This window comes from Acinonyx jubatus, chromosome D3 (assembly GCF_027475565.1).
Source record: "Acinonyx jubatus isolate Ajub_Pintada_27869175 chromosome D3, VMU_Ajub_asm_v1.0, whole genome shotgun sequence".
NCBI classification, from domain to species: Eukaryota; Metazoa; Chordata; class Mammalia; order Carnivora; family Felidae; genus Acinonyx; species Acinonyx jubatus.
This window is the reverse complement of record NC_069392.1, coordinates 63,854,682-64,431,397: the sequence shown is the minus strand read 5'-3', so window position 1 is coordinate 64,431,397 and position 576,716 is coordinate 63,854,682. Positions and strand designations below refer to the sequence as shown.

General features: G+C 42.9%; 2 protein-coding genes and 1 long non-coding RNA gene across 19 annotated transcripts; 1 reads left to right on the top strand and 2 right to left on the bottom strand.

Moving 5' to 3' along the window:
- Positions 1-40,699: 40,699 nt before the first annotated feature.
- On the bottom strand, positions 40,700-94,211 carry LOC106972961 (urea transporter 1). Of its 9 annotated transcripts, none has more exons than XM_053205530.1 (11): positions 93,591-94,211; positions 72,727-72,790; positions 70,383-70,547; positions 59,763-59,919; positions 58,885-59,074; positions 56,325-56,453; positions 54,670-54,862; positions 50,567-50,714; positions 50,236-50,370; positions 44,265-44,314; positions 40,700-42,760 (listed from the first exon to the last, which is right to left on the bottom strand). In XM_053205530.1, the coding sequence occupies exons 3-11, from the start codon at positions 70,527-70,529 to the stop codon at positions 42,584-42,586; spliced, it is 1,326 nt and encodes a 441-aa protein (XP_053061505.1). In that variant the 5' UTR covers positions 70,530-70,547; positions 72,727-72,790; positions 93,591-94,211; the 3' UTR covers positions 40,700-42,583. The 9 variants fall into 9 exon arrangements, with proteins under 9 accessions (XP_053061505.1, XP_026924688.1, XP_026924686.1 ...); XM_027068887.2 differs by lacking the exon at positions 93,591-94,211 and adding an exon at positions 81,313-81,516; XM_027068885.2 differs by lacking the exon at positions 93,591-94,211 and adding an exon at positions 73,465-73,597.
- Positions 94,212-102,973: 8,762 nt separating this feature from the next.
- On the bottom strand, positions 102,974-545,772 carry SLC14A2 (solute carrier family 14 member 2). Of its 7 annotated transcripts, XM_053205526.1 has the most exons (22): positions 545,541-545,768; positions 536,050-536,105; positions 285,142-285,229; positions 156,758-156,939; positions 150,913-151,093; positions 149,743-149,932; positions 145,220-145,348; positions 141,400-141,592; positions 137,311-137,458; positions 136,117-136,251; positions 134,362-134,411; positions 133,695-133,869; positions 118,149-118,271; positions 116,409-116,491; positions 115,532-115,691; positions 114,614-114,803; positions 113,889-114,017; positions 112,612-112,804; positions 109,464-109,611; positions 108,463-108,597; positions 107,300-107,349; positions 102,974-104,064 (listed from the first exon to the last, which is right to left on the bottom strand). In XM_053205526.1, exons 4-22 carry the CDS (start codon positions 156,908-156,910, stop codon positions 103,864-103,866), a joined length of 2,766 nt encoding a protein of 921 aa, XP_053061501.1. In that variant the 5' UTR covers positions 156,911-156,939; positions 285,142-285,229; positions 536,050-536,105; positions 545,541-545,768; the 3' UTR covers positions 102,974-103,863. The 7 variants fall into 7 exon arrangements, with proteins under 7 accessions (XP_053061501.1, XP_053061500.1, XP_053061502.1 ...); XM_053205525.1 differs by lacking the exon at positions 285,142-285,229; XM_053205527.1 differs by lacking the exons at positions 536,050-536,105; positions 545,541-545,768 and adding an exon at positions 464,432-464,449.
- Positions 167,866-393,182, top strand: LOC106972965 (uncharacterized). 3 transcript variants are annotated; one of them, XR_008291425.1, is made up of 12 exons: positions 167,866-168,672; positions 169,537-169,692; positions 186,815-186,967; positions 278,298-278,478; positions 278,648-278,759; positions 284,056-284,144; positions 285,797-286,051; positions 300,884-300,961; positions 301,730-301,824; positions 355,419-355,519; positions 357,355-357,522; positions 391,207-393,182. It is a non-coding gene; the product is annotated as an uncharacterized LOC106972965 (long non-coding RNA). The 3 variants fall into 3 exon arrangements; XR_001429919.3 differs by lacking the exons at positions 355,419-355,519; positions 357,355-357,522; positions 391,207-393,182 and adding an exon at positions 307,906-313,569 and having other exon boundaries at positions 167,868-168,672; XR_008291426.1 differs by lacking the exons at positions 300,884-300,961; positions 301,730-301,824; positions 355,419-355,519; positions 357,355-357,522; positions 391,207-393,182 and having other exon boundaries at positions 167,873-168,672; positions 285,797-287,088.
- Positions 545,773-576,716: the final 30,944 nt, after the last annotated feature.

Here is a 576,716-nt window from a genome sequence, read left to right as displayed (position 1 = left end):
AGTGTCAACAAGGGAGAAACCTCTGATTTACACAATAGCACAGATGAGTTCAATGCATTTTGCTTAGTGAAAGAAGATAGGCTCAAACGGGTACACCTTACATTCTGTTCAGGGACTAGGCAAAAACTACCATGGAAGGGACTCGCAGGGTGGTTGACTGCAATGGAGCAGCATGGAGGATTTGGGGGTGATGGGACTGTCTCGTGTCATGACTGAGGCAGTGAACACATGATTCTATGCTTTGGTCAAATTGCAAACGCATATACGTAGAATTAGCACCGCAAAGAATGACTTTGACATATGTAATTTAAAAAACTTAACCAGGTTGTGAGGAAAACCCAAAATGGAATACAAAAGGTTGCAAAACATCTACATGTATTACAGAAGAATAACTTAGCCCACGAGAAAGAATATAGCACCAGCTGAAGTTACTTTGGAAAACAGTGTTTTGACTGAATGCTCTGGCTAAAGACAAAACACTGGGTGTAGACACCGATCTGTAGTTAGCAAACTGGTTTCTCATAAGGATAGAGCCAGAGACTCTGAAACTATGTATGTGTACATGAGGGTTGAACAGATAAGTAGGTATGATGTAGATCATGAGAGGCAGATTTCTTTCTGCTGTAGAAAAAAGCTACAGTTGAGAAAAGGGGAAGAGCTAGGATGACCCTTGTAATGATTGGATTGGAACTGGAGGTGTCAGAATAGTCTTGGTTTTACAATGTATACACAGATAGATGCAGAGCCGTTAAAGCTCTTAGTGCAGAGGCTGGAAGGTTGAGGAGTGTCTAACACTTAATAAATGGTAGCTACATATGTATATGAATGGTACATACACATATGTAGCTACCATTGTTACATATATTATATATGTTATATATATGTTATGTATGGATTCATATAAAAACATACATATGTGCATGCACATAACACAGACATACATACATATACGTATATATATTTGTGACTCAGTTAAATGATCCTTAGTGTTTGTTTGTGTTGTTGGTCAATAAGCTGGTGCTGCCTTTTCCCAGTCTCCCGGGGCTGGCCCACTTGTGGCTTTTCAGTAGCGTGACTATAATGAACTATCCAACCAGGACACTTTTGTCTGGAACAAGGGCTAAACTGTTGGGACCACCATTACAATAGTCATAACTTGTGACTGTCCTGGGAAAATCAGACATGTGGTCACTCTTCTGGAAACATCCTGCACTATGAATTTCTTGGCAGAGTGTCTCAAAGGCTTTATGGATCCACATATGAATATTGGGGTGGGGGAAGGGGGGGGCGGGAGAAGGCGCTGGTATTCCCAGCTATCAAAGGCAGAATATTGCCCTTGCCTTTTGAGGTCCTTTGCTTCAGTTTTCCTGGGAGTCACCAACTGAGAGGATTGGGATGTGTATGTGTACAGACCTCTGAGGGTGAGCTGTAAGTTGACACCAGGGTCCTCATAGTTGAGGAAACACTGAGAGTATGTGAATCAGGGGTCATTGCAAGTTATATCTTCAGTAATGTTGTATAGTATACAACCTGCACAACTGTATGTGGTCACCCCATGTGAATACTTGGGAGAAGTAAGGGTTGGAACATGAAACCAATATTGTTTCTGGGGTGCTTTAGGGCCCCTCTCTGCTACCTGACACTCTTAATCAGATTTCATCTAGTGAAAGTGAACCCCCAGCTGGCCTAGGTCATTGGAACCAGAGTGTAAACCCCAGGAGTGGCAGTGGGTGGAAATGTAGCAGCAAGGAGGAATGGCAGACGGAACCTACAGGGATTTCCAGTTGGAGGCCACAGGGTTACAGGCTGATATGATTTTCTCATTCCTTTGCACCTGCTGATTCCAGGTATCCAGGTAAGATAACACCCCGATTCAGGGACAGGGCCATTTGCTAGGCTCAGGTGGCCAGGAAGCCACGGAGGTCAAATCAGGTCTCTGCTGAGAGGCTTCCAGAGAGAAGGGTATCCCCTGTGACATGACAGGAGTCTGAGCATGGATGCAGGCCAGTGGGACAGCAGCTCAAACCACTTAGGCTGGGAAAGGAGAGGAGGCTTATGGTTTCCTAAGTCATTCTTGATTGGGGTAAATGAGGCCACGTCCTCTTGCTAGTTCTGGATGAAGATGGGGCGGGTTGTTCCTTTCCTAGTCTTATTTCCATTTCCTCTTCTCTGGGAAACTCAGCTTTAAAAATCTTTGTCATTTCCCCTGATCTACACTATAGATGACACGGGAAAGGCCGTGTTGCATCCTGGCGAGGCCATCGCTCCCGCAACAGACGGTGCTGTGCTCAGTTCCAGCTTTGTTGATGACTCCACTGTCGCTTTGGGCGAGCACTTATTTTCTCTGTAAAGCACAGATAACGATGGCCTTTCGTGCTGCTACAAGGACCACAGGGCGAGGTTTACGAGGGACCACTCGGGGTGCCTGGCGCAGAGTAAGAACACCCCTAATCTTCAATCAGGGACAGGATCATCTTTTTATTTCGGAATCCCACTTGTTTGGAATACACACAGATTCAGATTCTGATAAAAACCAGCATGATTTCAAGAGTTGGAAGGAAGATGATAGAAGAAACTAGACGCCTATCAGAGGTCAAAATGATTTCAAGAACTTTAGAAATGTTTGGTTAGCTAATTAGCAAATTCATCTTTTGCTCACAAAAGCGGGTCCTCTGAGACCCAGGACAAGTGTTCATTATTAGTTTTAGTTGTTTTGGGAAACAGCACAGTTGCTTTTAAAAAATACCATTATGGGACACCTGGATGGCTCAGTCAGCTAAGCATCTGACTCTTGATATCGGCTTAGGTCATGATCTCATGGTTCGTGAGTTTGAACCCTGCATCGGGCTCTACACTGACAGCATAGAGCCAGCTTGGGATTCTCTCTGTCTCTCTGTCTCCCTTTCTCTCTCTCTCTCTCTGCCATTCCCATGCTCTCTCTCTCTCTCTCTCAAAATAAATAAACTAAAAAAATTTTAAAAATTAGCCATCAGTCTCTTTTCTGTATGCCTCGTGCTCCCCCAATCCTCACTCTCCTCCCGCTGTCCCTCCCGAGCTGCTCAGACAGAAACCCCTGGTCCCCACAGCTGTGTTTCTTCCCTGGCCTTGAACTCCAAAGATCCAGACCTTTCTCCTTTTTGTGACTTCAAATCTGCCCTTCTTCAGCGAGGAGTTGTCATTCGATGAGACAAAGCAGAGTTCATAAACAGTCTGCAAAACAGAGGGAACATACCACATCTCATAAAATGGCGTTTCGAATCACTGGAGAGAAGTGGATTCTTTAATGATTGATGCTGGGAAAGCCAGTTTGTCATTCGGATAAAAAAAATAAAGATAGATAACATCCTTACTTTTTAATCTATATTCCAGATGCCACAGTTACTTGAAGGTAAACGCTAAAACCGTAAAAATGCTAGTAGAAGGCATGAATGAACCATGAAGTGGAGATCTTTCTAACTTTGGGGAGAAAAACCAGAAATCATAAAATGAAAAACTTTTTTCTTTTAATATTTTATTTATTTTTAAGACAGAGAGAGACAGAGCATGAGTGGGGATAGGACAGAGAGAGAGGGAGACACAGAATCTGAAGCAGGCTCCAGGCTCTGAGCTGTCAGCACAGAGCCCGACGCGGGGCTCGAACCCACGGACCGTGAGATCATGACCTGAGCCGAAGTCAGACACTTAACCGAGCCCCTAAAATGAAAAACTTTTAATGTTTTATTATTTATTTTTGAGAGAGAGAGAGAGAGAGAGAGAGAGAGAGAGAACATCAGGGAGGGGCAGAGAGAGAGGGAGAGAGAAGCCCAAGCAGGCTCCACGCGGTCAGCACAGAGCCCAATGTGGGGCTTGAACTCATGAACTGTGAGGTCATGACCTGAGCTGAAATCGAGAGTCGACCGAGCCACCCAGGCGCCCCATAAAATGAAATTTTGATACATTTGACATCCTCGTAAGAAATTCACTTTAAACTTGACTAGTTCAAAACTTAAACATTTTGTGTGGGGGTAAAGAAAGGCACAAGGCAAGTGACAAAGCGAGGGAAAACGTTTGCAGCATATGTGATAGATAAAGACACATTTCCTTTGTTTCACGCAATTAATAAGATATAGGATAGCTCATAGAAAAGAGATAAAAGAGGCTAATAACCTTAATGCTAATTTTAAAACAGCAAATCAACTCAGCAATGAAATACTATATGGGCCTCTCAGGTGGGCAGCATTTAAAGGCTACATTACAACCTTGCATTACCAAGGATAGGGAAATGGGCTGTCAGTAACACAGATGGATGTATCACCCAGTCATCTTTTTGGAAGACAAATTGACATAATCAGGATTGCAAATGTGTACAAACTCTCACCCAGCAATTCTACTCCAAGAACTTTATTTCCTAGATATTCTTACATAAACTGGCAACAATATACACACTAGAATCTTCCTGGAAGCATTATTTTGTTGTAGCAAACAACCTAGATGACCATCAACAGGGGCTGATTAAGTACTGTAGACATCCTGTGATCGGATGCTTTGAATCTATTTCACAGAGCAAGATAGATCTCTGTCCTGACTTAGGAAGATTCTCAAGATATATTATCAAATGGAAAGAGCAAGGTGTAGAATAATATATAGTGAGGTCTTAGCTATGTTGAGGAGAAAGGACTATCAGCTTTTGAATGTGTAGATAATTTCTGGAAAGACTCAGAAGAAAGTTAAAGGCAATTGCATCTGGGGAATTGAGATGATTTGAATATATGTCCACAAATATACTCCTCCCCTCAAAGGGCAAAGCCTTAATTCCTCTGGGGCCGGACTTACTGACTTGTATCTAATGAGTAGGATGTGACAACTGTATCTTAAAAGTCATTGTGGATTCTTTCCTGCTCTCTATTTTGGGCCACACACTCCGGGGGAAACAGACTCCCTCTTAAAAATTATACTTTGAACATTTTTTAGAATTCCATTTTCATTACCATGCTGGTAGTTTTGCCATATCCCAGTGCATTCCCCCTCCCCCCAGGGGCTCTGTAACACTCATGACATACAGTCTTAATTTTCACCGTAGAGTTAGAGTACATATTGTCCTACTTCACATAAATCTAGCAACCTTGCAACTATATAGGTCCACTTGTCACCCCCAGTGGAATATCGATCTGACATGTAACATTTCCTTTATGGCACCTGACATGTACATATATTATAAATACAAGACAGTGTTACAATTTTTGTTTTGAATAGTCATATATGTTTGAAACAAATTAAGAAGGAAAAGTCAGTCTTATATTTACCAGATATTTATCATTTTGGATGCCCTTAATTCCTTCCTAAAGATTCATATTTTCATTTGGTCTCATTTCTCTTTAGCCTGAAGAATTTCCTTTAGCATTTCTTTAGTGCAGATCTGCAAGCGACAAATTCTTTTAGTTTTCTTTTATCTGAAAAATCTTTATGTTGCCTTCATACTTGGTAAGTGTTTTTTTGCTGGAGATAGAATTCTGGGCTAGGTTTTTTTCTTTCTTTCTTTCAGCCCTCCAAGACGTTAATCCACTGTCTTCTGGGCTCCATTTTTTCTGACATGAGAGACCAGTCATTTGAATCACTGTTGCCTGCTTTGTAACATTTTCAAGATATTCTCTCTGTCATTGATTTTCAGAGGTTTGACTCTAATGTGCCTGGGCATTTTTCTTTTATTTAACCTGTTTGAGGATTGCTGAACTTCTTAGGTATGTAAATTTGTGTCTTTTTCTGTGGCACCTGGGTGGTTCAGTTAAGCATCCGACTCTTGATTTTGGCTCAGGTTGTGATCTCATGGCTCATGAGTTCAAGCCCTGCATCAGGCTCCTGCTGTCAGCACAGAGCCTGCTTCAGATCCTCTGTCCCCCTCTCTCTGCCCCTCCCCACCCCGTCCCTCCCTCTGCTTGCTCTCTCTCAAACTAAGTAAATCAACTTAAAAAAATTTATGTCTTTCCCCAAGTTTGGAGATTTTTTTTGGTCATTATTTTTTCAAATAGTATTTCTATCCCATTCATCTTTCTTTTCCTTCCAGGGCTCCAATTGAATGTATGTTAGACCTTTTGATATTATCCTATGGTCTCTATTATTATTCTCTCTATTCTTCAGTTGGACGTTTTGTGTTGATCTCTCTTTGGAGTCACTGACTCTTTCCTCTGTTTTCTGCTTTCCGCTGTTAAGCCCATCCAATTGATCTTTACAACTTTAGATATTGTGTTTTTCAGATATTGATATTTCCATTTGATTCTTTTTTATGGTTGTTTTTATTTATCTGCAGACACTTTATTTTCATCATTATTTTAACACGTTCCCTTACATCATTTAGCATAGTCAAAATTGGGGCTTTAAAATCATTTTCTGCTCATATCAACATCTGCATTGTCTTGAGCTTGGCTTTTCGTTGATTGTCTTTCATTCTCAGCAGGGGTCACATTTTCTTTGTATGTGAAGAGATTTTAGATTGTATTCCAGACAGTGTGATTGTGACGTTGTGGAGACTGGATCTGTTGTGTTCCTTCAGAAAGGTTTGAAATTTTGCTTTAACAAATAATTAACTTGGTTGAACTCAAGCTGCAAACTTTGTTTTTAGGGTGACATCTCAAATCTCAGCTCAGCTGTCTTATCCTTATCAGGACTGCCTAAAGTCTGTCCTGCATAAGGGGGTTTGGGGGTCAGGCAGAAATTTGAGCAGCATTTACACAGGAACATTGAGGCTTTTTCTTTCTGTCCCTCTCCTTTTCCAGATTCCACTCATTTCCCAGAAGTTGTGGTTGCTCCAAATTCTATCCCTTGGTTTTTCAGGCCAGAAAGGCTGTGAGTTCTCTCTCAGTGTTAGTTACCTCTGAGGACACTGACTGATGCCGCCCTCAGGCGAAAAGTCCTAAAACCAGGGCACTCACCTCATGCTGTTCCCTTCTTCCAAGAATCAACTTTCCTCTGGAATCTGTAGCTTTTGTACACTCTTCAGGGCCTCCAGCCTTCAGGTAGGTTTTTATTTTGATCTTTTGTTTTGTTTGTTTTGTTTTTGAGTCTGGAGCTAATAGGTGTTATCTGCAGGAAGGTTGGTACAGTACAGACTTACTCATCCATATCAGAAGTGGAACTCAGTCCAGAAACTGGATTTCTTTTAAGTTTTTTAAATAAAATGTTTAATTATTTTCGAGAGAGATAGAGATAGGAGGCATGCGCGAGTGCTCTCCAGCATGAGTGGGGGGAGGGGCCGCAAAGGGGGGGAGGACAGAGGATCTGCAGAAGGTTCTGGGATGGCAGCAGTGAGCCTGATGTGGGGCTTGAACTCATGAACTGTTCACGGTCCATGTGATCATATCCTGAGCGGAAGTCAGAAGTTTAACCGACTGAGCCACCCAGGCTCCCCTAGAAACTGGATTCTTAACCACTGAGATATACTGACTATCACTTAGTAAAATGCGGATCTGGCCTCATCAAATATTCTCGAAAGAAGTCATTTCTCTGAGAAGTGTCTGAAACAGTGGGTTTTTAACACTATGTGAACCTGATGGTGGTTTTTGAATTTTTTCATTTTTGTTAATTTTTGTTAATTTAATTTTTGTTAATGCTTGTCCATCTACAGACAAGGACCCCCCCCTTTTTTTTTCCTTTTTTTTCTGTAAAGAAAGTAATGACCATATGCAAACAGGAGATACTGACTCATCTAGGGTGAAGCCAGCCCTTCAGGGTGACTCACTAGAACTTAAGAGACTGGGGGAAATGGCCAAGTGGGTGGGCCTTCTGCTAATGCTTGCTTCTGACTTGGCTAGACTTAGAACAAATTGATTCTGATTTGGGAAAGGTATGAACTTGATTTTCCAGGTCATTAGGAGGCATCTTCTGTTCCTTTTTATTTACCATCAAGAGGGCATGAGATCCTAGGATGTGATTAGAAACAAGCAAATAAATGCAGTTTGTATTAAGTCATTCAGTCACGCAGAGCACTGTTGGGAAGGGGGGAGGGGAAGGTGAGGGAGGTGCTAGGCCCCTGGGGAGACGCCAAGGTCAGAGACCTTTGACACAACTGGGCCCCGCTTAGTCTTCTTTTCTGTGAGCACCCAAGTGGGGGTTGGATGTTTGGGGGTAGTTAGGACGGACCTGGGTCTCACAGATTGGTGCCAGCCTTTGTCACCGCTTTAGTCCTCTGTAGCTTAGGAGCTTTGGGGCTGTTGGAAGGGCTCTGTAATTTCCCTTTCCTCCTCTGTAAAACTGGCCATGGATTAGATGTGCTTGTGTCTCCAGGGAGGGGCCTCTCCACCTTATCAGCACTCACCAGAGGGGGGATTATGGGAATAGGAGCCAAGACTGGCGTGGTTAGGGGCAGGAGAGTGTGGACACTGGTGGGCGATATGCCAGAGGCAGAAGGCATCATCACTCTCCCTGTTAACCTTTCCTCCAAGTTCACTGTAGACCCAGAGAACCCCATGGTGTGGGTCAGAAAGTGCAGCTTTCTCTGCAGAGGGCACTGCCTTCACCTCCCAGGAGAGCTTAGAGGTCAGTGAGCGCCAAGTCCTCCCAAGGGGTCAGACCTGAAAAACAACCCACTGGGCTTCCTCTCCCTGGGCTGAGCTGCTTCCACAGAGCGACTACTATTTCGGGAAGGCAACATGCATTCTTCTCCCTGTCTCATCCTTCCAGGGGTGTGGGACCTCAGGTGGTTTAAGACAGTGGGAGAAGGGGAGGAGGAGGGGCTGAAGGAAGAAGGGAGAAAACAGAAGGGGATGGTGGAGGGCGTGGAGGCAAATGTCATTTGCTCAGTGTTGCAGATTCTACTCTGCTCACAGTCCTTTTCCCTGTCCCCTTTGCCCCCCACATTTGGGACACCAGTTTATTAGCTATCAAGTTTGTGCTCACCAGCACCCTCTATCAACTTAAAAAAGTAGGAGGATGATGCTTTAGAATCTATTCACTTCCTCTTTACAAATTTTTCACCAATCCGATTTCCCCATAAGCAATTTCCCCTCCTTCCAAATAGCTATCAGCCCTGCCCCTCGTGGAGGCTTTCCCTAATCTGAGCAGGGGCTCCAGCGGCTCTGAAGGTGTTTGGTCTCAGCTTGCATGCCTGTCTGTCCACACCCAGGGGGTCTCCCTGCTCTGGGGTGTCAGAGGTCCTGGTTCCTGGGCAGCCCGGCCTGAAGAGCACATCTTTCTTCCAGGCCAAAAATGCAGTGGAAGAGGGTGAAGCTCCAAGATCAGAGGGTGACGATTGTCAAGAGACAGGACCTCCAATGGCAAATGTGTCATTTGTCACATCTGTCATTGAACTACTGCTCAGTGACACATCTTACCAGTTTTTGTTTTTATTTGTATTTTTTAAGCTATTCCTCCCCAGGCATCATGGGACTGTGTGCCCACTGTAGAAATTTTGAATAATAGAGAAAATGATAAAGAGATTAGAAGAAACTGTCCATAGATTTACTACCCACTGGTAACATTGGCACATTCCTTTCTGGTCCTTTCCTTTTACATCTATTCTTTCTGTATATATGAGATCAAATAGTATATACTCTTTTCCATACTGTTTTTATTTTTTATTTTAAGTATTTTTTTTAATGTTTATTTAGGTTTTTTTTTGAGAGACAGAGATAGAGTGTGAGTGGGGAGGGGCAAAGAGAGAGGGAGACAGAATCGGAAACAGGCTCCAGTCTCTGAGCGGTTAGTACAGAGCCGGACATGGGGCTTGAACTCATGAACCGCAAGACCATGACCTGAACTGAAGTCGGACACCCAACCGACTGAGCCACCCAGGCGCCCCTGAAGTATTTCTTTTTTTTAAGTTTATATTTTTAATTTTGAGAGGGAGAGACAGTGTGAGCAGGGAAGGGGCAGAGAGACGGGGAGAGAGAGAATCCCAAGCAGGCTCCGCATTGCCAGCTTCGGAGCCCTGTGTGGGGCTCGCGCTCCTGAACCACGAGATCATGACCTGAGCTGAAACCAAGAATCAGTGGCTTAACCGACTGAGCCACCCAGGCGCCCCTTCCATGCTACTTTTAAAACTTAGGCCCTTTATTAATAAGATTTTCCTATGACATTAAAATTCTGTAAGCATCATTTTTTTTCTTTCTTTCTTTTTTTATTATGAAATTTATTGTCAAATTGGTTTCCTGTAAGCATCACTTTCAATGGCTGCATAATGTCCTGTCAAAAGTATATGCCTATTTTACTTAACAAGGGGCCAGTTTTTTTTGATATGCAAGGTGTTTCCACTTTTAAGTTATTATAAATGAATCTGAAATGAACATGCTGGAGCACAAGGCTTTAGGACAGATTCCGGGAGTGGGACGACCAGAAGGACCGGTTTCCCTTAATCCTTCCCAGGCCCCAGTCCTCTGCCCCATTACGAGCTTCAGCCCTATTCTTGAGTCAGTTACTCTATTCCACCTCATGACTTTCTCAAAGTCTGTTCACATTCCCACCAGCACTGGATGGACATCCGGGTTATTTGGAAAGGTCATTTGCAAGCTAGAAAAAAACCTTTCTGTTGCTTTGATCACAGGGAAAGTTATGCACCCGGATCTCCATCATGGTGCACAAGTGAGAGGCAGAGACAGGTGTAGACCCGGGTTGCCTGCTCCCTGATACCAGGCTCCTGCCACATACTACAGAGTGTCAAGGGAAGTGGGGAGAGCACCGTGGCTAAGTGTAAGCTGGGCTTTCTGAGGGCTTGGGAGTCGTGGGTGGGTATGGTACAGGGTTGCTCCGATTTTGGTTTTGGTTGTGGTTTTGGCCTCACCACCTGACTCATTTGTCACTGAGATCAAGGCCAATCAGTGTCTCGGGAGTGTCTGCTCAAGGCCGTGTCCCTGGAAGGACAGACCTTATCATTCTTTTTTATTCTCCAGCTTTGAGATATAATTGACACATTGACATAGTGTGTAAGTTTAAGGTATACAAGGAAGTGATTTGATATATGTATATATTGCAAAATGATGATCCCAATGAGCTTAGTGAACACATCCAACATCTTACTTCATTACAATTGTTTTATTTTGTTTGGTGCTGAGAATTTTTCAGATCTACTCTCTTAGCAACTTTTAGTTGTACAGTACAGTATGTTGTTAACTAAAGTCACCATGCCGTACATTACATCCTTGGAACTGACTCATCTTGGAACCTCAGCTTTGTTACCCTTTGACCACTTTCACCCATCAGCACCCCCAGCCCCAGCGGCCACCCATCTTCTCTCTGTTTCTGAGTTTGTTTGTTTTTTAGCTTCCCCGTATAAATGAGATTGCATGGTATTTGTCTTCCTGTGTCTGACTCATTTCACTTAGCATAATGCCCTCAATATTCATCCAAGTTGTGGCAAAAGGCAGGATTTTCCCTTCTTTTTTATGGCTGTATAAATATATCATAGATATGTTCTATTATATCTATATCTATACCACATTTTCCATTATTTATAAATCACATTTTCTTCATCCCTTCATCTGTTGATGGACAGTTGGGTTGTTCCCATGTGTTGGGTCATTGGGAATAATGCCATGGTGAATATGGGGGAAGGTATCTCTTTGAGATAGAGATTTTATTTCCTTTGGACATATACCCAGAAGTGGAAATGCTGGATCGTATGCTAGTTTTATTTGTAATTTTTTGAGAAAACTCCATATTGTTTTCTATAGTGGCCTCACCAGTCTACATTCCCACCAACAGTGCACAGGGATTCCCCTTCCTCCGCACCCTCACCAACACTGGATAGCTCTTGCGTTTTGGACAGTAGCCACTCTAACAGGTGTGAAATGATATCTCATGGTGGTTTTGATTTGCCAGATCTTGTCATAGTTTTAATGCAGGTGGATGGAGACTTTCCAAAACTGCTGGATTCTGTGCCAATCCAGGCTGCAGGGGACCAGGGACTGGATTTGCCTAAATGGAGGCAGTGCCTCTGCTCTCCTGCCTTGGGAAAAAAACAAAACAAAACAACAAAACAAAACAAAAAAAACCACTCTTAATTTAATATTCTTGGACATGCAACCTCCTGCAAACACAAATTTATAGCTGCAAAAATACAATTATTTATATGCCCATCTGTGCGAAGTTCCCCGTGCCCACCCCCCTTTTTCTTTTTTGGTTTACTCTTCATTCTCCCTTTCCTCTTTTTCTCTTCCACATCAGTGTCCTGCCCCTGCAGCCAGGTAACCCGAGTTCACAACTACTGTTCCCCCTGCCATAGTTCTTAATATTATTGAATGCCAGACATAGGTGTGCATGTATGCAATATATGTGCATGTACACATATCCATGTATATATACATGTGAACACAAATATTTACATGGTGATTAATTTATTACAATGAATCAAGTTATGACCACCTGACTGTACCTGCTTTTTTATCCAACCATGCTTCCTTGAGGCCCCTTTAAGCCACCTATTATATGTCTAATTTATTCTTTTAAATAGTGGCATAATATTTATGGTGTGGTTGTACCCAGATTGATTTAGCTATTCCCCTATTGATGATAATTCCACCTGTTTCCATTTTTCTCTCACGATAAGCTCTGCTACAACGAATGCTCTCACGCATATGTACTAGTGATTTTCTTTCTATAGGATGGATCCCCAGCAGGGGAATTTCTAGGTCAAACGTCATGTGCATTTGTAATTTTAGTGATAGCATCAGATGGCTGCTGAAATGATTGTGATACTTTACATTTCCACCAACAATGTAGGACAGTTTCTCTACATCCACACCGGGAACAGGAGTTACAGCTTTTCATTTTTTTTTGCAATGTCAGAAGGGCATAAAGTGATATTTTGTTGCTATGTAACACTTCCATGCCTGCTAGTGAATTTAAGCATCTTATGTTTGCGGGGTAAATGAACTTGCAACTCCGGATTTTTTTCTAGTTTGATTTGTGTGTGTTTCTTTGCAATGCTCGTCTTACTACAATTGTAAATGCTGTTTGCATGTTTTAAATGTTAACTTTATATGATCTGCATTATAAATATTTTTCCTGAGCTATTGCTTTACCATTATTTGTTTAGGGGATATTTTACTGTTCAAAGGACTTTTGTTTTCTTTGTAACTTTTCACGGCCAAATATGCCTATCTTTTCTTTTATAGCTTTCAGGTTCTCAATCTTGATTAAGAAGGTGTTTTCTGCCCTTATCTCATATATATTGCCTTTTAGTTTGCTGGAGCTGCCATAACAGAGTGGGGGCCTTAAACAACAGAAAGTTATTTCTCACAGTTATAGAGGCCAGGAAGTCCAAGATCAAGAAGCCAGAAAATTTAGTTTCTGGGTAGGGCTCTCTTCCTGGTTTGTAAACTTTATTATCCAATTAATTTTTTATTACCCGATTGAAAAATAACTATTCAAAATGGAATTGCAGGAATTATATATATTGACTTTTGGAGAATCGGTATTTTTATGAAATCAACAATTTATTTTATAGTTTCCTTCATATGTCTTGTGCCTTTCTTGTTAAATTTACTTTTCAAGTCCTGGTGATCACGAGATCCTCTGGTAGACTCCTGTGACCTCTTGTCTTCAAAGATGGCTTCCAGCACCGTCCCCCATCCCTGCACCATATGCCCACTCCTCCACTCCTAGTGGAGTGGAGGAGTGGTATTGATTCCTCCTTCCCTTGACTCTGGGCTGGTCTTATGACTTGCTTTTACCCACAGAAAGTGGTGGAAGTGACACATTGTGGCTTCTAGCTCTAGACCTTAAGACACCTTTCAACTTCTGCTTTTGCTCTCTTGGAAGCCAGCTGCCATTTAAAGGATCCTGGGCTAGACCACAGAATGGACAGAAGCCATGTAGACAGAGGGAGGCCTCATCAGCCCCCAGCCTTTGCAGCTATTTCCAGTTGAGGTACCAGACATGTGAGTGAAACCATTTTAGGTGTTCCAGCCCCCTACGTTTCTTGCTGAGCGCAGCTCCCTGAACAACTCCAGCCAACACCACAAAGAGTTGGAGAAACTCCCAACTGAGCCCAGCTGGAAACACAATCCTAAAAAACAGTAAGTCTTTGTTTTAAGCCACTAATTTTGGGGTGGCTTGTTATGAAGCAATAAATAACCAAAACACATACAAAAGACTATAAAAATATATGACAGTTAAACACACACACACCAGCATAAACACTGGGATACCACCACCTAGTTTAGGAATAAACATTACTAGTTACTTAGAAGCTCCTTGCTCACATCTTCCTTCTCCCTGACAGAGATAACTACTATCCAGAATTTCCTGTTAATTATCTTTGCCCTTTTAATTTTACCGTCTATGTACATATTCTAAAACAATACTTTGACAATTGCATAAATGGAATCATACAGTATATAAAGCTTTGTCACTGTTTTTGCTTAATATTTTCTTTTTAAGATTTATCTACATTGAATTAGTGGTAGTTCATTCATTGTCCATGCTGTACTGCACTCCATTATTGATAATATTTGGGTCGTTCCAGTATTTTGTTCCTATGTTATGAATATGTATTTTAAATTATTTTTCAAAAATGTTTTTTATTTGGCTGAAATTTTTATCATGGTAAAAAAATTGACAAATTCTATCAATTTTTATTTTTATTTTTTTATTTGAGAGAGAGCATGAATGCAAGTGGGAACGGGGCAGAGGGGGAGAGAGAGAATCTTAAGTGGGCTCCATGCAGAGGCCGACATGGGGCTCAATCCAGGGACACTGGGATCATTACCTGAGCTGAAATCAAGAGTTAGATCCTTAACTGACAGAGCCACCTAGGTGCCCCAAATTTTATTTATCAATTTTTAAATGTGTACATCTAGTTTTCAGGGGTATCTAGATATACAAGGCTTAAAAAAAAAAATACAGCAGTCCTTTGGAGCACCTGGGTGGCTCAGTCAATTAAGCATCTAGCTCATGATTTCAGCTCATGGTCGTGAGATCAAGCCCTACATTGGGGGTGGAGCCTGCTTGATATTCTCTCTCTCTCTCTCTCTCTCTCTCTCTCTCTCTCCCTCTCCCTCTCTGCCCCTCCCCTGCTCTTTCTCACTCCAAATAAATAATTAAACATTAAAAAAATACAGTCCCCTCCTGTCTAGTCCATCGCATCTATTTTTCTACTCTGCAGAGCCAACCACTTCTGACTTTTAACTGATCATTTTGTCTTTCTGTCCATATCTCTATATAACATGCTTATAATGCTACTTGATTTTTTGAGGACTTAGTTCTTTTTCTTTGAACCTTCTCGCCTCAATACATATGCCATCTTCCCATTCTCTCATCCTGACATTATGAGTATGTTGTCATCATTTCTGGATGAATATTATGATGACAGAAGTGCTTTCACAGTTGTTTACTTTGTCTTTCTTGTATTTTTTTTGTGCTATGTGTACTTAAGACTTTTTAAGAATATGCTTCATTTTTTTATGGACTTGTCCCTGATTGGAACCAATCCCCTCCCTGACTCCTTTGTGGGTGTCTGATCTTATGCGTTCAACCACATCGTCATGTCTTTCCGGTGTCCTCTGTCCCACCCCACTTGGGACTGGCTGCCTGCTCCACTTTCTGTGGCCACCATGCTGTCAGCGCCCCTCACAGTTACCAGTGGATTCCCTTTGGCTGTTTGCGGGATCTCATGTCTCTGTCTTGCGTCCGTGCTTTGTACAGTTGTGGTGGAGGTGCCGGTGAAGACGGCACCAAGACTTCGGTGGTATCAGCAGTGCCAAGAGTGTGTCCCAACACGACTGTCCTTGGGGCTATCTCGGCCGCATTATGCTGCCTCGTCTCGTTGTCTCAGTGTGTTTCCCACGCCTGATTCTCCAGCCTTCCTGTCCTTGCCGTTGTCTACTGACAGGTTCCACTCCTGTGTAGCTCGGCCAGAGAGGATTTCTATCATTGACAAGAACCATGGTGGGTACAAAAGCTGTCTTACTCTCCACATCCTCCTTACCACCCGCAAGTCTTCTCTCTTCTAAACCCAGCAGTCAATTTCTAGATCTTTCACTGTTTAGGTGGTGTCCCTGCAAGCATGGTGTTTAGACTGAGCACCGGGGGCTCTCAGTGACCTTGATATGGGTACCACAGTGACATGGTCGACTCTACATCCTGAAATGTCACTGATAGGATAGCTATTCCTTGTTCTGGGGGGAAGCCTGAGGAGGCAGCTGGGCAGAGGGGCACACAGGTGCCCTTCCTTCTACGTAATCGTATGATTTGAAGTTTTGCAACTGGAATGCAAGACTTTACATTCAATTGTCTCTTGTTCGTTTTGGTCCATCATTCCATCTGTGAAATAACTTTGAATACTGGGCTGTCCCTCATCTTGGACTCCCTAAGCCAAGTACAGTGCCTGCCATGCTGTGGTACGAATGAATGGCTTGTTGGATGCTAGGTATCGAGCAGCATCCAGATTGCCTAATGCCCACTCTGCCAATCTGTCCTCCTTCCACAAGGTTCCCGAGAGACGTGTGCTCACAAGGGATGCTTGCAAACGCGAATCGATACATCTCATCATTACCTCGACCTGTGTCCTATACCAACTACGCCTTCTCCCCAAATGTGGCGTTCTGGTAAAGATGTGTTAGATCATGTATCTCTGGCCACACACCATTCTATAGTTTCATAGGCAATCACATGAAACTAGAAGGTATTTCGTTTCTAGAATTTTTCTGTCAGCCAGAATCAGGGCTGCCCTCCCAGGCAAGTCCTTTTTTAATTCTTTTGTTGCAGTGAATGGGAATTTTGAGAACCCAAGAGTCTGAGGCTGGTCAAGGAGTTTCACTTAGCTTCTCCCTGTAAGTTATAATGCCTCATATTGCCTCCCTGTCCCTTCTCACCTCTGGGGAGGTTGCCAGCAATCGGAACGTTCTCAGGTATAAAGAAAGCTTACGCTCCACAGTGAGGTGGTGGGCAGTGGCTTGTCCAGGGTCTGACCTGAGGCCAGCATTGTCCCTTGACTAACCATAACTGAGAATGTTTTGGATTCTTTTATTATGTCCCTCAGGGCAGAAATTAAGGGTCCAAGATGACATCCAAACACAACCTTCTTTTACTTTTATTTGGAACACTGATAGACAAGTTTTCCATCAACTTACTTGCAGATATAAAGCCAGCAGGACTTCTAAACAAAAGGGACATTGAGTGTGGATCTGCAGGTGCTTCATGCTCTCCTCCTTCACTGCGCATGTGCAGCTGATTTCTTGGAAGGGGCACCATGGCCTTGGTGGACTTCACTTGCGAACAATAGACAATGGCAACCATTAATCCAAATTTGCTTCCCTGGAGAAGGAGAAGAGCTTTGCACGGAAGTGTCATGGGGACTCAGGCTCTTTGTTGGGAATTTTCCAGTGGGTCTTTCAAAACACTACTTGTCCCCTTTAAGAAAACATATAGCCCCGTTTTGGGATGTGTTCTATTTTCTATAATTTATCACTATGATTGTTGGTGAATCTAATGATACCTTGGACATTGATTTTAAAATAATAGAGTGCAACACATGTGAGCCTAGAAAGAAACTCAGGTAGGGTAGGTCTGACCTTTCTGGTTCTCTTCTCCTAGGAGCATGGATGTAGGCTGTGTGTGCCCTGGGGCTGGCAGTCCCCATACCTGGCCACAGGCGTGGTGCAGTCTCTGCAGAGGGAAGCTAAAGAGACAAAAAGAGATCAAAAAGATGAAGACAGGAAAAAGTGAGGGAAAGGACGGAGTGGTGAGAGTTGAGGTAGTAAGACTGGCAAATCCTGGCTGCACCAAGGCCTCCTTTGGGCTCTGGGAGTGGCACCAGCCGCCCTTCTCTCCGAAATTCCCTCCCTCTTTCATCAGCTGATACGAATTCGGTTTAGGTCACTTGCCTTCTCGAACCCTCATTAACAGACCATGTTAGGTCTTGAATAGTTTTTATATGTCTATGTTTATATGTCTATGAATAGTTTTTATATGTCCTTTCCAACTTGAGGAGAATCTTCTCTGGGAGAAGAGGTGTTGCAGGAAGGGGCGTTGATGAGTTCTGCTTTCTTTCTGTTAGTCCTTAACATTACAGCCCCCTCTCTGGGCACAGGCTTTGTGCCTTCTCTGAGCATAACTTTACTCAACCGTTTGGAATCCTTCGATGTTTTCCTAAATCCTGTTCATTCTGGACTTTGGATATGTTTATGCTACTCATAGAATTTCAGTCTAAACTCTTAAAGCTCCTCCTTCCATTTTTGGATATTATCATTAACTTCGAAACATACATATGTGCATGTCTTATATATTTTCATATGTGGAATTATAAAAGTAATACATGTTTATTACAGAGAACATGAAAATCCAGAAATGGCCCAAAAGAGAAAAGTGATAAAATAGTTTTAAAATAATAAAACGATGGGGAAGCTGGGTGGCTCAATTGGTTAAGTGCCCGACTTTGGCTCAAGTCATCATCACACAGTTCACGAGTTCAGGACCTGTGTCAGGCTCTATGCTGACAGCTCAGAGCCTGGGAGCCTGCTTCAGATTCCGTGTCTCCCTCTCTGTCTCTGTTCCTCCCCTGCTTGCACTCTGTCTCTCTCTCAAAAATAAAGATTAAATAATAATAATAATAATAATAATAATATAAAAAGAGAAAATGATGTAATCCCTGCATCCAAAGAAAAATGTTGTTAATATTTTTTGTATGTGGTCTTGTTTTTTCTATGCATATCTATGGATCCATGCTATTATATTCGTTTTACTTCACAAAAAAATTTTTTTTAATGTTTATTTATTTATTTTGAGAGAGAGAGAGCATGTGCGAGCAGAGGAGGGGCAGAGAGAGAATCCCAAGCAGGCCCCACACTGTCAGTGCACAGCCCGATCCTAGGAGCCATGAGATCATGACCTGAGCCGAAATCAAGAGTCAGACGCTTAACGGACTGAGCCACCCAGGCGCCCCTATCCATGCCATTTTAAACTCCAGCTTCAACAGGAGGAGAGGAATCACTGTCTCCCAAGGTTTTTGTTATTTGCATGGCTCAGACCAGTTCTCTCTTTTTGCTCAGATGTAAGTCCTGAGAAGCTGGCCCACTTCCTCGTGTTACTGCTTTTCTTTTCTAGCTTGAAACTGCCAGAGAGGCAAGGCAACGTCTTATCAGCTATTCTGACTTCGGCAGAATGTGGTTTCTTGCGCAGGCTCGGGCCTCCGCCCCATTGCTCAGGGTGCTGCACTGGGGTTTATGATACCTGTTAGGGGAGAACATTCCAGGCCTGCAGCTGGCTGTGTGTGTTTCTAGCGCGAGTGTGTTTCTGTCCACTTCCCTTTGCTGAGAAGCCCGGCTTCTGCCGGGGCGCAGATCTCCACTTGCGTGTACACTTCTGTACCCGTTGATGCCACTTCCCATCCCTCCTGCTTAGGGGTGTTATGGCCACTGCCTTTGGGGCGGAACACATCTGGATTTAAATACTGCCTTGGCACTGACTCAGTTATGTGACCCCAGACAAGCTACTTAGCCTTTTGGCTCTGCTATAGCTCATCTGAGGAATGGGGATAAGCTGATCTGAAAGGGGCAGAGCTGGTCTTCTCGGAAGGAGGTGATAGTGCTCAGTTATCTCAGGAATCCCAGGGAGGAGCCCCCCCACACCCCAGCATAAACACCGTGCAAGAGTCCGCCCTCCCCTGTGCCCCAGAGCCTGAAATGAATTTTATAGAGGTTAAGCCTTTTCTCTTTTTCTTCTAGAGCCAGAGATAAGAAGAGACTATATATATGGCCCCTTGGAGCTATAGTAGATGGAAGGGTCAGTGACTGATAGCAAATATGCTGAAAGTGTTTTGATATAGACTGAAGGGGAGAGAGAGAGATCTTCAGGCCAGTGGGGACTGAAAAAAGGAGGAGACTGAGGCTGGGGCGGGGGCAGGAGAGAGGGCTGCAGGGTGGAGGCAGGCCACAGACAGTGTCCTGGCTTCGGATGTTCTGACGGTTGTTTAATCCTTTGCTGTCTCTTAGACACATTGTTTGTCGAGCCAGATGCCTTGCGGCATGGGCTCGCCCTTGCCTACATTTGTTGTCCTGAGCAGTCTCACCAGCTGCTCTTTGCATAAATAAAATGGATGGCATTGAGGTCTGGGAAGCAATTAAATTTCAAGGAGATGTCTCCCGTTAGGATATGCACAAAAAGATGTGTAATGGACCTGGGCTCACAGGTGCCTATCAGTTATTTGAGAGAGTCTTCCAGAAGAGGGTGGGACTCTCCAGGGCCAGAGGTTCCATCCTGGGGACATGCCGGTCCCTGGAGAACTTACAGGTGGGACAGCTGGGAGGTCGGGCTGGGCTGCGGGGAGTCACAAAGGACTGACGGTTGTTGAATACAAACGGACACACCGGACACACCGTTTCCCAGCTCCTGCAGCTGCCTGCTCGGTGAGGGTGAGAACTGGCACCTTCTCCAGCTCCCGAGACCCTGCAGGATGACACCAGGCAGCTGGTTTGGTGAGTGCTGAGAGCAGGCTTGGTGTAAGAATGTTAGAAAGTTGAGCAGGATGAGTAAGCAAGTAAGAGAGGCAACCGATTCTGAACATGTAGGATGAGGGAAAAGGTGGGGCAGGAGGAAAAAAAGGATCAACCAAGCTGACTTCTTTCTTTACCCTGAGCAGAGCACTTGCCTGCCAAAGATCCAGGGTAGAATTCAAGGGTGGCCAGTGTTCATTCATTTATCCAACAACTAATTACTCATGGGGCAGCTACTGATGTGTGCTGGGGATACAGAAAAGAGGGCAGTCTCTGCTTTCAAGCAATTTATTGCTCATTCTGCCTCTGTGTATCAGCTCACACTACCCCCTGCCTGCCCTCCTCTCCCCTTCTCTCCATCTAGGCCAGGTTTCTCATCCTCAGCACTGTTGGTATTTGGGGACGGATATTTCTTTGTTGTGGCAACTGTCCTGTGCATCGTAGAACATTTGGCAGAATCCCTGGCCTATACCCACTAGATGCCACCGCCCCTCCTGAGCTGTGACATCCACAATGTCTCTAGACCTTGCCAAATACCCACTGGGGGGGGGGGCAATGGAACCACTGATCTGTTTTGTCTTTATCCATATTTCACAACCTTATTCAAGTGTCACCTCCTCCACGAAGCCTGCTTGAGCTACTTCTGCTCACTTGGGTTCCCCCTTTCTTGGGTCTCGCAGACCAGGTATTGCTGCTGCAAAGCCAGTTAGCGGGTAACCTTCTCCTCTCCTCTTTTGATCTCTGTGAGAAGACAGGCCTCCAAATGCTCCTGAAGTTGTAGATTTCACTCAAGCACCCAGCAAGCCTGTTGCCTCTCCGAGAACGAGCTGCTTCCTCTTGGCCAGGGAGACCCCAGTCTCCTCAACTGTCAAATCAAATGCAATGCTAGGTCAGAAATTTTCAAACATCCATCATAAAAGATATGGAGGGGCCAATTGGTTAGGTTTCTAGGTACCAATTCTCCTTTTTTTTTTTTTTAAGTTTATTAATTTATTTCGAGAGAGAGAGTGTGAACCTGAGCAGGGAAAGGGCAGAGAGGGAGGGAGAGAGAGAGAATCATAATCTGCACTGTCAATGCAGAGCCTGATATGGGGCTCAAACTCACAAACTGCGGTATCACAACCTGAGCTGAAATCAAGAGTCAGATGCTCAACCAACTGAGCCACCCAGGCACCCCGTACCAATTCTCCTGAAAAGAAGCAGATTTGGGGGCTCCTGGGCAGTTCAGTCAGGTAAGCATCTGACTCTTGATTTCACTTCAGGTCATGATCTCACAGTTGTGGGATCGAGCCCTGCATCGAGCTCTGTGATGACAGTGTGGAGCCTGCTTGGGATTCTCTGTCTCTCTGTCTCTCTCTCTCAATCTCCCTGTCTCAGTGAAGAGTGTTTCATTTGCAAACCATAGAACACCCAACCGCACCAGCTTGGACAAACAGTGGTTTCTCTTTCTCATATAAGAAAACAGCATCAGGGCCGGCATCTCGGAGGATTTCGGGGCCTCTCCGTCCGCGAGGTCTCCAGCACTTCCCGCTATGGACGGCTAGCAGCCCAGCTCACGCACCTGGGGGGGGGGGGGGCACGGGCACTCGAGTTGGAGCAGGGACAATGGTTCAGTGCTCCCAGGCAGGGGGGAGGATTAATCTCTCTGTGGCTTAGGTCTCCCTTTCCTCTCGGGACAGTTGGCAGTTGGAATCGAAGGCTCCCCAACAAGGAAGTAATTAAGTAAGTTGGACAATGCTGCCTGTTTTTGAAATCCCACGGGTTTAAGTAGGATTAGAAGTACCAATATGAGAATTAACCCAATAAATTCTTTCATTCTTTAAGTTGGTTGGAGCAAGGGAAGGAAATCAAGAAAAAGAATTCTTTTTCTTCTGTTCCCACCCCTCTAGTGACCCCTGCAGCTACTCCCTCAAACAACCCCATACTTGATTAATATCTCTACTCATGTCCCTCTTTTGTTGGAGACTTCCAATCTTAATCTCTATCCACACCTCATATCAGACTTCTGCTCCTAGTAGAGGCAGACCAGCTAATCTGGACCAACCCTCCCTCAGAAAATAACTAAAACGATCTGAAGAAAATATTTTAAAAAATGTTCCCTAAAACATCAAAATAAGATAGTGAGTGATTAGCAAGCCAAAATCTAGAAGACAGAAATCCAAAGAGGTGAGCTTGGCACTCAGGGCTAGGTCTGCCCAGGGGGCCTCCGCTAACCAGTCTTTGTGCAATTTCTGCATCTGCCACAGTGATGTCACCCCTAGTGACTCTGTCACCCATGACTCCTTTGTCTCCCAAGTCTCCTACTGCCTTAATAGACTGACACACTCCAGATTGGATTTATTGTACACTCTTTTTTAAAAATTTTTTTCTAAGAATTATTTTGAGAGAGAGGGCACACACGTGTGCTCACGCTCTCATGAGTGGGGAAGGGACAGAGAGAGACAGTAACCCAAGGTAACCATGAAAGCCATTTACTATCTATGACTCATGATCTCAGTTGTTAAAAGGATGAAAACAATATCTCATCTAACCTAATTTACAAGATTGCTGAGAGGCTCAAATGGGCTAATAGACATGGAAAAACCTGGATTACACAATATGCTATAGAGAATTGTTAACAGTAAGAAGCATTGATGGCCAAGCAATCACTGGGTATTTATGACACGAGGACTCAGCTATCACTGATGAGAGGTTAAGAAGAATCCAAAGTCCTTATCTGAGCCCTCAGGTGGTTGACACCAGGATCCAAATCATCCATTCTCTCACTTCAGCAGCGATGTTTACTGAGGACATGTTTTATGACTGGCGCTGTGTCAGGCACTGAATGTACAAAAATAAAAGTTTCTGCCCACATCTAGCTCAGTCTGATGGGAGACCAGATAAAGGTGGCCCATGATATAACAGAGATATTTATAAAATGCTAAAACAGTGTGGAGGGGAGTCACCTGACTTGAGAAGAGAGGTATTAATTAGGAGGCCTTCCTGGAAGAGGTGACCACTAAAACCAGTTCTGAAGGACAAATAGGAGACAGGTAGTGGAAGAAAAAAGCTGTTTCAAGAGAAAGGAATAGCAGTTGTAAAGGCACAGAGTCCTTAAAGAAAGTTTTAGCAGTTTTATGCAGATGAGGAGGCCTGTTGCCTTAGGAGCCTGGACCTCTTGAGGACCTCTCTTAGTGAGGCCCTGGGGCCGCCTCATGCACGACTCTAAGTACGCGCTCTCTTCTCTCCAGGAGACTTTCTAGATCATGTCGTCCAGCAGCCCTCAAACTCCAGCATGAATCAGAATCTCTGGAAGATCTTATTCAAAGACATACTGCTGGGCTCTGCCCTGAGCTTCCTCTTTGGTAAGTCAGGGGAGGGGGCAGAAATGCAAGTTCCCAGGGGAACTTGCTGTTATTGCTGGTCTGAGGACCACTTTGAGAACCACTACTCTGGCCCTAACTTTTTTTTCTTGCAGACCAACCAGCTGAGACTTGGAGGGGAAGGAAGTGCGTTAGCCTGTTAGCCGAGGTCACACAGCTAAGTCGGGCCAACTAGTGTAACAACTGGAGTTGTTTCCCCTCCCAGCGGAGCCCCTCCCTTCTAGGATCTTCCACAGCCTTTCCTCCCTTTCTCCCTCCCTCCCCTCAGGAACCTCCGCTCGCAGCGCCCCCCTTTCAGCCACCTGTGAGGCAGAGAAATTTGCATGTTCCAATTTACTCCGCGACCCACTTTTCAGGAGGGCACCGTTTTAACCTAACGGAGGGCGAGTTTAATCGCGGATTTTCAGGCGGGCCCCGCAGCGCCTCCCGACACCGCCGCGGGAGCGGCGCATCTCTGTCCAGGGAGCCTCGCTCTGCGCACGGTGGCCCGGGGCGCGGGGAAGAAGCCTGGCCGCGCCGGCGACAGTCGGGTCCCCCAGGCCGCCGGTGCGCGCAGCGAGGTGCCGTCGGAGCACTGTGTCCTCCCGTCCCGCCGCGGAAACGACTCTCCCCGAGGGGCCTGGGGTGGAGATGGGGGCAGCCGCTGCCGGCAGCCCCTCCCCCTCGAGGGTTCTCAAGCTGGGGGGTCTTCCTCCCCCCCCCCCCCCCCCAAGTACAGTCTCCTTCCCAACAGGGGTCCCTCCGGCTTGTTGAGTTCTTGGGAGTCCTGGAGCCTGGAACGTGTCTCCGTGTCTGTCTGCAGGGCCCCACGGGCTTACTAAAGGCAACTATTAGTGTCCGTTACATCATTAACTAGTGACAGAGCCATGTGGGGCCCCTTCCCTTCCATGTATTTAGAAGGTATTTATCGTGGGTCTGCCATTCCCATTGCCCTTTGCTAGACATTGTGGGGCATTCAAACGTGGCACGCACACACCTTCTGCCCTCCAGAACTTCAAGGTAATGCTGGGGACACAAGGACGGCAGGCAGGGTCCACAAACGATTTCACTCCCCCAGGGTGGAGGCGCCTCCAGGACTGATACAAGTTGAACACATGTTGCCATCTGCAGTGTGAGTATGGAGAAAGGTCACTGGGAAGCCTGGGTGGCTAGGTCAGTTAAGCGTTGGATTCTTGATTTTGGCTCTGGTCACGATCCCCTGGTCAGTGAGATTGAGCCTCAGGGCAGAACGTGGAGCCTGCTTGGGATTCTCTCTCTCTCCCTCTCTCTCTGCCCCTCCTTGTGCTCTCTCTCAAAATAAATAAATACACTTAAAAAAAAGTCACTTATGTGGTCAGAAGAGGCTTCAGAGAGGAGGTGGGCTTGAAGTGGACTTGGGAGGGTTGGACAGAAGGAGAGAGGCCTTTCTCAGTTGGGGGAAGGGAGTGACCTGAGGAATGGCATGGTGGAGGGGGCGGAGGGAGGGCTCCCATAGGTGGAGGTGTGAGTTGGCATGTGAAACTTCCTCTCCTCCAGTAGATACGGTCTTTACATAGACCTTTATACTTCGGTGACCAGCCGCCTTGGTAAGGACACAGGATGTGCTGCCTCACACTTGGACAAAGACTGAGTCATGCAATTCTGTGAACTCTGGCTTTTCGGCTTTCCTCAGAGCCTTTGGGAAAATGGTGCAAAGCCTTGAGCAGGTACAGGAGATCCAAAGGTGGAAACAAAGCTGTCTGGAGTTTTATGGGCAGCCTCATAATAGGACAGTGACATTGATCTTCCAGGGTGATCTTTTTTTTTTTTTTTTTTTTCATTAAGAAGGCCTGGTTAGATGTGGTTAATGGCTTATTTAACCCCAGCTGGGGGTGCCTGGGTGGCTCAGTTGGTAAAGCATCCGACTTCAGCTCAGGTCATGATCTCATAGCTCGTGAGTATGAGCCCTGCGTCGGGCTCTCTGCTGACAGCTCAGAGCCTGGAGCCTGTTTTGGATTCTGTGTCTCCCTCTCTCTCTGCCCCTCCCCTGCTCATGCTGTGTCTCTCTCTGTCTCAAAAATAAATAAAAACATTAAAACGATTAAAAAAAAACCCCAGTTGGGCAGGGCTGAGAGAAATCCCAGTTTCAATGGGTTCTTGGTTAATAATCAGAACAGCGCTGGAAGGGAAGGATGGGTTGTGGTGAGCAGAAGGGAAGAAAGGATTCACAGTAGAGGTCTGATGTTTATGACAGGCTCTGAAAGAAACGTATCTATACTAATATTTTTTCTTAAAAATTTTTTAATGTTTATTTTTGAGAGAGACAGAGTGTGAGCGGGGGAGGTGTAGAGAGGGAGGGAGACACAAAATCTGAAGCAGGCTCCAGGCTCTGAGCTGTCAGCACAGAGCCAGACTCGGGGCTTGAACTCATGAGCTGTGAGATCATGACCTGAGCAGAGGTCGGATGCTTAACCGACTGAGCCACCCAGGAGCCCTTGTTTTATTGATCCTAATGATGAAGTAAATGATGAAGAAAACAAAGACAAGACAAATATGGCTTAAATTAAATCTCTGCTGATATGACCTGAGACATGCAGAGTGTGACTTTCCTCAGAGAATTCATAGCTGCCTTAATGTTGATGTGTTTTTTGCTAGAGACTGAAAGTGACCTTACCTTAGCAGCAGCTAGCCCCTCAAGGTCCTGAAAGGATTACTTCAAAATTCCTTAGAAACTTCCTTTATCCCCACTGCCTCCACCAACATAAAAGTATATAATCCATCAGTCCTCACAACCCCAGTGCAGCTCTCTCTGTCTATGGGTCCTGTCCTTGTGCTATAATAAAATCACCTTTTTGCATCAAAAATGTCTCAAGAATTCTTTTTTAGCTGCTCACTCTCAAACCCAACCTTCAAATTACATCACTGACAGAAGTTTTCTCCCTGAAAAGATAATGAGGTCTGTAATGCCATAGCTCCAAAGGAAATGAAATGTCAAGTCATTTTTAGATTTAAAAGGTAGCAACTATTCATGAGAAGCTGGTGGAGGGGGGTGGGCATCTTCCCACACCTGCTGTAAAGTGGGTGGTCTTCGTCTGGTTCATGTAGGAGGCTCTGGGTGTAAGATGGAGAAAAATATCAGGAGGGTGGCTAAACCCTCAGGCTCTCTCCTCGCAAGCCTCCCCCAGAGATACTGTTTTAGTTGATCTCTTTCTAGTCGTCACCTTGGAGTTTCTTTGGGGTTTCCAGATCTTCCTTTAAAACACTAACACATCTGAACACATGTTAGAGGGAAGGATGGAGGGAGGGCTGGGAAGGGAGTGAAGGATTGGGAGCAGGTTTGGGGCATCTTGGGGGCGGGAGGACTTCGGGGGAATCTTCAGGAATGCCTGGGTGTGGCAGAGGACCTTAAAGAGCCCTGGATGTTAGGACAGGACACTGCGGGTAGCTGGGAGGGGCATTCAATACAAACTTGCCCAATGTGCCTTGATAATAAGGGTGAAATGCCATCTCTGAGCAGGAGGCTGTTGGAGACCCATGAGGGTGTCCCAGCTTCCCGTTGCGGCCTAGCAAACTTCTCCAAAACTTGGTGGCTTAAGTCAACATCCATTTTATTTCACCTAACGATTTTGTGGATCAGAAATGAGAGAAGGGCTTTGCCAGGTGATTCTTTTGTTGTGGATAGAGTCTATGAAGATCACTCCATGGTCCTCTGCTAACATTTTAAGAGGAAGAAGAGGAAAAAGAAAACACCAATAAATATTTTTGCGCACCTAGGTCTCATGGTGGTTGAGAGCCCAGACTCTGGCCTGACAATGGTGCCATCACTTCCTCCTTACATGACCTTACAATTAGCCTGTCAGTGTCAGTCTTCACATCTGTCAAATGGGAAAACTTCCTCGTGGGGCTATTATGGGGTTCAGATGGGACCACATATGTGAGTCTTCATTAAATCTACGTTGGTGTGGCAGTTATTGTTTTCTCTGGGAATGATATCTTGCTCCGTGTGTGGGCCACAGAGGTGTGGAACTTGCAGTCCGTACTCTCAAGATGCTTAGTGAGGCAAACACTCCATACGCCGCAGCTGGATAATACAACCATGCACGTAGCTGTGAACCCACTGGCTTAATCCAGGGGCTTAGCCGAGGGAGATACCGCCGTCCTGGAGGGCTTCGTGAGCCATCCCAGACCGCAGGGGAAACCAAGCAGATGGGGGAAAACCAAAGGGATATAGAGGGGGAATCCAGCGAGGCTCTTGTGCGGCAGTGGGGTTAGCTGAGCCTGGAAGGTGAGTGGGACAGACCAGAAATCTGACATTCCGTACTAAGCCCTTCATCCTGTTTGCCAGTTGTTTTTCATAGTTTTCTTTGGAAATATTCTAAACAGGAGCTGGTTGGAGTCCAAACTGGCAACTGCCAGCAAGACATTTCATAGAAGTCTCATGTTTCATCTTGGAAATTCATGTGATTCTTGTGTCCTGCTTAACAATGTCTCTGTGTTTATTTTTAATATAAAAATCATCTTTTATATTAAAATTATTAAAGGCATTTTTATATGACTTCTATATTACTTCATATTATTATTTTTATAATAAAATAATTACAAGTATTTTAAGTTACTTATCACTGAGTGAAAGGGAAGGACCTGGTATGTTCTTCCCCAGGCTCCCTTCCCCCAGGCACATTGCCTTGCACTCCCGTGGGACTACGGGCTCTGGTGTGTGACGGGGCCACGCAGGGCTCGAGAGGGCACAGGAGAGGCCCTGGGAACCTGTGATGAGGGCTCCCTGGAAGTGGTGAGCACAGACACCTCAGCAGACACAAGTTCAAATCCAGGCTTTGTCACTTATTGGCTGTGTGCCCTGGCCAAGGCGTAACCTTTCTCAGCCTCAGGGGCCTTAGTATGATGGGGTGACAGTGAGTGTAAAGGGAGGGAAGGAATGGCTGTGTCTTCTCTTCCAAACTTCCCACCATTCCCCGGGACATTCATGTGGTCTAAGTTCCAGTTGCCATGTCTGTAGAATGGGAAAACTTCCTCACAGGGTTATTATATGGTGCAAATGAGATCACACAGGAGTATGCAACAAAATTGAAGTCACTTAAACGACCCCAAGTGGCTTCCATATTTAAAATAATATCCCTCCCATCTCCCTCCCGGGTAGCTCTTCTCTTTTTTCTTCACTCTTTAAAGATTAGCAAAGTTTTCCTAACTTGCTGTCTGCACGTCTCCTGTTCTCTCCTGAATCCAAGACTCCCCAGCTTTTGCTCCCACCACCCCAAGGTCTGCCTCCCAAGGTCATCAGAGACCTCCTGACTGTGGGATCTCACCATCAGTCTCTTGGGAGAGCAGCCATCACTAGCACTCTCTTCTTTTTGAAATGTGTCCTTATGGGGCACCTGGGTGGCTCAGTTGGTTGAGCGTCTGACTCTTGATTTTGGCTCAGGTCATGATCCCAGGGTCATGGGGTCAATCCCTGCACTGGGTTCCATGCTGAGTATGGAACCTGCTTGAGATTCTCTCTCTCTCTCTCTCTCTCTCTCTCTCTCTCTGTGTGTGTCCTTCTGCCCCTCACCCACCCCTCAGCTCCCCCACCCTCGCTCTCTCTAAAGGAGAAAAAAAAAAAAAGAAAAAAGAAATAAATCTGTCCTTCCTCTGGGTTCTGTGGTACCCACCCTCCTGGTTTTCTTCCTGCCCCCCTGGCTACTCCTTCTCAGCCTTTCTCCTGACCTTCTTCTTCTGTTGCAGCTTGACGGTGGATTTTTTTCTGGGTCCTGTGTTCATCTTCTCACTCCCTATGCTCTCCTGGTCATTTCATTAACTCATGGGGTGAATTATCATCTGCAGCCTGAGGCACTTTCCAAGCCCCAGACCACTGTGGTCACCTGCCTCTCTGGAGCCTCTACTTGGATTCCCCTGCTCCAAACTCTTCAACTTGCTTCTCATCTGTGTTTCACTTCACAGAAGTGACTGTCGCCACCATTCGGCTGCCCAAGACGGCCATCCTTGACTTGGTCTTATTCCCCACGTGAAGTAAACCACTAAGTCCTAATTCCATCTCCCAAAGTGCTTTAGAGTCTCTTACTTCTCTCCCATCCAATGCCATTCTGTCCATCGTGTCTTATGTGGATTAGTCCAGAAAGTATTGTAAAAGGCCATGGTTTGAGAGAGTTCAACTCAAATGTTCAGAAATGGTTGGTTTGTTGGGACTTTTAGGTGAATTACACTTTCCTTTTTAAAAAAATGCTTATCTATTTTTGAGGGAGAGCAAGAGAGAGCACATGGGAGCAGGGGAGGGGCAGAGGGAGAGGGGGCAGAGGATCTGAAGCGGGTTCTGCGCTGACAGCAGAGAGCCCAATGCAGGGCTTGAGCTTAACAACTGTGAGATCATGACCCGAGCTGAAGTCAGATGCTTAACCAACTGAGCCATCCAAGTGCCCCGATAACTACACTTTCTATACTAGCTTAACCAGAAAAGGTCAGTTCAGAGAATCAATAGATAAAGAAGACACACAGGAATCAGGGAATTTATGGGCACCTCAGGGACCAGACCTGGACACTTGGGCCTTCCAGAGCACACACACACACTCTCTCTCTTCTCTTTGCCTCATTCTCTCCTACTTCATCTGGTCTTTCTCTACACAGAGGGGAACATGGACACTGACAGCCTTGTACTCACATTCTAGCCCTTGGACTCACATTTTCTTGTGTCACCACGAAAGGACTTCTACAGGCTCCAGCCACAAGAATTGAAATTGGCAGCTATTGTCATTGTCATATGACCTTCCTGAATCAATCACTGCGGTAAAGTGCAGTGATTGTTCTAACCTGGCTCATGGGCCTCCCTCGGCAGTCAGAGGTTCAAGGTCTGTGACCGGAAGTGTCAGGGGTGGGAGGTGGGTGCAGACTGAACAAAGACAACAGTTACTTTGTTGCCCAGCGCACACACCCTCTTCTCCCCATATACACAACTTCAAAAATGTTCCTACTTAAGATAATACCACATTGCTCACATCTCCCCCTGGGAGACAACCAGAAGTCTATTGAATACCCTTCGCCCTCAGGGCTGGATGTGCACTGTGTGACCTCGTGAAAAGAGAAATGTGCCCCTCAACACACCCTATATATAATCTTTTTGGGGGAGGGACAGAATAACAATAGAAGCTTCCATTTAAAAAAGGGGAAAGGGAACAGGAGATGACAGCCACTGGCCCAGAGGATGCATGTCCTGCTGGTCAGGAACAGTGAGTAAGCAGGCAGACATGTTTGCCAACTCACTACCCCAGGTGAGCCAACGGGTGAGTCCTCTGTTGGCCACTGTGGCTTCCCTGTGCTCTGCTTGCTGGAGCCTCCATCTGGGGTTCGCCTTTGCCACACCTGAGGCGTGCTGGTCAAGATTTTGCTTCTGGGGCTGGGCCTTGAGGCCCACTCCCTCCTGGAATGGGCTTGGGGCCTGGGTTTGCCTTGGGGTTGATATAATTGTGAGCTCCTGAGTGTCCAGTCTAGAGTATCTCTGCAAATAAAGTTTAATGAAACTCTCCCTGATTACATGTAGGGGAGATTTATTGACTGTTAAGTCATGATGTTTGAATCTGGACCCAGTCTTGCCTCTTAGCCAACCCCCCCCCCCCCCCCAGACACACATAATGGCTGAGATCCAGGGAGCAGAATTGATTTGCTTCCTGTCAGGCCCTCCCCCAACATTTATGGGGCTGGGGCAAGAGCACGAAAAGAGGGCTTTGGTAGACCCCATCTCAGTTCTGTCCTGCACAACAGGGCCTCCTGCCTGCACACGGGCAACTCAGGGGACATATCCAAGCTCTGGTCACCCCCACCTCTATCAGCTGTCTCTTAGTAGCACCGTGGGCCCAAAGGTCTGTGACCTGTAAGCACAGGGTCCTCTCAGAAGAATGACTCAGGGAAGGGGTCCTTATGGGAGCCCAGGAATCAGGCTCTGGCCATTTGGGCAGGACATTCTGTGATCGTGGGTGTTCAAAGCAAGGTCTAGAAGGGGGTCCCAGGCTCCCGGTGGACACATCCTCTGGGTCCCCTGGGCTTTTCATCCTGTAGGGAAGGGCATGGCCAGAGGGAAGTCAGATTAGGACATTTTAAAGCACAGAGGGTCAGGACAGGGCCCTCACTGCCCAGCTCGAAAACGTGTTCTTCTTGTGTCTCCAGGCTGCTCCCCAGAAAGTGACATTTAATCGTGGCCAGGAATTGCCAGTCTCTTTTGGTAAGGAGTGAATTTATACTAGAATGTGTTTGGAAAGGGCCTGGGGATAAGACTTCCCCCATTTCTCATCATCCTCCCAGGTTGTTGCTTCCTAGTCAGGACATTAATTTTAGTGCAGGGACAGAACTCAGCTGAGAAAGGGACCTCCGGGCTGGTCTTACACCTGGGACTTCTGAGGGGGGTGTGGTAAGTCAGTGACTCACATGGGACAGTGACAAGAAATTGGCAGAATCCCTCTCCCTGCATCCTGCCTCCTGCCTCTGAATCTCCCTCTGGTCCAACCTATTAGCAGAAGCTAACAGGCTGAGGAGAAACTGCTGAAGGCAGAAAGAGATTCTCAACATGCCCATGCATCCCATGTTAACATGAGCCAGGAGCACAGCCGGAGCCCTCCCACAGCCTGGCATTTTCTGCCATGTGTGTCCCAAAGCATTATCCATGGGGACGCAGAGTTTGGGTCATAACATCAGTTAGTAGTTTAACCCCATGTAGCAAGTAATATCAGATTCCCAGCCTGGGATGGGGCGGCAGGGGGCAGGGGTGTCTTCCCTTGGTTCCCCACCCCCTCTTGACTCAGCCTGTTCCATCCGCTCAGTGTGTCACTTGAATATTCCATTATCAGTTTTTTTTAAATGTTTTTATTTTTGAGAGAGAGAAAGAGACAGAGTGCAAGCAGGGGAGGGGAAGAGAGAGAGGGAGACACAGAATCTGAAACAGGCTCCAGGCTCTGAGCTGTCAGCACAAGAACCCGACGCGGGGCTCAAACTCACCAACCACGAGATTATGACCTGAGCTGAAGTTGGAGGCTCAACCCACTGAGCCACCCAGACACCCCTTCTATGTCAGTTTTGGTTGTTGGTCACAACAACAGAAACTGATTGTAACTCATTTAAGTACCTGTTTATTGGAAAGTCATGGGGCTAGTTCACTGCATGAAAGTTAATAGTAATCTGGCCTTGGGAGGGGGTGGGGGGGTAGGCCCTGGGGGAAGAAGCCAAGATCGCATGAAGGTTGCATGGCCTTTCTCCACACCACTGCGGTCAGACCCAGCTCCAACTCCCCTCTACCCTGGATGTCTGCTCAAATTTCAAATTCCTGCAGGGCGGAATCTGATTGGCCCAGTTTGGGTCAGGTGGCTCTCCTTTGGGCCAATCCCTCTGACCAGGGGATTAGAGTCCAATGATTGGCCAGGTCGGAGCCCCTTGACTCTCAGGTGCCTGTGTGTAGGGTATTGAGGTTGGCGGCCCCAAGAGAACCCAGTGAATGGGAAGGAGCAGATCTCTTAAGGGAAGGGAGGTGCTGTTACCAGAAGAAGGTAGGAAGTATGTTGGGAAGATAAAAACAAAAATAGCCATTAGGGCAAGCAAGCTGGGATTTCAAGATTCTGGGAAGAGGAAGTAACTGTATTCTAAATAGCATGGTGGAGGGAAGCCTACAGCCTGCCCGGCGGCACAGGCACGCACCTGACTTGGCTCCTTGGTCCTCGCTGGCTGGCTTCTCGCTTCACTTCCATGTGCTCAGCATGGAATGTGTTTTAATCATGCGTTGTCCTTGGCTTCTTCTTGTACATCCCTCCTCCTCCAGCCCCCTCCTCTTTCCTTTCCTTTGCGTGACAGCTCCCCTAGTCCCGGATGACTGCCTTTCTTGGATTCGTCCACCAAAACTGGTCTTTCTAGAACCCCTTTCCTATACGATTTGTTCTCGCTGACTATTAGGTGGGAAGAATCCAGATAAACGAATTCCACCAGGTTTTTATTGTCTGAGATCTTAATGAGTTGCAGCTGTCACAACATAATGCTCTTTCACTGAGAATTCGAGGGAGAAATTTTTGATTGCGTGGGCGGCTGCTGGCGAAGCCATCATAGGGCCTTGGTACCTCTCAGATCATGCAGGTGGTGGCCTGATCTGGCCCAGGTGTGGCTGTGCTGATTCTGACACCAAGGGCATGCACTTCCTTCATGGACCTGACACTGAGTCCTGGGACGTAGATCCCACCTTGCAGCCTGGAAAGAAATACTGCTTTACGTTAAATTACAAGCGGTATTAAGCATACAAAGTCTGTCTGCACGGATCAGTTGGCCAAATATACACGGGGGTGACATTCAGAAACTTTAACTGCTCTGGCAAGGATACTGACCAATCAGATCCAGGATGCTGAGGAAAGGGGCTCCCCATGCCTGGGGCTGTGACAGGCTGTGAGGGGCAGGGCTGCAGGTGACAGGATACTTTCCACAAGGAATGTGAAGGTCAGAGGCAAGACAAGCGGTGCACGTGTGGACATTGGAGAAGGCCCCCAGAAGACAGAAAGAGAAGCAAAGCTGTCCTCACACAGTGAGTGGAGGGGTGCAGGGCAGGGCCTGGGGGCTAACAATGTTATCCTTCTTCTTTTGGGTTTTTTGTGTCTATGAAAAATCTAATTAGACATTTCTAAGTCTTTCCTACAGGTGAAAAGAAATAATCACATGGCAGCCCATGAGGATGGCTAAGATGAACTCTGTACCATGGCCTTGGCAGTGAGACAGGTGGGAGTGAGGTGGGAGATGGTGGCTGTGAAGGACTGACTCAACATAGCAAAGCTTCGGGCATTTAAAGACTAGATTCTCTGCCACAGGCCCTTCCTTCTGCCCCTGACCACCTTCTTTGTACTCTGGTATCACTGTGGATTTCAGGGCCCGCCAAGACATGGCTCATTTCTTTGGACCTTAGCAGTGGTTCTAGAAAGGGTGGTAGTCAGGGGACCCAGGAGGAACCCAAATGAGCCTCCAAAGCCGAGTCCCGATGACCCAGGGAGAAAATGTGTCAGAACAACGGCAGAGTCTCACCTCCAGGAAGCCATCCAGCTTCTGTTAGTCTCTGGGATTTCTGAACTTGCAGTTGCTTTTATGTAGGAGAGCACATTAGAATCGTCTGGAGAGCCTTTAAACATTCAGGATGGGATAGGACAATTGTATTTTTTCAAAGATCCTTGTGTATAATTCTGATAAATGCACTTGGTTGACAAACATTATGGAACACTTATAAGAGTGCCTGGGAGTTGAACTTGCAATATGGAGCCCTTGCAAGAAATCTAACTCTCAAACTGGCTTCGTTTGGCTAGTACAGTGTTTAAAAATATCTGAGGGGCTCCTGGGTGGGTCAAACATCTGACTCTTGATTTCCGCTCAGGTCTTGATCTCAGGGTCCTGAGTTCAAGCCCCGGGTTGGGCTCTGCCCTGGGTGTGAATCCTACTTAAAAAAAAAAAAATCTGAAACGTGAATGCTTTGGTAGGCTTGGGGTGGGGTGTGCAATTTTCAATTATCCACAGTTCCACTGTTCCCTTTTACTTCATAACCAGGTGCTTTGCTTTTTTTCATCGCTTGTGACTCATGAGCACTTGTACATCTGGGACACTGTTCTTCACATGGACACATTGGGCGGCAGCCCGCTTATCCCAGTGGGGTTGCCCCAGCTCCGAGTGTTTCTGAGGCTGCTTTTTAGGTACTGCCTTCACCATAACTTTATTCCACACACAAGAAAATCAGTCTTCTCCCTCTGTAGCCATGTTATGATTATTCTTTAAAAATGACATCCTCCGAGTGCCTGGTGGCTTAGTAAGTTGAGCATCTGGCTCTTGGTTCCGGCTCAGGTCACGATCTCATGGTTTATGAATTCGAGCCTCATGTCAGGCTCTGCACTGGCAGCACAGAGCCTGCTTAGAATTCTCTCTCCCTTTCTCTCAGCCCCTCCCCTGCTCTCTCAGAAGGTCTTCCTGGAAAGGTGTAAAATTTTACCTGAAATTGACACTCCAGAGTTAGCTAACTCTGTCTCCACAATGTGATACAGGAAAGGCTTCTTATCCATTCATTCAGGACATAATGATTCTCTAGAAGTTTGAGTTCCAACAGCTCGGTGCCATCTGAGTTGCCATGGAGACCTTGTAGCCCGTTAAGACCCCAGGGTTGGGACTCATCTAACCAAGCCCCGTCCCATAGACATATGATATGAGCCGCAAATGCAAGTCATATATGTGATTAAAATTTTCTCGTGACCAAATTACAAACTTTTTAAACGGTGAAATTAATAATATCTTTTATTTAACCCAATGTATACAAGGCATTGTCATCTTGATATTTAATAAATATACAAAATTATTGAGATATTTTGCTTTTTTTTTTGGTCGTGTATGTTTGAAATCCAATGTGTACTTTTGAACACACCTCAGTTTGGGCTGGCTTTATTTCAGGTGTTGTGTGTGGCTACTCGCTCCCACAAATCTGGCTGAGAGGCCAACATGGGGTCTCAGAATGTGGAATTGCCGCTCCTACGACCTGCCCGTATGTGCTCTTGTTCCCCCAAGATGTGCTTGCTCTTGGGTCACTGACTCATGCTCGAGCTGCAGTTTGTTTCCTGCGGTCCGAGGGACCTAACCCTAGCTAGATTTCCTGATACTGTGCCAACTTTCCCCTCTGCTTCATTTCTTCCCCTGCGAGTCCTTGCATGTCACTGTGATATAATTCAAAGCTTCTAAGGGCTAGGATCCAATGGACCCAACCCAAACAGGAAACTGGCTTTCCCATTGTTTATTTGGAGCCATAAAGCAGAAAATGTCAGACACTTGTTTTCAATGCTTCATTGAGCTGGAACTGAATTGAAACTAACTATTTCCAGTGGGGCCTTCTGACATGGAATGATTTAGAAGCTTCAACAGTTAGATCGAGAGGGCTAATTAAAACATGAATTGACCCTAAACTTTCCTTGCTCTGGTCAGTATCACTGGCTGCCTCACCTTTTGCTTAGCATCTTGTTAGAGGCTACAAGATTCTTGTTAGTCAGAAGCTGGGGTATCCTAAAGTACTCTGGTAATATTCCAGCAACTATTCCACAAAGCATCTCTGTGTAAAAGGTCTTGGTTTAGGTCTCTGTCCCAAACCCCTTTGTAAATCCCACAATAGATAATCTTGTCTGTCACCACATAGCTCTCTTCAGTGTGGTCTGGGCACGACGGTACTGTATACTGTGTGGTATTGTATACTCTGTACCACTGTGGCAGACATGTTTATCTGCTTGTCCAATAGCCATTCTTCCTGCGTTCCCTGCAATATGGCGGAGCTCACCTGCTATAGTAGGGGCTGACAATGCCACATGCATGCTTTTACAGACTCCTTTGCAGCCAGGAATGGCCTTATGGCCCTTTTATGCCAAAAAGACACAAGTAAAAGCATTTTGAGAAAGATTTTCCTCCCTGATAAAGAGAGAGAGACATGAAAGAATGACTGTCTTGCAACTCTGGTTGCCTCCTTCTTCCTGATGTGGTTGTGAGGTTTGTAACAAGGCAGCTGTTTTGGGACCGTGAAGTAACAAGCCCGGGGATGAAAATGAAGTCTTCTGAGGATGCTGCGAAAGAGGAGGAGGATAGAAAGAGACTGCATCCTTGATGACATCACTGAGCAGCTGCACCAAACTTGGAGCAGAACGTTCTACTTTTAGGAATGAAACTACTGTTGTTTAAAGTACTTTTGGGCAGGTATTCTCTTACTTGCTGCCAAAAGCATGCCTACTGGTATGGATGCCTGGCATTTAGTGATATATTCTTGTCTTCTGTTTCTTAGAAGGAGGAAGTCACTGAAACACTGTTCCTTCAACCTCGTTGGCCAGCTACCTCTTACATCCTCATCATCATGCTACTCCCTTTCCTCATTTACTGGTCAGTTCACCTCATAAAGTTCTGTGAGAGCAGAGGCCGTGACTGACTGGTTCACTATGGAAGCCCAGTTCCATCATGTGATAGTCATTCAACAAATATTTGCCAATTCGTGAGCCAATGGGGGCTTTCAAGGAGGTAAGATCCTTAGAATTTGGCTACTGCCTAGAGGTGAGGGAATGAAGCTAAGGATGATGAACTGTTTCTGGATTGTACGGTTGGTGAGAGGGTGCTACCTTGTAAGTTAGCACAGGGTGGAGAGCAGAGTCATTGAAGAAGATGAGTTTTGCCCTGCATGTGTTGAGATGGATACTTTTGGAACAGTCCCCATAGACGGTTGAACACCAGGTCTGGATTGAAGCTCTGGAGAGATGGGATTGGACGGGAAGATGTATAGCATGAGAGAAGTGATTCTTGGGTGCTGCCATCTCATTGTGTGGCACTGCCATCTACCTTGTTACCCAAGTGAGAATTCGGGAAGTCATCCTTGACACCTCCCTCTCCCTCCCTTCCCACGTGAATCCATTACCATGATTCCACTTCTTGTCTCTCACCCCCATAAACTTCTCTCCATCCCCCTGCTACCACTAGAGTTCAAGCCAAACCACATCTCTCCTGCACTACTGCAGTGGTCTGCTTGGTTTCCTGAATCCACTCCAAGCCCTTTCACTCACTGTAGTCCCGCCACATCAGTCTTCTCTCACTCCTATTTTTCTTTCTTTTTTTTTTTTTTTTTGAGAGAGACAGAGAAAGCATGAGCAAGGGAGGGGCAGAGAGAGAGAGAGAGAGAGAAACAGGGAGAGAATCCCAAGCAGGCTCCATGCTGCCGACGCAGAGCCAGATGTGGGGATCGAACTCACGAAACCGTGAGATCGTGACCGGAGCTGAAACCACGAGTCAGACGCTTAACCGACTGAGCCCCCCAGGTGCCCCTTCTCTCACTCCTTGAAAGCACCAATCCTTGTCTCAAGACCTTTCTGCATGAGCTTCCATCTGCCAAGAACACTGCTCTCTCCATCCTCCAGCTTCCTCCACCTGCCCGTCTCTGGTCGACTCTAGGTCTTGGCCTAAACCTCACAACCTCACATACCCCCGACCCCATGCACCTTTGTAGCCTCAGAAATTTAAGTTTGTTGGAACACCATGGGGTGATTTGGCTTTTGGTGACATGTATGGGCAAAAAAGCCAACCAACTAACCAACCAACCAACCAAATAAACAAAGAAACAAACAACTTAAAAAACCCCTATTATCAAACTTGAATTATTAATTAAAATGAGAACTGTAACTATCCAGGGTCAGGAATTCACGAGTATGGACAAGTGCATTGTTTCCCCTAGAAGGCAAATCTACATAGGAAACCAAATAGCTTGTGAGTACGGGCTCAGACAAGGAACATTAGCTGCTTGATCTAAATGATTATATTTGCTAAGCCATGATTCCTCCAGTGTGCCCATTTCTACCACAAGGGTCTCCCTAGACACCTGTTCCTAGACCACTCCTCCCCATGCTGGAGACCCCCCTCCCCCCCCCACTGTGTCTGCCTTCAACTCCTAAGCTTCAGTGGCTGACCTGGTCTCCCTCAGATGTAAGGTTGCTTTAGCTATGTTAACACCTATCTGGTTAATATTTAGTAAGGTTAAGGTCAGACCTTGGAGCAGTCGTTTAGACGATTTCACATGTCAGCTTTGATCTACTACGTGTGTTTTATAGTTCGATTTTAAGAGCTGTGAAAGCAGACTATAGAGGATTTAAATCCACTTCTTTAAAAGTCTGTTATTTACTATATTTGTTTAAATTCCTTCAGGATCTATATTGCTAATTGTTTTAGCAAATGGCACTCTGTAGCCTTGAAATTATAAGCCTTCTAATGTTCTGGGGGGATTGTCAAAGCAGGTTCAAGAAGGAGATTTTAGGGGCACCTGGGTGGCTCAGTTGGTTAAGCATCTGACTCTTGATTTTGGCTCAGGTCATGATCTCACAGTTCCTGGGTTCGAGCCCAGCCTCAGGCTCTGTGCTTACAGCATGGAGCCTACTTGGGATTCCCTCTCTGCCCCATGTGCATTCTCTGTCTCTCAAAATAAATAAATTAAAAAAAAAAAAAGGAGATTTTACTCTAAAGATGAAAGCCTTTTGGAAGGAGGTTGTTAGATAAAAGGAAGGCTGAAAACATTCATATGCATAAAACATTTTGCTATACTTAACAACCTCAAAGATATTTCTGCAAGACTGGCTGTAAGAGGCCCCCCTTGGAAAATCCTGATCTTGAACTTAACCTCCTATCTCAACATATTTCATGCTAATCAGATGTCATAGGTAACTATTTAGCATTTGGAGTCTTTAGCTGAAGAGCCTTAAAACCTTTTCTCTGTTTTCTACCGAAGACCAAAGGGGGCATTTAATGACCAGATCACTCTTGTATATTTATCATCTTGAAACAATAGGTAGAAGAGGTTTTGTTTTGACAGAAGGCATTCCAATGTGGCTAATCTACTGTGGCCTTCTTCTATTTCTTGTTTGGACTGCCTTTGAAGGTTGGAGTGAATTTCCATTCTTACCATGTTTTCTTTCAAACACGCTAACCGTGGATGAAGGGAGGTGGGAGAGCAGTCTCTGAAGGCAGGTTTCAGAGACAAGCACTGCTTCACCTTCAGGGGCAACGTTCTGAGAAGTAGTTCCTCCCAGAATGCTGCCCCCTGAGGCCCAGTCCTGGTGGGGTACCGAGGGCCCGGATGGGATGCCTGGAGCTGCCTGGTGGGATATTCATCTTAAAGTCTTAGGAGCATGTCCTGAACGTCCATGGCTATCCTCAGTAATCCAGTCTCAACCCTGAGTGGGGAGAACGATGTGTAGTTGAGAGGAGACCCACAGGGATGGGCCCATATATCTGACTTGAACAGGGTTTGCTCAGAGGCACGTCTGGTGCTGTTACCAAGTAGAAGAAAGGAATCAGGATACCAGCACATCAAAACATAAGCACATATAAGCAAGACACAATTATGCATGTGATTGTTAATATACACACACGATAGCTATAAAAGGCATAGGTGACTTTTAAACAAAATCTGTACAAAACTGAGCTGTGAGTATAATTTTATTCATATTCTTACCTAGAAATTTGTTATACAAACAATAGGAAAAGAATCCAAGTGATCCCTGAGGAAACTAACAAAATACTCACTTCATTTCAGGGTAACACTTAGTAACAAAAACTGCTTGAAAAAATTAATACCATTTAAATTCGGCCATGTACAAGGCTTTTAGAATGTTCCTATTTACACGCCTGTGTGAGCCCACCAGCAGAAGGTATACGGAGAACACTCCAGCTCCTGTGAAGATGGGCCTGGAGGCATGTCAGAGGCTCTGGTTCACTCAACCACAGCCTGGACTCTTCTCTCCTGGTTTATCTTTGGTTCTGCTTTCGTTTTTGAGTCCTCCTCCCCTGCCCTCCCACAAAGTCTTATTTCACAAATTCCCTAACAAGGGAGATTTCCGTTCGCACGGTGAAGATTTAGTTTTTCCACATGACTCTATGACAGTTGCAAATTCAGGGTTTCAAAAGGCTTTGGTCACAGGGTTGTTAAATCAGAACAATGTTTGTTTTCCTGAGAAAAGGAAGAAGTGGACTTCTCCCTGAAATATTTTAGGTTGGCTTCCCTTCTTCTGTTTATTCCTGCAGCAACCTAAATATTTTGCACTGAGCACTGCAAACCCAAAGGGGGGAAAAACCCTTTAGGATTCCACGGTTTCTCTTTCCGAATCCTCCAAAACACTGAATCCATACAGATTCAGCGGAAGGTAGCGAGTGGCACTTTCTATGGCATCCTCAGTGTGTTTGGTTATAGGATGTTTATAGGACTGATGACTTTAAAATTAAAACAAAGAAAAACAGGAGAACCCTTTACCTTTGGGTTCTGAGTGAGAATATTTTGAGTGTGCAGATAATAATGACTTTTTTTTTCATGAAATTTTTTTTTTTAAAGAAATTCAACAACTTCCAAGCATCCAGAAACAATCTGAACTTAACTTTCAGGCTTTATAACATGTAAAACATCCCAAATGGATTGCAAATTGTGGCGTTAAAGGACCCTTGGATGCTGATAACTTGGTTCTACACATTCCTGGCATTTACAAAATCAACATGTGGATTAAAGTGAAAACAGCTATGCCGAATATTTCATAAAAATGTAACTTTTCTTTAATATCTAGGAACTGGTTAAGCCAGGAACTTCTCTTATTTTACCTCATTGAAAACACAAATGCATTCTCATAAGAAAAAGATAATAAACCTTATCTAAAAAAATCCTTTGCCACGTCCAAGAAAAATAACGTTCCAGAATAATTTTGACTGATAAAATCCCTTTCTCTCTCCTACAGCTGTGTCCGCCTGGAAAGAATCAGCCCATCTCCCGTAAGAGAATCCCACCCACACAGGGCAGGATCCAGGCCATTCTGCTGAGGGGCTGGGGCATGAGCTGTGGGCACTACCACTGTCATGTGTAACTTGTATCGATTTCAAACAAGTCACACTGCTTATCTGAGAATTCTGGGTTGACTTTGACTTTGTGACCATGAATTCCATTCACTTGAGGCTTAGTTGTAGAGCTTAATTTTTAATACTGTTAACATCACGTAGCCTAACCAAACACAAGAATATCAATAAATGTCAATCATTAGCTCTGGTCTCACATCTTCGTTCTGTTGGAGCACTTGACCTTATAAATATATTAGTCTTAGCACCAACGCCCCACCAGGGCACACCATCTGGTCTCTCACATGTTTGGGGATGCTCCTGGAGTCTAAGAGAAAGCTACAAAATGAGCCTAAGAGCAGATCGCCAATGGGTTAGTAGTATGAAAGTCGTTAAAGGCAAAAAACAGCAGTTTGCCAAGACCCTGGGGGTCACCTGGGGCAGTCGGTCAGCCACCCCTTGTGACCATGGCTGTGGGTGGGGTTGCTCTCACAAAGGGCTTTCAACCATCCTTTTTTTCTTGGCTTGTATGTAGAAGATGCGGTTTTCTTCAGGATAAGTGACTTTACTGAGGGGCATCCTGTACATGTTGGCATTTTTCGTGGTCAGCAAGAGGAACAGTAGTGTGGCCAAACAGAAGGGCCAGGTACAAGCTGGCAATCCCGCCTGAAGAGGAAGAGACAAGGCACATGCTCCTCTGAGATCCTGTCACAAAGTACCACCCTTCATCCTATTCTCATTCAGCCCAGGGGGATGCATCCCTGGAGCACTGACCCAGGCTCCACTAATGCCCAAGATGGAGTCCAAGATCCCAGGGCATTTAGCAGGTGAAATGCCCTCATCTGCTTCTTAGGGTGGTCATTTGCCTGTCCACCTTGTACATCTTTCCCTTCCTTTCATACAGTGGGCTTCCTATGCCATAGGGCACCTAGAGATGTCACTTAGCAAGCCGCCAATGTCTCCTGACCCTCATCACAGCCACAGGGCCCTCTTTGCTGAGTTCAGCCTGTGGTGCCGTCTCTCCTCCCAATTTCCACCCAGACTAGTCTTGGACTCTACTGGCTTTCCTTCCTCTTGTTCCAGTTCCCAAATAGATTCTAAGCTCCTTGAGGGGAGGTCCTTCCTCTGGGCTGTTCTTGGCAACTCATGCAGTTCTGAAAGAGAAGGTCAAGGGCAGGACAGTGCTGAAAAGGAAGGAGAAAGAGGGGCAGGAGCCACTAAATGGGAGATGGTTTTGCCTATTAAATAGTTCAGCAGGGGTGGCACCTGGGTGGCTCAGTTGGTTAAGTGTCCGACTTCTGCTCAGGTCACGATCTCACGGTTCACGAGTTTGGGCCCTGCGTCAGGCTCTTTGCTGACAGCTCAGAGCCTGGAGCCTGCTTTGGATTCTGTGACTCCCTCTCTCTCTGCCCCTCACTTGCTCATGGGCTTGGTCTCTCTCTCTCCTTCTCAAAAATAAATAAAACATTAAAAAAATTTTTTAAATACTTAAGCCAGGATGTGAGTCTGAATAAGTCTTACGACTGATGGAGATTTAAAAAAGGACAAGGTGTGGGGCACCTGGGTGGCTCAGTCGGTTAAGCATCCAAGTCTTGATTTCAGCTCAGGTCATGGGATTGAGCCCTAAGTTGGGATTCTCTCTCCCTCTCTCTATGCCCTTCTCCTGCTCTCCTCTCTCTCTCTCTCTCATTCTAACATAAAATTAAAAAAAAAAAATAAAGACAAGGGGTATGAAAAACTAATGGCTTGACCCAAAATAAAAAACAGCACCATCTGGGTCATTAGCCAATTATATTTTTCTCTCTTTCCTGATTTCTCAACCACCACATGGTCTTGGCTTTCTGTTCAAGTAGAAGATATTCTAAGGTCAATTCCCTGACACTCAGAGTTAGAATATGAACTTGATAAATATGTTATACAGCCTAAGTTTCACTTCTTTAAATTATCAATCTGATATTTTTAGCAAGCCTGGTGATTGTAGTTTGGATTATAATTCACGAAGAAGCTACAAGGTGAGTGGGGACAGGCAGGTCCAGGAGATGAGAAAGTAGTGGCTATCACAGCCATGGATCCTGCATGGGACACCACCCAGGGGGACCTTGGGAGGGTTTCCATATCATCAAAAACTGATCAATCATGTTACGACAATGCAAGATTAAAGCAAACTCACCACAGCCATCATGTGTGACAGGCTGACTCCAAGGTAGGCAGTGAACAGGGCTACAAACAAAGGGGAACAACAGCACTTAGTAGGTGCACTTCTCATTACAGGGAAGACTGCCTTCTGGTATAAATCCCCTGGAAAGGAAACTTCCATGTTTTTCTAGCCAGCCCAGCACCCTGGTTATAATTATGAGCTTAGAGCTGGCAGCTCTGGGTTCAAATCCAGACTCCACCACTTAGGAGCTTGGTGGCCTCCATTCTAAGCCTTCACTTTCTCACCTGCACAATAGAGGGAATAGGAATTCCTTTCTCACGGGGTTGGTGTGACACGAAAGCAGGTAATACTTGGGTTTAGCATGCAGTACAAAGCACTCAGTAGGGGTGCCTGCGTGGCTCTGTCGGTTAAGCGCCCGACTTTGGCTCAGGTCATGATCTCGAGGTCCATGGATTTGAGCCCCACATCAGGCTCTTGTGACAGCTCAGATTCGGGAGGCTGCTTCACATTCTGTCTCCCTCTCTCTCTGCCCCTCCCCCGCTCATGCTCTGTCTCTCAAAAATAAATAAACATTAAAAAAAATTTAAAAAGAAGTACTCAGTAAAGGTAGCTTTTCTGTGATTACTATTTGGTTCATGTTACTGCTGATCCTTAAGGAAAAGGCTTTCCATGGCCAATAAACTTCCCTGTTATTTTATCTGAGCATGGTTGGACTAAAATGAAAAGTATGAATGTTTCTTCGGATAGCACGGTTTCTGTACGATCACAAGGATTCTCGTATTGGTTAGAATTCACAGTTAGAAACACTTGTGGTATAAAAAAACAGATGCTAACTCAGAGATCAGTAGAAACGGAACACAAACTTGGGTTTTCTCCCCATAACATTTTTCCAAATACCATTAAGATCGGCATACGGGGTAATGAACTAACATGCTACGTTTTTATTTACTCTGAGCAAGCGCAAATCTTAAAGTAGCAGTTTATCTGTGACCTTCAAAGTGAAACAACAAAAACAAAGCTCTCAAGTAGCTAATCATCAGTTGAAGGGGGGGGGGGGGGCTCAAGAAGGCTCAGGGAAGCCCTTGGGTTTCACCAAGGCAGGCTGCAGAATGACCTTCATAAGCTGGCCACACAGCCACCTGGCCCAGCAGCACTCACCAGTAGGCACACCCACCATCTACTGCCCCAAAGCAGGAGAAATCACACAGCCACCATGGGGCGGGGCAGGAAGTGGGGGCAGAGAGACTCCCTCCCTCATTTACTTTACCACAGACTTCCAACCTTTTATCAATCTTTGGTCTTTTTGTCCTGGTATTTTTGTTCAACAGTATGTCTTTCAACATCTGAATTGTCTCTAGCTAGCGGGAAAGGCGTGTCTTGGAAAGACAAGCTTCAAACCCCAGCTCTGCCATTTAATTGTACAACAAATCCCTGAACTTCGGAATCTGGTTTTATCATTTGTCAAAGGGCAACTTGAAGATGCTCTTTACAGGGAGGAGACGGATCTCACATGCAATCCTGTATTTCCACAAAGAGCAGCTCTCAAACCCATCCCTGTCCCTGGGGGGTGAGATACTGATCTGAGCAGAAGCCAGCAACAGCTTGGGTTGGAAGAGCTTTTTTGTTGGGTTTTGAGAATTTCATTCTTTTTTTTTCTATTTCATTCGTTCATTCACTCACTCACTCATTCAACAAATATTCACCGGCACTTGAGCAAGTACCGGAACATTCTGTCCTTGCTCCCTTGGGCGCCGGCTCTTCTAGGAGATGTTCCCTGAGCACTTGAGACTCATTGCCACTTCTCTCCATTTGATACTTATTACATTTGGAAGGCATTGCTCTGGTTTCTTACTGTTACGCAGTTTCCAGGTGCTCTCCAATTACAAGTCACTTTTCTCCCCATAGTAAGAGAGTCAGACTGCATAACAGTAACTGCCCATCAATTAAGATTTGCTGAATCAGACTGGGAAAGCCTTACGGTAGAGGTGACATTCTGCACACCACAGTTTGTAGGTGATGACTCTGACAGAGCTCTGGGCAGCAGAGGGAGAGGAGAGGCCCCGAGAGCTGAAGGGCCGGCAATGTCCGTCCCCACAGGCCACCGTGTACAAGTCCTACTGTGACAAGCCAAGCATTAAAAGGAGACGAAATGTGTTTACAGTTTGCACTGATAAAATAACAAGACCGAGGAATTCCTTGGTGGGCAGCTTCCAGTGTCGAGGCAGGGAAGGCAGCAGTGCTGGGCCCTGTCAGAGCTTCCCGGGTCCTCTTGCTGATAAGGCCATGTGATCTAATGAAAGAGCAACTCTGTAATGAATGTCCGTTCTTTATTTACTTTGGCTGGCCGAGTCAGTCTTTGGTTTGGCAGGGTCAGGGTGACGTGGGCAAGCTGGAACTTGCTGTTACGTTTTCCATGTGAGATTTACCTTACAGGAGGGGGCTGGAGGTCTGCCTCAAAACTTTATGTCCAAAGAGGGAAAGGATGGCCAGTACCTAGTGTGGATGAAACGTGCCCTCTCACACACCACTGGTGGCAGGGGAAAGCGGGATGGCCCCTGGGGGAAGGCATCTATTGAACGTGGCATCTACTGAAGTTAAACTTGGCAGAGCTAGGACGTGGCAGAGGGTCTGGGTTCTCAACTAATTCAGTACGTTGCCTCATCCATTACGCTACGCCATTAAAGAAAATCTGACCTGTCCGAAGGAAGGTAGGCGTGATAGGCACAGTCACGGCCCCCAAAGACGTTCATGCTCTAATCCCCAGAACCCGTGAATATGTTACCTTATCTGTCAAAAGGAGCTTTGCAGCTGTGATTATGTTAATGATCTTGAGACCGGGAGATGAGTGTGGGTTATCCAAGTGGACCCAAAGTAACCCGAGGTCCTTATAAGAGGGAGGCAAAAAAGTTACACTGAGGGAGCAGGAGGGAGTCTTTTTACACTCTGCTTTATACTCTTCTGTATTTATCAATTTTTTTTTTGGTACCATAAGCCCATACTACTTTACTTCTATAGTGAAGAAAATAATGAAGATATTCCTGCTTTGAGGAAACCCATCTGCTAACATCTTGGCCTCATCCCTTTCCACAGTCTGTCAAGATCTCAGCAACAACTCGTGTGACCAAAAACAGTTTCTGCTTGAGCTTGAAGGATGTACTCAGGCTGTCCCCATGCTGGCCCCGACCATCCAGTCAGATTGCCTCCACCAACAGGACTTCCTTCTCTCAATTTTAGGACATACAGAAAAGCCACTGTGTCTAGGAGATGCTTCTTTTTTTTTTTTTTTTTTTTTAATTTATTTTTAATGTTTATTTATTTTTGAGAGAGAGAGACAGAGTGAGAACAGAGAAAGGGCAGAGAGAGAGGGAGAGACAGAATCCAAAGCAGGTTCCAGGCTCTGAGCTGTCAGCACAGAGCCCGACGCAGGGCTCAAACCCATGAACCGTGAGATCGTGACCTGAGACGAAGTGGGGCACTTAACCAATTGAGCCACTCAGGCGCCCCTAGGAGGTGCTTCTTGATGATTCTGCACTGTCATGTGCCCCCAGGGAATCTGGTACTGCAGATGTGTCCTTGTTCTGTCATAGATATCATATGGTCTCCAGTGGGCTTGCTCTCACCCACCTGGCTTCTGCCCTTGACCATAACACTCTCTGTGCACAGGAATTTCTGGATCTAAAGTTGCTAACCCCCTAGGTCTTTCCAGTACTGTCTGGGAGGAAGTTTAGATACATCATATCCGGCCATGGCCATGTGGGTTTCATGAGTGTTTAATATGTATTTTCTACCACCGCCCACACAGAAACATAAATGTAAGCCCCTTGAACAAAGACTTGAAATCTCAGGGCGTCTGGCTCAGTTGGTGAAGTGTCGGACCCTTGGTTTTGGCTCAGGTCACGATCTCATCGTTTGTGGGATCGAGGCCCGTGTTGGGCTCAGTGCTGACAGCATAGAACCTGCTTGGGATTCTCTCTCTCTCTCTCTCTCTCTCTCTCAAAAATAAACTTAAAAAAAAAAAAAGATTTGAAATCTCAAAGAATCTCACAGTAAAGCTTCTAACCTGGCCTACCTCAGGTGACACGTAATCAGTTTTCTCCTTTGCCCTAACCTTATGAACAAATATGGGAAAATGAGCAAAAAGTTTGACAGGACTAGTTGGTGAAACAGCTGTGTACTATAAGGAAATTGGCAAAATGACATGTAAAGTGGCAACACGACAACAATCTGAGATTTTTTAACTTCACTACAGCATCAGAAAATAAAAATTGAGTGAGGCCTTAGAAATCCTTGGTCCTGCTTCCTGCCCAGTGCAGGAATCCATTCCACATTCTCTGCCTGACATGTGGTCTACCCTTTTATTTTATTATCTTATTTTTTTTAATTGGGGTATCATTGACATACAATATTATATTAGTTTCAAGTGTACAACATAGTGTTTCCATCTTTGCATACATCGTGAGATGCTCACCTCAGTAAAGTCACCGTCCATCACTGCACAAAGTTAATACAATATCATTGACTAGATTCCTCATGTTGTATATTACACCCCCCATGACTTATTTATTTTATAACTGGAAGTTTGTACTTCCCTTTATCCATTTATGCTCCTAATCCACCTCCTCTCTGGCAACCACCAATCTGTTCTCTATACTTATGGGCCTGGGTTTTGCTTTGTTTTGTGTTTTTAGATTCCACCTGTAAGTGACATCATATGATATTTGTCTTTCTCTGACTTGTTTCATTTAGCATAATTCCCTCAAGGTCTACCCATGTTGTTACAAGTGGCAAGATTTCATCCTTTTTATGGCTGAGTAGTATTCCATTACTGTGTGTGTATGTGGTCCACCAATTTAATAGCGGTGTAGGTAACTTGGATTGATTAATCTGGTGATAAACTGACTCTACACAAGTATTTCCATTATATTACAGATAATTTCTGCACATTCCATCCTTCCCCAGTATCACCCAGGGATACCCCAGTATCCCTACACTCTAATACATTATCTTACTTTTTACTTCATATTGAATTAGGGATGCCAGAGGCTCTGGGCGAATATGTCTCCACTTTACAAGGGCCTGAGAAATCCGTTAGCTTTTCAAATCTATATCACTTGAGGTGTGTTCTCTTAAAGGCCTGAATGCTGCCACTGGGAACAGAGTAGGGTAGGGGAATTACAGAAGTTGTTACCAAATGTAGATTCCGGGCTTGAATTTACCCTAATTGACTGGATGCCCTTCAGCACATCACTTCACCTCTCTGGCCTCAGAACCCCAGTAGTAAAATGAGAAGGAAGGTGTGGGGATCTCCAGAACCATCTGGCTCTGACAGGAGGAGTCTGGCTGGAATATGGGGGTCCGAACGGATGAATACAGCGGGTCTGAAAATGCGGTCCCCGGAGGAATAGCATCAGTGCCACCTGGCCCTCGTTAGAGACGCCAACTCCTCCCCCGCCTCTAACGACGAATCAGGGACTGGGGAAGGGGGGCAGCCATCTTTGTTTTAACAAGACTTCCAGGTGATCCTGACACTCCCCGAAGTGTGAGAACAGCTGGTTCCTGTGATTCTCAAAGGGCCACATGTAGTCCTGCCTGACTCACCAGGAGAGATGGCTCTGTGTTTAGCTTGACTCATTTTATTACTGTTTCTTGGGTCAACGACTAGTATGAAGAACATAGCTGTTTCTTGGGTCAACGACTAGTATGAAGAACATAGGACGAGTCAAGTTTCTATCCCCCAACACATACATAAGGCAAATGTTTAATATGGCTCAACAGGCTCTCCTGTCTTCACGATAACCCATGAGGAGGGCCCAGCAGGGCTTAATCCTCCCAGAGAGAGGAAGCCACCTGCCCTGCTCACATACGCAGAAAGCCGGGGCCCAAACTGGAACCCTTGCCCCAGTTCCTGACATAGTCATATCTTACTGTTTGGGCTGATCCCATGGTTATGAGCGAGCCTCCCTCCGAGGTACAGTATACTCACCGCAGGCAAGAGCCAGCAGGTGGGTTTGCCAGGTCAGTGCCATGAACATCCCTCCCATTGCAATGCAGGCCAGAGAGCTGTTGAAACCCCAGAGTCCAAAGTATATGTTCTCAAATGGCGCTGAAAGACTGAGTCCTGTTAGGTAAGACAGAAGGAGTCACAGCTGTGGACAAAAGGCAGCATGCTCTGGAAGGAGGTTAGGGGTGGGGGAGGCACCAAGGGAGTTCTTGGAAGCAGAGCTCTCAAGAAAGGTCTGGAGCATGGAAGACGCCGGAGGGGGTGCATGCAGTGGAGGAGGTGCTCGATATCCCATTGCCCGTCTCAGGCTTACCTGCCGCTATCCCCAGCAGCGACCCGATGGCAGCGTGCAGGCACATGAGCGGGGAGGAGAGCAGAATGGCGCCCAGGAAAATGCCCCCCGACCACGGGTTATCGCAGCCGTAGATCTGACCGACACCCACGGGCAGGGATTTCAATAGCTGCAAAGCCATTTAGAGAAGGAGGTCATTAAAACAGCTGAACAGACACCTACAAACACATACAAGGCAATGGTAGAGTGGGCTTGTCTTTTGAGATCAGTGTGACTAATTTTTTTATTTTTTTAATTAAAAATTTTTTTTAATTTTAGAGAGAGAGAGTGTGTGCAAGTGGGGGAGAGGGGCAGAGGGAGGAAGAGAGAATCTTAAGCAGGCTCCACGCTCAGCACGGAGCCTCACGGGGGCTCCAGCCAAATCCATGACCCCGGGATCAGGACCTGACCCGAAATCAAGAGCCGGGTGCTCAACCAACTGGCTCACCCAGGTACCATCACCCTACCCCCACCCCCCGCCTTTTTAAAAATTCTCTCTCTTTACAGAAAAACCTCACACTTTTGCTTTATCCCAAAAGATGCACCAGCCCATACCTGCTGCACACTGAGCACACCTTCCTAGAACCCCCTTCACTCTGGGGCTCTGTTGCTGCACTGACATGGTGGCTTTGGCTGCTAAGCTCCCAGGTGGAGTCACTGCCCCACAGCTTACACTTGTGTTGCTTTTAACTGTCCATTGGTTCTCAGGCCTAATACATCAGTGCACACTGTGGTCAATAGGAGTACTATTGCTCCCTTGCAATTGGGTTAAGGCCAGAGACCCAGAGTCGGGTTCTCTTATCCATAATTCAGAAGCAATTATCAGCAAGTTCATGAATCAGGACCCTATTGACACTTCTGCTGTTAATGAGAACATGTATTTATTTAAACCAGAATATCCTTAGCTTATTCCAGTTATCAACAACTGCCAGTCAGTGCAAAAAAACCCCACAAAAATACATGTAAATGTCATGTAAATTTACACGTAATACATGTAAATTTCTACTTTCTGGCCGAGGCCTGAATTCAGCTCATGTGTTCACAGAATGGCAGTTTTCGGGAAGGGACAGGGTTTGATTTAAGCTAACAAATGTGAATAGCATTTTATAGCAACACATTCGGTAGGTCCAGGATAGGCATAATTAGCCACACTAGGTTCCTTTGTGACCAAGACCATTTACTGAAAGATGCCTTCCCATCTTGCTCCCCCCGTCTTCTCTAGGTCACATGTATACCTTCTGGGGGCCTTGGGGAAGCAGTGACTCTGACACAGGGGGCTCTGCCTCGGCACGGGGAACTGCCCTCCCCCTTCATGCGTTAGGCTGGAACTAATGCTGGCTTCCAAATGCTGCATCAGTCCTTGCTCAGAGCACGGGACCATACTGTCAGTTTGAGTCTATCCTAAGATGGACCTTAACATTTCCAGCCCACACTGGATCTTCATGTCTACGCGAAATCATTTCCTGTTTCTCTAGAGCAGGGAACTTGATGCGGGCAAAGACTACTTGGGCTTTCATCTCAGAACCGGACAGCAGAACTATCCCCTGGGTAGCCCGGGAGGCGGAATCTGGGTGAGATGGGAAATAAGGGTGCTGATGTTGGGGCGGTAGTTCATAGTGAGAAGAGCAAGACCCTTACCTCTGCGGATCAGCACTATCCAGCAGGACTTCCACGGAGGTGGAATATTCCATATGTGTGCTGCCCAATACGTGTGCCTACTGAGCACCTGAAATGTGGCTAGTGAGGCTAAGAAACCGAATTTTTAGTTTCATTTAATTGTAATGAATTTCAAATTTAAATTAAAATAGCCACATGGGGATAATGGCTACTATGTTGGACAGGGACATTTTAGATAGATTACTTAACATTATTTATAATATTTTTCACAGGGGATTCGAATAAACATTTGATTTTCTTTTTGGGTTATTTCCAAACGCTCCTATTTATTTTCTGGGCAAGAATGTACAGAAAAGCCTGCCTGAGATCTTCACATGTTTTGATCGCTCAGCAAGGAGGACAGCAAATGGGGTTTCATAACCTGATAGTGGGAAAGCCAGTCTTTTTCACATCATAAAAGGTGGTAGTTTTCTTCTGATTTAAAAAAAAAGTGTTTTTTAATGTTTATTTATTTCTGAGAGAGAGAAAGACACACACAGAGTGTGAGCAGGGGAGGAGCAGAGAGAGAGAGAGACACAGAATCCAAAGCAGGCTCCAGGCTCTGAGCTGTCAGCACAGAGCCCAACCCGGGGCTCGAACTCACAAGCTGTGAGATCATGACCTGAGCTGAAGTCGGATGCCCAACTGACTGAGCCACCCAGGCGCCCCTCTTCTGATTTTAAGTGTTCTCTTGTTTTTAATAGTCAAGAAACCTTAAACAGAGTTATTAAATAAACACCAACAGGAAGAGCTGGAATGTGATTTGGGTTAACCAGGTTTTTAATTTATTTTTATTATTATTTTTTAATGTTTATTTTTGAGAGAGAGAGAGAGAAAGAGAGAGAGAGAGAGAGCATAAGCACAAATGGGGGAGGAGCAGAGCAAGAGGGAGACAGAGAATCCCAAGCAGGCTCCACGCTGTCAACACAGAGCTTGATGTGGGGGTTGAACTCACAAACTGTGAGCCAAAATCAAGTAACAGATACTTAACCAACTGAGCCACCCAGGCACCCCTGGGTCAACCAGATTTTTTAAAAAGGTGCTCTCTTTGTGCACATCTGTAAAGAGATACATAGAATACATCTTATGATAGCAGTTCTCAAACTCTGGCCTACATCACCGTTATTTGGGAAGCTTGTTAATACAGGCTCCCAGACTCTATTCCCAGAGATTAGGATTTAGAGAGTCTGAGATGGGGCTTGTACTGGTATTTAAAAAGGAAACAAACAATGATTCTGATGCCTACCAAAGCTTGAGAACCATGAATTATTGTACATATTCTATCAGATCTGCCAAATGAAAAAGCAGAATAGAGAGGTTCTGTAATGAGATCTAATGGAAGGAACAAATTCTTTTGATCAGGGGAGCCAGATCATGGAAGCCTTAACTCCAGGCTGGAGGCCTTGCCTCAAAGGATGGCCCCCAACACACCCACCCAAAGTTTGAAACAGTCTTTGACTCCGACTTTGAAACAGAGCTATACTCTGGAGTGGATTTTGGGAAAAGAGGAGGAAAAGTTAGCTTTGAGCAGTCATTTAAAAGACCCCTTAGAGGGGTGCCTGGGTGGCTTAGTTGGTTAAGTGTCTGACTCTTGACTTTGGCTCAGGTCATGGTCTCACAGTTTGTGGGTTTGAGCCCTATGTAGGGCTCTGCACTGACAGACAGTGGGGAGCCTGCTTAGGGTTCTCTCTCTCTCTCCCTCTCTGTGCCCCTCCCCCACTCTCTTTCTTTCAAAATAAATAAATAAACATTAAAAAAAAAAACCCTTAGAACAGGGGTGCCTGGGTGGCTCAGTTGGTTGAGTGTCCAACTTCAGCTCAGGTCATGATCTCGTGGTCTCTGAGTTTGAGGCCCACATCAGGCTCTGTGCTGACAGCTCAGAGCCTTGAGCTTACTTCAGATTCTGTGTCTCCCTCTTTCTCTCTGCCCCTTCCCTGCTCATGCTCTGTCTCGCTCTCAAATATAAACATTAAAAAAAAAATTAAAAAAAATCCCCAAACCCCAGAACAAAGAAAAAAGAGACAAAAACCAAAAAACCCAAAAAACAAAAAACCCGATGCAAATACAGAGAGCAAAATGGTGGTTACCAGAGGGAGGTGAGTGGGGAGACGGGTGAAGTAGGTGGAAGGAATTAAGAGTACTCTTATCCTGATCAGCACTGAGTAATGTATAGAATTGCTGAATCATTATATTGTACACTTGAAACTAATATAACACTGTATGTTAACTATACTTCAATAACAATAATACACAAACCCTTAGAGCCCAAAGCTTTGGAGCAGGACAAATGGTTCAGAGGGCAAGATGAAGACAGCAAGGCCACCCTAGAGCTGAGTCTCCATAAGGCTCTGATGCCCAAGAACAATTAGCCTGGAGGACACAGAGTCTTTCAGAGCCAGGCAGGAATGTGAGAAGACGGTATACCTTACCTGCAGGGCACTGAGGTCAGTCCAGGTGACATTGGGAACCTCGGTTATAGGTTTGAACAGTTTGCCTGGGAAGAACGGATTGTAATGTCCCGTGGCCGAAAGGTACATTGACAACGCCATGTTGAAGGGCAGGGTGAAGACGGGGAGGTCCCATTTGCAGAACAAGGAGTTCAGTGCGCTTGAGAAAACTGGACTAATGACAACAGCAACAACCACAGAACAGAATGGAAGAACGTGCATGTGACAAGTCAGTTGACACTGAATCTCTACACCATGGAGGGGTTTTGTCTCCTGGGCAAATATGTCCCTAAAGTACTATTTCAACAAACTTTTCATGGTGGGGGGGTGGGGGGAAGATAACCGAAAAATCAAAATGAAACAAAAAAATAAACACACGTGGAATAAACCCTGTCAGAGAATAATTCTTACACAAGGTCAAAAATGAATGCTTTGCTTACTTGGTTTTGAAAAATTATATTCTGGGGTTTCTCACAGTGACTTATGAAATCCAGGTTTTAGAAATATTTTTGAAGTATTTTAGCATGAAGTAAAATACTGTCTACACGGTTAAAGCCCCCCTGTGTCACCCACTTGATCATATGCCCCTCCCTCCCCACCAGAGGCGACCACCATCTTGAATTTCCAGATCATCTTTGTGTTTACTATATCTGTTTTTGAAGAAGAGAAACAATTGTCCAAGGGAGGATATAAGGTGGTGTGGGCTTGGAGGAAGAAGATTGGGATGGAGGATGGGGGCAGCAGCTTTAGCAGTTCGTGACCTTTGGCAAGGAACTACTCCTCCATTTCCTTGTCTGTAGCCTGGGGGACTGGATTAGATTAGATGGTCTCTGGGCCTCTTTTGTGCTCTCCCGTATTGGCCCATCACTAAGGTCAAGAGCTCCCGGTTATGGGAAAGGGTGTGGGGAGCACTACAGGGGACAACTTCCGTCCTCCAGCCAGTTCTTCAGAACTGGTCAGAAATTACTTCCTGGACAGGTTGGCTCTACCAGCAAGTTCTCTCCCACACACCTGTGGTTGAAGCCAGGGTGGGTGGCCCGGCAGACACTGTCCTTAGTGGGCCACACTTCTCATTTGTGTGGATATCAGTGTTTTATATCCTAAATCTGTCGTAATAAGAAGGAAATGTTTGCTTCCAACAAAGGGGGGAGGAGGTTTAAGGAACTAGTGTGAAGGATTGAAGGATTTAGGTTTAAACAAAAAAAAGGAACTGAATTCAGTAAATAAATTTTTTGAAGGTAGCAGGGACAGGTGGGTAGGGAGAGTTCATATAGACACACACATAGAGTGGTTCTCAAAGTGTAGTTCCTGGATCAGTCACATCACCAGGCAACTAGTTAGAGATGCAAATCTTTAGACTCCATCACACACATACATATTTATATATATATATATATATAATATTTATATATAATATAATATATAATAACATTTACCATTTTAACCATTTTAAAGGGTGCGGTTCACTTGCATTAAGCACATTCACATTGTTGTGTAACCATCCCTATTGTCCATTCATACAACATTTTCCATCTTGCAAAACTGAAACTCTGTACCCATTGAACACTAACTCCCCATTCTCTCTTGGCCCTATACATGTTTTTTTTAAGGCATTTTGAAAACCAGGTATAACTTACCAAGTCATGGACATAGCAGACACAGGGAATAACAGCCACCAGAAATAGTTGCCCTTGTCTGAAAAGACAGCCATGAGTATTCCCACCAGGGTGCCGTTGTAGCCCTGCAGCCCGGCTGCAATTGCTGACCTGCGGGCAAGAGGCACAGCATGGACATTGGAAAGTTGTTATTTCTTCTGTATCATTAAGGGCCTCTGACCTGCATCATTAAGGGCCTCAGAGCTCTTATGTGAGACTTTCCTAATTCTGACATTCTTGGTTAGAGGTGTAAGATTGTCGAATTGTAAATTCACTTCTGTAGCATCTGTGACCTTATAAACATTAATCTTCCAGCTCAGCATACATTTTCATCTTCCTGCACCTCTACTTGGTCGTCTCCAAATATCCATTTTCAAGTTATTGCAATGAAAAACAATTACCTTTCCTGGGCAGGGTACTCCATTTACGTGCACATTTAGCACCGAATTCTTTATGCTTCTCAGCATTTCACCTCACTTCTGAAGGTTGTCCTATTGGCAATTTTCTACTCCTGACCCAAATGGTTCCCGTTTCATAATTGAGGGCACTAGAAGCCCTAAGTGAGAAATAGAACAGCTTCTACAGAATAAGCCCCAAGGCTGACAAGCCAGGCCCCCTAGGGCTCTAAGAGCTGACATCTCACACCACGAAGGGCTGAGTTAAAGGATGAAGTCATTGGGTCACCGGGTGCAAAGATGGTGGAGTGAGTATGTGAGGTTAGGTGCAGGGTCCGAAGGAAGGTGACATAGCCAGAGGCCACACTACAGGGGTTGTTTGGGTGGTGTGAGAGCTTTAGCGGGGGCAGTAGGTACCAGTACAACAGCAAGGTGGTATCGCTTACACTCACCTGGGTAGAGCATGAGAGGAGGGACTCTCTGTCCAATGTCCTTGGTCTCCCCTAACTAATCTATCAGGACAGGTAGAAAGTGATGGGCTTTGTACTGGTTTAACCCCAGAAGTGATACTGTCTTCTAGAATTTGGGACTATACATGAGGACGGTGGACAGCTATGCAAAAACTCATCTTCTAATAAGGGACTTGGAGACTTGATGCTTGACTGCCATTGCTTTAATGGCAACGTCTGCAAGTTGCAGAATGCCATACTTAAGGCAGCAGGAAGATGTGGATTCGCTTAACACAGGATTGCCATTTTAATGCGGTCCTTTGGGACTGAAGAGAGTAAAAGAGATTTGAAAATCAACACGTGTAAATATGGCTTGATTTTTAAATAACACCTGATAAGGAAAATGTGTCATTTTCCACTTGAACAAAACAATGAAGGAATAGTTGATATGGCGCAGTCTTGGACCACACCTCCATACTGAATAGACTGTTTCCTGATGTGCGTTGGAATAGGACTGAACGTAAGCTATGGAGAACAAATCAGGCTCTTTGGACCTGATGGGAGAGTGGAACTTTTTCTGATTCTTTTTCTGGTTAGCTCCTTAGGTAATTTATGGTAAGTGTTATAAGAGTTGAGTCATTACAATGACCATCCACTGGTGCTTATGCATTGATCCTGGACATCTAGAAGACCAGTGGCCTCCCTGATAAAACTAGGAAGTCAGGAGCTGTCTTCTCCCATTGTAGAAGTCAGCTTATCACTTCTTCAATGACAGATCAATTTATAAAGTACATGCTATTTTTGAGTCGAGTATGAGATCGAGCCCTGAGCTGGGCTCTGTGCTGCCAGCGTGCAGCCTGCTTGGGATTCTCTCTCTCTCCTTCTCTCTCTGCTCCTCCCCCACTTGCCTGCTCTTTCTTTCTCTCTCTCTCTCTCTCAAAATAAATAAGTAAACTTAAAAATGTATGTGCTATTTTTAACCTAACACGTAGTTGAGAAAACACACAAACACTTCGTAAGTCAGAACTTACTAACTTGGAATTTGTGATTATTCATCTTTCTAGAAACTGAGCTAACCTTTACACTGTCTATAAAGAATGAATTTGCTAAACTAAGCATGGAAACAAGATATAATGGAATTAGTGGAATTTTTTAAGCCATCAAGACTTTTTTTTTTAATTTTTTTTTTTTTTTTTTTTTAGTTTATTTTTGGCAGAAACAGCATGCGAGCATGAGCTGGGGAGGGGCAGAGAGAGAGAGGGAGACACAGAATCTGAAGCAGGCTCCAAGCTCTGAGCCGTCAGCACAGAGCCCGACACAGAGCTTGAACTCACGAACTGTGAGATCATGACCTGGGCTGAAGTTGGACACTTAACCGACTGAGCCACTCAGGCGCCCCCCAACTTTTTTTTTTTAATTTTAAGCCATCAAGACTTTTTAAGAACTCATGCCCAAACAAAATGCTCATGATAAATAACTGATTAATCACTAAAGAAGAATGATTTAGTGAATGATGAAAGAGAAATAATAAGGGATATAGATGATCCCTTGATGTCTGACTCAAGACAAATGTAGAGTTCTGTGGAATAAAGGTAGGTTTTCTGGGAAGAGTGGGACTTTATCACTGGTTCCCAAAGTCACTGGTTGGCTCCTGTGTTCTCAGAAGCAAGACGAGCAGCCTTGAATGGATGCGCCTACCTGTCCTGAGCAAGTAACAGGGCTGTCAGGGTAGAGACCACTGTTCCCACACAGCCATTGAGAGCCCACCAGGGATTCTGGACGAGGAGCCCCACCAGAATCAGGATTCCGCTGATGGGGTTGCTGACGAACACCACTTGGGATATGCCCCGAAGAACCCAATCTACGAACTGGAGCACTTGTGGTTTGTCTGGAAGAGATGAGATACGCAGAGCTAAGGAATCGACAAGGCAAGATTCTCTTTTCCATGCCTAGTGCCCACCCTGAGTAAAATCAACACCCCTTCTGAGAAAGGTGAACTAAGTTTTGATATTCCTAAGCTATTTCCCTCTGAGTCATTTCCCTTTTAGTGGTCCTCAGATCCCTGAAACCCTTCTGTTTCTTTATGCTCCACCCACACTGCCCCTATTAGAATCTCCACTGCAGAAAGCACAGAATGCACTTATTTACCATGCTCAGTGGTAAAGACTCTTAAGTCAAAGAAATGAATTACCAATAATAAAACTTCAGTCTTTAAGTGCTGAAATTATGGGATGGAACCAGGTGCCTTCCTCTATTATGAACAGGGCCCTGATCCTGACCACTATCTCCATAAAAAAGCAAAACATTGCAAGGGGCTTGCAGGTTAGAAGATAAAAAGTTAGGGGTGTCTGGCTTGCTCAGTCGGTAGAGCATGTGACTCTTGATCTTGGGGTTGTAAGTTTGAACCCCATGTTGGGTATAGAGATTAGTTAAAAATAAAATCTTAAAAAAAAACGAAAAGTTAAAAACTGGAGAGGAGAGGAATAGTTAAAAGTCAAGGGAATATAACTAAAGATATGAGTACAAGAACCCCACGCTACCTACCCCATCAACCCAAGGGATGGAAGCATAAATACCTTTAAGCCAGCTGGCAAATTCTTTCATATCACCGGTGACGTAGCCAAGTGCCTTGGGGAGGCGTCTTCTTCTTGGACTTGGTAAAACCTGATTTTCACCCTGGTCCATTTTAGCCATAGTGGGGCTATTCTCCATGGATAGCTCTTCCTCTGGCTCCTTCAGGAAAGGACAGAACTCATAAACATCCTAAGCCAGAGCACTCAAGACTGGCCAGCATCGGGCCTGCTTACAGTAGCTACAGAGGATGAGTTTAAAAGCACTTCATTTAGACCATGACATCCCAGGGGACTAAGAAAGCATCGATTTCCTCCTGAAACACTGTCGTGGCGAGTATTGTCCACATCCAAATCCCATAGTACTTTTTTCATCACTGCCTTTAATGCTACCATGAGAAGGTTCTGGCCTTGAATTTCTTAAGTCCATTTCTAGTTCAACAAATATTCATTGAGCACCTACCTCCTGCTCTCAAGGAGCTCAGTCTAATGGGAAAGACTGAAAAATAGTTAATTTCAACATACTGAGTCAACTAATAATATAGAAAGAGCTAAGACCAAGTACTGAAGCTTCATGCTGTCAGTTAAAGAGCCAAACGTCAGGTTACAAAATGGTGCTCACTAATGCAGACCAAACAGCTATTTCCCGAGAGAAGAAGCCTTTTTTAAAAAATTAAGTTTAGGAGCGCCTGGGTGGCGCAGTCGGTTAAGCGTCCGACTTCAGCTCAGGTCACGATCTCGCAGTCCGTGAGTTCAAGCCCCGCGTCAGGCTCTGGGCTGATGGCTCAGAGCCTGGAGCCTGTTTCCGATTCTGTGTCTCCCTCTCTCTCTGCCCCTCCCCCGTTCATGCTCTGTCTCTCTCTGTCCCCCAAAAAATAAATAAACGTTGAAAAAAAAATTAAAAAAAAAATAAAAATAAAATTAAAAATTAAGTTTAAAATTTTAATTCCAGTATGGTTAACATACAGTGTTATATTAGTTCCAGGCATACAATATTGATTCAGCAATTTTATACATTACTCAGTACTCATCATGGTAAGTGTACTCTTAATCTCCTTCACCTATTTCCTCCATCCCCCCACCAACCTCCCCTCTGGTAACCATCACTTGGTTCTCTATCGTTATGATTCTACTTTTGGTTTGTCTCTTTTTCTTTCTGTTGTTCGTTTATTCTGTTTCTTATAATCCACATTTGAGGGAAATCATATGGTATTTGTCTTTCTCTGACTGTCTCATTTCACTTAGCATTAACTCCATCCATGTTGTTACAAATGGCAAGATTTCATTCTTTTTTATGGCTGAATAATATTCCATTGTATATCACATCACATCTTTTTTATGGTCAAATAATATTTCATTTTATATTATATAAAATATATACAATAATGGAATATTATTCAGCCACAAAAAAGATCATTCATATATAAAAAATATAGATGAATATTACTATCATTGATGGACCATATATTCCATTATATTGACACCGGGCTGTTTCCATAATTTGGCTATTGTAAGTAATACTACAATAAATATAGGGGTACATGTATCCTTTCAAGTTCGTGTTTTTTTATTCTTTGGGTAAATCCCAAGTAGTGCAATTACTGGATCATAGAGTAGTTCTGTTTTTAATTTTTTGAGGAACATCCATACTATCTTCCACAGTCACTGCACCAGTTTGCATTTTCAGCAACAGTGCGTGAGGGTTCCTCTTCGTCCACGTCTTCACCAATACTTGCTGCTTCTTCTGTTTTTGATCGTAGTTATTCCAATGGGTGTGAGGTGGTATCTTATGTGGTTTTGATTTGCATTTCCCTGATGATTAGTGGTGTTGAACATCTTTTCACGTGTCTGCTGGCCATCAGTATGTGTTCTTTGGAGAAATGTCTGTTCATGTCTTCTGCCCATTTTTAATTGGATTATTTGTTTTTTGGGGTTTGAGTTCTATTAGTTCTTTATATATTTTAGATACTACCCTTTTATCAGCTATGTCATGTGCAAGTATCGTCTCCCATTCATCAGGCTGCCTTTTAGTTTTGTTGGTTGTTCCCTTTGCTGTGCAGAAGCTTTTTATTTTGATGTAGTCCCAATAGTTTATTTAGGCTTTTATTTCCCTTGCTTCAGGAGAAATATTAGAAATGTCCATGTCAGAGAAATTACTGCCTGTGCTCTATTCTAGGATTTTTATGGTTTCAGGTCTCATGTTTAGTTCTTTAATCCATTTTGACTTTATTTTTCTGTATTGTGTAAGCAAGAGGTCCAGTTTCATTCTTTGGCATGTAGTTGTCCAGGTTTCCCAGCAACATTTATTGAAGAGACTTTTTCCCATGGCATATTCTTGGCTCTTTTGTTGATGATTAATTGACCATATAACTGCGGGTTTGTTTCTAGGCTTTCTATTGTGTTCTATTGGTTTATGTGTCTGTTTTTGTGCCAGTACCATACTGTTTTGATTACTACAGCTTTGTAGTCATCTGGAACTGTGATACCTCCAGCTTTGTTTTTCTTTTTCAAGATTCTTTTGGCTTTTTGGGGTCTCGTGTGGTTCCATACAAATTTTAGTATTATTTGTCATAGTTCTGTGAAGAATGCTGTTGGTATTTTGATACTGATTGCATTAAATCTATAGACTGCTTTGGGTAGTATGGACATTTTAACAATATTTGTTCTTCCAAACTGTGAATTTGGAATATCTTGCCATTTGTTTGTGTCATCTTCAATTTCTTTCATCAGTGTTTTATAGTTTTCAGGGTACAAGTCTTTCACCTCCTTGGTTAGGCTTATTTCTAGGTATTTTATTATTTTTGGTGCAGTTGTAAATGGGATTGCTTTCTTAATTTTTCTTTCTCTTGTTTCATTATTGGTGTATAGAAATGCAGCAGATTTCTATACATTGATTTTGTATTCTGGGATCTTACTGAATTCAATTATCAGTTCTAGTAGTTTGCTAGAGTCTTTAAGGTTTTCTATTTATAGCATCATGTCATCTGCAAATAGTGACAGTTTTACTTCTTCCTTCCCAGTTTGGATGCCTTTTATTTCTTTTTGTAGTCTGATTCCTGTGGCTAGGACTTCCAGTACTATGTTGAATGAAAGTGGTGAGAGTGGGGGTGCCTAGGTGGCCCAGTCGGTTAAGCATCTGACTCGACTTTAGCTCAGGTCATGATCTCATGCTTGTTTGAGACCCTCATTGGGCTCCATACTGACAGTGCAGAGCCTGCTTGGCATTCTCTCTCTCTCTCTGTCCTTTCTTTACTCTTCCCCTGCTTACACTCTCTCTTTAAATAAATAAACTTTAAAAAAAAAAGTGGTGAGGGGCTCCTGGGTGGCTCAGTCGGTTGGGTGTCCAACTTCGGCTCAGGTCATGATCTTACGGTTTGTGAGTTCGAGTCCCACATTGGGCTCTGAGCTATCAAGAGCCTGGAGCCTGCTTCGGATTCTGTGTCTCCCTCTCTCTCTCTGTTCGTCCCCCGCTCTCACTCTGTCTCTCTATCTCTTAAAAATAAATAAACATTAAAAAAAAGCTGTGAGAATGGACATCCTTGTCTTATTTCTGATCTAAGGGGAAATTCTCAAGTTTTCACCATTAAGTATGATGCTAACTGTGTGGTTTTTATATGTGGCCTTTATTCTGTTGAGGTATGTTCTCTCTAAATCTACTTTATTAAGACTTTTCTTTATCATAATTGGATGCTGTCCTTTGTTAAATGCGTTTCCTGCACTTATTGAAAGGATTATATGGTTTTTATCCTTTCTCTTATTGATGTGATATATCATGTTGATTGATTTGCAAATATTGCACTTGCATCCCAGGAATAAATCCCATTTGATCATGGTGAATTATTTTTTTGATGTATTGGTGGATTTGGCTTGCTAATATTTTGTTGAGGAATTTTGCATCCATGTTCATCAGAGATATTGGCCTGTAGTCTGTTTTTTGTAGTTTCTTTATCTGGTTTTGGTATCAGGGTAATACTGGCTTCGTAGAATGAATATGAAAGTTTTCCTTCTTCTATTTTTTTGGAATAGCTTGAGAATAATAGGTATTAAACTCTTCTTTAAATGTTTGGTAGAATTAGCCTGTGAAGCCATCTGGTATTGGACTTTTGTTCGTTGGGAGTTTTTGATTACTGATTCAGTTTTATTGTTGATAATCAGTTTATTCAAATTTTCTATCTCTTCCTGAATCAGTTTTTGGAGGTTATATGTTTCTAGGAGTTTATCTATTTCTTCTAGGTTGTCCAGTTTGTTGGCATATAATTTTTCATAATATTCTCTTACCATCCTTTGTATTTCCACAATGTCACTTGTTATTTCTCCTCTTTCGTGATATTGTTTATTTTAATTATCTCTTTCCCTCTCTCTCTCTTTCTCTCTCTCTCTTTCTTGATGAGTCTGACTAAAGGTTTATCAATTTTGTTGATCCTTTCAACGAACCAGCTCCTGGTTTCATCAATCTGTTCTATTGTTTTTAAAATTTCTATATAATTTATTCTTGCACTAATCTTTATTATTTCCTTCCTTCTTCTGATTTGGGTTTCTTGTTATTTTTCTAGCTTCTTTAGGTGTAATGTTAGGTTCCTTATTTGAGATATTTCTTGCTTCTTGATTTAGGCCTGTGTTGCTATATGACGTCCCTCTTGGAACCACGTTTGCATCCCAAAGATTTTGGATCATTGTGTTTTCATTTTCTTCCTTTATTTTGTGTGTGTGTTTTCATTTTCATTTGTCTCCATGAATTTTTTGATTTATTCTTTGACTTCTTGGTTGACCCATTCGTTGTTGGATAACATGTTATCCAACCTCCATGTATTTTGTTCCTTCCAGATTTTTTTCTTGTGATTGATCTGTAGTTTCACAGTGTTGTGGTCAGAAAAAAGGCATGGTATGACTTCAGTCTTCTTGAATTTATTGAGACTTGTGGCCTAACATGTGATCTATTCTGGAGAATGTTCCATGTGCGCTTGAAGAGAATGTGTATTCTGCTGTTTTAGGATGGAATGTTCTCACTGTATCTCTTAAATCCATACGGTCTAATGTGTCATTCAAAGACACTGTTTCCTTATTGATTTATTATTTGGATGATCTGTCCATTGATGTTAAGTGGGATGTTAAAGTCCCTTACTATTATTGTATTACTACTGATTATTTTCCTTATGTTTGCTATTAACTTTTTCAAGTATTTGGGTGCTTTCATGTTGGATGCATAAATATTTACACTTGTTTTATCTTGCTGGATTGTTCCCCTTATTATTATGTAGTTTCTTTCTTTGTCTCTTGTTACCATCTTTGTTTTAAAGTCTACTTTGTCTGATCTGAGTATTGCTATCCTGGCTTTCTTTTTGCATTCATTTGCATGATAAATCCTTCTCCATCCCTTTATTTTCAGCCTGTATGTGTCTTTAGGTCTGAAATGAATCTCTTGCAGGCAGCATCTAGATGGGTCTTTTTTTTTTTTTTAAATCCATTCTGCCACCCTATGTCTTTTGATTGGAGCAGTCAGTCCATTTACATTCAAGATAATTATTAATCGGTATGTATTTATTGCCATTTTGTTACTTTTTTATGGTTGTTTTTGTGGTTTTTCTCTTTCCCTTTTTTCTCTTGCTCTCTTCTCTCACGATTAGTTGGTTTTCTTTAGTTTTATACTTGAATTCCTTTCTCTTTAATTTTTGCATATCTATTACTGGTTTTTGATTTGTGATTATCATTTGGTTTGTATATAACATTTTCTGCATTTGGCAGTCTATATTAAGTTGATGGTCGCTTAAGTTTGAACCTCTTCTTTATTCCACTTGCCCTTATATTTAGGTATATGGTGTCATACTTTACATCCTTTTATTTTGTGAGTACTTTGACTGATTTTTGCAGATACACTTTTTTTTTTCACTGCTTTTGTGTTTCCTACTTTCCTTACTCTTACTTGTGGTCTTTGCTTTTTACTCAAAAAGTCTCCTATCTTAACATTTCTTCTAGGGCTGGTTTAGTGCTCATGAATTTCTTTAGCTTCTGTTTGTCTGGGAAGCTCTTTATCTCTCCTATTCTGAATGATAGCCTTGCTGGATAGAGTATTCTTGGCTGCAGATTTTTTTCCTTTCAGCATTTTGAATATATCATGCCATTCCTTTCAGGCCAGCAAAGTTTCTGCTGAAAAAATCAGCTGATAGCCTTATGGGACTTCCCTTGTATGCGTTTTCTTTTCTCTTGGTGCTTTTAAAATTCTATCACTACTTTTTGCCATTTTAATTACTATGTGTCTTGGTGGGAACCTCCTCGGGTTGATTTTGTTGGAGGCTCTCTGTGCCTCCTGAATCTGGATTTCTGTTTCCTTCTCCAGATTTGGGAATTTTGCAGCTATTATTTCTTCAAATAAATTTTCTGCCCCCCCTTACTTTCTCTTCTTCTGAATCCCTATAATGCAAATGTTATTACCCTTGATGGTGTCGCTGAGTTCCTTAAGTCTATTCTCATTTTGTATAATTTTTTCCCCTCTTATTTGCTTAGCTTGATTGCTTTCCTTTCCTCTGTCCTCTAGGTCACTGATTTGTTCCGCTTCCTCTAGTCTGCTATTTATTCCATCTGGTGTACTTTTAATTTCATTTATTGTGTTCTTCATCTCTGTTTGGTTCTTTTTTTATCATCACTAAGTGTCTCACTGTTGTCCCTCACTCTTTCCTCCAGTCCAGTGAGTATCTTTATGATCATTTCTTTAAATTCTTTATCGGACATATTACTTATCTCCATTTAGCTTAGATCTCTTGCTGTGATTTTGTCCTGTTCTTTCATTTGGGACATATTCTTCTGTCTCCTCATTTTGTCTGTCTTGGCATCTGTTTCTCTGTGTTAGGAAAGTCAGATATGTCTCCTGCACTGGAGAATAATGGCCTTATGAAGAGGTCCTGTAGTGCCCTGCAGTGCAGCGTCCCCTGTTCACCAGGACCTGGTGCTCCAGGGGTGTCTTCTAAGTGTGCTGTGTGCATCCAGCTTTTGTGACTGAGCTGATTTCTCCTTCAGTCCGGTCATCTGCAGCGACTTTCTTTGCCTGTTGTGGGCAGGGTTTGGTCCGTGTGGTGTTAGTGGGCCAGTCTGAGGACGCCTGGGGCTTGAGTTGAGTCAGACCAGGCATTTGCCAGAGATGCGGTAGCACCCATCTGCAGGGTGCTCTCCCCGTGCTGTCCACTGAGAGGCTTTTGTTGGTGGGCAGGGCCTGCAGTCAGACAGATGTCTTCCCCCAGCCCACTGCTGGGGCTGTAGTCTCACGGGTGTGTGTGGTTATCTTTCCCTTTCCCCGGGGCAGGAGTCACTTTGGAGTGGTGGTCAGGAGGGAGTCCACCACCTGTCCTGTTGGGCCTGCTTGTACTCTGACAGGCCTGTGGCACTGCCCTGAATGGGCTCCAGCCAAAAGGGGCCCTGCATTGTTGGGGCTGAGGCAGGTGTGTCTGCAGGGGGTGGATCAGCGGGGGAGTTGCTTTAGCAAGTTAGGTAGCTACTGCAAGTGCCTCTCTGGTTCCTGCAGGTGGTGGTGTCTTTATGCTGGGGGGCATGGGAGGGAAGTGGCACCTGCCAGCTCCTTCGTGCCTGGAGGGTCTCCCAGTGATCTCTGTCCCTCCAGGACGTGCTCTGAGACGAGTAGATAACTCTTTCTCCTGCATGTTCCAGGCGTTTTCCAAACTGCTGCATCTCTGCTGCGCCTCTACAGGGCTGTTGTGCAGTCTCTTTAAGCACAGGGCCTCAGTTTCCTCTTTCCTGCTCTGTTCTCCTAGTGCCAAGTCTGCTGATTTTAAAGTTTCAGATTTTAAGTCCTGCTCATTGTGAGAACTCATGAAATTCAGTCCCTCTGGTTTTCAAAGCCAAATGTTATGGGGATTTGTCTTCCCTGTGTGGGCTCCCTGGTCCAGGGGTCTGTTTCTGTCCTCTCTCTGTGCCCTGGACTCCCTCATGGCCATGGACCAACCTGTGGGTTCGTTTAGCTCCTGACCGTGTCTTTGCCCTTTCTACCCTCTTCCATGTGGCTTCTTCTTTACATTTAGCTGTGGTGTTTGTTTCTGCCAGTCTTCGGGTGGTTTCTGGGTTATTTACATTGAAGTGAGTGTTAGCTAGATGTATCCATGGGACAGGGTGGGCTTAGAGTCTTCCTACTCCACCACCTTTCCTAGAAGTCCCAAGCAGCCTTGTAAAATTAAGTTTTTATTTTACACACACAAAAAAATGGAAAATTGCTGGAGATTTTAAGGTTTGAAAGGGCAGAATTGTTTACAAAACAGTCTGTATGCGTTGACACAGCCTAAGTAAAGCCCCTCATAGACACTCTCCAACTCAAAGATTGCTTGAATATGTCCCCACATCGGGCAACTGCCTCAGACATTCTTTGTTTTGGGGATTTGTTATTTAAATGTTGAAAAACAGACAAGGATAATATTCCACAAAGTATAGACACTGGAAAAGGTAAAAGTGAACCAAGCTATTGAAAACCAAAGAGTTGTGATCTAGGAATTGTAAAACATAAGAACGTACGAGGCATGATTATAGTCAGCGTGCCTTGGGAAAATGCTAATATGACCGTGGCTTGTGTTCACTACGAGGCTCTTCCCTTCTCATGATAACTATATGATAGGAAAGCACCAGCATCACCAGAATGGTACCCACCAGACAACAATGAAGTTTTCATCGTGCCAATGGTAGAAACAAATGAAGAATACCAATGAGGTAATCCCAGAGATAGGCAAAGAGAGAAAGACAATAGCAAGACCACCGTGAGCATGCAAGAAATGCCAAGAGCACAGCCAGGCGAGCAGGGAGTAGGAAAACATCAAAACTCTCAGATCCCAGGAGGCACAAGTGGAATGTTGAAGCCACAGGCATATAAGACATGTAATACCCCAAATCTATGCAGATAAACCAGCTCATCTTCTCTCTGTGGCCAGGCTGTGCATAAGGGGTTCTCATGACTATTTTTGACCCCATCACTGTTGCATTTACCATAGCCAACAAACACCTATTAAAAGATAATAAAGTTACGCCTTTTCAAAATTTTTATTTTTTGCAGTCCTGTCTAGTTTTGGCTTCTGGTAATTCAAGTACAGAAATCAATGTGGGTCACTGATTTTTTTATTGAGTAACCATTACACTTCAATTCCATTCTTTCACTGCCCAACTAACTGCTCCACTTTTAAACAATGGCCAGCCATTAATCATTACGCAAAACAGAAGCTATTTATGCAACGAATTCTAGAGCAAGCTCATTTCGTCTTGGCAAAATAGTGTTAGACACCAGCATTTGTGAGATTTCCAATGAACCTTGGCATTAAGAAATTCTTAAATTGAAAATTGCTGTAGGAGGTCAGGAATCAAAACTTTGCCTATATGGAGCTCAGCTGGCCCCAGAGTTAAACATGGAAAACTATTCAAATTCTAAGCAATTAGGAAAATTATCTTTTATTTTATAATCTAAGTGATAGCTATCATTTATTTTCATATATCTTCCTCTTTAAATCTTATAACTGACTGTATTGCTCAGTAACTTCCTCAGCTCTAGTGACCCACGTGCAAAGCTAGACTGATCTGTGAGAGGCATCAGGATTCGTCCCAGGCAACGTCAAGGACCTCAGACACAATTGCTTCGAGTTTCTGTAATTGAGGAAGTCAGTTTCTACAGAGGGAGCACTGAATGAAAACATTACAAGTTTTCCATCAACTACAGAAACAATTAAATGTATAGGTTATTCCAGAGTGAACAAATTCATGTTCTTGAAATTTCTGGCATCTATTTATTTATTTAAAAAACACCACCACCTCAGAGATTTTGGAGATAACAGATGCCAGACTTGATATTCTAACTGGCCAGACGTGATTGAGAACCTGCATGGCCTGAGCTCCCTGCGGAGCCACCCAACGTTAAAGCCTGGGTTTTTTTTTGTCTAAATCCACAGCCATAGAAGTCTTATTGTGATTTGTGTCTCCAGTACCCACATGTTGGGATGAGTTGTTGGGGTACCATGCCCTAGAGAGAGGGCTCCTCTCCCAAGTTAAGCAGACAGGTGCTGCTGTGGCACCCCCACCCCACCCCAGGAACCATGCGTTCTAAACTACTAAACACTTCCAGAACCCCTTGAATCCTGACAACTTGCTCCAGAACTCAGGCACGAGCGCTGGTCATGAGAAACCAGTAACTTCAAGGTTGTAGTTCACCTTAGAATTCTATCACGCTTGACTATTTGCAGGTCTTGGGGGGAACTTTAATAATTCCAATCGGGAAGAGAATGCAGCAGGGAACCTCTACTGATACTCAGATTTCTTAAATCTAAGTAGGTCATGAAATTTAACTAAAAAGACAAGAAAATGAAAGGAAGAAGCTCTAATTAAGTAGAAGCAGGGTAAGATTAAACCCCAGACTATTTTGTTTCTTCACTTTTCCACTGTTACCAAAACTCATTAGTCAGCGTCTAACCCAAGATGAGCACCCTGTGACTTCTCAGCCATGACTCTTGTGTATGCCACTGAGCTCAAGCCACACCACTCAGCAGAGCATGAGGACCCCACTTCCCAGGCTGTGTTCAGAAAAGACACACCAGAGCGTGGAGGGCAGGCCCCCACGTTCCTGGAGACGGAGGCTGCAAAGAGGGATCATACCTGTTCCGGCGGCCCACGCGCCTGGGCCAAGCTGTGCCAGGAGGAGCCTCCGTGTGCAGCCTCACCAACCTTAACTCCAAAAGAGTCTTTCCAAAGAGGACCACAAGGGGCATCACCAGAGCCGCCAAACAAAGACTGTCCATTCATCCTTCCTTTCTCTCCATACTTGACAGAAGGCAAAAAGACGTGAATCAGAAGGATGAGCATGTGAAATGCAGGGTGGTGGGAGGCAGGAGGTGCCCGGTGGGTTTCTGGGGAGCAGAGCTGTGGCCCCAGATGGAGACTGCCAGCAGAGAAGGCACATTTCTCCATCAACAAGAAGAGACAATGAGCTGACTACAAGACATGGAATGTTCATTTTACTTTGTTTAAAATAAAAGGAAAAAATGATGTCAAACCACCCTGCACAGAGACCACTGCAGAGACTTTGTTCTGCTGTGTTTCTCTGCTAGCGGGAGGTTGGTAGATCTGAAGCCTGTCTAGAGGGATGGGTGGGCTTCAGGCTGGGACATGCTTCAGGCAAACTGTTAGGGCTCCATCCTGGGGACCAATGCCAATGTAACAATTTCCCTCAGCCTTGTTCTTTACAAACAGAAGAAGGCATGGGGGTGGGCTCTATTTTCTGTAGTAAGATATGAGCCACACTTTTAATGCACAGCAAGAGCCCCGTCTCAGAGACTGCTAAGTGGCATTTTTTTTTCTTGTATCAAAATAAGAATTGTTAAATACTGGATATCATCTTGTTAATAACAAACAATCCTTAGTTGAATTCAACAAGCGTGGCAACTCTTCCTAAGTTTTATTTATTTATTTATTTTTAAAAGTTTATTTTATTTATTTTGAGAGAGAGAGCAGGGGAGGGTCAGAGAAAGGGACAGAGAGAGAATCCTAAGCAGGCTCTGCACTGTTAGTGCAGAGCCTGATGCGGGGCTCAAACTCACGAACTATGAGATCATGACCTGGTCTGAAGTTGGACACTTAACCGACTGAGCCACCCAGGTGCCCCTCTAAGTTTTATTTTAAAAAAGAAAAACTTCCATTCCATTCAGGGATATCATTCTTCCTTCAGAAGTTCCAGAAAAGTTGCCTGTGTGTGGTAGTTTTTTTCACCTTTATTTTAATTTTTACTTTCCTCTACCAGCTTGCTTTGAAAAAGCCACAATTGTGAAAAATGTTACTGACATGTCTTAGAAAAAATTGTGTGTGTAGGGGTTTATCCGTGGTTAAACTATCCGGTTAGTTAAGTACCAAACAGAAGTGTCTGTGGGTTGCATTATGCATTTTTTTGTTTGATAAAGAACGACATTATGAAAAACCAATGGCAGGGCTCTCATCTTACCTGTGGTTTAAAAAAAAGGAGAGAAGAAAATAGAAGAGACAAGCAGGGACTGTCACATTCCCTCAGTGTCGGTGTTTACCCCTCTGGCCCCTGTATGGCTCCTGCCTGTCCCCTGCCACCCAAATCACACACATCTAAGAGGACAATATCCTTGAGCTCAACATCAGTATTTTCTTAGAGCCACGAGAGAAAAATGTGAGAGCTGGGTGAGGTCGTAAGGAGCACGTAGTTCGAGCCTTCATTTTATAGAAGAGAAAACTGAGGTTCAGCGTGGGGACCATCAGAGTTTACTCGGCAGAGTCAGCCTCGCGCAATACGGAAGCTGCGGTGGTTTTTCGTCTTCCTGGAGCCAGGCACAGTAATGCCACCCGAGAGTCTATTCAAGTCAACAAATAGTGAAGGAGCCCCTCTACAAAGAGGAGGTCCGCAGAGTGCTCAGGGATGCAGCACACACAGGCTGCGTTCATGACCACCTTGAAATAACCCTGGGGTGGGGGTGGGGGCCGACAACAACCAAGGGCGCAGGCACCCCCATTCTCACCCCACGCCCTTGCTGGAAACAGTGACTCTCCTGACAAACAGGCATGACCCTGTACCTCAAAGAGAGCCTCGTTCTTTTCTATCACTGACACATCCTCACAACATCTGAGGAATATTCTGGAAGCCGCACCTGTTGAGCTTTCCAGCGGGAGTCAGAAAGCGCTTGTCATAACCCAAATCACCAGTGAAATGAAGCAGTACTTATTCCAATACAAGACAATATCAGGATTTCAATTCAACCAACACTCCTTATTTTAGTCTATGAAATAAAACGCATTCTGTTGCCAGGGTATATTAGAAATCTGTGCAACTGGAGAGACCCGAAAGTCTTCAATTTTCTGTGGCTCAAGTATCACTTTAAAAAAAACAACGCAAAGTTTTGGGCACAGACATAGAAGAAAACATTTAAACATCCGTGCTCTATCACAAAGAGAACGAAAGCATGGACATTTATTTGGTACTTACAATAATCCTGATTTTAGGTAGCTTTTGGTCTGAAGTGGCAGGAGGTGCTCGGTGTTCTTTAAAGCTGTTATCAGAAACAAAGAAAATGCTGTCAGGTGTTCTTGTCTCCTGAGGAAAACACTTCTGTCCTCAGAAGGCACCACTCCTAGAAGCCTTGAGGTCTGAATTCCACACCAGAAAATGCAGCAGCAAAGAAGCTGTGAGATCTATGGTTGCAGTGTGGCCGCTGGGCTCTCCGATGGGCCAGCACACTCCCGTCAGCATGACGGCACAGGCAGAGAGGTGCACAGAGCCAGAGTTGGGAAGGGCCGTTCCTAGCACCCCGCTTTTTTTTGAGTCAAAATGATAGGGTTCCAACTTTACTCAGTTATTTCAAGAACACGCTCGAAACTCCTGTACAGCATTGATGAACCCAGAGTCATTCGGCAGGTGCAGTGGACTGCTTGCCCAAACCCCGCTTGCGCATGGAACTCAGGTGCTCCTTCTACCCTGCTTTGGAAACCACGAGCAAAGACATTGCTTCCAGGCTTCCAGGAAGAAGCCCGCGGCCTTGGTGAATTGCTTTCTAGACTGCCAGGACTCGGACTTGGCTGCTTCTACTCAGTTGCAACCATCTGAGATGTATTTCTTCATTAAAGAGAAGAAAAGGGCGAAAAGCAACAATTAGGAGTAAGAAGACGAACCGGCAGCAAGGAGCAGTTGGAAATGAATAGAAACGAGGAGGAGGAGGGTACTCACACTCCACGGGCTTCCTGGTGGCAGAAGGCACTGGCTGATAGAGCCCTGCTGGGCTCGACTGAGAGGGAGGTGCTCAGGAGGAGATAGCACTGGGAGGAGGCACCTAACAGTTTTATACTCAAACTGGCTCTGCACCCCCCCCCCCCCCCCCGCCCGCCCCCGCCCCTGCACTTGGCTTTCTCCTCCCACTTCGAGCCCCAGGGCCAAAGCATTGCAGAGGACCAGTCCCCTGTCCTGTACCTGATGTCTCTCTCTCTCTCTCCCTCCCTCCCCCCCACCTCTCTGCTGTTTCTCTCCCTCCTCCTCCCTCCCTCCCTCTCTTCCTCTCTCTCACTGTCTCTCTGCTGATGTTTCTCTCTCTTCCCTTCCCTCCCTCGCTCCCTCCCTCCCTTCCTCCCTGTCCCTCTCTGTCTCTCTCTGCTGATGTTTCTCTCTGTGTGTGTCTTTCCTCTGTCTCTTGTTTCTCTGTCTCTGTGTCTCTCTCTCTTCCTCTCTCTGCTGATGTTTCTCTCTCTCTCTCTCTGTCTCCCCCTCTGGCCTTGATTTGGTGCCATCTCTGTGTGGTGCTCCAAGATCCATGCCCAGGGATAATCCTGCAACTTTGTCTTTTCCCTCTTGCTTTAGCTCCTGCCCTCACCCTGAAATATTTCGGGGAATGTTTGTAACTAAAAAAGATCAACATAGTGTCCCTGAAAACTAGAAACTGAGGGTCAGGTTGCTATACTGTAGGCTCCTGTGCTACGTGACTGCTCCCGGTGGAATTTTCTCTTAGACACCACGCAGCTTCTGCACGGGTGTAGGAATCCAGCAAAGTCCCGAGGGGTGTGGTGTGAGGGTGGGGAGGGCAAGGGGCATGCAATTCATTTTCTGGAAACCGACCTGCTCTTTTCCCCAGTTAGAAGGAACCAAAAATAAAAGTTCCCTGGAATGTTCTTTTTTCCAGGTGTGGATGCCAGGACAAACTCTGCTGCCTTTTAATAGTCAGGATGCAAACATTCCATAGCAGAGGAATCTAAAATTCAAGTGAAAAATCCATTTCTTCCCCCATCCTTCTTAAACTTCAGTTTTTGGGGCTTTCTCTGCTATGGCAGGAATCTAACTAACTCAGGTGCACTTCATGGAGCACAGAATTAAAAAACAAAAACAAAAACAAAAACAAAAAACCAGACAACCCCCAGAAAGCCCTGCAGATGTCATGATGTTTCTGTCTTCTGGGCCTCTGGCCTCCTGTTGGAGCTGAAGGGCTTGTCAGAGGTCCTCGAGGCAGCTGCGACTCTCTGGCTCCTCCCACTGGACACCCACGAAACCACAGGTCTCCCTTTGTGGGCAGCCCCCACTCCTACCTGCTGCAGCTCAGGGTGTGTGTGTGTGTGTGCCTGTGTGTGTGTGTGTGTGTGTGTGTGTGTGTGTGTGTGTGTCTGAGGTCTAGGAGGAGACCAGAGGTCCAGGTTCATGATTCCAGTTCTGAGCTTCAGGGAAATCTGCCTCCAACATTTTGTCGTAGGAAAATAAGGAGAAAATAAGCTCCTGGGTTACCCTGAAAGGGAAAAATGAATGTCAAGAGGACAGTCAGAGGGCCTGGAAGGGGAATGAAAGGAATCACACTAGTTTCTAGAAGTTCCTCGTGCAAATGGAACATAAATCCTTCCCTCACAGTAATAACGATCGCGGTAAGAAGTAAGAGCGGTGGGGGTGGTTGGGAATCACTCTGTGTGCTGGGCACTGTGCTAAGCACTTCATTCTAATTCCCATCAGCCATTTAAACATTGTAAGAGTCTGGGCGCCTGGGTGGCTCAGCTGGTTGAGCATCAGACTTCGGCTCAGGTCTTACATCTCATGGTTCATGAGTTTGAGCCCCACATCAGGCTTGTTGGGCTTGCTGCTGTCAGCACAGACCCTGCTTCGAAGATCCTTGTTAACCCTCTCTTTTTGCCCTTCTCCCGCACGTGCTCTCTCTCTCTCTCTCTCTCTCAAAAATAAACATTAGGGGCACCTGGGTGGCTCAGTTGGTTGGTTAAGCATCTGACGCGTCCAACTTCAGCTCGGGCCATGATCTCACAGTATGTGAGTTTGAGCCCCACATTGGGCTCTGCGGACAGCTCAGAGCCTGGAGCCTGCTTAGGATTCTGTTTCCCTCTTTCTCTGCCCCTTCCCTACTTGTACGCTCTCTCTCTCTCAAAAATAAACATTTTAAAAAATTGCAAAAAACCCCATGAGTTAAATGCTATTATCCCCATTTTGCAGATGAGAAAACAGAGGCTCACAGGGTTTAAATAACTCATCCAAAGTCTAACACCAAAGTTTGTACTTTGATGTACTTCAGCACCATCCAATATTTCCAACTGCTGCCCATGCTTTGCTTTTCACTAATTCACTGATTAACTTCGTGAACGTGGCCTTCGACACATCGATCCTAATCCTGAAGCCGCCTCCACACGGCACCCATGCAGCCTTCTGCCTCAGTGGCCTTGGTCAGAATTGAGTCCCAAACCTTCTTGGCAGGACCACCTTCCTCATCCCTCCCCATCCTCTACCCCACTTCCTGTAAAGTCACACCTAAAGTACCGCTTGCAAAATGCAGCCTTGCTATGTGGTATGTACAAGAGGCAGCGTGCCCATGTGGGCTTCTGGGTCAGGCGGACCTGAGTTCGAATCCTCGCTTTGTCAGTTCCTAGATGTTTTACCTTAGATACGTGCACATCCCTTTATGAAAGTGAGATTCCTCACTAAAAAGGTCGTGACGAGTTTGGCAAGGATAATTGGTAAAGCTCTGCGCCTGACCCGTGGAGGTGCTGCCATTCCGACGCCTCCCTGTCTCCATAGAGGTTGGGTTGTCCTTGAGCTTTCCCGAAAGGTCCCTCCTCCCAGCTTGGACACGGGGAAAATCTTCCCGGCTGTGACACCAGAAGGGGCAGAGTTATGAGCATGGAGACCACTGTTCAGCAACAACTCGGGGATAGGTGGCTGGCTGATGAGGCTCCCCGAGTTTTTGTCCTGCAAGATCCCCAGGCGCAAGTGTCTACTGTCACCCAGGAGCTTTGCAGAGAACCCCCTGAGCAGGAGAGCAGAGGGACGATTGGGCACCCAATGGGTGCAAACCTGGGTTCTTAGGTGCTTTTCAACGCTCGTTGCAGAATTTGATGCCTTTTTCTCAGTTCTTTCTCCAGCATCTCCTGCTATCACTTACGGCATATCTTTGGCTGAGTGTTTAAGCCCAGACATTGCTTTTCTTTTCTCACCTGCCCTGAGTCCCCCCGCCAGTTCCCCTTGTGTGCGCCCCTCTCCTCCACCGGCTCTCTGAACTCATCTGCCAGCCCTCGGTCTGGCTCTATCACAACCAAATGTATGCAGAGTTTTCCCTCCTCTGAATGTCTCCATAGAATTTCTGCCCCTAGAAAGTTCTCTCTCTCCTCTCCCCACCTGCTCTGCCCAAACCCTCACACCCCACTTTCTTTCTTCCTCTATTTGGATTTTGTAGCAGACTCCTGTCCATGCCACACTCCTGGGAACCAAAAGCAATTTATGTCCCTATTCCTCACTAGACAGGCGACCATACCCCCTGGCCCCGCAACAGCTCTGGCATTGTCCTTTATTTTGTAAAAAATGTATCTTATGCTGCACCATCCCACCTGGACTGGAAGATACTGGGCAACAAGGTTGGGATCTAAGAGTCATCTTTGTTCCCAACAGATCTCTCTCCAGAAAGGTTTTGAGAAAGTTCATAAAATATATGTGAGAAGAGGAAGGAACTAGATGAACAAAGTGGTGAAGAAGGAGAACTAAGTTACGGATAATGACATGGTTTCAGTGTTTCCTACGTCTTGCATTTGTAGGTGTTTCTAAATACGTGTTGTTTGACCCAGAAATTATCCCAACACCACCTGGTCTGGACTGCTGTTTGCTCTGGGTTTACCTATAGACACTTAAACTTTACAAATGACTTCAGCACAGCACAGCTGGAGTGCCCGCGCTCGGGAAGTGTGGCCGGCCGTGAGTGTCTTTTGCATCCTGAGCAGCAGGTTCTAAATGGCAGAGGGAGCATGGGAGAAACTTATTCTCAAGTCATTTCTTATCCCCCCTGCCCCCCCCCCCCCCAGAGAAGCAGGACCAGCAAATCCAGGACACAATGTTCCTCTGCAGTGTGTTCCGAGCCCACAATGTTGTCGTCTGGTAAACAGTCAGACAAAAAGCACCAGATGAGAGCCCAAACTCACACTGACCCTGAGCGTCATTTGGGGGGCACCCTTTGTGACAGGCGTTCCCTAGATGTAGAGCCAAGAGGCAAGCTGGCGCATAGTGTCGCGTCTCTCTCACTGCCTGTCCTTGCCAGGGGAGCGTGGGGTTGGATAGAAGCAGGAGGCAGTGAGGCGCCTACATTTTTAGCTCTCAGATGCGGTCATGCAATTATTCTGCTCCATTTAAAAGCTCATTGTTTCTCCTGCACACATTAGAATGGTGAGAGAATCTCCATCCCTGCCATAACTTTTATCAGGTGCCTTCTTTCCATGCAGCACCTTCTTTCCAGATTTTAGCTTAAACTCAGGTCACATTAAGGTCCGTCATGTAGATCTCTTATCTCCACAGACAGTGTCTAAGGATGAGCAGGTTGTGCACTGCACCAATGCACCACGTCTAAAGTGGTACCACTAACATCCTAGACATTTATGTATTCATTGCAACAAAACTGTTGCAGAGGGTACTAAAGTGTCTTGAGGAAAGGGTGTCAGGATGCCTTTGCACGAAGGGGCCATGTCACCTAGCAATGGTCCTGCTGGTGTTTTGTTTCTCCAGGATTGAAAAAAAATCCCAATGAAAGACAATAGGAAAGGGGGTAGGATTAGAATCTTTTCAATCTCTTGAGTAGACTGAGGAAGGGGTTGAAGTGTTGGGGAAAATGAGGGCTGGGGAGTGGCACGGCCCTGTTTCCCCGACTCTCTCTTGAGACTAATTTAAAGCTCATTCAATTGTTTCCTCACCATTAAAGATATTGTGATATTGGCTCCAAGCTTGGGGAGTCGAGCTTTATTTTATAATTGGGCCCGGAAGAGAAAGTGAGATGACTTGGCACCACCATTGCCCATGGGGCTCTCTGGGTCAAGGGCTACAGGCTCTTGCCAAAGACATCAGCCACCAGAGTCTGAGTGGGACGGGCTGAGGTCACTTCCAGAATCGGGATTACTCACTGGAGAGCATCACAGAGAGACCTGGCAGGAATGTCGCCAAGAATGGTGGATGGTGTGGACGTGTTAGGTGAGGCTGCCCTCTGGAGCTCAGGAGGTGGCAGCTGGCTCGGGCTCCTCACGCTTGTCCCAACTGGAGGCTTGCTGAGTGCTGGCTGCACAGTTCTGTGGTTTTCAGAAATGCACACTATTACCATCCCTTGCCTCCTACCAACTGGCAGCCGAGAGCTAGAGAGGGATGCAGAATCTTCTGGCCCTCACCCGTCTTTCTGTTCTCCTCGCCTCTTCTTTCCCCACTGTTGGCATCTGCCAAGCTGGGGTGGGGGCCAAAGGCAGAGAGTCTGGACCTTGAGAGCAAACTAACCAGCTCCGCTACCTGTCTGCCAACCAGCTCAAAGGCGGCCCATACTGCATTTTCAGTTGAGCTGATTAGTTGAGCTATTATGCTTTAACTGGCCACAGATTCACATCAGAGCCTTGGCAATCCTCAACTTGAAGCCTTAACTCAAACCTTAGCAATTCTTGGCTTAAGAGACGCAGTTGTGCAGGCATACCACGACAGACACGGGGGAGAATTCCCGTGCAAGTCTGACACTGCACCTTGTTCTTAGAGAATGAAGTTAATTCCATGTTTCATTCAAAACCAAAATTAAACCCAGTGGAGAAGGCATTATATGTTTTTGGTGCAATATCTCTTCTTAAAACTTAAAAAAAAAAAAAAAACCTAAGCATTATAATGCCATTGTTCTCTGTACATAGCTATTTGAAAATAAAAAATTTCAATTTCTTATTTAAAACAAGATGTAAAAATGGCAATAGACTAGAAGAAGAGTTCACAATTAATCACAAACTCTTGTTTTTAAAGAAAGCATGGCAATTCTCAACACTATTGTAATCCTTAGTTGGAAAAACACCCCAATGATGTTGTTTCCAAATGGAAGAAGCCATTAGCTTCTTGGAAGCTAATTGGCCAATGTGACAAAGTGGGCCAGGGGAGCCTGGATGGTTGTGGAAAAGTTCATCCTCTTTGCAGAAAAACACCTGAGATAGAGCTCAGGCAATGTCATCTTTGAAGATGAAGGTCTGTGGGTTCATAATTAAAGCCACACAAGATATTAATGATGGATGAATTAAACACTGTTGAAGTAGGGGAAAAATCCAGTAAGAAATTTAAACAAACATACTGATAAGTGATGAGCAAAACAACATCCCCAGGTGGACTCTTAATATTCTACGTCACTCGGAGTTTTGACTCCTCTTGACTCATACTTTTGCGGAATCTGGGGTTTACAGACTCTCAGAGAGGGAGCCAATTGCCATGTAATGCTGACCACCAATTTCTCAATAGCTTCTCATCCCCAAAATTTTAAAGGGCAAAACTAGTTTTAAATTAATATCTATTACAGACTTGTAATAAGTCTGTAAAGGTATAAATCTGGAAGTTGTAAAAAGTTACCCAAAGGCAGCTTTGGGGGCAGGTGGAGGACCCAGAGTTTTGCTTGGTTTAGAATCTGAGATTTCCATTTGAAGGGTTGGTGGGCAGCCTCAGTCCTTCATCTTGATTATGGCAAGAGATGATGTGCCAAGTGTCTTAGAAAAGCTTTAAACTTTTTTTTTTTTTTTTGCTTCAGATTGCTCCATTTTTTCCTCCACTTGGTGCATTTCATCCTATTATTAAAAAAACAATTCCAATCCTAAAAATAAAATCCCAACACAAGGTTTCCTAATGGACTAGTCCCTTCTGTGATGGTAGCTTTATACTAGGTGAAAGCTTTTCTCCCATCATTATCCCTTCCCTTAATCCCAGTATGAGTCCCCACTTGTCTGCTCAACTTGGGTTTCAGATTTCCTTGTCCATGGGACCCACCCCATCTTCCTTATTCCATCCATTCACTCATCTATCCATTGTCTAGCATATGCTAGGATGACTTAGAGATAAGTCAAGGACTTCGGTTTGGTGAGTTTTTCTTTCTGAATTTTCGCCTCAGGTACTAAAATTATAGTACTTTAGCATCAGCTGACATTTTCTGCTCTTTTCTACGTAGTTTTCCCTGGCAAGCGCCTCCATCCTACATCCTCTCTGGTCTTGCTTCACCCTGATATATCATTTTGTGTCTAGCTGGATTCTTGGAAGGAGTCCTGGAGTAGGAATTGAGAGGTACTAGTTCTGATGAGAATGGACTTCAACCATAAGCTTCTCAAAATGTCTCACTTATTAGAAGGGGAGCGGGACTAGCTCAGTGACTCTCCCCCTTATCTGCACATTGGAATTGCTGGGGAGCTTGACAAAACACTGATACTAGAGTCTGATGTCATTGGTTTGGGATGTGGGAGCTTCAAAAGTCTTCTTGATGATTTTAACATGCCAGCAAGTTTGAGAACCACTGGACTGAATTCAATCCTACTTCCTTACCCTCTAAAACAAGGACATGTGTCATAGTGAGATGGCTTGGAGTTTGGAGTTCGACAGATCAGATTCGAATTCCAGCAGCTATCCCACCCTGAGGAAGATTATTTCACCTTTCCAAGCCTTAATTCCATTATGAAATTTATGGAGATCAACAATACCTACGTTGCCAAATCCGAAGATTAAGCAGGATCATGGAACACGAAAGACATTTAGGGAAAGGTAATCTTTATCTTTACTTGCATCTAAAACAGTTCTTACCTCTGACTTCCTTATTTCCGCCAGTGGTGCCATCACGGCCTCAGTTCTTGGGCTCAACAAATGCTTGCTGAGTGAGTAATGGATGGTGGATCTGACCCTCCTCACTTACGAGTAAGTGGGGAAGGTTTAATTTCATTCACTCTTACCGATGTTCTCAAGTCTTTAAAGTGTCCACAGACCAGCAGCCTCGACATCCCTGGGAACTTTTTTAGAAATGAAGAATCTCAGCCCCACTCAGCCTGCTGGAATCAGAATCTGCATTTTAACCAGGTCCCCAGGGGACTTGCATGCACATTAAAGTTTTGGAAGCACCCTCTCAAACATCCCTGTCCTTGAGACTCGGTGAAAAGGGATGGATTCAACCCCCCACCCCCACCTCCACCCCCGAGCGGCGACCATTTACGAATTCCAACGTCTTGGTTGGAGACGCCATGGAGAGCCCAAGTGAGTCATTGTGCCGGTCCAGCTGGCAGCATGGAGCATGCTGTCACAGGCTGGGCCACGCCGCTGGAAGGCAGCATTCCAGGAGAAGCCTCATCATCCCATTAGACTCCATCAGGCCACTCCATCAGGCCTCACCCTCTGCCTGGTGTCGATTGCTTCACATGGGCTTGGTGAGTGCCTTGAGGCCCGCAGTCACCGCAGAGAGATTATCACAGGTCACGAGAGGGGGAAGCTTGCACGCACAGGGGCAGGTTCCTCCTGCCTGGGGAGCCCAGTAGCGGCACCTGTGGTCTGGCCAGAGGCCACTGCATCCTGCCCACCCCCAGGACAAACACCCCCACACTGCCAGAACAGCGCCCACCCCCCAGGGCTCAGGATCTTCCCCGAGCAGTTTCCTTGGGGGCCCCCACCACTTGGTTCTCCATCTGGGATTCCTTGGCTTTTTTACCCTGGGGGTCCTGCAATAATTCCCCCACCCCACCCTGGTATACAACTGCTTTGGCTGAAAGGCAAAAACACCCATGTGGAACTGTACTTTTTATAGCCTACCCTACCCAGTAGACATGTTGAATACATTTTACAAACCATACCTGCCTTCCCGTTTGCTATCCCTCCTATGTGGGGGCAGGGGCGGCTAAATTGTCCTTCACTGGGACTCATTGTCTGAGAGAAGGTGACTCTCAGGCCAGGACTACAGTCACAGCACACATCTCCCAGAGTGTTTCTCTTTCTCTCACAGCATTGACCATTGTCTGTAATTACATAATCATGTGAGCTTTTGCTCCATTGAGTTTGCCCACTAGACTGCAAGCTTCCTGAGGGCAGAGTCTGGGCTATGTTGTTCGCTGCTGTAGCCCCAGTTTTGAGCTCAGTGTCTGGGTCATAGAGATCCTCAATAGCTCTTCATTGAGTATATGGATGAATAAATGGGTGAATGAGCCCGTGACTGTGGGGACTTGACGGGCTGGGGTGAGTTCTTGTATGGTACTGAGATAGTTTTGTGTCAAATACAGCCCTCAGAGTGGCATCCTGCATTATGATTGGGACATGTAGTCCAGGGGGCAGGGCCCCTGCCCTCTGGAACATACATGGATGGCCCTTATTCATTTGCTTCTGCCACAGGTCAACCAGCCATAGGCACCAAGCACCCAGCACTCTAGCTTACAGGTCAGCCTTTCTGGTTAGAGGCTCTGGCTTGACTCTAGGACTGTCTTAAAATCGGGGAGGATTGAGCCCCATCTCCAGGCATGCAGGCTGCCCAGTTCTTGGGTCACTGAGTCATCCTGAGGAGGGGTGAGCCGAAAGGAAGCCTGCACCTTCGGGGTCTCCATGGTGGAGATTGTGATATAAGACAGCCCCAATCCCAGCTATCAACCTGGGCTCACCTTAAACCCAGGAGGCCTGGGCTCTCCAAAGATTGGGGGGTGGGGCATGGCTGACTCCTCCTTTCTCTACATCCCAGGTCTGAGGCTGTATACTCATGACGCCTTGCCCATTCGCTGCTCTCCTGCTGACCTCAGACTTAGCATTCTCTCAGGCTGTAGGCCATGCTCTGAGGCACCCCCCTCCCTCTAGTTATCTGCCATTTATTCATCCCCAATTTCCCATCCTGCCATACGAAGGTAAGTCCTCATGACTGTAGTGGATGGCACAAAGTATAAGATAGTTCTCACATCTGGTGCAGCAGTAAGACACAGGAGAGCATTAGTGTCAGGTTCAAGGCTGTATGTGATCACTGGTCATGCTATGAGCAGAAAAGAACTTTTCCTTCAGTACAGAAGGGATGTGTAATATCATTAACCCATAAGAAAGCCCATCATGCAGTCTTCCAGGGAGGGACAAGATGCCTGTCAAGTTTAATCAAGAACTGGCAGCTTTTAGGGGTCTCTTAAATGATACAAGATGATGTGCAATGAAGTATTAAATCGTGAGCAGACGCAGCTTAGAGCTAGAAGACTTTGGATACTATCAGTGGTGTCTGGAGTAGGCAGACGGGGCTTTACTGAAGGTACGGGCCTCATAGGGCCCTTGACATCTGAGCAGCGTTTGGTGAAGGCAGGAAAAGACGGAACAGCCTTTCAGGAAGAAACCTGAGAGTCAGCCGAGAGAAACATGGCGTGTTGGTGGGCTGCGAACAGCCTCACGATTGCACGGGAGGGTGCGTGCTGTGGGTCACAGGTCCAGCCCCCACTCGGGTCCCCAAGGAAGGCAGTGCTCCATCTGTGCAAGGCATCCAGACTGACGGTGTCCTCTGACATGGGCTTCCCCCGATAGGATACACTAGCCAGGCATTGAATCCCTTCCGAAGGACTCTGCATCAGAAGAAGTACAGATGAGAAAAATGCTACATTATAGAAGAAAAGATGGGCCTGTGAACCTCTCTGGCCATTTCAAATAGCAAAATGATGCTCCAAGCTCTAAAGATGGGCAATACGAACTAGAGTATATTGGGGTCCCTTGTGTAAAGAATTTAAGTGATAACTATAAGTAACTGTAAGCAAACAAAACACATAGTTTTATTTGCCTTTTTAAAATTTGGGAGAAGTAAGAAAAATCTGATTTCTGTTTCCTCTGTGTTTATTTCTGTGATTCTCTGTAATGACAGGAGGTTTCAAAAACTTTCTACAGATCAGAAAGCTCCTTAAATGTGGTGGCTGCTTGAGAGCTTCCACTGGTGAGGATGTTTCTCTCACCAAGAAGCAGTTTTAAAAGCAGAGCTGACTTGGAATTTCTATCTGTTGCCCCTCTTCTCCCCATCCGGCTAATATCCCCAATTCTGCCTGCTTTCAGATCAAAACTACCAGCAAATAAGAAATGATAGCTGTCACCTTAAGAAAGTCACAAAAATACCTGCCAAGTCATTAGGATTAAAAAAAAATTCTTTCTAACTTGGGGCTTCTTTGGAAACAGGGGTGTTGGACCAGGCTCTCTAAGCCTCTGCCAGCCCTAACCCTCTCCAGCTGGGGGGTTTCTTACAGAACTGCCAACAAGGAGGACATTTTTCCTGCCAGAGAAGCTGACATCCCAGACTTACAGGGAGAGGGACTGAGGCATTGGAATTCACCACTTGAGAGTTGTAGAGGTGGCGTTGAGGCCTGAGGGAAAGATGGGGACTACTTGTTCATTGACTAGGTTTGCAGACAGTGTCCAAAGCCAGACAAATGAAGAGATGTAGCTCTAATGTAATAGGAGATGAGGAGCCATTGAAGGTGTGTGGAAAGAACAGCATGATGATTAAAGCCACATTTAGGGAGGATTGGCCGGGAGTGCTTCACGGAGCCTGAAGGCCCAAGCTAGGGAGGCTGGCGGGAGTTCACAGGGCTTGAACCTGAAGCAGGGCAGGGTCAACGGGAAAGGGCTGCACATATGAGATAGTCTGGAAGGCAGAAGGGACACAGGCACGGGGTGAAGGTTGAATCAATCAAAAATGGCGTCCAGTGTCGGCAAGGATGTGGAACAGCCAGAACTCACATCCGCTGCTGGAAGAAATGTACCTATAACTGCTTCAGGGAACTGCCTGGCGGTCTCTGCTAGAGCGGGCATCTGCACAGCCACTGCCCAGCAATTCCTTCCCAGCAACATGCACAGACGAAAGACGTGCATCCATCACACCAAAAGACACGCACCACAAAGTTCGGTACAGTACGGCTCGTAACAGCCCCAGATAGGAACTAGCCCGATGGTTCATCAGTGGTAGAGAGGATAAATAATGATCTATTTGTGCCTCAAGAGAATGAGTGCCTGACAACTCCGGGCCATGGTAGGGATTCATCTCCCAGCATTGAGCAAAAGAAGCAAAACACAAAAGAATAATAATAGATTGTGTAATTCCATTTACGCAAGGTTTGAAACAGGCTAACCTGAGAGAAATCTGTATGTCTGCCACCACTGGAAGGGGAACAGGAAGGTCTTCTGGGGGCAGATGACATTCTGTGTCTCGATCAGCATGCTGGTTACCGGGGTGTGTTAGTTTGTGAAAATCCACCAACCTGTGTACTAACGATATGTGCACTTCAAGGGAAGTCTATTACTCTTGTTTTTTTAATGTTTATTATTTATTTTGAGAGATTGAGAGAGAGAGAATTCCAAGCAGGTCTTATGTTGTCAGCACAGAGCCTGATGCAGGGCTCAATCCCACAAACTGTGAGATCATTACCTGAGCCAAAGTCGAGAGTCAGATGCTTAACTCACTGAGCCACCCAGATGCCCCAATAAGTCTATTGCTCTTTAATAACAATTTTGAAATGACAATCTGAGGTAGAGTAAAGGCAGGTAAGGTCCATTTTGTGGCAGGGAGCTTGAGATGTCTAGACAGGTCAGTGGAAATGCCCAGGATGCAGTTGGAGATGGAAGACTGGTCTGGGCAAGAGTGCAGGTCTGGAGACACTGAACTTGGGGCTTGTTTACCCAGAGGTGATGGGGAAGATGAGAGCCTAGTGGCTATTGGGGGCTGTTGGAACCAGCATCAGGCCCCGTGAGAAGGTGCAGGGAGGGTGAGGAGTGAGCAGAGCCGTTCATCAGAAGTCACTCATACAGGGGCGCCTGGGTGGCTCAGTCAGTTAAGCGTCCAACTTCAGCTCAGGTCACGATCTCGCGGTCCGTGAGTTTGAGCCCCGTGTCAGGCTCTGGGCTGATGGCTCAAAGCCTGGAGCCTGCTTCCGATTCTGTGTCTCCCTCTCTCTCTGCCCCTCCCCCATTCATGCTCTCTCTCTCTCTCTGTCTCAAAAATAAATAAACGTTAAAAAAAATAAAAAAAAAAAAAGAAGCCACTCAGCACTTCACTGAGCTGGGATCCGCTGCTTGGCTCTGTCCTTTGGGACTTCTACTTTTCTTGGGTGGAGGGAAGATGCTTCTTCATCCCTGCAGGTGGCATCACCTTTTAAAAGGTGAAGAAACAGAGGGGTGGTGAGGCGAACTGTTTGGGGTTGGTGGGCGGTAGAGCCAGGAGCCAGCCACGCCATCCACCTCCAAGGCACGTGGTACCTTTGACACTGTGGCTGCCGTTAGCACAGGGCATCAAGCCACCTGGGCAGGTGGACAAGCCCCACAGAAGGCCTTGAAGGTCAGCCTGAGGGGGTACTAAGCAACGTGCTGCCCGGCACTCCTCCCTGGAACACAGGGGCCTCCAGAGAGAAGAGGAATGTGCTGGAATACGGGCACACACAGAACAGCCACCCAGGCTCGTTGTCCCACTTGTGGGCTGCTGCGCCTATGCTTTCCCTGTAAGCACGTTAGGTCAGAAGGTCAGGGTACCATTCTAACTCCTGTGTGATGCTGGGGGCCAAGGCAGTATGTTGATAACAGAGCCAGTACACTTCCTCTAATGGAAAATAGCAGGGCAGTGGGGACTACCAAACACGCCAACGGGAAACATCAAGACAGCTGCAGAAATGCAGAAGAAAAATGTATATTAAGACATTACACACACACACACACACACACACACCAAGGTCCCCACCACAGACTCTTAACCATACACGGAAGGGCAGGAGGGGCAAAGTAGCGGGTTGGGGCAAGTGAAGTCCCTTCACTAAGGCTCCTCTACCTATTTTCAGGACGCCCCTCTGAAATGGGGTACTCTTCCACCCCTCTGCCCACCAACTCTGTGATGTGGGGTGCTCCTCCGCCCCCCCTCCGTCCTTAACTCTCATTGCTCCTCAGTGGGATGTCACATGGGTGTGTCCGTTCCCCCAGAGTGGAAGTGCCCAGGACAAGTGGTCCTCATTCCCACCTCAGTGCCTTTCCCTATGCTGTTACTTCTAGAAAGATGTTCTCAGGAGTCAGATGGATCGAAATCCTGGTTCTGGGGCTTCTGAGCATGATGGATAGAAGATTTGGGACAAGTCCTGTTAGCTCTCCTCAGCTCCCTCTTCTTTCAGATAGGACGACACTCTCAATGGTCTCCCTGGGGGGTGGTATATGGGAAGTCCCTGGCAGAGATGGGCACAGAGTTGGTAGGCGACCGACAGCAGCTGCTCACGACCTCACTTCCATTAACCTATCCTGGAATGTCCTTATAGTCAATGTGAGCTTGTTCTTCAAACGTCATTAGTGATTTCACTCAATTAGATGATGTACCTGCTGCCCCTGATCCTGGGTCAGCTCTAAAGCTCAGGAGTGCCCACTGTGGGGTGCAGGTTAGCTGAGGGCCTGGGTGTTGCTCTGGAAAGGGACACAGTGTCTCCAGATCCTCAGAGTGGCTTCCTCGGGGGCGTCTGGCTTCTGTACCTTCTAAAATATCTTGGAAAAGCAAGTATCTGCTTGCATATTTGAAATTTGATGGGTCATTTTTGAAATTATGAGTTTAAATAGAAATGCACTTTTAAATACAATTGTTGAGGGGCTTCTGGAGGCTGCTAACATTCTGTTTCTTGATCACATGAGTATGTTCTCTTATCAGAAATTCATTTACAAAGTATTCACTTATGATTGTGTCACTTTTCTGGATATATGTTAAAAATAGATTTGTTGTAGGGGCACCTGGGCGGCTCAGTCGGTTGAGCATCTGACTTTGACTCAGGTCATGATCTCACAGTTCATGGGTTTGAGCCCCACATTGGGCTCTGTGCTGACACCACTTAGCCTGCTTGGGATTCTCTGTCTCCCTCTCTCTCTGCCCCTCCCCCTCTCATGCTCTCTCTCAAAAATAAATAAAACATAAAAAAAAAATTTGTTGTAGGCTTTCTGAGCTCTGCCACTTGACCTCATAGCAGGCATCCCAGACTGAAATGGAGTGACTGCTGGCTTGGCATGAGGGCATTGAGTCAGAGCCTAAGATCCGTGGAGGGGTCAATTTTAAGGCCACCTCTGGTGGGCAAAGAGATCCCATTAGCCTGTTTGTTACAAAGCAGATAAAAAATGTCAGAGTTGAGGTACCATGGAAATGTTGAGGAAGGAAACTTAACTTTGCCTTAAGAATCAAAGAACTCCACTCAAAAGATGCCAGCGACATTTGGACTGGGTATTGAAGACTGAATAGGAATATTTCTGGTTGGAAAAGGGAAGAAAATGATGATGAGAGTAGTATGAACAAAGACAGAGTAAAATAAGGTGCATTGTGTCTGAGGCTCAGGAAGTATCCTAATGCGGAAGAGCTTAGTGAGTATGTGTGTAAGTGTGTATGCGTGTGTATGTGTATATGTGTGTGTGTGTGTATGTGTGTGTATGTGTGTGTGGCTGGTGAGAAATGAGGCTAAAGATGTAAGGACACCCTCTAAGGCCTGTGAAGCACTTTCTCAGAACTGTCTGGAGAGCTGGGGGGCAGAGGCTGACAGGTACCCGGGACCAAGATGGCTCTTCTCTTTTCCTCCTTTCTTTTCCCCAGCGTCACTGCCCACCGGTTTAGTCAAAACGAAACTTAGATTTGTTCATTATGAAATTAATTATAAATAATAATAAAATAAATACTTTTATAAGCATTTTGTAAAATTCATTTTTCTGTCACTTACACACCTACAAAAACGTAACGGGTTTTAGCAAATACCAATTTCTCTAAAACACAATCACAGTGTACCTAAGTCTAAGGTCAAGTTCCTGAACCCATCCTTTCGAGAAGTCCTAGCTCATGAGGGTTTCTGAAGTGGGGTGTATCCACTGAACATCAAGTTCTAGCATTCACGCGGGCTGGGGAGAGGGCAGGCCACGCACACCTACCTCATTGCAGAGATGATCCAAAATTTCAGAACTGAATATTCCTTATTTGGCTCTATTAAGTTAATGCTCCTAAAGCATAATAAAGTTAAAAAATACACGTTTTGGCCACTCAAGCTTCTGGTTTCCTAGCAGTGCAAATCACTGCCTGTGGTAGAACAGTAGTAGCCAGGAATTGATGGAGGAGCGTTACCGCAGTTACCTCCTTTCACTGTTGAAAGCACAGCAATAGCCAAGTTCGTATTTTTCCTTGTTAGGAGGAGAAACTTGGGCTCAGAGGCATTAGACAAACTCTCCAGGGCTCTCAAGTAATAAGTGCTTTTTGCTTTTTAGCAGTCGTGCACCCTCCTGTGGCCTGACATCCTTTGGAGAACCGGTAAGGTGAGGGACGGCCTGAGATTGGGAGACCCTCCTGAGTGGAGAGCCTGCCTTGGAAGGGGAGGGCGGCTTGGCTTTGGAGATGCTCTGGTGCCCTCTGGTGAGAATCTGGAGGTATCACAGGGCAAGGAGTACTTGTTGAAGTTCAGTGATCATACCCACACATGGGATGAGTCAGCATGAGAAAGGGCACAGAGGTGGGCAGTGAAGCTGGGGAAGAGAAAGGAAGACGAGACAGGAAGAGCCATCTTAATCCTAGGTGCCTGTCAACCTCTGCCCCCCATCTCTCCCCAGACAACTTGTCTCTCTCCTTTAATCCAAGGATGAGCAGTGGTTCTCAAGCCTTGGTGTGAACAAGAATCACAAGAGCTGGGAAGGCAGCATCTGGGCTCCAGCTGCAGAGTTCTGATTACTAGGTCTGAAGGGGCCACAGTGATCTGCATTTTTAAACTCCATTCAGGTGATTCTATGCAGGTGGTTCTTGGACCACCTCGATTTTCAAAAAACCTTACTGTTTAGTATTAATATTAATCTTAAAAGTAGATTAAAGTTTATCTAGGGCTGGAGGGCTTGGGGAGAAATGGAGAGTGATTGCTAATTGGTACAGGGTTTCTTTGGGGGCAATGACAATGTTCTAAAGTTGATGGTGGTGATGTTTGCACAATTCCATGGAACTGTATACTTAAGTGGATGAATTGTCTGATAAAATGTGAATTTCATCTCAACAAAAGTGTTATAGAAAAATTCTAATAAATTCCTGCCACCATAGAAGCCATGGGAAAATCACAAGAATTGGGTATAAAAAGAAATCTTTATTTTTAAATTGCACCTTCCCACTAAAAGAAGAACTATTAGCTGCCCGAGCTGAAACGGTGGTAAGGACTTACAGTTTTTGAAAATATATTCTTGGAGAAAAGACAGGGGAAAAGTTCTCCTTGGACTAAGTCTATTAACATGCCCAGTACCATTTAAGGCAGCTTAGCTGACACTATTAACAGTATTTCACCTTACGCTTTCCAAAACGTGTAAGCATGTGTTTACAGTAACCTCTGAGGCAGGCAAGCCAGGGATTATAATTTCCATTTTACTGGTGAGAAAACAGGTTCAAGACAGGAAATATCTTGCTCAGGGCCACGATTAGGAAGAAAAGGGACATGGGCTTGAGGTTTTTGGATTCCATGTCTGTTTACACTACTGTGGCTTCTTTCCATTGTCAATAACTGTCCTCTACCCCGAGAGGTCTCCGTGCACTTTACGATGGTCAAAAGCTCTGAGTCTCCTTTGTTTACTTTCCTTGGCCAGAAGACCATAGCCAGGCTGATTGCTGTCATTGGTCCCTTGTCTGTCTTGCCCACCCTTAACAAACTAACATCTCCAAATGATCTCTGTCTTCAAGTCCCGCTCCTGCTCTAGAGCCTTCAAAGGCAGTCATGGGGGCTTGGGTGTGAATTGCAGCTGTGAGATTTACCAACTGGGTATCTGTGAAGATGCCACTTAATGTATTAGATCTCTGGGCATTTGACCTGTAAAATGGGAATGAGATGTTCAACCGGATAGGACTTATAAGATGTAGCTGAGTTGTTACATAAAGTGCGGGGCTTAAGGCTGCATCCGTCCCACCCAGTTCTACTGGCTGACATTGCATCCCATCCAAGGGATTCTGCTTGGCTCGTCAGGTTGTAGCAACCTCTTCCCCTTCCAAAAGATGTTTCAAGAACACAAGGGTCTGCATCACACAGCTTGGCAGCTGGTTAACTTCCAATGAGTTTTCTGGTGTCACCTTCTAAATCACTGTTTGTCAGTGGATTACAGAATAAGGGTCAGAAAACGCTGGGGTTCTATTTTAAAAATCTAGACTTACTGAATCAAAATCTCTTGGGGGTGAAAAAAAATCTCTTATGGTAGACAAACCTTAAATCTGCATTTCCCATAAGCATACCCCCCGACCTACCTCCTCCCCCCATTCTTATATACACAACAGCTGGTGCCCAGCGAGCTAAATTCTAAGCAGGTAGAGACCAGGAGGGTTCCAGGGTCTTTGCTCCTACCACATCACTGAGCACACTTTTTACGTACCTAACAGGTACTTATGTCGGTACTCGTGTGATTGAAAAGTAGGTACCGTGCTGAGCTGAAGAGTTCTCAAACCCACCTGCAGCAGAAGCATCTGGAAGGCTTGTTCATATGGTTCGGCCATGCCCACCCTCAGAGTCTCTGAGTCAGTAGGTCCGGTGGCACCTGGGAATCTGCATTTCTACCAAGTTTCCCCAGTGATGCAGTGCTGCTTAACTGGGGACCACACAATGTCACCATAAAATTTGGCTGGGAGATCAGAAGCATCAGCATCACTCGGGCACTTGCAAATTTCAGCAGCTCAGACCCACCTGCGACTTACTGACACACAGCTGGCATTTACATAAGACCCTCAGGAGATCTGGGTGCACATTCAAGTGCAGGAGGGGTCACGGTGTAGTTCCTTTGGACCTCGTGACAAACCTAGAAGGCGGTTTCCACTATTACTCCCATTTCGTAGGTGAGGAGATGGAGGCTGGCAGAGAGATGGCTCGATGCAGAGTCACGCAGCGGACATGGCCAGCAGCAGGGCTGGTACTGGAATCGGCTCTGCAGACACCCAGCCCTCACCCTTAACACTCAGACACTGTTTCCCTTTCCCACGGAAGCCCTCCCAGTGCCTTCCTTCCTTCAGATAACAGTTCTATGAGCCCAAACAAGCGAATCAAGCTGCAAGGAAACCCTGCGCCCAGCCATGTACTTGAACCCAAGACTATGTTGTGTCCACATAATTATGAGATGAGGTCCCTGGCCTCAGAATTTGCCGCCTCATTGAGGAAGTATGAGTATGAACTCATCCCGATGAAACTAGCAATAGCAGACTCCATAAAATTAGGTGTTAAGTCCCGTGGTCAATCTCACATTTGATATTAAAATTATAGCTTGCTTAAAGAGTATGGAGGCTACTAAGAAATTTATGCCAGATCACGTCACTGGGTGTCTTCCTGGCTTGTTCCAGACCCTGCACCGTGGAGCCCTGGTATGCTGGGGTTTCAGAATGGCAGATGCCACCTCTCTCTGGGTTTCCCTCTTCCCTTGGGTACGTGCCTTCTCTTTGTGAGGTCCCTTTGTGTATATGGAGCTCATGTTGCTGTCTTCTGCTGTCACAGGGGAGGGAGGAATTAGAAAAGCAGAGGAGGAGCTTTGATGCTGTTGCCATGGGAGAGAGAGCGCCAGTCTCCAGCAAGAGCCCAGTGCAGAGCCAGCTACATAATCCACAGGGTCCAGTGCAAAAAGTATTAAGATTTTTGAAATAGCGATAAAAGAGCATTAAACCAGACGTGAGGCCCATGTAACTGCATGGCTCGCAGAAGGCTAGCCCTGGCCCAGGGGGCTGGAAACAGGACAGACAGTACATCACTTTAATTTGCAAATAACCTGCCTGTCAGGGGACCCAGTGGTCTGTGGAGGTGAGGGAAGAAGGCAGGGCCAGAGGATAGGAGATAGTGCGGGGGGCGGGGTGGGGGGGAGTGCTGTGTATAGTTAGGTTTGCTCCAGGGCAACTGTATCTGCCACTCTTTGCCTGCACCCAGGGGAGAGGCTGAGGCCCAAGGATGGAAGCGTCCCCACCCCTCTCCACAAGGGGCTCAGTCTGTTCCTGTTGAGGTCCTGGAGCCAAGGCCAAGGAGCCAAGGTGGGGACCCAGGAGAATGGGAAGCCGGCAGCCCAGGAATCGCACTGGGTCCTCCCGCCCCGGCCCCGGGCTCCCCTTCCTCCCCCCCCAAGGTCCTCACCTCAATCTTGGGTCCTGTGTTCTCTGTGGAGCTCTGCACCTGGGCTGCCGGAAACTAGCTGCGGGTCAGTGTCTCTCCCCGTTCAGCAATCAGACGGGCCGAATGTAATCCTTTGTGGGGCCAGGAGCACAGCTGAAATGTGTCCAGCTCCAGAGGTTAAGAATTGCCAACTCTGACCCTGGGGATGGGGACACCTTCGTTTGACAAAACAATGCTGCCTGGGGTTCCTCCCATCTAATAAGTCTTCAGAGAGTCTTCCCGCTGCAGCTTCCCTGTACTTACTATCCTCAAGGGCGCTGGCTTGCCGCCCAGCACTGGTGGCCCCGAGCGTCCCTCTCTACCTCCACTGCAGGGGCGTCTGTCCTTGGCTGCACCCTTTGGGGAGCTTTGAAAACTACTCCTGCCTGTCCCCCCACCCCAACATCCTGTTGGAGCCGGTCTGGCCACCAGGATTTTTAAATTTTCTGCTGCCCGGTTTGTTCAGCTCCACCCGCATGACCCTCGTCGCCGCAGCTGCTCAGGCCACACTACAGGTGACACTTGCTCTCCAGCGGTGGATCCTCCTGACTCAGACTGACTCCTTGAGAAGCAAGTGCTGGGGAAAGGGGTGGGAACTACCTCTGCCTCTGTCCCATCCTGGCCCCACCTGCCGAGGGGAGGAGCCTCAGACCTCCACCCAAACCTGCCTGTTGTTTGCCGGCTTCCTGTTGTGGGACCACCTGGCCGCCCAGCACCTGCTCTCCCATATTTCTTTGTGTTCTGCTTTTTCTCCATCTTCTTTATCTCTTGCTTCAACTGTCTCCCTGGCTTCGGCTTTCTGCATGCAGGTCTCCAGGGAGCACCTTTTCTATCCTGCCACCTCCTCACCTGTTTGTCCACCTGCAGCAGCAGCTGCTGGGCCCTACCTTCCAACCCCTCCCACTTTCTATCCCCGCCCTGGTTGGGGGGGGGGAAGCCCTGGACCCCATGCCCATACCTGCTCACACAGCACACCTGCACGCTCACACAGCACACTTAGCACGCCTCTCCGCCCCGACCAGCCGCTGCCCGTGTGGCAGCACCAGGGAGACCCCCCTGCCTAGAGCGGCATTGTGAGCAGAGGTGCTGCTGACCCCGCTGCTTCCTTTCTAGGGCCTAGGCTGCGTGCTTTGCAGGTTTCCGGGGCCAATGCAAAACCTTGCTTGTCTGCTCAGCCTCCTGGGCCAGATGTTTCCTGTTTAGTGGTTTCATTTTTTTTTTTTAAATCTAGTCTCTTTTGGGGTGCAGGGCTGGGCCCCAACAACACTGAGGAAGAGGCACACATCACTTCTGAGGATTCTCTGTGCCTCTCGCACATACCCCTCCTACCTCCAGGCACCCAGGGCTTCTCGCTGCACCCTTGCTGGACCTACTGCTTCTTACCAAAACCCTCTGGGAACTGAGGATGGTGAGGGCTTAACAGCCTCTAGAAATGATTCTGATTGGAGACAGGTTGGACACAGACACTGTAGTTGTTTTCAACCCTGGATGCACAGTGGAATTGCACCAGGAGTTTTAAAAAATACCTGTTCCCAGGCCCCTGCTGACTTAAGTGGTCTGGGACCTGGGCCTCAGAATCAGGTGATGCTCATCCAGTCGGGGCTAAGCACCATTACACAAGGATCTCAAAATCTAGACCTTGACCCAGCAGCATCTGTATGATCTGAGAGTTGCTAGAAGTTCAGATTTTTGCTACCACCCAAATCCACTAAATCAAAATCTTCAGGGTTGTGAGCCAGGGATCTGTGTTTTAATGACTACTGTAGATGATTCTTCTATGCACAAGAGTTTGCAAACCAGGGCATTATAACCTGCAAAGCAAGGGAAAGGGATGACCAGAGGCAGCATCCTATTTCTGAGTCTACACCAGTGGTTTTCAAAGTGTGGTCCTTGGATCAACAACAGCATCACATGGGAGCTTGTTAGAAATGTACATTCTCAGGTCTGGCCCCAGACCTGTTGTATCAGACACTCTGGGGGTTGGACCCAGCACTGTTTAACAAGTACTGTAGGTGAACCTGATGTGTGTTCAAGCTTGAGAGCTACTGGTCTACCATCTACCTGCCTCACCCAAGACCATTACATGATTTGGGTCTAAACCCTGGAGACTCTATAAGGAAAGGATGGTAGAAAAAACATTTGTAGAGGCTTGAAGTTATTACCCATCAAATGATGATATACTTCTGGTCAGATGGTGTGTACCATTCTGCAGAGTTCCTTCTCTGAGGACTATGCAGGGAGTAGATGTTGGGAAGGAGTTTCGGAGGCAAGATTCAGGTAGCTGGCCTGCCTGAGATTCTGTGTGTCCATTATGTGTATGTGGTTCTATGTGTGAAACAGATCACAAGATCCAGCCGGAATGAGCGAGTGGGCTCTGTAGAGGGAGAGAGAGTGGGGAGAGGAGGTGTTTCTATTAATCAATCATTTCCCAGGGCCAATATGTGCCTATCAGTGGCTAGTTCTCTGAAGAAAAGACACGAAACCCAAAACCAATTGCATGTGTGTATATATAGATGTACTTACATTTGTGAGTATATTAGTATGTGGGATATATGTCTGAATGCATAAATGCATGTGTATACGTAGGCAGTTGTGTCTCTTTGCTCATGCACATGTGTATGTACGTACTCCTGTGGTAGTGTGTGGTATTATGTATCTATGTGTGAACACGTGTGCATGTATGTGTGCATATGAATAAGTGTGTGTGTGTGTGTGTGTGTGTGTGTGTGTTATATGTGTGGGTGTTTATATTAGAACCACTATCCTCATAGGACTTACAGTCTATTTGGAGAAAAGACCCACATAATTGAAACAAAGAACAACTGTGCAGTACCCTCCACGGTAGTGACCTTGAGGGATTAAGGAAATAGGGCGTCTCGGGGAGTTCATTTTGAGAAAGTTTTCCTAAAACAAGTAAGGTAGGAGAGGAAGGAAGGAGGACAGTCCAAATGGTGAAATGAGGGAACAATCTTAAAGTACCCCACTTGGGTCACACCTGAGCTATGTCCAGTGTCCAGCCAGTCCTTTCCTTAGCACCTTGAAGCTAAGAAAAGGTTCTGATCTGACCCCTCTGGCCTGAACACCACATTTAAAAAAAAATTTTTTTTTAACGTTTTATTTATTTTTGAGACAGAGAGAGACAGAGCATGAACGGGGGAGGGGCAGAGAGAGGGGGAGACACAGAATGGAAGCAGGCTCCAGGCTCTGAGCCATCAGCCCAGAGCCCGACGCGGGGCTCAAACTCACGGACCGCGAGATCGTGACCTGAGCTGAAGTCGGACGCTCAACCGACTGAGCCACCCAGGCGCCCCCTGAACACCGCATTTTAAAGAAAACCAACAAGAAGATGTCCAGACTTTCCTGGGCATTTCTGGTCACTGGGACTCAAGGAATCGGGATAAGAATGGAAGGTAAGAGTGTGAGCTCCTCTATCTGCATCCCGCACTGATGGATTCTGGCATGGACTAGTTACATTCCAGGAGTTCTTATTTAGCCTCTACACCAACACTGCTCTTAGACAGGAACCATTCTCATTGTGTAGGTTAGTCCCAGCCAGTAAGGAACAGAGAAGGGCTGGATTCAAAACCAGGTCCATTTGACTTCAGAGCTGGGAACTTTCCACACCTAACCTCCTGGTTGACTCACCAATTAGGTTTGATGACTGTGGGAGGTTTTGTGAGTTTATCATCTCGGGGATCCCCACTCTTTGTGAGCCCAGCTGATAGCATCCACGCCACCGCTTTCATTCTCAGGAATGTCTTTTCTGTCCCACCTTTTTGCAATCTCTGTAACAACAAAATTTCCCTTTCTTTCCACATTTTATCTGAGATTCTAAAACATTCCAAAGCAGAAATGCATAACGTGTTCATTACTGTTGTTACGCTCGGGATTACAATGTTCCTGTAATTTGGAGACAAAGCACAGAATTATTTTAATATATAAAAATTATATTTAATATATTAAAAATACATATTTTAAGTTATAAAATATGTATAAACGCTTTCAAGTGTTGGTGCAGACAGAATGGAGCACCTTGGGGCTTTGCAGACCGACCCTGCCCCAATTCTCGGGTCACTGGGAAACTGTCAGAGGTTCTGACAGGCTGAGCAGAGCACATGCTAAGCCCCAGTTCAGATTTTTTCTAGCAGAGCTGAGTTACCCATGTGGCTTAGTTCCTGCATGTTATCTTCACTGGCCCAGGAGAGGTGCCTATCTTCATTCTTCTTGAGTGTATGAAAGTGTATATGTTTTTTTTCATTTGTATACTCCACTATCATTTCTCTTTTTTGCTTGTGTGAGTGCTTACAAACGGTCTATTGTTGTTTGGTGCACATGCATTTTTATTTATGCAAATGATATTGATAATAAATGCCATATTTGGTTTTTTTTATTTATTTTATTTTAGAGAGAGAGAGTATGTGAGTGATGGGGGAGAGAGGGGGAGAGGCAGAGCGGGGGAGAGAGAGAATCTCAAGGGAGCTCCATGCCCAGTGTGGAGCCGGATGTAGGGCTCATTCCCACAACACCCAGCTCATGATCTGAGCCAAAATCAAGAGTCGGCACTCAACCGACTGAGCCACCCAGGTGCCCTGAAATGTGACATATTTAGTTTTAGCCCAGCACCGGGTTTTTAAGATCTGTTGACATTGCTCTGTCTGTGGTCCTGGGCATCTACCTGCTGTGGGGACTGAACACACGCCTCGCTCTGCTTAGCCTCTGCCTTCTCCAGCTCTCCCACCCCAGTCAATGCCGTGATGAAGAGCCTGCCTTGTGGCCCATGTGGGAGCGGGGGTACTTTCCCTGAGAACTTTTCCCTGAGAACACACTCTGGAGGGGAGTTTCTAGGTCACAGAGTGTGGGTAGACTTTTTTAAATTGAGTATAATGTATTGTCAAGTTAGCTAACACACAGTGCAAACAGTGTGCTTTTGGCTTAGGGAGTAGATTCCAGTGATTCATCGCTTAAACACAACATCCAGTGCTCATCCCAACAAGTGCCCTCCTCAGTGCCCATCACCCATTTTCCCTCCTCCCCCCCAACAACTCTCAGTTTGTTCTCCGTATTTAAGTGTCTCTTATGGTTTGTCTCCCTCTCTGTAATGCTTTTTGCCCCTTCCCTTCCCCCATGGTCTTCTGTGAAGTTTCTCAAATTCCACATACAAGTGAAATCATATGATATCTGTCTTTCTTTACTGACTTATTTTACTTAGTGTAATACCCTCCAGTTGCATCTATGTTGTTGCAAATGGCAAGATTTCATTCTTTTTCATTGCCGACTAGTATTCCATTGTGTGTGTGTGTGTGTGTGTGTGTGTGTGTGTGTGTGTATCACTTCTTCTTTATCCATTCATTTAATGCCACTAAATACTGAGGACCTGCTCTCCAAGTGCTGCACCAGCCACTTCCTACCAGTGTTTTATGAGGATCCCATGCTTGTTTTATGGTGTAATAAATACATGGTCTGTGTTGCAGATGTTCTATGGGTGCTTAAGGAAAATGTGTGTTCTCTGTTTGGATTTTTGGAGGGGGGATATTGACTGGGAGGGTTGATAATCCTACATGTAAATAATAGCTCACACTTATCAATCCTCTTGTTATATGTCTGTAAACTGTGTTCACCTTTTGTTCTTTTGATATATCAGTTTCTGAGGTTTTGGTAAAAGCTACAATTATTGATTTATTTATTTCTCCCTGAAGTGCAGTCAATTGCTGCTTGATGTATTTAAGGTTGATTGTTTATGCACATATGTGTCTATGATAATTTGTTTATGATAATTATGTACTCTTCACTCTTCTTCTATTCCTTTTTACATCATTCTTTGTTTTTTTTTTAATTTATTTAAGTTAAACAAAAACAAAAACAATTTACTCATTTCTCCCACTTCCCACCTTTCACCTCTGGCCATCACCAATTGTTCTGTCTCTATGAGTTTGCTTTTTTTTAAATGTTTATTTTTGAGAAAGAGAGACAGAGCATGAGCAGGAGAGGGGCAGAGAGAGAGGAAGACACAGAATCTGAAACAGGCTCCAGGATCTGAGCTGTCAGCACAGACAGTGGGGCTTGAACTCATGGACCATGAGATCATGACCTGAGCCAAAGTTGGACGCTTAACTGACTGAGCCACCCAGGTGCCCCTGAACTTACTTTAAAAAAAATTATTTAGTTTTGGATTCCACATATGAGATCATATGGTATTTGTCTTTCTCTATCTGACTTATTTCACTTAGCATAACACCCTCAGCATCCATCCATGTTGTCACAAATGACAAGACATCATTCTTTTTTTTTTAATGTTTATTTATTTCGAGAGAGAGAGAGAAAGCAAGCTCACATATGTGCACAAGCAGGGGAGGGGCAGAGTGGGAGAGGGAGAGAGAGAGAATCCCAAGCAGGCTCTGCACTGTCAGAGCAGAGCTCAGCATGGGGCTTGATCTTACCAACCGTGAGATCATAACGTGAGCCAACATCAAGAATCAGATGCTTAACTGACTGAGCCACCCAGGCACCCCGATCTCATTGTTTTTTATAGCTGAATAATATTTCACTGTATATCCATTCCACATTTTCTTTATTCATTCATTTATCGATGGACACTTAGGTTGTTGCTATGTCTCAGCTTTGTAAATAATGGTGAAATGAACATAGGGGTGCAGATATCTTTTCGAGTTAGTTTTTTTTGTATTCTTTGGGTAGATACCCAGAAGTGGGATTGCTGGATCATAGGATAGTTTTATTTTTCATTTTTTTGAGGAGCCTCCATACTGTCTCCCACAGAGGCTGCACCAGTTTGCATTCCCACCAACAGGGCATGAGGGTTCCCTTTTCCCCACCTCCTTACCAGCACTTATTGTTTCCTGTCTTTTTGATACTAGACATTCTGGCGGGTGAACTGATATCTCATTGTGGTTTTGATTTGCATTTTCCTGATGATTCATGATGAAGATCATTCTCTGTTTTTTAACTTTTTTGCCTTCAATTTCACTTTTTCAAGGTATTATGGTTGATGCCCTAAACTTTTCTTTTGGTCCACGTTTATTTATTTATTTATTTGAATTTTTTTGTATTTAAACATTCATGTCTTTTGTTTTAATTTTTTAAGTTTATTTATTTTGAGAGAGAGAGAGTGCTCACGCACATGAGCAGGGGATGGGCAGAGAGAGAGAAGGAGAGAGAGAATACCGACTGAGACACCCAGGCGCCCTTATGTCTTTCTGTTTTAAATGTTTTTCTTGAGAAAAGCAAATGGTGAAGTCTTTTCTCAAAAGTGCAACTGAAGGGTCTCTGTCTTTCAGTGGTAAATTTAATAGTTAACATTTTTTTATTTTGCTCAATTGCTGTCATATTATGACTGATTTCTACTTTCTGGGTTTTGTTGTTGTTGTTGTTTTTATTGTCTTTTTGGGAGGGAAGAATTTTTTCTTTCTTTGCTGCTTTCCATTGGAAAGAGAATTTTATTTTAGTTCAAAAATTCTAATTCTAATTTTGTTCTCATGGTGGTTGCTCTTATCACTCATTTTATTCTTTGTGGAATTTTTAAACATACCAATTTCTGTACAAGCCAAGTACTCTAACAGGCTCTCCTATCTCTTTTGTCTACCTCTCCCCTTGCCAATCATTTAATATTCCACTTTTGGTTGTTACAGTTACATTTGTTCTATTTTCCCCCCTTCAGTCCCAATGAACAACAGACACTACCAAGGTATTTGATCACCTTGCACTTCCTGTGTCCCTTGCAACATTTCCTGGATTTGTTCCTAGTTGGATACTTCCACCTGGTGTGTTTTCAGTGTCGGACTCTGTGGGTAAATCTTCTGAGCTTTTGTTAATGTCTGGGAACATGATTGTTATCCTTGCAGATGCCTCCTGTATGTGGAATGGCATCTATGTGGCATCACAGAATCGAATACATTGGCTTAGTCTCTGAGCCTCGGGTCTGGAGCCCTACCACTGTCCTCTTTCTTCCCACCAAACTGGCCTGGTGGTGGTGTGCTGGTAAGCTGTCTGTCTGGGGAAAAAAGGTCCAGATTTATAGTTTGTTGTGGGAAATACTCCCCTCCCCTTGAAGCTGACTTCAAGCCGTTGGTGTGATGGGATTGATGCACTCATTTGCACAACTGGCTGGTTGTGTTGGAACTGGTGGGACCTGACTCCCTCTCTTTGTTGATGCCTAATTGAGATGCTGAAATCCTGTGGCCATCATATATTTTCATACATTGAATTCTTTTATCCCATCCATTTCCACCTTGCTTGGTATCCTGGGCCAACTCAATTTACTTTATAGATGAGGATATTGAAATACTTAGAACAGCTGAGGGGATTTGTTAGTGGTCACTAAGCAGAATGGTATGCACATGGAGGGTTTCCTGTTCTAATAAACCCAGATTATAACACTTTGGTGGAAAATGCACGAAAAGTGCTATTTTAATGGTTCGATGTCATCACGTAGAGGTTTTGGGGTAGCTGAGTGAGCTGTGAACAGAAACAACCGTCTGGGGAAATTCCTGGATGCCTGATCTTCAGAGAGCCACAACTCCATGGTCATTAAAATATAGCTTGAGACCTTCTTGGCCGCAAGGTGTGATCCCAAACTCAGAGGTAGCCTCTGGACTCATTCCCCTTTCCCATGTGCGGGATTTGCTTCCAGTGGGAAGTGTTCCATTTTCCTGGAGAAGTCATAATGGCTAGATATGATCTGGTAGAGAAATAGGCAGACCAGTGCTCTTGGGGTGGCAGAAAATGGCTGGGATCTCAGGGCAGACAGAGAAAAGAAAAGATAAATGCAGACACCGGCTTTTCCCAAATAATGGATTTTGGCCAAATGTAAGTCTTTCTTAAAGCTGCGTTTATAGAGGATCTGTCCCCTCCCCCTTGCCTTCTTCCCCCCATCTTGTATCCTCACCCCATCATGCTAGACTAGAATGTGTAAGATGGGGGAAGGGTGTCCTACCAAGTGCTCTGATGATTTATCCCTGTCCTGCAGGGGAGGGGTGGGGGGTGCTGAGCCACGTGCCTTCTCACAAAGGGCTCCTGGGGGTTAGGGGCTCAATGCCGTAAAAAGATTAAATAACAAGAGTTACTGACCATGCAAGAGGGGCTGGGTTTGTAATTTAGGGGTGCAAGACTAAAACACCATTCACTTGAAAGTGAGATGTGTTGCTAACAGCCTGTATTTCTACTCAAACAGAAATAGAAGACGACAGTCATTTCTGTATAGTTCCCTTTGTATGCAAATCAAACCCTCTTTTGATGATTTGTTACCCATCCCATCCCTTGTCAGACACATGCTTGACCATGGAAAACCCCTCAGATGGGCAATGTGTGAACAGCGTAAGTGCGCCCCATTTTAAGAAAATCCCGATACCATCTTGTGAACTTAACCGTTTAATGACAGCATGTTTATGAATACTACTAAAGAAAAAACATTTGTTTAAAACATGATTTGGATGTTGAAAAAGATCAGTTTTCATCTTATGACATTTCCAGAAATATTTGTGTTATGTAAAGGAAAGCACATTGGCATTTCCAGTGAATTTAAGTTCCTAACCCCAAATCTGGAGAACATCTTCTCGTGACTCAAGAACAAATCTCAGAACATTAAAAATTTCCTGCCTCTTCTCCAGGTAAGCCCTCCATCTATTACTTGACTCAAAGTAATTACTTGATGGTCACACTGATTTCATCAGTTTACGGGAGAGAGAGAAGAATCAACACTTCCGAGGTGGGAGGGACTGAATCCCTCCCTGTCATGAAACCAGTAAGAATTCAAGGCTGAGAGCAGGGATGCATTCACTCCAGATGGCAGGGGCTCCCTAGGGGCAGAGCTAGGGCCAAACCATCCTATCCCCTTCCAGGCTGATGCATGTTTCCTGGAACTGTGCATGGCTCCATAAAATGACTGAGTTGGAGGCTCATGCCACCAATCCCTGTCCCCTTCTTAATGAGTTCTCTTTAGGGATGTGGCTTATTTTGCAGAAGAGGGCAAATTCCCTTCAAAGGGAGTTCTTACGGTATGATTTGTGAGTATGAAGTCTAAACTAACGGTATCTTTGATAAATGTTGTACATCTTAGAACAGAGAGGTTCCTAAATGGTGACTAGACACGTATTTCCCTATGTGGGGAAAAACTAGGGTGTAGGCTTGCTTGGGGAAAGAATCACAGAACAGACAGAAAGGGAGTTTGCGTGGCCTTCAGCCTGGGGACCTGGATGACCTGATGAAGGCTGAGTACACAGTGACATGTTTTGGAAAAGGCAGCCTAGGAGACATCATAGGCCTGGTACTTTGTTATGGTTGATGCTCTTCTGTTTTTCTCCTGGGATAGGTAGTAGATGCGATTGGCCTCTGGGTAGGTAACTTTGCTGAGTGGAAGCTTGTAGATGGCAGGGTTGTTGGTCGTCAGGAGCAGGAAGGTGAGTGCTGAGAGGCAAAAGGGCCAGGTGCATGGTGGCAGTCCAAACTGGGCAGGGGTAGAAAAGAGACACACAAGAGAAGCCTTGATTATATCAGATGCTTTGGCCTGTTTCATCAGCCCTTAACACTCCCCTACAGCCCTGGGTAGAGGATGGGATGCTTTGTGGGTATTGAGAGGAATAATACTTCTTGACCAATATAAATAAAAGCATGTCAGTGCTGTCTGCCTGAACTGTAACAGGTGGATGCACATTCTCCAAAATGCAGCCATTGGAACCCTATTACAATATGGCTTTATGTAGAAGTCATGTTTTGCCTTGGGCTGTCTGGCTAGGTTATACCTTCAACTCTAGGAACTGACCATTGCCTGCCTCTCCCATAGCCCCTGTTGAAGGAGTGGCATTGGCAGCCATTTTGTAGCTCACGATCTTTATCTCTTTGGTCACAGCTGATTGGACTCCAGCAATGCGACTTCCACAGGCAGATGGCCTGGGAGTTGAATCCCTCTTTTGAGAATTTGAACTAAGAGAGACTGGGCTCTTGGTCTGAAAGGACTGGAGAGCCACCCAGTGCTGGGTGGCCGCTAGGGGGCTGTGTGCAGCAGAAGAAACCCACCACAGACACAGGGAGATAGAACAGACATCTGGAGAGAGGCAGAGATGTAATGTCCTAGTCCTAGGGGTTGGAGGTGGAGGGTAGCTGCCTCTATTTTCAAGGGCTCCTCCATTCCCAGCTCTCCTTCTCATGGTGTTGACCTATTTTTTTCTTCCTTAAGATGCCCTGAGGCTTTTCAAAACAAAATGTTTATTTATTTTTGAGAGAGAGAGAGAGAGCAGTGAGGGGCAGAGAGAGAGTGGCAAGGGGCAGAGACAGACCAGTGAGGGGCAGAGAGAGAGAGAGTGGGAGACGGAGGATGATCCAAGGTGGGATCTGTGCTACAGCAGAGAGCCCAATGTGGGGCTCGAACTCGTGAACCAAACTGTGAGATCATGACCTGAGCCAAAGTTGGACACTTACCCGACGGAGCCACCCAGGCGGCCCATGCCCTGCGGCTTTTTAATACACCTCTCGCTCTTCCTTGAGATCACTTGAGTGGAGAGCTTGGTGATAAGGAGTCTGTAGACTCAACTATAAGGCTGACCAAATCATGTTCCCCCACACCCAACCTCATTTCCTTATAAGCAGTAAAGACCTCAGAAAACACCACGGGGATAACAATGCCAGTAATGTGCTGCTCAAAGATGGCACTGCTGGGTGAAACTTGGAGAAGGACTACAGCAGCCAGACCATGGCCGTAAAAATACCCACGAGTAATGAATTCCACCCAACAAGTCTCTCCAAAGTCCTGCTCACACTACACAGTGTGTTTTGGGAAGAACCCTCTGGAACCCCACAGTGGGAAAGGAAGTAGGTCTGGAGTTCACATCTCAGACCCACATCTCAGCTCCAACCACCTTGTTAAAGTTATTTCATCCGTCTGAAACCTATTTCCTCAAGAGTAAAGTAGGGATAACAGTGTCCACTCAGACAGTTAATGCCTAGTGCATATTAAGGACTCAGTAAACAGCCCTCAGCACTCAGTAAACAGCGGTCATGATTGTCAAGTGGGGGGGGGGGCACGTGGAAGACAGGGCTGCATGTATGAGTGCCAGTGAGGAAGCAGAGGAGTGCAGCTCCCAAGTGCTCTGTCTGTGGAGGGTGTGAAGGGGCTCATAAATGTCACTTGACATTTTTATATTGTTCTTCAAGCAGATTGGACATTCCTTCCACGGGAGTAAATAGCCTGCCCTTTTTTGTCTCCCTGAGAGTGTTCAGCATAGTGTCCTAAACATAGTAGGCACACAGAAAGTAAACTCGAGTTCAAAAAAAGTTTAAATGGCATGGTATTGCCTCTAACTTCTCTGCCCGCAGAGGAAAAGGGCCAGTCATCCTCTAAATGCCTGTGATCAGAAACAAAAGCCTCCTGTTTGCATCCCTTCCAGTACCTTGCCCAGGGAAGGCACGTGACACATATTCACTGGCTGGACAGTCAGGTGGAAGGATGGGTACAAGAATGATGGGAAAGCCTGGAGTGCGAAGGAGCCACAGAGACCATACTCCATGCTCTAGTTACCCGCCCATTCTTCTGATGGCTGACCAATCAGCCCCAGCTCTTAGATTCCCCATGGTGCAGGCTTGCTATCTTAGGGTTTTATCCGTTCATCATTTCTTGAGCACCTATTATGGGCTGGGTATTGTAATAGGTACTATGGATAAAGACTAGAATACAGCCGGGCCCCTGTTCTGAAGGAGCACGTGGGCTGAAGTTGGAAAAGGAAGAATATGTATAAGGCTCGTCACCATACTGTACGTCAAGTGTCATAGCAGAGGCGTGTACAAGATTCACCAGAGCCCAGAGGAGGATTTGGCCCACTGGGAGACATAGGATGGTATCAGGGAAGGCGGGTTCTATTGCCTAGAAAATTCCTTCCTATGCTAAGTTCAACCTGCCCAATTTCCCTAAGGGTGAGGAAGGGATTTGTGCAGGTGTGAGTAAAATGCCCACCGTCATCCCTACCTTCAGGACCACTGGGACTTTTCCTGGTTGCTTTTATCAAATGTGCCCTTGAACCCTTATATAAAAGGGGGAGGCATCAACTGCGGGCTGAGCCCTGAACACTCTGTGCCGGACCGGGGGCCCTACCCAGTGTACGTGGGGGCTGGGGCTGGCCATGCGGCTTCTCCTGTCTCAGACACCACCTCACACTAGGGCTCAGACAAGGAAGGGATTCTTGGACTGGTGCATGTGCACATAGCCACCAGCGCTGGCTTCTCTCAGGTATTGCTGGGGCTTGGTTCCCTGTCTTCCCTGGAGACTTCCCTCATGACCCCCTCAACTCCTAGTTGCCAACGGATGAACGGAGATGTACCCTGGCCCATAAGTTAGTTGGGCAGTTGATCTATAAACATACAAAAAAATTAAATAATAAAGATTTAAAACTAGTTCTAGGAGATGATGCAGCTGAAAGAATTCGAGTTACAAGATAGTGTTCTTCAAATTGTCCTTCTATAACAAGCTCCACTGACCCCCTGACAATGGTGTCTGTTTGACCGGTGGTTGACATTGAACCTTTAGAGACCCAGCTCCTTCTGTCTAGCAGGTGCTGAGGCAAGCAGTGTGATTTGAGATGAGAAGGATGAGTTGGGGAAGGGTCTCCAGAGGACAGGCTTGCATTGGCTGTGGGGAGCTGAAAGAACGGGGGAAGGGCGTTGTGGCACGTTCTTAGCCGACGCTGACTCACCACGGACAGCACGTTAGCCAGCGCAGCACCCAGGTAGGCCGCAAACAGTGCTGGGAAAAGAACCAAGAAACAGTCCAGTGACTGACGGTGCCTCAAGCTTAGTCTACATATTATCTCCCCAGACATTTTATGCCACAAATGCTATCTCTCAGATTAAAATAAAACTTGAATTATGTTTCTATTAGTTGACAGCCCTGAAATGTGTTAAATTCCAGGCAAATGCCGGTACAGCTAAGACAGCAGATGAACTTTGTTAAAAAAGGGCCAGAATGGAGTGATTATGGTTCTCTTGGGTCCCACCACCTTGCATTCTAGCAAAGGAACATTTAGCAGCATAAACCGTACATGAAAATTTTACTATACAGCCAAGGCAAGTGGATCCCAGAGCTCCCCGCTGGAATATTTCACCACGAGTTATTAATGTAATATGGCTTTCCAGGGAGGAACAGCATTCTCTAAGCTTGAGGAAGACCAAATATGCCCACTGCCTTGTCTTCCCGGCTCTGCCTGCAGAGGGTGCGGCCAGGCTGGCCACTGGGAAGAGCCACGTGCCGGTAAGAGGTGACGCTCTGTGAAAACGAGCAAGTGTAATTGGGCTTTGCTTCCGAACTCTCAATTTCTCAACCGAAAGCATCTCAATTGTCCTCAGGATATTAACAACAGCAAATCTTTATTAGAGAGTCACTGAGCACCTGGCTGGTAGCCATGTGACCACATCCTTCAGCATTCCTCTGGCGTAAGCATTATTGGAAGGTCCTAATGATGAGTATTTGGGTGCTTAAAGTTAATCTTCGTATCTGAGGTAAATCACCCAATTCTATACATAAAGATTAATTTGAGTAAGGGTTGCTCTGTCGGTTGGCTCCAATCACCAGCCAGGAGAGTAGCCATCACAGAGACAACCCATGAACCACAACCCAACAGCCACTGTCTAAAAGTTCTGTCTTCGTGGGGCTGAACACTCTGTGTGCCGTGAAAACAGTTTTTACTGTGTGAATCGTTGAACAACCACTCAAAACCGTTTTAGATACAAACGCTTTTGTGAAGCAAACAATCCTCCCGTTTATCTTTGGGGGATCCACAGAATCTTCAGGGTGGTTGTCCCCGCAGGGACAGTCACAGGTGGTGCCGAAGGTGCAAAGGGAGCTAGTGGTGGTCCCTACCACAGGCGATGGCCAGGAAGTGGGTCTGCCAGGTGATGACGTAGAACATGCCTCCGATGGCAATGCAGGCCAGCGTGCTGTTGAAACCACACAGGCCGAAGTAGATGGAGTCCAAGGGCGTTGCAATAGTGAGGGCTGCGAGAGAAGGCAGGCATCAGTGTTGAGTTCGGGGGGGGGGGGTGGGTCTCGTGGGGCTTGCCTGCCCCTCCTGAAAACCACCATAGTTCCTAAAGCCCAGACCAATCATCCTCTTAGGCATTTATAAAAAAGAACTTCTGATTTTATTCAGTGAAAAAATATCTAAAGGAAACAAATGGCCATAGAGTCACATGAGTATTAGTGGTGATGCTGTTATAGGTAGAAGAGAGCCTTTTGAGTATAGACTCTGCAGCCTTTTAAAGCAGAGAAGTTCCTTTCCCTGCCAAGAAAGAGGACTTTTCCTTCTTCACTGATATTTTTTTAAGAGAGAGAGAGAGAGAAAGCACACGAGTGGTGCGGGAGGTGGAGAGAGAGAGAGAGAGAGAGAGAGAGAGAGAGAGAGAATCTTAATCCATGCTGAGCATGGAGCCAAACATGGGGCTCCATCCCACGACCCTGGGATCATGACCTTAGCCAAATCAAGAGTTGGACGCTAACCGATTGAGCCACCCAGGCGCTCGTTCACTGATATCTCCGTGTTCTCTAGTGGAATATCATCCCTTGAGACAAGACTTAAAATACAAACATGACTGGAATTAACCTCTCCAAACTTTAAATTTATACTAAGGTGTAACTGACTAACACCAAATCCTTTCGGGAAGGCAGCTTTTGCTCAGAAACGCATGAGGGCACTGGCACCCAAAGTAGGGAACCAGGGTACAATGGAAGGGGGGAAAGTTTGTAGGAATAAGCGGGGGTGGGGAGGTGGGTATCGAAAACACCTGTCACCATTTTCTTCAGAGCTGACTCGAGACACTAACATCCGTATGGCCCATTAACACGTCAGAAGTGATGACACTAACCTGCCAACATCCCCATGGTGGAGCCGATCGCAGCGTGTAGGCAAATGAGAGGTGAAGATATGAACAGAGCTATGAGGAAAATGCCTCCAGTCCAGGGGTTGTCACAGCCATACACCTGGCCGACTCCAACAGGGATGGCTCTCAAGAGCTGCAGGTGCAAAGGGTCACATGCAGTTAAGGAGGCAGAAGAGACAACTTGAACCTTGGCTGGAAAAGATTCGTGCCAAGCCTTGTACACCAACAGTTCGCAACAGGTTTCTGAGACATTTTTATCCAAATAGGTTAACTCTAAAAGGAACACAAGCCTTATTGTTTTAATCTTGCGTTCTTAGAACAATAGGATTTTAGGGTGTTAAGTTGCCTTTCTTTAGCAACATGAGTGTAAGGCACTCAACCCCCAGTGAAGAGACACTAAACACTTTTCAAATGAGGGTATTATTCATCAGTAAAGCAGGAGATGTCTGATCAAAGTTGGGGTTTAAAAGCTCTCCTGTAACACTAAAAAAAACCCCTAAAATTATGACCAAAAGGCTGAATATTATGTGAAAGAGTAGTCCTTTGTGTTTCCAAGAATAAGGTGTCTGGGCTGTGGTCACGTTAGCTCAGTCTGGGTGAACACCTGGACTCGTATCCAGAGAAGAATCCCTGAGAAGGCAGTATCATGGTATGTGCGTTTTTGATTGAGAAGCCAAGTAAATGGTGACTGATAGACGTCCCTGCTTGCATCAGGCCTCCGTGTATCTCAGGGGGTGCGGGGCCTGTCTGCAAACGTGAAGGGTTTGATGAGGCCAGGGTCCACTGCCTTGTGGGCACTTGCACATGTGTTATGCAGTTCCAGAAAAGGATCCTGGGCATGCAGCCTTCCCCAGCAACTGGGATTGGGGTCCTATGGTTTGGAAGGTTGGCCAAAGGCCCTTGAGCTAGGAAAGTGCATAAGGGAGGGGGCTCTGGGCCACGCAGGGGACACTGGGGTATGTCTTACCCCTCAGACAGTGAGCTGAGGAGAAACAGAGTCCTGGGGCGAGGGTGTACGTATATTAGGAGGGGGCAGCTCTTCTCTCAGCCCATGCCCTCTGGGGGTGTGCGGAGATAGGAGGACACTAAGGGGCTGTGGGTTGGCCTAGTGGGCTAACCCTCCAGACTCCGTCTTCTGTTACCCCAGGAACAGAGAACAGGGTGGGGGCTCTGGCATTACCACGTGGGTCAGGGTGGGCAGGTGGGAGAGCTTCATACAGAGGCAGTGGTGCTGGGCAGTTTAGTCCTGAGCTGGTGACACCCTCCAGGGGGCCCTGCAGTGGCCAAGGAGCTGAGGAACTCATGGGGTTTCAACATTGTTGGGAGTTTTAGACCCTCTCTCTGACATTTACTTGTTTACCCAACACTCAAGGCTCTCATGAATGGTTAAAAAGACGAAACATATTAGTCCTTATTATAATCCACTTAATTGGCTAGAAAGTTACTTCTACAAAAAGTTAAAAAAATTTTTAATGTTTATTTTTTAGAGAGACAGAGACAGAGCTTGAGTGGGGGAGGGGCAGAGAGAGAGGGAGACACGGAATCCAAAGCAGGCTCCAGGCTCTGAGCTGTCAGCACATTGCCTGACACGAGGCTCGAACTCACAAACTGTGAGATCATGAGCTGAGCTGAAGTCAGATGCTTAACTGACTGAGCCACCCAGGCGCCCCTAGAAAGTTACTTCTTAAAATGGCAACCACCAAAAATTGAATTTTTCTTTCTTGGAACTTGGGGGTTCTAAAATAGTTGTACGGGATTCCCTAGCTGTTTTTCAATTCTACAAAATGCCTAGATATCTTTCCATTGAACATGTGGCACAGAGAATGCAAAATGTCTTAACCTTACCTTTCCTAACATCAGCTCCTCAGAGCCAACGGTTTAGAGCGATTATGCCTTCAAGAGATGTTGCTGGGGTAAATACCATGAAAAGGAAGCCTACGGAGTGAATTGCCAACCTTTTCTCACCTCTGGCTCATGAGGGTCCTCTTACACACACACACACGAATCAACAAGGATGAAGCTAACACTAACACAAATATTTCTTTTACTAAATAATGTGCCTTAGTGTAAATGCACAGTCCTTTCTACCATGCTGTGCTGTTGTGTACTATGAAATGCTAAATAAAACTAGGCATCATTATTTCTGAAAGGTCCTCAACAAGCCCAAGTGGCTTTGTGGTTAGATGATGAATTGCCAATAACAAAGTTGTAGAGTGGGCCCAGACCATGGGGTAGTTTAGTGTAATGCAATGCAGGAGAACCTCAGACAAAATGTCTTCTTAATTATCTTGGAAGACTTCCAGAGGCCAGCATTATATACAAAATACTTGTAAAAAACATTAAAAGTTCTGATATATAGATGTTTCTTAATGAAGGAACACCTGCACTTTATGGTGTGACCTTGGAAAGCCAATGGAATCAACTCTGGAGGTTGGAACAGAGACTTTAGCCCACAGGTGGCTGTGTGACATGTATGCCTTTAATGGTTCAGTGAGATTGATGGAAGGAAATAGACAATGTAAGTTGAATGAAAACTGGAAGAAAGCATCAAAAAGACTTTTTCCAAAAGGAAAAAGGAAAGAAACCAGTTCTAATAGTCAGGAGGCCAGAGTGCTAATCTTTAAAAAAAATTTCTTAATGTTTATTTATTTTTGAGAGAGAGAGAGAGAGAGAGAGAGAGAACAAGCGGGGGAGGAGCAGAGAGAGAGGGAGACACAGAATCCGAAGCAGGCTCCAGGCTCTGAGCTGTCAGCATAGAGCCTGACTCGGGACTCGAACTCACAAACCGTGAGATCATGACCTGAGCCGAAGCTGGACACACAACCGACTGAACCACCCAGGTGCCCCTAGAGTGCTAATCTTGACTTTGCTCTTCACTAGTTAGCTGTGTGACCTCAGGCCTCAGTTGTTTCCTCTGTGCTATGACAGTGTGGCACCAGAAACAGTCTTGTTAGCTTCTGGAAAGAGAACGGAAAAGGATGGTGGCTAATGAGATACTGCACGTCCACTGCCTTGTATGGTATGATTGTTAATAGTCATCACTTGTGGATGCTTCTGATGTGCAGAGTCAGTAAATGCCACTGTAACATGGCATTTGGACAGACGCTGCCTTCTTGGCTTCCGTGTTACCTACCAAGGGCACTTGGACCTCTGACCAGGTGATGTTGGGCACGGAGGATGGAGGCTGCAGCAGCATTGTGGGGAAGAAGAGGTTGTAGTGGCCGGTGGCTGCCAGGTACAGGGTCACAGCGATGTTGAAGGGCAGTGTGAAGACGGGGAGGTCCCACTTGCTGAAGATGGTGCCCAGGGCACTGGAGAGGATGGGGCTGCAACAGAAACACAAGAGACTGTTCAAGAAGCTCCGGCCCTGACACTAGACTGAGCAGGAGTAGAGGGGTCCCTGGACTTTCCTGAGGAAAAGCAGCCCGCTGGGTATGTTCTCTGAGCCCGACTGGCCCTGAGCAGATCTCCCTCTGGCCCCCTCCGTGGGCCTGGCACGGTGATGGGGCAGATGCCCAGGATCCATTTCAGAAAGCGGGAAGACCTAAGGCAAGGGGTCACAGAACTTCCTTGATAAGTCATATAGCTCCACGCTCAGGCATGAGGAGAGAGGACAAGCTGGGGGAGTGACCAGGGAGGGGGATCTCATTCATTCGTCCATTCATCCATTCATTCAACAAATGTTTGTTGAGCAGCTAAGAGTACCAAGCCTCCATCCAGAGTGTCCTATGATTTCTGGAGGAGAAGGGGAGCTAAGCCCTGATCCTCTGAGGGCTCTGTCTGGTGGCTGGTCCTTTAGCCCACCCTAGGAGGTTGTCTCAGTCTGGTCCAGGGGGTTCTAAGGACAGGAAAAAGCTGGGTGTGGCAGGGAGGGGGCAGGAGGAATGAGAAGGTTTCCAGAAACTGACAGGAAGCTGTAGGGTGGCTCTTCACATTTCTCTGTCCTCTGGTTGAGTAGGACCAGAAACCCTGTTAAGTCTTAAAAAAAAGAGTAAAGAAGGGCTCCTGGGCGGCTAAGTCAGTTAAGCATCTGACTCTTAGTTTTGGCTCAGGTCATGATCTCACAGTTTGTGAGTTCGAGCCCCACATCAGGCTCTGTGCTGACATCACGGGGCCTGCTTGGGATTCTCTTTCTCTCCCTCTCTCTCTGCTCCTCCCCAGCTCATTCTCTCTCTCTCAAAAATAAATTAAAAGAAAAAAAAGAGTCAAGAATTGTAGGTAATGAGAGTGCCCGCAGATCACCTGGCACAGTGCTGTTGCTGTATGACATTAGCAGTTATTTCCAGTGGATGTTTCTGTGAAAGCTAAGTCAATGCCACCTTAAAATTGAGTTTAGACAGACAGCTGGGGAGCTGGGATGAAAAGGTTGGCAGCCCTTGACTGCACCCACAGCCTTAGGAGCAAACTTACCAAGACATGGACATAACGATGACAGGGAACAGAAGCCACCAGTAGTAGTTGCCCTTGTCTGAGAACACAGCCATCAGCAGCCCCACCAGCACCCCGTTGTAGCCATGAAGTCCTGCTGCGATGGCGGACCTGGGGGGATGGAGGAGGGCTGGTGAAGGGGGGACTCCCCAGGGCTAAGGAGGGCCACTGCCTTCTTGGTTTTCCTTCTGACTCACATTTTCCTCAGCTGGGGCCTGACTGCATATACACCTTCAAGCAGATGGCTCCTCTGGGAATGGGAAGGGAAGACATCAACCCTTTGCATTTCCCTGGACAGTGTGTAGATGTTACCAAATAATCAGGGAATGGTTGTGTTTAGTTATTAGTGTCCTTTTTTTTTTTTAATTTTTTTTTCAACGTTTTTTATTTATTTTTGGGACAGAGAGAGACAGAGCATGAACGGGGGAGGGGCAGAGAGAGAGGGAGACACAGAATCGGAAACAGGCTCCAGGCTCTGAGCCATCAGCCCAGAGCCTGACGCGGGGCTCGAACTCACGGACCGCGAGATCGTGACCTGGCTGAAGTCGGACGCTTAACCGACTGCGCCACCCAGGCGCCCCAGTTATTAGTGTCCTTAATCTGAGGAGTTTCTGAGCTTGGAGGCCAGCAGTGAAGAGATGGGAAATGGTCCCCACGGGAAGCGACCTCTGGCTTCATGCTTGGACCCTGGGTCTCCTGGAACTTACCTGTCCTGGCTCAGGATGAGAGCTGTCAAAGTGGACACAACAGTTCCCAAGCAGCCGGAGATGGCCCACCAGGGGTTCTGGATGAAGAGGCCAAGGACGATGAGGATGCCACTGAGGGGGTTGTTCACAAACATCACCTGTGACGTACCCCGGAGGACCCAGTCAAGGAACTGGAACACTGGGGATTTGTCTAAAATGAACCAGGGCAGGGAGTCAGTCAATGCTCAGGTGTACTGGCCCTCGGGGAGACTTCAGTGGGCGGATGGAGGGTCGGGGAAGCTCCATGTCCAATGTGGGTTCACAGGGCACCAGCCTCTGCTGTCACCTGCCCCAGAAGAGGGTAAACCAAGAACCCAAGAGGGTGTTTGACTGCCCAGAAAACTCTTCAGACCCATCACCAGCTGGCTGTGGTCTTTAGGTTGTTTTTCAAGCAGTGGGGGTAAGGTACCCTGAGCTATCTATGTCTCCGTGATAGGGGCATGAATTTTCAAGAAGACATATCCAAAAAGATAATTCTTTTGCTGCCTAGAGGGTGTCAAACCCATGGCCTGAGCCCTGGGAAGATTCCTAGAAAGAACTTATCTGAATAGTAGATATAATTCTTCCAAGAGTCATCTGTAGGGTGGGCACTTTTTTAGAACGCTGACTCTAGAATCCCATGCCTAAATGCCCATCCCCTGATGGGATATTTGTTGAGCACAACTGCTAACATTCAGAAATGAGAGCTCACACACTGACATGTATTGTATTTCTACCCCACGAGACTGCATTTGTGTCCTACCAGCAAAATCCCTGTCCCTTCTAAAAGACCGAAATGGCACTCAGTCTAGTCTATCAAGAAGGCACTGTGCCTTCTGGGGACGGCTGGAAGTGACACTTTAGGGGTAGGGTCAAGGGATTTGCTCTCAGGACCTTTACCTTTAAGACCCTCACCACACTCCTTCATCTCCCCTGTGATGTAGCTGAGGGCTCTGCTGACCCTCTTCCCACTGGCAGCCATGTGACTCTGAATCCAGGAAGTCTTGGAAACGTTCGCTTCCACCTTTATCTCAGTGTTCTCCTCCATGGTGTCTAGATCCTGCCCCGGGGACAAGAGACAGAAAGACATTCCCACATCCTGTGTTTCTCACCCTGAGAAGCGACACTTGTGCTGGCTCTGGGGCCAAGCTAATATTTTCATTTGCTATTTAGAGAAATTGCTATTTAATCATCTCCGTGTTTCTGTAGACTAGAACACCTTTTGTCTTGTTTGACATGTTACCTCACTTAATATGGCCAACAACCTTGCAGTACAACAGGATACTGTATTTATCCTCATTCTATGGGTGAGGGCTAGGGCATGGATGGAAGGTTCTCATTGGCAAAGGTCAAGGTCAAACAGCAGAATTGATATTTAATCACAGATCTTTAGACTCTTTATTTAAACCATTACTTCTACGATACCACACTCTTTCCAGGTGAACTTATTCCTTATTCCACACCCCCCAACATGTCTAGTCTTTAAAATTTAACTGTCCATAAAATTAAACATATAAAGATTCTGTTTTTGAAAATTGGTACCAGCTTGTTTCCCAAATGCTTGAATGCCAGATTTAGAGAAGACAGATAACTAATTCAAATAAAAGGGATATGAAATTTTATAAAGTAGACTATGAAAAATAGACATTTTTATCCCAGGTAATTATGTTTCTGGAAATATGAATTCAAGAGACATCTTTTCTGGCCCTTTCTCCCTAATCTGCTGCAGGTTCTGTGTCTGTAGGACCCTGCCCGATTCAGGCCACTCTTTACTCACCAGCAATTCAACCGTGGGCTTCCGGTACTGATAGGGAAAAGGGTCTTTGGTTTGCCTCTCCTGGTGTTCGCCTTTTCCAAACACTGGAGTTGAAAGAAAGCACATCATCAATTAGGACACCTCTACCCTGGCGTATTAGCAGCAAATTCTTACAGTTTTCCTATTCCACTTGAGGAAGCCCAGAACTGTTGTATCTTGCAGCTGGAAGACCCCCTTTCATTTTACTGGTCAAGAACCCATTTGGGTTCTCACTTTGGGTAAAAAATATACATCCCCATGTAAGCAGGACACTTTATACAGGAATTCAGGGAGTTCCGAGACTTGAGTGTTTCGGCCTTGGTGCTTTGGTTCCCTCTTGTGGTCAAGTGTGAGGATGGCAGGCTGGGCTCTGAACACCCTGTATTTTCAGACTGAAGGGACCATTCCCACTGAATTCATGAGCTTTCAGGGAACCTAAGCACTAGAAGGATGCATCAATGGCACCATGTGCCCACTTTTGAAAGGGCAGGGGCTGCAAATAACAGTGTTTTTGGGAAGTTACACTATGCAGAAGAAATAAACTAATTTTGGAATCTTTGAAAGAAAGGGTGGGAGCAAAGAAAACTCCTCTAGACGTTGAGGCCAGGTGCACGGCACCCTGATGGACCTGCTGCTTGTGTGTGAAGCCCCCCCTCTGTCTTCCATTGAGCAACTCCCACGAAACCTGTATCTCAGTTTCCTTTGCACGCTCTGCTAGTGCTCCCCACCCCCTCGGCCCCCAACCACAGTGATAGAGGATGTTTGGAGGGGGATTGTTAGAAGAAAGCCACACAGTCTTCCTTGACATGCTAGTGGCACCTGTCAAATACAACCCCCCGGGCTACAGGGTCCTTGAGCTAGCTCAATGCCCTCTCCATCTTGTGTGATGTTTTCCCACACCACCCCAGGCCTGTGTCTCTGGGATGGCCACTTTTGGTGAGAAACAACGAGGCCTAGATGCGCAAGTGCAAATGCAAGAATATCACTAATGCATCTTCTGGGAAGCACGCGGTTTGTAAAAAGGACACTAACAGGTCCTCCCCCACTTTGTTCCTTGCCAGCTGTGTGACTCTGGGCAAGTTGGTTCCCCTCCCTGAGATTTAAGGGGCAAAATTAGATTGGCCCTCTGCCTTGGCTCTTCACGTGGCTGCCTTTGAGTCTGATTGGGGAGGACTCCTTGTACCCCCGCTTCCCCTGACTCCTCCCTGGCTTCCCCACCTGCTCATTTTTGGCTGACCTCTGGACCTTCCCCTCTTGGCCTTTGGGAGCCCCCTTCCCTCTGTGGCTCTCCATCTGTTTCCTTGGCCTTGATATCTTGACCGCTGCTGTAGATAAAAACTTTTCACCTCTAGTCTTGTAGGTCATCAGTAGTTTGTGGCTTGGCAGAAATTAGAATCTCATGGGGAGATTTGAGAGATCCTTATGCCCACCCTGGCTAATCCCCAGACAAATTAGATTGGTGTCTCCAGGGATGGGATGCAGGTGATTCCAATACGTAGTCAAGGCCTATAGAGTCGGCTGCCTGTCCCAGTTCCAGCATCCCCCTGTTCCTGGGAGGGTATAGACACTGGGGTCATGGCTGTGGTCAGAGGTTGGGTGTGATAAGAATGAGCCTGGTCCTCATGTCTCTCCCTACTACCCTATGAACTAGGTACTGCCATGGTCCCCATTCTAGAGATGAGTAAATTGAGGACCCGAAAGCAAGGAGGAGGCAGTGCACACCTTTGCTCCTTCTCCGAATGGATGACCACTCGATGTGGAACACGCTCCTGGGCTTGGGGGGCACGGCTTCTGAGCCCTCATCGGCCCTTGGGCTGGTTGTGGCTGGCTGCTCCCCACCAACACCTGGCCAGGGGCAAAATAAGACAGGTCGGTGTCTGCCCTGGCCTGTACCCTGTAAGAGCCAGGCAGGCAGCGCAGGGAAAATCACGTGCAGAAGCTGGAAAGGCAGGCACGGTGTGCTCTGAAGCTTCAGTAGTAATCACATTGGTGCATTGGATGCAAGCAGCATCTTCCCCCCTTCCTCCTGCTAAAACATCCACTTCCTTTCCCCGCAGAAACCATATCACAGACCATAGACATGTCAAGAGCCAGTCTGCCTTATTACTCCAGCAAGAAACTACCCTAAGACCTACTTAACTGGGCCTTGGCCAGCGTGGATGGTGGACCTGAGCTGGCTGCCGTTTCTGCCCTTCAGCCAGTGCCTTGTCAGACATCTGTGGCAGGGGGTGTGTGTGGGAGCTCCTCAATCTTGGCAGCCCTTTGGAACCACCAGCTGCTTTAAAAGATGCAGGAACCCTATCCCGGACCAATTTTAAAAATTAAAGTTTTTAAATGCCCATTTTATTTAAAAGATAGCTCCAGTGAGTAGCTTGGGTTGAGAATCCCTAATGTGGGTTCTTCTTACTCAAAATGTGGTCCTGGGATCAGCATCATCAAACTCATCTGGGAGCATGTTATAAATGCAGAATCTCAGGTTCCACTGGACTGTCAGAATCAGAGTCTACTTCAACAAGATTCCCCAGCTGTTTCTGTGTACATTAAAGTTTGACAAGCATGAGTCTATGGGGAGGTAATGGTCTGGGGCTATGACCAGCTACAATAAACCCTCTGCTGAACTTTATTATTTCAGATTTCCACACATGGGGGAACACAGCACGCTCCTCACTTGGGACAGGATTTCTCAAAGCTGGGTCTGAGAATCGACACCATCAAGTCACCCTGGTGGCTTGCTGGGATGCTCGTTCCTGTGCCCACCCCACATTGATCAGCTGGAGTATTTGGTGGTCCCCAAGTATGCAGCTTTAACACATTCTTTAACATTTTTTTTAATGTTTACTTATTTTTGAGAGAGAGAGAGAGAGAGAGAGAGAGAGAGAGAGAGACAGAGTGCTAACAGGGAAGGGGCAGAGATAGAGGGAGACACAGAATCTGAAATGGCTCTAGGCTCTGAGCTGTCAGCACAGAGCCCAACATGGGGCTCAAACCCACGAACCACAAGATCTGGACCCAGGCCAAAGTCGCGCTTAGCCAACTAAGCCACCTAGGCACCCCTTAACACTTTCTGCTTGGAGCTCCAGTAGACTCTAGAGTTAGATGATTTAGTGGTTTGGAATAACACCTGGGCATTGTTATCTGCACAAACTGGAAAACTGAGGCTCAGCATGGTTTCTGAAGCTTACCTACAAACAGTGAGCCATGTGACTCTCAGCCCCCAACCCTTTCCTCTGCATTTTGTTGCTCAGAGTCTGGTTTGTGGGCCAGTTTCACGGACATCAAATGCAGACTCTTGGGTCCCATCTCAGACTGACCGACTTGGAATCTTTTTTAAACCAGATCCCCAGCTAACTTGCGTGCACACTGAAGTTGAAAAACTGGTCTAGATCACACTTCTCAGATAAAAATGGCTTTAGCAAAGCTTAGAATATAGCAAGACCAACAATCAGAGAGTATGTGGGACACATATGAGCAAGGAGAGGGGTTTTGTCTATCTTCTCAGATTCAGAGGTAAAACATGCAACCATGTCCATTTCCTCTAGGCTCAGGGTGGGGAAGAAACTATTTCAGCATCCTGTCTGTGGGTCAGCATTGGGCCATAACTCCCCATGCTGGAGAAGCCCCCCCACCCCCAACCCCGATCCCATGCTTGAGATACACCTGGAACATAAGCCTGCTATAGGACACCTGTGCAGACAGGTTTTGCACCAAGGGACAAGGGGGTATCATACATCACCTGATGAAGTGGGGCATTCTCCCAGAGCACCCATCCCAAGTGTGCATCTGCCAGGCTAGAAGGGCCCTTCTGCTGGCCCATTGCTTCTCGTTCCTTATATGTGGAGTGTCAGCTGCCCCAGCCACTCCTGGGCGGAGGAATATTTTACCTTAGCCTCCTAGACTGAGAATTGCATGGAGTTTCAAGATCACACTCTACCTCCTGTGTCCAGAAATATCAACTTACCAAAGTCACACCGTTCATTAATCATAGTACAGCCAGGAGTTGCTCCCAGCTCTCCTGACACCCGATTTGAGGCTTTATAAATGGCTGCAGAAGGTCTGGCTCACCTTTCATGCCCTGGCCCTTCATTTTGAGCCTCCCAGATTCTGCTACCTGCTTAGGTCCCAGGAAAGTGGGGCAGGGCCCATATTACTATGTGTTCCTAGCGTTGATGTCCCAGCCACAAAAAGCAAAAACAAGAAGTATCTTTCCTTCCCTTGGCAACTTATTTTGGTCTTTATTTAGGGTGAACTGGGGAGGAGGCATCACATATGGCCCGACACAGGGTTGGCTCTGGGTCTCACATGGGTATTACTGGGGTGCTGGGCTCCACCTCCAGGTGGAGGGCAGTGGCCCCTCTGGCTGTGCTGGATAACAGTTGAGAAAGAAAAGCGGGAACATTGCCACCAAGAAGACTGGAGATAAAGTAACACATTTCCCGCGGCTGTGAAAATACTTAAAGATAAGGGGATAGCAGTTTACTGCTGCTTTTGGGTCAGATTCCCAGGACTTTCATAATGGATAAAGGCGATTTCAAGACTATCATGAACACATCTATCAAATGTTCCAAAAATAAATGTTCCATTGATGTGGTGGGGGATACAAAGAAAACAACAGTAACACTGGCCAGGAACCAGACTCACTCATCTCTGCATGGAGTTTTTCATTGACAGTTTCTCCAGTGCAGGCATGGCTCTCAGAAAGAAATGTGTAGATGCCATAGGCAGCCCTTGCAAACTCAATCTATAGAACTATGGCAGATATTTTGGAGGGGTACCCTCCATTTCGATCTCATATTGTTATGAAGATAATACAAAAGGCTCTGGGAAATATTTTGCAGGGCTCACATATCAGATACCTTTTCAGTGAGGCCATGTCCCTCGGATGGCACATGACCCTTTGCCTCCTTCAGTCAGAAGGGCTCCTGGTCCCAGTGCACACCTGGCATTTTATACCTGCCTGCACTGACTCTTACCTTGTCAAGTGTCAATTATGTGCTCTTGTCTGTCACCTTCACAGGATGGTGAGGTCCTTGGAAGCCTGGGTTATACCTGATTGTCTCGGCTCCCCCAGCACCTACCGTAAGCCTGGTATTCTGTAGGCACTCAGAAGCATTTGCTGAATAAATTGATGAGGGGTAATTATACTACACATTTTAGTCTCTGAATGGTATAACAAACAATCATTGGATATTTCAGGGTGTGAACTATTTTTAAGAATAATACATCTCGTCATAATTGTTAAATGCTTGATAAATATTGAAATAAAGGTGAGAGTCTTTCATTGGTTGACAGAGGTAATAGCTGAGGTGTGTAGGGCTTTGCAGGTTACAGGGTAAGAGCTGATTATTTTCTGTGGTACTTGGACACAAGAAGGGAAGCTTATAAATGGTGATACAATGCTTGGCCATCTATGACCAACCAACCAGAAACCCAGGAATACTGTGAGAGTGGCTGGAAGAACCCGGTTAATTACAGAGAAAGAAACAGGTCACTGAAGACAGAGATCATGCTTGATAGGATTTGTTTTCAATAACCGGCATGTTCCACAGGTTCCTTCTGGGTGGCCACAAAGCCCTAAGTGGTTCAGAGGTGGGGCTGGGTGTTCTATAGCCCAAGAGCAATTTTGTTCATAACTCACTTTTTCTGCCCCTAACATCATGGCACACATAGAAAATAGTGTGTGGCATGGTGCAGTAAATAGATAATGTTGTTTATGGCCAGAGGGTGTAGGCCCTCGGACTCCGGCCCCACCAGGCCCACCTGGCCCCTCGGAGGGCCAGTGGTTGCTCTGCCAGCTCAGCTCTGTGTGCTCTGCTGTACATGGTTGGAAAGCTCTGTCCCTCATAGCCCGTGGGTAAACCTTAGCGGCTCACTAACTCCTCGGCCTGCCTGCCTTATGTAGGAGCCGCGGCTCTCCTGCTCTGACAAGCTTTATTAAGCATCCCAATGCATGTAGCTTCACACTGCCATTTCAGGGGCACTGTGTCCGCCCTCGAGGATTGCCACCATCCTGTGTTTTTATGGGCAAGAGTCCAGCAACGCTTTCCTCCCGTTGACTCACACAAGGAAAGAACAGTTATGAGCCACAGTATTTGTTCAGAAACACTTTCTGGAAAGCAGTGTCCCATAGTACTTATGCCTCTACTGACGTCGAACGTACAGAAAATGTCAACCATTCAAATACCAGGGTTAAAAAAGAATTTGTAGAGGAGGCTGTCAAATACAATTTTGAAGCCTATTGGAATTTCTTTGAGAGGAACCGAGCAAACCCAAACCATGTATGACATCGTTCAGAGGATGAAAACTGATCTAGTCCCTCTTACTGAAAGTCAATCTTTAATCAAGCAGGCCCACGCCGAAATTATTTCTACAAGTTGTCTTCCTCAGATTTTGAACAGGTGTTACTGTCTCCTGCAGGTGGATCGATGCCATCCACACATCACTTATAATGTCTAACATATGGAACATCTGGAACCTACCATCAAGATCCATTTGTTACTCCTCCCAAAACAAGAGTTACCCCCCAACCCCTCCCCCCCACTACAAACCCACCTGTGTATCATTCCATCTGTGACACCTAATAAAAGGCCAGGGAAAGTTCTGGGCCATTGTACACCAGCTTCTTCTCTGGTAGCGGTGTTTCCATACCCCTTGCCCCACATCCTCTTTCCTCTGCCTCCCTTCTCTCCATTATCTATGGCAGACATAGCTAATTAGTCATAGCAGTCTCTCTCAATATGTTCCCCAAACAGCCTCAGACTCCTTTTTAACACAATTCTCAGACAACCAATACTAATTATTTAGAGTTGGCACTTGAGAGTAAACTAATTTTCTCCCTCTAGCCTTAAAGGGAGGTGTCGATGCTGTACAAGTTTGAGAGAAGGGGTATATCAAGGCTATGGTGTTGACAGCTAGCAGAGAGGCCTGGCCACAGGCATCTTCAAGCCTCACAGGATAGCCTTCCCTCAGCAAGGTCACAAAAGCTCACATCCTTTGGTGCCAGTTTTGGAGGAGATTGCATGCCTTACAAGGTTGTCCATTCTCTGATAAGATAACTTCAATATCCTGGAATCTTCCTTATAGGGTGGCTATCTGTCTTCCAGAAACACTCACTCTCTGTACTACACATAATATGTCTACAGTAATCTAAGATGGCTGTGTAAGAGAGGAGCACCAGAGGTACAGGTTGTTCAGTTGGGATGTTACGATGTTTATATATACTGAGATTGTCTAGTTCTATTGGCATGTCTGAGGAAGGGTTACTGAGGAGAGGGGCCAAGATGCCTGGACCAGGTACCTCCACCCTGGAAACAGCAGGTAGTGATGCCTGGGAAGGAAGTTTTCAAATTTACTGCATTAGCTTCCCACAGTTCAAGTCCACATGGTGCTGCCCCAGGAACCACACTGATGTCAGAGCCATGGGTCACAAAATTGTGGGAAGGATAACAAATAGTGTGAAGTCTCACCCAGTGGGCAGCTAGTTCAGTAAGGGGATTGAAGGTGGATGGATTAACCAAGTTCCATCACCGCATGAGGTGTGAGTTGGGACCCCTGGACTTTTTTCCAGGCTCTTTTATCATCTGGACAGGTCCTTGGACAAACCATGGTTTCCTTATCTATAAAGTAAGGGCTTTGAACTATACCTATTTAATAGCTCTTTCAGCTAGAAGCTTCCAGAATCTAAACTCTCTTTAGAATACTTAGTAACATTCCCCATCTCAGGACTAGCTTCCCCAGACACCACAGCTCAACAGAAGAAAGGGATAAAAAGATCAGCCTTTCTTTTTTTGTCTCTTCCTTTGAAAAGTCAGATGGTCTTGTTGGCTGGGGTGGGGGTGGGGGGAACTACGGTTCAGTTCTCTCCCACAAGACCTCTTACCTGGGCTCCTTTTGATGTTCTGCACAAGGTTGGAGGAATCTAGACCATTGGGATGTGGCAAGAAGCTTCTTTCAGACTGAGTGGCGTTTCTGGTCCTCAACTCCGGATGCTGGACTTTCCCCTAAACCCAAAGCCCTTCGCTTCCTGGATCCCTTCTGCCCATCCTCTTGCTGGTCCTCTGTAAGTTCACTTTACATTCCCTGATCCTATGCCTGGCACACGTCTTCCAGTTGAGAAAGGGTATCATGGAGGAGGAGGGAGAGGAAAGACAAATCTTCTTTTTGCAGCTTGCTCTCACACTGGCCTTCCTGACAAAAGATTACCTTCTACACACCCTGAGGAGGACTGGCTCTGGCTACCATGGTTCTCCCACCTGCTTTGATCAGGCAGGTTTCCTTTAAAGGGGCAGAGCAAGGGATTGTGTAGTAGGAGCTTCCCTGTCCTTCCTAAATTACTCCTTTCATTAGAAATTTGCTCTAGCACTTGCCTTTAAAGTAATCATCTAAGTGTTGTTTCCTCAGGGGGCCAATTTGCCTTCCAACCTCAATAAACTCCCTTAATTCCCCATATAGGCAGGGCACAGGCTGGGGAACAGTATTGCCATCAGCATCTTGATGGAAATTTCTGCATAGTCCAATAATAGATGCTGTCCTTCTGGTTCTGTGGAAAATTTCAGACCTGTCCTCCTTCTGACTTTTCCTGATGGGGGTCCCAGGGACTCACCATGAGACCTTCTCAGAGCAAGAAGGGCATGACCTAACTCCTGCCTCCAGAAAGGACTTGAGGTCTATATATTAGGGAAGATGGCCCTCCCACATCCCATAGGGCTGTGGGGTCTGGTGGGCTGGAGTTTGAGGAGGGGGGCCCAATCTAAACATGTTTTGTTTGGCTTTGTGGTATGATGGGTCAAGCATCACTCCCCCCACCCTCTCCCCAGCCAGCCCCAGGTTTGTGTATCTCCCCCTGCTGCACCCCTACCATGCACACACACACATACTCTGTCAGTGATGGGGTGTGAGGCGGCCTACCCAGGTTTAGAAATAAAACCTCACACTGAGGAAATTAGCTACACCTGAGTAGACAATCTCCCCACTGACGTCAAAGGCCCCCTTCCCACCATGCCAGGTGTTTTAGAACTGCCAAAGAGGGGTCCTGATCACGGAGATCCTTCTGAAGAAGGAAAGCAAACAAAGGGGGGAGGAGCTGGAGGGCCCAACATTCCAGGGACAGGTGTGGAGCTGACTAGAGATCAGTCCCCTGCGTAGGGTCCCTACTTTGGTGTTGCTAGCTCAGGGCCCATGGATGTCTGCCAATGACACTTTTCCTTGTTCCCCAGCTGGCAGTCCTTGGCTCAGCCCTGCATGCCATATCTGTTATCCTCTTGCTCTGGTCTTTCCTGAGGGTTCCTGAACTTCTTGTGGTGTAGTCCCTCCAGACCCCTAAGCATCCATCCGCCCTAGAAGTGACAGGATATATGCCATCTGAGCACAACATGTAACTGGTGTGAAAAGACAGGAAGTAATTCTGAGGAGCCATTCACAAGCTCACATGCAGCCCACGGGCAACTTAGACATGTAGAGTATATGTCATACACACTAAGGGTGGGGCAATCAAATGCTGTCCTGTGAGACAGAAGATCAAGATGGAATCTTGTCCCAGATAGATCTTACTGAAGGCTGCAGCTCAGATACCACGTCTCCCCAAGACATCTGTCTATCTCTACAGATTATTTCCTTAAAGCCTCAATCAGAATTCACATCAGAACGAAGTTTTCTTCACAGATCTCATGGGTCCCTTCAACTCCACATTTCCAATCTTGTAGAGGGAGGAGGGATGCACTGACTACTAGGGCCTAAACTTGGGGAGGTCAGATTTTTCCGGAATAGGCCAGAGTTTAGGTGGAATAAATGCATGCTGAGTTAGATGGTCTCCAAAGAGCGACTTCCTTTACTTAATTCTGTTCCAGCAGCCCATTCAGCTGTAGGAGGGGGCTGGGGGCTCCTACTTATCTATTTACAGAGAGTAAGAAAGACTTTTTTTTTTTTTTTTTTTTTAGCAATTCCTCATCTCTCTCCTTGGAGTCTTGCAATTCTGGTTTCACTAGGGACAGAAGTGTTCCCTATGGATTCTTCTATCTTCTTTGAATGGCAAGAGGTGGGGAAAGCCAGGCAAGTAAAACAGTTTCACATAAAAAGTGAATGCCTTTCAAGTTGCCAAATGAAACTGTGGTTTATTGAGTAGAAAGCATACCCACACTGAAACTGCCAACTCCTAACTAGTTTGGATTATAGCTATCCCCAGACTCTCACAACCTTTATGACCCAAGGAAACAAAGCTCAGACTCATATAGGAAGCATAAACAAACTGGGGCACATGGGTTTGATGTAACTACAAATGCAGGCCATGAAGATTTGAGTTTCCAAATGGGCAGATCTTAGAAGACTGACCCAAAGAAGAACTCCCCAAGAGGGGAGAGTGAGGGGACAGTAATTCAAGGACGAGGCATAGTTGGCTGATGTTGGCCCCTCAACTTGCATCTGCACAAGCAACCATGTTGAGCATTTTGGTAAACTAACCAAGTGGCTAAAGGTCAAGCTATAGGAAAATCTGTAAAGGCAACAATGGTATGCTTTTGGTACATTTGATCTCCATATTCTTAACTTTTTGTCATCTCAGTGATGCTTCTTTCTCATTCCTCTATAGGAATCCAGGGCCAGAATATCACAGAAACTATTGTTGGAAGAGAGAGGCTACATTGTCATCTGGTCTACCCCCACCCAAAGCAAGCATTCCCAACAGGCGTCTAGTACTGCCTTTGTTCTTGTATTGCCAAAGCAGGGAACTCAGGGTCTCACAGGACTATTTCTCAGACAACTTGCATTGAGAAAAAGCACCCTTATCCATTGATTCAAAGTCTGTCTGCTTGTCATTCCCACTTAGTTGTCCTTGTTCTACCCTCTCAAGTAATGCTGAGTAAGCTGACTTCTTCCATGTGCATTACCTCATACTGCAGATAGCCATGGCCCTAACCATTTCTTTTCTTCTCCAAGCCAAATATAACAGTGTCATCATCATTTCTGATGAAATAAGGGGGCTTCAGACCTCATTCACCCAGCTTGGCCTCACCTAGCATGTCCTCCATTGCCAAAGACTCTCTCAAAGTATGCTACCCACTTTTTTCCTACTTTCCCCTCCTTTTTCATCCAACCTATTCTCAGAAGTGACTCCTTCAACTTAAGATGCAAATGATTGATCATGCTTATTATGTTACCTTCCCGGGATTGTTTATATTTTAACAGGTTCAAAGTCCTGACCTGAGGGGATGGCTAGGAATGTTTGGGCATCAGCTAATGGCAAGATAGAGGACAAGAGACAAGGCACAGAAATCTTCTTGGGACCCTTACCTTCTTTCTTGATACTTTTCCTGGACAGAAGACCAATCTAACCAGATAATTCACTCAAAATAATGAAACTGGTGCTGTGAACTTACATGACTTAGGCAATCTGTGGTGTTATCCTCATCATCACCTCAGGTGAGACTATTCACCTGGCCAGGCAAATTCCCATAAAATGAATTCCTTGAAGGCAGGAGCTGGGTTGATTCTTTCCTGGTTTGTTGTCAAGTAGAGACCTGAGTAACATATTAATAGTTCCTCATACATGTCTTCTGGATGAATGAGTGAATGAGGTCAGACCATAAGGCAGAATTTCTAGGGCCTTGGCTCATGAAAATTGGCAAGCAGCCTTGGGCACAACAACAAAACAATATAAACATACATGGATATTGAAGTTTGGTCCCCATCCCTAAGATTTTCTGAAATGAAACATACAATTTTTCAGCTAAAAAATTCAACTTATCTCTTGAATTGAAGGAAAGAAAGGCTACTGTTGGGATTTGAATCAGTGACCTGCAAGATCAAATGGAAGAAATATCTCAAAGCAAAGCAAAAATACAAATGGTAAAAACTGCGAAGGAGGTAAAGCAACTTGGAACAGAGGTCAAGGAGACTGAACACGTGGATAATAGGCATTCTGGATATAGAAGAAGGAAAGGATGGAGAAAGAGCAATAATCAGACAAATGTTGGAAGAAAAGCTGCTGAGCTGAAGAAAGATTTAAGTGTTGCAGATTTAAAGGCAGGACTGATGAGACAAGACACACACTTATGCTTTACTTAATAAAATTCCTGAAATCCACTGATACGGAGAAGATCTTACAATCTTCTAGAAAGAAAGAACAGGTTATTTACAAAGGAAAAAAATAATGAAATTGACATCAGAGTTTTTATTTGTAACACTTGAAAGCCAGAAAATAAAGAGCAATGGTTACAGGCAGCTGAAGGAAAGGCTGGGGCCCAGGGACCCCCAGCCAAAATGCCATTCACACGCAGGGCAAAGAAACTTTGTGGATGTGCAGAGTCTGAGAACACGTCACCCATATTCTCTCATATTATTTGAACAAAATACTCAATATTCAAGCAAGGGTTCTAAACAAGTAACAAATGAATCACAACAAAAGGGGAAGGTGCAGAATAGAGGAAACAGTGATAGAAAGTAACATGTCCACTATACGTAGTAAACTCCAAATGGACAATGATAGAATTACTGGGAATGTGGGGCATAGAGGCCAAGGAAGGATTCTTGCAAAAATGAGAGGTAAGGGACAAAAACTGACAATGATAATCTCAGCATAGATCCAGGGGTGGGTGATGCTGGAGAAGTAAAAGTATTGTAAGAATGGGGGCTTAGGGGAGGAGAATAGTGAAAGTGGCATATGGGCTTTAGTTCCTCAGAGTGGGGAAGGAGCATTGGAGAAATGGGAAATCTTGTCAGGGTAAACTATTTGGCATCTTGTTTTTATATAATAATAGAGAAATATACTTTTGATCATGAGTGTTGGAAAAGAAGCAGGAATGACTAGTGAAATGGAAAAGAATGGTAGATCTTCCAAATGAACAAAGGAAAGAAAGAAAAAGATGATAATGTGATCAAACTTGCCAAATGAGGAAACTGAAAAAGCAAAAGCAGTAATCACAAATAAATGGTACAAAATAAAGTAAGGTGGAAGAGGTAAAACCAGCATATTGATGGTTACACTAAATAGGAAGAGATTAAATTATCCTATTAAATTATAGAAACACTAAGATTAGGTTAAATACAAAAACTTTGTTAAATGCTATTTTTAAGAAATACAGTTAAAAGAAAACGATGAAGGTTGAAACAAAGGGATAAGAAAACACTAGGAAGAAAAATAGGTATGGCAACATTAATGTCAGGTTGGAATAAAGTTAAAAGCATGAATGAGGATAGAAATAGGTAGCGTGTAATAGTAAAAGATAACATTTATGAAAAATCAATGACAGTTATAGTCAATGGGCACCAAACAAGGTAGTTGCTAAATATTTGAGACAAATGTCATAAAAATGCAGAGAGTTTCATGAAACTATACAATTATAGTTGAATTTTAATAAACTCTTTTCAGAATTAAGATCCTATAGACAAAAAATAAACAAGCACATAGAAGAACTGAATGATGCAATTAATAAATAAATTTAATATGTATTTCCTTCAAATCAAAAATTTGCATTTTTTATCTCCAAAATCAATCAAATACTTGGCTACAAAGAGAGATTCATATAATTTTAAAATAGAGATTTTACAGGCCATCCTCTCTGCTCATAATCTAATAAAACTTGATATACAAAATTAAAATATATCAAAAGATCCCAAGTGCTAGAAATTAAGCAATACATTAAATAATTTTTGGACCAAAGAGAAATCAAAACTAAAATTACAAACTATTTAAAAACTGATTAAAGTAGAATACTTTATTCCAAAACCTATACCACACAGCTATAGTTGTACTCAGGGGGAAATTAATAGCCTTAAAATGCCTTTGTTGTTAAGGAGAAAGATGTAAAATGAAGAAACTTCACATCAATTTTAAAACATTAGGAGAAAATGAACATTTAAATAAATCATGGGAAAACAGGAAAAAGAAATCAATAAAATAGAAAACAAACCAAACTGTAGAAAGGACAAATGAATCTCAAACTGCTTCTTTGAAAAAGACAATAAAATGGATGAACCCCTCACATACTTGATTAGGGAAGAGAGAACAAAATTCCATAAGACTGGAAAGAGAAAGGAGAGCCATAGATACAGGACGGATTGAAATTACTGTATGAGAACATTATGAGTAACACTATGGCAACATTGGTTTAAATCTAAAGAAGATGCATTATTTCTTAGCAAACAAACTGAAGTTTTGACCAAGAAGACGTAGAGAACTTGACTATGGAACTTGGCTATGTCAGTTATCATAGACAAGACTGAAAGATGAGCTGAGATTGATCATTTAAAAATACAGCAGAACGACACTGTTTCATGGCAGACAGTGGAGCTCTTCCGTGAGGAGTAGAGGAGACTGGAAAGGGGGTGGGGATGATGAGGTCAGAGGGAGGAAATGAGAAGGTCTGAGGAGGGAATAGTGGAGACAGGGAGGGGGGTGTGATTGGGACAGGTTAGGACAGCACCTTCTCTACTGTCCCCTGATGCCCAACATACATTCCTTCTCTTTTTAATGCCTATTTATGTTCAGCCATATTTACGTCCAACTACCATTTGTGCACCCAAGAGCTGCTGCCTAGAGTTTAGGATGATAGCAGCAAAGCAGCTGGCATGTGTACCCCAAATCTCTTCTCCTTCTCTCCTGGTGGCTCGCTCCTGTGCAACCTCATGTTGGTGGTAGTGTCTCTGCTGTTAAAGCTCCTGCCCCTACTCATCCAGGGGGGCAGTGGGATGGGAAGGAGAGGGTGAAGTCAGGACAAGGTCACCGCAGGGAGTTCTCCAACCCCCCTATCACTATTTGGGCTATTTCAGAGGACATCTGGGCATCTGTTTATGGCCCACGCGCAGGACCTGCATAGGGCTGACTTTTCTTAGAGGGATGGGGAATTCTCATTTCTGCCCCACCCTTCTCCATGCTCATGAGAGACACAAAGCATCTGCCCACCAGGCTGGCTTAATAAGATTTGTTCTGCTCCAGAAGGAGCCTGTTTGACCACATTGGGGAAATACCATCGATTTTCTGCCTCTTACTCCCAAAAGATGTCTTTTGAAAACATTTCATCACTCCTGGACAACATCTCTTGGCAAGAATTCAGTGATTCACAATACTTCATCCAGACAGTTCTTTCTTATTCTAAATTAGTAGGTGTTTTCCTATTTCTACCTACATATCTGGCCATCTTTATTATAGTGTATTATAGAATTTCTGAGGCCCTATGGTTTTTGCTGAACATACTTTTTCCTTTTTCTGAACCACTTAGCTTTTATCCATGTTTCTTCATTGAGTTTGACAGCTGGCAATGCAGTTAACATTTAATTTCTACAGGGGTGAAAGTGGGAACTTGGGAGGAAAAAAAACCCCAATACCTGTAACTGAAGTGGACCTTGTTAATGACAGAGACGTGGGGTGAGAAAGAAACGGACAAGAGACACTCTTGTCCAAGTACACACACACATACATACATACACCCCCAAATAGTTTTCCTGTCCTGGAAATCCAATACAAAGCACAGTTTAAACACAGCTCCCATCAGATCCAGTTCTTGGGGTGGAGAGTCTCCTGGGCTTAAGTAGGTTTCCAGGTGCAATTGTCCATAATGAATGAACACGTCAACTGGTTCTGTTATCTCTTGTTAGAATGTTTTGGGGGTGGCTCTCCCCTCCCTTTTGGGTAATTCAGTCCTGCCTGGAAGCCTGGCAGGGAACTGAAGCCCCCATCCTTTGTATAGAGGGGTTCATGCATCTCAGAATGGCAGGACCCTCTGGCCCTCACCACTACTCCCTTCCAAGCTTGGGATTCTAGGAGCCTCCCTGCTCTTCCTGCTGGAAACTCCTGTACTAAAGGTCAGGTTTCTCCCCCGCCCTCATGGTGGTATGCCTGTTGGCAGAGGTGGAAACAGAGTGAGGGAATGGAGGAGGGGGAAGCTTAGGGAATGGCTCCCAGACATTTCCGTGGAAGGAGAGCCTGTTTAAAACTGTAGCCCCTAGTGCCTGGGGTCTATCAAAGAGCCTCAGATCTTCCAGATTCTGGTCATAGTAATCTCACTTTCCTAAAAAGCTTCCAGTATCACCCAGCATATAAGTGGTTATGTGGCTGTCTGTTGTAAAGAATTTGGTGATGTCCTATGGGCCTGCTGCCCACAAGCTCCTAACCATTATTATGGTGAACATCCATGTCAGGCACTGGCTAAGTTCAGCTTTTGGGTCCAAACTAGTTTGTTTGTTTAATAGAATCTTCTTGGAATACAACCATGTTCATTCATTTATATGTTGTCCAAGACTGTTTCATGCTATAATGACACAAGTGAGTCTTTCTATAGACAAAATAAAAAATATGTACTATTTGACCCTTTCCAGAAAAAGTTTGCTGAGCCCTGATCTACATATAAAGACTGAATGTAAGCTAATGGCTGTAATTGGGAAGTTAAAGTATGAAATTCATGGATAATTGTTAGTCCTACTCAGGCTAACCATTTGTTTTAAGTATCACAGACTTGATAAAGCTTCCAACACCCATAAGCAAATAGGAAAATGAAATAAATTTCCCCAGATTTTCACACATTGAAATCAGATACTTTTCTCAATTGAGATCTCTACTCAAAGTTGCTGGTTTGACTTATACTGAGAAATGCTTATCCTTCATAATTTTATCCTCCATAATAAAACTCATATATGGGATTCTAATCTTTATTAATTGCTTCCTGCTATTAGATATCATCTTGCCCTTTCCTCTGACCAATGAATGTTTGAAATATCCTACTTAGACACTCCCAATTCCCTAATTATCTCTTTTGACTTTAACAGTCTATCAGTGTGAAATTCCTCTTTTTTGTAAAGCTGGGTGTGCCCATCAACCACTAGCTAAGCGCACTAAGACACCTTCAACTCTTTGTGCATATCCCCTGAATTTCCACACACTCTGTTTCTGTATCTGCCTAGGAACCACTCAGCAAGTTCAATTTTACAGCATCTATTATTTAGTTAAACATGCCAAGAAGATCATCTTGTAATCATCTTCCCAAAAGACTAAATAGAAACGTTTTTGCTTTAAGACAATGACATTTAAAGCACATGTCTTACTTCTAACTCCAGCAAGCTCATACCAACATTCTCTAATGTCACACATGGATAGTTATGGTGATCTGTGCAGAGAGAGAAAAATCAGCCATCAGGATAAGGGAGGTACAGGTGTGTTTGGTTACACAGGTGCAAGGAGAGGCACAGAAGGTGAGTGCTGTTGCTGATTGACCCAGAGTTGAGACCACAGGGAGCAGACACCAGGTCCACGCAAAGAGCATTTCAGCCTAGAAATGGGCTAGTCACCGCTGGGGGACTTCTCTTCTTCAAAGTTCTTCACTGTCAGGTAGTAGATGCGGTTGGCCTCTGGGTAGGTGACTTTGCTGAGTGGGAGCTTATAGATGGCAGGGTTGTTGGTTGTCAGGAGCAGGAAGATGAGGGTGGAGAGGCAGAAGGCCCAGGTGCCTGACGGCACACCAATCTGGAAGCAAAAGCATTGGGGTCTGAAAATGGTCCTAGGCTCCAGGGACCCTGGGGGAGAAGGCTGTGGTAGCAGCTGAGGACCCTATTGATGACATCGGTTTTTAGGTTCATAAGATAAGGTTAGTTTGGTCTAGGAATCTGAGATATTGGTACCTTTGGGCACAATCAGAATCTTTTAATGATGGAATTGAAAATCAGCCTAGGTATGACTTCCCACATCCAGCCACACACAAGTACCTCCATCTGTCCATCTAGGTTCTCCACTGCTGGTTATACCACTCTTTTGTGCACACACACAGCCACCTCCAACACACCTCACAGGCACATATATGCAATTTCCAGTCCTTCTCTGGACATTTGTCCTGGATAAACCTTGACAAAGGCATTGTGTGGATACAAGCTACCAGAATGCATTCAGGATTCTTTCACAAACTGTAAATGTCCTAAAGCCCTGGCTGGGACAGGCATGTTCAGGAGAATCCAAACTTACCACCGACATTATGTTGGACAGGGCTGCTCCCATGTATGCACAGAACAGGGCTGTGGAAAAACAAGGACCATGGAGTCAGCTTCCCAGGGTTTGCCCCCACCTCTTCCCCAGGGCAGGGGTCCTATACTGTCTCCAGCAGCCTTGGTGTCTCACCACATCCTGACATCTGGCATATTTGCCTGACATTATTATGGTAGCTTTTTTTTTTTTTTTTTGCAGGGAGGTGTGGCCAATCTCCCATCAGACTGTGTTCTGAGGGCAGAGATTAAAGCCTTCTATCTCCTCCGCACTTCTATGGTGGTCTTGCATACAGTCAGGGGTCAGTAAGTATTTTTTGCTTGTCCACGCTGACCTTGGGGATGTGTGGCTGGATTATTATCTGTCTTAGGAATGAGTGGTCAGACTATATGAACCCCCAACAAGGCTCCTCCCATCCAAGATTCTGAGCGGCCCTGATAGAACTTGTTGGACCCGCACCAAGCCTTACCAGAACTGGACCTTACTGGTCTGTGAACTTGTCCCTAGGATCCAGGCTTCGGGGTTCACTGTAGGGTGTGGCCCCCAGGACAGGTAGGGGAGCTCAACCATGCCCTTGTGCTTCTGGACAAGCTTCTTATGCCCCTGCATTTTTGCTCTTTCTGTTCCTCTGTCCAGAACACCTTCTTCCCCTGTCTCTACCTACCCAATTCCCATCCTGGAAGCGTTGAGATAAACCCCGTCCTCCCTGCAAAGCTTTCCCAGATGGTTCTAGCCACAGGAATGTGACACTTCTCCAAAGACCAAAGGCAGTTACAGTCTTAGCTTCAAAATATCTGGCACTTCTGACTTGACAGATATTTACCGAGCCTACTGTCTCCTTGCTGGCTGCTGAGGGGAATACAAGAGACATACATGGAAGTCATTTACAGTCTCCACATATGAACGGGGAAAAAGTTCTTCTGAATGTTATTCTGCCCTTTACTTGTCTCCAGTTTTGCTTATGAAAGTCCTGCTGTTTCCAGAAAACGTAAGTAACTCCAGGGCAGGAAAACTGGGGGAAAGATGAGGCTGGGGTTTGAATCTTGCTTCTGCCCTCAAGAGCTGTGTTTTAGATTAAGTTCATTAAACCTTCTGGGTACCAGGGTGTACAATGGGCTGACAATCTATGCCTGGTAGTGATCTGGGAGGACTGAGTTTGTATGTGGCGCTGGGGTGCAGCTTTGAGAGCGCCTGCACCCATTTCCCTTGGGACAGTGCACTACTTACTCCATGGAAATCAAGCTCCCATGTTGTGATCTTCTGACACCTCAGTGCTCCCAGGTATGTCATCTCACTGGGTCTTTGTAATAATCGTTTCAGACATCACAGCCTTAATGATTGTGTAATAACTGCTCTTCCTCTAGATGTGGCTTCATGACAATGTGGTCACCACTGTATCTTCCATGCATAGCCTAGGGCGTGGCACTACATGGTGTTCTCTAAAAGGTTGTGGGATGAAGTTATTATACTGGAACACTGCCACTAGCACCTGAGGAAATGCATGTGTGATCTCCTTGGAAACTTACAACACTGTGTCAATAAAAAACAGTAAGCATGGTTGTGACTCCATTTCACAGAAGAGGAACCTCAAGTCCCCCATTGGGACCCAAGCCACAGGTCCTTCTAGAACTGCTACCAAGTTCCGATTAATGTTCCTCATGGGTTTTGCATAATCAAGTAGGGAGGGAAGGAAGGAATTGCATAGTGACCTGGTGGTCAGCTTCCCCAAATACCCACCACAGACGAGGGCCAGCAGGTGCGTCTGCCAGGTGAGGGCGTAGAACATGCCCCCTATGGCGATGCAGGAGAGGACACAGTTGTAGCTCCAGAGGCCCATGTAGATGGTCTTGAAGGGCGTGGCCACCGTGAGGGCTGTGGAACAAGGTGTGACATTTCTGGTCAGTTCTGGGTCCCCACGCAAAGGCCACCTCGTGGCTGGTGCCAGCTCTCAGGATGGCCTCACTCCTGCTATCCCCTCCCCACACTCCTCCCCCATCCCATCAAAAGAGCCTCTAGAAATGGCATCTGGTCTTCAGGAACCAGCAACAAGAGGACAGCAGTGGTTCCCAAACTGTGGCTTGAAGATTTCACACAGAGGTGTGACTACTTTCAGGGTGAGAGGAGGTCAAGGCGTTGGGATTCTAGGTATTCTCCACACCTTTGGCCTGAGTAGCTGCATTTTTAGCAAGAAACTTTTCAAGTGAAAAAGGTCTGCTTCAAATGGTTGAGGAAAAGTATGTATATACACATACAGATGTATAGAGATAGACAAATAGAAGTACAGGATGTGAACAACAGGTGAATCAGGCAAAGAATTTATGGGTGCTTCATGTACCATTTTTACTTTTATAATTTTTTGATAAATTCAAAATTATTTTCAAATGATTTTTTTAAAGTTCTGCTTCCAAGATGTTTCTGAAAAACATTGGAATGAGTCAACAGGATCTTAGTCCTATGTGCCCGACTCCAATTTCTGGCTCTACTGTGCATATTTACATATATAAGTGCATGTACATACATATGCCTACACGCAGAAATATTAAATCACATTTGTCAAATAGGAATACAGTTTTTGAGAAATTGTTTTCTTTTAGTTTACTCCAAATTTCAAAGCACTGGGTCATTTATACTCCTCCGTCTGTTACTGCTCTCCAGGCCTCTGAGTGACCCTCCCTTTCCTTCCACCCCTCAGCTCCCAGGGGCTCAGGTAGCCAATGAGGTCTTCAGCCCCTTGCGTCTCCCCACATATCCTGCTGCGGCAGTCTGCTCACTTTGGAAAATCAAGAAAGGGAAAAATAAGTCTCTCCCCTGACAATGTTCAAAAACACCAGTGAAGATAACAAGTCTAGATTATTTGCCCTGTGCAGGGATGGAATGACCTCAGGAAAATTATCCCAAGGTCCTCCCTGCAGAGAGGGGACCCTGTCCTACCTGCTAGCATCCCCACAATTGAGCCAATGGCTGCATGCAAGCAGATGAGTGGTGAGGAGATGAACAGAGCCACCAGGAACACGCCGCCTGTCCAGGGATTGTCACAGCCATACACCTGGCCAACCCCGATGGGGATGGCTTGTAGCAGCTGCAAAGTCAACAGAATCTGGGGTCACTGGAGTGTGGGCACATAATGAAAAGAGCAGGCCTTAGGGTCAGGACAAAGCCATTCCTGGTGGGGGTAACGGGTTGGAACGGGATGATGGCGGTGCCCTCTAGCGTGGAAGAGAACTTGGGAGGAAGGACATGAGCTGGAACAAATAGCTCCTCACTCCACCACCTAGCAGGCATCTGGCATCCCCCATGCAAAACCCTCCCAACACAGGTGCTTCTGAAAGACACATGGTTTCTGCTTTGAGAGGAGGAGCTTTGAGAGAACCAGAGGGCACCCTCTCCTGACAATGCCATTGGAAGTTTCAGGGCACTAGGGGATTTCCACCAGACCTTCTGACATCCTACAGGTATTCCAGGAATATTGGAAATATTCTAGGCCATTTTGATGATTGATTTCGTCAAAGGTCACCCAGATCATTGGTGCTTAAGGCCAGGCTAGAGCCTCTGAGCTTGACCCCTAGTCTAGAGGTGGTTGCTGCACATTCAGAGCTACCTAGGGTATTATGGGGCTCTGGGAAGGAGGTAGCATTTCTTCTGCTCGAGGATCACTTAGCATTTGTAGAAAGATAATATGTATACTATTGGAAAACAGAATAAAGCCAAACATCCCCGAGTTTGAGAGTCATTTGAGGGTGTTGTAATTGTAGATGGCTAATTTGGGAGTCAGATGGCCCTTTTTCTGCCCAAGCTGAACCATCTACATCTGACAGAGGAGGGCCTGAAGGAGAGGAGGTAGATTGGCAGGCTAGGGAAGAGTATTGGCCTGGGAGCTGAGGGCTCCAGCTTTCAGGGGAGTTTTGCACAAGCTCATGGAATGATGGTGGGTATGTCACTTCCTCATGCTGGGCTCTGGTGCCCTTCTCTGTAACATGAGAAGACTGCCATAGCAGATAATCTCCCACCTTTAAAATTCTGCTGTCTTTGCTCTATTACTATGTCATGTGACCTCTTTGAGGGCCAGGCTCCTTGATGGCTGGGTACATAATAGGTGCTTAATAAATATGTATTGATTAGCTCAGCAGTTTCCAAACTTTGCTGTACATTGGAAATCCTAGAAAAAAAATTTGATGACTGGCTCCTCCTTAGACATTGTGATTTAACTGGTATGGGGCATGACCAGGTCCTCAGGAGATTCCCAAGTGCAACTGAGTTTGGGGACCACTGAGTTAGTTATACATGACCTGCTGTAGATGTTGGAAATTAATTGCACATCTCCCTTTGGGTGAAATTTTGTACTTTTTAACAACCTGATTTAATTCTGGAGTCACTCTGATTTCTTTAGAGAACAGTGTTTGAGGAGTCCCACAGAGCTTTTTAAGCTTTGCCCATCCTGGTCTCTGGGTGGGTGGCCTTTCAATTACCAAGCACTGTCTGGGCCAGAGCCTAGAGCCTCATGCCAGGAATGATGGGGGTGTGCATCTTATTTAAAGGAACCCTGAGAATGCTTTCTGCCAGTTCAGGGAACTCAGCTTAAGTGTGGGGTACTGGCTGAAAATGTACTCAATAAATATTCCATGACTTCCCAAAGTCTGAGGCATGCAGGATGCAAAGAGGGTTCCAACTTCCCCCTTGCTGTCTGGGAACACAGATTTGAAGCCCAAGCAGTCAAGAATGAGAAGAATGAGGGACAAGTAGCCTCAGAACAGAGTCTGGGCTCAGAAAGCACCTTCCTCTGCCGGGATCCATATTTTAGCTTGGTGAACTGTGGCCCTGGGGTGGCACCCCTCCCTTCCACCTGCTCTCCAACACCCTGGGGTGAAGGTGTGAAGGGCAGTCGGGTGTGCATGGAAATTTACTGAGCCCCTGCATCCTTCCTACTGCCTACTCTCGACAATCCTCTAGTAACAAGAAAGGCCAGTTAAACAAAAAGGAAGTCATTCTCATCATTGTTTAAAAGACAAGGAGGGAAGGGGAGTTGGGACCTGGATGGTGTGGAAGAGAAGGAGCCCACTGTGAAAGTAGTGGTGTGGTGGGTGAGCTGGTGCCTCAGGGTATATGGATTTGCATGCTGCCACTTTCTGTTCACTTTGAAGATGAATGAGAGGCATCTCTCTCGCAGGTGGCTGTCTCCATCCTGTGCCCCTCAGTGGGGAGGGTGGGAGGCTCCATGGGCAACGCCCATGCCCCCGAGGCTGTTACTGGGACTCTGCCTCATGGGTAGGGCTCAGGGACAGCAGGTCTGTGCCCTTATGACAATGTGCCTAACTGCCAGCTGATGATCACTGACAGTCCCCTCAGAGTTAGAGCTTTGTCCCTGCTCCTGCCCCTGCCATTTTCTACTTGAGACAGTGGGCTTTCCCTCCAACGCAGGGTTCTGTCTTTTCCATTCTCTTGGATTTAGATCCTAACCCTGACTCTGATGCCCCTCCAGCCCCTGCCCCAGACAAAACTTTGAAAAGACAAAATATTCAAAAAGGTTTTGCATAGTTAGCATTTGCACTAGGGGCAGGGAAGACTTTCCTTTTCTGATAGCTTCAGGTCCGAGTGTGGCTGACCCTGAAACCCCTGAACTGTCCTCCCCACCCACGAGTGGTGGCCCTGGAGCTGAGCCCCCAGCAGCCCATCTTGATGATGGGCTCAGCTGGGTGGTGAGGGCTGGGAAAGCAGACTACATAAACAATACTGAGGATGTAGTTCTATGTGCAAGTATTCAAAAGGCAATCATAGAAATAATATTCTGAATTACTCTAAACAGCCGAGTTAGAACCAATGGGTGAAAGATGGAGGGGGACAGATTTCTGAGGAAGGTAAAGAGCTCTCTAATACTTCACAGTACCTAATGAGGGGTGGACTGCATTGAGAAGCAGGTTTCACCTCACTGTGGTTGTTCCAGATGAGGGTGTCTGTCTCACCTGGGACTAAGTGGGTGATGGGTCAAAGCCTGGGCTCTACATCAGGCTGCCTGGGTTTTATATTCAGGCACTAGCAGCAGTTTGAGCTTGGGCAGCTAACCTTCTCTGTGCCTTAGTTTTCTCATCTGTGAATGGGAATGATGATAGTACTAACAGCATTGGGCTATTAGGAGGGTTAAATTAAGTCCAGAAGTCAAGGGCTTGGAACAGTGTCTGATACGTAATAAGCTTGCCGTAGCCTTAGCTGTTAGCTCTCTCTATTGTTCATGAACAAGGCCAAATTTTACAATTCTGTCTATTTAATCTTGTGTTAGGTTTTTATTATATTCCTTTATCCCAAGTGTCTAGAGATTGGTAGAATAAATGAATATGTACATTTGTGATAGTTGGATGTGAAGCAGGGTTTCTCAACTTCGATATTTATTGACATTTGGGGCTAGATAATTCTTGGTTATGGGGAGGGCTGTCTTGTGAATAGTAGCATGTTTGGTGGCATCCCTGACTTTTTGATACCAGTAGCACCCCTCCCCCCAGTCTAAATTTTGCCTCCTCCCTCCAGGAGGGCAAAGTCACCCCTGCTTGAAAGTCACTGATATGGAAAGCACATGAAAATTCATCCCTATCTTCTCTTGATAAGACCTTTAAAACCCTAATTTTAAACATTTGTTTTAGTATCTGGCCCCTTCACCCAACCATCCACCTTCTTGAGTATTTTTCCCTGAACCCTACCATTCTGTATAATTAACTTGGTACTGACCTATGCACTTATTTACTGTCTGTTTCCCTGTACAGAGAGTACACTTCACAAGGGCAGAGAAGTTGTTGTCCTTTTATTCCCCGTGTATTCCTAGTGTCTGATAAAGTGCCTGGTACATATCAGACCTTCAATGAGGGTTTGTTGAAAGCACAGCAGCCTTTTTCTCTGTCCTGTTCTCTACTATGACCATCATCTGGTGGAGATGCATCTGGAGAAGCTGAGAGCCTGGATAATCCACAAACCAGTTATCAAGAAGGTGTGTGGTATAAGCAGGGGTCCCCACTCATCTGCCATTGGGTAACTTACCAAGGGCATCTCCATCTCTGTCCAGGTGATATTGGGCACTGAAGACACAGGCTCCACCAGTGTTGTGGGGAAGAAGAGGTTGTAGTGGCCGGTGGCTGCCAGGTACAGGGTCATAGCAATGTTGAAGGGCAGCGTGAAGACAGGAAGGTCCCACTTGCTGAAGATGGAATTCAAGGCACTGGAAAGAACTGGGCTGAAGATGAGCAAGACAAAGGGTTAATCTGTGCTTATCCTTAGGTCTACACCATCTTGTCTCATCAGCTCTGTCCATGGTGCCCCCCTGTCCTTGGCCCAGCCATTCCTGGCTCCTTTGAGACTCTAGTGGTCCATTTATCTGGGACTGGGGATAAGGTGTTCCATTTAAGGTGAATCTTTGAGAGATGCATTTTTAAAGTATAAATATACTTGAATATATTATAAATTATACTTGAATGGCAAATATAATACTTGAATATAAATGTTTATAATTTAAATATTTGCTTGTTTCTTAAACTAAGAAAATTAAACAAAATGTAATCCTTAGAAAATAATGTGTATTGCCCTTGAATCATCAGGATGTACAACAGCTACTCTCCTGCACTGTGATAACATTTTAGAAGCCTGGTCTTGGAGGAGGCAGCTGCTATGGCACAAAGGTAATGTGTGGGCTTGATTCAGCTGAAGTGCTTTGAGCTACTGGAAGCCACCACATGAAGATGAAACCTTCAGTTGTTTGTGTCCTCTCTTTTCTCGGCCTCTTCCTTGGGAGAAGCAGGCATGTTGGAAGCAGATGTAGCTGGGTGCAAATCCTAACTCCTACATTTATAGGCTGAGTGAGCAGCATTAGGTAATGATCTCCCTGAACTTTAGTTTCCTCGAAAGGACAAGCCACCGTAGACACTTAACACCCTACGTCTTCACACTCAAAGAGCTGTTGGGACAAAACATGAAATCACATGATCTGGCTGACTGGTCTACCTTTAATTCATGACCTTGAGTCTCCAATGGGCATTTATGACTGCCTGAAAACCCTACTACACAGTCCATACAAATTAACTCTCCAACTTGTTGAGAATAAAAGAATAGAAATGACAAGATGAGAAATGCTTCATTTTCCCAACCGTAAGCTCTACACTCCAATTGCCCAGCTCCTACATAGTTTTCCTCTCTGCCTTTGTCACATAATGAAAGTATTCCTCTTTCTTTATTGGGCCAATTCTTACTCTTGTGCTTCAAGATCCAATCTGTCTCAAAGACTTCACTCTTGCAATTCTCTCCTCTCTCTCCTGCAGGTGCAGTCTCTCCTTTATCTCTGGAACACTCTCATAAGTTTACAAAATGCTTTAGTATCTTCTTCCTATTAACACCCTCCTCCTCTAATCCGATGTCCCCTCTGGCTATTTTGCCCCACTTCTCTGCCCTTGTTCATAACAAATATTCCTCAACAGATTGCTATGGTCAATCTTTACACTCCCTTTCTTTCCTAAATCCACTCCAATCAGGTGTGTGTTCTTGCCATGCCATGCAAGTGGCTCTTGTCCAGTTCACTAATGACATCTATCCTACCAAATCTATGGCCATTCCCTGCTCCCTTCATTTGATAATAGGATGCTCCAACTGGATTGAAATATTTTCTGTCAGGGCTACCATGATACTGCCCTTTCTTAGCTTTCTTCCTACTTCTCCAGCTGCTCCCTGTCACTTCTTTGTGGTTCTTTCTCTCTTCTCCCAGTCATCTAGATACTGGAATATCCTATGGCTCGGCCTTGGGTCTTCTCTTCATCTTCTTTTTCTGGGTGATATCTTTTAGTCCCATGGACAAAATGTCTTCTGTATACTTCTGCCCTCCAAATCTTGACCATATCAAAGTTCTGGATTTGTACATCCAGTTACCTTGTCAACATGTCTACTTGGAAGTCTATAGCCTAATATGTCTGTCAGAACTCTTGATTTACACCTTGTCTCCTACCACCAACCTGTTTTTCTCTTAGTCTTGTCCATCAATCCAGGTGCTCAGGCAAACTATAGGAGTGTACTGAATCCTCTTTTCTTCCCCACCCCCCAAACTCCACAGCCTCCCAGAGAGTCTTGTTGCCTTTACCTTCCTTAAAATACATCCTAAACCCAACCACCTTCCTGTGTATCACCCTTGTCCAGACCACTCTCATCTCTCTGTGAGTTCCTGACTCTGCTTCCAGCATCCGCTCTTGCTCCAGTTAAAATCCATTCTCCACAAGGCAAGCAGAGCGATTTGTTTAAATTTAAACCATATCCTATCACATCTCTGCTTAAAACCCTTTAACTGCTTCCCATCACAGTTGTAATAAAAATACAAAAGCCTACTGGATCCTCAAAGCAAACGGGGTCTAGCCCTCATTTACTTCTGCCTTCACCTCCTCCATTCCTCCTTCATTCACTGGGCATAAGCCCCCGCTGGTCTTGTTTCCTGAACATGGGGCCCTCCTCCAGCTGGGGTCTGCACATGCCACCACCGCTGTCTGCAACGTCCTTCACTAGATCTTCAGATGGCAAGTGCCTTTTATCATTTAGGGGAAAGCATGAATGCTCCTTCCTGAAAGTGGTCTTCCCTGACCACTCACGTCTGGAATCCCTCTCTGTCCCACTTGCTCTGTTTTGCTTTCTTCAAAGCAGTTATCAAATCTTGACATGAGAGGCTTACTCTTTTGTTATAAACCAAATGTATGCAAATGAAGACAGGGTCTCCTATGCCTTACATGGGGGCAGGTGCGGGGCATTGAGGAAATCCCCATAGAAATGACTGCTATAGTTTTTGTCCCAATGGATTCAGAAACACAGAAACCCTGAGAAGAAACATAAATTTCCCAAAATGCTTAATGTAGTAATTTATTTACAAGCACTGCTAAAAAGTAATAAACTGAAACTTAATAAATTAGTACTTAAACTAACTGTTTTAGTGACTCCAGAAATCTAAGAAAGATATGTACTTCTTAGAGGTGTTGAAAATGAGTTAGCATGTCTCACAGCTGTGGGGCACAGACTGGAGGACATGGGTCACCTTGGGCTCCTGCTCTTTGGTGACGGCATGCATAAGAATGATAGCATCAGGTAGCAAAGACCTGCCCAAGATCCAGGTGAGCTGAGCCACAGCACACCCCTCATCTCAACAAATATTTGTTCCCAAGACCCTTTCTCTTGACTTTTTTATTCCTTTGCAGAATGAAGTGATTGTACAGCAAGATCTCAACTGATGTTTCTTGTTCAAAGATCCTATGCTTTCACTATAGACATTCTTCTCCAAGAGAGTTCTGATTCTATCACAAGTGAGTTTTTAGCTTTTCCATCTTGGTCAGGCCACAGTTTAGATAATTCCCATGTAGTCTGGAGTTTAACAGTTGCAGACTCTGGGTTCATCATCAAAAATTTTGTAAAAGTATGGCCTGGGGCAAGTTACTTAACCTCTTCATGACTTGTTCTTTTCTTCTGTAAACTGGGGACAAAAATAACCCTACCTGGCTGAGCACAGGGCTTGTCTTGCAGGAAATATTCAATAAAGGTTACCTTTTGTTATTAAACCTAACATTCAAGGAAGATTATTAGCACAGTAAAACACCTGTGGTCACTGCTGCTCTAAAGGGTCCCTGTTATTCCAAAATAAAAAAATGATCTGCTGTGTTGCAATCAAACTGATGGATTTTCACCATGTCTTGTGGCCACGCCACCATGTCTTGTGGCCACGTGTCAGAGCCAGCCTGACTCTGAAGACACTAGGCTCCAGGAGGGCACATGTCCCCATCCAGTATAAGATGCAAGCACCACGGGGCCCTGCGGGTCTGTGAGCAGAAAGAAGGAGGCATCTCACCAGGTCATGGCTGTGAAGGTCACAGGAAACAGAAGCCACCAGTAATAGTCTAACTTCTCAGAGAACACAGCGATCAGTAGTCCGACCAGCATTCCGTTGTACCCGTGGAGGCCTGAGGCGATGGCAGACCTGGGTGGGGGCAGTTACATTGCACTTGAATTGGGTGGGGCTTGTAGGGCCCTCCCTGGTACTCCCAGAAGAAAGTCAGCTTACTCGTGAGTGTTGGGCAGTCACACAGCTGCTAGTGCCTTCCTAGATCTGACACACACACACATGCACACACACGGCCCTGATTACCTTGCCATTCTAGAATTAAAGTACGCACTTTGTCTTCTCACTGTGTCTAAGCTCCCTCTTGGCTTCTCAGGGGGTCTCAGGCTGCTAAGTTTAGTGAGAGAGATCTAATAGAAACCTGAGGTATGACACCAGGGAAAGTGTGTGTGTGTGTGTGTGTGTGTGTGTGTGTGTGTGTGTGTAGGAGACAGGGAGGAGGGGTGGGAGAGAAGGGGGAGGAGAGAGTGCATCTGACTGCATCGTGTGAAGCTGTAATTGTTACAGTTGGCCTGTGTCCCAGAGTGGACAAGCTGAACCCGCTGGGGATGCACAAAAGCCTCTCCCCACAGCAGGATAGGGAGGGGCCCAGAGGTGGGGAGAATCCAAGCTTGAGTCTATCCTTTCTTTTTGTTTCATCAGGGAAGGCTATGTGCTCCTAAACTTCTCTCCCTGATGCTAATAAACCCTGCCCTTGACCTTTCCCATGGCTCAGCTGGCTGGGGGATGGGGAACAGGGTGAAGGAGGGACTGGGCAAATCACTGCAAGACCCCTGCCAGAGCATGAGGTTTGTGTACTGTGCTCTGTCCTGCCCTTGACTGTAAGTTGTCCAGGCTGGAACTTGTCTGTCTGACATCAGTGTAACAGAAAATAGCGTCTGGTGCACAGAGGGCTCTAGGCCTTGCTTGGTTGTTGAATGGGTGTGTGTACATGCTAAAGCTTTTCACAGACTGATTGTCTTTGCCCAGCAAGGGCATCCAGAAGCATAAGGAGGGAAGAAGGGCGTTCTGGCTAGAGGATGGCTCCTGCCTGGCAGAGGCCATGGCTTGGGTCTGGAATGAGGGGAGCTTTCAGCTCTGGAGTGGCCAGGAGATTAGCTCAGCTAGACTGAGGAGAGTGGGAGCAGCTGGAGGGTGGGAGGAGGTATCTCTAGACAGTTTCCAACAAGAAAAGCTGAACACATGGCACTGTGTGGGGACACTTGTATGGGACACTGGTTAGAGGGCTGGCTGCTCCCGAGGCCATAAACATATGGGGCAGTTGGAGACGGGGGTTGGGGTAGGGGGTGGGGAGGATGAGGTGGGTGGAAGAGTGGCTGGGAGGGAAGACCGCTGGGGTTTGGAATCTATCTCCTTGGGACTAGAAAATCTACCTAAAAAGCAGAAACCCATGTTTTGGGAAAATAATTAGTTTTAAGTCTGTGTGTGTGTGTGTGCATTTTATCTGTATTTTCCCATTTCTGTTCAGTGTTAGGATTTAGTACTTTTTTGGTTTTAATACTAGTTGCTTCAGGCAAGCTGAGAAAAAAAATGGCTGACCCATACTGGGGGCTGTCCTGTAGTCCCAGTGGCAGGGTGCAGTGGGCATAGCAGGAATCAAACAAGGGAGCCCAGGGGAGACAAAATTAGAACCCCTCTCTGTGGAAGTCCCCTCCCAGAACACTTCTCTACCAAAACTTTGGTGGCTTCTGGGTTTGGTTGTCAGAATGAAACCCATTACCTTATATCTGCTCTGACTATCAAATATGTAAAACTTGGTTTAACCCCAAAAAGATCTTCATTAGGACCACATTCCTTCAGGACTGCAGCATTAGTGCTGTTGACCTTGAGTTACTCTCAGTGAGCTACAGTCTCTGGGGTAGTGGGGTTAGGGTAACAGGGATAAGGGGGGACATGGGCTGATGGAGGAGGAGGAGGGGAGTAGGACTGGTGGACAGGAAGTAGCGGTGGTCAGGGGAACAGGGGTGGGGGAGTAGGGGTGGTAGAGAGGGATGGTGGGGGTTATATTTAGATCATGTAGCTGTGTCAGTGATTTGCTGGGGACAGTGGTGAAGTCAGGGCTCCTTAGAAGGATTTATGTGTGGATATTGTGTAGGGTATCTAGAGTTTTGAACCTATGGTATAGAACATGGTACTGACCTACCAGCAATGAATCTTTTCTTGACATAGTAGTAGAATATGAAACATTCAAAATGGACTTCCTGTCCTGAACATGCTTAGAACACAGCCAGGGAGAGAAGACTCAGAAAATAATTAGAGAGCCAACCCATATAGTACCAGGGTATGTTCTGTGGTTGTCCAGTGAGAAGGGAGGGTTCAGAGAGCACTGGGATAATTAGGGGTGGCTCCCTGTAGGAGGAAGATTTGAAGGAATGGTAGGATTAGACAGGCAGAAGCAAAAATGCTTAGGTGGGAACAGTGTGATGCTGAGTGGTAGATGTGGTGGGCCCCAGCAGAGAAATCTCTGGAAGCCAAACTGGCACGCACTAGTCTTACTAAAATGTTTAGGAGGATTAGGTGTGTGTCTCCTCCATAGTACTGAAGTCCATGAAGCAACTCTCTGAATGGCTTGGCAAATTTACCAGTAGATTATGGTCAAGAGGGAAGTCAGAGCATGAAGGGGCTTTGGCTCCTTGAAGGTGAGCCAGTAAGCAGCAGATCTCACAGATGAGGACAATGGAGCCAGGAGGGGAAGTACTTGCCCAAGGTCACATAGCTAAGGAGCTGGTGGGCTGGACAGAGTTCACCCCTGGTGTTTTACCCAACAGTGATGAAGCAGTGAGACAAGAGTTAATCTTGTCAGGGGCCAGTTCTGTGCCAGCCGCCCATGAGATGACAAGTAACTGGAAACAAGGAATAGGGAACCTACTGGGTTAAAGAGAGACACAAAATCCTGGCTGGAGCCTATTTTTTATGTCACTCACCAGACCTGCACACAAAATAATTCAGCCTCTCCTTCATCCAATTTGTCATGGCCTCCTGGCTTGCTAGAATCAGAGTGCTCCCCTAATGCCACCTCAGAGGTGCATGAATGGCTTCTCAGGGGAGACAAACTGACTCACAAATTTGCCTTGGTGGCATCTGGAATGTGAGGTAGGCCTGGGTGAAGTGTGATGTTGGTCACAACACAACCAACTCTGATGACTCCCCATCCCCTGGGTTCACCAGGGGCCCTTTGGCCTTGCTGTCCACACTCTGTCTGTATGACAAGGACAGTACTGACCTTCAGCCTAGAAGATGCAGGCTTTGTGTTGCAGCCCGAGCCCTGCTACCCACTGACTGTGGCACCTTAGGTGAATACCTGCTCCTCCCAGTCTTTCTCCTACTTTCACTGTCTGCCTGGTGATGTGATGGCAAGACTCACATGTAACAAGGCATGACAGTGCTTTTCAATCTTTTTGACAGTAACCCGCGGTAAGGAGGGAATACCGCGGTAAGGAGCATGACTCAGTTCTCTCTCTCAGTCTCCCTAACCTCACCCACCCCCCACATATACAACACATCCCAACATTAATGAAACAAAAATGTCACAAAATATTTCCTACACATGAATTACTCTAATCTATTTTATTTTATTATTTTAATTTTTAAAAATGCTGTTGCCAATTGATTCATGATCCACAAATGGATTGGTGACCCCAAACTGAAAAACACTAAAAACATGAGCATTCCCAAACTTCTCTGATGATCAGAAGCATCCAGGAGGATCTTGTTAAAAACATCCCCTCCCAGACCCACTTAATGGGACTATCTGAGGGAACAGAAGTGGTTGGGGTGGAGAAGTCACATTTCTTAATAGCCAGCCCTGGTGACTCTAGCCATCAGGAAAATTTGGGAACTGTTGGAACAGCATGGGGCAAAGTCTGAGAAAATGGTCCAGTTCCAGAAAATGCTACTCGTTATTGTTCCTGGACTTTGCAGCTACCAGTGCAGGGTTGGGGGGGGGGCCTCCTCTAGCTGTCTCCCAGCTCTGCACTGGGTTGGAGGGGCCCTCCTCTAGCTGTCTCCCACCTCCACACTGCCCTCCCCACTCTACCTTCCTCCTCTCTCTCAGATCCCATGTTTCCAGCTCAAAGGCCACCCTCTCTCATACCCCCACCCCCAAAACACTCTGAAACATCTGTCTTCTCTGAGCTCTCCGGTATATACCGTCTCATATTATTCTGGGACATTTCTTGCCTGTTAGTCAACCAGACTGTAGGTTCCATAAGGGAAGAACAGTTTAAGAGTTCCTCTGCATCTGCCTCATAGGGAATGTTTCCAGAAGGATCTACTGTCAAAAGGAGCCTAGTCCTGTCACTTGCTTCGAGCACAGGAGTGGTTTAATTCTGTAGAGACCTCCAGTGACCTGTTCAAGGTTAATCTTTAGGAGACTTGGGCTGGTTGGTAGGATAACGTTGGCTGATCACTCAGGGACACACTTCTCTATCTGTCTAACCAAGACCCCACGACCACTGCAGACAGGCACCCACCTGTCCTGGTTCAAGGCGAGGGCAGTTAAGGTTGAGACCACTGCCCCCAACACCCCAGCAATCGTCCACCAGGGATTCTGGATCAGAAGCCCTATGAAGATGATGAGTCCGCTGAGAGGGTTGTTGACAAACATTACCTGAGCAGTGCCCCTCAGGACCCAGTCTGTAACCTGGAGGGCCAGTGGCTTATCTGAAAGAGACAGGCAGAGCCATCAGCAGAGTCCCGGTTGTTCTTCCCTGCTGGACCACTGGTTGGCGTGGCAACCAAGGCAAACAAGGATGCACGAGCCAGGACATTTCCTCTCGTTTGGTCTGGCACCTAGCCCAAGTCTCTGAGTGGCTAGGCAATCAGTCCACAGTGGGTGTTAGTTTTTGCCGTACAGACTGAGGCATCGTGCTGAGACCAATTTAACGCCGTTCCAGCCCTCGACTTGGTTGGCAAGGAAGCCTCAGGAGCATTCCAAGGGAAATTTATTGGTCCAAGGGAAGGGGTGAGGAGGCAGGGAAACCCTCTTTTTGTGTTGTGCCGTATGACTCAGTTGAGAACTGGTATCTGAGCAGCAAAGAAAGTCATCTGGAGAAAAGGAGCTGGAAAGGAAATGGCTTTAGCTCAGCTATGGAATCAGTATTGAGTCAGGACCTGGGGGAAGCCAGGTCAAGAAGAGGGAACATACATTCTGGTTTGGTTTCCAGGACAGCCTATGAGGGTGTGATTGGGGAGGGAAGGGCTGTTTGTTGCAGTATTTAGTTGAGGTAAACTAGGAGAAGAAGGACGTTGAAAGGAAAGAAAGAGCCTTGGAACATGGTGGAGGGTGATGTCAATATTTTCTTGGCACATAATAAATGGCCATGGAACAAGGGAAGGAATGACAGCTTGTTTGGGAAATGACTTATATACCACTAAGTGGTTGTCCTGTATCTATTCCACATAGGGGCAAAGAATTTGCAAAGCACTAAAATTAGTGAAGTGTTTTTAATTCTGAAACTCCATGGGAATTCCAAGTTAGCAGGGTACATTGGACCCATCCAGAGTCAACTCAGGGTGGGAGTACTCCAACTGTGGGAGTCCTCTCAATGGGTGAGTGAGGGAGCAGCTTCCTCCACTCACACCTGAGGGAGGGCTGTCTCCCTGGCCCAGCCCGGCTGCTTCTTTCCTGGGACTTTGCCTACCTTTCAGCCAGCTCCTGCACTCCTTCATGTCCCCTGTGAGGTATCCCACTGCTTGGAAGAGGCTGATGCCCCCCAAGCCTGTAGAGCCCCGATGAGCTGCCCCGCTTTCTCTCCTTTTACTCCTTTCATTGAGTTTTTCCATTTTCACAATATGGCTGTCTTCATTGGATGACCCGAGATCCTTTTAAGAGAAGTCATGACAAACTATCAAATAATACAGCTTTTTGAGAGCAAGGGCATTTGGGGATAGGGAAGGTTGGCAGGTGTCCTCATAAAGACAAATGATCATAAGACATGTGTCCATTCTCTATTGTGGTCCAGAGTGCTGCACACAGGCCAGCTCTTCCTAGGACCACTACACATTCTTCACAGTTGGGTTTCATAGACTTTTGTGCCATGGATCCCTGATGGCAGCTGGGCAAGGCTGTGGACTTCTTTCCAGAATAATGTTTGGAAATGGATAAAATAAATAGTATAGCAAAGAAAACCAGTTATACTGAAGCAGTTATTACAATATTTTAAAAAATCCTATGATCTACATATAGGTACAGCCAGTCCAATATCTATTATAATTTCAAAGTAGCAGTGAATGAATAAGTGGGGCCTCTTCACCCCAACTCAGGACAACTTTAAAGGGCTGCTTGAGATCTAGAGCTGACCATAGGGTCACCTGGGGCCCTTATTGCCCAACTTCTTCGCCTAATCCTGTTGCCCTTCCTCTTCTACAACTATTGACTGCAAAGGCACATCCCAGTTAACTTCTTACATGAAAATCACCATCTCAAAGTCAGCTTTCTAGGGGAGCCCAATCTGTGACAATGACAACAATCTCAGGTGCTACTGATATGGTTATAGCTCATTATTTATATTTATAATTGAAATAAGTACTAAAGTTCATTGGAGGTTAGTGAAATAAAGGTAAATTATCTTCCCCATCCAAGTTTATCTGCCCTTGGTTCTATCTGTGGCCTCCTAGTTCAGGACTGCTTGCTCTTAAACTGCACTGTCCAATATCACAGCCAATAGCTGTGGCTATTGAACACTTAAAATGTGGCTAATCTGAATTGAGATGTGCTCTAAGTATATTCTGAAGACTTACTATGAAAAAATAATGTGTAAAATATCTCAACGATACTTTATGCTGACTATATAATCAAATAACTGTTTTTTACTTCTAAAAAATGTGGCTAATAGACATTTGAACAAACATGTGTGGCTCATATTATACTTCTATTGTATGCTGATGGTCTATAGATTTCCCCAACTTCCTTCCTACATTAAAACTTAAATGTCTTGAGGATATCAATGAAAACAGTGGAGTAAGAATCTCCAAAAATTCTCTCTTCTATAAAGGCAATACACATTCTTTTACAGCACACATGGAACCTTCTCCAGTATAGACCATATGTTAGGCCATAAGATAAGTAAAACCTTTTTCCCTTGCCTCCAGAGACATGTTGAGTAAGAAGCTGCTGCGGCCAAGGTCAAAGAGGTTTTTGCCTGCTTTCTCCTCGAGGATTTTGATGGCTTCCTGTCTTGCATTGAGGTCTTTCATCCAATTTGAGTTTATTTTTGTGTATGGTGTAAGAAAGTGGTCCAGGTTCATTCTTCTGCATGTCGCTGTCCAGTTTTCCCAGCACCACTTGCTGAAGAGACTGTCTTTATTCCATTGGATATTCTTTCCTGCTTTGTCAAAGATTAGTTGGCCATACATTTGTGGGTCCATTTCTGGGTTCTCTATTCTGTTCCATTGATCTGAGTGTCTGTTCTTGTACCGGTACCATACTGTCTTGATGATTACAGCTTTGTAATACAGCTCGAAGTTGGATAAGTAAAACATTTTTACCGATGAAAAGGTATCACTAAATTTAAAGGGATTGAAATCATGTTCTCTGACCATAATGCAGTGAATTTAGAAATCAAAAGCAGAAGGAAATTTGGGAAATGATGTGGCAATTAAACAACACGCTCCTAAATAATCAGTGGATCAAAGAGGAAATCAGAAGAGAAATTAGGAGCTACTCTGAGATGAATGAAAACAAAACTTATGGGATGCAGCTAAATCAGTGTTAGAGGGAAATTGTAGGTATAAAGACCTGTGCTAAAAAGAGAAATATTCTGTATCAACAACTTAACCTTCCACTTTAAGAAACTAGAATAACAGTGAACTAAACCAAAAGCAAGTAGAGTGAAGGATATAACAAAGATTATCAAGCAAATAAATGAAATAGAGAATGAAAAATACAGAAAACTCATTGAAACTAAAAGATGGTTCTTTGTAAAGGTCAAAATTGACAAACTTTTAGCTAGATTGACCAAGACGAGAAAAGAAGATTGAAATTACCAGAATCAGAAATGAAAGACGAGACATGACTACCAACCTTCAAGAAATAAAATGGGTTGGGGTGCATGGGTGGCTCAGGCAGTTGTTTGACTCTTGATTTCAGCTCAGGTCATGACCTCATGATTCATGGGATTGAGCCTCACATCAGGCTCTGCGCTGACAGTGAGGAGCCTGCTTGAGATTCTCTGTGTCTCCCACTCTCTCTGCCCCTCCCCCTCTCACACACTCTCTCCCTCTTTCAAAATAAATAAACATTAAAAAAATTAAAAATGTTATAAAGAAATGGATTCTAAAGAAATGAATAATTGTGTGCTAACAAATCAGATAACCTAGGTGAACTGGATACATTCCTAGAAAGGCAAAAACTACCAAACTGACTCAAGAAGAAACAGAAAAATCTGAGCTGACTTATAACAAAGTAAATTATATTAGTAAAGCAAAACCAAAAACAACAAACAAAACACTTCCCACAAAGAAAAGCCCAAGTGCAGATGGCTGTACATTCTACCAAATCTTTAAAGAATTAATAACAGTATTTTTCAAAAAACAGAAGAGAAGGCAATACTTCTTATCACATTGTGTGAAGCTAGTATTAGTATTACCCTAACACCAAAGCCAGACAAAGACATCACAAAAAAGAAAATTACAGATCAATCTGCTTTATAAATATAGATGCAAAAATCCTTAACAAAACACTACCAAGCCAGATTCAGTAACATATAAAAAGAATGATGGCCAAGTGGGATTTATTCTCAGAATTCAAGACTGTTTCAATGTATAAAAAAATTAAGCAATTATTACTATTGAAAGAATAAAAGAAAAAAACCCACATGATTGTTTCAATAGGCACAGAAAAACCACTTGAAAAATTCAACAACCTTTCCTGATAAAAACATTCAAAAAACCAGGAATAGAAAGGAAATTTCTCAACTTAATAAAGGATATCTACTAAAAATCCACAGTTAATATTATATATAACGGTGAAAGATGGGATGCTTTCCCTTTAAGATCAGGAATGAGACAATGATGTTGGTTCTCTTGTCACTTCGATTTAATAATGCACTGCAAGTTTTGGCCAGATCAATTAGATAAGAAAAAAACAGACCAAAAGGGACCCAGATTAGAAAGAAAGGATTTAAAATCTCTCCATTTGCAGATGGGACATTCTGCTGTATAGAAACTCCTTAAAAAATCTTCAACCACCTCCCCGCCCCCCACCAAACCTATTAAAGTTAATGGACAAGTTCAGCAAATTTGCTGGATAGAAGATCAATATACAAAAATCAACTTTATTGTTATATATGAGCAAGGAACAATCCAAGAATATTGTGAAGAAAATTCTATTTATGACAGTATGAAAAAGAATAAAATATTTTGGAATAAATTTAACAAGAAAGGCTTTATATCCTAAAACTAAAGGTTTTATACAAGTTTTTTAATACTAAAAACTACAAAAAATCAAAAGGAATTAAAGACTTAAGTAAATGGAAATATATCCTGTGTCCATGGATTGGAAGACTTACTCTTGTTAAAAATGGCAATACTCCTTAAAATGATCTATAGATTTAATACAATCTCTACCAAAATCCGAGTTTCATTTTTTTTTTCAGAAATTCAAAGTCAGATCCTAAAATTAATATAGAAATTCAGGGGTCTGAGAACAGACAAAACAATCTTGCTTGATTTCAAAACTTACTACAAAGCTACCGTAATCAAGATAGCGTGGTACTCGCATAAGGATAGGTATATAAATCAGTTAAATAAAATTGAGAGTCTAGAGATAAACACATACACCTACGGTCCGTTGATTTTTGATGAGTGTCAAAACAGTTCAATGGAGAAAGAATAGCCTTTTCAATAAATGGTGTTGGGACAACTGGATAATTGGACCCCTACTTAATGCCTTATACAAAAATTAACTCAAAATGGAGAAAAGACTTACCTGTAAGTGCTAAAATTATAAAACTGTTAGATAAAAACATAGGAGTAAATCTTTGTGACCTGGATAAGAAAATGGTTTCTTAGATATGACACCAAATACATAAGCAATCAAAGACAAGAGAGATAAATTGGACTTAAAATCACAAATTTTATGCTTCTAAGGACACTATCAAGATAGTGAAAAGACCTATAAAGTGGGAGAAATTATTTGTGAATCATACAATTGGCAAGGGCCTAATATCCAGAATATATAAAGAACTATTACAACTCCACAATAAAAAGACAAATAACCCAATTGAAAGATGGGCAAAGGATTTGAAAAGACATTTTTCTGAAGACGGTATATAAGTGGCCATTAAGCACATGAAAAGATGTTCAACATCAATTTGACATTAGGGAAATACTAATCAAAATCACAGTGAGATGTCAGTTCACATCCACCCAGGCTGTAATAAAAAAGACAGACCGTAACGAGTTTTGACAAGGAGGTATACTGGAACAATGTATACCTGGCTGGAGAGAATGTACACCTGATGCAGCTACTTTGGAAAACAGTTTGGCAGCTCCTTAAAATGTTAAACATAGATTTACCATATGACCCAGAAATTCCACTTCTGGATATATACCCAAGAAGAAGAAAAACATATGTCTGCACGAAAACTTCGACACAAATGTTCACAGTAGCATTGTTTTTTTTTTTTTGTTTTTTTTTTTTTATAACAGGCAAAAAGAAACAACCCAGTGTCAATCAATGGATGAATGGGTAAGTAGGCCATGGTACACTCATACCATGAAATATTGTTGGGTCATAAAAAGAAATGATGTACCGAGTCATGCTACAATAAGGATGCACCTGAAAGCATTATGCTAAATGACACAAGCATTTCACAAAAGGCCATATGTTATATGATTCCATTTACATCACACATACGGAATGGGCAAGTCCACAGGAACACAAGGTAGATTGGTGGTGGCCCGGTGGAATGCGGAGTGACTGCTAATGAGTATTGGGTTTCTTTTCAAGGTGATGAAAATATTCTGGAGTTCAGTGGTGGTGATGTTGGCAAACTTTGTAATTATGCTAAAAATCAGTGAAATGTATACTTTAAAGGGGTGAATTTTGTGGCATGTAAATTATATCTCATTAAAAAAACCCCAAACGTTAGTGGTCCTGGATCCCTCTCCACTCTATCAGTTCAAGGAGTGTTAAAAGCTAGCATTTGAACACAGGCTTTACTTTGGGAGACAATAAGGTAATTCAAGGGAGCAGGTCTAAGGGGAAAGATTTTGGGGACTGGTTGGAAGACCGGTGTGTGACTGTGCATTCCCCGCCTGCCTCTAAAATCATGTTGCACACAGAAACACGTTTTCTATCTTAGACCCACTGGGACCAACCAGGGGGTGGAACCCTGCGTTGACTGGGGCAGAGCCTTCCCGGCCAGTGACCCTTCCATGGCATTATGCAACCCGTGCACTGGGCAGCTGGGAGAGCAGCATCTTTCATCACCCTTCCTCCCCTTCCCTCCACCTGTGAAATATCCTGGGAGGGACACTCCTCACCTTTTCTTCAGGCATTTCCAGGAGGGGCAGGGCTGGGTGTGTATCCTGGGGGCTTGAGGGCCAGCTAGGGCTGGTAAACTCTGACTCATACAGTTTGTATCTGCTGGAAAGAGGCTCTGTCAGGAGAGGGCTGCTGTGATGAGTGTCAGACATTTCCTTCAGGGGGCGGTCGCTCCTAGGTCCTGCAAGCGGAAAGGAAAGGGGGAGAACAGTGAGTCAGGATGGGGCCCAGGGGGACTTGGCTGAGGCTGCAGGGAGGCTGCAGGAGGCATGCAGTCGGTCCTGATACATGACTCTTGCAGTAGAGTGCTGTCAGAGAGCCCTGGGGCCACTCCTCCACCATTGTGGCCTTATCTTTCAAAATCCCCCCATTCTTCCAAGTCCAGAGGAAAGTCCATTTCTGCCGTGAAGATTTCCCTGACCACCCAGTTAGAATAGATGCCTCTCTTTTTTTTCCTGATCACTGAAATATTTTTTCTCTACCTTTTATATTATCCATAGTACTATCTCACTGCTGTAGTTGTAAAAATACTTTCTCTTTGATATGCACACATAGATCTGGGGCTTCTAACTGAGTGGGGATCTAAGGGCAACTCATTTTCTTACTTGCTATGGAGCTTATGTTGATTATGGTTGACCTCTAGTCCCTCCTCTCTTCCCTCTGCTGTCAGTGCCCTTTCCAGCTTCTTCCTCTTTTTCCTTCCCCAGGAACAGTTCAAAGAAGCAGCAGCAGTTCTGGTAACATCTACTAGAAGCTGTGTGCACCAGGCTGGAGGTCCTTCCCCCTCCACGTGGGACTCCTTTTCCCTTCACTACCGGGGCCAGGGTTTATGCCAGGACTAGCTGGTGGAGTAACTTCTGCCTGCAGTCCTCAGTTTCCTGGCTTACTGTGGCTGCCTGCTGGTAGTGCGTGCTTCTCTCCTTCCTCTTCAAGCCACCTTAGCCGTTCTGTTCTTCTTTGTCTTCCCCTGGCTCAGTTATGTCTTCACTTACTTTACTGTTCCTATGACAGGTGGCTTTGGACCTGCACAGTCCCCTCTTGGTATGATCTAGACTTCTCCCCATGGCTCCACCCTGCCTCCCCTGAGTTGCAAGACAGTGTATCTTAGGACGGGGTCTGCAGATCCCTAGCATGGGTGCTGGTGTTCCTCACACTTAGCACTGCAGACCCAGATAAATGATGCAGAGTTCTCTTCCAAAGGGGAGCCAGACCCCTTCCTCTACTTGCATTAGTGCCATTTCCCTGGGCTATTTCCTACTCCCAATGAAAGGATTTCTTGTTCTTCCCTGTTGCTTCCAGACCACTGCTCACTTCGCTGGTGCAGAAAGCCCTCTTTTTTGAGGCTTACACTATCCCTCTCACTGCTCACTGCTGTGTTACTGACTTCCTGGTCATTCACTCCTTCAGTGAAGACTTGAGGGGCTCCTTTCTAGTTATCTTCATCTCTACTCCAATAATTTTCAGTAACTTCAATGTCTGTACATTGATTGAGATTGATCTCTTTGACATTAAGTCATCACTGCATTCTCTGACTTCACAGACCCTTGTGTTCCACATTTCTAGTGACCCCCTCTACCTCTTCTTTTCAGCCACTAATTTCCACAGTCACCACATGGACTTGGTCTTACACAAACTATGATATCTCCAGAGTCTGATGCTCTCCTTTGGACTTCAGGCTCACCTGCTCAAGTGTGTCCACTGACAGCACTTTCACTTCTGGGAGACCTCCAGTCCCTTAGCTCTACCAGCTCCCTATCTCCCCTGCCCTCCTTAACCAACTTAGACTTTGGAGCAGTCACTTTACTTCTTTCAACACCCTTGCTCTGCCCTCCCCAATCCCTCTCTCATGCTTGCGTGGTGAAATCCTGGCCAGGCTAAACCCAACACTCCATTTCTTCTAGGCTTTCATCAAGCAACTGAACATTGCCTGAGAAAAGCTGCATAACTGGGTAGGCTGCCGTCACTTTAGATTTATGCTTGCCATCCTCTTGGGCGGACTTCTGGCACTCCCCTTTCCGTCTTTGGCCAGCCCAGGCTGGTTTCTGCTGCTACTGCCCCTGCTGTAAGACCTCCATGTTGGCAAATCTGAAACATGCTTTGGTCTTCATCTCATCAGACAGCTCAGGGCATCCACACAGCTGACCATCCCTCCTTGACACACTCTCCTCTTTTTGGCATTTACATTGATCTTCTCTCTAGCTGCTCTTTCACACTGTCCTTGGCTGGCTCCTCCTGTAAATATAAGCATTCTGTTGAGCTCTGTTCTGGACCATTTTCTCTTTACTGATGCTCCTACCCAGCTGACGTCAGCTCTCACTGTGGCTTTATCCTCCATCTGTGTACCTATGACTCCCAAATCTAATATTTCCAGCCCAGTTTTGAGCATTGGATTCACAGATTTAATTGTCTACTTTACACTTGCATATGGATGTTCCAGAAATAGCATAAAGTTAATGCACTGAAACAGCTCATAATGTTTCCTTCTCAGATCCTGTCCTCTCTGAAAGGTGCCTGTCCCAGGAAAAGTCCTCTCTCCATTCCAAGCTACTCCTTATAATACCCCCTCTAGCCTCCCCCAATCCAGTAATACTACCTCTAAAATACACCTGGATGCCCACTGTCACCATTTGGCTGCCATCACCTCTTGCCACTGCTCCAGTAACTCCCAATCGGACACCTCACTTCTCAGATTTCTCCTTCATGCCATGCTCCACAGGGCCACCAGTGCTGTCATATCAATACTCAACTTTGCTCATGTCTGTTCCCTGCTTCAATCCCATCAATGGCTACTGATGGAAAAATGCATCTTAAACATGCACACAGAACTCTGTACCACCATGTTCCTGTTATGTGTTAGCCCACCCTGGGTTTCTCCTGCCCCTTGTCTCTAAGTTCCACACTTGCCTCCTTTCAGTGCCTAAGTGTTGAACACTTTCCACCTCAGGGCCTCTGCAAATGCTGGTCTGTGTGCCCAGATGGGCTCTCCCTTGCTAGTTACCTCGAAACTCCTCTTCTTCCCTCAAGCATTGTCTCCATTACCACTCATCAGAGAAACCTGCCCAGATCAGCTCCTGACCATGTTCTCCTATCATACTCTCATGGGACCTAATGTCTTTCCTTATAACATTTTTTTTTGTACCAAGTGATGATAGATTTATTTTTATAGTGTATGTCTCCCCACCAGAACTTAAGATACATGAGGACAGTGACCTTTTTTGTTCTGTTTACTGCTGTATTCTATTCTTAGCTCCTAGCTAAGTGCCTGGCACATAGCAGATGTTCAATAAATAGTTAAATGAGGGAAGGAAGAAGGGGAGGAAGAAAAGGAGGAAGAATAGAAGGCTACAGGTGATTGCTGGAGTGGGAAAACTTCCTTGCACAACTTTACAAGTATCCTGAGTCTTGAATGGTTTAAGAAGGGCATGGGGCCACTCACCAGCTCTGCATTTTTTGTGGCAAGAACTCTGCCATGTCTAACATGTGTCCTCATTCCCTAGAGTTGCTCATTTAAACCATAGCTGATTTTTATTGTAGGTTTGCAAACATCATTCAGAACTAATTCCTCTTTCTGACTGCCATTGCTCTGGAAGAGAGCCCTTTCCTCTATTCTGTCTGACCTTGCAGGTGGAGTTTGAGTGTGTTTCAGATTGCCCTGGAGGGGGCATGCTGGAATGGTTTAAGAGAGAGGGAAAACCAGCAAGCCTGAGAACCAAGGTGCTCTCTCCCTCTGGTGGCCAAGAGGTGATACAGCATCCTGGCCCATTGGTATGAGATTGCTTCCAAGCCATCCAGAAGAAAAAATGAGGGGCAATCAGGTTATCTAGACACATGATGTGTGTGACACCATACATCTGGACGAACTAGAAATGTGCTGGAAAAACCTTATGTTAAATTCAGTGGCTGTTAATTCCTTTAAAAGCCCAATTGAAAAGTGAAATGAAATATATTTCATTAAATCTAAGATGTGATCATCTGTAAGATGATCATTATTTGGTGTATCGCCAAGAAGAAAATGCTGCCAATCAAAATTGCAAGATGTGTGCTGATTTAATAAATTTTGAAATATGAGAACAATGTATATTATATAGTCAAGGAAATATTTTTTAGTGATAGGGCTTAAGTATACAGGAGTGGAGAATGGGTATATTCAGGATTATTTTCTAACGATGACAATTCAAACACTTATATGTATATACATACATTTTTTTTTTTGATGAAAAAATGGCTTATACATTAGGAGTCCTTTAAGAACAGGGGCTTTATCTTGTTGATTTCTGTATTTGTTCTGCCTGGCAGAGAGCTTGACACATAGCCCTCAATATGTGTCTAATGATTTTGGAAAGAAGGAGTGATTGTACGAGGGAAGTACTCTCTCCAGAGTCATCTCCAAAAAGGTACTTTCTTCTCTACCTCTGAGTCTCTCCTGTATGTGGACAACATTTGCAACTACAGATAGAGAAATCAATGCCCAGGAAAGCAAAATAAGAATTATTTCTCACATGGATTTAACTCTGCACTTTTCAAAGCAAGCTACTGCCTTGTGATGGCAAGAGGAAGCAGAGACCCAGGAAAACCAGCAGCTTGCTGCAAAGTCAAGATTAGACCCAGCTCTCCACCCTGGGCTCCCTACCCTTCTGTTACTCTAACTGCCTTGCAGGGCACAGCTGGGGGATTCAGGGGAGGGGTGGCTGCCCTCAGCCCATGTCCAGGCCCTCAGCCCAGTTCTATTTCATAAGCACACATAGCCTAAGCAGGAACAACGTGATTGCATCTCCTCTGGGGAACACAGCGTTCCTTTGCCATGGGAATGTTTATCCTGTTCAACTGGGGGAATTTTGGCTTTGGGGTAGGATTGAGATGTGCAGCAAGAATGGCCTTGTAAAGAGAAGGTCGCTGTGTCTGGAAAGAGCACAGGCTGCAGAAGCTGAGATGCCCAGCTTCACTCTTTTCTCTGCCTCGAGGGGCTACATGGGCCTCTGTTTCTCCCTCTTCAAAGGGCAATGTGGGACTCTTAGGACAGTGAAATTGCTGACTTGGTTCTTGGCACGTAGTAGGCACTCAGTGATTTTTAGTTTCCTTTCTTCTTGTGCTCTCAAATTGAAGGAAAGATGGGTAAAGTAACCAGATGAAGTACAAGCTGGCTGGCCTGAAACAGAACGCCTTTCAAAAGTTTCCATAAGGCGTTGGCCACTTGTTAAAACTGGACGGTGAAATCCTTGCCTGAGCCACGTCCCGTCTGAAGGCGGCAGGCCTCAGAGCCCATTCCCAACTCAGCTCTGAGCCAGTCCATTAAACCAGCTTCCAAGAACACATAATTATCTGCTTGGCGTGCAAATACTCCCCTTGGCTGCCCGCACCTCTTCTCCCTCAGAAATATGGACGGAAAGGGCTGTTGGATCAGCCTCATGTCTCTCCAAAACCCAGGCCTTGAATGTTCCCACAAGGGGGCTCCCGAAACACTAGCTCCTCCATCCTCCTTGTAAGAATGCTCTCTGTTGCGCACCTACTGTGTGTCCTTGGACTCCCCCAGAAGCATCAGAGCTGCCTGCACAGTGCTCATGTTTGGGCTTGGGCTTCGGAAGGCAGGGAGAGAGAAGTGAACAGACTTTCAGAACAGAGGAAAGGCAATAGCAGAGGGGATGCGGGGCCAGCTGTAGGAGCACAGGGCAGCTCCTGGGCACGAAAAGACTGGGGCCCAGGCTTTCACGTGGGGACTTGGCTGAGCAAGACAGAGGGAGGAGAACACTCAAGGCCAAGGAAATGCCTAAGAAAATACATTCATGGTTTGTGCCAGGAAATCCCAGTTGTACACCTTGCTGGAATATGGGGAAGGGTGTCAGCAGGCAATAGAAAGAGGAAGGTAGGGAGTCAGAAGCCAGACTGGGAAGAGTTCTCAGTCCCTATATTTGGACCCCAATTCTTGCAATATTTAGAAAACGAGTCTGACTCTATTGTACTAACTTTGAAATTCTTTATTTTTTAATTAAACATTTTTTTAAAACATTTATTTATATTTGAGAGACAGAGAGAGGCAGAGCGTGAGCAGGGGAGGGGGAGAGAGAGAGAGAGATACAGAATCTGAAGCAGGCTCCAGGCTCTGAGCTGTCAGCACAGAGCCTGATGCGGGGCTTGAACTCACAAACGTGAGATCATGACCTGAGCCGAAGTCAGACACTGGACCGACTGGGCCACCCAGGTGCCCCTAACTTTAATTCTTGACCTTTTTTCTCTAAAGGACTATCTGTCCCTGGTAGCAATGCCAAAGCATGCCCATGCTCAATGGGGAGGGGCTGTGTCCTCTCTAGCACATTCTGGGTGTCAAGGGAGAATGGGGGCTTATGACTGGAGGGGTTTCTTGAGTTGTTGGTGTGAATTAGTGCAGAGCCAAGGCTCTCTCCCTTTCCCGTGGCCTATTGGGATTAAGTATGCCAGTGAAGTTGTCATCCCGGGGTGAATCTAAAATGGCCTCGTTTATTCATCATCTACCCAGGCTGAGTTTTGGAGGTCACAGCAGCTCTAGAGAAGAAAAAGTGATTAGCAGGTTTTCCAAAATATTTGTTGAATTAATTTTTCCCAAGAGTTTGTAGTTGATGCAATTATGGAAAACAGTTTCTGTGTATATCTACAACCTCAGGATCAAAAAGGATATTCTTCACCTCTCTCAATCAATGAAGGAATCTACTTTTTAGTGCTTCTGACAGTTGGCTGGTGTCCCACGATCCCATGAAGCAGGCTGCTCTCCTTGTGAACATGTCTGCATACTAGAAGCCATTAGGTCTATGGAGCTGATGTCAAGTCCCTGCGGTTTCACCCAGTGCTGGTTCTAGTGCTGCCTTCATATCTGCACAGGATATATGTCCTCCCTTCCCTACATGAGAGCACTTCAAAGATTGATCTTCATCTTCCTTTCTCTGGGGCGGACCTCTGGATTTCCTTTAATTTGGTTCACCCAACAAAGCCCCCAGACTCTCTGCCATCTTGCTTGTGTATCTCAGTGACAGCAGGATCAAAGGCAGAGACATGACTCCAAAAGGACCTTGCTGAGTCAGGCTGGGTCCCTGGGCCAGGGCTCTGCTGATTTCTGAGCCCCGTGGACAGCTGTTGAAAGGGAGAAATCAGCTGTCTGGGGCCAAGTTGATGCTGGAATGGGGACAGGACAGATCCATGGATCATACCTCAGTGAGGCCAAGGAGGGGATCAAGCCAGGAGAGGCCTCGTCCCTTGACAGATAGGGCAGGGAACAGAAGGGGCTGGCCGGCAGCTGGGCTAAGGTGAGAGGTGCCTTTCTCAGGGCTGGCTTGTGTAAGATGTTGGCTGAATGCTCCTTTTTATTAGGGGGCTCAGATTTTTTCTTGGCAGCTCCAGCCCAGCGAGTCTGATGTGGGCTGAGAGGAGCCTGACTCACGGGGCCAGGGGTCGGGCTGGGAGGGATGGGAGTCAAGAGGGAGCACAGCCTCCCCTGGCCCATCTGCAGACTGTTGGGGTTAGAGATGGCTGGTGGTCAGCACATTGGGGGCTCTATTTTCTGGGTTCTTTCGCAGGGGCCAGGGCTGGTGCCTGCAGCTGGGGACCTAACCAGGGCCCGGAGTGGGATTGGGAGAGGAGGCTAGACCTGCATGGATCTCCTCCTTAGATACTGGATCTCCTTGCATTTGGAAGGACATTCTGAGGGGGTCACTGTACCCTTCTCAGGTGACATTCTTTAAGTGGGATGACCCTCTGATGTGCTGTGTATTGAGCCCCTGCTTCACCACATCCCTAAACCAGCAATTACTAAGCCATCAAATTTCACTTCAAGGGCCTTGGCTGTGTAAGTCTGTCTTCTCCCTCTGGGCTGGTCCGCTTCTGTCCAGGTCAGCTCTCAGCCAGTCTCCCTGACTGCAGCTGTCCAGCTTCTCTCCATCTTGCCCCTGGTGATGGATGAAATACCTTAAGACATGGCTTGGTCCTGCCACTACTCAGAAAGCTTCTGAGGTGCTCCAAGTCTAAGGGCCTTGCTGCTGGGACTGGGTGCTTACCGCTTTTACCTTTTTTATTTTAAAACAGAATTGCTAGGAAGACATTCTGAGTCTGCAGATGGCTACTTCAGGTGTGTTCCCAGACTGCCCGGGGGGCAACGTGTCCAGTCTCCACACAGGTGGGGGCTACTTGGGGGAAGAGGTGAGTGTCACCGAAGGTGAAGGCAGCCGTGTTCTCACTCTCCCATGGTTCTGCTTTGGTGCAGGGGGTAGGGGGCAGGGCTTCATCTGTGCTTGAACCAATCTCCAGCTTCTCTGTAGCACGTACTCCTGTTCTGGGCAGGAGATCTCCTCTGGGCCCACGGCTGCCTCAGGTTCCATTCTGTTTCTTCGTGTGTTGTTCTCCATTACTTCCCTGAATCCTGCCCACATGTCCCAGCCCAATTATTGCTATAGTGCTTTCCTGACCCAGGGACACTCTGACCTCTCCTTTGGCCCGTGCAGTGGTTAGGATCTGTTTCCCAGTGCAACAGTCACACACACGCACTTGTACTCATACATACGCACAATCCTCATGTATGTGCACACGTATTCATACATGTGCACTCACATGCACATATGCACTCCGAACTCTGCAAATTCCACACTGCTCTAACTCTCTGTGCGCATAATACTTCATACTCTACAAAGTACTCTCCTATCCAGAACTGCATTTGTTTCTCTGAATGATCCCATGATGGGGAGAGGGGCAGGGTGGTGTTATTCTTATTTCACTGGCCCAGAGAAGTGAGGGTTCTCACCTGAGTCACACAGGGCATTGACACAGTGGCTGGGGCTGACCCTGCCTCCTAATGCTCAGGCCTGGGCTCTTTCCACAACACCATCACTGACCCCATGGGCTCTGCCCCCAGGATGTCTCTCTCCCCTCATGCAGAGCTCAGAGGCTAGTGCGTCCTCCATTCTCCCTGGGGCCTGGCTTTATGTAGTTTAGGTTTCATGTGTACAAATACATGCCTCCTTCTGGGAACTGAACCACGGCCTCAAACTGGAACTTCCTATGTGCAACCTGGGGCAGTATGCAACCCCGTTCTTCCATTTGGCAGGGATACAGTTCTTCTGAAATTAACCTCTCCAAGGACTTAGTTTGGCATATTCTTTAGGCCCCTGGGCTACTCCTCTTCTTTTCAGTAAAACCTTGATAATGTTTTCCCTGCACAGATGTTTATTTTCTAGAAGTGACAGGGATGAGAGTGGGGAGGCAGGGCTGTCCCTGGGAGGGTGCAGAAATTGGGACAGATCCCATCAGGCGCTGTCCCTGGAGCCTCTAATCTGGGCACAACTCAGAGTCAGGTGACACTGAAGGCCTTCTGGAGACAGAGTGGAGGTGTTCTGAAGGGGGAGGGGGTGGTGTTGGGTACAGGTAAAGAAGGGCAGTTAAGGGGATGGTGTTAAGTCTCAGGTCTTAAGCAGCAGCCAAAGGGGCCCCAGGGTGGGGTTCTCCTAGTGCAGCACCCCACTGCCCCATCCTCCATGCTTTTGGATAGACTTCTGAGCATTCTGTAATGTGCTTGGGAGCCATTACAGGCACTGGCTTCCCCAAGCCACCCTCCGTCTTCAAACATGACCTCACTTTCTGCACATGATGGAAAAACAACTGGGCGAGTAGGGGGCAATGCTGTTTTCAGGGCACCTTCCCTTTCCCTTCAGCCAGATGTAAATGCTTCTTCCTTTCAACCCTGAGAGCAGATTCTCATCCCTGACAGCACAAAACCATCTTTCTTTTGGGAGCTTTAAAAAAATGCTGATCCTGGGCTCCTCCTCCAGAGATTGTGGCTTCAGTGAGTGGTCTGGGGTGCAGCATGGGCACTGAGAATGTTAAGAGCTCTCCAGGTGATGCTGATGCTGATGTGCAGCCCAGACTGAGAAGCAATGACCTGGACCTTTGGGTGTCTGACCTTGCAGAACACATTTTATTGCCCTGTTACTCATGGTGCAGGCTGAGGATCAGCTACATTTCTTTTTTCTTTTCTTGTTTTTTTTTTTTTTTTTTGAGAAGGGAGGGCAGAGGATGCGAATGGATGCACATGTGAGCAGAGGAGGGGCAGAGGGAGAGGGAGAGAGAGAGAATCTTAAGCAGGCTCCATACTCAACGTGGAGCCCAATGCTGGGCTTGATCCCACAACCATGAGAGCATGATCTGAGCTGAAATTAAGAGTTGGACGCTCAACTGACTGAGCCACCCAGACAGACCCTCACTGCATTTCTAAATGCAGGTTCTAGGCCCTTTCTCAGAAGCGGACTTTGCATTTGAATAAGACCTTCAGGTGGTTCCTTTACTCATAAGCTCTGGGAAGCACAGGGGCAGGGGTCTAGCTGGGCAGTGCTCTTGTGGGGAGAAGGCACTGGGTGTGGGGAGCTACAAGAAGGGAGCAGGAGGAGAGGGCCTGGGCACAATCTCCATTCTTTTCAGAACTTTGGCTGAGTGGTGAAAGCATTCGGTAAACAAGTGAAACCAGATTAGATTTACCAACAGCAAAACCAAAACGAAACCAAAGCTAGATTTATTATTTTAATTAAATACCATTTACATCCTCTACCTCCAGATGAAAGGAGATGGCAAACACCCCAGTCCTTTCCATCATGTGTCTTAGCCTGTGGCAGTTAAATCCCAGCTTCCCATGCAACCTGTGCAGGGCCCTAACCATGGCATGCTCCCGAGAAAGCCAGGTTGTAAGGGGTGCACAATTTCAGAAATAAAAATGTAGCACCTATGGAAATGGAGGCTCTTCCCATTGTTGAAAATACCTAAATCGAAAACTCACCTTTGCTTTGTAAGCTCGGACAACACCATAAAGAGGAGATGAGGTTGGGTCCTTGCTGTGAATGGCCCCAAGAGGGCATAAACATGGATTCATGTTGGGGTGAGTCAAGGTTAGGAGGCTTTAGTCATGACAGCCTCGTGCTATGAACATCAGTGGGATGCTGGGGTGGGGGTGGGGGTATGCAGGAATGAAGGGCACTAGTAAGAACATCAGTAATCAAACAATAAGTTCGTGCCATACTGGAGAAGACAGAATAGAGGAAGCCCCGCCCAGAGTGGAAGGGGACATTTCGTGGGGGTAGTGAGAAGAGGAATACAGTTGGAATTGGCAGGCAGGAAGGAAAAAGTGGGAGGACTGGGGCATTACAGGGAGACGTAAGGGAAGTGGCAGGGGAGGGAGGAGAATAGGAGGAAGGAGAAAGAGAAGAGAGGAGAGAAACCTCAGAGTCACAGCACAGTAGGAGGATTGAAGTGCTGGTGGGAGAGGATGTGCTGAGAAGGAGATGGGGCAGGCAAGGAGATGGGCTGGGGAGACAGATGGGCACTCCTGAGCCCTCTGTCTCTGCTCTGAAGGGGCCACAGCCTCCAGGCTGCCAGACTCCCTGGCAAGGCTTCTCCCTCCTCCTCCTCTCTTGCATGAGTCCTGTGAAGGATGGAGCAACAGTCTTCCTGGGGAGAGGAAGTGAGCTGTTCTGTCACACTGCCCTGTATGTGGCCCTGGCACATCATGTGGTTCCAGAGACAGCCAGCTCCGGACCAGCTACCAAAGAAGGAAAAGCAGAGGGATCCTGGTATGGAGATGGGGACTTAATCTAACTTTATCCCACTCTTTCTTCTCCTTCAGCCCTAACCAGATTTACCAAATGAGCTTTCCTCAGATCTCCAAAGAAGCCACTTGGGGTTACAACAGTTGAGTGTTAAAGAAAGTATGCATTTAGCAAGTGGCCGAAGACATTTGCCGAGATGCTTGTCCTCTGACCCCCTGCAGCTTGACTGATGTAATGGGAGAGATATGTTGGCTATATTTATGCAGTCAAGCCTCCGAAGAGATGGAATTTATCTGGACATCACTGGAAAACAAATTTTGTTGTGAAACCTCTGAAGATGTGTTTTCTCGAGAGCATCTGAAAGGAGGGTGAGTGTTGATGAGCAAACTCCACCGGGATGGTCACAGTGGGTGGAACCAAAAGAACATGGCTTTGGGAGTCCAGCCAAATTCTAGCTCTGCCATCTACCATGTACCACGTGGGGATTCCTCCTCATCTGGGAAGCAGAATAGTGATTGCTGCCTCATAAGGCAACATGTAGAGGGCTGAGCAGCACACTACTCCACAAACCATAGGTGTCACCAAATGTCAGTTTCTGCCTACGTCCTCCCGGCTTTTCTGGGGCTGTTCATAAGCTCTAAAGGCTCCAACTACCAGGAATTTAATGAGAGTAGATTTGCTGATGTAAATATTTAGAAATATTCATCTTCCTAAAACACTAATTTCTCCATAGCAGATCCTACATTGGATATTGCTTATTAATTCAAATGTTTGTTGAGTACCTACTATGTGTCAGTCACTAGAGATTCATCAGTGAGCAAGACAAAGTTCTTCTTGTCCTCATGGAAACCAGAAGGTACACTGTGAGTGTCCAGGGATGGGACTGCCCTGCTTCCCACTGTGGGGGTGGGTAGAGAATGAAGGTGGAAATGAGGGGAGCATCTTTTGGTTGACTCAATGAAGGAGGGGTACCACTACTATTTAGTGGTGAAGGCCAGGGAGGCCACATATCCTGCAATATGCAGGACAAGCCTATATGACAAGGAATGGTCCCCCACAAAATGCTCAGTGAGAAAACCTGGTAAGCCAGGGATGCAAAAAGTCATGAAAGTCAAAAACTTCCCTGTTGGTAGAAAGGTTTTTAATACCATCATTTCTCCAAGATCAACTTTGAAGAGATATTTTAATTGGATGTGAAGGAGTCCTGTGTCCTGTTTCTTTCTGTTTTTCAGAGTTTACAGAGCCATCCTTCTAAGGGTCTGTGATTCCATTGCCTTTTTGGTGGTGCTCCTAATTCCTTCATGACCCGGCTGATACAACTGTGAACTAGGAAGTAGGATTCAACCAAGACTCCAACTTGCAGGCCCCTTGATCAGTACTTTGCCTCTGTAAGTGGTCCAGTTCTGGTTGGGGGTACAGATGGGGATCACAGATCAGGGAGAAGACAAATGGCTCATTTGGAGAACCAAACCCATTGTCTTGGTTGCATTAATTCTACACACCAACACACTAGGGCAAAAGGCAGGTAAAGTACACCTCTCAAAACTGATGGCCCATCTATAACATCTTCAAGGGCTTCTGAGGTTCTAAGACATAAACATTTTGGGGAATATGCCTTCAAATGAGATGATAGTATCACCCACCCAATAATCATATTCTTTTTAGTTTAAGCCTCTCCTTGTCATGTTTAAAAAAGTCGTATGTAGTCACTATGAAAATTTCAAATACTGAAGAGCACAGGAAGAATGCAGAAACTTACTGCCACTTCCCAAATGCAGAAATGGCCATCATAAACATTGGGGAGCTGTCCTTCCAGATACCTTTGTGCTCATATTCCTGAGCAGCAAAAGAAAAAATGGAAAGACAAAATTATTTCCTAGAAATAGGGTAATGTCTTATGAGCTATTATTTTTGTTTTGTTTTTGTTTTTTTGAGCTATTGTTTTTTAACGGAAAGTATCATATTTAATTTTGTGTGACTTGAACAAAAGAAAAATGAATTAAAGTGAAACTAGAGAAACTGCTAAACTTCAGATAAATGTTTATTCACCATGGGAAATATTTTTAGTTTTTGTAACCTTTTAAGGTTAAGAAAACAGAAAAAGCATTTAAAAAATTAAGAACTCAGTATCTTTAAAAAAAAATCCAGGTTTCATATTTAGGTAGTACTGATTGCCTCCTAACTAAGAAAAATAGGAAAACTGTTTTCATATGCTTTTATCAATTTTTACTAATTTTATTATTATTATTATTGCATTGTCAAGGTTTATACCATTTCATTCCATTCCTTAATTGTAATTCATAATTTCATAAATTTCTGTCCCTATCTATTGAATAAAGAATATATATATGTATATATATAGGTATACATAAAAAGGAATTCAGCAATTATCACTAATTTTTTATAGTTTATATGTTCCCAAGTACTTTATTTTATTTCACCATGTGGGTGACATTTTATCACACACACAATGCATAATTTATATACATATATATTCACAAGAAAGCCCCATAGATGCTTTATCTCTTGAGTTGCTCCATTTTGGAGAATGTTTATATGTTGCTTAAGGGACAAATTTATTCTTTCTTCACATATTTTCTGAGTGTCTAATGAGTGTGCTCCAGAGCTAAAATCTTGACAAAGATTAAAGTATCTCTAAGAATATCTTACAAACTTGCATTGAGACATTCAAAATCCCTTCCAAATCACAATGACAGTAAATGGAAGAGTTCACCTACCCTATTAGGCCATTATGAAGTGTGGCAGCCAACCTCCACAGTGGCCCTTGGTGACCCTTGCTTCCCGGTACTCACAGAGCTGACCTGTGTAACCAACAGGACATCATAGAAAGGAGGTTCTGTCCCTTCTGGGGCTAGGTTTAAAAGACACTGCCACTTCAGCCTTGCATTTTTGGGTCACTTGCTCTGGGGGAACTGCAGCCTTAGGAGTCTGTCGTGGAGAGGAACTGAGATCTCTTGGCAACAACCAGCATCAGCTGGCTAGATGCACAAGAGAGTCATCTTAAGAGTGGATCCTCCAGCTCCAGTAAAGCCTTTAGTAAAGCCATCATCGTGACAGCCATCTCATTAGAGACTCTAAGCCAGAACCACCCAGCTATGTTGCTCCCAGATTCCTGGCCAAAGACATTTTTCTTGTTTTAAGTTGTTAAGTTTTGGGCAATTTGTTACACATCAGTAGATAACTAATACATTAGCCATTAATACCTCTTCAAAGATCTAATTAGCCAGTCTCTTAGCAGAAGCCCAGAAAGGTATACTTTTTTATGAAGGAAAAAGGAAGGAATTGATACTTACTGACATCTACTATGTGGTAGGTAATGCTCTCTGTGTTATCTAATCCTCATAGCAACCTTGTAGAATAGTGTAGAGGGCACCTTTTTTAGAATTTGGAGGTAGTCTGCTGCCAAAATGAGACAATAGTGCATATAAGAAAGATCTGTTGGCCTCACACTTTTGTAGGAAATTAGTTTCCTGCTGGTTGAACTTCATAGGGCAAAAATGTCTTTTGGGGGAAAAAAAACCACTTCTGGGTGAGAATCAGTTGTGAAACACAATCAACACACTAATTTAGGAGGAATGTATATGGCCAGCCCTGTGGCTCACTCTGTGGGGACACACCTGAGAAGTACCAACCAGCATTATCTTCAAGGGGGTTTACTTCAGAGATAACATTTAAAGGCAGGAACAGAATCAGAAAGCAAAGTAAGAAAGTACTGAAACAGTGATTGTGTTTCATCATTTGATTATTTGGCTGTCCTTAGCAAGGACCTCTCATCTACAAGTCTTGCAGCCTTGAAGGATGTGACAGACATGACCTCCAGGAGCTCTGTCCTTCAGGAGCTGAGGGGTGGTTAGACACATTAAAAAAACAGAATGTAATTTAGGATATCCCATGCTGGAGCCTGTAGGGTGGCTTGCTCAATCCTTCTAGGGTACCTTACTATATCCAAGAGGCTAGAAAGTTAAAAGTCAAATTTCTCAGGGGCGCCTGGGTGGCTCAGTCGGTTAAGCATCTGATTTTGGCCCAGGTCATGATCTCATGGTTTGTAAGTTCAAGTCTGCATCTGGCTCTGTGCTGACAGTTCGGAGCCTGGAGCCTGCTTCAGATTCTGTCTCTGTCTCTCTCTGCCCCTCCCCTGCTCCCGCTTTGTCTCCCTCTCTCTCAAAAATAAATAAACATTAAAAAATAAAAAAATCAAATTTCTCAGCTTCTCTTGCAGCTGAGGTTTTAGAATAAAATCAGGCTTTGTCAATTTGAGGCATTAGGCAAAATTTAGAAGGTAGAAGTGAAGCAGAAGTCTTGCCTTTTCAGCTGTTTTCTGCTGAAAGAAAGGTCACGGACAGATGATGTTTTTTGCTGCTCACTGCTCAGCCACTAGCTTTGTGGGTTTGAGGGGCAGGAGCTATAGTGACTTCATGATTCTGGCTTCCTGATTCCTGGAATATAATGGTGGGTTTTTGAACTCAGTAGTTTCAGTGGTGGCCTCAGAGGTAGTAGCTCCTATGGTAGGTCAGTTCTGTAGTGTTTCAGGAGTAATTACTGGCCCAAATCTCACTCCTACAACTGTGTCCCCAATTTTGTGAGCCCCTAAATTCCTGTATTAAATCCCTTTCTGTTTAAAATACCTGTAGTGGTTTCTGTTTTATGTACTAAACCTTGACCAATAGATGCCATAAGAAAGGAGACTGGGGCAGGAGGCAGGGGACAAGAGGGAAGGGGTAATTAGGAAGGAATTTTTGGAGAAGCTAACTTTTTAGCTTAAAGGAAGAAGGACTGTAAACAGCCCAACAGAAGAGATGAAAGCCCCTTAGTGGGAGTGATTACAAGAGTCTATTTCTCTTTCCCCCAAGTTGGTACCTCCCTATCACCTTCCACCCTTCAGAAGGATGGGTTATGGCTTTTGTTAACGCCTGGACTTGAATGAATAGTCACTTGGATTTTCAGTTTGTTGTCACTGGAAAGTGTGTTATTTCAGTACAGGATTCAATACCCAGAAAACAGATTCTCATGGAGCCCCCTCATGGATCCTGCAAAGATAAATACATCTGGAGAAGGCAGTGCTTTTCCTTTCTTGTTGCCTTCCTTCATCACCCTGCTGGAAACTGCACGCTGCTATCTGGGCTTAGCTCCTGATCACCTATCTCCCTGGGGGAGGATAAAACAGAGGGACCAGGTGTTCTCTGACATGGCAAATCAGAAGAAAAATCACTGTATTTGGAGTGAGGAGACCTGGGGTCTAAATTTAGCTTTGCTGCCTACCAGCTGTTTAACCTTGGGCAAGTTTAATGGATAACCAAATTTTTACTATCGTGTGAATCTTCCCACTTTTCTCCAGGCTGCAGCCTTAAGTCAGACCATTATCATACCTCCTGTTATAACTCCTGGTATCTGTGTATGCTCCACAATCCGTTCTCCTTGGTGCATTCAGAATAATTTGCAAGAATGCAAATCATGTCATATCACCCCTTCTTTAAGACTCTTTAATGCTTCCCAGTGAACCCAGGATGCCCAAACTCCCAGGCAGGACATTAAGTCCAACTTGGTCTCAGTGTACCTCTCCAATTTCCTCTCCTCTCTCCTCTCCAGAAGAGGCTTCATTTTAAGGTGAACTAGAACCACGGGTCCCCAAAGTGGGACATTCATCCTGAGGGGTATTGTAAGACACTCAGTCAATTGGGGTGTGGATACATATTAGAACTTCTATGTATATTTTTATCTAAAAATTGAGATAAACTTAAGGTATCCTGGTTCAGATCCTTTTTCAAGTTGTCATATGTCATTTATGGATCTTATGTACCACACCTTTAGTGTTGCAAGATTAGGAGGTTAGTGGCTATCTATTTAGGCTCTGGAGGAAAACTTTCTGAATAAGTCTTCTTATTGGTTATTAATATTATTATTATCATTCTGGAATAGAGTGGAATTTCCATGGTGCAAAAGGATTGACACAAAATGGACAAATGGATTAGAAAGAGTCCTACAAAGAAATTTCAGAACATAAAAAATGACTAATATAAGTCCAAATAAATCACAGGAAAGTGGTGCTATTGCTTCTTCAGTTCTGATTATGTTCTGATGATTCCAGCCACATTAGAAAGTAAAGGCAATGACAACCTAATTAGCCACAATAAGGATTAGGCCCCCAAAATGTCAAAATTATGAAGTCTACTTTAAAAAGGGCTTACATTCTACTACAAAGCTGTAATCATCAATACAGTATGGTCAATACCATACTGAACAAGAACAGACACATAGACCAATGGAATAGAACAAAGAACCCAGAATTGGACCCACAAATGTATGGACAGCTAATCTTTGACAAAGCAGGAAAGAGTATCCAATGGAAACAAAGACAGTCTCTTTACCAAATGGTTCTGGGAGAATTGGACAGCAACAAGCCAAAGAATGAAAACTAGAACACTTTCTTATACCGTACACCAAAATAAACTCAAATTGGATGAAAGACCTGAATGTGAGACAGGAAACCATCAAAACCCTAGAGAAGAAAGCAGGCAACAACCTCTTTGACCTCAGCTGCAGCAATTTCTTACTTGACACATCTCCAAAGGCAAGGGAATTAAAAGCAAAAATGAACTATTGGGACCTCATCAAGATAAAAATGCTTCTAAACTGCAAAGCAAATAATCAACGAAACTAAAAGGCAACCAATGGAATGGGAAAAGATATTTGCAAATGACATATCAGATAAAGGGTTAGTATCCAAAATCTATAAAGAACTCACCAAACTCCACACCTGAAAAACAAATAATCAGTGAAGAAATGGGCAGAAGACATGAATAGACACTTCTCTAAAGAAGACATCCACATGGCCAACAGGCACATGAAAAGATGCTCAACATTGCTCCTCATCAGGGAAATACAAATCAAAACCACCCTCAGATACCACCTCACACCAGTCAGAGTGGCTAAAATGAACAAATCAGGAGACTATTGATGCTGGAGAGGATGTGGAGAAACCGGAACCCTCTTGCACTGTTGGTGGGAATGCAAACTGGTGCAGCCGCTCTGGAAAACAGTGTGGAGGTTCCTCAAAAAACCAAAAATAGATCTACCCTATGACCCAGCAACAGCACTGCTAGGAATTTACCCAAGGGATACAGGAGTGCTGATGCATAGGGGCACATGTACCCCAATGTTTATAACAGCAGTTTCAACAATAGTCAAATTATGTTAAGAGCCTAAATGTCCATCCACTGATGAATGGATAAAGAAGATGTGGTTTATATATACAATCAAATACTACTTGGCAATGAGAAAGAATAAAATCAGGCCATTTGCAGCAATGTGGATAGAACTGGAGGGTATTATGCTAAGTGAAATAAGTCAGTCAGAGAAAGACAGATATCATATGTTTTCACTCATATATGGATCTTGAGAAACTTAACAGAAGACCATGGGGGAAGAGAAGGGAAAAAAAGTTACAAACAGAGAGGGAGGGAGGCAAACCATAAGAGACTCTTAAATACAGAGAACAAACTGAAGGTTGATGGGGGTGGGGGAGAGGGGAAAGTGGGTGATGGGCATTGAGGAGGGCACTTGTTAGGATGAGCACTGGGTGTTGTATGGAAGCCAATTTGACAATAAATTATATTAAAAAAAATAAAAAGGGTTTACATTGACTATCATTATAGATGACCCTGACCTGTGTATTGTGCCTTGACATATTGGCTGATGTAGATACATAAATATAATTTGTAATTAAACAAACGTATTGGGGTGCCTGCTCAAAAATATTTTTCTGGTAGAACTGCACAGTAAAGAAATTTGGAAACCACTGAGCTAAGGACAGATTTGGGTCTAAACGGTACAAGACACCCCAGATCCAATAAACGTCCTCTGGCCCTAATGTAAGAGTGTGAACTTCTTGGTTATTGATGCTTTTAATGCATTCATAAAGCAGAGTTGTTACTGTGCAGTGTATTTTCAATGGATTTTAAAAGAGTAGACTTCAAAATTTTGGAGTATTTTATCTGCAAAATCATTTGATCTGATATTATCTGATATTTACTCAGAATAAAACAAGGTCAATGTTATGTACCATACAAAATTTTGTCACTGATAGTATGGGTTATGAGACTTGCAGCCTCATGACGGTGAATTGCCTGCTGACATTAGGACCAATTGGGTAGCACACCAGCTCCATCATTAGAAGCCAGAAAGCAATGCCCTTTTTGCTCCAGTTATTCTTGAAGTAATTTGTTTACCCCAGCCATCAGAACACAGTCAATAAACTGCAGGGATTGACAAAGTGGCACTGTACAGGCAACACGGAAAATTGGAAAAGTGAATTGTAGGTGGTGAGTGGTTAGCAATAAATAATCAGCTTATTCCAGTTGCAGAAATGTCTATGACCAGGAGAAAATCTGACCAGTGAAAATTTTGAATTGGACAAAAGTGGGCCACTTAATTCTCCATGAATACATTCAAGAGTGAATATGTTTGGATTCTCTAAGCAAGACTGCTCTTCACAATACTTGGCTTTGTTAAAATCCTGTCTGCTGACATTTGGATTCTCTCCAGTTACCTGGCATCTGAAATTATATCATTAGTGATTTACTCCTTTGAACTAAACATAGACCTCTTCAGGTATCCTCTTTTGAAAAACAAGCACCCTTGGAAAGATTTAGCACAGTAAGTAAAAGATCCCTTGGTATAACTTGGTCTACTAAATGGCTGCCCCTGCAGGGAGAGCTCTGGAACAGTAAGTATCAAGGCTCCAGGCATCCTGGGGAGGGTGTGTGAGGAGGTGGGGAGCTGGGAAAGGGTGAGGTGAGGCTTGAGAAAAGAGTAAAGGTAGAGAAGGAGGGTGACAAAGGCCAGGTTGAAGGGTTTCAGTTTAAACAAAGAAACTGATTTTAATTCTTTAGTTCAGGTCTAAAATAGACTGTGTCAAACACTGAATTCATCGTAATCCTCTGGACTTGGGAAGGCATCATATCTTTCAGAATTAATTCAGTATAATATAACACTCAAGGGACCCCAAATAAATACAATCAACTTTCAGTTTTCAGTGAACCTGCCATGAGCTTGTTGATAGTTGACAGGCAATTGGGGACACAAATCAGCACTCCCTGGGCAATCACACCCATTTTCTTATCAATTATGGACAAACGAGACAGGAAGGTGAATTTCTAGAAAGAATAGAAAAATGCTCTTCAGTGCAGCAAATTGTCCTGATTAGGGACTACCTGTCATACATCTTGCAGGATCCCATTCCTCATTGTTATTGTGGATGATTGAGCAGTGGCCGTTCTGATGGAATCTCTTTGATGATTTCATTTCTGATGTTCACCTCCCTGCTTGTTCAGCAAGCTGCACATCTGGTCAATATCCTCCCCACCCCACACACAACTGATTGATTTAGTAGATTCAGTGGGAAAAAAAATCAAAGTAGTTCGACAAAAATGTACTTTTTGATAGAAGTTGTTAGTCAGTTGCTAACTAAATTGATAGGTTACTTTTATCTTGATTTTTTTTTTTTATTTTTGTTTTCAGAAATAACAAGTTTAGCTGACTAAAAAGACCAGGTGTCTAATCGACTTGGCTGGTTGTGCTGACAGATATTTGATGTGACATCCATTGACTACACTGACGGGAATTTGAATGAGTTCAAGTCAAAATGTTTGAATTCATCAGTGGGGAGTGTCAACTAATTTTTGCTCTGGAGAAAGCACTCAAATGTCTGCATTTTACAATGAGGAAGTACAAACTGTTTGGCCTCAAGAAATAAGTGATCCAAGAGGAGATTTCTTTGAAAGGACCTGAGTGATATTTTGTGTCTTCTGATCTCTTGTAAGAACCTGAGTTTGTTCAGGAAAGGCCAACTCATGTGCCCATTACAATTACATAGTCTCTGGGGGAAAGTAAAAGCAGTGGAAGTGATTCTGAGTAGAGATGTTTTTCACATTACACCAGAGACCTCATACTAACTCTCTTCCTGAGGTTTCTAGAGCCAGACCATGGGAAAGCAGAGCAGGAGGTAAAAGGGGTTTTCAGTTTTCCATAATCCCTGCTCCCGCCATGCCTCAAACTCCTTTGTCCACCTCTGTCCTCCCTTTATCAGGGTGTCCAACTCTCATACTGTCCCTTTCTAGGGCAAATAGCCTCCAATCCCCCCACGGAAGGAGTGACAAATCATACTGCTCCCTAAGCCTCCCCAAGAGAGATTACATTTGTCAGGGACTGACATTTTGGTCAAACACTTACTATGAACCAGGCGCTGTACTGAGCAATGTACACATGTTCCTAACAACCACTGACCATCGTATGTCTCATCTATGGCCTTAAAAATTTTTTTTAATGTTTATTTATTTTTGAGAGAGAGAGCATGAGCAGGAAAAGGGCAGAGAGAGACAGAGAGAGAGAGAGAGAGAGAGAGAGAGAGAGACAGAGTCAGAAACAGACTCCAGGCTTTGAGCTGTCAGCACAGAGCCTGATGTGGGGCTCGACCTCATGAGCTGTGAGATCATGACCTGAGCTGAAGTCAGACGCTTAACCAACCAAGCCACCCAAGCGCCCCTTGTCTATGGCCATTAGTTAATGAAATAACTCTCTTGGCTGAAGTTGAGAGCTGAAATTCTGTCAAATATGTTTGGCTTGGTCTGGGCAGTGAACTAGCACTCCTCGAGCAGGCCCTGGATCACGGAGAGATGGGGGGCCCTTGGGCATCACACACGGCCATGCACGCCCTCAGCTGGCATAAATTACTACAGTGGCCAACGCAAAGGCTCTGACTATTTAGATCTTTCAGCCAGTCTTGCCAAAGCAGAAGCTTCTATGATGAGGCCAAAGGAAAGCTCCCAAGCTTGTCTGAGGAAGCATGTGTCACTCTAGTTCAGCAGAAAAGACTTTTTCTTGCCTTACTTGCCTTACTTTTTCTTGCCTAAGGCTTTTTCTTGCCTTACTACAGTTTTGGGTCCCTTAAGTCAATGCTTACTAATAGTTCAGTCTTACTTTCAATGCTTACTACTGGGTCAATCTGATGAGTTCATTTGAGGAAAAACGTCATGTAGACTTTTGATGACTTCATTCAGCAAACATCTACGCGGTGGCGCAAATGTTGGCTGGGCAGGGGAAGTCCTGGATCATCAATGGAGAGAGCTAGCCCGGTGGACTGTATGCATATAAGAAAAAAAATCTCCATTGCAATTAAGATGATGAACTCAAAGCAGGTGTACATAGACCCATAAAATATTACATCCTTTAGAAACCTGAATGGTGGAACTGGCCCAGCCTGTCCCTTTCTTACTGTGTGGCTACAGAGTAGTTATATTACAAAGCATGTGCATTGTCCTCTCTGGACATTCAGGGTCAGAGTCCGTTGCCTACAGAGGGGTGGGGAAAAGCCTGGGAAAGAAGGAGATGGTTGAGAGGTCCAGTTCTGGTCAGGCTTTCCTACTTGTCTTATATGTATTAGGTAAGACAGGTGCTTCCCCATAAGTGTACCTTTATTACTTCAGATTTTTTCTTCACAGTGCCCCTCAGGTGGCAGATTGGGCTAAAGTTCAGAGAGGCTACATGACTTGCCCAAAGGCACACAGCCAGTGGCTAGTTGAGTCAGCATATGGTGCAGGTTGGGGTGCGTACTCTCTTTTGCCTTTTCCACCAGACCATGTGGTATTGTGCTGATCACCCTGAGGGGAGGCAGCCAGGTTTACTGGAATGAGGCACAGCATGGGGAAATGGCAAAGAATGAGGTTCTGGAGCCAGATTATGCAGTTTGAGTCTTAGTGTCCCCCACTTCCCAGCATCATGGCCTTGGGCTAATTATAGGGCCTGAGACCCCCCCCCCCCCATATGCAAAATTAGGACTGTGGTAATATCTACCCAGAGTTGGCTTCAAGGGCATGTGACCAGTGCAATTGTATATAGTCTTGTGCTTAAAAGGGCCCCAGGCTTGGGGTTTGATGCTCCACAAGCACCATCTTGAAATTCTTAATAATTCAAACTTATTCAATTGTTCAAAATCCTAACATTGTGTTTTATATGTGAAGTTTGATAGGTCAGTGGACCATGAATGGGGGTGACTTGGATCCTTGGCTTATACTCAGTCCTGCCTCCTGCTGCCTCTCCTGTTCTCAACTGCCTTTAGGTGCCCAGGGCCTCTCCCTCCTGGCCCCTCACCCTGGGACTGCTGCTGCCCTCTGTGCTCAGGTGTGCACAGGTGTGGGGAGGGTCGGAGTTAGGTGATGCACCCTGCAGCACTTTGGCCCATTCCTGGTACTGAGCAGAACCTGGCACATAGATGGCAGTCCCTTGGGGGTCATGCATTCACAGTGGGCTGGGCTGGAGGGCTTGTGGGAAGGGGAGACCCCTGGCTCAACTCTCCAACTTTGATTGGGGCTCAGTGTGGCAATCTGATGGCTGGTGGGAGGGAAACCTGCAGAGAGTGGATCTTTTGTGTGTACACTTAGTCACTGGGTGGGGCCCTGTGCAGTGAGAGTCTGTGCTCACCTAGCAAGAATCCCTGAGCTTCTGGGACCGCATCATTAAATAGCAGATAAAAACATCATGATAGGTTATGACAGGTCAAGAAGAGAGAGGGAGGGAGTGGTGGTGGGCGTGCAGAGGAAACCACCCAAGGAAGAATGAAAAAAGTTTTATATTTTAGTACCCTTAACTGCATGTTTCCCCAGCTTTTTTTTTTTTTTTTTAAAGTAGGCTTCACGCTCCAGGGCAGAGCTCAATGTAGGGCTTGAACTCACAACCCTCAGATCAAGACCTGAGCTGAGGTCAAGAGCTGGACGCTTAATCGACTGAGCCGCCCAGACACCCCTCCCCTGCTTTTTAAACAAAGGCTCCATTAAATCTGTATCTGGCCCTGAACTACCCCAGGGCTTGTTGAGGACTGGACGAATGAGGACCTGGAAGCAGTGGAAACGGCCAGTGTATGCGTGGTGCTGCTCAGTTCACTCTTGGCCATTTCCTGGCAGGACACGTGAGCCATGGTTAGGTTCCTTTCCTTTGGAGAGGGAGGGCCACAGCCATGCTCTAAGCAAGGTGGGTGGTGTCCCTCCACCCATCAAGCCCATAATAAGGCAGAGTCATGTGCCCTCTTCCTAACTCCTGACAAGCTTCTTTAAATCGGGCCAGGCACAGAGAGGCAGCTCCCTTTGCAATAGGACTGGCAGGGGCCAGGGCTGCAGCAGGCATCACGCTGAACCCAACTGGAAGGAAGCAGGGGGATCGTCATGTGGTCACATCCGCTGTGATTCAACTCATTTCCAGCATGATAATGAATTCAAGAACGAGCTTCTGAAATGAACTCTCCATCAGGAGGGAGGCGGTAATTGTGCTGGTTATTAGCGATTACTCCTGGATGGGGGTTAGGGGTGTGAGCAATAGAATTAAATGAATTTCCTTTGAAAGTTCTGCTGCGCAAAGTAAGAGATATAAATGCTACATTATGCGTTGAAAATACCTCCCGGGTTTGGTTTATAGACTTGTTTATATTTATATATTTATTTGAATGTTTATGGCCTTCTCTCTGTCATTTCACGTTGGTATCTCCATACTCATTATGGTTTTATGGCCGCTTTTTGGAAATCAGTGGCTGCACACACCAGCAAATGATTTGATGAGAGAAGGAGATCCAGAAAGGAAAACAAGTTTAATATTGTAGTTAGTGGGGTGGGGCGGGAGGGGGGAGGAAGAGCCTTCCCTTGGGGTCAGAAAGCTAAAAAATGAAGCTCGAGGTCTGCATGCTTTAGTTAGAACCTTGGGAGTTGTTGCTTAGAAGGCCGCCAGGAGATGGTCAAGTTCCACCCCTCCTTGGAGAGATTAGGAGGCCTTGTGAGGTGGAGACACTGATCAGAGATCTCATAGCTTATTGTTCGGGAGTTAGGACAGGGGCCCAGGTCTCCTGATGGCTGCTGTCGCTCCAGACCCACCCTCTTCCGTTCCTATACCCAGGGACACTTCTCTATTGGGCACAACAGGCACTGTGCCCGGAGCCCATGATAGTCTTCAGGACCACAACATTGCTTTAATTTCTTTAAAATCAGAAAGAAAAAACACATATAATCCGGCCTGCATTATATTCATCTCAATACCAATGTGGTCATAAAATATAATTTTTAATATTTTTTTATGGAGAAAGAGACCTATGAAAGCTGAGTGCCTAGGGTCCCCACAAGTCATAACGTGGCCCTGCCAATACCTACCACCCAAGAGGACTGTGGGAGAAATGAGGGAGGTGAGGAGCAGTCCATTGAATCCTCCCCACCCCACCCCCACAGCAATGAGGTTCTGCTTCCTCCCCATCCCCACCTCTTTTAAGCCACCATATCGCAGATGTTTTTCTGTCTATCTCTCCGCAGGGAGATAATTTCAAACCGGAAAGAGGAGGCTCTGAGTATAATACCTTATGATGGGTAAAGAGTGACAGAGATAACCCATGTGGGTAAATGCACACTGAATTGCAAACCCCTGCTGAGTTCAGAAGGCACTTGAGGATGCTCTGAGTCTCAGGGTCTCCATGGTATATGTGAGCCACAAATGCTGTGTGAATGTGGGGGTGGCCTATTTAGTAAAAAAGTAAAGATGTGAGATGTGTCAGGTACCTCTGCTTGGGTACATACTGATTAGCCTGCACCTCCACAAACCTGATCAGCCTGAGGTCCCCAGTCTCAGTAAGAGAGACTGTCACTCACTGCTATGGACTGAATGTGTCCCCCAAATTCATATGTTGAAACCTACACCCCAATGTGATGGTATTAAGAGGTGGAGTCTTTGGGAGGTGATTAGGTCAAGAGAGTGCAGCCCTCACGAATGGGATTAGTGCACGTGTAAAAGAGACATGTGAGGACACAGCAAAGATAGCTGTCTATGAACAAAGAACGAACACCAAATCTGGGGCGCCTTGATTTTGGACTTCCCAGGCTCCAGAACTGTGAGAAATAAATGTTTGTTGTTTATGAGCTCCCCACCCCAGTCAATGGTTTGTGTTGCAGCAGTTGGAATGGACTAAGACACCCCCACCCAAGTGCTCTAGACTCTCTCTCACACCCCACACTGCAATGTAGCAGCAATTCCTATTAGTTCCACCTCTAAATTACATCTGGAATTGGCTTTTCTCATTGCCTTCATTGCTAGTGGTGGAGCCTAAGGCATCATCATCCTTCTCCTTGTTTATGTGTCTCAGCTTCCTCCTGTGCCTGCCTCAGTCCAGCTGGAGCAACCTGAGTGGTCCTTTGAATACGTAGCGCGAGTCCCTTCCCTGCTGAAGACCTCTCCAGAGACTGCCCAGCTTGTGTAGACACAAGCTGAAGTCCTTCTGCCTCCTGCTTGGCCTCCACACCTAACTTCTGGCTACATCTCTGACATCATCTTCTCCTCTGCCTAGAGCATGTTAAATCCACCCCCGCTCCAGGATCTTTGCATGTGCCACTTCCTCTGCGTAGACCACCCTCTCCTGGTTAGTCATGGTTCCTCAGAAAGGTATTCTCCATCTCTCTTACCTGTCACTTTCCACAGCACTCTACCACCATCTGACACTCTGGCACATCCCCATTTGTTTCCTGTCCTTCCCTCCCACTGGGATGAAGCTCCTTGAAAGCAGGAACCTTGTTTTACTGTCAAATCTCTAGGCTTCTAACAAATTACATGTTCAAATAATATTTACTGAATGAACGAATTAAAGTCTGGGGCTGTAAAGTAATTTGTCCTTTAAAAATGTCTGAACATCTGTCTGTATGAGCAGGTTTCCTATTTTCACCCTAGATTTGGATCCTGAAATCTTGGTGATTCCTCTTCTGGCCTCTGCCTAGTTCTATCCCTCATCTCCTCTGAAGGGCATTCTAGAAACAGCCAGGTGGCTGGTCTCCTAGCCCCTCCTCCTGTTGCCAAAGGAGGGTACTCCTAAGATGGACTTTAGCCTGTCCCTGCCCTGCTGAGGACACTTGGAAGGCTCCCTGCAGTCTTCAGGGTCAATGGCCACGCCTTAGACCAGTGTCCAGCCCCGCTTTTTGCCCTGCCTGCCTTACCCTCTTGGCTGCACTACCCTATGGTTTTTTTTTTTTTTCAGTTCCTGAAATGGGCCTCAATACCTCAAGCCGTAACTTCTGTATACCATAAACTATCATGACAGTATCATTGCTCAAAACAGTTCTCAAATTGGAAGACAGAGAAGGGAGAGGGATAAGAAAAAAACACTCCCTACCCCCAATAAATTTCCAACGGAACTACAGGCAGAGGAATAACATGAGGAGCCAAGCTAACACAAGGTGCTGAGGAAACCCTGCTGGTGTATTTTGTCCATGAACTGAGCCAGCATTTGCAGGACACACATAGTCAGCCCTATGGATGTCGGGATGGGCGCTAGTGGGGCAGAGGTGTGATGGTCAGTTTGCAGTGGGGGCAGATGATAGACAGGTAGTTCTGGCCCAGAGAGGGAGCTTCTCTCACCAGGGGAGCTAGTCCTCAGTGAGGAGGCAGAGGTGGGGAGCCAAAGACATGGGTGAAGGTCAGAGGAGAACATGGGCCTTGGCATGGAGGTGAGCAGTGTGGTCAGTTCCAGGAAACGCAGAAGCACAGAGGGGAGTGTGGGCAGATGAGAAGGTGGGCTAGACACCACTCTGAGGAAAGCATGATTCAATAGGAACCCTGTGGGTGGTTGCTGAAGGAGTCTTAGTCCCCAAAGAGATGGACCAGGTGTAGAGATTAGAAATACACTCTCCTGACAATGAGGATTTGGAGGCAGGGATAGCAGGTGGGAGGCTATTTCAGGCAGCTGCTGGAAAAGTGATGACAGGGAGAAGCCATGCAAACACTCTATCTTGGAGACCTGGTTTTGATAGGGTTGGCTGGCAGACAGCTCACAGGGCCATTCCTGGAGGACTGGGACACTGGAGAACCATGTGAGATGGGGAGGCTTCAGTAGGAGGTGGGTGGGTCTGACAGTAGACGAGGTGGGGGCTGAGTGGCGGGAGGACAGAGCAGTTGTGATGGGCAGTTTAGCGTGTCAGTGTGGCTGGGCTATGTCCCTAGTTACTCAAGTACCGATGTAGGTGTTGGTACATAGGTATTTTGTAGATGTGATTATAGTCCATGATTGGCTGATTTTAAGTAAGAAGATGATCCTGGATGATCTGGGTGGGCCTGATTCAATCAGTTGAAATTCCTTATGAGCAGAACTGAAGCTTTTCTGAGAAAAGAAGTAATTCTGCCTGTGGACAACAGCTTCACCCCATGCCTGAGAATTCCAGCTCACCCTGTGGATTTTGGACCTGCCAAGTTAGCCTCCACAATCATATAAGCCAGTTTCTTGCAATAAATCTCTTTATGTACTATGTATTATCTTCTACTGGTTCTGCTTTTCTGGTTGACCTCTGATGATACAACCCTTAGGAGAGAACCAAGCCCAGCCCCTTGCCTGAGGCAGGTCTCTTGGTTCCCTCCAGTAAGTCCTGCCCCAGGCTAGGGTACTTCTTCCCCTTCCTCCTTTTTCAGGAGCTGATGGAGTCGCAGAAGCAAAGAGGAGTCTGTTTAGGGAAGGGCATTATGTACCTGCCCATCCTCTGAGTGCTCACAAATACAAGCACCCATAATTTTAGGACTGGATTTTTGCCTCTCAGAGAGACCCAAACCCACCTAGCCCCATGTGCCTCACTTTAGTAGGTATCCCCTTTCTCTTGTCCTAACCTTGGGCAATTCCCTTTGGGTCTGATGCGTCACAGGAGAATCCCTATGCTGGTGTCTTTCTTTCCCTTTTAATTCTGTCTCCTTGCTCCCCAGTAAGGGCTTGAAATATATCCATAGTGTTTTTTAATGACTATCCTGCTCTATCTGCATATGCCTCCATTAACCAAAGTCAATCTCAGGAGTCCTGGGGGTGAGATCAATTTTGCTCCAGATAGCCGTGCCAATTTCCACTGCTTCCAATAGTATTTCAAACCTATCAAGAGCACTTGGCAAGCCAAACATTTCCACATGGTTTACACACATTAATTAATTTAGCCTCATGCCACCATAGCAAGACAGGAGAGGGCAACTGGAATGCACAGGTAGAATTTATGGAAGGGCTGATGGGGAGAGGTTCCCTATGAACAGGGGAAGGGGGACCTTCCGGAGCAGATGCTTTCCTCCCATCCACAATGGGTGGTTGTCTTTTTCTTGGATGGAATCTGTACTACTCAGCGGGAGAGCCTCCATGAAGCATGAGCAACACAAGTTCTGTGATCCCATTTCTGCAGTGTCTTCATGATTGTCAGGGGACAAAACCTTCTTAATGAGTATGCTTAGGGCAGCCTGCTTGGTCTGATACTGGCTCTCAAGGACGAGGTCAGGCAGACGGAACAAGGACACTGCCCACAGGCTGCAGTGTGTGGGAAGGGGGGCGGGTGGAGACCGGAGGAGAGAAGAGGCTGAAAGCTAGCTCTAGTTCTGTGCCAGGAAATGCGTGGTCTTCTTTGGTCCTAACCCCCACAGCAACCTGGCTAGGTAATTATTGCTATTTTCTTTTTACAAAAGGTGAAACTGAGTCTCTGCCTGGCTTTAAAGTCCTTGCTGTTTCATGTATACACTTCTCTCACATGGAAGGAAGAGTTCAATTGCCAAGCTGGAAAGAGGTGGTGATGCTCAGTGGAGAGTGCCTGGTTTCTAGCCCCAACCACGTGACTTCAGGTAATTCACTTAATGTCTGTGTGTCTCAGTGTAGTTAATGGTTAAATGGAAAGACAGTTGTTTTGTGCAGTGGCAAAAGTGTGGCATTTGAAATCAGACTGCCTTATATTCTAGAATCTTCTATGCCACAGCTTTTTTTTTTTTTTTTTAAATAAAAAATCTAGGCATGCCTGGGTGGCTTAGTCAGTTAAGCATCCGGCTTTGGCTCAGGTCATGATCTCACGGTTCATGAGTTCGAACCTCACATGGGGTTCTGTGCTAGCAGTGTGGAGCCTATTTGGGATTCTCTCTCCCTCTCTCTCTGTGCCCCTTCCCTGCTTGTGCTCTCTCTCTCTATCTTAAAATAAATAAATACACTTAAAAAATAAAAATAAAAAATCTGTAATGCCTATCTTATAGGGTTATTGATGAAATGGGATATTGTATATAAAGTGCTTAGCACAGTGCTGGTGGTCATGTTGTTAAATGCAAAATAAATGTTAACTATCATTAATTCCTCATAGAGACACTGTGGAGATCATTTTTTTTCAGCTCATTTTTAATGAGCTTCTGCTTTTTGCATAACATTATGTTTGGTACTATAATAGGTATGCAAACACACTGAAAGGTTGTGAGCATACTATTATTTTCATATGAAAGGAAATAGTTTAAAAAGCTGGTTGCACAAGTAGATAAAATTGTTGAGTAGACAGTTGAATAAATAAGGTGGTCAGATTTTAAGGATTAATGCAGAAAGGTTTCACAGAAGATTGAAAGTCTGGGCAGGGTTTGGAAAGAGGAAAGGGCTATGTTTTGGAGAAAGAAGTGTTCATTTCTGGAGAGGGGATAAAATCTCACAGAACGGGGAGGAAATTGTGGGTTTGTGTGCATGCATGTGTGTGTTTGTCTGCACCTGGGTGTGTGTTTGTGCATATGTGTGTGTGTGCACATGTAGGTAAATGTGTCTCTGTGCATGTGTGTGTCTGTGTGCACATCTGGATATGTGTGTCTATTTGTGTGTCTGTCTGTGCCTGTGTGTGCATGTGTGTGCTTGTGCCTCTGTATGTGTGTGTACATGTACATGTGTGTGTGTGTGTGTGTATGTGCATGGCTGTGTATTTGTGTGTACATCTAGGTGTGTGTGTGTGTGTGTGTGTGTGTGTGTGTGTTGGGCAGTTACCTGGAAGGAGCCTGTTCTGGTGGGGTGTGACCGCTGCCCAGGGTGGAGTCAGAGTAGTGGTATGCCATGAGGTCCATGTGTGGGAGTCTCATTTTGGTAGCAAGACTTAGGCTGGAGAGTTCTTGGCTTGTTTCCTAGAGTTCTAGAATTGAACACTAGAAGACATCTGGTTCAGCTTCCAGTCTATCAGGCTAGTAATATTATCCCAATTTTTACAAGGAATGGAGGAGGTGGTGCCGAGTTGTATGGGTCTGTATCACCGACCCCGCTCCCCTTGGTCCTCCCCTCTGTCCCACCACCTTCTGTTGGCAGAGGTAACAATTGATCCAGGAGAGAGAGGAGAGGAGGGTGTCAGGGAGGAAAGAAGGAAGAGACAAGCGAAACCTTGTCCTCACGACAAAATAAAGACCAAAAAAAGCTTGGTGAGCAAGCCATGGAGTTAGTAGAAAAAACCTCAGTGCCATTTTCTGACTGGAGGAGGGCTGTTCACTCTGCTCCACCTGCTGCCATGCCCTGGTTCCCTTGAACCTTGTATCTAATGTCCAATATTCTCTGATGTGTCTTATTTTTAAAACTCACACTGTCCCAGCCAGATCCTAATACTTGGCGTCCTTGTGTTCTCCAGCCTGGTACCCTGTACTTGACTCGTCTGTACCACAGTACTTCTCAAACCTCTCCTCTACCGGCAAATAATCCATCCAAATGCATTCACCCTTCCCTCCACCCCCTAATGCCCTGACTCTGTTCTAACCCTGCACCCATGCATGCTGAGCTCTGCTGTTCAAGGTCCTCACTTAAATCACATTTTCAAAAAGAAACAATACTGAATACTTCATTTGTTGAGAAATTTCCCCCGCAGGTGCTTTTTTGCACCGACCAATGCCTTCTCCACTGGTCAGTCAGAGTTCCAAAAGTATTTACTGAAGGAGTATAGGCGCAAGTTGGTGGGAATGGGGTGGTGTTAATGTTGCTGTGTTGACAACACAGAGCCCGATGTGGGGCTCAAACCCATGAACCGTGAGATCATGACCTGAGCTGAAATGAAGAGTCAGACATTAAATGGGCTGAGCCACCCAGGCACCCCTACTAAAAATTTAGAATTACATAGATACACATTGATGGCTTATAAGCATTTCTAAACCTGGATCTTTAGTTGTTCCACAATACAGGTTCCAAGTGTCTCTTGGACTCTGTCAGATTGGAGAACAGATCTGGAGAGTATCTGATTTATTATCAACAGTCACTCAAAGGAATGGTCTCACTTTATGGCCCAGTTACTCTGTGCCTAGCCCTTATAAGGAAAGACACTTGTAACATTAAAGGCTAGAGAGTCTGCAGCTCAGATCCAGGGACCTGGGGGTTTGAGCCCAGCTCTGTGGGGCTGGCTATACTGGGCCACCATGCCCCTCACTAGGCCACAGTGCTTTGCATCCTCTTGTCAGAGGGAGCCAGACCAAAGAGGCCAGGGGTCAAGTGCTGCCCCTTTCTGCTCTTAAATGCCTTTTTCTCTTGGCTGTGTGAGGTCTTCAGAGCTGGTAGGAACACAACACGGTGTGTTTTGGCTGTGAAACAGAGTCCTGGGGACTAGGCTCTGCCTTCCAGTCTCCGGGCTCAGGCAGCATGCTTGGCTACTCGGGGGAATCAGCCTCCTCCGTCTGCTTCCCAAGGGGGGACCAGGAATGGGGCAGCCAGGTTCCTATGAGAGCTGTGTTTGTGGTGTTCAGCCTCCACTGGAAAGTTAATGGTTCTGTCTGATATCCTGCTATGTGGTGTTGGCAACAAGGACATCAGAATATTTAGATGTGCAGAACAGTGGCTGAATTTTTATTTATTGTATAGGCATTTGTAGACTCATAGATTGGGATAGGAAGGAGGGGAAAGATTCAAAGATTATCTAATGCAATCCTCTCATTTTATATGTCAAACAAATGGAACTGGAAGGTGAAATGTCTGTCCAAACTCCCCAGCAAGAAGGTGGAAACTGCCACACTGGGCCAGTTCCTCTTGGTCAGCAGGATGTAAGAGAGATGTTGGTGTTGACTGTTCCTGACCCCGGGGTCACCATACACTTATTTCTGCCCCCGCCAGGGATGTATAGATACTGGACTCTCTGGTCCAAAGAGCTTTGCTCTTTGCTGCTGCAAAGATATCAATCCCACGGTTTCTTGTGACCCCAAAGACCTTCCCCAGGTCTCCCAATGCCTGAGACTTGAAGCTTGGAAATCTAGTGGCTTTACTGATGGTGGGGGGAGGAGGGCTAGCCCCATCACAGCCGTGAAATTGATGAGCCATCTTTGACCCTCTGGCTGCCTTCTTATGGGTGCCTCTTTTGGTGGAGGAAAGCACTCAGGTAAATAGCCTAGAGCCTTGTCACTCAGAGTGTGCTCCTTGGACCACTGCAGTACCTGCAAGCTTGTTAGAAATGTGGAATCTCAGGCTCCTTCACAGACCTACTAAATGAGAATCTGCATTTTGACGAGATGGCTAGGCAATTTGTATGTCCATTTTAGTTTGAGAAGCCTTGGCTTAGAGTATTAGTGACTTAATGCCACCCACACTCAGGGGCTATTTATATTTCAAAAGGGTAAAGAGAAAGCCTGAGCTGTTTATTTCAAAAAGTATATTTCCAATGGGAGTGAGAAGAAGGAGAGTTAAGACCTTCTCCTCTGACATTGATATTTAGGTCTGTGTGTTTGGGTGTGGGGTTGGGGAGGGTGGCAGGCAGTTTGAGAGCTCAGGCTCTAGAACCTGATTGTTGAGATTCAGTTACTGGCTCAGTCGCTTATGTCCATTATGTGATTTTAGTTGGCTACAAGACTTTGGGAAATTTGTCTCAATTTTCTCATCTGCAAAATGGGGATAATGGTGCCACTATATCATAAGGTTGTTGTTATGATGGAATGATTTAACTCATGCCAAGCTTTCGGGACAGCACCTTAGCATACTGTAAGCCCTCAATCAAAGTCAGCTTTTATTCTGATCTCTTTCTACACATGACACTGGGCAAGAGATGCAGCTGCTTGTACCATGTGACGTTCCTATTTCAGGGACCACTACATGGATGACAGGTGAGTCACGATGTTCTGTGTGCCCTTCCATTCCAAGAGTCTGGACTTTGGATCCCTAGGGTGCCAAGACGTTTGGGGAAGAAGGGCCCCACTTGGCTTCCTGCAAGGTGAACTCTGCATGTACATGTGAGCTCCTGAAATTGCCATGTCCTGTGGAGGTTTCCAGAAAACAACACCAATTCACCTCCAGGGAGCCCTCACCCTGATCTGTTTGAAAATAAACATGCAACAGTTTTATGATGTGAATTATAGTCCAATAGGAAATGAACTTAGAGTGTCCAACTTCTTTAGGATAGACTGTTTCATAGCTGGGGTTGGGGGGTAGTCTAGGCCTATGAGTTCATGCAAAAAAAAACCATGTCGTCAGCAGCTCTGATCTGGGGCAGGCAGTGAAGGTGTCTGAGGTGTGCTTCGGTAGAAAGAACTACACTGGGATTGAGGAGCTGTGGGTTTTCTTTCAATTTGCTGGACCTTGCGGGGAGTCACTCTCTTCCCTCCTGCTGCCCTTGGCCCCTCAGCTATGAAAAAAGGGGTGGAGTCTAAATATCCACCAGGGATTGCTGGAGTCTCCTGTGCTCTGAAACAATCATCCCAGCAGAGAAACTGTCACAACAGCCGGCACTTGAGACAGCTCAGCAACTTGAGAGGGAGAGGGATCATGGTGACCACCCCCTTTCCTGGGAAGAGTCAAACCTTGAGAAAGCCTTGTGCTGCTGGGGTCTGAGGGAGCGCTCATACCCAGACACAGAAATCTGCAACCTCTTCAGAATTCCTGGCGCTTCTCTGTTTCCCTCAATAGGGCCTCCTGTCTCCCAACCCTGCCCCAGCCTCGCCACTTCCCCCTTCTTCGGCAAGTTAACCAAATTCTCTCTTCATGGACAGTTCAATGGAAAGTTAGTCTGAAACGACAGTATATCATATTTCACGAATTTAATAGGGTTTTCATGATTTTACAAAGTGCCTCCACCAGACACTCACAGCTGGAGGCGGCTCAGCAGGAGGCTGAAGCCCTGCATCTGGGTTTTTCAACTCTTGCCAAAATCCATTGAATTTGATCCGGAATGACTATGAATCTTTGGAATGTACAGTCCCTTTTCTCTTGCCTTATCCAAATAAAAGAAGGGGAGGGGGGAGGGTGGTGTGGGGAAATGTCCTATGAGAATTCCATATGGAAACACTAAACGTGCATTATGAAGGATTTCCTATAAACAAAATCACAGTCAGAGATGTTGGACCCTCACCATGTCGAAAACAAAGGGCTCTTGTGTGTGTGTTTGTGCGTGCTTTAAAACATATACATGCATTCATTCGGGGTATCCTGGCAGCCCCCTTCCTCTCTCTAGCTGACTCTCTCCCTTTCTGTCTTCCCCACCCCCCAAACTAGCCCCAAACTCCCAACAAGAACAAACTTTAATCGTTCTGCGCAGTAAATCCCCTACAAATAAATATCCAGGGCAACTTCAAACGCGCTAAATTGGAAGCACATGGGAAGAGCTGCACAGTCCTGGCCGAGGCCGCTGAGTTGTAATTTAATGTTATGATCTGCCATAAATGTGTGCCATAATGAGCCGAGTTTGGGTTTCCCTTCTGTGTATCAGAAAACTGCAGGTTTAAGTTTTTTCACATTCCTTTTTCTCTTTTGCTTTGCTTTTGTTCGCATCAAACTTCACATTTAACACCCCCACAACTCCCACCTGAACGAAAAGGACAACCACAATCTAAACAAACCTTCTTCTTCCTTTAACCTCTCCCCGCAGCTCCTATGCTTCAAACCATGCATGACTGTCCTGTCTTTCCCTCTGCTGTAAAAGAATTATGGTTTAGGGTTTATAGGGTTTAAAAAAAATGTGTTCTATCACCAGAATGGGAGAAATGAGGCTAAACCACCTCTGGGCCCTCTAATGGTTTTATCATAGAATTATAGCTGGAATGGGCTGGCAGGAACTTGGAGAGGTCATGAATTCCATCTCCCTGCCTCCACACTGCTTTATCTGTAGTACTGAGGTCGATGGGTACCCACCTTCTCCTTAGACATCACCCAGAGAGGTGTTCCTCTAACATTCTCTGGCACGTGAACCCCACCTCCAACGTTACAAGATGGAAAGGCTTTCACAAGTCCTATGGAAGTCACATGATTTAAGGCCATTTCTCCTTATTCCATCCTGGGGGATGGCAGACTTTTAGATGTCAGACTTTAGGATGACTTTATTGGAGAGAACACCTCCAGTCAAGTAGGTGGGAGAAAGTCTGGTTTCAAAAGGAAGGAATCCAATGCCAAGTTCCCTGTGTACAGAATTGCTGAATGCCAGGCTTAAAAGGGACTTCAGAGGCCATCCAGTTCAACTGCCCCTGTGAGTTGGGGATCCCTGAACAGTGCCTCTGACTGGCTGACTTCCAGCTTGGACCCAGGTCCTTCCAGGAGCCCACCATCTCCCCAGTCCATTCTCTCTTTTTTTCAGAGAGCCCCAGTGATCAGAAAGCTGTCTCTCCTCCTGAGCCCAGATCTACATTCCATTTCTCACTTTTGGAGGTCCTCATTCTGTTCTCAGGAGCTACATGGAAGAACTGGAATTCTTCTGAATGACAGTCATGATTTATTATCATATATCATTGTAATATTTATATGCTATCATTATTATGTTCCTATCATATCATTATATCCATATATCATTGTCATATTCATCCCAAATTTCCCCCTTCCATGGATTAAAAAAAACCCAGCTTTTCATTCACCCCCCTCATTTCAATATATGGTCTAGAGCACTCAGCAGAATCTTAGTTTTGCTTGTTCTACCTACGAAATGAGGATAATTTTGCCATTAATTCCTACTGTCTAGAATGGCTGCAAAGATTGGAGTGAAGTGCAGTTTTATCCCCTCAGCGTTTTTTCTTCAGCACTGACACCAGCATTGGTTGGTGAGGGTGGGGAGCCTCTGGTGGCCTCTCATCTTCACTATCTGCACCTGCCTTTTCAAGCTGTGTGGGCCCTGGGCCACCCACTTCACTTGTCTGGGGGTTGGTTTCTTCCTCTGGGAAATCAGAGCTGGATTAAACAACTTCCAAGATCCCTTCTAGTTCAATAGACTCACAAAGATGAGTGCTCATGCCAACTGGAGCCAAAGACCTGGAAGCTTCTGTATCTCAGATCCTACTGTCCTCTGCTCATCTATCAACTAGTGCCAGCAGTGCACTAGACCAAGGAAAAGAAGGTGTGGCTCTTGCCTGCTGGGAACCTACCTCCTGACTCATGAGACAAGACATACACAGAGGACAGAATCAGAGGATGCATAACCATGTGCCCCAAAGGGTATCCCGGAAGAAGGTTCTCATTCCTAGCATTGACACACTGGGTGTGTGGCAGTATGTGGCAAGCCAAGCATTATCAGTAACAGTTACGGTACTGAGTTTGTGAGTGCAGAACTAAAAAGATAAAACAGAATGGAGCTGTTTTCCTATAAGGTCATTCCCACCCATGCACGTTCTATTATAGGTTCTTAAAAATGGTAGATAAAGGGGCAAAGTGATAGCTGGCATTTTTTCTCCCTCCAAATCCCTGCATGCCCATCCTTCCTTGGGAGCCCCATTCAGCTTGCAGGTGGAAGTAGCCAAAGGCTGCAAACCCCTGACACACATGACTAGATTGAAGGATGGAAGACAGAATCTGTGAGCTCTAACGGAAGACCAGGGCCTCAAATGGTGCAGTCCACTGGGGCATGGGGGAGGGCAAACCAGTCAGGGCCTGGTTGGAGCCCCCATTGAGCATCACCTGGACTGTTGCAACGGCTGCCATTCTGCCTCCACTCTTATTCGTTTACAGAGTATTCTCCACCCAGCAGCCAGAAGGATAGTTTAAAAACAAGTTAGATCAAGTTGCTTCTCTGCTCTGGATCTTTCAATCCTTTCCCATCAGACTGGGAATACAATCCCCATCTACCAAGGCCTCCACAGTTAATGAGACTTAGCTTCTAGCTATCTCCACTACCTGACTTTCCACCCCTTCTCCTTTCACGCTCTGCTTCTTAGCCACACTACCATTCTCTATGTTTCTTGGACAAGCCAGGGACACTTTTGCCTCAGGGCTTTTGTACTGGTTGGTCCCAGATATGTGACTCATTCCCTTATACTGAGGCTGTCTCAGTGCCTAGAGCAGCACTCCCTGCCATTCTCTCCTCTAGCCTACTTCACTTTTTCATAGTATTTATTACCACCTGATAGTATATTATATATACTTATTAGCATATTTGTTTATTACTTGTCTCTGTCGTAGGTGAACAGGGAACTATGCCTTATCTACCTCCATATTTCCAACATGCTCAATAAATACATGTTGAATGAATAACTGAGTGAATGAATAAAGCCTTCCCTTTCCCAGTGAGAGATGTTGTCAGAGGGAGAGCCTTGAACCTGCTTCAAGTGTGAGATAGGGTGTCACTGGTTCCTGCTCAGGATGAGGCAGTCCAGCGACTCACGTTCACAAGGAGCCAGCCATATATTGGATGCGTCATCAGAGCATCTCCTGAAAATGGCTCGAGAGGAGGGAGAAAGGACAGGAAGGGCCTGGGGGCATCTCCAGTGGGGTGGGAGTGGTGTCAGGACTGGAGCAGGCACCAGGAATGGGAGGCTGGGGCTCACCAGATGGAGCAGAGCACCTTGGCTATTTCACTTTTATTCCCTGAGCTCAGTGCTACAGGTGAACTAAGCTGGCTGTACCTTTAAAGGGGAAAAAGGTAATTTGAGTATTCCTGTGAACAGAAGTTTTCTAGAATCTTGGCTATTAATCTTTTTGTTTCAAATATTATAGGAAGTTGTAATTTTACTTTTTTTAATTTTTTTTATTAAAAAAATTTTTTTTAACATTTATTTATTTTTGAGACAGAGAGAGACAGAGCATGAATGGGGGAGGGTCAGAGAGAGAGGGAGACACAGAATCTGAAACAGGCTCCAGGCTCTGAGCAGTCAGCACAGAGCCCGACGCAGGGCTCGAACCCACGGAAAGTGAGATCGTTACCTGAGCCGAAGTCAGACGCCCAACCGACTGAGCCACCCAGGCGCCCCAGGAAGTTGTAATTTTAGAATGTCAGAGCTGTAATGGTGTCCATTCATTCATTCATTTAACCAATATTTGTTGATTACCTGCTATGTACTGTTTTAGGCATGGGAAATATATCTGGTTATGAAAACAGACACAAATCCCTTCTCTTTATGGAGCTTATATTCTAGAGAAGGGAGATAAAGATCAAATACATAAATACAATTATGCTAGGAGGTGATAATTACTATGAAGGAAATAAAATAGGGGAGGGGGTTTCAACTTAAACAGGGACATCACCGAAAGGTGTCAGGTTGGGGACATGGGGACCGTAAGAAGGTCAGAGTGGCTGAAGGATAGAGAAAGGGGAAGAGGGGGAGGAGATGGTGCCAGAGAGGTGGGGTGGGGGCAGTCTGACCCTGGGGGGAGGTAGGAAGCCATGGAGTTTGCTAATACAGGATGGCATGATCTAACTTACGCTGGTCGCTTAGATGGGCCCTTTCATTCTAGTGATAAGGAAAAGGCTTTATGCTTTGCACAGCTTATTTCTGACAGATCCAAGAAAAGAATCCCGGTTTTCCAGTTTCCAGTCTTTGCATCTCTCACTAAGGTCTGCTGCTTTTAACCTCGATATCCCAGCATTTAACATTTTTCCAGAGCATTTTCATAAACATTGTTTTGTTCGATCAGAAACCTGCTTTCTCTCAATGTCAGATTACAGAAGGATAAAGCAAACTACAGAGATTATGGGATTTTCTGAAAGTCCCACAGAGCTGAGCTGGAACCCATGACTTCTGATGCCCAGGCCACTGCTTTGGGAGTTGCAGACTCTCCTTTCCAAAATGAAGGCCTTGTATTCTCCTCCCTGAGGCTCCTATGTGGCAGCTTACCTCCTCCACTAGTCAACAGGTACATTTTTAAAAAATTTTTTAATTGTTTATTTTTGAGAGAGAGAGAGAGAGAGGGAGAGAGAGAGACAGAGCACGAGTGGGGGAGGGGCAGAAAGAGAGGGTGACATAGAATCTGAAGCAGGTTCCAGGCTCTGAGTACAGAGCCCAACATGGAGCTCGAACCCACAAGCCCTGAAATCATGACCTGAGCCGAAGTCGGATGCTCAACCAACTGAGCCACTCAGGTGCCTCTCAACAGGTGCATTTCTGTCCACTTCCCATTCACATTTAACTTCTGAAAAGTTCAGCCTCATTATCTGTGTACCCACAGTCTCTAGCAATCATGTGATGGGAGGAAAAGTCCTAGGGGTTGTGGGGGGGAGCAGGCAATTTCTGATGCTAAATTGGCATGTGGAGCAGAGGGAAAAGTACATTTGGGTGTTCACTGGCTGCCTTCAATCTTACACTTTGAAAGCTGGAAAGAAGGTGTAGTAATTAGTAAGTGCTCAGGATCCTAATGGAGCAGCCATATGGGTCAGAGGGACATGATGTCCTGCTGAAGTGCAACAGATTCTTCTCTTAATCTAGCCCATGGGACAAGCACTGTTTCTGCCTAAAGTTTTAAAAAGCAACAGCATTTAAAAAATCACTGACAGTATCCTAAAAATGACAGCTGTCCATGTCACTCTGTCTCTGTGTGGCTCTGACTCCGATTCTAGACTTGTGCTGTCTGTCCCATACTGGCAGCCACTAGCCACATGCAGCTAGTCCCAGAGGAGATGCCCTACTTGTAAAATACACACTGGCATCTCAAAGATTAAATATGAAACCAACAATATAAAACAGCTCATTAGTAATCTTTTGTAAGGATTCGATGTTAAAGGAAAATTCTGGGTATACTGAGTTAAAGCATTAAGATTAATTTTGGCTGTTTCTTCTTACAATTTTAGTTGGACTACTAGAAAACTTAAAATTACATATGTGGCTTGCTTTCAGTGGTGGGCTAGAACCATATGGCTCATGAGAGCCAATTGTGTACTGACTCTGTGTCTAGTGAGTTCACGTTAGTAGCTTACAATCAGTCATGGAGGGGGTTTTTACACCATGGAAACTGGAAAGTATTGCAAATTATGGCTTTTTTTTTTTGAGAGCTGGCTTATCAACATGCCACTCCTCATATTATATTTCTCAGTTCTATTCTAGATGTTTTGTTTTCCTAAGATTTATTTTCTGGGTGTGCAGGTTGAATATGGGAGTTTGTGTGCTTTCTTATCTCTTTTCCCTAGTGCCTGTATTATTTCATTCATCCACAAACACTGAATAAGTACTATGTATAAAGTACTGGCTTAGACCACAGAGATTTACAATGAATAAATCACATTCCGGCTCTTGGAGCACTCAGGATCTTGTGGGAGGGGCAGCAGTGATAGAAGTTGGAGCAAACCACCATGGCAGTGGTGCAGGTAGGACCCAGTGAATAGGGCAGTCTGCAGTGCCTGCACAGAGGTGAGAAGCAAGAAAGGCTTGAGAGAGGAAGGACGATTTGAGTTGGGTCTCTAAGGATAAATAGGAGTTTGTCAGGAGAGATTCTGGGAAAGATCATTCCAGGTGAGATGGAGTTGGCACCTCATGGGGGACAGGAAAGAGGAGCAATGTTAGATGGGACCGGAATATGATTTTGGAACACAAGGGAGGCTTTGTATTACATGCTAACAAGCCTCACACATATTTTCTCTTTTCCTCCGATTCCCCAATATCTCTTTCCAGCAATGGAGAATTGGAATGGAAAGCATTTCATTTTTCAAGCCTCATCTCCCAGGGGCCAGAGATTCCATGAAAGAGACAAGGCACTGGTGAGTGGTGAGGAGATCAGACTGGCACTCCCACCCCCAAGGGCCAGGAGTGAGGTAGATTCAGAGACTCCATGTGTGGAGACTAGAAGTCTCTGTTTAGTCATCTGAAATGTACCTAAGGATGTGGGTGGCTTCAGAATTTCCAGGGATGTATGTATTAGAGATGCAGAGTGAAGACGAAATAAAATCTCTGCTTGTTGGTGCCAGTGGCAGGGTGGGGGTGGCATAGGGAATAGCAAAGGGTATAGAAAGAGCACATGGCCAGCAGCTTGCTATGTATGTGACATGGGAAAATCATCTCCTCTCTGGACCTCAGTTCCTCATGTCTAAGATGAGAAAGTCATACTAAACCTTGTGAATTTTAATGTTTATTATATTTGTTGATTATCTTTTCTCTTAAATTTTAAACACGTGACTAGAGTATTTTCTATTTCTTATAAAATCAAGGCTAAATGAATTTATTTTGTACTGATGTGGCTTTGGTCAGTATCACAAATGGTTAGTAGTACATAATGGAAAATAAAAACCTTCGGGAGCTAAGCCTGGGTGGCTTAGTTGGTTGAGCGTCCAACTTTGACTCTGTCATGATCTCATGGTTTGTGGGTTTGAACCCCACATTGGGCTCTGTGCTGACAGCTCAGATCCTGGAAGCTGCTTCAGATTCTGTGTCTCTCCCTCTCTCTGCTCCTCCCTCTCTTGTGCTCTGTCTCTCTCTGTATCTCAAAAAATAAATGTTCAAATAAATGTTCAAAAAAAACCCCAAAATCGTTTTCATCTCTACTTTATACCTCTGTTCTGCTATGACTGGCAATACTAAGACCTAACGTGTGGAATTTCTAACCCTGGAGCAAAGGGATTTGCACATTTTCCTGGCATCTCTGGCCCTATATCATTTCTTTCTAATTAGTCTTAGTCCATTCTGAGATCAGCAATTGTCTTATTTGGTGCCAGAGGTAGAGACTAGGTTGCCTGGCCCATGGTTGCCCATGGTAAGCCCTTCCTTTCATCATCTCCCCATGGCCAGGGGTTCTTCTTGCTTCCCAAATTGGTGGGTCAAGAGCACAAGTTTTCTGAACTGGATGGTATCTTGCATATTGTACTGGACTGTTTACCTTTTCATCTAGAGCTCCCTCTTTGGTTTACTCTGCCCACCTATCAGAAAGTGCTTTTAAATGACATCTTTTGTCTTGCTTTTTTCCCCTCTTATGCCCTAGAGCCATCAGTGGCTTCTTGGGGCAGACAGAGCACATACTTCCCCTGGGTGAGTGAGGCTTCAGCTTTGCTTCTGCAGCTTCACTACTCCCTTGATATCATCCTATGAGCTGTCCCCCAACACCCTTCCTTTTCCTCACCCTGATGAATTTGGTCACCACAGATCCAGAGACACCTCCAGTTTCCTTTCTGCCACCTCAGTTTTTCAAGACCCTGAAAGTTCTCATTTCTTCGTTTCCCTTAGTCTCCAGCCTGCACACCCCTAAGGATCTACAAATGCTTGCTGTGGGTCCTCTTTTGGTCCCTCCTGTCTGTACGTTGTCTTCCAAAACAGGCAGTAAGTCTGGGAGTGAAGAGATCCCATAGGTGGAGGAGCAGGGTGAGACTGCTGCCCACCCAAGAAAGGACTGTGAGACAATGGGCACAATATTTCACCTCTTTGGCAATCTCAAGTGCTTTGTCTATAAGATGGGAAAAATATCGCCTGTCCTCCTTCATTCTTGGAGTTGGACATCTACTGGGAGAATCTGACATGTGTACATTCACTAAATGATGAACTGCATGGTGGCAGGTTCCTATTACTCACAGAACTGGGATCACACTTCCTCCTCTCAATGCCTGCCATTTAAGGGAGTTCTGAAGGTTATTCTGACTCCAACACTGAATCTAGAATTTCAGCTGGGAAATGTGGTATTAACAGAGCGGCAACTGGATTTGTTAACTTTCAAGTCTAAGGCTTCTGAGTTGTAAGGGATGAGGAAGGGGCCCATTAGTCTTTATGATAAGTTGTATAGACTCTATTATGGAAGCTGTGCTGGTTTTAAAACATGCTCACAAATTCTTTGCTACCCTTCCATCAAAAGGTGGAGTCAAATTCTCCTCCTCTTAATTATGGGATGCCTTAATGACTTGCTTCTTACAAATAGAAAGTGACAAATGATACTGCAAGACTTTTCAGTTAGCTCATAAAAGGCAATGATAATGTCTACCTTGGACATGTGCTTTTGGAGCCCTGAGCTACCATGTGTACTAACCATACTTTTCATTTTCTATATTTTGATGCTTTGACATCTGAAACTTTGCTGACTCTGGAGGGACTGCCCTCCTTAGGATTAGTGAATTCCTAGAGATGGCTAACAACTCACCTGGGAGTGCATCTTTCATTTGTAAACTAACCAATAAAGGGCCCATACCCCTAATTGCCTCCTTTATCAGGCTCTCACATTGTGGGCCACTATCCACCCGCTCTCATCAACCTAGGCCAGGTACCAGACAACTAGGGGACAGATCCTATGCTCCAGAGCCTACTGAAATTAGTCAAATTAGTCGATCCTAAGGCTGCATACTTTGCCTCATCTGTTCTTTCCCACAGAGATACAATATAGGCTTGTACCTACATTCCACCCCTCTCCCATCCCTAGTGCTTCTCCATGTGGTTCCCCATAGCAAGGCATGCCCCTTCTTCTTAAGATCTGTCAGTATAACAAACTACCTTTTAAATGGCAAGTGTCTCTTGATCCACTGGCCTCACCATACTAAATAATAATACAACCTATGTTTTGAAACACCATGTAAGAAGTCTGGGTACCTTGAAGCCACCACGCTGGAGGGACAACGTGGAGAGATGACATAGAGAGGAAGGAATGCCTGAGGAGCCCCAGCTGTTGTAGCCTTCCCAGCCCAGATGCCGAATATAGAAGGGAGCCTTCAAGAAGACCCCTGCTCCAGCCAACTTCTGACTGCAACCTCATGGAAGATCCCAATCAAGAACTATCAGCCACTCCAGAACTATGAGAGATAATCATATTAAATGACTATTGTTTCATAACACAGTTTGGATGGTTTGTTAGAGAAACACAGGTATCTGAAATAGAAGGGGTGATCAAAAAGAGTGGTTCTGCTGATTACATTCATATTCCCTTTGACAGCCAAATTCCTGCTCATGCCTTTTTAGTACCATTTAATTCCTGAAATTTGAAATTCCTCCAGTTCTAGCAAGATGCCACAGACTTCCCCCGCCCCTCCCCCCATCACCCCACAGTACCAGTAATAGCCCGCTTGTATCGCTTTATGCAGTGCCTCAAAGAAAACATCTAAAACAATTTAGAAATAATTCTAGGGGCAATAGGATGAAATTTGGAGCTCAGCATGGTCAATCAGAAAAAAGAAAAAAAAAAGAGAAGGTGGTGGGGCGGGGGGAGAAAACAAGACAAAGTAGGCTTTCAAAGAAAATTGAGGATCTAGAGAGCCTTCAACATTTTGATTTATATTTAAACATTTCTTGAGATTGAAGTCTTGATTAGCCCAGTCCTCTCAAGTTCTGCCTTAGCCCTGATTTATGGGAAAGCCAGGCCCGAGCAAAATGAAAGCAAAATGAGATATTCTTTAAAATTACCTTGGAGCACTTGAAGGAGGGCACAAGTGCTAACGTGGAGATTAAAAGGGAAGTGATGAGATGAGTTTCTGAAACCCAAGATCTGTAGATGCCTGGCAGTGTAGGGAGGGGAGCCTATGAAAGATGGGCTACAATCTCAGCATGTGAGACCCCTGCAGGATGCTTTGTTTGGTTTGGCTCGCCATAGACTGAGCTCTCCATCAAAGGGTGGATCTGAGAGCCCAGGCTGGCATTTTGATTCAGTGACTCTTCCATCACCAGCTGGAAGTGAGAAGCTTCTAATATGGAGAGAACGGTAGGGGTATGGAGGGAGGGGACTGGCTCACAGTGGGTTGTGACAGTAGAATCCTAGCTTACCATGGCTCAGGGGCTGAATCATTGTTAGACCAGGAGACGTGAGCCCCTGATCCATCTCTCTACTCTTGACTGTCTTCCAGCCATGCTTTCCACATGGGCAGGAAAGCCATGTAAGTAAGAAGATGTGCTCACCTGGAGTGTGTCCTCTTCTAGATTTTACCATTAGTTCCTGGGATCTGTAATTCCCTGACATAATGGCTCCAAGCTCACTTCTAGGGGCTGCATGAACCTCCTCCTTGGTCCATTCTTCTGAGGACAGACTATATCCCAAGACTTGAGGGGTGGCTAGGTGGTAGCTATTTACGGGAGCCTGTGGAGGCACTTGGACACATTGTCTGGGATGTTCACATGCATGAGCATAAGGCCTTTACTATGTGGGTGGAGCCAAGGGTGAAAAAAGAGAAGAGAGGTATATGGCAGAGGCTGGAACCTACACATCCCCAGGCCTGCAGGTTTGGTACAGAAAACTGAGAATTCTGAGAATTTTAAATTGAAACTTGGCTTTCTAGGTTGATATAAAAGTACATCTATCAATAGAGGAGGAGGGAACATATTGTATTTGACAGTTGTTATCTTTATTTATAACTCTTACATATGTAGCCATATGGCACATGTGGGCCTCCATATGTACTCTTGCCCTGGTCCTACAAATATTAGGAGAGGTCTGTGCAAAGGACAGAGGCAGAGTGTGCTGTTGGTCTGCTGTGTCAGCTGCAGGGAACTCAGACTTTCTCCAGCCTTATCCCTGACGGTTGGATGGTATTGTTTTCAACTTTGACTTCTCTCACAAACTCCTCCCTTGCACCCCAGCTCAAGAGTCAACAATGATTGTTCTCATCTACAGGAAGAGTCCTGAAGGCTTACGGAACATTCTGGGCCCAATCTACTGTCCTAACCCTACTTCCCATCACTCTTCTTCCGCTCCATGAACCTTCTATGTGGTAGTATAAACCTCTTCCCTACTCCCTACTCCCCTCTGCCTGCCTCTCTCTCTCTCTCTCACTCACTCTCTCTCTCTCTCTCTCACACACACACACACACACACACACAGTTTCCCTCCTCTCAATTTACTCATGACATTTATTCTGCCTCAAATGGCTTTCCTCATCTTCTCCACCTATCCAAATTCTACCTATTTTTAAAGATCTAGTTCAATTTGGATTTCTTACACTGTGTTTATTTATTAATTAATTTATTAAATGGACTAATCAGTGAAACTCAGTCACGTACCATTGCCTGGATTATAGTCATCTGGAAATTTTTTTCCTACTCTAACTCATCTTGATCTTGATCTTGATTTTTCCTAATTTCTACTTCATATGACGTCATTACTACTAAATTTTAACAAAATTTCAACACTGCTTTCTTAAATTTTCTTATAGATTTTATATCTAAATTGGATGACAGATTTCTTGTGAGCAGGAGTGCTCCGTTGAACTATTTTCATATCCCACTCATTGGCAGGCATAGTTTAATAGTATAAAGTTGATATGCAGCAAAGACCCATTGACTGAGGGATAGGCAGATTGATAGAGGGACCAACTGACTTGTTGCCAAACTCCCTTCCTTGCAAAGGAATTTGCAAAGAGCTCTGGTGGTCTGGCTTATATTCTCTCCTTGCCATTTTTTATCATTCTGCTGGATTATTTCTAATGCATTTTGTATCTATCATGCCTGAATTTATTTCAACCCCTTTGAACATATTGATATTTTGGCTTGAAGTCTTAATAAGAGTGATTTCTTTACTACAAATTTGAGTTTTTATTTGTAATTTACACCAAATTACTCTTATAGACAAGCATGTGTTGAAATAAATAGGTTAAGTCATTTATTATTTCTTATTATTTCCATATGATTTTGGTTTGCTTTTCTAACATCTCTTCTCTTAGGCCTGAAGTCTCTGTTTCTATCTGTTTTCTTTTAGGAAATAGTTTGTATTAGAACAGTGGTCCTCAAAGATGTGGTACCTGGGCCAGTACCATCAGCACCACCTGGAAACTCGCTAGAAATGCAATTATCAGGACCTGGCCCAGATCTATTATTTGAACAAGATTTCTAGGTGATTCTGATGCATTAGCTAAAGTTTGAGAATCACTCTATTAGTTGAAAGAACACTGAGCTGGCAGGGTAGACCCTGAATATTGGCTCTGGCTCTATTATTAAAAGGCTGTATGACCCATTCTGAATGTTAGTTTCCTCATGCCAATTCTTCTGTCTGTCTTGGTGTCTTTGGGGACAAAGATGAACTATTCTCCTTTTAGGTTTTTTTGTTTGCTTTTGTTTTCATTTTTTTTTTTACTGGTGACATGGTGAAAATAGTAACAATACTTACTTCACAAAGTTGTTCTAAAGATGAAATAGTTTTTTATTTTATGAAAAAATTATAAAATAAAATAATTCACTGCATACACATCCTTACAGGATTTTCTTTCAACTCTCAGAATTCCCAAGGGAGCCCAAGTTCTCATTATTTTACACTGGATCACATAGTAAGAAATCTTGGTTTCTACCATATGTAAGTGTTACAGCCTCTTGGGGAATGAGCACATACATGGTTGTGTGTGTATTTAAAATGTCTGAATAAATGGTACTTATAATGAACAATAAACTCAGAAGAGGAAGCAGCTTCTGAGAGCTATGGTGGTCACACAGAGAAGGCTGCATATCAAAGATACTTGTTGAGTTGAGACATAAAAATAGGCTACAGAGAGATGGGTGGGTGGGGGAAGGACACTTATAATCAGCCCTAGTAGGTAAATGCCAGGATTAAATATGTAGACTAAAATGGGGGTGCAGAGGAGGACAGTGAGGTTACCAACTACCAGCAGTTGGGTGTGTACAGAGAGATATAGTGGAGGAAAATTTGAAGGGGATGTTGAAGCCAGTTGTGGAGGGTCTTGATGGTAAGCAAAGTGATCTGGAAACTCGTAGTGACAAAAATCATCACTAGTCATGATTTAGATTCCTCTAGGGTCAGTGGGCTATTCACCTGGTGATGTGTTGGGGGCATCTGATCACATACTTTCAGGAAAGAGGACAGAAGTCTAAGGCCTGAACACTTGAAACCTATCTTGGGAACTCCATGGCTGGCTCAATGGAGCCAGTCTAAATGTGTATGTGTTAATTAACTCTTAATATCTTTAAAGACTAGCCCAACCACAGAGTTTAAGACACCCCAGGGGAGAAGAAGCAAGTTCATCATATCAGTGGTTCTCAACCTTGGCTACACAGGATCACTGGAGAGCTTAAAAAGTCCATATCAGGAACTCTGCCCCAGAGATTTTGATTTAATTGGTCTGGGGTGGGGTCTGTGTACTGTTATATTTTAAAAGCTCCCCAGGTGATTCTGAGGTTCAGCTAGTGCTCTGAACCATGGTCCCTGCAGAGTTCAGAAGATATAATTGTAGGACTCAGATAAAATTTGATCAACCCCAATGACTTGTAACATATTCTCAGTAAGGAAGTGTTTCTGTTGTCTCAGACATCGGTTGTCTCTGATTTTTGGTGGCTCTTCAAATAATGTGGCAGATTGCCATGGTCTTGGCAGGCTGGGGAGTCTGGCAGACACAAGTGATCTTGGCTGGAGTGTTAAAAAATATGAACCCAGAAAAGAAAACATAAGGTGAGGTGGAGCAGTGGAAAGGACTCTGGGTAGGACATCTGAAGACTTCTATACAACACCAGTAAGAAGTCAGGAACTGCAGATCAAAAGCGCAATTATAAAAACATTGTCTGATTTCCTAGACTTTATAACCATCACATGTTTATTTTTTATACTTCCTTCTGTAGCTCCACAGAAACTACCAGTAAATCTCTGGAATTGAAAAAGGATGGAAGGCTTGTTGTCAGGGCCTGAAAGGAAAACTGGAGGGCTTTGTGGCACAGTGTCTTGGAGGGAAGGAACTCTCAGGCCAGGCCTGGGTAGGGACAGTTTTCAAGAGAAAAGAGAACATGGCTTCCGGGAGGACAGCCAGAAGTCTCTTGTAACTTCACTGTGTTTAAAAGTACAACTAACCCATTACCCAGCACACAGCATTAATTAAATACATATTTGTCTAACTGACATGTGTTCTAGTCCTGGCCTCTACTCCTTCTAGGTTGTGTATCCTAGAATATCTTCTTTATTCATCTAGTGTACTTCTTCCAAGTGGGGTAAATCATAATCTAATTTCCAGTCTTTAGGAAGTGCCCCAAAGGCATAGGCAAATGGACTGATAAATTTGAAGGAGTCTAGGTTTAGAGGTTAAAGTGACATGCTTTTGATGACATCATTTTCCCAAGCCTGAAGTTTTAGCTTAGAAATTTATATATGATGTGTGTTCATTCATTCATTGTAATTTTAAATGTTTATTTATTTATTTTGAGAATGAGAGAGAGAGGCAGAGAGTGAGGGAGAGAGAGAATCCCAAGCAGGTCCCACACTCAACACAGAGCCTGATGTGGGGCTTGACCCACTACCATATGATCATGACCTGAGCCAAAATCTAGAGTTGGAAACTTAACCAACTGAGCCACCTGGGCACCTCCATTCATCAACATTTTACTGAGAGTCTATGATAAGCATGGCATTACCCTAAGAACTTCAGACTCAGCAAGGAATCACTAAAATAAAAAAGACCCTAGTCTCATGTTGTTTCTCTTCTAGTGGAAGGAAACACAATAAATTATAATTTATCTGTTTGTTTAATATAAAAACAAGGAAACATTATTTACATGTTCAAATTCCTTAAAACCCCCTCTACCCTTGCTTCATCTTGGTGTCATATGAGGCTCCAAGAGGAGGTATAAGGTCTGGGCCCCTGGCCATGGTGGTATAGTGCCTAAAGCACATGGTCCCATGTGGGAAAGCTGAGAAAGAATATTGTGAGGATCAAGTAAGAGATGGAAGTCACTCAGTCGGGAGACTTCAATATACTGTGTAAACTTAAAGGATGAATACGATTTTTATGATTCCAAGTTACGAATGCACTCTGTGCCAGAATATGGTGGACTCACTCAAGCCTGTGAGCTGTGAATACTCTAAACTGCTGTCTTACTCTCATGTGCCCCTCAGGCCACAGTAGTTGGGTACATGAGGGCATGGGGTGATATCAGAGTTGATGTTGGCCACTCAGTCTGCTTTGGGAGATGCGAGGAAGAACCTGTGCCATGGTGCTTTGATATCTACCATTTTGGTTAAGTGCCAACCACTATAATCCATGAAGAACTTCATTTCAGGGTAAGGGTTGGGTGAGGGATTGGGGAGACTGCAGACTAGGCGTTCAAGAACATGTACAATATCATGGAGTTTTAGAGCCAAAGCGTAGTCCAGAGTGGTTAAGTGGCAAGTTCAGGATCACACAGCTAATAACGGGTATAGCTGGAATGAGAAAAGACAGCTGTTTGTCTGTATTTCTTTTCTGTTAAGAAGTGTTGACTGCACACCAGTCCATATCACTCTGTCACCAGCTGGTCCCCCTCAAAGGCACACACTTGCTATAGGTTGAAAGATAAATGTTTCCTGTTTATCTGGAACAGATTGATACAACTCCAGCTCTTCATTCCTGACAACACTATACTTGAGCACAGGAAAGAATGATGAGAAGGAATCAATAATGTTGTAGTTTGAAACACCATTGCAGGGCTTTTCGTCAAACTCTCTTGATTAGGGGTGGAGGTGGGTGGGCTACAAACTGCAGCCTGAAGAAGGAATGGTACTGGCTCAAGGTCACATGTCTGGTTAGTTGATAGCTGGGAAAGGAACTCAGGACTCCTGACTTCCATGCCAGGGCTCTGTCTCCCACTGTCATTGAGAACGGATATTGGTGTGGACCAGCACTCTTGGCAGACGGATTATTTAATGAGCCAAATTATTTTACCATAATGGCATGAACATTTCATAGTAAATCAGGTCCATTGTCACTACAGCATCACTAATTACCCACATGTAGTCAGCAAGGGTGAACTTTCCTCTTGAAATCGCTATTTCATAGAATATTGATTTCCCAGATACATTGTGAGATGGCTAACATTGGCTAGGATGAGATATGAAGTCTGGATAAATATACCTTGATGTGCTTTTTATAGCCTCTGATCCCTAAATCTTGAATTTTATTTTGTAAGGAAGAAACTCATAGTAGATTCTATAGGAATAAGGAAGTATAGAATTGGTATATTAATGAAGTATTTAGACTAAAGGGGTTCGTTCAAGGTTAAGAGATGATTTTTATTTCAAGTAGGGAGGCATCTGGGAACATTTATAGGCTGTTGATAAGGAACCAGTGGAGAGGGAGGTACAAACTCAAGAAAGGGCAAGGGTAGATCACTGAGGGAGTAAAGTTCCTGAACTGGTAGGGTGACTGGATTTGGACAAGAGCAAGGCACTATATTTTCTCAGACTGGAGGTTAAGGATAAGTGAAGATGGAAATCAACAGAAGATTGAAGGTGTGTGATGGGAGGCAGTTGGGATGAAGGGAGGGGGTCATGAGGGGTGCAACTGAAGCCTATTGCCCTCTTAGTTAAAGAAATGTTGGAAGAACAACTTAGGCTGGAATAGGTACCCAATGTTCAGGGAGAAATGAGAGAGTGGGGATTTCATCTCACCCTCATCAACCTAACTTCAATCCTACTCAGACTTCTGCAGGTGCAAGTGATCTCAGGCTATGCCAGCTTACAGTAAATTCCTCTTCTTTTCCTGCATCCAGGGTTTACCCCCAAATCCATAACATCCAGAATATGACTATCCATAGTCCTGTATTATGATCATTTTGTCCAAGACCTACACACCTTGTGTCCCTGTATCAGTCAGGGTTAGGTTAGGTTGTGCTACAGTAATAGCCTCCCACATCTCTGAGGATTAAAACAATCTAGGTTTATTTCTTGCGCGTACTAAATGTCTCACTTGGGGTATGAGGGTGGGGGTTGGGCTCTGCACAACACTGTCCTGCAGGGACTCAGGCTGACAATGGAGGTGCCTTCTTGAAGTAGCTGGTCCTCATGCCAAATATAAAATAATGTTTTGTGAGGTCTTGTCTCAGCAATTAGATGTTCTGGCTTGGAAGTAACGTGACGCTTTTGCTCACAGCCGATTGGCCAGAACCGTTCTTCTACTACCCCGCACAAGGAGCAGTAAACGTAATCCTATTATGTGCCTTGGATGGGGAAGGGTGGTAGATCTTTAGCCAAGAGAACTAACACTACTATACTCCTCCAGTCAGACCACATGCTCTCTGAAAGGAAGGCCAGCCATTCTGGGCCTCCTGCTTCTCTAGCGGAGGTGCCGAATTTGGCAGCCCCAGCACCAGTCACAAGGCAGGGATGTTCTAGCTGCACCCACCCAGCTCACCAATTAGCCCAGTCCTGAGGCCACAGGCTACAAATCTCATGAAGCAGGCCAGGGAGGGAGGGGGGAGGCAAGACCTGCTGGGGGTAGCAGTGGAAGTGAAGGTCACAAGGAGATAAGGAGCAAGTAGTAAGAAACATAAAGGAGTCTGCTCACAATGACAGGGGCACTGATGTTGCCACCTTGGGTGGTTCAGCCCCCACAGTGCTGGGCACGTACAGGAGTGTCTGAAAGAGGGTAGGAGAATAGCCCAACAGCTATGCTGGTTTGATTGCAGTGAGTTGAATGTAAGAACATTAGAAAGAGTAGGCTGGATCAAGCCCTATGATATTGAGGGGCAGGCTGGAAGAGACCATGGCCACCCTTCTCCATGTCTTCACAGCCTTCTCCTGAACATCCTCAGGTGGATCTGTTATTCGTGGAATGATCTGAATTTGCCTGGTGTTTTTTTAAAAAAATCTTTTTTTATTGGTCTCCTCTTGAGGTAACTGACCATTTTGCCTTTGAACCCAACAACTCCCCAGTGAAGTGGTCAGCCAAGGTGGAGGCCCAGAGAGGCAGAAGGCTTACTGCAAGCAGGGAGGCTAACGATTGGGAGTCCCACCTCTCTCACTTTCCTCCTTGTGCCACATGGTCACTAGGCTAAACCCAGACAAAGGTTAGTTCCTTCAGAAATAGAGTGAAAAGAACCTCAGGCTTCTGAATTAATGGATACTCTGACTCCTTCCCAAATTTTAAGGTGTTCTAGACATTGAATAAGATAAAGAAGCTTCCCTCTGTTCAAGGACAACAGCTCAAAAGAAGCAGACAGATCTGGACTGTCCAGCCAGCTTGCTCTCTCTCAGCTGGGGTCCCTTTAAGACGCGAGAACTCGGAGGTAGGGAGGTCAGACACAGGCCAGTGGAAGTTTCCACACTCTATGTGTCTGGGCCAAAGTCTCTGTCTATCTCTGCTGGGGAAGGGTGGGCCCTGTTCCCACAGGCCTGAGATTTATGACTTCAGTCTGGGAGGGGGCGTTGGCCTTTACTTCTCGGCACGAACAATGGTAAACACTTATGAAGAACATTTGGAACTGGTAGCCCTCAGCCTGTGTCAGGCTAACTCTCTAGTCCTCTGTCTTCTTGCGAGTTGTGCGCACCAGCACCTCTCACAAACCTGACCTCTGAGCAAAGCTGGAAGTTTTCTCAGCCTGCACTGCCTTGCAGTTATCTGTTAGTGGAGATAGCATCTTCCACTAATTAATACTTCCTTTAATACATGGAAGTATTAAGGGGCCAAAGTTGTATGTGGAGCTTAAATGGGAGTCAAAGATCAGTAGCTAACTGGCTGAAGCCTTAATTATCAGTGGAGGGACAGTGACAGGGAAGGAAGTCTGGCCAGATGAGGGAGGCAGTGATGTGTGCGTGTGTGTGCGCACATGTGTTGGGGGTGACAGCATGGAGAGGGCTGACATCAGCTTCCTATTTAGAGGATTTTTAAGTGGTTGCATGTAGAGGGGTTCTGGTCGGGGTTCTGTGCTTATGGAAGAATTATCCCATTTTCTTCTGTTGAAGGCAGTAGGCCATAGAGGTTAAGACACAGTCTCTGAAATCAGACTATCTGAGTTGAAATATCCTGGTCCTGCTACTTCTACCTGTGTGACTTGGGCAAACTCCTGCACTTCTTCTAAGCCTCAGTCTTCTTGTCTATAAAATGGGCATGGCTAAGAAACTGACATTGTAGAGTTGAGATTGCTGAGTGCCTAGCACAGGGCCAGAAATCCGCAGTTACTATTACTATTTTTTGATATTCTCCCTGATTTCCTCACCTGCAGCAATGCCGAGACCATTGAGAACTTCTTCTATGGCAGAAATGGCCTGTCCCTACTTGCTTCCTCAAGAAAGCAATGCACAAACCCACGTCTACTCTGCCACTGAAGCAAAAGGCACACCTCCCCCGAGCCCACCTTCCCACCTGACACCCAGTGCCTGTGGCTTTAAATAGGGATGAAGCTGGAGTGGAGGAGGCAGGGTAAAAGGACAAGGCAGCTTTCTTCTCTTCTGAGTCAGGGCTGGGTGGGGGGTGGATAGTAACAGAGTGACCCAAGGAGGAGGCAGGTGGCCTTCAGACACAGTGTCCCTCCTGCCACCCCTCGTGCCTGGAAAGCGCTCTGCCCATGGATAGGCCTGTCAGGGTACACTGATACAGTGCCCCAGAGGAGGCCGGGGCTGTGTGTGGTGCATGTGGTGACGAGTGGCCTGGGAGTGGCTCAGTATTCTGCTACCGACTGACTGCAGAACCCGGGACAAGCTGCCTCACCTTTCTGGGCCTCAGTGTCCTCCTCACATGTCAGACTGATGTCCGCCGTTATGCCAGGCCCTCTCTCCTGCATCCTTCACAAAGATCCCTTAATTCCCTCTCTTTGCACACTCACACAGGCACATGTGCACACACACACTCATGCACGCCCATACAGAGGCACACATACGTGCACAGAGTGCACCATAGGTGCGGGTGCACGTGTGTACACACACATGGGAACATAAGTGTGCTCCTCCTCAGCCGTTTGACTCACACCCAGTTCAAGTCCCACCTCCTGCCTCCCTGGTCTCCCCATTCCACCCTGATCTCCTGCTCTTCTGAACTTTCATGGTGGCCCGCACGAAGTCTCCCTTCAGTTTCCTTGTCAACTTCGGGGTGTGTGTAGTTCTGCACTATTTTTTCCTCCACATGCATAGTAAGCCCCTGACAGCCCCAGGTTCTAGGTCCTCCCCCCCAACAACTTCCATGGTGCACAGAAGTGAATTTTCTGTGCCACTAATGATGTATAAGCTTCACGGCCTTCCTCAACACCGTGCTTACGTGGTCACATGTTTGCACACAGTTGGTGAATGCAAGATATTTTAGCTATGATCTGTTAACACCTGCGTTTCTCTCACCTCTGATTTACCCCCTGTCACGCTTCTCTGTTTGGTGGCATCAGAATGCCAGTTTGGAAACTAGCTAAGGAGCAGCTGAGTTGGGGGTGTTGGGTTTGCGTTGAGCGGGATGTATTTAATGTGGTACTTAGTCCCTTCTATAGAAGCAATTCACTGTTGCTAGCTGTCACCGTGGAGCAAAGGCTTCCAGGGACAGACTGCTGCCCACTGTGCAGAGGTATTCTGTGTCATGCCACAAAGAGCCACCCGAAGTTGTGTGGAGACCTGAGTGAATGTGTCCTACAGTGTCCAGCCCTGGAGGTACATGGAGAATGGAAGAAAAACAAGGACTAACATGTACAGACCCCAGAATCTAGCTGGTGGGGGATTCCTCCAATCATCAGGCAGGTGAAATTGTAAGCAGAAGATTCTATTCTCATCACCGCCTAGTCAAAATGAAAGTTCTCTCTTGTCAGGAATATACTCTATCATGCAAAGTAATACAATTACAAATGCACTATTCATTTTGTTTCTTTTTTGATGGGAATTACCGACACAGAATTTATCAGAACCCCCATGTTTAAATGTCTTCCTGATTTGACAGGAAATACTGACACTGACAGAGATAACAGAAAACTCATTATATGCCACCACAATGAGGACATCGATGACAATCTGGTTATAAGTTTCATAAATTCAAAGAGTATTTTAGATTTGTCACTGTAAATGAGAAGTTGAAATGCCCTGAAATCTCATAGCTCATATATGAAAGATACTTGACAGAGGTTTTCCCAAAGTTGATAACAATCCTGAAAATTCACATGGCATTACCAGTGACAAATTGAGAGACTCAAAGAAACCTTTCCAAACCGTGAATAATAAAATACAAAAATTGGATCAACTTGTTAGAGGAGAGACTGAATTATCTTTGTATTCTCTCTACAAAAATGATATTGAAAAATGATAGTCATTTAAAGAGATGATCAAAGACTTTGCAGCCAAAAAAAAAAAAAAAGTAGGAAGAAGAGTATTATGGATGTGTATCAGACACTTATTCTAGATTATGTGGTGCCTGTGGAATTTGTCAGTGTTTTACGGTTTGTAATTTGTTGTGATTTCTTTTGTTTTTGTAAATACAACTTCACTTTCAAACATAATTTTGTACTTGGAATTTTGAATGTTTTCCCTTCAGCAGGGTCCCCTAAATTGTGAAAGTTTCTGCCCACCCCCGCACCAAAGTGGGTCTGCTCTGTGTAGTCCTAGGTCCCTACCAAGAGCTGCCTTGGCCTGTGGCTGCCAGCAGAGGTTCTGGATGTGGGGACAGGTGTGGGTGGCACTGACAACAGTGGCCACATTAGCCGCTGGGTGACATCACACATCCTTAGAGACCACCTGACTCTTACTCTAAAAGGGGCAAAAGTTCTGTCACACCGCCTATGAGGGGCAACAAACCTTTCTACCAACAGTCTCGTCGGGGCCTGGCTGGGCCCCGCCAGCTCTTCCCCCTCCTTGCGTTTCCTTTTAATAAAATTTAATGTTTTCATTTTCAAAGACCTAGAAAATCCAAACACTTTTTAAAAGCCCCGAGGAACTATAAAAATTAATAGCACAGGGATAATTTCTTTTTCAGTGGCGACTCAATTAAACCTGCCAAAGTCAGACAGTGTGATTTAAACGCACCGCTTGCAGAGAGACCCGAGCAAAGCAGGCAAACATGGAATGAACAATAATATTTACCAATTACCCTCTTGGATGTTTCCCACCCGGCCCCTTCCCCCCGGGGAGAATTTTTTCCTTCCCTCCCTCCTCTCTAGGGGCCAGAGGTCAGCATCCCTAATTGTTTTCTCCTTGAATGGTCACATTGCTATCAACAAGTGACTGAACTTCTTCTCTGTTCAGGGTAATGGAAAAATACCACCCGGGCTGGCTGCCCAGGGCAACAGGCCACGTGGACATTATCCGGACTGTGGGGCTGAGCTCAGCTTTGAAAATGGAAGAATGGCTCCCCTCTGGCTCATCTCAGCCAGGCGCTCCAGCCAGACTAGACATCTCACATTCCACACTTAGTCCTGCCTCAGGGCACTTGCTCCTGCTGTTCACCCTGCCAGGAATGCCCTCTCTCCTGTTCACTGACTCTTAACCACAGAACACTTAAATATTATATTTTGTTTGAGGCCCCTATCAAGATCAAGTTCTTTTAAGAAAGCTTTCCTGATAAAATCCATATCCATGTAGATTTCCTATGTAATCTCATTGCCTTCAACTTCTCTTCACTGAGTTGATTGCACATTATCTCTTAACTCATAAGGGCTGTCTGGGCACTGTCCTAGCCTAGAACTTTTAACCTGCAGGCTGGTAACTGGCTTCTCCCTACTTCCAGACTGTAAGCTTCTCCAAGGCAGGAACTCCTCTGGATGTATCATTTGCATTATCCATTGCCTTTAGTTGGGTGCTCTGCCTGTGATGGAGGCTTAAAACTTGCATGTAGACTGGAATGGAGAGTCTCAATATTTTCTCTCTAACAGGAGATTGAGTTTTGTGCCTCAGGAAATGGTACAAGGATTTCAATGCAGCATTGTTTGCATAAAAAAATTAAAAAATAAATAAATTACAAGAGATAAAAAAGACCTGAGCTAAGTGTCCAACAGTGGGGAATGGATAAAGAGAATATGGGATATAGTAACATGCTCTGGAGCAGTTAAAATAAAGGAAATGGAGTTGAATTATCAGTATGTATAGATTCCCAAAACAGAAACATTGGCTGAAAAAGGCAAACTGCAGAATAATACGTTTGTTAAGATATAATTTATGATGATTCAATGCCACATAAACCAATACTATGTAGCATTTTATGGGTCCATATGAACATATCCATGTGTGAACACATGGATGAGAAAGAAATACACACAATTCTTGCCAGGGGTTGCCTCTGGAGAGGGAGGGAAAGGAATGGGGAATGGGACCCAAGATTCTTCATCTTGGATATCTTTTTCTTCTCATTATAAAACTCTGAAGCAAACAAGAGAATGTTAACATTTGCTAATTCTGCTTGATGAGTACATGGGTGTCTGTGGGGGAGAGAGTGGCAGAACGCCCACCTCATGGGCTCCCCCTCCTCTAGTTCACCCTGGACCCCCTTTCCTGGCCTCCTCTGTGGCAGCCATGTGACTTCAGTCTGGCTGGGGAAGCGGGCAGGTGGGTGGGAATGATAAGACAGTGGCTCCAGGTCTGGCTGCTGAATACCTGGCCTGGGTCAGCAGCCCTAGAAGCAAGCAAACCAGCCATTCATTCTGCTGTCACCCTCCCCAGGGAGCTTCCCCGGATTAAGCCGGACTGCAGGGAACAGGAAGAGCCAAGTCCAGGGGACTTTTGCTGCCTGCAGGATGCAGGTGAAGCCTCCAGTTGCCAGCCTGTGCCCTGCAACAGGCACTTTGCCCTTTGATTCATGTTAGCCAGCCTCCTCACTGTCCCCAGACCACACTTTGCTCATTTCTGATCTGCTCGCCACTAGGGATATACCCCTACATTGCTTTTTCAGCACATACTCAACCATCAAACCCTTCTGCCTGGCTCAGGCTACTGTCCTGGTGACGCCACATCCCCTCATCCCAACCTATTCCCAGAACTCTATCTGTACTGCTTGTTTTGGCTTTAACCGCACACTGTCCTTGCTGTTGCTTGTATCTTCGTGACAGGGACAATGCCTTATCTTTGCATTGTCTGCCAGGGAAGGACCTAAGTTGACTTTTTTCTGTGCTGCGCAGGGTGGGGTGGTGGTGGGGGTGGGGGGAGAATAACAAAGTCTAGTCTGGTGCCCTCTGGAAGTCTGATGGGTTTAGAACACATTGTTTGGAGTTTCCAGAATTGAGGTAAAAGAGATCCTTACTGGAGAGGGGTGAGGGGGGCATGTGCCCCAGTGAGAGCACAGCAGGGAAGCCCCCTTATGAGGAGCTGTTGGGGAAGAGGGTTCTGAACCCCCAGCTTAGATTCATACTCATTGCAGAGAATATCAAGTTTAACTCCAGCCGGGTTTCTTAACATTGCTTGTTTCACTTCTGGTTCCTCTGTAGGGACTCCAGATAAGATCCCATAGAAGGCAATGGTGTCTATTTCAGAGGCAGCGGGGAAGGTGGGGAAGACATCAGGAAGCAGCATCCTATTCCTGAGGTTTATCTGTAGAAAGGAGGTGGCCGTGCGGGAGCCTAGGATGGAGAGAAGATCCTGGGGCCAGGGATGGGGTCCTCATCTGGGGTGTAGCAATGGCCAGTTACAGAGCCTCCCTGAGACTCAGGTTCCTTATTTTTAGAAAAGAGATAATACAACTTTGCTGGGCTGCTGAGGTCGAAGTGAATAAAATCCATGAAAGGGTTTATCGACCTGTGAGTGCTATGCAAATAGTCGGGATCTATGTGTCTTTAACAGATGTGGATAACAAAATAGATGCCAGATAGAGATAGGCCTGTCAGAATGAAAAGGCTACTGAATGAGTGAATGAAGGGATGAGGGAATGAGCTAGGGAGGGGGCATATGCTCACAAGGTGGTCCAGAGGACCAGGGCATGGTCACGTGGGCAGAGGCAGTATCTAGACAGACACTGAGTAGGGACTTGGGACTACACCCAGGAAGCATGACCTTGATGTGGTTGATCCCTTGTCTCCTACTAAAGACTGGAGGGCTTGGTCAAGCATCCTCTTCCCCAGGGGAGAGCAAATACCTGGTGCCTGCAGCTAATGGAGGGTTCCCAGGGCTCTAGCACCAACCAGAGCCCCAAACTGCGTCCACTCCAAGGAGGACATGGGAAACAAAGCCGTTCCTCAGATGTTAGTAATCTGGACAAATGGCATGCAGAGCACCATTACTGCATGTTTAGAAAAGGAACAGACAATCACAGATGTAATTAGGGGAGACCCTGATGCAAACTCAGGATGGAAATACTTTGGAGGAGGGTGTAAGGACCACACATGTTTTATACTACAGAGTTTTGTCTCTCTGAGACGCTTATCTTCCTACTTCCCTGAGAAATATAATCTGAGCATTGTCTTTGAACACTGGAGCTTTCCACAAACGGGCCAGCTGGTCCTTCTGGTGTGTTCTCCCACTTTGGCTGCCTTGCACAAACTCCTTCCAGTCCATGGGTCCCATCACCAGGGCACTTCTCAAAGCTCACCTTCTTCCCAGTGGATTCAGACCTTCCCCTCAAACTATGTCCTTTTGTTTTCACACTCTCCCATTTGTATCCTCCACATGCTCGGCTGCCCCTACCCTCCACTGGACTCACCATTCTCTGCCTAGCATTGCACCTGTTTGTACCTCACCTTTTCTTTCACACTGTGAGCTCTCTGAAGTTTAGTTTACAATTTCTGTGCCCTTTAATCCTCCTAGCACAGTGCTGGGCATATAGGGAACCCCCAAATATTTGATGACTTGTTGGGAAGATAGCATTCTTCATGACCCAGTAACACCTTGTCCCTTGTATCTGTGGCTAAATGGACAGTTACGGGCAGTCACAACTTTTCATGCTTGCCAAGGTGCAAGCATCAGCAGGCGACACCTGGCTTCAGCTCCCACCTCCAAATACTCCCCTTCCCACCCCGTGTGTGAGGCTGGACTCATTACTAGACCCTACATAACATGCAGCACCTGTGTAATCCTGCCTTGGTGATGCTGCATTTGCTGTTTTTCTCTCAACACTACACTTCAATGCCTAACCACTCCCTTTGTGCTCCTGAGAAACAAACTCACAGCCCAGGGTGATCTCCCAGAGGATGGGACATCCTCCTCAGTGTCTCTCCCTTTTCATTCCCACCTTCTTTGCATTGTGCGGTCCCCTCGGGGTGGGGTGGGAGAAACCAGATTCGCAGATTACTGCCACCTGTGCAGGGTCAGATGCGTGACGAGGCTGTTCAGAGAGGGTGAGCTCAGTTCCAGACTGGGGGTGGGTGGGTGGGTCCTCAAGGATATAGGAGGTGGTGCTGGAACTGAGCAGTGAGGATGGGCAGGATCTGGACTGGCCAAGGAGAAAGCTGCAGGAGCAACAGGGCAAAGAGTGCCTGGGAAAAGTGAATTCAGACAGTGGCTGGGAAAGAGGAATTATAGGACATGGGGCAGAAGTTAGATGATGGCCCAGGACGGGGAATTATCCAAAACGATACAGTATTCGTACCTGACGTCTTTCTGAGCGTCTATGAGTGCCCACCTTGTGCTGGACTAGAGACAACCAGATTGGCTCGTGCCTGTGCCACTCTTGGAAATACCCAAATCCTCAGGCATGGGGTGAATTCACTCTTTTCTAGCCAAATGGGAGTTGGGGGGAGGGCATCCTTCTTGGTCCACACTCATGTGGGATTTAAGGATGGTCTCTCTTAAGTGCCTTATCTGCTTTGGGAGTGTGACAGTCACTAGGCAAGATCAATCAAGTGGGCAAGGCTGCGTGTGCTTCAGAGAGAGAAGGCTCACCGAGAGAACAGGCAAAATAAGAGAGGAAGCCACATGAGGAGGATGCTTACACACAGACCCCAGGCCTAAACGTGGGGACTCTGACATGTCTTATGAAGGCAAGAACTTCTCCTGGCCATAATTCAAGTGCAGAAAAGTGGGACCCTGAGAGAGGCACTGTTGAGGACATTTTTGAGGCAACAGAGGAGTGTGTCAAATCCAGCTGCTCCAGGCTATTTCCAAATGCCTTTTCCTTAGGAAGCACAGGAATGCAGAGCCTTGGCACTCAAGCCCACTGGGTGAGGGGGCTGAAAATGAAATGCAAACTCAGACACATCACGGGGGCTCAGTAGCCTGGCCTGAGCATGCAACCCCTTTAAGAAAGACACTGGCATGGAGAACACCCAGACCAGCATGGCAGGGACTAGAGGAAACCTCCTCTAGGAACTCTGAGAGGAGGATGAGGTGCATGGGGAACGATGACAGAGGGCACAGAACAGCAGTTGTCACTGGGTTGAGGCCTTCAGCTCTGTGGACAGTGCTCCCATGAGGGCAAGACTAAGACTTAGAGGATACTGGCATCCTAACACCCTAGGTCTATTGTGCAAGCACGGGAACTGCCTGCACCGGGGTCGCCTGGTCTTTCTGAGCACCTCTCATGTGCAGGGCCTGATGCTGTGTCCCAGCACAGTAGAAAGCTGGCCATACTCAGGCTCACAGAGACCACATTTTGGCCTTTTTGGAACATGTAGGGGAATGCTTTGCTTGGTAAGAGTATTCTGAAGATATGCATAAACGTTTCATAATGAATAGAGCAGTGTGCTCTCAGGAGTGGGAAAGTGACATACACGTCCCCCTCTGTGGGTGATCCATGTGAGGAAACGACTCTTTACAGAAACGACGGCCGGCCGGCATCATTTTTGGCATGCACACTCAACTCATCCTGAATCAGGCTACACACAGATTGCAAAGAAGGTCGTATGTAAATATAAATACATTGTATCACATAAATAGAAATTTAGAATTCCAAGCAGCAGCATAGAAATCACAGCAACATATCTCATTTAACACTCATGATCATCCCATGTGGTGGGTGCTATTATCTTCATTTTACAAAAGAGGAAACCAAGACATGGAAACATGAAGCAAATTGGCCAACGTCACTTAGTTGATAGGTGGCTGAGGCAGGACTTGAACCCAGAGCTAAGGTCTTAGTTTCTATGTTCTATGGGAGGGATGTAAACACAGGAAGAAGGGTGCCTTGCCAGAGACACTGATGGGGAGTTGCTGCCTCAGAGCTGGGGTGGATAAGGTTCCTTCCACCTCTACAGGTCTATGGTCTGGCCTCTACGGTTTTCAGGCAAACACAAACATATGCCAAGTTGGGCACAGCCTCCACAACCCTAAGTAATTCAAAGAATGTGATACTGGGGAGGCAGAGAAACAGCCACAAAGGCAAGGCTAGGTGAAGTCTGTTTGTACATTCCTGAGTCCCTGTTCTCTTTGCAATTGTTCTTGCTGCCCCTTTAAGGGTACCTGGCCCCTGGGGACTGAGCAGCTGATCTGTCTTAACGAAGGAATATTAAACAGCCCAATGGAGAAGTTGGGGTGGGAGGCCTCAAGTCCATCTACTCCAATCCATGGACCCATGATAAAATAAATCCTCTTCATCTCAGGGAGATCCAGAGATGCTCTCATTTTTGGTGGGCTGGAAAGTGCCTATCTTGAATACTAAAGTTAGTTTATGAATCCTCACCAGCCGGGAAGGTTCTGTGGAGCATTTCTTTCTATAGACTGTATTAGGAAAGTCTCTTGTCTTAGAAGCAGACTCTTTGGTTTTCCAAATACAACACTGTATTATACTACTGAATATTGTTTCTTTTTTAAATTTTTTTAAATGTTTATTTATTTTGGGGACAGAGAGAGACAGAGCATGAATGGGGGAGGGGCAGAGAGAGAGAGGGAGACACAGAATCGGAAGCAGGCTCCAGGCTCCGAGCCATCAGCCCAGAGCCTGACGCGGGGCTCGAACTCACGGACCGCGAGATCGTGACCTGAGCTGAAGTCAGACGCTTAATCGACTGAGCCACCCAGGCGCCCCCTGAATATTCTTTCTTAAACTATGAATGCCTTCTCCCTCCCCATGGAGTGTGATATACGCCTTTGGAAAGACATGCCACCCTCTCTGCTGTCCTTACAATTGAGAATCACCGGTCTTGTGTAACGGTTGTAGCTGAGAAGCCAGAGATATGAGTTAATTTGGCCATAGTCACAAAATGGCTTATTCGGCTCATTCATTTCAGTTCTACTGAACAAAGATTTATTGAGCAACTACTATGTGCCTTGGATCTTAAAGCTAACAGGTGCACGTGCATTTTCAAATCTATCTTGGAGGGGGCCCTTTGACCAAAGGACTGGATATTTTCACTGGTAGAATTTAGGTACAAGTAGGGTACATTCTCTTAGTTGGGAATCTTTGGATACCACTAAAATCTCACACTGTGGACAAATCTGCTCAATCAGTGCAAAAAGGGCCAGTCCTGCATGGGTACCAGCTTTGAAGATGGCAAAAATGAGAAAGATTAGACCTCTTCCTAAAGTAATAGCATCTCCCTGCTGCCCCTCTCTTGTCAACACCCTCTTCTCCTTGGATTTGGCCTTATACCCTGCCTGCTGTGTTCTTACTAAATTGGGCAGAAGGGCGCCTCCCCCTTTATTTCTTCCCATCCCCCCCAACCCGGTTTCTTCCCAGCACAAGGTTCCATTCTTCATTAATGCTGTTTTAAAGCCAGCATGGAGCTGTTTTCCAGATGTGGCCATGCGCAGACAGTAATTATGCTCTGTGATCCCTTCCAGCTGCTCCCATCGCTTGCCAACAACCCCCTCCCCACCCCCACCTTGCAGCCCCAGGAGTCCATGTTTGGGGGCTGCAAATTAGGGCAAACGTTGTAAAATGATCGTGTGCTACACACGGCCTTCTCCGCAAGAATTATGGACTTTATAACTGAGCTAATTGGCATTAGGTCTTGCCTGAAAGGTCAACAGAGTGGCAAAGAAACAGGATCTTTGTAAATTGATCGGCTGGTTCCCCCTGCGTCCCCCCAACTCTCTCTCCCATTTTGAAATACGGCCTACCTGCCTTGCAGAATTGCTGACTCTTGTAAATTACTGCTTTGACTGTGTGGGACTGTGACACATTGTTTCACGTCACCTCTCCTGGAAGGTGGTGGGGATGTTGAAGGGGAGCATAATTAAACCCTGTGAATTCTTCTACCATGCCACAAGCTTCAGCCTTCACACACCTCGGTGAAGCAAGCAGTGCATTGTAATGCTCCTGACCTTCAAATCAAGCGTGATTTATCCAAAGGTAGCATACAGGCTCACGATTATTTATTTATTTATTTATTGCTCCAAATACATGAGTTCCTTTGGGATGATCTTGTCTTTCTTAAATGGGAACATTTGTATAATTTTTTTTTTTCACTCCACACATTCTTATTGAGCATATAGTAGTGGCAGGGTTCAAGACTGACCTTAGGAGGGAACAAAAGTTGTGTTTCTAGGAAACTGAGATGTTACGTTTTTATCTATACTTTGTGCTGATCTTTCTGCGCAGGGTGAATTGAAGCCTTATGGTTTCAAAATATCTGTCCTCCCCACCTGGTGCTCACTGTTGGGGTTAAGCATTGGAAGTCCTTGTTCAAACATGTATGGTATCTGGGAGAAATAATGCATCAAATTTGTGGTTCTTACTCCCTTCCTTCTTCTTTTTCTTCATCAGGGACCCTTGAGAATCTAATGAAAGCTGACCTCATATTGCACACACACATGTTTTGCCTACAACGTAGGGCTGTTCTTGGATCTTCCAAATCCCTGCTATGGATCAACTCCAGGTTATGAATCCCTGCTTAGTTATCATCCTTGCCCACTGACAGTCTAGCTCACATGGACTTATTAGACCCCTTCTAGCAGGGAGACCTCAGGGAACAGGTCTTAGGCTGGCCAAGGTAATGGGAAAAATGAGAGAAGCAAAATTTCAGTGGCCTGCTTTTGGGCCACAATGCAAGGGGAGGTCTGAAAATCATCTACTCATTAAACTTGCAGTCTGCAGACCTAATAAACAATGCAACATGCACATATCCACATGCAACTCTTTTCCAAATGTATGTAAATGCTGTCGAGATGTGAACATTAAGTGTTGGCCTAATCAACAGATACAAAAATGGTAACTGTTGTGCTGGGAGGTTATTTAATGCAAAAAAAGGGATCTGAGCTGGGAAGTTTAGGAGGCCTTGGTCTACTCTATCAGTGATCCAGGTCACCATCCCCTCTTACCTTGATTGCTAATACAGCCCGAGCATGTTTCTCCCTCACATCCTACCCCTAACACTGTGGCCAGGGTGGTTTTCCCAGATGCCAGGTCTCCTAAGCCTAAACCCTCCCATGGCTGCCATCCCACTCTGGGTCCTAGCCAAAGCCTTGTCATGGCCTCCTGCTCTGCCCTCATCTGCTATTACTCTCCCCTTTGCTCATATCACCGCAGCCCCTGATGCTCCTCAAACAAGCTGGTCAAGCTACCACCTCACATCTTTTGCCCTTGCTGTTTCTCTCTGCCCACAATACACCTGTCTCAGGTGTTCTGATGGTTGGTCTCCTCCCCTTTCCAGGTCACTGCTCATGTTTCACACTTGCTCCTCACCTCATCTGACACAGCCACCACCTGCCCCACTACTCCCAATCCTTCTTCCTTGCTTTATTTTCTCCCACAGCCTCCAACACCACCTGACTTCATATTTACTTTTGTCTGTGTCTTCCCACCAGAATATCAGCTCCTTGAGAACAGAACCTTTGTTTGGGGTGTCTCCTGCTGAATCCAACGGCAATAGATATTTTCCTGTCGGTGAGCTCCAGGCCGCCGGACCCCATCTGCTGCAGCTCTGTGCTTTGAGCATTGCAGTGCAGCTTCTCCTTAAGAGGTTTTCACAAGTTCAGAGCAGTCCTGGGTATTGGGGAGTTGAAATTATTTTTACCCATGTGCAGCTGAAATAGCCATCTGCCATCACACCGCCCAATTCCCCACTGTGTTTAAAATCCATCTGGAGTTCTTTTTTTTTTTTTTTAATTATCCATATTAAAAAAAAATCAGTGTCTTGGTGCAAAAGAAGGTGCCTTGTTTTCATATCTTTTCTGCCTGTGGCAGAACCTGTCCTAGAACAGAGGGATAGATTTAGGGCTACTCATTGCTTGTTTCAAGCTATATGGATTAATTATTGTTTCTAGGTGCATGGTTGTTCCTTGTTCTAGGGATGTTTATCTTCCTGTACCTAAATATAATTCAAAGCCCAGCTCATGTTACCTCCTCCACAAAGCCTTCATGATTACTCTAGCCTTCCCTTCTCTGACATCATCATGGTAGAAATGGGTAGCTCCTTAGAACAGTGTCCTTACTTGTCTTCTGTTTTCCTCAGCTGTGTTGGCCTTGTACTTGTCAGCTCTGTGACAACTGAGACTATACTTCACGTTGATCTTGCAACTGCCACAGAGCCCAGTCCAGAAGGGCCCTTATAAAGTCTTGGAATGCCTTCTAAATCCTTCTTTTCCTTCAAGGCTCCTCAGATCCTTTTTGAACAGCTCAGGTTTTCACCATGTTTGGACTCGTAGAGTGCCATCTAAATAATCTGAATTCAATATAGTACCCACGTTCCTCCTGCTTTGCCAAAGCACTCTGTGAGCTCTGGATTGTGGGGAAGGTATCTCACATCCCATTGCCCACATAATGACCAGACCAAAGCGATGCTCAGTGAATAATTTGGATTTAAATTACGATGGCGATGATGATGGAAACACTCAATCATTGTTCCTACCTTCAAAGGGCTCACAGTCTATTAGAGGAGAGAGATAGATGGCGGGGACGGGGAGGGATATGTGGGCACCTCCATGTGATTTTAAAAGGAGAAAGCAATGAACTCATCATGAAATTTAAAAATGTCTAACATTTGAACTTGAAGTTTCAGGAAGAGGATGCACAAAGGCACAGAAGTAGGAAGAGTCTGCTGGATTCTGGGAGCAGCTGTGGTTCTGAGTGGCTGGGGTATCTGTGTGCCTCTGGGGAGGCATAGGTGGTGCTGAGAGGTCAGCCTTGGAAGGTAGGAGGGTCGGGCAGGGGGCCCCATCCTGCTCTGTTAGACACGCCCATCCCTGCTCTCCCTGGTCATTTATTCCAATCTCAATGCGTGCATTTATCTAAACTCTTTGGTAATGAGGTTTATGGGTTTGTCCTCCTCTAGGTGAAGTGGGACCTCCTTTGATTCACCTTAAATTGTGGGTTGGGGCTCTGGGGGGTTGGTGTCCCTCAAGTTCCTCCTATTCCTTTCAGTCCAGTGACGTGTCCTTTATAAAAAACAAGACACATACAGACAAGTATTTGGAAACTAGGTGTCTGGAGATAGACCCATCTATTATTACCTTCACGACTTTGGACAATTTCTTTAACTCCTCTGAGCCTCAGTCTTTTCACTTGAAAAACAGAAAATAACATCAGGCCCACCTACTTCATTGCTCAACTATAATATAACAATCGGTGTAAAAGAGCCTCAAAACGCGTACCACTCTGCACAAATGCAAGGGCTTATTACCCTGACGGAAGGAGACAGCCGCTCCTTCCTCCCGAGAAGACTCCCTTGCCAGGCGGTACAAACGTCAGTGGGGGTCCCTTGGTCTCCCATGGCAACTCGCCTCATCAACCCACTGGCGTTTTTGCCTCCACAGAAGGCAGCACTTGCTCATTAGGCAGAACAAATTACCCACGTTCCATTGGGGTATAGATGGAAAGCTGCGAGGTAGAATAGATTTCTTCCCCTCTGCTTCCCTCCCTCTCCCTTTTCATGTTCACAAGTGTCTCCGGAACAAGCTGTCTCCTGTCTGGGGAAGGCAGAGCCCAGGCCGCGCAGAGGTGGTGTGAGAGATTTGAGAATGCAGCTGCTCCAGCCCTCTTCCCCAGTGCGTCCCACAGCTTGGCTGGCTCTGGCCCTGCCATGCTTGCAGCACAGCTGAACATCAGCCGTTCGCATAAAATGTTAGCCCCAAACACTGCAGACCTTCGTCTGGGGCACCGAAGGTTACTGGCTTCACATACCCACTGGGGGCAGGGCATCAAGGGACAGGAAGGAAGCTAAGTTCCTATTTCTTTACCTGCTCCCATCTAGTGAATGGTGAAGGAGCCCCTTGTGGCCACATGGCCAGCCCCTGGTCCATTTTACTTCCATTCAAGCAGCAACACATATCCCAAATCCTGAATGGGAAGCAGGGGAAATAAGCAGTACAGGAAGACAGATGGGAGAGAGGCAGGATGGTGGGACAGATGAAGAGCACCCACTTCACTCTCTGGGGTTCCTTCTTTTAGGCCCTTGGGACCTCTACAATGCCCACTTCACATGTCCCAGCACCCTCTGCCCCAGGCTCCAACAGAGGTGGAGGTGACTTCAGGCCAAGAAAAGCAAAAGCATTGTCCAATGCTTTCAGAGATTCAATTTGATTTGGTTTGCTTCAATGGGATTCGATTCAATTCAACTCCGTTCCCACATATTCAGCACTATTTGTGTGTCAGGAAGTTTTCTCGGTCTTGGGGATTCTCAAATGAAGCCGAGTCAATCCAGAAATAATTTCAAAAGTCTTAAAAGTTAGGCTAATCTGACTCAGCAATTCTTTTTCTAGGAGCTTAAACTAAGAAGATAATCTTGAATGTATGGGAATATTAGCTATGAAGACGTTCCTCTTTGTTTAAAAAGCAATACAAATTTCTCAGGGATAGGAGACAAGCATTAGATGTATTTAATACAGGCCTTACAAGCTCTAATGACATAGTCAGGCAGGTTGAAACCAGTCAGGCAGGAGGAAAACCAGTTAGTGCAGTATCTTTAGATGCACAAGGAATGTGCCAAAGGTTCCCAAACTTTGTCTCAGTAGTATTTTTATAGCACCCATAAACCAAAATAGGTGACACATGGTTAAGTTTATTAAGGATGTAGGGCCAAATAAGCTGATAAGTATTTATTTCCTAACAGCTTAGTAGCTGTTTGAAAAAATATTTCACATAAGTTGAAAGAAAAAAATATTTATAATTCAGTCTTAAATAATCATAATCATTTACCAATGGAATATGTGCACCTGTTGGCCATTGTACAATTAGTCAAACCTTGGAATCAGATTGGACAGATCCACCCTAATTTCCTGTTCTACAATGATTTTTGTATGGTACTTTCTTTTTAATACATCAACCAATGAAACCCAGAGTTGCAAAGATATGATGATATCATATATATGTAGCATGATATAATCTCTGAACTCCCTCAGGCTGGTAATTTGTGTAGTATCTGACAGTATTAAGTACAATGGTGCGTCCTTTGATAATTAAAGATATCTTGTACTACCCTTATGGGTTCCCTGTGGCACCCTGGAGTTCCTTGGAACAAAGTTTGGGAACTGCAGAAATATGTTCAATTCCATTTTGTTGAAACAAACTGCCTTCTTTATTTTCCCTTTTGGTTTAGCTTTTGATAGACATAAGAATACAAGAAATATTTTACTTTTCTATTGACTGTAGAAAAGAAAATCAGTCCAAGACTCTTATAAATAGCAACTGACCCTTAACTTTAGTTTAGTTTCAAGGAGGCCATTGGTCATGGTGGGGACTGAGGCAAAGAGTGAACACAAGTTCCATCTAAAGAAATAAGCTTCTACTCAGCTTCCCCCATGTAGTTTGATGAGAATGTGATTATTACCATTTTTTTTAGAGGGAAGCAGAAATTATGGACTTTTATGTAAAGTCTCCCAATATCCAGATACTGGCAACTAATTCTAACATATTCTTTTTATAACTATTGGGTGGGTCAATACTATCCTACACAGAAAAGACATGCCTTTAGGTGGTGGTATTTCACTTGTGAGTCATTGGGTTTGTGACACATAATAAGTTATTATGTCACCATTAAAAATGACATTATTGATAAACATATAATCACACTAACACATGTTCATGGCAAGTAGAAAAAGGTAACAAAGATCATACCATTTTTATAAGGGCTATTTATGGATAGTAAGATGACTAAAAGGATATAAAACCAATTGGATAAACTTGTTTTTGCTGGGAAGGGAATCATTGCTGTTCTGTATTTTCTAAGTTATTTTTACAATAATCATATATTGCATCCACAATTTGTTTTGTTTGTGTTCGTTTTAAAAAAGAAGCTTAGAGCAATTACCATGAATAAGACACTATTAGGCACAAACACAAATACAAATCAAAGTTGCATGAGTCATACAGAAGCTTATTAATGAATGGGAGAGACATCACATTTACTAGTGATGTATTAATTGATGAAACAAGTGGGAGAGTTACATGATTATATCTAAGTTGTTGAAGGGGTTCAAGATAGGGAAGCAACTGGAGGGTGGCATGCAACTGGAGGGGGCATGGCCATGGAAGGCAGCTATATGTGGGGTCCCAGAAACCATCCCCAGGTCAGTGGTTCGGGACTCAGCTTAGGGTTGCATTCACAGCTAAGATTTACAGAAGTGGAAGGACACGAAGCATAAGCAGCAAAGGGAAAAGGCACATGGGGTGAAGTCCAGAGGGAACCAGGCATAGTCTTCCAAGAGTTTTCTCTCAGTGGAATCACATAGGACAAGCTTAACTCTTGTGCTGAATTGTGACAACACATGGGAAGTACTGTCTATCAGGGAAGCTTATCAGACATGAAGTGCTCAGGGTTTTACTGGGGCTGGTCACACAGACACCGCCTACCTAGCATGTACCAAAATTTTAGACTCCCAGAGGAAAGCGGGTTTCAGCATAAAGCACATAGTTTGTATAGTGTAGGCACTGTGAGCCATGCTTGCCTATTAGGGAATAGTCGGAACTTTCCTAAAATCCAAGTTCCCAATACCAGCCAAAGACAACCTTGCCTGCAGCACACTTTTCTAAGGATAGCAATCTCAGGCCTTCTGTTTTATCTCTCCTCTGCACAGAAGCCTTCACAGGGGAGATGAGATTTGAGCAGGGCCATGATTTAGGGAGATGGAGAGAAGAAGGGAAAGTTCCAGGTGTGGCCAATACTCAAAACTAAACCTCTTTTCAGAGATCAGAGAATCCTAAAATTGGAAGGGGTCATAAAAGTCATCTAGTCTAGTACTTCCAGAGGGCAAGCATATACCATCAGCAGTATGCAAGTCCATTTTAGACTATCCATGGATGAATGTTGAATTGTTTTAATTTGTATATATTAATGTTCATATATTCATCTTGATGCACAGTTACAGGCATACCTCATTTTATTGTGCTTTGCTTTGTTGTGCTTCTCAGATATTCTCAGTGTTTTTTACAAATTGGAGGCTTGTGGCAGCCCTGTGTTAAGCATGTCTATTGGTGCCAACTTTCCAACTGCATTTTCTCACTTTGTGTCTCTATGTCACATTTTGGTAATTCTCACAGTATTTCACATTATTATTATATTATTCATTTTTATACTTGTTATGCTGTAATCACATGGACACATGTTCATGATCTATTAAGTAAAAACAGGTAACAAAGATCATGATACCATTTTTATAAAAGCTATGTATAGATATTTATGACATTTGTTAGGGGGATCTATGATCAGTGATTGCAACTCTCTGAAAGTTGAGATGATGGTTAGCATTTTTTGGCAATAAAGTATTTTTCAATTAAAGTATGTACATTTTTATACATAATGCTAAGTATAGTGTAAACATAGCTTTCATATCCACTGGGAAACCAAAACATTTATTTGAATTACTGTATTGTGATGTTTGCTATATTGCAGTGGTCAGTAATGAAACCCACAATATCTCTGAGGTATGCCTATACATATATAATGTAAAGTTAATAATAATATTTTATAATATATCACAGACATTATGTATATATGTGTATATTTCTACATATCTATCTGTTATCTGTATAAAAACCTGATACTGTAGGTACTATCTAGGATTAGGCTAATTTTTTTTAATGAATATAACTTATTGTCAAATTGGCTTACATACAACACCCAGTGCTCATCCCAACAAGTGCCCTCCTCAATGCCCATCACCCACTTTCCCTCTCCCCCACCCCCTACCCATCCTTGGTTTGTTCTCTGTATTAAATAGTCTCTTGTGGTTTGCCTCCTACCCTCTCTGTTTGTATCTATTTTTTCCCCCTTCCCTTCCCCATGGTCTTCTATTCAGTTTCTCAAGATCCACATGTGAGTAAAAAGGTTAATTTTTTTTTTAAAAATGTGTTAATTGAAAGACAAATATTAAATAATATTAAGTAATTAATAAATATAGAATAATTAAATCTTAAATCTCAAATAATATCAAAGATTAAATAAACAACAGCCTCAGGGGGCTGAGGCCACATCCAACCCCTGAGGACAGTACAGTGAGCAAATGGCTGATGCTGATCAGCCCAGCCTCCCTCCCACCACGGAAACCTCACTATCACGTTTTTACTTTGGTTATGTAGTGTCGTATGCTACCTGTGTAAAGGAAGAGCTTTTTGCTAAACTTCTAGTGTACCTTCCAGATCTACTAGACAACACTTCCCTGATTCTACGAGACCTCGTAATGTAAGTCAGTGGGAAAATGGAATTCAATTTTTACTTATTATTTTAAGAGTTCTTTTTTTTTTTTTCTTGTATAACTCAAGATACTTCTTTATGGATACTATCATTGTTTATCCACTGCAGGAAGTTCATTGAAAAACGAAAACACACAAATCACCCAGAAGCTTCCTGTTGTACATTACTTTCTGCATCTTAAATCCAACTTCCTCATCTCTCTGTTCTTTCACCAAATTCCACTCTAATACCTTTTACGCATGAGACACTGACTGGCATTGCCGACTTGGCCTTATTCTGTTTCCCTTGCCCATCCTTCAGGAAAGGCAGTCCTTGGTGACAATATTTTGGCTCTGACTATCCACTCTGGGTTCCAGCGGGACTTCTAAAACCACTCACTGCAGTTCTCAGCCATGCCCTCTGAGATTTCTGAGCCCACAGAGACTAGGAAGTTATTATTAAGCAGAGAAATATACCTTTGTGATAGTCCTGGAGGCTATTTCAGGCAAGTGAGCTGAAAACCTAAGTGAGGCTTTTTGATTGTTGATGCCTGGGGGACCCAGAAGCAAGAGCCCCTCTTCTCTTTCATCTAACAAGCCCCTAGGATAGATGCACCTTATAATGTCTGTCAAAGAACTTAGCTTGCTGTCAGGAAGAGGTCTCTGCCTTTCAACATTATTAATTCACTTAACAAAAAAAGTACCTGTTTTGTGTAAGACCCTGTTCTGAGCATTGGGGACACGCAGTGAGTGTGGTGCCCTTGATTTCTGTCCATATGGAGATGACATTTCAAGACGCCTTAGCCACAGGCAAAGCAGACAGCCTGATGACTTTACACAGTCCCATCCGCCTCTGTGCCCACTCCCAATTCTCTCCCTGTCTTTCAGATGTGAAAATCTAGATCTTATTTTATAGGTAAGGTTTGGATGTCTAATGGCCACTAGACAGTGTTAGATCAAGCGCTTAAGTCAGGCACTCTCTTAGGTCTGGAATTACACCTCTATCCACTTACATATGAACCAACATTTAAGGCTCAAATAAAGTTAAACCTCTTCTGTGAACTATTCTGTATTAGAAACTCTGAGAAAACCTGTCTTTACTCAGTTCTCCCATGGGCACAGGTCTGCTCCATTCTTTTACCTGAGCAGTCAAGCTGGTGCCTGTGAGCCTGTCTCTTACAGATAGGTGACTGGACTACGGTGGGCACCTGATCCTGGGGCAGCCCATCTATCTCTAGGCTGGCCAGGTGCCTCTGAGCAGGTCTCCGTTTGAGAGATTTGCTTAAAGGAGCAGTGTGACTTCAGTGGGCCAGTCTGGCCTCTGAATTGGGCTTACAGGGCTGTTGACAGAGGAAGCAGATAAGAGGAAGGGACACACACACACACATACAGCTGCATCATGGGAGAGGCGGCACTCTGGCAAGAAGACGGTAGACTCCTGCTGTCAAGGGGCACCGCCAGAATGGCCTTAGATCTCAATGGTCTCTGATTCCCATTTATATTATTGTCCTGTGAAGAGGCCCCACTGTGCTTGAGGTATTCTGAGCTCCTGTTCCTTCTAAATCAAAGGGCTGAGGTGAGATGTTTCTTCTCCTCCAGCCCCATCCCTTCCCTCTTGTCGTCTTCCCTCACATGCTTTCTCTCTTGCCTCTCTGGACCAGAGCCTTACAGAATTCCTGATACTTAGCTTCTTAATCCCAATAACTTGTGAAGTTTTTGCAAAGTGCTCAGTCCTATGCCAGGTGCCAAAAGGAATAAGAAAGGAAGTAAGATGTTCAGCTCCAGCCCGCAGGGAGCCTCTATTCCGGCAAGACAGGGAAGGCCTGTGAGCACCACCAAGCTTGGTAACTCGCCAAGCCAGGGTCTGACTATCCCTGAATGCAGTGTATTTGGGTGCCTGTGAAGTCAGAGGAGGCCTCTGGGCACTGGGGGAGGTGAGAAAATGTGGCTGGAAGGAAAGGATTGGGGAGATCATCCCAGTTACAGAGACCAACATGAGCAAATGTCTGAGGAAGGGAATGAAGCTGGTTGACGGGGCCAGGAGGAAGGTCCAAATGGGGAGAGGAGAAGGGGGCTGGAGATGGCTTCACTCTGCAGTCCTTACCCTGCCATTAAATCTAGGGGGGTAAAATGGTGAGCTGGCCAACCTGCCCTCTCAATCACCTCATCAGGCATGAATTACCCGGGATTAAAAAAAAAGAAGAAGAAGAAGGAAAGGCCTCATTATGTGGTTGGAAATCCTCATACCAGAGATAAAATTTTATGAGTTGCCTATTGCTCAGCACCCCATATTTTTGACATTCCCTGTTTCACATACAGTATTTTAAATACATGAGACACAGACATTACTGTTTTTTTTATTTTTTTTTACCCTTTCATTTTTTTTTTTCTTTCTGTCATGGCTTAGTGGGTAGCTCTGAAGTTTTTAATACTGAAGGGCCCATTTCATGTTATTTATTACCCTGCTTGCATGAAAGCTGAGGCCTATAAATCGTCAACACAGGCCGTCTAATTCCAGCAACGGCAGGGCTTCGTCACATGTAATTAAAAGATCCCAAAGCCATTGGAATGTAATGGATTTGGAAATGACACCATAGGGGCGTGGGGAGCAGGCCCAGGAAGAGGCAGCCGTATTTCAAAGGCTCTCCTGCGTGTTCTGGGATCGATGGGGCCGCCTGGCTGGCCTCCAGCAAGGCTGGCTGCAGGAGGGATAGAGGAACAGTCTGGATTTGATCTCACCCTGAACTCGGAGATCTTTCCAGCTCCCACCTGCATGGAGGCACACCTGGCTCTTGGCTTCACAAACTCCTTCAGCCTGGCCTGCCAAGGTGCCACCTCTGGTGGCAGAGAGCATCCTAGCAGGAGTGTTTCTAGAAGTCAGGAGGTAACCCCGCTTCACAGACAGAGAGCCAGCCTAGGATGGGTGGCAAGGGCTTGGTTCCACCTTCCCCACAAGTACAACTGTCCTCTCATTCTTGGTCCCCATCTGTCTCCCTGAAGCTGTTTCCAGCTGTTCTAGACAAGGTCACCCGTGTACAGCTCCAAGTTTGGCAGTGAAGTTTCCTTGACTGTCCACATCCACCTAGAGTCCCCTACCTCTTCCTGTGAGCCCCTGGGGCACCTTGTCTGCCCAGCTGTGAGACACTATGGGGCTGGAAGCGGGTGTTCATTTGCCTGGCTGCCTCATCATCCCTGACAGCTCCTCAGCAACAAGGGCTGCATTTAAGTTGTCTTAAAGTTGTTAGCCCAGTGGCTTTTACACAAACCTGCTGCGTGGTAGGTGGTCACAGGGATGGGGCAGGAAGGAAGACATGGAGGAGAAGAAAGGACAAAAAGAAAGAAAGGAAAAAGGGAGAAAGCAGAGAGGGATCTTTGGTGATCTATCCGTCTCCTGGTTTTAAATAATAAGCTAACCAGACTCAAAGATGCCCCCAATGACCTCCACCTCCTGCTAGCACATCCTTGTGTCTCTCCCCACCCAATGCACTGGGTTAGTGTTTGTGACTAATGGCATGTGGCAGAAGTGTGGTACGTCACTTAGGAGATCAGGTTATACAAAAGACTGCAGCTTCTTCTTTTCCCCTCTCCTTCTCTCTTGAATTTCTTATTCTGGGGAAGCAAGCTGCCATGTTGTACGAGCAGCTGTATGGGTAGGCCCGTGTGTCTGGAAACTGAAGCTTCTGGCCGGCAACCTGACTGCAATCCCACTAAGCTGCTCCCAGGTTCCTGACCTCAGAAGTCACGTGACTAAATGAAGATTCTTTAGGCTTCTCAGTTCTGGAATAATGTATTGCACAGTGATAGATAACTACATACAAACACCATCCGTATGTTGATGACACCAAATTTTTGTTTCCTACTCAGACCTCTCTGCTCAACTGCAGAATTGTATACCCAACTGCCTCCTTTACCTCTCTGCCCTACATTCCATACTGAACTCCTGATCATTCTCTTAACCTGCTTCCTCCTCAGTTTTCCCATGAGAGTTGGTGTCAACTCCTACCCGGAGGCTAGCTACAGCCTCCTCTCTGCTACCTGCCTCCTCCCTTGGCCACTGCAGTCTGTTTTCTACCCCACAGTTGGAGATCCCAATCAAATGTAAGTCAGACTATGATACTCTGAACCAAAATTTGCCACTCAACCGCCTGAATTCCCAGGCCTCATTACTCTGCTCTTCTCACCATCACCTTTTTATACAACACTTAGAACCTTCAAGAATATTATACAATTAGTTTATGATGCTTACTGCTTATTGCCTATCTCTGCTGGTTTGTAAGCTCCACGAGAAGAGGGGTTTTTGTTGATGTTTTCTATTTTGTTTATTGTGGCATCTCCTAGAACAGAAGACCCAGAACTATGAGCCTGGGACATAGTGGTAGGCAATAAATATTTGTTGAAGGATGGAAAGCAGGGAGGAATAGACGGTAGGGGGTCAGGATGGTGAAGGAGGGAGGAAGGACAACTCTATGAGAATGCTTCATTTTAATCTGAATTGTTCCTCTCCTTGTAAGATGTTTGAAGGTGGGAGAGGCTATCCTACCCCAACATCTGGTGGCAGGCTTGCTGAGACCAGGAGTCAGGGAATGCGTATGAATGATCTGCTTGGGCCACCCAGGAATCCCTCAGTTTTGCTGTTCTCCCCATCCAGAAAACCTGGATATTTTCACTTCTCTGGTGTTTTGCTGCTTTTCACATCCACCTCTATGCTTTTCTGGCTTTGTCATGGGTTGACTTGTGTCCCCCTAAAAGATATGTTGAAGTCTCAGCCTCTCAGTACCTTAGAATGTGACCTTATTTGGAAATAAGATTGTGGCAAATATAATTAACTAAGTTAAGATATGGTTACATTGGAAAAGTATGACCTTAATCCAATATGATTGTCTTTTTTTTTTTTAAATTTTTTTCAACGTTTTTTATTTATTTTTGGGACAGAGAGACAGAGCATGAACGGGGGAGGGGCAGAGAGAGAGGGAGACACAGAATCGGAAACAGGCTCCAGGCTCTGAGCCATCAGCCCAGAGCCCGACGCGGGGCTCGAACCCACAGACCGCGAGATCGTGACCTGGCTGAAGTCGGACGCTTAACCAACTGCGCCACCCAGGCGCCCGTGATTAATTGTCTTCTTAGAAGAAGAGACACACAGGGAAAATCACATGTGAAGACAGAGGCAGAGATTGAAGTGATGTATCTACATGTCTAGGAGTGCCAAGGATTGCTGGCCATCACCAGAATCTAGGAGAGAGGCATGGAATGGATTCTCTCTCAGAGTCCCGGAAGGAACCCACTGTGCCAACACCTTGATTTCAGATGCTCAGTTTCCAAAACTGTTAGAGAATAACTTTCCGTTCTTTTAAGCTACCTAGTTTGTAGTCCTTTGTTATAGTAGCGCTACGACACTTACACATATCTCCATGCCTTCTCCAAGACTATCCCAGTCCTGCCTTCTCTCAGCATTAACAGACTATTAGAACACACCAGTTTTGGCGGCCCCTGGGTGGCTCAGTTGGTTAAGCGTCCGACTTCAGTTTGAGCTGAGTTTGAGCACCGTGCTGGGCTCTGTGCTGACAGGTCAGAGCTTGGATACTGGAGCCTGCTTCGGATTCTGGGTCTTCCTCTCTCTCTGCCCCTCCCCTGCTCATGCTCTGTCTCTCTTTCTCAAGAATAAATAAACACAAGGAAAAAAAAAAAGAACACAGCACCTTTGATTTGCCACAGAGTGTTTTTTCTCTCATGTACAATAGAATGAATCTCATATCCTCCAAGAAAAGAAGCCCTCTTGGACAGCTTGAGAAGAAGGAGGCCAAAACTCTTAGCATTCTAGTATTTAAAGGTTAAACTCTAGAATATATGGTTTCTTTCACATTTAATGTGCATTCTACTGGCTTGAGAAAATGTAGATAGTCCATCTTATCTATTTTCTTGACTTGCTCATTCATTACCATTTTGTCACTCTGATTAAATGTCATCAAATGATAAGAAACAGATGTGTCTCCTTCATTGCCCATAGTTATAAGTCCAACTGTGGTAAAGAAAAGGCACTCATGCTGACTGATAAGGACTGTTTGGTGAGTAAGGGTCTGGTTGTCTGGTTTACCTATTCCCTTTCTATTTTACAAATGAGGAAACTGAGGCCCAGGCAGGAAAAGTGACCCCGAGGGATGAAGAACCACCAAATGTTTCCATTTTATCTCCACATAGGATCTCTAACACTGGGGCTTTTGCTCAAAGTCAAACAGTTACAAATATATAGTATAGTATATACTATACTATAGTCATTGTATAGTCATTGCTTGTATAGTCATTGCTAACCATAGACCAAGAGCTATATTCAAATCCCAGCCCCGTCATTCTTTGCTTGTACAATCTGGGGCAAGTTATTTAACCTCCCCAAGCCTCAGGGTCCTCATCTGAAAAATGAGGGTGGAAATACCAACCTTGCAGGGTGGGAGGGGGACGCAACGAGAATGTCATCGAGGAACTGAGCCTGTGTACTGTGGGAATGCAACAAACGTTCATTTCTTAACTTTTATTCCCATCACATAAACTCCAAACTAGAAAAAGGTAGAAACAAATTACATTTTCAACAAAATCTTGGTCTATTTGTCACATTCAGCTTAAGTTGGAAAAGTTGTCAGAAATAATGGAAGTGTGTAAAATAATCTATCCCAGCCTTGTCACTAATAGCAAGTGTTATATAGTGCTAGCAAGATCCTTCATCAGCAAACAAAGGCCCAGTGATGTTCACTAAACTTGACTGAGTATAAAAAGGAAATGGGAACCCGACATTTTGGAAAGATTTCCAAACACCAGAGCAGAAACAGGAGGAGCTTTCTGGTTGCCCCATGGTGAAGGATCAGATATCATTGCACATGGGAAAGTGGGCAAGAATTACAGACATGGAACAGACCTTGGGTCTCATTAACTAGCTAATTCACTTAACCAGAATGCCTCATTTTCTGAGAATTTCAGTGAACTGAAATTTTACAATATAGTAATATTTGGAGGATATATTTTTTCTTCCCATCAATGGCTGCAAAGATGTCCTGTGTGGTGCACTGAACAGCCTATAGGGCTGATAATAGTAGTGCCAGGATTTAAGAACCAGCTCTACCATTAATCGACTATAGACCAGCCAGTGCACTCGTCTAATCTCAGGATCACCCTTCAGCTAATGCAAGGTAGGACTAACGCTCTCTGAGGTTCCTAAATTTATAATTGTATATACTGCCGCTCCATGTTCAACCCTTTGTCCAGGTTACACATCCTCCATGAAGGCCCAATTTGTCCCCTGCTTGACCTTGAATAGATAACTGTAAAATGTAAAAGTTGGACCAGATAATCTCCAAAGTTCCTTTGACACTTCACATGTTATTGTTTAAGGCAGTATGATATCCAAGGAACTTTAGAGTTTATGTGATCCAATCTCACATTTTACAGACACTTGTAAGTATCTGGAAGAAAGTGAACTTCTTTACTATTATTAACTAATTAGTTAATTAATTAAAGGATTAAGTTTACAAGGCCTTCATCTCAAGTGTTTATGGTGAAAGAAAATGAAAAATCTCATAAAGCTGCCTCACAAGGTGTTATAGACTGAATGTCTGTGTCTCTCCCAAAATTCCTATGTTGAAATTCCAACCCCCAGTATGATGGTGTTAGGAGGTGTGGTCTTTGGGAGGTAAATAGATCATAAGGGTGGAGCCTTCATGAATGGGATGAGTACTACAAGAAGAGACACAAGAGAGATGGTCTTTCTGCCACAAACTTTCTATAAATCAGGAAGAGGCCTTTCATCAAGAACCCAAACATGCTGGCACCCTAATGTTGGACTTCTGGCCTCCAGAATTTTAAGAAATAAATGTTTGTTGGTTAACCACCCTCCAACCCCCCAGTCTACAGTATTCTGTTACAGCAGCCTGAACTGGCTAAGGCACATGTATGATGGGGAAAACGCTGGGCTTGAGTTTGAGTTCTGACCAGCTGCTAACCAGCTTTGCTATCCTGAGTAAGTCAACACACCTTTCTGTACTTTTTTTTTTCTATCTATAAATTTGGATGCTTGAACTAGTTAGTCTTTGGGCCTCTTCCAGCTCTCTCTTTCTGAGACTTGCCATAGCACTGTAGAATTATCTCTCCAACTTCAGCAACATCTCATAAGGGAATAATTTACAGTGAGGAGTAGAGTGGAATTTGTAGAAGGAATACATGCAAAGTGAACTCGTAAGGTCTCTTCCAGCTCAAAAGTTGCAGCTTTAGTTCCTCAGACTTAAAGTACCTCCCTGACAGAGTCGCAATTTCACCACACCTGGATGTGAAGCCCCAAAGCCCAAGACAGCTTGAGATCCTAAACAAAGGTGTTTATTCTTTTTCCACCTTCTTCCTGATTTGAGTTCTTGAGCCTGGCATGTTTAGCTTTATAAAACTGCTGAGACAGATTCAGTCATTAGAAAAAGTGGGGCTCAAATGCAAACCCCTGGGTGAGATTAGTTAACCACTTCAGCTTGCCAGTTGGCATCATTTGATCTCTCCTGAAAGCAGTCTTTGACCTTGGCCTCTGGACTCTAAACAAAAGGAAGGTGATTTCTAATAAGACTTCCCCCACCAGAAGTGATGCTATAGTAAACACATTAATTAACATAGACTTTGAAATTGATCACATAAAATGAGTGGAGCCACCACTTTTCAAAGGACACATATAAATCTGAAATGGCTCCAGGTTCATAGAAACTTCTATGTAGCAGAATACCTGAAGTTCCTTTGGCTGCAGTTGCCCTGAATGCTTTATCTTACCAAGAATAATACCCCAATGCTATTTCAGTACCACATTTATTCAGAGGCCAGGCTAGTAGCAGCTTGGACCTTGGACCCTATGGGCAAGGACAAGACCCTTCTGGACAACTGAAATAGCTTCCCACGGAATATTTTGCAGTATGTGAAGTCCATGTACCTTCTCTCGCCTTAGGCTATCATGCAGCACTTTATTGACTCTTATTCAATACACGGCTTCAACACAGCCACAGATGGTTGTCAAAGCTTACAGAAGACTAGATATGGAGAATCAGAACTGAAAGTGGGTTATGAGAGGCACTGGCATTAGGAAGAAATAAGATTGACAGTATAGGATCAAAAGAAAAAACTTTTTAGACTTAACATGAAAACATAGCAATACAAGGACATTTTTATATTAGGGCAGGTAGCCTCATATAATTCAGTAACCCATGAGACTTTTGCACTGTTTAATGTTTGTTTATTTCTGAGACAGAGAGAGACAGAGAGTGGGAGAGGGGCAGAGAGAGAGGGGGACACAGAATCTGAAGCAGGCTCCAGGCTCTGAGCTGTCAGCACAGAGCCCAACGCGGGGCTTGAACTCACGGACCATGAGATCATGACCTGAGCCGAAGTCAGTCGCTCAACAGACTGAGCCACCCAGGCGCCCCTGCACTGTTTAATAATGGGTTATGGAGAAGAAGCTACATTCAATTTCAGCGTTTCCTTTATATAATAGTAGGGAGGAAATAATCTTGTCAGGGAAATTGCCAACAAAAATTGTCCTCCCCACCCCATCACGGTTATTATTGATGAGATTCATCTGAGCTCAGGAACTCTGATTTGTACCTCTGTGTCCCCAGTACCTAGCACACTGCCTAGTACACAGCAGGTGCTCAACACTTGATGAATGAAAAGAAGGCATGTTTTGAAGGGTTGTATTTTTTAATTTCTGGAAAATTCACTTATGTACGATATCATGCTTTCCAATGATTCACTGAATAAAAATCTTTGTGGAAAACCTACAAACTAGGGAGGCAGGGCCTTCCTTCTTAGGGAATGGTGCTGGATCAATGACAGCCCCTTGCAACAGTAAGTGTGAACCATCCTGATGCCTGGTTCTGAAGACTGGGCATACTTTGGGACCCTGGCAGTTTTGTGCCTATTTGGAGAAATTAGAGGCCGTAGGGGAGTCCATTCCAGACACTCGTTTATTTTAAACCCTTAGACACAAGATAGTCCTCCACCAAAGAGCTTCAGGGAGGGAATCCCACATACGATTGGCATGCTGAAGAACACACATGAGGTGTTATTTCACTCCACCTTCCTGTACCTTGGGCTCTTTTGTTAAATCAAAGCTACTTTTCTCTTGCTGGCTGATTAACTACAACTCAACCTTAAGTCTTGGGCCTCAATATGACAAGGCTAAAGATTTCAGAGAGAGAGGGTAATAAGCTAGGGATTGACATATAGGTCAAACTATTGAAATCAATCTATTACTGGTGACTTATATGCCCAGCAAACTATGTCAAGATCTTTACTAGAAAGGGACAAAGAAATAGGAGACCTAGACCTTTTCTTATAGAAAACCATCTAAGGGCTAAGATACAACCAGCTTGGGTTGTAGGAGGTACAACTTCTGCCTCTTGGATTTACCCCAACCCCCAGGGTTCCTCACATAGGATTATATACTTAACACCTATGTGGGTATATGGCCAAATAACCAATGGTTAGTGGATCATAGTGAGATAGTTTTTTTTTAATTTTTTAACATTTACATCCAAATTAGTTAGCATATAGTGCAACAATGATTTCAGGAGTAGATTCCTTAGTGCCCCTTACCCATTTAGCCCATCCCCCCTCCCACAACCCCTCCAGCAACCCTCAGTTTGTTCTCCATATTTTTGAGTCTCTCCTGTTTTGTCCCCTTCCCTGTTTTTATATTATTTTTGTTTCCCTTCCCTTATGTTCATCTGTTTTGTCTCTTAAAGTCCTCATATGAGTGAAGTCATATGATTTTTGTCTTTCTCTGACTAATTTCACTTAGCATAATACCCTCTAGTTCTATCCATGTAGTTGCAAATGGCAAGATTTCATTCTTTTTGATTGCCGAGTAATACTCTATTATATGTGTGTATACACACACACACACACACACACACACACCCCACATCTTTTCTGTCCATTCATTGATCGATGGACATTTGGGCTCTTTCCATACTTTGGCGATTGTTGATAGTGCTGCTATAAACATGGGGGTGCATGTGTCCCTTTGAAACAGCACACCTGTATTCCATGGATAAATGCCTCGTAGTGCAATTGCTGGGTCATAGGGTAGTTCTATTTTTAGTTTTTTGAGGAACCTCCATACTGTTTTCCAGAGTGGCTGCACCAGCTTGCATTTCCAGAGATAGTTGTTTTTTAAAGAAATCTTTTACTGCACCAGGCTAAACAGCTGTTTTGGTTATGTTCATCTTCCCACTGCTGATTTTGTTTGTTATAAATTGCTGCCTAACAGCACAAAAATTTATTATTTCTCATGATTCTGTGGGTCAAAAATTTCAGCTCTTTTGTGCCCTCATGTGAGCTGGAGTCACTCATTTAGCTGTTTGCCAGAGAGGAAGGTGCAAGAAGGCTTTACTCTCATGTCTGGTGCCTTGGTTTTCCCTCATGTAGTCTCTTTCTCTCTAGGAGAGAAAGAGTAACAAGTGGTTAGTGGTATCTAATCATTCAGAAGTCTAGCCTAAGGTTCTATACAGCTGGCTTCCCCAGAAAGCAGAAAAGTGGAAGCTTCTAGTCTAGGTCTGGCATTGACACAAAGTCATGCTCACCTCAGTTTAGTGGTCAAAGAAACTCACTAGGCCAGCCCCCAGAGGAGGTGAAATAGCCTCCCCTTCTTGATGGAAAAAGCATACAGGGAAAGGCAGAATAGATGGCAGCCATCCTTGGATGCTTTCTAGCATAGGCTTTTTGTTTGAATCTTTGTTTTCCAATTAATTGAATAGATTTTAGGGTCTAGTAACTTGAGTGCCAGGACCAGGGATTGCTCTTTTGTGTGTGTATCTTGAATATTTCCATGGTTCTGGTTTAGAATGAGTTAGTCAGGCTTTGATGGAATCAAATGTGGACTGTGTGTGTTTTAACTGGGAGTAGAAGAATGGAGTTCCTATTGGCTGTATGATTAACTCATTACCGAAGCGATCTGAAACAGAACACAACTGTATGTGATTTATGACCAGGGTGGTAAACACTCCTGATGCTACAGGTTCTCAGCCCAGGTGAGGAAACTGGTGTAATCCTAAGATGTCAGAATGTCAGTGGGCCTTCTTCAACAACACTGATTTTGAAGTCTAATTTAAAATTACAGGAATGATACTGAAAGCTTACTGGCAGCTTCCAATGTCTGCCTCTTTGCTTAAATCTAGAACAATCCCGTTCCTTTCAGATACTTTTTTGGAGGAATTCCTGAGATTCACAACTATTGTGAATAGTTGTGCACCTGGTGAAGGGAGCAAGTATGGTCTGAAGTCGAACCTGTGTGCCATAGTCAGTGTGGGGCTGTACCTGCCTGGAGGTAGGGGAAAATAATTTCCACAAGAATGTCCTAAAGTCCCTTTAAGCTGGTGATGGTTCTATGGGCAATACACACACACACACACACACACACACACACACACACACACAGCCAGTTTCCTGCCTTAATTATAGGACAGTGTTCCTTGGAGGTAAGTAAACTTCTTTTCTTGGAAAGAGTTGTTGATTTGGCCCCAAGAATAGCTTTCTGGGAGAGAAGTTGTGGGTGGTAGAGAAGAGTCACGAACTGTAATCACATTTGTACACCAATTTGCATGTTTTCAAAGCACTTTCAAATATATTATTGCACTCAATCCTCACAATCCTGTAATACAGATATTGCTATTTCCATTTTACAGTTGAAAACACAGAGAGTAAGTGATTGTTCAAGAGGCCACAGCTGCTAGATGTGACAGTTAGAACTGAACCTGGGGCTTTGCCATGGCCTTTCCATATTACTGGTAGAAAAGGCATAGATTTATGTTTTTTCTCTAAATGTTTTTTTTTCTTGTAAAAAGTTTAAAATAGCTTAAAGTATGAATTGGGCAATTTCTGTAATTCTATTGCTATCGCTAATTTTAGGGGCAACCTTATCTTGCTTTTCTCGTAAGCTGTTTTCTATAACATCACCAAACATCTTTATCAAATACCTCAAATCTACATTTGATTTCATCTACATCATCTACAATAAATAAGACAAGTAAGGGGGTGTGCCGTTAAGATTTTTGAGATGAAAAATGGGATCATGAAGGTGACTTTACTCCTAATCATTTCATGTTTTGGATCCACTAGCATTGCCTCATTAGCTGAAAGGTGCCATCTAAAGACTTAGGATCCTACTGCTCAACAGAACCTTGAGAAATCTGTCACCACAGGACACAGCAAGTCAAGCTTTGTTTTCTTGGAGGAATCTTGGGAAAAGACACTGGAAGATCTCTGCTCTGTCATTCACCAGCTGTGTGACCTTGGGCAAGACATGCCCCTCTCTGGGTCTTAGCTTCCTGACCTATAAAATGAAGGTTTTGTTAGATGATCTCTGAGATCCTTGTAACTCTGATATTTTATGTTTATAACTTTCCATCTTGTCTACCCATCATCTAGTATTCTGATTTTGAAGAATCTTCTTCCTGTTCAATTCCTTCTTCTTTAATTACATTTCCTCTATTTGTGCTCTGTGTGAGGTCATGGTAAATTTCATAGCTGCTCCCTCCTGGCCTATAAAGTCCCTGCTCCAGATTATCATAAAAGATTGAGAAAATTAAAATCCATCCCCCTTAGCCTGGCCAATAAGGCTTTTGCAGTCTTGCTCCACTCAGCTTGTCTGCAGTGTATTTCTACTTCCTCTTCTGCAGGAACTTCCTGTTGCAGCTAAGTCAGATATTCTACCCACATCCCCTTCCTAATGGCTCGGTTTTCTAATATTATATACCCTGTGACTTTTTACTACCTATCAAATTCGCTCCATCACTTCTTCTCTGAAGCACTACTTTGGACTTACTGCTTTCCATTTATTGGATTTTTAAAAAATCTTTCCAAGTAAATTACAAGCTATTTAACTCAGATATTGTGTGATGCTTCCTTCCGCATCCCCACAGTGCCAAACACAGTTAGTGTGGGTCTATTGATAGGTGAGGGTGTCTATTGGTTAGAAGAGCTTGTCTCCCAATTAGGCACTGGAATTAGGAATTAACATCTCACTGCAGTGTCAAAGCATCCTGACAATGACTACTGGTCATGTCACCCACGGTTCTCTTAGATTACACCAGCAAAGAAGCTTTTTTATTCCCTTTAGCTGGACAAGGAATCTCAGTGACTATAGTCCATGAGGGGTCACTGTTGGGAAGAGAATGGTTGTGCAGGGTAGGCTATGCTACCACAACGACCCTCCCTGCATAACCCAAATATTTACAGCCACAGCATTAGTTCATTTTCTCTGAAGCTATCTTTCATACAAAAAAGAATATTTCTATGCCTTATGCCTTTTTTCTTCATTTAACCAAATGAAATGATGCTTTTATTGACAACTTAGCTTTTTTAATTCCTTTTTGCTTACAAATCTCCTTTGAACTAGTGAATTGATTTTGATGGGACTTGTTGGGATATTAAAGGGCCCCAAGGTGTGCCCTGAATTCCATGGTGTCTCAGAGGACAGTGAGAAACAAAATGATCACCATCAGCTGCATTAAAAATGGTATACCTGCCATCAATTTAAATTTGTACAGTTGGAAATTTGAAGTTGCTGTTGCATCAGGTGCGTTCATGGGCCAGAGTTCATCTAGAACACCATCAGAGAATATATTCCTGGTCTTAGGAGTCTCATCTAAAGTGTGAAAATAATTCTTGAGCAGATTTACAAAATGCTAATTGGAATGCACAGCAAATAGGTCAGTTAAGTTCGTGAGCGTTTTGAAATTATCATGGGTGATATAAGCATATTTTTATTCCTAGTGTTTAATAAAAGCCATTTCTGCGTTTGAGCCAAGGGCTTTGGCACATGCTCAGTGCAAGTCAAAGGATTAATAACCAGTAATAAAGGGAAATTGAGCCAAGGAATATCTAAGCTGCATATCTCTAGGGATCTTGGAAGCGGCAGAAGGGACAGTCCTCGAGACGTGCAGGGTGGACTGCACTCATGTCACCATAATCAGTCATTCACTGCAAGCCCAATCTACCAGACCGTTCCCAGGAGAAAAGGCCAGGGCTGATCTCATGAAGTCCTTGCTTCATTTGCTTATTTCTATGATTAACTGCAAGTAATTCTGTTTGCTTCATTACCAATAGAAACCACATTAAAGAATTGCCAGGTAGGTGGGAGCAAGAATTTTAAAGGATGGGCAGAGGCAGGAGAGAGGATACTTTATGGCATTTCACTTGGTAATAAAGGAGCTCCTCTCTCTGTCTCTATCTCTTTCTCTGTCTCTGCCACACACACACACACACACACACACACACACACACACACACACACACTCATCTGCCTTGGGATTTCCAAATTACTTCATCTTTGGTGACCACATGTGGTGAGAAGATGGGTTGGGAGGTCTCCTGAATTCATTCTAAAAGAAATCTCACTGAATTTTGAAGAAAACATTCCTTTACCTTCACATGCCAGAGTCAAGACAGGAGGGCAGAGGTCTCCCATGTCAAGGTTAGGCTAGGGGGTAGAGCAAGGCAAAATGTGGGGAAAAGCCTTTCAGCTTTAGGATGAGGGAAAATAACTTTAACCACACTGCCCAGACCCCTAGTATTTCATACAATTTAAAGCATTTTACAGAGGGGGATGGGCACAGTAGGGAAGAGGACTAAAAAGTACAAACTTCCAGTTGGGGATGCAACAGTACAGCATGGAGAAAATGATTAATAATATGTAACAACTTAGTATGGCGACAGATGGTAGCTAGATTTATTATGGTGATCACTTTGTAAAGTACATAAATGTTGAATCACTATGTTGTACACCTGAAACTAATATAATATTACATGTCAACTACACTTCAATTTAAAAGATTTTTACATATATCTTCTACTTGGATCATTGAAAATATCCTGTACACTACGGTGGGGTTCATCGCTTTTAGTTTGAAAACAGAAAATTCTGAAATTCAGATGAATAAATCAGATTGTTTGTCCAAATACATCTCATGGGAGGCAGCCCTTGTACCAGAAACTGCTTCTTTGATGCCATGCTTTGCTCTAAGCCAGACAGCATGACCCTGTGGCAGGTGCTGCAGCTCTGAGAGTTTCTGGGAAACCAGATGGGGTAAACAGACAGAATCTGAGACCAGGTTCTCTTCCTGGTTCTGTCACATATTTAGACAAGACGCTCATTGGCTTTCTCAGCTCAGGATTCACCATCTGTTCACTGGTAATGGTGATGGGGTGGGAGCAATCATGCCTACTCTGTGACTCTCAGGGAAGGTGTAGGGGTCTGTGGACACCCATTTCTGGGATAGGCGCTTCTCCCATTTGATCCTGACAATAGCACTTCGAAGTCAATATTATCTCTATTTTATATGTCATATAACAGCCTGGAACTCAGAGAGGTTAAGTAACTTGTTGAAGGTATGTGATTTGGTAAGTGGCAGATGTTAGGATTCCAATGCAAGTCTTGTGCTATTTTTACTGTGCTTAGCACCCTAGATGGGATAATGGCTGTGATAGTTCTTTAGATATATACAAAGTTATCCTAATGTAAGAGGAACTGGGTGGTGTTTCAACAAGTATCTGAAGTCTGGAGCAAGCTGGAAGGAGACCAGGGTGAGATAGAGGGGGCCCAGAGCTCCTTGATAATTATGGCAAAGCTGGACACAGTCCCCCACCTCTTCAGTCATCTGTTCTACCTATGTTGAATGTTCTAGATTAATTCACTCATTTGTTTTTTAAACAAGTATCTACTGAGCCTCACCAATGGCCAGGCACTATGCTTAAAACTGGGGTGGCAGCAGGGACACAGGGGAGTAGCAGGCCATCACAGTATATGTGACAGGGGCACTCAGAGAAGAAAAACAGAAGAAATGGAGGGACTTGGTATCTAGAAGAAGCATGGAATGCAAGGTGGGGGAGGAGGGGGGAGCTTCCAGGACAGAGAGTCAGGAAGTGAGTGAAAAGATGTCCAAGAGCAGGCAAAATGGCCGGAGAAAGGCATTTCCCACTCAATTTCAGGAACTAGCATTGCCAGGAACGGTTCAATAGGTGAGATTGAACACAGACAGAATCCATGGATGTGGAAGCCATGGGTCACCCAGCTTGAAATGGTCATCAAAGAAAATGGGCCTTCTTGATGACTCTGAGAAGAGAGTACCTTTGTGTCCTGAAGAACCAGCTAGAAAGCCGGTTGGAGGGGCTCCTTCCAATTTACAAATGACTGGGAACAGGGCAAATGCCTTCAGAGACAGCATGTGGCATTGGTTGCCTCCCTTGGCAATGAGCCACGCTGCCCTCATCTGCCATAACCTGGGTCAAGCTCTGGAAGCCTCTCAGTGAGACCCTGGCTGGGGCCCCAGCCTGCATGTCTCTGTCCAGCCTCACACACTGTACAGGGCTCAGAGGGAGGTGTTGCTGGGGAGTCCAGCTGCAGTCAGCGAATGCTAAACCTGGAGCTGGCAAATGAGCATTTAGTGCCCTCCCTGCCTTGCTCTTCCCCAGTGGCTTCAGGATCGTTTTTTCTGCTTTTCATACTAGAATTAGACTCTTTGAGGACATAGGCTTTGTATTTTTCATGGTGACTGACCCCCTTCTGAGCATGGAGTAGGTGTTGTTAGTTGAAGGAATGCTAATTGGTGCTGTTGTAGAACAAACTGCTGTGGAGATTTGTAAGGGAAGCCCTCTGAGTTTGAAGCTTCACTTAGAGCCACAGAATCATGGAATGCAGGAGCTGGCAGGGCGATGGTACCTATACCTCATTTTACAGACAAAGAGAATGAGGCCAGAGAAGGCAGGTGAGTCATGTAGGTGCTTAGAAGAATTACATCTACACTTGTTGTGTTTTCATTTCTGGGCCATATTCTTGCCACCAAGACATCACTCGTCTCCTCTCTAAGTGAGCCTTGAACTAGGAAGAAGAATGAAATGCTGAAGTTTCACACACACCTGCTATCTGCTCGCTGTCCCATGGGCTGGATGAAGAACTGAGGTCAGTGTGCCTTGCCTGCTGTGGGTGATCAGGCTGCTCTAAGCTTCCTCAAGGTCTTGTCCAACATTCCATCTCTCTTTGGGTCCAGTTGGGCTGGTCCCACACTGGGTCAAGTGCACATCCCTCTTAATGTCTTTGTCTTCTCTTTTTCCCACCCTATTCAAACCTGCCAGGTCTTCAAGGGCCAGCTGTGTTCAGTGCAATGTAATTCAATTCAACAGACATTTATTGAGGGCCTCATGTATACAAGGCATTGTGTAGCCAGACATTTACTGGAGGTGTTGAGGACACTAAGTGAATAAAACACATTTTCTGTTCAAGGCTCAAGGGGAAGACATATCTGTAAACAATCAAGACCCACAGCTCAAGGCTGAGAGTACTAGTAATAAAGATCATTTATTGAGCACCCACAAATTACCGGACTCCGTCCCAGGCACTTAATATTTGTTACTGCCAATCCTTCCAAGGCCAGAAAAGATAAGTATTAGATGCAGCCCAGTGCCTTCAAAAGAGCTCCAGTTTTGCAACTGGTCCTAAGACTAAATTCCATCTCCACTCTACAAATTATGTGTCTTTGGGCAAGTTACTTAACTTCTCTGCATCTTTCATTTGCAAAATGAAGACAACAAAACCTTCATAGGAAGGGTGTGAGGACTAAATGCTAAAATGCACACAAAAGACCTAGTGTTCGCAAAGTGCTTGACAAATGTGACCAGAGGCCCAGATGCTCCAGGAAATGTAAGACATCTGTGAGGGAAGACCTCAGTGAAGCTAGCCATGGATTGGGGCAGGTCATAGGTGGGAGGCATCATTTGAGTTGAGTCTTTAAAGACAGGGAGGAACTGGGTGGGGTTAGAGAATGGTGGCCACCAAAGAGCTCTGGTTGCTGCTGCCCTGAGGGTCCTGTCTTCGTGACGCTTCCCTACACTGTAGGGTGTCTGGGCTGGATTACCCAGACCTCGTATAGTATTAGAGGCTTGGGGGAATTTCTGGGCATTTCCCCCCATTATTTATTTAATCCCTTCCTCAACTGAGTATCAGCTACAATCCTCACCAGCTTGAAAGTGAAGACCTCTGAGTTCCCATTATCTTAGTGATCTGTGTAGACTACAGACTGCTGCAGATCATCTACGGGGTTCTGTTTAGACCCTTGGGCTGCTCCTGACTTGAACCCTAAATGGACCAGTTTTTTGGCTGCATGTGTACAAAGATGTGTGTGTTCTGTATTAGAATTTAGCGGTGCTGGGAACCTCAAGCAATCCAGATTGTCTAAACTAGGCCTCCTTTAAAATGTCTTCTGACTTCCATTGCCCAAGGCAATGGGGTGTAGCTGTTGGGTAACATGATTTTCCAATGACCCACATGTCAGTGAGAATCAGATGAGAGCCTGAGGAAAGCAGGCAAGCGAGCAAATGAAAATCCTCATGCAGCGAACAACAACAGCAGCGACAACAAGAACCCTGAGAAGAATCGATAAATAGTTGTGGTGCGGAATGAATGAATGAATACATGAATGGAATTTCCTGAAAAAAGTCCTCTTACCAAAACCATCAGCTTCTTTTAGAGCACGAGGGAGAACTAGGCCCGCTTCCCGGGAGCTGTCAGTGCAGAATTAAGTGTGCTTGGTGGCATTTCCATTCCGGGTAGTGAGTTATGTAGGACTGTCCCCTCCCCGAGCAGAATGAGAGACGGGCGCTGACGGGTGCTGCCAGGAAGCGGCTGCACCTAAGATATGGCAGGGTTAAAACTCGCCTTGGTCTTAAATGTTAAGGGCAAGCCTGCGAGGGCTCCCTTCCCGAGTTTATCACTGCAAACTAGACATTTTCTCATGGGCTCACAGTGTTTATGCTTCTAGGGCTTAGCTGCTTGGATAACAAGGCTAATGAAAGAAATCCTTCCTTTTCACAGAGCATCATACCCATAACACGACACCAGCGTGCCCACGGCACTTTATTTCTGAAGGTGCTTTTGTGTTCACACTCCCATTTGAAACCCACAGTAACCCAGTGAGGGAGACGTTATCTCCAGTCATGAGACTCGCAGGCTGAGGGTCAGAAGAGGAAGCTGACTGTTTTAACATGACTCAGGAGGCAAAGAATCAAGGCAGGATTAGAACCCACATCTCCTGACTCCCAGCCCAGTGTGCTTTCCTCCTTGACAAGCTGCCCCCAAATGAAGCATCTTCTCAATGAGTGCACACAATGCTTGAGCCAGTTTTCCCATATAGCTTGGAGTAAATGCTTTCTGGTGATGTTCTCTCCCACTTATTATAAGCACAAGCCTGTTCCTGCTTGAGTCCCCAGAATCAGCTGGCAGTTTTGTACAAATACAGATGAGGGGCCCAACCCCAGATATTCTGATTCTTTAACAAGATGCATTTTTGACACACACATTAAGTGATTCTGATGCATGTTAAACTTTGCAACTTGTTGGTTTAGGGAATATAGTACATTCTCAAGATCACTTGAGCCAGACATGATCTCACATATAAATCTGTTCCCTTGAAAGGTAAGTGAAAAGGGGCGCCTGGGTGGCTCAGTCGGTTGAGCGTCCGACTTCAGCTCAGGTCATGATCTCACAGCTTGTGAGTTCGAGCCCCGCGTCGGGCTCTGTGCTGACAGCTCAGAGCCTGGAGCCTGCTTCACATTCTGTGTCTCCCTCTCTCTCTGCCCCTTCCCTGCTCATGCTGTGTCTCTCTCTGTCTTAAAAATAAATAAATATTAAAAAAAGTTAAAAAAAAAAAGGTAAGTGAAAAAGAAGAAAAAGAAAAGATAAAAAAGAAACATCCTTTTTGGCAGCCTTTTCCAAGACTACTACTTTTGCCTTGACACCCCCGCCCCCCTTTCCTTTTACTCCCAACCTGCCAAGCTTTTCTGACCCTCTCTCTGCGCTAGTGTCTGCTCCCTGAGCTGCATCATACTTACATGACTATGTAGTCACTGTGGGTCGGCCTTGTGGTTTTTGGTCCCTATCCTGCACAGTCTCTGAGGGTGAGTCTTCTGTAAGAGTCCTTGGCACAATACTGGAAACTGCAAAGATGCTTTCGGCACATTCTTGGGATGAACCTCTTAACTCTGTTGGATGCTGCCTAGCACCACTCCCTGCATCGATTTGGACAATCAAGTGTGCTTGCTACAGATGCCAAGTCCATTATCAAATAGGCACTGAGTTCCTACAAGGTGAAAACCTAAAATCTCAAAACCCCCCTTCAAAAATGTGGGGACTCATAAATATGGATGTACAAAACATGACTGTTGATGGATTGGCTGATACAGAATTGTGTTGGAAGGTGCAGAGGGTGGTCCAGCCCACAGGTGGGCCTGTTGGTTGGTCGTCGACATCACTCTTGCCTGGGCCAGCTGTTCAGATCCTGGAGGATCTCCCAGGAGGCAGGGGAGAAGGTGTGCACGCTGTCCTACACAAATCCGTAGGTCCTACTCAAGCAGTGCACAGAAAATCACCTTGGTCATTCAAAGGAATGGAATGCAGGCCTCTGCAATTGTAACAACTATGATAATAACTGTTTATATTTGCTCCCAACTTTGCCATTTACTAAGTCCTTTCAATGATCTTTTCATAATCACCTACATATTAGGTAAACTGCTACTTCCAAGTTTAGGGAGGAGGAAATGGATGTTCCCAGAGGTGAAATGAATTGTCCCAGGTCATACAGCTAGATGTGTTAGAACCCCACTTTCCTGATGCTGAAATGTCATGCTCTCCCAGGACACCATGTAGCTTGTCACCTGTAGGCCACACCTCTTCAGGATGTAAACTCCCAAACACTTTTCCATATAGATCTGACTCATTTTACATGCAGAGTTTATTCCATAAATCGTAATAAAAAAGAATAGAAGGAACTGCAGTTAAAATTTTTTTTAATGTTTATTTATTTATGAGAGAGAGAGAGAGAGAGAGAGACAGAGTACGAGTGGGAGAGGGACAGAGAGAGGGAGCCAGAGAATCCAAAGCAGGCTGCAGACTCTGAACTGTCAGCACAGCGCCTGATGCCGGGCTCAAACTCATGGGCTGTGAGATCATGACCTGAGCCAAAGCTGACACTCAACCGACTGAGCCACCCAGGTACCCCAGAAAGAAGAGTGATTTTAAACACATTTAATCAATCATTTAAAAAGTATCAATATAGTCCTTAGTACTATAAAAACATTGTGCCTGGCACTATGGGGGACACAACTGATGTGTACAAGGCATGCCCACGGGCGCAAAGCGCTCTAAGCACGGCACAGGGGTGGTTTCCAGTGAGTGAAGGTGACAGCAGCTGCCAGTTCCTATGCATGTATGCAGAGCCCTGCTGAAGACCAGAGAAGCTGGGCGAGTAGCTTGATGCCACTGCCAGGTACCTGGTGCCTGTCCAGCTTGTTAGTTCCTGGTTCAGGACTCACTCCACCTGACTCTGGCTTAGCTCAGAGACCTCACTGTAGGGTAGAGCCCGAGCGTTCTTACAGCCACAGGGCTTCCAGACCAAAGGCCCTCAGTAATAAAAGAGTAACAGGAGGAAAACAAACAGAAGTTTAATAACAAATATATCTCCTGTATATATGGGAGAGACCCAGGACAATCAAGTCACTCTTTGGAATGGTTCAAGCTATCACCCTAAATATCATCTTCAGCTGAAGATAAGATGGTGTGGGGGCCTGGGGAGGTAAAGATGCATATGGGGAACCGACCAGGAAGGGCACAGTAAACAAGGGTAAGGATTGTTATGCAGATTTAAGTCACCTTCTCCACTTCTAAAGAGTTTTAGATATTTAGAATGATCTCTTCCTGATACAAAGAGAGACATTCTTACAAATAGAGATTTCCCTTACAAATGTAAATGTCTCTTGCAAAAGGTAACTGGGTTTACTGGGTTTTCAGAGCTTCTCCTCTGCTTCTTAAAAATAATCAGCTGAAGGGGTGCCTCTGTGTGTGGCTAAGTGGGTTAAGCTCCACTTCAGTTTAGGTTGTGATCTTGAGGTTCCTGGGTTCAAGTCTTGCGTCGGTATCTGTGCTAACAGCTTGGAGCCTGGAGCTTGCTTCTGATGCTGTGTCTCCCCCTCTGTCTCTGCTCCTCCCCCACTCACTACCTGTCTGTCTCTCTCAAAAATGAACATTAAAAATGAATTTTAAAAAATCAGCTGAAGACAATCCTTATGCCCAAAAGTCATATTATGGGGTGTCCTATTCTGTTCCCCTTCACCAGTTAGCAACTAACAGTGAATTACGAGTCTGGGATCCCCCCTGGGGGGGTGAGCAAGTGAGGTGTGTGTGCGCTTGCATGTGAGCTTCTGTGTGGGCACGGGGCTGTGGGAGTAGAAGATGATCCAAGTTCAGAACTAACACCGGGGACTGTGAATGGGCAAATGATTTCCCTGGAGGGTCAGCATTCCATCTCCTACAAGAAGCCATCAAATGGAACTATGCCTGGTTCAGGGGTAGCTAATCTGCAAGGGAGATTTTTTTTTTCTTTTCAGTCCGAGCCCCACCTTGCCTTTCCTGCCTTCGTGGATTTCAGTTCATTTATACATGGATTCAGTTGCTTGTTAGTGCGCTCTGCGGTGCCTCCCTAAGGATATAACTCTGCAGATGGACGACATTTTTTATTTTCTTAATATTATTCTTGGCTTTTCAGAGAAGAGTTTTTAATGATTATTCCTCCCGGTATTATTTTAGTTTCCAATTACAATGTGGGTATACTCCAGCACACTGCTATTTTGTAAATGGATGTATATGCTTATTGTTAATTGATTCCCCAAACAGGCCCCAAATGCTTGCATTTAGATTGTGTATTATATTACTTGTATGCCACTGGGCTGGCCCCCTGCCAGCTGGGGCTCTCAGTTCACCAAAATCACCGGTGGACACATCTTGTTTTCCCTAACACCTGTGCAAACTAGTTTGCCTGTCCTTGGCTTTGCTCTCCAGGGAAAGGGAGTTAAGGTGGCACACTATTGAAGAGATGTTCAAAAACCTGAGATCCATCTGTTCTTTTTTCATGAGAAAAGGAAGAGAAAGAGATTTCAACTCCAGTCCCTAGATTATCCATCATTTTGTGAAAACACAAAGGAAAGTGAGCCCTGGTCACCATGTCTTAATGTCTGACCATCAGTGGCTGAATTCTGACAGCAGCAACTTGAACCACTCCTCCATGAAGCTCTTCCTGGGGACCTAGCATGTTAGAATTCCTTGCTCTGGGTTGTCTGTCACTACTCCATCCCAGTGTGTACAGGGCTGCTTTACTCACTAACGTGTCTACATCACCTCCAGACTGCACGTGTGGGCTGAGTTCTCTTCTTTCCCTGAGTAATCCTGGTGTTGAGAACTGTACTTGATAGCTGCTAAACTGAATGAATGACAAACAGCTGAATACAGATGCTGTCACAAAAGAGTTTTACTGAAGTTTAACACTGGCTACATGCAAAAAATGGACATGTGATTTTTAAACAAGATGATTATCTATTTTTTAAAGTCACAGTATTCAATACAGTATGAAAGCTAAAGTGCATAGCACATGGTGAATAGGGATCTGATCTGTATCAACTGTGAAATGAAATGGACCATCTCAAAGATGTCTTGGAAATGCTGTGGTGATCCAGAGCTATGATCTATGCTTTAGCAGGTAACAGCTCTTATAAAGCATGGAGTTGCAATTGGGAAAACATATTATACATCTTATTCCTTCTTCTATATGATGCAGTAGAGACCAGATTGAATCTAGATCTGTGTTCTTTATCATTATCATTATTATTATTGTTATTATTTTGCATTTAGGATATCTAATCGAAGATGTCAAAGCTAAGGTATGGTATTAGTTTGAACATTCCAGTTCCACGATCTTCTAAAACAGATGCAACAAAACACATTACCCTATAGAAGTCACCCATTGAGGAAGCTGCTTCTTTCCTAACTCTTCTCTGTTACCAGTGTACTTTTATTTTTTTGCGTCCCTATGAACCTACTATTCCCTCCCAGAAAAAAGAGGGAGAATGCCCCAAATCCCAAAGGTAGAATTCCAGGCATCAGTCAAAAGGCGAGAAAGCTCTGGGAGGGAAGGTCACTGTATGGGGTTCCTCAACTCCCAGCCAAGAACTGGTGGCCACCTTCACCTCCTGGTGAGACTGGCCTTGGCCATGATAAAGCCTGTCAAAAGAAGCTAATTCGGCAGTTGGATAGCAGCATGAATGTTTATGTAATGCTAGCCTGAGGTTTAATGCCACAATTAAAAGAATAACAAACCCTCCTGCTGAGGAGCCTTTTGGCTACTCCAGACCCTTTAATTCCCTTCAGAAAACAGCATGTCACTTCCAAGGGTTACCCACAACAGGGCTTGCTTTGGAGACCTAAAGGGGTAATTATCTATTGGGAGAGGCAAGGCTGAGGTCAGTCTGGCTGGGGTGAGGGCCTGCCCTTTGTGCAGATATTGGAATGTCTCGGAATCCCAGCCAAACCGAATCAGCCAGGGCCGTGTCTCATGAGAAGTTACTTCGGGAGGTCATTTTGTCTGCCCTGCTGCTGACTCAGGCGGCCTTTTCCAAGCTAACTAGAGTCAGATGAATTCGTGGGAAAAGCTCTGTCGTCACCATCGAGGACCCAAATGGAGCTGGGCCCTGAGCCCACTGGGTTCTTTGGTGGGCTGTCCACGTCTCACCAAACGGTGATGTCTGGTTCACCTCTGTGTCCCCATGCCCACGCACAGACAGCACACGGCCAGGACTGTGGGGGGAAGGGGTGGCCCTCCCTGTTTCCTGTGTGCTCTCCCTTCTTTCCTTTCAGATGCCACCCATCTTTGAAGGCTTAATTCAAGTTCCATCCCTCTGTGCATCTTCCTCTGCTGCTGACATTGCTCCCTGATCTGTCAGTGACCCCTGCACTCAAGTACCCCATGGTGAGTGCCAGAGTCCAGGGAGCCCCTCGAGCCACGGGGTCCCTGCCTTACAGTCCTCCTGGTTTCATTTTACAGGGCCAGCACCATGTCTTTTACATGACAGAAACTCAATAAACACTGGAAACCCACTCCCCTGGTGTGTGAAGGACCTTGGAGATCAAGTGGCCCAGTGGGTCTCTAACATTTTGTTTTTAAAAAGCAAAGAGAACACTTTAATCTTTTCAAACAAACTATTATGAAGTCTCCTCCCCTGTGGAAAGCAGATAAGAAACCAGCTTCCTGATTGAGGAGAGGGCAGAGGGCTGCAAGCCCCATGTCTGATCTTTCTCTCCCCCACTCAGCTCCCTGAGGCAGCATCTGAAAAACCACTGGTCTGTTCAGACCCTTCACTTTATACATGAGGATGCTGAGGGCCAGAGAAATAAAGTGACCCCACTAGGTTCACACTTATTTCAGTGGCAAATTTGGGAGGAGAATTAAGGTCTCCAAAGTATTGCCTGGGTGACCTTTCCAATTTATGATACTGCTTTACTTTAGGCTAAGAGAAAGGAAGGAAGGAGGCTAGGAAGGAAGGAAGGAGGACAGGAAGGAAAGAAGGAAGGGAGGAAGGAAGGAAGAAAGGAAGGAAGGAAGGAAGGAAGGAAGGAAGGAAGGAAGGAAGGGAGGGAGGAAGGAAGGAAGAAAGGAAGGAAGGAAAGAAAGAAAGAAGGAAAACAGTGGGGAGAGGGAAGGGAAATAAAGAAAAACATGAAAATTCAATATGTTCTGGATAAGTTTAATTTAATGTTCTCTTTGATTCCAGCATCAACACAGCCTTATACTTGGTATAGCATACCCCTTGCACTCCCAAAAGTCCAACTGTGATGTTTTTTTAATGAGAATCTTCAGAAAGGGAGTTTAGGAAACCATATCAATGATTAACTCAATTACTTATTAATATTAAGATTTCACACTGCCTATCAAGACTTTGAATTTTCACAGTGAGGAATTTCCACTTAACAGGGCAGTTTGGGTATGCAAGGTGCCTCACACTTAGGGAACACAAAGGAGAGCAATGCAGATCAGACCCTGATTAATTCCCAAGAACTAAGGGTCTGTGTTAAATTCTTCTTGCTCCAGGTCCTGTTTCCTGTGAGGGACAGTTTCTCTGACCCAGGAATGTCACCCCCTTGTGACTTTGCCCACCCTGCTTTCACAGGCCCCATGTGTCTACATTCCATAGGGGGTGAGCTGTGGAGGGTGCCCCCATTGGATGGGAGGTGCTCCTTTTGTCTCCTCTGTGCCTCCTTTTGACTGTGCCTCCTGCTTATACTGCATTTCCCAGACTATTTTGTTAGGAAACAGAGGCTCAGAAAGATGAAAGGACCTTCCCAAGGCCAACCTGGCTACTTGATATTAGTCAAGCTCAGTACCCAGGTGTTTGGATACAAATTTACACTCTGTCCACAGTCTCCATGATTGCTCCTTAAAATGGATTTTAGCTCAGTGATGCTACAAGTTAGTATGACAAGGCAGTTACTTTAAAATCATAAGTTTCAGAATCTGTAGTTGTATTAAGAGCACTTGAGAACTCTTCCATTTTCAATCGATCATTCATTCATTGAACAAATATTTATTGACAAATCACTTAGTGCCAGGCACCGTTATGGTGCCGGGCATACACCACCAGGTATTTTAACAGTTCTGTGAATGAAGCACTCATCCTGTTTAGCTAACACATCCCCCTCAACCTGCCCTGGGAGAATGCCATTATGATTAATGCGGTTCTTATTGTTTTCTTATTAGGTTTCAAGAGAATCACTGAATCTGGTGCTTGCATTTCAATTTTTGATAAATTGGGGAACAGAGGAAAGAAGATAGCCTTAAGGGTAGGAATAAAAGCATTTATTAATATATAAATTAACATCTTAATGAGTATTAATGGCTATATTAGTAGCTATCTCAGTGCCATGTAAGCAACAGGAAGTTTGCCATGGGTGGATTTCCACCTAAATCTTGAGGGCATGGGTCGATCTTTATTCATCTTTGTATCCCTCACAGAATTGAGCCTTGCCCATCATAGATGTGCAATAAAATTTGCTGATTGGTATGCTTCCCAATATCACCATTTACACAACAAGTAATATAGGCGAGGTCCCCCTTAGAACTCTCACCTAAGGCATCTATGGGAAATTTCTAACAAGGCAAGTTCGTCTACAGGGCCAGATTTGCATTTTATCAGAGTCGATGTTTACCTCGACGGTATCATCCTTGGGGGAAGCTTTTTTTCCCCATCTGTGGCTGATGCTATTGGTCTGATTAGGACTGACTTGTGGTTCTAGAGATTAAACCAGGAGCTGCAGCATGGAAAGGGCAGGGTGCCTACCCAGGGAGGCACAGGAAAGGTTACAGTTTTTCACCACTCCAGGGCAGAACACTTTGTGGAGGTGGAGATGTTCTCTTAGTCTGGGATCCCCATGGAGATTGGGTCTATTCTCAGCTGGTCAAAGGAGAAACTTCTTCCATCATGAGTCTGAGTAGGTATAGTGAGAATACCACAGACCAGGTAAGTATCTCATTCTTTTCACCATCAGACATCTGGGGCCAGGCACTATAGGCCCAAGTCAACTATCAATTCTTTGCATATGTGTAGGTAAGATCTAAACACCTTTACCCTTCCTTCTTTACTTTGGGGCTAAGGTCAAACTGTCATTATTATAATGACACGTATCACAATTAATTTTGTATTTGAGTCCTACAGGCCCTAATTTGGAGCTAGTGTTGTGACTCAAAGAAAGGCAGTATCATTACACAATGGTATTACAAAATGTATTTTGTCTGTGGTGTGTATCCCTCCTATGTATTCCATACCCCGCATCTCATAAATGTAATGATGCTGGAAATTTCTTTGCCAGAGAGTCAGTGATAAGGCTGAAAGTGGAGGTTACTATGGGAAAGAGAACATAATGACTTATGTTTACACTGGGGGGTAAATGACCAGTTTGAGAGTTTTTCTTAAAGTAGGTTTTGGCTCCGAGACACACAGAGAGGGAAGTAAAGGCTGGGGTATATAAGATCAGGATATGCCTCAGATGGTATTTGTAATAGAGACCTGTGTTTGCTACTAGCTGGCTCCACTGACCTCTACAGTGGCTCCATGATATGAACTTTTGGGGCATCCCTTCACCGAGGCTGAGGTGCAGCCATGGAATAGTGAGCCATCATTGGGCACCTCTCTGACTGGGCACCACACTGGTTAGTGGTAAGTTTCTGGAGACCATCTATACTGAAACTTGGTCAACAGGGATCCTCAAAGAAGCCCTTTCTCTGATCACAGCCCAAAGTAGACAGACCCTTGGTAATGGATTTACCAAGTACTTGAAAGTATTCTGAACTAGACACGACCCTCATTGTTGAGAAATGATGTCTGGGAATTCCCCTCTGCCTTCCCCATCCTTCCAGCCCACCACCCACTCCAGTAATGGCCTTGTGATCTCATCCTCTCAGACAAACTCTGAAGGCATAGTGAACCTGATGTATGTAAATCCTGTGCCCGAGCCAGACTCTCCCAGCGAGGCTGCCCTGAAGAAAATCTATTGCTCTAATCAATTACCAAACTTCCAAATGAAATAGATCGTTCTTTCTTGCTGGAAGACTATCAAGCAGTCATTTTTCTTGGTAATGAGCAATAGTGCAGAGGGGGAATTGCACTTTCTCTGTGGCACTGGACGGAGGGTTCCAGTAAGCAGGGCCTGACCAGGAAAGCTGGGAGTTACCTGCCAAAATGATGGAAAGGTATCTGGAAACTTCTCTCACTCCTAAATGCACTCCAACAAATCTCTCTTGACTGCTTCATAGGGATCAGGCAGTTTTCTGGGTGTGGGAGGTGTAAAATTGAAAAAGGACCCTTCCTCCTGGCCTGGGAATCTCCTAATCTGGCTTGTGCTTCCCTGCTCCCCACTCCTTCCTTGCTGGGCCTGTTTACCCCAATTCACGAGCTATACCTGGTGAGGCCAAGAACTCATTTGGGAGCCTCACCTCCACCATCTGATGGACAATGTATAGTCTGTTGCCCAGGGATGCTCCATGGGCACTGGTATATAGTCTCCAAGCATTTATCTTTCCTCCCAAATGTGCTCCTGTACGTGCATCTGGGTTCCTGCTTCAGTTTCCCTTCCCAGCCTCCTAATTCCCCTGTGGGCTTGAAACCACATCTCAAACTTTAGTCTGTTAGGCTGGGTTCTTGCTAGGCTTATTCCCTGAGAACCGAGAGCCCATTTTTCTAGCCCCACTCTTCCTAGGAGGGCCCTGCCATGAGCAGACTGATGAGTCAGTGCCTTGAGGCCACAGCCTACCTGTTTTCAAATAGTACGTGTCCCTGGGCATTTTCTGCAGTAATGCTTTGCCTACTGTAGCAAACCTTCTGATATACAGATGGAGGCCTGATCCCTGTGTGATATCATCCCACCCCTTGGATTCTGAACTCTTCTTCCAAGGCAATGCTTTTTCCAAGATCTGTTTTGGGGACAGGACTTAACACAAATGGGAGAATTCTTGTGGGAGAATTTGGGACACTTGGATTAGGTCCTCCTTCTTTCCCACCTAGTTCCAACTGCGTTCTCTCTCAAGCTTACATCCCTGAGATCTCGCTTGTCTCCTGCTAGCTGTTCCTGGGTATGGCAGTTACCCACCTAGTGCTCACCTTCTGGATGGAAAGACATCTAGATATTTAGCAGATAAAAATGAACCATTGTGATCAGGCAAAGATAAAGGTATGTATAAAGGGCCACGGAGCAAGCACAGGGAAGGGGTTACTAATGTCATTGGAATATGGAATGGAGCCAAGGATGTCACAAGGAAAACAGTGGAAATGGACCTTAAAAGAGGGGTGAGGGTTGATTTGGAGGACAAGGGTCTTCCAAGGAAAAGTTACCCTGAAAGGGTCCACTGTTATGAGTAATATGTGAGAGTCTGAAAAAGAAGCTCTAAGTTACTATATACACCCTAGAATTTCAGAGCTTGTTGCCTCAAATATAGTTTCTGCCCCACCGAAGCTATATCCTGGTTGAGAAAAGTTCCTCACGTGGTAAACAGTTGACTAAGGATGCAAGGCTATACATAATAAAGTGCTGCTTTGAATACAGACAAGTACCATGGATGTGTTAAGAGCCAAACTGTCTGGCCCAGGTAATGCTCCCTGTAAAGGCTGGGAAGAGAACAAGGCTATTGGCTTGGGGTGACTCTGTACACAATTAAAAGGGAGTTACTACATTAGCTAGGAACAGGGACCTTTTTGCTATCTGTAAAATCATATCATGTGGGTGGCTGTCTTCTTTGGCCTGTGCCCTGCAGAGGACTCTATGGGATCTTCAGGAGAGAAGGAGAAAAAAAAAAAAAAGACAATAAAAATAACAGGACTTGATGTGCATGTGTATGAATGAGTGTGTGTCCAAAGAAATGTCTAATGGTGCAACTAGCTCTGAGCACTGGCTGGTGGGGAGGTGTCCTGAATCCAGAGTGGGGAAAATGGCCTTTGCAAATGCCAGCTGGAAATGCTGCTGTGCTGTGCAAGCAGGATGAGAACAACCTAGTGAGCTGTCACCTTTCCAAGTAAGTTTCCTCTCTGAGTTCAGGGGATCATCTAGCTGTTTGGTGTGGGGCTTTGGGCATCTCGAAGCCTCTTTCAGTGAGGCAGACACCTGTGTGTGGGGAGCAGGGCTGAATGCCTTTTTATTCCACAGCTGGTTGGGCCACTTTCTGGAGGCAGGATCCTGACAGGCAGGCCAAGGGGAATGTGACATTGTGATACTCCATGAAAGAGTGGGCCAGGCTGCTTCCCTGTGAGCTTGGCGACCTACTTCTTCACTCCCACTGGTGGCGGGGTTGGGGGACAGAGCAGCGTGGAGAGTCTGGGGAGTGTGGGAGGGCATGGTCATTGGTCCAAATACATCTCATTTTCTCTAAGCCTGTGCTAAGTACAGCAGTGTGGGGGGGGGGGGGTGGGGGCAGGGGATGGGTCCTGGATAAACTGCTGGGATCAGGATTCAGATTCTGACTCTACAAGTTTCATGATCTTAAGGAGTTCGCTTAATCTCACAAAGACTAATTTTTCTCCCCTAAGTACGGGAATTTTTATGACTACTGAAAAACGCAGAAATGTCAGGTTTAAACACGAAAATAGTTGTAAGCACTTGTTACTCTACAAGAAGCCCTCAGAAATGCTCTCTTCCCATGCTTCCTAATTCTGTAGTAAGAACTCTGAGGCTCAGAGAGGTCAAGCATCTCACCCAACATTGCCCATTAGAGATGGTGATGAGGCAGGAACCTGGGAAGCACAGTGAGAAGGTGGTCGAGAAATGCTCTGGGCTGGCTCTGCCCCAAACTAGCTGTAGAATTTTGGACAACCTCATCTCTCTGGCTTCAAGTTCCCTCTCTGTTAAGCACAGGATGGATCAGACACTCTCCAAAGCCTCTTCCAGTCCTGACACTGAAGGAGACTTATTTACTCCTCTGTGCAGCAGAGGCCTGGCCTATGACCCATAATCCTATGTATTCCAGAAGAAGCAACCATGTGGGCTCCAAGTGAGATAGCTCTACAAAGAGAATTTATCTTAGCAGAACTTCTCAAAGGCTAAGGCCCCAACACCTATTGTGAAAACAATCAAAGGGAGGCAGGGGGTGAGGGCCCACAGAATGCAGAATCACGGCCATTATAGCAGCAGATTGCTGACATAATATAACCCAGCCTTTCTGAGTCTTAACTTTTCAATTCTGTCCAATTTATTTTTCCTTCCCTGTCCCCTCAGTGACCTGAAATGCAGTCACAACCTTATCATGGCTTTCCTGTAAGTGTCTTTTCTTCTTCTTTTAAACCTTGATCTCCTTCATGCTAATAAATTAGAACTGAGGCTCACTGTGACAAGGATAGGGGGTTTCTCCCCAAAATATAACTGTGTGCATGTAATAGAAAGAGACAGAGACTGTGAGGCAGAAAGAGATAGAGAGAAAAACACAGAAAGGAAACTTTTGGAGAATTTGTGAGAGAGACAGGTTTTTTTTCTTTTTTTAATTTTTAACGTTTATTTTTGAGAGAGAGAGAGAGAGAGAGAGGGAGACACAGAATCCAAAGCAGGCTCCAGGCTCTGAGCTATCAGCACAGAGCCCAACATGCGGCTTGAACCCATAAACTAGGAGATCATGACCAGAGCCAAAGTCAGACACTTAACCAACTGAGCCACCCAGGTGCCCCTAAGACAGACAGGTTTTGACAGAAAGGCAAAGAGAGGAAGATAGGGAGGCGATGACACAGATGGATAGGCAGAGATAGGGACATTGGTCCATCTCCTCTTTGTGTCCCTGGCTACAAAGAGGGATGGGACAGAAACTGCCAGGTCCACAGATGAGTTGGGTAAGGTGTGGAATGTATTCCATGAGGGGGCATATGGAGTCTTTATTTTCATCCTTGTTCTTTTCAAAGAGATTTCAAGGCCTTTGGCTATACTGGAAGCTCCAGGATAGACCAGCACCATCTGCAGTCCCCAGGCTAGGGCCAAGGATCCTTCATCCCTGAATTTTCCCTTGGATCGACCTGAAAGCAATGATTTGGAGGATGCTGGCATTGCTACCCATGATATCAACTCAGAGGTCATCCTTGATTTCCAAATATCTCTACATTTTGTGATTCCGTTTACATTTTTACATGTGTATGTTTGGTCTCCACAACCAGATTGTAAACTCCTTGAGGACAGGTGCTTTTGTGTGTGCATGATGCCTTGAACTAAGAGCCTTTAACAAAGTCTTGTTGAGTTACTGGGCTCACATCTTCAGACCACTTTCAATGATCCATATGAATGGATGCTGGAAGGTTTGAGGGGACTCACTAAATCAACACTGGTTATTTGTATAGGAGAACTTTGTAGATGGCTAGGCACCCATGAATGGGTTGGCAAACAAAGAAACAATAAAGGACCTGGTTTTGAGGAACTTAGGACTCTCTTCCAAGGGCTGAGAGAGAGAAAAGAATCACACCAAGAACATACATGAAGACCAGTCTGTAACAGTAACATAAGAAGATTCAGGAGGCCAGCCACTACTGGGAACAGATCTACCCCAATCAGTCTTCCAGAGAGCTAAGGTGCCTTGTTGATGATATTGAATGATGGCATTTCTGAAAATTATTCTAGTCTTTCTTACCTTTGAGAAAAGCAAAGGACAGTGAATCTATTTTGAGCTTGTATTTTAGGTTCAGAGTTGTACTTGGAAGGCCCTAGTTTGTGCAGGGATATTTGTCCCTGTGCCAGATGGCCCCAGATGGCCATGTTTTTCTAACTGATTATTCTTCTTGCCTTTTCTTACTGTTCCTATTTATTCCTGTTGTATGTTTCTGCTTTTTTTATTTTACACATACTCAAATAAGGGAGAACTAAAGGAAGCCCTCACCATTCCTGTCAACTAGCCAACTTTTATTCATTTTTCAGGTAGCTTAAAGTCATTTCTTTTGGGAAGATTTCCAAGCCCCTCAAACTAGGTGGGACTCAGCTTGAGGTATCCCTCTGTTTATGTTCTTGACTAAAATACCCACCACCTTGAACATAGTTACATGCTCAATGATCGGCCTCCACCATCCAATTGCAAACCCACTGAGGGCACGGGCTGTGCTCACCACTGACTCTTCAGTGCATGGGCCACTGCTGGCTATATGGTGAGTGTTCAATATGTATTTGTTTAATACATGGATGTGTGCAAGCTGAGGAAGAGTCTTATTTCTCCCATGGAGCAAAGTACATCCCTTGGTGCAGGGATGCTGGCAGTGGAGCAGACACTACCAAAAGATGACTTTTGGGTGAGTGGGAATGTGGTGTTCTCATGGTCTTTCTTGCTCTGCCCTGGCCCATTTCCTCACTGTGACCCACTCATCCAACCTCTGCATGTTACCTCCCCTTGGCCCTTGTGTCTAATGCTCTCTCTGCTCCTCTCCTTTACCAATCTGTGCTTGAGATCAGTCTGCCTCCTCTGCCGGGCCTTCACTGACATTGCCGCATGTGAAGTTCTCCTCTGATCCATGATGGCTTTTTTAGTCTGCTTTTCACAGTGGGCACTTGGGCTGATAATGTCATCATCCTATGTAGTTACAGCCTCTCTTTTTTGTATAGCACATATAATACTAGACCTGCAAGAGGTCGTAGACATCATTTTCTCCACCTCCTTCAATGTGCAGGCCAGGATATTGAGGCCCAGGGGGCTTATGTGACCTCTCTGAGGGGACACAGCAGACTAGATCCCCTAGTGGCAAATCTAGGGCTGATTCCAATTCCCATTTTTAGAATTTTGTGCATCACATCACCCTCGCCTAGGGCTGCTTTACCATAGTACTACAAATTTGGTGCCTTAAAACAACAAATTTATTCTTTCACAGTTCTAGAAGCTTGAAGTCCAAAATCAAGGTGTTGGCAGGGTCATGCTTGCTCTGAAGGCTCCAGGAAAGGAGGTTTTCTTGCCTCTTTCAGCATCTGGTGGCTCCCGGCATTCCTTGGCTTGTGGCTGCATCACTCCAATCTTGGCCCCTATCCTCCTCTCTCATTTCCTTTTCTGTTTCCTCCATCAGTGGATTTAGGACCCACCCTCATGCAGATGATCTCATCTCAGGATCCTTACCTTAAAGATGTCTGCAAAGACCTTCATCTCCTAAAGTTTGCATCCTGAGGTTCTGGAGGGGACAACTTTGGAGGGGACCACTAATCAACCCACTATGGCTCTAAATGCAGCAACAGCACAGTATGTCCTGATTACTGACTGGAAGCAGTGCTGCTGAATGTGTGGCCCGGCCCACTGGCCAGCTGTAGGGAGGTTCTGTGGAGATGATTAGCTTTGACAGAGAAAAGAAGGGAGGTTTTTCTGTGTGAAGGGCAGGGTCTCAGAGGCCGGTGGGAACGGGGCTTGAAGGTGACTTGAGGATGATAACCCTGGCTAGTGTGTGAGTCAGAGCAGGGGAGGGACATCTGCTGGGCGGGTGGTGGGAGAGGCCCCACCACAATCTGAGGCCAGGGGTGGGAAGAGGGAGGCAGGCATCTCTCTCCCAAATCTCTCCTTTCCCAGGAAGGTGACTTTTTGCTCTCCATTTGGCCCTCCCCACCCTCGGTTCGTCTGAGAGAACCCCAGCACAGAGCAGACTGGGGTGAATGCAGGTGGCCCTGTCACATGTCCCAGTCAGCCACTTGAGAAGAAAATGAGAGAGGCGGTGATGCTAGGCTTTGTGTCCCGCCTCCTGTGAAACGCGTAGGCGGGTCTGTACACAAACATCGGCTCATACAAATAAACCAAACCTGGCCAAAAATAACAGAAAAGGCAACAGATGCTTCCAATTAAAATGTCAGCGTCTCCCGAGAAGCCGCATTCTCACGTGGTATGGGTGCTCTGGGGCAGAGGGCTGCGGGAAGGGACTGCATATGGAAATCTGTGTGCATTATACCATGTCCCAGATGCCACGGAAGACACGGGCCTGACCCTTGCAATTAACACAGTGACTGTTTCTGGGGTGCAGACACGGACTCAGGGAAAAATCAGGAAGTTGTGAAACAGAGAGACTGTTCCCACTGTGTCCCGTAGACGAGGAGGAGTCCAGGAGCGTTCTCAGAAAACATTACCCTGGGGGCTTCCTCACACCTTCATCCTCTTTCCTCTTTGCCTTCATTTCCTCATATTCTTTAACATTATCATAAAAGGAAGATCAATGCACAGGAGTTATAGGCAGTCAGTGGGGAAAGGCTGTCAGAAAGATGTGTGTTGGGGATAAAGGGTCAGTACCCCTTGTTCCCTAGTGGTGAGGGTCGGGGAATGATGGACACATGCTGGTGTAGGAAAATAGCACACCAACTCATAGCCTCCCTGACGCTGCTGGTCTCCTAAATCCTTCATAAGATAGTTTCTTTCCAATTGGCTTTGCTGTTTCCTGGTAGTAGGTCCTCATTCCCCTTTCCTTTCAGGGTAGCCTTGCTCTGTTTTCTTTCAGTTTTCCCCAAACTCTTTCTGGCCCCGGTTGGGTAATAACTAAGGAAAGCAATTAAAGAGGCAAGGAAACAAAATGGCAGAAGAGCAAAAGTAAACCAACATTGTTCTTTCCAAAATTTCACCATCTCCTCAGACTAATAGGAAATATGTATTTGAAATGGTGCCTTATTCTAATAAATGAATCTCTTTCTTCTCCTGATTATTTTTATTATCATCACTATTATCATAAAATCCACATTTTATAGCTGAAGAACCAACTACAGTAATGTCCATGGACAGGAAGAGCAATGGGGAAAATTAATGAACTGAAACCTCATTTGAGTTTCTATTGGGAAAGATGATAATTTGTTGATTTTAATAAGCTCCTAGATTGAGTTGCTACCATAGGCCAGGGCTGGTAGGCCTCAGTACCCACTAGGCAATACAAGATGTAAAATTTAAATATTTTTATGTGAACTCAAACACATTTTAATTTCTTAATGGTCACTATTACTAACCAGATAAGAGAAAGACCTGTCTGCATAAAACAAACAAATAATTAGTTTTGACAACAGAAGCTTAAACAGGACGTTAATTAGCAGCCATAGAGATAGGGAGGTCCTGGATGGGAACAATTACACAGACAAATCCACAGTATGGCTACAATGTGCCAGGGTCCCATCCCTCACCATATGGCTGCAGTCTGGCGAATGGCTCGTTGGCAATTCATTACCATATCGCTTGGAACTCAAGAGCGAATGGTTTATGATTAGCCAATTCATTATGCTATCCTTGGTACCTCAAGGGGGCCCTGAGGGCTTGCCTCCCCCATTGTGTTATTTTAAGGACATATGACAGGGAAGGAACAGCCTTCCCTTCCCCAGCTGCCTCAAAGTACTGTTTGCTGGAAAGTTTTCTGGAATTGAGATAGAATCTTTCAAAAGAAAATAAACAAGCAAAAAATCCCTGCAGTCATGAACTGTAGCCACAGCTGGAACCATTGGAACATTCCAGGAGATGAAAACAAAGATTTCCTCCTCCTTCCCTTCCATCCTACCGAGGACACATCAGCCAACCTTGTGAGTACACTTTAGCTATGCAAGAGCGTGATCAGAGGGGGAAAAAAAGGACTAAAGACAATTAGACCAGCATACAGGAAGTCATGGTTCTTGAAGGGGCCCTATTACTAACTAACTTTAGGTAAGTCAGCTTGATCATTGATCCTTAGCTTCAAAACCTGCAAAATGGACACAATCCTTTACAATCCTTTCTGTCTCACCCATTTCCCAGTGGTGTGGGAAGCCTTGTGAGAGAAGAGTCTTTGATGGGGAAAATTACTCTGAATCCACGAGGCTGATTACAATGCAGCAGATAGCACTTGAGCCATCAGAGGGATTTATTTTCAAATCATTAGCACAGGTGGGCAAGGAAGAAGGGGGCACAGCCTCTCTCATTGGATCTACTACAGATGGGGTCCGCCTACCTCTGTAAGTAAGTATTTTAACTAGAGTTGCCAAGAAAGAGTGTACAAGATTTTGCATAAGGAAAAAAAGTGAAGATGTGCCCAAGGACTGAAGAAAAGGAACCCATCTCGCAGGGAGCCTGACATAGTAGCAAGAATACCTGAAGAGTCAGAAAACATTAATATAGGTGGGTTACAGTGACAACCCAAATTGAAGGAACAGAGAATGGAGGGAGGACACATAAAACCAGACATTGAGTTAGTTGCATTAATGTGATTCACTAAACATTTGGATGGGCAGGGACATAGCACTGAAGAAGAGAAGCCCCATTGGCAAGTGCAGAGCACAGGATGGTTCCATTTCGGTTAATGTGCATAACATGGAGATGCCCTTTGTAGAGCTTGTTCTGTGAAATCCACTGCAGTCTGTTCCTCAATCCTACAAAAACCTGCCTCTAGTAATAATCCCAAGGCCAAGACAAGGTCCCCATTTCCTGAAAACATACTCAATGCTATCACATGTCACAAACACTATAGGCCACTGCATCATAAATCTGACCTAAAAGAAGCATGCTTGCTACAATCAACAGTAATTACACACTTAATTAGCTCTAATTTTGTTTCCTTCTTAGAATTCCAAAGGGCTCTGGGGAAGACTTTCCATGGCCCAGGTTCTTGGTAAGAGCTGTCCAGGGAACTTTAAAATGATGCCTTCTTCGTGTGACAAATATCCCTGTAGCAAGCAGTAGAGGCATTAAAAAAAGAAAAGATTTTATTGACCCTTCTTTGAAAAAAGAAAACACAAAAACCAATACAGGTTCTTGGAATCTTACGGCTTTAAGGAAGCTCTGCCCAGAAAATCCAGAGAACTGGGTCTAAGTTTTGGGCATGACACTGATTCAGGGTGCAATCTTTAATTTGTCAGTTAGCCTCATTAGGCTTCCATCCCCTTGTCTACAAAGTGACTGTAATTACGTTGGCTAGATGATCTCTGAGAAAATGCTTCTCAGAGCATAATCCTACAGACTCAAATAATTGCAGAGAGCCAGAGTTGTGCCTTTGCTTTAGGGATGCTAAAGAAGGGATTTGGGTACTTTTCAGTTCTATCGCTCTAGCATCCCACCATTCAGTACTGTTGCCATATTTACGGTATATGGGGATTATCAATGATGCTTGTCAACAACACAAGCCCTAGATCTGAAACCGTTCCCATGGGAATGGGTGTATTTTTTTGGCTCATTCTTGAGCACAACCAAACACCTATCATGTGCCAGGTGCTCTGCCAGGCTCTGGGGTACAAGGATGAGGAGACACAGGCCCTGTCCTGGAGTCTGGTGGGGGGAGTCAGACCCATAAATAGATCATTTCAATACAAGATAGTATGTGGAAGAATAGACTATCACAGTTTCTCAAATCTTTTGCCCCAGGGCTTACCTGCATTGGAAGCAACCAGGGAGTTTGTGAAAGGCACATTTCTTTCCATCCCTGCCTCATGAATCTGAATCCCTAGCAGCAGAACTTGGGAATCTCCCTGTTTAATAAGTCCTCTAGGATCTTCTGCCTAACAAAAAATTCATTATGGGAAAAGTTAGCTGTGGGAACTCACAAGGCAATGGCACAGCATCTTGTCTTTATGGACCACTTATTTGAGCTCTGTGCTCTTCTAGGTTCTATGGGAAATCCAATAACATCTGAGACAGAGTCCATTCCCTTTGGGATCTTACAGCCTATACTTTTGTCTAGAGCCATAAAAACAGGAAACCATATCCAGGGATAAGGGGGGAAAAGCAAAGTTGGAGCTCATCTCTCTTGGTATTTTTGCTCTAGCCAGCTGCAATGACCTGTCAGCTTCTTTCCCCACGACTCTCCTTTTCCCAGGCTGGAAGCCACTAGACTTAACACAGGAAGACTTAGCTCTGTCCAAGGCTCTAGGACCCCATCGATCCTAGGAAGGTTTTAAGCAGCATGTGTGGGGTCCCTTGTCACTGCTAGTGCTGCTCTGACCTAGTAATTCATTATCAGACCTCAGCTGCATTCTAGGCTCCTGCTTCATTCTTATCCAGTGCTCCAGAACCTCTGTAGCGTTTGCTCTTTTGTGTCTATGCCAGGGACGTGGCCTTCAGCTGCAGCTCTGTGAATGGAGGCAATGCCACCTTCTCTATCTGACTATGACGAAGTATTTTCACAAATATCACAGCATTTGAATTACACAACTTACACATTTCCTAGAGAGATAATGTTCTGTTTATTTTATAGGTAAGCATGAGGGACGTAGTTAAGTTTACAAGACTTGCGTCTTCCATTTCAGACTGGAGTCTTCTTATTCATCTATAGTCCGTGTCTATCACATAATAATCAAAGGTTCTTTATCAAGGGGAATGTCTGTGGACGGGACATAACTGGAGAGTTACTCTTTATCTGGGTGTGCCCAATACTTGGAAAGATCTCTGACACCTATGGTGAGCCAGTCTGCAGAGTGGAAATGTTCTGGAATTTGGAGTCCCTCTGTTCCTTACTCTCTATATGATCTAGGGCAAGTTTTAGCCTTTTTGGCCCTCGGGTTCTTTGCTGGTAATATGGGACAATAATCCCATGCCAGAGGGTATTGTTGAATGAAATAATGTAGGTAATGTCCTTGGCTCAGTAGATATTAGCTTCCCTTCCATTTCCTTATTCTTCTTCCTCTCTACATGGAACCCAAGACACTTTGTTGCTCCTCACTTCTGGAATGAAGGGCCAGTTTTGCACCTCTCAGGTCCTAGAGACTGTTGAGAAATGCTTCTTGCTCTGTTATTTGACTCTGACAGCATCCCTGATTTGTCTTCACCAGATAATAGCTAGTCCTCCCTTCTCATAGCACCATGGAAATCCCACCTCTTTCTGAAACCAAAGAGAACCTGGTGAAAAGGCAGAGATGGATCAATCTTAAGCTTGATAATTTGTCTGCACCTGTCCCTGACCTACTGCTCTGAACTTCAGCTGGGCACAGCAGGACACAGAAGAAAGGACTGGGAACAGAGAAAGCACAACAGTTCCAGCTGCTGTGCTCTTTCTTGGAGAGCTGGAAACCTGTGCACACCTACTAGGCTAGGAATGCTCATGCATCAAGGTAAAGCCAGGATTTCAGGTCAGGAAGTATTTTATAGCAACCCAGTATACCAAAGAGACATGCGTGCTCCTTGGGGTGGATTCAAATATAGGCCAAGTGGCTAGAAGGAGTGATTATTTCTACAATGGATAATCTTTCTCACACACTATATTCTTTCTCTCCATGTCCCCTTTATAAAAATAATAAGTAGCCAATTATTATCAATTTATTTGCTGCTTCTTATAATTACATTATCCATGATTAACTCACTGGAGTCTAATTTGACTCGAGTTATTTTGTAGGAATGCTCCATCACTGGGCACGGTGGGACTCTTGTGAGCACAGCCTCACTCTGCTGGGCTTATGGAGCTCAATTAATGCACATGGAGAGAGACAAAGAAGAGGATGAGAAATGGCAGGCACCTCGGTCTTGCTGAGTTGCAAAGCCCCTCCACATTCATTATTTCATTTGATACACATAGTGGTTCTATGAGGTAGCTACAATAGCTGTTATCTACAGTTTACAAACCGGGAAACAGACCCAGGTCAGATCATAAGATGATGCCCAACAGAGGAGTAAAACCCATGTTTACACCCTGCTAGTGCACCCCTAAGGATATCGATCAGTGATTTTAATGGTAATCATTTCTGTACTGCTTTGAAGTTTGCAAAAATGTTTTCAAATTCCTGATCTCATTTGACCTTTACAACAATCCTGTGCCACAGAGAAGAAATTATAATGCCCAATTTTACAGAGGAGGTAACTCTTGTTTAGAGAGGTTACTTGATTGAGCTTTTAAGGTATGAAAACTGGGATGGGAATCATGGGCTCCTTCTGATAAAGTGTGTGACTCCATTATAGCACCCCTGGAAGCCAAGAACTTACTAGAAACATGTGATTTAACAGCAATATGGGGTAGACACATGACATTATAACTGCATTTTGTACAAAAAGCTATTCTCTGGGGAGAGGTCCTTAATTTAGGGAGTCCATGAGCTTCTCCTGAAATAACGCATATCTATCTATCTATCTATCTATCTATCTATCTATCTATCTATCTCTATATGTCCATATGCCTGTATATGTAAATATAAACCATATTTTAGGGAGATTCTTTAAAACGTCCATCAGATTTTTGAAAGAGTACGTTAACCCCAAACATCCAGGGTGTTGAATTATTCTGGTCTCTTTTCCACCAATGGACTAAGATGGTGGTCTGGGGAGAGTGGACCAGGAAGGAGATGAGAAGGCTTCAGAGGAGCACAGGGGAACGGCATCATGTAGGCCAGAGGAGGCAACTATTTTAAGATGTTGGGTCCAGGCAATGGTTACACAGTGACAAATGCTGTAGAGACCAAACTGAGGCTTGGACAAGTTGGCATATCTGGCAGAGGAATTTCTGTGGAATTGTGGGACCAGAAAGCAGACTGTGAGGTGTTAAAGAAGGTGGAGATGAGGAAGGGAAGACAGTGAACACAGAAGTACTTCTTTAAAATCTGGCAATTAAGGAAAGTGGAGAGATGGGGTGCTAGCCTGGGGGGAAAGCAGGACCAAGGAAAATTCTCTCCCTCTTTTTTTTTAATCTCCTTAAAAATGGGAGATGATGTGTTTGTGGAGGAAGAATCTAACTGAAAGGGAGAGACCAGGTGAGAACGCAGGAGCCTAATTAGGAGACAGGAGGGGATGAATCCTGAGCTGAGATGGAGCGTTCACTTTAGAATAGATTTGAGACTCTCCTGAAGCAGGCGTGGTGGTGGGAGGGAGAGGTGAAGATGCAGAGAAAGTGTGAGCTTCACGCACTTTTCCTGCCAATTTCGTCTACAGCACTACTTATGGCGCTTACAGCAAGCAGCGCGCTCCCATCCAGCTGGGCTGTTCCTGTCACCTCCAGGCACAAGGCCTCCTGGCTCAGGGTGTCTGGCAGCCTCTTGCTGACCTTCCTGTTCTGAGTCTCTCCATCTCTGGACATCTGACACTGACCCTGTCCCGGGGCTTCTCCAGCTGCTCCCTTATGGCTGCTCCTTGAGCCCCCAGCAAACAAAATTCTCCTGGGCTGATTTCAGTAATAAAATACAGGAATGTATTTGGGCAATGGTTTTCCTTGTTGTTGATTTATTTGATTGCTAAACCTTTTAGAAAACTTGTGCTACACAGGGTATAGATACATTATCACTTTATAGCTATACAATAGATGATGTATTTGGCAATGTTTGTATAAAGGTTTTTTTCTGGGTCTTGGACAGAAACAGACTTTCATATTGTTTCTAAGGTGCAATCAGAGACTTGTTATTATTTTACTTTTAGCGCCTTTAATTAATCTATGAAAAGCACTCAGACTGGTGCTTGACACAGAGGGTGAGTGTTAGCTAATGCTGTCATTATCATCACTGTTGTTAGGAGCTGTATGACCAGGGACAATTCAATTCTGACTTAGGGCAGCAATGTCTTCATTCATAAAATAAGGGCAAGATGTTCTCTTTTCAGAGCGTGTTCTGAAGACTTTGGGCTCCACCCCATTGCACACCACCATTTTAATTCACTTTATCCATTTCCTTGGGGTTTCACAGAATGTTCAGTTGAAGAGGGGTTCTGGAAAAAAAAGTTATGAGCACTGCACCAGACAGTTGAAGGCCCATCCTCAATAAAAGTACTTGACTGTCTATGTGAGAGAAACTATTGACAATGGACAGAGAGATGAAGTGGTCTCAGTGCGGGTACCACAAGCCAGGGAAGGCTCTTTGGAAGAGGTGAGTTGGAAGGTTAGAATCCGGGTGTTTTTAGCAGTTGATGAGCCTAGAAGAGAAACTGCAATTCCTAGAGTGGGGGTATAAAGCATAAGTGCAGAAGGACAACTATGGGGGGAGAAAAAGGTTAGCAGCCCAACTCAGACCTATCCCTGAGTGGTAGAAGCCAAATGGGCAGATAAGGGCTTCAGGTATAATTACCCAAGTGGAAATTTGACCAAAGTGTGACAGGATTAACAGCAAAGATGATTGGCTCCACTGAGGAAGCCACCTAGTCAATGCTCTTTCTTGCATGGACAGGAAAGCAGTGTCCAGAGGAGGCAAGCTCTTGTCTAGGGGCACAAAATGCATTACTGCTGACTGGGAGCCACCACTAGCTGTTAACCAACTAGCCTCTCCCCCTCTGCCTTAGCATTAGAGCTCCCAGCTTTTTAGCTGGGCACACTGCTGACTGCATTTAACAAAACATTTCCTAGCCTCCTTTGGGGTTAGGAATGGCCAATAAAATGTCCAGGCAAGTTACGGACTTCCAGGAAAGAATTGTTGGAGGGTATAGGATGGTCCATAGGAAACATTTTGTCCTTCCCTGCTTCTTCCTGCTTCTGACCTTGATGACTTTTAGTTGTGGGGCTGTCTCAGATCATGAAGTGACCCTGGAGATGGAACTCATGTAACTAGGGATGGCAGAGCAGAAAGATGGAAAGAACCTGAGTCCTGGAGAGATCGCACAGACATTGTTATCAGCCCCGGACTGCCAACCTCTGAATTCTTTTATGTTGAGAGAGAGAATGTCCTATTGTATTTAAGCCATTGTCATTCCTGGGCCCTGTTCCTAGCCACAGAATGTTCTTGATGCCCTGGCAGAGCTGGGGCTGGCGGAGCCCCCTGTGTGCCTTGACTATTTTGCTTGGCAGCGCTTTGTGCATGACCCCGCTGCTCCCGTGTGTGGAACTGTCTCGGTGTGTGTGCATGAGCAGAAATCCAAAGCCAAAATAATCTTCAAAGCTGTCAGCTCTGTTTCCTGCAGACTCATGCTCCCCACTGCCTTCTCATTTCCACCGGAGGAAAGAGAGGCTGCTGGTGAATAACTTTTTCTTTCTTGAATTGTTTACTATGTCACACACTCAATATCCACAGCACAGAATGGTACAATGTTCACATCTTGCTGAATTTGTTTTAGCTTTTTTTTTTTTAATTAATGAAATAAAACATTGGTTCAGTTGAATCTTCTGTGTACTATCCTTGAGCCTATTAGCCTCCTCCTTCTGAAAATGATTCTCCTGAACTGCATGGATCTTTCTCTGTGTTTTTATGTTTTTACCACACCTATGCGTGAATCTGTAAGTAATAGTATTGTTGTGTATGCTTTAAACATGGATGTAAGCGGTACACTGATATGATATGATTCTTTTTGTTTAACTTGGAATTTCCAAAATAATCCTTCTCTTTTTTTTCTCTAAAATAATCCTTGATACATGAGTCTAGCTCAGGGAGGCTCACTGCTATGAAATGTACAATGGTTTTCCATTGCCCTACTGATGAACATTTAGATTGTTTCCAAATTTTCAATATTGCACACCATACAATAATAAACATCATTTTACAAGTCATATTACACATAGGAGTGAGTTTTGCTAGGGTATATATCTAGACATAAAACTAGTTGTCATAGAGACACATACCTTCATTTTTACAAGATTTCTCCAAATTGTTCTCTAAAGGGGTTAAATAATGTGCTCCCTCTAGAATGACAGTGCCTATTTCCCTCAAAAATTCAGCACCGTTGAACTATTAATGTTTGACAACTGGGTAGGTGTGAAATGGTATCTGTTTGCTATAATTGGCATTTCCTTGATTATTAATGAGGTAGGGCATCTTTTCATGTTTTTATAGGCCATTTTGATTTACATTTCTATTTTTATATTTTGCCTGTTTTTCTGTTGGGCTGTTTGTCTTTTCCTTGTTGCAGTGTTTTACCAACATATTTTAGATATTAATCCTTTGTTGGTCAAATGCATTGCAACTGCCTCTTACAAATATCTCACTTGTATTTTGGCTTTGCTCATGGTGTCTTTTGTCTTATAGAAATCTTAAGTTTTAATGTGATCCACTTTATCTTTTTCTTTTGTGCTTTTTTTGAATCTTAAGAAATATTTCCCTGGTTTGATATAAAAACATCTTTCTGAACTTTCTTCTAATAGTTTAAATTAAAAAAAAATTTAACGTTTATCCATTTTTGAGAGATGGAGAGAGACAGAGCATGAGTGGGGGAGGGCAGAGAGAGGGAGACATAGAACCAGAAGCAGACTCCAGGCTCTGAGTTGTCAACACAGAGCCCAATGTGGGGCTTGAACTCATGAACCATGAGATAATGACCTGAGCCGAAGTTGGACAGCTAACCACCTGAGCCACCCAGGCACCCCATTCTCCTAATAGTTTAAAAGTTGTTGTTGTTATTTGAACTTTTAGCTTCAAATCCACCTGGAGTTTATCTGCAATATTCTGTTATTTAGTATATGAAATAGAACTCTAATGTTAATTTTCAAGTATGGGGAGACAATTGTTGTGACACTAATATCAAAAGTCCATACTTTACCTATTTAATTGTAATCAACTGCTGTCTTGTACCCAACTTCCCAAAATGCATGGGTCTCTTTCTGAACTTTCTAGTTTATTTCATTAATCTCTGTATCCCTACACCTCCATCACAAGGTTTTATCATGAGTTTTGATGTCTGTTAGGTAAGCCCCTCTTCTTTATGTTTTCTCAAAACTCTTTGGCTATTCTTGGCCCCTTTTACTTTTGTATGAATTTTTAAATTTATTTCTTCCAGTTTCATTGAGATATCATCAATGGACAGGCAATGGACATGTAAGTTTAAGGTGTACAGCATAATGGATTGACTTCCGTATATTGTGAAATGTATATGAATATTGACGAGTCTTTTAAGGCAATGCCTCCTTCCTACCTCTCTCAGCAGGTGCTCCCCCCCATCCCATCCCCACGCAAAGATCTGGGTTCCAGCTCCAACACTGCCACCAGATGGCCAACTGTTCTTAGGCCAGTGGTCTAACCTCTCTGGGCTTCAGCTTCATCATCCCTTGTTAGATGTGCTCTGCCTACCTCACAGGACTGGACTGCTGAGTGGAACAAATGAGGTAAGGATGTAAGAATTTTTTGGAGAATTAAAAACACAGAGCTAAAGTCAAAAAGAGTCAAAAGCAATAAACTCAGGACTAGCCTAAGATAAAAGGTGAAAGTTGGACATTTTTTTCCTCAGCTTTCTGCCTTCTCTACTATTCCTACTCCTTTCTCCCAAACTTCCAGGGTTATGAGACACAGCTCTTTCACTGGGGTGGACATACCATGAGAAGGTGGTGGAGGCAACTTGTGTTAATAAGGTCCGGCTCCAGGTTCAGACTCTAACCTGTGATTTGAGGTAAGTCACTTAAACTCTTTGAATCTCAATTTATTCATCTTTACAAGGGGCATAAAATGTTCCTTCCCCAAGTAGTATTGTCAAATTAAAATGAAATAATGGACATGAAAGTTCTTGGTAAAAATGTGAAGCCTTTATAAAAAACAGAAGTTTTTGTTAGTGTTTTTGCTGACAGTTACATGTGACAAAGGACTTACAGGAAGGTAATGGTGTTTACTGTGTTGAAGTGCTTTGCTGTCACCAGTTGAATCAATGCATGTAGGAGAAAGAAATCTACTTTGTAAGTATGGTAGACCCAGTGCAGTATCTACACAGACTTCTAGAACATGCAAGAAGTCCCTATCATTTAAAAATATTTTTTTAATGTTTATTTTATTTTTGAGAGAGAAAGACAGAATGTGAGTGGGGGAGGGGCAGAGACAGAGGAAGACACAGAATCCAAAGCACGCTCCCGGCTCTGAGCTGTCAGCACAGAGCCCAACACAGGGCTCAAACTCATGAACCATGAGATCATGACCTGAACTGAAGTCGGACTTCAACCAATTGAGCCACCCAGGTGCCCCAAGAAGTCCCTTTCTTAAATACCATTTCCTTTAGACGTTTTCAGTCTGGATGTGCAAAGAAGTGGAGGTGGTTGAGATTCCATGAGGTCTGTGTGGAAAAAAAGACTAAGCTAACCCTGGTGCAGGTATTGGCTTAGCACTGACTAAAGACAGTGAGAGTCACAGAGATTCAAGGGTGGGAACATATCAGTCTTTGTACCCTCCTCACATATACCATTTTGTTAAAATTAACATTAAGGTTAGCCCTGATGTTCTGTGAAAAGACTTCCTGTGGAGTGAGCACACAGCAATGCCTTCACATCTGTCTACCCCTTGGTATTGAGATGACTGGAGCATCCTGTGCTCTTGTGCCAAAATCAGACTTGGCCTTGTGCCAAATGACATCCATGGGCTAGATGACATGAGACCACAGCTCACCTGCTTAATCTCATACAGAACACCCTTTTCCTTGGTAATTTGGTTCCTGTTCTTTCCTCAGTTCTACTGAAACAGGACTTTTTACCTGTTCCCTAGTCACCTCCATGGCTGATGATGGACTGCAATGTCCTGACCAGTCTCTGATGGAAGTTGCTGGAATCCTTCTAAACCAATTAGCAGCATTACCACCCCTGCCTGTAGCCTCTGCCAATGTCCACTTCTCTGCTGTGGCTTGGGAAGAGTCCTGGACTTTTGACCTGGGTTTGGATCTTAGTCGCCAGAACTTGCAATCTGTCTGTCCTTTCCTTTGGGGTCCACACCATTTCTGACCCAGTCTTGTTCTCCTCTTCCCATGTGACTCCTTCCTGCTTTTGCTTCCATGTTCATGCAAGTCTCCTTCTAGACCCTGTCTTGTCTTGCTATAGATGAATCACTTTGCAAAATCTGTCAAATAGGTATCATTCAAAACAGATCACAGCTGACTTTATTATTATTAATATTTTCAAACGTGGGCATGAAACATAGGCACAAGTTCTCTGGTAGAAGCTGTGATTGTCTGCTTATAAACTTCTTTCATCAATGAAGGACAAATTCCACTAGCTACTGGGAGTTTTCCTCTCTGAAGAAAGCAGACTTGTTCAAGATCACAACCTTTCGTTGGGGCAGCCCACACCCTGTGACTGCTTGATGTGGTCACAGCAATCAGAGGGAAAGAGTTTAAAGGCTGAGACCTTGATGACAACTCTGAAGGGCCATCCCCTTCTTGGATTCTCATGGGGTGAGCTGAGGCTTTGGGAAAGCCTGCTGCCCAGCGCCTCTCTCTGCCCATTCCTCCCTCCTTCCCTTACCCTGCAGGGCTTGATCCTAAGCACTCTTACTTCTAACAAGTCTCCAAGTGGAGTCAGAATCTTAGAGACTCTAGCCTACCACAAGGGTCCACAGTTATTTTCTTGCTCAAGCAATCAATGCTCTATCTCACCATTTTCTTTCTCCATAAATTCATTCTCCCTGTGGTGGGCAGACTAATGCCCATCCCCACCCAAAGATGTCCACACCCTAATCCCCCACAACCTGTGAATGTGTTATCTTCTATGCTAAAAATGGACTCTGCAGATGTGAATAAGGTTACTGACCTAAAGATAGGGAGATTATCCTGGATTATTCAAGTGGACTCAGTCTCATCACATGAGTCCTTTAAAGCAGAGAACCCTTCCTGGCTGTGGTCAGGGATGTGATTACAGAAAAAAGATCAGAGAGACCCAATATTTCTGGCTGTGAAGATGGAGGAAGGGTCCATAAGCCATGGAATGCAGGCAGCTTCTATAAGCTGGACAGGGCTAAGAAATGGATTCTCCCCAGAGTCTCCAGAAAAGAATGTAGCACTGCCAACACTTTGATTTTGGCCCAGTGAGCCCTGTGTAAGACCTCTGGCCTATGGAGCTGTGAGATAATAAATTTGTGTTGCTTTAAGCCACTAAGTATGTGGTAATTTGTTACAACAACAATAGGAAAGTAATATATGGCTCAACTTAATATTTGTGCATCTATATGATCTTGGATATACACTTCACCTATGTAAGTCTTACTTCTCTCATCTATAAAATGTTTATTTGGGGCCATATGCTTACAAAACCCCTTATAACTTGATATTTTATGGCCCTAACGGGCTAGATTCCCTACTTTGCAACATTTATCTTTTCCTTCCAATGAGGCAGTTGTTTGTTTGTTTTTGATGATGATACGAGGGCAAGCCTATCTGAAATGCTGCAGGAAGCAACAGAATGGCCATGCACCAGGGTCAGGAGTGGGTGTTCTTTCTTTTTGTCTGTCTGGCCCTTCTAGTCTGTCTTTATGTTGATTTCTAAATTTCCTATTCCCATAAATCCTCATGACCATAGGAAAAATGCATCTCAGCTGGTGAAAAAATTATAAACCAAAGCCTGATAACAAATAGATTCTGTCATTTTTCTCTCTACTGGTAGACCTTCAACTACAATTTAAAAAATTTGGTTATGCTGAAAATAATTCATTAAAAGTTGTAGGTACCAAGCTTAGAGGTAAGGTAGCAGTGTTCTGGTTGCTGGTGAAAGTTAGGATTTCTTTAGGGAAATCTACCATTTTTAAGATTAAAAAAATGTCCTTGGCCTGATTTTTGTTAGGAATAAGTATAATAAAGTGGCACTGTAATTAAAATACTGATAAACCCACTAGATATAGCTGTTGTGGAAAAAAAAAACTGGACACTAAAATGGGATAAAAATAGAGCCTCATTTGGCCCTGTCACCCTCCTAGTGGGAAACCAATACAGTTGCCACTTCATTAACTGCTCTGCGTTAAGAAAAGCTGAGCTGACCACAAAATAATAATGGCAATAGCACAGTGATAATGATGACGCCTGCTACATTTATTTAGCACATTATGCTTCTCAAAGCACTTTCTGTCTATTTACTTGTTTGAGCCCCTAGGTCTCAGTATTTCCATAAGAAAGTGGGGGAGGTGGCAAGGAGAGCATCGTCCACCTGATTTGACAGATGAGGGAATCCTGACCTACAGTGTCTAAATGACCCTCATGTCGTCACAGCTGTGAGCAGCAGGTCTGGGCCTGGGGGCTGCGCTATACATGGAGATCCACGTTTGTTATAGCTCACTGCCCCTGGCAGTTGGAGTCACCCAACTCAGGGTCAAACACTATCTCCAGAGACATTATTTATACTGCAAACCTAAGGCTAGTAGAAATATTTTTTTTCTCTCAACAGAAAGAACAAAGTCACTAAAGAATTAAAAATTTTTTTAATGTTTATTTATTTTTTAGAGAGAGAGAGAGAGAGAGAGAGAGCGAGCAGGGGAGGGGCAGAGAGAGAGAGAGGGAGACACAGAATCCAAAGCATGCTCCAGTCTCTGAGCTGTCAGCACAGAGCCCAACACGGGGCTCTTAACTCATGAACCGCAAAATCATGACCTGACTGAAGTCGGACGCTTAACTGACTGAGCCACCCAGGTGCCCCTAAAGTCACTAAAGAATTAGTCATTAACATCAGCTGGGAAAAGTCCGAAGAACTGAATGGAAGAGAAAGAAAACGTTAAGAAACCTAGAAGTGGTTTTTAGTCTGTCACCCATATCACTAGGATTGTGGTGCTGGCCAGTGTGTTTGTGTATGAGCCAGAGTGGAGGAAAAGTACCCCCTTTTCCACCTTCCTGGGATCCTGCTCATGTTCCCTGGTACAGTTTCCAAGAGCCCCATGTGTTATAGCCTCTGTAAAATGACATCAACACTCACTACTTGCCTCTATCCCCATCCCACAACCCAGGTCCAATTAGCCTGACTAATCTGGAAGGAGATAAGACAACCTGAGGCCAGTGGCACAAAACAGAGTAGCCCTCAAAGGCATCCCCATTTCATCTGAACAATGAGGGGCTGAGACTAGTTATCCTCAATGATTCCACTTGTTCCAACAATTTCCTATTTTACTTCTGGTGCAGTAGTATCATTTGGACTTGGGTTTGAGAGCCAAGTGGTAACTCTCTGAGTGGGCTACAATGTGACCTTGGTCATTATCACTTAGCCTCCATGAGGCTCAGTTCTTTCACCTATGAAATGGGTGTGATAATAGTGAGTCTCCTTCCCACTTTATACCATTGTCATGAGAGTCAAAAATCCATGTGTAAAGCACTGTTGATCAAGGCTCGTCTATGTACATCTTGCATAGAAGAGATGTTATGGGTTTATTATTGGCAGTAGTGCTAATTATTATAATAGTAGTTTAATAGTAACAAGGATCTTATTAGAATCAACAACTGTGGTAGTGCTGGTAAGGCATTTCAGAGATTATTCATCATATGTGGATATTGGCTGGAGAAGTCACTGGTGTTGAGAAAATGTGTACCATGCCCTTTCTCGAATTATTTCCTTGGGGCTTTACAACAATTCTAAGAGTTAGAACTTGTTACTGTCATTTGACACAACAAGAAGCTAAGGCTGAGAGAGAGAGAGAGAGAGATAGGCAAACAGAAGTGATTTTAAAGCTGGTATCATGAGAACCTAGTGGCTTCTGCAGACTTCCAGCATTGGCAGGCATATCTAGCACTTCTTATATAGAACAATCTTTAGAGCCTTGTTACCAGGAGCTTGTTGCCTTAATCACAAGAAGGGGGTATGGTTGGTATTAGAAGTTCCTTCATAGGAACAGAATGATTCACTATTCAAAGTCATTGATGAGTCAACTGACTCTGAGTCAACTGCTCTGTGATTGATGTACAGATGCCCATTAAGAATTTTCTCAGCAGGAACTCTCTACACTATGATTTTTCCTCACAGAGCCCATGAGGTGTGTTCTCCTACCACATAGTGGATTTGTTAGGAAGTGACTGCCAGTCATGGACTAACCCAAGGCCTTTTTTATCAAGGTAAGGCCCATGTGACTAGTGCTCATCGATGGGATATAATGTGTATCAATCACAGGCCAAGGTGGGTAGGAAGTGGGTGTACCATCTTCACTTTCTTCTTCCCTGTCAACCAGGTAGATGAAGAATATAAAGCATAAAACTCAAAGGCCCTAAAAGATGGTGAAGCCACAAGACAGGAGACACCTGGGTTTCTGAATCACCACTTTGATAAACACCCAATGGGGCCTTATAGAAGGGAAAAATGATCTATGGTGTTAAACCACCAAGATTTGAGTGTTATACATTACACCAGCTATTGTACTATAGATCCACTGAAAGATCCACCAGTGTTTCAGACCTGGTCCTAATTCCCTGCCATTTAAAAACTACTGCGTTCCTTCTCCATGGATACCAACTCACCCATCCTAAGCAGATTTCTTTGTGTTCTGTATAGGTGTAGAGAAGCTGGTCTGCTTGTCAAACAACCAATAAATCTATGTTAAGCAAAACAGTAGTTTTCATCAGTAAGTGACCTTATGATAACATTTACATTGCTAGAGAAATCATTCCAACCCTGAACCAGGGGCATCCCAACTCAGGCCCTCCTGGTGGCACATGGCAAGGAAACTAATGAAGTGTGGGGATTATTAATGATTTTATCTTCTCACTTACCCATCCCCTTTCCTTTTACAAGCTCACAAATATGTCCAGTAGTGTCAGATCTGTTCATCTATTTTTGACATATAAATAGAACCTATCCTATTGGAATTTTGCAGAGAAAACAGACACTATGTGATTATGCTAGCTTATGTCTGAAAGCAGCCATGAATGACTGAGCTGGGAAGACAATGACTCAAGGGGAAGAAGGTCTTCATATGACCTAGCTGTCTCAGGTACTTCCCATGTGCTCCTAGTGACCTCAGAGGGGAAATTTTTTTTTAGTTTTCCATGGCAGCATTACTGGTGGTAACAGTTATTTCAGAAGACACAAATATAGAAAGTTCTAGAACATACTCACAATTTCTTGACAGCGGGGTCAATGGGTTCTACAAAGAGTCCTGTGAACTCCTATTTAGGTGCCTTCAAGTAGTAAGCAATAAAAAGTGCTGTAAAGATAGACAGTGGAGGTCAACTTTAAATTGCTTTGGGTTTTGATTAAATAACATGTGCTCTTTTTTGTTTTAATTGTAAGCAAAAATGTTCATTTTAGAAAAAAATAGAAAATAAGTATTAGGAAACAGGACATAAAACTCATCTATCATCCCACCATCCAGATATAACCACTAGTTAACCCATGGAACACTTACAGATTGTTTCATGAGTATTTATGTATATATGGATATATATTTTTTTCTGTTTTTCATTCATAGAATTGAGATCATACTGCATATGATGTTTGGTGACATGCTTTTCTTTCATTGAATAAAATGTTATGAATATTTTTTGCCACCAGATAAATGTCAACTGTGTGGTACACAGCCTGTAAGATGGTTCCCAGGGATCCCCACTATGTTGCATCCTCACCATTGTGAAATCCATTCCCCTGGAGCATGGGCGGGACCTCTGGCTTACTTCTAACCAATAGAATATGGCAAGAGTGATGGGATGTCAGTTTGAGATTAGGTTACAAAATCGCTCTGGCTGCTGTCTTGCTCACCCTCTCCTGCTCTCAGGCTCCTTTGCTGTGATGAAACAGCTGCTGTGTTGTGAACTGCCCCAAGGAAAGGAGGGCAACGGAAGTGAGGGAGACCTCCACCAGCAGGCTTAGAGGACCTGAATCCTGCCAACACCCACTGGAGTGACCTTGAAAGTGGATTCTCTCCAAGTTAAGCCTTGAGATGGTTCAAACACCTTGACTGCAGCCTTATGAGAAGTCCTGAGTCAGAGGATCCAGTTCAGCCACTGCCCACAGACTCCTGACTCACACTGTGAGATACTATGTTTGTTGCTCTAAGCTGCTAAGCTGTGGGGTAAAGCAGCCATAGATAGCTAATATAAACCACACAGTTTGTAATAGTTGTTTAGTATTCCAGTGTAAGGTTTACTCAATCTTCTACTGTTGTGTGTTGCTTATTTTAGTTTATTTATTTTGCTATTATAAACAGGGCAGTAATGGATATCATTGTAGCTAAATCTCAGTACACATCCTTCATTCTTTCCTAAGGATAAATTCCTTGAAGTGGAATAGCTGGATTTCAAAGGGTTTTCATCTTTTAAGGCTTTTGAGATGCTATTTCCCAGTTGCTTTCTGGTAGAACTGTACCCTTTTACACCTCTGCTGGCGGCATTGTGGAGCGGCTACTGCCCACACCCCAGGGCTTACGTTTCTGAGCCATACTTTTGGTTAAGTTCAACCACTCTCTCTTGAGCTGTGTCTCTCTGCAAACCAGTTAGAAACAAAACCAAAACCAAATCCAAAAACCCAAGAATGAAGCCTAAGGTTGACTCTTCAAAATTACTAGATAATCTGATGCTAAACAGTTTCTTCAAAGTATATTGTTTTGAAGTCAGGCAGATGAATTCAACCACCCTCAAATTGTTATTCTTATCTCTCAGTGAACACTGAACTTCTGAAAAGATGATGATGCTCAAGTCCCCAAGAACTTTGAGAGGGAAAACCACAGTGGTAGTTGAGGTCAAAATAATAATGAGCTATTCTGAACATCTTAGTTTATTTCAGTCACACAAAGGACTGTCAGTAAATTCAACTTTCTAAATTAGCTGGATGAATTCTATATTTTCTATATTTTACATATAGATATAGATATAGATAGATATAATTTATTTTTTGAGTTTTGCATACATGGATATCACCACCATTTCCAAATTGCAACTTCACTGTTGGGGAAAGAATAAATATTTTAATGACTATACATTTTAACAGGCTTTGAACCCTGTGGTTGGTTTAAGCTAAGGGTGCAATTTCAGGCATCTAAATAAGTAAATAAATGAGGAAGAAAATCCATGTTAATTGCAGTAATTTGCGGTACTTTCAAATTCTTAATTAAGAAATAAAATAGGATTCATTATCCATGCCCACTGTAGATGGCACACATAGATCACCATTATGACCAGACACAAGACCTGAAGTTATTGCCATAAATGAAATAACAGAGAGAAATCACTGTTATTGGTGCATTATTGGTCAAAATGTGCAGGCGCAAGGAGGGAGGAAAGAGGACACACAAAATGCCTGTTCTCCATAAATGCCCTTCTTTCTGACCTGGAGATTATGTTATCCCCAAATATCTCCCCTGAGCCTCAGGTCCTGCCCCTCCCTCCTACTCTCTGGGATAGATTCTTCCTTCAAACCTCACGTAAAAATTTCTGAGCCTGTCTGGACACCCTACAGCGTCAAATTTTCCCCAGTCACCTGTTCCAGGTCACTTGTGTGCTGGGACTTCAGGTATCTGTGTCATTCTTCTTGGTGTCATTCTTTTGGTGAGTCCTAATATTCTTCTACAAAGGTGGGAAAAAGAGAAGGACTTTTCTTATAACCAGAGGCATTCTGACTCATGCTGCCTTTTGAAAATCACGTATTAAATTAAACTAGGGACAGCATATAATTTGTCATACAAAAATCACTTTTGATTGGGACACATGCTTAATTTGAGAGGACACCAGACATAACCTGGGACTGTTCTAGACGAAGCAGATGCTTGTGTCCCTAATGAAAATCCATCAAAGTCCCCAGGATAGGGGTAGGGTTGGTGTGGACACAGGTTTTCAGGCAGGTAAGCGGGGAGGTATTCTGCTTTGGTGATGTGGGCGGGAAGGGTAATATCATGTACGTCTGGAAGGAAGAGCACTTATGTGCTGGTTGTAGGCTTTTGTTTGGAGTATTTATAATAAGGACTTTGGGTATGCATTTCCCAGGCTCTCCCTTTCCTGTTGTCCTACCCATCTTGGTCTTGCAGGCTGGCATAGATAGTCCATGGTCAGTCAACATGACTCTGGGTTTCATGTCTGTCAACAAGGGCAGTTATGGGCAACCAACTGCAGTCAGCTCAGCAATGAGAAGGGTGCAGAGTATAAGCAATTTGGAGGAGTTTGAGAGACCGAAGACAAAGGAAGAAGGGAAATCATCCATTGAAGATCTCTTAAAGGAATGAGGAATCTTGTCAGAGATTAGGCACTGAAGTTTTTTGAGCAAGTAGGACAGCTTTTGGTTTTACCTATAAACCCAAGGACAATCAGAAATTAACATGTATATTTCTCAGATGCCTATTATATCCTATATGGAAGGCATAAGAATAGTCTGAGACATACATCTTATTCTCAAGGGACTTAAGGAGTAGATTCTTTGAGTTAAAGGCTCCTGTCTTTTGGAAGGGAAACCAGAGAGAAACCTGGACTTGGTATCTCTTCTGACAGCCGGGCTGATCTTTTCTTGGATCACATACATGCTAAAGACCGCCATGGAATTCACAAGGGCTGAAAAGAGTGTCTGTATCTTACAGTGTTCCATTTCTCAAAGGATCCTTCCTCTATGGCTGCAACTGGATGGAGTCCAGACCACTGTGGGGCCCTGGGGGGACCTGAGGAAATGTGAACAATTCCTTATTTTTTATATGTGATCCTTATATAAGGATCATTTCTTACCAAAACATGGTGCAGAATGACATTCTGCTTTTATTTTCTGATGATTTATGGTAAAGAAGATACAGGGCTTTTCCAATTTCAGAAGTAAGCCAAGGAGAAACAATCATAAAATGCATCCATAAAAACGGGCTAGATACCAAGCTAGAAAGAAAACCCCACTGTATAAAGTGTTTCTGTAGAATTTACTGTTTCATGGGTACTGGTACTCCAAGCTTCAATAGTAAGTGACATCAGGATGCTAAGAAAAGGTGTGAAAGATGGGAGGAATGTGGGCAGAAGATCTTTAAACCATGAGAAATGCCTTGGGAAATATGCCTTCTTATGCTGTAGCGAGGAGGAACCAGATTAATTGCAGAAGGTCTTTTGAAGAAAGGTCTTAAATTCAGTTATGTCTCAACTATTAATTTGAGAACTGTTTGTTCATTCTTTCATTTATTCATTTAATCTAACAAGTATTTATTGAGGATTTTCTCTTTCCCAGATATAATATTACATGCTGGGGATTCAGAAGGAGCAAGACAGGGATTTACAGCCTTTTAAAGGGGACTTCTACTTTTAAGATGATAGTGTTAAGAAAGCCTTGCCCACTTCTTTCTAAATTCATTCCCAAACAATAAGGAAAATGAAAAAGCAGAAATACAAATTTCACCTTTGTTGAGGAAAATCTGTCAAATGCAATAAAACTCCAACAAGGAGCAGGTAGATGTTGAAGGATGTCTTGGGCCAAAGACCTCAATCAAGGTTGGCAGAGCACAGAGTTCATCAAAGAGAACAAAACCAACACAATCTTTTGGGAAACAACTTGTCTACAGTGAATCAGCTGTCTGTGAGAGAATCCCTGGACCCTTTCTGGCTCCATCAAGAAACAGGGAATATGGTATACACAAGAAAACAGCTAGGGGTGCTATCTCTGGTTGGGCAAATAAGCACAGACAACCAAAACAATAAACTTTAATGGAAAATATCACTTATATAAAATAAGAACTCAAGGAAGAAATGTCAAGACCACTGAAAGAGATAAAAAATGAGCTAGCAGAGCTCAGGAAAGAAGTAGAAGAGACATAATGTCCTCACAAAAATTAGGAAGCCATCAGAGGCAACAAGAAGGTAAACAGATAATGCTCAAAAAAGTGGGCTTAAGAACTGGAATGCTAAGGTGAGCAAAACAAAATGGAAATGATTAGTCAACAAGGATTAGAAAGAGAACACGGTAGCTGTGGAAGATGAAACAGATCAAATAGACCTATGTGTATGCATAAATAGACCAAGCAGTGCTTGATAAAGAATATTGAAAAAAAAGAATAGAAATTATATTTGGAGAATTATAATCACAGAAATAAGATATTTAAGTCTACGTACAAAGCAAAGCCCAAACCAAACAAAACTATCTGAGAAAGTCAATACAGAACCAGTAACCCAAAAGGTAAAGAAAGACTCTTTACCATAAAAACAAATGAAACAAAACAAAACAAAACAAAACGAACAATACAAAACAAAACTAAAATGTCTTTTCTAAGGGGAAAAATTTTGGGTTGTTTTCAGACTTTTCCATGGTAACATCTCATGCTAGGAGACAGTGGAACTGTGCTTACAAAAATCTCAGTGAGAATTAAATTTAAGGGAGATGCGCTTGGGTGGCTCAGTCGGTTAAGCATCCAAGTCTTGATTTCAGCTCAGGTCATGATCTCATGTTTCATGAGATCCAGCCCTGTGTTGGGCTCTTTGCTTGATAGCATGGAGCCTGCTTGGGATTCTCTCTCCCTCTCTCTCTACTCTTTCCTCTGCTTATGCTCTCTGTTTCTCTCAAAAAAAAAATTAAAAAAATTAAAAAATGTTACATTCAAATTTTTGTTCAAATACAAATGCTGCTACTAAACATCTGACAACCCAGAAAATGTGGTCACTAGGATCCTGTCTGGAATAAATTGCACTTTAACCAACCAGTAGAGAATAGAGAAAGTGTGGCAGAAAGACTAGTACTGGGTTTTTAACAATTTAGTTTAGGATTAAGATGAAAAAAAAAAAACCTTAACAAACACTGACCTGTGGCAATTATGGTTCTAGAAAATGATGTACTTTCTAACAAACTAGAACAACATGAAAAACAGTAAAACTAACACAATTCAGGGGTGCCTGGGTCGCTCAGTTGGTTGAGTATCTGACTCTGGATTTAGACTCATGGGATCAAGTGGTTCATGGGATCGAGCTCTGCCTCCAGCTCTGTGCTAACAGTGCCAAGCCTGCTTGGGATTCTCCCTCTCCCTCTCTCTGTCCTTCTCCTGCTTGCATGTGCACTCTCTCTCTCTCTCTCAAAATAAATAAATACACATTATAAAATAAACTAACACAATTCAGAAGGTGAGGAAAGAGAGAAGCTGGGGGGAGCCAAGAGTCAAAATTACCATGTAGGGCTGATGAATCAAGGAATAGAAAGAAATATATATTAAAAATTATAAAATTAAGATTAACAGAAATATTACCATCATTGTCATTATCATCATCATCATCAACTAAAATTGGGTATGATAGGAAAATGAGAGGCAGGAGAAGAGTAAGTATGAAAATTTCATCATCTTGCAGAGCTATATTTAAGGATATAGAGGATCAAGTACATTATATTTAGTTTACTTAAAAATTAAGAAAAAATATTAAAACTTTCTAAAGTATCACTATGAGCCCATGCATCTATTAAATTAAAAGAGAACAAAACAAAGACCATATAGTAAAATAAAAGCAGAAAGCATATGATATTAAGACTGGTTCTAAGTATATCTAGCAAATTAAAATTAATAAAAGTCAAATGTATCAAGCAAAAGAAATAGATCCTCGGTTTAAATTACAAATAAAAAAAACAATCATATTCTGTGTACAAGAGAAACAAGTAAGACAAAGTGACTGGAAAGTTGAAAATAAAAGGTGGGCAAAGGCAAACCAGCAAACCAAATCAAAACCAAAACAAGGAGAGATCCCAGTTTTAATATTAGACATGTTTCAGACAAGGTTGAGTTCAGGGCACAAAACAGTAGATGATGCAAAAATGGGAACTTTATTGCAATCTCACTGATGCTATAATTATTAGGAGGATTTATGTACCCCCATTTTTTTACAGCAGTAACATTTATTTAGATTTTTTTTAATGTTTATTTATTTTTGAAAGAGAGAGACACAGAGTGTGAGCAGGGGTGGGACACACAGAGAGAGAGAGAGAGAGAGAGAGAGAGAGAGAGAGAGAGAATCCGAAGCAGACTCCAGGCTCTGAGCTGTCAGCACAGAGCCCGACGGGGTTGAACCCACAAACCGCAAGATCATGACCTGAGCCAAAGTCAGATGCTTAACCGACTGAGCCACCCAGGTGCCCCTATAGCAGTAACATTTACTACGCTGAAAGGTGGAACATATAAAAATAAAGGCAGAGACACATGAGTAGTAAAAGACTAATACAATTCCCTCCATTCAAGTAATTGAGGATGCTTTCAGAGTCACATAACCATTCATTTTGAGATTATCTGTATTTTTCAACTCCCTGTATTTGTACAAACAGCTACAAGAGATTCTTACAGTGTCTCTCCCTTGTGCTAAAGCCTTCCAAGCTCCCAGTGCCTGCTGCCTGAAGTCCTAAAGCTCCTCTGTGATCTAGACCCTGCCTAGTTCTCCAGCCTTCTCCCACTCTTCATGTGTTCAGAGACATCCCCACAATGGGGGGTTCTCTTTTCCACACTTCCCTTCCTTTGTCTTGGTCCGTGCTGTTTCCTCTCTTTGGATGCTCTTTACTCTCTGAGAGCAAGCAGATGTAACCTTTAAGACTTCACGAACATGTCACTTTTCTGGGAAGCCTTCTTTGTCCCCAGTCCTGCCAGCTACAGGACTGTTAGGGCATGCTTGCGACTCCCTATAACTAACCCTGTTCTTTAGGATCAAGGCAATCATGATGTCTTTACTCCAGAACATCCTTCATGCTCCACATGCAAACAGGTACTAAGTCCTACCTTTTCTTCCTTTATTAGTCTTCATTCCCTCTGTACCCATCTGACTGTTGCCCCCTGCACTCCTGAGCTCCTCTTCTGTAAGTATTTTGCCACCAGCCTCACCCTGCGCCCTGTTTATTCAGCATTCTACTCCTGTACCCATGTGCCCAAAGCACCCCTTGGTCAAGCCAGATCCTTTGCTCCAAAGTCTCTGATGGGTTCCTTTTCCTTTACGATCAACTCCTTCATATGATGTCAAGGCTTTCTGCAACTGGTCATGATGCCCTTCGTGATGATTGTTCATCACTCCCAACTATTTCATTCATACTGACAACCCCTCCAACCATGCCATCACCATGGGCTTCCTGACCTGCTCCTTATGTTCCTCATGTTCTCTCTCCTTTTCTCTGCTTACTGATCCAAATTTTGCTTCAAGAGCAACTCCATGGTACCCCTCCCTGGTCTACCAGCCCAGTGATTTCTTTTTTTTTTTTTTTTAATTTTTTAAATGTTTATTATTGAGAAACAGAGAGACACAGAGCATGAGCATTGGAGGGGCAGAGAGAAGGGGAGACACAGAATCCAAGGCAGGCTCCAGGATCTGAGCTGTCAGCACAGAGCCCAACGTGGGGCTTGAACCCACAGACCGTGAGATCATGACCTGAGCCGAAGTTGGACACTTAACTGACTGAGCCACCCAGGTTCCCAGCCCATAGATTCCTACTCTGAGCCCTTTGGACATTTATTATCAACACCCTAGCTTGACTTTTATCATAACTCATGCTAGGAGTTGTGCTTATTTGTACATGTTTATCTCATTTGATAGACAGTAAGCCTCAGCAATAAGATCTTATGCTTCTTCTACACTATTCTCGACATCTTACAAGGGATTGAGAATATGGTAGGTGCTCAGCAATCATAGATGCTTTTTTAAAAACAGAGAATCTGTTGCTTCCATCTGTGTCATTTAGCAGGATGGCAGGTCACCTGAGTCCCGAGCCTTAAACAGCCTCCTTCACTGCCCTCCTCCCTTCCAGGGTTGTAAGTGACCCAATTTCCAACTGTCATTTTCTAATCATTTACCTAGCCTAATTAATTACGATAGAGTTGCTTAATATTTTAAAAACCGCTTCCCTACCCATCATCTCAGTGGACCTGCACACAATAGTGTGTTGTAGGCAAGGTGGAGATTTATGGGGAAATAAAGTCAGTGCATCTGGTGCCAGTGAGACCAGACCCCTGGCTTCTATTTCTAGTCTAATAGCCTTTATGGCAGGGCAGGCTGTGTCTCTTCCCTAAGTTTCTAGAACTTCTCTCTGGAAGTGTGAATGTGTGTTTTTAAAACATTGATTTTTGCTCAAATGGCTCTTTATTTTGCTTTTGATTTCTCCTTCCTAGTGAAGATACTGCCCTCCCCCCCTGACGGCAAGCATTCTTTTTCCTTCCTGAATGATGGCCCCACTTGGTCCCCCTTTGGTTTTCTTTGCCTGAGTTTCCACTTAGCCCCGCCACCCCCTGGAGAACCATTCTGGCTTAATGCCTCCTGCATCCTTTCAAATTGTTCTTGTTCCTCAGCTCAGGATTTCCTGCAGGGCTGGCCTTCTTGGCTAATGAGGAGCCTCTAGCTGAAGGCACTGTTCCTGACCAAGTTTCCCAATCCTGCTGGGAGGTGGGGGTTGCGGCTGGCGGGAGAGCGGGTTGCAGTCCTGCACTGATACTCTGCGATCACAGGCAGGAGTCTCTGCTAATGCAGGTCTGGTGAGCCTTGGAACTTGCTGGTACCTGGTTTTGTTTTGAATGACCCACTCTCTTCACACCCCAACACTGTATCTTTAAAGTGATTCACTTTACTTTCCTCCAGGAAGGCTCGTTCATATTGTGTTTTCTCTTTCTCTAAATTGTCCAGTGCTATTACTATAATTTGTGGAGGTGGAGTGGGGAGAGTACTATTTATGTTTCAGACTAATTGAGTAGGAGTGACCTTGTATTATGCATTTTGGAGAGATGCTGGGGGCACCCCTCAGCATAACTGTCCATTAAGTAAAATGGGTTTCAAGTTATCACAGTACTAGTAGCAGAGATCTATGATTTTTGTTTCCCCTTCTGTCTTTATTAGCCATAAAGGTGAACAGGCTTTGGCTATCAGACTGGTCCAAGGGGTGCATATGGGACCCAAGCCAGGCCAGCCAGAGTTCTTCCCTAGGAGTCGCAAAGTGGAGCTGGGCAGAGGAAGCCAATCTTGCCGTCCGGCTATTGAGCTGTCAGGATATGAAACTGCAGGAGCTGATGCCAAATTCTAAACAACAGCCAATTTGAGGAAATGACATAACACCCACTGAGAAACGTAAATGGAGATTGAGGGATGGGTGGCATTAACATCTCCAATTCTAGTTATTCATGAAGCTAGCTCCCAACCCTGCTTTTTCAGGAGTCTGGCTACATGAGCCTATAAATCACTTTTTACTGCTGAAGCCAGTTTAATTTGTTAATTGCAACCAAGAAAGTCCTGGCTATACAATCCTTCCTGTCCGACTTGTCTCATCAGAGGCTCCAGATGCCCTTGTATTGTCCTTAGCTGCCCCAAACGAGGTGTTCTTACACAGCATCCTTGGGGCCTCCTAGGGGGGTTGATTCCTGCCTGCATATGAACCCTAAAAGTCCTGCCCTCATGGACCCAGTCCCATCATTGGTAGAAAAGGCATAAAATGCATGTGTCCCTATAAGAATCAGAGCTCCACGAGGTAGGGACACAAGGAAACTTGCCTGCTTTCTTCTCTGATGTGCCCATCTATCCAGACAGGGGTAGGCACACAGTGGGTACATGGTGAATATTTATTTTTAAAAAAATTTTAAAATATTTATTTATTGAGAGAGAGAGAGACAGACAGAGAGACAGAGAGAGAGAGACAGGAACAGCACAAGTGGAGGATGGGCAGAGAGACAGGGAGACACTGAATCTGAAGCAGGCTCCAGCCTCTGAGCTGTCAGCACAGAGCCCAAAGCAGGGCTCAAACTCATGAACTGTGGAGATCAAGACCTAAGCCGAAGTCAGACACTTAACCAATTGAGCCACCCAGGCACCTCAAATACTTCTTTTTAAGTAGTCTCCACGTCCAGCCTGGAGCCCAATGCAGGGCTTGAACTCACAACCTTGAGATCAAGACCTGAGCTGAGATCAAGAGTTGGATGCTTAACCGACTGAGCTACCCAGGCGTCCCCATGATTGATATTTGTTAAGCGAAAGAAGCACTGAATGCGGCCATTCATTCATTCATATGCCTTTCTTCTTCTGATTAGACGTCTTCAGTCACTGCCTACTGCACTCTGAATTTAACCCTCCCTCCGCTCAATTTCAACCCACCTGTCTAGCTTCATCTCTCACTGTTCCTCCACGTGTTCAAAGAGCCTCCTAGTATGAAGTAGGAGTTAAGTGCAGCCTGTCTCTGCAGCCTCTGTGCCTTTGCTTGGGCAATTCCAATCATCTGGAAGTCACTTTTTCTCTGCACTTCAAAATCTCATGTTTTGAACTCATGCCTCAAGGCCTGGCTCAGAAGAAGCTCATGCCACGTGCTGGCCCTGTTCCTCCCATTCAGAAAGAATCTCATGCTTTTTTGAATCTTCATAGCACCTTCTTTCAGCCTTTGTCTTCTGAATTTGCAATAATAAGAGATACTGAGGCACGTTCATTCTCTTGCCCAGTGGACTCCAGGCTCCTTGGGCACAGTGCTCCTGTTTCTCTCTCTTTGTCCATCAGCTTCTCCTTCTGGCCCTCCTCTTCACCACACATCACCACATTTTCTTACCAACTAGATCCTAGCACAGCCTCACACAAGGTGATGTCCAGTGAATATTATTATGCATGAGGAAATCTGTGCACATCAATGCAAAACAGTAAACTCTGGCCTGACTGGGACAAGCCCGTGGAATCACTGTGCATGGCTTATCCATACAGTGGAGTTAATAAAACTACAGACTTTACTGGGGTTGGCTAATAAAATACATAGCTTATGCAAAGTGCTTAGTCCATGCCGGCACATTATTAGGTGCTCAGTAAGTGTTGATTGTTGTTATTGATAGGTCTTAGGTACCCAGAAAGCCAAAAGGACATTTTCTTTCCATTTTCCATCCAGGCCAGTTCTCTGACATTTACAATCGGATAGTTCTCTCCATTTCATACCTAGCCATGTGGCTTGCCACACATCTACCCCATTCAAGAGTCTTCCCTGTGTGGCTGCCTTCCAGCTAGCCAAGCAGCCAGCTTCTCCCCTCACCACAAACTGTCTCACCTGCTAGACCAAAGGAAAAGGAAAGGAAAGGGAAGATCAGGCCAGTCAGGGACTCCCCGGCCTGGGCCTGGGAGAGACAGGACAAAACTGACATGTGAAGCAAGGCTGGCTGCTTCCATTAAACTAACTCCCTCTGTCACCTGAGCTGCTGACAATGAGGCCCCACAAGGACATGGATCTGGTCTGGGTGCTTTTCTGTCTTTGCCTCTCTGCACACTCCTCTTCTCTTGCTGGATGCTCAGATAGCTCCAGAGGCTTTCAGGGAGGTGAAGTGCTGTGACAGAGCTCTCTTCTTCTCTCCCTCTCTTTCTGTTTCTGCATTACTCTCTCTGGCTCTGGCTCTCCTCCATCTGTCTTGTTCTACAGATCTGCTTTTTATTCTCTTTAGCTGACCTCGCTGCAATTCCCATCTCTTGCTTTTCTGTCATTTCTCCAGCTATCCCTTTATTGTTTCTGTCTCTCTTAGGCTGACTCTTCCTCCCTCCCTCCTGCCCTCCCCCTGCTCCCCACTCCTCCACCTGCAGTTTGGCTCCCTTGCTCTCCTTTTCATGGCCATAATGCTGCAGTGGTGAGAAGGGGACCATCTATCTGTCAGAGACAGGCTCCGCCAACCTCGACCACCTCTCTCCTGCTGCTGGCAATTATCTGGAGGTTGGCACAGGGCCCGGAAACTGCCGCTTGCACCACCCCGCGGCTCAGGGTCTGCTCCCCAACCCAGCCCCCTTGGAGGACCGCTTGGTGCCATGCCCAGGATGTGACAAGCTGCAAAGGTCACACACACTCCAGAGAAGATGGACTGCTCTACGGGTGGAATTGACATTGGGCAGATTTGCAAATGTCCCTCCAGACTTGCTAGTGTTTCACAGAGGCAAGGAATGAGGTGCAAAAAATAGAAACTATAAATTGCACACAGTGCCCCTACCTCCCCTTAACACACACACTTTAACACTGCCATACATCCAGATTTTTACTTTCTTTATTTTTTTAAAGGGTGGCTTTTGAATCTACCTTATTTGAAATATTCATACAAATTCATCCATATGACATCACTGGAAGTTAGTGTACCTGGTACCACCAGGCTGGGAGCTGACCTGTTATTTATAGGAACCTATGTGGCTCTGTAAGCTGAGTCACAGCTGTGACCTGGCACTCTCTTTTTCAGAAGTCGATGAGATTTCAGAGCTGACAGAGACTTTTGAGGCTGTTTATGCCAAGACTCTCATTTCGGGGCTGGGAAATCTGTAGACCAGAGTGGCTGAGAAAGGTACCCAGAGTCAACCGGCAAGTTGGTAGCAAAGGCCAGGGACTCCAGTTTTCAGGCTCCTGGTAAAGTGCCCATCTCACTCTGTACTCCACTGCCTTTAATGAGGGAGGAAACAGATCTTCCAGGAAGACAAATAGTTCTACCCAGGTTACTCAGTTATTAGGTGTTAGAGTCCCAGTATCTTCTGATATCTCATTTATTTGTCCTTGAAACCAGCCAACCAACTCATGAAGCATAATGGCAATCAGAGATATTGAGAAAAGGCTGGGCTAATGACCTTGGGCTGATTTGGGCCTTTGCAGATGGTTCCAAGCATGGAGACTCTTTTCATCAATACTGAAGCAAAGGTATCAATACCGTCAGAAAGTGCTTACGTATGTTCAACGAGTCTTTCCCCCAAGGTCACCATGTGTTATAGGTTCATTTCATGGTAGGGCACCCTGTACCTGCTGTGTGCATGCAGCCACATTCCACGTGCTCACTCAGAGACCTTTGTGTCCAGGCTTAGTGGCTCACTGTCACCAGCCTCACGGTAGGCTATATGATATGTGCTGTGCACTGTGGTGCTGCCTCACTTGACATGTGGAAAACCCCAAGTGGAAATGGAGGCATGCAGAAAGGGTGACTGAAGGCTTAGAATATGCTATGAACCTGGCTGTGACCAGATCACGGCTCACTGTTGGGTCGAGTGTAAAGTTGCAGATTGAATGGCCTTGGTTGCTCCCCTGTGGCCACCAGTTAACAAGAGCTGCCATTTATTGGGCATCTGCAGCGCACCAGACACTGTGTCAGAGGCTCCTCCAGCATCATCTCCCTTAATCCTCACTGCCACCCAGGATGGTGGGGCCACCATCACTGTCTGGTTCCCTAACTGAGGCTCAGGGAGGCCAAGCCCACAGGGCTGTGGGGAGAGGGAGTGGAGTGCTGAATTGAGGATTTCTAGCCACAAGGGCCGTCCCTGTTCTTTATCCTCTGTCCAACTGCCTCCTGGTTTGTCTATTTACACAGACTCCAGACCCAAGGCTCCTGGAAAAGAAGGGACAGCAGAGTAGTGCAGGTAGTGCAGATGGGCCTGCTTATTTGGGAGGTGAACCTTCCTGTTTACTTTCTAGGCTCCCAAGGGCATCGCAGGGTATCACAGAGCGAATACTTATCAAGTATCATCCACCCTAAGGGAAACAAAAAGTTAATGCATGCTCAGAATGTTTGTTTTATTTTTTAAAAAAGAATTTTTTAAAACATTTTTATTTAATTTTAAGAGACAGAGAGACAAAGTGCAAGCGGGGGAGGGGAAGAAAAAGAGAGGGAGACACAGAACCCAAAGCAGGCTCCAGGCTGTGAGCTGTCAGCACAGAGCCCAACACGGGGCTTGAACTCATGAACCAGATCATGACCTGAGCTGGTCAGATGCGTAACCGACTGAGGCATCCAGGTTCCCCTAGCATGTTTTGTTTTAAAAGGTAAGGAATAATCCTAATTATGTGAATGATAATATAGAGAAACATTGAGAATATTGAGTACTTAGTAGGTGATAAGCAGTTTGCTATGTGCCTCACTTATATATCATAGACATCTGTGAATTAGGAATTATCCCATTTTGCAGGTGAAAAAAACTCAAGTCCAAAGATATTAAAAGCAAATAATCCCCCCACCCAAACCTCTTCAGATTTATTCACATTTTAAGTGTGGGACTAGGATTCAAATGTCAAACTGCTTGCTTCCAATGCTTTTCCACCATCCTGCTCTCAAGGAAGTACACATTACCAGTTAAAAAGCTTTCTATTAAATAATTAAAACTTCAGAATGGTCCCAGTCCTAAAAGGGATACATTTCAATTACCTGGAACAGTCACCGAGGCAGAACAGCCTCTCTGTCTATATACTCTTCCTCGACTCTCTTTCAAATCATATATCTCGAAACCCTCAGGCTCAAGTGGACAATATACACATCCTGCCTGGCAGCTTCATGAGGGGGCCCTAAAAACTGGGGAATTTACAGGCCCTGCTAGACGGCCTACAAGGCCCTCACCTGCTCGGCATGCAGGACGCCGGCTGGCCAAAGACTCTGTGGAAACAAGGGCCCAGTTCCAGCAGTCAGCTGGGCTCTAAAAGTCTATGCCTTTGGTACTGAGGTTTTATTTTCCCTTTCGATGCTGTTATGGGGGACAGTTGAAGAGGAAATTCCCTACAGTTCAACAGACTCAAGATTTATGGAGTAGTAGGAAAATATTTGCCCTGTGTTTGAAACTGCTGAAGAGGGGAAAAGAAATGTTGTTTTCTACAGATTTATGAAAACAGAAACATTGATTTGTTTTGCTTGGGGTTTGTCACTTTTCTGAATGATGGCTTGATGTTTTCGGGTGCTTTGAGAGGGCCACATTTCTTTCAGGTAAGCCTGGCACCTGGGAAAATTGTGAGGTTTGTCTCCTGCACCTTCTTCCCCATCCTCTGTGTCCCTCCCATCCTGTGTTCCCTGTAATCTAGACTTTCCCAGGGAGAAGAATAATCTAGCATTAATTCATAGAAATTATGAAGAATGGATGGCTCACAATTCCTTTTGTATTTGTGTCTTTTAAAAAATGCTGAAGGTGAGTAATGATAGCTAACTGAAATATATTCTCACTCTCAAATGATATGATTTTAGGCACTTGGGAGAGAAATAAGTTTGAGTGGAATCTGAAGATCTTTTCACTGCCCTTCATGCTGTATCATATAAGCAAAGGTGGGTTCTGACTAAACAGGAGACTGGCTCTGGCTATAAACATAGATTTTGCTTTAGAAGTAGCTCTTTAGAGAGCCAAAATTATTCTAGACACTTTGATCTCAAATATCAGCATGAGGATTCCAAGCACAGTTGAGTGATAGATCCCAGGGCCAAAACTAAATTAGAGTAGGTCCTAAAAAAGGAGATTAGTCTGGGTCTACCAAAGGATGGCTCAGAATGCTGCCCCTAGCAGAGGAGGAAGAAAGAGAAACGCAATTCTCATTAACAGATCGCTCAATTACACCCAAGCTAGGCAGCTCCTGGAGATGACCGTGTCACTCAGATTCATCCTCACATTCTCCAATGTCCCTAACGGAAAGGAGCATCTCTGAGAAGTGACTACAGTAATTGTCTCCCCCGTGCAAGTTCCCCTAATGCAATAAAAATTAGCGAACTCTGATTGACTTCTGCATGTCTGCTCAGCAACCACGGCTGCCAGGACCAGCAGGTTGTCAGTGTCGGGAATAATAAGAAACAGAAGGACTTGGAAAGAGTACGGTAGGAAATAGAAAGTAGGGATAAAGTTTTGGGGGGACAGTGAAGATGAGTTGGGGAAAACAATGTTGAATGGCCTTTGAGAGGGAGGTAAGAGGTGAAATCTGGTAGGAAGGATTGGGGCAGGTGCCCAGGGCCTATGACATTATGTATTGAGACAGGATTTGAGAAATCTCCACTTGGCATCCAAAAAAGTTAAATAAAGGCAAGCCAAAGCTTTTCTCTCTCCAGCTTCCAAGTCACACAGTGAGACCCAGGAGGCAGGAGCCAATAAAATCTTAAAAACACCCAAGGACCAGGCCCACACATTCCAAATGCTTCTTAGGGTGACTATTTTTTGCAACAAAGCAAAATGAATTTACAAGTATCTCATTAAAGCTGCAGGGGAGGAAGAACGTGAGAAGTTTCCAGGGAGGGAGGGATGGTAAATGGAATTAATAGCACAGAACTCATTAGGACCCATTATTACTAATTTAAGATATGTGAAATGTTACTGATATTTTCTTTACTTGGTGCATAGTCTCTGTTGTTGGTTGGAGTAGATTTCGTTAGAGCTTCTTTAGGGTTTTTAAACCTAGGCTCTAATCCTATTTTACCTAAGTTGGAATTCACAAAGGAAGATTCTCTTATTGTGGACTAGTTTTGGGAATAGTCAGGAAGTTCCCCTGAATCACAAATTCTGGGCGGGCCCTACTGCAAGGTGGATTGGGCAACCCCAGAGTGTACCTGTGGGGACAGCACACCAATAGAAGACTTCGCATAGAAGCGGTGGTGGGAAAACAGGTGAGGGGTCAGTGTGTGCTTTGTGGAGTGCTGTCAGTGAGGAGTCTCAGCCTCTACCTCCTCTCCTTTCTACCTCCTTTCCTTTACCTGCCTTTGGTGGCTGTCTGAGATGTATATGTTGGAGCCGTCACTGGTTTAAGGCAGCACTGTTTCCTGTCAGATGAGAATATGCTTGAGAAGGTAATAGATCACAGCTTCATGAAAATGGCCTCTCAATCCATCAGAAGCCAATGGCTCTGTCTTCAAGAGAAGTTTTGAGTATTAAAGGAAGTTGGAAGAGCCCAGAATATAGAGTGAACTAGTGACCAGAGTGGGTAGACAGGGGTGGGGCACATGAGGGCACTGGGTGCTGGGTGGGAAATGGCTGAGGGTAGGAGGAAGGAGACTCAGTGAAGGGGTAGGGGAGCGAAGATGCTGGGGCTGAACACTCAGTTTTCACTCTTGTCTTCTGGTTTGGTCAGGCTAGGCCTGACCTGCAGGCCAGGCCTGCAGCACACAGTTATAGGTTCTTCTAAAGAGGGGTTCCTCCCTCAAAGCCATGATGAAAACCACCTACTGAAGTGAGACAGGTCATAGCTTGAACGCTTCTAGCTTCCAAATCTGGTCCCCAAATGTCAGAACTGGATAGGGCTACATACTCCCTTGACTCCTGACTATTTTCTTAGCAGCTCTATGTACCGGGCACTGGGTGGGGTCTTGGGAATAGAAGGTTGCAACTTGCAGGGCACTTTTGGGAGATGGATGGCAGGTTAGAGTCTTCTACTTGAGCTGGCACTCTTTTCATTGCTGGAGGGAGTTTGGATCTGACAATCACCTTCATGGAATCACTCATTCAGCAGAGGGATCGCTACAAATCCACTCTAGCCCAGAACTGATGGCCATGCATGGTCCTCCCATGTCTAATCTTCCTCCGCTATACAGACAGCATCTCATTATAATTGTCTTATTTTAACTGTCATTTGTACCCCAAGGTACAGTTTCCGTATATCAGTATACTCACTTGCACCAAACATTCTGTGAGTTTTCTGACTTTGCCAGAACTGTGAAAGGTCATGAGGCAGGATAACTCAACTCACCATCTAGATTTCAAGTGACATGATTCTACCTCTACCTTGCTGTCACAGCTCCACAAACCTACGAGGACATGGGGGCTCAGACATCATATCATGGCTAGTAAATGTGCTTTTGGGCAAATTAAAAATCCTTCTGGGTGCCAGCTTGCTCTTCTATGAAAAGAAATATTCAAAGCTTTCTTCTAGCTCTAACCTGATCACTGAGGTGGGGATGGCTGACGAGCCAGTAGAGGTGGTGCTGAAATCAGTGTATGGCTAGCTGATCATTTCAAGACACTGTCAGGAAGAAAAGACTCTTTAGCAAAGGGGTAGTGGGTGAACAGATTTGGGGGGTGTGGGTAGCCCATGGCCCAAAGGGAAAGGCTCCTCTTCCTGAGTGTCACCCCGAATGGGGGTTTCCTGCCCAGAAGCTGCAGGGCCACTCTGGGTTTTGCAATGATGCCAATTCTCCTTTCCTAATGTTCCGGGAAGAACGTTTTCATGGAACACAAATCACTGGTCCTTCATCCTGTGACAGCAAATGGAGACTAATGATAGGAACTGGGACTTAAGAGATGCCTTTACATTAGTGTCTGTTTCTGCAAACTTGTTCCAGAAAGCTCCTTTGTGCTGCCTGGATTCTGGCCTGAGGGCCTCCCCCTGGAGGCTGCAGGATGGCAGATGTTAGGCAGCAGTGCCTCCCCTGGGGCAGGCATCTCTTCTACATCTATCTCTCTTCATGCTGTAGCCTGAAACCCCCAGTTCCCTCATACCCACAGCAAAGCCCCAGCATGGCATCTGCCCTTTGGCACATCTCTCAACATCATTTTCCTGGGACAGCCTGCATGTGCTTTTCCTCAGCTTCCTGCCACCCTTCTCAGCCACTTTTGATCCTTGATATTCAGTGCCCTGTTGGAGTGCATCTGGATCGAGGATACCCCTTCTCCTCCCACTTCTAAGAGGTAGCTCCTCCTATTTTCTCCATTTTACAGATGGGAAAATGGAGGCATAGTGAGGTAAAGTGATTTGGTCAAGGTCATGAAGATGGCAAGTTTCAAAGCCAGAATTGGAACCCAGGCAGTCCAGCTCCTGAGATTGCTGTTGACCTTGTGGTTCTTTATTATTATTATTATTTATTATTATTATTATTATTATTATTATTATTATTATTATTATTATTGTTATTTTACCAGCACAGTCTTCTGACTCCCAGTCACAACTTCCTGGTCCCTATGAAAAAAGCCACCACCCAGAGACTCTTTCTAAACTGTTGCTTTCAAACAATGCTTCTAAGATTCTAGAAGTCTCCCAACTGCCTGTGGACCTCAGAGAGAGGGGGTAAAACTGACCTGAAGCAAATGTGGCCACCTTCATGAATCTCCCTTTGCCACCAGAACTGGTGCTGGTGAGAACCCCAATGAAGAGGTGGGCCTGGGCTGGGTGCTTCTTTTCATTTTCCCTTCTGCAAGTACATGTAGTTGATTTTGGAGGCCTTGCATCAGGGAGAGAGAGAGGAGCATGTGCTTCCCTCTCTAAACCCTACCAGGGATGCTGAACATCTGGGATGGGGTAGGGGAGCTTTTGGGCACCACTGTTAAGGAATAGGTTGCAAATGTGCTATACCATTTATTCTGCCCTACTGATCCAATCTTAAATAAAATCCAATCTTACTTGATAACTGAATCTGAGACTCAAAGAGATGAAATAGGTAAGAAACAAAAAGAAAAACAAAAACAAAACACCTCTTCATAGACCGCAAAATACTGTGCAAGATGTGCTTTGTTATAACTTATTAACATTCAACTTTCACCCAAAGTGGAATTGATTTTTTAAAATTCATATTCATGCATGCTCCCTAATTGGGGGGAGTGTCTGGCAGCCCTGAGGTCTCTAGGTCCCTGCATCTCATGGGTCCTGTAGGCTCTATCCCTCCAGGCACATCTCGCCTGGAATAATAAGGCATTTCTTCACATTCCCTCCACCCCACTGCCCATCTTGCATTCATTCCAAAGGCTGTCTTTACCTCAGCTTTGAGAATCTACAACAGCCCTGCAGCTGGGAAGAGAGTATATCATTTGGCTTTTTGCCCAGAAAATAAGATGCTTCAAAAAGGTCATCAAAAAAAAAAAAAAAAAAGTCTCTTGGGGGAGAAAGGGGGGAAAAAAACCACCTTCTCTCTCAAGGTTAATTGAGTGGAAGGTGAACTTTCATCACATGTTGTCCTTTTGTGAAAGCACAGCCTTAAAGATGTGGAGAGGGCAACTGACAGGATGGCATGGGCTGGGCTGCTGTGCAGGGACATGGTGCCTCCAAAGTTGGCTCTGAGCTTCCCAGTCCTTGGACAGTGTCCCCACCGAGCAGGAGCAGAAGGGAGTGTACAGGCATGCAGCCAGAGCCCAGCCTTCATAGGATATAAAGGAATGTAGGCTGGATGCCTACCCTCAGGGAGCCTTTGCTCTGGAGGATGAAAGGAGGCCCACAGCCAGCCTGTGTGAAATGAATCAGAGACCAGTAGTGTGTTGTTGGTGCTGGCTCTGCAGGTGGTGGGTGCTCAGGGCTGACGGGGTTGCCTGTGACCGAGAGTGCTGCTCTGAGCTATGGAAAAAGCCTGACCTGTTTGGGGCTTTTGCACTTGCCTCTTACCATGTGCGTTGACTCTGGTTCTAGCTGAGGATAATTTTGCTCCTTAAAGGGCACGTGGCAATATCTGGGGACATTTTGCCTGTCATGATTGGGAGGGAAGTGCTACTGGTACCAAGTATGTAGAGGCCAAGGATGCTCCTAAACATCCTACAATGTGTAGGTCACCCCCCCCCCCGACCCTGATCCAATAAAGAATTATCCAGCCCCAAATATCAATAGTGTCAAAGTGGAGGCACCTTGCCCTAGAACTAGCTCCCACCACCTCCACCCTGGCCACATAACTTCCTCTTTCCTTTACTTTATCTAGGTGTTTGCTCAAACCACCTACTAAAAATCCCTTCATGACCATCTTATATAAAAGAGAAACCCTGATCTCATTCCACCACTCCTTTCCCTCTTCCCATGATTCAATTTTTTCATGGCTCCTCTCCTTGTCTGATATGTGCATGTGTGTGGCTGTGTTTTTATAGTAACTGCCTTTCCACGCTAGAATGTAAGCTCTGTGAGAGCAGGGATGCTGCCCCTTTCGCTCCTTACTCTGTTCCCAGTGTCTACAACAGAGGATATAGTAGATATTCAGTCAACATTTGTTGAGTTAATGAATAAATGGACACTAATCCCAAGCAGCTGTGTGACCCTGGGCCAGTCACTTAGCTCCTGTAATATGCACTGAACTTCTCATGTGAAAAAAAGAAAGCAAAGGATTAGAATGTTTCAATGGGTCTTTCCAGCTTAAAGTTTTTTCTATTCTCCAAGAAAGAGTAATCTGGGAGTATTGGATGACCCAAGAGGGCAGGTTTCAGTAAGGCAGCACTGTAAAGGCACAGCATGTGGGGTGGAGTCCTACCTGGAGGGGATAGTGTCTGGATTAAATAAACAGAGCACTTAGCCCAAGGCCAGCTTCCCACCAAATGCGTGGTGAATGGAAGCTGTTGTTATTTATGAAGAATTCAGGGCCAGGATTCCGGTGAGGCAAGAGAGGCACTAACCTCAGGCACAAAATTGAAGGTATGACCAAAAAGCTCTGCCATCTAGACAGATAATATTTTAATCCAATATTTTTAAAAATAAAAATTAATGCAAAAATCCACAAAGAAGGAAACACCAAGATCTTAGCTAAAGACAAGATCAGTATGACTGTTTGCTTTTGCTTTAGGCTCCCATAGGCCTTGGCACAGTGCTGCTACTGATGCTGTCTTTATTTGAAATTTTGAGATATTTCTCATCAAGGATTTTTTTGGCATGAATTTTGATTTTTAAAAAACATGGCACTGAAATATGATTTGTCTTGATTACTGAGATCTCCATCACTTCCTTCAGTTTTGTGCCTGAGGGTGAGCACCTCACCTTCTTCGCCTAGCTGGAGAGCAATGGACTGTCTAGAAGCAGAGAGAAGCTCCAGACATCCCTCTCTGAGGAAGAGAAACAGGGTGAGGGACGGGTTACACAGATGATGGGGATTAAGGAGAGGGGAGCTTTTGGACAGCGGGTGGGATCTTAGAATTTGAGGGCTAGGTTTCCCAGGCAGACTGGGGCTGAGGAGATGGTCTGATTCCAAGTGAAAAGGAAAAAAACCCCAGGGCTGGGATGGCAGGTCCTGGTTTGCTTGGGACAGTCTTGGGTGCACCAGCTGTCTCAGCAGTGATGAATAATTCCTCCTCTTGCTCTCTAAAGTGTCCAGGGCTGGGCCACCCAGGATGTATGGTCATCCTGGGTCCAGCTGCTGTCCATGCCAGTGCTGTAGTGGGCCTCTCTGAACCCCTACAAAGGAGAAAGACACTGCCCTCCACCTGAGACCCAGTGTCTGATGATGTCTGGTGCTGCTGGAAGAATTCCTCAGACCCATCTCAGACCTTAGCTATGCTTCATAGCTTACCCTTTGCCCTGTAGCCATTTTTCATGTGTCTGACCTTGCCCTTATCTTGCCAGACTCTTTGCCCCTCATGGCCTTGCCGTGTGACCTGCTGCCAACACCACAGAGTAGCTGTCCTGGGAGCAACACTCACAAAGAAGCATGGCATTGTTTTAGTCCATGGTGTTGGAGAGAAGAAAAAAGTGAAATTGACAAGAAAAATAATCAATACATAAAATTAATGTCAAATTTTTTAAATGCCCTTATTTCTATGGTATTAACCTACACTTGGATTCCCTTTCACTTGCATTGTTTGTCCTGAGCTTAAAATGCATGTATGGACTAATGTGCAAGGTACCTCACCAGAAATAGCAGATTCCCATCTTACTTATGCATGGTATGAACTAATACAATGATTTAGTGTGTGGTATGTAAAATTAAGCAGTAAGAAGCTCTGAAACCAGAAGGGCATGCACTGTTTTGATGACTGCAAATAATGCCCTTTGATTTCTTTTTTTTTTTTAATGTACTTGTTTTCATTATCATTGCATATTGGATTGTTAAGTTTTCAGACCCTGGACTACATATTTTACGGGCAATGTCCCTTTTAACTTTAATACATACAGCAATTCTGACAGCGGGTGCTATTGCTTCCATTTTAGAGATCAGAAAATTAAGGCTTATAGGAGTCAAGTTGCCAAAGTCACAAAATTGGCACATGGCGGACCTGGGATTCAAACCCAGTCTTTTCTGAGTTCAAGCTCTCAGCTAAACCCAAGCACTGTTTTGCCTACCATGGAGGGTTAAACCAGCAGCCAAGGACATCTCTTACACATGTGTCCAGTCTTCTGTCAAAGGGGCATGTGACCAGACCTGTCCCTACCCTTTGTATGAGCACCTCCCACCCCCAGTCCTAAAATGTTCTGCTTAACTGAGGTTTGAGTTACTGAATGGGCAAACAGATAAACCAGGAGGTAATTATTTATATAACCAGCAAAATAATCTTTCAAAATAGAATATCATTAGTCCTTTGAGTAGTTTATTGATGACTCATGATTCTTAAAATCTCTGATAGGAAAGGAATTTAGAAGTTCATCTGATGCAAACTTCCTTGACTACTGAATTGAGATGCCATGAAACTTAAACTAAAAGAGTCTATTGGAGTGAAATTGTGGATAATCATGGATATCATCTCTAAGATGATAATGTGAATGTGAATAGGAAGGAAGAGTTCACTGGACTCAATCTGATTATTTATTTTTCAAGTATTTTTATATCCAATTTTGGGAATAAATAATTTTATCCAAATCTTCCTCTCCCTCCTTTCCATAATCCAAATTCTGTCCATTCTTCAAGTCCTAATTTAATTGTAAGTTTTTTCATGGAAATTCCTCAATGGTGGGACAGCTATTTTTCCTTCTGGACTTCCATTTTTCTCAGTCTTGTTTATGTCATTTAGTGTTTGATTTTCAGACTGCATTCTAATAGTTTCATCATTCTAACTGATTGCGTGAAGGACATAGAAAGTGTATATTCAGTTTCTTGCTTCCCCAGAAGCCCCTCACTTAGGGATTGACTTTGTAGCAGGTGCTTTCAGGGCCCCGCCCTACTCTTTGGACCCTTCAGTGGGCTCCAGCTAACTTAAAAATGTCAGTATCTGCCTTTGTGTGCCTGAAGGCTCCCTTTCCTTCACCCTCAGTAGGGGAAAGCTTGCTCTTTGTATATATGGCAGGCCAGAGTTTCAAAGAGTTACCACCCTCTAGCAATAGCCCTCAAACTAATGAAGCTCTTAAGTTGGTATATAAACACCCCAGCTCCCTCACTCCTTGAAGTGGTTCTGAATCATGTGCTTTGCACCATTTCCCACAGTTTTCTTGAGAGGTAGGCTCCAGCGGTCCATAGCAGTAGCTGGCTAAAAAAGTCATGTACCCTTTATTTACTGCATTTTCTCCTTGTGTTACCTGCAGCGCCCAAGTAGATAGTTTACACTCACATCAGGATCTGCTTCTGGGGAACTCAAACCAAGACAGGTATAGAGGATATTGTCAATATTGACTTATTGGTTGGATGATTAGCTGACTGTCAGTGTTTTTCCTTGCAGGTACAGGGATTGTGCGTTTTTTTTCGGAAGCCATGGTGCTTTTCTGCCCAGTGGTACTCATTCATTCCTAGTTGAATGGAACAATGATGAGGGCAAGGATTCCCACCCCAGGTTCATCTAGCTCTGTTCACTACTCTGTATTTGTGATCTATTACTGACTTCGGTAAGTAGCAAAGAGCCCAGGGGAATTATGTCAAACCTCTATTCCCTCTCTCCCATCCCTGCTGCTACCAGCTGCATGCAATTCTCATGTTTTATTGTCTTTACATTGATTACCTTCTGACAAGGCCAGGAAGAAATGCTGACCCTTGGTTACAACTAAGCAAAGGCCCCTTCCCTTTGGAAACACAAAAAAGAATGAGAAAATGAACAACAGAAAGATGTTTCCTAACAGGGCCATGTCAAATTTATAGATAAATAAAATATCAAAGATCAAATGAGGCTAGATCAGCAGTTTGGATCTCTCCCCAACCAAGCAGAGAATATGCTGTCGACTCCGTCTTGGACTGATTTCCAACTTTGTGTTTCACAGCTGTAGCCAGGCAGAGTACGTCCAATAATGCTATTTGTTTTCCACTTAAAAAAAAAAAAGGCTGGGGAAATATATAAATGGCTCATAGGAGAAGAGGGCATTAGCAGACAGTCAGTCTGACCAAAGCGAGACAGGCAGATGGTTTGTGGGCCTGACGCCAGCTGGGTGTTTCCATAAGTGATCGCATATCTCCTCTCTGTGCCCCAGCACTCGGCTTGATTAAGAGGTCAGGAGCAGGCTGCCACAGCACGAGGCCAGAGCACACATGATATACGGCCAACCTGTCGGTCGCCTAGAAACAGCTCTGTAAAGGGGCCCAAAGACAAATCAATTTATAAGCCCACAAGTTTGGGCCCAGTAGTCTTGGCTGTTATTAAAACATGAAGTTTGATTCTTTGGGCTTGCTTTCTCAAATGTCACTCAGCCCCTTTAACTTTGACCGGACATCACTTCTTTTCCTTTTTAATACAGTAGTATCTTTGGATAAGTGATAATACCTTCCAGGTGGGATTCCGGGAAGTGAGCGAGGCTGGAGGCAGGCAGGCAGGAGAGGGATGCATTCAGGGAAAACTGAGGTGAGGTCTGGTTCTCCTTTCTTCATTTGCTGAGCACTGGGTGCCCAGTACTGTGGAGAAGTACAGGGAGAGGAGGACACATCATCCTTTTCTGGATGGTGAAGGTTTATGTGTATAAAGCAGGGCAACCCAAAGATGCAAAGGGCTGAAATGAGTGATGTGGATAATGCAAATTTTTAAATGGTCGGCGAGGTGGTCAGAAAAAGCCTTAGAGAGGAAGTGGAACATGAGGTAGGTGTGATTCACACAAATGAAGAAGTCAGATTTGCAGAGATGCAGCAGTCATCTGGGTAACCTTCGGAAAGCCTCTTAACCTGTATATGCTTCGATCGATTTTATCCTTGCTTTTCAGAGAGCATAGGATTGAGAACTTTCCAGAGAGAGGACTCAGAGAACAAAGGCTAAGCATGATACTCTAGGGCCAATGAGGCACTAGTCTGCCTGGAGTGGGCCTTAAGACTTTGTTCACTGATCTGTGAGTAATCCTATTCTCAAGTGATTTCCACGGCAGACCTGAATGGCTCTTGGAATGCTGCCTGCTGGCCACACCTTCCCCTGCTATGTCCACTCTGCAAACTTATCTGTCCAGTTACAGATTCTGGTTAGTGATCTGGATTGAAATTCTGTCTTCATTCCTGATTAGAAAGATGAAGGATTGTGCTTCCCAACTATAAAATCTGTTTAGTAAATGTTTACTATATACCTACTTTTAGCGAGGCACCAATGTAAGCATGGATGGAAGAGTTAAAAGTCTGCAAGTATAGTCTGTCCCTTACTGTAAGGAGTTTGCAATCTCTTTACAGGGTGGTTAAAATAAATAAATCAAGGCGCAGCAAGCCTCTGAGATAGGCCCCCAACAGAGGTGTAAGCAATGTGATGGGGGTTAGAAGTAGTGGTTATTTCTGGTTGGAGGGACCGGGAAAGGTTTCCTGGGGAAGACTATGGGCAGCCCAAAGTTGCCTGAAGTTGAGGGAAGGCAGCAGTCCAGCTTTCTATCTAAAACCCTATGTGGTAAGCAGCAGTCAGAGGTAAAAGGTGACTCTTAAATTCACAACACAGTAAAGGCAACCCAGCTTGAAGGGTAGGTAAAGGCCATGCTAATTTTTGAAGGTTCAGTCTTGGTTTGCCTAGAACGCTCTCAATTTACATATTATCATTAGTAACATCCTCTTTCATTCTCAAAATTGTCCTGGTTTGGACAAGAATTATACAGTCATCTTCATTATAGGTAATGTTTTCAGCAGCCCTTCAGGAGCAGCCAATCTGAGCTATACCAACATAGTAGACTGGGGATGTTCCCTTGAACCAAGAAATCCTTTTTATGTTGCCTCCAAACGAACACACACAGATCAACAATGAGAAAAAGCCAAGGTATTCCTTTCCTGTAGAATGAACCAAGCAATGGAAGCAGGTGGGCACGCCAGACACACACCCATTGTCGAGGTACACTGATAGAGCATGGAATGATCACGAAAAATCTATTAACACACTCGAGCCACACTCAGTCTTGTTTTGCAGATAAACATGGTCTGTGATTATTTTACAACACTGTGAAGGTGCTGGGGGTTGTCCCTCATTTATTACTTGACTAATAAATACTTTAATTACACTTAATAAATAATGTAAGCAGGGCTCACTGAAGTGGTAATTCTTTAAATTAATTATTAACTGCATGCAAAAGGCTGCACTGCCAGTACCACTAAAAGAAAATTCAGCCTTTAATCTAAAGTGATTATTCATTATCTGGTATAAAGGCTCCATTTGCATATTATTAGGGAAATAAACTTTGGCCTCCTTGGCAATACAGATAGATCTCAAAGTCCGTGCATTATGAATCTCCAAATACTAAAGTAATGATAAACAATATGTAATAAAGTCTCCAGTTTATAGCTTTATAACAGCTGGTTTTTGATTTTCCAAATATATTACAATGATAAAGTGACCAGTTAATGTATAAGCTCTTTGTGAAAGGTGGTGCCTACAGATGGTCGACTGATAGGAAACGGTAAATGTGCAAACTGCTCATTTCCCTTGAGATTGGAGCCATAAAATGATCTCAATAAGATATGAGAAGAAAATCTCTCTTTAACCCTTTTCTTAGCTGCAGTCCAAATATGGGGCTGCGTTTGGCTGTCTGGTGTGTCTCTTTCTCTGCTCCTCCCAGACTCCCACCTTTCCCCTGATAAAGTGAAGGGGGAATATCTGGATATGCAGGCCTTGTGGTATCCCTGATTCTACCTTGGGGCAAAGAGGCAAGGTAAGGTTCCAGTCAAAAGAGAAAGATGATCTATAAAACAAGCAAAAGACCAAAATTCATGTGCCCCTTGCATTCTCTAACTTGGTACTTTCTCCTTGAGCCTGGGCTTCTTCCAGAGGAAGTGACTGACCCCAGATGTGATGGCTGGGGAGCAAGATGCATGGAGCAGCCTCCTAGCATTTAAACTATAAAATTCTGTGGAGAAATGATTGAAAAAGAGGTTTCTGAAGGAGAAGGAGAAATCTCTCTCCTTGACTCCCTTTGGCACAAGTAGGGTTGGGGGATAGGGTGAGGGGATGGGGGAGGACATAGGGGGAGGGGAGAGGAGGAGGAGACAGGATGCCAGGAACTCATGAAAATGGCGACAATCACAAGGAGGCAGGGATGACCTCTTTCCCCATTTCATACCCCATCCTATTCATCTCTCTGAACCCCATTCAGAGACTATCTCTTTCAAGAGATCTTCCTTAACTCTCTGTGCATTCCAGCAACATTCACCTACAGTGTGGGCCAGTCAATAGTCACTGATTTCTGGGAGGTGGGAAAGGGGCTACATGAGGATGAGGGGTGTCCTTTATTTTTTAAAAAGTTTTTATTTATTATTTTTTTTCAGAGAGAGAGAAAGAGAAAGAGAGAGGGGGGAGAAAGCGTGGAGAGAGGAGGGGCAGAAAGGGAGGGAGAGAGGGAGAATTCCAAGCAGGCTCTGTGCTGTCAGGGCAGAGCCTGATTGATGTGGGGCTCAATCTCATGAACCATGAGATCATGACTCGAACAGAAATCAAGAATTGGACATTTAACCAACTGAGCCATCCAAGCATCCTGAGGGGTGTCCTTTAAAGTGGTCATTCCAAGAACTGAAATTCGTTGCAATACTGTTGCTGTGCTCCAAATATGGCTGAAAATCTTTGAGAACTGCCCTTCATGTTTGTTTTAGTCAGCTTGCACTGCTATAACAAAATACCATACACCTTAGGTGGCTTGGATAACAGACAATTATTTACCATAGTTCCACAGGATTAAAGTCTGAGATCAGGGTACCAGCATGGTTGGGTTCTTGGTGAGGATTCTTTTCTTGGCTTGTAGATGGCCACTTTATTGCTATGTCCTCATAGGGCAGAGAGAGAGAACTCTGAGTCTCTTCCTCTTCTTATAATGACACTAATCCCATCGGGGGCCTCTACCACCTAATGGCTCTTCCTCCTAATACCATCATACTGGGGATTAGGGCTTCAGCACATAAATATGGGGGTGGGGGCACAAACATTCCATCCATAATAATGTTTTTATGAACATCTTCAATGGGAGAAAAGTCATGTTAATAATAATCACTCTCCTCTGAGTATGAGTGATGTATGCAAATAGTTTCATGTTCATTATCTCATATTATCCCCATAGTACACTAAGAAGTAAATATCATTAGTCAATTACAGCTGAGAACACAAAGGTTCAGAGTTCAGTAGCTTGCCTAAGGCCACATAGCTGGTAAGTAGCATACCCTAGATTTGAACTGAGTGACTCAAAAGCCAAGGCATTGATGAGTATGCATACTGCTCTGTCTTTTGAAGGTAGACTAAAGTCTGGGAAATAACTAGTGGTTAATGTCTGAATGTGTTTACCTTCTCATATAATTTATATCACCAATGGAACTTCTCTGGGCATTTTTTTTTAGCTCAAAGGGAATTCTTTTTTTTTTTTTTTTTCCCAAAGGGAATCTAAGAGTAGGAGTTTTAAGCATACTACTTCTCAGTGGCATGATGCCTGGGGAGAGAAGGGCCTCATCGACCTTCTGAAATCATGCCTTAAAGGCAAGTGCCTAAGTGCCTTCTGTGGTACACACATAGGGCCAACTTCATTTTCATCTAGCCTAATCTGTAGCTCCTTGGGCCATAAAGTGTAATTAGTGTTCACACTTATTATCTCCTTCTGTCTTCCCACTATCCCCAGGCACTAGATTGGTATTATTAATATTTTCATTTTAGAGATGAGAAAACTAAAGCACAGACAGGTTGAACAACTTCCCTAAGTTTACACAGCAAATGAGGAAAAGACCTAGGGCTCAAATGTAGGAATCTCTGTTTTTATCAATGAAAACTCAATGAACAGATGGATGGTACATCACAAATGTTTCTCATGTCCTATCAAAAACGATGTCAATTTGACAGAAAGAGCGAAAATTCATCTGTACATTTTTTCCCTTACCTACAAGGTTCCCATCCATTATTCATGCATTCCTTCATTGTTCCTGTCACTCACTGATTAATTAATTTAATAAATACTTTCGAAGCACATTACTTGGTGCCAGCTACTGTCCTAGGTACTGGCTATCTAATCTAAATTTACAAAAGGAAATTGAACCAATGGGCTGTTAACTGAATTGACAAAGTGATCCAATTACTTTGGTGTTGGTGGAGACTTCGTTAGAGACCCCTCCATATTCTCAATCTCCCAGAGGCTCCAGGAGAGATGTGGGGTCTTCAAAAGAACTGCAGACGCACAACTACCTGTGAGCTTCGCCACTGGCTCCCACTTTTGAAAAGATGACTGCGTGATTTCTGATTACAGCCATTAGGCAAAATAAAACACAGAGAACGCTGGCTCACCAGTTTCATCCTGCTTAATCAAATAGCCTCATTCATCATATTCACTCACACTATTCAGGGAAAGTGCTTTTCCGTACTTCAAAGATGGGCATGAGCAAGCCTGATCTGTACTTCCCATTTTGCTCTCCTTCCTTTTTAAATACAAGCAGATGATCTTTCCTTCTTTTTTTCTCCCTTCCAATTCCTGATTGAGAGGCACAGCCTCAGCACAGCAGCAGTCCAGCCAGGAAGAAATCTAAGCTGAGGACAGTATTATCCCTCATGACACTCATAATTCAGCAGGATTTCTTCCTTACTGACTTTGGGGCTGGGCCTGAGCAGGGACCAGAATATCATAGAATGTCGGGCTAGCAGCATCCACAGAGAGAAGGCATTCTGGCCACTCATGTTACAGATGAGGCCAGAGAGGGGAAGAAGCTTGTCCAAGGTCACACAGCAAGGTTGTTGCAGAGCAGGGGGCACCAGTTCCCAAATTGGCAATTCCCAAGCTAGTGCCCTCAACTGTCTTATCACCGTAACTATTGCTAATACCACAGGAAACCCCAAACAGGGGCTTGGGTTCTTCAGCACTTTCCCTAATCCTACATTCAGGTAAATTGCTGATGGTTTCACACAGGACCCAAACCTTCTTTGTTTATGATAGAGGCCAATTTGCAAAATTGGTGATATTCACTCTATTGTGCTTCTACATCCTCCCTCTGGGTTCCTTTGCCATTTCTGGGTGACTCATTCTCTAGGCACATTCCCCCAGAATTTCATACTGCTAACCAGGTTTTCTCCACAGAACCCAGGCTCTGGAAAGACCCCTTCCTCCTCCTTCCTTAGTCCTAGGCTTCAAGTAAAGAGGAATGCTTTACACTCTCATTTGATTTGAGATCTTACTGGCTAGCCACTAATCGGGGATGAATCTCAAGGTTAAATTTCAAGGGGTTTAGATTTTAGAAAAAAGATTTTTTATATATATTTTGCAAAAGGTGTGCATATATAACTGTCCATTTGCCAGTATGGCTGGCCTATATATTGTTTTTAAATTTTTTTTTTTTACCATTTATTTATTTTTGAGAGAGAGAGAAGGGGAGGGGCAGAGAGAGAAAGACACAGAATCTGAAGCAGGCTCCAGGATCTGAGCTTGCAGCACAGAGCTCGATGTGGGGCTTGAACTCACAAGCTGTGAGATCATGACCTGAGACAAAGTTGGATGCTTAACCAACTGAGCCACCCAGGTGCCCCGACTGGCTCATATACTGACATTGTATGGACGTAGCCTAAAACTTCCTATAGCCTAGCACCTCCCCACCTCCCAGGCACACACACATCCTGGGTAACTTAGATGATGTGATTGATGTATATGGGAGGTGATTTTTTCCCTGTCATCTGGCCTAGCTAAAAATAAATCTTTTGTAAATCAATGTTTAGCAAAAAAATAAATAAGTATCAATGAAATTGCTTCCTTTATCGAATGCTTATTTTGTAATGGAGATTCTGTTAAGAACCTTATACATATATGTCATACTTTTTAATTCTTACAACAATCGTGTTAGGAGTTGAACTGTATCTCCTCCACCTCCACCCAATTCAATATGCTAAAGTCTAACCTGTAATACCTCAGCATGTGACTTATTTGGAAGTAAAGTTACTGCAGATGCAATTTGTTAAGATCAATTCAAACTGAAATGGAGTGGACTTCTAGTCCAATATGACTGTTATCCTTATAAAAAAAAGTGGAAATTTGGCCACAGAAACAGACACACGGATGGAATGTGATGTGAAGATGAAGAGAGAGATTTGGGTAATGCTTCTACATCAAAAGACTGCCACAGATCACCAGCACATGACCAGGAACAAGGAGAGAGGCATGGAACAGAGTGCTCTTCACAGCCTCAGAAGGAACCAATCCTGCTGACCCTTTGATCTCAGACTTCTGGACTCCTGAACTGTGAGATAATAAGTATCTCTTGAAGCCACCCAGTCTGTGGAACTTTGTTATGGTGGCCCTAACAAATGAATATAAAGCCTCTATGCACTATTTTCTTTATTTTGCAGACAAGGAAGCAGAGGCTCAGAGAGGTTAAATAACTTGCCTTAGATCACACAGCTGGTAAGGAGCAGAGCCAGAGTTTAAACTTAGTACTGCATGCTTTGTTGCTTTTATGTGGGAATCTGTTCTGGTAAGGAATAGAAAAGGTCAATTTTCTCTGTATTTCAAGCAGGATGTGATATATCTTCTTTCTCAGCCTGGCACAGGGCAGCTGGGTCTCCCAGTCCACACCCCATCACCAACTCTGAGGTACATCTTCTATTTCCTCCCACATTTTTCCCCTTCCAGCAACAGCAGAACCCCAAATCAATTGCCTCGGGCTAGCATTAGAAAAATAAATTTTCTGGGGTGCCTGGGTGGCTCAGTCGGTTGAGTGTCTGACTTCAGTTCAGGTCATAATCTCGCCATTTGTGTTCGAGCTCCACATGGGGTTCACTGCTGTCAGCACAGAGCTGGCTTGGGATCCTCTGTCCCCCTTTCTCTCTGCCCCTTCCCCACTGGTGCGTGCACTCTCTTTCTCTCTCAAAAATAAACATTAAAGAAATAAAAAGAAAAACAAATTTTCTCACCCCAGTCTTCTCATTTTATTTGATCTTATTTTAATTTTTGTTTAGCCCTGGGAATACATCTGAGGCCCTCAAATACAGTGTACACTTTCATACTGTTTCTGAGGTGGTAAATACCAAAATTCACCAGGAGTGGAGAGAAGGGTCAAGTTTAAAATTAAATGCTCCCTTATTCCTGATTTCCTGATCTCTGTGGTCAAACGGCCCTCTTGCTGCCTGGTATTCATCCATTCAGCCTTCAAACACACACACACACACACACACACACACACACACACACACACACACACCTGAAAGTTGAACTGGGCTCTTTTACCAAAGCCAAACAGACCAGCTTCCTCCAGGGCCTCCTCATCTTACCGTCCATCCAGCACTAAGCTCTAGTGGGCCCACCCTCAGATGGCTTTTCCCACCATCTTTCCTGAAGCCAAGATCCATGGTGGTCTTGCCTTAGCATCTATGGCATTCCTGTCTCAGGGTTTTGACTGGGTGGAGAAAAGGGGAGCCCCAGGATAGAGAAATGGCCACCAGCTTGGATTGGATTCCATTTCCAAATCATTTGAATCTAGTGCCCCACAGCAGGAGGGTACTGGGAGATTTATCCTTGGAATTTCTGCAAGGAAGGACTTCTCAGCATTTCCCAAGCTGAGAAATTATGTAAAACTATATTTTTTAAAGGGGACACTGTTAGTTTTCCAATCCATTGGCCTAGGACGTTGGTGTGACAAGGATGCAGACAATCTGCCAAAGTGGAGGGAGAGGGGGCATGGTTGTCCATCAGAAGGGACAGTCTGGGAGCAGGCAGAAGCAGGTCAGGCAGTTACAAACCAAGAGTGCAGCCTTGAGGCCAGGCAAAACAGGAGACCAGAAACAAGAAAGTAGGTCAATACTAGATCAAAACTGTGCAGCCCCAACAAGGCAGCCTTGCTACTCCTCAGACAGGAAGCTCTTTATTTCCCTTGACAGAGTAGGAATCAACACCTAAGTCCCAGGGCAACACCAGATTGAGACCTAAGAACTCAAAGTGTCCATAATTCTGAGCTTATGGAAGATTCTTATCTATGACTCAAAGTAACAATAGCAATGGTTTTCCTTTATTGCACAATGTCTCTGTGTCCTGGGTCAACTCAAGGATTTTATCTTTGAGGTAGCTTCTATTACTCTCCTCATTTACAGATGACAAAGTACAGAGGATAACTTGCCAAACGTCACACAGCTAGTAAGAAGTAGTGCCAGCCACTCAGATAATTTACTCTTAGAATTCTGTCCATCAGATAGGAAAGTACTTTTAAGGTTGTAGTCTTCAGACCCTGTCCTCTTGTAGGTTAACCTCCCATTTACTAGGCTTACTAGGTTCACCTCCCCCTTAGTTGCTGATATGAGTATTCTGGTGCCCAGAGAACTCTTTTAACTTCTAATAAGCTGGAAAAGTTCTTCTCATGAGGAGGGAAAAGAAAACCAGGTCCAGAGTTTATGCTGAAATCCCAGGCTACCCAATTGCTGTTATGGTCCTGGAGTGAGTGCCCATAGGTGGACCTGGCCAGGGCTGGGGGTGGATGGAGCATTAGGAGGCAATCACGTAGGATTCAGAGTATGTATGTGAGAGCAAAAGCTATAGAGCAATACTTCTGGATTTAGTCCAGGCTGTCACGAATTAATGGCTGACAGAAAGAAAAGAAAGACTTGGAAAAAAAATTCTTGAAAGCTGTGTTTGCATGGAGAGGAGCTCAGTCTGAGCTGCCTGGAGAAGGCCTATATTCATGCCCCTTTGGAAGCCCTGGCCATCCATTTTCATTAGTTTTATGATTTGATCAACTTACAAAGGTCACTTTTTAGCTTCCTGTGAACCACAATATTATGACTGGGCTTAAATAATGCCAAAGCGATTCATTGAGAAGGGAAACATTCAGTTACACCAGTCACTGGGCACTGAAACTAGCTTTCCAAAGCTGAATTGCTCCCTTGTAAGGCAAGGGTCTTGCTTATGAAAACAGAGCACAGAGTCTCCAAGGACTGCTCCATATAGGGCAGAGCCTGGGGGAGACTGTCCAGGTAGGAAGTGTGAGCTGGCACCACTTCTCTCCCTGGAGAGTGGTGTGGTCTCTTTTCTTTGAGTTCCCCCACACTGTGACTCCTGTGCCTCTCCCACCCCCAACACTTGCTAGTGTAGACATGGTGCCATCTTCTTGAAAATTCTGCACCAAGTGTAGACACAACTCTTCTGTGTTTTTCCTTAGCACAGCAGAGACCAGTCTACAATGATGTGGCTAATTACATGTAATGATTTCTTTGGCATCTCTTCCTCGCTAGCCTCTAAGCATCATAGGAGCAAGAACTAGATTGGCTGTTTTCATCCCCACATCCCGGCACCTACCACAGTGTGCAAAGCCCATTGCAGATGCTCCAGGAATAGCTGCTCATTGACATTTTTTTTTAAAAGGGAAAACCAAAAGAGAATATCCCAGAAAATACAGACAGCATGAGAATCGGTAGTTTCTTTACTGAATACTGCTAAACATCAAATCCCTTATTCTAACCCAAGTTAACCACACGTGGGAATCTGAAAAGCAAATCATATACCTTTGCTATTTCAATGCCAACTCTGCAATGTCTTTCCCTGATCTTGAGATGCTAGAGGTCTCAGATGACATTGGGGTTACATAGGGTCATTGGGAAAATTAAAGGAGATACTGCACAGAAAATGCCCAGTGCCTAGTATGGCCAATAATGAACTCCGTGTGTGTCCCTCATAGCTCTGTGCTGGGTTCTTAGCCAGGTAACTTTGTTGGCACTGGATTACCTCTAGGCACTACAAGCTGGTCTTCTTGTCTATTTTCGTAGCATAGGACAGACATGAACCTTTAATTTAACTTTCTTCTTAGATCATTACTACATTTTTACTCTTGGTTTCTAATCTGAGGGATGCTATTCATTGCTTGCTTGAGTGGAAATGGTATTGTTTAGCCTTCAGCAGAATGGGTTTCCTTTAAACAGTTGCTTTGGCTATTATATATATCATCTTAATCAGAGTCTTATATAAAAATCTCTCTTTCTTTTGTAAACACACATGCATGAACATACATGTGTGCACACACACGGAGCCTTTCTTTAAAGTTGTACCTGACCTCTGTCAAACTAGTTTATGTACATACAGATAACAGGAGGTGAATCCTGTCGGCTGTAGGGTCAAAAATATTTCTTTGTGTTTTTCAGGCAGGGTTGTGGTTTCAATAGTAATAGAAGGGACCCCTTCCCCCATTAGCATATGTTCTTGACCTGCTTGAGCCAGTCATGCAGAGAAATGCTGATTTGCTGCCTACTATCACAGGAATGATTTTGAAGGTTTAATTCAAGTGATTTTATTTAACCAACCTGCACTGAGCACCTACCATAAACAAAGAACTTACCACATTTTGTACTTAATAGGAGTCTTTATTTTTGTCTTTCCATATCCTTGAGGGCACCATGTTGCTGCTCATTTCTACAGCTTCAGTGCCTGGCACAGTATATAGTAAGTGCCCAATAAATGTTTTGTTGAATGTATGACTGAAGACAGAGGACAACAGGAAGTCAGGAGTGTAAGAGTATTTATAACTCAAGCTTACCAGGCCCTCAGAAGGCAGCAGGGAATCACATACAATAAGAGTATGGGTTTTGTTCTCAGTATGAGTGTGGATTTTCCTTCTGGCAGGAACTATCTACTAAGAAGTTAATTATCCTTTTCAAGTCTCAATCTCCTCATCAATAAAATGGTGGAAACAACAGGTGATTTTGAGGGTTAACCCACTGTTGATGTGCCATAGTGAGTGTTCAACACACAAGTACAACTCCCATACTGCTGCTGGGGTGATGGTGAACATTTCTGCATAGTGAACACTTAATAATCTCCAATGTAAGTTGTGCGTGGGAAAAAGAGAGACAGGGGCCATGTGAGATGGAGATGGCTGGGGGGCTGGAGCAAATGGGTCAGCTCTCTGATGGGGGTGCTTAAATGAGGTGGGGACCCTTGCAGTGTACTGTGATGGTGGGCATGGCTGGCTCTTTGGTGGGAGCACATCTGGTATCAGCAGAAGACAACTACCTTGTCTGACAGTAGGGTTCTGGATGAATAACTATATCTCCTCAATGTGTGTTCCACCATCTAGAAACAAGGAAGTGCCAGCCCCATAGCCCTGATCTCTTTTATGTCCCCTTAGGGTCTGCCAGTATTAGCTGTGTCTCAGTAAGGTGCACTCTCTGGTCGCTTTTTACCAGATTTTAGAGTCTAACCACAGCTCTCAAGGACCTTGCTTAGAGGGCAAGAAAAATGGGAGGGAAATGGAAAGAAGATGAAAAGACAGAACAAAGCAGACTGTGTGGGGGGGAGGGGGGAGGGGGGGAGGGCAGGTCTGGAATGGAAAGCACTAATTCAGAACAGCACTCCACCCTCTGTCTATTCCTTGGCCCAATCTGGCTGAAATCCTCAGCAGAGGACAGTATGCTTTAGAAGAAAATATGCAAAGAAGTTCAAGTGTGCCTTTCCTTTTTATTTGCATCTCAGTTCATTTTAATCAAGCACCCTCCCCCTTTCCTTGCAACCTGTTTTTTGGGTTTGTTTCTTTGTTTGTTGGGAATGTGTGCCTTTTGGTTTTACCTCCTCTACTGCAACAGTTTTGGGTTTTGACTTTTCCAAAATGAAATCTCTAGCCATTCTGACTTTCTCAGCTTCTGGCCCCACTGGCATCTCCATTTTGCTTTAATTATCCAATTACTGAAGCTATCCAACCTATTTATTCAGGCAATCAAGGCTTTAAATGCATGGATTTATCATCACCTCAAATCACTTGTCACTGTGGTTGAACAAAAATAGAAAGGTAACCAGAATGCTGCAGGAGGTTTGAATCAACATACTTCTCCTGGTCATTACTTTCAAGGTTCCCATATGCAAACACAAAAATTGTAGAAGGGGATGCTCTGACAGGGGTGGGGGGGAGAGGACAAAAGAGTGTGCACAGAAAGGGGATGAAGACTGGAAGGGTTTTGTTTCTGTTCCTCTGAGGATTGGCCTGTACTCCTTACCTGATTTTCCCCACATCCCTCCTTCCCTGCTCTTCTCTCTGTAGGAGGGGCACAGATTGCTGCTTCTCCCTATTTCCTCTATTAACAATGTTGTTGAGTACCCATGTGAAAAGATACAGAGGATTTGGGGGTTAATTTTTATCTGTCAGTTGTACCTTAATAAAGCTGAAGAATGAAAACAAAAAACACAGAGCTTGGGAGTTATCAGAGGAAAGAGGAGTGGTCTATAGATCTGGGCTGTTACAGGAAATTCATCTGCTCTCTGGAGTTACCCAGAGTAAGTCCATTTCTTCATTTATCAGACTGCTCTGAACATACTTAAAAACAGACTACTTTTTAAAACATGAACAGCCTTATTTCTTTCAAGCATTTCTCATTCGTCATTCTAGGCATTTTACCCCAATGTATCAACTTCTTTATTAAAGGGTGGTAACCCTCAAATTTAACATAAAACTGCAAGGGTGTTATGTACAGTGAAGGGCAATCACCTCCCTCTCTCCGGGCATGGTATTACTATTAATAGAGCCTCAAAACTTTTTAAGCTTTTTTTGGCATGTCATATGCTGCTGTTTAGCCACGTTCCCCATGATGTGCTTCCTTGGTTGTGAGCTTTTGAGAAACCTACATACAGAAACTTATACTTAGCCTTCTACATTTTAATAGGTTAAATGTGGCCCACTGTATGAGCCACAAAGACCAGTTTAGATTGCAGCAAACCTTTCAATGTATTTACCACTTTTACTAAAACTGTAGTTTTCTATATCCTCATCCTTGTTATTAAGGCTGTCAATCTGAACAATGTTGATACAGAACACTGGGACAGGCCACTAGATACTACCCTATTGCTCCATTAATCAGTATTCTCAGGGTTAGCTTTCCCAATCAAAGGCAAAGTCTTACACTGTTAGGTCCCTGGTGTTCCACCAGCACTAATATTTTTAGTATCAAAGTAAGAATAATGGACTAGCTTTGTGAAAACTGTCTTAGTACGACACCAACTTAAAAGAGGACTCTACCAGGTCCAGACCCATCCACAACTTCACAATTTGTGTTTTCTCATGTGGGTGATATCATAACACTAGCTGATGCTGTACTCACTTTTTATGTATAAATTTCTCAATAATATACTGTGTGGTAACAAATGTAATTGACCCATTCTATTTGTTTTCTCCAAATTAATTTAAAATACTCTCTCACTTCCTTTGTCTTTGAGTTTGGTTAATATCCTCACACTTGCAGGTTTCCATCTGTGAGTTTGGTCAGAGCAAGTTTATCTGCAAAATTTCGAAGAATCAGCTTCATCTCCACTTGGCAGCATGTGGTAAATGAACGTATTTCTGGTGAGATTTATTGTATCACCTTCGAGGAAATGCTAACTCCAGAGAGGAGCAGATTGCAGAGAACTGTATATTAAAGTTCCTCTTCCTATCTCTGGGCCCAGGTGGAGGGGACAAATGGATTCTTACCTGACTGCAAAATATGATATATTATTATAAACAGAGTCTTGAATTATAGAAAATACTAGTTAGCATAATTACATTACCATATTTTTATATGGAGATTATTATTCAAATACCAAACAGGCAATCTTCCATTGGAAAAAACCAATAAACACTCTCAATCCAGACTTCCACTGTTATGTATGTCACAGTACAAAACAATTTTAAAGTTTAAAACCCATTACATTACAAGAGCTATTCACTTCAAGTAGGTGGCAATTTGCTTCTTTTTTTTTCACCCCACGTTTTGATAGCTATTCACCTCTATCAATTCTTATCTTGCCCATTCTTTAGAAACCAATTGCAGTTTAAAAAGTGCCCATCTATTTCTGATTGAAATCTTCACATGCTGGTTTTTTAAACTATTTTTCAATCTCTTAATAAAATAGATTGCCTCCAGGCTGTCAGTTAGTAAACCCACTAACAATGTAGTGATTCCAAGGACTGCCCTAGCTCATGGGTTTTCCTTGCTCTTGGTTCTGTCCAAGAAACCCCAGATTTCCATTATTGCTGCTACATGTACAAAACAGTTTAATGGATTAAACTTACGGAAACTTGTACAAGCAACAAAAACAATATCCTGATTAAATTGAGTTAACCTCTCAGACTTTTAGTCCATGAAATAGAAAATAGGTCTTACACCTTTTTCTTTTATTTGTTAACAGTTGACATCTCAGAGTCTCGTCGGATTGAAAAGTCTTTCCCTATCATTGAGCACAACCTCCATTTGTAAGAAGGGCTCTCAGTCCATCAGTCTTAGAGCAAATACTTCTTAAGGAACCACCCTTGTGTGGAAAGTAAAGGAAGCATAGATATTATGTTGGTCCCTGAGGGCTCCTGCTTTAGAGAGAGAATAATATGAAGCAATCTACAAAGTTAAGGGGGGAGGTTCAGACTACGGGATCACCTATGATTCAGAGATGGAAGAAATAAGGGGGTGAAGGAGTGGTCCCCAATACCCAGGAAGGTCCCTCAGAGATGGTGATGAGGTTATGTGAGGTGGAGAGGACCATCTGGTGCTGAAGAATAAGTATTATGAGCATGGGGTGAACCAAAGGCAGGGAGAAGTTGGCCATAATGACACTTTCCCCTCCATCCACCTCATCTCAGAGGAGGAAAAGCCACATTTTCTTTTCTGTTGTACCACAGTCATACTCAGTGCCCACTCTGGACTTTCATGCCCATTCCACAGCCTGGGTCTCATCATTCCCCAGGGTTTGAATGTCCTGTGACTTTAAATGATTCTCACATCATCATGATTTGAATCAGATCAAGGTAAATTCCTTCCCAAACCCAAATACAGGAATCAGGAAACTAGGATAATGCAACTCCACAAGCATGTATTGATCTCATGTCAATTGATGACATTGCACATTGTCAGACTTCCACATCCTTCTACCTCACAGAAGTGTGACAGATAAGGTAAGGGCCATGAGAATAGCAGGGAGAACTCTGAGAGGGCATTTCCTGTTTGGAGAAATCAGAGCAAGTTATATGCATTTGAGATGACTTTTAGAAATGACTGAGGCTTTTATATTCATCATAAGAAGAAGGCCTAGAAATATAAAAGCATAGGAGAGGCAAAGCATGGACATAGGCAAGCTGAGATTACCTTCAAGGAAAAGCAAATAGTTCTGTTTGGCTAACTGCATTCACAATACAATTTTATTAATTATAAAACAATATCTAGTGCATGCTTTCTGTTAAAGGCATCACATTCTGCTCTTTACAAGCATTATTTCAATTAACTCTCGCATATATATCAGCATGTGAGGGGGTACTGAACACATGGGGAAACTGAAGCTTGAGTAGGTTAAGGATCCTGTCTGCAGTCTCTTAGCTAATAAATGTTGAGGCCAGGACCTAAGTCTCATCCATATTGAGAAGGATATAGTTTGGGGAAGATAAAGATTTATTTTGAGGAGGTAACACAGAAGAGTTGATGGAGCACATCTCCAGAGAAAAGGAAGAGAGATCACTTAGAAAATTTGCTGTCATGACAAATGAGAGCCTTTGTAAAATATATAAAAGGAATTTATTTGCTAATATAAGGGAATCAAAATTTCAGACAAACTCTTACCCCTGATGTTGGATTTGATGGCTCAATGTCAACCCAGCAGACACTTAATAACTGAGGCTGTGTCTATGTGCCATCAAATCCCATCTTGAGATCCCATCTTCCACCAGGCTGTCCTGAGCATCCACATGACCCTATACTAGGGAGACAAAAATGCTGGATAGTTGTAGTCCAGGCCTTTGTAGAGAACCATGTGAGAACCATGAACACACCACAGGTGCCTCACAAGGCCAAATCAAGATTGAAGGTCAGGGGCTTGCACATTAGGGAACAGCAGAGCAATTGGAGTTGGTGACTTCTCTTGGGCTCTGCCTCACATTGATCATGGTGGCTGTTCTCCAGCACAGAAACTAGCTCTCCTGGGTTAGGATGTAACCCCTGGGGTATGATGAGCAAAAGTCTGATCAGGGACTGAGTATTCTAGGCCACTTGTTAATTAATTACCCCTTTAGTGTTCTAGCTACTTTCTTTGGAAGAAGGCTTCATAATGGTGATTTCCCCAAAGCTACACCGGAAACTCCTTTCAGTCACCTGGGTCTGGTCTGCCCCTGCAATAGGGGAGTGTCTTGTCATTTTTTTTCCTTCCTTGCCATGAAGAACACTGAACAAGGAGGGTGCCATGCTGAGGAATGCTGTTATCCTTTCTAACACTGCTATTTTTATTATAAAAGATGGAGACATAGTAGGAGGTTAATGGCTGCTCAGAATAAAAACAAATAGTGACTAAGAACAAATATGCAAATGAGGCATTGTCTTGCTGGGGGAATGATATTCAACAGTGAAGCTCTGTGCTCCAAGCCTCTTTGATTGCACAAACCAGGGGATGTGTGGACTCCTTTACCAGCACTGTACTGCCTTCCATTGTCAAGTAACCTAACAAGGAGACTAGGTTGGAAAATTATGAGCCCTCCAAGGGCCAAAGGCTCTACCCAGGGCAGTCTGCTTCTTCCTCTCCCCAGCATCACTCTTCCCATTTCTTTCATCTGATTGAATGAATCATCATTTCACATGACTTTCCTGTATGCCTTGCAAAGCCCAGGCCTGGGCACCGAGGGGCGAGTGATCCTGATAGGCCATCAGCCCTACACCAGATTCACTGGGCTTGGGTAATGCTTGTTTCCTCTGTACAGTACACTCTCTGTAGAGTCCACAGCACACACATCACTGCTCCCTGGCACTGCTTGCTGACAACTTCCAATTTCTAACATTTTCTAACTGTGCTGATACAGTGTCCTAACCTCCAGCCTTCTGTTGTCCCCATGCCCAATTTCCCCACAGTGTTCCTTCTTTGCAGTTATGAAAGAGGAAAGAGAATCAACCTTATTTGGGTGCATAATGTGCTAGGCGCTTCATAAGTGTTTTTGTCTTATTTACTTCTTTTGATAATCCTACAAGGTATCTTTATTTTACTGTAAAGAAACTAAGGCACATAGAGGTTTAGTAAATTACCCAAGGTCACTGAACTAGTTAGTAATAGGCCAAGATTCTTCATTAACCAGGCATTGCATGCACACACATATACCACACACTAATTCACTTGCTAGGCGTGTGTGTGTGTATTTTTTGATTGATAATAGGCATGATATATATAACTTCTTAATTCTTACAAAATACTGTCTCCAGAAATCCCTTGAGAAGAGAGTCTAATGGCTACTGTCAGACTTTAGCATGAATAATGCCATATAAAGAGCTATTCCCTCTACCTATTCAGCATTTAGCTTTATCTAATTATCAACCTAAATGAAATGTTTTATTATTGTTTCCAAATACAGTGTAAGAGATCTAAAATCAATTATGTAAGATCTTCTACATCCTTCTTCACTCATCTCCAGATCCTTTGTATCCCATGCTTGGGTCCTAATCTCCTTGTTTCCTCCCCCTTCTAAAATTAAGCCATTCACACCCAGCCAGAGAAGTCTCCTTAAGCATGGGGCTCACACTGGCCAAGGGCTAATGGAGCTCTCTGGCTTGCCCACTCTACCTGTTAGCTCCACTGATCTATAAATCTCTGTGTTTTGGAGGGTAGTGTGCAGAACTTCTTTCTTACCACCATGTGAAGTCCATCCACCTCTGCGGTCCCTCTGTATCTGGGTTATGTTTGCTTTCCAACCTGCCTTCTCAAGATACTCCCTTCAGCGTCTTCCTGAGGTCACAGTTCCCTTCCATAGGCAGAAACTGACAAGAGACTCCCACCCATACCACTCTCTCCCTTTTTCCTGAAATCTGTTAGTCAGTGTTAAATGGGTTACCACAATAGCCCTCTCATTTCTCTTGTGTATGTTTTGTCTATTCAATTTGATTTATAGCTTTGAGGGTAGGAGCCAGGCCTATGCTTTTCTCTAACCTCTGGTAGCAAATGTTCAACAAATCTAACTGCTAAAATGAAGCCATAGAAAGACACCGAGTTAGTGATTTGGAAACCCGTCTTTCATTCCAACCCTGTTACAAACCAGCTATTGTGATTTGGGGAACATTACTTAACTCTCAAAGACCTTTTTCCCCATCTGCAAAAATGGTGATGTGTGAGCAAATGGCTTCTAACACCTTTTTCAAAGTTTAGTGAACTGGTTAAACATTTGAAGAGAGAGGAAATTACAAAGAAAGGCCTGGCCCAAACCCTAATTAACACAACTGTTCTGAAAATGGAGGCTGAGCTGTGAGCTATATGAATGAAGGAGCAAGAGACAGCACAGTTAATTAAGGCAGATTATTAAGTTTCCTTTAAAAAAATCACTAGGTCCAAGCAATCTGGTCCTCCTTAAGTGAGCCTTTAGGGAATGATGAAAAGAACTTTTGGAGGAAGATGGTGGCGTAGGAGGACACTGGGCTCACCTTGTCCTGCTGATCACTTAGATTCCACCCATATCTGCTTAAATAACCCAGAAAACCGCCAGAAGACTAGCAGAATGGACTCTCCGGAGCCAAATGTAGACAAGAGGCCCATGCAAGAGGGTAGGAAGGGCGGAGAGGCGGTGCGCGCTACGCGGACTGGTGGGAGGGAGCCGGGCGGTGGAGGAGTAGCCCACCTGGCAAGGCAGAGCCCCGGAGTCTGGTTTGCAAAAGCAGAGGGGCCGGACTGCATGAGTTCTGACAGCCAGCGGGACTTAACATTTGGAATGTTATAAGTCAACAGCTCTGCTCAGAGAGTGGGAGGGCGAGAGGACACCAGGAGGGAGTGGGGTCAAGCCCCGGAAGACAGAGCTCAGCTTGAGGGGAGCAAAGGCACCGGCCAGTGCCATCTTCCTCTCCCATCCCCCAGCCAAAATCCCAAAGGGAACCAGTTCCCATTACTGAACTTGCTTGCACTGCTCAAACACCCAATGCTGTGATTCTGTGGATCCATCCCTCTGATGGGCCAGCCTCCCTCCCAGTGCTGTAGGGCCTCTCCCACAGGGGACCACCACCAGCAAAGCAAGCTAAGCCTGCCCCTCCTGCCACTGTGCACCTTGCGGATCCACCCCGGCTAATATGCCAGATCCCATCAAAGAAGCACCACAAGCCTGGCAGTGTGCAAGTGGCCCAGACAGGGGCCACACCACTCCGCAGTGAGTTCTGCCCCTGGGAGAGGGGAAGATAAGGTACACACCATTCTTACTGTGGCCCCAGCAGTGGGCTGGAGACAGACATCAGGTCTGACTGCGGCCCCGCCCACCAACACAAGTTACTCCAGACAGCACAGGGGAAGTGCCCTGCAGTTTGGCAGCCACCCCAGGGACTATCCAAAATGACAAAACGGAAGAATTCTCCTCAAAAGAAACTCCAGGAAGTAGTGACAACTAACAAACTGATCAAAAACGATTTAAGCAATTTAACAGAACAAGAATTTAGAATAATAGTCATAAAATTAATTGCTGGGCTTGAAGAAAGTATAGAGGACAGCAGACAATCTATTGCTACAGAGATCAAGGGACTAAGAAATAGTTATGAGGAGCTAAAAATGCTATAAATGAGGTGCAAAGTAAAATGGAGGCGACCACAGCTTGGATTGAAGAGGCAGAGGAGAGAATAGGTGAATTAGAAGATAAAATTATTTAAAAAGAGGAAGCTGAGAAAAAGAGAGATAAAAAAATCCCGGAGTATGAGAGGAGAATTAGAGAACTAAGTGATGCAATCAAACAGAACAATATCCGTATAATAGGAATTCCAGAAGAGGAAAAGGGAGAGAAAGGGGCTGAAGGTGTACTTGAACAAATCATAGCTGAGAACTTCCCTGATCTGGGGAAGGAAAAACGGATTGAAATCCAAGAGGCACAGAGAACTCCCTTCAGACGTAACTTGAATCGATCTTCTGCACGACATATCATAGTGAAACTGGCAAAATACAAGGATAAAGAGAAAATTCTGAAAGCAGCTAGGGATAAACACACTCTAACAGATAAAGGGAGACCCATAAGACTAGTGGCAGACCTATCTACTGAAACTTGGCAGGCCAGAAAGGAATGGCAGGAAATGTTCAATGTGATGAACAGAAAAAAATATGCAGCCGAGAATTCTTTATCCAGCAAGTTTGTCATTCAGAATAGAAGGAGAGATAAAGGTCTTCCCAAACAAACAAAAACTGAAGGAATTCATCACCACTAAACTAGCCCTACAAGAGATCCTAAGGGGGATTCTGTGAGTGAAATGTTGCAAGGACCACAAAGTGCCAGAGACATCACTACAAGCATGAAACCTACAGACATCACAATGACTCTAAACCCATATATTTCCATAATAACGCTGAATGTAAATGGACTAAATGCTCCAACCAAAAGGCACAGGGTATCAGAATGGATAAAAAAACAAGACCCATCTATTTGCTGTCTACAAGAGACTCATTTTAGACCTGAGGACACCTTCAGATCGAATGTGAGGGGATGGAGAACTATCTATCATGCTACTGGAAGTCAAAAGAAAGCTGGAGTAGCCATACTTATATCAGACAAACTAGACTTTAAATTAAAGGCTGTAATAAGAGATGAAGAATGGCATTATATAATAATTACAGGGTCTATCCATGAGGAAGAGCTAATAATTATAAATGTCTATGCGCCAAATATGGGAGCCCCCAAATATATAAAACAATTAATCACGAACATAAGCAACCTTAGTGACAAGAATGTGGTAACTGCAGGGGACTTTAATACTCCACTTACAACAACGGATAGATCATCTAGACACAAGATCAATAAAGAAACAAGGGTCCTGAATGATAATTGGATCAGATGGACTTGACAGACATATTTAGAACTCTGCATCCCAAAGCAACAGAATATACTTTCTTCTTGAGTGCACATGAAACATTCTCCAAGACAGATCACATACTGGGTCACAAAACAGCCCTTCGTAAGTATAAAAGAATTGCACCATGTACACTTTCAGACTACAATGCTATGAAAGTTGAAATCAACCACAGGAAAAAGTCTGGAAAACCTCCAAAAGCATGGAGGTTAAAGAACACCCTACTAAAGACTGAATGGGTCAATCAGGCAATTAGAGAAGAAATTAAAAAATATATGGAAACAAATGAAAACGAAAATACAACAATCCAAATGCTTTGGGATGCAGCGAAAGCAGTCCTGAGAGGAAATTACATTGCAATCCAGGCCTATCTCAAGAAACAAGAAAAATCCCAAATACAAAATCTAACAGCACACCTAAAGGAAATAGAAGCAGAACAGCAAAGACACCCCAAACCCAGCAGAAGAAGATAAATAATAAAGATCAGAGCAGAAATAAATAATATAGAATCTAAAAAAACTGTAGAGAAAATCAATGAAACCAAGAGTTGGGTTTTTGAAAAAATAAACAAAATTGATAACCCCCTAGCCAGGCTTCTCAAAAAGAAAAGGGAGATGACCCAAATAGATAAAATCATGAATGAAAATGGAATTATTACAACAAATCCCTTAGAAATACAAGCAGTTATCAGGGAATACTATGAAAAATTATATGCAAACACACTGGACAATCTGGAAGAAATGGAAAAATTCCTAAGCACCCACACACTTCCAAAACTCAAACAGGAAGAAATAGAAAACTTGAACAGACCCATAACCAGCAAAGAAATTGAATCAGTTATCAAGAATCTCCCAACAAGTAAGAGTCCAGGACCAGATGGCTTCCCAGGGGAATTCTACCAGACATTTAAAGCAGAGATAATACCTATCCTTCTCAAGATGTTCCAAAAAAATAAAGGGAAGGAAAACTTCCAGACTCATTCTATGAAGCCAGCAGTACTTTGATTCCTAAACCAGAGACCCAGCAAAAAAGGAGAACTACAGGCCAATATCCCTGATGAATATGGATGCAAAAATTCTCAGTAAGATACTAGCAAATCGAATTCAACAGCATATAAAAATAATTATTCACCATGATCAAGTGGGATTCATTCCTGGGCCGCAGGGCTCATTCAACATTCGCAAATCAATCAATGTGATACATCACATTAATAAAAGAAAAGATAAGAACGATATGATCCTGTCAATCGATGCAGAAAAAGCATTTGACAAAATTGAGCATCCTTTCTTAATAAAAGCCCTTGAGAAAATCGAGATAGAAGAAACATACTTAAACATCATAAAAGCCATTTATGAAAAGCCCACAGCTAATATCATCCTCAATGGGGAAAAGCTGAGAGCTTTCCCCCTGAGATCAGGAACACGACAGGGATGTCCACTCTCACCACTGTTGTTTAAAATAGTGTTAGAAGTGCTAGCATCAGCAATCAGACAACAAAAGGAAATCAAAGGCATCAGAATTGGCAAAGATGAAGTCAAACTTTCACTTTTTGCAGATGACATGATATTATACATGGAAAACCCGACAGACTCCACCAAAAGTCTGCTAGAACTGATACATGAATTTAGCAAAGTGGCAGAATACAAAATCAATGTACAGAAATCAGTTGCATTATTATACACTAACAATGAAGCAACAGAAAGACAAATAAAGAAACTTATCCCACTCACAATTGCACCAAGAAGCATAAAATACCTAGGAATAAACCTATCCAAAGATGTAAAAGATCTGTAGGCTGAAAACTATAGAAAGCTTATGAAGGAAATTGAAGAAGATATAAAGAAATGGAAAAACATTCCATGCTCATGGATTGGAAGAATAAGTATTGTTCAAATGTCAGTACTACCCAAAGCTGTCTACAATGCAATCCCAATCAAAATTGCACCAGCATTCTTCTCAAATCTAGAACAAGCAATCCTAAAATTTGTATGGAATCACAAAAGACCCCAAATAGCCAAAGTAATATTGAAGAAGAAAACCAAAGCAGGAGGCATCACAATCCCAGACTTTAGCCTCTACTACAAAGCTGTAATCGTCAAGACAGCATGGTATTGGCACAAAAACAGACACACAGACCAATGGAATAGAATAGAAACCCCAGAATTAGACCCACAAAAGTATGGCCAACTAATCTTTGACAAAGCAGGAAAGAAAATCCAATGGAAAAAAGACAGTCTCTTTACCAAATGGTGCTGGGAGAGCTGGACAGAAACATGCAGAAGAATGAAACTAGACCACTTTCTTACACCATTCACAAAACTAAACTCAAAATAGATAAAGGACCTGAATGTGAGACAGGAAACCATCAAAACCCTAGAGGAGAAAGCAGGAAAAAACCTCTCTGACCTCAGCCACAGCAATTTCTTACTTGACACATCCCAAAAGGCAAGGGAATTAAAAGCAAAAATGAACTATTGGGACCTCATGAAGATAAAAAGCTTCTGCACTGCAAAGGAAACAATCAACAAAACTAAAAGGCAACGACAGAATGGAAAAGATATTTGCAAATGACATATCGGACAAAGGGCTAGTATCCAAAATCTATAAAGAACTCACCAAACTCCACACCTGAAAAACAAATAATCCAGTGAAGAAATGGGCTGAAAACATGAATAGACACTTCTCTAAACAAGACATCTGGATGGCCAACAGGCACATGAAAAGATGCTCAATGTTGCTCCTCATCAGGGAAATACAAATCAAAACCACACTCAGATACCACATCAAGCCAGTAAGAGTGGCTAAAATGAACAAATCAGGAGACTATAGATGCTGGCAAGGATGTGGAGAAACGGGAACCCTCTTGCACTGTTGGTGGGAATGCAAACTGGTGCAGCCACTCTGGAACACAGTGTGGAGGTTCCTCAAAAAATTAAAAATAGATCTACCCTATGACCCAGCAATAGCACTGCTAGGAATTTACCCAAGGGATACAGGAGTGCTGATGCATAGGGACACTTGTACCCCAATGTTTATAGCAGCACTTTCAACAATAGCCAAATTATGTTAAGAGCCTAAATGTCCATCAGCTGATGAATGTATAAAGAAATTGTGGTTTATATACACAATGGAATACTACATGGCAATGAGAAAGAATGAAATATGGCCTTTTGTAGCAACGTGGATGGAACTGGAGAGTGTTATGCTAAGTGAAATAAATCATACAGAGAAACACAGATACCATATATTTCCACTCTTATGTAGATCCTGAGAAACTTAACAGAAGACCATGGGGGAGGGGAAGGAGGAAAAAAGAAAGGTTAGAGAGGGAGTGAGCCAAAACATAAGAGACTTAAAAACTGAGAACAAACTGAGGTTTGATGGGGGGTTGGAGGGAGGGGAAGGTGGGTGATGGGTATTGAGGAGGGCACCTGTTGGGATGAACACTGGGTGTTGTATGGAAACCAATTTGAGAATAAATTTCATATAAAAAATAATAATAAAAAAGAACTTTTGGAGTGCAGTGGATCAGGTTCCTCAATCACAGACCCTCACTGGACCTGGCTGCAATGGCAGGTTCCCCCACTGCAGAGATCAGAACTCGGCGACCCCAGGGGAGCCACAGAAGAATTCCAGGTGCCCCAGAAGGTAGCTTGACTTGGAAGATCACACTCAAGCACTCTGTCTTCCTTTTACTCTAGACTCTTATCACAGACTAGAATTTCTTTGTGGGGCTGAAATGTATGCAAAATGTTAAGTTAATTGTATTCTAAGACCGGCTAGGCTGGACAGGGCTGTCTGACTATGAGTGGGGGGCCTAGGAGCTAATGGTTGTCCATATCACAGAGTTTGACAAGAGGGAATGGAATGATGGGATAGGGCTTTTCCAGTGCTACTATAGAAAAGCCTGAGGGCTGTGCAGGTGAGATGGTCCTCCTTGAGCCTTGCCAGCATGCTTCTGTTTAGATAGGTCCTTGCCTCTCAAAACATCTGCACAAAGAGTGGCTTCTTATGCTTAGCTGTAAGTCTACTGTCACAGGCAGGTTCTTGATAGAAATGTGAGCTCCCCAGACTCCTGGATTGATGAATTTAGCTTTTAAAAATGTATAACTGTGTTAGTTTATCCAGTAAGTATTTTTACTTTTGCAAAAAATGAAAACACACAGTATATATTATTTTATAAGGTAATTTTTAATTTAATGATACATTATAAACATCTCTTCATGCCAATAAATTCAGCATCTAACATCTTTGTTCTTTTCTTCCTTGTCCTTATTGCGTAACTCCATTTGTGGTCCCAATCAATGTTCCTCCATATATATAAGACAGTGAATTTTGCCTTTGCTCCCTGGACTCTCTCTCATCCCTGTTCATTAATACACCCGTTACTCAGTCCTTTTATGCATCAGGCACTTGTGAGGGGATGTTGTCAATGCTTACAGGAAAAGTACATGGATTTCTCCCAAGAGAGCAACAGATTCCCATCTCCTCCCAGAAATCTAGAACCAATAGTAGAGAACAAGTTTTGGGAGCTCATTAAGAATCAGTTTATCACCAGTTCATCATGATGAGCCACTATTCAACAAGAACTACTAGTCATCATCCTGAATGACTTCAGGGAAGCTGAATTTATGTCTTATATTTATTAAATAGAACCCAAATGGAAGTTTCAGTTAGTTTTTCTTCTTTTGGCTTGGGGTAGTAAGTGGGGCAGGATTTTTTTAAGTGCAATCCCAGGGATTGGTCCTTTCTACCATTAAATCTGCTATTCCTTCTGCTCACTTCCCTACCCTGACCCATGTCACCTTGAAGTGGTCCTCCCCCTTTTTGATTTTCCAATTATAATCCACATTTCAGGGCAAACTTATATGGTATACGCTCTGGGGATTATGTGCCCATAACCTCCAGCTCACAGGGGTAGCTCTCTCTCCAGCCCTCAGGGATTTCCCACAATTTTGTGGTGCCCATTGTCAGTATTGTTCTCTGCTTATATTCATGTTAGCACTATTTCCCTCTGTACTTCCAATATTGTGTACAATTTCTTCAGTTACAATTCTGCAAAGCAGGTTTTTTTATTTTAAAGTTATGGTCTGTGGTCGCCATTTTATAGCTTCTTAAACATGGATCATTTCTATTCAACAATCCAAAGAAGTGACACTGCGCCCTTGAAAGGTGTTGTTTTATTTGAGTTGGATATAATACTGCTAAGACATATGCTATCCCCAGGGACTGGCTGTGTTGTGAGTTTTCCTTGTAAATGTCTAGCTTCCATCTTTAATTCCCAGGCTGGTGCTCCTTGTGTTGAATGACACATCATCCAGAAGTAATGCAGGTATAGTAGAGGGGTAATTTGCATATAAGCTTTCCCTCTGGGACTCCCTTTTAGGAAGGTAGGTTTCTTACATGGAACAAATGGACTTCAATCCAGATAGACTTGCCAAAAACAGTGAACTCTTTCTTACTTGAAAACAGTGTTGTATACCTGTCAATGCTCTTTCATACATCTTATTTCAGATCTTCACTGCACCCTTGTGTGAAAGGTAGGGCATTTATTTTAATCCCCATTTGACATATAAAGTAAGTGAGGCCTGGAGAGATCTTATGACTTGCCTAAGGTCACATAGCAGCCAAGTTAGAACCACATGCCAGATACCCCTACCTGGGCTATCTCCTTGGCAACACAAATGATGATGTTCTGACAACCATATCTGTTTCTCTACATCATTTTGCTTCTAAAATATGATCATATTTCTAATCCCATTTAATTCTCAAGAACCTTGGAAGAAACTTATCTGCATCATTGTTTCCAACTTACAGTCAGAGAAACAAACACAGAGACAAAAGGGGCTTTGCTGATCACATGGGGATCAATGGATGAGGTAGGAGAGAACTTGGTTCCCAGACCCTCCAGGTGGAACTTTGACACCCTTTTACACACACACTGTATACCTCAGAGGTTGGTCTCCCTGCTGCCAATAATTTTAAGTAGCATGAGTGTCAGCAGGAACTTCTGGGTGGTCTTCAAAGGAAACATGCCACCCAAATGAACCCATCACTTGGTACTAAGTGACAGGCAGGTGTGCAAGTGGTGTGGTCCCATGGAAAGAACCAAGGGGAGGAGGTCTTGGGCACAGAGCCAGGGTAAGAAGCCAGCTCTTCTGACTTCCAGGCCTGTGCTGTTTTTTTCTAATCCCACTAATAGGAGAAGTCAACAGCTTTTACCATGAAGAAAAATTAAGTGAATGTCTGATCAGGGATTTGGTTTCACCCATGACAAATATAAAGAAGCACTCTTACAATCTTCCAGTGAGAAGGGGTTGGGTGTCCATTTCCAAGCTACTTATGTCCCTCAGTAGGTATTTTGGAATGACTCAGTCACTATTAACTAAGTAAAATGACCCAGAGTCTCAACTCAGCCAATACTAATATTTCCCCAATTCTGTGTTGAAGAAGGAATGAATATATTTGGCATCTTAAGAGGTGAAAAGAGATGGTTACAATGCAGTCATTCCCTGAGGGAGGACAGCAGATGGACAGATTTCCTGCTGTTGTGATGGGTGGTCCAGAATCAGCAAAAGAAGGGACTTCCTCACACAACCATGTGTGACCAATGCAAGTTCCCTGGGGCAGAGACAGAACTGTGGGACAGCACTGTGCTTCCCCCAGAAAATGTCCAGTCTTATTTAAGAGCCATTATTCCACTGAGTACACATATGTTTTGCTTACTCAGTTCTGCTTTGTGTTGTGAGGACTAAGTCAGGATATACTCTGCTTAGAAGTCATTTTTAAAAGAAACTAACATATTCTATGCGATTAGCGAAAGTAAACCATAGCAAGGAACAGAGATGAAGAAAGTATGTCTTCCGCCTTCAGGGAGGCTATATTCCAACTGGAAAGTCATGATTACACACCTGACAAGTCAGTGAGCAACTGAAGAATAATAATGATGAATGGCACCCAGTGAAGAACAGAAAGACTGGCTGTCATAGCCCTGGAAAGGGAAAGGTCCAAGGTAGGTGGGACAGTCTGGGCAGAATCAGAAGTGTGGGCTTGTGTTGTGTCTTGACTGCTGGATGGCTGCTGGATAGGAGCAGTCACCAGGCAGGTGGTGCCAAAGGCAAGGAAGGAAGTGCAGATGGGAGAAAGCAGGCACACTGACTTGGTCATTTTCCCCAACACAGACTACCCTTTTGTGTCCAGGGACTTGCTCTCTCATAGTCACAAAGGACTACACAAGGCAATGTGGATGACTCAGGAGAAACTTGCCTCCACTTCCAGAGGCTCAAAGAGCATCCTGGGTGAGAAACACCATTTCTGAGATGGAGGGATAGAACACAATTTTTTCAGACAAATAAAATCTACCTCCCCCGCCTTCCGCCCCAATTTGAAAAAAAAAATACATCTGGGCTGTGTTACCTACCTATAGAGAAGACATGAAGGGAAATGTGGAAACAGGGATTGCTTTGAAGATCTGCAGAACGTTAACTAGAAAGTAGACTAGTCAACTAGAACATCAACTAGAAAGTAATGGACAACTTACTAATATATACAAAGGCTTTACTGAAGGAACAAATTCTGGGACACACTGGAGGTAGTGTAGTACTTCCTGTGAGTATATTTTTTAAAGGTGGCAAGAATCCCAGTGCCCTCTCCCAAGGCAAGAGATCTCTTTCTGAGCCATCTCTAAGTACTGGCCATCTAGCCTCTTGTTCTTGCAACTGCTTATTCCATTGATGTACCAGCACATCAGTGGGGCTTAGTAGGGACTGAACCAAGGATACATTTCTAGGGTGGAGGAGACTGTGGAATCACGGTGTTAAGAAGGGAGAGATTAAGACAGCACTGAGAGGTTGGAAAATATTGCTATATGCTTTGCTTATGTCAAATCAAAATTGAAGCCTGGGCCTGCTGCCCTCATCAACTGTTACTATTGTCCTGCCATTCCTATAAGAATTATTCAGTATCTCCTAAGTCATTAACTAGGGCTAGAAGGCCATCTAAAAATAAGAGTGGGTGGTGGAGGACCACTATTTGGATGTTTGGGTGGTATATTACCATTGTAGAGCTATTTTGTCTATGCCATATTTAGAAACTTCTTTCAAGAGTTTTTGTTTTCACATTAAAAATCACAGCTCTGGGGCACCTGGGTGGCTCAGTTGGTCAGGTGTCTGACTCTTGATTTTGGCTCAGGTCATGATCCCAGGGTCATGGGATCAAGCCCTACATCAGGCTCTATGCTATCAGCTTGGGATTCTCTCTCTCTCTCTCTCTCTCTGCCCCTCCCCTGCTTATGCTTTCTTTCTCTCTTTCTCTCTCTCAAAATAAATAAATAAACATTAAAAAAAATCACAGCTCCTAAATGCACTGGATATGCACTTGAGATCTATGAGATCAAAACTGGCCTTGCCAGTAGGCAGTCGTGTCTGGGTTGTACTTGGTGGATCATAAATGCTCTGTGAGAGGTTGTTGGATGAATAGAAAACTTAGGGAAAATCACTTAATTTCCCTGGGACTCAGTTTCCTCATCTCTAAAATAGGAGAAATGGTTCCTAGTATCCTAACTAATAGGGTCATGGCGGGTGAAATATGAGGTAACGTTGTTGTTTTTTTTTAATACACTTTAAAAGTAAAAAGTTCTGTAGAAATGCAAGTGGTTATTATTGCAAACTGAGTGGGAGAAGGCCTGTGAGTAGGACCTAGGAAACTTTGGAACTTGTCCAACTCAGCTCATATACTACACCTTGGGAAGTCTATTACCTTCCTGGAGCCTCAGTTATCTCCTATGTAAATGCAAGATTATAGAATCTGTTTACTTCACAGGGGCGTTCTGAAAGTTAACAGAGATGATTATGAATTGCTCTTCTTTGATACGCAATAAAAAAGTTAAGTTATGAGTGCCTAAGTCTTGCCTGTGCTCAGTTATGATTTTGGAAACAGTTTGCCCCTAGAGAAGTGAAGCTTTTACAGGGAGCTCCCAGGCCTCCCTTTCTTCCTGCTTCTAGTCCTCCATACCATGTGTTTTCCATTAGCCTCTCCTTAGCATTTCCCTTCCGGCCCATGCTCCTTGCAATCATTGTTCACCATAGCCCGGATGCAGAGTCTCCACAGAATCCCAGAATGTTAGAGTTGAGCAGGGTCTCTGAGTCTACAGAACAAACCCCCTTATCTTAGACATGAAAGCATGGAGGCTCAGAACGGTTATACAGCTATCTGGTTGCAAAGTCAGAACCAGAACCTGGGTCCAAGTCCAGTGTTCTTTTTACTGCATGTCACCGTAGGCCTTTTAAACATTGTACTTCCCAACCCCATCTTCTTACAGGAAATCCCATGCGCCCAGGGTTCAGCTGAGATTCTTAATAGATGCTGTTATGTGAAGTCTGTGAGTCTGTGCCGTCCTCCCTCTGCCATTTCAGGCATCTCCCTGAAAGCCAGCCCCAAGAGTGGCATTGGTTAGCATGTCCCAAATTCAGTGGGGAGAGGCTACTCCACTCAACTCCAGTTTTTTCTCTCTTTTTCAGGAAGGCAAAAAAGAGATGAATAAGGGATAGAAAAAACTCCACCTCAATAAATCTTGGGTGGAATGATGCAGTTTGACAAGGTAAATCAAAAGTGGAGCACTTGAGCACCAACTCTTGAGACAAAGGCATGCAAATTACCAGGGCTTCTGTTTATTTTGTTTTCTCAACATAAAACATCAAATTAGAATTACTCTATGTCATAATCTGTGGGTTTTTGTTTCTACTTAGGACAGTTGAGCAGACATGCTGGATGTCACATCTGTGATGTATTTAGCAAAACAATTCTTTTAAGAAGATATTTTTTGACTGTCAGAAAGCTTAGTTTCCTATCCTGAGGTTGTCATTATATGTGTGCCCTGGCTGATCACATCCCATGTGTGAGCTCTAGTCTCTTATCCTGAGGTTGTCATTATATGTGTGCCCTGGCTGATCACATCCCATGTGTGAGCTCTAGTCTCTTCATCTGTGAAATGGGTGGGATAGCCTAGATGCTCACTAATGAATCTTTCCATGTCAGCGATTCACTGTAGCCCCTCAGCTTATGCACACTGTTGTTGAATATGAGAGCCTTTTAAAAATTAGTGGTCACCTGGCTTTACTGTGGCAGTTCCTCTACACAGGAGCTTCAGAGCAAAGGGCTGTCACTAGGGCAAATTCTGAACTGTCAAGCAGTGGCCGATTATCCTGTCTTTCAGTTCCTGTTTCCTGACAATTCACATAACCATCCTTCAGAAGGACATGATAATGCAGTGTCTGGATTGTAAAACTGCTCATAAAACATTATGGGATTGTGGGAAATCTGGGTCCCTGTAAGGACGGTGCTGGAATCCAACTTGAGTCTGAGTGGAAAATAAATAAGGAGCTATTTGAAACCGTCATCTTTTCCCCAAACGCAACAGAGAAAGTGAAGATAAATGGAGATACTATCAATTACTGTTTTTCCCAGTGGGAAAGTGATAAAGATATTTAAATAATATGTGACACAATGGAGTGTGGGTCCTAATGGAGGGCTTCCCATCCTTAACAGTGGGAAATTGTAGGTAATGGAATGAGTAGAAAAGCTAGGAGGGGAGAACAAAGAAAGGGCACAAATAAATGAGAGGATGGGGGAGCCAGGCTGAGTCTACACATAAAAATAAAAAGCCGATTGAAACAGAGCACAGGCTTACACAAAGTTTGATTGCTATTGTTTAAATGGAGATCCAGAAAGGAAACATAGAGGATGGGACTCCCAAAAAGGGGTTGAGTGGAGAAATGAAAAAGCTTGGGCTGTAAGATCTTAGACAGCAGCACCTTTAGCTACCCTTTCTGGGCCATGAAAACATCTGGCTAAGGGGATGGAGCAGGGTTTTGGCTAAGGCTCAGACTTGACACTGGCTTTCTTTCTCCCTGCAAGATCCTCCTCAGAGGTTTGACCCACCCACTTTTAGGGTCTCTCACAGGCTGCTCTATAGATGACTCCTTAATCTACCCCTTGGGTTCTATCCCCTTTCCTTGGGTCCAGTCCTCCACTTCATACCACTCCTCTTCAAACTGCCCCTCTACCCTCCCACTCAGCCTAAATCGGCATTCACTTCCTTATCCTTCCCATATGTTCACACTATGACAGTGGCACCAACTATTTCTCATATCTCTCTAGACTCACTCTTGCATTTCTTCTACTCATCTTCCCTGTTTTATAGCTTCCAAATTCAGTTATATTTTTCTAGTGAAAACTCTGTACACACAACCTACATTTGTCAGGACCCTCTCACACATTGTTTCTAAACTACTCTAATAGCTCCTTGCATACTGACCTTGGCTCCAGCTTCTTCTTCCCATTTGAATCTACTCAGTGCCCTCTTGACAGTCTGATAGTCCTCAAATACTCTCAAATATCTCCAAGAGATCACATTTTCAGCTTTTGTTTTCCATGTTCTCTTTGCTATTCTACAAATATTCTTATCATTTCCATTCACACTCACTTCTGTAGTAGAACCTCCTGTCCCATTGGAGGTCTAATATCCTATTCAAGGCCAAAACCAAGACCCTTTCCTCCAGAAAGCCTACTTTGACTACTGATACTGATGCTGACACACTTATTGCCACGTATTGCCATTCAGCATTGGATTAGAAGCTGATCTACATTATCACCCTAAGGTTTGGGGCCAAACATAATTAACTCTTAAGCATTCATTTTTCCATTCCTAAGATCTTCTCCAGGCCTCTCTTACATGCTTGGAAAGAAGAGCACTGGGGGTTCATTGATAATCAGTGATTATCTGATCAGCTATATGGCCAGTTCAATGATTTGCAAATTTGACCTTTTTTTGAGGAAGGAGCACAAAGCTCAGTCATTTAAATGCATATTTTAAAAATACTGACCATAAACATTGCCTTAACACATGACCATATAACCAATGCTGTCCATCCCGTCAAGACATTCTGATGAATTCTGGGGCTAGCACAGTCGTCTCCAGGAGCCCAGTGCATTCTATTTCTACCTGTCATTCTGTATGCTTTCTTAGAATCAATTATGTTTGTTCTCAAGCCCTTTTATGCTGGTTGTAGTTGTAAGTATGCAATTTATGTGGAAATTATGCAAAAATGTGAAATATGAATGCAAAGAGAGTTGTTTCATTGATAAAAACCAAGTCCAAGTTGATTGCTTTGGAAAAAGTCAATAAATAGGAAGTTGATTTTAAAAAAATGATGCTGAATTGAGTGTGGGTGAAGCAGCTTTAAGAAATTAGCCAAAAATCATAAAGGTCTTGACAAATTCTGTTTTCACATAGCTTGGAAAATACATTTTAGATTCTAGCTTTACGTTAAAGAAACCAAAACTAGAATATGTAAATTATGTATTCTGGGAATGGTTTTGGGGAAAAGATAATGCAGAACTTTAATTAGAAGGTCCTTACTCAAAGGAAAATTATTATTTTCTCATGAAAAAGAAAAATGAAAACATTGATAAATGAACGCATATTTATAAGCATAAGCTACAATAAAAGGCTTACTTTCTAAATGTATGTTTAAAGTACTATGACCCATTGAGGCACCTGGGTGGCTCAGTTAGTTAAGTGTCTGACTTTGGCTAAGGTCACGATCTCATGGCTCATGGGTTTGAGCCCCACATTGGATTCTACAGTGAGAGTGCAGAGTCTGCTTGGGATTCTCTCTCTTTACCTTTCTTTCTGCTCCTCTCCAACTTGTGCTTTCTCTCTCTCAAAAATAAATAAACTTTAAAAATAAAATAAAATAAAATAAAATAAAATAAAATAAAATACTTTGACCCATTATCAACCATTATTCCAGACTATGTCAGATTAAAGCAATTCTTCTCCAATGAGCATTGCTTAACCTTAGTACAGGTAAAAATTTTCCCAGAGTTTTTGATCAGAAACAGGGAAGTTTCTCTTCTTAATACCAGAAGCTCATACATTTACTTGTGAGGTACAAGATATAGCACTTCTGTGATAGGCAGCCTCTAAAGACACCTCCCAGTGATCTATAGTCCCTGGAGTTCACACCTGTGTAATTCCCTACCTCATCCAATCAGGCTGTCCTGTTGCATGACAACGGAATATATTATAATAGAATAAACACAATATATTGTACAGCCAGTAGAATGAATCATTAGTGGTAGTGTGATTTCTAAGACTGGGTCATAAGGGCTTTGAGCTTGGTATCTTATATTACTTATCCTGGGGGAAGCCAACCACCATGTTATGAGGACCCTTGAGCAGTCTGGTGGAGACCCTGGTAGTGAAGAAATGAGGACTCTCCACAACAGCTAATATCAACTTACTTGCCAGCTTGTGAGTGAGCCACCTCAGAAGTATATTTTCTAGCCCTAGCCAAATCTTCAGATGACAATAGCCTTCCCTGACATTTGACTGAAACCTCATGAGAGACCCCTACCCACCATTGCCTAGCCAAGCTATTCCTAAATTTATGATCCTCAGAAATAATGAGAGATATTAAATTGTTATTATTGTTTTAAGCCATCATGTTTTGGAGAGACTTGTTATGCAGTTATAGATAACACACAATCTTCCAAATAGAGCTGCTATTTCTAGCCAGGGAGAACCTGATATTGAGAACTAATAGCAAGAAGAATGCCTACTCTACTGAGAATACAAAGGACACATTGCTTTTTGTCCTCATGGATCTTATAAAATGAAAAAGGAGAAAGAAGAAGAACTCCATTTTCAACAGCTTCTGGGACAGAACCATAATACAAAAGAAATTTGCTCAATAGTTTGATGGTCAAGAGCAAGGCAGAGTAAAGACACCAGAGACAGAATTGTTTACCCTTCTATTCACACTTTAAAGCTCATCTACAGATGTCACCCCCACTAACAGAGTCAGAGGGAGCCATGAGGAGCCCCAGGGATCATCCAGGTCAGGGTGGGCTTCGTGAACCCCACATTCCAGACACAATTCTGTGAAGATTCTCCACCATGTAGTGTGAACATGTTTCTCTCTCTTTTTTATTTTTTTTTAACGTTTATTTATTTTTGAGACAGAGAGAGACACAGCATGAACGGGGGAGGGGCAGAGAGAGAGGGAGACACAGAATCCGAAGCAGGCTCCAGGTTCTGAGCCATCAGCCCAGAGCCCGATGCGGGGCTCGAACTCAGGGACCCCGAGATCGTGACCTGAGTCAAAGTCAGACACTTAACCGACTGAGCCACCCAGGCGCCCCCATGTTTCTCTTTTTAATATCTAAGTAAAGCACTCTTGGGTCTAACAACAGCAATTCTCACTGGCAGATTGATCATAGCTTACTGAGTGTTGGTCAGTACTGATCACTTCTTTCCTCTTCACAAGTCTTGTTAAAACTTGAGAAATCAAATGATGATGATGAGTCTGGCTGTATCTTTGGTGCTTTAGCCTGATCAGCCCAACTGCGACCAGTTGCATATTCCTAACTATTCTCCTACCTAATTGTTAAGCCACGGATCTGAGGCTTGCACGCCGAGGGATCCTCTGATCACTTCTAATATAGTACTTCAAAGCCATCATTAAAAAGGAAATGCATTTTTCCCCCCAGAATTAAAACAAGAAGGAAAGCTAGCTGAACAGGGACTTGGGGTAAATCCACCTTTCCAAGTGATAAAACAACTTCTGAAATGTCTTTCTCTTTCTCACCCCAGTCTCATTTAAATTTTCCTACAGCTTTGATCAGATCAATATTCTACTTAAAACCTGAAATGACTCTCTAATCACCCAAATAAATGTCCAAGAATCTTAGCATGACACTTAAAGTGTCATGGTAATAACACTTCAAATCTAGCCTGAAAATACTTGCCAGTCGTATGTCTACCCACAACTCATGGATGTGAACCTGGAGCCCCAGCAAATACTGACCAGCCTCAGAGCACACCAAACACTTCTGTGCCTCTTGCTTTCACTCCTGCCATCTTTTCTCCCTGAAATGCTCTCTTTCCAATCACCAGCCCTCCATACCTCTTTAGAATCTAGAAGTTTGAACACCACAAAGTACAGGGACCCTCTCATGACAATACCAAGACTATTGTCATCTCTGGGCTTTTATGCTACTTTCTTACAAGAAGTTGGTTTCTCACTCAACAGTGCAGCTGCTACCTAGGGTCTGTACGTATTTTATCTGCTCTTTAAGCTGGTAAGGCCCTAGAGGATGGGAATCAGATTTCATTCCTTGCCATTTCCCCCACAGGACCTAGCAGTATCTTTGGCATTTACAAGAACTTAATTCATTGATGCATGAATGAATTACTGTGTTCCCACTATTGCTCTGTGTCTTTTCCAACTCAACTTACTGCCTGCCCCAAGCACACATTTATTTCCAAGGGGGAACTGCAAAAAAGACAAGAGCAGGGATCTGATATGGGATGGGCAGTGCCATTTCCCTGAATAACTTGACTCAAAATCTGCCCACTTAGCTACTTTTCACCTCCAAATCCAATCAGTTAACTTCATTTAATTGGGCTGACTGCAGGTTTTAGAAGGTGGTAAAGTACATGGCTACGCTAAAGGTAAAATTGGATGGGGATTTTTAAAATGTTCTTTCCTCCTTCAATCCCTTCTTTAAAAACACTATTCTTTACTGATTTTTAAAAATTCTTCCATTTGAGATTTAATACTTAGTTTTTCTTTTTTTTATGTAACTATTCTTGGGAGAGGCCACACTTAAGGTGTGAAAATTATTATTAATGGGATAACCATGACAGATGACCTGTAAGAAATATGACTCTAGGACTAGGAAAGTGCAAGAAGAAGGCGTAAGAGAAAGGGTCACTGAAAATGGTAAGTGTTAAAGTCCCCAAGAAAACAACAATTTGGTGAATTTGCTGAAGTTTGTTCTCATCCCTAGTAGAATTTTACGTGGCAACTTTTCATGGATCAGAAAACCTCTCTGCTGATGAATAACAACAATCCTGACACTTTTTTTTAACCCCCCCATCCCCCAACCCCCCCATGCTCTAACATAATTGCCTGTGACAGAGCACCAGCTGTATCCTTGTGATGTAATTATTTTCTTTCTGGGGTCCATCCTGTGGGCTCGTGTACCTACACATGAACGCCGGTGTGGGTGTGCATACACGTGCATGCTGTGTAGGCACAGAGACAGCTCACTGGTCCTTTACACCCCATTCATTTTCCCTCCTAATATGCTACATCAGAAGCACATTGAAATTTCTGGATGTGTAGTAAAACATGAATTTATGGAAAATAAATTAACCTAGTAAAATCCATTCAAATGATCAAATGTCCTGTAAAGGTAATTTGAGAAGAAAAAAAAAAACTACTGGTTTTGATGGCAGTTTAAAATATCTTTTATTTCTCATAAATAATAGGCTAGTTAAAATGCCCATTTTACTTATATCATGGTAATGAGTTCTATGTGCCGTTCTCAAATCCTCATTCTTCTCTCTTTAAGCCTTCTCAGTAATAATAATGACAATAACAATAATAACAATGGTCATATACAACAAAGAGTAAAGATCATTTGAAAGTTTTCTTCCTCCAAAGAGGAATTTTTGAATGGCTGCACTCTGTGTCTTGAATGCATTATGGTTAATTTCAGATTCCGAGGATGATTAACTCTGACTGGTGGAATAAAAGGCCACGACCAATTATTATTCAGAAAAATCCTGCTGTTTAGCCAAAGAGCGTACAGTGCAATCCAGTCCTTGATGTTCCTGTGATAAATGCTCACATGACAAGGTTATTTGGTGTAGAGCAGCCAGAGTGGTTGCTATGGCAACCTGTTCACAATGCTCATAAATCTGAGGTGTAGTTATCCTTGCTGTGTATGCAAAAAAAAAAAAATAAGGAAAGAAAAAGGAAACCTACAAAGCCAACTCAAGCGGTTTAATTTACAATGCTGCCTCAAAAAAAGAAAAAAATGGGCAAATGAATTCTAAGATAATAGACCTCTCCATATTATATTCTTTCACAATACGGGCACTTAGGACTCAAACGCTCTCTTCAAAGCCAAAAAGACTTTTAAGATAATCATTATGGTAGAGAATATAGGTCATCATTAGCACCAGGAGTGACAAAAATAAAAGAGGTGGTTAGAAATTCGAGTTTGCGGGCATCAATTGTTTTCCCTTGGCACAGTTAGCAATGCAAACAGCTGTTGACAGCGCATCAGGACAGGTACATTCAACGGGGAACAAATGGCTTTTTTAGTCGCTGCTTCCCAGAAATGATGGGCTGTAAGTCTAAGAGGCCAAAGGTCAAGCAGACAATGATGAAATATCCCCCACAGACCCAGTGTCAGGTGGTTCGATGTTAAGATCACTCTGATATGGTCTCTCGGCCTCGATTTCAGCTCTACTCAAGCCCCATTAGAAATAAGGGCAGACTATTAAACCAGCAGGTTGCAAGGGTTTCTCATCTTGGGTATAAGCTCCCTGGCCACCTGGCTCTTTGACCTCCTGTGGCTTATTTCAACCATTATCAGTTTTCTAAATAAAAATTGGGGAAGAGTTGAACCCTTTGAAGTGGCAATTTTTTTAACACTCAGGAATGTGAGAGCCATTGGCTCTGAAGTTACCTAGAATGACAGAGAAGTCTAGTATGTTAATGGTCTAATTTAAATTAAGACTAATATTTGACTTATGCCATCTAACAGTGGAGATGGCTCAATTAGAGAGCTTTGACGGGCACGTTCAGTATGTGATCAAGACTCAGCATACTCACATATTGCAGCGTTCCGAGGAGTCCAACAAACCACACATTTGCTTGGACAACAATGTAAGTACTCAGTTGTAGAAAATTGGAGAGAATGATGACAGAAACATACCTGCTGCCCTTGGGCCTTAATTCTGAGCCACAGCTTAAGTCTTTCCACTAGCCTGTGATAAAGGATACCTACAGGATATGGGACTTCTAAAACTACCCAGTAGGCCAAGGAGGATCCTGACCAACATATTTGGTAGCCAAATAGCTGGTTTAGTCACTTGGTCAGCAAATACATACCCAATTTATCAAAATTTGCTCCACCTATTCTTTTAAGAATGCCTAAAAATATGTCATTTGAGATCATCTTTTTGGTTTAAGATGTATCTTCTCCTTTTAAAAAGCAGACACCCTTGTGATCTGAGAAGAGGTTAGAAATGTAGGCTTGTGTGCAAGGTAGCCAGGCAGACTTTAGTACAAAGAAGCTGAGCAGACTGTTTGCAGAGAACAAGTGAACACACCGGGCATTCAGGATGGGAAGAACCATAGACGGAGAAGAAGGATGACTGAAGATTTACAAAGATAATCTTGTTTCCAATGCCATGAGACCCTTGCGGATAGGCACTATATTTTCCAATTATTGTATCTTCAATGCCCAGCACTGTGCAAGGCACGTGGAAAGGTCCACTGGATCTTTGAAGAACTGATGCAATTATGTAAGTATGTGGAGGATAAACTTTCCTCTGGAAAAGTAAATTGCTCGTGTGTCCAAATGTTCTAATGCACTCCTCATTATAGACATGGATGGATCAGTAGGAAGAGAGAAAAGAGTGATGAAAGAAAGACAGAAGAAGGAATTTCCTTCCTCTTAAATTGTTGGGTTCTCTTCGAAGATTCCTCTGTCCACAGACATTTATTCTAGGATTCCAAAAAACTTGGAAAGCTCTGTGCCATTGTTTATTATTTAACCAGGGCCACTTTCCAACTAGTGGCATAGAGGGTTGGACTACATGCACTGTGCCTCAACTCAGGCCTACAATGCTGCATGCTGAGTGCTGGGCCTGGAGGGGCACATTCTTCCATTGGCCAGGCCAGAACTCATCCACCACCAACATGACACTAAATGTGGCTTTGCCTAGGCTGACTTGCTGCATTTGCAATGAATTAGAAATTATGCAGATGTACCCTTATTCTCACAATACTCCATACCAAAAAGTATTTGTGCTCCTGTTTGATAATACGGACTCTCTTTAACTGAGAAGCTTTTAAAAATGTGTATTTATTTTTGAGAGAGAGAGTGTGAGTGGGGATGGGGCAGAGAGGGGGTGGGTACAGAGAACCCAAAGCAGGCTCTGCATTGACAGCAGTGAACCTGATATGGGGCTCAAACTCATGAACTGAACCATGAGATAATGGCCTAAGCCGAAGCTGGACACTCAACCAACTGGGCCACCCAGGGGCCATGAACTGTGCATGTTTTTAAATGTCAGGTGCAGATCTCTGTGTTTCACATATAGACCTATGCATGATCTTCTCTCTTATCAAACTCTGTGGGATAACTATAGAGTTTTTTATGCATGTAAAATTACATGTATGATCTCATTTGTTCCTCATAAAACAATCAGGAAATAGGTACTATTATTACCTTATAAAGAGATGAGAAAAGTATGGCTTAGGCATCAGGTTAAATAAATACCTTGGCCAAAGTCACACTGCTAGTATGAGAAGAAAGAGACTGGAATCAAGAACGGTTGCTCCAGAACCCTACATATTAACTACTATGGCTCAGCACTGGCAGAGTCAGGGAAAGTCTGATTACTTGCTGAATGACAAAGTTGACGAAAAAGCAACCATGTTTTAGAAAGCACTGGAATTCTGAATCTCAAATGTTCCCATTACCTTAAAGTTCTGGTTGCTCCTATTTCATAAGCAAAGACAGGAAAGAATGCCTTACTGGAAGTCAAGGACTTAGATCTGAGTCCAGATGAGGAAAGAGGAAAAGGAAAGGAAGCTGAAGAATTCTGGCACAGTATGGTTGTTTGACTATATTTTAACTCAGGCATGTACGTGATGCAACCACCTTCAGTAGCCTTCTTACCACATTGCAACACAATTCTGTAAGCAATTCTACAATTCAACAAGCTAAGCAAAGAGACCCTTTTGGCAGAAAAACCTTCTTTTTCTGGGAGCAGAAACAGTAAACTTTTTTGTTACTAAAGAGAGGAGATTCCCAACAAAATTGCCTAATAAAACTTTGCAACACTCTTTCTCCAGATAACATTAGATAACATAAGCTACTGTGTATAATGATCTTTGAATACATGGGCTTTAGCTCTCCCCCTGGACCACTGGCTCCTTTAAATGGGCACATGGTTCCGTTTATCTTTATCCTCTTCTTAATGATCGATAAAAGGCACTTCAGAAAAACAATAACAACAACAAAACTGACAAGCTGAAGATAGAATGCCAGAGTTCTGCCTTTTCTTTAAAAAAATCAGAAAATGTGGCAATACTAGTCCCAAATTTTTGCATGGATTTGAGTAGCAGTTACCCTCTCTAGACAGGTCTTATCACAGTTCTACCTGACCACTCTGCCTATCTAGCAGCCCTGTGAACAGCTGAATTTAAGAACACCACAAAAAATAAGTGAGAAACAGAAGGGCAAGGCCTCCTGGTTCAGACACCTCATAGTATTCTACCATCTTGGGGTTGGCCATTCTGGTTATCCTGGCCATGATCAGCACCTGTGCACCCTTTGACTTTTGTCCCACTTGGATGTGCTTTATCTTACTTTGTACACCCAGAGATTTGGTGTCTTCATGGTAAGGGAATTTAAGGGGACTGAGGACAAGCAAATAATTCTTTGGGGATGGGATTCTGGGCTTATCCTCAAGCTCAAATCTGGTGATTATATCAAATCAAGTTATTATAAAAGTAGGTATGTGAACTCCTGCCCATGAGGGTAGCCTCCACTCTGAGCTGAGAATACAGGTCAAGGTGCTAAGATCAAAGATTGCATTTAAAAGTATGCATTAGAGGGCCTGAAACCTTTCTGTTTTCTCTTTTCAGTTCTAGTTACTGCTAATTTACCCATTATCAGGTCAAAGAGTTATGCAAAAAAAAGCTTAGAACATGGTGACAAAAATACCTGTGGGATGTACATTTATTTCCCAGGATAAAACATTGTTCCATATGGGAAAAATCCCCCCAATATTTTGATTTGCCAAACCTCCTAGCAAAGCTGTCACTCTAGGGATAAGACTGTGGCCTTACTCTGCAATCTTCATTCAGCTGTTCAGCAGTTTGTGCCAGGTGGTGCTTAAGGCAGGAGATGCAATGGCGAACAACAACAAAAATACCTGGCCCTCGCTTTCAGAGGCACACACTCTATTTGGAAAGACAGATACTAATCAAATAAGTGCCAGGATGAAAAAGAAAGGAGTCCTATGGGAGGCTACAGATCTAGTCTTGGTTGGGACTGTATGTGTGCAGGGAGGGGAGCATGTCTCCAGGGAAAGCTTTCTTGAAAAACTGGCCTGGGGTGCCTAGGTGGCTCAGTCAGTTGAGCGTCGACTTCAGCTCAGGTCATGATCTCACAGCTCCTGAGTTCAAGCCCTGTGTCGGGGTCTGTGCTGACAGCTTGGGGCCTAGAGCCTGTTGCGGATACTGTGTCTCCCTCTCTCTGCCTCTAAGCCACTCGCATTCTGTCTCTGTCTCTCTCAAGAATAAATAAACATTAAAAAAAATTAAAAAAAAAAAACAACAAACCTGGCCTTTGCGGGGGGTGAGAGAGGGCAGCCCATGATATCTGTTTTTGTGCCTTACATAGAGTAAATGCTGTGGACCCTTGCACCAGAGGATCCCAGCCAGGTCACCATGCTCATTGGTCTTTGTCTCTCAGTTCAAGCATCTTATCCTCAGGGCAATCTTTATTAACATGTACCCTCCCCCTTACACTGAGTCCCCCTCAGCAGTCTTCCCATATCTCCCAATCAGCCCATACCATTGTGGCAAATGTAAGATGAAGACCTGTCATCTCTGCTAACCAGGACCTAGTGCAGCTTGGGTGTATGCTTGCTGCAGAGTGGACAGATGATCTCCGAGAGAACAGAGATGACATGATTTGCATTGTGGGTGTGGGGAATTGAATCTGTGTTATGGGGAGACTCAAACTTGACTTACACCAAGATAAAGCATCTTTGGCTGGATCAGAGCTCTTAACACAGTGACATTTGGTTTTGAAGCTTGACTATTTTGTTTCTTAAGACTCAGCTGACTGTTTTTCATTTATCCTAATAAAGCATGAATGCTCATTTAAATTAACAACTTTGGGTGAGATTAACAGGTTAAATAGAAAAGTACTGCATAAATTTGCTAATTATATTCCTCTATAGTCAGTGTCTGTTACTTAAGTAAATGACACAGGTGTGTGTGTGTGTGTGTGTGTGTGTGTGTGTGTGTGTGTGTGTAATCAATTCTCAGTATTTGAGGGAGTTATGTTCTAGAAAGTTGCTTCTAATACTGATTTAGTGAATACTGAGTCATTTCTCCTATGGGAAATACAGGGTTAGGTTCCTGAGAGCCTTTGGTCACATTTTTGCCAACCAACCAATATATAACCTTGTTTTATGTGTGTTTCTGTTTAAAGATACCTTATATAATATATATTGTTAATTCACTAACATTTAAGTCATGGCCAGCAGCATGATATCTCTCATGAAAATATATCATATATACCATAACTATATATATAATTCATACCTGAATGAAGCTTATCTAACACATATATTTTCTCTGTAAGGCACACCACAGCCTTTTTGAACTTTAGGAATACTAGACAGGACCTCAGCACTGTGCTGCAGGCCATTTTAAACAAGAAAATCACAAATTAAAAGCACAAAAATGCAAAAAAATGTGTGACATTAAATAAACCACAAAAAGACACTTGTTTGTTGTATGACAGCTGAAACAAAAAGGAAGAATGGCTTCCTGTTCAACTTAGCTGAGAATGTGTGAGTCAGACAACTCAAAGTTTTCACCATTCTGCACAGGTCCTTGAATGACTTTGAAAACACTATGAGTATTGATTTGGGGATTACAAATAAATTTTAGCATGCAGATGAATTTTCAATATGAAATCTGCAAAGAGGGATCCAATATCTATAAAAAAATATATATATATATATAAAATTATATTCTTCTGCACATTATCTGGCATACAGTAAATGTCCAATAAACATTTTTTGAATGAATGAATTAATAAGATTTGCTATTTAATACAGTAAAAATAAAACATTTTGGTTAAGAGAAGGCATTCTTGGTTGACAGTTTGCTTTTTCATTTTGACTGCTTTAAAAATATCGCCCTACTCTCTCCTGCCTTGTTTGGGAAGAAGATCTTGTTGAGATGATCCTTTCTGGTGTCTGTTACTGCATGCTGACCTCAGAGCCCTCAGAGAAGCGTTGGTTAAGAGAGAATTCATGTGCTTTATATGAGGTATGTAATAAAGTATATTTAGTAATAAAGTGCTATTGAACATAATTTAATCCTAGGATAATGTGCCTCATAGATTCCTATAAAGATCATCCCAAACAACCTCACCATGAAAGTTTATCAAATTCACTTAAAGTTAAATAACTTCTCTAGAATATACTGCTCGTGTGGATTTGGGGAGTGGGGATTTGAAGTATAAACAATTATTTACTTAATACTTTTGCCTCTTCATTTCCATCTAGGAAAAGTCCTGAAAATGTTCTTTGGAAAAAAGGGGTGGGTGGAAAGAAAGTTTGTCTTGAAGCTCAGTGAGTCAGGTTTACTTTGAAAGAGGCAATACCACCCTATAAAACTTTAGAATTTTCTTTCTGTTTCATTTCACTACTTTAGTCATAAAAGGGTTTAGTAATTGTTTGTTGAGGGAAGCCTAGGTGGCTCAGTTGGTTGGGTGTCCAACTCTTGATCTTGGAACAGGTCATGGTCTCATGGTTCATGGAATTGAGCCCCATGTCAGGCTTCTGTGCTGACAGCGTGAAGCCTGCTTGGGATTTTTGCTCTCCCTCTCTCTCTCTCTGCCCCTCCCCACCATCACAAATAAATAAACTTAAAAAATAATAGTTTGTTGAGTAAAGAATCATAGGTACCAAAAGGCTTGATGATAAATAGTCTACTCTATATTCAGAAAAATAAAAAGTCAAGAATGAGCATTAAGGTAGGAGGAGAAGAAGGAGAGAAAAGCTGAAAGATGAGGGAGTAGCCACAGGCCCTGACATCACTCCCATAACCAGTTGTCAGTGGCCCTGGTAATGATGATAAAAACAAAAACAGTAGCTCACATACATATTACAGTTTTCAGTCCTCATATAAAATATCTCATTTAGTCCTTATAACAACTTCTTGCAGTTGATCATTTTAAGAGTGACGGGCAGAGAACCAGATGCATTTGTTGACTTCTGGAATCTCATCTCTGGTAGCAGAGTGGAAGTGGGACTTGTGATTCCAAGTCAGTGCTCTTCCACCTGCCCGTGGAGGGCTGTAACTGGAGGGGTTGGAGCTTTGAGCCACATGTTTGGGGAGCAGAAGTCAACAGATACTTCAATGGTTGAGTAACTGAACCACTCCCAGAATCCATTTGGTTAAATTCATAGACTCTCAGAGCATTGGTTAAATAAAATAAATCTTAGGGATAATGTTGTACATCTCTATTTTTCAGATTAGGAAACCAGTCCTAGAGGGGTAAAGTGAATTACACAGTCATAGAACTAGTTGGTAGTAAAGCCTCATGCCTCCAAATTCTGGGTCTTCTTCTGCCAGCCTTATGCTATTTCTACTTTCACTGCACTTTTTCTTCCCCACTGCCAACAGCTGCACAATTTTGAATTTTCCTGATGGAGTTTCAAATACATGGTGTGGGGAAATCCTCTCTGTGGTTCACAGATAAGAATTGTAGACTTCCCCACTGTATTAATTAATGGCCTCATTAATCCACATTTAACTGTTCAATTAAATGTTTAATGTAACGCTTAGAGGTGCCATCAATTACCATGTACGAAGCAACTCTTGGAGATCCTAGCCTGGAAGCTGCTATGTACATGTGCAAAATTACTGTCATTCGGACACACCATGTTATCTCACAGAGCTCTATTCAGGGAAGGTGCGTTACAGCTCTGGTTTAACTCAGGGTGGATTAAATCAGTGCGTTAGAGAAGAATGGAATTAAATGCTTTGCTGTAATGACTCACATCCTCACAAGTACCACTCATTAATTGTAGGTGCTACATGACATGAATGTGCTAGGGGATGGCAAATATAATATTTTGAATGCTTTCCTTTCCCAGAATTACCCCCAGAGAGGGAGAGAGAAATGATCTCAGTGGTGGTTACTGAAAACATATGCCAGCTTGATTTCCCCAGCAATGATATGAACAGTGAAGACTAAAGCATTTGCGCCTTCGTTCGAAGAAAGGCAGCTCAATTTTCACCAAATGTACTTCAGCCTGACCTAGGTAATAATTAAGCAAGCGACGTGGGGAGGTTCATAACTGCAATTGCTTATTATGTGAGCGAAAATGGTAAGATTTGTTTCTGTGGCAGAGTTCCTCTACGTAGGCTCACAGATTAGAGCTTGCAGTTGCCCCTTTGCAAAGCCGCCAGATGTATGTGACGTGTTGTTTGAATGGACAGTGGTGCTGTCTCCCAGCGCCAGGTCTATATCTTGCACTAGCTGAAAGAATACAGGATTTCAAAAGTTTGGATCAGGCAATTAACTCTTGTTGTGGGTGAGTGCAAACATTTTGCTTACTAACTAGTGGTTTAGGTATCGAGGAGACTCAGCTTTTGTGAGAAGAGTCTTTGGAGTGAAAGGTGAGAATAACTGGTACCTGGCTCCTCACAGTCTGCTTCTTTGAAGCCTCATGTATCATGAATTTCCTTCCAAGGTTCTGGGTGGGTCTGCTCAGTGTCAGGACAGGAGGAGATGGGGGGTGGTGTGCGGTGGGAGGAAGAGGCAGGTCCAAACCAGGCAGAGTCCAACAGCAAGGCTCAGCATCCAGAAAAAATTCTTGCTAGAGATAGCATTCAAAGCACCTCTTCTGAATGGACAACTGGGTTAAAATTATGAGGTGGATTCAAATGAAAGGAAAGACATTCAGGAATGAGTCTGAGTTAGGCATGAATGGGGGACCATGAGGTAGAGCCATACATCGTCAAACCTGGTCAAAATCTTTGCAGGCAAGGAGGTTTCCATCTGGGTGTTGGGTGGAGTCAGGGGAATACAGTGGAAGATGAGGAACTTCTAGAATGAAAAGACCCTAACAGTGGGGATGGAAAAGAAGTGGAGAGGCAAGAAAAGTGGATTTTAGAGAACTATTGCTATGTGTTATAATTTGGACCTCAAAGATACCAGTACAGATTAGATATTTTTAATTGGCTTTGGTCATTAAATTTTATTTCTTTGAATAGGACACTGTCCTGAAACAGAACCATACGGTACTAAGGGTTTATTAGGTTATATTTCCCTCCATGTGGAAGAATTAGATGGGATAAATCCTGATACTGACTGCTATTTCAGCAATAAGCACTCTCTGATTTCTTTTTATCTATCTATCTATCTATCTATCTATCTATCTATCTATCTATCTATCTATAAATGTTTATTCATTTGAGAGAGAGAGAGAGAGAGAGCACAAACATGAGCAGGGGAGGGGCAGAGAGAGCGAGAGAGAGGATCCAAAGTGGGCTCTGTGCTGATAGCAGCAAGCCCAATGTAGAGCTCGAACTCACAAACACTGGTTTCATGACCTGAGCCGAAGTCGGTGTTTAACCGACTGAGCCACTCAGGTGCCCCTCTCTGATTTCTTATTGAGGTATACAGGAATTTCTGGATGCCCTGGATTTATCTGGACTCTTCTACTTCAACTCTTTGCTACTTGTATCTCTCCCGGCTTTAGCTTGCTGATGTGTTCTGCTCACTGATGTCCTTCTCCCTATACCTTTTGCATCTCAGAGCTCCAGAGCTGTTTCAACTGTTTTTCTGCCTTTTTTTTCTTGGAACTCTTCCTGCACATCCTCAGATTGCTCTTCTGCCCTGGGGGATATTCTGCAACTTTCCAGACACTTCCATAAAGTGACCTGAGGGCTTATCAGGTAAGTAAGCACACTGTTACCATGGAGTGACAAAATGCCAACTGGAAGAGACATAGATTTTCTGGTCTAAGGTTTTGCAAATTATATGCTAGAGAGCCCTGGAAGTCCCGCACGGAAGTGTCTTGAAGGCTTCTCAGGACAGTGCTGGTGGAAATGAGAATGAGGCTGAGTGGGAAGTCCTCTTCAGCCTCAACCATTACAGCCATGTTTTGTTTTGTTTTTTGGGTTTTTTTTTTTTTTTTTGGTTTATGTATTGGGTTTCTGTGCAAGATTTTGTTCCACTGCTATAAAAATAAGACTGACAAACCTTAATCCATTTGTACTCTTTCTACATGCATAGAAACCAAGGTAAAAATCTAAAGAAATGAATGACCTTACCAAGGAGGCTCAGTTCATCAGTGGCCAGACCAGATAGAAACTTCAGCTTTGGTCTTCTTTCCACTGTACCAGTGGTTGCCACCTGGCTGATCACAGAGACACCTGGAGTCTCTCCTGGGGAGATTCATTCACTAGAAATAGGGCGTATAGTCTGATAACATGTAATCATAAGTTTCCCAGGAGATTCAGACAGATTTGGGAATTACTGCATCATTCCCACTGTCCACCAAGCTTCCCATTCCAGTAAGTATGAAGCACTATAAGAGAGACATCTCCCATTTATGGGAAGAAGGAGGAAAGGGAGGGAACTCAGGAGTTGGCCAAATTCTCTGAGCTCCCAAGACCATAAACTTTCTTACACATCTATGTACTGCACCAGCTTCTGATTCATAGATTAGAATCTAGCCTTATTATTACATAATGCAAAATTAATAATATCATAATACACTTGGCTAATTAAACATGTGTGTATCAGGCATTGTGCTAGATAGTAAGATATACAGATAACAGTGTCATATCTAATGGAGGGAGACAGACAAGTTAATGGACACATATAATTCCAGATTTGGATAGAAAGCAATAAGAGCCCAGATAATGTGAGAACCTCCCAAATTTGGAGGAAGTGAGGGTGTCTTGATGCCTGAACTCAGCCAACCAGATAAAGGAAGGGTCTTTCTAGGCAGCATGAACAGTATGAGCAAAGACACATATGTATGGTAGGGCTACGGGTAGGCAGAAAACTGCAAAAAACTTAGCATGTACAGAGAGGGGAAAAGGGGCTGGTGTCAAAGTGAGAAGTTCTGAGCTTGGAGGAATGGATTTAGCTGGATCATGGAAATCCGTGCCAGCCTTCACCCTCTGGATATAGGGAAGCTACTAAAGCATTGTAAGCAGAGGAATTTGGCAATCAAATTTGATTCATATAAAGTATCCATCCATCCATCCATCCATCTCTGACTGTTTCAAAGGAGGATACAAAGGAGGACAGATAAACCATAGTCCTTACCCAGCATGCAGGGTGAATAATGCTGAGGCCATGAACTAGGTTATGGAGTGTCCAGTAAGTTCCTGCCTGCTCCTGTGTCCAGGGTGCACCCCTGGAACAGACTCCCTGGTCAGCTCACATGAGAAGGAGTGAGCAGCAATGCAGGGAGCTCAGGAATAACCCATTTTAAGGGTTTGAGAGACAACACTATATCCATGGCCCAAAGTTATGGAACACTAATGTCACTTCCAAGCAATTATTACCATTACTAGCTTAAAAGTTAAAAAAAAAAAGATTATGTGATAAACTTAATTTATTATCCTTAGAATTCTATGATAGAATTAATTATTATTATCCAGTTATAGACTGAATTCTGTCTCCCACCCCATTTTTATGTTGAAGCCCTAACCCCTAATGACTATATTTGGAGATAGGGCCTTTAAAGAGGTAATTAAAGTTAAATAAGGTCATAAGGTTGGGGAACTAATCTGATAGGAAGAGGAAAAAACAACAGAGCAAGAGCTTTCTGTGCAACATAAGGGAAAGGCCACGTGAAGACATAGTGAGAAGGTGGCTGTCTGTAAGCCAAGGAGAGAGGCCTCACAGAAACCGAATCAGCTAGCACCCTGAACTTGGACTTCCAGACATTAGAACTGTGAGAAAAAAAGTGTCTGTTGTTTACACCATCTAGTCTGTGATATTTTTTATGGCAGCCCTAGGATATTAATACAACCTGTTAAGGAATACTGAAGTGTCTTATTCATAACAAGAATTTTTTAGAAGCTAGGAGCTGAAGGAAGATCCATCCTAAAAGTGTATGCAGGGGTGGTGAAGCCCCAGATGCCATCCTATCAATGGTTCACACCTATGACAGGAAATTAAATTCTACTTGAGATTAGTTAAATCCTGTTACATCTCCACTGTTCTAGATTTATGCAACAGGTCTGGGTTCTGGTCTCAAGACAGCCACCAAATAGTCTGCAAGTTCCTCTTAAGGATTCAGATTCCTTGTTTGTAAAATGAGGATGTTGGGCAGGGGCAGGTTGGGGGGAGTGGCTGAATTCTAATGATACCCTTAGACAACCAAGGGACAATGATTTTATTATTCTTTTCCTCCTGGCCTCCTAGATAGATATTTCAATACTGACAAGATCTACTGGGACATTCACCAGCTAAACACACCAATGGTATAACAATCTAGAAGTGGCCCACTTGCAATAAACCTGATTGGGGAAAGAAATGGACAATTAATTTCAGGCAAACAATAAAAATGTGTGAAAATTAAAGATGTAGAGAAACTAATAATGACAGCAATGAGGGCTGGCTCTGCCTTTATTAGTGTCTTTTGTGTTCTTTTATGAAACGTCTATTATCGGAGAACTGGCTGATTATTCTCTCATAATTACTTCATACAGAATAATTAAATAAAATGCAGACAATAATCTTTTATAGACATTTACAAAGAGAAACATTTTTATGGGAAGAAAGGAAAGGAGGGGGTGTTAGGTAAGAAAGCTAGAATGTGATTCCTCATTCTTGGGTTTTCATGGGGGTTCTTTGCCAGCTCCTGGCTCTCTGCTAAGACCTCCAAAGGGACTGTAGGCCTCTGTCATAGGTGTTGAGGGCCTAGATCATCACTTCTTTGACTAGAGGGGGGTTTGGCTCCCTGGTACGTAAAGATGTATGGACAGATTTTTTAAAGCAATTCTTGATCCAAATATTCACCTGCTAAACCTTATCCTCTTATATACATCTAGGGATGTCAAGGCAGTTATGATGACAGGCTTTGAAGCTAGAGAGGCCCAGATTCAATTCCCTCTTCTTGAAGCTATACCTTGGGGATCATTACTGATACTTCCTTCTTCCTCACCCATCACATCTAATCTATCACCAGTGGTCTTAGGGAGTCTGTCTCCAAAATATCCCCTAAGTCTTCTACTGTTATGTCTACTGCCACCACCCTAGGCAAACATCTCTCTCTTGGACCACTGCAACAACCTGCATACACCTATCTCTCCTAAAAGTCTTGCCCCTATATAATTATTTCTCCATTAAACAACCAGTGTGATCTTTGAAAAATATAAGGCAGATTAGGTCACTCCTGTAATTTAAAACCCTGTAGGGACTTCCTGTGGCACTTATATGGAAATGTACCAAATCCTTTTGCTGAACTACACAGGCTGGCCTGGTGTAGGCTCATCTGGTTTCTCTGCCCTTGACTTTTTTTCCCCTAGGTAACTCCTACACATTGTTCACATTCTTTAATGAGGACAAGGATTTTCATTTGTTTTGGTCACCTAGCATTGTGCTTACCTTCATTAAGCCAGTATTTTTGAAGGGGTGGGTGGGTTAATAAAGTAAATACATTAAAATACTTATGATATTATATAATAATAAGTGATTGGGAAAAACTAAAGCAAGAATGATGGATAAACTATGGCTAGGTCTGGTGTCAGAGGTCGCTATTTTATATAGGGTAGAAGGGAAGGCCCACGAAGATGAAATTTGAGTAAAGATGTGTAGGAGGCAGGGAGTGAGTCTTGCCATTGAGAAGTCTTCAAAGCAGCAATACCCTAGTTGGTTTGAGCACATCCAGCACCCAGATCTCAGTTTCCAGCTGCCATCATCCACTAAAAAGAACCAGGCATCCTTGGAGGAATGGCTGACTCCAGGGCTGTGGCAGGGAAAGTATAATTCAATGAAGGGCTCAACGAATGACATAACTAGATGAAAAGGACTCAGGAGCCAGATTGAAAGAACTCCTGTTGGCCAAATCTAGGACAAAGCTGAATGTCAAAACAAACAGTGATAGGAATGGATTATGACCCATTGAATGAAGTAGAAATCCATGAGTCAATGTTGATATACATAAATGAATATAAGCATGGGGTGAAATTAAAGCTCTTTGTTACAGGAGAATGCCAACTAATAAATGTAGAAGGAATGAAGGAATTAGGAAATCACCTTTTGTCAATCACAGTAACAGGCAAGAAAGAAACAACAGAGGAGGCTAAAAATAGCGGATGAAACGGGACCATGAAAGAGATTGTTACATTACCTCAAAATATCTACACAAAAAATAGTTATTAAGTACAAAAGGGAAAAATAATTTCATAGTGGGGAAACCTGGAACATGCCATCTTAATTAGGTTACTACAGTACCAACACGACTGGGACAAACTGACACTGCATGCCACCTGAGGGGTGCCAACATGCAGAACAGCATTCATCCTGTGGTTTCCTGCCCAGAATGCATAACATGGGTCAAATCATGAGGAAGGATGCAACCAACCCCAGTTAAGGGACATTGCACAAAACGACTGCCTTGTAATGTTCAAAAAGGTAAAGAGCATGACACTTGAGAACAAACTAAAAGACTGTTCCAGATGGAGGGAAGCTAGAGAGATGTGACTACTGGGTGCAACTCAGCATTCTTTTGCCATAAAGGACATCATCGGAGCTTGACTGGCATAATTGGCTTGATGTGTAGCCTGATTGGCATCTCTGGATGAAGAGTATATAAAACCTCCTTGTACTATTCTCGCAACATTTTTGGTGAGTTTGTTTCAAATAATATGACATTAAAAAAATTTACCCTAAACTTCCATACTTCAAATACTGCTAGGTGACAAGCTTCTTGCAGCATAAATTGCAATTGACTGTGATGCGGCCATGAATGGAGACAAGACAGTCGACTGCCTCAGGTCTGTAGGACCTTTGGGGCCACAGCTGATTGGTGAGTATGAGGAGGAAGAAAAGAATGGAGAGGATGTTGACGGGGTGGCTTTGTCCCTTGGCTCTTACCCTTCACATTTGCAAATTCCTCTGCAGGAGTAGTAGCATAATCAGACCCCTTCTAACTCTAAATGTAAGCTCACCAGTTGTCTTCCTGTGTGGTTGGGAGTGTGTGGGTGGCAGCAAATAGAAGAAAAATCTGAAAAAGTAGAAAAAAATAGATGCAAATGGGGGAAAAAGAAGTTCCATCATAATATATATTCTTCTCCTCCCCTACAGCCCTATCAAACAGAATAATGAAAGGAAAATAAAAAACAAAAATCAGCCACCAGCAGGGAACCTCCCAAGTTCTTTAGTGCCAAAAAAACAACAGAAGCCAAGGAAGTGGCATTTCACCCACATGCACTTCTTGACGATGGACCTCAGCTGGGTCTCCCACGTCTGGGATATTTATGAGGCTCTGGGAAGGTGTTCAGAACTGGAGATAAACTCTAACTCCACCACTCAGAGAAGTGTGATGGCTTCAAAGCCTGTGGGTCGGCCAGCTCCTCCTCTGCTGGTTCAGGTGCTCACAACTTGGGCAGCAGATCCCCCACAGGGGACCTCACCCCGGCTCTGGCATTGCCTCTACTGCTTAAAGCCGAAGGTTCTCCTTAGACTCTGGAGCTCTAGTTTGCTTTGCCAATTTTAGCACAGGGGGCAAGAGCATAAACTCAGAAGCCAGGCTGGGTTCAAATCCTGACTCCAGCCCTTACTGGCTGTGTGAACAGAGGTAGGTTTCTGGACCTCTTTCAGCCTTAGGGTTCTCATGTCAAAATTTAGAGCATTAATAAGACCTACTTCTTGAAATTATTATGAGGATCGAATGAGATGGAACTTAGTCTAATAAGTGAGCATCTACGCTATTTTTTGGCTCTTTAAATATACTTTTTATTGTGGTAAAATATACATAACACAGAATTTAACCATTTTAGAATGTGTAGCTCTGTGGCATTAAGTATGCACACATTGTTATACCATCTGTCCATCTCCAGAACTTCATTAACCTCAGCTGAAACTCTGTCCCCACTCAACAATAGCTCCCCACTCCCTGCTCCACTCAGCCCCTGTCAACCGCCATTCTGCTTTCTGTTTCAGTAAGTTCGACTACTCCTATAAATTCCTGTAAGTGGAGCTGTACAGTCTTTGTCCTTTTGTGTCTGGCTTAGTTCACATAGCATAATGTCTTCAGGTTTGTCCATGTTATAACACGTGTCAGAATTTCATTCCTTTTTAAGGCTGAATAATATTCCACAATATATATAGACAACATTTTGTTTATCTGATCATCTATCAACAAACATGTGGGTTGCTTTCAGCTGTTGGTAAATAATACTGCTACAAACACTGGTACAGAAATATTTGTGCAAGTTCCTGCTTTCAGTTCTTTTGAGCACACTATTGTTTTATAGTAATGTCTGCCCACCCAATCCCTGCTGCTTCATGATAAGAATCTGGCCTGATGCTCAAGACAGCTTGGAAGTGGCATGGTCATTTGCTTTCCCTCAAGAACCTTGGCCTTCATTATCTGATGTTGGTCAAAAGTAAATATCCAGCCTTGATGTCAGCCATACACTCAATGCAAAGAAATCGGAAGAAGAAAGGTTGATGGGGAGGGCTTTGGACTCTGAAGAATTCCTTTAGAATCCTGGTGTGTTATCTTAAAACTCTATGGGCCTTGCCTTATTCACTTAATCTCTATGAGCCTCAGTTTTACTATATGTAAAATGAATTCTGTACATAGAATATCTACTTATTTTTGTGTGTGAAAATTAACAGAAATTATATATGTAAGCTCTTGGCACATAGTAGGTCCTCAGTGAATGCTACTTCCTAAATCCCCCATGAGGATTCATGTCACAAGTAATATCAACTGGCAGGTGATTTATTTGTATCATTATCATCATAATCATCATTACTGCTAATTCTTGAGGGTCTACATGGAACAGGCACTGGAGTAAGTATTTTATCTTTACATAGATTAATTTATTCAATTCTGTAAATATTTCTTTAAAGAGGTAAGTCCTATGGTTATCTCTAATTTACAATTGTGATAACTATGGCTCAGAGGGATTCATTAATTTGTGCAAGGTAGTAAGTGATAGAGCCTGGATTCAAACTAGGCAGGTCAACTCCTGAGCTGTATTCTTTACCTTCCTACTCCACTGCCCCACTAACTAACTTCAATAATAAAAATGATAACAAAATAACATGAATAATAGAAAGTAAAATAAAACAGGAGGAATTCTCACAGTTTGTTGAATGAACATGTATCTAAGTAAATAACTGACCTTAAGGGTATAGGTTAATGAACCACTATAAAGATGGAGAAAAGTCTCTAGTAGAGTCCCACAGGACTCTTCCCTTGACATGATCAGCAGTTTTATTTTATATGAAGTCATAGAAGGAACAATTATACAATCATGTGGCTCTGGGAGGGCCAGCTACTAAGATGTCAAAAAGTTCTCTATATAGATAGATGCAGAACAAACAACATAAAATTTAATAAAAAATATGCAAGGCTAACCTCAGGTAAAAAACAAAACAAAACAAAACTGCACAACTGGAATGTAGATGAAATGACTTGCCAGAAGTTAAATGAGAAAAGATTAAGAATGACTTATTTGGCCAGAAATGCTTCATGCTCTAGTTATGGGATATAGTTGCCAAACATCTAATGTTCCCTGAGGCCTTTCAATTAGTGGTACAGTATCCGGATGAGGAAAATGGGCAAAGGACTTAAATAGCCATTTCTCCATAAAAGATCTAGAATGACCATCAGGTGTATGAAAAGATGCTTAACATCAGTAAACATTTGGGAAATGCAAATGAAAACCAAAATGAGACAGGACTTCACAACTGCTAAGATGACCAATATAAAAAAAATAGATAATATTTTAAAAGTAATTTCTACTTTGACAGTTTGTGATTCTAAATTTAAAATAACTAAAACACTGTGAGTTGAAAAGGATACTACAAACCTCACATATATTTATGGCGAAGCCTGAGGACTTGATTCAGTGTCTCTTAACTTTCAATTTATACACCATTCTAAGAGCATGATTCTTTTACTTCCAATATCTTAAGAAATTATCTGAAATCAAGTAAAGTAAAGTAGCAACTTACATCAGTGGAAAGTGACTCCTGACAGCCTGGTATGCAACAGAACAATGAGAAGAAGTAGGCACAGAAATTTTCAATTCAATGTCATTTGTCCTCGTATAATACTTTGAGCAATGAAAGTATTTTTGCAGCACAGCAAAGCATTTAATGTGCATAATATTTCTGGTTTCATTAACAAGGCAAATGATAAAAGGCTGACTTGCCTTAAGTAGGCAGACTTGAATGGATTAAGATCATCTGAGAGGGGCCCCTGGGTGGCTCAGTCGGTTAAGTGCCAGACTCTTGATTTCAGCTCAGGTCATGATCTCATGGTTTGAGGGTTGGAGCCCTGCATCTGGCTCCATGCTGAAGGTGCAGAGTCTGCTTGGGATTCTGTCTCCCTCTCTCTCTGCCCCTCCCCTGCTTGCTCTCTCTCTCTCTCTCTCAAAATAAACAAATAAACAAACAATAAGAAAAAATTTAAGTAAGACCATCTGAGGTACAGGGTTAAGGATGGGCTAAGAGCCTGGAGCCTTTTAGACCTGAGAGTGGATCCCACCTCTGTCACTTACTAATGGTGAGAACTTGGGTCCCATTTTCTCTTCTGTAAAATAGGGATTATGATACCACAGAGAGCTTTGGGGTCGGAATTCAGCAGGATTATAATGCTTATAAGGTACACGGTCTAGAGCAAGAACTCAGTGAGTACTGGCTGCTGCTCTGGTATGGAGAACTGGCAGAAAAATGGTAGTGTTGTCCATCCAGCCTGCAAATCAGGCCAGAGTAATGCCAGAAAGGGTGGGGAAGAGAGTCAGCCTTATGTTCCCTCAGTCAACCTGGAGAAGGTGAAGTCAGAGTGGATGAACCAGGTCTACTCCTAGTGACTCTCGGGGGCTTCAAGATCCCTCCCACCCTCGTGGGCTATCCAACCTTCAAAAGCTTCTGAGTATTGTCTTGTTTCAGACCTTGGCTTTCCATGATGCACAGAGACAAACTATTGTCACAACCTTTTCTGTAGAAAAAGATGAACTGATGCGTGCTTCCCTGTTAAAGCAGCAAGCGATGTGCCATGTCTCCCAGGAGTGCATACATTTTATAAATTTTTGCAGCAGAGGACAAGGTTTCAATTAGGGGAGTGACTCAAATACCAGCAAAATTTTAGGCATGGGTTGGCAGAAGGGAGCAAGGCATTTTCAGGAGTTTGGGTCTTCCTGGACCCTTTTGAGTTATTTCAAAAATAGGTTAAGATCATATGCATACAAAATTGATCTAAATGTATCAACTTATAAAACTGATACTAACTGATACTATCACATAGGTACAAGGGGAAACATTGAGAGAGGAGAGGCTTTCCAGTCAAAGTGGGTTTTTTTTGTAGAAAGAATGCTAGTGGAGCCAATGAAGAAAAATCTTTCATGCTCTATCTTCACCAAGAATTTACTGCTTTCTTGCAAAGAAAATAAGTTGGTTCACATTATTAGAAAGCAAATGTGCTCTTAAAAAGAAAATAAGTTTAATCCCAACATTTTAAATACTGAACGTTCTAATTGTCTACACATTTTTATTACAAAGTGAGATAGAAAAATTATACACACACATATTTGCATATACATATGTTCAAAGGTTCAGATACAAAGTCTACTGTCACACAAAATGATACCTTATTTCAGTATTTTAGATAAGGGAATTTTTTATGTAAGCATGTTATGTGCCAGTTAAAGCAAATAGTGTATACAATAGCCATTATAGTAGAAGATTTTTAAAAAATTTGTTATTCTACTCTGGCCCATTTTAAGCAGAGCGATTAAATGTATTCTGACATTTTATGGTGAATTCCAGGTCAACACTATGCACACTGATTACCATGCTGTGCTGTGAAAAAACGGTGCTTTCATTGGCCCCAGTAATACCTGGGGCCAGTCATCTGTGTTTTTTCAATCTCCTCCCTAAACATTTAGCAATGAGAATGCATACACATCAAACAAAATTAAAGTCTTAGATACAAAGTGAAAAACCAGCATATTATAGATGAAAAGCATGTGTGTGTGGAGAGGGAGAGGTTGCTGGTGACAGTGTGTCCTGAAGGGGCCAAATGGCCTTGGGTGGCTGTGCTCATTGCGGTTAAGCACAGTGAAGATTTGGGGATTTGGAACCTGCTTTCACTTCTTTCTGTGTGTCCAGGACAATGTATTTACACTCTGATGCTGCCTACCTCATCTGTAAAATGGGCACAGCAATACTGACTGCCTCCCCCTGGTTATCGTGAGCATTCAGTGAACAGTATGGAAGGTCCTCAGCTCAGTGCCTGGCCCCGTTGGCCATTCGTGACAGGTGGCAATTATTATCATTTTCACCCCTGACCAGCCCAGCCAAAATCACATCCCTATTCACACTCACCTCCTAACTCCCTTCCCATTCTCTATATACCCTATTTTATTTGTGCATCTTTTAAAATTACCTGTCTTGGATAATAAAATGTAGGCTCCTTTAGGGTAGGGTTTTCTTTGTTCACTAAGTGCCTGGTGTTTAGCAGGTATAAAGGGAACATTTGTTTAAAAAAAATTTTTTAATGTTGATTTACTATTGAGAGACAGAGAGAGAGAGCATGAGCATGGGAGGGGCAGAGAGAGAGGGAAACACAGAATCCGAAGCAGACTCCAGGCTCTGAGCTGTCAGCACAGAGCCCAACACGGGGCTGGAACCCACGGATTGTGAGATCATGACACCTAACCGACTGAGCCACCCAGGCACCCCAGGAATGTTTGTTTAATAATGAATGAATACAATGGGGCACCTGGGTGGCTCAGTCGGTTAAGCATTCTTCTTCAGCTCAGGTCATGATATTGCAGATCGTTCAAGCCCCGCATCGGGCTCTGTGGTGACAGCTTAGAGCCTGGAGCCTGTTTCAGATTGTGTCTCCCTCTCTCTGCCCCTCCCTCACTCATGCTCTGTCTGTCTCTCTCTCAAAAATAAACATTAAAAAATTTTTTCATAATGAATGAATTCGCTGATGAGGGTGTGGGGCAGAAAGCACAATGGACACAAGGTGGACAGCCATTCCCACTGTGAAGCTTAGTGGACTGCAAAACTACTTACTCCATCCTGACTCTCCCATTCTCAGAGCCCCACAAGCTAACGAGGCAGAGATGAGGTACTGCCTGAGGTTGTTCAGGGCTTGCCTCACAAAGCCCAGTGACAGGATGGCACATAGAACACAGGAAGCAGGACAGATATATGTCTCTCTTTAGCACTATCTGGACATGCCAGGGTCTGCGCCAGAACTCAGCTCTCTCCCGGTGCTCACATCACCCTTATCCTGCAGCCTGGGATGTAGGGAGAATAAGGGGCCACCCATGCTCTGCAGCTCCAGGACCTATGGAAAGGCCCTTTTCCTCCTCTCAAATTCTCTCCAAATGCCCTTGGGGCTTTTGCATGCTACAAAGATGTTTTAACTTAAAGTGTGGATATCTGTCAAAATACAAAGATCTTTAAGCAGGGTCAACATTTTTCCTCCTTAGAGTGTGAAATCTAATCTATAGATCTTTTGGAATGGGGATGAGCATGGGACACTCAGCTCAGGAAACAGGAGAGAAAGAAGGAGAGAACCATTAGGTGAGGTATCCAAACTTTATCAGTTTTCTTATTTTGCTTAAGACCTGCCTAACCCTCTGGCACTTATAAGAAAAATATCCTCAAATATAAAGCAACTTCAGTTCTATAGCTGAGTAACTGTTTGAGAAACATTTTGTAGCAGAACTCTAGAATGTCACAGTTTTGCAATGCTGACCTGTTAGCTTAATCCAAGGAAGACAGAATGCTGGTTGAAGTTGATTTGGGACTCTGAGAGTAACTACAAGAACAGTGCCTTTTATCCCAGAAAATTGGTCAGATCTTCAATATGAGGAATGGTATGAATGAAGAATAAGACAGTTTTTTGGAAAAGCTTAGTTTGGCCACTGGGTTGACCATTACTTTTGGAGAAAATTCATGGTTCAAAAATCATGAACATGGAAACTGTAGCCCATATTTATGAAAAAGAAAATTTATAAAGCATCAAACCAATATCAAAATTTAGTCAGAAAAACAAGTTGCAAGCCTGTCCTGAAGTTAGCACACATTCTGTACCATTACTCAAGCTATACGCTTCAACAGCTGCCTATTAACTGGTTGGAAAGATGATCTTTATCACCAGCAAATGGCTTCAGGTTGGCCAGCTTCCTCTCTATACAAAGCTTCACACTTGTGTCATATATTTTAAGAAGATTTCTATCAAAACAATTTGAAATCAAAAGATTTTCTCTCTCAAATGGTTAACTCTTGTGCTTATCCATGCCAGATTACTGTGTGTCTATTTATATGCACATATTTTTATATATGAATATTTATTTGTGTCTTAATTATTTATTCAATATTTAAAAAAACTCCATGAGATGCTTCTAGCACATCAGCATGCCTTCTTTGAAGGAGCCAACCCACATTTGGAGGTAGAAGAATCCCTTGGCTTTACAGTCCTATCACGCACAAACATATACCTATGTGCACCTGTGGCCTTTATGCTCCCTCTATATTTATGGATTGCAGTGGAGGATTTGTGATCTGTACCTCTTCTCCATGCAAGTGCTGAGATACTCTTCTTTTCTAGCTAGCATGTGGAATCAGAAACATGGGTGGAATTCCTATCTTTTTCATGATCTCTTGGGGAGTAAAGGAGGATGGTGGAGATGAAGGGTTAGCGGTTATGTATCTGAATATATATGAATGATCAACTCCAGGTACTGCTGGCCTTGGGGCATTGAAGGGAAATGCCAGAGTGGCCCCAACTGCTGGGAAGGAAAGGAAGGAGCTCTCAAATAATTCAACAGCTCTTGTTGTTAAGAGCTAAGAAGTGAAACTCTTCTCCATCTGTGATAAAGTAAGGCCTTATTTCAGGTTCATGATTTCTTTAAGATATGAACAAGGTGACTGGGGACTCTTCCTTCTCTGAGCATTCCCAGACTGTACACTGCCTTTAAAAATCAGGTCAAGAATGACCTCCTTCCCATATAGCCTGACCTTTCAAGGGATCAATCTATTTTTCAGTCTCTCCTATGGACATAGTATATACCAGCTCTTATGCCTTTTCTACAAGTAGCTGTGGACTGTCTTTCAGCTATGTTATGTGTAAGTGCTATTTCATGTGCGAATCAGTTTTCTGAGGCCAAATAATCCCTTTAAGTTACTAACTGCCATAATAATTCATACAACTTTTTACATGTAAAAACACACAGTGTGAATAAGAGGGGAACAGAATTGTGACCAGTACCACCCCTTTGGACTTGCCCTGAGGATATCTGAAATTTCTACAAGCAGTCATTGAGAGACTTTTGATCTAAGGCATTGATCTTTACTGGGAAAGATAACATAAATGTGAACAACTATATTCATTCAGTTATTCAAAGATTTCCGCTGTGCATTTACTGTGTATAAGGCACGCTGCTGGGTAAATAAGAGGGGCAGTGCAAAATGGAATGGGATATTGCCTTTGCTTTCCAGAAATGTAGTACCCACTACTCATTCTCACCAATAGCCAGTTCTCCTCACCTTGGGGGTGAGGAGGCACATGGTAGGGTTGTATTTACTGCCTCCCTGCGTTGGGGACAGGGTATATGATCAGTTTGCATATGAGCTGTGGCAAGAAGTCATGGGTTCTACTTTCATGCTGGAGCATTTAAGTGCTGGTGTGAGACCCTCCCAGTACTCTTCTTCATGCATGGTGACCAGGAAAGTGTGAGATGGTGGTTGAGTCTGGCCCCTGAGTGACTGCCATGAGCAGAGCCCCCCAGATGATGGACAAGGAACGTGAGAGAGTGAGTGTTTAAAACCTTTGAGACTGGGAGTCATTTGATGCTGCAGCATAGCCTGGCCTATTTTGACTAAAATAGGCAGCTCATCCTTATAAGACAGAAACAGGACATGGGCAAACACAACTATAATATAAGGAAGAAAGCTGTAAAGGAGATACAGCAAAATTCTTATGGAGAGCGATTCCTTAATGTGTAGAGTGTACAGGAAAATCCAACGGAAGAAGTGGCAACTGGGCTAGGCCCAGTTTAGAGAAAAACTGTAATTTAGATATGAGCATTCCACAAACAGTTTGAGCCCAGGTCTGGAGGGAGAGAGAGTTAACATTCATAGAATGTTCATAGAGAATAATTCAGATTGAATCACAATGCTATTACTACTAACAAGCTGCTATTTATTGCATGTGTTCATCCTGTGCCTGGTTATATGCCAAGTGTTTTGCATACATTACCATCAACCTTCACAGTGTCCCTGAAAGGTAAGTACTGTCACCATTCCATTTCTACAGTTGAGGAAACCGAGGTTTCAGGGAGGGTCAAGTAACATGCTGGAGGTCCCACAGCCAGTTGATATCACTGCAAAAACTCAAATCCCAGCGAGTCCATGCTGACAACCACAGTGATGTTCTGCTTCTGAAAGCAGGCCCCTTGAATGGAGGGGGACTCTAGGATTACATGTTAGCAAGACTCTGTGTAACTGTTAATGTAGCTGTGCACACTGCCACTCAGCAAGAAGTGAGTCTTTTTGGGATGGGACCCCAGGAGGTGAGCTATGATGGAAGAAGGGGAGAAGCCAGGTATGGAGGCGATGCTTGGGTCCATTAGGGGGTGCTGTGGGCCTTCAGACCACAAGGTTGAGGTTGGCCCTGGTTTTCTAAGACCCTCCTGGGCTCTTTGATTTGTAGAGGACACTGCAGGAAACAGCTCCAACTCCAGGTGTCATGAAAACTGAGTTCCTTGTCACCAATCCTCACTCTACCTTGTCTTCTCTTCAGTTTTAATATGATCTCCCTTCCCATCTATGAAATTTCCACAAGACCTTTGACCCTTCAGTTTGGGTTTTAAAAGCCAGCCAGAAGTAGCTTCCAGCTGCAATTTTTGAACCCACTCCAGCTAGGCAGATGTAATTTCTCATCTGGTCCTCCTCATTTACCCCAGAATAACTCACCACCATCACTTGCACCTCCACCATTTGGCATATGTTCTTTTCTCTGCTGATTTGAGTCATCTTTTGTCAGTGCAGCTCTCAACACTGAACCCCAAGCACCTCTCCTTTCTGGGCCAAACAATCTCCTCTCCTTCAAATAGACCCTGAGCTCCTTGAGGGCAAGCACTGTGCTTTTCACTTCGCTCATGGCACTCAATGCAGTCCTGGGGACATGGAAGGGGCTCAGGGAAGACCTCAGCTGCTTCCAGTTTATTTATTTTCATCTTATCTGAAGCCATTGATTGGCTTCTAGTCTTCCTCTTACTTTTCCGTGTAACCTCTAGAACATCCTACATCTGCAGTACCTCATTTGAACTCCTGTGTCCATCAGAACCATTTACTTTGAAGGCTTTTAAAGTCAGTTCTGCATTCAAATTATGACTCCATAATTTCCTAGCTGAGTTATCTTGGGTGAGTCAGTTAAATTATCTACACCTCAGTTCTCATCTGCAAAATGGGAAAACAGTGATGTAACCATGTACTATTATGTGAGGATGCTAAATGTATAAAATACTCAGCACCTGGGACATAGCAAACACTATATGGGTTTTTAATCCCCCCACTCTCCCTCTAGTTCATTTTCAAGCTTTACTGGAAACAGTCTGGTTCTTCATCTACTAAATCTACTTCCCTGTGCCTCTGCTAAGTTCGTTCTTTCTTTCTTTCTTTCTTTCTTTCTTTCTTTCTTTCTTTCTTTCTTTCTTTCTTTCCTTCCTTCCTTCCTTCCTTTCTTTCTTTCTTTTTCTGTTTAAACCCAGTACCTCAGCACCCTGGGAAGAGGGCTGAGCTGTGCTTCTTGGGGGAGGTTGTGACCTAAGGGTAAATAGCCTGCTGCCAAGCCAGCAGCAGCCCCCACCACTGGAGAGCCGCCCTGTGACTCCTGCGTGCTTAGAAGCATTATCAAGTTGCAGGGAATTTGGTAGCACTAATCAAACATTTGCTGTGCACCACCTGGAACTGGTGTGTACTTTAAGATAATGTCTGGCTTCAGATTGGATGCTGGTGATTAGAGCAGTAAATTAGCCCCACTTCGTGGCTGCAGGTTTTCTTGGCCCACTTAGCACATCGGAGCAGATTTCAGTGTGCAGATGTTTTTCAGCTTCCCTTTTCATCTCCAAGGAGAACAATTACAATATCCTGATGTTCCCCTGCCATCCAATTATTCCCATTTTGCTTCTGTGTTTTAGCTCATCAGTAGCAGAAGGCAGGTAAAGCTTGAAAGCCCCCTGGTCATCTCTGCTTGAAGGTGTTATCATGCCGGTAACCAGCGAGGGGCTGTCAGCTGAATGATACCTCGGTTAAGGTCTCGCTCGAGTCACAGAGAGCTTTCACCTAATTGAGGACAACTGGCCATTTGGGTTTTATACTTACGTGCCATCTGCCCTCAACACATACAGGTACATACACCCTCCTGGGTCCTCAGTTTCTTTGTGGTTTTCCACTTGAACATGAGGTGCAAGATAGATTATGAGAGGGGACGACAGAGACAGTGGCTGGGCAGCTGGGGTGGACAGAACACCTTGTGGGGTCAGTTGGCTACATACCACCCAGCAGAGGGCAGCAGTGCCTAACAGTCCATCCTAAATCCATGCCTATCTTCAGAGACAGGTCAAGGCAGATTGGGGATGACTTTGGAGCATCCTCTGCATCCACAAGAAAGTGGGGAATGTTTCCTTTATAAAGTCTGTCGGCTGATTTCCATTGAAGAACACAGAAAATCCTAGCTCTATGGAGAGAGAACCCACAGAGAGCAACAGACTGATCCATTCACTTTATAGCAGCAAAACTTGTTCATGGATTGCCAGGAAGGGTTCCATGCTGCTCTTTACTCTGAAGGTGAAATCAACTGTTGGAGGTGAAGCCAGGATGTCACAGCCAGGGGAAGAGAGGATCTATATGGTGCCCTCAAGCTCTTACTCCTCCTTTTGGTGCATGGGTTAGGTCCCAGTGGTTTAAGAAAAAGTGCAAAGGCTTCTCGTCTCAGATCTTTCATTTTCAAAGAACTGTAATTTACATCCAGTCTCTATTTCCTTCTGCAGTGCCTATGCTAGCATGCTGTATATAAGAGCAATTCTCTCCCCGCTCTCAGCCAACCCAGAGACTCTTCTTGGCTTCCTATACTTGTTCATGTTTCTGGGGATTTACCCTTGATATTGGTCCTTCTCAAATCCATTCCACAAATGAATCTCAGATTAACCTCACTCATTCTTCTCACCTCATCTCACTGTCAGAGGCCCCTTGGGGACTGCAGTGAGAAAGAAGAGGGAATTGATAGGTCCAGAAGTGAAGGAAGTAAAGAAGCCTGGAAAGCAGAACCCAGGGCAGCCACCCAAGGATATTTTTCAGATTGCTTTTATATAACATTTGGCAGGGATAGTGACGCAGATATTTTGAGTTATGGAACAACTTGGGGCAAGACTAAGCCTGGTTGAAGGTCTACACTGAGAGCATCATAAGGGTATGAACACCTGGAGGCCCATGAAAGGAGCCCCAGGAGGTTGGGGAGAAGTAGAGAAGGCAAGGATGTAATGGGATGATGGGAGTGTAACAAATATAAATCTTGCCTACATCCAAATTTTGTTTAGGACCATCAGGGAAGCTGCCGACTGGCTGGATAGTTTTACTAGACGACTGCTAAGCCCATTTTAACTCCCAGCCTCTGGGATTCTAAGAGCTGGATGGAGTTCGGAAGTGCCTTTGGCTGAAGGCGCTTCCATATGGTCACTATGTTTTCCACTTGGAGCTGAGCTGTTTTAGCATACAATAGGCCAATGTCCTCTATTTTCTGCAGACAGCCAGCATAGAACCTGCTTCTGGGGGCTGCCTAGGATTACAGGAAAAGCAATATACTTGGAATCAAGAGACATGGGTCTTGTTCCTACTTGGTCTTAACTCGTTGTGTGATCTTGGGCAAGTCACTTTCCTCTCTGGTTTTTAATTTGCTTTTTTTTTTTGACAAATCCAGGTACTAGAATACATCAGGGAAGGCAAATGTGTAGCAAAAAAGCCAAAAAAAAAAAAAAAAAAAAAAAAAAAAAAGCCAGGCAGTCAAGGCCCACAGCACATAGTGCTAATAGATTATGGTACTCTTTCCTACTGAACTAGACTCAGAATCCCTTTCAACGCTGCATTTATAACAGCCATTATCAACCAAACAGAGCTTTTTCTTGAGAGTAAAACTGTTTGCCATCACTGGATGAGACAATTTTAAAGGTTTTCACAGTTCTAAACTAAACTCTTCCTCTGCCATACATTACACAAGACTGCCATGGTCACAGAACAAATGCATATCTAGCAGCTCTTTTCAAAACAGTGACATGAAGTATAAAAAAAGGCATTTGAAAATATTGGTGTTATTTGATATATTAGGAGTATTTATGAAGTGCCCACCAAGTGACCAGAACTTTCATAAGTTCTTTATGTAGAAATTAGGCCTAAAATACAAATATTTCCAGGGACTAATGGCACCTAACTTAAACTCACTGTAACCTATAAGGGCATATGGTTCTTTCTAATAATGCAGTGTGGGTAATCATTTAGTTTCTAGGTAGCAAAAGTAGGGTGGAAAGAGTTTACTGGGGAGAACCTGGGAGACGTAATATGGGTAGCTGGGATACTGCAGAGCAAGTCATATAGACTTACTCTAGCATAAATAACTTTTTTGCATGGTCTTCTCCTATACCTTTAGGTAGAATGAAATACCATTGTCCTTGACACTCATTATATTCCTCAATACACTCTGACATGTACTATCTTTCTTATAATAGCATAAACTCTTTGAAGGTAGAATTTGTGTTATTTTCTATATCTCCAACATCTAGCACAAGTATTATTCCAAAATGTTACTTGAATTAAGCTGGATTCACATTTTTGTCTCCTACCAGTCTGCCCCTTAAAGCATTTATAGTCCATATTACTGGATCCCTCAGAGCTATTCTCAAGATACAGTGAAGAAGAAAATAATAAAATATTAACTCAAATGCTGAAGCTCTCAATTGGTTCAGGTCAGGATCTGGAAGCAAAAGGAATATATAAAATCCCATTCTGTGTCTCTGTGGCTCATGTAGTTTGGGATGATTATAGTCAAAAGACCACAGAAAACTAAATGCAGGAGGTCTTTTCTTTTATGATCCTTAATTTCTTAAACTATAAAATAAGAGGTTTGGTCAAGAATATGTCTAGTGTCTTCCAAATCTAATATCCAATTATGTTTGGATTTGAAGAGTGCATGATTAATTAATCAAATATATGCTCAGTATCACTATCAACTGCCTGGATTAAGCCTGCTAGATTCTGTCCTACAAGACAGCTCAGCTTCCGCTGGTGGAGAAGATAACTTACTGTCTAACAAGTGAGGAAGACTGGCTAGCTTCATCTATGGAGAGAGGTTTATCAGAAGAATTCAAGAGCAGCTTTCTCAGAAGACTCAAGCTATGAAGTTCTAGGTAAGATGTGTTAGCTCCTGAGGGGTAATATGAAGGTAATATGGCTCAGGAAAACTTGAGAAATTCTACAGGTCATGGATCTGGAGAACAGAACTGGCCAAGGCAGTTCCATATTTGTCAAACAACTGGAGAGTTAACAAAGCATTTTCACAAATGTTACTGCTTTCGATCCCCAACACAGTGCTTAGAATTGTGATTTCTGTTTTCCAGATGAGGAAACTAAAATTTAAGGAGGTTCAGTAAATAGTTAAATTAATTTTGGAAAAGAAAATAAAGAACAGCTCCTGACATCGGAAAGCTGGCCTGGCACTCACATCTAGGTCATGTTATTCTCTTATTGGACAAAAACAATCTCAAAGAATATTAAATTCAGACAAGGTTATTCTGAGACCATAATAAAATAAGACAAAGCAAGGTCACTTCATAATTTTGTCTAGACATAGACAAAAACAAGGCCACCATGCCACCCACAAATATCAAACTGTGGGTAAAATGAGTGACTTTTACTTCTTTACCAGTCATAGATTTATCCTTATTCTCACTGTAGATGAGATGAAGATAAGACTCTTCCCCACTTGTTATAGCATCCAATCTAGAGAAAATCTTTATTTCCTTAGACCCTGTCTCACATCATGCAACCAAGGCCCAAAGACTGTAATAGGCTCTTTCTAACACCCTAATACTGCAATGTTCTGTGGTTCCTCATGGTGTGCATTCTCCCTTGCTGCAAAGAGTAATAAGCCCAACATGTTTAACTGTAGTATGCTCCCGATGGTCTTTGGCTGGAGGATATTGAGAATTTCCATAAGGTTAAATGGATTGCCATGGAAAGACACACAGTAAGGGCTAGGCTTGTGGTACCCAGCCCCCCATTCTTTCCAGGGCATGATACTACTGAACAGGGCTGACCTTTACCACCACCATAGGGGAGAGGCCCAGAGAGTATAGTGGATGCCACCAGGAGATAGTTGCAAGGCACAGGGATTTTAGGAGAATGAATCATCTTAATAATTTCTACTTGAGTCTCTGCTTCAATTTTTCAAATCCCTTTCAAATCTAACTTTAAAAAACATTTTTTTTACATATACTTATTTTTGATAGGGAGAGACAGAGCACAAGTGGGGGAGGGGCAGAGAGAGAAGGAGACACAGAATCTGAAGCAGGCTCCAGGCTCCGAGCTGTCAGCACAGAGCCCGACATGGGGCTCGAACCCACAAACTGCGAGGTCATGACTTGAGCTGAAGTTGGATGCTTAACCGACTGGGCCACCCAGGTGCCCCAAATCTAACTTTTTTATTTGAGCCTTACATTACTCTGGTGAGGAAGGTAGGATTAGTATTACTGTGCTATTTGGTAGGTGAGATAGGAAATGATCATCCTTGGCTGGTTTGGGGAGAGTCCCTTTCCTTATCTATCATATTACTCCTACAAGTCCATGCATGGAGGACATGCATAACATTGTTTTTGGTCATAGTCAAATACTGTGATAACCACAAAATTAGAGGATGGGGAGGATTTTATCTAAAATGGGCATGAAGTTTTAACATAATAATAATGTAAGCAAATAGTGATGAGGCTCTGATAAAATTTGGTGTGCTCCTGGGCCTCATTAAGCAGTGGATGGGGCTCAGTTGTGGAAGGTAAGTAGTTTCGACAGAGCATAAAGACAGTATTTTTCTCAGGTCTGGGAACCACATTTTAGAGGATCAGTGGGTACTTGTAGCACATTCAGAAGAGGCTAGTGATTATGAAGAGTGGCTCTGAAACCAGGTCATAGAACAGTTGAGAGAATGAGGGCAGGAGCAGTTAGCCTGGAGAATAGGTCACATGGTGGAGACATGATAGCTTCCTTCAGACATGGGAAAGGCCATCACATGGAAGAGAAAATAGATTCACCATGTTACTTTGGAGGCAGAATTAGGACTAGTGGGTGGAATTTATAAGAAGCCAGCTTTGGCTAAATATAGGAATTGTCTTTTTAACATGAAGAGATGTCCAACAATGTAGATGTCAGAAAGCTTATTATTCTTAAGGGAATTTAAGTACAGCCTGGAGGACATTTTGTCAAGGACACTTGAGAACAGAACCTGTACTAGGTGGAAGTTTGTATTCCATGACACCTGTGGCTATTCCATCTCCACCATGTCCATCTGGGTTGTTCCAGGCAGTGTGTTAGATTCTAGGTGGGAGTGAGGGTCAGGTAGGGGATTCAAGGATTAATAAGATGCAGTCACTTTCTATCTTTTTTTATTTGATCATTTGCTAATTTAATTAGCTCTTTGGTCAGGTATCATCTCCCTATCAGATCCATTTGATAAAAATGTGTTGCACACTTATGTTTTCCAGGCTCTGTGAATACCTTGCTGTATAAAATAGACATGAATCCTCTTCTTATAGATTTCCATAAAGATCCTAAACTTGAGGGCAGGAGCTATATCATAGTCTAATTTTTACCTCCCTAAGAGCATCAGTGAAATGGCATATTAATGTGGCTACATATGCAAGAATAAATTAGAATTCAGGACAATTGTCTAAGCCCAGATACCTTCTGCTGAATCACTTGCCTCTATTATGTTATCTCAAGAGTTTTAAAGGAAAAACTACTTCCGGAACCCTTTGAAGTCAGTTTCCACTAGAGATGGGAGATGGTAATCCAATTTCAATTCTAAATGTGAGCTGTGCTGTAGCTCAGAGATTCTTTTCAAGAAGTAGTTCTCCAAAGATTTTACTCTAGAGATGAGGAATAAAGGGAACGGTCTTCAGACCTCTTTACCAATATTTCAATTCAGTTCAGTTCAATTCAATTCACTTCTTAATGGGAGCCTTTAAGGCACTGTGTTAAGTACTCCAGAGAATTCAGAAACAAGTAAGACCTAGCCCCCAGTCTTAAGAGCTTACTGTCTAGTTTGGAGCCCACAGATAAATGTAAATTCAAAGTAAAATATCTAAGTGCCTTAGGGGAGAAATAAAGAGATACATTATAGTAGTTTTTGCGTCAAAGAAGGAAATGATAATTTCACAGGAATTTTGATGTATATGTAAATTTTTATGGTAATTGTTGGGGGTAGGATCTTCCAAGAAGAGAGGTGAGCTTGAAAAAGCAAAAGAGATAGGAATTTGTGGGACAACTCTGGAAAAGTCAAGATATCTGTAACTGGGTGGTTGAGTAGATAGTGGCAGGAGGCAAAGCTAGAAGATAGGGCCACAGAAGACAGAGGCTCAGATGCCTAGACCAAGGGTTTATTTTAAGTTCAGTAGGTAATAGAGAATCATGGAAGGCTTTCAACCAGAGAAGAGGAATAATAAGAATCATACCATAGAAAAGGTACATTTGGCAGTTTTAAATGGATTGGAAATAAGAGTGATAGGGCAGGTGTCTGTGAGTTAGAGATTACCCAAACAAAAGGGTGAACCAAAAATAAAAAGAAGAGGATGAATCTAAGATGCTAGAGTGGGAGAATCTATAAGGCATTAGCTTTGGAATAAATGTAGCTGGGAAAGGAAAGGGGGAGTAGGGAGGAAGTTAAAAAAAAAACCTAGGTTAAGGAAAAATAGAAATGCCTGGGGCTTAGACACCAGTTTTGACTTCAGGCTGAGAGTTTGATTGGTAGTCAGAAACCAGTGTCCAAAGCTTGGGATAGGAGGTGCAGTTTGTATCAGGGGTTTACAAGTCATATGGGTAGAAGCCAATGTTATATGAAAAGATGTAACCATCAAGGGACTGAGGGTAAGGATCCTCAACTGTGTTTAAGGAAGAAGAGGAGGGAGTGAGAAAAAAACCCACAGAGAATGAAGTTTGTGATGAAGAAGTCACCACTGATGAGACCACATAATTCAGAGGTAACATTTCAAGAAAGCTGGGTTGGTGGTCAATAGATCAAATAGTGTCAGAGGTCAAGGAGGACTAGTAATAAGCAATAGCTTTGAGGTTTGGCAATTACAGATGTTTTGGAGACCTTTAGAAAGTAGCATCAGCACATGGTAGAAGAAACAGTCATATTTCAGGAGGTTGTTTGAGCAGTGGAAGCAGTGATGGAAGCCACATTTAAAAGAGGTTAAGGAAGTAATGCAACATTCTGAGAGAATAGCATGGGCAACAACATGTTTTACTGAGACAGAGATATAAGAACCTATCTTTAGAAAGAAGTAGGTAGAAAGTGAGAGGCTAGAGGTATAAGCAAGAAAAAAGAACCAAAATCTAGTTGCAAATGTCTCTTATTGAACTGACAGTCAGAAATCATGGACCATAGCTCTAGAGGTTGCCATTCCCATTCTGCTTATACTCCTGCCTCAAAGCCATGCTGTGGCTCCCATAGTCATCTCCTCTTTGCTCCGACCCTGTGCCCACCCACCTACTACCATCAAGAACCATCTTTAAATGCCCCACTTGGCAGAGATCTCTCTCTTCTCTGAATCTCTGTTACATCAACTAAAACCAACCAGCTTAGCCTGAAATGACTTTCTTTACTGAATGGGTTTGTCTTTCTAACTAGACTTGTGAGGGGCAAGAACAGGTTTCATACTTCCCTTGATTCTTAGTAACTCCTACCAGAATTTGAGTACACAGTGGGTGCAATATCTTAGAGTCACAGAATTAAGTTGAGAAAGTCCAACTACATTATTTTCCTGATGCAAAAATTGAAGTCTGGAGAGGCTTTTATGACATAGTTTACTCATTCCATCATTTGTCAAACACTTGCTAAGCATTTATATGTGGCAGACACTGTGCAAGATGCTCAGGACTTTAGGAGACAAAGAGATTCACAATTTAACCTGGAAAAGAGACATGTAAACAGTTCAGAAAAGTATAAATTATACAAAGTAAAATAGTGGTTTGCACAAGTTGGAACAGGAGGAGGGGCTGTTAATTAAATCTGAGAAATGAGGTCAAGTCCAGAAAAAAAGTGTCGGGGAGGAGGAGCTATTTGCCCTGTGCCTTAAAGAAATATTGAGAACTTACAACTTGTTAATGTCCATGCCAGCGTGTAGCCCAAATCTCCCAAATCCACACTGTTACTCTTCCAACTTGGGCATTGGTTAATTGCCTGATTGAGTAATTGAATGCTTGGTCTCTTGCCACAGCTTCCCACCCTGCCCTGGCCAGCAGGGATGTAGACTTGACTGGTGCTTGTTAGATATTTGGGTGACAGAAGGTGTCATGCCTCAAGGCAAGCCTCTAGGGAAGGGAAGGAGCATAATAGAAGTGGTGAGGCTGCCTAAGACTTGCAGGAGGACAGGGAGAGAAGGGAAGAGGTTAAGAAAATGTGGTTACAGATTACTCACAGAGCCTGCACGGCATCCGAGCCTCCCAATCTTCTGTCCTACAGCCCTAGAAGTTGGTTCTCTAGGTTAGAAGTCCAGATTATCAAAGAGAGTTCAACCAAGAGAGAGAAGGCAGGGGAGGGAAAGCTAGAGACAATTCCATGTAGACGGCTGCATTTTATAGCAGCAACAGCCCAATCAGCAGGAGAGACATGTATTGACATCTCATGGAGAGCTGAGACTGGGAGTCTGTTGCTGTCTTGTGACCTTGATTCTACTACTAACAGCACAGGAAACCTGGGAGCCTCCATACATTTTTGGGCTTTTGACTCCTAATCCTTAATGTAAGACTGAACAGTTCCTGAGATCCCTTCCAACCCTAGTGGTCTCCAGATTTCTAATTGGAACCCCAAGAAGACGGCAGCTTGTCAATTTCTCTTCTCACCTCAAGAGGAGTCAGAAAATATTTGGCTCTGGCTTTTTAGCATGGGAAGTGGTGGCCCACAGACATCACAGTCGAGATATTAATAGATTATTCCAAATGTTATATTTGCATAGATGCACCACTCATTATGCAGATTGCCAATTATGAACTATTTGTTCTTTCTTCCAGGGGAGAAGTTGTTTATTTGCAAAGTGCAGGAGGGTGACTTTGGGCAGCATGGTGACAGAACCTTAGCCAGGAGATCTTTGTGAGACTCCCTGAGATGATCTGCACTTTGACACCAGCTGAAGGTCACCAGTGAGTGCTGGGCAGTGAGGTGATGAGAAATGATGAGAAAGAAACCAGTGGAAGATTTTTAAGAGAAGGACTGAAATCAAAAGGTCTTGATACAATAGTGATCAGATGTTTAATGGGAAAGAGAAATTATTTTGCTGTAAATTAGGCACAAACTAAAATGTGCTCAGTCCTTTAGAGCCACAGCATTTCTTCTGGCTGAACCATGCAATGATCAGGTCCTTTCCCTGTAATGCAAAAAAACCCACCAACTGGGGTGCTTGGGTGGCTCAGGCAGTTAAGCCTTCGACTCTTGATTTCCGTTCAGGTCATGATCTTTTGGTCATGAGATCAGGCCTGTGTTGGGCTCTGAGGTGTGGAGTCTGCTTAAGGTTCTTACCTCTCCCTCTCCTTCTGCCCCTCCCCTGTTTGCATGTGCGTGCATTCTCTTTCTCTCTCAAAATAAATAAACTTAAAAAAAAAAACAGCTTCAATAGACACCTGCCACTTACTGAGCATGAATATGTAGGGGCACTGTTTTAAGTCCTTTACTTGGGTTATCTCATTTAACCTCATAGCTCTTAGGAGGCACTGAACTTTGGAGAATTTACATATGCCTCATGCTGAACTTAATATTTGATCTTAGGCTGTCTGATCCCAGAGCCAGTGCACTTACTGGCTACAGTACATACTACTCTTCCTCAGACTCTTATTGCTTTGACCATAGGCCATTTTTCTTGGGGCCATATATAAACACAAGACTGGCTTCTGAGGGCAGGCAGAAACAGGAGCATCTGATATAATGCCCCCAACTGTCCTCTATTAGACTCCAGTTTTCCGCATAAGGCTCTAAATCTGAGAGTTGCCGAAGTTGGCTCCAGAGGAGTGTGAGGGTGATTAATGAGTTTTTAAGAGGGGAAATGAGTGAGGGATATAGGAGAGGCTACAAGGGTGTCTGAGACAATGGCTGCCATTAATGCTGGAAGGGATAAAAGCAGAGACTCTTGCAAGAAGAAAGAAGCTTGGAAGTCACCTTGTCTAATGTCATACACAATGCAGGAACCAGAGAGCCCTGAGCTGAACAATATAAATGTATGAAGATGCTGGGAAATGCTGCTGTCTCTTCATAAGAGATCAGGGTGAGCAGAAATCAGTAAGTTTCCATGGATGGCATGTGTATGTGCCCAGACCTGGGCAAGATGTCAAAGGACATACACAGAAATGAGCTCTGTTGTGGGATGAGCTGGCCTAGTTGGGTTTCAAGACTTTTACAAAATGACATCAACTCCACAAGATAGTCTACAAGTGACACCAGTGTGGTATAGAGCTGTGCTGTCTAATTTGGTAGCCACTGGCCACAGGTGTCTATTGAGCATTTAAAACGTGAATAGTCTAAATTGTGCTGTAAATTTAAACTACATACTGGGTTTTGAAGACTTAGTATGAAAAAAATGTAAAGCATATATTTTCTCTTGCTTACATGTTGAAATAATAATATTGTGTATATATTAGATTCAATAAATATTATTAAAATTAATTTTACCTTTTTCTTTTCTTTTTAAAATGTGGTAGCTGGAAAATTTGAAATGATACAGGTGGCTTCCATTATATTTCTATTGGATAGTGCTGGTCTAGATTAGCTCCTGGCTACCTAAGGTATAGTTAACTCATGGACCATTTGCATGGGCATCATCTGTGAGCTTGCTAGAAACACAGGCCCTGAAGTTTGAGAAGTACTAGATAACACCAGTGTTCAATGTCTCCTTTGCGGGCTGTTCTCCTAGTCTGCACACTTAAACAATGCCAGGACTAATAGTAACTACCTGAATGACCAAGAACAAGGTCTGTTCTTAGTCCACATCTTAGATTTTTTCATCTAAGACAAAAAGGAGCTGCCCTTAGGGTCATTTTCAGCCTTATCTAGTGTGCTCTGACTCTATGATTATACTGTAGAAATTTTGTTATCTGGTAGAAAAAGTTAATTGTTCATAACAATTAATTTTTGAATCTCGAGTTCACAGTCAAGGTCTTATCTAAGAAAGTAATACCTTTCCACTTCTTTCAAGAATATTTAACTCTAGACCAGATAACCTAGTCCCATGTTCTTCTGAAAACTTTATTCCAGCATTCATACTCATGAATAAATTTACTTGGAAAGTAAGCAGTGGAGGGTTTAGTATTTGGAATATATGCACTGAATAATGAAAATGCCATTACTTACAACTGCTTTTTGAACATCTTCTCTGGCTAGATCTTCAAAATGGGCATTCATCAGTTCCTCCTCAATAGACAAACAAAAAAATTCCTCCTCAATAAGCAAACATTAAGAGCAAAGCACAGGGGTGAACAGCAGAGTATTTCAAATCAGAAGGACTGAATTTTATATCCAGGCTCTGCCCATATGTGTAATTACAGATAAGTATTTTTACCTAGCTAAGCCTCAGTTCACTTCTCTGCAAAAAGGATAAAATAATGTCACTGTTTATTCACTAAATAGATTATATAGGGACTAAACTAGTTTAGCATGGTGTTGGGATCAATAAATATTATTAACGTTACTAGATGAGACTAACACAGAGTGGGGCTAGGTATTATGTGGGTGAAAAAGTCTTAGGAGAGGGTCTTAATTGTAGTTGAACACCACACTGGGGTGGAATTTGAAATGGTCTTTGAAGTATAATAAAGTTTGGAGAGATGGAAGAGAGAAGGATGGGATCCTAGATAGAAGAAACTCCTGACCTATGGAGCATGAAAGAACTAAGCATGTTTGAGTCATCTAATTTGGTGAACATAAGGGTATAAGGGGAATTATGGTGGAAAAGGGAGGTTGGGTCCTTGGTTGTGGAAACTGAGGTAGAAGAGCTTTCAGGGCTACAGGATTAAAATTTTTTGATTAACATTGAGAAAATGTGTGTCTACACTACCAAACCATGATGCAGAGCCTCTTTACCTTTGGGGTGTTGTTTGCTTTTGCTACAACAGATTATTCCATCAGCCCCATCTCTCTGGCCTGTCTTCCCCCAACCAAGCCATTGGCAATCGGATCTCGCTCCCATGCTGACATTTCCCTGAGACTCATTTCATGCTATTTCTTCATGGGGGCATCTGGGCTGACAATGCAAAGAGACTTTTCCCACATAATTGAAAGGAATTTCTGATTATGCGCGGGGATGTCAGCCATGATGAAGTCTTGGACTGTTTCCAATTCCAGCTGCTTCTGATGACAGTGTTCCAGTCCCCCTTTCTCTCCCCCTCCCTGGCATTCTCCTTGTGAACTTTTTGCTCCCTTCTGGGAGTGATTTCTCAAGATAATATGCTATTTCCAAGCTTTCCTTTCTCCAGCCAGATTGATGGGTCCTGCATGAAGTGTACTCTTTTGGGGGGTCCAGCTCAGAAGCACTGCTATTGCACAGACCTGCACAAATTTCATCAGTAGTTACCCTGTCATTTCCATATCTGGAACCCTGTGCCTGACAGGAAAAGGTTGAGTGAACACACATATATTTTGGGTCTTTCTTTAGAGAAGTTCTTTTGAATATGCAGAACAAAGTGAGGGCTGCATTTATCTCTGACCTTTTCCGGCTCTTTTCTTGCATCTGTTAAGGGAAAAGCAGGCCTCTGAGCTCACCAGTCTCCTCTCCCACGGAGCAGATGATAGAGTTGCCTGGATTCACTTCCTCACCAGCCTTCATTGCTCAGGCCTGCCTGAATCTTTCTCTGTGGCTGATTTTCCTGCAGGTTTCTGGGGGATCCCAGAAAAAAAGGAAACAGTGTCCTTGGGGAGTAGTTGAGATAGTGGCTAAACATCCAGGACCTTGCGTTCTCACTGTGTGTTCAACCTTTAAATCTCTTTTCCATGAAACAGTTAACCCCATTGTTATCTTCTATGTGTCTCCTAGCACAGGATGTGAGGAAAGAATGTGTATCAAGAAGAGGGAAGGGAAAGTTGGAGAAAGCATCAGGTCCTTCCCCCAGTGCCAATCAGAGATGATGCCTTGGCCTGGAGTGAACAGTTCTTGGTCCATGGTGTCATTGCTGATCTGGTGCAATCCAGGGGTGACTCTGGGGGCAGAAATCTACCAATATAAGCTTTTGCCATTTCTTACAACTTCTCTGGGAAACAGTTAATAACATAGTAGAAAGAACTGGACTTGTTATCAGGAGTCTTGCATTCATTTCTGGCTAGGACTTTTAGAAGGTATATGCATTAGACTGTGGGCTTCACAAAAAGTCACTGCGTCTGCTTCCAAACGTGTCTCAGAGTTTGGCACTGTGCCTGGTGTATAACAGGTGTTTAATAATGAAAATATGATCTGGAGCAAGTTCATATATTAAATATGTTATATATGTGTGTAACACACACACATACATACTCACAGAGTACTTTTATGTTAAAAGAGATTAAATAAAAGCACTATGAACAATGCCCCAAAACAATGTTCCTAGCATAAAACATATATACATATAAATCTTAGCTTATCCTCCACTGGAACACTGTCCTTCAGCCAACCCAACTATATTTAAAATACCCATCTTGGATCCCTGGATCCTGAGATTTCACCATTAAGTGTATGATATTTCTTTTTATTAGCCTTACATTTTCCTATGACCACCTTTAAAATGCAAATGTACTTGTGTTGGGCATCACATTAAATTCTATATGTGAACTAGTTTGAAAAATTACTTCCTAAGATAGATAGAAAAGACCAACTATCCTTTGGGGGTTTTGTTTTTGTTGTTACTGTTTTAATTTTTTTTAATGTTTATTCATTTTTTGAGAGATACAGAGCATGAGTGGGGGAGGGGGAGAGAGAGTGAGAGGGAGAGAGGGAGACACAGAATCTAAAGCAGGCTCCCAGCTATGAGCTGCCAGCACAGAGCCCGACACGGGGCTCAAACCCACGAAGTGTAAGATTAAGACCTGAGCTGAAGTCAGGCACTTAACTGACTGAGCCACCAAGGCACCCCAGCCTTTTGTTTAGCTTCAAAGAGGAGTGGGTAGGTAGAAGGATACTAGATGAGAAAGCTGGAAACCGAGTCTTCATCAGAGATTGAATTACCCCCATCTTTCTGGTCCAGGTGATCAGGCCCAGTTTATTTTTATATGGTAGGGGAAACAAAGAGAGGATGTATAGAGGGGATACCCTCTGAAAAGATGAGCAGTGACAGTATTTATTTGTTTTTTCCCATGTTGACTAAGACTAATACAAAATAATTACTTTTACCTAACAGAGAATCTTAGCCTCTCCAGACGAGCTGGTTGCAGTCACTCATTCAGGAACCCCCATTACAACATCCCAAGTTGTTGCTTGGATTTTTCTTGGCTGAAGATGGTTCCTGAGTCTTAAGTCTTGCCATTCTACTGTTGAATGACCAAAAATTTTAGGAAAGATTTAATTTAGTTGGCTGGTTAAGATCTTTGGTATTTACTGGCTATTAACATCATTTGAAACCCTTCAATGTCCAGTAGGACAAATTTCTCTTTGGTGTGAGAGAAGTAAGGGGTTAAGCCAAATCAAAGCAGAGTTACAAGGAATCTGAGATTTGTCTTAAGCCCCTTCCACTTGCTCATTATATCTCTCTTGTCCACATGGCCTTTCCTTTATGCTGTCAACACTGGAGGCCGAAAACCTTTCTGGGTTTGACATTTGCACAGTTTCACTAATTGTTAAATGGAAATAAACCTGACTTCCCAAATGCTTAACAAGGGAAACATTATAAAGTCATATGCCTAATGTGATGGGTCTTTCCTTAAACCTTGCCATTGAAGCAGTCATCAACTCTACCCACATCTCAGTCTCTGACTCCTAGGAATTTATACCCAGGGAAAAACTAACAATGAATCCCAGAGACCGAGGTTTCTTAGCTCTTGGTAAGCAAAGATATGGCTGTTATTTTAAGTCTTTTTTTCCCTCCCACACTGCCACCCTCAACTTATGCCTCTTCTATATATTCTAATGTCATGAAATTCAACTGCAACAAACCAAAGTATACATTCAAAGGAAATGAATAACCATATGCATAAGGATGCCACTCTTTTGGGAGAACTTGCTCTTTAGCACTGTTCATAAGACCTTTATTCAGGTAAAGGGACAGCATCAGAATATGTCTCTCCATGTCTCCCTGGTTAAATCTGCTTGAAGGATGTATCTGTTGTTCCTGACCTCCTGTGTCCCCATAGTAGGATTGAGGAATGAGTGTGTACAGAGCACCAGAGGACATGAAGGGTCACAGGAACCCAGATGTTTCTGATCCAAGGTGTCAACCAGTGAGCCTAACATTTGCCTTTCATTAATCAAAAAGAGGATTAAATCTTCAGTGTCTCTTTTTCCAGATAAAGAGCTGCCACTTTGTTCTGATTACAATTCCTCAACTTGGGAGCCAGAAGTAGGCTGAGCCAAGATTGCCTCTGAGAGCAGAGTAAGTAGGGGCCCTGGGAAAGGAGAAAGCTGATGAACCAGTGCAACATCAATAAAAAGCTCTGATCTGTAGCATTTGCTGATTTCCATGGTGTAAATACTTCCATCATGACCAATTTCAAGCTACCAACATGAAGTTACTGAAATTGGAATTGGAGAAAGATGAGCACAGTTGGCTTGGTGTGAGCCAGCTCCAGCATACCAATGGGAGAGTGACCTTTGTGAGGTCACAAGGTCACTAAAATGTCAAACCACAGGATGGCATGATGTTCCAGCATACTTGCTCACTGTTAAAGCAATTTGCTATTTAAAATTGAAAGGTGTTCTCCAAAGGCAAGGGAATTAAAAGCAAAAATGAACTGTTGGGACCTCATCAAGATAAGAAGCTTCTGCACTGCAAAGGAAATAATCAACAAAACTAAAAGGCAACCAAAGGAATGGGAAAAGATATTTGCAAATGACATATCATATAAAGGGCTAGTATCCAAAATCTATAAAGAACTTACCAAACTCCACACCTGAAAAACAAATAATCCAGTGAAGAAATGGGCAGAAGACATGAATAGACACTTTTCCAAAGAAGACATCCAGATGGCCAACAGACACATGAAACGATGCTCAACGTCGCTCATCACCAGGAAAATACAAATCAAAGCCACACTGAGATACCACCTCACACCGGTCAGAGTGGCTAAAATGAACAAATTAGGAAACTATAGATGCTGGCAAGGATGTGGAGAAATGGGAACCCTCTTGCACTGTTGGTAGTATTGCAAACTGGTGCAGCTGCTCTGGAAAACAGTGTGGAGGTTCCTCAAAAAGTTAAAAATAGAACTACCCTATGACCCAGCAATGGCACTGCTAGGAATTTACCCACAGGATACAGGAGTGCTGATGCATAGGGGCACATGTACCCCTATGTTTACAGCAATGCTTTCAACAATAGTCAAATTATGTTAAGAGCCTAACTGTCCATCAACTGATGAATGGATAAAGAAGATGTGGTTTATATATACAATGGAATACTACTTGGCAATGAAAGAATAAAATCATGCCATTTGCAGCAACGTGGATGGAACTGGATTATGCTAAGTGAAGTCAGTCAGTCAGAGAAAGATATCATATGTTTTCACTCATATGTGGATCTTGAGAAACTTAACAGAAGACCATGGGGGAAGGGAAGGGGAAAAATAGTTACAGAGAGGGAGGGAGGCAAACCATAAGAGACTCGTAAATACAGAGAAAAAACTGAGGGTTGATGGGGGTGGGGGAGAGGGGAAAGTGGGTGATGGGCATTGAGGAGGGTACTTGTTGGGATGAGCACTGGGTGTTGTATGTAAGCCAATTTGACAATAAATTATATTTAAAAAAATAAAATGAGAAGATGTTAATTCCTATGTATGTATGTATGTATTCATTCATTCATTGTTAAGAAAGACTGCCACATGCAGCGCCTCATTTGGATGTGTCTGGAGTCTTGGAAGCTTGACTGCCCTATGTTTTCCTATAAATGGACCTTGAGAGCTTGTTTGGAGATTCTAGCAGGAGAGCACAGCTACTCATGTGTTCTTGATCAAAGACCGATTCTTCTCCACCAGGGAAGACTGTACTCCACTGAGCATGCAGCTTTGGGAGGGGTACACTTGGAGTGGAAAGAGAAGAAGGGGACACCTGTCTAGCCAGTCACATCAGCCAAATGAACCCTGGTGATCAATGGCGTGACAGATTCCACAGCCAGATAATCCCTCACATCCAAAGATGGTAATTCTTCAAGTGCAGTTTCTTTTTGCTCTTGTGTATACCAGATTCAGCTGGTTTCTGAGAACCCAAAAACCAAGGAGAAGGATATATTGAGGCAAGTGGCCCCATTCTTTCCATAATGTAGAAGAAACCTTACTTCATTTTACATTTGTGAAATCTTGGTAATTTCCCTCAAACACATAGGGCACCATCTCACTGTGAGACCTTGGTCAAGTCATGTCTCTTTTCTGGGTTCTTGTTTTTGCATCTGCAAAATGAGGCATCTGGGTTACAAAATCTCCCAAGTCCCTCATAGTTTTAACATTCAGTTTTAACAATACTGAAAATCTCAGAGCTACAAATCCACAATATAAAACACAAGTGAAAATTTCCAGTCAAAGAAACACCTTTTTCTGTTTACATGCTGCTGGATAACTGGTTCCCTGCCCCTTACCCAAATGGAGCTGTGATTCTGACAGATTTCTTTCCACACTCCTCTTGCAGGGCCTCAGCATGCCCTGGTATTTGAAAGGATACCAGCAAGTACCAGCCTTTGTCCTTAAGCTGCTTTCCCACTGGCCCAGTATTTGGCCTGACATCCTACCTTTATATATAAACTCTGCTCCATTCTGAAGTGCATAGACCACTCTGATGAAGCAGATGGAATCCATCAGTCACCATAAATGCTTTTGTATCCATAAATATTCTACCAGATACCAGCTGAGCCAATTCTCCCAATGATGAGAGACACGCACCAGGTATGTGTGGAGAGGGGTAAACAGGATACAGAGTCAGTCTCAGGTTTTGGGGAGGTGGAGATATGTCCCAGGCAGAAAGCTGCAGCTAGTTCCCCTGGGCAGCCAGAGGACAGCCAGTGGGTGGTGGGAGAGGGGAAGGCACTAAAGGAATAAGAAGGACTCCAAAAACGAAGGTAGAAAGTGAGAGACAATCCTCTGGCTCACACTTTGCTGAGAACCACTTTGCATATTTCTATTTTTGCTATAGATGGTAGTGGTGACAGAGGGGTCCTCGGCATGAACTATGCTAGTGCCTTTGTCTCTGTGATTGTCAAGAGTGACTTCCAGACCTGGTAGCACCTGGGTGGACAGATCTGAGTCTGACTTCAATACAACCTTTCCTGCAGCTGATCTAGCTGTACACACTTAGGAGACCGAAGGGGAGGAGAACAAATGTGGAGAGAAGCCAAGAAAGAGGCCGCTGGGTCAAGTGGGGGGCTAAGTCCAGAAAGGGCAATGTGATTGAGGTGACTGCTATGGCTAGTGAGCACAGGGGGCAGACCAGTGGGGCTGGCGAAGCCTGGCTGAGGTGCTGGGTTCAGACTACTGACTGGGGAGGCAGCTGTGCTCTGTTTTCCCCTCTGGGGCACTCTGCTTCATGGTAAGTCCTTTGGAAAGGAAACACTAAAACATATAGTTATACTCACTCTATCCTTGCTGGTGAAATTTTCTAATTACAAAACGTAATTTATTGAAGTTTATTGAAGTTATTTTTTTGGTTCCTTTGCTTGGGTGTACGTGCTTAGTCTGTTTATGGGATAATCCAGCCCAGTTGCAACTCTACATTGGCTAAGCGTACAGCTTATGTGTTCTGAGCACACAAGAGAGAGTCCATTCATAGTCCTAGAAAAACAATTAAAAGCTACAATAGTAACAATAGTAATAGTAATAGTAGTAGTAGCTAACAGATACAGTGGTTATTATAAGCCAGGTGGGAGAGCTGTGACTTGAACCCAGTCCTTCTGGCTCTAGAGTGTGTGATGACCTCCACCAAAAGACAGATGTCTCCTTCTCATCGAGAATGTAATCCAAGTGAGACCAGGGGAAGAATACCGATGTAAGGAGCTATAGGTGACCTGGGATCTGTGACATTGGGCACAATACTGTTTCTAATCCTCCATGCCTTCTGTAAATAATCAGAGTAGCAAAGAAGACTATTAAGACCAAGACATCTCACTGTCATGCATCCTGCTTTGCATTTGGTGATCCTCACGCTCCACAAGGGAATGTACACTGTTTTTTACACAAAGAAGTACCTGGGGCGCCTGGGTGGCTCAGTTGGTTAAGTGTCCGACTTCGGCTCAGGTCGTGATCTCATGGTTGGTGAGACTGAGCCTTAAGTTGGGCTCTGTGCTGACAGCATGGAACCTGCTTGGGATTCTCTCTCTTCCTCTTTCTGATTCTCTCTCTCTCTTTATCTCTCTCTCAAAATAAACAACCATTAAAAAAAGGAGTACGTGTAATGACCACTTTCTAGGCAAGATTACTAAGATTACACTAGAAGAATGGATCTCACAAGGCCATAAAGCTAGAAAAAGGCAGAATTGGGAACTGCCTCAGAATTTCTAACTGTAAATCTGGGTCACTGGAAGAAAGGAGAGGTTTTGTACAGTGTTGCTCTGAGCCAGGGGGCCTTGGAAGTCTCTGTACCCTGCTAGGGCTGCTGGGGCTCGAGTGGAAGGTCAGAGGACAACGGGAAAGAGGGTCCTCTTGACTTATTTACCTGTCTGCAATTTCATTTGAAGATTTTATGGCTTGAAAAAGCTTGTCATTCACCCTGTTCCAGGTCTTTCACCCTTCACATCTGGGGCTACAACAGGGCTTCTGACCACTGTCCCCAAGAGCAAAGATGTGAGGAGAGAATGGCACTTTAGTTCTCCATAAAAGCTAGTGAGGTCCTGTGAGTGAATTCCTATTCAGGAGACAACACATTCCCACTCCTGGAAAAACGACTTGAGACAACATTGATAATAAAAATGAACAAAACATGTCATGCTTGCTAGGTGCCAAGCACTATTCTAAAATTGTGTGTTGCCTAATCTATGTTGCTTATAAAAACCTGCAGTTGTTCTTGTTTACAATGAGAGACCATCGACCCCTTTCCAGAAGAAAACTGTTTCCTCTCTTATTGTAATTGCTCTGTTGAAATACGTGTGCTCCCATTCCATATATGTATGGATATATATACCTTTCCAGACATTCACACACCCATATATAACATAGGTACGCATTCATTTATATTTACATTCTTGTAAAAATTAATTCTTCTTTTAATTTGTCCATCTTTAGTATTTCCATTATTACAGAAGGGCTACCTTATTGCTTTTATCTGACTTTGAACTTGGCAATGACTGAAATAAGTAAGTCGACCAAACATGGGTAAGAGCCTTTAAGCATAGTGTAAGGAAATTTTGATTTTAGGAATTTGGAGACCTGAATTTCAGATTCAACTTTGGTTAGTTATGTATCTGGTTCAAGTGATGTTTATTAATTATCTCCTAAGCATATGGGATTGTGGGGAATACCATAAGTACATGATACAGTCATGGGGGCACATGGAAGATAACGGGACATAGCAGGGTACAGGGAAGATGAAGGGACATGGGGGGTACAGGGAAGCCCAGGGATACAGGTGACCCAGGGAAGATAAAGGGACATGGGGGTACAGGAAAGATAAAGGGACACGGGGGGCACAGGGAAGATAAAGGGACATGAGAGGGGCACAGGGAAGATAAAGGGACATGGGGGTACAGGAAAGGTAAAGGGACATGGGGGGCAAAGGGAAGATAAAGGGACACGAGGGGGGCACAGGGAAGATAAAGGGACATGAGAGGGGCACAGGGAAGATAAAGGGGGTAGAGGGTTTGGAGGAATGTGAAGGGGGTAGGGAGAGTATAAGGCGAAGACTGGGGAAGGCACTGGAATTTGCAATGAATCTGGAAGGATAGAAACAGATACTTATTTTTACAAGCCTCTTTTGGCAAGTGAGGGGACTGAATTTTAATGGGGAGGAAGGTGGCCTGGTGAGGCAACAAGAGCCTGGGGTGAGGGGAGCATGCTGAAGCCCCTTCTCTGCTCCCACTCTTTCTTCTCATCTGTTAAAGGAGCAGTGAGGACTGAGTAGGTGACTCCCCAGGGCCCCAGCCCAGACGTGACACCCCAGGAGGTGGTTCATGCCCATTCCTAGCTCCCCAAATAGCCCGGTCCCTCCCATCAGTGCCACATGGCAAGGACCCAACTGGTGCTTTTGTCTTAATCCATGGCGTTCCAGAATCAACCTCTGCGTTTCTCCATCTCCCACTTCTAAGCACAGCCTCATTGATATTCTGCAAACTTTCCTGGCCCCCTTCTTGTCTAATTCTGTGAGAAGACATTTCAATGAGTCTGAGCTGGGACAATTTAGAGCTGAGACTCGGATCTCTATTCACAGCCAGGGTGCGTTCTCACCAGATTTGAGTCAGGAGGCTAAGCTTTTTAGATCCCCCAATGGCATTGTCTCCAAGTTTTCTCGGGGCCAGGCTGCCAAGTTCATGCGAGGTGCTGATCTCCCTGCTTTCACAGACCTACTTATTAGCAGCTCTCTTTCTTTCTTTTTCTTTTCTTTTTTTTCCCCCTTCCAGGCCCATAGATACAATTATTAGAAATTCCTGGTTTTGTGCCCATATTGAAAGAAGGCCTGAATGGGTATGCTAAGGACCCGAAAGTGAGCCACTCTCCCTAACTCCAGCTTATGCGGTTAATTAGATTTGGATGGTTTCAGAGGAGCAGCTGGAGTTTTCAGAAAATAGGAACCATAAAAAGGGACTATTCAAGGTATTTTGGAGAGGCCTTATAAAACAATACAGCTGTGAAATGGGGTTTGGGAAATACAACGCTCTTGATTTGGGGGGAGGTTTCAGAGGAGAGGGGCGGGCAAGGGGTGACAGGAATGGGTGTGAGCAGGCAGAGAATTGCCAGGCCAGGGCAGATTCCGTTCACATGGATGCTGTTAAGCTGGTGCCACACAGTTCTGGTCCCCATAGCAGCCCTGTCCCTAGTTCGGGGGAACAGCTCCAGCACATGCCAGAGTCAGGTCGACTGGAGAAGATGGGAGTTAAATATTGGCCTTGGAGTATGAGGCTACTCTCATTTGGCTGAAACTATGAAGTTTTTCAGAAAACACAGTTTCTGCAATGCTGGCTTTGTACTCTGCAGGCAGCATGGGTGACAATCCCCCAGCTGTGTCTGACCGTAGGAGAACTGTGCTCTCCCTACTTTGGATTGAATACAGCCTAACCTGGAAGCGCCTAATGCCCGAACCTCTGTGAGAGCCCTGGGTGCTTGCAGTGTGATATTTTGAACTTGTTGAGTATGCAAACACCCTAAGGCAGGAGTCTCCAAAGCCACAGTCTGACAGTGTGACTGGGCCTTCATCTTGCCTGTCCAGAATTCACAGTGGGTTTCTTCATCTCTAAGACCAAGAAGAGTCTGGACGCTCTCGCATTCAGTTACTCACTTGTGATAATGCAGAGCCTTTATGAGAAGGTGTGGAAGGGGGCAGGGTGCAAGAGGGCCTGGGGAGCCTGCAGATGAACAGGAGGAAAGGCAACTTTCCAGAGTTCCACCTGTAGGAGGAGGGAAGTTCATAGCCAAGTTCCCCATGCAAATTCTACTGCTCGGTGGTCAGCGATCTAAGCATTTCTGGGGTCTGTAGTCAGGAGTGCCCCCGGGGCAAAGGTGGGCATGAACAATGGCATTTTGTTCCATGGAGCAGTAATTAGGAAACTTTATGGAACCTAGTTCTTTTTTCTTTTCTTTTCTTTTCTTTTCTTTTCTTTTCTTTTCTTTTCTTTTCTTTTCTTTTCTTTTCTTTTTTCTTTTCTTTTCTTCTAACTACCGGAAGACTTTCTCCAGACCAAATTCTACCTACAACCCCAGACTATGAAACTGGGAGAAGCAGAACAGCCCTGGTTAAGGGGGAGGGAGCTTGCTTGTTCTCACTCTTCAGATGACCTCTTGGGCGCAGGCACAGAGCACTTGGGCCCCCTTGTTGCTTGGAGCCTCTGCATTCTGCAAAGCAGCCTTCTGCCAAACCCAGACATTTTAACCTGTCCCATATGTTTTTTATATTAGGGTCTGTCTGTGGGTCTGCCCCTTTCCTCCATTCCCGATTCAGATGGAGTCAATGTGTGACAGACTGTCTGGTTGTGTAGGTGGGAGCTCTGTGGGACCAAAACATAGTTATTAATATCAGTGTGTCCATGGGCTGTCAAGCCCTGGAGAGAATCATGGTTTCAAAGAATAGCTCACTCATTCCTTTAGCAAAAGACCACCTTCTTATACCAAAAACACTGCACTGTGTCCTGCTGCTACTGGGGTGAATGAGACACAGTTCCTTCTGTTAAGGGGTTTGTACTCTAATAAGGGTGAAAACCACACACACAATGACTACAGTCCAGGACCACTTCATCAGTACTGCATCAGAAGGGCACCAAATGTTCTCAGAGGAAGGAGGAAGACTTTCATCTCAGTGATCTGACAGGAGCTACACAATGTGCTACCCAGTTTCTGGGGAGAGAACAAGCAGGGATGGATGTGGGCGCTTGCTGCCCAGTAGATTCTGTTTTGACGTTTTAAAGGATTAAATATTAGAAGAGAAGGAATGAATAGAAAAAAGAAGTGAAGAATTTAGGGGTGGGGGGAGGGAGGAAGAGAGAGAGAGAGAGAAAGGGAGGGAGGGAGGGAGGTCTGCTTTGGACAAGCTTTCAGCGGGTAACACTATAAAACTTCCCTCATTTGATATTTTTAGACACTGTCTGCTCTTAGTTCTTGTATTTTCAATTGTCTGTGTGCCCTTTCTCTCTGTGACATATTTTTAGATTGTTGGCTTCTAAAAGGCAAGAATGGTGGGCAGGTATCTTAGTAAATCAGTTTACATTGCAAGTGTTTCCCTTCCTTGGAAACCGGATCACCAGCTGGAGAGCCTTTAAGCAAACAGAACACACATGGAGCACTCACCTTTCTGTGTTAGCTGGGGTGGAGGTGAGGTATGAGGAAATCCACATGACATAGGGTGCTGGTCCCCAGAAATGGACTATTTGGAGACACAAGACAAACTACCAGAAGCTTTTTAAAAATGAATTTTAGTGAATTCCTAAACTCTGGGACATTGTCTGTGACTATAACTGGCATTGACCATTTGAGGGACTACAGGACATTTCCAAGGGACAGAGGTGAGCTAGGCTCTGCAGAAGGTTCAGGAGTTAGGATAGAAATTGAATTACTAAGTTATTCAGTGCCTAGACTTTAGTCTCAGATACTGTAGGGGACACAAAAAGTAGCAGACCCTTGAGTCACTTTCTGTTTTGTGGTGGGGGTGGTGTAACACACCCAGGAAACCAACCTCACCAATTAAGGAGTGCACACAGATGCACTGTTGGGTTTTGCAGTTCCAAATGGTAGAGAAGAAAAGGGAGAGGTCTGTGTGGGGCTGGAGTGGCCATCAAGGGAGGGAGTGCCCTTTGATGAAGAAGAGGAATCTGGAGAAATCATAAATCAAACAGTAAGGTTAACCGGGAAGGGAGGAAGTGGAGGGGAATCTTGGGAAGAAGTCCAGAGGCAGGTTAAGCATATCTGGTTAAAATGAAGACATTTCCTGATATGTGTGGAGGGTCTGAGTTGGCAAAGAGCATGAGGGGAATGTGGGCAAAGGTTCTGAATAAAGATTGCATGGGAATTTGGAGACTGGAGGCCTTGAATTCCAAGCTAAGAGATGTGAACTTTTTCCTGTAGGCTAGAGAAGCTCTTTTTTGGACCAGGAAACTGAGCCCCTATCATTTCATCAGTTGGAGAGAGGCCCTCCCCAGTGGTTGGTGGTCAGATAGGAGAAACCTGTGCCAGGACACTCTGCAGCATTTGGAGACACAGACAGAAGGAGCTGGAAACGTCTCGCCATAATTGGCTCTCTCTAGGCTGCTGCCTTGTTGTGAGGAGAGGTGGTACTCCCTCCTCTGCACAGTGATTGCTGGCCCAAAATAGCCCTGCACCTGCTCTGAGATGCCTGCAAGATAATTTCAGCTTCCAAGGAAACTGCCCTGATTGGTGTTGATTTTTCATGACCTCCCTTCAGGCAAACACCTGGAGATAAGCACCTGATCACAGAGGTGCACCCTGGAGAGTTGAAGGCACAGAGGTGTGCAGCCTGGGTGCTCCTTATCTCCTACCAGGGAAGGGAGGATCAGGTTCTGGGTGCCTCTCACCCCACGGGTATTGGAACCAAAAGGTTGGGCACTAACTGGCCAATGCAGAGGGCAGGGAAAAGGGCAGGGGGGTAGTGTGGGGACTAGGAGCCTGAGCCATCACCCTGGGGAGCCACTTTGGAAACAATGCCTGAAGTGGGCCGACTCTGAGCTCTGATTTACAGTCTGACTATGACCTATCTTCCCAGCTTATCTCCCACCTCTGCATACTCTTCCTCTTCAGCTCAAACCAGCTCTATGGAAAGATCTTCCTTTAGCTCATGCCTGAAATTCTGGTTTGCTCACCTAACCAAATGCTTCCTTTTCAGCTCAAACATCACTTTCTCCTCGGACCTAACTGTGGCCTTCTGTGTATAAAAAAAAATCCAGGGCACTTGGGAGAAATACAAATAACTGCTTGAAAACTGGGAGGGATCACACACAGATGAGTGAATTGGCATCATATTTTAAGGCATATTATTGATGCCTGCCTGCTATACTTAAGACACTGTCATGAGTGACTGCATACATAGTCTCTCATCTGATTCTCTCCAGAACTCTACATGGCAGGTGTGGGTATCCTTGTGTCCACTTTTCAGGTGTTTACAAATTTGCCCAAGACCATATAACTTGGAAGTGTTATAAGCAGGGGTGGGCCCCGTGATCTAAGTTAACAGTCCTTCCTCTATGATGCACTATCTTGGTCACACATTATATAATTGATTATGGGTAAAGAAAAGTTACTTGAACCAAGTCAAGTTTTATGATACAGTGTTTTATTATGTTCCTCTGATGGGCCAATGGGGCTCTGAGGATCCTCACCGATATTTCATATGAACTCAGGCAGGTACTGCTTCCAGAAGGAGTGGCATGTAGGAGTAATGAGGCTTTGGCCAGAAAGGTAAAGCTCCTTTCTACTGTTTCTTCCATTTCTGAAGCATACTGTTCAATGTAACTCGGTCCATCTGGCAAATTTTTGGAGAATTTAATGTGGAATCCTCATTTTGGCACTTTACTAGGACAGAGGGTAGACAACTAAACCTTTCTCTCATTCTATCTCCTTCAAAGAATTTATTTTTTATGATTTTTTTAAACTGAAGATATGCACAACCGAATACCTTGATTTGGGAATTATGCGGCTCTTACCCACTCATCTGTTTGGTTCACAAACTCTGTTCTCTCTCTCTCTCTCTCTCTCTCTCTCTCTTGCTTTTTTCCCCGTGTTGTGGTTACCAAAAGCTCTATGTCTAAGAACTGGGGGATTTGTAGAAGTCCTCTGAGATGTGGTGGATTCAAACCCTTCACCAAGGTGTGAAAACAAGTTCTTCCAGGATCCTGTCAGCCCACCAACCTGGTCTTCTTACACACCTGAGAACATGAGCCCCAGAGCATCACTCTCCTCAGGGCACCTGTGGCTTCTCTTCACTCCTCTGTAGTTGTGGAGGATGGGGTGAAGGAGAGGAAAATCCGAATCCACACACTCTTATTTTTTCTCCCTCTTCTTCTAATTCCACCATATTTCTCCCTCAAGCGCTATTTTCTTAACCTGTCCTGATAGTAGCAGTAAGAAAAAAAAAAGTGTCCCAAACCTACTGCCTCAGGAGAGAAATTTAGAGAGCATGAGAAGAGGAAACGTGCTTGTTTTCACAGTCATCCCCAGTGGCTCCTTCTGGCTCCCCATCCTAACTGTAGCTTTCTTTCTCCCCAAACCTACAGACCCAGCTCTTCAGCATCTTGAATTGAAGTTCCCACATCACTAGAATTAAGCAAATAAACAAAATCCATGTGCCAATGAAGGCTGTCCCCTTCATTCTTCCTGCTATGTACCAGTGTTTGGTGTCCCTGGCGTGGCCCAGGGAACTGCAGACCCCAGGCTCCCATGCACTTGAACCTGCAGGGCTGATGGCTTCATGCACCTGGACCCACCTGAGATCCTGGCTCAGACCTCTGCTTCCCAAACCTGGTGATCACCCCAACTATATAGGGAACATTCAAAAACATTTGCCCCAGACACCATCCAGAGATTCTGATTCACTAGGTCTATATTTTGTTAAAGCTCCTGGCTAATTCTAGTAAGAGCCAGTCAGGTTTAAGGACCACTAATCTAGACCACGAATTATTATCTCATTCTTAATCTGTATATTTATCTCTTTGGACCCAGATTTGCAGTCTACAGTTTATTTCCTCCAGCTATGACTTTAGGGAGATCCAGCTTTCTGGTCTCAGATTCAACCACTTTCCATATCATTCCTGTTGCTGTCTATGCTGATGTGATGGGTTTCTTCCAACACATCTATAAGTGGGACATTATCCCATACTAGAGAAATTCCATAAATAGGATAAAGGTCTGTTGAATGGGCTTTGCTGTTTAACTAGCACCCCTATACAGTGATGATTATTGAAAATATAAAATTCACAATCATAATAATAGTCACCTATAAGAGAAAACAAAGTTGTTCCCTATCCATTATCTCATTTGGTCTTAGTAAAATCTCTAATACCTACCAGTGTCATTCTGACTATACAGATTTATAAACTTAGACTTGGAGAAGGTAAGGGGCACATGCAAAGATCCATAGAACCTATCTTTCTGGGCTTTTTGAACACTGAAGGTTACAGTATGCTGAGCACAGCTATGCTTTTGGTACACTGTAATGTAGTTAGAAAACTGACATGTCCATGAAGCCCCCACCACCTCCTCATCAAAGCCATCACAGAAGCCCTCAGGTGTTCACAGCAGTTCAGCACCACCCTCCAACTCCTACAGCAGTCAGCTTCTCCCTTGGACCCTGGTGGGGATTTATCCTGGTTTCCTTGATTCTTGCTTCCTTAGATGGTAGGCTTGTCCTGACTGTTCCCCAGAAGCCCAACCTGGTCAGCTCACTGGTCAGTCCACCCAGTGCCCTGAGATGGAGTGGAACATTAGACAATAATTCTTAGGCACTTGGGACCCAGGTATTATCTGAAGCCAGGGTAAGCCTTATGGAGGCTCTGTGAGTGTGAACATAGCTCAGGAGTCTTTGTGCTTCCTATCCAAAGATGCCTGCCTTCTCCAACCTACCTTAGCAGCCAAAGAAAGATGGTCTCTTACATCTGTGTGAGATATGAATCATTACCAGCATCATGAGTTGTCTTTCACTGAACACCTACTATGCTCCAGGACCTGTGCTTTGTGTACTTGGTCTCCCTACCAGACAGAGGTATGATCTTTTATAGATTAGGGCATTGGACTCCAAGAGATTAGTGCAGAAATGCATGGGCATCTCTCTGCCCCAAGCTATAGAACCAGGAGGTAAAAGGGCCCTGTCTTCATGTCTCAAAGGCAGGTAAGTCTCAAGTGTTTGTTCTATGATATTATCTTTCTCCAGTTCCATCACTATATCATCCATTTAAGACATCATACATGTTTAAAAAAATACATAGGAGTGATCAGTCACTGACGTCCTTTAGTGAGTGTTCTTAGTTGATGCTTCCTAGTATACACAGCTGAAAATCCTTTGGGATTTTGAGAGGGGAGAACAACAGATTAATTTGGAGGTTGAGCCACTCTGTCATATAGCAGGCCGAATAGGGCACATGGGGAGTGAGGGCTTGGGTGGGCAGTACACAGCATGAAATTATGAAAACTTCATCTCTTGCCTATGTTTATTTCATCTGGCTGTTTCTGTGAATATTTTCTTTTACCATAGCAGTGGCTTTACCAGGGCATTAACAACCTGACCCCACTAGACAGCCAAGTGCCATCAGTTTTGGGGATATTGCTCCAACTCTACCAAACAGGGTTTAGGTACAGTACCCCTCAGTGACCTGAGGATATGTTTACATGTTTGTCTGCTTTACTGAACTGGGAACCTCCACAAGTCAAAACTATTATTTACATGGCTTTTATCTAGCATTAGCCACAGAGTCAATATTACTCAAGAGGTGAGTGGAGGAATCAATCAAAATAACTTTTGTTACCACCAATAACCCAAGAGCTAGCCCATCCAGTCCCTGCGTATTTCCAAAGGTTCCTCAGAAATCATCCTGCTTTCGATGTCTAGAAGCTTTGCTGATTGATTTACCAGGGATTCTTGAAGACTATTGATTAGGTAAATAGAACGCTAACAAGTTGGACTGGTGAGCCAGAGAACATCAATAGCTGAGATAAGCTTGAATCAGCGACTTCTACTGGGTATATAGCACAGGTAATTTGTCTTTATATTTACTTAGTATTGATGTTAAAGAGAACAATTATTCATTCACTCTATAGCTTACCTTAAATATACCCCCTCCAAAAAATTACATCAAGTGCCTTTGATATTAAAAAGATAAAGCTAAGAGTTTTGCTGCTTTCTCATAATGGAAGGAGACCAATTAAGAACAAATAATTCCCATCATCTCTACCCATTATGTCTTTCTTAAAAAATTCCTCACTTATTTTGTTAAAAATGTTTTTAATCTAAGAAAGGAGAAAACAATTAGCAGCTCACTTAATCTGTCCATTTAACATAAATCTCTGAGATTTCAGAATAAAGTCAGCCTAAGCAGCCATAGGCAGATTAATACAAAAGATTGGATAATCCAGGGGCCTATGTTTAATCTTGGAATATGGTGAGAAAAAACCCCACTAGCCACAGGCTTAATGTATGCCTATCACATTCAGACTTTCTAATACATCCATCTTCTTGGTATCCAGCCCCAGGATTCCTTCACATCTAATGTGTTCTTCTTGTCCTGCTGAGGGTTAGTAACGTGGTAGAAAGGAAAACCACTTATGGGCCCAGGTTACAAGGGATGATGCATGCATGGATAATTAAGAGATCTTGAAATTTTAATCTGTACATTCTGCCTGGGCCTACAGGAGAATTATGCTAAAACAGGCTGCCCCAATCCAAAATACTTTCTGTAATACAACTGACCTATGAAATGAACACTATTCTCCCCATATTCCCAAAGAACTGTACACAGCAGGACGGTACTATTTCCAGCAATCTGAGGTTCCTGAATTTCATCAGTTTATCCTTCCTTCCTTCCTTCCTTCCTTCCTTCCTTCCTTCCTTCCTTCCTTCCTTCCTTCCTTCCTGTATCCCTGGTGACTAACTATGATCCTAATTCGGGTATTTTCTACCATTGTGAATGGATACCATGTTTGTGTTTCCTGGAATTTTCTTTGAGTTCCCTGAGCATGTAGTTCTTCCTGTGTTTGTTTATGTTGTTTCCTCTTCCTGGAATAATTTATTCCTCCTCTTCTTAGCTCTTGAATCTCTTCACATTCACCTTATCATCCCCTAACCTTGGCTTTCAGCTCATATATCCCTCCCTTAGGGAAGCCTGTTCGGTCTCCACTGCAGCCTATATCTGTGCTCTCTCTTACATCTTCTCATTTCTTCCTGTATTTTCCTCTGGTGTCATTTGTAAATATGTATCTGTGACATTACTTGGCTAATGTCTATCTCCTCTGATAGACTGTAAGCTCTCTGGGAAAAGACTACATCTGTTTTTGCACATCATTACATCTCTAGCACTTGGTCCAGTGCCTTGATCCTCAGTAAGTTTTTTTAGAAGACAGAAAAATAGATGAATTAGACAAAAGAAAGAAAATAAAGGCATGAACTTAAAAATTTGGTCCACTTCTTGTACTTTTTCCTTCTCTTTGTGGGATGGATAAACACAATATGAACTATTTTTTCTCTGCCTAAACTAGATAAATTTGCTCTTTGAATGAAGAATTACAAGAAATAATGTGTGTGGGGGAGTGTGAGCACAAGTTCAATGTGTGTTGCTCCTTCTTTAGAAGCACCTTCTCCATATCTTCTTGAGCAGTTCAGCTCTTACAGAGGGACTAAGTCAGGTTTTACCTTTCCTTTGAAGTCTTCCTTGATAACTAAAGCCCTCACAGATGTATTCCTTCTACAGACTCTTAAAGCACATACCTGTCACATCAGAGAACTTGGGGTTTAAATGGGCCAGTCCTATAACCTGTCCAATACAATAATTCCATGACCATAGCCCTCTCCATGAGTTACTCATAGATGTCATCTTCTTTTGCCAGATGACTCCACTTATTGGATTGAGAAGGTTTCCTGATGTCAACCTAACATCTCTGTCTTTGATGATCCCATACTTTAATCCGATTCATGTTCCCCAGAGCTCCCACAGGACATCTACTCCTCCAGGCCCTTCACTGTCCTTCTGATACTTGGATACAGTTGTCACACCTCTTCACTTCCTTCCATCTACTGTCCATCCTACTCCCACAGTGTCCTTCTCAGTTCTATGCTCCATGTGTGTGTCTCATCCCCTCATATAGACTGTAAGCTCCGGAAAGGAACAACTTCCTTTCTGCCTCTTTTATATACCTCTCAAACCCCACATTTGGCTGAAAACACAATGGGCTTTCATTGCTGAATGAAAAGTGCCTAAGTGTAGTGAAGAAAGGTTATGTTGGAAAAAAAAAAAAAGGAGATTATGTGGGCTGGAGACCCAGGAAGAATAGGATTGCCCTCTTTTCCCATTGTTGACAAAGTTTAACTTATCAATGTGAAGATTTTTCAGCACTCCATATTAGGCCCTTTTCTTCCAGTAAAGAAATACAAAATGTTCCTTTGGTAGGTGAAGAGGAAATTATTTTCCCACCAGTTGGTATAAGAATAAAAGAGTAAAGACAACTCTCATTGGAAAGCCGTAGGAACTGAGAAGACTATCTGTTAAAGACAATTTAACACATACAGAAAAAGATCAAGGAAGAAGTAGGATGAAAGAGGAGACGGTGTGGAATTCGGAACATGGCCAGTCCAAGAGCACCATTTCTCTGGTATCCCCTAGTCCCAGAGGATGCATTAGGTTTAATGCAGAAAATGACTGACAAATTACTAGGTCACTGAGTGTGAAATTTATACTTTTTGCTCCTTGCTTTCTCCCATCCTATAATTGTATTGACCTAACCAGTAAAAATATTGCTATTGTCTTCTTTATTAAGGCACCTCTGAAAAGGGAACTGCTGTGTCTCAGTAGATTTTTTTCCTGGATAAATCTTTTCCTTGTGATAAATAAATTTCCTAATAGGGTCTTATTTAAATAACACAGTGCTGGGAGTGAGGCAGAAATCAAAAGATGAACCATTAAGCCCAGTAATAGGAAAGTGGTGTGTGTCAGCGGCATTGCCACGTCCCGAGAAGCCACATCAATTAGATACCTAATGTGGGACCTGTCACATAAACCAGTCCAGCCACACACCCCTCATGCTCCCACTATTGATTGTCGCCCAGATATTTAGAATTAAACCGAGCCTCTTAATTATTAAGCACACAGAGCTATGCTGGTCCTGCCATCAGGAGACTGAACTACAGCCTCTTTCTGAGGAATTTCCCTCATGGTGATGAACGTGCTCTCCCTGTGACCTTGGGCTGTGAGTGTGTTTGTTTTATAATCAACCCGATCTGAGACACGGGGTGTTCCTGGGAATCAGAGAAATCAGAAATAGCAACCATTCAGGGCATCTCAGTGGCATACCTCATGATTCTGGGGCTTTATCCAAGTTGGTTTTTAGCAACATTTACTCACTTTGGAGAAAATGCTCTTTAAATCAGATTCTTATACATTTCTCTGGCTTTTTAGCCACCCCCGGTCATAGGGAACTCTCCGTGCCCTGTACCTTTTTCTAATATTGTCCACTCTCTGGACTCTGTTCAAGGATATGTGCTCTGTCTTTTTGCCTGCTGTCCTCCCAGGTGGGTGCTGTAACTCGTTTTGCTTTCATCTTAAGTTTTCATTGGTGTGCAGCACAAGGTTGGACACATAGCATATGCTCAATAAAAATGATAATATTGCTTCCTTTGACTGCTTCTGATTTCTTAGCCTACCTTAAGCAGTCATTGTTTCCACCACTGATAGATTTAGATGTTGCCTCTTGCCAAATTACCTAGGCACACAGAATACTTAGAGACTGCTTTCAGGTCCCTTGGCATTTTCATTTAGCTAAGTTATGCCTAGTTAGTTCTCTTAATCTTCTTCTATGTTCCACTTCTTGCCTTTAATTTTTTACAATCTAGAGATGACAGCACCTTGGATAATTCTAGGGCAACATTTGGGGGAATGCCCAGGAGAGGAGAGTGCTGTAGCCAAGAGGGGTGATGTTTGTGCTGTCTCCCTGTTCACTGCATTCACTGCATGATGTATCAGAATTGAAATGCCGGGTGCAAACCACGGACAACTGTTGCTGTCTGTCTCTGCTTGACCTTTGCTGTGTCTGGAAATGGATGTGCTGGTCTGCCACCTAGGAGGCCCATTGATATATTTCCATTCATCCCCAGGAGGTGGTTGGAATGTGGCCAGCTAATCAAAACATAGAATAGGGGAAAGGGGATTGTTAGCAACCTTTTTTAAAAAACAGAATCAGCTTCTATCCACATGACATGGTCCACAAGCCCCGTATGCCACTTTTGGTATACTGCGAAGTTCTCGAAGTTCTCACGTGGCTGTTCTCATCTACCTGGGGACTTATGTGGCTTTTCTCCCATTTGATATCATCCCCAGGCTGAATCATGCAAAACTTTTGATCAAGCAAAGCTTTCCAGTGAACAAAAGTCCTTCCAAATATGATCTATGTCCAAATGGACAGGGAATGAAGCACCTTTTAAAAGCACAAAAGCAAAATGAGCATAGAGACATTGACAAGAAAGTAGTGAGACTCCATTATAAACTATCTCAATCTGGCATGAATTGTATCCTAAGTCCAATCTTTTCTCCTCAGTCAACAAAAGGTTCATCCCTGACATGGAGGCCAGGAGCCTGACACAAATTGAAACCTCTGATACTAACATTCCAGTCAGTTGCTGCTGAATGCAAAGTATGAGGCTAAAACTATCCGGTGACTAGCCATGCAAAAGGAAGACAGGGTCACATAAGTGGTCTGAATGCAAAAGAAATGGGAGACAGAACGATACAAGAAACATGCTTTAGTTCATCTTCTAGAGCCCCGACTATTAGTCTTTGCTTTTTTACTTCCTACAGTGTGATTCTGGGCAAGCCACTCAACCTCTCTGGGTCTCAGTTTCTTTATAAATTACAGCAAATTGTTACTGTCCTATCCATCTCCCAAATTGGTTATGAGGAACATAGAACTGCAGCATTTTGGAACTGAAGATGACTTTGTTGAGTCTAACATTTTTCTGTTACAAATGAAACAACTGAGGTCCAGAGCTACCAAAGCTGAATAGTAGAACTTTAGGAGGAACAGGGGAGACCACGATCCTAATCACAGCCATAGAGTGTTTGTGCTAAAAGTGACCTTGGGACTGACCTGGTACTGTATTGTTATTTTATAGCGAGAATACTGAAGCCCAGAAAAAGAGAGAAATTAGGGAATTCATGGGAAAACTGGGGCTGTCCCTTGGGGATTTGGATCCACTGTCATCTAGTCCAAGTGAGATGAACTATGTGCAAGGCTTTTGAGAAATCCAAACTTTTATTTACATGTACATAAATGTGTAAAAGAACTAAATACCATCGATGAACATTTAAAAACTTGTAAGTAATTTTCATAGACATCTCACAAACCAGAACTTATGACTGATGTCATCTTGTTCACTCTGGACTTTCTATAGGCTGTGGGCCAGTGCATCCCTGACCTGGTGGAAAAGCTGGGTAAGCTTCTGCCAGAGAAACGGTCTCAGTGCCCTGGATGGTGTGGTAGTGCAGAGATAACTGTATGATGGCAAAGAGCCTCAACTCATGAAGTCTACCTGTGCCTATTATGTACATCTCACTCAGTTGAGATGCTATGGGGATGCAGGGATAAGACCTTGTTTTGCAGGGAGCTCACAGCTGTGTGGGTATGGGGGAAGTGGGCTGGGGCACACAGGATAATGGGATGAGACCCAAGGCAGATCTTGAAAGATGCCATCATGGAGGTAAAAGTGCTAAAAGAACATTGGGGTTAAACATAATAATTATAAATGGTCTGTCAATGGAAGGTTCTGTAGCTGTATTTATGTTTATATTGAGCCTTGAAGATTGAGTCGATGGTAAGTGAGGAATGAAAGTAGATAAAGGCTAAATTAAAGATTCAAAAGGACTAAAGAATCAGAATACGCTGACCTCCTTGTATTAAGACTTATTATAAAACTAGAGTTATTATAACAGTGTGGTATTAGTACAGGGACAGATGGAGAACTAGATATAGACCCCTAAAACAGACACTTTTCTTTTCTGGATTCCTGATCTATGATAAAGGTGATCTTGTAGATTTACAGGGGAAGGAAAGATTGTCCCATTCTTTGGAGTAGAGACAACTGGTTATCCAAATGGAAAGAAAATGATGTCAGATATTGGATCACTACTTCAATCTTGAACATAAATCAATGTCAGAGAAAGATCTAAATATGAAAGGCAAAACTTTTTTTAAAGAAAATCTCAGTAAAAAAATTTCAGTAAAAAAAAAAATTTTGTTTATCAAAAGTTGCCATTAAAAGAAAAATCACGCACAGAGAAGATATCTGCAACTCCAAAAATCAACAAAAGATTGATGTTTAAAACACATTTTTCTAAACTGGTAAAAATTACAAAGAAAAGACAACCCAACAGAAAAGGAGATAAAATATGAACATGCAGTTCCAAAAGAGGAATTATAAATCACAATAAATCTGTAAGCAGAAGCTCAACTCTTATTATCAGGCAAATGTGAATTAAACTATAGTGAGATACAGGGTCTCACCCATGATATTAGCAAACACTATAAGGTCTGACAATTCCAAGTGTTGACAAGGATACAGACTGATGGGATCTCTCATCTACGGTTAATGAGAGTGTAAATTGACACCACTAATTTGGACAGCAATTTGTCATACCTAGTAAAGTTGAAGATGCATATTTCCTATATTCCTGCAAATTTTCTTATAAATATTTTCTCTAGATGAACACTTACAGTGAGGTCAAGAATACACATATCTGAATCACTGCACAGTGTAAAACTGGAGAAAACCCACAGGTCCCATCAAAGGAGACTGCATAAATAAACTGGGATGGTTCTGCAGTGGAATGATACAGAGCACTGTAAACAGATGAACTAAATGATATGTATGGATCAATCTCACAAATTAAGCCCAGAAGTGATGGTTGGTTTGCTTGAGAACTAGAGATGGCAGGGTAATAAACAAAAGGGAACCAGAGCTGTGCTTCTGAAAAGAAGCAGAAGGTCTCATATGCACGATGCAATGTGAGTTGGGCTTCTCTCCTGAACATCTGACTGTCGGATTCGTAAAGTCATTGCTAGAGTAGACACTCTAACTTTTCTATCTCCATGTCTCTGGCACCTATCAGAACGCCTGGCATGGAGTAAGTTCTCAATAATAGATATTTTTAGACTTTAATTTAAGTTTTAGTTAACATACAGTGCAATATTGGTTTCAGGAGCAGAATTCAGTGACTCACCACATGTAACACCAAGTGCTCATCATAAGAAGGGCCCTCTTTAATACCCATCACTCATCTATAAGGTATTTTTATTTTATTTATTTATTTTTAGAGAGTGAGTGAGAGGGAGGGAGAGGGGCAGAAGGAGAGAGAGAGTGTTAAGCAGGCTCCACACTCAGTGTGGAGCCCAACGTGGGGCTTAATCCCACAATCCTGGGATCATGATCTGACCCAAGCCAAAATCAAGAGTTGGATGCTTAAGCTGACTAAGCCACCCAAGTGCCCCTATAATGTATTTTTAAATGAATGAATGTGCCAGAACCCATTCTACCTTTCTTTATAGTGATACACACAGAAAGACATAGTGTGCTCTTTGTTCTTACTACATTCACTTCCTGGCCAGATGATTTTCTCCTTTTCTCAATCTCCCTGAGTCTTCGCAGAGTGAAATCACTTACTGGATCCGTCATTTTGACAACATTTCTGGGATGTGCCTCTTCCCTTTTGTATCCTGCTTGTATTCTGCTTGGATTCTCCAAGATCTTACCCTATATACCTCTTCATCTGCATATTCATTTGTATCCTATATAATAAATAGGTCATCATAAATATACAGCTTTCCTGAGTTCTGTGAGTTGTTCTAGTGATTCCTGAGCCTGAGGATGTTGTGGTAAGCCCCAAATCTGTAAGTGGCTACAAGTGCTTGGGGGGTACCTGGCACTTGTGGCTAGTATCTGGAGTGGGAGCAGTGTTGTGGGAATGAGCCCTTAACTTGTTGGGTCTGCACCAACCCTGGGTAGTTAGTGTTAGAACTGAACCAAATCGGTGGACACCTCATTGATGTCAGACAGTTAATGTTGAAGAATATATGGGTGAAGTAACATCTCAACGAACTGATCAGTGTATGTTTATTTAGTAAACAATATATGTAGGAGACTTTGCCAGACATTATGGACATAAAAAGAGTAACAACAACAACCACCACAACAACAAAGATAGTGACAAGATTTAACTAGAGAACTACACAGAAGGTCAGCATACATTGACCCTTTTAATTCTAAGAACAAAATTGGAATATTACAGCTAATGAAACTTACTGGCCAGCAAATTGTAGCTGCTTGTATGTGCAGATTTCATCATGAACGCTTTCTTAGGAAAGGATAGCCTTGTAAAATGAGCCTACCCCCACCCTAGGGACTATAGTTTCGGGATAACTGAGGTCTCATATAATCAGATATTGCTGTCACATAAAATCTGGTCTCGTCATCACCTCACAAATTGTCTCTTCTGGATCCTCTATGCAGTTTGTACAGAGAGTGACTTTATATTTTTTGATCTCACAATACCTGGAATTTCTAAGACCCTTTGAATAACCAGAAGGAACCACAGGGCCATAATCTGACTGGGTTAGGGACTCCGGGACCCTTTCAAAGGCCTCATAAAGGGGAGAGAGAATCCTTTCAGCAAAAATTAAATCATAGCATTTTATTTTTATCAGATACTTGTTATCATTTTCCCCCTCCCTTTGCTGCCATGAAAATTGAGAAACTGGGAATCCAATTACAAAGGCGAGATAAAAAGGAAAGATAGTAAAACATTTTAATTGGATGGAAGAGACTCTGAATTGTGTTCTCCTGCTCTGTGCTGCAACTTCTCTGTGTGTCACAGCAGCAGAGGGGGTCACTGGAGATAGGGACAGTAAAGTGACACGAGAGAAATAGGAACAGCCATGTGAGCGTCCCTATCAATAAGGGGACCATCATTGTAGCATCCTGGTCCCCTAGCATTATTGATTTCCACCTGACCACCTGAAAGAACATACTGATAGGAAGAATGTAGCCCAAATAAAAAAGACCCAGCTCCTCTGTGGGGCTCATTTCAGATGTAGATTTTCAGAGCAGTGAGAGACTGTGATCAAACAAATTTCAATAAATGAAGGTAGCTTTGGAGGGAGGGTTTCCCTTGGAGTTGGATCAGGGTTTTGCTCATGAGAAAAAGCAGCAGAAAAAGGTTTTCAGCAGTACTGAAGGACAATTCAATAGGACTACCTGGAGTAGAAGTGGTAAGATTACTTTTGATGGGGGGCACTACCCATCTGCCCAGATTTAGGTTCTATGTCCAGTTTTCTGACCCCAGCTACTATCAGACTTGGCAACTCATCAGGGCTTTAGGGACCAGGGACAATGGTGGTTTGTCATTCATACCTCAAAGACTGATTAAAGGATGCCTCAGGGGTGTCAGGGTGGCTCAGTCTGTTGAGCTTCCACTCTTCAGCTCAGATCATGATCTCACAGTTCGTGAGTTTGAGTCCTACATTGGGCTCTGCACTGACAGTGCAGAGTCTGCTTGGGATTCTCTGTCTCCCTCTCTCTCTGCCCCTCCCTCACTTGCTCTCTATCTCTCTCTAAAAATAAAAATAAAAAATAAATCAACTTTAAAGGATGCTTCAATAGACTTTGGTCACGTAGAAAGTTTGGTAGATTGAGAGGTGCCTTCTTTAGTTCTAATTTGAAAAGTGGGTTTAGAAGTTTTATATTTCTCTCAAGGACAAAGCTTGAGCACTGAAGTGCACTGTCATGGGAAGGTCTTTGGAATTGGGATCAATTCCTGATTGCCTTTCCAATTCTGTTAATCACCAACTTCTGCCCAGTTTGTCTCCTAACAAGTAACTCCTCAAATAACTCAAATAACTGCTTCTCTCCATCCTAATCATCAATACTCTGGTACAAACCAGACACCATTTTCTACAGGACACTAGCAATAACCTTCTTTCTGGATCCCTGAATTCGCTCTGACTGCTCTCAAAAGTGTTCTCCACATTTTAGCCAAAGCTATCTCAAAATGTAAATCTAATCATGCCCCTTTGTTCACCAATTACAACTCTATAGGGCCCAGTATGGACTGGCTCCTGTTCACTTCTCTGACCTTGACTTTAAATCGCACTTTCCCTCACTCTCCATCTTAGCCATATGACTTGCCATCTCTCTCTCTTTTGGGGGCAGGATAGGTCTCCCTACTGTGTCCTTTCCCCAGAACACTCTCCCTCTGGTTCCCTTCTTCTTATCCTTCAGATCTCAGCTAAGCCTTCCTTGTCCAGCAAGGTCTCACCTGCTCACCCTCACCTGCTCACCCTCACCTCAAGCACCTATAACTATACACAGCTGCATTCTTTAAAAAAATTTTTTTAAATGTTGGTTAACACAGTCAATTCCCACTATTGATGGTAGTTGGGTGAGTGAATACTTAACTATTGGTTCTAAGGGAAATACACAATTGGGTTCCTATGAACCTTTGGTCACATTTTTTGTCAGTCAATGAATACATGATCTTGTTTTATGGGTGTTTCTGTTTAAAGACACCTTATTTAATATATATTGTGGATTTATTAACATTGATCTCTTGGCCAACAGCACTGTACCTTCATCCTGAAGGAAGTTTATCTATTTTCCTCGTAAGGTGTATCACAGCCTTCTTGCACTTAGGAACACTAGACAATACTTCAGCTCAATGCTTGGGGCCATTTAAAACAGTAAATTCACCAAGAAGAAGCTCAAAAGTGCAAAAAATTGTGGCACCAAACAGATCACAAAGACACTTTTACAGTATGAAAGAACTTAACAAGAAGACAACATAGTGCTTTATTCAAACTCAGCCGGGAAAGTGCATATCTGGTGACTCAAATTTTTTGCTGCTCTGTGCAAGTCTGTAAAAGACTTCAAAGGTGTTGCCTGTGTTGATTTTGGGGTTACAAATACATTTTAGCAAGCAGGCAAATTCGCAAATTTGAAATCAATAAATAATGGGGATCAATAATATTTTATACTCAATAAATAATGAGGATCAATTATATTTTATACTCACTAGATTATAAATTATATGAAGTTTGTTTGGTTGTTTTTTACTTTCCACTTGATTCACAGTACCTAACAGTACCTGGAAAGTGACACATGCTCAATAAATAGATGTTTGGGGGTATCTAAGTGGCTCAGTTGGTTAAGTGATGGACTCTTGATTTCACCTCAGATCATGATCTCACAGTTGTGAGATCAAGCCCTGCACTGGGCTCCATGCTAAGTGTGGACCTGCTTGGGATTCTCTCTCTCTCCTTCTCTCTGTCCCTCCTCTGCTCTCTTGCTCTCTCTCTCTCTCAAAAGTAAATAAATAAACATTTAAAAAATAAAATAAATAGATGTTTGGTAAATGAATAAATGTGAGGGATAACTGAGGCTGGATACTGGAAAAAAAAATAGCAGTCTTCGTCATTTGTCTGCTTGTTTAAAGGAATAGCCTAAACTCCTCTACAACCATCCTTGGGGCCTCTGTCTGAGGGAGAATTCTGGGCTGGATGATATGGTGGATGACTCAGAATAGTTCTCCAGTATTATTATAAAAGTTGTCATGGGACTGACCTACCTGAGATGTAATCATCCATCAACTGGACATATCTACAGCTTAGACCACTTCTTGAAGTAACAGGATGTGACAGTTGGTATCACCCTAGATCCATGGTATGATATTCCTACGGTAACATACATTAAGGGCCAAAGCAGAGACCAGAACTTCCAGTACCTGACTTCCACACCAGTGCCCTTTCCCCACACCACAGAATCCCCTTTCAAACAAACAGTGCTTATAGCTTGTGTTTCATTAATCTACCAATTATTTCATAGGAAGGGCATTTCTAATGCAGAATCTCTGCCTTCCAAGAGACCAATAAAGTTCTATTCTAATTTTAACCACCTAGTAGCTTTGGGAACCAGAGCTCACAAATATTCCTGGAATTATCTACATTGGTGGGACTTTTCTATCAGTTATTCCACAATGGATCTCAAGGACTATAACTTGAACTTTAGTTCTTCTATTCAAGAATATTCTACCTTCATAACCAGGATAACCAATTCTCTAATTTTTCAAGGATCTTCTTGCCTCATTTTATCTTCACACATCCTGGGATGAAAGTAGGGTGGATACTTACACCTTCATTTATGGATACGCAGGTCATGTTGCCTCCCACACACTTCTCAGGGCTACTAGGAGGAATGAGATTGCATATGGAAAAGCACACAGTAGTTTCTCAAAAAAGACCTGCTAATCTAAATTGTTGGCCCAGAGAAGTGATTGCCCAAAGTCACATAAAAATAATAGGGAGGAAGGTGGTTTCCTTACTACTGTGTAATTGCTTCTGGACAAGCCAAAGTTTTAGGATGCAGAACATGTTCCAGAAATGCTGCTCTGAGAAAGTAGGGCACCACACTGGCAGCAGATGAACAAGTCTGAATAACTAAACAAAGTACAGTTAGAGGAAGTTTTCTTCCCAGATAGCCCCAGTGACCTACCAAGTCACCCAAAGGAACCTTTGCTGCGTCCAGGTGACTCACAGCAAAAGTGTCTGATGGACCAGGCTTCATAGAATGCAGCTTTAGTCACGTCTTCTCTGTGCTTTAATGCAATGAACCCAGCTAAGTTGACCATATGTCTTGGTTTGCCTAGGACAGAGCCAGTTACATCTGTTGTTCTGGCATTATTATTAATAATGCCCTCTTCTGCTCTCCAATAAGTTTTTTCTTTTTGTACTGTCAATAAATTATATGATCACCCTATCCATAGACTACACCATCAAACCTGCTCAGCCTGTAATGCCACGCATCACCAATCAGCCAAAAACCTGCCCATACAACCTGTTCTCTCCTTTCTTCTCAACATCTACCAGGTCAGCTGATGGTCCTTCCACTGTCCACAATCCATGCCACATTATTTTTCATCTATTTATATTATCTGTAATTTACTTCAAAATGCATTAGGAGGGATGGCATAATGGGTGCATAGATGTTAACTTTAATCTGTAGAGACTATTGATTAATATTTGTAGTTTCTTAATCAGGAATACACACTCCACAGGGGGTTAGTTACATTAGAAAGACTCTAATCAGAAACCATAACTTCAGAGACACCTACCACAGGCCTTCAGCTTTATTTTTTTTTAATCTATTTATTTTGAGAGAGAGAGAGAGAGAGCACGAGCAGGGAAGAGGGAGAGAGGGAGAGAGGGAGAGAGAGAGAATCCCAAGAAGGCTCCACACTGTCAGCGCAAAGCCCTTGTGGGGCTCTAACTCACCAACTGTGAGATCATGACCCAAGCTGAAACCAAGAGTCTGACGCTTAACCAACTGAGCCACCCAGTTATGGGTTATGACCAGAGGCTTTGTTAATTAGAATAATGGAAGTTAGAAACCTTTTCTTTTTCATTGACAGCTAGAAATGTGGGATTTTTTTTTTGGCACTGTTTTATGGGCAGCCCTGCCCTTGCACAAACAAAGTATAATAAACTAGTGAGAACAATTTTCTCTTCACTTTGGAATAGTGTCCCTTGGATTAGGAATCAAATGGGTCCTGTGTCTTTGTTTATCAGACCAGAAGATTACTGAAATCCTGCCACCAGAACATTGCTCCATCTGTTTCAGTATGGATTTTCATACAAGGACAGAGGGACACTACCCATGTTGTTTACAGCACAGGTTATGTGACTGTTTTCATACCTGACAAGTTTTCATACTTGTTTGTATATGGCAGAATTGAGTACTCCTTGGAAGCATGACTCAACTGGTAAATTATAATATGGAAGCAAGTTAGTAGGAAAACAGACCTATAGACCTTTCCTACTTCTAACTTTGGAGGCTACCAGTACCTACCAAAAATAACTTAATAATTGGCACAAGTCAGTCTGCAAAGAGTTCCATACCTTGTTACATGTTGTTTTTCCTTACTAGATTGCCTCTTCTTCCTATCCCCCATTCCAATTCATTCCCATCCTTCAAAGCCCAGTTCAGGTGCCCCTCAGAGCCAAAGGACCTTCTGATTATTCCAGTCCTTTTGGATTCCTATTCTAAACTCTTATACCACTTAGAGCTGGACACACACAATCTAGTACATGGGGATTTTTTCTTTCATTATTATTTTTTCCTCTGATTATTTTTGTCTATACACTTCTTAAAAATTGTATTGTAAGCATCCTGGGTGTGGAGATGTGTTCTTCCGTTGGATGCCTTTAATGCCTGACCCAAAGGTAAGCACATATTATATGCTCAGTAAATACTTGCTGGCTTATCAATTTATTTAAGGATCTGAACCAACAAGTCTTGAGCCTCCATGTATTTGGACTGGGGCAAGGTGGAGGCCAGCTGAAGGATGCTGAATTCTGGGATGTGGGTTTAGATTTGGTGGTGGACGAAACAGGGAGCTATCACAGGCAGTTATTGTTACATTTCCATGTGAAATACGGGGCCAAAAGAGCAGTCCCAGAACATCTGTCCAGGGCTGGAGGCCAATGCATATCCTCCAGATGTTACTCAGGGATCTATGAATGCACTCTTCCTGCTCTGTTGGCAAGGAGGTAACAGAGGGAAGGAGGCAAGATCCAGGGGGAAAACTGATGAAATAAAAGAGACATTATAAGGCACACCTTCAGAGAGCAGTTGATTTATAGGTTCTGAATATTACACTATAAATATCAGCATCTTAGAATCTCAGAGTGAGAAAGGGCCCTTAGAGATCATCTGGTCCAACCTCCTGCCCAATGCAGAATTATTAACTATGGCAGGCTGATGTTAATAAGGATCCCCTGCTGCTTTCTCTGGAAAGCGCCATTTTCAAGGGTCTCTCCCTCACCTTTATATCCGGTTAGGCTACTGCCCAGAGGACATTTTCCCAGTTCAAATACCTTTTTGTTTCCTTTTGGATTTGCTTCTTTTAAATCTGTTTTCCTTACCAATAAGGCAACACAAAAGCAGGCTGTCCAGGTGGTGTATGTTGTATCTCCTTCACCACCCTCACTTTTCTAATTAATTGGTCCATTTTCAAAGCTGAAACTGGCAGGCACTTACTCCTTTAGGGTCTCTCTATCCCTGCCAAAAACAGCCATGTTAAAAAACCTATTTTATGGCTAGATTTTCCAAAGTTACAGCCTCTCTCATTCCAACCAGCTTGGCAAGAAGGAGGCCAAAACACAGATTAAGCCATTTTCTCCTCGTTATCGCCCCATTAAGCTTGCAAAGATGCTGTGGAAGCCCAGGGCTTCATCTACCTGTTCTGGCCAGGGAGCCAGGAGAGTTTAGCACCTTCCTCTGAAAGGAGCCATTTATTCAGTGAGTCAGGGACAGGCCCCTCCTTTCCTGGCTAGAAGAAGAAACCCTACAAGTGAAGTGCAGTAAATCCTTGGCTGCATGGAAGCCTTGGAGAATTCCAGTGAGGCAAGTTTTCCAGGTAGCTTAAGATGACTTTTTAGACTTCAAAATTCAAAATAATTCTAGCTATTTTGGAAGACATTTCTACAAAGTATTTTCTGCATTTCCATGTCTTCTTAAATAGAGTATTCTGACCATGACTTATCCTTTCTTGGTTGCTGAGGGTCATCTGTATTGACACTAATTCTACTGGCTTTAATGAATCATAGGAGTTGTGCAACACTGATGGTCACATCCAGAATGCAAAATGCTTTAGATTCTTATGTCTGAATATAATAGCTTTTATGCCACCATCCTCTACTGAAATCAATGAATCTACTTTCAATAGGACATCCTCAAAAGGACATCTCATTTATACACACGACAACATGGGTGAATCTCAAAATAATTATGCTGAGTGCCAAGAAGCTAGACAAAAACAAACCAAAAAAAAAAAATAAAATAAAATAAAATAAAATAAAATAAAATAAAAAAGAAAGAGTCCACACTGCATGATTCCATTTATATAAAACTTTATAGAATGCAAAGTCTATAGTGACCAAAAATCTATAGTGACCAAAAGAAAATCAGTGGTTGCCTGGAGTGGGGGGGATTACCAAGGGACATAAGGTAACTTATAGGGGTGATGGGTATATTCCTAGTCTTGACTGTGATGGTGGTTTCAAGAGTGTACGTATTTGTCAAAACTTTGAAATTGTGTGCTTTAAATCAGTGTCATTTATTTTATGTCAATCATACCCCCCAAAAAGGTATTTAAATAAGTAAGGATATAAGTGAATAAACAATAAATAAATAAATAAATAAAAGCTATATACTTGTTCACTCAAATTCTTGTGGGAGCACACATGACTGAAGGCAGGAGGTGAATACTTTGCAGGTAGAGAGAGGCAGGGGAGGCAGGTGGAACAGGGCTCTCAGAACAGATGCCTCCTCAGCTAGCAGTGGGTGGAGAAGCACCTGGTCTGTGGTGGGTGGCACTCACTCACCGTTTACTGAGTGCTGCCACGGCATGCTCTTGGCACTTCATGGGGATTAACTCATTGACTCCTTACGATGAGCCCAAGAGGTAGAGGTGCAAATTTTATTTTACTATTTTATAGATAAAAGAAAAGGGAGATGAAGGCAAAGTGGCTTCTGTATATGAGCGGTCATCTAAAACAGACATCCAAAGGACGGTTTCCGATGTGCTAGGAGTTTACAGACCAAGATAAACCCACAGAGGGAAGTACATTTATGTGATACTGTGACCAAAATGCTTAATGACTTTATTTCTAATTCTTCAGTAGGTGTAATGGGAATTTGGTAACTGCTTCTGTGGTTTAAGGGGCGCCTGGGTGGCTCAGTCGGTTAAGCAGCCAACTTCGGCTCAGGTCATGATTTCGCGGTCCGTGAGTTCGAGACCCGCGTCGGGCTCTGTGCTGACAGCTCAGAGCCTGGAGCCTGTTTCAGATTCTGTGTCTCCCTTTCTCTGACCCTCCCCTGTTCATGCTCTGTCTCTCTATGTCTCAAAAATACATAAACGTTAAAAAAAAATTTTTTTTAAAAAGTTGTAAGAAGTTTAAAAAAAACACTAATATCTAGGGTGGTCCTCATGGACACAGAATATGTAGCTACTACACCTCATTTCCCAAATATTGCCTGTGCACCCTAGTTCTGCTGGCTAGTGTTTAAACATCATTAATAAAGGATTAACAAAATATTCTCATCAAACAGGCAAAACAAAATGCAATTGCTATTTGGATTCCTAATATGCACATTTACATTTACCATAAAAGGCGATGACTGGGATGCCATTTTTACATTAGCTCTTCTATTGTATCACTGATTACATACAAATCCTGAAGCAAACAATTCAGCATTGATCAGGCCTCAAGGGACAGATGCAAAGGAACAGAATGTGGAATAAACCAGAAATATTTCCTTTACCTTAAATTACTAGTTTTTGTAAGAAGAAACTGCAACTAACGTCAGAACCTGTTATGTACCTTCATAGTGTATCATATACCGCTAGGTATAATAAACTATATATAGCCCTCAATTTAAAACCAGTCTCAGTCATTCTCAACAGACACTTTTATAAAGTTAAAGAACCATTTCAAATATTATTATGAATAAGTGTCAGTGCTGGGTGGGCCTGGCACTCCATAAACACTTATTAAATTAATGAAGGGAGTCAAGATCCTGTTGCCCAAAAAAAAAGCACAGCCAGTCAAGCATTACACTTTTTTTCTCTTTTAACAAGGCATCGTTAGGACTGATGGGCCAGGAGTCTTTAGCCCTTTGAACCTGCCATTGTCCACAGCACAGTGTGGTGCTCCTCAGGAAACTTCAATAAAGATTCATGGCTTAAGTGATTACAATTTACTGACTCCACGATTTTTCTCAGGACCAGTGCTGGGACAGGTCCTCTGTTATTTTCTATGTATACTGTTCTAGAATATAAATTACACTGCCAATACAAAATAAATGGCATTAAACCATGCATTGAATTTTAAGGAAATACCCCCAAAATGCCTTTCACATAGTCCCTCTTTGCATTATGCCTCAATTCCAACTACTTCTTTACTATTGCAGAGACTCTATATATTCACCCTTAGAGATGTGCAGCCACTGGGTCTGTTGCATGAGGTAGCCACCACTACAAATAAGGATTATATTATTTTTTGCCTCTCTATCTAAATATTTTCATCTCTCAGTTCCAGACCACTCTGCTTGATCCTCTGAGAGGGCAAATAATTTCTTCTGTCAATGGATATGATTCCCCAGAAGATACTGATGCATTTGGGAGTATAATTTGGCCAGGGAAGGAGATAACCTGAAACCACAAACCGCCCTAAACACTCTATTATTAACAAAGAGAAAAAGGCCGAATTGAGTTGGAGAAAAGCCTTGCTGAATGATAAATTGCCAGGCCCTGTGTAGCTCAGAAGGTTTCACCCCAGCTGCATTTTTATGAATTCTTGAGGAAAGAACTTTGAAATGGAAAGTCTAATAGTCAGGATTTGAATGGCTGCATTTGCTCCCTAAGGTGGCCTGAATCTTGAGAAACATGGCTGATAAATTCACCCTGTACATCTCCCCACTCCTGACCCTGTAGGCTTCTCTCCTCATGCAAAATTGCATCATTCAAACTGCTGCCAGTACTTTTATTCCAGTTTAAGCTGTGGACTTAGTATACAGCCATAATTCCAGAAACTTCTCTGGAAGCAGTTGTCATTCTGGGTGAAGGCTTTGACTCAGCCTTGCAATTTTTTATACCTCTTCGGTTTTATTTTATTATTTTTTTATTCTCCTTGAGTTATGGTTACCTATTTGTTTTATTTCCTCCCTTCCACTCTCTTGGAAGCCTCCTGAGAGATGTTTCTACAGTATCCATCCAGGTCCTTGATCATTAGTGGACACATTATATCTTTGAAACATGGAATTGACTGTCAAGGGGAAGCCTAGAAAGATGAAAACAAAGTGACTCTACCACACTGGTTGATGAGAATGTTACGGCTGACTTTAACTTTAGAGAAGATGTTTTAAAAGAGATGAGACAGTGGATGTAGATTTCAAAGGGGCAAGGACTTATCCTCTACAGACAGCTATGTACTTCAAAAAAACAAAGGTTTTGTTTGTTTTTGTGCTTTTGGTTGGGGGAAAACAGATGAAACAAGAATTCAACAATGTTGATGATATTCAAGGTGAGTGATGGTACATGGGGTATATATACTATTCTATTTTTATATATATTTGAAAGTTTAAACAATTTTTAATTAGATAAAAAGTAAGAAAAAAAGAGAGAGTGCCCTTAGAAACTGGCCAACCAAGGGACGAATAGCTTTCTTCTGCCTGTTAGAATTTTTATGCCATTTGAAAATGATTTTGTGTGTGTTTAAGTGGATATTACAAGAAATTTCACTTTGGGTCTCATTTCATGAGGCCCCAAATCTGAGAACAAAGAGAGTTAGGTGTCCATATATTCTAAAGAGAGATGCCAGAACCTCTATTCAATAGTTGCTAGGAAGGTGGCTGTTGTGGGTCAATATGTGTCCTTTAAAAAGAAATGTTGACGTTCTAACCCCAGGTACCTGTGATCTAATCCTATTTAGAAATGAATTCTTTGCAGATGTAATCAAGTTAACATGAGAGCATGCTGGAGTAGGGGGTACTTTAAATCCATTGGCTGGTGTCCTTATACACAGAGACACTCACAGAGGGAAGAAAGCCATGCAAAGACAAAGGCAGAAATCAGAGTGATGCATCTGCCAGACAAGGAATGTCCAGAGTTGCTGGCAACCACCAGAAGCTAGAAGAGGCATGGAACAGATTCTCCCTCAGAGTGTCCAGATGGAGCCAAGTCTGCTGATACCTTGGTTTCAGACTTCTATCCTCCAGAACTGTAAGAGAATAAACTTCTGTTGTTTTAAGCCACCAGTTTGTGGTAATTTGCTACTGCAGCTCTAGGAAACTAATTCAGTGGCCAAACACTAGTTCTGCTGCCCATAGCTCATTATTCATCCTTCCTCTACCATATAAGATGGGAATTTAGAGGGAGAAGGCTGGGGAGAATAGATCTCTGCAGAGAGAGTTTCCAGGAAGTATGGCTCCCTTCCACTCAACTCTTCACATTCAACTAGGTCAAGGGGCTTCCAGAAAACTGTCAGGGAACTTGACCTGTATCACTAGATTTTGAAGCATTCAGAGCCTGGTGCCTGATTCCCAAGTGAAGATGTCCAAAGACTGCAGCACCTGTAGTGGCTGAGGAAAGAGTGAGGACTGTGCTGGCTTCCAAATATTTCCTGTGGGTTAGAAGAAAGGCCAGTGGATTCTGCAGAAGTGACTAGGAATAAGCTCTTCTGAAAGGATCCTGCTCAAGAGCTGCCTGCCAGGATGAGGGAGCCACAGCAGAAAGATTTGACATGAGTTTCGCCACCAACAGCTTGAAATAAAGGGAGATTCAAAGTTGTTCAGACAGAGGTATCAGTGTACATAGAAACCATTCAGGGTTGGACTTCAGAAAGGAGAAGACTGACAAAGAACTCATAAAAGTGTCCCATGAGAGAAAGAGCTGGTATTTGTTCACCTAATTCAAAATGAGCCCAATACGGTAGAGACAACTTGCTACTAAAAGCTGTGTTCTTTTCCTCAAATTTTCTTTCCTCGTTGTAGTCAGTCTTGAGGTCTGGAGTGTAGAAAAACAAATTCTATCAAGAATAAGGTCGGGATGAGAAAAGGATATAAAACAGATTATGTATACCCCTCCTTCCCGAGTTCGAATGGTGTGGAGCTTTTCACCACTTTTGACCCAACAATTCAATACCTCAAAATGAGACTGTCTGTTGATATCTAAAAATGACTTTGAAAACTAGGGGCTCTGAGATATCACTAAAGACAGAGATAGCCAGTGGCAGGAAGAAATTAATTTCTTTCTTTCTTACACCTTACTCAGCCCAGCTTGTTCAATAAACCAATAACACTTGCTAGTTTTACCATCTCTAAAATAGTATAGGCTGCCTAATGGTAAGAGCTATGTAATGTATGTCTTTAGTCATTTCATCCAAATGTCTAACAGAATCTTGGACATAGAAAGACCCAGCAATAATTTTAGCTAGTTATGCATTTCTTATGTCCCTTGGGTTTTATGATATACACAATCATTCACATACTTTTTGAAAATGCATGAAGCACTTCCATGTTTGTGGATGTGTGCTATGTGTAATTTTATCTTCTCAACAATCACATAAGTTCAGGAAGACAGAGATTACTTCAAACATCTAGTTCAAGAATGAAGATTTAGCTTCTCGAGCTAGTGAGTGACAGTGAAAGACTTGAGCCACGGTCTTCTTATTTCAAAGCCAATGCTCTTTTTCTCCAATACAAGCTTCCTATAATTGGATATGGTTTGGGAACAAAGGGTCTTGGGGTCTGAGACAGAGCAGCAAATGATGACTCTGGATGACAAGGAAAAGATTTCTCTGGTAATATCACATCCATGTCTTCATATGTGTGTACTGAGCTTGAAAAGAGTGTATTTGTGCTCATCCATGAGCCCATATATTCCCATGTCCTACTTGGGGTGGTTGGACATCTTGCCTTCCTGTATAAATCCCCTTCATTCAAAGAGAGAGACCATGGCTAACATTCCATCTCGATCCCTTCTCAGACCCTGGCAGCCAGGCACCATCATCACTCATGCACAGAAATGTTTTCCCAGCCTCCCATTAGAAGACCATGTGCTCTGAAATGCAGCTTCAAGCCTAGTGATGGATTTTCCCCAAGCCACCCACACTCTTTTGCCTGTGACCAATTGCACAATTTCAAATCCATCTGGCTTGGCTTAGGGGTGTGGTTGGAATCCAAAAAAGAGTTTGTCTTGATGCATCACAAACACAGAGTCACAATCATAGCTGTGGGCTCCCTAGTCCCTTGCTTGACCCCACTGAGTGAGCTGGCTATGACATCAGCCCTGTTTACTTTCAAGGTCTCATCTCATATCCAAAGACTCATCAACCAACCTGGATCTGACCCAACTTCAGTCACTGGGATCCAAAGTTATTTAATTCTTTGTGCCTCAGTTTCCTTATTTTTAGAATAAGATAGTCATTTCATTTTTCAGGCTTGTTAGGAAGATTAAAGGAGATTATATATGTAAAGCACTTGTCACTGTGCCTAGCATATAGTGTAACCTCAATAAACGGTAAAGATGATAATAGTAATATTAAAAATAAGTTATAATTATTACTTACTACATTGCAAACCATAACAGTTTGAAATCTGAACTGGTTATCTTCCTAGTTACTTAAGTTTTCCTTGGCTCCATGAAAATTTAATGAGCTAAAAAGTGTGTCACATGTCCCATTCTATCAATTTTTTCCCAAAATCGACATCTATAGCTGGTTGAACAGTGTGCCAGGCACTGTGGGAGCTTCAAAGAGGAGGAAGACACACTTCTAGACTTGTAGAAACTCGGAATCTCACAGTGGAGATGAGGTGTACACATATTAAACTACTGAATGACAATATAGTCTAGTGACAGTTTAGGAAAGTAAAAAAAAAAAAAAGCCTTTTTTTCCCTAATCCCACTGAAACTTGTCCCTCCTTAGAAATTACTCTAGCTATCAATCATCAGCTTTGGCCCCAGTGCCCAAACATGTTTCTAAATGGAAACTATGTTGGGGCACAGTTTTTTCTATTAGTACAGGGAGTTGTTATCTGCAAACTGATGGTGATATGAAGATCTGTTAGGGAGAGGAAGGAGGTCACCAGCATATACCAGCATATAAACATACACACACAGAAAATCCCCAAGTTCAACTTCTTTGAAATGAGCTTGCTCATTGTCTTACAAGAAATACATAATTGTGTGGCCGATTTCTCCATCATAATCTGCTCCATAATACAGAAGAAATGCTACCTTGCCAAAGGAAATAAGATGTTGGCAATCAACACGTCTCCTCAGACCTTGTCAAAAAGCCATAACTGTAACAAAATAAACAAATAGATAATCAAAACACTCCTTTTCCCTTTCCCCTTGTTGTCTCTGTCTCTCTGTCTCTGTCTCTGTCTCTCTCTCTCTCTTTTTTCCACTTTGAATGCTCCATTAGACTGTAGAAGATTTCACAGTTTTCTCCAGCTCTGGAAAAATCGTTAGGCCCTTCTGCTGGTCGGCTTTGGAAACATTTGGAACAAATTATCTCTACTTTTGGAATCTGAATAAAGGAATGTGAGCCTCACTAGAGAAATGTGAAATCTAGGGTGGGATTCGCAAAAACGGTTTAAGGTTTGCTTTTGCACACATACTTTTTTCGAGTTTGTTTGGGTTTGGAACATAGTACAAGAAAAATAACAGGACTTGCAATGTGCTTTCCATAATTCCTTTGCTTTTCATAAAACCCACTGGCCCCTCCCCCAGTGCTCCATCATCCCCCTCAGAAGCTTTCCAGCTTGAGTGTCAAGCATGCCCTTCTTACATAACATGAAATCCACCAATTAAGGTAAAGCAAGAGGAAGGAGATTTTCTAAGGATTTACTGTTGACCCAATCTCATGTATGCTTTTTATTATGCTACCAACTTCATGATATCCAAACACCCCCTGGAAAGAAGCTGACATAGCCCTCCGAGGGAGTTATTTGAGACTTCATGAATCTCAGTATTGAGTTGTCTTATCTGAGCCCCAAAGCAGCTATATTAGAGTATAATAACTTCAGTCCAACTCAAGACAGTTAGGTTCTGACAGGGTTGATTTCAGCCCTATTCTGCTTTTCAAGACTTTGCCCATCTTTTCTACCCAGGTACTGTGGTTGATATTTAGTGATAACAGGATCGAAGTCCTAAGAGGTTGAAAGATAACACAGTCATCTTCCTGGGCCACAAGGTGCTTCTAAGACATTTTTCCTGGGATTTCCAGGCTATGTTCCCTTCCTGCTCAGCAGACACAGCACCTTCAAGAAGAGAAGGCACTCATTTCACAGAAGAGGACAAAATTAGGAAGGTGGGGAGAGAGAATTCTAGAACCTCTGCTTTAGAAGCGAGAAATCCTTATGGAACAACATTTTTTTCCCTCCACTTTGTTTTTCCAGTTGCTAAGGGAGTTATAGTGACCACACCTGCTTAATCTTCTGGACAGTCTATTTTCAATGTTCTCTTCAGTTATCCACCTTCAAACATGATATTTGTCAAATCATGTCCTCATTTTTAGTTCAGAAAAATGTGGACATTATAATATTTCTACAGTTTATAATGCCTTATTCAGAGGTTCCCTAAGACCTCACCAAACCTCATTATTTCTTTCCTTCATTCCTATGCCACAGCTTAGTTAGTTACATATGCATCACACTCAACCAATAATAGTATAAAAATGCCTAGGTTAGTTCACCCACTACTGAATGGTTAAACACATGTGGTCTATACATACAACATAATATTATTAAGTCTTAAAAAGGAATGAAATTCTGATACATGCTTCAATATGGATGAACCTTAAACATTATGGTAAGTGAAATAAGCCAGACACAAAGGACAAATATTGTATGATTTCATTTATATGAGGTACCTATGCTAGGAAAAGTCACAGAAACAGAAAGTAGAATGAAGGCTACCAGGGAGTGAGGAAGTAGAGAAAAAGTAAGTGAGAGGTTGCTGTTTAATGAGTACAGAGTCGCCATTTGGGTTGATGAAAAAGTTCTGGAAATGGATAGTGATGATGGTTGCATAACACTGTGAATATACTTAATGCCACTGAATTGTATACATTAAAAAACACTCAAAATGGTAAATTTGACGTTATGTATATTGTATCACAATAAGAAAACAAAGTTTTGGGGCTGCTGGTTTGCAGACCCTTATTACTGGCAAGAAAGCCTCATATGCACATTCTTTGGAGTAAAGAAATACATTACGGCTGCTACCAAATAGGTGGCAACACTCATAATAGAAAATTGTGGTGCATAGAACCTTACTCAAATGAAGGACATTTTGGACACAGCATCTGTTTTTTAAGAGCAGGACTGGGTAACTCTTCATTGCCTTCTTCCATCAGGAACTTCCTAATGAGGTTTCCTGCACTCTGGATAGGAACTGAGATCAGGAAATTTGTAAAGCCTGTCTTAGGTCTGCTTATCCAACCTGCAGCATGAAAGAGGTTAGCCATGAAGAAAGGTCTGCCTTCATTTCTTAGCACTTGAGCTCAGGAAGCACCGGAACTAGAGCTCTATTTACCCTTTCACACAGTAACCAGCCCACTAGTAAATGGGACCAATGAAGGGCATGGTACTGAGCAATCTGATGCCACCCTCCTGTCCAGGAGTGTGAGGCGATCAGATGAAATTACTAGAGAAGGGTATGACAGAGGGGCAAAGAAGCAGGGGAGAAAGATTTTTGCTCCTGTCTCCAACACAGCTCACTTGCTGCCCAGAGTCCTTTCTCTTCTTCATCAGTGCCTTTTCATACATTTTGGGGTACTGATGATATTAGCCCCAAATTCAGTGGAATGCTCCTGTGTTTTGGGGAAAGTATAGAGAATCTGGAGATGAAGTGCCACCAAGAGAAAGAGGGTAATCACTATTCATGAGAATCAGAGCCAAATTGTAGCACTGCAGAGTAAAACCTGTGAGGAACATGCATTCAGGTAGAAATGCTTCTAACAGAAAATTGTGGTTCTGGGAACTTTACTCACATGAGGTATATTTTGTACAGAGCATTTCTTATCATTTTGCCTTCTGAAAGCCAGCAGCAAAAAATAGTTTAAAATAAAGAACCTCATCCTGGAAGTCTGTCCTTTGACTTGGAAAAGTGGTAGGAAAGTGGGAAAGAAAGGCTACCCAACTAAGTGTCAGGGGGCCTGACACTTTTGCCTCCAGGTCAGTCATGTCTGCTTTACTCCTCAAATTCCCCATTGGACAAATGAAGGACTGGTCTAGAGTAGTGATGTAAACTGGGGTGTGCTCTGGAATGTTTTCTAAAAAGCATTTATGTGTGGGTTCTCCTCCCCACTTTGTGATTCAGACTCTGTATGTGTGTGTTGGGGGAGGACAGCAGGAAGTAGAGAGTTGGGAGGGTGGTGCACACACATAGATTTTGAAAACAGTTTCTCTGGTGATTCACCATGCATCCCTGGTTAGCATCTACTGATCAAGATTATAGCTAAGGTCACTTTCCGTTCTAATCTTCCTAAGATTTTATAAAAACAAAGACTGACTACCTACTAAGGCCATTAAATGTGGTTTTTATAAGGATCACATGAGAAAATAATGCATATGGATGTCCTAGAATATGGTACTATACAAATGTAAGCACTTATTAGGGTTCCCATAATTCTGTGCATTATTCAAGTAGTTCATCAAATGTTAAGCATACCCTCTTAGATTAGAATTCTGCAATGCTAAGTCTAGGGAATAGGATCTACACTTGACACTTCTGCCTGAGTTTCTTTTAGGAAGAACATTTGCCAGGGTAATAATATCCCTGCTTGTTTTCTGATAATGTGAATACATGCAAGTCAAAAGAGGATAGCCCTAGATATATACCCATTTTCCAGCAAAGCTAAGCCATGGAAAACCCGGATCTACCTAAAATCTACCCATTTTTCTCAGTTCAGATGCTGTGTGCCCTGAAAGCTTCTTTTTTTTTTTTTTATCCTGAAAGTTTCTAGTCTTACTGAAGAGATGGGGGTTGTTTGATTGTCACTACCCTATTCCCAGAAGCTGATAGCCATCCTCGTGCCCTGGCCTCTAGAATGACTCTTAAAGTAGAGTTGGTTAGTATGCTACAAAGGAGAGAAGTCTTTGCCTAGAAACCTTCATTTCCATTGAGCTAATGAGAGTGCTGTCACCTAAATTTTCATTGTTTTAAGATCAAGTGGAGGCTGACAGTTTCCTTTCAAGCTTGAATGATGAAGAGAAAACATCCCACAGCCTCATCTGGCTGGCTTGCTGCGAGGTAATGAGCCCTGTGCAGCACCCATCTCTGCTAGACTGGGATGACCTTATGTCTGGTAATGCATCAGGGAAGAGTGAAAAACGCACTGCGGGTCCCGCCAACAATTCCCCCAGGACGTGCTGAATGTGCCAAACAGTTTAGTAAATAGATCTCGAGTTACCGTGTTGAAACCTATTCCAACGTATTGCAACACAGAATGTCTCAATCCAAAGGTCATGCTTCACTTTGCAAAGACCCTGTGTGAAGGGGTCCAGGCGGTGGCTGGGGGGGGGGAGTGAATGGAGGTGAGGGTCAGGAGATAAAATATTCGTAGCATTAAAAATAAATTTCAAAACCTTCCCTGGCTAATTGCATTTTATTCCCAGTCAAGCAGGGGATTTCATTTGCTGTCGGTCTTTGTTTCAAGACTTGCTGGAGTTTCTTGGGATAAGATGACAGCACGATGTGGTGTGAGAAGGGGTAGATGGAGCTGGGCAGTGTCCTATAAAGGCAAGGAGAGCATATATAACTGATGGGGTAAGGCCAGGATGGAGTTCAAAGGGCTCAACTTTCCTGATCTCTTCTCTTTCCTTTCCTCCCCTCTTCCTCCCTCCCTCCCTCCCTTCCTTCCTTCCTTTTTAAATTGGCTATTTATTTTTCCTTCCGTGACTTTTTGCTTTCTTAGCTTTTGTAGTCCTTTGGAGGACGAATAAAAGAGGACTTAGAGCTATGAATATTGCTTAAAATAGTTGCTGGACATTGCTTGGGTGCAGAGAAGAGTAAACGGATTGAAAAAAAATTGGTTAAGTGTCCAACTTTGGCTCAGGTCATGATATTGTGGTTTGTGGGTTCGAGCCCTGTGTTGGGCTCTGTGCTGATAGCTCAGAGCTTGGAGCCTGCTTTGGATTCTGTGTCTCCCTCTCTCTCTGCCCCTCCCCCAGTCACACTCTCTCTTTCCCTGTCTCTCTCAAAAATAAACAAACATTTAAAAAGAAAAAAAGAAAAAAAAATTGGATCAAATCTGGCTTTGCAAGTACAGGTAACCAGTGGCTGCCTCCATAGTGTGGTTTGAAAAATGCCTGGAGAAGGGACATCATGCTTCCACCATTATTGGCTTAAATACTGAAGATCCTAAACAAAGTATTTACTTTGATTCGATGGATACCTGGTGACCAGCTATTATGTTCCTAGCGATGTATGGTATCGAAAAGTTAATACTTAACTCCAAAGAGCTTACTCCCTTTTGAGTGATGGACATATGCCCCACTACCCCCACATGTGCTTACATTGCTTGTTCCTGCTTTCAAATTATGATGTCTCTTTCATACTTTCCCTTTTGCTCTCCTTCCTACTGCCATTAAACTTGAAATCTCCAGAGCATGCATTTTACACAGAGTGCTAAGCATAGTTCAACAGATATCCCTGAAATCAATAGCGAAAACAGAAAGAAAAACCTGCTACTTTCCAATGTTTGTTAGTGCAAAAGCCTGAGAAACCATGCTGTATTCTGGTGGTGGGAGGTGAAAAGGGGTCAGGCTATATACTGGTGTTTGGAACTTGTCTTGGCAAAAAAGTCCATGAAGATGAGAACCTTAATTTATTTGAGTGGCTGCATAGCAACAACAGTCTGAAGAAGGAAGTACCCCACTGCTGTGGGGGCATCCTCAATCCTCAGAACATACTGACTCAATGACATTAGGTTGAATCTTAATAAATTGGTGATATTTGACTGTTTTTGACCTACAAAAATGACAATTTTCTAGGGTTCAATCTAATACAAAGCAGAATTTGAAAAAGCCCATAATGGAAGCAAACAAAATCAGAAGAATGAGAGAGAAATACATGGTTAGATTTAGGAATCTGTACTTCTCAAACCTGTATTTCTTTCTGGTTATAGACTGAAAATAGATCCCCAAATTCTTATGTTAAAACCTCATCCCCAATGTAATGATATTAAGAGGTGGGGTCCTTGGGAGGTAATTAAATCATGAAGGTGGAGCCCTCCTCAATGGGCTTAGTACCTTTATAAAAGACACCTCAGACAGCTCCTTCCACCATGTGAGAACACAGTAAAAAGATAGCTGTCTATGAACCAGGGAGAAGGCTCTCATGAGACACTGAATCTGTCAGTGTCTTGATCTTGGACTATCCAGTCTCCAAAACCATGAGAAAATAATTTCTGTCATTTACAAGCCACCCAATCTGTTTTGTTACAACAGCCCAAATGGACAAGCACACCTCTCTTCTTCCCTTTGGCCTTCTCAGACTTATTACATATTTATGGGAAAATGCTTTAAGGGGGGATATGGCAGCTGGCTGACAGCAAGACTCCAAAGGGTGATGGTTAACACAAGGGGTGGCTTCTTGGAAGAGGCCTGACATAAAAAACAGGGAGAAATCATCAGGAAGTTGAGTGGACATCGGAAAATAGCAAAATTTGTTGTTCTGAAATTCTGTTAACAGTTCACTAAGGTTATTGTTCCAACAGTCACAAAATGTTTGCATTAGCTAGAATGTATTAAGACATATATACAGTATTTATGCAGCAAAATCACAGCTTGGTTTCCATCACAATTTGTTTACCCTGTAAAAATAGTCTTACGAGGTCCACAAGTTCTGAATTACACACCTCAAGACCACTCTACGTTAAGATGCAGCCAGGTGGTGTTTTTATTTGTTTGTTCTGCATTTATGTTAAGCAGGATCAAAAGAAAATTGACTCAACTTGGCATTCATCCCTTTTGTCTAATTTTGTGTTTCAAAAGAATTATTAGAAAAAAGTCTGTGATCTCCAATTTATCAGTTCAAGCATTGGGGATAACTGGTTATGTTGGATGATTTTTAAGGTTCCTTCCAACTCTAGGATCTTCAGATTCTCTGATGTAGTAGAAAAAGCACTAAGCTGGGAGTCAGGGTTCCAAGCTAACCATGCAAACAAATAGCTGTGTGAGCTTGAAAAGGAGACAAGACTCTTTTGTTCATCCACAATGGGAGAGGATTAGACCAGATATTGCATTGTTCAACCCAATATTCCCAGGAAGGCTGAAAATGAAAGAGGAGACTTTCCTAATTGCAAATGGGAAAAGAAGAGGAGGTAGATCAGAAAATGACATTTTCTGACCTGAAGTGTTATGAATCTACCTGAAAGGTCAAACAAACGCATAACGTTTATCAGATTGATGGTGTTCACTTGGATGGGAAATTCCATGTCATAAAATGTTACCAAAGTTCCAGTCTACCTTTCCATGTGTATTGATATCTTTAGCTAATTGTCAATAGGTCTGCCCTTGGAAATGTTTAAGCCCTCAATTAGTGTTTGCTATTGTTCCTCATTTGGAAATATGAGCTGACATTCTGAGTTGACAGTCTTTCCAAATGGCCAGAAGCTCTAATGGTCAGGTTCTAACCAACCAACCTAACATATAGCTAGCGCTAAATTATGTAATTTGTCCTATCTACAAATGCAAAGTGTGACTATCCCAACAAGGAGGACATTTTTGCAGCTGGATAAAATTAATAAGATAAAAAATTTCCCATTTAGTCCTACCTTGAGCTGTTCCAGAATAAGTCCTGGAGAAAAGACTGTTGTATATTTTAGAATTAACATCATATTAACTTTATTTTAAATATGTGTTCCTCCATCAAAAACATCACCAATAGATGTGAATGGCACTCCTTACCCCATCTTGTTTCTCTACCACTATGTCCCCACCTCATCCTCAACCATAAAACAAACCAAAACAAAGCAAAAAGTCAGACTTGCTAAGTTTTCAATGACTCCATTCACAGGGCATTATAGAATCAAGCAGAGAGAACATGCTGGAACCTCCCCACCTTCCTGTTGCCTAGTGCCCTTCGGGAGTCTCTCCAAATGTCCCTCTTCTCTTTGCAGCAGCTCTAAAAATAGAGGATGGCGGCTCAGTACAGGTGCTGTTTGTGAAAATGTTCTTCTTGCATTTAGCCTGCCTGGCTTAGTGATTAAGGCTCTGCAGACACTCAGCATCCCCTGGACTCTGCTGTGTCAGCTCTTCTTTATAATGGTGAGGGAGCTGGAGGGTAATTCTGGGACTGCTGTTTATAGGGACTCTCTTTCTCCTTCAGAACACAGAGCAGGCTTTCTTCCTTTCTCATCCCACCATCAAGAGCTTCATGCTCCACAACAGCCTGGAGGGAATCTCAAGATGAGTCTGCAACTACAGTGCACCCCAGAATGAACTAGCTTTTTCAAACGCATCTATTTTCTACAAAGAACTGGCACACATGGTGGGGGATAAAAAATCAGGAGACTAGAAGTATAGCTGGCACCTTTTGGACCTTGCAATAATTATATCCATAAGATCATAAGATGATATCTCACGATGGAAGTTTATTGATCATCGGGTCCTGGGGTTGTTGAACCTTAGTATGCTTCACAATCTTACCTGGTAAGTTTGTTTCAAGTGCTGTTTTTCATGCCCACTCCTTAATACTCTGATTCAGCAGGTCTTGGGGAAGCCTAGGGATCTGCCTTTCTAGACATGCATCCAGATGATGTGGATATACTTGGTCCTCAGACTAAACAGTGAGAACCACTTCTCTGAATAATTCTCTTATGTAAAGATGAGGAAAGTAAGACCCAGAACATGGAAGCAATACTTTAACTAGGGCTTCAGCTAGAACTCTGGTTTGCTCTCTTCTTGTCTAGAATTCTTTCCATATGAAATCATATGGTTTCCACATGTTCAAGCCCATGAACACTGGTGATGCAATATTCATACAGATGCTGTTGAGGTCAAAGTTTAAAAGGCACTTTCGAATGAGAAGGAAGCTTTCTCTTCTGGCAGTGCATGGGGAGTGTAGCCATATGTCCTGACCACTGAATTTTGGTGGTTCCTTGGACCAGCCATTACACCTTTCCAAGCCTTATATTTCAAAAATAGTGTAACAAACCAGCCACCCTTTCTTACCTTATGATAGCAATTGATGTGGCATGGCTGAAAGTACTTGAGCTGTACTTGAGCTGGATCCCTCCCATGATCTCTGCCAGGCTCAAAGGGTCCAATGCCAGGATCACTGGACCACAAGTCAGGGTAAGCCTGATGCACTGCCAGAGATCAGTAGCCCTGGTTTGTGACTGACAGGGAAGTAGGAAGACACTTTTTCCAAAAAACACAGACCATCATGACTATGGGAGATTTCTCCACCAGGGAGTCCTGTCTTTGGAGAATAAGCTCTTCTGGGTTTTCTTTCTTACCACCCCATGTGAATAGGTTTGTGTTCTGTGACTTGTGGGTACATGGAAATTCTTGGCCTTACCTTGAGGAAGGGATCCTGTATACAAGGGCCAAAGGGTACAAATCTTTAAATTTAAACCTCTTAGAAACTGAAAACTATAACACATATTAGAAATCCTCTAGATCAAACTATCCTACTTACCCCACAGAGCAATGAAATAAGAGATAAGCAAATATGTAAGTTTCATATAAAGGGCTGAACTTGTGGAAACAATTTTTAATATTTTTGTAACAATTAGTGAACAGACTAGAAAGGTAGTCTAGAAAACCTAAACTAGAAAAAAAGGGGTGAGGCACAGAAGTAGCACTTGCAACTAGGAAACTAGGCCAGTTGGGTGAATTTGCCTGAGGTCTCATAGCATTTTAATAGCAGACTCTAGTTTCTAACTCTTGGGAATAAAGCTTTTTCTAAGACATCAGATTTCCCAGTTTTGAAGAATATCAAACCTACCATAGGACAAAGTATTTTTCTCTTCTCTCCTTGTATGTAAAAGGAAAGAGCACATTAATTGCTAATGTTGTTTGTACTAGTACAAAGGTGAGAACCCAGAACTTCTGGAAAAATTACGTATTTGATTGAAGTTATTTAACTACAACTACTACCTCAGCACAGTGATTGAGTTAAGCACAGTTTGATGATGTTGGGACTCTGGGCAATTGCAGATCAAGTGTGCCTTGCAGGGGACCTGGACTAAGAGAATAAGGTGTTTATTGGGATAAGGTGTCTGACTCAGACAAAGTCTACAATTGGTTTTCAAAATCCCAGATGGACTCATTCATTTACTCAATATATATTAATTGAGCAGCTCCTAGGTGTCAGACATATGCCAGGCATTAGTGATTGGCTGATGGACAGGATGGTCATGGGCCCAGTTCTCCTGATACTGTAGCTTATAAATGGTGCACACAAATAAACAGTCTTCATCATACTATGTGTGTGAGCAGGGTAATGTGAGGGTACAGAGAATGTATATCGAACCAAGCCTGGGAGGTGGAGAAGAGGTCAGAGAGGTTTTCCCACAAGAACTGTTATGTGCCAATACTGTGCTAGGTACTAGAAAGGTAACAGACACTGTCTTCAGGTGGTTTCCTGTCTAGAAGGGAAGACAGATCTGCATAACTGGGTGATAAACTCTGTCACAGGAGTAGGGGAGAACTCCTGTGCCAGGGAAAAACCAAAGAGGGGGCTGTAGGTCAACGATCATCAAGAAGACCATCTTTGAGCTGAACCTCAAAGCATGGTAAGGAATTTTCCAGGTGCAAGGAGAAGATTGGAGTAATAAAGAGGTCATAAAGAGGAGGCGAAGCACATGGAAAGACTATAGGTAAGGGTCAGAACTGGGTAGAATAAGAGGAGTGAGAGGTCTTCTCCTATATGGAAGCCAGCTTGGGGCTTCCTTGGCACAAGTGAGGAGTGTGTGCGGTGATAACAATGCAGTATCCATGTACTGTAACTTGGATTCAGGTTCTACAATTCCCCTGACATCATCTTCATCACAATGTACTCAAGTGAGGCTCAACATCTGGCTGTGCATTTGGCCTTTCCTGAGACTCCAGAAGACCTTGCAAGCAAGCACGCTGACTGGTATTAAGTGATACCTATAGCCTGTGGAGGATCTGCCCAGGAACCAGGAGCACAAGGTATGGGGTCACAATGTAAATCACGGACTGTAGGTGAACAGAGTCAAATCTGGGCCATTTACAGCTTGTGGTACTCTCCCTTCCATCCTAGGTACCCAGATACTCAGAGAAGCCCTCTCAGAGGTTCTCCAGGACTGGTGTTTCCTCAGAACAGTCTCATTTCCCCAATATACCTTAAGGTAAAGCAGCTGGAAGAATGGAAAAGGTGTAGTGGTTGTCACTACAGATCCTCAGGATGACATGAGAAGACATGCATGAAAGACTCAGTGTTCTCCTAGGCTTGTAATGGGCTCCCTAAATTGTTGTATGTCCCCATCTATCTCCTTGGGCCCTAAAGGGTAGTAATCAATTATTCTCTAACCAAATAAGGTATTTGTGACTAAAATTGGTTTAATCGTTTTCCATCTTAAGGGATTTCTGAAGCTACCATGATTTAACTCCAAGGAATAACTCTGTAACCAGCTGGTTGATCAGTAACCAGCAAGGAAACCCAATTTTGTACCAAGAGGCCTATTTTAGATATCTTAGTGTCTACACTAAAAGCTGGCTTCTCCCCTGTCATCGGAGCAGTGAATCTCAAGGTTTGGCCTCGGGGTAGGATCACTTAGAGTCTGCCATGCTATTTCTCACCACTTTGAAACTGCCCCTTGTTACAGGGCATCATGGGTGGTTAGCATCAGAGCTTGTCATAGTTCTAAGGTGGGGCAAGACCACTATGGGAGGCTGTGCAGGTGGCCAATGAGGTCACTTGAGGAAGGGAAAAGAATCCCAGCTTAGTTCCATACTTTAAACTTAGAGCAGTAAGAGGAGCATGGATCAAAGGCCAAAAATGTATTCTGTGCACCAATATGTCTTTGCCCTGCACATATGGAGACACTGTCCAGGATCTAAAGGCCTTTCTTAAAAATTATACCTCTCATCTATGGAGAATTTTCCCATGGTCCAACTCACTTGGGTAGCAAAATTGTCATCAGCTCTGAGCCTGTGCCCATTCCTTCCAGCTGAAGCCTGTCACTCAGAAGAGCAGTGGGCTGGGACAAATGGCCCGGTGTTTGCAAAGGCAGCCCAAACCTGAACCTTCCCTCTCAGGGACAGAGAGGGGGCAAACTGCTTTCCCTAAATATTTCTGGCTGGTTCTCTCCAGTACCAGGCAGGATCCCAAGCCTGCCCACGATGTGTCTATCCCTCCAGTCTTTGTTGCCACCTCCTCTGTGCTCAGAGCCAGCTGCCTCCCACTCCTGGAAGCCTGCCAGCATCACCCTCCAAAGAGGCGCGTCTCAATCAAGTTATTTATTCACCTAATCAAAAAGGAAATAATGTATACAATTTACAGTCTTCCCAGGTCCTAGCTCCCACGAAGACTGGGGAGGGGGAGCTACAAAAGAACGCAGAACTCTCCAGGTGGGGCTCTGACAGCCCCCAGTAACCCCCTGTTTGGGGAGATGAGCCATGAGCCCTACTGTCCAAGTGGTCCAGAAGCCCCTGCCATGATCAAAAGGAGAAAATGGACAAAAAAAGAGGCCAACTTCTGACTGAAGCTGTGGATAATGTCATAAAAACAGATCAGGGATACAGACAGAAGGGGAGGCATCTGCTAAGCTCAGGGCATTCAGAATGTGGGGCCCGGGGGCTCAAGAACCCCAAAAAGCATGGCAAAAGCTGAAAGCACACACTGGCTGCCTTTGTTAGGTGTGTTCCTTTAAAGCTCCATGTTTCTTTCTGCCTCGAGCTGTGACCAGAAATCACCCCTTTACCAGATCCCAATCTCCTTACATTCTGCCAGCTCTTGTTCATCTTCCAAATTTCAGCTAAAATAACACTTTTGAAGGTAGGCTTTCTCTGGTCTTCCCATCTAAAAACAGTCCCCTGGCTATTATCTCTCATAGCTTACAAATCTTTCTCTCCTTAACATTTCATATGGTACAAATTATACAGCCATTTGCAAACTTATTTGTTTAAGGACTAACTCCCTCAGTGGATTATAAGCTTCAATGGAGCAGAGACAGTTCTCTTAAGATCTTGAGGAGCTTAGTACCATGCCTGATGGTACATGCTAGATGCTCAATAAACATCATTTGTTATGATGTAATGTGTTCTGTATTTTAACCATTTATTCATTTGTTTATTTATTTTAATATTTATTTATTTTTGAGAGAGAGAGACAGAGCATGAGTGGGGGAGGGGGAGAGAGAGAGAGGGAGACAGAATCCAAAACAGGATCCAGCCTGTCAACACAGAGCCTGATGTGGGGCTTGAACTCATGAACCGTGAAATCATGACCTGAGCCAAAGTCGGTCGCTTAACTGACTGAGCCTCCCAGGTGCCCCTTAACTACCTATTTAAATACTTTATCTGTATATCCAGATTTCAAGTTCCTTGAACAAAAGGGGATGTGGATCTCATAATGCTTTATACTCCCAATGAACCTAGCAAGTTCAGTTTTAATCCATATGGTCTTAATACAAAAAAAAAAAAAAAAAAAAAAGTTCTGCACATGGTCAGGGCTGGAAGAGGCACTAGAATGCAGTGGTTCAGAGCTCAGACTTTGGAATTGGCTGAACCCAGGTTCAGATTCCTCAGCTTCTTCGAGTCTCTGTCCTCCCATCAGTTAACATAATGCTTCACTTCATAGGTTTGTTGTGAACATAAATGAAGAAACCATGACTAACACAGGGCCTAGAGTCAGCATTCTTCAAATGGGAGCTCTCACTAGGTAGCTTTTGGGAAAACATATGGATCGGTGTTGGCTATTTGGAGCTACCTTCATGGAGCAGAGGCCTCAACTTGGTTCTAGAAGGATGGAGAAGGTTTGTGAGTTGAAGGTGAAGGAAAAGAAGCTCTGCCCATGGAAGCACAGCACAGGAATGAGTCATCCAGGTCATGCATAGAAGTTGGTGACTTCACAGGGCAGAACACATGGAATACTGCTGTATTCTTCTTGGCTCCTCAACTCAAAATTCTCACACTTGGAAATTTTCAAAGGTCCAGGGAGCTCCAAGCATCATGAGGGTTTAGAATGCAGGCCCTCTCCGCTCTAGAAATCCCTAAGGAAAAGACGACGTCGCACGGGGTCCTCAGAAGCACTCAAGCAGTCACTTTCTTTGCAACACCACCACCAATCCAGTTCCACATGTTAGAAGATTTTAAATACCAGACTGGCTGATTCATTCAGTGAAATGACCAGCTGTGCGGCTTGGGCAAGACACTGCACCTTCCCTGTTGGATTATCTGATATCTGCATCCTTCTTCCTCTAACCTTCCCTTCCCTCTGCCTGTCCTCTGTGGCACTGCAGCAGCAGGAAGCCTCCTGATGGCTGTCATTTACTTGGCCCATATAGGTTCCCCTGCTTCTAGAAGCTTTCCCTGATTTCTCCTCCCTGCAGCAAACAAGATACTGTTCCTCTTATTGCCAGGCAGCTAGTGATGCACTTCCTGGCGTCCCCTCTTGCATGATTCTCCTCTTGCATCCTAAATCCAGCCCAGCATTTATAGGCTCTCACCTTTTCTCAAATTCTAGCCTATCTAGTCCATACAACTTGCTAACAGCTTCCCAAAGCTAATATGAAATTTCCTTCTGGGGATTCTCACTGTATCTTTTCCTGGAGTTTGTGATGCACCAGAGGGTAGGGACAGCATCTTACTCATCTCTGTGCCCAAGTTCTACTCCCTCCTGCCGAAACTCCAGCCTGGTGTCTTGTACGCAGTAGGTGCTCCATAACTATGGCTGCTTTACTGAGAGTGTTCATTTCTCCTAGATTCCCAGTTCATAATTGTAGCATTGTGGAAACATGCTGCTTCTTTTATCTTCAGGTTATGCAGCCCCACCTTGTACTATCACAAAATGTGCTTTTTCTCTGCCATTGCCAATTGTCAGTGGAGCAAGGCTGTCAGGCCAGATAGCCCTTATTTCATGGAGGAATTGATGTGTGTAGGGGAGACAGGAGAGGATCTTAAACCCAGAGACCTGAGGCCACATTCCAGCTGTGTGACCTTGGGTAAATCCCAAGGTCCCATTGTCCTACTGTCCTCACCTATTGTTTAGGAATGGTTAGCACAGTGCTTTACCAACAGCAGGATGCTGCTTCAATGTCAAGTTGCATTATATAATTAATATCCCTACTTACAGGGATTGTGGCCTCCTGGAGGATAGGCACAATCTTTGTATCTTCAGTATTTGGTATAGTAGCCAGCCCAAGGCAAGGCCTTAATGACTATTTATGGAGGCCCCACTGAGAGCATATACAGCAGTGTCTCTTAGACCAGAGTCAGGTGGCTCTACCCTATGCTTTAATAAATTAAAATAAGACTGGTGATCTTGCTTTTCCTTGGAAAGAAATAGCAGTCATCCCTAGGACCAAAGAAAGCCTGAAGGGTAGAGATTTGTTTTGCTCCACTTTGTTTTTTTGTCCTCTGTAGCCTTGAAAGGTATAGCCACAACTTGCCTCTCCCATTGGACTCTTGGTAGTTTAGCACACATTCAAGATATACTCTGTATTGGACCTGAGCTGGTCACTGGTAAGACAGTGACAAACAAGGCAAGTTTTCTGCCATCACAAGGATTTGCATCAATGACTTTGGTTCTTCTGCTCTTCTCCTTATTAAGAGGGAGCCTCAGACATTTCCAAATACTGGAATTCCCTTATTAGATTTTTAATAATAAAAGCAGGACAGATGGTAAGTGAAGGCAAGGGAATAACAGCTCTCCTTTCTGAGAGGACAGGAATATCTGGGTTCACATACATGCACATACAAATAATCTTAATATAAAATCACAGCAGAAATTTAGAATATTCCAAATAATGACACTAATAATAGCTAATGTTTACTGAACACTTACCTTCTGCCAGGCATTGTTCTAAGCACTTTACATGTATTAACTAGTTTAGTACTCATAATCTTGTTAGGAAGAGTGTGCTATTGTTATCTGCATTTTACAAATGAGGAAACTGAGACACTGAAAGGCATGAGTAGCTCATGCAATATTATCTAGCTAGAGCAAGGATATGAACTTAGGCAGTCTGGCTCTGGGTTTCTGCTCACAAGTTAGCAATCAAGAAGGTAACTGGGTTTACTTTATAGACTTGTTGAGAAATGGTGTAGAGAGAGTACTAGAAGGGTGGTGATGTCCTGGAGTTCTAGGCCCTAGTCAAGCTACCGACTGCCCCTCTGACCCTAAGCCAGTCACTTCTCTTGGGCTTCCATGCCTTCGGCCACAGAGAAAGGAGGTAGTCACTTAGTGCCAAGTTCCACCTCTGCATCCTCAAAAAGCTGCCTTTGTTGCCCTCAACAGAGAAGAATCCACTTAGCTCATCAAATTAATCCATTTAGTGTGGATTAAGTAGTTCTCTCTTTCCCTGGAAGAAAACAGCTCCGCAGGAGGCCAGGGGTATCACCAAGCCAGAGAGTGTAAAGCCAGTTGCCTGGCACTAGCAGGTACCCATTTGTCTTGGAAGAAAGGTCTGGGCACCAGTCCTGGGCATAGTGGGGAGAGTACCATGCATGTCCTTGGTCAGCATCACTGCCCAAGTGAACCGGCTTTCCTGTGACTTTGGTCTTGGAGCAAAAACCCCACACCTGCAGTCAGCAAATATCGTACCCCTCTATGGTCTGCAAATTCCAGGATGAGAAGCTGGGGTGGGGGTGGGGTGAGGCCTGAGAAGGAGCCCAAGCTTTCTCTTTGGCTAAGTAGACTGGAAAACGTGAAATTAACACACATTGTTTATTTCACGCTCTCAGCCTTGCCTGCACAATAGCACAAATTAAATTCTGCACTAACCAGACAAGCAATTAGCCCACAGCGAAGATCGGGCTTTCAGCTGATTGCTGAGGCATTCCATTCACACTATTTATGAAGGGAACAAACTTACTGAAAATATTTTTGTAGCAATAATTTTTTCTGATACACATTTTCCCCCAATTTGCTGCATTACCCCACACTTCCTGGTATTTGAGATGATTTGGCTAGGTTTTCTGAAGAGCAGTATGTAGTTCATCAAAGAGAAATTCATCTTGGGTCAATACCCAGTAATTAGCATCATTTTCATTGAAAATGAAGCTGCTGTCATTTTGGGAAAAGCAGAGGTTTTTTTTTCCCCCCCAGTCTGAAGGTAGCCTGCAGTAGGATCAGAGATCTTGCTGCATCAAAGACCAAGCATTCTAAATTGTAGTTTATTGTCTCTCATACTTCCTGATTTCCATCTCCTACCAGTAAAAATAATAAGACCTAACATTTACTGCAGACATATTGTGAGCAAACCACTGCTCTAAGCATTGTTTATATAGTAATCACCCAATGAGAGGTGCTGTCATTGTTTTCACTTCATAAATGAACCCAGTGAAGCATGGAAAGGTTACATAGCTTGCCTATCCACAGCCACACAGCTTGTAAGTGATGGAGTAGGGATTGGAACCAGAGCCCACGTGTTAACCACTGTGGTGGACTCAGCAGCATGAGGATTTTGTTACTCTTTATTCAAGTTCCCAACTTGAAGGCATCCATATCTCTTTTTAGATAGAGCTAACTGGTCTTCACCATCAACGGTTTATTCAGTTTCTGTTTCCTCTTGGCCCAGCTCCTCCTTTCCCATGACCTGGCCTCTGAACAGTCTGCCACTCTCTCTCGACCTCAATTCTCTGGACCTTCCTAGTCCCTGCCAAGCACAAGTCCCAGATCAGTTCTGCTAAAATACTGCTTGTGATACTCCTTTGCTCACATGGTGAACTTTGGGAATGTGGTTGGGCTTATCAGAAACCTGGCTTAACAGCAGTGACTGTCAGTCAGATGTGCATGTGCACCTGAATTACCCAGGAAGCTGTTCAATATTTCAGATGCGTGGAATTTGAATGTCCAGTGATGCAGCAACACATTTTGGATTTTTGAAAAGCAATAGGCTTTAACTACCTTTACTTAAAAATTCTCAGATCCTATAATGGGACTTAAGATAGTGGTTATTAAGTCTAGACCCAGCAGCTATCCTGCATAGGTCCAAAGCCTAGCTTTACCACATAGCAGCTGGAAGATTTGGGACAAGTCTCCTAATCTCTCTGTGCCCAGTTCCCTCATCTATAAAACAGATAAAAATACACCCACTTCATATGCAATTGTGAGAATTAAATGATATAAGGCATATACAGTGCCATGTAAGTATGCCGGTAGTATTACTGGATGATGATTCAGTTCCTTTGCTTGGCATTCAAGACTCCCCATCAGTGGTTCTGGCTTTTCACTTTAGCTTTTGGTACTACCATTCCCTACTACTGACTCCTTACCATATGTCTACTTCTACTCTAACATATATGTATACAAAGTCTTTTAACTTTCCAGCTTATTCCAGCTTTCTTATGATAAACAAAATCCTTATACTTGCTATCTCATATCTCAGTACCTCTCAAGTGTCTGAAGCTGGCAGGTGCAGAGTAAAAATTTGTATACACTTGCACCTCTGGGCTTGTGAACTTTACCTTCTGGATCTAGTCAGTAGCCATTGCCCTGGGCTTCCCTAGGTCAATGTGTGGCTCCAAGGGAAACATCACCACCTTCTCTGTGCTATGTGCCTATAAGCTCTTTCAATGGAACTGCTCTAGTAGACTCACTGGCATTTGCCTGCTGGATGCCTGGGCTTTCAATATTGCCTGAACTTCCCTGGCTAGCAGGTCTTCATATCCTTGTCCAGGCTGTCTGTATCTTCCTGTCACCACCAAGTCAGCAGGGCACATCTCTTGGAGCACATCTTCAAAGCAGGGTTGACTTTCTGTTTCTATTACTCTAATCCCAATGCCACTCTTTAGCCTCCATCTGGGCCACTGCTTGTGGTCTTCACTTGCTCAACCATTTAATGGCAGGTTCCTTGAGAGGATGGAGTGTGTCTACTTCCACAGAACCTTATGATCACATGTCTTGCTGCTATATAGACTGACACAGTGCACACTTCAATTACATCACCAAAAGCAGCATAAGTCCAAATTACAAACCCACTTTACCTGTACATTGCCTCCATCAGCATTAACAAATGCAAAAGGATTTCCTATGGATGTCGCATGGCACCTAGGATAGCTATTTTTTACAAACCAATGCCTAGGCAATATTGACGAATGGCTGAGAGCAGCAGAGCAAATTCTATTCCTGGAGAAGCCTGCATTCCAATTCAGACTGTGTGGCTTGGTCGAGGCACTTAATGTGAATAAAGTTTAGTTTTCTGCACTCTACTATAAATTAGAAACAACAATATCTATTTCTGGCAAAACAGTGATGGTCTTGCCTATCAGACTGGCAAAGTATGATATTACTAAGTGTGGATGAAGAGGTAGCACCATGGAGTCCTTCAACCACTGCTAGTAGTGAGCATAAAATGCCAATTTGGAGAGCAATGTGTTCATATCTGGTAAAGCTGCACATACTCCAGATGCACAAATTCTGTCACCTAGTATTTCAATTTCTAGAGAAACTTGGGCTCCAGGAGCCAAGTAGCATGTTTGTTGAAGCATTGTTGCAACAGCAAGATGGGAAAGAACCTACAATGTTCAGCAATAGTAGAATGAGTAAATATATAACATATTAATTAAAGGGAATATTACAGGACATAGAAAAACATGAACTATAGTCACATGTATCAATATGAATGAGTCTCAAAACCAAAATGTTAAATGAAATAAAAAATCAGGATACCTACATTATGAACAGCATATATATGAAGTTTCATAAAACATGAAATTATACTATGTGTTGTATAGAGATAGACACAAAAAAGAATGATATATATGACATTTAGAATAGTGGTTACTTATGGATTAAAAGAAGGGAGATAAGGTGGGGGTCATTTTACAAGGGTACGTAAGCTATGTATCTGTAATGTTTTATTTCCTAAGTTGGGTAGTAGCTATAAGGGGGTTCGTTAAGTTATTAATTATACTCTTTTGGTATGCCTTAGGTATTTCATTTTAAAATGAACAAAAAAAGGGGTGCCTGGGTGGCTCAGTTGATTAAGTGTCTGACTTCAGCTCAGGTCATGATTTCACGGTTCATGAGTTTGAGCCCTGTGTTGGGCTCTATACTGTCAGTTTAGAGCCTGGAGCCTGCTTCAGATTCTGTGTCTCCCTCTCTCTCTGCCCCTCCCCAACTTGTGCTCTGTCTCCGCCTCTCTCAAAATGAAATAAACATTTAAAAAAAGAGAAAATGGAGGCACGTGGGTGGCTCATTCAGTTGGGTATCCGATTTCGGCTCAGGTCATGATCTCACGGTCTGTGAGTTTGAGCCCCTTGTGGGGCTCTGTGCTGACAGCTCAGAGCCTGGAGCTTGCTTCAGATTCTGTGTCTCCCTCTCATGCTCTGCTCCTCCCCTGTTCATGCTGTCTGTCTCTCTCTCAAGAATAAATAAAAACATTAAAAAAATTTTTTTTAAAAGAGAAAATGTTATGTAAAATGAGCAAAAAAAAAAATAAAATAAAAAAGAAATGAAGAAAAAATAAAAAGCTCTGAGCATCATAATCAAGTATTGGGCTGCAGAGAAAAGTATTAGGTTTCAGTGACTCTTCACTGGACAGTAGAGGAGTCAGGGATTTATGGTGAACACAACAGTTTGTCCACCTTGCAATTAGTCTCCTCATCAGTACAGCAGGGAACCCCAATGTCCTTGCTATTCACAGAGTGTTTGTGAAGATTACATGATATAATAACTCTTCCAGTGCTTTCTGAGAGTGATGGTCACCCATGGTAAGAGGATTCCTGAAGTCTAATAGGAAGAGAAAGATTAGGAAAGTGAGCACGATCAATGCCAAATCACCTAAAAGGTATTTGAAGGAATAGAGAAAACTCACTAGAATAAGGAAGCTTCCAGAATGACATGATCACAGTTTTGAAACTTTTGGACATCTACTCATGGCCGACACCTTACTCTGTGTAGGTCAAGAGGGTAGAACCTAGACATGTGAGCAAATTCTTCAGGGAGGAGAACTACACTGGCATATAGAGGGAGGGAGAATTTCCTAATAAATTTCTCAACTGGATCAGGAATTTCTCACTGGATAGGAATCTCCAAAACTTAGGTTGAATTCTACCTATCAGAAAAAAACAAAACAAAACAAAACAAAACAAAACACTTGGAGAACATAGAAGGGAGAAATAGATGACCTGTGGATCCCTTGCAAGTCTGAGTCCCTTGTTCAGTGGTCCCAAAATGCTCTGAAATACCTCCTTGTGTGATCATGGTTATGGAAACCCTAAAATAACTGAGCCACTCAAATGACGTCAGGAACTGATAGGAAACAACAGATGGCCTCAGTGGCATTTAAAAGTGTTATGTTTTTGCTATGTTCAGAACAGGGGGAAAGAAAATTCTGAGTATAAATCATAAATATTAGCTTTACTTAACCAATTATTTTTATAATGAAGTTATTATTTGGCCATCTGGATAAAATCATACTGCAAGGGATGGCAAGGCAACCTGGGAGGAAGGGAGTGAGGCAGAACTAACAGCTCCAAGGACAATCAGCTCCCAGATTCCAGTATACAAGTATCCTGCTTCTTGGCAAACTGTGAATGAGGGAAGGAAAGCATATTACAGGAGAGGCAACCTCATAGGAGACAAAATGCATGGCAGCTACAAAGTATGTATAAGAGGATGGTTCAGGCAAGCTCTTCTAAATACTTTCCTTTTTCCACTTACTGATTCTCCAAATTTTACTATTCTAGAGACAGTATAAGAGTGGCAGCTCTAGGGTCAAACTTCTTGGGTTGAAATCCCATCACTTAATAGGTGATACCCTTGGGAAAGTTACTAAGATTCTTTTAATCTTAATTTTTTTTTATCTGCAAAATGGGGATTTTAGGTAGAAAAGTACACACACATGTGCACACCTACACACAGAGTTTACCAGGTGTAAGAACCCATTAAGTGTTGGCTTTCATAATTATCAGAGCCTGATTCTTCCAGCCTTCTCCAGTGTTATAAGTTTTCAACAACTGTCCTTATCTCAACATGAATGCCCAAATTATGTCCTTATCCTGACAACGGGATTTTATAGGAAGAAGAAGAGCATAAAGGGACAGACATGGCTATTGAAGGAATAAGAGCCAAAGTGGAAGACTGGAGGGAGTTCTGCCTCCTTTGGTGGCTTGAATATAGCTGAGGGCCAGCCCTTCTAAGAGAAACATGTTCTCCATTCCATAGCCATGTTGTTTACCTCTGAATTCTATGGGCTTCCCTGGTGGTCAGCACTTCCTGGATGGATTTTCTGGATGAAGATTCTGAAGCTGTCAAGAGAATGAAGTTTCCAGGTCACCTGGGTGGCTCAGTTGGTTAAGCATCCAACTCTTGATTTTGGCTCAGGTCATGATCTCATGGTCTGTGGGTTTGAGCCCCACATCCAGTTCTGCACTGATCGTGTGGAGCCTGCCTGGGATTGTCTCTCTGCCTCTCTCTCTGCAATCCCTCCCCAGCTGATGTGTGCTTTCTCTCTCTCTCTCAAAATAAATAAACTTAATTTAAAGAGAGAGAGAGAGAGAGAGAGAGAGAGAGAGAGAGAGAGAGAGAGAAGGTTTCAAAGAAGCAGAGGGAGAAATTGTTTCTGTTGCAACCAATGCCAAAATGAAGCTTCTGTATCCCAAAGTGCAGACCATGAACCCCAGGCACTCCTGAATTGGCCTGGCTACTTTTGCTCTTCCAATTAGCCTTCTGATGCTGAAGGAGAGGGACTGCTTTACGAAGCAAGAGGGAAATGAGAATAGATGGTTCTTATGGTCTCTAGAAAGAATACCTGAGCAAGTTACTGTAGTGGAAGCAATGATTCATTCTTAGACCAAGATCTTAGCTACCATCCAGGCCAAATCTTCATTTTCCAACTGAAGAAACTGATTCCCAAGAGAGTGCAGTGGCTTTTCCAAGAGTCCCTAGGTGACCTAGTGGCAAAGCTGGTCTCCTGACCTAGGTTCTGCACTCTTCTCACTCAAGCAATGGCTGGAAAACTGGCCACTGACCAAATTTCAAGCTAAGCATGGTTTCTACATGTTTACATGGTTAAAAAAAATCAAGAAGAATGTTTTGTGACACGTGAAAATTACATGAAATTCATATTTCATTGTTCATAAGCAAAGTTTTATTGGAACACAGTCACATCCATCCACCTATGTATTATCTATGGCTGTTTTGCTATAAAAGCACAATCAAGCAGGTGGGACAGAGACCATATGACCCACAATGTCTTTACAGAAAAAATGGCCCCTTATAGAAAAAGTTTGCACTAAGGTATGTTACTCCTATGCATTGAAAAATAAATTAGAGATGAAAAGAAGAAATAAAATACCTTTAAGGAACATAGTTTTAAAAGTTCCTTCATGTACTTTGGACTTGCTTGTTCAGAAAATCTACTTGGTGCCTCTCGCATACCCAGTGGCAGAATATTCTCCACTCACTTCAGTGGGGAAGTTAATAATGAGAGTGTTAATTTGTGTTCCTGACCAATACCTCCTAACGGGCTCTACTCTCCTGGGTGAGGAAGGACTAAAAGGAAGATATGGTTTCCCTATCGGCCAGTGAGAACCAAGGACCCTGAATACCCCAGTCCCTTCCTTGCTGAGAGTATCCTGATCAAATGTTATTGGATATTAAATATGCATTACTGCAAGCATTAATTGAGGATTTAATATGCTCCCTAATTAAAATTTGGTGGAGAGAAGTTCATCATATTTAGAAACACAGTATTAAAAATCCTCAGAAACTTAATAAAATTATAAATCGGAATATCTTCTCTGAAATTAATGAGCCAAAATATTATAGCCAAGCAGGAGTCAGCCGTGTCTGGAATTCTGAAGGTCATTTGGAGTCATAAAAATGCAGTTTTCAGTTTTATGGTTTCCGAACAATAATAAGGCTGAGAAGAAATCTGGCAGAAAAAAAAATCATCTCTGCTACACACAGCAATTAATATAATAAGAAGCCCTAAGCTGGTGACTAAGGCAGAGAAGCTGGTCTAATTTAGAGTTCTAAATTTCAAGCAGTGGGTGGAAGTGTGATAAGTGGTAGGGTCAGATGTGTCTGCAGCGATACATGGTGGCTTGGAGGGAGAGGGTTGTAACAGAGGGTGGGGGAAGAACAGGAAAGGAGGGAGCATCAGAAAATCAGGGAGAGAATGTCCTAATAATAAAACCCATCCAGAAAGGATCAAGAGCCCCAGGAAGCAGTGAGTTCATGCTCACTGGAAGAATTCAAAGCAGAGACCTAGCTAGGGTGGAGATTCCCACTACGGGTGGAGGTCAAACTAGATGACATCCAAGTGCACTTCAAGATTAAGATTTTGAAATCCTTTGACCTTGGAAAGATACATTCTGCTAGGAAGTGCCAATAACATTAAACAATTTGTTGGCTTGATTTACTCTTGGGTGCACCAAAAGACAGTCGAGGACCTCAGACTCCTTCCTTAACACATGTGTTCACTTAGTGCTGTATCCTATATCTCCAACAACAGCACTCTTTCATACTGTTCACCCAGCCCTGCTACTGGTCCCGCAATGCTTTGGCCTCCCCTACCACATCACCATTAGCTTTCTGTATCTGGAACAAGTTCCATCTCTCCCCAGGACTACTGTTAACTCAAGCCCATCAGCCCTGTTCCCAACCTCTGTCACAGGTCAGGTTGCAAGCACTCACCATGCATTTGGCCATGAGCACTATTTGTGGAATGATTCCCAGAGGTGGTTTCTGCCTCTCAGACAGTCTCTTATTGACTCCATGAGAGCAAGGAAAACACATAAGTATTCTCTAACAAGGCTCCATTTGATCTGTGTTAGACATAATTGATGTGCTAATGAAGAGTTGTCCTATGTTCCCAAATGAAATAGGGAGCAGGAGCCTTTACCCAGAGGTGGTTCTTTAACTCTGTGGGCCTCTGAGTCCTCCTCTCTAGCAGATGAATACAAACTGGAAGCATATGCTGAATGCTGTCTGCCTCTCAGGGGATCCAAAGGTAGCACTATGCAGTAAGCTTACTTTCTCCTCTTTAGCACTATGAATCTTGTCTCCTCTCTAGCTCCCGATACCAGCTATAGATCTTCCATTCATTCCTTAGAGAATGATCACTGTTTCACTAAAGAATGATCACCCTCCCACCACACAGACCACCTACTACCCAGGGTTTGCATTTAATAAAAGTTCCAAAGCCTTAACTTAATTGCTACAGAAGTGGCAAAGTGTATGGAAGGGCCCAAACGACAACATTTGTACTTTTGTTATATATTCGTGAAGAAAATATTTATGCACGTGTGTGACTGAAATCCTCTTGCAATGACTTGTTAGTCTTCCTAGGGGTCAGTGGCCCATAGGTTGGAAAACTATTCTACATCATTAAATTTCATTTATAGAAAAAGAAAATCCTGAGTAATATGATCTCTGGGTCATCTTTTCAATGAGTCAGGATGTCAAGTAATTAGAAAAACACTTCAGTTATTAATTAATTATCACATTTTCTGAAAGTTTCTGCAGTTTGTAGACAGTGCTTATAGTAGATACATGTAGATAGTGTAGAGAGTACAGTTTGTGATAGATACTTTCATGAGCAAGGAGAATACAACAAGTATGAGACATAGGTCCCATCCTCAGAGGGCTTGGAGTCTGGTTGAGGTCCCACCAGACACACATAAACATAAACCAACGGCATCTATGGAGAGGACCAAGAGACCAGCACAGGAAGTAATAATGGAGACCAGGTGAAGCCATGCCTGTTGAGCTGATACAGCAAAGAGTGACTCCTTGGAGACTCTCTGGAAAGAATCGTATTCTAACATTATTGACATATCGTATACATACTGAAAAAATGGGAAGTGGGGAGCCTGCCAAGTCTTGAAGAGTTGGGTTTCTTGAACATTCAGTTTTCTCAAACTGTTCAAAGAATGCACATTTTATTTTATTTTTTTTTAATTTTTTTTCAACGTTTATTTATTTTTGGGACAGAGAGAGACAGAGCATGAATGGGGGAGGGGCAGAGAGAGAGGGAGACACAGAATCGGAAACAGGCTCCAGGCTCTGAGCCATCAGCCCAGAGCCTGACGCGGGGCTCGAACTCACGGACCGCGAGATCGTGACCTGGCTGAAGTCGGACGCTTAACCCACTGCGCCACCCAGGCACCCCAAGAATGCACATTTTAAATCATAATTGTAATAAATTAGAAATTCAACTGGTGTGTCATTATTAGCATCTTTTCATAGAGAGGTCCAATTACTCTGCTGCTACAAGTATGTGGAAGGCTTTCAAGCACAATGCATATTTAACACGTCTGGGTCACATTGTAAGTGCTTAGGGATGGATGCATCATTGACTGATGGGGACAGCTGGAACTCACTCCAACACTAGTGTTATAGACTATGATCTTGGTATAAAGCTTGACTCTTGATCTTTTAGCCAAATGTAAGAAAAAAGAAACATTAATAACATACAGAGAACAGACCCACTTTTAAAGTTGCACGGTGTATATCAACTATTTGACTAGCCTATAAATTGATTTGCCAAGGTGGTTCTGCAGTGAACATTCCTGTGACATTTCAGACCCACCAAAAAAAGAACACAAAAAATCATGGAAGAGGGCAGAGATGTCTCCTCATCTGGCACATCATAAGTCAAGTCTGTATACATTTCACATAGATAAGAGCAGCCACTACAGGTGGCTGTGCCCAGAAATGTCCATCATAGAAGCCTTGTCTCTACCAAGCTCTCCATCCCTGGACACTTCCATGAAAGTTCCTTGATGCACAGTGATCTTGGACCCTGGCTTTGACATGTGACAAAGAGATTGCCTTTTATCCATAGTTACCCAATACTGACTTCCACAGGAAGGATCTTTGTGAGGAATTGTTTTAGTAGTTTGTTTGATTGGTTAATGACTTTGAACAATGATCACTCACTGCTCTATATTTTTGCTAACAGTTTCCATGCACATGTCCCATCTTCTCACTTATACTACATGTATTTTATGAGTAAAGACTGAATCTGAAATGTAAGAGATACAAGCAGTGGCTTATACTAGGATGAGCATATGAACTTACAAGAATAGTATTTTTCTTTCTGTAATAGAAGCTGAGTTTCTGTTGGGTATAGAAAAAAGACCCTGATCCAGGACTTGATAAAACCAAAGAATGGATAGCTAAATAAGAAATAAAGAAGGGGTGCCTGGGTAGTTCAGTTGGTTGGGTGTCCGACTTCAGCTCTGGTCATGATCTCACAGTTCATGGGTTTGAGCCCTGCGTCAGGCTCTGTGCTGACATCTTGGAGCCTGGAGCCTGCTTTAGATTCTGTGTCTCCCTCTCTCTGCCCCACCTCTGCTCATGCTCTGTTTCTCTCGCTCAAAAATAAACAAACATTAAAAAAATTAAGAAAGAAAGAAAGAAAGAAAGAAAGAAAGAAAGAAAGAAAGAAAGAAAGAAAGAAAGAGAAAGAAACACAGAAAGAATGAAGGTTCCCATCTCTGGAAAGTATAAGGAGCCAGACATACTGGAAAGATTAGGTAGAGTGATGGGAAAAGAGCCAGGGGGCCCAGACAAACAGACAAGGGGCCTTACTCCATAACTTCCTGAGAGAATTTTGACAAAGTCACTGTCCCTCTCTGGGCTTCAATGTCCTCATCTAGTGAATAAAGTCATTGGAAAATCTACTCTGCAAGGTTCCTGCTAGTGCAGATATCAGCTAATTCAATGGCTTCCAGCTATCTACAAGTGAGTATAGACCAACCATCTACTTATTCCAAACCTCAGCAGCCAGAGACACCATCATGTGAAAATGGACCTGTTAGAGATCAACCAAAGTATCTTGAGTTGATAAAACCCACAACAGCCTCATTCAGGACTAGATTATGTGACATTTTTCAGAGAGGTACCAAGCACAGACTTGGTCTCTTCCTCTGCAGGGTCTCCTGTGTAGATGAAAAGAGAGGAGACATAAACATAGATGATAAGCATTACAGGGCAGAGAGGGGAACACGAAATAGAGTGGCCATTGTAAGACCTGGAAGAACCCAACAGAGGTAATGAGACCTGAGGGCTGGCACTGAGAAACAGGCTTCAGAGACAAGTGTTCTTTGGGTGGAATATTCAGGGGAGGGCCTGACCTGGAAAACAGGAGCATGGAGCTTTGTGGGGGTGGACGAGCAATATTTTAAACAAGAGTAAATATTCACGGTGGTGAGAATGTTTGTGGCGCATTCAGGGATTAGTAAGTAGACCAGAAGGTTGTAGAAAAGGTTTCCGAAGAGGAGCAACAGGAGACTATACAGGGTACAAAAATCATCCCAACCGATGATTTGGCATTATGGAGAGGAAACAACCTGCTTGATAGATTGCATTTTCCTTTCTCAAAGCTGTTGCTTTGGCTTATAACTTCACCACACAAACAAACCAGTTTGATTGAATGGAGCAAAAACAAAATTTCTGAAATCAGTCACAAATTCTCTGAGCCAAGAGCAGGCACAAATGTGAGTATCTGTGATGCCAATATCCACTTCTTAGTTTTTCTCAGCAACTCCCTCTTTCTTGGTAAATAGGTAGGCAGGTCAGGCCTCTTTTAAAGGGTAAAGGAGAAGAGGCTTCTGGATGGACCTGCCACGGGTCCATGAATGGTACAGCCTCTGGCCAGCTCAGGTGGGACTCCAGGTCCTCCTTCTGTTCTGCTGTGTCTGGGGGACCCTAAGTTGTCTTTATTCACTGGCTTCTTATCCACCCAGTATAGCAGCTCAGTGAGGTCAAAATAGCAGAGTTGAGAACCACAGGGTCAGTATTAGGTTCTAGTCCTGACTCAACTACTAGCTGTGGTATGTGACCATGAATAAGTCCCCACTAAGCCTCAGTTTCCTGGTCTCTAAAATGGGGTAATATTACTCTGCCCTCCTTACACAATTGTAAAAATGTTTTATAAATCATAAACTTTTTTAGTGGTAATCCTTGAGCCAGCCAGCAGGCAGATGATTTGCTTATGTAGGAAGTCACATCATCCACATTTCATTGACCCCAACTCCTACCCAACCTTCAAGGCCCAGATAACAATCCTCCCACAACAGCATCATCTCCTTTTCCTATTGGCCATGTGATATTTCCTCTGTTATAGCAGAGATATTCGACACATATCGGCCTCCTTTATGAGGCTGCTCCTGGGGCAACAAATACAGGCTGTGAGTCAGACAGGGTTCAAACCAAGATCTACCTCACACTAGCTGTGTGATCTTGGGGAAGGAATGTACTCATCAATGCCTCCATTTCTTCATCTATAAAATGGGCATAATAATAGTACTTACCTCAGAGGTGCTCTGAGGATTCATCATATTTAAGTATGTAGAATGCTTAAGACAGTGCCTGGTCCATAGTGGGAAAGTAATCAGGATTCACTATTAACTATTTTTACTTATGAAAAGGAAGTTTTGTTTTAATTTTCACCTGTCCTATACCATCTAGTCCAGTGACTGGCATGTAAGAGGTAACTGCTATGGACTGAATGTTTGTGCCGCTTGCCTCTGCTCCCCGCCCGCCCCCCCCCCCACCCCGTTCCTATACTGAAATCCTGATGCCCAATTTGATGATATTAGGAGGTAGGGCCTTTGGGAGGTGCTCAGGTCATGAAGGTGGCACCCTCAGGAATGGGACTGGTGCCTCTATAAAAGAGGTTCCAGAGAGATCCCTAGCCTCTTCTACCATGTGAAGACACAGTGAGAAGGCACTGGCTAAAATATGCCACATTGGCATACTGATCATTTTGAACTTCATAGCACTTGAAAAACAGCATGTAGGAGTACTGACAATAGTGACTCCATCTTTGATGACATCCCTGAAGGCTACACGTTCCAGGCCCCTTGGAGGTTAATGTATGCCATGGCCAGACTGCACGGAGGCTTGTTCTGGTTTTCCTAAATTTGTTTCGATAACGAGTAGAGACAATATAGTTCCCCAACCCCTCCTGACGGCGCCACAAGTTCTGATAAGTGTGGACCTCACCACAGTGCCCTCCTGCTCATCCCCTTGCTCTATAAAAATCTGTAGACTGAGGTCCAGACTTTGCAGAGAATAGCTGCACAGCTGTCCACCTTGTGGTCCACCAGATCTTCTCTGGAACTCATGCTGAATAAATTTCTGTGTAAACCACATGGAGTTGCCTGCCTTGTTTCTTTGTCTCAAAGTGCTTTCCTAGTTTAGAGGATCCTTTCTAGTCCCTCCTCCACCTTCCAACCAGAAAATGCAGGGAGAGGCTTTCTCTGAACTCCCTTTATCTGCCTAAAGACAGATCTTCCAAAAGGAATGTAAGTGTCAATCCCCTCCCCAAAAGTGTCATCAACCAGAAAGGACTAAATCTTATCACAGGAGAGGAGACTGGAAGTCAACACAACACCCAGACAGGCTTTGTCACAAACTATCATACCTCCAGTCTATTCTTTTAAGGGCCCATTTATCTTCCCTAAGAATCATTTCTTTTTCCTTAAGAGGCCTACATCTCCCCAACCCTTTCTCTATTAAGATGGTATTTAAGCCTGAATTCTCAGCCACCTCTAAAGTTATTCTTTTTTTTTTCTGATATCTCCTTTGTGCATACAAAGTACACGTTAATAAATTTCTGTTTGTTTCTCTCTTGTTAGTCTATTATTACAGAGGTCTCAGCCAAGAACTCAGAAGGGTCAAATTATGTTTCTTCCCCTTCACTATGAACCAGGAAGAGGACCCTCACCCAACCATGCTGGTGCCTTGATTTTGGACTTCCCAGTCTCCAGAACCACAAACAATAAATTTCTATTGTTTACAAGCTACCCAGTATCTGGTATTTTTATAGCAGCCTGAATGGACTAAGACAGTGATAAATAAACTTTTTTTTTTGATTATGTGAATGAATTATTACAACACAGCATTATCATCAGTTTCAAATTAAATGGGAAGGAAATGATGCAGCTTCTTAGACTTCAATGTGGGAGGGTTCAGTAAAATTACATATTAGTGACAAGGACTCTGGAGACAGACACAGCAGGCTTAACTACTTAACTATCTGTGCAAACCTAAGCAATTTACTTAACTTCTCTGAGCCCCAGGGCCCTCAACTATAAAATGAAGATGTGACAGCCCCTACCTCACTACTTCTGTTGAAAAATGGAAGAAGGAAATCCTACAACACAGGAGACTGCAAGTCCTCAGAAAGGGCTGCTAGATGCTGACACACAGACAAGAGAGAGCAACAGTGCCACATAGGTGGTCTTACTCTTTCCCTTCTTGAAGCCATAGCCTCTCTTCTGAACCGTGCCTGGACCAAGCCGGGACCTGCCTTTGGGTCCTGACCTCCAAGGGACAATAATTAAGATGGAGTAGCCACTCCTCTTCCTGTGGAAAATGCACAAGGCAAAACCACAAACCTAATTACTGGCCAAATAACTAACAAGAATAAAAAGCCAGGAAGCCACTCCCCTGCACATCTTTCTGCCAGCCTCAAGCATTAGCACCATTTGAGACAGCCTAGGAGGACCAAACAAAGACACAAGTACTGGGAACTGACTCTCTTAGGCCAGGACTTGATTCAGGAAAGGAGCAGCAGAGGGGACCTGCTGCATTATTTTCCTCAGCTGCATTATAAAGTAGGGTGTGTGTGTGTGTGTGTGTGTGTGTGTCCCTCCCTTCCTTTTCCTGGGATCTAATCTACATCATCATCACAATAGCAAAGGCCCAGAGAAGACAATAGTTAAAGTGGCATGCCAAGAGTCTCTCCCTAATTCCCTGTCTTTACATAGAACAGATCTTTGCACAGAATGCTGGAAACCCTCTAAAGAGAAAGAGCTTTGCATTTACTGGTGGCAGCTCAATGTCATGGGCAACACCAGCAGCACTCCTGTGAACCCCACTCTTTATGCATTAGGAGCTGAGCTATCTCCCATGAACACTGTCTATTCAGAACCCAAGCTGAATGCCTTATCTCTTTTACCGAATTTCTAATGTGTCAAAGAATCTTATTTGCAAAACAAAACTACCTTTTAGCCAGAGGGCTTGTGATGGGCTTTATCAGTTACTCTGCATTTTTTCACAGCTAAACAATGGCTCTTCAACCAATGGGTCAAGCAGCTCAGCTCCAGACTGTGTCTTTAAAAACACAAAAACTTGGTGAATTGTTCCTTAGTAGAGAATGAGAAAGATGTCACTGTCATACTAAAGAGCAAGAAAACCTGGCCTTTGGGGGTATATGCTCTCTCAGTCTTCCCAGTGAATTAGGTCAGAAAATCCCCCTCTTTTCTCTCCCAGAGAACCACACAGGAGGCTGACTTTGGGAGAGATTTAAATTGGATATTTTTATTTAAATTTCAGTTTTCATAATTAAAATAATGTTAATATACAATCAAACATTAATCACATTCTGATGCATGCTAACCTCCACTGAAAGCCTGCAGACAGATGGTCTTTGATCAGGTTTGCTATCTAAACAAGAGGAAGAAAAATGAAGCTACAGGGGGCAAAGGCTGGGGAATAAAAGGTGGCGAAAGGAGCCTCAGGAAGAGGAAATCCTATTTTGAAATTATTTGATCAGTAGAGAGTAAACAGGTCTTAACACCGTACTTGCTGTAGATATTGCCTGTGGATAGGTGTAGCCGGAGCTCCCGGTAGATTTTTGCATGCTGCACTGTCATATTTGCATCAAGGGGAAGACAAAACAAACAAGCCACTTTAAATAAATGGGTATTTCATTAGCCTTTTCTCTAAGTAACAGCAACAAGCATTGCCCCGGATGGCCTGCTTTCTCACTGCTGCTCTACCAATTACAGGGATGTCTCTTCCGACAAATGGTTCTAGAACACATTTTCCTAAATCTTAAATTATCTCTCTTGCTACTTTACAGAAAATGATGTGAGGAATAAAAGAAATGATGCGTATGTCCAGTTAAAAGTAATAAATATTCAGAAGATACTATATTATGATTATAGGTTTTTCATGGCTCCAACTGTGGCCTGATTAAGTAAATTCATCTTTGAAGGATTTTTCCACTTACTTTTTAAAATGGAGACACAGGCGTAGAGTATAAAATGCCTCTTTGTCTTTAAAGTGAACTTATTTTGACCTTTTGAATGAGTGGCTTGTCACATTTTATCTGTGTTCTAAATGGGATTGTAAACTCTCTCCTTCAGGGTGATGCCCATGCTGGACAGTCAGGTTGTTTGGTCAATCCCATGGGGCAAGTGCCTGCTGTGTGCAGAAATAATAACCTGGACCCTGAAGACGACTAGTGAAGATAGAGCTATTCGTCTGGCAGGGATTGGTGTCTCTGGTCACTCAGGGACTGACATTAACACCTGTTAATGCACTTTCATGTACATTATCCCATTGGACCCTCCAAATGATCCTGTTGGGTCAACAGAATGGCTATTTTTACTCCTATTTTGTAGATTAAGCAACTGACACTCAGGAAGTTCGGGTGATCTGTCCCAAATCCATAGCTACCAGGTAACAGAACAGGAATTAGAACTAAGCCTGTCTCTTCCACGGCAGGTAACTTCCACATGGAGCATCCTGGCTTGATGTGCGACCCTGCTCACGATCACTGACAAAATGCTCTCATCCACATTCGTCCTCAGAGGATGTGAGATTCAAAATGCCATCCTGGATAAGAATTCTGTCAAAGAATGCTAATCAAATCTGGCCTGATTTGATGTCAGCTCTTCCGTTCATTCCAATTGTGAAGCTAAGCTATAATTAATACATAAAAGATGGTGATTACACTGAATTAGACAACATATCGGGAGAAACCACACTTTCAGACTGTCTTTCAGTAGTTGCTGCACCTTCAAGAAATAAATCTAACAAGGCAGTTATTATCAGGTTAATAGACTGAGTGTCACTCATGATCTCCTGCATTGATTGTTATGCCCAATATCCTTCTTCTTCTTTCATTCTCCAGTGAAACAGATTCCTATTCATCTTCCCACATTCTTTCCTTCTTCCAGCACTGTATTTTTATTGTTTTCTTCCATAGGGGAACATGTAACTTTAAATCAAAATAAGAGGCAGAATAATAGAGGGTCTCATATCTGCCTTCCTTACTCAGTATCAAAATATGTTACAAGGCCTCAAAAGAAGCTATCAAAGAGGCATAAAGGAAACAATAAACATGAAAAGAACAATAGGATATTTGAAAAGGAGAAAAATATCTCAGCCAACAGAGACAGACACTTTTATGATGGTTACCCTGGGACAAATACATTCAGAAAAGAAGTTGTCTTACATTTCTCCATAAACTGAGGAAGTAGAGACCACCACTCTTCACAAACAATGCCCCCTTACCATTGCTGAAAACAGAGCTTGGGGAACATCAACTCCTACTGATGGGCATAGAGAGTGGGTTTGGGGTACCCAGAGCAGGAATATAGTTATTCTTAACTGATGGACCCAACAGCAAAATTCTAGGGGGAAGGTTGACTCCCTGATCATTTGGTGAAAGGACCAAGACACTGGTTTAGCTAACCTTTGTTTGTTTGTTTGTTTGTTTGTTTTTTGGTTTAGCTAATTTTGAGATACCAAATGAACCCCTGGGTGACAGATGTTGTAGCCAGGTTAGCTTCACATCTGGCTTCTCTACTTTATGCCACAGAAACAGTTCCATCAGTTGGATGTCTAATTATATCTCAACCTAACCTGCTCCCTGCATAAAAAGCTAATGTCTCTGTACAGGAACAGTCATAGGATCTTTGGGAGACTAGGACTGTTTTGTCTTACAATTGTACCTACCCCATTCCATCCCAAGACGGAACACATAGTAAATTCTAAGGTCCTTTATTCCATGGTGCTGTCCTCTGGAGACAAGATTCTTATTCTATTGACCTTTATTTCCTCAGAGCCCCTTTATTTCCTCATGCACATCATGGATAGTTAATAAATATTTGCTGAATTAGATGTCTGGTGCTCACTTAAGACTTATTTCATTCAAAAATTAATTCCAAACCTAAGAAATGATATAAAGAATATTAAGAAATGATGAGCAAAAAAAAAAAAAAATAGGGAACATTCTTTGAGCATTTACCCTGTGGCATATCCCCTGTAGTTTCTTCCTTCTGTGATCTGCTTTTTGCTTACAACAGTCCCTTGAGGTTAATATTAGTTGTTATTCCCATTCTGCGGACGGGCAAAGTTGGAGCTCAATTCAGTAGCCCATGGTTAAGTTATACAGCAAGTAAGTATTTCTATGATAAAAGACACCAGAGAGGGAAAGTGAGATAAATCTGGCATTTCGCCCACTTCTGCGGTCCTTCAGATAGCTCCCATAGCCAACGCGATTGATAGTGCAGAAATCAGTTATCAAGGCGAAAAGGCAGGCTGTGGATAGATAAGGCCTGTAAAAATGGACAGAACATGACATGCCTCACTGGGAGGACTGATGGAAAGGATTGGTATTGCTTCCGAGAAATGTGCTGATTCTTATCCAGCAGTGACTGTGCCCTGACCTTTTCTAAGGAAACATGTTTGTAATGGGTTCTTTCCTCTTCTCCTTTTCAGTTGTAGGAAGCTACAGTCTGTGAAGAGGATGGACAGCTTCTTGATGATGATCCTAGACAGCCCTATGACAACCCATAATAATGCCTGTAGTGGTCACAATCACCACCACTGCTGCAAGTGGCATATCAAGGGACTTGGAGAGCTATGAGCAGCTGCATTTTCCATGGGTGTTCCCCTACTCTCAAAAAAAAAAAAAAAAGACTTTAAAAAATGTATATTAAGGAACATTTAAGGAGGGTGCAAAGTGAATGGGTAATATGGAACCAAGCTGAAAAATGGCTCATCACTGGTATAAATCACAATCTCCCATTGGTCCAAAATGGAATGGGAGGGGCTTGCACTTCTGTGCCAAGATTAGCCTTGGGACAAGCTCCATCACCACTTACCACATCACTGCAAGAATGGGATTTCTTATTCATTGCTTTGCTTGAACTATGAGTTCTAGCACACTACCAGTCCACTGGAGGTAATCAATGTATATTTGACCAGTGAGTAATGGAATGAAAGGAAAAGTTTTATGATTCATTAAGGATTCACTTTAACTGAAGACTGTCATATGCTTTCAAAAACTAGAAAAACAAATATGTATATTTCAAACATTTTGAAAAAGCCTTAACATGAACTAGGTTCCCTGAACTGCACTTCACAGATGCTGAGAAATATGTGGCCAAAACGGAGTGGGGAACAGAGGGAGGTCTATGATTAACTGAGCTTGGGAATTCAGGAGTAAGCAAAGTTAAGTATCATCTTTAAAGCAGGATTCCAAGCTTGTAAGATGCCAATATGCACTGTGTGTCTTCATAACAGTGTTATATAATGTAGTCAAATATATTTGACCACAGAAATAATTTTCAAGTTACTCCTGTTCACATTTGTAAAATTCCTCTGCAGGAACAATTTAGCTTAGTAGACACGTAAGGATTTTATAGGACCAAGGAAGGCATGCCAGGTTGCACAGCACTTACCATTCATGCGTTCCTTCTAGTAACTTCTATAATACCTATGCGATATAGTTCTAAAAGATAATTGAGGGGGAAGCAAAATAAATAACAGTTTGTCCCTGTCACAAGTTAATAGGAACAGCAACAGATATGCTAATATTAATAGTACTAATATTAATTTATAGCTTGCATAGTCAAAGGATATATAAAGTGCAGGGAAATTTGATTAGAAAGTAATTTATTTAGAAGTCAAGGAAAAAAAGTAAATTAGAGCAGACCCTATGGCATAGCCTAGAAGTTACTTCCATGAGTAAATATCTAATACCTGTTTGATGACTCACTATACACAAGGGAAAAACAGGCATAAAAATGTGTGGCTATTTGAGATTTTCGACAGATATTTAAACTTCTGGAAAATGTGAAGATTCTCATCCTATGTGGATGGCATTCTTTGAAAATCATCACTCATCTGAATATGGTAAATGCAATGACCCTTTTCAGATGACATCTGTTTTCCCTCCAAATATGAGGCCTAGAGTGAACTCATTCCTACTTGCTTTAAATTCCTTCATCCCAGCAAACTCCCCTGGCCTCAGTGTCTCACATGGGCTGTCTCCTGTGTAAAATATGCTTCCTCTTACTCTCCCCACATTCCTCAGATCTCTCCAATATCAACTTAAAATGGCACTTCTCCTGATGACCTTGCTTGATCCCTTCAATCTAAATTAGGCACCTCCCTCTGGTCCCTCTCATCATTTCTGGTTCTTACAACTGCGCATATATATATATATATATATATATATATATATATATATATACACACACACACACACACATATGTACATATGTAAATATTTGACAAGTGAATACATGAATGAAATGAATGGCGGGTGAAAAAAACTCAGAATACCAAATGAAAAACTGAGATGTAGCTATAAACTCATATGCCTATATTCATACATCTGAGTGCTTTGCATGTCAAAAAAGTTCCCCATGGGAAGTTGCCTGTTTACACTAATAAAGTAATTGCTGTTTAAAATATGTTTAGAATCCTCCTTTTGGAAGAGTGCTCAGAGTCTGATTCAGGGTGACCTGATTTTGTGAAATGGCCAGAAATCCTTCAGAACTGACCCCAAAGAACCTGGAAGAAGTTTAATCATCTTTTGGGGGGCCAAAAAATAGGGCTCGTAATTTGACTTGGAAGACAATTTCCAAACTAGAAATCCACTAATAACATACGTTGCATCATCACTGTGATCATTAAGGAGCTACTGGAGATGCACATGAAAGGGGATAACACTTACTTGGATAGTGATTAAAAAATGAATCTTGTGACTTTAAAGTTTTATTTCCTAATTTATAAGGTTAATGAAACATCAGAACAAAAAAAACGGGTGCATCTGGAGATAAACTGGCCCAATATACTCAATAGTTTCTAACTGCACATGCAACATGTAGGCTAAGCCAGCCTGTCCCACAACCAACAGGGCTTCTCAAAGTCATTGTTCTGAGGGAGTTATCAATTTCCCATAAGACTTATTTGGGGGACCCTATTTCAGGTGGAAAGAATAATAATTGAGTGTTATAATGGAGATTCATCTGGTCTGGGTACAACTGCCCCCACAACCCACTCCTTCCTTGCACCATAATGAGATCATGTGTGAAAGCCTAAATTATGTAAATGAAAAGGCTCCACTAATACCGCTGAAATATTCCTGGAGTGTTACACTTGACAACCTCAAAGTACATTTCACACTGCTAATGACTTCATCACTAACACAACTGCCATGAGTCAAGCAGTTTCCATGGCAACGCCCTAGTACAGCTGTTTACCCATATAAAGTATTGCACCTACTTAGTTACATATACAGACAGATCACTAGATTCCTAGGTACTGAAATTGAAATAATTCAATTTTCAATGTCTCTCTTTATGAAGTGATTCTGCCAGCTATAGGGATTAGCATATCAATGTGACTTTGACAGGGGTTGCCGCAAAAGACATATTTTGCAGGCACTTCATGTCAATTAGAGCCCTAACTGTTTCATGGAATAATCATTCCTGCCAGATTAAGGTCGGGCTGCAAGGTAATTTAATTGGTGCCATTATATGTAGAAAAAAAATGCTCTAATAGAGTGCATACACTGTCTCTGCCAGGAAAGGGGAGGGCTGCACAAAGCAAATGACTGAAAAGAATTGCCTTCTTAGCCATTTAGAAGGGATTTAAAAACACCACACACACCAAGATGGGAGCCTCTGCGATGTTATTTCCTGGATTAGCTGGGAGGAAAACTTTGAAGGAGAGGGAGGATGAGGGCCAGTTCGTGGTTTTCTCCAAAGGCTTTTTTTTCCCCCAGTACAGGAACCTGGAATAGCATGACAGTTCAATTGATTCATCACCATAACACCTATGTAAGCTTTATGAAATGCTATGGTCGCATTTGCTGAGGGGGGCATTTGTCTCCAGGCTGGGGAAGGGAAGTCACAAAGCAGACTGGAAGCTACTCAGTATGCCAAGGAGTGTGCTGCAACACCACTTTCTCCCTCTCCTGGAGGAGTAAAACATGCCTCACACCTTTACTGTTCTTTGTTGCCAGAGTTCTCTAATATAACCCCCCATTGCCTCAGAGAGGCTTGTTATCATCTCTAGCTTCCCACAGTTGGGAGTTTGGAGAAAATGGCAGAAGCAAGGGGTAGCACCACCAGGTGTCCCAATCTTGATGGGAAAAAAAAAAGCAGGGGAAATATTCTTAGAGGGAAAGATAATGGCTCGGTAGACATTTTCTGTTTTGGAGAACACTTAGCTCACTCATCTTTCCCCATTATTGTCATGCAACTATTTATGGGAGAATGAGAAATAATAGTCGCATCTTTGTTTTGTTCTCACCATTAATCCCCACTAGGAGTCTCCCCATGTGAAGTCCTCTGATTAAAGACTTACACATCCTATATCGTGCAAAGAACTAAGTTGGCATTTAATTACATCTGACTCTGTATCATCAGTGATTATTTTGTGTTTCCATGTCTTATAACTCTACTCCCAGCATTTGCTGCTTGAGGGTGGGGCTCATGTTTTTTATATCTTTATAGTGCCTGGATGCCAACATGTGTCCCACATGACATGTTTTGTATTCAGTACTTCTTTAACATCCACTGATGATGTTGGGGAATCATTTCTAAAATATCAAAGAAGTCAGTGAACCTTGGAGGATATAGCATATGCAAGGAAAATACTGATTGTCAGAGGTGGTCTCTAACATACCTAATTTTACCAATTAGGGAAGCTGTACTGATTAGTCTAGGGCAGCACTGACCCATAGAAATATAATGTAAGTCATGTGTGAAATTTTAAATTTTCTAGTAGCCACATTAAAAAGTAAAATTACAGATGAAATCAATTATTTTGTTTAATCTGATTTATCCAAATTGTATCATTTCAATATGTAATCAACACAAAAATTACCAATGAGATATTTTTGTGTGTGTGCACGAAGTCTTTGAAACCCAGTGTGTTTTTTACCCTTAGAGCAGATCTCAAATCGGACTGGCCACATTCCAAGTACTCAGTAGCTGTGCAGGGCTGGTGGCTGCTCTGTTGGACAGAACAGTTCTAGGTTCCCACTGTCACTCATAGTAGAGCAATAGAACCCACGTCTCTTGACCCTCAAGCCAACATTCTTTCCACCTCAGAGCTGATTCCCCTTCTGCCTGCCCCCTGCAGTACATCCTGGCTTCCGCTGTGAACCAAACTCCAGCAAACATGTCTGAGAAGCTCATAGCCACACAAAACTGAGAAGTCTCAGGAGAAAGTGAGTGAGTTTGCCTTGCTTTTAACAATGCAGGTTTAAAACAGTGCAATGGAAGCTTGAAGGTTTGTGGGTGGAGGGAAGAGCAGCCACAGATGGGATCTTGGCAGTTGGAGGCCTTGTCAATGTTATTATCAAGAATCCATTGTATCTGTCCATTTGTCAGCAAGGAAGCCCTCACCATGTGCCATATTTCTCTCTTTCAGTGTACAAACTCATTTATCAAGGCACAGAGTTATTCTCTCAGGTTCATCAGGTCTTGCCTCAACTTGACAGTGACCCTTTAAATGATGTTAAAAGAAAACAAAATCCTTACCTTGCATAACACCTTGGTACCTCTTAATGGAGAGGGGCTCTTTGTGAGTTAACATACCCAGTTGGAGATTAGTAACCACCTCCCCTCTGCTCAGCCTTGGGGATACTTTTAGGGGAAATAGGTGTACCTGGACCACACACGGGATACAGATGATGCCAGAAGAGTTTTTCATTTGAGGATAAAGACTATATTCCAGAAACTTAGCCAATTTGCACATACAGCAGGGCTTCTAGGTGTCCTGGTCAGGGAGACAGGGTAGAAGTTAAGGAACATTGGTCTGTGGTTCAGTGGAGTTTATATAACAGCGCTGTGGGTTTTAAAAAAATAGGACTGTTGGGGAGCCAGGGTGGCTCAGTCAAATAAGCGTCCAGCTCTTTAAATAAGTGTCCAACCTTCAGCTCAGGTCATGATCTCAGGGTTCGTAGGTTCGAGCTCTGCATTGGACTCTGTGAAGACAGTGTGGAGCCTGCTTGGGATTCTCCCTTTCTCCCTCTCTCTGCCTCTCTCTGGCTTGTGCTCACTTTCTCTCTCTCCCTCAAAATAAATAATAAATAAAAAAATAGGTCTGTCTCCCTCTTATATTGATGGGTAGAATTTTGTGTTAGTGGAATCCCAGGGTATTTAATTAGGGAATTTTTATTAAATCTTGGCTCCCAGGGGCTCATAGGACCACTGTGGAGGTGACTGGAATTGGAGGGGGATAGTGTCAGTTCTCTTTTGCTTAAGCATCCTTGCTGCCTCCTCCCTTGGGCTGGTGGTGCATATCCACCAATTAAAAAATATTTTAAAATAAAAAAGATTTTAAAATGTGATAAGAAATTAAACAACAGAAAGTAGTGTGAGAGATATGGACGCAATGATGAAAGCAAAGGATGAGCAGTGTACTGGGTCCCTGCCAATACTACCCCATGGAAGGAAGGCAAGTGTCTTTGTTGAGGTGGCTGAGAATGATCAACAGGTGTCTGGGCACCTACTTGCTCAGAGCTAGGGTATACCTTGATGGCCCCAGGCCCTGCACAGACCAGTGAGATCCTGGGTTAGAGAGCCCCAGAATGCTTTCACTCATGTTTAGCATGAATTGGTGGAATGCACTGTTACTGCATGTAGGTGGTTTCACCCTCACAGGAACCACAAGTAGGATTAGAGATGTCCCTAGTCCTCAGAGTCCACATATCCCCTTGGGAGTAAGAGGTGTGTGTGTGTGTGTGTGTGTGTGTGTGTGTGTGTGTGTGTGTGAGGGGGTGGGGGCTGGGAATAAGATCAAAAGCGTAGCAGAGGGAAAGTTCATGCTCTCTGCACTCGCAGAATGGTACTATGTCAGCTATGTAAGAACGATCTCAATTGCCACTCAGAATCCTTACAAGGAAGGAACTATTATTCTTCCTGTTTCTGCAGTTCCCTAACAGACATGGTTTTATTCTCCTCAAATATATGGTCTGTTTTGGGGTTCAGTATATACTATGTGTCTGGCAACGTATGCCACATAGAGAAGCGAGAAGTGGTGAGTAAGGATATCACGCCTGCCCACCTCTCTCCCAAACTGCCTATGAATAAAACGAGGTGTCTAGAGAGGTGGGGCACTGGCCCAGGGACCCTTTTCAGGCAGGGCAAGTGAACTGTATCTTCCAGTGTTTGCTATTATTATCACCACCCACCCTCCTGCCCCATGGAGGGTGGAGCAGGGGATCCTGGCATGCCATCTATGTGTTCAGGAGTCTGGGGCAAGGCAGCTCACCATGTATAATCAATTCCAACACACAGGGTTAGACCACTAGGAGCATCACAGAGTTTGGTTTAGATTTTCGGCAACGGACTCTACTCCTAAGTCCACCTTAGACCCAAGAAAAGATGTCTGAGAAGGAGAAGGGTCAGAAGCAGCAGATGCCACCATTTGCCCCTTTGTGTCTGCAAGGTTCATTCACTGTCTTCCTCTCATTTTTTTTTTACTTCCCAGAAACCCTGTGAACTGAATATTTCTATAAGTAAGAGTGTCCCTGTTTAGAGAGGCAAAATGGAAGCTCACAGAACTAAAGTAACTTGCTCAAGGCTGTTGGGCAAGCGACAAAAGGAAGTAAGACTGAAGAACAGTTGTCCTGCTCCCAGCAGGATTCAGCAGCAAGAAGGGTAGCATACTGGGGCTATCCAGTCCCCAGGCTTATGGTTGGCCAGGGCAGCCATGCCAGCAGGGGTCCTGGGGGTTTTTATCCCCTGTTGCTGGTGTCAGGCCAAAGGGAGAGGACTTTGTGGTGTCTGGGAGAAGTTTAAAGTAGGAGGCACTGCCCAAATGGCTTATGAGAGCAAGGAGCACCCTTGGGAAGAAGGGAGCCCAGACAAACAGCCAAAGAGTCTGAGAGGAAAGGTGTAAGTCTGGGACAGCTGGTGAGGTGGGGTGCAGGAGGACAGAAGGGACAGAGTGAGGGGTAATCATTGATTCTCATGGCCACCATGTGGCCTCCATTTCCTTCCTGAAATTTCACAGCATCAGAATTTGAGAAGGTAAGGCTGCAAGCTGTCTGGGAGAGAACACTTTTGTGTCCTGTACCCATGAACTCCCTCAGGGGCTAACAATGAACTCCCTTACCACAGACCGTGAGCTGTTGCTCTCCAGGTGTCTGTGTGGGAAATCACCTGCAGGGCCTTGACCTGCATGCGAGCGTTCACAGGATGGTACCCTAATTCCAACCTGCCCTTTTGTTCCTCTGAGGTGACATGGGTGGCAATCAGTATGCTGTTCATGCAAGTTGCAGTAATTCCTCCCCAAAATATTTACCAGCTTTTACCTCTTTCTAATTAATGCCGACAGGTAATCCCTCCTCCCACAAGGAAACAATTCCCTCTTCTGAGCAGGTGTGCGGTTATCCTTCATCCACGACAGCTTAGACACAGGCAAACAGGAGTAACACGCACCACCTTCCAGAAGCTATAAAGGGAAAGGTCTTTCTGCTTTCTTTTAAATCTCTGTGGGGTTAGTTTGTTTGTTTTAAATGAGACAGCGTGTAAATGGCTCTCCTTAGGAGAAGGGAGTTCTAATGAACAAGCCTGGCCCATTTTCCACTGGGTAATGAGTGCACCCAGGTAGCTGCCGGGAACAGTGATGTATTCTGTTGTCACCCTGATTTTACACCGGGGCTGGGTGGCCTGTTTAATACATGAACATAAATCTATCAGCTGTTTTTACATGTTCCCATTTGGAAAGCCAAAGTCTTAGAATAACACATGCTCTGTGTTTGCGAGATTGGCACAGCCCTTCCATCACTTCCATAACATCTATGAGCATTTGCAGGTACTGTGTATTATGGACCCTAACATTTGTGGACATGCATGCTTGTGTGTGTGCAAGTGCATGCGCGCGTGCACACACACACAGAGTCATGCATACATTAGAACAGTGAATGCCAGTGAAAAGAAAGAGGGATTTTGAACACTAGAAACCCTCTCAGTCCCCCAGCTTCTGAGAGGGAGAAGATATGGTATGGGATGAACAAAAGCAACACTCAGCCAAAACTTAGAGTGCCCTCCCTTAGGCTTCTACAAAATGGGGGCAAATATAGTCCCTTCATTTTTTTCCACCACCAAAATTCTGAATTCTGAGATTTGGAACTTGGCACCCATGAGAAATCACAAGTCAGGTTTTAATAAAGGGGAAAGGAGAGGCCGCAATGCCATGGGGGTTTTGGACATGTGTGGATGAAGGGCATAATAGATGGCACTGGATGAAGAGGCGGAAGGTGGCAAGAGACAATGTTCAAAATGTTGACTATTTCTGAATCCAAACGGCTCTGAGCATCCAATCAAGACCATGTGATCATATGGACAAAGATGGAAACATGGGCCATGATAAAGAGGAGAGAAACTCAATTGTATGCTAATAGCAATAAAGCAAAATGAGAAATGCCCAGGTGAGAACATGAGTGTTTCCAAGGAAGTCTGGAAGACCAATCTTGGAAGGGGTCCTGATGAAACACAGTGCACATGGAAATTCAAACTCAGCTCAGCTGTCAGCGTCTGGGAGAGTCGCTAAGCCACAGTGTGCCAATTTCTAGAGCTCCTGTGCCCTCTAGGTCTGGTTCTAAACCCTGACCACATGTTAGAAATACCTGGGGAGTTTTTTTAGAAATACCAATTACCAGGCTCCAAACCAGACCAAAGATGAGAAGCTGTAGCCGAGGCACGGGCATTTTTCAAGCTCACCAGGTGATTCTAACGGAGACACAAAGTTAAGAATTGCTACTCTGAAGAAATGTGGGGCAGCTGTGGATTCCCTCAATTGAGGTCTGACATGCACCCCAAAGTACAGACCTGCACAGACCCAGGCCCTGAGAAATGTCATGCATAAAACTCTGGTTGTGGTTCTCTGTAAATCCCTCTGCCCCAATAACAACACAGTGGCTGAGGGAATAATCGCTGGACTGCACGGAAGAAGCATCTAGCTCTAGTCTCAATTCTTCCACTAACGAGCTATATTACCCTCGGCTTACCACTTTAGACCAGTGCCTGGACTGTAATTTATTTTTAGTGAGTGAATAAAAAGACACTGAGTTTCTTATAAAAGGAAAAGATTAGAATGAGAGGTCCCCAAGACCCCTTCAAATTCTAAAATTTGGAAACGAATATAGATCCTCTTATAATCTGCTTCTACTCTGCCAATAGAATATATCACTCACATTTAAAAGAAACCTTTCAAGTTACCATTGTCATGTAAGATGTTAATATTAGGGGACTCTGAGTAAGGAGTATATGAGAAATCTCTGTAATATCTTCACAACTTTTCTGTAAACCTTGGATGCCCACAGTATTCCAGAATCAAAAGTGTATTAAAATAAAATCAAACCAAACCAAACTCTTCCATCCCATTGGATGGTTTCTTCCCTGTCTTCTGAACAGAACTTGCACATCCCAACATTTGAGCCTTTTCCGGGGCTAGCCCCCTCACCTGAATTTTTCTTTTTCTTTCTCTCTCCCCTTTCTTACATCCCCACTTAAATTCCTCTCTTCCAGCCTAACAGGGGCACTTGATCACTTTTGAGAGTCTTCCAGTCCTCAAACCCTCATTTTGTGTTCCGTCATCTTCTCCAGCTCTGGGGCCAACCTCTCCCTTCATTTAGGTTTTGGATCAGTCAGTGTCCAGCCAGGAAAAGAAAATGGAATTTGTGACACAGGGGGTACAAAAGATGAAAATCCAGTGTAGAAGCAGGAGGCCACCCCCTCTGGGCTGAAAGAATGAAGGGAGAAGGTTCTGTTACCAAAGCCCAGGGTCCAGGTAATCCTCTACCTGGGGCAGGGAACCGGGGGATTGGAGCCCTAGAGTGGTTTGTCTAGTAGGGACCTGAAGCATGCTGATGACACCGCACCTGTCAAAACACTGCCAAAGTAGAAGCAGAGAGGAAAGAAATCCTCTCTCCATCTCCCTAACAGTGCCTTCCACTGGCTGTATCCAGTAGCTTCCACTGGAACTTGGGAAACAATCTGGCAAGCAGCAGCCCCCCTGTGGTACAAAGCAAAGTAGGAGCAGGGTAAGGAATGGGTTTGAGGGCAAAAGGTCAAGAACTTATACTGTACCTATAGCCTGTATAACACAATCTGATGGTTGATTGTATCCTGTTCTGTCTGATATTCTAAGACAGAGTACCCAATAGAAATGGAATGCAAGCCATGAAATGTAGACCACACAGACTATTTTAAATTTTCTACTAGTCATATTTTAAAAATGAAAAAAAAATGTGTGTAATTTTAATAATATATTTTATCTCACCCAAAACACCCAAATATTATAATTTTAACATGGAATCAATACTACCAGGCTTAATGAGATAATTTAATTTCTTTTTCCATACGAAATCCAGTGTGCAGCTTATACTTACAGCACTTCTCAACTGGGATATTTCAAGTGCTCAATAGTCACATGTGCCTAGTGGCTGACTACTGAAGTCTTGAGTGATTTCATAAGAGAGTGTAGGATATGAATCCACTGTGGAGAATGTCTCCATATCTAAAAGAAAACGTCACGTGAGTGAAAGTTCCAAAAAAAATTCATAACCGGGAATTGAAAAAAAGTAAGAAGAAAACACAACAGGAACCTGTTGAACATAGATCTTAGAAGTCTGAATAAGGCAGTGCTATATATGCTAAATTTAATAACATTTAAAACTTTTTCACACATAATATTAAGTAGCTTTGGAATCATGGGCTGTTATTGATTTGCGGGTTTCTCTTGGATGATGTTGGATGATGATAAATTAGTTTTTAATATCTCCCATGTTTATTAATAAGAAAAAGACTACAGTGTTCACAAATGTCCCTCCTGTCATCTTCTCAAAGTTGGAGGGAAATTTTTTCTTACAGGAGGTAATGGCTCAGTGTCTGGGGAATTTTGGGATTGTAAAAGTCTCAACAGGTCATGAGCATCACAAATCAGATGCACACAATGTAGGGGCAGTGATTAGTTCTAATGGGGGAGGGAAGAAAATGAGATAGGAGTTTCAAGGTGTGACCATGGCCTATTGTTTCTACTCAGTGATGGTGTGCAATTGTTGATTATATTGCTAGTTTTCATAGTCCATGTATATTTTATAAATGCTTTTATTCTTTTGATATTTAATAAAATCACAAATGGCACTCATACAAATGCATACAAAGTAAATGAGGAAGGCAAAAGGTAAGGAAGGAAAAAAGGAAGGAAGAGGGTGAGGAAAAGGAGAAAGGAGAGAATAAGGGGAAACAAAGAACACAGAATATCCAACTGGTATAAACTGACTTCAGGCAGAGAGATGCTTTGTTGTATTTTGAAACCCCATCTTTGCAGTCTGCCCCACTGTCCAGCTTCATACATCTAGGGCAGATGTCTCCTAGACATGGAGATACTCCAGAGTAGATGAGGCTGGGCCTTGGCATTTCCCTCTGGCAAAAGGCCATTATCTTTTGACAAATACTGTGTCTTTTATGAGATGATTCTTTGAGGTCAGACCCTTTGATTGGCTTTTATGAGAAAAATAGAAAGGCACATGATTTGCAAAAATTGGGATGGTGTTGGTGTGGTGGAATGATACAACTTGGGCTTCAATGCCAGCTGAACACACAGTAGATTAGGGACCTTTCCCTGGCTTTTGGAGTAAGTCCAGACTTGAAAATGACAAACTATAGAGTTAAGTTGGGATCCATGTAACTTGAGTGCCTCATGACTCCGAACAGAAGTACCCCAGATGCTGGGTCTACTCTCACTCACAGCAGACTCCTCACATGCCATTCTAAGCCAGGCCTTACTAAAAAGGGCAGGGTGGACTTCTCTTCTGGAGTTGGCACCAGGTCTCAAACCCCCTCTTTCAAATAAGGCCAGGGGTTCACTGGCTCAGCATCTCATTCTATTTGCATTAGCCTGGTAGTAGTACAAACTCTTTGACCCAAAGGCCTTCACTGCCACAGGGGAGTAAGCTGGGCCAGCATGCAACTGGCCAGGACTTGGCATTCTAGGCATGGATTCAAGGAGTAAGTAAGACTTAACTCCAGTAGAAAAGCAGCTACATGAACAAGAAGCAGGCAGAAAGCAGGGCCTAGGTCAGGAATGCCCTGAGAGGTAGGCAGGCATCTGAACTAGAGCAGTTCAGGAGTTGAGCCACTTGCCAGAGCTCTGGTGAACAAGGTTGACTTCTGATCCTAGAGCTGAGACTGTTTGCCTATTCTCTATTTTATACTCTTGGCTGCTGAGTATCATTGGACCTGGAAGTGTTTAATATTAGAAAGGTATAGGATCTGCCTCAGGAGTCCTGCATCATGATGAGGCAGGATTACTTCACTTTTCCTGCTGTGGAGTGATCTTATTTCTACTAATAAGCAGGGAAAGTGATGGGCTTGCTTTATTTACCAAGAAAGACTTCTAAATTCCCCTCTAGCATCTAAGAGAGGTGAGAGAGAATGATGACAAGCATTCTCAACATATTTCAACTGACAGAATCACATAATTAAATTTTGATTGGAAAGGGCCTGGAGAAACAAACAAAAAAATCTAAGCTATCCCATATTTCTTTTTTCTTCCCAATGATTCAAGTGGTCTTTGAAAGCAGGAATGATCTCAGACATTCTGCTGCTCGTTTAACATACAGATGGACAATTAACCCAGCCTGATGCTTATGGCAGTGATGGAGTGGGCAAGACATTATTCATGTGTCTGCACGTGCATGGGTACGAGTATACATTTATGTGTGTGCAAGTGTGTATATATATGAGTCTAGGAGCACACAAATAAGGTGGCTGAGTTGGGGATGTAGTGAGTAAACTCCAAGAATAGCAGGGGCACTGTTAACCCCCATAAAAATGATTTGGAATTTAAATAGCAAGTGTTCAGAAGTGATAGGCAAAATAGACCTGGAAGACTGTTTGTGGTACAGATGGGATCTGACGCTCTCTGAGCAGGGAGAAGCACTGTCAGTGTTTTGACAGACACAGACTGATGTTCAGGACAGAGCCAAGGAGGTGATGGGTGGAGGGACTTGGTGGGGGTGGGGGGCTGGAGACCCCCGTGACAGATTGACAAACATGCACAGGAATTCTCAAAGCAGAGGGCAGAGAGAGAGGACATATGAAGATAAAGACAGAGGAAGACTGAGATGCTGGTGGTGGGGAGAGGTGAGAAGGGTGGAACTGCATTTACCACATCTGCCTCTTTGGGGACTATTAAGGAGGTAAAGGCAGGGGCCAAAAGCCAGACTGCATGGGGAATAAGCATCACTGTCCAGCACTTTATTTCTCCTTGCAGTCTCTGGAGCTGGCAGGACTGCTTAGTGCTCCAGAGAGGGAAACCCCAATGACAAATGCCTCCCATGAGGGCTAAGGGTCACAGACAACCATCCAGACTGTGTTCCTCTTCCAGGACCTGTAGAAATGTTATGCTGAAAGAAAACTAGAGCCTGAAGGAGCATAAAATCACTATAAACTGTGGCCTGTGAGACAGCAGACCCCTATACAGACTTAAACACTTGGTGGTGGAGATACTACTCTCCAAATGTGGATCCTCAACCCACTTGGACCAAATCATTCCCTTACCCTTCCCAGACTTTCCACAGCCCCTCAGAATTCTTGTATGCTCCTGAACCTGGGCTATCCTGCCCTCCTCTCTGATCCATCCCACCTGTCTACATTGAGGCCCCTTCTCTCACATGCCCAGCCTCTTCAGGCCGATGCAGTGTCCTTGTGCTGATTTCCACTAGTGTGCATCCTGGGCCCTTAGAATCCAGCAGGCAGTGTGGTGGTGTGGTCACAACACTTAAAATCAGGAAGACCCCACTCAAATCTTTCCTCTGCCCCTCATTAGCCCTGTGCTCCTGGGAAAGTTAGTCACTCTGTTGGAGCCTCAGTTTCCTGGTTTGTGGAGTAAAAACATGCAGCAGGAAAGCAAGCTCATTACAATTAAATCAGTGGTTATCAACCAGGGGAAACTTTAGCAATTATGCAGTTTTGGTTGTCACAAGTGCAGGAGGGGAGGTTAATTCTGGCGTCTTGTCATTAGAGGCCAGGGAATGCTACTAAATATCCTAAATGCATAGGATAGCCCTCCACAACAAGGAATTTTCCAGCCCCAAGTGTCAATAGTGCCGAGGTTCCTTATAAAATTTCTTTCAATGTCTCATGGGTTCTCTATCAATGATAGCTTCTATCATGGATTGCATGGATATATAATATATATATACATGTTATTGGAAGATTGTAAGCTTCTTGAGGGCAGGCAGAGGCTGTATCTAAAAACTTTTTGTTTCTCATTCAGAGCCCTGCACAGCAAAAAGGCTCACAATTTCTTATAAACATGGAAGAGACTTTGACTCCTGGCAAAAAAGTAAATCTGTTTTGTACAGCTGGGTTCATTTGTTCATGGCTTAAGATGGAAGTAAAGCCATATACTATGCTTCTCCCCTCCCCCAAATCTGCAGTATTAGAAGATAATGTTAAAACTATATCCAGATCATTCTAAAAACAGTTCAAAAGAGAAAAATACAGTCAAGTCACTGCGTTCCAACAGGTTGACAACAAAAGAAAGACTGTTTGACTAAATTCATCCTTTTTATACTGCAAGCCATCAAAATGACATATGAGCAGGGCCTGGCCAGTGTGAGAAAACGTCACCTTTGCACATAAATTCATCAGAAATGTTTCAAGAGGCCGGTTTTTTCTGGAAAATATTGTAGGTAAATATCAAAGTCTTTCTACTGCTCCTTTGTAATTATTCTAAAACATATCTCAGACAATCTGCTATTGCCACCATGTTATGTTTTCTTTTATCACTGGCTGCCCAGCACAGGAACTGGCCCACTGGATCCTCAGTGGATATTTGCTGAGGAAGACGTAAACCTTCCCCATGGCCTATAGAACAGATCAGAGCCAGGCTATGCGGCCAGAATGTCTGAATATCTCAGCTCCACAATTCACATGCATGTGCGTCATGTTGCTTATCACCTCTATATTTCTGCTTCCCATCTATGAAATGGGTATGTATGTTGCCTATCTTTGGGGGCTGTTGTGAGATAATACTTACCAAGTATTTCTATATCACACATCACATATAGTGAATGTGCACTAGTAAGTATCAGTCAGCAACTATGCTGTTTACAAAGCAAAATAAACGATGATCACCCTCCAGCTTTCAGAAAGAGAAGAATATTTGTAAAAAAAAATTTTTATATAACATTTTATAACACTTCATGAGCTTTTTGCTTTTTGACCATCAGAGTGACCCTGTGAGTTAGGTAAGCCAATATTACCTATTTCCTGCCCAAGCCAGGTATCCAGCCAAAGTCAGAATTCCTGCCTCCAATGCTCTACCACAATGGGTGTTAACAGGGGAATTTTGCCTACCCCCAGGAGACATTTGACAATGTTTGGAGACAACTGGGCAATGCTGTTGGCATCTAGTGAGCAGAGGCCAGGGGTGCTGCTAACATCATACTATGCAGAGGACAGCCCCTACAACAAAATAATTATCTGACCCCAAATGTCACCAGTGCCAAGGTTGAGAAACCCTGACTTAACAGGAAATCTCATGTTCTTCTCACCAAACACACAGATGAGACACTTAATTAGTATCAGAAAAACCCACATTTTATGAGGAAACCACTGATTCATCTCATGGGCTATGTATTTCAACGGGAAGCTCCTAAAGAAGGCCCTGTGTAAATTTCCACATCTTCACTAAACCACAAAGTCACAGTGATTATCACAGAATTTAGCGGTGTGTGGGGGAGCACCCTAACCATGTGAATTTGGCTTCATAGACAAAGTCCTCCTATGTGTGGATAATCACAAGGAGCTAGTTCTGGGATGGAGGGAGAGGTGGTATAAGACCAGGTTGTAATTATTGGGAGAAATCCATACTATCAGGCTATTCATGTAAATGCTAAATATGTTCAGAAGGTGGGAAAATGGAAGTCCCTTTTAAAAACAGGCTAAGATGAGGCACCTGGGTGGCTGAGTCGGTTGAGCGTCCGACTTCAGCCCAGGTCATGATCTCACGGTCCGTGAGTTCGAGCCCTGCGTCGGGCTCTGTGCTGACAGCTCAGAGCCCAGAACCTGTTTCAGATTCTGTGTCTCCCTCTCTCTGACCCTCCCCTGTTCATGCTCTGTCTCTCTCTGTCTCAAAAATAAATAAACATTAAAAAAAATAAAAATAAAAAAATAAAAAAATAAAGACAGGCTAAGAAAGGATGGGGACCTTTTGGACCCTGTGCATATATTTGTGTGCCTCTAATATATCAAACAGATCCTGTGTTAAGTGTGTTATCTCATTTATCCTCACAACAACCTTATTAGGTAGAAACTGAGGCTTAGAAAAACTAAGGGTATATTTCACAGATCTTAAATCAAATACATTTTTCACATTTTAACATTCTGGAATGGAATGCACCTTAAAACACTGATGCCATCTTAGAATCAGTGTTGGCTTTTTTCCCCCCTTTTCTTTTTTTTTTTCACATTTTAATACATCTGAAGTGAGGATTCATCTTACAATCTTTGGCTTCTCAGATTCATAAAATATGGTCATTTATCCAAGATCACACTACTAATAACATGGAAGAACTGGCAACTGTAAGATGCTAGATGCTATTCATTTCTAATCCAGCAAGGAAATTCAAGTGGTGCATTACAGGTTTCCCATAAAATCAGCTAAAGTGTTTTTTCCTGAGATGAGTGGATGACTGCAGTGAGATAAGGAAAATGGTACATTTGTGTTACTCTATGTTTTTGGGGAAGTTTTAAAGTAATGGGATGGAACAAAAAGGGTAAAGGCCAAGGATGATTGTTAACATCAACATTATTGGATCTAAGTCTATCAGAGAAGACAAGCAATTAAATATATGTAATATAGATTTACATATATAATAAAATACATATGTAATAAAATAATATAATAAAATGTTATATTGCTGATAGAAATAGCCAGGGCTAGAGTGGGAGGTCAGGTCTAGCTATCAACCATTATGCTGTTGGTTGTCTTGGATACTGGTACAGGGATTCAGCCTTGCACGGGAGTTTGGAGACCAATAAAATATAGTTTAACTTAGGAGGGCTTGATGATAATTCAGTTATTCATATGGCACCAATCTATGCCTAGGAACAGAATTTATTTTGAACTTGTTCCAAATGGTATTCTAACTCAATGGTAACATAAATAGGTAATGTCTAATACCTACACTTGTTGAATGCAACAATGTTTAAAGGAAAAAAATCGTGGCCAGGATTATGGGCTTTCTCTATCCAGATACCATTTGTGTTCCTGAAGTTGTCATGCTCACTAATGTCATACTGCTGTTACTTGGCATGTTTATCCTACCTCACTACTCCCCTTGTCTTTGCCTAGAAAAATTCACTCATGTTTCATTTTTCAAAGCTGATCTCCTAAGAGCCTGTCTTGATTTCCTTAGACATAAGAGCCTCTCCTATGCTCCCTCTGCACTTTGTGTATATTTCTGTTTCAAGGACCATGAAGCTCCACTGAATATTTTGCAGTCCATTTCTGTCTGGTCCTTGTGAATCATTTTATCCTTTTGGACTCATCAGCATAGCCCCTGATTTACACATGATAGTGAACTGGCTAAAAGTATGAATAAGTGAGGTATGCATGCCATGAAATGTCTCCTCACCATGGCCTAGAGGGCTCTAATGATCTACCCCAGCTGTCTCTCAGACCCCATTTCCCAACATACTCTGCCTCACACACTTCCATCCTAACCCACACGTCTCCTTACTGTCCCCAAACACCAGACCTCTGGGCCTGCACGTTTGCTTTTACAACTGTCCGGAGCACTCTCCTCTGAGATGCATGCCATAGCTCATTCCCTTTCTTGATTTGAGTCTCTGGTTAAATGTCATCTGCACAAAGTGTTTTGGCTATATTGTCAAAAGTAGTACCTTTCTTCTTCATTCTCTTATTTGACTTCTTAGCACTTATCAACAACCTACATATTTGTATATATTCATTTTTTTAATATGCCAATCTTCCCTACTGGAATATAAGGTAATGAAGATGAGGATTTCTATCTGCAGATATTAATCACTCAGCAATAAATGAATCATTCAATTACTATCTTTAATGAGACTACTTCCACCTGATGGTAAAACGCAGAACTGCAGGCATAGTGCCTCTAGAGAAAATCACTTTTTTGGAGCACCTAATACAGCTATGCACCATTTTAAGTTCTTTGCATCTACTATCTCATTTATCACTCATAATAGCCCTAGCACACAGGTACCATCACATCCAATTTAAAAGAGGAAATAATTGTGGTTCTTCTAAATCTCATGTACTTTCTTTTATACCCTGCTATCTTTACACTATCTCATTGTTGTAAATCTACCTATCCCATTACCTTTATTCAACAGTTTACTCAGTACTTGAGTTTATCCTATATGTTTCCATTCTTAGGGATGCATACAGCTTTTCTCATATAGGAGTTTAGCAAAGTATTTGTTTCTTCTTCCTGTTATGTACATATACTCTTTCATTGTTACTTTCATCCAAAAATAAAGTCACTCAAAATGTGGAACAAGTACCACATATTCTGTGAAACATGAAAAACAGTACTTTACTTGTTCCTACCCACTACCACCCCTTTCCAGGGGTAATGCTTAAGCATTACAGAGAAACATAATCTTAGCATGAGTAACGGAAAGATTGCAAGGTGGGAAGGAGCTTTAAAAAGAGAATTCAGTTCATGCACCTCTATAGTTCTCCCTGAAAGAGACCTTCAAACTCATTCATCAGGCAGAGAATCAAGACTGGAAAAACTGTTCTTGGCAGAGCTGTGCTTGAGGAATTCACACCAAGAATAACATTCTCAAGGGAGCCTAGGGTGTGTTCAATGAAGAGTAAATGATGTTCAAGAGGACAAGAGAGTTATCAGGGAGGTCACAGAGAATTATGAGTCACACTCCCTTGGGCAAGGCCTGAAATACTATTACAGAAGTCATTATAAAGGATCTGAGGACACTGCCCTTACTCTGTTGGGCTTTGGTGGTTCCCACCTTCAACATCTGTTGACTGGCAATATCTTGCTCTGAAAAAAATATGAATTTGCTGGAGCATGGATTTCCTACTCTATGGATGACTTACAGAACAAAGCCATGTTAATAAAATGTTCATAACTGTGGAAAAATCAGACATTTGAAAAACCTGGATCTTATAAAAACTTGGACTACATCTATGAGCAAAGGTAATAAAAGATCTATGGCTGGGTCTTAGCCTTGGAAAACAATGGCTAAGGCATCATTTAATCCCAAAGACTTCCAATAATATAAGAGAAAAAAAGGGACTGCAAGTTTAGTAAATTGTTCAAGTCTTAATATTTAAATATTAAGCTTAATATTTAAAACTTAGCAGACTAAGTTTTGTCATTAAGACAGATGTTTAATTTCACTAATGAGAACAACACACACCTTGCCTGAATTGACCCAGGAAGATCAACATGGGTGAAACTATACAGACAAATTACAGCTGATCAATTCACTTCGGCCTCTGCTCCAAGCACTATATATAAGGTCTCAAAGTTTTGGGTACCACTTTTGGTCAGTTAGGTTGTACTATCACCAATACAAGGGACTCCTGGCAAGCCCATTGTCACATAAACGGAATACAAAAATATAAGGAAGTAGAGGTGAACTGTATTACATTTTCTTGAATTAAGTATTTCTTGTATTAGGTAATCCTCATTAGTCCTGCCTTGAAATTATAATTCAAACTACGGGGCGCCTGGGTGGCGCCGTCGGTTGGGCGTCCGACTTCAGCCAGGTCACGATCTCGCGGTCCGGGAGTTCGAGCCCCGCGTCGGGCTCTGGGCTGATGGCTCAGAGCCTGGAGCCTGCTTCAGATTCTGTGTCTCCCTCTCTCTCTGCCCCTCCCCCGTTCATGCTCTGTCTCTCTCTGTCCCAAAAATAAATAAACGTTGAAAAAAAAAATTTAAAAAAAAGAAATTATAATTCAAACTAAATAAAATTCATTAAACATTAAACATGACATAAATTTTCAGCATAATGGAACGTTAGTGTTCAGTGGACTTAAATCCTCTTCACCCTTCCATGTCATTTCACAGATGATTACCCTGAGCCCAGAGAAGAAAAGGGACCTGCAGAAGTCACAGTTAAGTTTTAATTTCCAAAAAAAGAAGAGGATTTTATTTCACTCAAAGAACAATCTGTGCTAACATACTGAATCTGGCTTGCTCTCCTATTTGTCCTACATCTTACCTCCCAGCTCCTTGTTAATGCTTTCTTTATAGACTTTCAGACTTTTCTTTGGAGACCTTGCTACTCTGCCCATCTTTTTGTGCTTCCTCTTTTCTTCTTTGCCACCCCCTACCACAAACACACAACAAACACACATTATCAGAGAAAAACTGACTCTAGACTATAGTGGTGTTTGATGGTTTTATTGTACACCATCCATTCCCTCTTGATTTGGAAAGAGAAACTCTTCTTCCTGAAAAATATTCTCCCCAACCACTTCAGTGTCAATGATTTGAGTGGTATCTTGATTTTACCTCCAGGTTCAGAGAGAGGAATGTGACTCACACCTGACCAATCACAGCATCCAATTGCCCTGGCCACAGAGATTTGTTCAATTAGAGCCATGTGACCCAATTAGAGCCAAAAAGGCAATATCATAATAGGCATTCTGTCAGGAGTACTATAACAGAGGCATTCTCTCTTGCTAAACTTACAGTTACGGGCATGTAAGCCTGGAACTGCTGGATGATCATTTTACTTCTGCAATGTATAGAGTCACCGAAAATGAAATCAATACATAGCAAAGCAGAGTGGAAGGATGGAGAAAAACCCATTCTGATGATATTGTTAGAACTCCTTGATTCATCTGAGCTTGAAACCTTAGACATTTCAGTTATATGAACCAAAAAATCACCCTTTTATTTAAGCCAGTTGGTTCCATTATTCTGACACCTGCAATAGCAAGATTCCTGACAGACTTTTCCGTGTAGAGTTTATCTAATATCTAGGTTCACCCAGAAGGGATTTGGTTGCTGGTTTAGGTATCTTTTCATCATTGCATGTTTTGCTGGTACTTTTAAAGTCACTTTTCAGTTGCTTCATGCTTTTTCATAAAGTCATGACTTATAATTAAACCATCAGCCTATATTTACATTCAAGCTGTGAATTCCCTGAGTTTTCTAGGATCTAGGATGGCATGGTCTTTAGACTCTAGAATCACCTCTCAAGGGAGAAAAAAACATTGCTAGAGAGAGCTAAAACTAAACTGGCCCAACCACTAAGATGTCTACACAACAGAGGGCATTTCCTTTGGGGAAATGCTGGCTTGATTCTTACAAGAACTACTATTTCCCTTTGCTCTTATGACTTGGTTAAGTTTTGCAAATGCAGCTTGAATTTCAAACAGAGGCATTACTAGCCTTCTTTACCTGGAAGTGGGGCCCCCACTGTACAAAGGGGATATGGACACTGGTGCCATTAGCTGTACTACTCATTTTCCATGCCTGCTCTCTATTTTCAGCCCTGTGTGGATGGCTTTAAAGAACACCCTCATTGATGTATAAAACCAGCTAAAAGTTTACTGTGCTCCCCTATATGGCAAATCTGTGTTAAAGCAAAGTTTTATTTCAAGGTAAAGACCTATAGGTATCAGCCAAAAACAAATGAGAAGAAAGTTCTCAGCACACTGAAATCCTTCCCATCCATTCTGCTTTTGGGTAAGGAGTGCCCTATTAATGAAAATGAAAGGGCAGACCCTTGGGAATCAAATTCAGGTCATTTTCAAAGTTTTATCTTGATTTGGCACTATAAAACTTGGCCTATTCAGGTCTCCTTCTGGAAGCATGACTCAACCTCAGGGCCTTACCTCCTTCTGTCAGTGATCATTACTGGTAACATCAACCTCCTCCCATCCATTTAGTACACGTACACACACACACACACACACACACACACACACACACCAAAAAGAGGCTCTAATTTGCTGAACTCTGGACCTTTCCAATTACTCTCATGATCTGGTATGGCTATCCAGCCTCACCTGTCATGTGGAGCTCCACCTTTGGCCAGCCTAACCCACAGTAGTTACCAGCTCCCACCCATGCCCACCCAACCAGAAGAAATATCAGGAGTCTGGACCTGTGACCACCTGCTTGCTGCTCCAAGGCTGGACCACACTGCTCACAACTGTATATATGTGCTTCCAAATTGGTCACATGCCATGTATTTTGACTTTACATAATGCATGTTGCTCTCCCAAAGAGACAACAGGACAAAGAAGGGAAAAATAAACAGCAGCATTGCTTTTCACTTTAGCTAAGACAAAATCCTTTATGGGGCACGTGGGTGGCTCAGTCAGTTAAGTGTCTGACTTTGGCTCAGGTCATGATCTCGAGGTTCGTGGGTTCAAACCCCCTGCATCGGTCTCTGTGCTGATAGCTCAGAGCCTGGAGACTGTTTTGGATTCTGTGTCTCCCTCTCTCTGCCCCTCCCCTGCTCATGCTCTGTCTCTATCTCAAAAATAAATAAACATTAAAAAAATGTTTTTTAAAAAGACAAAAATCCTTTGTCATTTTGAATCCAATTGTTTATGAAACAATGGAGTCACAGCAGTTTTACATATGATATCCTACCATTTGTTTAGCATGGGTCATAAACTGCTTTTGGTTTCTTATATATTACATATTATTATTATATATTAGTGCTCAACATTTCTGTTTAACATTAAATGGAAATTAACTACTTGTGGATTTTTTTCCCATTTCTCTCATATTTTGAGGAAAAGACATATTTACATTACCCAGCTCCTAGCAGAGGGCTTAGGCAGATATTTGTATTAAATAAACCCATAGTTTATCAATACATATTTATTGAGCACTCGGTATTTGCTTCAACATTGTTCTGGTTACTGTGGGATTTACAGAAGAAAACTTTATGGTACCCTCTCTTCCCTGGAGATTATGGAGTTTATGGGTGGGGGGCAGGGCAGAGTAAGATTAATGAGCATGAAACAAATAGAGACAAATGCAAAACATTTTATGGTCAAGTAGTGTATCATGAGCAATGGGCTCTGTTTGCTATAGGGTTTTAAAAAACAAACAAAAGTTCCTAAGAAAGTAAACTTTTTACAATCATGAGCTGAAAGGGAAGAACAACAAACAGGCCCATCCTTCAGTCCATGCCAAACTGCTCCCTACAGTTTATCTCCTCAGAGTTGTTCCAAGTAGTCTTGAATGCTGCCCAGCATCCAGTTTCCATCAAAGTCACTGGGAACTACCAGAAACTGAAGTGTTCTCCATCCCAGAGAGTTTTTTCCAGCACTCAAACACTTATCACCCCGTCTCTTACTGCCTTTCACAATTCCTTGTCATCGTTTCTTAAGTCACTAAAGGTCTCCTGGTACCTTTGTCTTCCATCTCCTTGATGTGGTTGGCCCAGTGTTCCACACATCTCATCTCCCTTGTCCCTCACTTTTGGTTTCTTTCCTTTATATTTCCCCTCACAATGATGATCGTATTCCTCCCCAGGAATGTCCTCCATATTAAATAAACTGTTAGGGTGTGACTCACAGGATTCAGAGTACTTTGTTTATTTTCACTTATGTTTTAAATGTTTATTTACAAATATTTTTTTTCAACATTTACTTTTGAGAGACACAGTGCAAGTGGGGGAGGGGCGAGAGAGATGGAGACACAGAATCTGAGGCACGCTCCAGGGTCTGAGCTGTCAGCAGAGCCCGATGTGGGGCTCAAACCCACGAACTGTGAGATCATGACCTGAGTCGAAGTCGGACACTTAACTGACTGAGCCGCCCAGGTGCCCCAGGAGTACTTTAGGGGCAACAGCTTTGCTGTTCTTTAACATCAAAACACTCCTAGTTCATGGTTGTATCTCAGTGTTTAGTAGTGTCATGGTGGGTGCTGGGTGCATGGATTAGCTCACCCTCCTAAAAGTACTTAGTTCTCCCAAGAATGGCTACCATGGGTTTAAAAGGGATGATAGCACAGTGGAATGGCACGTGACATCTTCATGCTTTTGAAGCCAGGAAGAATACAGTGAGGATAACAAGAGAAGGGTGGTAGTTCACACAATGTTGTATAGTTATCAAATGACATAGTAAAGTATGGAGCCTGAGAGGTCAGAGGAAACAGTCAGGTTCTCAGCTCTGTCTATTGCTAGCTAGACAAGGAGGATTGAATGTCAGTAGACATCTTATAACATACACACCTATCTCAGGTTTGACAAAGTGACCCAATGGGGCAAGCCTGTGTCTGTACATATTGCAAGGATTTTTAAGACAGGATTGAGTAGTTGGAATTGTTGGCAGAACACTACATACTAACACTTTCTATACAAGTTGTCAATGAGGGCAAGACAATCACCAGTACAATTGGAGGATCTCCAGTACCCATAAAGACACCCATATAAATATACACACTTGTTTGCCTGGTTACCCTTCAAATCTGTGTCATGTTCAAAGAGATTTTGTCACTGTCCAGACTCCGTTCTCACTAACTCACAAGGCAGTATTCTCACATGTTACAGAAAATACAGGATGTTTGTCTGATATTTGTTTGATCACATGCCACATTCCTTACCCTGACCTGTAGCAAGAATTACTCAAGTCCCTCAGCTTAGCATCCAGTCTGACAGCCACAGCTATAAAATTATAGATCTTTGGTTCCAACAAAATTAGTGTACACATAGCTTGTATGTGTAATTTGGCAGTGTGTCTGTGAAGGGTGTTTGGTACCCAGGGAATAACCACACACCAACTGAAAACCTCTACTTACAGTGAGCTTTTCATAACATTATGGCCATAAGAGGATGTGAGAAATGTATGAAAAACCTGATCTTAAAACTATTCCTTTAAGTATGTTTGACATAATATGTGTGTGTATATATATATATATATGAACATACATGCATATAAGTTATATGTTATATATAATATGTAAATAAGGAGTTTTGGTTGTTGAACTCTCCATGAAAATAAAGCCTTGATTAATAGCTATGAAGAGGCCCCACACTCAGTGAATTTTAGATAACTCAGTCCGAACAGAAGTTTAAATAATGTAAATGAAAGGATTAAGGATATGTAAATAAAGCCAATGACTAAAAGGAGCCACTTATCATGGCACAGGGAAGTGACCTCAACAAGTGACCTCAGTCCCTTCTCAGCCTCTAGTGTGGTATTCTTGGGAAATGAACCTGTCAAAATTTATATTAAAATTCCTCAAATTCAATGCCATTACATCCTCCATCCTCTCTTAGCTTATTGGCCAGGACTAGTCACATGGCCTCATGAAAGCAGAAGGTGGTTAGGAGCCTAGCAGTGATGACTTCTACTCCTCCTGTAAGTTTGTGGTCAAAGTCACCTCAAGGAGACCCACACTTACTTCTTCACTTTATATAACAATCTCCTACCCTGGTCCCTGGTGTACCTGATTTTCCCCTCTCCCTCTTTTGTTTTGTTTTTTTTTTTTTTAAGTGATTTTATATATCTCCTTTTTACCTATTATATACCTTAACCACTGTACTTGATGTCTGTCTCTGGTAGAATGTACACTTCACAACAGTGAGAACTTTTTGTCTCTTTTGATAAGTGTTGTATTCCTAGTGCCTAAAACCATGGGCAGCACAAATTAGGTATTCAATAATATTAGTTGACCTGACATGAATTTTAAGAACATTGAAAACCATGCAACTCACTGATATATGCTTATGAATTGCCCTTATCTATACTACTTCTCCAAATAATGGGGTTACCCTCTCAGACCAATCCCCGAAGTACTTTTTACTAAATTATTTATTTAAAAATGTTGAAGTTACAATTGTGTCTCTCTTAATATGACAAGATTTCTCTCATTCATAGGTAGGTTTTCTATCTCTGACAGTGTTCTGTCAAGCCAAGTGCTTTTGACAAGGGTCCAGATGAAATGAAAGAGGAGTTAGACACAGAGCAAATGGATATCTGGGTGCTAAAGGGTGTGTTTTAGAACCACACAGATTCAGCTTTCAAAAGGATCTTAGAGGACTTCCTGTCCAACTTTCTAGCCTCTTGGAGAAGTTCTCAGCAATGAGGATTCATAACTGTGTAAGATGGCCTATTCAATTGTTGGGCCATTCTAAGAATTAAAAAATTCTTTCTTACATTTAATGAAAATTTGCATCACCGTATATTCGACTAATTTGTCTTGGTTTGGCTTAATGGAGCTAGTCAGGAAAGGTCTAATTCTTATTCCACATGAAATGCTTTCACAAACTTGAAGAGAATCATCCTGGTCTCACTCCAACTTCCAATATAGTCTCAATAATTCCAGCATTTAGTTGCTCATAGCCCATGTGTTATATGCCCCCCAATAAATCTTTTTCAATGGATAGATAAACCACTGCTGGATGAATGAATATACGGATGCATATAAGAAGAGGGTTCACTCACTGATTAATGAATGCCTTGACTGTAGACCCCTCACCACCTCTGGCATCATTTTCTACATGCTCTCGTCTTCACTGGTGTAGTCTTAAAGTAAATTTTCTACAACATAACCATCCAGGAGAGATATGAACTATACAGAAAACAAAACAACTAAGAGTTAAATGTGACTTTCTGTTTTTCAAAACCCAAAAACCATACTGTAAGGCAAAAGACAAAAAGAACTACACACAAATACTGTGTTATAGTTAGTAAATTTGCTTCTCATAAGGGGATGGGTTCATAATTCTGAAACTATTTCATGTGTATTCTAGTTTAGAACAAATAAGTAAATATATTGTAGATAATGAGAGTCAGGTTAGAAAAATCTAAAAATCTGTTAGAAAATCTGTTCTTTTTCACTACTGGAAAATAAAATTACACATAAGAAAAGAGAAAAGGGTATAATAAACCTTGTGGTGTTGGATTAAAATGAAAAATATGAGTATGAACTCAAGGCTTTTTAATATATGTACATAAGTACCTAAATAAATATAGATGCATGTGAGTGCATAAGTTAATATTCATTCACTTATTTGTAAGCTCCGTCTGCTATGAGGAATTAGGAGTGATGACACTACAATAGCAATGAGCACACCTGGTGCTCAGATCATGATTTCTAACTGCCATCCTCCAACAGACAGAGCCAGGGCTCCTTGAAGATACCTTTTTGATTCCAAAGCTACTCAGAGAAAACACAAGATGATCCTGGGGCATATTGTGGTGCCAAAAAGTTATGAAGTGCTTTAAAAAGAATGCAGATATGTCAAAATGGCATAGGGACCAACATAAAAGAGCTCTTAATGACCAAATCTAGAACAATAGGATAAAACAAATATGTATAAGTCCATACTTATATACATCAACATCTGAATAAATAAATGTGGGAAAAGTAATAGCTTTTCCTTCTAGAATAATTTTACTTAAAAATGTAGAAAAAATAGGGAAATGGAAAATCATCATTAAGACACTACATTAGAATTGTTACTGGCAAGATCCCCAACATAAAATTAGTGGGGGAAAGTTTGAAGAGAGACAGCATATTTATATAACCTCATCTCCCTAAGATAGATTAATTTCAGAGGGAAAAATAGAACTTCACACAGTTGAACAACTTATCAAACACTAACTTAACTAAGTGATAAAGGTTAATATCACCAGCAAATAGACGTCATCATTTGACACCTGACTGATACACTGAGTACACATCACTTCCTAGGTAGACTTCTTACCAAAATACATAACCACAATCTAGTAATGAGAAAACATAAGACAACCCCAGATAGAAGGATGGTCTACAAAATTAATGACAGCTACTCTTCAAAAGTTTGAAGGCCATGAAAGATAAAGAAAGACTGAGGAACTGTCACGATTAGAGGAGACTCAGGAGGGATGAGGGCTAAATGTATGACATGATACTGGATCATGTATGATACTGGATCAGATCCTGGAACAAAAAAAGCACAGTAGTGGAAAAACGAGTGAAATCCAAATACAGTCTACAGTTAGTTAATAGTACTGTAGTAACTTAGTTTTTATATTTGTGCTATGGTTATGAAAGATATTAATATTTGGGGAAGTTGGATTGGGCGCCTGGGTAGCTCAGTTAGTTGAGTGTCTGACCCTTGGTTTGGGCTCAGGTCATGATCCCAGGGTCATGGGATTGAGCCCCATATTGGGTCCTGTGCTGGGTGTGGAGCCTACTTGAGATTCTGTCTCTCTCCCTCTGCCCCTCTTCCCCGCTCATGCACGCTCTCTCTCTCTTTCAAATTATATATATATGCACACACACAAATACATATGTATATATTTGGGGAAACTGGTAAAGCATTTATAGGCATTCTTTGTACTAGTTTTGCAACTTTTCTGTTAAGTCTAAAATTATTTCAAAATAGAAATTTTAAAATAAACATACATGTTTTAAGGGTTGATCACTCATTCTGGCTCATGCTGACACTGCCTTTGTTCCATCCTCTCCTTGATGTTCATCACATAGCAATGTGCTCAATTAATGTTGTGAAAGGAAAAAAAAATGTCAGCAAGGTGGTACATACTCAGGACTGGGTGGGGTGTGGAGATGGAAAAGTGGGATGGCTCCCCCCAGAGTCAGAAGCTCTGACTTGCAGCAAGGACCTTAATTCTAGTTCTGGCTCATCAGATTGTTGTTTTTGATGATGTGACTTTGAGAAAGTTATTCAATCATTTCTGTCCAGAAATGATTAACAGTGACCTTGCCTCCCTCACTCTCAGGGTCACTGTTGGGCTCAAAGGCCACAGTGAGAGTCTGGACCAATGCAATGACAGAGGCATGACCTCACTTAGAGTTCCCCTGCATTTATCGCATGTCTAACTCATTTACTTTTCATTGTACATAGTGGTATTTTACAAGGGGTGGCATGTGTAGTGGTTAAGTCTCCAGGCTCTGGGTTTATACTGCCTGGTTCCCATTCTAATGTCACTGCATACTCCTGTGTTGTAATTTCCTTGGCTGTAACATAAGGGTAGTGACAAAACCTACCTCGTAGGGTTGTTGTAAGGATTAAAGGACACAATATTTGTAAAGCTTTTAATCTTGCAACATGGTAAACACTATAGTGTTTGTTTTTAACATTACATTAATATTGTTTTCCCCAGTACTTCATGACACTATTCAGAATATTATTTACCTCCTCTGGGTATAGCAACTTGTGCCCTCCTAACTAAACAGTAGGTTTTTTGAGGGCAGGGATTCATGTGGCATGTGCTCAGACTTCCCCAGCATGATGTCTCGTGCACAGGAGTTGCTCAATAAATATCCAATGATTGATTGATTCATAAAGCCCTAAAGCCAATGTTCTCTTACTTCACAATTTTGCTTCGGGCCAACTTGTCATCTGTGTATATTTAAACAAACTTAGAAAATAGAAAATTCTCTAGTGCTAGAACTGGTCTTTCCTGAACTCTGTCAGAGTTTGCTGTGGGAGTCGTTAGCTTTTTGACATCTCTTCCTCCCATCCCTCTCCACCAAAAATCGCCTGTCAGCACCATGTCTGAGAAGACAAACTTAGAAATAGCACGCCCAACACTCAATCTTTGACTGTACTCTGCCCTTCTCTTTCCTCTTGTTTGGAAGAAAAAAAAAATCCTGCCATCCACTTTCCCAGATTATCTCTTTATGTTCTTTTGTCCCTGTTTCCAAGAATACATATTCAGAGTCAACTTGAGCTTCAATGGTTGGCAATTACTAAAGAAATAAAATATCACCCTCCTTGTTAAGCATTTTGGCCACATTCTTTTTGGTGCTTCCGTTTTCAATATCTAAAGTGCAGTGCTTCTTCGGTGCCCTTGAAGATGTACTTGTTTCCTTACTGAATGCATTATTCCATAGAAGAAAAAAAATATCATCTTTCAATTTATGAATCACTCTTATCTTTACTCTTCACCTTTCCTTCTCTTTGTGTTTCTTCCACTTACATACTTCTAAATTATTTCTGGCCAAACATGAGGCAGCCAAGTTGGAATCCTGGGTCTGTTGCTATCATTACGATCATTCCTATGGTGCCATTTGTATGAAATAAAGTCCCATAGATTTGGGCGTACTGCAGACTCCTTTTATTTTTGCAAACAGCAATGATTTTGCTCAAGAATTATCCAAATGCTGCTCCCCCACCCTGGCTGCCATCTCTCTCCAATATATTATTTCCTCCCATTTTGCCTCTATGGCTCAGTAGTGGAAATGTTTCATGAGTCCCAGAAGTTTTATTATTCTCCTGACCCTAAATAAGTGTCCCAGAATGAAAGGGGTACTTTCCCACCCTGTGGGAAAGGGAGAGGAGATGATAAAACATTAGCACTGAAGTCCTCTAAATCTCTTCTCCTTTCTTTCCTTGCCTAACTCTGGTGGGCCAAAACCACAGGCTTCTATTCTAAGAAGAGAAAGTGTGGGAGATAGAAAGCAATGTAGCCTGAGATGAACTGACCTGTGAGTGTGCTAGTGTGCACATGCTTGGGCATACTCCAAAGAGAATGGCTACTCCAAAATAAGACACTCCACTTATTTGTGGTGATATGGCAGCTGAGAGAGGCACAAGGTCTGGGTTTGAACAACCTGTACTGTGTCTCAGTTCTGCCACCTTCAAACTTTCCTCCATGACCTTGGTCAAATTACATATGTGATCATCTTTGGGAAGGGGAGAGACAATTCAAATCTTCCTCACTGGGCTGTCATGGGAATCAAGGCATTCTGCACTTGTTGAAGTATTCACAAATAGCAAAATACCATGTGGATGCTTTTATTCAAAAATAGATTTTGCAGCAATGAATAAGAGTATGGTTATTAATATGGCCATTCAAATCAACTCATCAGTATGATTTGCACTTACTATGTGGGAAAAAAGCATTAGACAAGGTTCTTGGCCATAGAAGCTTAAAGTCCAGTTGAGAAGACAAAACTTACACAGCTTATCAAGAGTTACACAGCTGAATCCATGAGAAAGCAGAGAAAATCTGGAGTTAAATTCTGTGCTGTGGAATACTCTGCAATGGTGTTAGGATTTTGGAGGTTTAAATACCTCGTTAGGAAATAACATTGAACATACACTCCTCCTTCTAAGTCCGGGTAATTCTTTAACTAGAAAGCAACAAGGAGTGATATGTGAGATGCAGGAACCTCCTAGGCATCCAAGTTCCTACCTTAGAGGGTCTCATACTCTAGGCCACTGTGTTCTACCATTGTCAACCTCTTGTCACAGAAAAGAGTAGTGGGAGCATAATGTAAGAAGAAGAGGGGCACCTGGGTGGCTCAGTCGGTTAAACTTCTGACTTTGGCTCAGGTCATGATCTCACGGTTCATGGGTTCAAGCCCCACATCAGTCTCTGTGCTGACAGCTCAGAGCCTGGAGCCTGCTTTGGATTCTGTGTCTCCCTCTCTCTCTGCCCCTCTCCCCTCCCCCGCTCCTGCTCGCTCGCTCTCTCTCTCTCTCTCTCTCTCTCAAAAATAAAGAAACCTAAAAAAATGTTTTTTTAAAAAGAATGAAGAGTGCAAGTAGGGTTAATCAGCCTTGTTCAAATCATACCTCCCAAATGTAATGGCTGGGAACCTTAGATAAGTTACTTATGCTCTTCAGGTCTTGGGTACCATAACTGTACCTGTCATAGAATGATGGGGATGATGGGTGAATACATGTTAATACTAAGAACAGTGCTTGGCACATAGTATGTGCTCAGTAAAAGCTAGTTGTAGTTGTAGCAACTGTCACTGCTATTATTACTATTATTGTTAACAGTAGTATTTCCCAAAGTGTGTTCAGAAGACACTAGTACTGCAAGTATTTCCTCATACAGGGGAGGGGGTTCTGTGGCTGAAATATATGGTAATTTCTGAATTTTACATATAAAAATGTGCATGAGCATTGCAACATATGAGAAACCCTTAAAAATAAAGATATTTAACACAGACCAACTAGATTGTTTATCATACCCATGTGGCCCTTGGTTCCTATATAAGACAGTGACTTTAGACTTCCTCTATAAAGCACACATCAAGGAACTTACTCTAAGAGAGTAAAAAAGGGTGAGATATCTCCAATTTATAAGTACTCTGAATTTAATCAAGGACTATACAGCAACAATAAAATCAATTGGAAATATTGACTGTATTGTGAGTGCTTTGTTAAAAAATTTCAAATGATTTTCATATTTTAATGTAATTATTAGTTCTTTATTGATTGATTAAAAACAAGTAAAATACTGACTTTTCTCTCTGGCCATCAGCTCACCTGCAATTTTAGAGAGTTTAAAATTGTGTCATTCTCCATCTCACTAATGAAAAAAGGGCCACAAAGGAATGTGATGAGGAATACATGTATCTCATCCACTGGCAAACACAAAAGTTAGGGAGCTTAACTCAACCTGCAACATAGGAGAAACTGTTAAAGAAAGACATTTAAAAAGATTTTATCTGATTTATCTAAAACTCTTCAGCTTCCATTTTCCCTGGAACAATTAACTTCCTAAGTTGAAATGCAATTTTATGAGACAATTTTAGGGTCAATGTGTCTGTATGCAGTGATCACCTTATTGTCTACCTTCTACCTCTTTGAAAATGTGCTATCACTGCCAGTCTTTGCAGAGACCCACCTTGACCACATGCCAACTTTTCAGAAGATGTGCCTTTGGGAAAACATTGGGGGAAGTGTGAGGAAAGAAGGCAAGAGTAACAGGATCTAATAAAATTTAATTTCTTAAAAAATTTTTTTAATGTTTATTTTCTTTTTGAGAGAGAGAGAGAGAGACAGAGACAGAGAGAGACAATGCAAGCAAGGGAGGGGCAGAGAGAGAGGAGACATAGAATCTGAAGTAGGCTCCAGGCTCTGAGCTGTCAGCACAGAGCCCAATGCGGGGCTCGAACCCACAAACCGCAAGATCATGACCTGAGCCAAAATCAGATGCTTAACTGACTGAGCCACCCAGGCACCCTTAAAATTTAATTTCTGATATTTTCTCTAGGTGTGTATACATGATATTTGGGAGGCCTTCCATTCAGGGCCTTTCCAGTGCCGACATTCCAAGTCCCTATTTCATGCTAAACCTGTGTTTTAACTCTTTCCTCTTACTTTACTTAGACAGTCAAGAAAAGTAACTTTGAAAAATAAAGGCTACTAACCATTAGGTTCTTAATTTAGTCATCAGCTGGTGATGGAAAGCTTCCTGCTGAATTTGAACTTTCCGATATATGTTTTAATGATAGTCCCACAATTGGTAAATTGGCCTTTCTTAAAATAAAATTATTGCACCAGAAGAGCAATAAGAAGCACAATCAGTTAAGATGCCTTTACTCAATGGAGTTCATCAGTTTCTTGCAGGACAGGCTAAGAGGAAGTGAGAAAATGAACTTGTAAGATAAACAGAAAAGGAGAGGCAGGACGCTGAAAGCCATTTTTGACCCTAGCAGGATATAACTCTGGGAGCTCTCTAGGCAGTTGGGAGATCATGAAGAGATGCCAAGTTCAAATGGAACTCAAAGAGTTCAAAGGGTGGTTGAAATGAAAGTGATGTATTCTGGTTTTCTTTTGCATGTGGCTTTGGGCTGGCCTTATCTCTGAAACCTCATTCCTATTCAGCAGCCATTGCTTCTCCAACTATTCCTGTTGCTTTACGTTAACTCCCAGTGAATGATCAACAATCCAAATACTTTGATAAGAACTTGTTCCTCTTGTCCTCCACTATCTGAAATTTAGGGAATTTTAGATAGATGGTACCACCAGTCTCTTCACCAGGGAAAATCAAGGGTCCTGGGGGACAGTGGTGGGCACATGTTCAGGCTCCTCCAGCAGTGACTGCAACTCAGGATACAACCATCTCCCAGCTCCTCGATGCATAAGGCCAAACCAGGTGTCAGGAGTCAAAAATAGAACGAATACTCAAGTCTAAGGCTGGAGTCAATTCAAAGGGCTTAGTCCTGTAAGATCTATCAAAGGCAGCCATCTGGGCCTTCCTACTCTCCCTTGTCTGCAGGCATCTGAGATGTGAAGGGCAGAGGAGCTGCCCATGAGACTGTGCCAGGGACACCACTGACTGGGGTTTGGGGCTGGTGGCATATGGGTTTTCTTTTTAAATATATACATTTTTTCATCTTGGTTAAAACCACAAGTATTTGAAATACTCCCAAAGGAATGAAATCTCAGACCTGTGGAATGTCAGTTGTGGAAATTAAATGGCCACCACGTGACCTAGCAAATGCCACTGTGGAAAATAAACATATGATGCTGAGCAGACCCACTGTTTACTCTAACATTTTGAGATGACAGGCAATCACTTTCCAAAACCACGGCCAGAGGTAGAGCTCTCAGAAGGCTTAAATCAAGAGTCTTTTAAAGCAAATTGACTATTCGGCTGTGATTCTTCAGCAAATTAAGGATCTGCTCTTGAATGCTGGACAATGAAAGCCTGAACAAAGCTACTAAACACGCACAAGCACACTCTTCCTTTTTGGCCACAAAAAAACCATGCTGTTAAGTACAGTCTTGCTCAATCCTGCTTGCAGCTGTGCAAAACCAAGATCTCTTTATTTTAAAGGAGCAAGGCCTGTAGCTTAACTCTGTTGTGATGCTAGAGGGAATGTGAGGCAGGGCTGGGAAGAGGAAACATCAGGGTGATTGAGGGTGCCAGAGGAGAGGGCGAAAGGATTGGGTAATGGAAAGGGAGAGCCATAAAGGATGCAGAGGGAAAGAAAAAGGTGGCACAGCGTGAGGCACGCGATAAAGATGGAAAGAGGAGAGAGGGAATGGGAAAAAGAGAGGAGGAAAAGAAGTGAAAAATGGGAGTATGGGGAGAGAACCAGCAAAACGGCTAAAAGAGGGCAATGGAGGGAAGCAGGGTGTCCCTTTTTCAGGCACTTGCACGGAAGCCCCCTTGTCCCTTCAGATAGCATTACTAATGCGGCCGACTTGGCCAGCATGGCACCACACAGCTGGAATCAATCGGAGTGAATGTGGGCGGCTGCCCAGACCGGCTCTGGGGAAGCAGTGGGAAGCCCTGCCCTCTGGTTTGGCAAGGTCTGGCTCAAGCCTGCCAGAATCATCAGCCTCTTTGGGACAGCAAGAACTTGGCCTACCCCAGCCTTCAGCAGCCCTGAAATCCAGGCCCATATGGACCGCTCAGGCTCCGCCCACATTTTCACCTGAATTGCTGGAATGTTCAAATGGAATAATTTCTCTTCTCAAAGGCAGAGATAAAGCAGTATAGATTCTTCCCAGAGAAAAAGCAAAATCCAGTCAACTGCCTTTAGGCCTTCAAAGCATTGGAATTGAGGTCCAGTGTTTCCTAGTATATGGAAACAAAATCTTGGCCAAATTGCACAGTTGGATGGTGAGTATTTATTCCTCTCTCTCTCCTCCTCCCTTCAAGGCCCCTTTCCAAATTTTAAGCATCTCAGCTCATTTGATTCAAGTCTGTGTGTGGTCTACAATGTGCTTGGTCACTGTCCTGTGCAGGAAATGCTGAGTGACTGACATTCCCAGGGCTTGTCTTCAGGTTGCTTGCAAGCTCTTCCACATTCCTGTGTCTCTCCAAGCCAAAGTGTTAGGATGTTGACAAAAGCAAGGACATGACAATGTTCCCAGCTAACAGCACCAGGGTTCTAAATGAGACAACCTGGGTTAAAGTGTCAGCAAACACACTGCCTGGCTGTGTGACCTTGGGCCAAGGACTCCCCACCTGTGACATGAAGCTGTGGGACTGGGTGACCTGTAGGGTTCCTTCTTGTGTTTCATATCTGTGATTCTCCTACAAAACTTCCTCACTTCCCCCTACTGCCGATTTCCACCAATTTCCAACACAGAATCAAATAGGATGTGAACTGCTCATATTTCTTTTTAGGCATGGAATAGAATTTCCTCACCCATTCAGGCACATGAGAACTTTAATAAACAACAACAACAACAACAACAACAAAACTATTCACTATGAAAATTTAATTTGGGAAATAGAAATTAAACCAAATATTTCTTAAATCACTTTAATGAGTTTACAAAATTGAAGTAAATCTATTTATTCTCTAAAGATAAGATCTGGAGCTAGAGGTTCAGTTGCATCTTTCAAATGGCTTGGGGTGGGGGTGAGGGAGAGGGAAAGTATATTCATATCTGAAAATGATTAAATGAAAATTTAATTCTTAATTATCCTCCTAACAGCTGCTGATGGAAAATGATGTGTGCACACCAAATTTTAAAGTGCCTGGGTTCTGTGCTTTCAAATTAAGATTTTTTTTATGCAGTCATTTGACTTTTAAAGTTATAATGAATGTCTGTGTTCAAAGCATCCAACATATTTCAAAGAGCAAATACTTTAAGTATTGTATAAAAGTACAGTGCTCGTTTTCCCAAATCTATGGATCTCTTTGAACTTGCTTTGATATGTTTCTTGGTCTGTTTTCTGTCTTCTCTCCATTGTGTTTCTTATCATTATACTTGCTCTTTCCTACCTCTCAATACTGGGCAATTGGGATGCTCGCTTATCAGACTGTGTTAGAACAAAGGTTCTCACAGTGTGGCCTTCCAGCCATCAGCAGGAGCATCAACTGGGAACTCATTATCATCACAAATTATTGGGCCCCACTCTGACCTGTGGAGTCAGAAATTGGGTAGGTTCCCCCAAGTCCCACAGGAGATTCTGATGTTCAATATGAGAATTTGGGTTAAAGGAAGGAATTAGAAACTGAAGCAGAAGGTTGTAGGGTGGCAGAACTGAACCTTTTTAATTCCGTCAGTCACGGATTTGCTCCTTGACTACCCCAACTCTCATCTTTTTTGAATGCCTCTCCTTATTTTAGCCTATCGGTAGAAATGGAGGAAACATGTAGCCAATTATACTTCCTAATTCCTTTTGATCTCTTTCCATTGAGTTCTCTTGTCTGTAAAAAGAATTCAGTGTCAAATTGCTTTGAGTATGTTGGCACCTAGGTAAAACATAAAGTGACAATAACTAGCTTTGATTTTAATGTTTCTCAAATTGGGTTTATAGAAAGCCTGAACATTGTCAAGTTTGAACAACACTGATGTAGAACATCAGGAGTCACAAATACCACTCTATAGACTGTTCTGATCTGTGATTGAGTTCTTGTCAGAATGAAGCAAGGTGTTCAGGTGAAGATGTTCAAGTTATTTTGCATTTGTTTGCTTGTTTTTTTAATAAGGCCAGATATTCAATTTAAATGAACATGACTTTTTTGGGTGTAAGATTTTGTCCTTCAATTTTTTTTTGCTGTTAATACGTTCTTTATTTTTTTTAAACCTCTATATTTGGCAAAGCAAAATCAGAAACCCTAAAAGACACCCCTGTTAAAAAATTATTGGTAGTAAGATGCAAAAAGTCTAGGAAACAAAGCCATAAGTCATTTCTAAGGTCCCTGTATGCTTTCAAATTTCTGTGGTCCCAAATTTCTCCTCATCTCTCTACTATCCCAATCTTAGGTGATTTCAAATCTTCAGATTTCTCTTATAACACAATCAATTCTCATTTTTTTTTCACGAATAAAATAAAAATCTATGATTCTGATGTAGAGTTAAAAAGATAGAATCTGTCCATGGCTAAAATTAGCAACTCAGTCAACAACAGATGTTGGCAAGGATGGGGAGAAAGAGGATATCTTCTGCACTGCTGTTGGGAATGCAAACTGGTGCAGTCACTCTGGAAAACAGTATGGAGATTCCTCAAAAAATTACAGGTAGAACTACCCTACGACCCAGCAACTGCACTATTAGGTATTTATCCAAAGGATACAGGTGTGCTGTTTCAAAGGGGCACATGCACCCCAGTGTTTATAGCAGCACTATCAACAATAGCCAAGTATGGAAAGAGCTCAAAAGTCCATCAAGAGGTAAATGGATAAAGAAGATGTTGTGTACACATACAATATGGTATTAATGAAAAAGAATGAAACCTTGCCATTTGCAACAACGTGGATGGGAATAGAGTATATTATGCTAAGCAAAATTAGAGAAAGACAAATATCATAGGACTTCACTCATATGTGGAATTTAAGATACAAAACAGATGAACATAATGGAAGGGAAGATAAAAAGAGGGAGGGGGACAAAACATAAGAGACTCTTAAATATAGAGAACAAACTGAGGGTTGCTGGAGGGGTTGTGGGTGGGGGGATGGGCTAAATGGGCAGGGGGAATTAAGGAAGACACTTGCTGGGATAAGCTCTGGGTGTTATATGTAGGGGATGAATCACTGGATTCTACTCCTGAAATCATTATTGCACTGTATGCTAAATAACTTAGATGTAAGTTAAAAAAAAAAAAAAGAAAAAAGAAAAAAAGAAAGATAGAGTCTGTTCAATCCAGAGTTTGGTGTGAGGCTCAAGGCACCCCTGGTATAATTCCCATTACTTATAGCAATGGGGGCCAAGGTCTTTCTATTGTGGAAATAGCTTTTATCAATAACAGGGCCTTCTGAAGAAGGCTGATGCATCAAACAAAGCAAAGAACTCAAGAGATACATGTTTCCTCCATCAAAATTTTAATGTTTTATTCTGTTAATAATGCTGCTCTGTTTCTTTAAGCTCCAGACCAGGAGAGATGCTGCCATTACAGGTAGGTAGAGGTTGCATTTGCACAGATCCTCTATTACCTACCTATTAAAGGTTGTGTTTTCCCAAATTCATATTTTAAAACCCTAATCCCCCAGTATCTTAGAATGTGACTGTATTTGGAGACAATTTTGTTGTGGTAGGCTTTGTTATGGTAGCCTTAGGAAACTAATATACTACCTATCCTGTGAATCATAATGCATTTTATTTTATTTTTTTAAATTTTTTTAATGTTTATTTATTTTTTGAGAGACAGAGACAGAGCATGAGCGGAGGAGGGGACAAAGAGAGAGAGAGAGTCACAGATTCCGAAGCAGGCTCCAGCCTCCGAGCTGTCAGCATAGAGCCTGACACAGGCCTCGAACTCATGAACCATGAGATCATGACCTGAGCTGAGGTTGTAAGCTTAACCGACTGAGCCACCCAGGCACCCCCCAGAATGCATTTTCAAGGGAAGAATTTTCTTCTGACAGGGAAGATAGTTTGAGTTCTTTGACTACAGTGCAAAAATCATGAAGCAAGATTCTTCTTTGTCTATAAATGAATTATGAAGTTTTCTCAGCCTTACTTCACAGTGTATGATCTTATAATCTTTTATATTCTGAATCACAAACACTCTTTCCTAGAATGATGGAGTTGAAGAGATTTCAGAGATCATCTGCTCTACCTACCCTTCCCACCCTCTGTTTATAGAAAAAAAAAAACATGAAGTACTAAAAGGTTAAGCAATTGAGTTGGGTCATTGGTTAGTTAGTGGTAGAGACAAACCTTGGTCCAAAGTCTTGATCCCAATCCTAATTACCTTCACCAGATAAGTCTGCTTTTGATTCTTTTTCTGCACACATTTGCTGAATTACTATATGCAAGGTACTGTGATACAGGCTTTAGGTTAAGGACAGTGTCTCTCAACCAGAAGTACACAACCGAAGCACATGGTGAGATTTTTCAAAATTTGGATGCCAGGCACCGACTTCAGACCTACTAAATCCAAATGTGCTGGAGTGTTTAACAAGTGGAGTGTCAAAATAATATGGTACATGTATGGCTACCTTTTCAAGAAAGTGCAGAACCATGAATATACTATTTACCACTCCTTCCAAGCAGCATATGAAGGTTCCAGGTCCTCCATATCCTCACCAACATTTGAGATGGTCAGTCTTTGTAATGTCAGCTCTTTGTACTATTATAGCATAATGTTTTTAATATCTGCATTTTATTTCATAATATAATCAACTCCTTTTCTATTGATGGATATTTATGTGATTCCAATCATTTGTTGTGACAACAATATTGCCCAGTACAGTGCATCCATTTTATATACTGACCCACTACACAGCCAAATCCAGGAACCATCATTCCCAATGTAGTTTATGTAAAAATACCCTAGACCTGTCCATTTTAACTGCCCGAGTTTTTAATAAGTAGGAAAGAGTCCTAAAAGGCATAGTCACACTGTGCCAAAGAGCAGGCACATTTAATTGTCTGCACCTGTGTATGAGTTTTTATCAGAAAGATGATAGCAGGAGCCAAGGGAGTGGGTAGGATCAACCAGAGAAAACCTGAAAATTTGAAGGATGAGAAGAAAGGATGTAGAAAGACAGAACATGAAACACCAACATTTAACATACAGAGAGAGAAAAAGGGAAACGGTGAATGACATTAGAGGCAAGACAAGTATATGTTCAGAGTGATTAAATGACTTACCCAGTGCTGCCCTGCTGGAGGCCAGCAAAGCACAGACAATACCTGACAAGGTTCTATCAGTGCAATTTACCTTCTGGCCAAGTACATTTTGCCACTTGAATTCCCTCTTTCCACCACTTTGTTCCTCTCTTCCTCCTTTTCCCCTCCCCCCATATTTTTATGCATATTAATTTGTTCACCTTTTCCCATAACTACTCCCTTCCCACCTGATTTATCTTTCTGAAAGAAAACCAAGAAAGCTTAATTTCTCCAGATCCAGCTCTAAGAGGCACAAGCCATGCAACCTTGTGAGTCAGCTGCCTTTCTGGTAGGTTATTGGTGATGAGATGTGTTTTGAGGACCAGGTGGCAATACAGGTGTCTTAGATACAGAAATGCTCATAGCCAGGGTGGGAGAAGATGCAGAGGGGGTGCCTCAACATCACTGAAACCCCAGACAATTGGCTCCATAGTGCCCTGAATTGACCAAACTTGACAATGTTTTGCGGAAGATGGTGAGGAGAGTGACAATGACATCCATTTTGAAAAAGAAGCCTTGTTTTTGCAGGGTCACTCACTCATAATGATCTCCTATGAATGCCTAGTGCTCTACAAATATTTGTACCTTACAGAACTATTCATATAAATTTTCCATAATGTAAGCAAAACACCTAAAGAGAGTTTGGCATGGAGCCAGTGATCTCTATAAGGTAGCCAGTATGATCACTGTTTAATACCAGGATATGATCTGATTTTAGTAATGACTGGCTTCAGATTAGCACCCCCGTGGGAGAACAATGTCCACCTGCAATATAAAAGATCATGTATCTCTGGAGGGATATGGAAAGAACAGGAAGTTTTCCTTAATTACTCTGACTTCATTGTATGAAAGCACATACAGCCTCTGTCTGCATGAACATTTGGTTTGACAACATCAGACAAGAAAAGTTTATTCTTTAACACCATCTCATCCATGACCTGACCTGAAGGATCCAGAATTGGAGAGCTCTGTTATGCACCTGTCTGTGTTTCATAGAAGAGAGGTGATTGCGGCACCAAGACTCAGAAGCTAGCTCACAGGTGCATAAATGGGGATGGTACGTATGTGTGGGAAGAGAGCCAGACAGAGGGATAGAGGCACAGGGAAAGAGAACTGTGAGAACATCAGCTACAGGAGAGATGACCATTTGTTTCTCTTAATCTCCTAAGGCTTCCCTCTCTCTGTAGCCTTCCACTAACCCTTTCAGAAGAGCTGTGAATATTATTTCTCATGGGGCCTACACATTTTCCCAGCTAGCTTGCCTCAGGCACCTCATCTTCAAAGTTTCCAGTAATGTTCACAACTGGCTTTCAGTTCAGGGAAACAGACCTATAAAGATAACACTTTTTTCTCCCAACGATGTCTCAGACCCAAAAAAGCAACTATCTAGAAGATTCAGTTGTAGGACAAGTTTCTGTGATAAGTTCAGGAGGAGTCAGCCCTTTTGATCTTCTGGACCACTTCGCAATCCCAGACCAGCACTGTGCAGTGGGTCTCCAATGGACAGCCTTGATTTAACCCTATTTACCACTGATTACCTTTGGAGATCAGGGAGATGGAAAGTACATTTAGAAAACAGGGAGAAGGGGCAATGAGTACAGCAAGAAGATGAAGAAGGAAAACTAAAAGTGAGAGATGAAAAGAATAATGGAAAAATTGGGGCAAAGGAAGGAAAGAAAAAACAAAAGGAAGAGTAGAAAAGAAAGAAAAAGAATAAAGAGGGGAAATATGTTATATGTGATAATAAAACACTTTAAAGTGGTCATGGAATAAAAGCAAGATTAAAAATCAAATGAGGACTTATTAAAATATACCCTCAAATGTGTGCATGCATGGGTGAGTGTCTGTCAATGGAATCCTTGATCTAAAACCCAAAGATCAAACTACAGCTAATGCCCTGAGCAGAAAAACATTAATATAGATGCTCATTAGGACCTATTTAAATGCCTCTTGATTTTAGCCTCTTGTTTCTTTAAAATGACCACACCTCAGTTGAGTTATCAAGACATGCTGGTAAATAATATTGTTTGAATTTCCACAGGTGGGTTTATGCTATTTCTTCTATTTCAATTCCAGGATCTGGCCTTAGTGAGGATCCTTCTTATCTTCTGGTGGTTATTAGGCCTGTTTGGATATTTAGCCAATGTCTTTGATTCATGGAATGAATTTGACATTTTCTTTTCTTTTAAAAGATTTTTTTAAATGTTTATTTTTCAGAGAGACAGAGACAGAACATGAGCAGGGGAAGGACAGAGAGAGAGAGGGAGACACAGCAGGCTCCTAAGCAGACTCCAGGCTCCAAGCTATCAGCACAGAGCCCGATGCAGGGCTCAAACTCATGAGCCATGAGATCACAGCCTGAGCCGAAGTCAGACGCTTAACTGACTGAGCCACCCAGATGCCCTGAATTTGACATTTTCTACACTAGAAATGAAAGTCATTTTTGCCAAGTGTTGCAGGTGGAAGGAAGGAGAGAGACCATTCACTGGACCCATAAGGAGACAAAGACCAGAGGGGCAGGTGGTTTTCAGGAAGCCAAACACTATAGTTCTGCCTCTAGTGACACTCAGGCAAGTCACTCAACCTCTTTGAGCTCTTATATCTGCTCTCAAACAAGCATTATAATATTTGCTTCAAGAATTTTTGAGAAGATTAAAAGAAAGAATGCTTGAAACATAAATAACACAAACCAAAGTAAGTGCTCAATAAATGTTAAGCACATGTGCACACACAAAGACCCAGTTAACAACACCTTAGTGTCCTCATCAGGGCATCACAGGGATGTAGCTAAGTCCAAATATAAGATAATAGAAAAAGAGTAAATGAGTGAGCAAATTAATTAAAGTTACTTCCCCTCCTTAGTTTAAAAAGAAACGTAAAAACATTTTTATAGGGGCACCTGGCTGGCTCTGTTGGCAGAACATTTAACTCTTGACCTCAGGGTCGTGAGTCCAAACCCCATGTTGGGCATGGAACCTACTTAAAAAAATTATGAAAGTCCTTTAAGAAGGAAACAATTGTGGGGGCACCTGGGTGGCTCAGCAGATTAAGCTTCCAACTTCAGCTCAGGCCAGGATCTCGAGGCTTGTGAGTTTGAGCCCCACGTCAGGCTCTGTGCTGACAGCTCGGAGCCTGCTTCACATTCTGTGTCTCCCCCTCTTTCTGTCTGCCCCTCCCCTCTCACTCTCTCTCTCTCTCAAAAATAAATAAAACATTAATTTTTTTTAAAAAAATAAGGAAACAATTATGTCAAAATGCGCTTATGTAAAAATCCTTCTCTGTTGATACTGAAGGAAACACACTTATAAACGGCTAACAGTTGCTCCCAAATGAATGTCGCTTATATACATGTATAGACCCATGCATGTATACAGTCTGATGACTATCTGGAGGAAACTCCCCAAAGAAATCTGGATCCCTTCTTCTATTTCCTTGAAAAGACACTAAAGGGAATTTAAAAGAGAAAAATTATGGAAAGTGGACAGCAATGAAAATATCATTTCACTCAGGTTCATAAATCATTTAAAAAATTCTTCTTTCGTTTCCCACCACCCAGCAGATTTATTGAAAATTTATCACCAGTCCTTTCAGGGAAACTTCCCCTTGTTCAGAAGAGAGAGGATTTTGACCTAAATTGCCTAAGAGCTAAGCCAGAATACCATTGTAGTTCTGCGGCTCCATTTCAAAACTAGCCTGTATTTTACAGAATTTCAAACATCCAAGTCACTTCCAGTCACAGGAGCTAAAATTGGGCAGGGTGGAACTGTGGCTGTCAGAACTGATAAACATTTCCTGAATGCCAATTGGTTGGAGAACCATGTCTCTGAATGCCATTAAGAGAGTCTGAAGTCTACCTCAACACGTAACCTGAAGTTGCAATTGCTTGTCAGGAAATTGAGACTTTGTTTGAACAAGCTCAACCAATATTTTATTCCCTCATTCTGTGGTGCAGGGGTCTTGTGAGTGCTGAGATCTCTGGAGGGAACAGGCCAAGTCTTCCTGTTCTGCACTAGGATGAGAAGAATAAAGTTCAAATACCTTGATCCCAGGGATCAGGATCTTTCTATATGGACCAGTACCTTCCATGGGCCTCGGAAGAGCTTAAGGAGAAGAAATAAAAATCAAATCAAAGCATCCAATAAGTGCTATGGTAGGACAAAATAGGTTTGACAAAGTCTAAGACCTTTTTCTGGTTGGAAATTTTGTTCTCTAAGGCAAAGTTTTCCTTGGCAAAACTGGAAGAGGGTGTTTCTTTTTTCTTGCCTCCCTCCCTCCTTCCTTTCCTATGCAGTGACCACTGCCAGCTAATTATTTACTGCACAAATTCAGAGCAGGCTGCTACCCTCTTTTCAAGGTAGTATTTAATATACATTTCTTCCCCTCCCCCAAGACTTTTATTGATACAGAAGGAAGTCTTTTGTTCACATGACAAATCCAACCTAAACTTGTTGAAGCACAAAGGAAACTTAGGAGATCACCTGGCTGCTGGAAAGGTGTGGGTGTGGTATCCTGGGCCTCAGCAACACTTGCAGTTAGGGACTATAATTCTACCAACCTTCCTATTTGTCTCCCTCTCATCTATGCTTCTGACTGAGTCACTTCCATTCTCTCCCACCACAGGTTGGCTTCTTTTATAACAGGGCCCATGGTTGCCTACAAGTTTAGTACTTCATTTCAGATTAGCAGAGAGCTTCTCCTCTTTTGGAACCCAAATTTTAAAATGCTAAGAAAGAGCTTTGACTGAGCTAATGTAAATAAGGTGCCCATGACCAGAATAATCAATCAAAGACAGCAGAGTAAGGTTCTATAATTGGCCCCACCTGTTCAGGGGGCAGATCTGTTCGAAAATGGCAGCTCCCATTTGAACTCCTCTGGAAAGAAGGGAGGAGGAGTATATCTGGAAGAAGGAAGGAGGGTGGGAAGGAGTAGACAAAGTGATGTATGTTTCTCAGACAAATCTACAAATATTCCTATGTAAATCTGTTGCTTATATTTAAGTCTTGATACAGATAAGTAGCTGAGGCCAGGCTCTAGGAGTTCAGACCACACATTTCCAGGCCTCCATAATCCATCAAGGAGGCCATATGCTATTACTGTCCTTATCATGATGTCTTCAGTATCTCTCGCTTGGTTTTAGTAGTTATGTAGTTATGTCTTTTTACACAATGGATGTGTTTTTGGAAAGTGACTGTATAAATCAATTTTTCTAAAGAAAATCAAATTTTAAATGAACTGGTGAAATTTATTATTTAAATAACTCTTTTTTTTTAAAGTGGTAATTCAGGGCACCTGGGTGGCTCCGTTGGTTAAACGTCTGACTCTTGGTTTCAGCTCAGGTCATGATCTCATAGTCTGTGAGTTTGAGCCCCACATCAGACTCTGCACTGACAGCTGCGGAGCCTGCTTGGGATTCTCTGTCTCCCTCTCTCTCTACCCCTCTCCCCCTCAAAAATAGATAAATGAACATTAAAAAAAAATAAAAGTGGTAATTCATTTAAAGTGATAACCTTTTTTAAAGAGTGATGCATGTATAGTCAACTACTTTACAAAAAGAAACCAAGAATATACAATGGGGAAAACACTCTCTTCAATAAATGATGTTGGGTAAACTAAACAGCCACACACAATAGAATGAAACTAGACTGCTATCTTACACCATACACAAAAATCAACTCAAATGGATTAAAACTTGAACATAAAACTTGAACCCATAAAACTCCTAGAAGAAAACATGGGGGTAAAGTTCCTTTATATCAGTCCTGGGGATAGGTTTGTTTAGATTTGACCCCAAAAGCAAAGGCAACAAAAACAAAAATAAACAAGTAGTACTACATCAAATTAAAAAGTTTCTGCACAGCAAAGAAAACCATTAACAAAATGAAAAGGCAACCTACTGAATGGGAGAAAATATTTGGAAATTATATCCCTAGTAATATCTAAAATATATAAAGAACTCCTACAACTCAATAGCAAAACCAAAAATAATCCAATGAAAAATGAAAATAGGAATTTTCCGGGGTGCCTGGGTGGCTCAATCAGTTGAGCATCTGACTCTTGAGTTTGGCTCAGGTCACAATCTCAGGGTCCTGGGATTGAACCCTGCATGGGGCTCCATGATGAGCATGGAGACTGCTTGGGATTCTCTCTCTCTCTCTCTCTCTCTCTCTCTCTTTCCCCTCTCTTACCCTGCTCTTACATGCTTTCCCTCTCCCTCTCTAAAAAAAAAAAAAAATAGACATTTTTCCAAAGAAGACATACAGATGGCCAAAAGTTACATGGAAAGATGCTCAACAAAATTAATCATCAGGGAAATGCAAATGAAACCACAATGAGATCACCTCACAACTGTTAGAACAGCTATTATCAAAAAGACAAGAAATAGCAAACATTAGTAAAGATGTGGAGAAAGGGAACCTTTGTGCACTATTTGTGGGAACATACATTGGTGCAGCCACTATGGAAAGTGGTGCAGCCACTATGTTTGGAGTTTCCTCAAAAAAATTACAAACAGAACTACCATATGATACAGAAATCCCACTTCTAGTTATTTATCTGAAGAAATGAAAGTTATAACTCAAAAATATTATCTGCACCCCCATGTTTATGGCAGCATTATTTACAATAGCTAAGACATAGAAACAAACCAAGTGTCCATTGGTGGATGAATGGGAAAAAAATGTGATATATATATATATATATATATATATATATATGGTGTAATAACAATGGAATATTATTTAGCCATAAAAAGAAGGAAATTTTGCCATCTGTAACAACATGGATAGACTTTGAGGGCACTAAGGTCAACAAACAAAAAAAGACAAAGATTATATGATCTCACTTAGTGTGAAATCTAAAAAAACAAACAAAACACCCAAAAACTAGCTCATAGATACAGAGAATAGTACCTGAGAGTACTGGTTCTGAGTCATAAAGACCTGGTTTTAAATCCAAGCTGGGTGAACATGAGCAAATCACTTAACCTCTACACGCATGCTTCCTCGTCTGTAAAATGGCCGTGAAAACAGCTAAGAAAATTATTGTTAAGATTAATTAGGGTAATGTTTAGAAGTACTTAGCACACCTGCAAACTCTCACTCACAGTAAGCAATAATAAATTTGACTCTTAGTCATTATTTCTCATTCCTCCATTCAGCCATCCTTCACTGAGCACCCACTAAATGTGCCCGGCCCCATGCTAGGCCAGGAATCTAGCACAGGATAATTACTACAACTGAATATTAAATTTAGCTTTTAGCTTCCTGGCTGCCAAGGCCCAAAGGGCCATATTAATTATTGCTAAGGTTTTTTTTTTCCGAGCTCAAGTTTATTCAGTTCTGTGATACTTCTACAAGAAGGTTGATACAAAAAGGTTTAAGCTCTGAAGGAATGGCCATCTAATTACGGACTTTCAGATACCAAGACAACCATATGAGAATGACATCTCAGCACTCAATAGGCTTAAGCTTGTGGTAGCACAAATCAACCCATATTGACAATACCCCACACATCCCTGCACTTCCAATATAAACTAAAAAATATAAACTAAACATGGAGGTGACCGTTGCAACATCTCACTCTCTGAAAATAGGATTGGTCCTCCTAGCTGATGAGAAAAATATGCAAGTTTGGTCTAATAGAGATGTGACCCTGGCTATAAATTATTCTTTTATAATTGTAAATACTGTGCTTAGGAAATGAACTTGCATGGCCAAGATGCACGTATGCATTCATTTAGTCTGATCTTGAGTAATTCACATTAATAAGAAAGACACAGGGCCCCATCTTGCCATATGCTAGCAGTCACTTTACTGGACTCGAGATAGAATCAAAGTAATTGCTCCATAAAGTAAAGCAGTTAGTAATAACCTAAACTCCAAAAGCCCTTTAATTTTCTGATTCATATCTTTAATCAATTTGCAACATGGAGCAATTGAGTTTTCCCTCTAGTTTTCCCAATTGTTTGCTCAAAAGGGCTGCTCTGCTGCCTTTGACTGACGTGACATTATTGCATTTATATTGACTTTTACGGCAGTTTTTACAACATTCGAGGTGCATAAGTTACATGAAAATGTAGCACGGGAACATTTCAGGATGAAAGTAAGCCATAAAGAGAGTGCCCGGCTATAATGTCTGCAATTTACAGTGTGAGGACTTTACAAATGGAGGAGAGCAAACCAGGCCTGGGCTTGGCATCATCTGCTTCCAAACCCCTCAGGAAATGGTCCAAGCTGCCTCCCTCCAGACCTGGACCTGAAGAAGCCAAAATTGTGACGGCTGCTTCAGGCTTTACTGTGCCGTGAGGTGCTCTGAAATACTTTCTCAGACACGTAGGACCATTTTCTAGTTTCAAAGCCGGAGCAAGGGAAAGTATGGGGAGAGGATGCTAATGAGGCATGTTTGCTCTGAAAATCAAATAAGTGAACTGAGGCCTATAGTAAACCAGGGGATGGTTTGAAGATGACACTACTACTGGTTGGTTATCACCTGTTCTCAGCTGGCACCTCCATCTCTGCCATTCCCTTTTTGCCTGGGACCTGGCAGGGAGGTGGAAACAAAGGGAAGGTCATTTTCCATCTATAGATCCTCATGTCCACTTCTTCTCTAATTGAGATGACCCCTTTTAACTCAGGCCCTCAGCATCTCCTGCCTAATTGGCTCCAAATCTCCAGCCCCTTGCCTCTCCTGTCCTCCCTTGTCTTTTCTGAAAACATGTCAAGTGGCGAACCCCTCCTTCAGAGTAAGTCCTCAATCCTTTCTTCAGCATCCTGGGAAAACCACACTGCAGCATTTTACCTTTCAAGGTGACTGCCTCCATTCAAACCACACCAGGGAGTAACTGGTCTGTGCACCAGCACTTCACTTTGAATGTTCCCAGCACTCCTTCCCCTGCATCCCATCATTTCTCTACCTACTAAAACATTTGGAGAGGTCAAGAGCTACACCCTAGAGCTTAATTCCCTGGTTTGAATCTCAGTTGTGCCACTTACTCCCTCTGGGACCCTAGGAAAATTACTTAGCTCCTGTGCCTCAATTCCCTCATCTACAAAATGGGTATAATAGCAATACCTACATCACTGGATTGTTATGAGGATTAATTTATTCTATATATGTAAATAGCACTTGGCAGACTAAGGGCTATTTAAGTGTAAGCAGCTATTTGAATGTTGCATTATTCCGTATTTCTTCTTTTAGAATACCCTTTCTACTTTCTCTGCTAATCAAAATCCAATCCTTCCAGAATTAGCATGCTTCCTCCTCAGTCAAGTCATACTAGATTTTCCTGTCAGAATGAGGAGGCACCCTTCTGTGCCTTTGTCACCCCCCCCTGCATATGTTTTTTACTTAGAATTTTTACTAAGATCACATGTGTTTCTGCCCAGAAGATCATGATTTTCATAAGTAACAGGAGCCACTGCATAAAAGGATGACAGCAGATGACTGAGCCAACTGTCAGCCTTGCTTGCCTTCCTCACCCCATAGGTTTGCCACCTTTGGGGTCCTGTTGTGGGATGCAAACACACATAGTGCAAAGTTAATTTCTGGTATATTACCTGTGATTTGGTCTTCACTTTGAAAAAGTTCAAAGTTCCAAGGAAAATTTAAATCAGAGAAGCTATATCAGTCCTCTTACACCTACAGACCTCCTGGACAGACCTTCTGGTAAAGCAAGATTGGAACAGAGGCCTAGAAAGGCGGGTCCAACACTTTCCTACCTAGGGAGGATCTGGGGCTGGCTGGTGGTTAGCTCCAGAGGTACATAGAGCTGACTGTACCACCCAGGACCAAAGAAGCAATTCATTAGCAGCTACCACTGTAGAGATGAAAGAATAAAGTCCTTGGTCAATGTTCCTGTTGGGAAACTTTCTTTCAACATGTGGCCTTTTTATCTTAGACACACCTTTTCAAAAAAAAAAAAAAACACTCCTCATGAACTAGGAGTGTCTTTATTTTAGTCTTTCTGATCATGTAGTTAATGCTTCTATGCTCTTGTGGGTTGTAAGGCCCTTGAGGTGGGGGACTATGCCTTTTAGGTATCTACTTTTGAACATTTTTATTTTTAAAATACTAAAATGCAAACAAAAAAGTCACTGCTAATCTGACTTCAGAAAATTATATGAAATACAAACCAAGAATGTGACCCTTTCCACCCCACCCCCTATATTGCTATTAGTTTCATACAAAGTCTTCCTGTTTCTCTAGCTGCCTCTCTCTTTTTCTCTACTCTCTCTTACTTAAGTCCCATCTGACTATCTATCTTTCTATCTCTATCTACTTGCCTACATGCATAATTTATGCATATAATCCCATAAACATACACACATAGTTAGCATAAAATTTTGGCCTGCAGAATTTTTTCCCCATTTAATGCTCTATCGTGAACATCTTTTCCCAAGTCATCTGAATCTGCCTCATTTTTACCAATGCTTACACTCTTAGAAATGGAGTATTAAGTCAAGAAGAATGGGCATTTTGGGGTAGTAAGCCCTCAAATTCTGCAACAGTACAGTGCCATCTTAACTTTCTGACATGGCTTTCTGTACTCTAACCTCTCTCTCAGATAACCAGGGGCCTAACTGTTCCTTGAACAGGGGATGGCTTTCCATGTATCTTATATACACCTCCTGCGCCCCCCTCACTCAGTGCCCCGTAAGGTGCTATACAAACAGCAAGTGCTCAATAAAAGCCTATTATAAGAATGAATGGACATGCAGGAAACCCAATATAATGCTACCCAGTCAAGACCATAACCACCTGCTAGACAGACTGCATATGTAGTTGAGGGACTTTCTGTGTTGCTTTCAGGAAGTTACTGAGCTTTTTTTTGTTTCCTCAGTTTCCCATTCATTCAGTAAGTCTAGAGACACTGGTTTGTCTCCCTGGAGACCTTGGGTGGAATCTGGTATTTCAAAGTGCTTAATGGTGCTGCTCAGTAAATAAAAGATGTCATTAATATGCATGAAGCTATTTCATCAAGAGGCCAACAGAGCAAATTTAAAAGCTATCTTCAAGGGAAAAGAACTAAACTGCCATTATCATGCATACTAATAACCACAATGGAAGTCTGCAGGAGCCAGGAAAATGCACTCCCTGGGGCCCCTCAGCCTGTGCTGAAACCTTAAGGTGCCCCTGGTCTTGCTGTCAGCTTCTAGGAGAAGGGCTGGAGGAGAATCATCTTTTACCTCCAGACTCCCACAAGCAGGACGGGAGCTCTCTGCATTCCAGGGCTGTGCTTAAGGGCCCTAAGATGATGCATCTAATGGTTTCCGAGAACTGTCCCTAACAATATGAAAAATTAGATGGGAAACAGCCAATGCATGGGCAAGAGAAAAGCTCGAGAGGATTTATGATTTGCCACCACTCCAAGGTCACATTTCCACTCACAGACATGAGAAATGGGGTGCGTGGTTAAGGCAGAGTCATTAGGAGTGAACTGAGCACACTGTCCCGACTGATGAGTTAGCAACAAGCTGGGAAAAGAGGTTAGGGGCCTTGGGCTGCCATGTGACCTTGGGCAAAGTCCTTATACTTTTGTCACGTGGAACCTACACCTTATCTCATCTATACTTCATCCATAGGAAATCAAAAACACCGTCCTGAGGATCTTCTGTGTTCATATTAACAAGGAGTATAGTGTCTTCCTCTTGAGGATTCTTCTTTAATTATCCAAGAATTGCCAATGGGGCCAGTTTTCATTCAAGTGTCAGGAGAACTTAGGAGACTGATGTGTCCATTAAAGGTCCCCAGTTGAGCTGCCTTTGTTTCTATTATTACCACAGGTACTGCTGTTAAAAAGATTCCCACCCCCACAGAGTCCCCTGTGTTCTTTCTATGGATGAGATGATGCCTTTAGGAGTCCAGATCCTGTGATAGGTTGTGGGAGGAGGGTCTCCTCATTTGTGACCCCTTACTACTAGGCTGTCAGTGGTTACACACCCATGCCCAGCAGCACTATTTCTGGGCTCTCTCCCAAGACTTCCAGGGCCTGGGGTGAAGACCAGAGCAATACTTCCAGATAGGTAAAGTCTTTCTTACTAAGAGATAACATTTGACCCACTCCAAGCTAATATACATGGTCCAAAGGGGATGTTTAAAATCTGAGCCTCCCAGGGGATCCCTTGGCACCTGTGTAAACTTACTCATCTCTTCTCCAGCTAAACATACTACAGAGTAACAAAAGGGTGCAAAGATTTATCCCCTTCACATTTTACATTTGTCTAATTGGGAGGGACCACCTTTCTGTTCAGAAAAGAGGCAAATTTAAAGGGTTCCAAAGTTACCTTCTGTACCCACCTATACAGTGAAATAGCAGATAAATTCTCTCATTAAAAAAAATAAGTTCTACCTTTCCAGTTATTTTGCTCAATGTATAATGTGCTTTACTAACATCTTCTTCATCTATCTAACTGGGAGGTTGTAAAGATCAAATAAGGCATTGGATGAAAACATGCATTTTGAAAAGTTAAAAAAAAGAAGAGCTAAATGATAAATACAAAGAATTTCTATAAAAATGATGCATTCCATTGGAAACAGAGTTTGGTTCTAGAAACTCTGGGTTGACTTCTAGGCAGGTAGGTCCTCCCAAAAGGCAGTAGATAATAAAAATTGGTTCTCTGAGGGAGCTCAGGGACAGAGCATGCTTGATTTGTGATGCAAACCCAGAGAGGAAGCCAAAAGAATGGAAAGATGAATGAAAGTAGTTACAAAGACAGTATAGCTAATATACAATATCCATCTCCCACTTAAATAATTGCTGCTCCCTTATCTTTTTCCTCCAAAATTTTGTATATTTCTGAAGCCACTTAAACACTCTGGAATTCACTTTCCTAAATGTCAACGAGGTAGACAGACTAAAGTCAGTGGTTTTCTTTTCTTTTTTTTTTTAGTCATAGAATGTCTTGTGTGAACAAGGACTTATAAGATGACCAATACATAAATCCACTGAAGTATAGTGTTTGAATACTCTAAGACACAAATGGTAATCTTCCAACATCTGTTCATACTTTATAGAGTAGGAGATGCTGCCTTACCTAGTGAGTTCACCATGAGCCCTTTGTAGATATTTTAGGTCCATGGTGTTTGGTGCCCAAGGCCCAGATCCTCAGCCCAGGACTGTATGTACAATTACACTGAGTTTCTTGAGTAATCTAGCACTGTTGAGCAGATGAAGGAATTTATCTAAGTAATCAGCACTTAATTTTTCCTAATTTTTCAAACAGAGAGCATAATTGACTCTGGCCAGAGGTATAATGTGAAGAAATTACCTCTGATAATGCCTGGAAGGCCATAAGCAGTCTAGACAATGAATATGTCAGATAGCCTTTCTTTATCTAATATTAAGCCTGCATTCTCCTAATGAGCTAATTTCTCACTTTTCTGATAGGTAGCTTTAAATTCACCCCTTACTCCAAAAAAGCAGAAAAAGCCAGTGTTTTACAGAAAAGAAACAATTCCACTTTACTGCATAAAGGCACTGTAGCTTTTGGGAAATGCTTTTAGGTGGGGCAGTGGGTGGGTGGAGAGTGAAGAGCACTTTCCCAAAAATGTAAAGACAACCTCAAGAGGCAATAAGGCTAAGACACACTTAACAAAAATCAGGCCAGTAAGCCAAACTTAGAGTCATGACAAACAGATGGCCCCATCACAGCTTAACTTTGCTTCTCTTGAGTCACATAGATTGTCCTTTCTTCATAAATCTTTTTCATGACCACAGATCCTAAAGCAAAACCATGAAACAGGGGAGGTTTGTGTTTGGTTTATTCCAATGTTGCACTTTCATCCATACCAAGAGAAAAAGACACCCACTCATCAGGAACAAAGAACCACATAATCTGTACATCAACAGGTTGGTTTGGGGAGGGGGTAGTTTGCCGTGAACAAGACAGCATCCCAGTAACATGCTTTTGCCAGGCAGGTGAGATTAGATTAGGAGAAAGTTGATCATAAGAGGTCAACTTGTGGAATCTCCTGAAACACACAGGAATCCCTTCCACAACATGGCAGAAAGATGGTCACTCAGGTTCTGTTTGAGCCTCTTGACATACAGGAACTTCCTGCCCCTCCAATATGCAGATTCTGCTGTTGGACCACTCTCCATGTGAGAAAGTTGTTGGAAAGTAGAATGAAACTAAGGGGACCCAACATTTCTTGTGGATTTTTTAAATTAAAAATGTTTATTTTTTTTTATTTTTAGAGAGAGTGTGAGTCGGGGTGGAGGGGTGCAGAGAGAGGGAGAGAGAGAAATCCCAAGCAGGCTCCATGCTGTCAGCGTAGAGCCTGATGTGGGGCTTCATGAGATCATGACTGGGCCCAAATCAAGAATCAGATGCTTAACTGACTGAGCCACCTAGGCACCCTTCTTGTAGTTTCAAAGACAGATGCAAGAAGAAAATGTCTAGCCAAAAATAAAGCATTTTGAGTATTAAAAATATCACATAGCCATTTAAGTTGGAGGAAAATTGTGTAGGAAGTCAACCTGCAACCTCTCCTTTCATAGAACCCCTCCTAAACCCACACAGCACTGGTAGCCTCTTCCACATAGCTTGGCACTTGATAATTTTTTAAATTATCTTATCCTTTTGTGATTTCATGGCTGTGCCTCACAAGTGGGTATACAGCTGCTTAACGGCATCTTCCATGACATGCAGCCTGGAGCTAGCTGACTGTTCTTTAAAGACCTTGGTTACTAAACCAATTAAACGGAACAGATTTTTAAAAGTGACAGCCTAGAATATATTAAATATAGTCTCCTGATTGGGTCCCAAAGATATTGTCTACAGTGTTAGCTTGGTGGATCTGGGTTTGCCAAACGAGTCTCCAAAGCTGGAATCCAAGTTGGTTGTTTCTTCCACATCTCTAAATGGTCACTGAAATGCCAAAGAATTAGAACATGGGTTGAGATGTGTTATTATGATGACCTCATTGATCCTTCCCTTTTTGTACCTGCAGGTTCAGTCCTGGTCCAAGCTCTCAGCATTTTGTGTTTTTTATTATTACATTGGGCTCCTAGTTTAAATGCTTCAGCCTGGTTCTCAAGGTGTTATGTTAGAGGTTTCCAGCTTCACCTGTTGCTTCTTCCCAGAGAAGTTTATGTTTCTTCTTTGGTAACACTCTTGAGCCATGTACTCAATTATTTGAAGGATTGTCTTCACTACCACACTATAAAACTCCACATGGGCAGTAGCTGCACCCTGGATATTCACTGGGCAACTCACAACACTTAGATGTTCGATAACTACTTAGTGAATGAAGGACCTAATTCCCCATGTACACCCCACAGCATGACATAACTGAGGTGTGCACCACTCTTCAAACTGGCTCCCCACTCTCCTGCACTGTTATTGTTCATATCATTTGCTATTTCATCTAAATTATAGCCATATTAGGAGAAAATGCCAAAAATGTTGTGAAGACAATGACTTGGACATAATTTGAGTAATGAGAAAACAAAGGTCAGAGTATACTGGCTTGAGATAAGAAAGGATTTTTAGGGTCATGAGCTGAGAAAGGCCTACCATCATCATAAGAATACCAAGATTTTATTATTTCAGTTGTGCCTCTGCATTATACTGCAACCTTGGCCAGATTATTTAGACTCTCTGTACATTTATTGGTTCCTTACTTTGTGATGCTTGGATAGCAATGCCATTCTACTCTATGACATCTATGATTCTGTGTAGAATAACTGTAAAACACCCTGGGCTTTGGCACTTAATGTCAATACACTTACTTTGTTTTTGTTAAATATTTAATATAACTGCAACCTGGGCTCAAAAATTTTTTTTTCCTGCCGGAGGTATTAACACATAACAATTTATTCCAATAATTTGCACAAATGACATTAGGAATATATTTTCTGGAAAACAACAGGTTCTTCAAAATTCTCTTTGAGTCCTCCTTCCCTGGCTCTCTGTGAGGATTGGATTTAGTTCAACATTTCTTAAAAGTCTTTCATATGCCAGGCCCCATAAGGAATAGTTGAGGGAAAGGAGATCTGTCTTCAAGTATCTTGCAACAGGCAAAAGAATGCCCCCCAAAGATATCTACATCTTTATCCCCACATTCTGTGGATATGCCACCTTACCTAGCAAAAGGACTTTGTAAATATGATAAAGTTAAAGGCCATGAGATCAGAAGACTTTCCTGGATTAGCCTATCAGGGTGGGTACAATCTAATTACGTAGCTGGAGTCCCTTTACTGATGGTGGTCAGAGAGGGAGGTATGTCTACAGAAAAATGGTTGGAGAGATACCACCATGCTATCTCTGAGGCTGGGAAAAGGAGTCCACAAGCCATGGAATGAAGGTGGCCTTTAGAAGCTAGAAAAAGCAAGAAAATAGATTCAGAGCTTCAAGTATGAAACACAACTGTGCCAACACCCTAATTTTGACCTTTGTTGGACCTCCGACCTGAAAAATTATAAGGTAATAAATCTGTGTTGTTTAAGACACTAAGTTTGTAGTAACTTTTTATGACAGCAATAGAAAACTAACACAGACCTCATGAAATAACAAATTAGAAACAAAGGGAGAAATCATGACAATCTAAGGACATCTGGGATAAATTCTGCAAAAGTGAGATAAGTCAGTAACATCAATAATAATGATAATGGTTATAATAATAATAATGCTTAAATAACACTGAAGAGCATTCGTGTAATGCTTGAGATATGTTTTATTATTGATACCATTTTATAGATGTGGTAACTGAGGCACAGGGGTATTAACTAACTTGCCCACGTTTATATAGCAAATACATGCAGATCTAGAATTTGAAACCATGTTCACTTCATAGGGTTGAAAGATCTCACCTGGGAAACCAGCAGCAATTTTCTAGATTATGGGAGATTTTGCTGGACCTTGAACTGGTAAGTAGGGTTTTGAGTGAAGAGACTAGTCAGACCACCATGTGGAGGAGTTATGTGAAAAATGGCATGGGGACACCACTATGGTTGGGGGAAGGTGAAGAATGAGTTGGCATCACGTACAGTGCCAGAGGGTGTACTAGGAGATACAGGTTGGAAAAACAGGTTCAAAATAAATCACAAAGCTCTGACCATGGTAGGCACTGGGTTCTAATATGTAGGTAGATGGGAGCTATAGAAGTTTTCTACATGGAATGAGATGGTAGAACCCATTCAGCTTTTTACCTGATCTACCAAGAAAGCAAGAATTGGAAGGCAGTGAGAAAAGGCATTTATTTCTTAAAAAGTCTTGCCTATGGGAAAAATCACTGGCTTGAGTCTCAGGAGATCTATACTGATTATTCGCCTCTAAAATTCTGAATTTTTTCTTCAACATTAAACTCCTTAGTTATTAACTCCTGATTTCTAATCCTCCAGAAGGCAGGAACTGGGTTCTATCTGTGTGTATCTCCAGCACCTATTTTAGGGCCCAACTCAGCATAGGGGTTTCTAGAGAAGAAGCTGATAAATGAATGAACAGTCAGGTCAAGTAATGCATTCCTGAACTTCTTTTATTGGAGATACATGCCTTGTCTGCTTTCTGGAAAGACTGTAGGCCAATAATGCACAGAGCAGACGCTCAGGAAACATGTGTATGCCAAACCAAACAGTCTTGCTAAAAATTGGAGAGTATCCAGACACCAGATTTCAGCAGTTTCCGTGATTTCTGCCCTGGGAGATGTGGTGACGGTGGTGAGGGGATGTGAGAGCTGGGAAAGGCCAGCTGGCCCACCAGGCCTGCTTTCAGCTTTAGGAACCACTGGAGAGGTAGACTGGGCCACAGGCTCAGGGGCTGCATGACCATGGACCATCACATGACAGGAGTGCTGGATATCGAAGGGGTGGGGTCTGAGAAATGCAGCATCCATGGGAGACAGCCTGAACTAGTCTGTATGCACTGGGGTGGCTCTCTGCAGCCTTCCAAAGAATCTGTCAAGGCCCTGAACTCACTGAGTGGTGAATGCCACTGGCTTTCTTGTAGAAAAAGGTGAAGGGTGGCATTTCACATCAGAGTACGATGAGAGTCAAAGGCAGCCTGACGCTAGGGAAGAGGGGGTTCTGTGAGGGACACTCTGGACTTTTGAGAAGAGTGTCTCTTCATTCCCACCCCACCCCTCACTGAGAGGATTTGGGGGCCAAAATCAGAGACCCTCATGAAAAAACTCCCTTCCAGGGGCACCTGGGTGGCTTAGTCGGTTAGGCGTCCAACTTCAGCTCAGGTCATGATCTCATGGCTTGTGAGTTCGAGCCCCACCTCCGGCTCTATGCTGGTGGCTCCAAGCCTGAAGCCTGCTTCGGCCTCTGTGGTCTCCCCCCTCTCTCTCTGCTCCCCAACCCCACTTGCGCTCGCTCTCTCTCTCAAAAATAAATAAAAACATTAAAAAAATTTTTTTTTAAACACACAATAAACCTCCCTTCCATGAGGAACACTAAAAGGCTGTGTCCTGAGGTTATGGCAGTCACTTGGACATGACCTCTGAGTCACTGAGCATCCAAAATAGTCCTAGAGAGGCTGAAAGAACCAAAAACCACAGTAGGCCTCACATGGTGGCAGGAAGGGGAGGGAGAGTGTCCCACATGAAGGTATAGCCAAGACAAGTCTCCCAGAATTCATCCTCAGAGGTGTTGGTAATAGCTCCACCTCTAGAGAAGTTTCTGACAATTACATTTATTGACAATCGTCCCTACTAGAACTGCTGTCATGGTAACTTGACAATAGATTCTTTTTCAATGACCCTAAATATTTTTCCTTCTCTTTTTACTAAAATACAATTCAACTTTAAAGAAAATGTTCTAATAATAATAATAAATCACTCCATATCCTGTCACCCAACACAACCCCTATTGTCAGTGTCTTTTATTTTAATTCCTCTAATCAATGACAGATTTTCTCTTGTCTTATAGAAGGGACATTCCCAATGAGAAGATGAGACATTCTTTATAGAAGAATTTTTCCATTATCTACTTAAAGTGATACAATCTACTTTAAATGGAGCACAAAGGATCTATTCACATATGAACCTAGAACCTCTTTTTCCTACTGTGGAATCTGGCCTGGCCCCAAGCCTTGGGGCAAGTTTTCTGAAATTTAGCAAATTGAAGTAATTAACACATGCATCTTGTTAAAGTAGGAGCAAGAGAATGTGGCTGACAGAAGCATGGAAACAATAGTGCATACCCATGAAGATGAAGTCTGGCTTTCAGGACTGGCACTTACATTTCACTGTAGTCTGAGCCTCGGATGGCTTTCCATTATGCTCCCACTGTTCTCGGCACAAACCAGATCCAGATAGACCAGCCTCCCATCTTCATGCCTGCGCCCTTCCTCTCTGGTATCTTCCCTTTCTCTCTGACCATCCAGTGCACAGGTCATGGCTGCAAAAAGCCATTCTTGCCCTTCCAATATGGAGATTGGAAAGGCAAATTTGTGCTTTCCTCAGACTTCCTTCCAGCTAGGGGAGGCCTTGTGACCCCTTTATCATCAATGAGACATAAGAAGTTGCTTTTGTTGGAGACAAGTTGTCCTGAAAAGCATTTTTCTTACCTGCTGGAAGGAAACAGATAGGCTGGCACCAACCTTTCTCCTTTCCATCTTTCTGCCTTGAATACAGATGTGAAGTCTAGAGGTGCATGGCCTTCTTGTGACAAGAAAGTGATGGCACCTGAGGGCAAGGGCAAGGGAACAATCTCCCTCCAATTGAGCTGTTGACTGTGTACCAGCAGCTGCCCACCTCCTGAGTCTTACTAAGAGAGAAAAATCGACTCCCCCATTTATTTAAGTTGCTGTGAATCAGGTTTTTTATTACTTGCAATCAAAAGTATTTTTAACTGACGTAACCACCCTCATTAGCCTCCCCTAAGCAATCCAACCTGAGAGGCTATGTATACAATGGTTTCAAATTTGGATTTTGGAACCAACCTTAATTTTAAATCCTGGAGCTATCACTGACTAGCCAAATAACCTCGACCCAGTTTCCTAATTGCCAGAAGCTTCATTTACTTGTCTATAATGTGGGAATCACAGTGGTGTATGCTTCATATAAATGCTGAATGAGATAATGCACATAAAATATTAAAATAATGACTGTCAGATAAGTGTCAAATAACCCTGGTTTTCCTAGCAGAAGTGCTACTATCATCCCTCAGCACCCATTGAAGACTGAGATTTCTAAACTCTTCCTGTGTCCTGCAGCTGGCTCACTCCTCCCTTTCACAGTGCCCCATATTTGACTCTGCACTGAGAAGAGAGAATCCAGAGTAGGTACTCCACCCATTTGCCCAGACTTGCCCCTCGTGGACCTCCACTTGGGGCCTAAGTTGGACCTGGATGTGATTAGCTCTCACAGTTTCTGTTTGGCTCCTAAAACTGATTTGGGGCCTCATTCTACTTACCCTTCAGTTTCCTTGAAGGAGGAACTTAGAGCAGAAAGAGGGAAGGAAGAGAGTTATGACTCCATTTTCCATTCCCCTGCTTCCGAGTGGACCCAGACGCTCTGGCTGTTGCCATGGCAGTGGACTCCGAGACACCACCACGGCAGCCACTTGGTCTCCCTGGCACTTCAAGGATGGGAAAAATAAATCATTCAAAGAGTCCCTTTCCCCCTTGGGAACTGGGGATTATGCTGAAACTTTATTATTACTTTAAATAAATAAATTACTCCCTCGAGGCCAGATGAAAACTTGCTCTTATTAAATTTTTTGAAGAAGGAAAGCAATTGGAGAATAAAATCAAAGGTGACCAAATGGATTGAAGTGGCTCTTCAGAAGCTGACATAATAGCAATTTGTATTTATATTATGCTTCTCATCAAAGGAGCATTTCACAAAGGCCCTGTTTCCCCAGAGTTGCCCCATGGAGCTCGACTCCAACACAGAAGAGCCCAAAGTCTTGGGGGTCTGCCAGTCTCCAAAGCTCAGCCTCAGGCTCTGACCACAGTGGATGACCTCCCGTCTCGACCTCAGGTCCAGCTTAGTTTCAGAGCCCTTATGGAAACTTCGAGAAGGCATCTATGTCCCTACTGGACAGTGGGAAAGAGAATGGCTGCCTCCCATGGAAGAACTTCTAGTGAAGACAGGTCATGAAAGTCTAATCAGGGGATGGTTGATCTCTCTCTCTCTCTTTCCCTCATACACACACACACACACACACACACACACACACACACACACACACACACACTGAAAACTTCTGGAAATTAGAGCCTTATCCGAGATTAAGTTTCCTCCCTGACTATCAATTAGCAAAGACCAGGAGTTTTTATTGTGTTTGGTTTTCCCCAAGTGTTTCAGGCATGCAGGCAAGTGATAAAAGACTTTTTGTTTTCTTATAGTCTAGATGAGAGACAAGACACCTACATATGTATATAAAGTAAAGCATCTATCAAAGGAATGTCTTTTATTTGTTTCCACAGTTAGGGGTTAAGTGTCCTTCAATGAAATAACTGCACAGGTGAATTGATGAAGAAAGAGGGGGGATCAATGTGATGGTAAGTGAAAGTTTCCAGGTAGGAATGATCACTCTCCCTGCGGAGTTAGACATGCTTTCACTCCTCAATCACAAAAGCAACTTAAAAACTACAGCGACCGTTTATTGAAAGCTTTTTTTTTTTGGCACTGTTGTAGAATTCAATAGGTTTTAAAAATTTTTTTCACCATAATCATTCTCATAGTACCACTTTACAGATGAGGAGAAAGGAGTTGTGACTTGTCCATGGACTTGGTAAGGCTGGGTTGGGGGCCCAGCTCTACCTGGCTCCAAACCCATGCTCCTCCTCAGTGCCTCCTGTCTCCAACCACAGTCTTGCCTCATCTTCCCACCACAATGTCCACATCCATACTTGTTCCATGGAAACTCCACACTTGGAATACCTTCTTCCTATTTTATCTAGCAAAATTCTGTATTTTCTTTTCAGCCCAACCCTACCTCCAAAGCTTCCAGGATCCAGGCTATGTCCCAGCATAGCCACCAAGCAAATAATCCATCAAGCAGAGCAGAGAAGGGATCCCACATTGATTAATGTGTAATGGTAAGCGACTCCTACCACCTGTAGCCAGACTGTTTCCCATCCTGAACTTCTATCCTCTGTGACCTCACATGCACAGGGATGGTGAGCTCCTTACAGTCAGAGGCCAGGGTCTAAGTCCCAGCTCCATCAGTGACCACCTCTGATCTTAGGCAGGCCACTAAACATCTCTAAGAATTATTATCCTCATTTGGAAATGGAGAAAATAATATAGAACCCACTTCCTAGGGCTACTAGGAGGATTAAATGAAATATTAACTATTAAAGACTTGGCACTACTTGGAGCACAGTCATGTTGGCCATGATTATTGGCAATTAGTGTGTTGGTAGAAATGGCAACCCTATATGCTCCTCATACGGTATTAGCTTTGGTGAGTTGGCTGAGGCTCCGAGTGGCACTGAGAGGGAAGTAAAGGCTTTTCAGTGACAGCAGCGGAGTGTCATTGATGAGTGCTGGGACATACATATGCACTATTTAAGCCCCATAAATGATGGCTTCCCATGAATAGGACCAACTCCTAGGGAGACTGATCCCCAGCAGGTGACATAAGAAGTGTCAAACAATAGGATAAAAATGGTTTGGAATATTTAAAAGAGATGGTGTGCAGTGATATTCAGAAGGGCAGTTGGACTTCTGCAGGCCTAAGTGTCTCTATCTGGGAAAACACTTTCCCACTTCCTCTTTCTTGTTCACACCACCCTTAGCTCATGCCCAACCCTCACAGCCATGCCCTCACTCCTTGCTTTTGCCTATGTTAATCACAACTATCCTTACATCTCAGTTGAAATCTCATTGTGCCACAAAGCTTATCTTACCACTGCAGTCCAAATGTCCCTCTCCTTTCCCTGAGCCCTTAAATCAGAACTGTCTGTATCTCTCACATGTCAGTTTCAGTATGGTGACCTTGCACTAATATTCCATTGTTCACATTTAAGCCTTGATGATTAGTCTGCAGTTCTTCATGGACAGGACCCATGCCAAATAAAGATCTTTGCATTCCAAAACCAAGGTCACTACAGAGGCCAGATGGGGTTGATAACAAGTTTTCAAGCTACATACTTGTTGGACAGAAAGATAAGTAGCAACTAACTGGCCTGGCAGGTCTTGAAAGTTCATAAGACAAATGCTTTCATTTGAAATAAATAAACTGAGAACCAAAGAGGGGATGTTCCTAGATCAGATTCACAGTTAATGTCAGAGCCCAGGCTAGTGTTTTTCTACTTGGGCTACGGGAAGTGTTAAGGTTTATAAGAGAGAACCCAAACCAAATTATGCTTCCCACCTCTCCCCTTTCCCTTTTATACCTTTATCTTAATGGAAGTTCTGAGTTTTGTTGTTTAATAAGAAACACGGTCAAAAATATATGTTCACTTTGGGTCCACTGTGGGCCTTCCAAACTTTGCTATTTTGAAAACATGGACTCTCTAGCCTCAACTTCTACATTCTACTCTACCCTGTTGAAATACCTACAGTCCCCACAAAGCTCCCGCACCAGTCTTTGCACATCTTTTCCATGACTCACTCCACTTGGCTAGCCTTCTCCCCACTTAGGACTTATTTTTAAGTTCTATGTGAAGTCTTCACCAACCCTCCTAAGGCTGGGGTATTCCCACCAAGTGCTGCCCTAGTTCTTTGGGAGAATTCCTCCTCCCCATCTTGTTCATTCCTGAAATATGCTCCAGATGAAGGCTGCCATCTTGATAAGACCCTGCCACCCTGGTAGCAGTGGTTGGCCAGGCAGCAGGCACCCATTGAACCTGGACCAAAGTATCTCACTGCTGTGGCCACATTGATTGGTTCACAGAAGACTCCATGATGTAAGATAAGCCAATTAGAGGCTTCCTCCAGAATGCTTCAAGCTTAAACTGATAGGAGGGCACTTATTTTCCTCTCTAATAATGCACTAAAGATGAGAGGTCGGAGGGTCTGGAAGCCATGGTTCCCTCTTACTGGAGAAGTCATTCTGAAATGATGAAGCCTACTGAGAGAGAAGGGCAAAGACAACACTTAGAAGAAGAGAATCTTGGCCATGTTTGATTCCTTATTTTCCCAGTGCAGCTCTCATCCTGCCAGTTAGATGGTTTGATAAAACAACCATATTAGAAAGCTGAATTGTACCTCCTCCCAAATTCATATGATGAATCCCTAACCCCTAGTACCTCCAGTGAAGGTGGCCACTCAACTAAGATCAGGTGGCTTGGTTTAAACACAAGTGGGTGAAAACTCTTCCTAGGGCATTTTTCCAACTTCCAAACCAGCTATTTGCTTACTCCCAGGAAGGGTTTTTTCCTAGCTCTAATAAGAATGACTTTACCTGGTCAAGTTCAAAATTGCTCTTTTATTTCATCTAATAATATCTGAATTCTAGGTTGGACCACCATTCGTTCACCAAGTATCTACTGCATGCCTACTAGTTATCAGAAAACAGAGAAGCCTGACCACACAGTAGCTTAGGCTGCTATAGAACATCTATCATTGAACTTAGATTCAATGTCCTAACCTTCTACAAGCGTCAGCCTTGGGGACTACTTCTTAAATCTTCAAAAGCTTTGCGGTCTATTTATTCTCGATTGTGTTTTTTGGTTGTTTTGCCTGCTATAATCCTCATGTACTGCTGCCTGCTCACTCCATTCCATTGCAGGGGTGCTCTTTCTCCTAAAATAAAGTTTCTGAACATATTTTCCTGCCTCCCCATACATCAATAAACCCCTTGCTTGTTTAAAAGTAAACTAAAGTGTTTACTCAGAAAAATTCAGCAAACAGGGTTAAAAATACACAATGAGAAATTTATTAAGCTACAAAAAAGTCTTCAGTAACTGGTATTTGAGGTTTTCAGAGGTGTGAAAACAGAAAACTTATTTTTTTAAGTTCCCTTTGCTCTTTCAAATGCATCTCTCCCCCACAAGTCTCACATAGCTCTCTTAATATTTCATTTATGGCTTTGATAATCTCCTTCCACCTTTCACCTCCTCTTTTCCTCACTATATTGTACCACTTGTGAAAACTATGGCTAAAAATCAGTTCTTTGTGGTGAACATGCTTCTAACAAATAATTGCCTTTACTTGTTTCTTGTTTCACTTACTGAAAGACTACAGAAAAAACTTGACTTAAACAGCCTTTTATTTAAATAAAATTTTACACACTTATTCATTTAAACAGCACTGCTATGTCTTCCACAAAAATGCAGAGAAAAAATATTAAAATTATTTACCGCATCTATCTTTCAATATTCTATATGTGGACACAAGATAAATTCTTGTGTTGAGGTAAAGGTTTTAAAAATAAACAACAAATAAATTCTCTGACTATAAGTGTCTTTGTCCTAATTATGGGAAAATAGAGAAGAATTCAGTTGTCTGTGGGTCACAATCCAGTCTACTCAACGCTCTAAAAGAATCTACTTTTCTGCTTTCTCAGATGTTCTCAGTCTTATCTTCTCAAAGATTTTACCTTATTTTAATCCAGAGTATTTTTAAGTATTACAAAAATAACAACTAAAAAATGATTCTGAATTCAGATGTGCTTGTAAAATGCTAGATAGAATAACTTAAGTTTTGTGGGTTTTTTGCTTTTTTTGTTTTTTGTTTTTTGTTTTTTTAAAGTAGCAAGACTCCTCAGATGTTAAAGTACTTGCATACCATGAGGACCCACAAGGGGTGCCACTGGAAGCAACACTCACAAATTTATTTGACCTCCCATACCCACTTTGTGCAAAAAATCTTTTAGGATTAGTGGTCTAGGGAGTAATGGTATGATGTCTCTAATCATTTCAAGTGACTTAGAGAAGGAAGAAATCTTAAAGGCCTAACACAAAAACATTTTTATTTTCTTTTAAAAATTCTAGCTACTACTCTACTTGACTTTAAAACTGCTACTAATTGCCTAAGAGGAAGTGCTGATTTGGGTAGTACCATATGGCATACTCTTTTTTTAAAGGGCTGTATTTAAACCCTTTAATCAAATAATCAAATATTTCATAATAGAGAGAAAATCAAGTCACCAAAAATAATCATTGGAAAGTAATGAACATTTTACCTTCACCACAAATTTGAGATGATGGATACACAAAATGTGGTCTATCCACCCAGTGGAATAGTATTCAGGCTGAAAACAGAAGGAAATTCTGACATATGCTACAACACGGATGAACCTGGAACACATTATGCAAAATGAAATAAGCCAGACACAAAAAGACAAATGTTATATGATTCTACTTATATGATATGCCTAGAAGAAGCAAATTCATAGACATATAAAATAGGAATGGTGGTTGCTAGGGGTTGCAGGGAGGGAGGAAATGGGAAGTTATTGTTTAATAAGTATGGAGTTGCAATTTGGGAAAAAGAAACAATTCTGGAGATGGATGGCGGTGATGACTGCACAACAATGTGAATGCACTTAAAACCACTTAACTATGCACTTAAATATGGCTAAAATGGTAAATTTCATGTTATGTATATTTTACAATAAAAAAATAACAGTTTGAGGTGATCAGCATATGGTAATCCCACAATAAAGAAGGGTAGGATATCAAGAAGAGAAAGGAGAACCTGAGCAATTGGTATTTGAAGAATATTTAGGGGCACCTGGGTGGCTCAGATGGTTAAAGTGTCTGACTCTTGATTTCGGCTCAGATCATGATCTCACGGTTCATGGGTTCAAGCCCTGCATTGGGTTCTGCACTGACAGTGCAGAGCCTGCTTGGGATTGTCTCTCTCCCTCTCTCAAAATAAATAAATAAACTTAAAAGAAAAAGAATATTTAAAGTAAATCTCTATTCAGGTTTTTCAAAATACATTTTTCTTTAATAGAGTGGGTAAAGTAACATAGCAATTTTGAAGGAGAGAACTAAGGACAAAAATATTTAAAGTCCTCAGTTCCCGGGGCACCTGGGTGGCTCAGTCATTTAAGTGTCCAACTTTGGCTCATGTCATCATCTTACAGTTCGTGGGTTTGAGCCCTGAGTCGGGCTCTGTGCTGACAGCTCAGAGCCTGGAGCCTGCTTCAGATTCTGTGTCTCCCTCTCTCTCTCTGCCCCTCCCCCACTTGCCCTCTGTGTCTCTCTCTCTCTCTCAAAAATAAATAAACATTAAATTTTTTTAAGATTAAAAAAAAAAGTCCTAAGTTCTTAATATGTTAAATTTTGAATATATATGAGACCCTAATGTATAGAAGCAGAGGCCTAAGTAATATCATAGATAGAAACACAAGAAGTTTTTAACCTTGTTCTCAAATAATTTATAATCACACTGTAAGACTCACCCATGAGTAACCTGGAGTCAAGATACTCTGTGCTGATACATGTGTATGAGTTATAAATACAGAACTCCAGGCACCAAGCTGATCGAGGACCCATTTCCTGTTCTTCACACCTACCCTAATTCTCCTAGCGCCAACATTCAGATCCAGCTCCACTGCCTCTGAGAAGCCATTGGTCAATGTTCTAAGCCACTGAGGTTTACCTTTTTAAATCCTGTAATCACACTCTTCCTGTAACCATTCAGAGCCTTGCCCTCTTCTCTCAATGGTTTTAGGTAGACACTGCAACATGGTTAATATATATTTGTATGCAGTTTCATGTGTTTTCCCTATTTGGTTAAGATATCCATTGCTTTGGGGATGATTAAAATAGTTAAAATAGGAATGAAAGGAAAAAGAGGAAAATGGGTGCTTTTTGTCCTAGTGCAAGAAGGTTTTAAAAGCAAGATATGGTCTAGAGAGAAGGATTTTCTAAATTCCCAAAGTTCCCCTTTGCAGATTAGAAGCCAAACCCAGCAAACTCCATGGTAGAATTTTACCCTCACATTGCAGAGAATAGAGACAATAGGGAGTTTTCTACAGATAAGACGAGAAGAAAGCATTTGCAGGCAAGAAAGAAGATAATTTTGTGTGGATACCACAGGATAAGAGTATTGTCAGGTTCTCTGAGAATCAAAGGCCTGGACTTTCTTGGGTCTTGACCAAAGGTGGGAAGTTAGTTCACTGAAACATTAGACTCTAGAGACTGAGGCCTTCTAGAACATCCAGGTTGCTGCTCTGCCCCTCTGCACCCAAGATGGCTAGGGAAAATCTTAAAGTCTGAGAGGGAAAGCTCTGATTTCACATTTCATGAGCAAAGCTTGAGTTCCCATATGCTTCCATGGGAGGGAGGAACAGACACAGAGTTACTGAGACCTTGTAACACTGGATTCGATGAGAAGGATTAAAAAAAAGGATTAGATGAAAAGGATAAAAACCTCTCCAACATGTATATATTTGATGATTATATATTTTGATGGTGTGAGCAACAGCATAATACCCACAAAAAACAGATGAGATTCTCCATGTGGGAAGCTACCAGCACAAAGTGCTCAGGGACCAGACCAACCTCACTCTGGTGAAGGTAGAGAGAACTGTATATAAGAAAGGCCACCTCACCCCCCACCCCAGAGGGTGTGTCAGCTTTCCCTGTAAGCATCTCACCATCCTGGGAGGGGATACAGAGGTGCTTCTTGTGAAAAGAGAAATATTCCTGACAGAGCATTTATATAGTTCAAATTCACAGAATATTTGTCTAAATTAGTCCCAATTATACCTAAGAAACTATTCTAAAATGAAAAAGACTGAATCACCTTTAATTGGAAATTTTAAATCCCTCCTATCACTATGGGTAGAACTGAGGAAAACAGGTATAGAAAAGAAATATATTCTTTTAGGGGCGCCTGGGTGACTCAGTCCGTTGAGCGTCCAACTCTTGATCTGGGCTCAGGTCAAAATCTCACGGTTTGTGTGTTCCAGCTCTGCTCTGACAACACGGAGCCTGCTTGGGATTCTGTCTCTCCTTCTCTCTGCCCCTTCCCTGCTTGCACACTCTCTCTCAAAATACATAAATAAACTTAAAAAAAGAAATGCATTCTTTTATTTTTTGACCCATTTAGAGTATGTAAATGCTAATCCCTTTTCACATGTTTAACACAACAAGTAGACTGCAGTCTCCCAGAGATCTGTGCAATGCTTTATGCTATATACACAATAGGTGCTCTAAAATGTACTATATGAAGAAAAGAAAGAAAAAAATATGGATTTCATTTCTTCCCTGCCTCTCACTCCACCAAAGTCAAGATAAATTATAAAACAGAGAGATTTAAAAAAAATAGCATAAGAAAAATCACAGAGAGAGTTCTGGAAAAGGAACTGGCATTCAGAAAGTCACAGGGTTTAGTCCTTGGAATATTAATACTGCTGGCCACAGACAGTCCTCCTGCCAAGGTTTCTGTCAATAAGCTGAGGTAAATATCTATCTGGACCAGTAAAGTCCCACAAAAGTAATAAGCAAAGTTTTCAATCCTCAAAAATATTTGAACATCTCTCTCTCTTACAGAGAAAAAAACCCTGGAACTTCTCATAAATGGATATTTCCCTTGGGGAACTAATATCCTCTCCAGGGTCAAACCTGCATTCTCCTGAAGATTCAGTGAGGCAACATTCACAGGAAAGTCAGTTATTTTTTTCTTTCTTATTCTCTTACCTTAAAATTCACTTTGCTTTAAGAAGTCACTGAATATACATTCTTCTAATTGGAGCTTTCACTAGGAGAGAAACTAGGGCAAATTTTAGACAGAGCAAAGACAATCTTAAAAGTTGGCAACCAGTCCAGGGAAGTCTTAATGAGAAAGTTAACAGACTAGCTGGCTTTTTGTTGGTGTGCATGATGAGGTGTGCAAAGCTATTAACAACAGAACTCTGCAAAAAGCAGTGTGGAAAGCAGGTGAATATTGATTCTCTGTCTGAAGCTCATCAATAATTAAAGAGGCAATTGTAGTTTAAAGAAACAGGCACTACTTTTTTTTTATATATAACCTGGCATAGTGGTATTCAGAAACTCCCTGTATTCAGTATCCCATAAAAAATATCCTTCTTATCCTTTAAGAAACCACTCAAATTTCATCTCATTCATAAAGCCTTTCCTGACCCGTCATCCAGCCATCACCAACCATTCCCTTCTCTGAACTCAGAGCATTTATTGCCCCCAGCACTCAGTGGGCATAAGCTGTTAGGTATCTTTTTTTTTTTTTTCTTAAACAAACATGATCCAATAGATGATAAAATCCTCCAGGGTAGGGTTCGCATTAAATTATCTTATTATCCCTAGTATCTAGCCTGGAGCCTGATCCACAGCCCATAAGAGTTCAATAAATGTTTGTTGTTAATGATGATATGTTGTAGATGCATCTGAAACATAATCTGGATAAACACAATACAGGAAAAGTGCAAATCATCATCTAACGAACATGCAAGCCAAGAAATCAATACAAGAGAGCTGTCTGAACTCCAAGTGAAAGACAAAGTAATGCCCTTCTCCCTGGCCCAACATCCAACATGGTGATGGATTGTGCTACATAAAATTATTGATAAAGACCAATGTAGCCACAATGATTTCTAAACAGTAGCAAGAAATATTAGATACAAAATGTAACATTACAACAAAGGCAGCAGAACTGAGAGGCAATATATGGGAGAAACAGACAGATTTGGTTGATGAAGAACTTCTTTACAAATAAGTAACTTGGAATATAATGAAAACATGGCATTTTCATTTCCTCCTTCTCTATCTTCCCAGCCCAAAGACTGAGATGCTGATTTCTTACAAGATACTTCGAATGAGTGTCACTTGCCCCTCAAACAAAGGAGCAGGAAGGCAAACTTAGGCATTCAACCTTTGCCAAAACAAACTCAACCCTTTAAATGAGTTATGGTATTACAATATGAGTCAGGTTGCGTACATTCATACAATCCTCATTCACATGTACAGAGAGTAAAACAATCTACTTACCTCTTGTCTGAATTCCTATCTCCTTCCACAAGGTTTGGCTTATTAACTTAGTAACAGAAAGTACGGGCCAAATCTGTTCCAGCAGTGAAACTCATCTTGCCTTTCCCTGTCACTCTTTATTCTTTTTCTATTTACACCCTTTCTTTTATCCTGATGGTAGGGGACTCTTAGGGAGAAGGCTCTCTACCACTGTTATGGAATATGTAGGTAACATATTCAGTGCCCACATTGGTCTAACTGATATGAAGCTGTGAAAAGATTAATCAGGCAAACCCAAATGCCGTTGGTCCCTGGGCAAAGATCTGGAGCAAGATGGGAGGAAGGGAAGACCAAGTGGGGGCCACAGGTTGAAATTCTCCCCTAGACTGCATATGCTTTGTTGCTATATGGACAACTGGAACAAGGATAATTAACTTAACTGATCAATTCAACAGAACATTGATAATGATTTGACTGTTTCAATAGGATTTACTAGTTTCTCTGGCTTAATTAACCTACCAAGAAGATTTGAATGAGTGCATTTACTCTTCACCTCATCCACTACCATGTTTATGAGTCACCTTTAAAATTCTGAAGGGGTCAAGGAACTTGCAAAATTAATTGTCTATATAGATACAGCTCTGGTCTGGTTTTTCTTCACTATTATTAATCATTTTCGTGCATTGAATACACTAGCTAAAAGAAATGAGGATTGAATTCCATGGGTTAATCTATATGTAGCAATAACAATTTCTATAGCCAACTTGGCTTCCTTCACAGCCAAAGGAAGACCAAAACCATCTCATTTCTTTGAAATAATTTGCCTGTGGTATCTCTTTGTGAGCCAAAGTTCTTATTGAAATAAAGAAAGAACTATACATATATAAAGTATTCCTATATTTAGTGAATATAGGAAGTTTCCATTATAAGATATAGAATTTTCCTTCTAGATCCTAAAGACATGGCCTTAGAAGTGATTCATGTACTCACGGTCATTCATGTCCTATTGGCACAGTAGATTGAGGTCCTCCAAGCCTTTTCTTTGTCTGTAGATAGAGGTGGAAATATTTCAGTGGGATGTACTCATGTCCAGAAAACATCCAGTTTTCTAACTGGAAAGAGTCTAAACAGAATACAGAGTTCATTTAGGATGGTTATTTTTTTAGAATGATGGAGGCAGCCTGCAAAATGGTGAGTTGGAGCAATGGTTGCAGCCAGCACAAGGAGGCACTGTGGGGCAGAAAGTGGGATTCCCCACTAGATGGCGCTAGGATACATCTGTGGCACCCATGGGTATTGCTACCAAGGCAGAGCAGAGGGACGGGATCAGCTTTCACTCCTTTGTAAGCAAGGCTCTATATAGAGTGCTGTATGGATTAAAGTGAGTTTATGTGGGTATTTCACACCTCCTTAGGTTTGATCTTAAATTGAAGATATACCTGGGATGGCACATGTATATGTTCTTATGAGTAGGATTCCACATGCGGGTATGAATATGGGTGTGTATGAAACACACATATACACAGAAAAATGTTACCTTATATAGACAGATATGGGTTGATATGAGTATAGATACGGATGGAGGGACGTTATTACAACAAATAGAAATCTGGATGGAGAAAGAGGACTAGTTTCTGTTGAATGTGTACAGTCTGCCAAGACTGTATATTTTCTCATTGAAATGTGACAATAGCTGTGAAAATTGGCTATTATTACCTCCATGTTTACCATAAAGAGGAAATTTCATGAACTTCATACAGATTAAGAAACTTGCTCAAGGTTACAGAGTTGAAAAACTGCAGGGCTTGGATTAAAATCTAGGTCTGCTTAGCTCCAAAACTTTAACACAGTCTTCAAAACCATAATACAGTCATGCTTCACATCACATAGACTTGCAATAGATTTTTGCAATGTGCAAATTAATTCCATACCATAATTGTGGTATGTTTGCACAAACAATACAGACATGTGCATTATACAAAATTAAAATAATATATATGCAAAAGCTTGATCTATGTTGGATTGCAAATATATATATAAAGTTAAATACCACATTCCAGTTTCCCCCTTTTTACCCCAAGATAATTATTGAAGAACCCCATCATAGAACTATACATAAGAATGAATTCTAATACGTGACCCAATTAAAATGAGTCATTTAAAAGAATAGTAAGCTTATTTTAAGATGGATATATCAAATCCACATGCATACATAATTGAATACATTCACTACTTGCCACAAAATACATTAGCATTAAGGTGACACTATGAATTCCATTAATATTGCCTCTTTATGTTGTAGGAAAAGCCATTTCCATTGAGGTGGTTGGAACACCTTAATTCAACCCACTCCACTAGGGTCTATTGTCATTGAAGACTGTGTAGCCTTTGGGCACAAGCCTTTCAATCTTTTTTTCTTCTCCAGAAAGTGTGTTGTTCTGTAAATTATGTTTTTGTGACGCAGATTAAAGAAGATTAAAGAAGATAGTGCATAATGAGCATTTAGCACAATGTTTGGCAAAAAAAAAAAGTAAAAAAAAAAAGTTAAAAGTCAACAATGGTGAGTATGATGACTGTAAGGAGAAAGAAACAGGAGCAGAGGAGGGACTGCTGAAGGAAGGGAAGACTAAGGAGGAGAAGAGAAAATGTAAGAAGAAAGAAGCGGACGTAGAGAAAAGAAAGAAGGTAGAATTATAGCGAGATATAGGATCAAAGTGACAATTTCCAGCCCTTGCCTTCTCAGTGTCAGAGCTTCTCCCAGAGATACAAAAACACCATCTGAAATAATATGGGATGTTAAATATATGCCCTGCCCCCTGAAAATTATTCTATTCTTCATCTTAGGCTTTGTGCAATTTTCCTTTTTTTGTCTAAGATTGGTTACCTTTTCTGTAGGCTAAAGAAGAATGTCCTGAGAACAGAGCCCCTGGTTGAGATTGTGGAATTGAAAAGGAGGAGAAAGGCAATAAGCATTTCATCAACTTGTACTCTGGGCACTTGGAAAATATTTTGGCTGTGTTATTTACAAATGGACTATTTGGCAGCATGGTAAAGGTTAACATCACTGCTCTGAAACTAGATGGAAGATGCGGAAACTCCTTCTAGAGAAAAAGTGAAATAGATTTTCTCTGGTGTTTCTGAGCTCTAAAAAACAGTATCTGAAAGGAGAAATTATAACCCAGACAGAGGGGAAAAAAGGAAAATATTCTCAAAAGTAAAATTCCATTTAGTAAATTTCCTATGTAGATTTTTGTCGTCGTATCAGGCCTGTTTCTTTCCTTTGTGTTGGGGAGTGTTGGGAATTGAGTTGGTAATAAGTTAATAGCAATAATACAGGCTAACATTTATTGAATATTACTATATGCAGAGCACTGTTTTTCATGTATTTTATCACTTTATACTCAATATAATTCCATAAAGTAGGTATCATACTACAGATGAGAAATATGAGGCTCAGGGAATTTAAATAATTTGGTTAAAGGCACACAAGTATTAGTTGGCAGAGCTAAAACTCAAACCAAGGGCTAGCTGAAAGGAAAGCCATCTGTGGTTTACCATGCTACACTTAGATAACTTACAAGATACCTGCTTCACTAACTCACACACAGTAGGTATTTGATAATGCTTCCCTTTGCTTTCTTCAAAGGTGTTACTGCCCTTGGATTGTTATTTCTTTTTCTTTTAAGTTTATTTATTTATTTTGAGAGAGAGAGAGAGAGTAAGAGAACATGAGTAGGGGAGGGGCAGAGAGAAAAGAAGAGAGAGAATCCCAAGCAGGCTCCTCACTGTCAGCACAGAGCCCCATGTAGGGCTCGAACCCATGAACTATTAAGATCATGACCTGAGCTGAAACTGAAGAGTTGGACACTCTACCAACTGAGCCACCCAGGTGGCCCTGTTACTTCTTTCAATAAAGCTGTTTTTATCTGTGCACAGGCTGAGAGAATGGGGGTCTGAAATATTCATTCTTTCCTGGATGTTTCTGTTTGGCTGATCCTAGATCTTTGCGTAAAAGCCTAGCATCATCCTTCCCTGGGCTTAAAAAGCCATGAGATATGGGCCAACAGTTGGAGGTTACCTCCATGGGTACTTGAGGAGATGAGACAGGCAGGGATGAGAAGGAAGATGTCTGACCCCCCTGAGGGTCCTTTTTCTACACCATTCTGGCACATTCACACTTATAAAATCATGTGAGATACCTAAATTTTTTAAGTTAAGGGAGAAACTCAAAGCTTCACCTTGTCTCTAGCAAATAATTTTCTGAGCTATTACAGGACTATAACAAATTAGATCAGGAGCACTGGGCATGGTGGCCACTAATCAGTTATTGGCACAGTAGGAGGACATGCCATCAGCTATAGCTGTTGTTCAAGGAACGACTATTTCAACTCTTGTCCTACAGTCTCCTTTTATCTGCTTAAACTCCAAACTAGGATAGCAAGATGAGTGATGAAATTAAGGCCCATAGATGTCCAAGGTCACACCATTAGTCTACAAGTGAACTAGAATCCAGGTGTTGTTGTTGTTGTTTGTTAAACTTCCAGTCAAAACTAGTCTCTGACTCAAGGTATTTCCACAAATATTGGAAGATGGCTTGCTGGAGAAAGAAAGGAGGATCCTAATTAGTCAAATGTGTTTGGGAAATGTGGCATTCTCTATCATCTTTTCAGAATGTAAGATATACATTATGCACACAAAAGTCTCATAAATCCTGCTATAAAATTTTAAAGCTCATTCTCCCCATAAATTCTGTACATTTTTTTTCAGGTTTTTTTTTTAAACACCTGTTAATATGCAGAGGCACTAGTATTTCTTAGAGCCCATTTTAAGAAATAACACCTCAAAGCAATTCAGAGAGAGTTCTGGAAATGTTTCTTATTGGGAATCAAAGTATAAATAATAATTATAATAATTGCCTTTTGTTGGTATTTCTTTTATTGGTATTTTTATTGGTATGCTCATACTCTCTCTCTTCAGAATACCGCCATATATTTGTAATAGGTCTCTTGGGTCCCCAACTTTTCCTGTCAGATTGATTCTCTATTTTCCTACCAGATCTTCCTTTCCTAAATACACTTCTATTATGCCTTTCTCACCCCTCTATCTGTGACGTTCTACTGTTCTCAGTCTGGCATTTTGATCTCTGCGCTGCTCTCCAAGATGAGCCCTTTGTTTAATCAACCAACTCACTCTCTGATCCCTACACAGGATACAAGGTTTCTCAATTCCCCCACCTTTGTGTTCTCCCCTCTGCCCACATGTGCAGGTGTATTTGTCAATAGATTGTGGTTCCTCTGAGAGCACAGGTGGTTATGTGCTCATTACTGCTTCCTTCACAGGACCAGTTGTCTACCTGCATTGCCTTCAAATCCCGCCCCCCTCATCTATGACTCTCAAAAATGAATGTCCCTAAGCAGGATCACATTTGATGACCTGACACTCAGCAATTCATGTGGTGTTATCTTTAAGCTTAACTGTGGTGACAAAATTTTATTATTAAAGAAGTCAGAAATATCTAAAAGAATTAATTTCTGAGGGAAAAAGCAACATACATTTTTGTTCTTTTTAAAAAGTTTATTGAAATTTTAGACTTCAAGCCCAAGTTTTTGTGTTGCTTGTAGGAACAGATGCCCATGGGGTTATGTCAAGGACATACTCCAAGTAGTTCCATTTCTACCATATAAAGTAACTGTTTGCAGAGGGATCAATGAATATAAAGGCAGAGAGGATGAGATAGAAGGACAATCGATAGTCAAAAGATCTGGCTTTGGGTTCTGGTTTTATGGATGACTCCTGAGTGACCTTGGGAAAAGTGACTTAACCTTCCTGGGCAGCACTTCCCTCGGCTGTAAAATAAGAAGTCTAATATTTAAACTCACAGGGTTATTGTGGGAATTAACTGTGGTAATTGCTGTAAAATGCCTTATAAATTATAAGGGGCTCTGCAAATATTACTGTTAAGGAAATATTCTGGGCATCTCAGGTTTATTTGTCTGAGATGCCCAGAATATTGGATCAGGAGCACTGGGCATGGTGGCCACTAATCAGTTATTGGCACAGTAGGAGGACATGCCATCAGCTATAGCTGTTGTTCTAGAGGTATAGCTGTTGTTAATACTAGAGGTATTTCCAACTGACCTAGAATAATTTCTATCACAGAACATGAGATTCTCTTATGTCTCTATGATCGCTCCATGTTCTAGTTCCAACTCTGTTCATATTTACATTTAGCGGAGTTAACTTTTTAAAAACATTTTTTTCTCTTTATTGTTTGAAGACTGCTGCTCGAGCTGTTGTTAGTAACCCAATGAAATATGCTGAATCCAACCTAGGACTTTCAACTCCCCCCGCACTGTCCCCTCCTCCCCCCCCCCCCCCCAGTACACACACATACCATCAGGTTTTCCTTCCATTCTTCCCCTTCCATTCCCTTCTGTTCCCTTCCCTCCCTCCTCCTTTCCTTTTCTCTCCTTCATGCCTTCTTCTCTTACTATTTTCTTTCTTCCAGGAAGAGTCTAGAAATATTCACATCAGAAAATACTACATGACCAGAGTGACTATATTCTACTTCACCCCTGCCTAAGACTACATGAAACACTTTGTAAAGCCTCACCATTTTCTCCAGTGCATTCAGTTCGGCTCTACTCAAACATAGGTAAAATGTACCTAACTGTATGTTATTTACCAATTAGGTCCCAGGGCAGACTATAAAGTTAATGCAAAATCTACTATGCAAGACACTTGATTACTGAAGAGCATCCCCCAGGCATTCTGCAGCCTATAGGGGTGATACATTTTCTATGATATGATGGGAATTATTGGCTCACTGGACCAGAACGCTCTCAGAGTCCACGTAAAGACCCTTATTTTCACAATGAATTGAAAAGCCAACAGACTCTGGTTTCCTGCATATTCACAGTTTGCAGATTATTGATCTGATAATGAATCCACTCAGCATCCTCTGGGTATCCTTAGTTCAATGTATGTGCAATTCCCCTTCACAAGGCCTGCGTCACACAACCCCTGGAACCAGCACCTGCACACCAGCTGCTTATGGTGCTCAATTTCTCAGATGATTTTTGTCTTTAAAGTGTAGTATTTCGGCCTTCCTCAAAAATACAAGGTCAAGAAAAGTAATACCCCCTAGGAAATAATAAGTAAATTGCCATAGGCACTGAATTATAAACAAGAAAGGCCTGCATAAATATCATAGAATTTTCAAGCTGGAATGAAATGTAATATAATTGTTTACAACTTATTGCATATTAAGGCTAGCCTTGGACTAAAGGCAAACTCCTTTTCAAATTAAGTGTGTGTAAGTGTCTGTGTGTATTTTCCTAATCCAGTACCCTCATGTCATGCAGCCTTTCAGGAAGGTGTGTTCTTCAGTGGCTAACTTGAGTTACACAAGAGCTACATAGAATATTTGGGAGGTAAGGTCAAACTTGATCTCATCTCCATCTGGTCTTTTAGAAAAATTATCTTCTAAATTTCAATATAAAAATCAAGTTTGGGGGCGCCTGGGTGGCTCAGTCAGTTAAGCATATGACTCTTAGTTTCAGCTCAGGTCATGATCTCGTAGTTTTATGAGTTCAAGCCCTGAGTAGGGCTCTGTGCTGGCAGCACGGTGCCTGCTTGGGATCCTCTCTCTCCCTCTCTCTCTCTCTGCCCCTCTCCCACTCATACTGTCTCTCTCAAAATAAACAAACTTTAAAAATTAAAAAAAAAAAGACTAAGTCTGCTCTGAATGACCACTATCTCCTGTATGCAGATGAAAAGGTACACACTACTTGTCTATTTCCATGGCCTGCCTATCCCCACCAGCCTCTCCATTTCATGTGTCCATCTCAGGCTCTATTGGAGATCCTTCTGCTTCAAGCAGAACTCCAAAGCAGAATCTGTGATCTGAACTACTGCTCTGCCTCCCATTCTCTTCTCCCTTTGGAAGTCCCTCTCTCTTTCCACGCTCCTGTCTTCTTGCACTGGAGCTGAGGGGTTCTGTAGCAGATCCCTTTGTTGAGATCCCAGAGATTCACATATGTGAAGTGTTCACTTTGCATCTGTGAAATAAAAGAATGAATGGATGGATTCCAGAAGGGGTCCAGCCAGTAATCCTCTCTATAAGGTCTTGCTCTCTGACATGTTCCATGTTCCACTGGATCTTCATGTTTTTAATATGTGAAAGACTGAAAAGATCTCTAAAGTCATCAAATTCATTTTCTAGTGATGGGGTTTTAGCTTCAATGCACACATGAAGTCTTGAGTCATATGTCTTTGAGTTGCATTTACTCAATCTCTTTTTCTATCAAGGGCTCATAAGCACCAGAAAGGCAATAACCCTTTTCTTGCTTCTGGGTTTAACCCCTAGTGGTCCTCAGTATATAATTCTGTTCAACAAATCCTGATGTCCAGCTATTTCTGGTCCTTCCCATCCCCAGATAATTTAGAGTTAACTGTAATAAAATGATTTGGAACTTACTGGATGAAGTCACTAAAGATCCTTTATCAGGTAATTGTTCTTTTATCTCTAAAAGAACATTCCAGCTTGTCCTTTACATTCACTGGCTCAAAGTTCATGCAACCTATGCACATGACACCTACACCACCTTTGGCGTGCTGATCTGAAGACATCATCCATCAGCAGATGAATGGTAATGCTGATCTTTGGCCCTCTATGCTGCCTGACTGGTGTTGCTGGGGGAAGGTCAAGGGCCTGCTGGACTGCTGCTAGGATGCTGGGATGTTGGAGGAAAGGCTCTTGGGACAGTGGTTCCCATGTTCAACATCAAATTGTAGGCTCCAGTTCTCAACTAGTTCCATATCATGGTCAACACTACAACTATACCTCAACACCTACATCTTCTATCTAGGTATTCTGAACAGAGCTGAAAAAGCTACTACCAAAGACAGGTATCTCCTCTCAGCAAACTCTACCCTACTTCCCATTCCTTCTCACCTCATGGCATTCTCTCTTCATGCAAAATTTATATAATGGACTGTAAGGCAGGGGGTTCATTCTGGCAAGCAACCGGGTAGGTACCTTACCTGAAAAGGGATTTTTTTAACCACAAAAAGAGGTTTAAAAATTGGAAATTGCTTTTAATTCACAAAAATGCTTTGATTAAATTTGGCTAGCTGATATAAAATCAAGGCTTACATGTCCAGTAAAATTTCCTTTGACATTAACCAGTTAACCTGCATATAACGCAATGATTTGTTAACAGTATTTATTTTATAGGTAAGGCCAATTAGCATGGGGATTTTTAGCCATAATAAATTTGCAATATCTACTTTATTCTCAAGAATGTTATTGATAAGACAAAATAAGAACACATACTTATCATCATTGCCTTTATACCCACACTTACAAAGAATCTAGACACCCCACCATACAACATTCTCAAAAGTCAACAAAGTCCAACCCTCCATTAGACCAGTCAGAAGCTTTCACAGTTAACAGGGAGCCACACACTTCAGCTCTGCAATCACACTATGGTAATGGTGGAGGAAATCATCAGGTAGACTAGTAGCATTCCATTTAACAACCATTCAGTGAGCCTGAATAGTTGGAATAGATTTTGGAACTTCCTCCTACGTGCACAGATGGATCTGTAAATATGTCCTCTTGTTCTAAAAGGAGCCTCAAGAGGCTAATATTCATCCATCTCAAAAAACTTGTTTGAACTCTTGGGGGATTCCCTTTAGTTTTGTCATTACCACTATGGAATAATATACACATAATTAAGTGACAGCATGCCCTTTGTTTGAACACTATTAAATATACAACAATTATCACATATAGGATATTCTATGTGCATACAAGTCCCTTTAGGGTAATGCATATTCTCAACCCCAACCAAAACCAAAATGAGTTATTAACATTCACTCTTCAAGTTCTGTAAAACCAACTTTCAGATCGTGGCACTAAACACTCAACTGCTCAGGCACCTACACAAGCTGGCTGGATAATTCATGTGCTATAGTGTTTGACACACTCATTCTCTCAGGTGAAATACTGCGGGCAAAACAGCATAATTTATTAGGCTGGTATGGCAAGGCTGAATAATTAGATCATCTCCTTGTACAAGGCTACATTTTATGATGATCTTTTTAACACTGTAATCTAAATTGGGGTTGGAGTCAGAGGCGTGGAGGGGGGTTGAAAGTAAACTAATTGGGAGATGCTCTATGAGAAATAACAGCTATACCATTCCATGCCATTGAAAGTAGGATCCTATCCTCAAAAGGCTTTCAAATCATCTATACTATTGGCTAACAAGCACTTCAAATCTTTTAATAACGGGAAAATGATCATATGTGCATACACACACACACACACACACACACACGTTAGGATTTTTGGTGGATGGAGAGAAAAAGGAAAAGAAGCTTAGAAGCCAATAATTTCCTCCATGAACAGGTAGAAACAAATTTCCAAATGTTAGTAAGACGGCACAAAATTAGAAAAAGCTATGCCTTACCCTGCAGTTCCTCCTGAGCCTTGAAATGATGGTTTTGAGAAGAGTAGCCAATGTCACCAAAGAGACAACTCTGAATAAGAATTTGGGATCCTTCTCAGGTGGTCAAGGTAAAGAAGGCAGCTGACATGGGGGACACATGTGTGTTCATTGGCTCACTCAGTCCTTCCTTATTCTTTATCAGCAACTGAGCACTAAAGTGGGTTTGGCAAATCTAGGAGATTTGCTTTTGAAGTGCCTCCCCTTGGACTGCCTTCATTAGCATCCCGTTCTCCTTCAATGGTCAAGTGTTACGTGAGGATCAGGTTGTTCTCCCATTGGAGAATTTGCTTATCATTAAGTAGCCAGACAACCCATCTCAGGGGCCCCAGCGAGAACTATTGGAAGATCATGCTTCCTGTGGCCACTCTGGTTCTGCTTGGTCTCCCCTCTGCCACATTGTTTCCTCCTTTTTTTTTCTTTACACATTACTGAAAGGTTAAATTTTTACAAATCTTATATTCATAAGACATTTTTGTCTTTGAGCTGATTGAAGATAAGGAGGGCTGGTACACCTGGCCTTCCCAGGATGGAAAACTCCATTTGAGAAACTAATTGACTATCTTGAAGGTTGGTACATGAGCAAACTTTACCATGAAATTCAGAAAACAGAGGCAGATTCAGAGAAAAGGTCATGATAAATGTTTCACATAGGATCTTGTCCCTTCCTCTCTGAAGAGGACCAAACCAAAGTCAAATTCCATCCCTGTGGTTATGACTGAACTGAAGCAATTTTAAACTCAGGTGCCTAGAATGTCAGCTTTCATCTTCACTTCATTCTTCTCCTTCATTATTATTATCACAAAAAGAAACAAAAATAGTCTTTTATTCCCCAACCTTAAGCAGAATGATTTGCACATATTTGCCTTAAGCATAGGGTAAAAACTAAGGCTCACTCATATTCACAGTTTCCTTTGAACATCACATAATTGGTCCCTAGATTTCCCTGAAATCTTATATTTTATTCTGAAACCCTTACATTAGCTATGACTTTATCCTAAGGATCAACTCCCTTTAAGCCTCAATATCTATCCCTTGCTTTGGGAAATGCAACTGTTTTTCCAAAGGCTCAGCATGCTGCCCTTTGGGCTTTTCCTATATCTATAGCAACCACTCTGTTGGGGAACCTTACAAATAAAACTAGGCTTTGGGGTTTGGCACACATAAAAAGACACACTGAAATAATAAACATTTTTGGTTCTTTGTTTAAAGCAGCAACAACAGCAACAACAGCAACAACAGCTTATTAATAACTGCTGAGGTACTGTCTCGGTTCTGAATAATGAAAATGGATCCTATTCCTTGAAATTTAGTATATTTCCAAGTTGATTTGCTCCTGCATTTAAGGCATTTCCATCTGATAAATTAATATGAGACCTATGTTTAGAAGAGATATATGGTCTCAACTGGCAATTGAGAGTGAAGTTCTCTGTTATCTTTAAAGGAGTTTCCTAATTTCCTCTAAGAGGTGTATATTCCTATTTTTAAAGTCTTCCCTTTCAAAGAAATCTAATGGTTTTGTGAGGCCATTCACTCTGCTCTCAGCATTCCCATGAGGCTTAGAGGAGAACAAGTACCAAATATTTTATAAGTGGGGATAAATAAAGAAAACAATGTCTAGTCATGTTGGATTCAATGCAACATTTCCTTTTATTTAATAATCTCCTTACTAAAAGGAACCAGGGCTCCTTGGAGAAATGGCTGATTCTGAGACTGGTACAGGAAATATATAAGATAAGCTTAGAGAATCTTGCATCACCAAGAAGTAAGAATTTAAATACACAGACACAAACAGATGGTGAGAATGTGAAAGGAACACAAAGAGAGGCAAAAGCATTCAATGGCCAAAGCTGGAACAATTTGGACAACAAAATAAATAAAGTAGTAAAATAAGTATTCACGAGTCTGTATGGGAGGAAAAACTTCCTTCTACTTTCTTATGTTCTGTGATGGGGTCTAAGAGTTAAACTGACATAAGACGTTAACAGCAAGAAGGATACAAATTTTATGTAATATTTTTACATGTACACAGGAATCTTCAGAAGGAAAATAAAGAAACTGTTAAGCTCAAAAGCTTATATAGGTTTTTTTAAACAAAAAACAATAAATTGTGGGGATATGACAAGACACACACATTTAGAATAGAGGTAGTAAATCTTTGGACAGTGGCCAGGAAATATATGGGAGAAATTAATGGAAGATAAGGATTATTTTAGTAGGTTTGTTCATACAGGTCTATTTTGGAAATGATTCCAGTCTCTGGTGAAAAGAATGTTCTTCTTGTGCTGATACAAAGAGGCCATCTATTCATGCGAAATTTTAGAACCTGGTTTTAGTAGAAAAGAGAAAGAGAACTCTCCTGTATCTGCTGTTTCTCAATGCCTTCAGCTCAAAAAAAAAAATCAGTATGCTAAAATGATATATTTTGAAGTAACATGTCCTGAACTCCTTCAAGTACATACTGACATAAGTAAATGATTAAATAAATAAATGGGGGACAATAGACAAATATCCCAAGCAGAACAGTTCCAAATAACTTATGTGGATAACCAGCTCTCAAGAAGGTTAAACATAACTCCCCACTCTTTTTAGTGCATGCTGCTTATTAAAGTGACTTCCTTCCAAAGAGATTCCATACAATATGGACAAGGGAAAAAGAGTTAACTTTCTAGTTGATAAACCTTACAAACACTATCTCAAACATAAAAATGATCTCATCTTGATAGCATGTACCCTTGATATGAAGTGATGAGAATGCCACATTAGCCCTGCGGTCTTCCCCCCAGAGAGACATGACCCCACTGCAATCATGATAAAAATGTTAGAAAAATGCCAATTTAAGGACTTTCTACAAAATAACTGACCATTAGCCTTCAAAACTGTCAAGGATATCCAAAAATGGAAGTGTGACCTTCTGTCACAGCAAGAGGAGGTTAAGAAGACATGATAACTAAATGTAATGTGGTATCCTGTGTGGGATCCTAGAAGCAAACAAGATAAAAAACAAGGAAATCTGAATAAAAGCATAATAATGTATCAATATTGGTTCACTAATTGAGATAAATATACCATACTGATATAAGATGTTAATGTAGGGGCAAAAAGGATGGGCATATGGGAATTCTAGCTTTGTACTGTTTTATAAGTCTAAAATTATTCTAGAATAAAAAGACTGTTTCCTTTAAAAATGTAATTTATTTACTATACCCTAGGCAAAGCTTAAGTGTATGGTACATTGACTTTCAACAAATGTTTGTTGAATGTATGAAAATAAAATTTATTCCTTATTCTCTCTGAGTTGACCTTAGTAAATCACCTTCTATTCAGGAGGTCTTCTTTTATTTAATACCAAAATGACTTTGAGGGCAAAAGTGGTATATATAAAAAAAGGAATTCTATAGTGGAAAAATGAGAATTTCTTAGCAAGGAAAGTATATATGACATAACTTAAAATCTCCATCACAATAAAACATTAAAAATGATAACATCAATAAGAGGTTAAAATTTTTATGTTCAAAATACTTTCACATTTATTTGCAATGTCAATTCCTATAATAATGAATTGAAAAAGGCAAAGTAGACATTACTTTCTCCATTGTAAACATCAAGAATCTTGACACAAAGGGAAAATATACAACACATTTAATGTAGAGAAGTGCTTCCTGATCTACATGTTGGCAATAATTAGATTGTAGCTTGGGTCAGTGGTCTCACTTCTCTGGGGTCCAGTTTCCCTATCTGAAAATGAAGGGTACATTCATGATAGAGGAAAGTTCATGTAGAATACAAACCCTCCTCCGATCCAAACACATAGAATATAATAAATTTATTGTAAAATAAATACATAAATGCACTAAATATTATGAAAAAAAAATCCAAGGACCAAAAAGGAAAGGAAAGTATGGTATAGGCAGAGGCTAAAGTCCCCATGGTCACCAAGGGGATAAGACTAGCTGTGTATGTATGATCCAGGTGGGGCCCTCAGATGGGAATGTGTGGGCTCCAAATGGCTCAGACTATGTGTAACAGAGATTGAAACATCTTCTCTTGTCTGCCCAGGTGGCCTCTAAAAACATGGTCCTTCAGAACCTACTGCCAAGTCAAAATTCTCACATGAGCCTGCTTTCCAGGCTATTGTAGGCATGAGCACTGAGAGTATTGCTGAACTGATAAAATAAGGTTGTCTGTATCCAGACACCAAGAGGCATCGGCTAAAGCAATCATGAAATGGCCTTCCCGGAAAGAGGCATAGGGAGGAATTTCCCAAGAGATGAGTGAAACCAAAGAAATGGGAGAATTCTCATTCAAGGAAATAGAAATAATTGAAAAAAAATCTAAAAAGATGTTTAAAAATCAATTTCTTTGAAATCCTCAAAGAAATATGGGAGGATTGGGAGACTCGATAGTGTGTTAAATATTAGGCTAACAACCAAAGAAATTGTGAAGTAAAAGCTGGAATTGAGAAAATTTCCCAGAATGAAAACAGAAAGACATAGTGACAGAAAAAAAAATGAAAGAAATTGACATCAAGGCTATGAAGTACTAACATGTCTAATAAGAAATTCAGAAGAAAAAATATACAAAGAATGAGAGACAGGGTCAAAAGTAGTTAGGTAATGGCTGAAATTTTCTAGAATTAGAAAGGTAAGAGTCTTCAAATTGGGGAAACCATATTTGCCTAGCAAGACAAAAAAAGATACATCCACATATAGACATTGCAATGGATGAAAGACTGTAAATCCCACCAGAGAAGAAAAATTACCTTAAAATAACAGTAACCTGGCTGACCCAGCTCATTTTTTCACTAATAAAAGAATGTGTCAAAGTGCTATGGGAAAAAAATTGTAAATGTAGAATGTTACGCCTTCAAGAATAAATGTAAATGAAGATATCTTCAGGACTAAGTTTATTACTAACTTATTGCAAGAACTATTAAAGGATATAATTCATCAAAACTAAAAATAAATTCAGAAATGAGGAGTGGGATTCAAGAAAATTGTTGAGCAAAGAAACTGGATATAGTGATAAAAATACATACTTACTGTAAACAAAAAAAGAAAATATGCTTCTTTTGTGTTTAAAACATGTTAGAATTAAAATTAAACAACAATAGCATGAATTTGAGAGTGAGGAGATCTAAGGAGTATGAGGTATACTAAGGTTCTTCCCTATACACATTGTTAGAAAATTAGTAATGGAATATGTATATTGAAAATTTGAGGGCAACCGCTAAGAGAACAAAAATGCATAATTTACAAACCACTATGAGGGAGAAAAGAACAAAAGACAGAAAATTACATCAACCCAAAAAGACTACTAATGAAGAGGGGAAAAGAAGTAAAGAAAAAGTAACATAAAGAGAATACACAAAATAAGATGATAGAAATAAATCCAAATACATAGAGAGCAGCAATTTTCAGAATAATACTTTATACATACCATTGATGCCTATTATGTAAGTTTTAAATCCCTAATAAATTATAATGCAGATACATATTTATGTAACCAACTCTATAGAATGTTTTAAATAGACGGAAAGAATCAAACTCATAATAGTGGTTGAATATTGAGAGGTCTAAGAAGACTTTATCTACATTTATTAATTATATATTATTAATATTTAAAAAAGAAAACAAACTATTCACACTTAATAATTGGAGGTGATGCAAACCCAGGTATTATTAGATTTACGTTTGTATGCCTTACGTTTTTCCATTAAAAAAAATTAGGCTTAGTTATTCCTTCTATGTCTAAAAAAACGTATATATTTCTGAAAATACCAAAAAACAGCCAGGCAGCTACAGGAAGAATCAGAACTAGCACCAAGGTCTCCTAATTCCAAGTCCATACTTTTTCCCTTTACACCAATATTCTAGGTGTTCTGGTTATAATCAATGTTCGCTGCTCCCTGGGGTCCTTAGAGATGACTTTTGAAAGTTCATACAAGTCTGGGCTTTCATCACTTTTTCTTCTACTCTCAATGCCTAGATTGGCACCAATTTACCCTGGAGTGGTTCTTGTGAGCCTTAATTGAGGACCACAAAAGATAGCAAGATCTCTAAGTGAGTAGTCTGAATAATTTCCTCAAGCAGATCACTCTGTGGAATTTCATTTTCAACATGAATGGTCACACTTCAAGCAATGAATGAGATGCATTGTTCAGGGGGAAATGACGCACTCAATTCTGTAGTGCTGCTCAACGGTCCCAGTGCAACTTAGCAGTGCGTCAGCATTTTCATTATAAACCCATCAGCGGGATGTAAGTGCCCAGAGGCTACCTCTGAAATCAATTTGCTGAGTCACTGCTGAGAAGGGTTGTCTGGATAGGACCCACAGGATTGTCACAAACACAAACACGAACCTCTTCTAGTATGACTCTCCTGACCATATTGGTCCTCACCCTGACCTCTTTATAACCCTGAATTTTCCATCCTTCATGATTTGTCCAAGTCCATCTTAGAGAAAGCTTCTCCCTTTGCTCATTAGTTTCCTGTTGTCTTTAAACTCCTTTTGTACTTAATGTTATATGCAGCTTAGCAGTTATTTACAAGTTGTCTTGGCCTGAGTTATTTCAGGGATATTTGTTCTGTTTGCCAAGTAAACAACAGAGGCCTCTGAAAGCAGCCCCTTGTTTCAGGGACTGAAACACAGTTTGTGAACAGTGCTGACAACTACCAGGCACTGGAGAATTAGCTATGTGTTGCTTGACTGCTTCATGGCAAGTCATATAACTCCAAGTCCTCTGTTGAGAGAAGATACCAGTTCCACTCCTCTGGATCAGCCCTCCTTAAAGTCTTGAAGTTGGTGGAATAAGATGGGGCACAGACCACTCTCAAATTGTCTATATTCATACTTCTCCATTGTTCCACAAAGGTAGCAGTCTGTTTAAGAAATATTCCTCAATATTACCTTAGGGTTGGCAAACTCAAAGCAGATTTGGACTTACAGGGAGCACCTAAAGGGTAATCAACAATAGCTGTAAACCTTACCTTACTGCCACTTGAGAGAATCAGAGCCTCACAGAGGAAAAGTCCCTTAGCTCAGGAGCTTCAATTTCTTCAAATGTGATCTACAGTAAGAACTCCATTTTACATTGCAGCAGAGTGCATATGTGTGATTGAATGAGAGAGGAAGAAAATGAGAATTAAACAAAAGTTGTAGGAAATTCTAACTACTATATGTGGTTCAGTTGATATTATAGGTCTTGTCTTATCTTCTCCTATTCTATGATAAAATTCTATCCCATTTTAATTCATTTTTTGAATGTTGCATATGACTAAACATATTGAATTTATGATTCTAATACAGAAATTACTTTTCCTATATCCCAGATAAGAATTTCTTATTCTCTTACCATTCAGTAACTGCTTCAACCACTTTAGTGACCTCCTGATCAGTAAGGAGTTCTTTGGAATATTTGATAAGATCTCTTTCTTAGTAACTTCTGTACCTGGCCAGATATGTTTTTGGAGCTTTTCTTGTTGTCTTGAATTGTGTGTAAGGCCAAAGCCCCAACTCAAAATGAAATGTTGCAACTAGACACCTCCTTTTAGGGCTTTCTGAGAGGCCACAGATGGCTTCCCACTCAATAAGCTACAATCCCCTCCTCCTATCCCCAGTTTCAATAGGAAGAAGACCGATATTGTAAATTAAAACTTAAAAAAAAAACTTAAAATACCATAAAAAATGTGATCTTGGGGCACCTAGGTGGCTCAGTTGGTTGAGCATCCCACTCTTGGTTTTGGCTCAGGTCATGATCTCAGGGTTGTAGGATTGAGCCCCAGGTCAGCATGGAAACTGCTTCAGATTCTCTCTCTCCCTCTGCCCCTCTCCCCAGCTCACACATGTTCTCTCTCTCTAAAATTATATATATATATATATATATATATATATATATATATATATATGTAATATTGAGAGGAATATTTGACAAAATATTTGAGAAATGTACACAGTGGAAACTACAAATTACTGAGAGATAGTAAAGAAGACCTAAGTAAATTTGGTCATGGGGTAGAAGATAATATTCCCAAGATGTCAATTTTCTCAAATTCATCTATAGATTCAATGCAATTCCAAGTAAAATCTGAGTAGGCATTTGTAGAAAATGGCAAACTGATTTTAAAATTCATATGGAAATACAGAGAATCTAGAAAAACAAAAACAACTTTGAAAAAGAGCAAAGTTGGATAACTAGCACTACCTGATTTCAAGACTTACTATAAATCCACAGTAATTAAAACAGTATGGTGTTGGCATAAAAGTAGACAAATATACCAATGAATAGAATAGAGAATTCAGAAATAGATCACTACATATATGGACAATCTATTTTCTAAAAAGGTACAAAATTCAATTCAGAAAGACATTCTTTCCTACAAAAGGTACTGGAACAATTGAATATTCACATGCCTAAAATGACCTTGGATACACATACCATGTGCAAATATTAATTCAAAATAGATCACAGACTAAATGTAAATCCTTAAAGCATAAATTTTTATATATGAACCAAAAGTATAATCCATAAGAAAGAATTTGATAAATTGGACTTTCTCAAATTAAAAATGCTGCTCTTCAAAAGATATTAAAAGAATGAAAAGATAAGTCACAGGGAGAAAATACTGACACATTATATATATCTGATAAAGGACTTATATCCAGAATACATAAAGAACTCTGAAAATGTAATAATAAGAAAATAAGCAACCCAATAGAAATATGAACAAAAGATTTCAACAGACACTTGATCAAAGAAGATAAAAAAAAATTAAATAAGCACATGAAAAGATACTCATTAGGGAAAGAAAAATAAAACCACATTGAGATACCACACTATACACCTAGAAAGGCTAAAATTAAAAGGCTGACCATATCCAGTGTTGACAAAGATGTAGAGGAACTGGAAGTTGTGTACGTTCCTATGGGGATGTAAAATGATACAAGCATTTTTGAAGATTTTAGTGTTTTTCAGAAAGTTAAGCAACACCTACTATATGATCCAGCCATTCCAATCATAAGTATTTTACCCAAGGGAAATAAAAAAAAACATATGTTTACACAAAGATTTGTACATGGATGCTCATAGCAGCTTTATTGGTAATAGCCAAGAACTTGAAACAGCCCATATGTCTATCAATAGGAAAACAGATAAACAAATTGTGGTATAGGCATATTTCAGAGATACTGCAGGTTTGGTTCCAGACCACTGCAATAAAATGAATATTGCAATAAAGCAGGTTAAATGAATTTTTTGGTTTCCCAATGCCTGCGAAAGTTTTGTTTATACTATGCTGTAGTCTGTTAACTGTGAGGTAGTATTATGTATAAAAAAATAATGCATATTCCTTAATTTAAAAATACTTTATTGCTAAAAAATGCAAACTATAATCTTAGCTTTCAGCAAATTGTAATCTTGTTGCTGGTGTAGGATCTTGCCTCCATGTTGATGGCTGCCAACTGATCTTGGTGGTGGTTACTGGAGGCTGGGGACGCTTAGCAATTTCTTAAAATAAGACAACAGTGTAACCTCATCTATTAATTTTTCCTTTCATGAACATATAGTATATGATGCTGTCTGATAGCATTTGAGCACAGAACTTCTTTCAAAATTGGAGTTAATGCCCTCAAACCCTGACAATGCTTTATAAACTAAGTTTATGTAAGATGCTAAACCCTTTCTGGTCATTTCAACAAAGAATATTTATTAGGAGTAGATTCCATGTCAAGAAACTACTTTGTGTGCTCATCCATAAGAAGTAACTCCTCATTCATTAAAGCTGTATCATGAGATTGCAGCAACTCGGCCATCTTTTCAGTCTCCACTTCTAATTCTAGTTTTCTTGCTATTTCCACCACATCGGCAGTTACTTCCTCCACCAAAGTCTTGAACCCTTCAAAATCATCCTAGAATCAACTTCTTCAAAACTTCCGTTAACATGGATATTTTGACCTCTTCCCATGAATCACAAATGGTCTCAATAGCATCCATAGGATGGTGAATCCTTTCCAGAAGGTGTTCAATTTCCTTTGCCTAGATTCATCAGAGGAATCAGTGCCAGTGGCAGCTATAGCTATAGCTTGTGGGGAACAAGCCTACAGTGATGGGTTAACAAGGCATAAAGAATTAGAAAGCCATAGATGTCCTCACCCAAGTTTGGGTAAACAAGATTAGGTAAATAAGAATAGGTAAGGCAGAAAAAAAAAAAAGAATAGGTAAGGCGAGCAAAGGCCCTAGTATAGACAGGGTGGGGCAAAGGCCCAAAGATATATGAGGTAAACAAGATTAGGTATTCAGAGCGGAAATGCTCCCCAACTTAGTACTACAGCAGAAAGCTGCTTTCACAGGAAGGAAGGACCAAATTAGGTAAACAAGCAAATAGGGATATAGACTGTTGCTGGGAGAAGTTGCCCAGAGTGAGTTAATTAGCAAACGAAAGGTGCCTTGTTGACCCTGGGGTAGCTTGCTCTTTCTTGTCCCCTAGACCAATTTAGGTAAACAGAGGTGGTGCCTCACATCTGCTGTAAATAACCTTCTGCTCAGTGCCAGGATTTTGTTTTGTATTAACCCAAACCCCTAACCCTGCATATCCTCAAAACCCCCTTTCCTTCATACCCATGAGTTAATGTTCACAGTTTGTCTCTTTGTGCACGTCCATCACCATGTTTGTAAGCTTCTGATCCTAATAAGAATGGAGCAAGGACCCTTAATCAGGACTCTTGTCTTCTCCCGGTCACTAGCCACCTGTAGCATTTTTAATCTTGCGTCCCGCTTTCTTGCTGGACAAGAAAGAACTCCAGACTCAGAGTCTACGACACCTTACAAAATTTATCTCTTAAATAATAAAACTTAAAAGTCAAAATTAGTCCTTGATCCATTCAGAATGGATGCTCTCAGCAAGCATAAAAACAATGTTAATCTTGTTGTACATCAGATCTCTTGGGTGGACAGGCACATTGCCAATGAGCAGTGATATTTTTTAAAATACTTATATTTTAAAAAATAATCTTAAAAATTTTTTTTTTCTGAGAAGTAGGTTTCAACAGTGGGCTTAAAATATTCAGCAACAATGTTGTAAACAGAGGTGCTGTCATCCTGGTCGTGTTCCATTTATATAGCATAAGTGGAATAAATTTAGCATAATGCTTAAAGGCCCTAGGATTTTTGGAATGGTAAATCAGTACCAGCTTATATTTAAGGTCACCATTTAGCTGTCTTAGCCTGTAACAAGAGAGTCAGACAGTCCTTTGAAGCTTTGAAGCCAAGCATTGACTTCTCTCTAGTCATGAAAATCCTAGATGGCATCTTTCAATATACATCTGTTTCATCATATTGAAAATAGTATAGGCACCTTCATTAATTATCTTAGGTAGACCTTCTGGGTAACTTGCTGCAGCTTCTACATCACCACTTGCTGCTTCACTTTGCACTTTGATGATATGAAGATGGTTTCTTTCCATAAACCTCATTAACCAAGCTCTACTAGCTTCAAAGTTTTCTTCTACAGCTCCATCAACTCTCAGTCTTCAAAGAGTTGAAGAGAGTGGGGACCATAGTCTACTGGAGGAGAGGACTGGAGTCATACAGGAATCTGGCTTAGAATGTGCCTTGGAGAGACAGACAAGGAAAGGGAGGCTCAGCAGAGATGGAGGTGGCTGTCAGCTGGGAGAAGACAGGGTTGCCCTCCTGGTTCCCCATTGAACCGTAAGCTCTTTGATGCAAGAACAGTGTCCTCTCTCTCTGGACCATGCTGCATGAAAGCCAAAATTCCCTATCTGGAACAAGGTAAACATTATGCCTTTCCCTTCTAAACAAGGCTACGTGGAATACAGAGAATGGACATGGTTTACAACCTTGCACCTGCAGTTCTTAGCTATGAAGACTTGGACAGAGTACTTACTTACCACTTCTCAGTTCTTCATTTTTACATCTATACAACTTGAATAATAACAATACCTTTGCTTTTAGTTGATTAATTCAGTGATATCCTGAAGTTTGTGTGAAAGTGTAGACCCTGTGTAGATGCTTTTCACAAGACAGGCTGGCAGGGTGGACTTTCTTCGTGTTATGGAATTGGCAAGAAGATGTCTTGTTCTCACTGAGCTGGAGACAAGAGGAAGGGAGAGGTGGATTCTGGTGAATTTTATAACACTGCTGCAGCCCATCTTTATCTCTCATGGAGTTAGACCAGTTGACCAACTTGGTAATTGATTCAGTGACAGAAATTCCAAAGAGACTGACCTGAAATGATTCTCAAACCCAACTTCTTACACTAATAATATGGGACACCTATTAAAAATGCAGACTATTAGTAATCAAAATTCTGCCAAAAAACAAGAGTCCAGAGCCAGATGGCTTTCCAGGGGAATTCTACCAAACATTTAAGGAAGAGTTAACATCTATTCTCTTGAAACTGTTCCAAAAAATAGAAATGGAAGGAAAACTTCCAAACTCTTTCTATGAAGCCAGCATTACCTTGATTCCAAAACCAGACAGAGACCCCACTAAAAAGGAGAAGTATAGACCAATTTCCCAGATGAACATGGATGAAAAAATCCTCAACAAGATATTAGCCAACCAGATCCAACAATACATTAAAAAAATTATTCACCACGACCAAGTGGGATTTATACGTGGGATCCACGGCTGGTTCAATATCTGCAAAACAATTAACGTGATTCATCACAACAATAAAAGAAAGGACAAGAACCATATGATCCTCTCAATAGATGCAGAGAAAGCATTTGACAAAATATAGCATCCTTTCTTGATAAAAACCCCGAATAAAGTAGGGATAGAGGGATCATACCTTGAGATCATAAAAGCCATATATGAATGGCCCAACACTAATATCATCCTCAATGGGGAAAAACTGAGAGCTTTCCCCCTACGGTCAGGAACAAGACAGGGATGTCCACTCCCACCACTGTTATTCAACACAGTATTGGAAGTCTTAGCCTCTGCAATAAGACAACACAAAATAATAAAAGGCATCCAAATAGGCCAGGAGGAGGTCAAACTTTCACTCTTCGCAGATGACATGATACTGTATATGGAAAACGCAAAAGATTCCACACACAAAAAAACTGCTAGAATTGATTCAGGAATTCAGCAAAGTTGCAGGATATAAAATCAATGCACAGAAATCGGTTGCATTCCTATATACCAAAAATGAAGAGACAGAAAGAGAAATCAAGGAATCAGTCCCATTTACATGTGCACAAAAAAACATAAAATACCTAGGAATAAATCTAAACAAAGAGGTGAAAATCTATACACTGAAAACTATAGAAAGCTTATGAAAGAAATTGAAAAAGACAAAAAAAAAATGGAAAAAGATTCCATGCTCCTGGATACGAAGAACAAGTATTGTTAAAATGTTGATACTACCCAAAGCAATCTACATATTCAATGCAATCCCTATCAAAATAACACCAGCAATCTTCACAGAGCTAGAACAAATAATCCTAAATTTGTATGGAACCAGAAAAGACCCCAAATAGCCAAAGCAATCTTGAAATAGAAAAACCAAAGCAGGAGGCATCACAATCCCAGACTTCAAGCTATACTACAAAGCTGTAATCATCAAGACAGTATGGTACTGGCACAAGAACAGACACTCAGATCAATGGAACAGAATAGAGAACCCAGAAATGGACCCACAAACGTATGGCCAACTAATCTTTGACAAAGCAGGAAAGAATATCCAATGGAATAGAGACAGTCTCGTCAGCAAGTGGTGCTGGGAAAACTGGAGAGCAACATGCAAAAGAATGAACCTGGACCACTTTCTTACACCATGCACAAAAATAAACTCAAAATGGATGAAAGACCTCAATGTAAGACAGGAAGCCATCAAAATCCTCAAGGAGAAAGCAGGCAAAAACCTCTTTGATCTTGACCGCAGCAACTTCTTACTCAACACGTCTCTGGAGGCAAGGGAAACAAAAGCAAAAATGAACTACTGGGAACTCATCAAAATAAAAAGCTTCTGCACAGCGAAGGAAACAATCAGCAAAACTAAAAGTCAACCAAGAGAATGGGAGAAGATATTTGCAAATGACATATCAGATAAAGGGTTAGTATCCAAAATCTATAAAGAACTTATCAAACTCAACACCCAAAAAAAACAAACAATCCAGTGAATAAATGGGCAAAATACATGAATAGACACTTCTCCAAAGAAGACATCCAGATAGTCAACCGACACATGAAAAAATTCTCAACATCACTCATCATCAGGGAAATACAAATCAAAACCACAATGAGATACCACCTTACACCTGTCAGAATGGCTAACATTAACAACTCAGGCAACAACAGATGTTGGCGAGGATGTGGAGAAAGAGGGATCTCTTTTACATTGTTGGTAGCAATGCAAGCTGGGGCAGCCACTCTGGAAAACAGTATGGAGGTTCCTCAAAAACTAAAAATAGAACTACCCTACAACCCAGCAATTGCACTACTAGGCATTTATCCACAGGATACAGGTGTGCTGTTTTGAAGGGACACATGCACACCCATGTTTATAGCAGCACTATCAACAATAGCCAAAGTATGGAAAGAGCCCAAATTCCCATTGATGGATGAATGGATAAAGAAGATGTGGTATACACACACACACACACACACACACACACACACACACACACACACACACACACTGGAGTATTAGTCGGCAATCAAAAAGAATGAAATCTTGCCATTTGCAACTATGTGGATGGAACTGGAGGGTATTATGCTAAGTGAAATTAGTCAAAGAAAGACAAAAATCATACGACTTCACTCATATGAGGACTTTAGGAGACAAAACAAATGAACATAAGGGAAGGGAAACAAAATATAAAAACAGGGAGGGGGACAAAACAGAAAAGAATCATAAATATGGAGAACAAACTGAGAGTTACTGGAGGGGTTGTGGGGGGCGATGGGCTAAATGGGTAAGGGGCATTAAGGAATCTACCCATGAAATCATTGTTTCACTATATGCTAACTATTTTGGATGTAAATTTTAAAAAATAAAAAATAAAATAAAATTTAAAAAATGCAGACTATTAGACTCATGCAGAAGTTCTGTTTCATTCAACCTACGATATGAGCAGGGAAACTATATTTTAAATGCCTAATGCAAGTAGTCTAAAACAGCATTTGGAAACTTGTGCCCTTTTAGGTCTGTCAGTTCCAACACTAAGTGTCAACATTCATTTATTTGTCTGTCCCCCCAAAAGGGATTTGTCAACTTTTGTTTCCTGCTTTCCCAAGCAAGATCTAAAGGAAGAGTTTGTAGAGAAAATTATTGTATAAATAAGGAAAATGTTTAGCCTGCTGAAGATTAAAGGTCAACAAATGATTCCCAAGAAATTATAAAAGCCACTTGGTATGCAAATAATGCCGTCAAATGGGAAATGTGCTAATAACAAATTATATTTATCACACTTGCAAAGCTTTTGATGATATTCTGATTCATATTACAAACCTGTGCCCCCACTCAAGACCCAGGCATCAGCTGTATCTTGGGGAAAACCAGGGCTGCCATCTCAGGCTCTGTGCCTTTGGAGGTCTTCTGGGGCCAGGAGGTGACACTGTACAGGGAACTACTGAGAGAGGAGGACTCTTCTAAATGTAAACTAAGTTGAATTAAGGAATGACACTGCTTGCCTACTTTGACACACACCCTGGGCTCTCCCTTTGTTGTTGGATTTGTGATTTACTTCTATGCTTACTTCCCTAAACAAAGATCCTCAGCTTTTCACACCTAGATTAAGACATAAATTGAATGAGGATCAGTGGCCTGGATGAATTACCAATAATCATCATTGAGCAGGTGCCCAGGGATTCTGTAAATTCTCACCTGTGGACGTTGGCAGTTGAGAAATGGGGATCTGAGCAATACAGAAGACTACTCTTGGTTGCCTACTTGGTTACTTCTCTCTTGTATCTCCTTCAAACTATATTCTTGGTCTACCAACACATTCTCCCCATCTTTTATCATCTCCAACTTAACAGTCTATGTCAGGTTTATAAGGACCTGTAGGTGGGAGCTACATCCAAATAGTTCATTTTTATACCTTCTAAATTATACTCTCCATACAGGGAATATTGACGTTCCCAGGATATGTAAGCATCCTGTGAACTTTGGCCCAAATCTTCTCTTGTTCATGGAGACTGCTCTGAAGGTCACTTGGCATAAGCAGAGACTGCCTATGGCACAAACTTGTCTTTAGTGAGTTGGGAAATATCCTCTATTAGCATCAACAGGATACTTCCCTGTAGTCTCATGCAATGTTGAAGAAATGGAACCTACTCTCTTTCACAGACTTTTTAAGAAATTTTACTGACCTTGTAATACCCATTGGCATAAGATAACTCAAGCTTGACTCAATAGGATATATTTTCACAAAGATAAACATTTTTTCACAATATTCTCTAAGGATAACACCTTCCTACCACTAAAACAACTTTTTTTTTCCTACCAGAAGCAGAGACTGGGGTAAGAGCATAGTTATCAGAAGATAAGGAAGGAATGATCTGGAAACCCTACATTTGCCCTGAGTCACAGATGTTTTTCTTCAAGGGCATCATTAGTCAACCTCATTTTCTTTTTTGGCAACCACCTATTAATGCTAAAAAGTCCTAGTTTTCTACATTTCTTCCAACACCATAGTGCCAAGACTATCTCCTTCCCAAATTTCAGTGAACAATACTGTTTTTTTTTTTTACCAAGGAGAGTATCCTAGGGAATGTAAATCTCAGTTCATAATTTGAGATCCCCAAAACCAAGAATCATTATTGTTCCACAACTTAATTCCAATTGCAAGTCCATTCTATTGGGGTTGGTGGCAGACATTTAACCTTATTCAGTGTCATTCCTTCCACTTCTTTCTCTAGATTATATTTAGATCTTGGTTACATATGCAGTCTCAAGTATTGGGAAGGCCCCATTTAAACTTTGAGGTAGTCTATCTACCCAGTCAAACACAGAACATTACAAATTTTCTCTGGTTCTTCATTATTGGTCTATATAAGTCATGGACTAGGCATTTCTTGTTTCTGCTACAGTTACCAAAGTGGACAAAAACATTTTAAGTTAAAGAAAATACATAATGCTCCCAGGTGGTGAGAACTTGAAGAGCAATCATGCTCTCAAAAGAAGGATTCTTTGGGACAGCAGAAGGGAGTGCTGTGGTGGGCAATAGTGATTTCTGAAGATAATCTAAAGGATCTCACAAGCAACTACAGAGGATTATCCCAGCAGAGGGAGTAACTGAGAAGCCATTTATGTCAAGGAATGGCTTTTAAGAAGACAAAGTCCTGGGATTATAAAAAGTTTCAGTTAGAGGAGACTGATAGAGCGATGAGAAGATCATTTTCAAAGCTTTACCATGGGAACCTGGTAGAAAGTAGAATTCCTGGGTAGAAAGTTCACAAAAATGTAAAGGCTTCCCTTTAAGACTGCAGCCCCCAGGAGTTTCTTACTCTCCCACTCATTCACACTCAGCCTCGAGCAATTCATTAGAATCGCTGGTAAGTATTACCAGGTAAGTATTCCTACCAGTTTGACTCTGGTGGCTTCTGCTCCAGTTAAGCAGACCTCAGCTATCACACTTGGGATGTGCCTGTCTCTTCAGATTTTTGGGTAGCAATTTACCCTGAAACTCCAGTTCTCTGATGAGTCAAAGAAAAATCCTTAATATTCAGTTTATCCAGCTTTTCCTGTAATAAGGAAGAGAGTGTTGAGTTCCAAGTTCTTTACATGTGGGAGCTGAAATTGGAAGTCTCTAAAGGTTTTTCTCCATATTTTCTTCTGTAAGTTTTATAGATTTAGGATTTACACTTAAGTCTATGATCCATTTTTAATTAATTTTTGTAGTTGGTGCAATATATTAATTGATGTTATTTTTTGTTTCCCTTTTTTTTGTTGTTTGCATATGGATATCTAATTGTTCCAATATCATATATCGAAAAAACTATACTTTCTCCATTTAGTTGCCTTGCACCTCCATCCAAAATCAGTTGTCCATGTATAAGTGGGTCTCTATTTGGTTCTATTTTCCTTATGTCTATATTAAATCCAATGCCATATAGTCTTGATTACTGTGGATTTATAATAAGTATTGAAATCAGATAGTGTTTCTCTGCAAACTCTGTTCTTTTCAAAGTGCTTTGCATTTCCCTAGGCATTTTAGAACCATCTTGTCAATTCCTACAAAAAAAAAAAAAAAAAAAGACCTCTGGTATTTTGTTTGGGATTGTACTGAATTTAGAGGCCAATATGAAAAGAACTGACATCTTAACAATACTGAATATTCTGACATAAGAGCAATGTATATTGCTCCATTTATTTACATCTTTATTTACTCACAGCAATGCTTTGCAGTTTTCTGTGTACTGGTCTTACAATTTTTGGATCAGATTTTTGCCTAAGTATTTCATATATTTTGATGAAGCAAATACAATTTTTGTGAAACAACACAGTTTCTTATTTAAGCCATTTAACAATTGAATATGTTGTTAATTTCAGCTGAAAATATACTACCTATGCCTTGTTTAATGTTTCAATCATTATTTGTGATTTCTTCCATTACTTTTATACTTAAAAAGTGGCTTCCAATTGTGATATTAAATAAATACCTACCTTTTCCCCACGTTGGCTTAAAAGTTTTAAATTAAACTGCTTCATTTATGTGGATTGTTTTGTGTATATGGTGTGAGGTAAGGATCCAACACTATCTCCATTCCAAATAATTAACTATTGTGTCAGCACAAGTCATTCCTTCACTTTTTAAATTTATCCCTTGATTTGTGATGACATTTTTATAGACATCTCTTCATTATTAACTTTCATAAATAATAATCATGATATGTTCCAGAACAAATTTATGTCAACTACATCTGCACCAAGAGGTGCCATTAGTGGTCATCTGTGGTCATTTTAGTTTATTTACTAAATGTATTTGTATTTTTCATTGCTAATTTTGACTTATTTTAATAATATCATGAAGTCCATCATATAAAAGAAATGTAATTAGCAGTGTGAATATGGTAAAATGAGGACAGAAACAAAGTAGAGATCATTTTTTAAAGCAGAGTCTTAAAAAATAAAACATTACAAACATTTGAAGTTTCTCAGAAACTGACAAAATTGCACACGTGAGCTCCACAGTTAGAAATGATTCTGATGGACAAAAACAAATCAATTCAATACAGGAAAGTGCTGGGTTCCTCTGCAATAAATAATTCACACTAACAAAGAAAACTAATGGGCAGAATTTTAGGTGTGAGCTAAAGAAATATCAATATCAGAAGCCATTTGTGAAATATTCTGAGAGGATAGGAGTTTGAGAACATAAAATCTCTATGGCAAGATTAGGCTGCTGATTCACTCCAGTTCAAGGCTTATTCATATCAGCACATCAAAATGAGCAGTAAGATAGCAAGTGACGTTATTTTAACTGCTGATGTCTTCAGGTCTCATTCAGGGATATTCAAGGAGACCTGTCTACCTTAGGAGTCTTTATCAGTTTCCACAAAACGGGTTTTCCAAAAGCATAATACATAAGCTAATACATGAGGAAGGCTATCCCTGGGTTTAAAGCACTGAAAGACCACCTCTCAATCTAATTTGGTAGGAATGTATTGGGAGAAGCCATCTTAGACACCACCTTCCTAATCACTTTAAGCTTATGAACAGATGAACCTGTGAACTATATTTCTAAATTTAAGAGGTCATAATTCTAATCTATACTTAACCTCTGTTTTTGGCCATTATACTGTTCCAGTCACCAGTCTGTAAAGTCTGGCACCAATACCCTACTGTTATAATTACTTCCTCATAATTTTTATTTTTAAAAAAAAACATCCTGGCAGTCTGCATCCTTTAGTCTTCCAGATAAATTCTAGAGTCACTAGATTGAATTAAACTATAAGCTACAATTGAGATGAATTGTCATATTTATATTTAGTTTTCCTATATACAAACATAGCATATTTCTCATGTATTAAGGCATGTTTATACCCTCAGTCAATTTTTTTGACTTTCTTCATGTGACTATAGCACATTTTATATTTGGCCACATTATGTATTTGGGTGTTTTTTTTGTTTGTTTTTTTGTGTGTGTTTCTTTTTGCTTTATGTATTTTTGTAAATTTTTGTATTCATAAATTTGCTTTTTAAAATAATATTTTCTATCTGATTTTTTTTTCCAAATAGAGGCAGATCTGGATTTCTATGTATTTTTTCTACATTATCAAATACTCATGTTGACTTTGGTAGTTTTTACATTAGTTTTCTTCCTAAATACTATCCATCTTTTTCTATGTTCTGGTACAAGAGGATTAGCTATCTTTCCAAAGTTTAAAATAACATATTTTTCAAGTCAGCTGGAGTCTGGTCTTTGAGGGCCTTTTTTCCCCAATTATTTTTCTTCTCTTTAAATCAATATGGAAAGGTATAGTTTTTTCCAAGAAAACCACCCATTTATTTGAGAATTTCAAATTACCTCCCTAAGGTGTTATATAGTAGTATGTTACTTTAAAAGTATTGTGTCTACATATTCAATGCAATCCCTATCAAAATAACACCAGCATTCTTCACAGAGCTAGAACAAATAATCCTAAATTTGTATGGAACCAGAAAAGACCCCAAATAGCCAAAGCAATCTTGAAATAGAAAAACCAAAGCAGGAGGCATCACAATCCCAGACTTCAAGCTATACTACAAAGCTGTAATCATCAAGACAGTATGGTACTGGCACAAGAACAGACACTCAGATCAATGGAACAGAATAGAGAACCCAGAAATGGACCCACAAACGTATGGCCAACTAATCTTTGACAAAGCAGGAAAGAATATCCAATGGAATAGAGACAGTCTCGTCAGCAAGTGGTGCTGGGAAAACTGGAGAGCAACATGCAAAAGAATGAACCTGGACCACTTTCTTACACCATGCACAAAAATAAACTCAAAATGGATGAAAGACCTCAATGTAAGACAGGAAGCCATCAAAATCCTCAAGGAGAAAGCAGGCAAAAACCTCTTTGATCTTGACCGCAGCAACTTCTTACTCAACACGTCTCCGGAGGCAAGGGAAACAAAAGCAAAAATGAACTACTGGGAACTCATCAAAATAAAAAGCTTCTGGGGCGCCTGGGTGGCTCAGTCAGTTGGGCATCCGACTTCAGCTCAGGTCATGATCTCACAGACTGTGAGTTTGAGCCCCGCATCAGGCTCTGTGCTGACAGCTCAGAGCCTGAAGCCTACTTCAGATTCTATGTCTCCCTCTCTTTCTGCCCCCCCACTCTGAAATGAACAAACATTAAAAAAATAAAAATAAAAAGCTTCTGAACAGCGAAGGAAACAATCAGCAAGACTAAAAGGCAACTGACAGAATGGCTAACATGCAAAATATCATTTGCAAATGACATATCAGATAAAGGATTAGTACCCAAAATCTATAAAGAACTTATCAAACTCAACACCCAAAACAACAACCAACCCAGTGAAGAAATGGGCAAAATACATGAAAAGACACTTCTCCAAAGAAGACATCCATATAGTCAACCGACACATGAAAAAATTCTCAACATCACTCATTATCAGGGAAATACAAATCAAAACCACAATGAGATACCACCTTACACCTGTCAGAATGGCTAACATTAACAACTCAGGCAACAACAGATGTTGGCGAGGATGTGGAGAAAGAGGGATCTCTTTTACATTGTTGGTAGCAATGCAAGCTGGGGCAGCCACTCTGGAAAACAGTATGGAGGTTCCTCAAAAACTAAAAATAGAACTACCCTACAACCCAGCAATTGCACTACTAGGCATTTATCCACAGGATACAGGTGTGCTGTTTTGAAGGGACACATGCACCCCCATGTTTATAGCAGCACTATCAACAATAGCCAAAGTATGGAAAGAGCCCAAATGTCCATCGATGGGTGAATGGATAAAGAAAATGTGGCATATATATACAATGGAGTATTACTCAGCAATCAAAAAGAATGAAATCTTGCCATTTGCAACTATGTGGATGAACTGGAGGGTATTATGCTAAGTGAAATTAGTCAGAGAAAGATAAAAATCATATGACTTCACTCATATGAGGACTTTAAGAGACAAAACAGATGAACATAAGGGAAGGGAAACAAAAATAAGATAAAAACAGGGAGGGGGACAAAACAGAAGAGACTCATAAATATGGAGAACAAACTGAGGGTTACGGGAGGGGTTATGGGCTAAATGAGTAAGGGACACTAGAGAATCTACTCCTGAAATCATTGTTGCACAATATGCTAACTAATTTGGATGTAAATGAAAAAATAAATAAAAAATAAAATTGAAGTATTGTGTATCTATTATTTTTTCAATTTTGTATTGTAGTAAAATACACAAAACACAAAATCTACTACCTTATTCATTTTTAAGTATACAAGTTAGTGGTGTTAAAATATATTCATAATGTTGCACAACCATCACCACTGCCCATCTCCATAACTCTTTTCATCTTGTAAAACTAAAAACTTGTACCCATTAGCTTATTTCATTTCTCCCTCCCCCAGCTCATGGAAACCACTACTCCACTTTCAGTTTCTGATTTTGAATACTCTAAGTACTCTTTTAAATGGAATCATACAGTATTTGTCTTTTTGTAAGTGACAAATTTCACTTAGCAAAATGTCATCAAGGTTCATCCATATTCCTTCCTTTTTAGAGCTGAATAATATTTCATTGCATGGATATACCACATTTTATTTATCTGGTTATCTGCCAATGGGCATTTGGGTTGCTTCCATGTTTTAGCTATTGTGAATAATGCTGCTATGAACATGGGTGTACAAATATCCTTTTGAGACCCTGCTTTCAATTCTTTTGTGTATATATCCAAAACTGGAATGGCTGAATCATATGGTAATTCTATTTTTAATTTTTTGAGGAACTGACAGTGTTTTTACAGTGGTTGTACCATTTTGCATTCCTACCAACAGTACATGGGAATTCCAATTTCTCCATATCCTCACCAACACTTATTATTTTTTTGTTGTTGTTGCTTTTGTTTTTGCTTTTGTTTTATGATATCCATGAAAATGGGTGTGAGGTGGTATTTCAGTAGTTTTGATTGTATTTACCTAATGATTAGTGATACTGAGCATTTTCTCATGTGCTTATTGGTTATTTGCACGTCTTCTTTAGAGAAATGCCTATTCGATTCCTTTGCTTATTTTTGATTTTGGTTTGGGGTTTTTTTGTTGAGTGTTAGGCGTTTTCTATATATTCTGGATATTAATCCCTTATAACTTACATGATTTGTAAATATTTTCTCTGTTTCTATGGGTTGTCTTTTTACTCTGTTGACATTGTCCTTTGATGTACAAAATTATAAAATTTTCATGAAGTCTGATTTGTCTTTCTTCAGTAGATCTCTTTTTATAATACCCTTTTAATTTTTTGTCATATTTTTAAAATCATATTTTCCAGAGATCATTTCTTTTGTTGAGATTTTTGCCCCTAATGTACCAGGTATTGTAAAAATTCTGTTTATCTAATTTTTCTACTTTGTAATGTACTAATTTCTTTATTTCATATCTATTCTTATACTCCCTTTGTTTTTTGGTGTATTAAAGCTTATTAAGCTGGATGCTTAATTCATTACTTTCATTCCTTATTGCTTAATTAAAAACACACACACACATAAAATGGTAGGAGTTTTCCCAGTGATTCTGTTTTGCCCACAAACCATACATTTTGATTAACACTGCTCTTGTTTTCGGTACTAACAATTTTATAATTATAGTTTTTATTTCCTCTCAAATCCAAGAAATTTTTATGGAAATTGCCTGTGTTAAAAAATAAACTCTTATTTAATCTATATTTATGCAACCTCATTATTATATTTAAATCTCTTAATTAGTCTACTTCATACATTAAAGAGTGTCACAGATTTATTAAGGTAAGGTTTGTGCAAATTTCTTTTTATTTCTTATGGGTTTTAAAAATATTTTGATATTTTTGATTGGTATATAAATCTCTGCTTCAGATGACATCTTTTATCAATTAAAAATAACCCTTTGGGGACTCAGTCAGTTAGGCATCTAACTCTTGATTTCAGATCAGGTCATGATGTCATGGTTCAGGAGTTCGAGCCCTGCATCAAGCTCTGTGCTGACAGTTCAGAGCCTGCTTGGGATTCCCTCTCTCCCTCTCTCTCTGCCACTCCCCTGCCTGTACTTGTACACGCCCATGTGCTCATGCATGTTCATGCACATGTGCTCTCTCTTTCTCGGGGCTCTAGGGTGGCTCAACTTATTTTTTAAAACTTGTTTTATTATTATTTTTTTAAATGACGCTTTGTCTTATTCTGTGTATTTTTTCTTTTTATTTTACTTTATATAAAATTAATATTGTCATTTATTTTTTTCTAATGTTTGAATTTGCTTGATACAGGTTTTTGTTGTTGTTTTAGTTTTAACTTTTTTGAGTGCTGTTTATAAAAGAACACATATTGGAATTTTACAAAGAGAGTCTTTTACAAAAGAAGGGTTAAGATATTTTACATTCATTTTATATCTTGTTTGGCCCTCCTTCAGGGTTATGAAAAGACTATGCAATAATTCTTTGAGTTACATTACTTCCATCTGAAAAGCCACATTGCTGACTCTACTCATACCCTCCTTCCTGGGGCTTTGTACCTCTGCTGGGCTGAGGTAATAGGGCGAGGAAGAGAACTAGATATAGGACTAGACGTAGGAATAAGTAAATGGACTGATTTGGATCAGGCATCTGATCCAAAGAGGCACTATGAAATTCCCAGACTCAAGAGTCAATAGGGCACTTATATAGTAATGGTGGGGCAGCCCAAACACTCCCTCACCTTATAGGAGTTTGAAAGCATGACAAAGAGAGTCAGCAGTCAATAGAGAATACAAACCTCTGAAATACACTGAGCATATGGAAAAGTTGTAGAAGAAATGAAATGACAGAGCAGGCAGTCCGTAGTATCTGGGGAGGCTGAGAGTCCAGCAGGTGTGCTGCAGTGTGGAACTGATGTGGGAAACAAGCACAACCAGGTGAGAGCTGAATGGCATTTCAGGTCACCATCACATGTGCTGGGTTGGTGTTCTGGGCTGCCCCACTTCCCTGTGCTCCCTTTTCACCTTAGGGAACCCAAGAGTATCTGAATTTGTAATCAAAGGGCCCCAAATAACACATTGCTTCCCACTTTCTATTCATAAACTTCTGTGCTCTTTCCTTTATTTTCTATATTTTGCTATGTGGAATATGTTGTTTGATTTTATATGCTATAATGACTCGAAGGGATTATATCCTGTTTTGAATTCTATTAGTGAATATCTTTCAGTTTTCCAAAAATATCATTTTATTAAGTGTTAGTTGATATTTCTGTAACTATTAAAATCAAGAACAGAGTCTCCTGAGTCTTATTTATACAAGGGAAGGGATTTAGCATCGTTTTATTGCTCTGACTTGATACTTCTTTTAAAATAATAAACTAGCATTTTTATACATCTTGTTGATAAATCACTATTCTTTTTATGATACATGTATCATCTTTCAAATTCTTCAACATTTAAATTATTTTTAAGCAACTACTTTATAAGATTTAGTTTTCTTTTAAGTTATTTTGAGAGAGAGAGAGAGCATGTCTATGCACAAGTTGGGGAGGGGCAGAGTGAGAAGGAGAGAGAGAATTCCAAGCAGGCTCCACACTGTCAGGACTGAGCCTGATGTGTGGCTCAAACTCATGAAGGGTGAGATCATCACCAGAGCCAAAACCAAGAGTGGGATGCTTAACTGACTGAGCCACCCTGGAGCCCCAAGAATTATTTTAATTCTATGTTTAAGTGAACCATTTCAATGCTTATTTCTCAATCTTTTATACCTCAATGTCCATATTCTTTATTATAATTAGCAAATGACTACATAGTGATCCCTTGGTACCAAGAATTGTAAGCACATAAGAATAAGGACTCATTTAACCCTCATAACAGCCCCATGAAATGAGTGCTAATATTATCCCCATTTTATAGATCAACAAACAGAGGTACAGAATTATAACGTGCCTACAGTCACATGACTAGTTATTAACAGAGCAGGATGTAAAACTCAGGCAGTGAGGTGCCAAGCCCATGTTTTCAGTCGATCTGCTTTACTGCCTCTCACCTGTAAGCTCTTAATTTTAATTAATTTTTCCATAGGTTCTTGTACCTTTTTTCAAAAACAGTATTGGAGTGGTATATTTTCTGAGTCCCTATATGCCTGAGAATTATTTTTTATTCCTTTCATTTATGAAATACAAATTCATTTAACACAGAGCATATTCTTTAAACAAAAATATATACATATTTTTATTAACAAGGTAGAAAAAATATTCATGGAATAACTTTCAGGGAGAACCCTGGGTTGTTTTTGCTCTTTGCTTTTCTTTGTCAAGAAAGAATACTGATAAACTGCAGGGCCAAGAGGCAAGATTCTAAGAGCATGTTTCTGTGGCAAAGGAAGCTGGTTAGAGTAGTGTGAATGTAGCAAGGGTGGAGACAAAAGAGAAGATTGGGAGGGCAGAGAGAAAGGAAGTGAGAGACAGCAAGATGGCCTATGACCCTACATGATGCTCTGCAAAGGCTCCTTAGGACCTCTCCCAAATATCTAAGCTCATGCATGTGAACAGATGAATCAGCACTCATATCACATGTGGCTCTGTGAAAGCTAATGAAGGTCCTGGGTCTGGCACACAGATTGATAAAGGTAGAACAACAATGCCTGGGAAAGCACAGGAAGTAAGCAAAGAAGTTAAAGAGAAGGTAATCTCCCTGGGAATTTTCAGAAATCACCTGGGAAGGCTTCAAACTATCCTAGGCAAAGGAATGGGAGATTGAAGTCCATTTACTTAAATCTGTCTGGGGAAGGAATGCCCTAGCTGACATCTTCAGTAAGTATCTATTTTATAATGCTCTCTGGATATAAACTTGTTGCAGTATTCTAAGTGTGAATTGTGCTGGGAAAGAGATTAATCGCTTCTACTTATGTGATCAGACATTTTCTTCAGCTCAAAAATATGTATTTTCTAATTAATCACAGTGAGCAAAGTTACAGGTGCCAGACTCAAATAGTCAGGGTGTGGGAACAGCTCATTGATGTGTGACTTGTGGAAACTTGTCCAAATTACATCTTCCCGTGCTTGGGTTTTATCACCCGTAAAGCAAAGGTAAATGCTGCACCTACCTGCACTGTTCTGTGCAACGATGTGAAGATGCTTTAGCATATACCTGACACAAAGTAAGGGGCTTAATAAAAGTTAGCTGTTACTGTGGTTGAATATTTGACTATCAATTCTCTTCCAATTATTCTAGCACCTTCCTCAGGAATGTCTATAATTCTGTTGTTTGTTTATTCAGAAGCATTTATACTTACGTTTTTTTCATGATTTACTTTGGTTTTGCTTCATAGTCTGGTAAAACATCTCAGGTTTGCCCTCTAAATCACTGTTTTAATTTTCCATTATGTCTTCCTTGTTCTTTAATGCCAATAATGTATACCTTAATACTGCTACTGTGTTTTTGGTTTTCTTGTGATTGTTTTTTATAGTACCCATCTCTTTCATCTCAACCACCAATGTTTTCATCTCATTACTCTCCCTCCTAATATGACTTTCAATTACTTCTTTTATGGAGACTAGATCCTATTGCTTCCTACTAAGAATGCGAAACTGTTTTCAAATTTTCTGCTTTCCATAGTAAATGATTTTTCATAGCAGTTCACTTTTATTATATTTTGATATGAAATTCTGCTATTATTTTAAGTGTTTTGTCTTTTATGGACCTCAATAACAAATGAATTGTTTCTTCTTCATGGAAGAGAAGAACGGAGATCCTCTGTTGCCCACTGACAGGCTCTTTGCCTGGGGCTCTTCCCTTTGCCCTCTGGGTTGTGGGTCAAATCTTTCTCTTAGGTTTGCAGCTCAACACTGGACTGCAACTCTCAGTGTCTTCTTCTTCTTTAGCTTTGATAGTCTGAACAGATGAAATACATGAAAAAACAGAGGATATCTTGAGAGCAGAACCTTCCCTCTACCTTTACCTGCAGTGCTTTACTTTAGGTCATCCTCTTTCACTCATTCATTCATTCTTATTTCATGTAGACAGGCATTTAATAACTATGAGTTGTATGTATATAATGAGCACTGGGGATAAAACAAAACATCCTTGGTATCTCTCAAGAAGCATACACACATAATATTAACAAGATATAATTGTAAATTTGTAAATACTGTGAGGAGAAAGAGTAATGTGGTGAACATATACATTTTAGAGCAGAAACAAATTCAGTGTCGGTAGCTATCAAGGAAGACTTCTCTGTGGAACTGACATTTAAGCTGATAACTGAAGGCTGAATTGAAGTCATTTAATGGAATAAGAAGAACAACATTCCAGATGGGGGGAAGAGTATATGTAAATACACTGATGAAAGACTGAATGCAAGGGGTGTGTGGAATGCAGTGCTCTGTGAAAACAGCCAGGGGCCAGCATAGGTAGAGTCTGCACATCTTATTAAGGACACTGGTCTCTATTTTAAAAGCAATGGAATACCACTAACCAGATTTTAAGCATTGTAGTGATATGCTACTGATATGGTCTTTAGAAAATCTCCTTGCTTGGAGAGTAAAAATTGAATTAGAGAACTTATCATGGACTCAGTAAAACCAGCTAGGGTTATTTTAGTGTCCTAAGTAAGAAAGAATGGCAGGTTAGTTGTATAGGGACAGAGATGGGTAGATTGGAGAGACATATGAAGGGCAAAAGTAACAGAACTTGGTGAAAGAATGGGGTAGAAGGAGAAAGGAGGTCAAGGATGTCCCCTACATCCTAATTTGTGCAATTTGGCTAGATGGTAGAGTTTTTCACTGAGATCATATTTTAAAATAGGCTTGAAAGAAAAAGCTTGAGATTATTGTTGATAATATTTAAGTTTGAGAAGCTATAGAGACATCTAAGCAACAATTTCAAGAAAACAACTAAAGTGCAGATCTCGAGCTCAAAATAAAGGTTTAGGCTTATTTTGTAAGCTTCGTGAGTCTTTGGTGAATAGGCAGCAGCCAATGCTGTAGATGCCCAAGAGATTTTTAAAAAAATTTTTTTTAACATTTATTTGTTTATGAGACAGAGAGAGACAGAGCATGAACAGGGGAGGGGCAGAGAGAGAGGGAGACACAGAATCTGAAACAGGCTCCAGGCTCTGAGCTGTCAGCACAAAGCCCGACGTGGGGCTTGAACTCACGGACTGTGAGATCATAACCTGAGCCGAAGTTGGACACTTAACCAACTGAGCCACCCAGGGGCCCCGATGCCCAAGAGATTTCTAAGGAAGAGGAACTGGTGTGCACAAAGAAGCAGGTTAGGACTGGGCCTTGTGAAACCAACTCCACATTTACGAGCTGCAGGAAGAGAATAAAAAAGCAAATCAGACTACAATGTCCATAATGTAGAAGGAAAATCAGGAGAGTAGATGTGAAAGGAACTGAGGGAAGGAAGGGTTTCCAGAAGGACTAATGGCCAACAATGCCAAATAAGAAATTTGTCACCTTAGTTTTCTTATCTTTCTAGCTAGGATTATAAAACTGTTATTCTGGGGGTTTCCATCTGTGAGTACATATGGAAATGGAAGTACTAGCTGGGAGAGGGAGTAAGCGAAAGGAAAAATCTAAGCTGGACAACTAGTAGCTACTGTGTGGAAGCTTTTTGTATGATGCAGATCCTGTGTATCTGAACTAGGGAAGGGGGGAGGGTTCTACGGGGATGGGGAGGCAGGGTTTGGGGACTGGGAGGTAATGGTGATGTGGCAAAATCATCACACTGGTTCTGGAGTTAGACTGAGTTCAAATCCTAGTTCTGCTTCTTCACTAACTAAGGAATCTTGAGCAAGTTTCCTGTGCTCTTCTCCATCTGCCAAATGGGAATCGAAATATGACTTACCACCTGTTGTGGTTGTGAGCATTAAATGAATTAATATTTGCACAGTACTCCTGACAGTGCCTAGCACTTTGGAATACACAGTGGGCATCAGTTACAATTTTTAGTTCAAGAGAACAAGCTTATTCTCTTTCCAGGGGTAGCAGAGGTAGACATCCAGTTCTGCACACCAGTCTGACAGTCTCCCTAGCAGTCTACACTGCCAGGCTCATAACCTGCTTCACCAGGTTGCTAAGATATATTATCTACTCTGGTTCTTATATGAATTTTATATAGAGAAAATAGTAGGTTATTAGTCAGAGACTCTTTTATGCTATAATTTTTCTATTTTATTTATTTCAACAGGTATTTGAAGAAGAAATCAGCTCCTCTTAATAGAATTACTTGTCACATAGACTAACAACAATTAATGGCTCAGCAAACTGATAAGACCCTTATGTTTTACTCCCCTGAACAAATAAGTGTTCAAAGAGTGTGACCCCTTTCAAAAGTACACTGTCAGCACCCTTTACAGCAGGCTCATCAAGGTTGCTAACCCTGTGGTCCAATCATAAGTCAACACCACAGAATATTCCATAATGTTGTAACCCATCACAATGAACAGCTCGCAGTGTGACTTATTGAACCCAAGTCTTATTCCTTCTTGTCTGTCACCTTAGAGAACAGCTTACTCAAGAATTTAGGTCTGTGGTTCTGTTTTCCATGTAACACAACCTATTCTAAGTCACAAAAGTCAAACACTGTGAAGAGGCTCATTCCTCTTCCCTGCCTACCCAGCTATCACACACAAAGGTCTCAGTATTACCACAGGCAACCAAAGCTACAGTCTGTCAGGAATCTTCTGGAGTTGTCAGTTTGTACTATTGTTCCTCTATACCCATTTATTAATTATCAAATGTAGATAACTTTTTCACCTTTTTTTGTTTTAATTTTGACAGAGAGAGAGAGAGTGTATGTGTGTATGTGCATGTGTGCATGAGCACGTAAGGGGCAGAGAAAGAGTGAGACAGAGAATCCCAAGCAGACTCTGCAGAGCCCAATGTGGGGCTTGGGGCTTGATCTCACAAATCGTGAGCTCATGACCTGAGCCGAAATCAAGAGTTGGACACTTAACTGACTGAGCCATCCAGGCACCTCAACCTTCCTTTCTTTTTAAA

What these genes read in the sequence shown, in the direction of transcription:
- LOC106972961 (XM_053205530.1), bottom strand. Translation starts at nt 70,529, where the DNA reads ATGAATGGACAGTCTTTGTTTGGCGGCTCTGGTGATGCCCCTTGTGGT. An exon ending in CTGACCTCAGTGCCCTGCAG is followed by an intron (nt 50,715 to 54,669) that starts GTAAGGTATACC and finishes ATGGCTTTGCAG; the next exon opens with CTATTGAAATCCCTGCCCGT. An exon ending in GCTGCTGGGGATAGCGGCAG is followed by an intron (nt 50,371 to 50,566) that starts GTAAGCCTGAGA and finishes CTTACCTAACAG; the next exon opens with GACTCAGTCTTTCAGCGCCA.
- SLC14A2 (XM_053205525.1), bottom strand. An exon ending in CAGAGATGGAGATGCCCTTG is followed by an intron (nt 137,459 to 141,399) that starts GTAAGTTACCCA and finishes TTGACTTTGCAG; the next exon opens with CTGCTACAAGCCATCCCCAT. An exon ending in CTCATCCTGAGCCAGGACAG is followed by an intron (nt 114,018 to 114,613) that starts GTAAGTTCCAGG and finishes CCATCCCCCCAG; the next exon opens with GTCCGCCATCGCAGCAGGAC.